We start from the raw sequence: 508,294 nt of genomic DNA, 5'->3' as shown, positions 1-508,294 counted from the left end.
TTGCGCTAGACTTTTTCGCTGTCTGTCATTTTGACTGACAGGGTCATAAAAATCCGGTCATAATCTATTTTTACCCGTCACTTAAATTTTTTAAATGTTAATAATGATATATTCAATAGTATTTAGTTTTCATTCATCTTTAATTAATATTCTGTCCGAACAAGCTTAACAGAGAATCCACACCACGCCATCACACATCAAGCAGCTGTGCGTTATTAGCGCCTGGCTTGCCATAAACACAGCTTTTTAGGAAGGGTCGGACTTGACAAGTCATTTAAAAAAAAAAGGGGGGGGGGGTTGAGGATAAGCCTGAGAATGATAGGTTTTCTCTCTGCTCCATATAAGCAATATTTCAACATTGCTTACACGGCCGAGAGTCGGGGCAAACTGCTCGGATGTGTGTGTGACATGCACGAACAGTGCGTGCATGCTAGCGATCCATATACTTTGAATATAAACCTGTACAGGGATTATTTATGCCTGTTATTTGTGTCCTCTTTTTAATAAGCAAAATATGCAATGTTGAAATATTGCTTATATGGAGCAGAGAGAAAACCGATCATTCTCAGGCATATCCTCAAACCTATTTTTATTTTTTTATGACTGTTGTCAAGTCCGAGCCTTCCTAAAAAGCCGTGTTCAAGGCAAGCTAGGCGCTAATAATGCACTGCTGCATCGCTATCACAGCTACCGTACCGTCTCTCGCTTTTTGATGACATAATTGCTGCATTAAATCTGATTTGTGGGACTAGACGGTACAGACCGCCGCGACAGTCTGGAAAAATGTGGCCCAGATCAAATTTAGACCACATACGGAAGTTACCCAGATCGGATTTGAAATTGTTCCGTTCTATGTGACTTGTCATGTTCAGACCTTCAAGTTAATGCCTCACTCGAGTCGGAAAAACACGAAAAAATCGGATTCATGTATTGAGACCTGTAGTATGAACGTAGCCTTAGTTCGGACGCTCAGTTGCCTTGACATTTTTCCGAGTAAGGCCAACGACGTCATGCATCAAGAGAGACAATAGCTAATTAATATGCTCACTCGCCACCCTGTGGTCTGGGGTGTGAATTGCAACCTGTCAAAATGACGGATGGACTTCAGTTTTTTCCGTCACCGTTTTAAAAAACCGGTCAATGACGGAAAATACTCGGTTAACGCGACCCCTGGTACAGTGGTATGAAAAAGTATCGGAACCCTTTGGAATTTCTCACACTTCTGCATAAAATCACCAAATGTGATCTGATCTTTGTCAAAATCACACAGATGAAAATAGTGTCTGCTTTAACTAAAACAACCCAAACATTTATAGATTTTCATATTTTAATGAGAATAGCATACAAACAGTGATTGGGGGGGGGGGGGGTTTAAGTGAACCCTCTGCCTAAGTAGACTTAAAGAGCAATTGAAACCAATTTTTACCAAACATTTTAAATCAGATGTGTGCCCAATCACTCATGAGTGGTTTAAAGATGCCCTGCCTACTAAAAAAACATAATTGTCTTGATGAGAAGCATTGTCTGATGTGCATCATGGCTCGGTCAAAAGAGCTGTCTGAAGACCTGCAATCAAAAATTGTTGTTGTGTATAAAGCTGGGAAAGGATACAAACCACAAACCATCTCCAAAAGTCTGGATGTTCATAAATCGACAGTCAGAGAAGTTGTCTATAAATAGAGAGAGTTTGGCACTGTTTCTTCTCTCCCAAGGAGTTGCCTTCCACCAAAGATAATGCCAAGAGTTCAGCTCAGAATACTCAGAGAGGTAAAAAAGAACCTTAGAGCGTATGCTAAAGACTTACAGAAATCACTGGCACAGTCCAATATCTCTTTCACACATCAACTATATTTAAAACAATGGCCAAGAATGGTGTTCATGGGAGGACTTCACAGAGGAAGCCAGTGCTGTCAAAAAACAACAACAAAAAAAAACATTGTTGCTCGTTTAATGTTCGCAAAAAGGCACATGGACACTCCACAGAAATTTTGTCAAAATATTTTGTGGACTGATGAAACCAAAGTTCAATTGTTTGGGAGTGAAAAATTGAACAGCTCACCAACATCGACACCTCATCCCCACCGTGAAGCATGGTGAAGGGAGCATCATGACTTGGGGCCGTTTTTGCTGCCTCAGGGCCTGGACAACTTGCAATCATTAAACTTTTGAATTCATTCTTCAATTATCAGGATGTTTTGCAGGAAGACCTGAGGCCGTCTGTCAGACAGTTGAAGTTTAAAAGAGGAGGGATTCTGCAACAAGACTGATCCAAAACACAGAAGTAAATCAACAGAATGGTTTCAGAAGAACAAAATACATGTTCTGGAGTGGCCAAGTCAAAGTCCAGACTTGAACCCCATTGAGATGCTGTAGCATGACCTAAAGACAGCGATTCACAAAATATTAAATGTGATGGTTCACTTAACCCCCCCCCCCCCTTCTGTTATTGTTTGCATACTATCCTCAAAATGTTTGAGTGGTTTTAGTTACAGCTAGCACTGTTTAATCATGTTTTGAAAAAAAAATCAGATCACATTTGATGGTGATTTTATGCAGAATGTGAGAAATTCCAAAAGGTTCAGATTCTTTTTCATACCAATGTATCAGTAATAGTCATAAGTCAATTTTACTAAGCTTGATAGTGTCTTAAAAGGCAACAGTCTCATTTGCTTGGTCTTAAATTCCATACATTAAACAAACAAACAAAAAAAAAGCTGCATTACGTCATTACGTGTAATGGTTACTGAGAAATGTTCTGTAATTTTAGGAGTTACTGATTTTTTTTGTGAGATTGATGATGAAATCTGTCCTAGAATGGTCATTAGATTGTTATCGGTCTTAAAAATGTTTTTAAGTCTTAAAATTTCCCTTGAGAAAATCTGTCAGAACCCTGATATGTGTAGATTTTGTCACATTTATATTCTACATTTTAAGAAATGTTTTATCTTTCAACATTTTCTTCCATCACCTCTATTAAATAAAGGAATGTGCAGTGGGCAGCAAAGGTCTTCCATGCCAGACTTTGGATACCCCTGCTCCCATCTTACAAAAATTGTAACTACTCAAACATTGATCCAGACTCCCCTCATAAAAGCTCCCCAGCTGTGCTCTCTATGACAGTGACACGCCAAAGTGGACAAGTGCTGACTTATTGCGTTCATAGAGCGTCAAGCTGTGACTTTGCCCACTTTGCAGCTTGTTAGGCTGCCATTCGTCTTTGGACCAATGGGTCCCTAGGCAGGTGGAACTGAACCTGGCTGGTATTGAATCAAACTATTGTTTGTACATTGGATTTCAGGTTGTTAGCCTTGCATCATTTTAGAATACAATACAGTGGCGGAACAAATGTGAACAGGGCCGGGGGGGGGGGGGGGGGGGGTGCTAGTTGACAATTATTCGAGGGCCCTTCCAAGACGATCGTGTAGTGTGGGGAGAGGGGGAGGGCTAATGGAATGATATTTTAACTAGGACTGTCAAAATTAACGCGTTAAAGCGCGGTAATTAATTTTTTAAATTAATCACGTTAAAATATTTGACACAATTAACGCACATGTCCCGCTCAGACAGTATTCTGCCTTTTGGTAAGTTTTACAGGCTTTTTGTGCTGTCTAACAGCGAACTCTTGTGGTCGCTTTGCGACATGGTTTATTCTTTTCTTGCCAGTTCAATATGGCTGCACGACGTCTCTGTTGTGCTTATATGATCCTTCGACAAGATTTGTCCGTAAGTATGGTTGTTGTAAAGAATGTACATATTATATTAATAAGCGAAATGTTATATTTTTTGTATGAGACGCTTTTTGTTTATGTTTAGTGAACCTGTATAGCGTGCTAAGCTAACATTGTTGCTAATGCAATGCTTGTGTACTTTTTTTTTTGTAGTTTTAGGACGGTCTAAAGAGGACAATGGTTTGAGGCCCTTTTATTAATTAATCAGATGAAAAAGGAAGAAGTCTGATTATTAAGGCGTAGTTCACTAGCTGTCTAGCTTTGGAAAAAGTAGACACTTCGGAGTGAGGACAGCTTGAAATGACAGTAGAGTGAAATGCCCACTACAGTCCTTATGTACCGTATGGTGAATGTATATATCCATCTTGTGTCTTATCTTTCCATTCCAACAATTTATTTTACAGAATATATATATAATTCACAGAAAAATATGGCATATTTTATAGATGGTTTGAATTGCGATTAATTGCGATTAATTACGATTAATTAATTTTTAAGCTGTAATTAACTCGATTAAAAATTTTAATCGTTTGACAGCCCTAATTTTAACATTATAATACACCTCTGTGCATAATCTCACCTTTCTGTTAGACCTGCCCCTCACCCAACATTACCCCCTTTGTGCCTGCAAACTGGGCCCCTGTGCAGCTGCACCCCCCAAGCTCCGCCCATTGTACAACATACCAAACGTTGACTACAGTTCAATACTGTTTGCTTCAACCCAGTCAAAAATGTGTGAGATCTACTATGAATCCTGAGTGTAATTTCCATTTGGATGAGTGATGATAGCAGTGGGACATATCCTGCAGCCATTTTATTTTGGAGAACACCATATCAGCACCATGGGGGCACATTGAAAAGCACCAGTGGAATAATTTTCCTATCTTCATTACATTGAAGAAGGGTAAAGAAATAAATATAAAAGAGGACACATCAAAGCTTTGACATAAACCGAGTAGAAATTACTATTCCGAGTACAGCGTCCAATATAAAACTAACTTTGAAGTTTCATGATACTCTTTTTGTCAAGCCCCCTCAAAGGCGCTGACGAGATCAGCAGGTTGTTATTGTGCGTGTACAGGAGCAGGTCACCTGATCCAAAATGGGGCTCACTTTAATTGGATGCCTCTGTGCAAAGGCTGTTCTTCAGTGGGGCGTCATCTTCCTGGGGTTCACACAAGTGTCGAAATAATGCGTGATGAGAATGCAACTTGCGATAACCGGACTGCTTTATTACTGTTGGTTTATCGCAGTTGAAACACAGCAGTCTCACAATAAAACTTCCATTCTAGATTTTTTAGCTCAATTTTCAACTGTTTAATATCTTAAAGTGCCATGTCCATATACCATGAGTTGGCAACCCATGGCTCGCGAACCATATGCGGCTCTTTCAGCTTGCTGCTACCATTGTTTTTTGCCATAACTCAACTATTAGGTGTAGCCTGATGAACTTCAAGAACTGGATATTAATTCATTGAAAAAATATACATGTGGCTTTTTTTTCATCCGACTTGTTTTAGCAAACATCTTCATAAAACAATTGATAATTATTGACTTACATATTGTATACAAATGCAGTCAATACTAGGTACATCATCAATCAGACAGTGATTAAAATTATAATATACACAGTATAACATGTAAATATGTTATACTCTAGATTTTTTTTTTTTTTTTTTTTTTAAACCAGAGGCTTCAGGGAAAAATACATTCTCATCAGTTTAGTACTTTTTTTTTTTTTTTTTAAATGATTAGTTCTGTTGATTGTATAATCCAATTCTGATGGAAACCGTGCAAAAAATAGGTGTTTTTGAGAGCTTCTTTTTGTGAATAAAAAATTTAGCATAGAGAATGATAAAATTAATTAAATATTCAATATTATCACTGGGATAAGTGTCGTAACAAATAATGTATTTTAAATTCAAGTTATATGGGCCAGTAAAATCATGAAAAGATAGGCTTCAAGAGCAGGCCAAAATGGTTTTGCTTTTGCACATCAAAAACATAAATGCATAATTGGGTAACACTTTACAATAAGGGTCCCTTAATTAACATTAGTTAACGCATTTTTAGACAATAACTAATGTTTAACTAACATTACAATAATTAATATAATTGCTTGTCTAACATTTATTAATATATTAATTACCATGAGTTGATGCATAACCAGACAGTAACTAATGGTTTGGTAAAATAAAAAAAAAATATAGGCCTATATAGGGTTAGGGTTTGCTAACTTAGCATTTATAATTTCTTAGTTAAGTATTACATAACCTTAATTAACCATGACTGAATATTTTTTGGAGCCTTATTGTAAAGTGTAGCACACGTATCCCTTAACTAAGAAATTATAAATGCTTAAGTTCCCCCCTCTTAACCTTTATTAACCATTACTGAATGCTTTTTGGACCCTTATTGTTAAGTGTACCACATGTGTCCCTTAACTAAGAAATTATAAATGCTTAAGTTAACAAACCCTAACCCTATATAGGTCTATATATTTTTTTTTATTTTACCAAGCTATTAGTTACTGTCTGGTTATGCATTAACTAATGCATTTACTAATGCATTAACTCATGTTGATTAATATATTAATAAATGTCAGATTAACAATTATATTATTGTAATGTTACTTAAACATTATTGTCTTAAAATGCATTAATTAATACATTAACTAATGCATTAACTCATGTTAATTAATATATTAATAAATGTTAGATAAGCAATTATATTAATTATTGTAATGTTACTTAAACATTAGTTATTGTCTTAAAATGCATTAACTAATGCATTAACTCATGTTAATTAATATATTAATACATGTTAGATAAGGGATTAAATTAATTATTGTCATGTTACTTAAAGAGCATACGACATGAGAAAAAAGTCTTAAATAGCATTATTATGTGAATTAGATTTCACTATATACAACAATTTAGCAAAGCGCAGATGACGAAAAATTAGTCTTTTAATCTGCCGGTTAGCCACGCCTACCATTATAGGGCTCTAGCGTCCCCAACAGGTGGATGACGTCAGCGGGAGACTGGGCTCATCGGTTTTACTATTCAGCCCATTGAGGAGGAATTATTCAGAACGAGGAAAACGCGACGAAGAGAGCCGCAAAATGTCATTGTTTCAGTCTCTCTACTCCAATATTTTTGCAGGATATTCTTTTTATCCAAGTATTTTTCCCCAATAGCTAAATAAATGGCTTGAGAAGGACCAGTCAGCCTGTCGAGGGGGAACTTTTCACAATGAGGAAAACGCGACGAAGAGAGCTGCAAAATGTCATTGTTTCTGTCTCTTTACTTCAATATTTTTACAGGATATTCTTTTTATCCAAGTATTTTCCCCAATTGCTAAATAAATGGCATGGTCATGGCAAATAACAGTCTTGTGCTAAATGGAATATGAAATAATAAAAATGCATTTATTCAGGACGACATGGCAAAATTACTCCATAATGGTCAAAACTGTCGACTTCACCTTTACTGTCGCACCTCCCGAACGATATTTTATGACACCTAAATCAGACATATGTCATTTCCCTTCCCCGGCTTCGGAGAATGTAAACAAACCAAGAGGCGTGACAGCTAGCCGACATGCTAACGCGAACCGAGTGATGTTTCAAAGTCTTCGAAGTGGAAAATCACACATAACTAGCCCAGATTATTTGACATGACGACTGGGTTGTCGATTGTCTTTGCGGATTGGCAAAACCGCCGGGCGGAGAGCAATTTACAGTTCGTTCCCCAGAGGAGGGCGGCTGCAGCTGTTGTGCAGCTAACGTGCAGCTAATGTGCATGAGGAGAGCTTTTTACATGCCTATTAATGATCAAACATAAGTAGTCCTTTATTTAAAGAAAGTTTGTAGTGTTTACTTTGTAATCACTGTATTCATATTTGACATAATACAAAACAAGATGTTTACTCACTTCCTCGTAAATCCAGTGGTCCCACAGTAGTAGGGCTTGTTTTGGCCAATATCCACGGTGAATGGGAACCATTTGAAACTCCAAAAAGGCGCACACGCCTCTTCCTCCACACATACATACAGCAAGATTTTTCTGCAGCCGTTTGGCTGGCGTAATGCGAAAAATAAACGTATTAATTCACAAAGTCAGCTGAATCCTTAGTCCTCATACACAACAGTACAGCTGTATAGTGGAGAGGACGCCTTCATCCGTACACGTCACAGCGCCCTCCTCCTCAATGCAAGACTAAAGCCGGAAGTCACTCATTTTCATGGCACTGGATTAAAAAACACTAAATAAATATAGCGAACGCTTCCACACACATCCAAGCGGTCCATATCATTCAGGAGCATAAAATACCGCGTGTATTATGAAATAAACATGCTTTTTCGTGTCACATGCAATTTAAACATGAGTTACTGTCTAAAAATGCATTAATTAATGTTAATTAAGGGACCCTTATTGTAAAGTGTTACCCATAATGGTTTCCATAACATGCCCACAGAAAGAGCACACATCATTATTATGTGTGTTTATAAATATATATATAATATTTAAATGTACCACCTTGGCTTTATTGATACTACAGTATTTATAAGGTGACAGCCAAGCTCTTTTCCAGTTTAAATAATCAATTTGAGACTTTAAAAAAAAACAAAAAAACTTTTTTGTTACTTCTGGTTAATATCTGACATATATGTCTATTGTTACACTTTATACCTGTTATTTCAATTCCATCCAACCCTAAGACGAGGCTCTATTAAATCCTTTCTACCATATTTTAGATAGTTTTTAACTAGTTGTATCAATCCCTTTGGAATTGCTTGTATTATTAAATTAAAGTTTTTGAAAGGAATATTTGTGGCTTTTTAATATTTCAGTGTCAAAGTCTCACCTTGGCTAAAATTTTATATTATCTGCTAAATGCAACAGAAATGCACAAACATAATTTATAGTCCAAGAACAGCAAAACGTTATGGAAAAAATATATGTGACATTAACATTGCATGCTATTATTGCCCATAGCTCCTTCACAAGTTGCTTTAGGCCTGTAAATACTTACTTACTCACCTTTCTCCCTTCTAATAACACAGCTACTAAATGTATTGTATAAGTAAAATTTTATTTTCACAATTTGATTCCATGACGCTCTTACTCTGTGTTATTGGATTAGCGCTGTTGCATGTTATCTGTTAAGTGCAGGAGAAATCCAAGAGCCTGCTCTTCTTGCGCGTTTGCTCAAATTGATGCCAACCGCAGACTCGGTTTTGGAAAACAAAATTTGCGTGCCACCCCGCTGTACATTGGCTTTTACAGATTATATCTCCATGTAAAGTAGGCATGTCTTGGGGAGGAGAGAGCCGTAGCCTTGGGCTCTGGCTCCAAAACATCTCAGTAGTTGAGCCTCCTCAACGCTCTGATTGATGCACTGTAGTGACACGGCCATTTTCTGTGCTGCAGTAACACTGTGTCACATTTACAGAGTGCACCCCTTCACCCTTTCTGTCAAACCACTGAGCTCCTGGGGGTGGGGGGTGGGGTGCATAATGGCTGCGAGGAGCTGACGGAACATCTGCACTGACAGCCTAGTACCCCTTCCTTCCGTAGATGATAGTTTGACATGTCTTTGCTGATCCTTGACGAACAGTCTGGATCAAATCAGTAGTTCGTGTGAATGCTACTTAATAGTGGTGGCTCGTCAGTAGAGGGCGCCAGAGCAACGCCCTCAGCATTATTTTAGGTAAAATTAAAGACACTGCAAACATAATTGACCCCTTCAGGGACAGTGGTCACTACAGCTATTCAAAAGTTGACACCTTTAACCCTTTATAGAACAAGTGAATTATTTTTGGTCATTGAAAAAACTTAAATATTATTGAAGTTAATTATTATAGCAATTATTATCATATATATTTTTTTTAATTGGTAAAATTATATTGTATTTTTAAAGATTATATACTTAAAAATACATTCATAAATGAATAAATTGTTAAGCAAAACTAGGTTAAAAACAGAAATACACATTGGTTACAGCCTCAAGTCAGACTGTAGAGGTTTTTTGTTTCATAGTATTTAAATCATTGCATGCCACTGACGGCGATAGACGTCCATTTCATTTAAACCGGGAGGACTAACCATGAATGGTCATCTTTCAGCACCGTTGACTGTGCTAAACGTCCAATTCATTTTGATTGGTCAGTATGTATGAATCAGACGTCTAGAACTGTCAATGGTAGGCAATGAGTTAAATAAGTGCCCAGTAAGGGCTAAAATAAATTAATAAATAAATACTGTAATTTTTGCTCTATAAGGCGCACCTGACTATAGGCCGCTATCCACCAAATTTGGCACGAAAACGGCATTTGTTCATAGATAAGCCGTACTGGACTATAAGCCGCAGCTGTCCTCACTGTATAATGGGATAGTTAAACCGAAAGATATTAACTGGTAACACTTTATTTGACAGCGGCATAATACGACTGTCATAAGACCAAATGAAAAATCATGACGCTTTGGACCAATTGACTGCAAAGCTTCATTGCTTCAAAAAGCTTCATTTAGCCATCACTGCTCCCTTGGGGGAGACGGTCAACCTCTGCTGCCACCTGCTGTCTATTGTGGTCCAACATGCCTCCTAGCATGCATTGCAGCGCTACAGATGTAAATAACGATCAGAATTCGTGTTTTGTGCTAATTATTTCCTCAGTTACTGTTCCAGTTGTTTCATTAATTGCCAGTCATGTGTCATGAGCAGACAGATGTTATAACAGATGTCATTTACTGTTATCCTCAGATTACCTCACATTTGAATGGATGTAAAAGATCCGAAATGGACATAAATGGAGTTAGTGTCATAATTTGCCGGATGACATCCGTCATAAGAATTCAGTAATGTCCATGATAGTGTTAAGTCATAATTATGACGGTCTTATGACAGTCTTATGACACCAATGTCAATAAAGTATTACCCCAAATAAATCAACAAATAAGCCGCACTGGACTATAAGCCACAGGATTCAAAATGAAGGAAAAAGTAGCGGCTTATAGTCCGAAAATTACGGTAAATCGGGCATAAAGGTTTGAGCAATAAAACAAATAGTTAAAACATCTGTTGAGTGCTTACTTAAATTTGCACCCACCTAATTTGACAAAGAAACCGTATTTGTTCATATATAAGCTGTACTGGACTATGCTGGGGTCTACATTGTATTATGTGATATTTACAGTACACCAGAGCACATTAACCTGTAAAAATGCCACAAATATTTTTATGATATAACCTGAAAACCAACCAATTAAGACCAATAGCTTCGCAAATTATTTTAGAATCGTGGATTTCTAGTCGTCGATGTTTTCTTCAGATCTATCTTCCATGCAAAAGAGCAAACAATTTTTTTCATTGGCTTGATGGCCTTGAAAGGTATGCCGCCAGATGCGCAATTCTGCTCAACCCTCCCACAGACCCAACTGTTCCTTGGTTTGGGAGTTTGTTTTTTCCCTTTTGCACCCTCTTATTTTCCCACCGTCTTTGTTTCTTGGGCAGGTTGTAACTGAAAGACATTCCATTTATATTTCTAGAATATTTGACCAATAAATATGGAGATTATAATGCAGTATTTACCAGACACTACGGTACCACCACTTTTGTTTGACACATCCAACATCACAAGGGGGCAGAGCTACTAAGTAGAGTACAAGATGTCCTGGTACCGCAGGTGCTTGGTTCTTTTTCTGGCGTGAGATTTGAAATGATTATTTTTGCTTTATTGACTAACTGACTAATTGCAGGCCATTGTGCACAGTTGCCATCTGTCAAGGGATCTCATCTTGTGTTCTGGCAACTCCACTGTGGCTATAATTCAGCAGATGCCCTGCAGCTGTGTTTTCACATCACCACATTCAAGACATTTGGCTTCACATTTGACTAACAAAGTGAAAAAAAAAATAGATAACAGGCCAAGCTGAAGGGTTTTTTGTGAGTGTTATTAATGGGCTAAAGTCAAATTGCAACACTGATTTAAAGAGGTATACTGTAATTACTCAAGAATATAAGAATACCAACTCTGTCATGTGAGGAACCGGAGGTAATGCGTGCATGGCTGTACTGGCAGAGATAACCGTGTTGTCTGCATGCTAATGTCTCCTCCAGAACTAACAGCCCTATTTAATTCCTAGTTTTGGTAAGTCTTTTGACCCAGCGTTGACCTGAGTTTACAGGCCCATAGGGTAATTTAATTGTCCTGTCGCATTTGGATGTTTCATCCTATCTGTGGCTCTGCGTTAAAGCGCACAGGGAACATTACAAATGTGAAGATGTTCATAAAAAAGATGTCATATCACACCCTGTACAGGATTAGATTGGAAGCTGGAGGGCTTCCAGCAAGGAGCAAGGTGGTGCCTGAGAGCAAATCCAGACTTTAGTCACAGCCATCAAAGCAGGTACAAAAATGTTTGGGTCAACAACTTAATCCTTTCTTTCATGCCCATCATTTCTGGAATCAGTAACTACCCCCGAAGACTAGGAAGCACTCTGTTGTCCCAGCTGTCTCGTACATGCCGATAAAGAAGGAGCCCAGGGTGCAGCGTTATCACAATTGTTACATTTACACGGCTAGATTGTGTGGTCTGTTGTCAATAACCAGCTTTGTGAAAGACTACAGTATAGAGGGCTGGTGGAACGCAAACGGATTAGCAGTTGAACACCTCAGAATTTACAAAAAAAGTCAGAAGGCAACCTTAAAACGTGGAGAGACAAAACAACACAATATCAGTCTCCCTCACTTATAAATCTCCCAATAAAAATATAACCAATTTCCCTCAGGGAAAAAAAAACTCATGGAAATTGGTTTGTGGAATATGAACCGTTTTGGCCAGAGGGCCAGTTAATGGAGAAAAAAAATACCATTTTAAAGCAGACAATCATAAAATCCCTGAGTAGATGCTTTTTATTAGGTCAGAAAGTGTGGATGTTACAAGGTAACTCTTGGTGTCTGGTCACCCAATGATAAATTATGAGTGAGAAAAGGAACTGAATCATACATCACTGCTGATCTGAGCCACATTGTCTGCCCGATAAGTCACTGGGGACTAAACACCTAATAAGTCATGTGATTAATTGCTTGAAAGACTCACTGAAGACTTGTCTTGAGGCTTACATTGGCTCTCTGAGGTAAATAAGATCCTCTATATACCATTGAGCTAGCCCACTACAAATATTGACATGACCGTCAGCCCGCTTAACGGTTAATGATGGCATCTCTGTGCGCCAACTCACCCCAAGTGTGGGTCCAAGAGTGAATGTCAGGTCATCGTTTTGCGCTTAACATCTGGATGAGACCCATAAAACATCTATGCTCCAGTCCAGTGTTATTTTTGTCTATGAGGACAATACACAAATATTTAGTTGACAAACATTTTTTTTTTCATCACGATGACGTGTCTTGGCAGACTAACACATAACGAGACGAATGCCAGTTTTCTGTTTAACAAGACAAGATAAAAATTGCCATAGTTTCCGTCATAAGTTAACAATGTGTGACATTTTCATATGGTAGGTGTAGTTAGTAAGGGTGTAACGGTACATGTAATAGTATTGAACCGTTTCGGTACGTGGTGCTCGGTTCGGAACGGACGCGTACCGAACGAGTTTCTGATGTAATATAACCCTTACTTTTCGAGGCTGTGAGTCGATCGGGTTACAGTTTCTTTGTGTAGATTATATTTACTCCGTCTTCTCTACTATAATGAGGACCAACACGGTAGGACAGTATAACCCAGAAACGTCGATGGCGCGACAACATGGCCGCCGCGAGAACGCAGTGAAACACAGGTGTTAGACATCTAACGGTGTACCACCCCGCTTTAAAACAGCCACCCCGCTGCTTCAAGTGGAATGAAGGCTGTCTGACGGAGCCTGAAAGTGTTTAATTCTCATTGAATTCCCTTTACAAACTGGAACCACCACTCATGAGTTCGGTTCTCGTCAGTGGAACCCAAAAGATGTTTAATTGACTGCCAATGACGACAATAGATGTCCAATCTACTTAATGAATCACTAAATGGATCAATGGCGATTGCTCTAAGACTGCAAGAGAAGCCCAGTTTCCCCTAAAGTGTAAAAAAAAAAAGCAAATAATCAAATGTATACTGTTGTGTGTACATGCCATTGCCTAAATATGCACTACAACTAAGGATGTAACGGTACATGTATTTGTATTGAACCGTTTCGGTACGTGGTGCTCGGTTCGGAACGGAGGCGTACCAAACGAGTTTCTGACCTAATATAAGCCTTACTTTTCGAGGCTGTGAGTCGATCGGGTTACAGTTTCTTTGTGTAGATTATATTTACTCCGTCTTCTCTACTATAATGAGGACCAACACGGTAGGACAGTATAACCCAGAAACGTTAACGGCGCGACAACATGGCCGCCGCGAGAATGCAGTGAAATGCGGGCGTTAGAGACTATCAGCCAATGCACACCAGTCGCAGTGCGGCCGCGTGTTAGATGCGTCCCAGAAGCGGCTCAACGCGACACATGCGAAAAGAACGGCAGAGTTTATTATTTGACGCGAGACGCGGCCCTCCTGCGTCAATACTACTACCGGTAGCTAGGATCAGGCCGGAAGTCACTCGTGTAAAAATACGGTGGATCCAGTCAATTTTCAAACTAATATGCGATCATAAAAACTACTTTTTGAGTCCATCAGATCTCTTGAGTGGTAGATCGGGGCACAGTTGACTTGTCTTTGTTGATTTACTGCTGTCTTCTCTGCTATAATAATAACCAACACTGCCCCGTGCTCAATACAAAACCCTCCTACCACAACAAAACAAGTAGGAACTAATATTCACATAGGAACTAAAGTTATACAACATAAAACATACAATAGAAATGAATACCGAAAATTAACCGAACCGTGACCTCAAAACCGAGGTATGTACCGAACCGAGATTTTTGTGTACAGCGACACCCCTAGTAGTTAGCATGCATCGTAGCAGTGTTTGGTCGTGTCACTCATGCAACACCCACCCCTGCCCCACACAGACACGCTTACTCACCAGTTTCCTCTCCAGGCTCCAGACTTTCCTTTTGTGAGACACGTCAGCAGCTGCTTGGTAAGTTTTGTTCTTTTTATCTTGGCTAGATATGCCATGTTGCTTTCGTCTTTAAAGGTCTGTGCTGAGTGATCATCACTGACTTAATATAACTTGTAGCATTAGCATAGCATTCTCGTTAGCATTAGCATTTGGCGTGGTGAGTGTCGTCTTAAAGAGCATACGACAGGTGGAAAAAAAGTCTTAAATAGCATTATTATGTGAATTAGAATCATACTTTGAGACGATTCGACTATATGAAACAATTTAGCAAAGCACAGATGACGAGAAATTAGTCTTTTAATATTCCGGTTAGCCACGCCTACCGTTGTAGGGCTCTAGCGTCCCCAACAGGTGGATGACGTCAGCGTCAGAATGGGCTCATCGGTATTACTATCCAGCCCATTGAGGGGGAATTACGCAGAACGAGGAAAACGCGACAAAGAGAGCCGCAAAATGTCATTGTTTCACTCTCTCTACTCTAATATTTTTACAGGATATTCTTTTTATCCAAGTATTTTTCCCCAATAGCTAAATACTGTAAATGGCTTGAGAAGGACCAGTCAGCCCGTTGAGGGGGAATTATTCACAACGAGGAAAACGCGACGAAGAGAGCCGCAAAATGTCATTGTTTCAGTCTCTCTACGCCAATATTTTTACAGGATATTCTTTTTATCCAAGTATTTTCCCCAATAACTAAATAGATGGCTTGAGAAGGACTAGTCAGCCCGTCGAGGGGGAACTATTCACAACGAGGAAAACGCGACGAAGAGAGCTGCAAAATGTCATTGTTTCCGTCTCTTTACTTCAATATTTTTACAGGATATTCTTTTTATCCAAGTATTTTCCCCAATTGCTAAATAAATGGCAGGGTTATGACAAATAACAGTCTTGTGCTAAATGGAATATGAAATAATAAAAATGCACCTATTCAGGACGACATGGCAAAATTACTCCATAATGGTCAAAACTGTCGACTTCACCTTTACTGTCGCACCTCCCGAACAATATTTTATGCCACCTAAATCGGGCTTATGTCATTTTCCTTCCCCGGCTTGGGAGAATGTAAACAAGCCAAGAGGCGTGACAGCTAGCCGACATGCTAACCCGAACAGAGTGATGTTTCAAAGTCTTTGAAGCGGAAAATCACACATAACTAGCCCGGATGTTTTGACATGACGACTGGGTTGTCGCCGGAGAGCAATTTACAGACCGTTGCCCGGAGGAGGGCAGCTGCAGTTGTTGTGCAGCTAACGTGCAGCTAATGTGCATGAGGAAAGCTTTTTACATGCCTATCAATGATCCAACGTAAGTAGTCCTTAATTTAAAGAAAGTTTGTAGTGTTTACTTTGTAATCGCTGTATTCGCAGCTATTTTTAACTCAAAGTTGCAATTTCTGATCGGTCGGAAACTTTGACAGAACACCGGGCACATGAGCACAATAAGCCGCATATATTGCTCTCCCGGCGGGTGGATGTGCGACAAGCCGCCGGTGCTGTGCCGAAAAATAGCCGCCCTGCATGCATGTCAGCCACAAAATGCAAGCCAGTCTTGTGTCGTCATTGGCAGCCAATGAGTTCAATAAGAGCCCTTTAAAGAGATACAAATAGAGTTGTCCGATAATGACTTTTTAACCGATAACCGTTATCCCGATATTGTCCAACTCCAAAAATCCAACAACGATATCAAATTGACACTGATATATGCGGTCGTGGACTTAACATATTATGGCAAATTGTAGTGTGATGCCCCACTGGTTGCTTTAATCATGATAATGTTCACATAACAAATCCCAAACATCTTAGTTAGAATATAGTCAATGGTCAATAAGCATAACTGATGTGCTAAGCTGTGACCAGCCCTTGTACAAAGGCCGAAGGCTTCTACATTCACTTTGAAGGCAACATATATATTGTCCCAAAACCGATGTCGATATTATCCGATATCATTGTATTATCGGACAAGTCTAGATAAAAGTATCCAGTGTAAACAGAAACATACATATTTATGCACACATGTAAAGACATCTAATTATCTGCAAGTATTTATGAGTAGTTTTGACTTTAAAGACTATATTAAACCAGCATAATATCATTGATAATTAATGACTTAATAGAAATGAACTAAATTGGGCTGATTGGCTCTGATTTGTTGACCAATGCAATTTCCAGTTGTTTTGAATGCATCACATTTTGGGAGTGGGACAATTGGGAGTGACCAAGTCCAAGTCCGAATTGGCGCTGGAATTCACAGTTTACCTTGCGATGACATTTTGTAAGGCATAATAATAATTACGTGTTTTATTGCTTTTTGTGGTAGGTAATTGTTTCGCAATGTAGTAGTCGTCGCTATGTGTGTTATGTGTGACTATGCATTTAGTGGATGTTCGTAACTATTAATGGTTAATTTACCACCTCCACAGTGTATAGAATAGTCCACATACTGTATAGTTTATGCTCAGTAAATCACAGTCGTGACATTAGAAAAAAATTATAACAGTGGGAACCTTACTTACATTATTGTCATTTGTACATCGTCATATTGTCCATCACTACCACAGCCTTAGACCACTTAGTCCATTTCCTGCAGCCTTTTTTATCAACCTTATTATCATTCTTGGAGAAGGAATTATTTTATGTTCTGGTGATGAAGGATGAAAGCTGTAGTTTTTATATGCTGCTGTCTGAGGGGGAAAAAAAGCGCTGGAGGGGGTGTACATTCTGTAAACCAGATGAAATTGGCTGTGCTGTTCCTCGAAGCTTTATGCATATGCAAGCAAAAAGCAATTATTTTGGTAAAACACTTTCAGTCTTCATTCATTGCGACCATATAGCACACTGGGCCATATTATTTGTAATATTGCAGCGGGAATGCAATAAACAAACAGTTTTTGGAGTTGTTTCAAAAATGAACACAATAAATAGTAAAATCATCTCTGGCTGAAAGCGCACACTGCTTAACCTTTACAGCCACTCATTTAAATACTTTGAGGGGGTGGAGGGGGAAAACAACCTTAGAGTGTTAAAATGCTCCCTACTCATTAAAATAGGAAAAGTCACTGTTTTCTTGTGCAGCAATGAAAAATAAATGCACTGGTGCTTGAAATTATAGTAAATTTGCTTGCCGCTTTCCACTTCCTGACAGTGTCTATGTCAGGTTACGTGGCTCCTCCCATTTTGCGCTTGCCATGGGCCGCACTTCACACTGGGCTGCTGCTAGTGTGAAATGACCTTAAGTTCTGGGATTTATTGGCGCTTTTACCGTTTGTCACAATCAATGCACGTTGGGTTAATCTTTGCACCCTTAAGTTCTTTCTGCACATTCATTTTTAATTTAGCATGTTTTCTTTTTTTTTTCCTTGCATGTGAGATTTTCCAATCTCTGTTTAAACATTTAATAATTTAATGTGTTTTAACCTTGTTTATTTATATTAAAACCTCAGCTTTTTTTTTTTTTTTTTTTTTTTAACTTTGGTCAGTTTCTGTTGTCTGTGTTTGGGTCCACTTTTATTCTGTGTTCAATTCTTGTGTTAGTGACACTTGTAAAGATATTAAATGGACTGTGGTGGAGATAAGAACAGTGAACAGAGGTGGGTAAAGTAGCCAAAAATTTTATTCAAGTAAGACTTGCATTACTTCAAAATAATACTACTCAAGTAAAAGTAATGATCCGAAAAATGTACTCAAGTACCACTAAAAAGGTATTTGGTGAAAAGAATACTCAAGAAATGAGTAACATTGTGAGTAACGGCTTAAGCTGTTTGATTTTTTTTTTTTAAATTTACACAATTGTATTTTTTTCCCTGCACAAAGTTAATAAGATAACCACAGTAGGCTAAAAATGAAAACAACATTGAATTCTGACAAGAGAAAAAATCTACAGAAATTAAGCGTTATTCGTCCAAAGAGCATGAGTGCCTTCTAGTGGAGAAAATATTTCCAATTATGAAGCTAAAAGGATCAAATGTCTGATTTTCCGTGGTCAATCGGTGCCAAATAAAACTGGGAAAGCGATTAAAATACGCACTTTTAAGTCATGTTGGCGGTACACTCTATGTTAAATACTATAAATGTAAATAAAAAATACATTAAATAATAAAATTGTTTACAGCACTTTAAAGATGCCATGGGATTGAACAGGCCAGCATAATTATAGAACAGCAAGCTTGAGTCTGCTTGGTATAATGAAGTCATGTGATTATTGTTTATGGTGAAACTGGTTGAGCCACTGTTAGCGTCTCTGTACAAAAAAAAAAAGCAAATCTAATGCTGTACGTAGAATAAAGAGGACAAATGTAACGAGTAATGTAGCCTACAGGTGGAACCTCTTGGTACCTCACAATATGATATGATGCGATTTGCGATACAAATCTCCCGATAATCTCACGATATGGCAATACAACGATTATCGATACATTGGTCAGAAAATCATGTGACAAAACAACTAATAAACAAGAAAAACAAGCTATGTTCATCCTTCTAATGTAAGTTTTGGTGCCCTTGACAGCGATCAACGTCCAATCCCTTTGAACTGGGAGGGCGGCAGCGAATAAACCCCTCCCACCTCATACAGGCACCTCTCATTTCTATGGCTATCAGCGGCAGCCAATGCCAGGCAACGAGGTCATTTGGAGCCATTTCAGGTCATTACCTGTTGATTGTCAGTCACTTTCTGTTGATTTTTGGGCATTTTATGGGTCACTTCCTCTTGATTTTGGGTTACAGAACAGGAAGTGACTCGAGAATGTCCCCAAATGAATAGTAAGTGACTCAAACTCAACAAAAAGTGACTTGTAAATGGCCCAAAATTGGAAAGAATGCCAGTGAATACTGATTTCGAATGAACGAGCATTCATTTGCCCTTCCCGGTCTCAATGGATTGGGTGTTGAGTTGAGCGCCGTCAATGGCAGCCGTAGAGTTAGCTGAGACACAAATATGGTGGAAGATTTTGCTAGCAACTTGTTGGTTCCTTATTTTTTTTGTGTTTCAAACATTGACACCTTTTTATAACGATATCTCGATTATTGACATGAGCGTATCGGTATCCTTTTGGGATATAAAGTATCACAATATATCATTATTTCAAAATTTTGTCACACCCCTAGTGCAATGTAGCGGAGTAAGAGTAGCATTTGTTCTTCACAAATCTACTCAAGTAAAAATAAAACGCATGACTTAGTAAAACTACTCATAGAAGTAAATTTTTCTCAAAACTTTGCTCAAGTAAATGTAACGGAGTAAATGTAATGCGTTACTACCCTTCGCTGACAGTGAAAAAAGGTATTCTGTCAGATGTAGTCATATGAAGTCAATTATTGACACCTCCACCCAATACCACCCTTTGTATTGCTAGGTGAATAAACAACAACTTGTATACAGGTATGGTGAGTACAAATACAATATAATGAAATAAGTACAGTGCCTTGCAAAAGTATTCGGCCCCCTTGAACCTTGCAACCTTTTGCCACATTTCAGGCTTCAAACATAAAGATATAAAATTCTAATTTTTTGTCAAGAATCAACAACAAGTGGGACACAATCGTGAAGTGGAACAAAATTTATTGGATAATTTAAACTTTTTTAACAAATAAAAAACTGAAAAGTGGGGCGTGTAATATTATTCGGCCCCCTTGCGTTAATACTTTGTAGCGCCACCATTTGCTCCAATTACAGCTACAAGTCGCTTGGGGTATGTTTCTATCAGTTTTGCACATCGAGAGACTGACATTCTTGCCAATTCTTCCTTGCAAAACAGCTCGAGCTCAGTGAAGTTGGATGGAGAGTGTTTGTGAACAGCAGTCTTCAGCTCTTTCCACAGATTCTCGATTGGATTCAGGTCTGGACTTTGACTTGGCCATTCTAACACCTGGATACGTTTATTATTGAACCATTCCATTGTAGATTTGGCTTTATGTTTTGGATCATTGTCCTGTTGGAAGATAAATCTCGTCCCAGTCTCAGGTCTTGTGCAGATACCAACAGGTTTTCTTCCAGAATGTTCCTGTATTTGGCTGCATCCATCTTCCCGTCAATTTTAACCATCTTCCCTGTCCCTGCTGAAGAAAAGCAGGCCCAAACCATGATGCTGCCACCACCATGTTTGACAGTGGGGATGGTGTGTTCAGGGTGATGAGCTGTGTTGCTTTTACGCCAAACATATCATTTTGCATTGTGGCCAAAAAGTTCAATTTTGGTTTCATCTGATCAGAGCACCTTCTTCCACATGTTGAATTAGTCTCAAAATCATGGTATTTTACTATTTTAAGTGTATCAAATGTGATACATTTGGCAATATAGGGTTAAGAACGCGTGATTGCCACCAGCCCCTTCCAGTAGAAATGGTTTGGACGTCTAATTGCGTCAATGGCAGCCAATTATGACAAATCTTTGAGAAATGGCTTTCTTCTTGCCACTCTTCCATAAAGGCTAGATTTGTGCAGTGTACGACTGATTGTTGTCCTATGGACAGACTCTCCCACCTCAGCTGTAGATCTCTGCAGTTCATCCAGAGTGATCATGGGCCTCTTGGCTGCATCTCTGATCAGTTTTCTCCTTGTTTGAGAAGAAAGTTTGGAAGGATGGCCGGGTCTTGGTAGATTTGCAGTGGTCTGATGCTCCTTCCATTTCAATATGATGGCTTGCACAGTGCTCCTTGAGATGTTTAAAGCTTGGGAAATCTTTTTGTATCCAAATCCGGCTTTAAACTTCCCCACAACAGTATCTCGGACCTGCCTGGTGTGTTCCTTGGTTTTCATAATGCTCTCTGCGCTTTAAACAGAACCCTGAGACTATCACAGAGCAGGTGCATTTATACGGAGACTTGATTACACACAGGTGGATTCTATTTATCATCATCGGTCATTTAGGACAACATTGGATCATTCAGAGATCCTCACTGAACTTCTGGAGTGAGTTTGCTGCACTGAAAGTAAAGGGGCCGAATAATATTGCACGCCCCACTTTTCAGTTTTTTTATTTGTTAAAAAAGTTTAAATTATCCAATAAATGTTGTTCCACTTCACGATTGTGTCCCACTTGTTGTTGATTCTTGACAAAAAAATTAAATTTCATATCTTTATGTTTGAAGCCTGAAATGTGGCGAAAGGTTGCAAGATTCAAGGGGGCCGAATACTTTTGCAAGGCACTGTATATATTTTTTTATGATCATAACACTGCAAGAGAGGTTTAGAGAGCACGAGAAAGAATAGCATTATATAGTACCATTCATTGAGAAAAGGGGAGTTATCTGATTGTTAGAAATCGATAAACCGACTAAGATTTATTTGGCGTGATAATTAGTTTATTCATTGCACGTTTACACGTTCATTTGATTTCAATCATTTGTTTCTAAATCTGGACTCAGGTTGTGTTAAGAAAATTATCCCTGTTTGAAAACTAAAGTGACAAATTGCATTAAAAGATGCTGTATATTTTGTATACTTTAATCATTAACCCTCCCTAATAATTATTCTCTAAAATTTACTGTTTATTTTCCCACCCAACTTTGAAAACAGACCTCCACCCCTGCCGAGCCCATCCTCACTAATCAAAAAAAGATCTGGGCAACAGGCTGGTTTAGTGGCACCTGGTTTGGCAACACCCGTGCTGTCACTGGAAGCTGTTTCTTATTAAACATCATTATTCATGCACAAAATAAGTAGAGCTGTGCCAAAGCTGCCCCTTAATTATTTCATCTATTGATCTTGGTTAGCTTTTGTGTGAGTTTGCCTGCAGCATGTAGCTGTATTACGGATTGATTAGATGCCAGTGTTAGACACTCTAAGTCTTACAGCCAACAAACATTTTCTAATTGACAACACCATATTCAGTGCGCCAATAAACCTTTATGTTGCCCTGCTGTTTTATTAAATAGTAAAACTCCTTAAACATGCTTTAATCAATATTTCACCATTATGTCACACATTAGTGTCTTACCAATATGACGTCTGTGAGGAAGAGATGCTCTGTGCTCACCAAATTCAGCATTTAAAAAAAAAATCCTATGTTGTTCCATTTTTTGTTGTTTCAATGCATAAAAAGAAATTCTTGGTTAAAATTTAGAATAACCAAGTTGTACATTTTTTGTCATTCTGTTTTAGTATGCCTCCACTGACCAGACATGGCAACTACATGTAGAGGTGCACTCCTTGCAAGGGTCAATGGTTAAAAGCAGTGTTTTTTTTTTTGTCAACGGTAACGATTACAACAATATTTCGTCAACGAACACTTTTTTCATGACGATGATGAGACGATAACGAGCTAAAAACATGTTTTGGGAGACTAAAACAGAACGAGCCTAATGCCAAATTTCGTCTGAGTTGAGAAGAGACAAAAATACGCAATAGTTTAGGTCACATGTTCGCATTGTGGGACATTTTATGTGTAGTTAGCCTGCATCGTAGCAGTAACTGATTGTGTTACTCGTGTGACATCCTGCCCCCCCTCATCAGTGCAGTGCCCTCTCCAGTGTTAAGGCTTGCACACATGGTAACATTTGTTTTCTTATCGTAACCAGGGATAATATGCAATGTTGTTTTAGCCTTCAAAGGTCTGTGCTGAGTGATCATCACATACAAAATGTAACTCGTAGTGGTAGCATAGCATTTATGTTAGCATTAGGCTAATCCTCTTAAACTCACGGACAACTTCTTTTACATACATGACTAAAATATGACTATGACAAAAGGCTGATATATGACGGCAGACCTACGCTGTAACATAGACCGGATTTACGACCCTACGCCGTAGCCTGACGTGCACCTCCAAAAAATCCTAACTATAAGTCATGTCAACGTTCATGACGTGAATTAGTCTGCTCAGAACGTTGTTTCCGGTTCAGCACAACAGCACCGTCATTATCAAACATTCACAAACGTCTGCTGTGTCGCCTACGCTTCAAAATTTGAATTAACAACATTTGCTGTTAAATATTGATTAGCTGCAGCTGCAAACACTCACGTTCCATCTACGTTGCCATTGTTGTTAATGACCGGAGGAAAACTAAAGGAATTAAACAAGAGTCCCCCAAAACCGTACATGGATAAAGCCACACTCCTCGAGTTGCATGGCGGTGAATTTCAGAGCAACGTTACTCTGACGCAGAACTTTGAATTCGCAACGTAGGGTCTACGCCGGCCCTCCGTTATCACCGGAACTCAAAAACATAAATCAGCCTTAATAAGTAGTATCCTCCATAAGACTAAAGCGAAAATTAAAAGGGCTGCAATAAACAACACTGGTTAAAAGCAAGATGGCCACCTTTTTTTGACATTGTAATGATTTTCAAGCTTCAAGGATAGTTGTAATACATACACATAACCAGGGGTGAAAGTGGTTAGAATTTCTTGCCGGAACTCCCCGACGTGAAGGTCGCCATGAGCACGAAATTGTATTTATTTGTTTATTTTTTTAAGGGGGGGGGGGGGGTCAAAACTTCTGAAATGCAGAGAAAACTGTTTTGGTCAGTTATTTCTATAACACATACAAAAACTGATTTCCTTCAAAATTGTATTTTTTCAATGATTTGCTAAATAAAAGTTAACAAAAACAGCTATACCCCCAACCTCCATCTTCTAATTTTTATTTTCCCTCATTTCCTCACATACTAAAAGCCAAATCTCAATTTTAACTGCTTAAGAACATTGGATGTATATTAAAATTGAAGATAATGTAAGGATTTACTTTTTGTTGTGTTAAATAATAAAGATATAAGTAACATATTAGTGCATTAAGAAAAGTAAGTTCAAATGACATATATTATGCAGAGTGAAATGGAATATATTTTGAAGATCAAGCAAACATTGACCTATTTAAATCATAAGAAAATGAATAAGTAGCCTAACATAAATGAAAACAATATAAGTCCAAAGTGCACATTGACAGCTAAGATGTTCTGAACCTCCCCATCAGAGCAAATAAAACTAAATATGATTAATAAGCCTCCTTAACTCTTCGCTTGCTCCTAATTTTTTTTTTCCATTTTCTGTTGCATTGCCATTTTTTGTTGTTGTTGCTGTTTTTCAGAAAACATGCACATTTGAACCAGTCAGAGCGAACTATCTCTGGTGATCACATGTCAGTATGTCAGCCAATTGAACGGATGAATGAGTCCAGGCGTTTTGCTTTGCTGCGTACATTCGCACATTGACGTGACTCCGATAACTGCAGCAGCTGGGGAAACCTCCATGCCGTCCGTGGAATAAAATAAAAAATAAATATCGGTGGAAACCGATTACGCTACACAGGCACTTTATTATGCTTGTTGTTAACACTTGTGTATGTAAATCTGATGTTGGTAGATTGTTTTCTTCTTGGAGATGAAATGCATGTTTGGCAGCTTTGTATTTTTATTTTATTAATCAAAGCACCGTATACAGGAACAGCATTCCGGCCCTGAATCTTATACCGGAACTGCGTTCCGGCCCTGAATCCTATACCGGAACTGCGTTCCTGACCGTTCTGGCCCACTTTCACTCCTGCAAATAACTCCATCACCATCCACAATCTGCTTCCTGGCCTCCTCAACTGAACAAACAAATAGTGATTGAATCCAAGCCTTTCTGAGACCTATGAGTGATTTTACTGTATACCTGACTAAAAGCACAGACAGGAACAATCAGTTATCTCTCTGAGGAATGGAAAGATTTACAGTAATGCATAATTCAGCGCGAAGAGTCCACTTTGGAGCTAGTGTTTGATGAAAATGAGCGCGATTAAATGTCATTACGGGATGACCCTGTTCAATTAAATGAGGTAAAATTGGAATGATGACAGGCAGACGAGAAACCTTTAACCGGCAGGTTGGAGGCTTCTGTCATGTCCAGTGTATGCATTTGTGGCACTCCTGACAAATACATGGTGCCGCGAGGTGATACACAGTGACATTTGACCTGATGTCTGTCATAAAGTGGCTGTTAATATCAGGTTGACAATTTGTCTGAGGATTAAGGATACCAACTCTGTTGTGCCAATGTTCTCTCCTCAGCCCTGAGATTGCAAATCACTTCCCTCACCCATTGCATAGCTTACCCATAAGCCCCTTTCAAAGATAGCTCAACACAGTTTAAATCGCGGGATTTATGTGTGAAACTTATGTGTGAAAGCAATTTCCCATGTCAACTGACATGAAATTTAACATTTAACATTTAACGGGTCTTTTCTTAGTATTATGCCAGGACTTTCCTGGGACGAGGCATGTGTGAAAGCAGCCATTAAACTCCCGGGTCACAGCATGAAGGTTGATGATGTAAATAAAACGGCAGGCCGACCGTCATTTCCTTTTTCTTCGTAGTAAGACCAAAAGTGGTAAAAAAAACATTGCAAGTATCAACATGGCAAACTGGAAACAGCAAAATTAAACTGAAAACCTAACAAAATTAAATTGCTACTGGATCATACCAAGGAAATGAGTCCATCGTCCATCTTTGGAAATGTGTGGTTGATTTTGTTGCCGATGCTGGACAAAAAAGACGTAATGTCCAGGTTATAAAATCGTGCCAGCCGCCCTCCTTGCACAGAGAGCGCAGAGTTGGTAACCCGTGTCTGTGAGAGTGTCCAACCCACCTAATTCCATTGATATCGCCCCATGTGTGAAAGCTATGACATGATCAAATCTAGAAGTGTGCCAAAATATCGAAATGGTGATATATCGTGATACTTTGTATCCCAAAAGATTATCGATATGCTCCTCCAAGAATCGAGATATCGTTTTAAAAAGGTGTCAATGTCTACAAGAAAACAAAAAGGAACCAACAAGTTGCTACCAGAATAGTCCACCATAATAGTGTCTCAGTTAACTCTTAAGGCTAAATTGACGGTGCTCAACGCGCAATCCATTTAGACTGGGAACGTACGTTCATTCGAAACCAGAGCTTTCACAGTCATTCTGTCTGATTTTCAAGGCATTTACAGGTCACTTGCTGTTCATTTTTGGGTATTTCCAGGTCATTTCCTTTTAAATTGTGAGTCACTGCCTATTAATTTGGGTGACTCCCAGGTCACTTCTTGTTCTGTAACACAAAATAAACAGGAAGTGACCCATACAATACCCCAAGATCCACTGGAAGTAACTGAAATTCTACAGGTAAATGAACTTAAATGGCCCAAAATTACCTCATTGCCTGGCATTGGCTGACACTGACGGCCATAGATGTTCAATCTGTTTGAAGTGGGAGGGATGGCAGCGAATGAACGAATGTTCATTCGCTGCCACCCTCCCAGTTCAAATGGATTGGATGTCTACTGGTGATAAACTCATTCCAATTCACAGTAGAAGCTTGTTTTTCTGTTTATTAGTTGTTTGTAGAATATCCTAAAATGATTTCCTGACCAGTGTATCGATAATCGTTGTATCGCCATATCATCAGATCATCGGTATTGTGAGCTTTGTATCGCAAACCGTATCGTATTGTGAGGTACCAAGAGGTTCCCACTCCTAATCAAATCCTTTGTCACTTTACACAGGAATTTACCTGGAAATAAGTCTGAAAGGGGTTATATTTTGCGGTACGATGAGAAATTTAGGGGATGGCACCGCTATTTGAACAACACTGATCTAAATCGAGGTATAGAAAATGGCTCATTCACTGTCGTCTGTCACCGTCAATGCCAGCCAGTGAAGTCTTGCATTGATGGGACACTATTTCAAGCAGACAACATCTAACAGTTGTTGTGGTTTGGATATTGGGGCCGCGAAAACATGAGGCTTTATTTTAGCCCTTAGCGTTTGACACAAAATCATTTTAAGTTCAAGCCAAAGATCAAGGTCAATATAAAGACCAATGCTGATGATAGCACTCTGAGAACGTGTCAGGCTTCCAAATGCGGGCAACAATTCCCAAATGGTTTACATTTCAATATTTGTTATTTTTAAAATCAATTCCAAAGGGATAAAAAAAAGATTTTCCCTTCAGGCAGCCCATACCGACCTTATGTTGAATTTCAAAATCAGGGAATGAAATACCATCATGTTATAAGAAGGATCCTTAGTTATTCATTTTTTGAAAGTGAACTGCTAACTCACTTTCACAGTCATCTGGAAATAGACACATTTATTGAAATGAGTTCTAATCAAATAGAACACTTTGTATGTACTCTGTACTTTGAGAGTCACTCAGGCAGCAATTTAAACCACACAGAAATAGTAATTGGGCTGCCATAAATGATCATTTTGATAGATGATAATCACATTGTATTTTGGAATCAGATTGCTCATTGTTTGCTGTTATGTGAATCCGGGCTTTCCATTTTAGCTGTAAATATACATTACACCCAAGAACTACAGTATACAGTGGTATGAAAAAGTATCTAAACCTTTTGGAATTTTTCACATTTCTGCATAAACTCACCATCAAATGTGATCTGATCTTTGTCAAAATCACACAGATGAAAATACAGTTTCTGCTTTAACTAAAATCACCCAAGCATTTATAGGTTTTCATATTTTAATGAGGATAGCATGCAAACAATGACAAAAGGGAAAAAATAAGTAGGCGAACAGTCTTTAGTTGAGTTAATCACAGCTTAAAAATTAATTAATCGTAATTAATTGCAATTCAAACCAACTTTAAAATATGCCATATTAAAGGGTTCCACGGATGGAAAGACTTGTAGTTCTTAAAAGATACAGTGCATTGCAAAAGTATTCGGCCCCCTTGAATCTTGCAACCTTTCGCCACATTTCAGGCTTCAAACATAAAGATATGAAATTTAATTTTCACGCCCCACTTTTCAGTTTTTTATTTGTTAAAAAAGTTTAAATTATCCAATAAATTTTGTTCCACTTCACGATTGTGTCCCACTTGTTGTTGATTCTTGACAAAAAATTAGAATTTTATATCTTTATGTTTGAAGCCTGAAATGTGGCGAAAGGTTGCAAGGTTCAAGGGGGCCGAATACTTTTGCAAGGCACTGTAAATGTTAGTACAATTTACCGTATTTTTTTATTAAAACCCCTCCTAATGTTTTGATTTTAATACAATTTGTAAAATTTTCAATCAAAAAATAAACTAGTAGCTCGCCACTGTTGATGTCGCCGAGGGGTGACGTCACAGCCGTTCATCCAGAGTGTTTTTAACCACGTAAGGTAGTGATTGAAATACACCACAAGGTGTCATTGGCGAGTTTTAAATTTCTTAGAAATCAAGCCAATGAGTGTGTTTGTCCCTCGACTAACGCCGTATTTCCCTGTTTCCATTGTACTTCATGGTCACTTGAGTGCTGCCTTCACAATGTATGAGACCTCTGATAGTTTGCATATTGTGACTTAATATTGCCATCCAATGTATTTGTTGAGCTAAACGATTGAAGCGCTTATCTTTTTGTGAACATTATTTTTTTGAGAGATAGGAATATTATTTTTGCTGTGCTTTCACTAAATGATACTTATGTTTGTTGTGAAGGAGTTGCCGAAGCTTATGCCAATAAACGGCGCGGCCCACTCGCCTTTCTCTGCCTCTTAGCTCTCAATGTGCAAAAAACGGCATCATTGTAATCTGTTTTAGGTAATGCTTGAGCGGGGCATTCCGCGCATGCGTTAAATGCGTCAAATATTTTAATGTGATTAATTAAAAAATTTAATTACTGCCCGTTAACGTGATAAATTTGACAGTACTAATTGAAACCAATTTTTACCAAGCATTTTAAGTCAGGTGTGTGCCCAATCACCGACAAGTGGTTTAAAGCTGCCCTGCTCACTATAAAACACACACCTGGTAAGAAATGTCTTGATGAGAAGCATTGTCTGATGTGCGTCACGGATCGGTCAAAAGAGCTGTATGAAGACCTGCGATCAAGGATTGTTGAATTGTATAAACCTGGGAAAGGATACAAAACCCTCTTTAAAAGTCTGGATGGTCATCAATCGACAGTCAGAGAAGTTGACTCCAAATGGAGAGCGATTGGGACTGTTGCTTCTCTCCCAGTGGTCGTCCACCAAAGATGATGTGTGAAGATGAAGGGTTCAGCGCAGAATACTCGGAGAGGTAAAAAAGAATCCTAGACTGTCTGCTAAAGACTTACAGAAATCACTGGCACAGTCCAATATCTCTGTGCACATATCAACTATATGTAAAACTATGGCCAAGGATGGTGTTCATGGGAGGACTCCACAGAGGAAGCCACTGCTGTCTGAAAAAAACATTGTTGCTCGTTTAACGTTCACAAAAAGGCACCTGGGAACTCAACAGACGTTTTGGCAAAATATTTTGTGGACTGATGAAACCAAAGTTGGATTGTTTGGGAGTAACACACAACATCATGTGTGGAGGAAAAATGGAACAGCTCATCAACGTCAACACCTCATCCCCACCGTGAAGCATTGTGGAGGGAGCATCATTATTTGGGGCTGTTTTTGCCGCCTCGGGGCCTGGACAACTTGAAATCATTAATGGAAGAATTATTTTAAAGGTTTATCAGGATGTTTGCAAGAAAACCTGAGGCCGTCTGTCAGACAGTTGAAGCTTAAAAGAGGATGGATGCTGCAACAAGACAATGATTCAAAACACAGAAGTAAATCAACTTCAGAATGGTTTTGGAAGAACAAAAAACATCTTCTTGAGTGGCCAAGTCAAAGTTCAGACTTAAACCCCATTGAGATGCTCTAAAGATAGCGATTCATGCCAGACATCCCAGGAATCTGACTGAACTACAGCAGTTTTGTAGAGAGGAATGGGCCAAGATTAGTCCTGATCGGTGTGTGAGACTGTGTGTGTCTGCAGCTACAGGAAGCGTCTGGTTGAAGTTATTGATGCGAAAGGGGGCCACAAAATAATAAATGTGATAATAAATAAATGTGTTCTGTCATTGTTTGCATATTATCCTCATTAAAATATGAAAACTCATAAATGTTTGGGTGGTTTTAGTTAAAGCAGTTTTTTTCATCTGTGTGATTTTGACAAAGATCAAATCACATTTGATGTTGATTTTATGCAGAAATGTGAGAAATTCCAAAAGGTTAAGATACTTTTTCATACCACTGTATGCTGAGAAAAGGTGAAAAGGAATTAATATTTTCAAAACAATAAAAAAAACAAAATTATTAAAAAGGGAAGTACTGTATTTATAATTATTATTTTTTTAAAAATAAAATATATAATTTTAAATAAATATAAGCTGTACAGTATTTTTCATAATTAAGTTCAAATAAAAACATGTAAATGTAAAATCCATGTTTTTTCAAAACGCTCTATTGTGCCAATTTATGGTTGAAACAAGGCTGAAGAAATGCTGTGATTGTTTCAGTTAATGCTTACAAACACAACATTAATTAAACATCGAATAAATGTTAATATTTTGTCAGCTGAAGAAACGCTAAATAAAACCATGTTTGAGAGCTCAACGCTCAAGAAATGTTAATAGGCGGAGTTCATGGTTTAGAACAATGCTAATTATATGTTGAATAAATAATCGTTTGTCGGGCCGTGGTTAGGGACGTTAAACATTAAATAAGCGTTGATATTTTGTGAGACCACGTTTGAAACACGAAGTTGGACAAAAATTGATATTGTGTCAGTTGAAGAAATGTTGAATTAAAATGTTGAAATTGTGTCATTTCATTGTTGAAACCACAGTTCATAGTTGTAACACAGTGTGAATTAAACTTTGAATGAATGTTGATATTGTGTCAATTCATTGTTGATACTTGGCTGATACACAATGTTTAAGAAATGTCAATATTGCGTCATTTCACGGTTCAAACACAAAGTTAATTAAGGTATTTCACAATATTTAAGTTAGCAATAACTCGTGATTATTAATCAAAATAATTGTCAGATAATTTGATAGCTGATTAGTTGCCTAATTGTGGCTAAGCTTTACTCGGAAGCAAGAACATAAAGCTCCTGTTCCATTCTGGCAGTACTGAGGTGATGATTTCGAAGATCTGTTGCTGGGGTCCTAATTGACGCATCCGTGTGACTGATTGTCCTACTCGTTTTACAAACAGTTGTTTTTAGAAGCCGCCACCTTCACATATTGACTGGGACTGCCTTTGCCAGTGCATCCCTTAGTGTCAGCTAGTCAATGTGCATGGCACATCGTGACTGATCTGTAGCAAGTAAAAAGGCAGTGGAAGTTTGTTGCAGTGTCCTTAGGCAGGGTCAAATGTAGATTTTTCAACTCACCATGAAAATCTAACCATCCATCGATCCAATTTCTACATTATTCGGTTTCATGAGAGATCTTCACTCCTGACATAATTATTTACCACACCAATTCATCCTCGTCCATCTATCTTGCAAGGAGGCTATAGTGACATGCTAAATAAACTAATATCTACTTTGTGTTTAACAGCAAATGCTCATATTTTACACAATATACACTTGAGGGTAAATTGAGACAAGATCATTATTGCATCAATATTTAGTGTACATCAATCATGACTAGGGATGGGAATTGATAGGATTTTTACGATTCCGATTCCATTATCGATATTGCTTAACGATTCGATTCTTTATCGATTCTCTTATCGATTCTAATTTGGGGAAAAAGAAGAACAAACGTTTTGATTGGCATCGAGTTTGTTTAATCAGAAGTCACAACCTTACAAACTCACAACGAGATCAAAAGAGGCCCAAAGCCTCAATGTTAACTGTGGCAATAAGTGGCAAATACACAAGAATGTGTAAAATTTTACTGAAACATTTATCTAATACAAATAAAAAATATTGGTATATATTGGCAGATAGGTTTTTGTTCTGCCTTTGGCAATATGTGTTAAAGCAGGGGTCCCCAAACTTTTTCCTGTGAGGGCCACATAACTTTTCCCTTCTCTGATGAGGGGCCGGGGTCAGTTTGTAACAGAAAAAGTGTGACGATTGCAGAAGTGCATAAATGTAAAAAATTATTGTTTTTCAGAAAGTCACAATCAAATAACCCTTTCTGGATTCTTTATAATAATAATAATAATAATAATAATAATAATTAATAATAAAAACACTATTAATTAAATAGATAATAACCAAATAACCCTCTCTGAATTCTTCAAGGAAAAGACCAGAAAATAAATAACACGATTGAAAAAAAAAAACATTCAAAATGGCCGGACCAAATGTGGAGGCCGCGGGCCGCAGTTTGGGGACTGCTGGGTTAACGTGTATTATTTTACCATTACATTGAATTGCATGCCTTTTAGTTTTTGTGGCGCTTACACGCTCAAGTGGGGGCACCCTTGCGCTTCCTCACGCGAAGACGAACGCGCTCACGTGAAGAAGAGCGCACTTACACCCAAAGAAGAAATGCCGCATCCAAGTGAGTGAGCGAGTTAGTGAGAGAGGGAAACACTTCTACGAGCCTACGTTCTTTGTTAATGTTAATATCTACAGAGGCAACGCCTGTATGTATCATCTTTTGTGTTGTTGTTGTTGTGTTTCCACTCGCGATCGGACACTTAAATCCAGTTGTGTAGTGGTTTGAACGATGTGCTAATGCTAGCGAACGAATGCTAACCATACTGTTATTAGCAGCTAATCATCGCTGATTTACGTTGATGCAAACCTGTTTGTTATTGGGGACGAAATTGATTTGTTTCATTTCTATTCTTAGTTTCACTCTTCAAGTGATGGTTGAATAAAGTCAGCAAATTATACCAACGTCTTCTGTATCGTCATTTGGGAGTTTAGCTAGCTGTATAGCCAGGACTTAGCCTTAGCCTCTCTTTGAGGACAGCGCAGTCGTATTCCCTCCCGATGCAGTTATCTCCACCTTGCAATGACTGCAAGTCGCTTTGTTGTAATTTTTCCTCGTGAAGTGAAGACACACTTTCGAGCGTTTGAACCTACGTGCTGTCATTGTTATGTTTATGGCTGCAATGCTCGTGCTTACCCGTCGTAACCTTTCATTTTCACACTCTTTCCTGGTGAAGTGTAGTCAAACTTTGGAGCGAGTGGTTCTTGGCGCCATGCTAGTTTGATGCGTCTGGACAACAACACACGTCACGACGCAATACGCGTCTTTAGGAATCGTTAAAGGGATCGTTAAGGCTTTTTCATTGTGATGTCGAGGCCTCGAAACACTCGGAACCGGTTCCGAATTGGAATCGGATTTCGATTCCCATCCCTAATTGTGACATGTTCATTTGGTGGTTTGGACATCCCAAGGTTACTTTACTGGCTCCGAGCGACCATCTTTCACTGCATTGACGATGATAGGCGTCCAATCATTTTTGACTGGGAGTGTTGGCAGCAATTTTCAATAGCAGCAAATGAGTTAAGACATAAAAATAAATGCATTTTTGAAACCCGCAATTCTGATCCTTTGAAATGACCTGATCGGGCCTGATTGCGTCCCTAATATTTTCTACAACCAGATCACTGCCATTTGCCCGAGTTCAAACAGATTGGACATCCCTCACCATCAATGGTACTGATAGATGATCATTCACTGACTGAAACTTTGACAATGAGTTGTTTTCCAACCACTTTTCAGCCTGTCACATTCTCTGTAATTGCCCTCTGTCGTTTTGTTAGTAAGTAACAGATGAGCCATTACACTCAACAGTTACAGTCTCAATTAGAGACCATTCCACTGCTGTCGTGTTTATCACTCACCGTTATGATCGCTCATCACCTTGTTTGTTCGAGTTAACACTGCCATATATTAAAGCAGAGGCAGCAGTTATCTTTATAACAACAATAAAAGCTCACGCCTGTTAAGTATTTTCGCCGTCGTTCATATTTAATGCGGCGCACGCACGTGCGCTGTGGTTTCAATCAGTCTAACCTTTGCCTGACCTTGCCTGAGGTAGCACATCTGAGCCACATTGAAAATGTGCAAGGCCTATAAAGATGGTGCCAGTTTAGTCTTTTAACTGTGGTGAATACAGTTTATTTATTCATTTTTACTGGTGGGGTGTGTTGTACGGACAATGTGTTCTAACACTTGTGGGTAGATGCATGTAGGTGTGAACATTGTGCAACAGATGCTAAGTCTTTACAATAAAAGCCCATCAGAGGTTATTGCATTGGACAGCAGGCGTTTGTGTGACTCACATACAGTGAAAGGAAAATAGAAATATCGGCCTTTTTTTCAACAGCATAAACTGAAGCAGTGTGTTTTGGAGGAAAATACAGGCTAGGGGATTGTTATACACATGATTGTTTTTTTCTGACATAAAAAAAAAATGGCTTTACTGGAACATGTTCTACATGCTGAGATAAAAACTAAGTGAAAGTGATTCAGTTTCTATTTGTTCTAACAGTGTCATATCAGCATCATTGACGATAGTAAACATCCAAACATGTTGCTCTTTTCTTCATTTGCTCTGAATTTAAATTACTTTGTCACGACGAGACGTCCAATCCATTTGAAATGGGAGGGTTGGCAGCGAATGAACATTCGTTCATATAGCTCTGTCAATGGCAAGCAATCAGTTAAAGGGACTACAGTTGTGGTCAAAAGTATACATACACTTGTGAAGAACATAATGTCATGGCTCTCTTGAGTTTCCAGTTATTTCTACAACTCTGATTTTTCTCTGATAGAGTGATTGGAACAGATACTTCTTTGTCACAAAAAACATTCATGAAGTTTGGTTCTTTTATGACTTTATTATGGGTGAACAGAAAAAAGTGATCAAATCTGCTGGGTCAAAAATATACATACAGCAGCGCTAATATTTAGTAACATGTCCCTTGGCCATTTTCACTTCAATTAGGCGCTTTTGGTAGTCATCCACAAGCTTCTGGTTGAATCTTTGACCACTCCTCTTGACAGAATTGGTGCAGTTCAGTTAAATTTGATGGCTTTCTGATATGGACTTGTTTCTTCAGCATTGTCCACAAGTTGTCAATGGGGTTTAAGTCAGGACTTTGGGAAGGCAATTCGAAAACCTTAATTCTAGCCTGATTTAGCCATTTCATTACCAATTTTGATGTGTGTTTGGGGTCATTGTCCTGTTGGAACACCCAACTGCGCCCAAGACCCAATCTTCGGGCTGATGACGTTAGGTTATCTTGAAGAATTTGAAGGTAATCCTCCTTCTTCATTATCCCATTTACTCTCTGTAAAGCACCAGTTCCATTGGCAGCAAAACAGCCCCACAGCATAATACTACCACCACCGTGCTTGACGGTAGGCATGGTGTACTTGGGGTTAAAGGCCTCACCTTTTCTCCTCCAAACATATTGCTGGGCATTGAGGCCAAACAGCTCGATTTTTGTTTCGTCTGACCACAGAACTTTTCTCCAGAAGGTGTTATCTTTGTCCATGTGATCAGCAGCAAACTTCAGTCGAGCCTTAAGGTGCCGCTTTTGGAGCAAGGGCTTCCTTCTTGCACGGCAGCCTCTCAGTCCATGGAGATGCAAAACACGCTTGACTGTGGACACTGACACCTGTGTTCCAGCAGCTTCTAATTCTTTGCAGATCTGCTTTTTGGTGATTCTCGGTTGAATCTTCACCCTCCTGACCAACTTTCTCTCAGCAGCAGGTGATAGCTTGCGTTTTCTTCCTGATCGTGGCAGTGACAAAACAGTGCCATGCACTTTATACTTACAAACAATTGTTTGCACTGTTGCTCTTGGGACCTGCAGCTGCTTTGAAATGGCTCCAAGTGACTTTCCTGACTTGTTCAAGTCAATGATTCGCTTTTTCAGATCCATGTATGTATATTTTTGACCCAGCAGATTTGATCACTTTTTCTGTTAACCCATAATAAAGTCATAAAAGAACCAAACTTCATGAATGTTTTTTGTGACAAAGAAGTATCTGTTCCAATCACTCTATCGGAGAAAAATCAGAGTTGTAGAAATAACTGGAAACTCATGAGAGCCATGACATTATGTTCTTCACAAGTGTATGTAAACTTTTGACCACAACTGTATATGGCATTTCACATTTTTAAATCACAAAAATGAATTTAGCAGTCATTTCCATAACATAAATCTTTTTAAAAAAAGTGGGAATAAAGATGGATTTTTTATAGATTAAAGTGAGAAATAATAGAGCTGTGCACACAAACCATGACGAAAATCTTTCGGAATCTAGTTAATGTTAATACGACATTATTGATTAGAACTTTCTTAAACCTGGTCTTTGTAAGAAAATAACTTTTATCTTGTATTTGAGCTCGAGTTTGCCGTCTTACCATGCTTTTTCTGATTTACTCTCCTTGAAGTTGCTCTTTATTGTCAGTATTTGAGAATGACTGAGTCTTTTAGATTTTGAAATGCCATACTTTAATCAAATTCATATCGGAATTATTAAGGTCCAAACTTTCCAAATGTTCATATCCTAAAAAATCTAAAAAACTTTTGTTTTGCACTGACCTTTTTTTTTTTTTGCTCCCGATACCATGCTGTGTGGTCTCTGTGTGGTTTTGGAAAAATATACATTGAAAATATACAGTTTATATATTTTTTCTTTCATTTCTAAAAGAATGCAATCTAAAGTAACTGCTACCATGTTTGGTCAGACACTGCTTTACTAATTGGCTGCCATTGACAGTGCTAGGCGTCCAACTCATTTGGCAGCAAATCTACAAATATTGTTGCTGCCACCCTCCCACTTCAAATGGATTGGACATCTATTAATGATACGTGCTTTTAAATTCACAGCAGAAGGATGATTGAACACCACACGATTGGACATATTGTTGCGGTTTTGGGTGAGCGGGGTACCGAAGCACAGAGAAGGCAGGCAAGGTGGCAGGGGTAACAATAGTTTATTGCAGAAGTCCAAAGCAGTCAGGTGGACATTTGGCGAGTGAGCAGGTGAGCTGTCAAGGCAAGCGAGCAATGCAGGATCTGTAAACAAAGATAAGAAGAGCTGAATAGAAGCAATACAAATCTTGGATCAAAATGAACGTTAAGAGTCACAAACTCGTGGAGTAGAGTTGTTGATCCCACGACAAAAGTGTGGCCAGGGACTTGCTTAAGAAGGCTGTTAATGATGATCGACTGAATCTGGTCCCAGGCTCACCCATCTGTCCAATCCTGTGATCCAAGACACACACACACAGGGGCCCTAACACTTGCCTGGTATACCAGACTCACCGCTGTTCCAGCGATTGAGTCTGGCGACCGTCCGGCAGATCAAATTCCGAGGGCGGAGCAAGCCACAGCAAACAGACAGCGGAGTGGACCAATCAACGACAAGCAGACGTGACGTTGTTAAAGCGAGAGCGTGAGCGGAGAATGGAGAAGTTTATTCAACATGGCTTGCGCGAGCCATGTTGACTGTTGTCAATGACTTGTTTTGATATGTTTTTGGTAATTTAAAACTGGTTTTACCGCGGATTGGAACATATTCTCGGCTCTCCCGTCGCCATCTGTGTTGTTGTAGAGACGACTTTCGGCGCGCAAGAGTGACGTTACTCGTTAAGCATCACGCAAATAAACGAATCTGATCGGGCGATTGATTTCGTACCTTGCTCGAGAGGCCGTTAATGGGCTGGGTCCCAGACTTTCTCGCAGTGTTTGAAAAATACAGGGAGAATAGTCTGGCTGTGCAAGGCAACCCTAACACATCTATCATTGTCTTGGGAAGGGAGACAAGTGTTCCTTTTTTAATGGTGGCATGCTAAAACCAGTAGTTAGAAACTAGATCTTAAAGAATCAATACGCTCAGTATGGGCGCATTATTTCTTAGTACACACCAATGCCGATGATGTCATTTTAGTCCTGTGTCAGGAATGATACTAGCATCGGTATTGGTGCAACACTACCTTAACCCTTAGATGCATAAGTGTGTCAAAAATGACCCGGTGAGGTTGTTTTCTTGAAATGTATTCGGAATGAAATTTTTTTATCAATTCGTATTCCAGGTATTCCTCAAAAAACATGTTTTTGATATAATGCCATTCAAATTTTTGATGAACTTTTTATACATTTGAAGAAATTGCCATTTTTGTATTACTACCCTAAGCTTCCACAAGTGGGTAAAAAATGACCCACATGCATTTTCTATGGAATCCAATGGGAATTTTTCATTCTTATCAACTTTGGCTGTCAGGAATAAATTTATCGTGGACCACACAGACTAGGTATGTAAAAAGTGACATCCCTTAAGATTATTTTACACAGCAAGAGCTGATACGTATACTGTAAGTATTATATCCGTATAGTATTTTATGTGTGTGTGTCTTTCATGACTCTTTATTATTCTTTATCAACAAATTAACCTACTTCATAACTAGCTAGCAAACTAAGGCTAGATTCATACCGCAGCTCCAAATGCACAATTCTGATTTCTTTGTCATATCTGTTTTTTTGGCGTACCTGTTCAGACTGCCTTTGTCCATTGAGCCTGTTCAAGTATCACACATGCGCTCTAATTTGCAGTCTGAGATGCGCTGAGTAAACTGGCCCGCATGGGAGAAAACTGTGCATTGTCAGGCTTATTCTCAACCGATTTTTTAAAATGACTGTTGTCAAGCCCGCTCCTTTCCCAAAAGCCGCGTTCAAGCTAGACGCTAACGCTAATGCACAGCTGCACCACTACCGTAGCACCCTGTTTCTCTCGCTGTTTGCTGATGTTAATTGCTGCATGAATTCCAATTTGGGGGACTTGACAGTTCAGACCGCAATGTGGCCCGGATGGGATTTTAACCACATACGAAAGTGACCTGGATCAAATTTGAAAATGGTCCACGTTTATGCGACTTTCCCATTCAGTCGAGCCGGAAAAACACAAAAAAATCGGATTTGTGCTAGATTTACAGCTAAAATGGTCCTACAGATGTTGGACGATGGAGAGGCAGTGACGGGGTTGGACTCAAGTGTCCAAAATTTCTGATGATGATGAATGATGAATAGTCTGGATAGAATATTGTCCAGGTGGACAACTGCCACCTGGACAATATTCTATCCAGACTATTCATCATTCATCATCATCAGAAATTTTGGACAACTGAACAGGATAAATCTGACTCATAAGATTCCACCTATGTGTCCTCAGAAGAAGAAAGTTTCCAAATCATGGCCAACAGAATGAGTTGGTAGGGCTCTTACTAGAGAGAATTACCTCCCACCCAGGGCAGAACACAGAGCCACAATATCCTCAGAAATCGGTCAGTGCCTCCACAAGGGCTTAGCACCACTGTCTCACCAAAAAGATGCATGGGAGCTCTTCATCATTGATGATAAAATACAAGGAAGGATGAAGTCTATCGCTGTTATGTTTTTTTTTTAATTTTTTTTTTAAATGTTAACTGAATCATAAAGATATTTCAAGCATGAAATCATTCTTGTGTGGCCCTAAATACCATACTAATTAATAAGGGTGTAACGTACATGTAATAGTATTGAACCGTTTCGGTACGTGGTGCTCGGTTCGGAACTGACGCGTACCAAACGAGTTTCTGACGTAATATAACCCTTACTTTTCGAGGCTGTGAGTCTCTACTATAATGAGGACCAACACGGTTGGACAATATAACCCAGAAACGTCAACGGCGCGACAACGTGGCCGCCGCAAGAACGCATTGAAACGCGGGCATTAGAGTCAATCAGCCAATGCCCACCAGTCGCAGTGCGGCTGCGTGTTAGATGCGTCCCAGAAGCGGCCCAATGCTTGACGCGAGACGCGGCCCTCCTGCGTCAATACGACTACCGGTAGCTAGAATCGGGCCGGAAGTCACTAGTGTAAAAATACAGTGGATCCGGTCGATTTTCAAACTAATATGCAATTATGACCTACTTTTTGAGTCCATCAGCTCTCTTGAGTGGTAGATCGGGGAACAGTTGACTTGTCTTTGTTGATTTACTGCTGTCTTCTCTGCTATAATAATAACCAACACGGCCCCGTGTTCAATACAAAACCCTCCTACCACAACAATACAAGTAGGAACTAATATTCACATAGGAACTAAAGTTATACAACATAAAATATACAATATAAATGAATACTTTATAATATTTGTGTCAGGCTGTGGTGACGAGGCGGACTCAGTTGCGGAGGTTCGGGCAAAAACTTTATTTTGAAAACAGAGGTTCTTCCGCTGACATGCGGGGATGAGAAAAAAGTACAAACTAAAAGCTCTCCAACGGAGGAAGAAGTCAGGGCAACCACAATCAATGTTCAAACAAAAATGCACTCCAAAATGGAGGAAAGGCAAAAACACAAAATGCTCCAAATGGAAGAAAAAGTCAAGATGGCTAAGATCAAAATGGTTCAAACACAAAGCGCTCCAAATGGAGGATAATAATCAGTATAACTATGACAGGCCATGGCGAGAGGCTGACGTGACTGACCTTGGAAGAAAGGCACTTCTGCACAAGACAAGGGGAACTAGGGCATTATATACACACAAGGTAATTGGGAACAGGTGGAAACAATAGGCGATTAGATGACAAGAGGAGGGGCAAGTACGCCACTATGAAGAGGGTGAAGCCTTCAAAATAAAACAGGAAATGACATGACATAACAATTTGTAAAATATAAACACATAATAAAATAAATAATATCCCATTTAAATAAAATAAATTGAAATGAGCTAAAACACCTGTAATTAAATAATAATAATACACAGATCCTGCTTACACAATTAAATGTATTAATTTCTGTGTGGCGCTTTAACTTGAGAAAATCCATCAGTAAAGCTTTTGAAAACCGTTCATAAGAAAAAAAATGTTTCATTGAGGCATTTCATTTGTAAAAAAAAAAATGTTAAAATCTTTGTCATTGGGATTGCTTTTCTCTTTAGCACAGGACTTCTTTCATTCAGAAAGAAAGCTGACCAATATGCGGGGTCTGAAAGGCAAATTGTTGTTGGATTATCTTTAAATACCTGCTACTTTTTGAGCAGAATTGTAGCTTTGTATTGGTTAATGTTCCTATTGTTGAAAGCAAAAAAGTGTGTAATAAACAACTAGCACATTTACATTTTGCATTTTGCTTTGTTACTGCACCGAAAATTAACTGAACCGTGACCTCAAAACCGAGGTACATACCGAACCGAGATTTTTGTGTACCGTTACACCCCTACTAATTAATATACAAGTGATTATTCTTCACCAAAATGGCATAAAAACACATTGGTTCTACAATTTTCTCCTAAGATAAAAAGACACTTTTGTAAAACCTAGCTTCTCCTGAAAACAGTCTCATTAAAAGCGTCGGCATGCTGACCTTCGTCCTTGTCTGTGGTTGTTATGTTCCAAGCGGGATGCAAAGGCAGAGGTGGTCCTTTTGATCTGACAGACTTGACTTTAATCTCCCATGTCGGGTCCACGAAAGATACGTGAGAGGATAGGTGAGTGGACGCCAGACAGCGGCAGTTTTCTTTTGCTTCGTCGTGTTAAGCGGAGACTACTGATTATGTTGGCTCTTGCCAAGGTCTTTGATGTTTGAAGCTCACAGTTCAAATGGACTGGGCGTCTATCGCCATCAGTAGTAGCAAATGAGTGAAAAGATGTTGCATGCCTTTGGAGGAAGCATCACATGGTGCGGGTACAACCTCGTGATCTCCGGCTGTGGTGAATGTCGGGATATTCTTGGTTTAAAAAATCTTAACATCACAGATTTCCTCTTTTCTTTTTGAAATGCTTAAAATCATTGGTAACGGTGAGGAAGCTGTGTTTCCTGACAAAAGGCTTGCAAAGATGTAAAGCCTTCTTTTGATTCCAGCAGTTCACTCTTTGGTGCTTGTGGTTGTTGAGTAGAGTTGCACCAGAGCTAGAATCTAAAGGATCTCCCTGTTGAGACAACTTTGCAAGCCAACCAAGATGCGAAGCAGCTATTTTAAAGCGCTTAACATCTTATTTATAGCATTGCGCAGAGGAAGAGAGAGCTGACATGAGGAGCGGTAAGACAGGTCCCCAGTGACGGAGTGGCACTCACAACACTGGGATGCGAAGCCAAGGTTTGCAGCAAAGGACACTTTGGGTACATTTTTACATTTTTATAGCACATTCGCTAAAAGTTATTACAGAAGGTGGCAGGCCATTCTTTGCCATTAAATTAAAACCAGAGAGAAAATCCTTACCATTTTTCATTCTCATTGCACACTGTTTATCTATTCATCTATCTTGCCATTCATCATGCCTGTCACACAGATTTCCCTTAGCCCATTTTTGCACATTTTGCTGCTCAGCAGCTAACTAGTTGCCTCAAGTCAAATTCCCATTAAAGGCTTTCGTATTGTGGTAATGGTTCACAGAACCCCCCCTGCCCCTCTGTATCACTCCAAAACAGCAGTGTCCGGTAATGGAACATTAATAACACTGCTGAGAATTTATTTTGTTGATGAGCTCATTTCAATAAAGAAAAGAACAGAGACTATTGGAACAAAACAAATTAGTCAAACCTAGTGTTGTTTTACAATAGTTGTATTGCAGGGGGGATTATTCTAAGACTGCAAGGAAAGCCTTGCTTCCCCCAAAATGTCAAATAAATAATATCAGATAGCTAAATCGGCATTGAGAGCCAGAAAATGCTATCGTGACTGCATTTATTATTATTTTTTTATGGCATAAAGCTTATGGAAAACTGTTTTTAAAAAAAAAATAATTTACAGTGGTACCTCTACTTATGAAATTAATTGGTTCTGGAAGTACAGTGGTACCTCGACATATGAAGTTAATTCATTCCAGGACCTTGCTTGCAAATAGAAATGGCCATATGTAGTAAAGGGTTTTCTCATAAGAATATGTTATAATTCCATTGACCCGTTCTACAGCCTGAAAACCTACACTAAATCTTTAATATATAACTCTAGTACGATTGCAAATGGCAGTTACCCATAGCAAAACCAATAAATTATAAATAAAAAAAATCTGAATAATAATAATATAAAAATTATAATAATTCCTGTAATAATGTAACGAATCAGGTTCTAATGTTCCTGATCGCACCGTGTGGCTGACGCGACAGAGTGAGAAAGGTGAGGTAGAGATTTTACTTTCTCTTTTAAGGTTTTGTTGATGGCGTCAACTGCGGCGGTCAGTAAGCGTTTTGTGTTGCACAAGTTCTAAAATAAATGTGACGAAGCTGGCGATATCTTTGGCGAAGTTACCACAATAATAACTGTCACCTTAACTTACCGTATTTTTCGGACTATAAGTTGTAGTTTTTTTTCGTAGTTTGGCTGGGGGTGCGACTTATACTCAGGAGCGACTTATGTGTGAAATTATTAACACATTACGATATCATTTCACGTGTTATTTTGGTGTTTTGGAGTGACAGCGACTGTTTGATAAACTTCTAGCATGTTCTTTATGCTATAGTTATCTGAATAACTTAATAGCTATGGCCACGTTCGCGTTCTGCCTTTGGCAATGTGTGTTCAATTGTATTATTAGCTTTTTTATATTGAAATGCATGCTTTTAGTTTGTGGCGCTTTCACGCCCACGTGGGGGCGCATTTGTACTTGTTTACGTGAAGAAGAGCGCTCACATGCCAGAAGAAGACCGACAGCTACGTAGCTGAGTGAGTGGGCGAGCTAGCGAGAGAGAAACACGGCTGCGAACCTACGTTCACTGTTTATGCTTGTAAACTATCTCTACAGAGGCAGCGCCTGTGTGTATATAATCTTTTCTGTTGTTGTGTGTTTTCCACCCGTGATCGGACACTTAGAGCCAGTTGTGTGGTTGTTTGAACGATGCGCTAATGCTAGCGAATGCATGATAACCATTTGTGTCATGTCATTGCTGTAAAAGCGACTAATTATCATTTATTTACGTCGACGCAAACCTGTTTGATATCGAGGACAAAATTGATTCAGCAAATTATACGGACGTCCAGCATCGTCATTTGGGAGTTTAGCCCGCTGAATAGCCAGGACCGAGCCGTAGCGTCCAGGTGAGGACAGTATATTTGCATTTCGTTGGTCATGCACTGTACGCTGTACACTTATTCAGCATGTTGTTCTCTATTGTATTTTTATATTAAATTGCCTTTCAAGATGACATGTCTGTTCTATGTGTTGGATTTTATCAAGTAAATTTCCCCCTAAAAATGCGACTTATACTCCGGTGCGACTTGTATATGTTTTTTTTCTCTTCGTTGGGCATTTTATGGCTGGTGTGACTTATACTCAGGTGCGAAAAATACGGTAAAAAGACTGGCGAACGGAGGTCGCAGGAGGACATTCGAGATCATAGACATTCTACGACCGTATTGTCGAGCCAGTTCTCGGATGCGCACTCCACGCTCATATTTTTCTATCATTTCCATCTTCATTTTTAATGGTAAGCGTCACCTTTTTCCTTTTTTCACCACCTGCACTAACCTTCTTGGAATCTGTGTTGATTTCTCTCACAAGAAAATCCGCCGTGCATCAGTATTGCGGCAAAACAAATATACTGCGGCGCTGTCATTAATCGTCATATTTCGAGGATGTCATCGAATGTAGAAACAAATTAAGAGTCAAATTTTACGTCAATGTTGAAATGATGAGTGACAAAGTGATCGCATGTCGAGGTACCACTGTTGTTTCTTGACTTTCTAATTCTCTAAGTAGAGACACATTTTCCATGTAAATGCCCTAATCTGTTCCAAGCTTCACAAATTCAGACATAAATCTTTTTATAATGTATAATACTACTTTCCTTTATTCTGGAAGTTTTCAAAATCTGTCTTTAGTAGTTTTTGAAAACAAAGGGTACAATCGAATGGTTTATCACCGGAACCAATACATATTCACTGCAAAAACCCTTAAAAACTGAAAATAAATAAATAAATAAAATAAATACACTTAAATTCCCTTGGTTTAAATGTAAAGCTACAAGAAATAAGTGAAATTATGTGCAAGTGCTTCAAATAAATTTTACTCAGATATCCTGAAATAAAAATTGCTAGCTGTAAATAAGATTTATTTTAAGTCTTAAAGTCTTAAAAAAAAAACTTTTGTCAGAAATGTTCTTAATTCAAGAATAGATATTGTTCAAAACATTTTTTGAAAGCATTTTTTTTCTTGAGTTAGGTGAAAAATGACTGACTTTTAGATGTATGGGCCTAATAAGAACAAATGGTAATACTGTATTTACTAAAAGTAAGTGGAAGAATCTGACGCATTTGTCTGTTAACTAGCCTTTAAAACTCCAAACAAGATGGAAAAAAAATATTCGACTAGATTTAAGAAAAATTATCAGATTAAGACGCTGTACTGTAAAATTTGCAATGTGAAAGTTAGTACATGTCAATACGGAAGTATTTTACATGAGTCTTTTTGTCTATCAATTAATTAGGTTCTTATTGGTGAGAAATATAGCCCTGATCGCAGTTCACCCAATCTGTTTGATCTTATTAATGTCCTGTCTCCTGCAAAAAGTGTACTGGCAGTTTACGTATGCTGTCAACTCGTCCCTACCAATATTGAGACCAAACCTACGCCCTTGGTATGGAGGTTATATTTACATGGTAATAATGTGCCTCTGGTTACCTGGCCTCAGTCTCGAAAGCATCTTTGTCCTTACAGCCAAGTTACTGCCTCACTACTCGCCACCGTCTATCATCAACAGTGGACAAGAGCACTTGCCACCTGAGAGGCTAGTGGTGTCATGATACTGTCACTAGGCACATCAGTGATGAACTGCAACTGGTCTTCTGTCACTAACCCATTGGGTGGATTCTTTATTGAGGGACAGAATTTAGTGCATCTAACTGGGGTTGCACTCCACAGCGCTATACTGTTGCTCCCCCCTGCAGCGTGTCTATAGCGGTCGCAGCCTTTTGCCAGCTCTTTGGAGGCCTACAGAGGCAGCCGACCAATTAAAGTGGTCATAAATCAATGCAGATACGTGCCACCTACTGGTGTAACAGACCCCCATGCCCCCGATTGTGTGAACATGGTAAGTTGTTTTCTGGCTTTTACCATCGTTTTCCTGCTGTCTTTGACATTTTAATGACGTGTTGCTTGTGGGCAGAACATTCAACTCAAGTGGATTTGCAGCAAAAATCCTTTTCTTTGTTTTGTGGACAGTTATAGTTCTAGGTAAAGGCTGAGAGATTTTTACATCCTGTTTAAAATTTTTGTAGTGGACTTAGTGTCGTAATACATTACGTACAATACGTAATGCAAAAAATACATTTCTTCTATTCAAGGTACTTTCGATTGTCAAAAGAAGTTGAAGTTGTTCCCCCTATGCAATTTTTCAGGTGCACTGTTGACACAATCAACTTGTCCGCGACATATTATTCAAAGTAGGTGAGACACTAAAGAGAACAACAGGCGTTATTTTTTTATTGCTCTATTTTAAAAGAAATCCGCATACTGGAAAATAGTAAAAACTGCAAAAAGAAATCCAATCATTTGTTGCACTCACTTGAAAGTCCAACATAAAGACGCACAACAGTGCTTCGCAGTTGTGCCGCTTCTTTGTTGAAACTTTTTTTCTTCATAGCATTGACTCGCAGATAGATTTGAAAACGTCTAAAAGAATACCGGCGAGAAAATGGCAGCCAGAAATATTTGGGCTGGCTGAGATTTTACACAGAATCTACGCAGTGGAGTGTCGGCATATATCCAATTCCATTTCACAAATATGCTGTCACACCTCCGATACGGTGTCTGATAGAACCCTTGAAGTCGGGATATTGTAGTGTTGCCATAAGTCCCCTATAGACCCTACTCACCTACGTCACAAAATGACGTGTCGCTGTAGCCGGCCGCTATATTGTCCATATTTTTTAGACTTATTCTCATTGTTTTCAATTAGTCGTGCAAGTTATAGAGCAATTCATGGAAGCCCTGGTATTATCTGACGCTGTAAACTCATTGGATGCGTTGCATAAAAGGCGTTATGTGGAAAAGCTTCAGTTTATCCATTCGCCAGATCCATATTTGATGCCTAAATCGATGTTTTTCGACCCGCTGTCTTCACCGTCTTTGCCTGACATCTGCTAGCTACCCTGATATTTACAACTATCTTGTCCAGACAAAATCAGCCTATTCTCATGAAAGTTTGAAAAACTTTAAGAGCTTGGAGGCTTATAAATACTTCGTTGCTGGTTGGGTGGAACAGGTCCTCGTCCACGAAAATTCGGCAGGAATCTATCTTGTGCTCGGGAAGGTGAGTTTCGAAATTTTCAATTCAAAATCTTTTGTTCTTGCTAACATCCACTGTCAAGTCTAATGTATTTCATGTCATTTGTCAATGGAGCTAGGGCTTTTAATGTTTATATGGTTTAGCGATAGCACTCTCACTACATACATATATGATATGTAATAAATATGAAGTGCGATAGCACTACTCCAGATTGTCCCTAGTTGAATTTATTTTTTGGCTTTTGACCTCAATAGTGAAATTGTAAATTAATTGTATGACAACTGTCTTATTATCCCCTTATAATTATATATTTTCATGTAGTTCATTCACAACGTCTGAGTGTATGTTGTCGGCGATTAGCCTAGCAATGATCTTAATTGTGGTTGTCAGCCCAAAACCTTCTAAATATATATTAAATGCATCTTACCAGATATAAAATGACTACTACATAATCTGTGGTAGTCGTTTGGAGCCCAGTTTTCTCGTCGAATTGCAGCAGTCAATCTCGCTCTCCTCTCCGGGTCTCTCGGAATACGGTAAAACTTCAAGTCTCTCCATCTATCTTCTCTGTTTTTGCAACCGACCGCCACACACGACTTCACCATTTTGATTATTAATGTTAACGAGCAGAAAAACACGCCATAATAGGAGGAATTTACAAAGCGCTAATGCATTAACATGACGAGTATACGGACAACATGGCGCGGGGGCGTGGCTGTGACGTCACGTGAGTAGGGTCTATTCTGTGTAGATGCCTTTCATGTCGAACAGTGACCGTGGATTGTGCTGGCATTCTCTGTTGTCTGTCTTCCTTCAGAAAATCTTGTGGGAGGAGACCTGACGAGAGTTACGAGACTTTTTCAAAAAACAGCCATATGACATGACAGAAAAAAAATGTTAAATAGCATAATTATTGGAATTAAAATCATATTTTGAGACGATTTAAGTATATGCAACAATTTGGCAACGCGCAGATGACAAGAAATGCATCTTTAAATCTGCCGTTTAGCTCCTCCTGTCATTACAGCACTCTGGTGCCTCCATCTTGGTGATGACAGAGAATGAGCGACTTCAGCGTATTTAGCACTGAGCCCAATGGAGGAGGAAGCGTTCTTGAGCGATTCTGGTTCGTGTGTGGATTTTTCAAAAAGTCAGATTTCAGCCGTTAAAGTCAAAATTTACTTCAAAATACTAAATACTAAAGTACTGTAACCAGTTGGGTTGCTTGTATTCTTCAGGTTGCAGTGTTGAAGTGTGGAGTATTGTGTTTTGAATGCTGTCCCTAAATGCACCACATGACTGACTGGAGAGAGGGTGGAGGGGAACGAGTTGGTGGGAGCGTGAAGTTGTTGTTTTGTTTTATTTTTGTTGGTGTTGGCAACGGTTTACAGTAGTGTTGCTACCAAAATCTTCCACTATAATAGTGTCTCAGTTAACTCTAAGGCTTCATTGACAGTGCACGACGCCTAATCCATTTAGACTGGGAACGTTCGTTCATTCGAAACCAGCATTCACAGTCATTCTGTCCGATTGTCAGGTCATTTATAGGTCATTTCCTGTTGAGTTTGAGTCACTGCCTATTCATTTGGGTGATTCCCAGGTCACTTCCTGTTCTGTAACTCAAAATAAACAGGAAGTGACCCATAAAATACCCCCCAAATCAACAGAAAGTAACTGAATATCAACAGGTAAATGACCTTAAATGGCCCAAAATTACCTCATTGCCTGGGATTGGCTGCCACTGATGGCCATAGACGTTCAATCCGTTTGAAGTGGGAGGGATGGCAGCGAATGAACGAATGTTCATTCGCTGCCACCCTCCCAGTTCAAATGGATTGGACGTCTATAAGTGATAAACTCCGTCCATTTCACAGCAAAAACTTGTTTTTCTGTTTATTAGTTGCTTTTAGAATATCCTAGAATGATTTCCTGTCCAATGTATCGATAATCGTTGCATCACCATATCGTCAGATCATCATTATCGTGAGCTTTGAATCGCAAATCGTATCGTATCAAGAGGTACCAAGAGGTTCCCACTCCTAATGCATATACTTTCTACCCAATACTACTTTAACTTTTCAGTTCTTTGCATAGTTCTATATATCTTTCTGGATCGATGTCAACATAGTTGGCTGATTTTCACATCTTGGAGCATTTTGGCAACAGTGGAGTGCAGCACAGGTCACATTGTCCCTTTGTCATTCTTTGTCTGCAGTTGTCAAAAACAGCATAACAAATATTATTTTGCTATAGGCTATACTGTATTCTTACTTTTGGGATATTTTTTAAGATTCTGTACTCAGACACGGGCAACGTAAGAGTTGAAACGACATAGATCGAAGACAACCCAACCCAACGCAACTCCCTGTACAAGTCGTGATTGCTGTTCATCTTCTAAAAATTGCTTTCTATGACATCTCAAAACAAATTTGCAAGATTGTGTTTTGGCAGATTTTGATCTGCATAGCTTGAGTTCATCAGCAGGGCTTGGTTCGTACAAACAAAGCCACGACCTGGTGCTCGCGTGGGTGCTTACAAGCTTACTTGGAAGTTGTTCAGTTCGTTGTTCACACACACACACAGCAGGGTCACAAGCATTCCATGGAAAATATGTGTTTTTATCGCATGAATTACTGCGCTGCCAAAGGCAGCATGTCCATGTTTGTGTGTGTTTCTACTTGTGTGTGTGTTCATGGAAGTGATGCCGCGCCGCGGGGCAGCAACACTTGCAGCGAGGCAGCGAGACAAGTTTGAACTCAACCTTGGACGCCCTGCAGCTTCCTGACTGTGTGTTGAGTATGTGATTGGTGGTGCTCTACTGAGTGGGAGCCAGTTTCTGATGCATCTTGGAAGTCCTTGTGAAAAGACAGTGACATAGGTCCTTGTGTTCACTTTTTACCTACATCAAAGGTATAGCACAAACTTTTCAAGTCATTGGCTGCCATTGAAGGTACAGTCCAGTACAGTGGCGGATGCTGGTCTATCAATGAGGGCAGGGCCGGCCCAGGCCATTTGGGGGCCCTAAGATAAATAATGCCAAGGGGCCCATATTTTTTGGCCCACCATTTCAAATGCATATTATGCCAAGATTTCGTTTTACTACAATCAGCGGAAGCCGTACATTTGCCGTTGCCGACAGGTGACAACTTCCTCTGCTTTACTTGATTAGCTCCGGGCCATCGCCCTGCAGCTAATGGCAATTACCAGTACGACATATTGACAAGCTCAGCTGACAACAACGTTCAAGTCGGAGTGTCTTGCACAAAAGCAACAACAACAACAACAACAACATCAACAGCATGCTCTATTACCTTTATACTGTTGTTTCTTTTCTTCTCTGTTTTTCTTCTTCTTTCGTTTCTCTGCTCCAGAAGGATAAATTCTCTTCGACATTTTCGTGCATCTATTTTATAAGCAAGTTTGAGCATCAATCATCGCAAAGCAGGTTCAACGTCACTCCCCAGGTTGCAGGATTGTAATGACAAGAAAATGGATGTTTGCATAGTTAAACGGCAATGCGCGCCACATTAGTCACAATGGTCTATTAACAAGGTATAAAAGGAGGTTGCCAGATTGGGGGGCCCCCTAGTGGTCAGGAGCCCTAAGCAGCTGCATAGTCTGCCTATAGGCTGGGCCGGCCTTGAATGAGGGGAAGCTCGAAGTGTGTCCACCTGTGAGTGCTTTCTGACGGTGGAGAGGTTCAGTGGCACCCGATGCTCGGTAGGGACAGAAAATGCAGAACAATAGAAGTTAGTTTCCAAACGCAAACAGCTACAAAAAAAAGAAAAAAAAAGAAAAAAAAAAAAGAAATAGAAGCTCAATTTTTCATTAACCATTTTTAACAAAGAAAGTGTCAATAGGATGATTAGGATAGTTTCCAGTTCAACCCACAACCACAGAATGAAAATTGAAAATGCTACCATGGACTTTTTCATCATATTATCGCTGATTCACTCATTTCGCTTTCACACAAAAAGAAATTCTGCCTCAGACAGATCATCATACATAAAGTGTGTAGTCCAGGCCGGCTGAGCCCCGCCCGCTACGCACTGACCCCCAGAGACACTGAGCATCTGATGAGCAGCATAAAGCTAGCCTTTAGCCAATGACTCTTCTCGTTTTGCTGTAGTGGAACAATTCACTCTCAGCTCTGGAGACGCACCACACTGTTTAAAGGACTGTGAAACTGCACAAATGAATGAAAAGCAAGCCACATCGTAACCAGTGATAAGAAGTTAATTCTGAAAAAAAGTTGAGTGTTTTGTAGTTAGGAGTGTTACGGTACACAAACATCTCGGTTCGGTACGTACCCCGGTTTTGAGGTCACAGTTCGATTCATTTTCGGTACAGTAAGAAAACAAGATGCAAAATATAAATGTGCTAGTTGTTTAATACACACTTTTGTGCTTTCAACAATAGGAACACTAGCCTACAAAGCTAGAATTCTGCTCAAAAAGTAGCGGGTATTTAAAGATAATCCAACAACAATTTGCCTTTCAGACCCCGTGTATTGGTCAGCTTTCTTTCTAAAAGAAAGAAGGAAAAAGAAGTCCTGTGCTAAAGAGAAAAGCAATCCCAATGACAAAGATTTTAACATGTATTTTACAAATAAAATGCCTCAATGAGTCATTTTTTTCCTTATGAACGGTTTTCAAAAGCTTTATTGGTGGATTTTCTCAAGTTAAAGCGCCACACAGAATTTAATAAATTTAATTGTCTAAGCAGGATCTGTGTATTATTATTATTTAACCCTTGAGAGTCGAAGGACGCGCCGGCGCGTCCTCAGCGCACGTCGTCTTTGAAGCGCCCTCACGTTTTAATTACGTCACCCACATGCCGTTGGTTGGTCTCATTTTAAAGTGCAGAAGTTGCGGTTTACTCTCGTTATTATTTGAAGTCAATCGACCAACTAGAACGTGAGATATTGTCATTTAAGTTTTATAGTTTTATTGTCCTCTCAAAAAAACAATAAAACGCTGCATGGATCATTTGTTTATGTCTATATTTCCATCATTTCTAGTCCTTTTTCAAAACGGAAGCTCCATGAAAAAAACACAAATCAAACGAACCCTTTCGAAGTCACAGTGGAAGCACAAAATGCGTTTTTTTTTTTTTATAAATATAACTGCCGTGCGAGGTTCTACCGAACGAGAGGGAGGAGTGTTCTGAAGCAGCGAGGTGGCGAGCGACGGCCGTTTGGATCGAGCAGCGACTTTGTGTGACTTTGACAATGAACGGAAAACTAAATTTAGCGCAAGCAATTGTGCTTTTTGATCAACTTGAGGAAGAGGATGGTCCAAATTCGTCATCATCGTCTTCTTCGGAAGAGTCCTCGAGTGAAGATAGTGACAGATTTGAACACGTGGGTGACGCCATCGACGAGCAGAGGTAAGCCAACTCACTCTTTTTTTTCATGCTGAAAACGTTTCTTTTGAAAGTTTCTTTTGATATTGCAAGACAAAGTTAATTTTGATGCAATATAAGTGTGTGTTTGTGTATATAATAATAACATGTGCATATCAGATCAAAGTCGTACGTGCACTGTGGGGATCCCAGGCAGGAATTTATAATTTGTGGTGTTCTTCTTTCTATATGAAGATTAGGGATGTAGCACATATTCAGCTATGGTATTCTTTCTATTGTCATACATATAGATTTCCATTATTATTTATTGCTGTATATATTTTTATTTTATACTTTATTATTTTCATAAATACTGACTTATTTTCATGTACATTTATAGTGACAATGAAAGTAAAGTGAAATGAAAATGGAAGGGTGGAAAGAGGACCGACACCCCATGGAAGTGTGAGCTGTGTGATGTAGCCGTGTCTAATTCCAGAACGAAACTGCTTTTCGGAGTGGCATGACTGAAAAAAATTTAACTTGTTTATTGTAAATATTTTTGAAAATGCTTTTTTCCCCCCAATGTTATATATATATATATATATGTTTTTTCCCACATGAGTCTTCTCAATTTGTGTATATAAATGTGTGTTCAAGAAGCTTGATTGTGTGTACATAGTTTTCATCAGGCGATGGGCCGCATTACCTAAACTCATAAAGAGATGGCCTCTAAACACTTTTTGTGTTAGATGGTATATATTTTTTCACTGTTCTTCACTGTTTGGTCTGCTGTATATAACCTGTTTTGACTAGAGCATGTATAAAGGCAAAAAACGCCTATGGCTATACCTGTTGTTTATGTTGAATTGTCAAATATAAGACTATTTATTCTAATTTTTTTTGGTTGAATGTTCATCCTAACATGTTGAATAAATATTACAAAGTTTCAAAACGGTTCGTTACGCATGTTTGGTTGTCAATTGGACATCAATATTAAAAATTTTGACAAAACGATTTTGGAATTTTTGGTCTTTTTGGGCCCAAAATGATGATTTATAATTGGCCAGTGAAGGAAACAACAATTTGGACATGAAGTTCAAGGTGTCACAAAAAAAGGGACCAAACCAGGCCATCGTAAACAATTCTTTCTTTGAAATATAAAGGCAACTTCAAAGGCATGCAAAATCAGACAAAATAGGCCCAGACCTTAAAGGGTTAATTACAGGTGTTTCAGCTCATTTCAATTTATTTTATTTAAATGAGCTATTATTTATTTTATTATGTGTTTATATTTGACAAATGGGATGTATTATTCATTTATATTGTATATTTTATGTTGTACAACTTTAGTTCCTATGTGAATATTAGTTCCTACTTGTTTTGTTGAAGTAGGAGGGTTTTGTATTGAACACGGGGCCGTGTTGGTTATTATTATAACAGAGAAGACAGCAGTAAATCAACAAAGACAAGTCAACTGTGCCCCGATCTACCACTCAAGAGATCTGATGGACTCAAAAAGTGGGTTATGATTGCATATTAGTTTGAAAATCGACCCGATCCACTGTATTTTTACACGAGTGTCTTCCGGTCTGCCCGATTCTAGCTACCGGTAGTAGTATTGACGCAGGAGGGTCGCGTCTCGCGTCAAATAATAAACTCTGCCGTTCTTTTCGCGTACGTCGTGTTGAGCTGATTCTGGGACGTGTCTAACACGTGGCCGCACTGCGACTGGTGTGCATTGGCTGATTGACTTTAACGCCCGTGCTTCACTGCGTTCTCACGGCGGCCACATTGTCGCGCCGTTGACGTTTCTGGGTTATACTGTCAAACCGTGTTGGTCCTCATTATAGTAGAGAAGACGAAGTAAATATAATCTACACAAAGAAACTGTAACCCGATCGACTCACAGCCTCGAAAAGTAAGGGTTACATTATGTCAGAAACTCATTCGGTTCGCCTACGTTCCGAACCGAGCACCAAGTACCGAAACGGTTCAATACAAATACATGTACCGTTACACCCGTAGTTGTAGTGCATATTTAGTCTATGACATGTACACACAACAGTATACATTTGATTACTTGTTGTTTTTTTTTACACTTTAGGGGAAACTGGGCTTCTCTTGCAGTCTTAGAGCAATCGCCATTGATCCATTTAGTGATCCATTAAGTAGATTGGACATCTATTGTCGTCAATGGTAGTCAATTAAACATCTTTTGGGTTCCACTGACTAGGACCGAACTCATGAGTGGTGGTTCCAGTTTGTAAAGGGAATCCAATATGAGAATTAAACACTTTCAGACTCTGTCAGACAGCCTTCATTCCACTTGAAGCAGCGGGGTGGCTGTTTTAAAGCGGGCCGGTACACCGTTAGATATCTGTCCTCGGGGTGGCAGATGAGATTAGGTGGCCGTTGTCACCGTCTCATCTCAAGGTGAGAGACAAATTCAGCTGCACATCAGCATATCGGCCTATTTTTGGAGCTGACGATAAAAGAGCGGCTTTGACAGGTAATCAAATAGAGATTTTCATATTAAAAAAAAAAAACGCTCAATATCTGGACGCGGAGGGCCAAAATGAGACTGACATAGAAAAACAAGTCTGCTCTAATGAAGCGAGACTGTCCTCAGGTGTAATTTACAATGGTTTTCATTTAAAAGATTGTTTAATAACAAAAAGAATGATATTAAGCAAGTAACTGCTTCTCAAAATGGATACCTATTGGATAATTCAAAGAGAAAATGTATTTTTTAAGCTATGTTTCACCCATTTTACAAAATTTTCTTACCAAGTATCTGCAATGTCTGATTATTAACAATGTATGCCATTGATAGGGATTGACGCCCAATCAATTTGAGTAGAAGCGTTGACAATGAATGATTATGTTTCAGTGCCATTGATGGTGATAGATGCCCCACCCATTTTTTAGTTAAATATGGTCATGGTTAGGAGTGGGAACCTCTTGGTACCTCAAGATACGATACGATTTGCGATACAAATCTCACGATAACGATGATCTGACTATATGGCGATACAAAGATTATCGATACATTGGTCGGGAAATCATTCTAGGATATTCTACAAACAACTAATAAACAGAAAAACAAGCTTCTGCTGTGAATTGGAATGAGTTTATCACTTGTAGACGTCCAATTCATTTGAACGTCTATGGCTGGTAGTGGCAGCCAATGCCAGGCAATGAGGTAATTCTGGGCCATTTAAGGTCATTTTCCTGTTGATTTTCAGTTACTTCCTGTTGATTTTGGGGTATTTTATGGGTCCCTTGCTGTTTATTTTGAGTTACAGAACAGGAAGTGACCAGGGAATCACCCAAAAGAATAGGCAGTGACTCAAACACAACAGAAAATAACCTGTAAATGCCATAAAAAGAACAGCATTTAAGTGACCTTAAATGTCCTGAAAATCAGACAGAATGACTGCGAATGCTCTGATTTTGAATGAATGAACGTTCCCAGTCTAAATGGATTGGGTGTCAAGCACAGTCAATGCAGCCCTAGAGTTATCTGAGACACAATTATGGTGGAAGATTTTGGTTCTTTTTTTTTTTTTTTTTTAAGACTTTGACACCTTTTTAAAACAATATCTCGATTCTTGGCAGGAGCATATCGATAACCTTTAGGGATACAAAGTATCACGATATATCACCATTTCGATATTTTGTCAGACCCCTAGTCATGGTAGATTAAAATCCATTCAAATAAATAGGTTTTTATAACTATATTTAACATTTAGTTTAATTTTTAAAATTATACACATGAAATAATAAAGCCAACTAGAGTAGTGCCCCGAGAGAGCAGATTTCTGCCGAGCAGCCAAATTCACAGCATTGCCATATTTCTGACCTCTATGACATTTGAGGTCATAATCACCTATTCTGTTTCCTATTAAAAACATCTTTCAAGATGTATAATAATCCCATTATTTGTTCTTGAGTTATCTTGACCAGACAGTGTTGGAGAAATTGTACAACATGTTAACTCATTTTGTGCTTTAATTTTTTTTTTCTTATTTGACGTTTTCGAATACATCAATATTACATGAAACGGTTTCATGTGGCACAGTTCTTGTACTTTTGAACTGACCGTATATGACCGCTCTGTGATGTTAATTTTTATTTACTCCTGACCCATGTTGAATACAGGAATACCAGCGAATAGCAAAGTTCAGAGCAAGCTGAGCTGAACATCTGCTGCTAGCTTTCTCCAGAAAGACTAAACCTACCTCCCTGTCTGTGTTTCTTGTCAATTTTGGGTGAGATAAACCTAACAGACATACGGAATCCAATTCATAACCACTGTCTTCCGAGGGTTTTAACTACTGGCGGAGGCAAAAAATACTTTTTAAAAACTTTGGTGATTGTATTAACTGTAGATAAAAAAAAATATATTTTTAAACATTCTATTAAAAAAAAAAAAAAAAAAAAATCATGTATACAACCTGTGATCTAAAGTAGCCAGGTAAAGATTAAATACATGCGTATTGTCTTTAAATTAAATATATTAACTATACTTAAAAAGTAAAAATTTTACTGTATGTCCACCCCCCCCCCCCCCCCCCCCCAAAATTAAACATTTTTTGTTCTGTTTGCTGAGGCTTTATTGCAATATAACTACAGGTGGGACAGTAGCCAAAAATTTCATTCAAGTAAGAGTAGCGTTACTTCTAAATAATATTACTCAAGTAAAAGTAAAATTAGTCATCCAAAAAATTACACGAGTACATGTAAAAAAGTATTAGTTGAAAAGAATAATAAGTAATGAGTAACATTGTGATTAACTGATTTTTTAAAAAATTATGGTGTCTTTCATTCTCAGCACAACTTCATCTAAATCAGTACTTCTCAAATAGTGGGGCGGGCCCCCCAGGGGGGCGCAGAGCGATGCAGTTGATGGCGCATGTGATCTTAGGGAACATACTTTTTTACTGTACTATAATAAAATGTAATTGCACATCCACTCAGTGGGTGGCAGTGCCGCTCTCATTTACAGCGTGTGAGCAATATTTTTGAACCAAACAAGAGCACGCAGCAAAGAGCACTAGAAATATGAAAAGCTAAGACAAGGAAATATGACGAAGCATATGTAGCATTTGGCTTTTGGCTTTGACTTTTAGTAAAGTGGGAGACGAGGAAAGGCCAGTCTGTTTACTTTCTCTAAAAATGTTTACAGCGGACAGCAGGAAATATTTTTTTCAGCCAAAACGTTCCGATTATTGCCAACAATCCTCCCGCTTTGTCAGTGTTACATCACTAAACCAGCGAGCACTGCCACCAGCATATAATGTGGCATACAGGTTGCTCAGAGCAAAATAACCGCACACCATAAAAAAGGAGCTGATACTGCCTGCAGCAAAAATAAAAACTGTCCCTCTGTCCAATGAGATTGTCGTTTTTGTTCGATTAATTTTTTTTGTTTTTTGGCGTAATTGTTTGGCATGTTGTCCTCGTGAGTTAAAGTTGCTAATCAATTTGAATTTATTATTATTGGTTGATTTTAATAAATTTTACTTTTCAGTATCAAACGGTCAAAAAATGTATCCTAAGTATTTTTAGAGTATGCATGTTTTTTTTTTTTTGTTGTTGCACTTTTCTAAGTTGATCTATATTACTTTTTTCTTTAATATTAAAAAGAACACAATGTTATGCAGAGGTGTACTTATAATAATAAGAATTTTATATACAAATGATACTACAGTATATTTACAGTGGCGGCAGAGAGTTGGGGATGCGCGGAACGCTTACGTCTTCCTGAGTGGGGGCATAACAGAAAATAATAGAGAAGCACTGATCTAGATGAACTCTCAATATTATACTGTACAGTAACCTATTACATGACTATATTAAGCCAAAGAGATGACACAAAAACAATCAAATTCAGACCAGAACAACACTATGAAACATCACCCGTCCAAAGCGCATGAGTGCCCTCTTTTGGAGAAAAACATTGTTACGTCTGATTGGTATATTGGAGTCATGTGGCTATTGTGACATGTCATTGGTGAAACTGACACAGTCACTGTCAGCATCTCGGCCAACAATAAAGTCAATATGTATATTGAAAGAGAAAAAAAATTATCGCGTTAACGGGCGGTAATTAATTTTTAAAATTAATCACATTAAAACATTACACGCAATTAACGCACATGCCCCGCTCAAACAGATTAAAATGACAGCACAGTGTAATGTGCACTTGTTACTTGTGTTTTTTGGTCTTTTTTCTGCTGGCGCTTGGGTGCGACTGATTTTATGGATTTAAGCACTCCAAGCATTGTGCAATTATTGACATCAACAATGGCGAGCTACTAGTTTATTTTTTTGATTGAAAAGTCTACAAATTTTATTAAAACGAAAACATTAAGAGGGGTTTTAATATAAAATTTCTATAACTTGTACTAACATTTATCTTTTAAGAACTACAAGTCTTTCTATCCATGGATCACTTTAACAGAATGTTAATGTTAATGCCATCTTGTTGATTTATTGTTATAATAAACAAATACAGTACTTATGTACAGTATGTTGAATGTATATATCCGTCTTAGGTCTTATCTTTCCATTCCAACTGGAATTTACAGAAAAAAATGCCATATTTTATAGAGGGTTTGAACTGTGATTAATTATGATTAATTAATTTTTAAGCTGTGATTAACTCGATTAAAAATTTTAATCGTTTGACAGCCCTAGAAAAAATGTAATGACTCTAATGTAGCCCGAAGTAGCGGAATAAAAGTAGTGTTACTTCTTCATCTTCTTCTTCTTCTTAAATCTACTCAAGTAAAGGTAAAAAGTATTGCGTGGAAAAACAACTTTAAGATGTAAATTATTATCAAATAATTACTCAAGTGAATGTAAAGAAGCAAATGTAATGCGTAACACCCACCTCTGAATATAATAGATTAAAATGAATTGTCTAAATGTATTAAATTAATATTGGGACCATGGAAAAAGTGCTTGGAAAATGGATTTCGTTCCACTCAAGTGGATCTACATGAACCCCATCCATCCATCCATTATCTTCCGCTTATTCCGGGGTCGGGTCGCGGGGGCAGCAGCTTCAGCAGGGAAGCCCAGACTTCCCTCTCCCCAGCCACTTCAGCCAGCTCCTCTGGCGGGATTCCAAGGCGTTCCCAGGCCAGCCGAGCGACATAGTCTCTCCAGCGTGTCCTGGGTCGACCCCGGGGCCTCCCGCCGGTGGGACATGCCCGGAACACCTCTTCAGGGAGGCGTCCAGGAGGCATTCGAACCAGATGCCCGAGCCACCTCAACTGGCTCCTCTCAACGCGGAGGAGTAGCGGCTCGACACCAAGCCCCTCTCGGATGACCGAGCTTCTCACCCTATCTCTAAGGGAGAGCCCGGACACCCTGCGGAGGAAACTCATTTCAGCCGCTTGTATCCGGGATCTTGTTCTTTCGGTCACGACCCACAGCTCGTGACCATAGGTGAGGATAGGAACGTAGATCGACCGGTAAATCGAGAGCTTCGCCTTTTGGCTCAGCTCCTTCTTCACCACATCGGACCGGTGCAGAGTCCGCATCACTGCAGACGCTGCACCGATCCGCCTGTCAATCTCCCGCTCCCTCCTACCCTCACTCGTGAACAAGACCCCAAGATACTTGAACTCCTCCACTTGGGGCAGGATCTCCTCCCCGACCCGGAGAGGGCATGCCACCCTTTTCCGGCTGAGGACCATGGTCTCGGATTTGGAGGCGCTGATCTTCATCCCAACCGCTTCACACTCGGCTGCGAACCGCCCCAATGAGAGTTGGAGGTCACGGCTTGATGAAGCCAACAGCACCACATCATCTGCAAAAAGCAGAGATGAAATGCTGAGGCCACCAAACCGGACACCCTCAACGCTTCGGCTGCACCTAGAAATTCTGTCCATAAAAATTATGAACAGAATCGGTGACAAAGGGCAGCCTTGGCGGAGTCCAATCCTCACTGGGAACGAATTCGACTTACTGCCGGCAATGCGGACCAGACTCTGACACCGGTCGTACAGGGACCGAACAGCCCTTACCAAGGGGCTCGGTACCCCGTACCCCCGGAGCACCCTCCACAGGACTCCCCTAGGCACACGGTCGAACGCCTTCTCCAAATCCACAAAACACATGTAGACTGGTTGGGCGAACTCCCATGCACCCTCAAGGACCCAGCCGAGGGTGTAGAGCTGGTCCACTGTTCCACGGCCGGGACGAAAACCACACTGCTCCTCCTGAATCCAAGATTCGACTTCCCGACGGACCCTCCTCTCCAGCACCCCTGAATAGACTTTACCGGGGAGGCTGAGGAGTGTGATCCCTCTATAATTGGAACACACCCTCCGGTTCCCCTTTTTGAAAAGAGGGACCACCACCCCGGTCTGCCAATCCAGAGGCAATGTCCCCGATGTCCACGCAATGTTGTAGAGGCGTGTCAGCCATGACAGCCCTACAACATCCAGAGCCTTTAGGAACTCCGGGCGGATCTCATCTACCCCCGGGGCCTTGCCACCGAGGAGCTTACCAACTGCCTCAGTGACTTCAACCCCAGAGATCGAAGAGCCCACCTCAGAGTCCCCAGACCCTGCTTCCTCAAAGGAAGGCGTGTCGGTGGAATTGAGGAGGGCTTCGAAGTATTCTCCCCACCGACTCACGACGTCCCGAGTCGAGGTCAGCAGTACACCATCTTCACTATACACAGTGTTAATGGTGCACTGCTTCCCTCTCCTCAGACGCCGGATGGTGGACCAGAATTTCCTCGAAGCCGTCCGGAAGTCGTTTTCCATGGCCTCGCCGAACTCCTCCCATGTCCGAGTTGTTGCCTCAGCGACCGCCGAAGCCGCAGTCCGCTTGGCCAGCCGGTACCTGTCAGCTGCCTCCGGAGTCCCACAGGCCAAAAAGGCCCGATAGGCCTCCTTCTTCATATTGACGGCATCCCTTACCACTGGTGTCCACCAGCGGGTTCGGGGATTGCCGCCCCGACAGGCACCAACCACCTTACGGCCACAGCTCTGATCGGCCGCCTCAACAATGGAGGTGCGGAACATGGCCCACTCGGACTCAATGTCCCCCACCTCCCCCGGGACAAGGGAGAAGTTCTGCCGGAGGTGGGTGTTGAAACTCTTTCTGACAGGGGATTCCGCCAGACGTTCCCAGCAGACCCTCACAATGCGTTTGGGCCTGCCGGGTCTGGCCAGCAACTTCCCCCGCCATCGTAGCCAACACACCGCCAGGTGGTGATCAGTTGACAGCTCCGCCCCTCTCTTCACCCGAGTGTCCAACACATGTGGCCGCAAGTCCGATGACACGATTACAAAGTCGATCATTGAACTGCGGCCTAGGGTGTCCTGGTGCCAAGTGCACATATGGACACCCCTATGTTTGAACATGGTGTTCGTTATGGACAAACCGTGACGAGCACAGAAGTCCAATAACAGAACACCACTCGGGTTCTGATCGGGGGGGCCGTTCCTCCCAATCACGCCCCTCCAGGTCTCACTGTCATTGCCCACGTGAGCGTTGAAGTCCCCCAGTAGAACGAGGGAGTCCCCAGAGGGGGCGCTCCCCAGCACACCCTCCAAGGACTCCAAAAAGGGTGGGTATTCTGAGCTGCTGTTCGGTGCATAAGCGCAAACAACAGTCAAAACCCGTCCCCCCACCCGAAGGCGGAGGGAGGCTACCCTCTCGTCTACCGGGGTAAACCCCAACGTACAGGCACCAAGCCGGGGGGCAATAAGTATGGCCACACCTGCTCGGCGCCTCTCACCGTGGGCAACTCCAGAGTGGAAGAGAGTCCAACCCCTCTCGAGTGGATTGGTACCAGAACCCAAGCTGTGTGTGGAGGAGAGTCCAACTATATCTAGTTGGAATTTCTCTGCCTCACCCACCAGCTCAGGCTCCTTCCCTGCCAGAGAGGTGACATTCCATGTCCCAAGAGTTAGCTTCTGCAGCTGGGGGTTGGACCGCCAAGGCCCCCGCCTTTGGCTGCCGCCCAACTCTCTGTGCACCCGACCCCTTTGGCCCCTCCCACAGGTGGTGAGCCCATGGGAAGGGGAACCCATGTTGCCTTTTCGGGCTGTGCCCGGCCGGGCCCCATGGGGACAGGCCCGGCCACCAGACGCTAGCCTTCGAGCCCCACCTCCAGGCCTGGCTCCAGAGGGGGGCCCCGGTAACCCGCGTCCGGGCAAGGGAAACTGGAGTTCATGTATTTTTTTCATCATAAGGAGTCATTTTGAGCCACGCTTAGTCTGGCCCCTCACCTAGGACCTGTTTGCCATGGGTGACCCTGCCAGGGGCTTAAAGCCCCAGACAACCTAGCTCCTAGGATCATTGGGACACGCAAACCCCTCCACCACGATAAGGTGATGACTCACGGAGGAGCTACATGAACTCTGCCTTATAATATACATACGTTGTTAATTAGTACAAAAAAAAAAAAAAAAAAGTCCTACTCAAGGTTTCGAGTCATTTTTTAGTAATTACCGTTTTTGTGTCGGTCTTTTTTCCCCCCGTGGCACAGTGATATTGATACGGCGGAGTAGTATCGTCAGTGTGTGAAGCTGTTTTATGTTACGTGCACCAATAGGAGATGAGGATTGTTGCAATGGTTTCGAAAACAAACAACATGGCGTCGACCGTGTCCAGCTACGACATGAGCGAAGATGAACAAAAGATAAGAAAACCTTATTCGAAGATTAGTCAAAAGGCATCGAAACGATGCAATATGCATCTCTCATTTATCCTAGGGCGAAAAAGTGCAGGAATTTGGATGAAACGGTGGGAGCCTGTGTGGCTGTGTCAGACAAACTTTTTCTCCAGGCTCCATCGAAGGATCTCGCTGAAAATGCGTCGACTGGGATTTTTAACAACATTGACTACAGGTAAGCCACACGCACACCTTTTGTGAACAGGAAGCAAAAACAGCAACACCAGATTTATATTTTTGTGTAGTCACGTCATGATACATTTCTGGCTGTTGATAAAGTTAGGAGGGTATTGGCTTTGAAAAAATGCATTGAGCGCGTAGATCCACAGTAGTGGAATGAAATCCATTTTCTAAGCACTTTTTCCCATGGTCCCAATAAAGCCATATGTCCATGAATGTCTTTTGGAAGCTAGTCTATTTGCAGCCTGTGACGGCCCTGGCCGTTTAATTGTTTTTTTTTTTTTTAGACTATTAGTTAGCTGATCTCGCCTCTGCCAGCTGGCGGCTTCCCCTCCCACTGTGACGTAAGCTGATCGACGCCGGATGGACAGACGACGTCGCTGCCGCTGATTGGCCAAGACGAAAAGGCGCCAAGCTTCATAAACCTGCCGCTGTCAACGCTCTGAAAGGTCACCTTTGACAGCATCCGTGCCGCGGTCCTCCTCGCCAGCTGTTTGCTCGCCATTCACTCTTGTGTGCGTTTGATCGCGAGTTTGATACACTCCAGCTTTTTCGGTGAGGTCTTTTGTGTTTTGCCATTATTGGATCGTTTTTGTTCACCACTGTAAATAAGAGCACTGAAGCAGTAGGGGTAAGTCGCCGTTTCTGTTCAACCCGTTTTCTCCTGTTATGTTTAGTGTAAGAAGCTAGGTTAGTGGCTGTCTTTTCTTTGTTCTTTTTCACGATCAGGGTTTAGTTAGTGGGTGGGGTTTAAGTGTAGTTCCTTTTTTTGTTGTTGTTTTGGCCTGGGCTTACTCTGAAGCCGCGCTTCTTCCGTATTTTGTATATATTCATTGCGAGTTTGATTATTGTGTAAATAACTTTGTGTCCTCTTGAAAACTTGTGTGGCTTGTTTTATGTTATGCCCTTCGCGAGCCATCCTTGGGACGAAACACAGCCCTTCCTGGTCAACTCTAACTGCTTGACGGGTGACGGTGTCACAGAACTTTTAGCTGTCAGTGAAGGGTGTTTCAGTTCTGAAAAACAAGCACACACACATAAACCATGTTTGAACTGTTTCATCCATATCACATTTACATAATCGTTCAATCAAAATTATCTCGGCTTGTCTATTTTGCCAAATTTTCCTGAATAAAATCATCAAATAGGTTTTTGGAACTATAGGTAAACAAACTAAATACTATGTTGTTTGTCAATGCCTTATTTTTGTAAATGTTGTACTAACCAGTTATTTAATGGATATGCTAGGCAAGTCTCAAACTAAACTTTCTGCTTAATGTAAAACAATCTAATGTTGACTTCTTAAAATGACAATCAGTTACAAAAGACCCCCTCACAGTTACTTAATGGCAGTGCTATACAAGTCTCAAACTTTTTTTTCTGTGCTCAGTGTAAAACAATCATGACTTCTTAAAATGACATCACAGTTGGAGCCCAGAATTCACATTGTAAGTCTTAACTTCATATGTGATCTGATCAGAAGCCCCCCAACCAGGGGTGAAAGTGGGCCAGAACGGTCAGAATGCAGTTCCGGTATAAGGTTCAGGGCCAGAATGATGTTCAGGTATAAGATTCACGTTGATTCTTTAAATATGACAGCAACCGTCAAAACGCTATGTAAAAAAAAAAAAAAAAAAAAAAAAAAACATTTCAGCTCCAAGACAAAAACAATCTACCAACATCAGATTTAGGGTGAATCCCATTTCACCCCTTGGCCCTACCCCTTACCCCTTCCCCTCCGTTTTGCGCGTTCACGTGTAAGGGTAGGGCTGTCCCAATTCACGCTAATGTGCAGGGGTAGGGGTAAGGGGGAGGGCTTTCCACCCCTCCAAACGGAGGGCCATGACTACCCTCACTCCAAACGGAGGGTTACGCGAAATTTCCCAGGGTGCAAAGCGATTACCCCGAGAATCATTTCCAAAATGGCGGAGCCAAGGAAAGAAGTACACAAATGTAAGTAGCTCTGTTTATCCCTAATTTAACTATTTTAACAGTTTTAAGTTGTGATAACTGATGTAGGCGTGTCTGTTTGGTTCTGTCGCTTTTTGATGACGTCATAACTGGCGGAATGGACTTATGACGTACGTGAGTGTGAAGGGGTGTCCCAATTCGTAGGGCTAACGTTTCAAGCCCCTACCCCTTATTGCTCCGTTTGAAGGGCCAAGTGGTAGGGGGAAGGGGTAAGGGGGAGGGCCAAGGGATGAAATGGGATTCACCCTTACATATGTGGTACAAGTGTTAACAACAAGGATAATAAAGTGCTTGTGTAGCTTAATCCGTATCCACCAATATTTATTATTGATTTTATTCCACGGACAGCATGGAGGTTTGCCCAGCTGCTGCAGTTATCTGTGTCTGAGAATGATGAGTTACATCAATGTGCGAATGCACGCAGCAAAGCAAAACGCCTGGACTCATTTATCCGTTCAATCAGCAGAGATGGTTAGCTCTGATTGGTTCAAATGTGCATGTTTTCTGGAACAGCAAAAAAAAAAAAAAAAAAAAAAAGCTTGTTAAATTGATGTGATAAAAAAGGGCAATGCAACATAAAATGGATCAAATCTTTAAGAGCAACGAAAGAGGAGGCTTATTTGTCATATTTAGTTTTATTTGTTCTGATGGGGAGGTTCAGAACATCTTAGCTGTCAATGTGCACTTTGGACATATATTTGTTCATTTATGTTAGGCTACTTATTCATTTCCTTATGATTGAAAAAAGTCAATGTTTGCACGATCTTTAAAATTTATTCCATTTCACTCTGCATAATATAAGTCATTTGTACTTATTTTTCTGAATGTATGTTACTTATACTGTATCTTTATTCTATAAAAAAAGGAACATTTTTACATTAACTTTAATTTGAATATGTATCCAATGTTCTTAAGTCGTTAAAATTGAGATTTGGCATTTAGTATGTGAGGAAATAAGGGAAAATAAAAATTAGGAGATGGAGTTTGGGGTTATTGCTGTCTTTGTTAACTTTTATTTTACAAATCATTGAAAAAATACAATTTTGAATGAAAAATGAATACAATTTCTGCCTCCTTGGCGACCTTCACGTCGGGGAGTTCCGGCAAGAAATTCTAGCCACTTTCACCCCTGCCCCCAACCCCTATTATTATTCACAACAAAAGGCGTGCATGTGGCTTACTTGTAGTCAATGTCGTTAAAAATCCCAGTCGACGCATTTTCAGCAAGATCCTTTGACGGAGCCCGGTGAGAAAGCCATTGTCTGACGCAGCCACACAGGCTCCTACCGTTTCGTCCAAATTCCTGCACTTTTTCGCACTTGGACAGATGAGAGATGCATATAGCATCGTTTCGATGCCTTTTGACTAAACTAAGCGGTTTTCTTTTGTTCATCTTCGCTCGTGTCGTAGCTGGACACGGTCGACGCCATGTTGTTTGTTTTCGAAACTCTGGCAACAATCCTCGTCTCTTGTTGGTGCACGTGACATAAAACAGCTTCACACACTGACGATACTACTCCGCCGTATCAATATCACTGTGCCACGGGGAAAAAAAAGGCCGACACAAAAACCCTAATTACTAAAAAATGACTGGAAACCGTGAGTAGAGCTTTTTTTGGGTACTAATTAGCAACGTATGTATATTATAAAGCAGAGTTCATGTAGATCCATTTGAGTGAAACGAACCAACACAATTTCGCACAGCCAATACAGCCTATAATTGATGCTTACACGGAATACGAGACTGCCTACCAGTAGTGGTTTTCATAATCACTTTACGATGTAAAGGCAATGAAGTGCATACATGCTAATGCAATTATTGTAAGTAAAATAAATGTTTCAGTGCATATACAGTTTGAGAAGTCTCCTGTCATTGTTTATTCAATATTTGTATATCTATTTTAGTTTTGTCACCTCAGCTGCTGGAATATTAATGTATTAAAGTATGTTAATTCAAGCATTATTGCCGTGCTTGAGTTCACAAATTACAATAATCTGCCTGGAAGATCAATGGATTATTCACGTTGGCATGATTGGGAAGAATGTAGCTGAGGTGTGCTGATAATTAAAAGTTCATACTGCAACATGAGCTCATCAGTGCCTCTGATGCACTTATAATACCTAAGAAGTAATTAAGTGAGTGAAAGGGGTGGGCTGCATGCATGTTATTAGCCTCTTTAGTCAATCATAGACAGGAGTAAGGCTAATAGACTCCTCATCTGTGGTGGCCATCTTAGTTTATTTTTGTTAATATTGAATGCTGCTTGGTCTAAAAATAGTGACCGCTAAACTCAAACTGGGTTATTTTTCCTCAGATGTTCTGTGATGTACGTTCAAGGTGGGTGGTTTTTGCTATGGTATATTTATACAGTCGAGACTTGGCGTGAACGTCATAGTCAGTGATGTCGGTCACGTCTCTGACAACGTGCAACACGCCAAGCAGGAAATAAAGACAGACAGTGTGCTGGAGTGTCGAAATCCAGTAATCAAAAGACAGCCAAGCAGATCCAGTATCTGCCGAACATCAATCATCAGCGGGACACACACTGAGTTCTCAGTGCTTGTATTAGACAAAATATAGGCACGTTCTGTGTAGAATTCTGAAACGCAGACTTCCGAAAGATCTTACAGTGATTGTCAATATGTGACAACCACTGGGCACAATTTCAAGGTGTTTGCTCACTGTATCAAATTAGGAGTTGCAATGACTCGAGTAATGCTGAGAAACCTCTACTAGTTGTTTTGCATAATGAGTTCCAATTATTTCTTACAACTGAGCTCTCATATACTCAGAGATTGGATAGTAAGTCTATAAACACAAGAAACACTAAAAACAGCCAAAAATATGAACTGTGATTAAGTACAGCTCATGCAGAGCAAATTCTGTTGCCTCATTTTCCTGGAGTCTGTTGCATTTAATTAAAAGAATTAGGTCTACAAAGAGTGCTGACAATAAATACCTAAGATTAGCGTATACAGGTACTAACTTAATTACAATATCTTGAAAAAAGCCAGTCATTTCTGAAAGTAAAACTCCAAGTTAAAAAAGATAGTCAAATATTTTAACACTTTGTTAAAACAACATCCCAAAAAATGCATGTTAGGCTGATCGAAAACTCTAAATTGTACCTCGGTATGAGTGTGTACGCGAATGGTTGGTCGTCTTCCTGTGCCCTGACAACTGATTCAGGGTGTACCCCGCATCTGCCCATAGTTAGCTTGGATTGGCTCCAGCGCCTCCCTGACCCTCGTGAGAATAAGCAGCTTGGAAAATGAATGAATCAATGAAAGGTTTCACACATGCATTAGGCTACTGCATTACATTACAACAAAGCATAAGTGAGAAACTGATTTCCATTCAAAATTATTGTTAAATATTGCTATTGATCCTGAAAATATAGGTGATTATATTTGCATTTGGTGATTTTTGTGCATCTAGTGTAAAATCAGAGAATTTTATAGCCATTTTAATAGGGGTGTGACAAAATATCGAAATGGTGCCATATTGTGATACTTTCTATCCCAAAAGGTTATCGATATGCTCCTGCCAAGAATCGAGATATCGTCTTAAAAAGGTGTCACTGTCTAAAAATAAATAACTAAAAATGAACCAACAAGTCGCTACCAAAATCTTCCACCATAATAGTGTCTCAGTTAACTCTAAAGCCTGAGTTATACTCCCGCGTTGCGGTGACGGCGTAGCGACTACGGCGTCATTCGACATTCGATAGTTCTGCGGTGAGGGAACGCGTTGCTCTGTAATTCACCGCCAAGCCACTAGAGGGATGTGGCGTTATGTTTGTACGGTTTTGGGGCATGCTTGTTTACTTCCGCTAGTCGGAGAAAAATAAACAATGCAATATGGAACTCTTGAAAGTAAATATTCTGCTCATCAACACTGAATAAATATTGAACGTACAAATGTTGAGGGGCAGGCGACGCAGAAGACGGTTTCGAGGCGGTCTGGCCGACTTTTGATGCCGCACAGAGTTTTAGACTCAGGTGGAGAGAGCTAGCTGTGGCGGCTAGCTTCAAACTGGCGTCGAGCACTGCGTTCAAGGTCTGCAAAGCCCTCCAGCCCGATTTGTTTGCCGTGTCCTACAACCAGCCAGTGGGAAGCCATAGCAGATTTCTGGCGTCTAGGGAACTTCCCAAACTGCGTTGGGAGGCTTGATTTTAAGGTTATCATAAAAAGCACCGAGGCACTCTCAGTCAGTGATGATGTATCGTGTGTGTGAACTGTCTGTTATTGAAAATTAAAGATCAAAACAACTCTTGACACCAAATCTGTGCGTTATTCTTTATATACTTGAAGTGTGACACGTAAATAAGTCACAGACTCACAGCAAACATATGTACACAGTAAATGATGAAGTGCACCAACCAAAAAGTTGGCAGTTTTTGGCCGACTGGGTCACCGCTTCGTGTGGCCACTCGATTCCAACCACCCACGTCTCGGTGGTTCTTCCATTTATTTATTTTTTCGATCGCCGACCTTGCCATTTGGCAGTCACAATAATAATTTCTTGACGAGACTTGCTCTTCGATGATACTCCCGTCGGCTTGGTGCATTTTTGCGTGTAGAAAATAATGTTTGATTCAATTCTACAATGGCGGTGTTTTCGCCCGGAAACAACAGTCTGAGCGGACCAATCACAGTCCGTTTTCGCTACGTCTACGCGACGCGAAGGTTAGAAAAATCGAGTGGTGAGCGTCAGGCTACGGCGTAGGGTCGTAACTCGATTCTTCCTTGACGGCGTAGGTCTGACGCGGAAGTATAACTCAGGCTTAAGGCTGCATTGACGGTGCACGACGCCCAATCCATTTAGATTGGGAACGTTCGTTCATTCAAAACCAGAGCATTCACAGTCATTCTGTCCGATTTTCAGGGCATTTACAGGTCATTTCCTGTTGAGTTTGAGTCACTGCCAATTCATTTGGGTGATTCCCAGGTCACTTCCGGTTCTGTTACTCAAAATAAACAGGAAGTGACCCATAAAATTAGCCAAAATCAACAAGAAGTAACTGAAAATCAACAGGTAAATGACCTTAAACAGCCCAAAATTACCTAATTGTCTGGCATTGGCTGCCACTGACGGCCATAGGCGTTCAATCCGTTTGAAGTAGGAGGCTGGCAGCGAATGAACGAATGTTCATTTGCTGCCATCCCTTCCACCATAATAGTGTCTCAGTTAACTCTAGGGCTGCATTGACGGTGCTTGACGCCCAATCCATTTAAACTGGTAACGTTCGTTCATTCGAAATCAGAGCATTCACAGTCATTCTGTCCAATTTTCAGGGCATTTAAGGTCACTTAAATGCTGTTCGTTTTATGGCATTTGCAGGTCATTTTGAGTCACTGCCTATTCGTTTGGGTGATTCCCAGGTCACTTCCTGTTCTGTAATTCAAAATAAACAGCAAGAGACCCATAAAATACCCCAAAATCAACAGGAAGTAACTGAAAATCAACAGGGAAATGACCTTAAATGGGCCAAAATTACCTCATTGCCGGGCATCGGCTGCCACTACCAGCCATAGACGTTCAATCAATTTTAAGTGGGAGGGATGGCAACCCTCCCAGTTCAAATGAATTGGACGTCTACCAGTGATAAACGCATTTCAATTCCCAGCAGAAGCTAGTTTTTCTGTTTATTAGTTGTTTGTATATCATAGAATGATTTCCTGACCAATGTATCCATAATCGTATCGCCATATCGTCAGATCATCGTTATCGGGAGCTTTGTATCGCAAATCATATTGCATCGTTAGGTACCAAGAGGTTCCAACTCCTACATTTTAAGTTTTGTTATACTTATATATAAAAAAATAATTTTGCTGGATTTTATAAAGGCATGACTTATAATTTTTTGACGTCGCTGCTCGTGGAGACTCTTATATGGCTAAAGTAGGTGCCTATAGTTTTAGGTCGGTAGCAGCTTCGGTTTTGAAAATATTTGAATTTAAAGTTTTTGAAAATAGGCCGCTTCGGATCGGCCCTGCACCCCGTGTCATGTCAATATATTATGATGTCTATGTAATATCAAATAAGGGTGGTTTAAATATGCTATGTGAATAATGTGGCCAACAGATCAAAAATCTGCTTGAAAGCTACCACAAAAAATACACAACGCTTAAAAGTATGAGAAGGAAACACATGCAAAAAGTATTTTGAGGCAATGAAAAGGTAATAAAACACTCAATAAAAACACAAATAGTAAGTACTTGCTACTTTTAACTGATGTGCGCATACTGTAGGTTAGACCAGGGGTCCCCATCTACCGGGCCGCGGACCAGTACTGGTCCAGTACTGGTCCGTGGCGCATTTTGCTACCGGGCCGCACAGAAATACCGTAATTTCCCGAATATAAGGCGCACCCGTGTATAATGCGCACCCCAAATTTACTTTCTAATCTAGGGAAAATTATTGTACCCGTTTATAACGCGCACCCTAATTTTAGCACCAATAAATAGAAGAATATAAGAAAACAGAGCTCGTGTACAGATACAGAAATGTCATTTTACTGACTGGTGAAACACAGCACAAACATAGCATACTGGTAGTTCAAAACATTACCATAAACTGACAATATTTACGATAATAATATGATTTGACGGCTTCTCCAACTTAGCAGAATCTAGGAGAAAACAAAACAGATGTGACTTTTCTTTTATAGGCTGCTGTATAACTTGCTCGTTTCATCATGATGAATAAATGTTTCTTCCATGGATTGATACAGTAAAATGAAAGTGAGAACGTAAGTTGGAAATCCGAGAGAGCCTATCGCTGTCGACATGACAGTAACAATAGGAACGATTGGTTTTTGGGTTTGAGTTTCCCGAGGGACAAATATAGTTGACGGACACACACAGGAAGTCTGTGTTGTTACGTTTGTTATGGTCCGAGTTGCGGAGCTGCAATAAATGTTGACTCAAATGAGTTCAAGAAACTAAATTCTGTGCTTTATGAAGAGTGAAAAAAGCAGAATTTAACACAGACGAAAGACGAAGTATTACCAAAACAAAATGGTGACGTCACGTACCGTAATGGTCGGCAATGGCTCGCTGCATACGTTTCTTCAACGCAACGTACCAGTGTCAATTAAAAAAAAATCGGTTTATGTATATATTTATATACATTTATGTCTCCATCCATGTACCCGTTTATAATGCGCACCATGATTTTACAAGTTGATTTTGGGGAAAGAAGTGCGCGTTATATTCGGGAAATTACAATAATAATTTAATAACGACCGCATGGAGGAAGTCGGCGTGATGTCACGATGACGTCACCTCGCTTAGCAACGTGTCACCATCTTGTTAAAAGGGAACACACAGCTAAACATTCCATAGACAAACGTCTGAAATTCATATATTTCATGTGTGTTTTGCGTCTTTTTTCCTAAAAACGTCTTAAACCTGGCTTACTATTATCACGAGTCACTGCCAACAGATGCGAGGAGGCGATGCAATTCAAAATTAGCGTTTATTGGCTTACAAAGCTGCCGATACAAAGTCGCAGCTGATAGCTGGATAAACAAAGGAATGGCCTGCAGTGGAGTTCGGAAACATCTACAACTACCTCATGAAGTCACCCAGTAAGTTGACCTTTATCATTTACGTGGAATATGTACTGTGTGGAACTGAAAAATTGGTGGTATATACGAAGTGATTATTTCTGCTGTAACCGGTAATTCGCCTCCAAGCGTTATTTCGCCGTGAGCACGTCACGGCAAAATAACCAATTCCCACCAGGCCAATAATATACCGATTGACTAATCAGAGCAGTTCAAGGCAAAAGAAAAATAACGCTTTGCGAGTTGCCGGTTCCTGTAATAATAACCACTGCCTAGTCTATTGAATCCTAGCAGCTAATTGGGGCAAAAATTAAAGTTTACTCACCAGTAATAAAATGTCGGCTGCAAACGTAAATGTGCTTGGATTTAGTTTCCCACAGGCGAAAATAGTCCACGGAACCGTCTTCTTTTACTGTTCCTCGATTAATTGCTCTCAGCCATTTGTTTCTCCTTTTCTGCTCACGTGGAAGAATGAAGAACTTCAAATGCGGCTCCGAACTCTTCCTTGTGTGACAACCCGCAACACAGCAACTTTTAGTCATTCCGACGGAAAAAAAGACCGCAAATAAAATGAAAGTTATACACGTTTGTATTACAATGCACGACAGAGCAACTGCTTGTGACTCGTCTTTTGCCCCATTGTCAATATGGCGACGCTTTGTTGTGGCTGGTGACGTCATTAAATGCCCGGATGTCCGACTTCCTCTATTCTGGCCGAATTAACCCTGTGCCCCTGCTTAACACACCAATATCCCTGTCTCCTCTAGATATAATGCTACGGGATGGATTAGAATGTCGTCATAGAAATCCATTGATTGGACTGCTAGCAGTACATCTTGTTTGTGTATATAATATATCTATGTGCGCTTGTCCTCGATAATAACTTATTACTATGCCGCGGGCGCAGCACATTTGTTCCCCGAAATAATTAGCCCCCACATGAGCGAAGATGACTGGAAAACAGACGTCTTTGGAGATATTTTTACAGCAAAAAGGGCACCTGACGAGCCTACAACCTCGAAGACCCACGAACTGCAAAGGAGTGGATTCGTGACCCATTTGTGAATAAACCGAGTGATTCGAGCATGTCTGTACAACAGGAGGATCAACTTGTAGCGATTGCAAATGACGGCGACCTTATTAAACGTACATTTGAGACAGCAACTCTACCGAGGTTTTGGATTAAAGTCATTCCGGAATATCCTGACATCGCTACGAGAGCATTGAAAACCTTGCTACAATTTCCAACATCGTATCTTTGTGAAGCGGGCTTCTTAATTAATGCTTAATGACAAGGCGAAGTCGGTAATGGTGAGAGTGGTGTGCAGTTGTTGTGTGCAGCTAACATGGCAAGATGTACTGTATCTGTGGAGAACTTTTCTACAAGTCCTTCCATGATCCAACGTAAATTAATATTCCTTTCTTTCAAGAAAGTTTGTAGTGTTTACTTTGGAATATCTGCATTTGCGCATTTTGCAGCTATGTTTAACGTTACGTGCATGCGCTGAAACGCATCGGTGCAAATTTTGATGGGTTGAAAAATTTGTCAGAACACCGGTCTGTGAAAAAAAGACCCAAATAACACCGGTCCGTGGTGCAAAAAAGGTTGGGGACCCCCTGTGTTAGACGACTCGTCACGTAGAAGGGATTGCAAAACACCGGTAGTGTTCGTCTAGTGACAGTCAAAAACTACGTCATCATCCCAAGCGTCCGTTGCACGCATAAAACATGGCACCCTCCGTTGGTTAAAACATGTACTAAAATATTATACATTTTTAAATCAATGGCAATATTTTATGTTTCTAATGACATATTTTAGTAAAAGAGAACAATTGTGGCTAGGCATGTGCCGGTTACCGGTTTCACGGTTTATCGTGGTATGAAAACGTTGCGGTTTCAAAACCACTAAAATTTTCCGTCAGACCGTAAGACGGTATTCGCTATTTTTCTTGTGTCAAAAATGCAGCCAGAAGCGGCTTGGCGCAGCAGCGCTCACCCCCTCCCGTTTGTTGCTGTGTGTGAGAGTGACGCTATCGGCTACACAGCCATCTAACCCAAAAACAATTACTCCAAACATAAGGCGTACTGTTCTTCAATTTATTGAGCTCTCAAAATGTGGTAAGTTTAATATACAAAATGAATACATTTAAAATGTTGTACAATTAGATTTTTCCATGTGAGTAGCTTCCACAGATTAGCACCATGGAAAAAGTTCGCCAAAAACAAAACACACATTTTCCTTTCAAATTCAATATACAAACTAAGTAAAAGCTTACAAAGATGAATGTTAGCCTAGGCTCAGCTGAGAGAGCAACTTCGTCGAGTGTTACAGCCGCAGAGTGAGAAAACAAGCTTGATTCGCTTGAATGTTGGGGAAAAAGTGATAGCATCAAAGATCGCTAATTGCGAACGATGATCTTGCCCTAAGCACAAATCCACGTTCGCTGGATCAAGGTGTGGTCTCACTCCCAATGTGTGTGTGTGTTTTTTTTTTTTTTTTTTTTTTTTTTTATAGATGAAACCTTTCCACAACAATATTGACATTTTAACTAACTTATACATTTTTACCTAACTTATGAATTCCTTATGTTCTTTTTAACACAAAGGCATGACATCATGTAGACTAGAGTTGACACAGTGGCTGAAAATGGCAAAACTTCACTTAAGCTTTTCCACCCTCAAAAAAAGTCATGCAGTATAAATTTTTAAAAATTTTATTCAGAAGTGTTTTTACTTTATAGAAATTATTTTGTTCTTGCTGTAATCTTGTGCAACTTGAGCTGTGGCTGTGAGTATAGTCTATAAATTATATTTATTTTAATTTTATTTCAAATACTTTTTTATTGATAATTTGTTTATTTTAACAATATATTCATGTTCCAATTTGCAACTATGGTCTGAGAAAAAAAATCCTGTTCAATGGAAAAAAGTTTTTGTTTTTTTTTTAACCCATACATCTCAAAATTTTTGGGAGCTATAATTGCAATACCGTGATACCGTGAAACCGCGGTATTTTTGCTCACGGTTATCGTACCGTCAAAATCTCATACCGGCACATGCCTAATTGTGGCATATTAGAGCCTACAAGTGTTTAGGTCCGAGGTTCTCTTTAAGACATTGGGCTGTATTTTCATGGCTGGACTAATTTTGCATATGCACAAAGCATTATTGCAGACGACGCTGTTCTCCACCAATCAAAGTGGCTTGTCTCATGCCCCGTAAATGTAATGCGCCACACGTCTTTGGAACTCAGAATCCATCTGCCAGTGCCTTGATCAAATTCACCAAAATCACGTTAGACCACCTGCATCGTGAATTAAACGTGTCAATTGTCATTCCATATCTTTAAGGACACACTTTGCGAGGCTAGGAAATCAATCCAATACACTTTCTTTGTTGTGATTAAATGCTATCATACTTTCTGAGATAATATAGCATGGTTCCAAATCCACGCACCTTAGTGACATAACACTGTCAAAAGTCTCTCAGCTGGGAAAAAGTGAAACTTGTGGGAGCGTTCTGCTGTCTGTCAGGGACACATATTTGGCTCACGGTTGGAGACTCGAGCTTCGCGCAGCAGCCTGGCGCCGCTAAGCAAAGCGGCGGAACGGCTCAATTAACTTTGATTACACGTGACGCGAGTGATGACATAAATAGCAGCCTCCCCAAAAAAATATCTGCTGCAGTGTGAAGGAAAAGCTCCTCGTCATGGCACATAAAACAGCGTTTGATGTTTTGACTGAACATAGCGGGCCCACCCTTCTTATGTCTGACAACAACAAGAGAACCTACATTAAACCAAATTGTATTGTCACACGGATGCGTGCATCGGTGATTCACAGTCATTTTATTCTTATGTAATCACATTGATTTCAGGTGAAGGTGAGCGGATTAGCGGGCTATAATTCCATGCAGGTGCTGTTTGGGCCTAAGGACTGTAAATCTGCTATGGCAAGCATTACTGTGGGTTAATGACATAATGTTTGAACACAGTACAGGTTCATTTTGTTCAGACCATCATGCCATTAACCCATAGTGGTGCTCGTCACTGCAGATAGACATTAAATCCAGTTTCCAAGTTTGACCTTCACATATAAGCATCAAACCTGTGTAATGTTTATTTCGGTTTACAGCAGAGTGGTGTCAAATAAAATGGTGGCCCCTTGAGATTAGTGAAAATGAGTTTATCTGTATATTTGTTATTCAACGAACATAATATCAACCAGAATGCTGTGTTTGGACGAGTTGCGGCACATAAATCAGATTTTTGCCATTCCTCACAGCTAAATTGAAGTAAATCCCTGTCAAAGGCAATGAATGAGTTAACTTTGCAAGTCTTTTGGAAAAGTGGTATGTGCATTTTAATACTTCCATTTTTTTCTTGGCTATTAATCACAGTGTTGCTCTGTCATCCAACTCGGTTCACTCATGTTCTCGCTTTCCATTTTTCTAATTGCCTGGTTTTTAATTAAATGCCACACAGTAGTGACAGTCAGGCAATTAAAAGCTAAATGGAAACCGATAGTCCGAGTGAATGTTATTTTAGTGAGTCTGCCATAAAGTGTAATGGACAATTTCATGTTGTGCTAATATAAAAGAAGCCTTAAACCTCTAGTGCTAATATTTGGGTCCAGATGATTTCCATATAAAACATTGCAACAACTGTGCTGCATATAGTCCTCTCTTGCATAATCGCTGTTCACAATTAGCAAGTTCCCCCCAGTGGAACCCATCCCAGTTGTTTATGTTCTTTAAACGTCATAAGACTCTGCCAAAGCCCTGTCTTCTTCACTAGGGATTCTTGTATTTGCTTTTGCTTGATCATTTAGCTCAGGGTGTGTGATTACATAAATATCTTGCAGCGATTCCTCCTTTTCTAGTGTTTCACAAGAAGTGCCACGTGAGCTGTGGAAGCCAGGCGAACAGGTGAGTATAGATGTCATGGCGCGAGCAGTTTCGTAATTAGGAGAATCACAGCTGTATTTACTGTGGGTGGTCGTTGTGTTTGCAACACGGCAGAGCAGAGACATCCAAACAAGGTAACAGTGTCATTGCAGATGAGCCTGCAGGGGACATGAATGACGCTTGGTCATTTCTTTGTAATGTAAACAACAAAACATTTCAGTTTGTTTGAACACTATATTCTGAGACATTAGATATGATTCGAGTACATCTAAACAAAGTGATGAGTGAAAAGTGAGTAGAGAATTGACGTTGCATGGGTCAAGCGACATAATTCAGACATATTTGTTTTTGCTCTGCAGTGGCACAATTGGTGAATATCATTAGTGTATTCTACAGTACCCTATGATTATGTTCGATTTCAAATGTTTGTGTTGCAATTAAATTGGATTAACATTATGTTCAAATTAATGATATATGTAATATTTAATGTTGATTCATGTGAACAGAATTGTCATGGTTTGTTGAGTGTGTTTTGGTTTAGTTTCATCCTTGCTATTGTCGCTGTCCTGTTGCCATTGTCAATAACCTATCAACCTATGAATCAGCTGCCTCTTGTGTCACCCACCTCCTTGTTACCCCATGTCTGTGTATTGATGCTTCCTGGTTCTGTTCAGTCTTGTTGAGTCATTTTGAATGTCATGTTTGTTTCCTGTGCAACTCTCCTACCTGTTTTTTTTTTTCTTTTCCTGTCTTTTGTTAGTGTTCGCTAGTGTTGGTGAAATGAAGTCTCATGAGGCTTTGATCCACTTGAGCCAATTGGTTTGGGAAAGGGTTCATTTCTCGAAGCTTCATATGTGCACGATACCACCTACTGGCTAACTGTATTATCGCAGTTGTCTCTCAACTGCAGTACGTGTTATTCATTTTGATTTTTGTCTCTGTCTGTTGGGAAGGAATGAATTAACAAAACGTTGTCTGACCAAATCCTCTATCTACATAGGTTATCACATTAGTATAAAATAATATTTAATGTAGTGTATGTGTGTGAAAATTAGAGTCGAAACCCACCGGTCACATCGGTACAGTATCAAATCAATACCACACAGGTCGTTGTCGGATTTGGTATCAGGTCAAAAAATGTTATTGGTGCAACAGTAATTTCTATATAAACATGTTAGTAGACTAATCGCAGAAATAATCGGTAATTGGTAGTCTATAAAAGTAATCATTTGTGGTATCCCTAGTTGGCTTACTTGGTAATACTTTTGATGGGGAGATCTGTTCACAAGTTTTTGTTTAAGTTTTGTATCACTTTTGTATCAAATCCAACTAATCTAATGTCTGTCTGCCAATATGTTGCTGGTTGCGTGGTTAGCGATGTAATGCCAGGAATAGATGGGCGTTAACAAAGTATGTCGAATCTCACAACTGAAATGTAATTATAATTTCAAGCATTTGCACTCATTCAACACCTGACGGAAATTGTTGATTCAAAATGTGTAAATCCATAACTGAACTTTTGAGGGCTTATAGAACTAAAGTAGATACTTTTGTGATGATTCTGACTACTAAAATCCATGCGTGTTCTTCCTGCATTCACGCAAAGATACACAGCATGCTTGAGTTGGTGCTTAAAATGTGAAATTCCACATGGAATGCAATAGGATTGTATTTGTTTGTACGCTGCAGCTGTAGCTTCATAGGTAAGATGGATGGACGCAAAAGATAGAAGGTATAACTTCGAAAAAAAAGAGCCACATTTGCTGAGAAACCAATTTCTTGTTTACCTGGGGAAAAAAATCAATGGAGAAAAGAAAGAAAATGAGAGCAATGTTGATTTTTCTCCAAAAAAGCCAATAAAACGTTGTCAGTAAACAGACTCAGACTGCCACGGTAAGACATAAGAAGATATAGATTTTATTGTCTTTATAAACATTTTTTTTTTTGTAGTCTCGGGATGACGCCACACCGATCGCACTGGTTTGTGGCAGCGACAAAAAAAGACACAAATGCTAAACCATAGAACGAGAGAGGACGCAGACTGACAAACCTTTTGCGTTAACAAATGAACATTCAGAAAAAATACCATGAAAAAATTAGCTTGATTAAAGAAAAAAAAAATAAACTCCGGATTTGCGGAGCCAAAACCCTGTTATCATAATTGATGCCACTGATGTATTTTTTTCCCCTCATAGATTGACAGTAAATGTATAGTATCAACACGGTAGTCCGTTCCATTGTTACACCATTAATACAAACACCACCATAATCCATTAGAGCGAGGCACATAAGCTCCAGAAGTTTGGCGGCACGTCCCATGCCTGGCCCGTAGTCATTATTATTATTATTATTTTTTTTTACAGAATCACTTTAGAAACACTGTTGCGTTTCCTGGCTCGCCATGAATCCCAGAATGGGGGTAAAAGTGTTTCCATTTTTTTCTGTTCCTTATTAATTGTTCTTTGTTTGGAGTTCAAGTTCACCATACAAGTAAAATTGTTTTTTTTTTCCTCTTGTGTCTCGTCTGCTATGGTCCGTGTGATTCAGAAGAGGAAAAAAATCTTCCCCAGTGAGCAATAAACCTCGATGGGCGGGCTCAGTTCGCCACCAGCTCGCTGGGGAAACTGGCAACGTCCTGTTTGACTTTTTGTGCTGACCCTGCAGCACAGCTTCATTGCCAGGTCCACGCTGTGTCTTGGGAAGTTTAAAAAAAAAAATACTAGCACAACAAACAGACACGTTAACGGCTTCGTCACACGAAGACTGGACCGAACAAATGGGTTATAGCACATGGCAGTCCACAGCATCCTGACACAATTAGCAGCTTCACATCCAGTCGCACAGGAGCGAATGTGTAAACCAGAAGGCAGCCTCACATGGTGGGTTTGCGAGCTTATGTATTGAAGTTAGTTCTAGAGAATTTCTTGCTGTGAAGGAGCTTATTATGGCCTTGAATCATCAGTGGCTATGAATTCCATTTTGTAGAAGGAATATTTACATTCCCAGGTCTGTGAATGAATATTCATACTCTTTTTGGACCTGCTGCTAGCAAGCAAGGAAGTGAAGCACTAAACTGTCTCCAAATTTGAATTATGCTGGTTACATGCCCGCCTCTGTACAATATTTGGTTATTCAAGGTCCAGATTAGCGAAAACAAGCAAGAATATGAAACCTGGCTTTAGTGGCAGTGCACGCTTTGTCTGCATGAAACTTTAGTCAATGGGTCTGACTTCCTGCGAGTCTTTATGTTGTGCATGTTTTCATGCTTGTGCTCATCTGTATGGTTAAGGTTCCTATACAACGCTTACATAACCACATTCACACACATAAAAGACACAGGGGCCAGGAGCAAAGGATTGTGTTGAGGACTGTGTTCTTGGTGATAAACGTGTACCAAACCCTCTGTAAATCAGCGCAGAATAACGCCAATATTTGTTGTCGTCAAGGCAACCATAAGGACATAGACATATAATAAGGGCCGGGATAAGGTTGCCCTGTTGTTGGCTTGCTGAACCCCACTAGGGGGTCGAACAGTGGTCCGCGGAATGCACTTATGCTTCCTTCTTGTGACAGTGCCGTCTGGGGACGTGTGATCGTGCTTTCCTCCATCTGAAAAATCCGGAGAGGAATCCTCCTTATCTGCCATGACCTCCTTCGAGTGGTGGACCTCGTTGTCACTCTTGCCCTTGTTCCCTCGATTGCGATTCTTCGAGCAGTTTCGAGGACGGCCGGCTCTGGAGGGGTTCACCACGTTGCTCTGGCCCCCGGAGCTAGCCACTACCCCACGATTAATTGACGGTGGGCTGACTGTGCCTGATAAGTTGTTGGTCTGCGCTCTGGATTCAGAATTTGGGGAACAGTTGGAGAAGTCCTCCTTGTGCAATTCCTTCAGGTCTTTCCCAATCATGGCCAAAGGTGCATGACAGCCAACAGAGGACGTTGAACCTCGAAAACGTTTTAACCACTCCCACAGCGTGAGGGCCTTGCAGTCACATGACCAGGGGTTGTCATTAAGACGCAGATACTCCAGAGCGGGCAGCGTGTCTAGGCTGTCCCCTGACAGTTGCATAAGGGAGTTGTTGAACAAGTAGAGGGTGGTGAGACGTTTGAGATCATGGAACGCCAGGTGGTGAACCCACTCGATCTGGTTTTGGTGCAGAAGGAGTCGATCCAGGGACCGAAGACCCCTAAAAGTGTTCTGGTTGAGTCTCCACAGGTGATTTCCATGGAGGAATAGGTGGCTTAGGTTGTGGAGGTCAGCAAAAGTGTCATCTTGCAGGAACTTCAGGTGATTTTGCTGAGGAGACAAGATGACAAAGTGTCATTAGTTCACTCGCTAAATGGGAAAACTGCCATCCTGAAGTTGATTTCCCATTGTAGGTCTTCCAATTCTTAGAGATGACATAATATCTGTCTGGCAAATTTTGTGAGGTCAGTCACTTTGTATTTAAAGACTACATGTTCTCATTCTTCCTGAAGGAAAGTGATTTGTTATAAGGCTAGGTTCATACCGCAGGTCTTAATGCACCAATCCGATTTTTTTGTGTTTTTCCGACTCGAGTGAGGCATTAACTTGACGGTCTGAACGTGACAAGTCGCATAGAAGTGGACCAGATCTGGGTCACTTTCGTATGTGGTTTAAATACGATCTGGGCCACATTTTTCCAGAATGTACCGGCGGTCTGAACTGTCAAGTCTACCAAATCATAATTCATGCAACAATTACGTCAGAAAAGAGCAAGGGAGACAGAGCGCTACGGTAGTGATGCAGCTAGCGTTAGCTCCTATTTGAACACAGCTTTTGGGGAGGAAGTGGGCTTGATAATAGTCATAAAAAAATAAAATGGTTTGAGGATTAGCCTGAGAATGCTGTTTTTTTCTGCTCCAAATGAGCAATATTTCAAGATTGCTTACACGACCGGGAGTCGGTGCAAAATGTCCGTATGTGTGTGTGTGCGTTGTGTTTAGTCATTTGTTTTGATGCTCCTGAGCATGCGGGTCAGTTGCTCAGCACGTCTTGGACTGTGAATTAGTGCACATGCGTGACACTTGAACGGGCTTAATAGACAAAGGCAGTCAGAATGGGCACGCCAAAAAAACAGATATGACAAAAAAAAATCAGAATTGTGCATTAAACAGTAGAAGTCCCGGCCGATATGGCCTTTCCTCCGGAAAAACCCAGAGGTGGCCAAAATCACTCAAGTGCTTTTGAATTGGTAAGTCGTTGTCCAACAGACAACAGCCGTTCATATGGAAATGCAACCACTAGATACACATTGCGTTGGTATGCGGCCCAAACGGAGGGGAACACACCACGGTTGAACTATTCATGTGATAGTTTGTGTCAGTTCAAGTCAAGCAATATTTACTTATGGAGTTTTACACTTTTTTTTTTTTTAACCATTTTTTAACTCACTTCTATACTCCCCACACAAAAACAGAAAAAAAATTGGCCCAAATGTGTATTTTTAATCCATCATCCATGCCCCTGATTCAGTCCTTCTAAACTATAGACACAACTCCTGCTTTACATTCAAATTGCAGTTCTAAAACACTTTTTTTTTTTCAAAACAATGTACACATTTGGGCCGTTTTTTTCTGTTTTTTGTCCGTGGAGTAGAGGAGAAGTGAGTTAAAAAATGTGTAAAAAGTGTAAAACTCCATAAATAAATGTAGCTTCACTTGAACTGACACAAACTATCACATGAAAAATGCAACCGTGGCGTGCTCCCTTCCGTTTGAGCCACATACTACCACAGTTTATATCTAGTGGTTGCATTTACACATGAATGGTCGCTGTCTGTCGGACAACGACTTGCTAATTCAAAAGCACTTGGGTCATTTTGGCCACCTCTGTGGTTTTTCCGGAGTATTTGACTTGAGAAAGGCCGAGTCAGCTTCTGCTGGGTTTTCTAGTGTTAAAACCTGCAGAACCTAGTCTAAGTCAGGGTCTTAATCACGTTTCATAAAAAAACTGACTTCAAACGGTTCAAGCCTAGAATGTTTCAAAATGTTGTCTTTGAAAACATGAGGGGAGTGGTGGATAAAGGGGACCAACTACATCCAAGCTCTATTATGTATTTAATTAATGTCTATCTTTAATATGCTCCCAATGTGGAATATGTGCAACTGGTTGTTCTTGCCCTGTGTGGGTGACCTATTGCATGCACCGTTGGCACCAATAAACTGGTCTTTTGATCTTAACTCATGCAATATGTAGAAAACTAATGAGCTTTGCCTTATTAATAGTAATGACCCGTAGCCTGTCTGAGAGAGAAAATGTTAGAAAACATCTTTGCTTCACCGTTCTGTGTTGAAATGTTGGATTGTGCTGACACTGTAAAATGCAAGCTCCTCACTTACAGTATGTTGCCTTGACCCTCAAGCAAAGAAGTGGAGGAACTTAAAATGAACTGATTAAAGATTATTTAAGGAGGCGGAATGCGTTTGAGTGAATTAATGTTGTTTCCAAACAACTACGAGTAGATCTTAGAAAAGCCATTGGTGTACCTGCAAGTGGAGATACTGCAGGCTCCTTAGTCCTTGGAAGATGTTATTCGGGAGTGAGCTGAGTCCGCAGTGGTACAAGTGCAGAGCATTGAGACGTCTCAGACCGTGGAAAGTGTCTTCAGCCAGAGAGCGCAGGTGGCGATTGTCTCCCAAATCCAGCTCCTCCAGCAGCGTGAAGCCGTGAAAGGTTGAGGGCTCGATGTATGTGATGTTGTTGGAGTATATCCAAAGCGTCACCGTGTTGGTGCTGAAGTGACCTCGGAGGAGCCGATGGATCTTATTGTTTTGCAGAAAGATGCGTTCGCTGTCAGGCGGGATTCCTTCGGGGACCGTCAAGAAGTTGTGTGCTTGGCAGGAAACTGTGCTGGGTGCCGTGTAGCAGATGCAGTGACGGGGGCAGGACCAGGAAAACTCCAGGCCGCAGAGAACTAGGAGGAACTCTAGCCCACAGCCTGCAGTGAAGATAAGAGGAAGGAAATTAAAATAAGACTTTGTTAAGTCAAAACTATGCACAAATCAATAGGGAACGCTTCCCAACTTGCTGATAATTTGTGCACAAACATAAGGATTTTATCATACTGCCTGAAGCTGGTGTATTTAGGCTCACTGAAATGGGAACAACAAACAATAACAACTGCTCCAATGAGTCAGTGGCAACACAAATATAGTTATTTTATACAAATAGTCTGCCACCGTCAGAAGACGCTTTATTACGAGTCCATTGCCCTGTATTCCATTGGCGGTACTTGTCAACTTGCGTTCGTCGGCTGTGATCGCTCCATTTGCCAGTTAAATTGGCCATGGAGTGCTTATTTAAACTTGTGGTTGGAAGCTCCGAGGCACTTCCTGATTGGTGACATGATTTGCTGTCTCCTGGGGGACAGGAGATGTGACTTAGCCACATTTCTTCTCTTTCTAAATGAGCCCAGCGCATGGGCTCTTTGGCAAGCTTTGCTAGACAAACCCCTGGCTACCTTCCACTCAGTTTATTATTCACTGCACAGAGGAGGCCTGATTCACTGCTTCTAATCGATATGCCTCCGTTGCCTTTTAACTAACCCTATAATCCTGGGTCTTTTATGCTGGGATCACTCTGCCAAATAGACAAGCATATTTTTCCACGGGTTCCCACTGAGTTGCGACACAACTCTGTCACTGAACATTAGATTTCACCGACCTTTGACAGTAATTCCGCACGCTGTTGTGCTACCTAAACTGGTGTATACTCACTTAGCTTCGGCTCTAATCCAGGTTGTTAAACCCAGCCAGTGGGCAACAAACCACATACCGTTATCCTCCTGAACCTGCAACATTTTTCACGCTGCTAAACACCGTCTGATAGTGTCTGACAAAAATATTTTGACCTCTATCAACACATGGATACCAAATATTACCCGCTATGTTTTTCTTAGTCGACCAGAAAGCAGTTTTTCCCACTTGTCACCTCGTTTCTACCTCAATCTCTTGCCATTCTGCAGAAACGTATCGCGCCCAGCTTCAACTGACTGAGTAAATAGGTTTGCTTTGCTCCCGGGAAATAAAGGTTTGCCTTATTTATTGGACAAGAAACATTTTTTTACCCAGCGCCAGAGCTCAGTGTAGTAATTGAGATGGATCTTTCTCATTTTGGTCTGTTTAAAATTAAACATGCACCCACAAAACAACAAAACATTAATGAAAAAGTTTAGTTTTACATTTAAATGGTTGTCATTACATCCCCCTGACTCTGCAGCGAATCATCCATCTAGCAGATTCCATTATTCAGGAAAATGATCTTGCTCTCCTTTTACTAATTTCATGTCTTTTATACTATTCCCATTAACGCTGTGCTTCATGCATGTCCTCGGTGGAATAAGATAGGAGATGTCAAAGAGGGAAAATGATCTGAGCAGGCAGGAGAAAGACAGGCAGAAAGCGATAAGCTCTCAAAAGGAGAGAGAGGGAAGGGGAATGTAGATGCTGTCGAGATTGACACAGTTTTGAGTTGCTATTTCTGTCTTGAAAGTGGCATTTGGTGTCAAATAACAATAGGCATGAAGCTAGCATGTTTGAATGATCCCATTCATTTTCTATACTGCTTCTCCTTGTTAGAGGTATGGCTAAGCTCGGGCCTTTCCAGGTTAACTTTGTGAGAGGTCAAATCGAAGTGCTGTAACGGTGATTGGCTCTTGTTTTGACCATGCTGTTTCTGTTCAAAAGTAAGCCAGTTGTCTCAAAGGACAGCCGGCTGTTGGAAATGTTAATTTTTTATTTTTCTATTTATTTTTAATTTAAAATCAGTATTCAGCGACACACTTAAGCATACATCTGGGAAAACACAGAGAATCTCTTTTGTTAATAAGTGGACTTGTGAGGTTAGCATTTGACAATACTACACAAGCCTTAAAGGAAGATTATTGTTCCGTTAGCTCATTACAAGCCATAACCCTTCCTTTCTGGTCATAGATGATAGACGGTCTCAATTTCTTTTTACCCGCAGAAGGTTGTCTTGCCCCGTGACCCTTTCATCAACATGCTCCCCCTTTTTCCTGGGAGGCTGAGCATTGGAAATAAAGAAACCAAATTGGGTGGATATAGTCCCTTGATAGACAATGAGAAGCCATTGCTCGGAATATAAATGCAACAAGGTTCACACTGGATTTGCCCTCATGAATAATCCATGTGTGCTAATAGGAGGGACTACTGAGCAGCATGACTGTGGCACTCATTAGATGGGGCAAACGCCATTTCCTGTTTCTCTCCGAAGACCACGATAAGACTCCTCTGTATTTCCACTCCTGCTATTGAATGCTTGTGTAGAACGTGTCATGTCACGCCATGCCTACAGGTTTATCGATCAAGTACAGCAGGTGTCATAAAATAAGGCTTCTAAATTTGTTTTTAAATGAGGTTTCCCTTAGCGCAATAGAATATATTGAAAAGTTTGTGTGTATGAATTTGGTAAGCTGGTTATCAAATGCAATTCAGACAAATGCCTCTCGCAATAGAATTGCTCTCTTTTCTGATGCGGGACACAAAATGTTACCTCAGTTCAAACACACATGCCCATCACCAACTCGCCAACACAAACAATTGGTTTCTAATCGAAACAGTGGTTTTTACCAAAACACATTACAGTCCTTTGGTTAAAATAAAATCTGCCGTCTCACCGCGTTTCTTATTCAATTCTTTGGGCGGTAGCATTTGAAATACACCGTATTGGCCCCAATATAAGATGGTGTTTTTTGCATTGAAATAATAGTGAAAAAGAGGGGGTCGTCTTATATTCGCGGTCTAGACACTATACCCATTCACGACACTAGATGGCGCCAGATATCATTGAAGCGATGCTCTGTCACGACAGATCTCAGCTACTCTCCCCATTCACGACACTGGATGGCGCCAGATATCATTGAAGCGATGTTCTGTCGTGACAGATCTCAACTTCTCTCAAGTTTAACCAGTTTGCAATTTTTTTATTGCAATGTTTTTCCTTATTCAGATTTGTTTCAAGACTACAGTTACAGTTAGACTTCACTTTGATGGTTAATTTAGTTGTTTTATCACAATAAATTGGTTTATTCATATTTCAAAAACCAGAAGCCATTCATTTACGAATGTGATTGCACTTTAGTTTACATATTTAAATGTTCAGATATTAAGATTTGAATGAGGTAAAACAAAATCATTTGTTCCGGATGTACTGTAATTATTGTCTGTATAAAAATTCATTTGGTGTTCAAAAAGTCTTTTTTAAAACTTGAGTCTTGAAAAAGAGGGGGTCGTCTTATAATCAGGGCCGTCTTATATTCGGGCCAATACGGTAACATCTTGAAAGGCTCAGTCCCTCACAGGCAAGTTTGGGGCAAGTTTCACTACTTTGTGAACAACTACATGAGCACAAAAGAGTACAGTTGAGTTTAGAAATGTCGTCATTTACAGTCCATAATCTAAATCTCACTTGGACACTATACAAATAAACATAAAACATACACAAACCTTACTGTGTATCTGCGGAAGAGATTGTGATATTTTTGACATTTCATCCTCTCTGACAAGGAGACAATTGCCTAAGGGATCAGATTGCTATTTGTGTCAACATCATACAAGATGCATGAACACACAGTAGTTGATCCTTCCCACAGTTGTAAACACATGGCAGCGTCATACATAAAATTACATAAAGTTCTCGCTGGCATGTCAAGCCATGAAGCACATGGAAGTTGTGCGCCATCACTTCATTATCTAGCAGGCTTGTTTACATGAAGCCTGTTTGGCTTTTTCTTCCCTGTGACAAACATTTGCAGGCACGTCGGCAGAATGTTAAAACAATTAACGCGAATGACATCATATTATGTTGTAGACTGTGTCAGTGAAGGAATTGATAGAGGGCATTGTAAGCGTCTTAACATGCATTATTAATAGGACTTGTTCCCGTTGTGTCACAACACACTATGTGCTTCTCTTCAAGTGCAATTAACTGTCACGACATAGACTCAAGTTGAGTTGGCAACTGACCCGACGCCTCGCATCAGCAAAAAGACCATCAAGAGAAAGTAGAGACCACAGTGTGAAGCTCAGGATGCAGCTCTCTGAGTAGTGTGTTAGATCCCCAACTCCTATCAGCGTCTCCATGAAAGGAAGATGCTACAGCTGTGTCATGTGAATGTCAAAACACTTTATTGGTGGCGTGGCTCAGTGGTAGAGTAGTCGTTTCCCAACCCAGAGTTTGCGGATTCATTTCCCCTCCCTGGTGACCTCTTGTGAGTATCCTTGAGCAAGATACTGAATCCCACGTTGCTCCTGATGCTGCGTCATGATGATGAGCATAAAGTGTTAAAAGTGCTTGAGTGCCTTGATGGTGGAAAGGTGCTATACAAGTTTAAGTCTATTTACCATTTATTGATGAACCCCTACCTCCACACACACACACAAAGCAAAAATGTACTGTTAAGCGTTTTATTTGCTTGTACCACAAATACTCCATCCCATCCCATCCCATCCCATCCCATCCAATACCAAACCATACCGTCATATCCCATCATCTTCCGCTTGCTCCTTGGTCGGGTAGTGGGGGCAGCAGCTTTAGCAGGGAAGCCCAGATTTCCCTCTCCCCAGCCACTTCAACTAGCTCCTCCGGCGGGACCCCAAGGCGTTCCCAGGCGAGCCGAGAGACAGTCTCTCCAGCGTGTCCTGGGTCGTCCCCGGGGCCTTCTGCCGGTTAGACATGCCCGGAACACCTCACCGGGGAGGCGTAAGGATGCATCCGAACCAGATGCCCGAGCCACCTCAGCTGGCTCCTCTCAATGCGGACGAGTCGCGGCTCGACGCCAAGTCCCTCCCAGATGACGGAGCTTCTCACCCTATCTCTAAGGGAAAGCCCGGACACCCTGCGGAGAAAACTCATTTCGGCCGCTTGTATCCGGGATCCTGTTCTTTCGGTCACGACCCACAGCTCATGACCATAAGTGAGGTTAGGAACGTAGATCGATTGGTAAATCAAGAGCTTCGCCTTCCGGCTCAACTCCTTCTTCACCACTACAGACTGGTGCAGAGTCAGCATTATTGCAGATGCTGCACCGATTCGCCTGTCAATCTCCCTCTCCCTCCTACCCTCACTCGTAAAAAAGACCCCAAGATGCTTGAACTCCTCCACTTGGGGCAGGACCTTATTCCCGACCCGGAGAGGGCACTCCACCCTCTTTCGACTAAGGACCATGGTCACGGATTTGGAGGTGCTGATCTTCATCCCAACTGCTTTAAACGCTGTGAACCGCTCCAGTGAGAGTTGGAGGTCATGGCCTAATGCAGCCACCAGCACTACATCATCTGCAAAACGCAGCGATGCAATTCTTAGGTCTTCAAACCGGACCCCCTCAGCGTTTCAGTCTGTCCATAAAAATTATGAACAGAATCGGTGACAAAGGGCAGCCGTGGCGGAGTCCTACCCCCACTGGGAACGAATTCAACTTACTGCCAGCAATGCGGACCAAACTCTGACACCGGTCGTACAGGGACCGAACAGCCTTTACCAAGGGGCTCGGAACCCTGTACTCCCGGAGCACTCCAGCAGGACTCCCCGGGGCACACGGAATGCCTTCTCCAGATCCACAAAACACATGTAGACTGGTTGGGCGAACTCCCATCCACCCACGAGGATCCTGCCGAGGGACCCTCCTCTCCAGAAATACAAATACTCCATCAATAAAAATTTGTAGTCATGCGTATTTTAATCCATCTAGTCATTCTGGGATAGGCTGCTGCTCCCCCACCACCTTAATGAAAACAGCGGTTTTCTTTGTCCCATGTGCTATATTGCAGTCATTTTTCTAACGGACATTAATAAAATGGAATTTACATAATAATGCTATATGGCCTACAATGAATGATGATGAAAATTCAGCAATACCTGTCTCCATATGACCACATATACAACAAGGTTTTCCCAAGACATGAGGCGGAGGTTCTATGCTTGATTGATGTGAACTGTACCAGCTAGTACAAATTCGATGCTCAATTCAAAAGTGGCTATTTGGACTCCTCGTGTTGCAACTTCCCCCCACTCCTGCATCATTTCATTACATTGGTAAGGTAAAATTAGACCAGGAGGATAGTAAGATGCAACATCTATAAGGTTTACATAGAAACACACTCTAAATATATGAGTTTATATAAGCCCTGGCTTCCCAATAGGGAGTAGACTGTTCTGAATAAAACATCCTCATCTAAGGCTCTCCAGTGTGAGCCAGTGATTGCATATTTATTCTAATTAAGTGGAGCGCAACATAAGAAGGGCAGCCATTTTCTCGTAGGGCTTCAAAAACACCATCATCTGACGTTGACATTTCCAAATGTTTATGATGATGTTCGAAGCGATGAGCGCCGCCATTAAGCTTGAACCTGCACAGGGGGCACGCTCGAGGCACTTGTTCTGACGCCATATTTGTCTGCACAATAGTATAGATTTGGGTTCATTTGTCACTGAAGGGCGTAAAGCTGCATCAGATTTGCTGACTGCTCATGCATACACAGGAGAGAGGAAAAAGGAAGGCACGTTCCAGAAAAGTATAATTGTGTTTTTTTTCGCAGAGGCATTGACATAGCAAGTGGCTGCCTTCAGTTAAACGAGCACCAGTCTATTGTTGTGTGCTGTCGCCAACACTTTAACAGCCTCATTAGGGACCTTTTTCCTGAGAACAAGTAAGTCTCATTTAAAAGAATTGCCTTTGGTTTGTCAAATAATGTCTCATTTTGTTTCTTTTCTCTGTTGAGTTGTTGTTGTGGTCGCGCTCCTTTGCGATCGTGTCAGCGTTGCTTGCAAATGATATGCTCAGAAACGCTGATTTAGAACCATAATGGTTTTGTGCTGCTCTTTGGTTCAATCAATCTCTGCAACAAACCTACATGGGCCCGCCTACATCCATAACACACCGTGTCCACGGAGAAGATGTCTATATCATAACAATAACGCTCAAATGTCTTTCATACAAGTCTTACCATGTACTTATACGTCCATGAAAAACGTACTGACTTTGTTGTTGTCGTTGTTATTGCAGAGAAGGGCAATAAAAGTAACAGTAACATTGTTTGTGCGTGGGAACAATAGGAGTCAGCTTAAGGGTGCAGCCAGATGGAGATGAAGATCTAATTTTCGCAAACTGCTTATCAACAAACACCAAACAAAAGTAAGCAAGATAAAACAAGCGGTGTGCTGAACATTAAGATTAAGAATTATTTTAAAAAGAGAGAAAAGCTCAGGCCAGTGACAGCTGAATTTCTTGGAAAGGGTGCTAAAATATGCACATAATGAAGGCAGGTTGATAAATCTCATTTATGTCAAACACATAACTGAGGGAAGCTTGGTGAAGTGGTTTAATATGCACATTGGAATTAATGCTTAACATAATAGAATTACAGTGGGGCAAATAAGTATTTAGTCAACCACTAAATGTGCAAGTTCTCCCACTTGAAAATATTAGAGAGGCCTGTAATTGTCAACATGAGTAAACCTCAACCATGAGAGACAGAATGTGGAAAAAAAAAACAGAAAATCACATTGTTTGATTTTTAAAGAATTTATTTGCAAATCATGGTGGAAAATCAGTATTTGGACTATACCAAAAGCTCATCTCAATACTTTGTTATGTACCCTTTGTTGGCAATAACGGAGGCCAAACGTTTTCTGTAACTTCACAAGCTTTTCACACACTGTTGCTGGTATTTTGGCCCATTCCTCCATGCAGATCTCCTCAAGAGCAGTGGTGTTTTGGGGCTGTTGTTGGGCAGCACGTTCTTTCAACTCTCTCCTCACCCCGTGGCGTCAAAATGATAACAAGAACGGCGAGCAAAAATCCCAGAACCCCACGGGGGGGACCTCGTGAATGACCTGCAGGGAGCTGGGACCACAGTAACAAAGGCTACTATCAGTAACACAATGCGCCGCCAAGGACTCACATCCTGCACTGCCAGACGTATCCTCTTGCTGAAGAAAGTACACGTCCAGACCCCTCTGCGGTTCGCTAGAGAGCATTTGGATGATCCAGAAGAGGACTTGGAGAATGTGTTATGGTCAGATGGAACCAAAAGAGAACTTTTTGGTAGAAACACAGGTTCTCTTGTTTGGAGGAAAAATAATACTGAATTGCACCATACCCACTGTGAAGCTTGAGGGTGGAAATATCATGCTTAGGGGCTGTTTTTCTGCAAATGGACCAGGACGACGGATCTGTGTAAAGGAAAGAATGAATGGGCCATATATCGAGAGATTTTGAGTGAAAATCTCCTTCCATCAGCAAGGGCATTGAAGATGAGACGTGGCTGGGTCTTTCAGCATGACAATGATCCCAAACACACAGCCAGGGCAACAAAGGACTGGCTTCGTAAGAAGCATTTCAAGGTCCTGGAGTGGCCTAGGCAGTCTCCACGTCTCAACCCCATAGAAAATCTGCGGAGGGAGTTGAAAGTCCGTGTTGCCCAACGACAGCCCCAAAACATCACTGCTCTAGAAGAGATCTGCATGGAGGAATGGGCCAAAATACCAGCAACAGTGTGTGAAAAGCTTGTGAAGAGTTACAGAAAATGTTTGGCCTCCGTTATTGCCAACAAAGGGTACATAAGAAAGTATTGAGATGAACTTTTGGTATTGACCAAATAATTATTTTCCACAATGATTTGCAAATAAATTCTTTAAAAATCAAACAATGTGATTTTCTGTTTTTTTTTTTTCCACATTCTGTCTCTCATGGTTGAGGTTTAACCATGTTGACAATTACAGGCCTCTCTAATATTTTCAAGTGGGAGAACTTGCACAGTTAGTGGTAGACTAAATACTTATTCGTACTACTGTACCTGCTCTTAGACAGTTAACTTCACTTTTTATGCTCTTGTGTCACTTTACCTCATAGGACACAAACGCAAACACGCACATATCTTTCATACTGTCTACGACTGAAATCTCTGTGGTCTCATCGTCAGCATCAAAGGCTATGACTTTCATTCATCACGGCGATAAACTGCGAAAATGATGCACAAACATTGTGGGGCCTTGCAGCGGTACGCTGTCGCGCTGGTGTGAGTGACCTAATGGCTCATAAATCATCTCAAGTGTGCCTATAGTTCATATACTGTAGTGCCATTACCTTGATGGAAAGCATTCGTAATGCAATTGTCGTCTGTTTAAAATTTGACAAACAACTCTTGAGGGTTGTAATTCGTAATAATGTACAACTCATAAACTTTACTTTGCAAATGCAGAGTTTACAACATAGTTTAATTTGTGATAATCAACCTTTTGAACACAGTGCTGAAATCATTACATCACAGTCCACATCAGTGGGCAAGGCACAACAACGCCTGTACTACTTGAGGAAGCTGAGGAGCACTCACATCCCCAGACCTCTGATGGAGGACTTTTACAACTGTGCCATCAGCAGTGTTCTGTCATATGGACTTTTAGTGTGGTTTTCAAGCTGCACCCAGACTGACCAACAGGCGCTCCAGCGCGTGGTGAAAGCTGCCGGGAAAATCATTGGAATGACTCTCCCTGAGATCAGCACCATCTACTCCACTCGCTGTTTAAGAAGATTGCACAAACATACTGCGGGACCAGCACCATCCTGCTCACCACCTTTTCCACCTGCTGCCTTCAGGGAGAAGGTACAGGTCCATACAGGCCAGAACATCAAGACTGGCCAACAGTCTTTATTCACAGGCTGTGAGGCTACTGAACTCTGCCCCCCCCCCCCCCCCCCCTTACGGACAATAATTCACATCCACCAACAACAATAACTCTGAACTGATTTGCATTGTTGCAGTATGTCACTACCCACAACTTCCTCCTCCCTTACCCTTGCCTATTGGTTGACAACCAGTATACTGTACTTGATTATACTTGATTAACTCATCTGATTTTGCACTGATTTATAACTGTTCTTATCAGGTATATTTTTGCTCTGCACCTTAGCACTGACATGACTTTATGCTACTGTTGAGTCTTTTTTTGTACTTATGTCTAATACTGTGTCAATGTTTACACTTGGTACTTAAGGGTATTTATTATATGGGTTTCATACTTCACCAACTTAGCTGTATGGATGCTTCAAACAAAGTTTCGTTGTGCTTTTTTTTTTAAACAATGACAATAAATATTCTGAATCTGAATTATTGCAGGAAATATAGGAAAATAACTCACTCACTGATTCATCCGTGGTTCATGTAAAGATGAGTTCACGACAAAGTTCTTTCAGTGATGAAATACAGTATGTACGCAAGATGGTCTGTACCATTGTCTAGTGCAGGGGTGTCCAAACTTTTTGCAAAGGGGGCCAGATTTGGTGTGGTAAAAATGTGGGGGGCCGACCTTGGCTGACGTCCTTTACGTAGAACAATATATTTAAGTAAATTTTAGCAAGCCATTCTGTGTGTCACATTTGCTTTATTTATTTATTTTAATTAATAATTTCAACAATCTCGCAACTAGCCTTTGTGGCGTTCTCTTTCAACTCTTGGGATCTTGTGAAATACTGCTGCTGTGAAATTAAGCTGGCTTCAAGTTGCTTCAATTTCTCACTGCCTATCTTCCCTGTAATCTTGTCGTACATGTCAGCGTGTCTTGTTTGGTAATATCGTCTCACATTGAATTCTTTAAAACCAGCGACTGTCTCTTTGCAAATGAGGCAGACACAGTTGTTGCGTATTTTATTGAAGAAATACAGTGATACCTCAGCTCACGAACATAATTGGTTCCCAGAAAGTGTTTGTAAGTCGAAAAGTTCGTCTTCCGAACATTTATTTCCCATAAGAAACCATTAAAATGAGAATAATCCGTTCCCAGGTCCCCATAAAACATAATTTTCTACTAAATAAGCCTTAAAACTACACAAAAATATACCTTATTTTATGTATAATAAATGTGCTATTGTATTATAATTAAAGAAATAAACTGTACTGTATAATAAAGTCGTTTTATTTACCTTTGTGATGGTAGTTGATGGCTTGATGGAATGGAGTGGGAGGAGGAGGGAGGGAGGGAGTTACTGTTTGGAAGGAGAGTGTTACCGGCAAAGTGCGCAGTTAGCGTAGACTCCACTGCTGTGCCCCCCACATGCTTTTGGTTGTTAATAAAAGTGCCCACAAAAAGCCATCCGACGCCTCTGGGTGTTTGGATGCACGCCGCCTCCTTTCTGGAGAGGAAATCGGGCGAACCGAAGACAACCGACGACAACGAGCCAACGTGACTCGCCGGTCCACTTCTCACTACGGTGGGAAGCTGAAAGCACCGCCAATTACCAGTCGAGGGCGAATTGGTAACACGAGTCACCTTCCATAAGGACTGTAGGTAACTCTTTTTCGGTCCCATAATAGCAAAAGTACACTCAATATGGTCCAAAATGTCTATCAAACAGAAACCACGTCCGCACTCAACGAAAGTGAGGGGACGAACTGAACTGGGACGCCGTGAGCGTGCGTCAGCTTCTCGTGGCGCTTTTCGACCGCGTGAATTGGTTCGTTCGCCGAAAACTAGTTCGTCAGCAGAGACTATATGCTCGCGAATTTAATGTTCTTGAGGCGAAAAGTTCGTGAGCTTAAGCGGTCGTGAGCTGAGGTATCACTGTAGTCCAATTTCCACCTATCCTTGAAGCGTCGGCCGTCGCAGTCAACTTTGTTTTTTGTGGTTGATTGTTGCCATTTTAGAAAATTGGAAGTCAAGGGTCACACGGTGTAATGTTGCTTAGAGGGCTGCTGTCTTTTAGTGGGTAAATGAGGAGAAGCATTTAATGTGTAAGCAGTACTGCTGACCAATTTAATAAATCTGTGTGCGGGCCAGACATTATTGATCTTATGACAGAGGCTGGGGGCCGGATGAAATTTGACCACGGGCCGCATTTGGCCTCCGGGCCGCACTTTGGACATGCCTGGTCTAGTGGGTCTAGCTTATTAAAATGTGACATACGTTTGTATTGAAAAAGCCGTACATATACAGTGATACCTCTACAAACGAAATTAATTCGTTTCAGGACCTTCTTTATAAGTCGAAATGGTCGTATGTTGAGCAGGATTTTCCCATATGAATACAGTACATTATAATTCCCTTTAATTAGTTCCACAGCCCGAAAACCTAAACTAAATCCTTAATGAATACTGTTGGAACTATTGCAAATAACAATTACACAGAGCAAAACAATTAAATTATAATTAAAAATCGGAATGACAATATAATAGTATCAATAATAATGCCTGTAATAATTTAACGAATCGGGTTCTAATGTGGCGGATGTGTTTTGCGTGTTGTGCTTGAACGCACCGCATGGCTGACGTGTCAGAGTAAGAGAGGTGCTTTAGAGTTTTTACTTTCACTTTTCATGTTCCGTTGTTGGCGTCAGCTGCGGCGGACATTAGGCGTGTTGTGATGCGCAGGTTCTGAAATAAATGATTAAAAACCTGACGAAGCTGGCAATTTCTTTGGCGATGTTACAATAATAATAATTGTCACCTTAACATATAAAGACTGCCAAACGGAGGTTGGAGGAGGACCGTCAAGATCGTAGACATTCTACGGCAGTATTTTTGAGCCAGTTCACGGATGCGCACACCACCCTAATATTTTTCTATCATTTACATCCCAATGGCAAGCGTCACCTTTTTCCTTTTTTCACCACCTGCACTAACATTCTTGGAACCCATGTTGATTCTCTCACAAGAAAATCGTCGTGTGTCCTTCTTGCGGGAAAACAAAACTACCGCACTGCCATAAATCATCGTATTTCGAGCATGTCGTCGGATGTCGTAACAAATGGCGAGTCAAATTTCAAGTCGGATGTCGAAAAGATCGTGTGTCGAAGCGATTGTATGTCGAGGCACCGCTGTAGTGTAAAAAATTTGGATGAAATACAGAAATAAAGAAATACTACGAAATACTAAATGCTTACTGAGCATGTCTTCTTGCAGTGAGTGATCTCGTGACCTAGTAACCATGTAAATTGGGAACATTGGAAACCTGGGACTACATGTACCTTGATAGTGTCATACAATCAGATATAAATTCGGTGATTCTATGGGACTAAAAGATAAGGTACATTGCGTGCTTGCACTTTATATAAGTGAAACTCTAAAGCATGTTGTGAGGAAGTGGACATGCACCCACTTTGTGCACTAGATTTCAATTCCCCAGCTTTTGCTCGATAAAGTTGTTGAATGCTTACAAGTGGTCAGGTCAAATTGTACCTTTGGAAATCTTCTGAAAGGTCTAGGAATGGCAACATGTCCCAGTGGGTGTCCATTAGAGTAACACAACGCTAGCAGAGCCCTTTTAAGGGTATGAAATCTCTCTTCATACCCTCGTCTTCCAATAAAATACAACTTTTTGTATCCTTCAATAAGCTCAGTCATATTGGAAGTTCGAGTGCTTTGCTCATGTGAATACCATTAATGGCAACCAAGTATCTTATTAAGGGTGACTCTGTTCCTTTCCATTATTCTTCCTGTCGTTGTCCGTCACCTCGTGATGCCTCAACTCACGCCCGCGACTGCTCAGATCGCATTCTCCACAACAGTGATCGTTGCTAAAAGCTTTATGTGGTTCAATATTTAGCCCCTGCACGGATGCACTTTGGAACCATCAGGTCTCTCCGAAACTGCACCTGCTTGGAAAAAAGGGGAGGAGGTTTCCACTTGAGTGGCCTCTTGTAGCCCTATAACAAACAGTGAGGCATCTCCCTGCTGCAGATGATGCCTCCTTGAATATAAACCGCACACGCCCTAGATTCAAAAAGATCAATAATTCATAGCAGGTGAGAGACGTACACACACATGCCCTGCATTCTGACAGTCTCAAGTAATGGCTTCAAAGAGGCAAGAAGAAACAAGAAATCAAGCAGAAAAGTGTGCGCGTGGGTTGGTGGGCTATGTGTTGGGACTCATTAGTTTGAACGACGGTCGGGCGACCGAAAGTGCGGTCGCACGAATTGAAAGACAGACCTTGAGGGAGGCGCCAATAACACACACATATGTGTATGTTGACAACCATTGCGGGTAAATACTCCAATGAAAATTACCACAGTTAACCTTGTAATCACAGGGCAGCTTTTCATTGAAATTGACGAAACACATTGGAACACACCCGGGGTAACTTCAAACTACAAAAGCACTGTAAATATGATTAATATTTCATGAAGTAGGAAGAACTGACTGTTGTTGATGATAGCCAGGAAGTATAGGTTAAGCTGTAATGTTTTAAATGAAAACAGTCCAATGTTGTCTCTTTGCACTGCAAAAACAAACGTGCTTAAAACTAGTTAAATTCCCTTGTTTTTAGCTTAATCTACTGGAAAAAAGTTAAATTATCTGCCAGTGCGTCAATTATAAATTTTACTCAATAGATTTCTTGAAATACGAAAAATAGCTTGGCTTTCATTAAGCTGAAAATAAGATTAACATATTTATTTCAAGCAATAAATTACACAATATTTAATCCTAAACAAGCCTTTAAACACTCGTTTTCTGTAACATTTTGGGTGTAACAAGCAAAATTCCCTTATTCTAAGGAGAAATTAAAGGAAATTAAATCTTTGAAGAAAGACTCAATCACTTATAGTATATCAATCAGCGACTAAAGTACAGTGGTACCTCTACATACGAAGTTAATTTGTTCCAGGACCTTGTTCGTAAGTAGAAATGGCCATAGGTTGAGCAGGACTTTCTCATAAGAATACATAGAGGCTACTATTCAGGTGAAGTAGACGATCGCCTTAGGCCCCCAACCATGTGCCCTTGCCCCAACGAGCAACGGCTTGGACCACCGGAGCCAGCAGCACCCCCAACTATTTGTCATGTATAATTATGTCAGCATACCAAACAAACAAATAACAAAACAAAAAAGAAAGCCGTTTGAATGCTCCATTTATATTATCTCTCCCCCCGCACTACAATAGACTGTTCCACGACGACGGACTGAGTATTAGTCATTTAGCGTCGTTTAGCATCACTTGGATCCGCTTAGCTGTTCGTTAGCTTCACTTAGCTCTCCCGCGGTTTTCACGCCACTAAGCTCGCTATTTTTACAGCTCACTTGCTACTTTGCACGTCGGCTATCGTTTATTTCGAACACATGAGCAAACATGCTCTCCATGAGAGCCAAATTGCAGTGAGGGAGAAGTTGAGAACAGGCCTGTAATGCCTCTTTTAACTTTCTTCTTCTTCTTCACACCGAACATAAAATACACGACAGCACACCCAGTGGCGAAACAATGTAGTACAGTTCCAATCAGTCATACAATAACACTCAACAGCTGGTCAACAGCAAAAGCATGTCATGTTCGTCATATAAATAATGATTTCTGGAGTTAATCCCACATACTTCAGAATTAATATTATAATATGTTGAGTAAATACTACGTAATACAGATTCTACACTAAGAATAGCTTTCAAATGACAGTCTTCATGACAAATATGATTGGAAATGAATAATTATTATAATTATTAAACTACTATTATATAAAGTAGTATACTATAATAATATTGCTAGAATTTTTTTTAAAGAATTGTTTTGAATAATGTTGGAAAGGCAATGTCAGTGTTCTGAATCTGTTTACTTTCCATTCTTTTGCACAAGTAAATGCTATCAGAATTTAACCTCATTATTTATTTGTGATTAATTATTGTTATTTACATGGTTATTTGTACTTTAATAAAGAATTTAAGTGTTCCAAAATAGTTTTGTGAATTAATTAGCATCAACAAAAATTTCATTGCTAAATTAGTAAAAAAAAAAAAAAAAAAAAAATTATTAGATTAGTCGATTAATCATAAAACTAGTCGGCTGACTAATCATGAGAAAATTTGTCGTTTAGGACAGCCCTAGTGTACCAGAACATATTTCCTCCACACCCTTCTCGTCTTTTTAACCCCTTACCCATGAAGAGGCCCCCTGGATATGTTCGCCTTCGGCCCCAAAACTGCCAAGTCCGCCACTGAGAATACATTACAATAATATGATATATAAGAATACATTAATTTGTTCCACAGCCCGAAAACCTACACTAAATTCTTAATAAATGCTGCTGGTACTATTGCAAATAGCAAATAAACAGAGCAAAACAAATGAATTATGAATAAAAATCGGAAGAATAATATAATATTAGTAATAATAATAAAAAAAAATAATAATACCTGTAATAATGTAACGAATCGGGTTCTAATGTGGTGGATGTGTTTTGCGTGTTGTACCTGAACGCACCCCGTGGCTGAATTGACAGAGTGAGAGAGGGACTTTTTACTTTCACTTTGTTCAGCTGCGGCGCACAGTAGGCATGTTGTGTTGCACAAGTTCTGAAATAAAATAATCAAAAACCTGACGAAGCTGGCGATTTCTTTGACGATGTTATTACAATAATAATCGTCACCTTAACTTATAAAAACTGGAGAACCGAGGTCGGAAGAGCACCGTCGAGATCGTAGACATTCTACGGCGGTATTGTTGAGCCAGTTCATGGCCGTGTGCACCATGCTCATATTTTCCTATCATTTCTATTTTCATTTCAATTGTAAGCCTCACCTTTTTCTTTTTTCACCACCTGCACTAATATTCTTGGAACCTGTGTTGATTTCTCTCACATAAAAATTCGCTGGGCGTCCGTCTTGCGGGAAAACAAAGAAACTGCGGCGCTGTTATAAATCGGCTTATTTTGAGCATGTGTTCGGATTTAGAGCAAACAGTAATATTTACTTAAAATAGGTGTAATAATTTTACGGATTTATCCGTTAACTAGTTTTAAACTCTCAAAACAAGATGGAGAAAATTACTTGGCTATATTTAAGAAAAATGATCTTGTTAAGACATTATACATTTGCAGTGTGTACAGCGGCCGGAAGAATGAGGCAATTTGCAAATTTCATATGCGTTGCATAAGAAAAACATAAACAAACATAATAGCCACAACACAAATGCAAAATGACCACAAACACCAATAGATACACTTTAGTAGATATTGCTTTGTGAACATCTCTGTTTTTGCTTTTCAGAGGTCCATCCACTGGAGATCGTTGTATGACGTTATAATCATCTTAATGATTGTCGTATGCCGTTAGTCGCTATCGCAACGTTAGCCAGTCAGATTTAAGTTTGTGTTTACTTCATTGTAAATTTGACGTACAGCCTACAACATAGGTGTGTGTGTGTACTTTATTTAGATGGTTTGTTTGCCAGTTTTTATGCAAATACCCCTCTTGATGCATCTCATCTACCTATTTTTAACCTAGATTGGAACCGTCTGTGACGAAGCTTCGGGCAATAATTGGAGATTGAGTTAATGCCATCTGCATTAACTTAGATGTTAATGTGAAAGGTCATAATATAGGCAGATAAAAGGAATTGGTTTTGGATAACAGTATCTCTAATCTTGGCACCCTTACAAAAATCAACCCTGGACTCATGCCCATGTTGACCATTAAAAAAATGCCACTCGATATCATCATTCTTCACTGTTTGTGATTTTTTTTGTTTGGGCCGGTCTTGCTAGAAACACTAAATCCTTTCACATTAAACGATCAAGTTCAGTAGTAGTAATAGGCCCATAACAGTGTAGGGATTTCTGCATTGCAGAGACAGGGGTGTGGCACTCACTCGCTGTCCAATAAGTACTTTGGAGGTCAAGAAATATAAAAGAAAAAAAAAATGGTTGTGTTTTTTTGTTATGGCACTAATACGTCAGATTTTATTGTCCTTTTGCTCTGCTTTGCCCTTTATGACTGTCTTTTGTGGTAAAAAGAGAATAATAAATTGGACATTGACTGTGCAGTCCTTGTGTCCGTCTAATCATGTTTTGGCATAATGAGAAAATGTTTTCTAAATGTTTTGAATATTTCAAGCATATATTTATTGGGTTGATATATAAGACAATCAGAGCTTAAGTGTACATTCTGGAAGTCTGTGCTCATCACAACTGCTCGCTCTCAGACACTCAACACTTGGACTCCTGCTCACAATGAAACGACAGACTCTGCGTTAAATTCATGGTCTCTTCACAGCAGGTCTTGCTCCTGATTGGATCCCATCTCTTTATGTTTTATTTCGCTTTTCATCTTCATCGAGTCTGTCTCGAGTTTCCTGGAGACCATCTCGGGTGGAGGATGATGACTGTCATTTCATTCTCGGTGTTGTGTACCAGACAACTTGCTCATGCTTGTACCTATGTATATGTATTGAAAGCGGCACCTCCATTTAGGAGTGTTTTCCACTTCTTTAACCCACCACCATTATCACTTCACATTTATAAAAACTGTATAATTAAACACTGCATAAAGCAAGGCATTTGCATAGGGACGGTTGGGACATAACACTACCAACTTTTCAGGATGGTCAAATTGTCCCTACCAACTTTTGGGCAACCTTATTTGCATTATGTAATGACTTCAGTTATATAGGTAATTTAGGTTCTCCATATCTCCCTATATGTTGTAATAATAGATTATTAAGTGAATTATTTTCATTATGTTCAGATTTACATTTACCCCTTTTCAATGCTGAGTGTGCCAGTCTATATTTTTCCCCTCCACTGCATGTTCGATTGGCTGATGACTTGACAACACACACACACTCACAGCCCCAACGCCATGCCGCCTCCTCCACCCACTTCAAAGAGAACGGATATTAGAAGGTTTTTTTTTCGGCCAGCAGCAGCTGCAGCCACTGTAAGTAAAGTAAAAATATTAGTAGTGTCTTACCTGATGGATGGCTGAATTTTTATTTATTTTTTTGTTATTCCCAAAGTTTTTTTTTTTTCCAGTTATATTTATATACTAATATACAGTATATATACAGTGGGGCACATAAGTATTTAGTCAATCACTAATTGTGCAAGTTATCCCACTTGAAAATATTAGAGAGGCCTGTAATTGTCAACATGAGTAAACCTCACCCATGAGAGACAGAATGTGGAATAAAATCCCCAGAAAATCACATTGTTGGATTTTTTAAGAATTTATTTGCAAATCATGGTGGAAAATAAGTATTTGGTCAATACCAAAAGTTCATCGCAATACTTTCTTATGTACCCTTTGTTGGCAATAACATAGGCCAAATGTTTTCTGTAATTCTTCACAAGCTTTTCACACACTGTTGCTGGTATTGTGACCCATTCCTCCATGCAGATCTTCTCTAGAGCAGTGATGTTTTGGGGCTGTCGTTGGGCAACACGGACTTTCAACTCCCTCCACAGATTTTCTATGGGGTTGAGATCTGGAGATTGGCTAGGCCACTCCAGGACCTTGAAATGCTTCTTACGAAGCCACTCCTTTGTTGCCCTGGCTGTGTGTTTGTAATCATTGTCAGGCTGAAAGACCCAGCCACGTCTCATCTTCAATGCCCTTGCTGATGGAAGGAGATTTTCACTCAAAATCTCTCGATACATGGCCCCATTCATTCTTTCCTTTACACAGATCAGTCGTCCTGGTCCCTATGCAGATAAACAGCCCCAAAGCATGATGTTTCCACCTCCATGCTTCACAGTGGGTATGGTGCAATTCAGTATTCTTTTTCCTCCAAATACGAGAACCTGTGTTTCTACCAAAAAGTTCTTTTTTGGTTTCATCTGACCATAACACATTCTTCCAGTCCTCTTCTGGATCATCCAAATGCTCTCTAGCGAACCGCAGACGGGCCTGGACGCTCTCTGTAGGTCAGTCACTAGGTCCCCCCGTGTGGTTCTGGGATTTTTGCTCACCGTTTTTGTTATCATTTTGACGCCACGGGGTGAGGAGGGAGTTGAAAGTCTGTGTTGCCCAATGACAGCCCCAAAACATCACTGCTCTAGAGGAGATCTGCATGGAGGAATGGGCCAAACTACCAGGAACAGTGTGTGAAAAGCTTGTGAAGCGTTACAGAAAACGTTTGGCCTCTGTTATTGCCAACAAAGGGTAGATAACAAAGTATTGAGATGAACTTTTGGTATTGACCAAATACTTATTTTCCACCATGATTTGCAAATAAATTCTTTAAAAATCAAGCACTGGATTTTCTGTTTTTTTTCCCACATTCTGTCTCTCGTGGTTGAGGTTTACCCATGTTGACAATTACACGCTTCTCTATATTTTCAAGTGGGAGAACTTGCACAATTAGTGGTTGACTAAATACTTATTTGCCCCAATGTATATATAAAATGTTGAATTAATTTCTCAACAATGTTGAGTGGTCTTAAGAGAAATTCTTATTTTTTGCATTCCTGGATAGTGAAAAGATTCATAAAAAGTTTGTATTTATTGTGTATTTTAATATAATTGGACTTATGTTCAAATCGTGAAATATAAATTTGCTAATTAAATCCTGACATTTATTCTGGAAGTTTTCAAACTGTTTCTTTAGTTTTTTTGAAAACAAAATGCAAAACGGTCTGAATGGAACGGTGTATCACCTGAACCAATACATATGAAAGTTAGTATAAGTCAACAGAGATGTATTTTGCATTGATCGTTTAGCCTATCAATGAATTAGGTTCATATTCGTGAGAAATGTAGTCCTGAACCCAATTCACCCTATCTGTTAGGTCTTATGAATGTCTTGTCCCCAGCAAAAAGTGTACATGCAGGGTATACTGTTATATCGTCCCTACCAATGTTGAGACCAAACCTACACCCTTGGCATAAAGTAATTCAGAGTGTAGAAAACAGTTTGAATGAAACTTTCCTTGACACCCTAGCTTTACTCTTGAATGGTAATAGACAGTTGGGAATAAATTATTACAATTACCAACCACTGCCATTTACAGGCCTACCTGAAGATTGTTCGATTCTTGAAATTGCTATGATTATTAAATGTTTCCCGCCTGCTCATCTCCATTTGACACGTTGCCCTTGTGCTGTTTAATTGATTCCTTTTCTGTATCCCAAAGTACAAAGCGTCAAGCTTCGTCGGACGAGACGTGCTCGCTGTCTAGCGGTGATTAAAGAAAACACGGCCTGGCTGCGAGAGATACCGCCACAGCTTACGGGATTTAGTGAGTCACGCGCAAGGCACAATAGCCCAAACTCAAGATTCACTTCAAAGGGTGCCATCACCAAAACCTCGCAACATCTGGGCCACCTCTTCATGTTCTTTGGCCCGAGTGGTCGCATCGGAGGATGATGACAAATGACTTATTTTGCGGCAAGAGCTACTGCGCTGACGTCTGCAAGTCTCAGTTTTGCATTTCACGCATATTCACTTCGAACCCTCTACGGGCTCCGGATGCGCCTCCTCCCCAATCTTCCCTCGATGACACCACTCTCATGGTGAGTGCCCCCAAATGCAGCCTCCATTAATAAGTGCCACTATTTTCTTTCCACAGTCTAATTGCACTCACATGATCTGACTTTTCAGGAGCAAAAAGGACAACATCATGAGTCCTAAATGGCGCCTAGAGAGATGTCAGGCTCCATCTTGGTTGGCCCCGTGATGAGATATCATTCCCTCTCGAAGCCCCTGGAGGCCAAATAACGAGACGAAAAGTCGAGAATTGAAAGAGAGAGTGAGAATGTGAGCAGAATAGACAGCGAGGGTTTGTTTACGCCTGAAATGGAAAAGTTGATGTTTGAAATGGAGGGAGAAGAGGCGGTAATTCAGGAGGACAGAGATTGAAAAACAAAGAAAAGTTGGATTCCATTTCCTTCGAATACAAAACATATCAATGTGTGCTGTCATTCATCTAGGGCTGCAGCTATCGAATATTTTAGTAATCGAGTAATTGACTGAAAATTCTATCGATTAATCGAGTAATTGGATCAAACATTTTTTTTTTTTTTGAGGTAAAGAGCATTTATAAATATACATGAGAAAAAAAGCCCTTTAATCCAGTATTGAACCATTTTCAGTCAATTAATGTCTTTATTTTCGATGTTCATTGTTGAAATCAGCCAAAATTGCATCTCAGATGTGACTAGAAAAAAAAATTCACTGCTTTCGCTCAAAGAACTTCTAGATCTTATAACCCCCCCCCCCCCATATTTCTTACCTAAATATGCAATTACGCTTGATAACACACACCTCTGAAAGCTACGTGTTTTTCCCACGTGTTTCAATTGAATTTCCATTTGTGGCAAGCAATTTTTAAGTTATAGTTATGTTTTAAGTTACTCTAAACTGTAAGTACTGATAGGATTTTGAGTTTTTGCAGTGTTCAAAATAAATGTATGGTACCTGTATTGGAGCACATTAGGGACCAGTGCTACTTGGTGTTTTATTCAGCAATGACTACTGAGCTAAAACTGACAGTTAGCTTTAATATGTTTTAATTTTACATCCTCATCACTCTACAGTGCTGTGTTTTTACAGATTAAATAAAGCCTGTATGTAAGACACGTTAGCCACGCATCGACAGTGGTCATAATCAATAGAAACCTAGCCCTCTGAAGGGCTAACGTTACGTGAGCGAGTGACAGTAACGTTATATTCATTAGCGCTGAGAAGTGTACTGCTTAAAGATGGCAGCTATTTACTAACGCTGCCCAACGCGGCTGAGTCTGTCATTTCGCATCTAGTCCTTAATGCATGCGATATCTATGAGACGCATCGGACACTACCTGCGACCACACTAGCATCATGCGGGCGTAGTATTTAGCAACGTCGGCGTAGTTTGTAGCGGCTGTCGGCTGCAGTAAGTTTTTTTTAAACTTTTTTTTTTAATTGCTTCTTCCTCTACGCAAGTGACGTCAGCGCGTTGTCCCGCATTAATAGTAGGCCGGGCAAAACGTGATGTTTAGAGCTGGCAAAATTAAACGATTCCTCGAGGTGAATAATATTACTGGGATCAGTTTTTAAACTCGAGTTGCTCGAGTATTCGTTTCAGCTCTACATTCATCCTTACATTTTTTCTAATATACGTAAAATAACATACTGAAGTCTTTTGAGTTGTTTTAAAATTAGTGATGAGATCATGAGTTGGTCTTTTCATTAAATTAAATGCTTGTCAGATAAACTAATCTAAGTTATTTCATTCATCATTCATTTTCCGAGCCACTTATCTGCACGAGGGTCGCAGCCGTGCTGCAGCCTATCCCACCTAACTATAGGAAGCAGGCGGCGTACAGCATGGATCGTCACAAGGAGACGGACAATCATTCACGCACACACTCAGACCCAGAGATAATAAGAGATGAGTGATCAATCAGCCTACCATGGATGTTTTTGGGACGTGGATGGAAATCGGAGTTCCTGGTGAAACCCACGCAGCTATGGGAAGAACAATTTTATCTATACTGTATGTCACTACAGTGAAACTAAAAGTGTGCTACAAACTACTAGTTTTGATTTATTATTGGATTAAATTTTGTGTATACAATAAACCTTATAGAAAGAGTATCATACTTTTGTGTGCAGTACATTTCATTCGTACATGTGCGGTACAGCTGCATTATTTTATACTGTATATGTTTATTGTAATGTATACAATGTAATGTATGCATAGGATAGATTGTATTATATTATCTATACAATATACAGTGGTACCTCAACATACGATCTCTTCGACACACGATCTTTTTGACATCCGATGTAAAATTTGACTCGCCATTTGTATCTACATCCGACGACATGCTCAAAATACGTCGATTTACGACAGCGCTGCAGTTTCTTTGTTTTCCCACAAGACAGACCCACCACGGTTTTTCTTGTGAGAGAAATCAACATAGGCTCCGAGAAGGTTAGTGCAATGGTGAAAAAACGTGACGCTTACCATTGTAATGAAGATGGACATGATAGAATAATATAAGTGTGGTGTGCGCGTCCGTGAACTGGCTCAACAATACTGCCGTAGGATGTCTCCCCTCTCAACGGTCCTCCTCCAACCTCCGTTCGCCAGTCTTTATAAGTTAAGGTGACAATTATTAATGTGTTAACATCGGCAAAGAAGTCGCCAGCTTCGCCATGTTTTTAATCATTTATTTTCTTATTTCTTATTTTTCTTCATTTATTCTCTACCGCACGCAGCTATCTCACTGTGACATCAGCCACGCGGTGCGTTCAGGTATAGTACGCAAAACACATCCTCTACATTAGAACCCGATTTGTTACAGTATTACAGGAATTATTATTCTATTATTATTCCGATTTTTATTTATAATTTATTTGTTTTGCTGTGTGTAATTGCCATCTGTAATAGTACCACCAGTATTTTATTAAGGATTTCGTGTAGGTTTTCAGGCTGTGGAACAAATTCATGGAATTACAATATATTCTTATAGGAAAATCCTGCTCGACATACGACCATTTAGACTTAAATTCAAGGTCCTGGAGCGAATTATCTTCGTATGAATGTAGAAGTAACACTGCATACATATGCTGAGCATATATTTTTAGATTTTACATATTATATTTTAAAGTAGTTGTCATTTTTATATAGAAAAACATGGTTTCAAGATATAGAAATTGTTGTAAAAAAAACAAAAAAAAAACAGAAAAGCATCATGGAAATGAAGGCATTTTCTCAAATTAAAAGTCTGACTTACAAAATACGCCTGCTACTGTTTAAATTGAGTAAATGAACAACATAACACGAGGAGATAATCTGATTGAGGCACTTTTAGGGCAGTATTCAAAAGGATTGTAAAGGTTTGCATTATGCATTTTAGACGGTGTAATTCACACTGAAAACATGTTGTTGTTTTTGTTATGTCGAGCGGAAAAACCAAGCTGAGCTCTTCCCCAAAGCACAACATCAGTTCTCAGTTTTGGAGCCAGAGAATAATAAAAGTAGCGGACATGCACCGTCAAAAGCACCAAAAAGTCAAGCCGCCTCTGCAAACACTAGTTGACACCAACAATCTACAAATATCAGACAGACATCAGTTCTTTTCATTAACAAAACAACACTCAGTTGCCTCTGGGGCGCTAAACTGTATTCTCTCCCACACTGGCAGCATTCAATATTGACTGGAGGAAAAAAAAATGCTGTGAAAACAGTGTTAGATCAGGTCACCGCCCGAGGATTAGAATATTATAGTTGTTTTTTTTTTTTTTTTCATTATTATTTTTTTAAAGCTGTATTTGGCTTAGCATAAAAGCAAAGTACTGTATGTATTCTTGTGGCGTCACTTACAATGTCTTTGCAGGTAGACTAGATTTGTTTTGAAAGAAAGTCAGGATTGCATATTGTAACATTAATAGAGACTTACTGAATATCCACAATTATGGTCCATGCATAAGCGAATTTTGCGGGGGGGCCAGGCCCCCCTTGGTGGCAGGAGAAAAGTGTCATTGCATGTAATTGACTTTCCTTTAGATGATTTTAAAATTAAGAATTTTTCGGTTAAAATTTTTCTATAAAAGTTCTAAAGCAATAAAACAAACAACAAAAATGAATGAAATGAACAAAACAAAAATTATAACGGGTCAAAGTTATTTTTCAAACAGATCATGTGACTATTATAATGATATGAGCAAATCGTATCTGCATGTTCGATTAGTAATGTCTGCTTGTCAAAGCACACGGAAGTCAGAGATATGCAGCGAGCTCGAGACAGCTGACAAACAGGCCACCAGTGGACAGTTAATGTTGATGGTGCCTTTCTTCTGTTCTCTAACTAACGATCTGTCAGTCAAACCTTACAGTAATTTGTCTTATTCAAGAAACTCACAAAGTAACACAACTAGCACCTTAGACAGTCATTTGCTTTGCTTAGCTAAAACCACCTGAGGAATGAAGAGGCAAAATGGAGATACATAATTTTTTCAAACCTAAACTTTCAAAAGGGACAACAACTACCGAGCAAGAACCAAGGATTGAAAATGTGGACCATGAAAAGCCAGAGACCACCGCCAAAATGGTGAGCGGAGTTTCAATTTGCCCCACTAAAGAAGCTAATTGTACAACAAATTTTGCACCCTTGCTCCCAAAGCTGTTGTGGGGGTGAATAAGCCCTCTTTCACATTCAATTGGATTCTCAATTTTATCCACAGGTGCTAAGTAAACAAGTAACATCGTAAACATACATGTTCCAAACGAATACGGCGTAAATTGATGCTTAACTGCACGGCAAAGATATAAACAGGAATAGAGCTGAGTGCATTTGTGTGCAGCTAACATGGCAGAATGTGTCTGAGAACTTTCCTACATGTCAGTTCATGATCAATTGTAAGTTCCTTTATTTAAAGAAAGCTTGTAGGGTTTACTTTGTAACTGCTGTATTTGCGTCCATTTATAACACAAAGTTGCAATTTCTGATGGGGTGCAAAATTTGACAGAACACCTGTTAACACCGGCGGGCGTACCATATTCAATGGATGACGATCTTGGCGAAAAGTATAGCTGTCCTGAGCAGCCTGATTTAGAATTCCCCCCAAAAATGATGGGAAACAACAAAACCCCCCCCGCTTATTTTTAACTTATTATTGTATTATTCTTGGAAGTTGGAAGTTCATCAACATTTTGTGCATCCCCTTCCCCAAAAGTCAAACCCAGCCTATGGGTCCATGTTATTAATATAATATATAATGTCATGACAAGACTATATTAAACTGTGATGGAAACGAAAGTAAGCCTTCAATTACTCTACAATGTTAAGTTTGTAGTTTTTTGAGTTAGTGCGAGCCTCAAACTGAATATTAATGCCACAATGATTAAGAATTGTTTTTAATGATTTGATTTCTATCATGAATCTTAATCGCCAAAAAATTTGCTTCATTTAAGAACAATACAATTCAGTAGATTAAAAATCCAAATTCCGAAAAGCAAAATGCTGAGATTGGACAATGAAAGTATTTTATAAAGTGAAATATTTGCGTGCTCATGTTCGTGTAATGCTTATTTGGGTTGAGGAACACTTCTAACCAGTGATGGAATCGTGGTGATTGCCTTACAATTTTTGAATTGTAAGGCATGTAAGGCAGGGAATTGAACTAATTTGTTTCTGTCGTGGCTGCTCGCTTCAATATAGATTTGCTGACCATAGCAATAATGGGAGAAGAATGAAATATACTTGGTAACGAGTTGTGGTTTATTCTTTTCAAAAGGATCCGAGGCCCAACCAATAATTTCACCACATCTGTTATTATCATATTAGCTTATGAGTTATTGATTTTAATATTTGCAGTTGCTAACTTAAAAAAACTAAGATACTTATTTCTTAACTGTTCAATAAGGGTAATTACAGATTGGGCATGCAACAGATTATTTTTTTCACTTTCATTGTTTTTCACAGCCAACATTTGATTCCAATTTAAGGCATGTTGATTCCTCTGTAACATATGCTAATGGAGTGGTTCTCAAAGTATGGTACGAGTACCACCAGTGGTATGCAGGGCTGCTCTTGTGGTCTGCAAAAGATTGACTGAATTAAATGCTGAATCTTTTTTCAAGTACAGTTCAGTTGTATTCAGTTTAAACTGCCAAAGATTTACATTTATTGTTTAAGAATTGTATCTTTTCAAATATTTAGGAACAACTCCTATCCCAACAGCAAGCGATCCGGCTTCAGCTCGCCAGATCCGCATAGCAATCACACCCGCGTACCGTCAGTGCACCAGTTGCGGCCCGGATCAGCACTATGACAGTCCGAATGATAGGACACCACTGTTCGGTGGTGGACTGTGCACACCGGACGTGCTCAAACTCCTGCATAACGTCCGTGCGCTAGATGCGGCCCGGATCAGCACTATCACAGTTTTGCCTTAATTGTCGCCTTGATTGCACAAATGGGTGAGCCTGGGAGCAGGTGCCGCTGATCATCATCAGCAGCTTACTTCAACTGGCCCTTGGCCTCACATCATCACCAGATCAACAACTCACTTATAGGTATCAGACTTTCAGCTAACAAAGAGTCTTGTACTCCTGATACTGAGCTCATGTTTTTTTCAATTTTCAGTTTCCCCCCCCTATATCCTGTACTATTTGTCTGGCAAAACGACTGCCTGCCCGTTCACCTGTTCTATCACCAAACTGCCCTCCGGATTCTTTGGACACTATCGACCAGTCTAGAAATGGGTCATCTTTAATGTTGAATTGCTTGTTCCACTTAAAATATTTTGTGAAAATACAATGTTATATTGTTATGTTGTATGTTGTATTAATATGTTAGCATTAATAAATGGCATGAAAAAGAAGTGTTGTCATTATTGCTTTTAAGAGATCAATTTAATTTGCAATATAAACACATTACAGTATGATACGTTGAACAAATGGACTCGAAAATTAATACTGAAAACAGTTTTGATACAAATTTGGCCCAGATTGCGTAACATGTGTGCCATATCCGGGCCTTACATTAATGTCGTGTTGCTGATCTAGCAAGTGACTCCTTACTGAGTTTGGGCCATTGTTCAAAAAGACACTGGGGCGGATCCGTTTTACGAAGTTGAGCCGAAATTTGCAGTACATCTGGCCTATGTCCGCTCCAGTTATATTTTGCTATCTGGGTAATTTAACTGTAAGGCAGACCTGGCTGTCCACATTACGTGTAATTTAACTGTAAGGCAGACCTGGCTGTCCACATTACGTTATGGATTGTTTTCACCAGAAAAGATGCAGCTCACCATCCTGTCTTTCTTTTCCTTTCAGCTTTTTCCTTCAGGGGTCGCCACAGCGAATCACTTGTCTCCATCTAACCCTGTCCTCTGCATCCTCTGCTCTCACACCAACTACCTTCATGTTCTCTTTACCTACAACCACAAACCTCCCCTTTGGTCTTCCTCTAGACCTCCTTCCTGGCATATGGAAATTCAGCATCCTTTTGCCAATGTACTCACTATCTTTCCTCTGGACATGCCCAAACCAGCTCAGTCTGGCCTCTCAGACTTTATCTCCAAATCAGGTAAGGTAAGTTAACTCAATCCTTATCTCAGTAACTGCCAGTCTTGGTATATGTATACTATTCTTGTATTTGGTACAGTAGTTAGTAAACTCCCAAACAAGAGTTAAGTATATTACCTGTTCACATCCCAAAATCTAAACCCAGTGTTAATGTTTAAATCGTTGCTTATAAAAATAAATAAAACCTCACTGGCTACATTTATATCGAAAACATTTTTTTAAATTCGATCAAATTTCTCATTAAAGTTATGATAGGATGTATTGTTTTCATGGACACTAAAAATATTGATCTGAAAAGGACTTGCCTTTTCATGTATCTCACTTTTGGTTGGAGCAAATTATTTTGACATGTGCAGATTGACCAAATATGCTGGAGATAGTATTAGTAGAAAAAGCCGTCGCGACTTACTGTATTTTTCAACAAAACATTGCTCCACCCATTTCAACTTTAAACGTTATTGCACGTAGTTTTCCAGCTTTTCTGTCATCAAGTCCTTCAACAATTTTAAGATCTTTTAACATCTCCAGCAACGTGTTCGTCTTGTTCCCTCCATGTCTTCTGCTTGCTCTGGTTATACTAGCTTCCGCAATAACAGAAACACGTATACTGACGTCACAGACATGAGGGCTAAAGATGATTTATTCAGAAAGTGTTTTCATGGGTCATAAATTCACATAAACCTCTACTTTACCTTACCTTACCTCTGGTGTGCCCCCAGGGCTCTGTCCTCGGGCCCCCACTCTTCATCATCTACCTCCTTCCCCTTAGCAACATAAATTAAGTTATGCCGATGACACCCAACTCTACCTCACCTCCGAACCCTCCTCCTCTCTCCCGACCACATCCCTGACTGACTGTTTTACAGAAATAAAAATCTTGTTTACCCACAATTTCCTGAAACTCAACAGCAATAAAACTGAGGTGCTCCTCATTGGGTCCAAATCCACCATTTCAAAAAACCATGGCCAATCCCTCACCATCGACAACTCCACTGTATCACTCTCCCCCCAAGTCAAAAGCCTGGAAGTAATCCTGGAGAATACACTTTCATTTCAACCACACATCAATAACTTTACCGGGATTGCCCACTTCCACCTACGCATCATTAATCGCCTCTGCCCCTCACCCCACCTTCTGCTGCCATTCGGGTTTACAGCCTTGTCATTTCCCGCTTTGACTACTGCAACTCTCTCCTCTTCGGCTTCCCTCAAAAAACTCTCCATAAACTCCAACTGGTCCAGAATTCAACTGCCCGCATCATAACCCGTACCTTTTCCATCCACCACATCATTCCAGTTCTCCAACAGCTCCATTTGCTCCCGGTCCAATTTCGCATCCATTTCAAAGTCAATCAATTAATCAATCAAATTTATTTATATAGCCCTTTACAAAACCTGAAAGGCCCTCAAAGTGCTTTACAACAAAACATGACTCAAAATAAATAAAACGCAGGAAAGTATTATACAATGACATTAAGAAAAAAGAAATGAAACAAAAACAGCTCACCGCAATAGAAGTCCAGCAAATAAAACAATAAAACCGATAAAAACCAAAAACATTAAAGACCCTAAAGCAAATAAAACCAGGCTATCCTAATCTGTTAAAAAGGCGAGTCTAAAAAGGTGTGTTTCTAACTGAGACTTAAAAACACCTAGATCCGTAGTGGTGCGGATTTCAAGGGGAAGGCTATTCCACAGCCTAGGGGCAGCAACCACAAGAGATCGGTCTCCCCACTGTTTAAGTTTCGACCTTGGAACATGTAAAAGAAGCTGGCCGGTCAAACGAAGAGTCGTGCCAGAGTTACGGAAGGTTAAAATTTCCGATAAATAAGATGGAGCCTGGCCATTAATAGAATTAAAAACAAACAGTAAAAGTTTGAAATCAATTCTAAAATGGACTGGAAGCCAGTGGAGTGATGATAGCACAGGGGTAATATGCTCACGTCTAGGTGTACCTGTTAAAAATTGAGCAGCAGCATTTTGAATAAGTTGCAGATGAGAAATTGAGGACTTGGGGAGGCCAACATAAAGTACATTGCAGTGGTCCAGCCTTGAGCTTATAAATGCGTGAATTGATTTTCAAGGTCGTGGCGACTAAGAAAAGGCTTCACTTTGGCCAAGAGACAGAGCTGGAAAAAACTTGCTCTTACAACAGAACTAATTTGTTTTTCAAAAGTTAGCCGGCTAACTTTCCAACTTTCCTAAAGTCCTCCTCCTCCTCACATTCAAGGCCATCCACAACCTCGCCCCGTCATACTTGCCCAACATTCATTCATTCATTCATTCATTCATGTTACAACTCCCTCCTGTGCCCTCAGATCCTCCTCTTCCATACACCTATCGGTCACCCCCGCTCGCCTCAGCACCATGGAGAGCCAAGCATTCAGTCGCTCGGCTCCCCGTCTTTGGAATTCACTACTATCCGACCTCAGGAACACCGACTCACTCCCCCTTTTTCAATCCAAACTCAATACTCTCTGTTCAGACTCGCCTTTCCATAATCATCCCTGATTTCTTTGTGTTTGGTTTTCTGCTATTGTTTTTACATCTCTTTTAGTTTTTTAATTTTCCTTAAACGTTCTATTCTTTATCATTTCAACTGTTTTCAGTCTTTTTTTTTTTTTTTTTTAATGATTGTACGGCGACCTTGAGTGCCAGAAAGGTGCCTTCAAATAAAATGTACTGTTATTATCATAAGCCTCACCTGTCATTCGGAGAAAAATCTTGATTGGAATAGGCTTGACTGGGTAAGAATATTCAGAATTAGATGTGTACATGAAGCATTTTTATTCTGATCAGGCTTTTAATCTGAAATAAGGTGTCCATGTAAACGTCGAGTGCCGTCAATGGCAGACAATGAATTCATGTTGGCCCTCGTGCTTTTGCTTGGTATAAAATGTTTGACATCCACTACACTACTAAGAGATTCGAAGTAAGTGATGTTACCTCTCTAATATAAAAAACTACTAAATCCTGAAAGCAATTCCAAAATGCAAGAAGAGGGACAGCAAGATCCTCTCAGTAAAGAAAAAAGTTCAAGTTGACTGTTTGTCTTTCTATGTGCAAGGCAAAACTCCTTCACAGCAGAGCAGCCAAGCTACGTATTCAGTGAGTGCTGCACTGCATGCCGCCCCATCGGGACCATTATCTTCACACCTCTCTGCCCTCAGCGCCTCCTCCTTCCTGCGCCCCGTCTCACCGCAAACCTCCCATCGCCGCGGGTCGGGTCCTCTCGGAGGTCAAACTGGGCCCCAGTCAACCATGGGGAGCTGTAATGGACAAAAGCCCTAACTCAAACATGCCACGTTTGCAAAAGTGATTCTTTCTGTTGAACTTGATGAATGGCACTTTTCCAGCGTGTTTGTGTGTGTACCATGATAGGATTCAATTTACTTTTTGCTTTGCAAGTAAATTAAGAATCTAATTGGTTAAATGCGGCATTAAGAATTAACACAATCAATAGCCGGATGGGATTCATCTCTTAAAGATGTGTTTTTCTCTCTCCACGATTTAAAGCAGTCCGTATGTGGCCTAATGTCCTTTTGTTGGTTAATGGTCCATGATACTGTTTGAAATTTAAGTGGACTTACAGCTCCACTTCACATCTTTGTTTTCTCATGAAAGTTGGAAAGTTTGTTTTCTTAAGTTTGACGGAAAACTTTAACAGTGAGTTGCATTAAACAGCTTGAAGCTAGCACCTGGGCACGTCTAGGAAGAATTGTTCATGACCTGCCAAACTGTAGCTTGTTGTGAAGTTTACTGCCACCATCTGGTGCTCACATCTTGAATTTATACTTCCCTCAAAATATAACGTCTTTCGAAAAATTTGTAAGTCGAGTCAAAATAAGACTGTATTTCCTTGCAAGGAAGCAATACTTCATCATCATACTACAAAATGACACATTTTAATCAATGTGTTGTTCTCTTCATGCGGCTCGCATGCAGCATGTAGTATGGCATATCGCCAAACAGAAACCGTGAGGCAAAAAACAGGACTTTTTAGAAATAGGCAGCTTACAAAAGATTTACTTGGTAGTTTAATTACACACATGTTGGATAGGTGTGCACTCCAGAGACCTAACTATTGCTTGGATACAAGCAGAGCTCACGGACAAGGTGGAATGTATCCCAATTGTTCGGGGTTGGAGGCCGGGGCAAAGCCAAGACTGGTCGCTGGCCAATCACAGTGCACAGATTTTTTGCATGATTGGGCAATTTAAAGTTTTTAACACATTGGCTTCCATTGACAGCACTGAAACATTACCAATCACTGCCACCTCTCCTTGTTAAAATGGATTTGATGTCTGTTGCCGTCATTGGCAGGCATTCAGTCAGTAAATGCATGTGGGAGAAGCCTACATAATAATGCATCTAAATATAGGTCATTAAAAACGATGTTGATACGTTGACTGTTGAAGAGAATTACACTCTCTTTAATGTGTAATTTACTGACAGCAAATCCTATTAGAATGCAAATAATCTCAGTGTGATTCCCATACATATGTTCATAAATAATCTGCTTTACAGTACAAGAACAAAAGCCCGCCCCACTCTCTTTTTGTCTTTTTCATTTTTTATTTTTATTTTTTTAACTGGCACGAGATGGCATTTTGGACATCTAGCGCCATCGAAGGCAGCCAATAAGTTAAATAAGTGCCCTCAAAATCAGGGGTGTCAAATACTCGCCACATTCATGGTAATGAAATCTCATGTGGCCCAGACCAGTTTATTTTTGGCCAAATAAATTAACTCACTGGCTGCCATTGACGGCGCTAGATGTCTATTGGATGTCTAGCGCTGTCAATACCACTGAAAGATTAGCATCCACTGACAATCCTCTTAGTTTAAGTCAATGGAACAACTATTGTTGTGATTGGTTGGCAATGAGTTCAATTTGCGTCACTTCCTTGTATTTTTAGAGTACTTATGGATCACTTCCTATAAATTTTGAATCATTTCCTATCAAATTTTGCGGCATTTCCGGCTGCTTCCTGTTCATTGGTCGATTTCTGTTGATTTTGGTGCATTTCCAGGCGACTTCTTTATGATTTAGTTTCACTTTCACCCAAAAATACCCCAAAACTCACTTCCTTATTAACTCATTGGCTGCTATTGATGACACCATTTTGACTGGGCGGAGGGCAAATGAACGAACGTAACTGCGGACACAAAACTAAGCAGAGTGCAGTAGTGCACGCACACACTTTATCACAAAAATACCAAATTTCTTGTTCTATTGCGCCGTGGTAAAAAAAAAAAAAAAAAAAAAAAAAAAAAAAAAAAGGCATGTGATTCTTTATGTACAGTATGAATGACAAGGTGCCTGTCATGCAGAAAACCCCCTTGGGTATAGGCAGAGTTTGGTGGGAGGGGACAAAACATGTTGATGACCCTGAAATGCAGTGTCAGTAATAAAATTAAGTTATACAGTATATGGTGGAAAACACTCAGGTAACTTCAAGTTCCGCTCTGAGACCCCCAATTTGGCCAACTTTCAAAATTGTCCGATATGCATGTGTGATACATCATTGGAAAGCTTAAAATCTCGATTTTCTAGGGGAAGAAAAATTTTGAACAGGAGGGTACTTAAAAAAACAATTTTCAAACAACGAAACCCTATCTGGAGGTGAGAGCACGCGAGAGCAGAATTACAGACGCCATGACTTTAACGAGATATTATCACGTACTTACCTTGTTTTGATCCAAAAACTCCATGTAGAATGTATCATCGAGTGTCAAGACACAGATGTGAATGACCAAAGCCGGATTTTTGGGGGATTTTATGGGTGAAACATGGTCATATAACAAGGGTCGCGATGCAGAAATCGCAGACATCAAGGAGTGGTCGAGATTTTCGTTTTCATATATTTACCCTTTTAAACGTTTTTTTTTTTTTTTCATTTTTTGTTTGTTTGAATGAATTATTTATCATCTAACATATCGGAGAAAATGTGACAGTAACAAAAAAACAAAAACAATTAGGCGATAGTTATGAGGTAGATATCCGTGACTTTTTTACAGACGCCATTTTTAATTTTGACATAATTTGTTTAAACGTTTGAAATACGTGAGTGAATAATTTTTTAAAGTCATTTTTTTAAACGAAATATGAGACATCAATTAATAATTCTAAGCGAAAAACGACAGAGATTTTGAATAATATATATTAATTAATTACATTCGTTTTATGGCTGGGTTGAAACAAAAGCTGTTGCGCGACGTCTGTAAACGGGCCGTTTAGGGTAAAACGGATGAATTAAAAATAGTTCGGGGGCTTGATGCGCCATGAATCTGCTATGGCAACATATAGACATACAGTATTGTTCTATCAAACACAACAGTTGTTTTGGCTTATAATACAGCAGTTTCTTTGAATGAGAAGTGCAAGAGCAGAAACTGCTTTTTCAGTCTTGTCTGTGTTTTACGCCATATACTGTACAGTATATATGTGTATGTGTATGTGGAGGTGTGCGTGTGTATATGACACTGTTTTTGTTCATTCCTCGGTTCAAGCTTAGTTGTTGTTGAAGCTTATGAAAGCTTAGGTTTAAAGAAATTCTAAATATCCATCTTGCCTCCCAAGGAGTAGTTTTGGCTAAGCAAAACAAGGGAACATCGCTAAGGTGCTAGTCACATGATCTGTTCGAAAAATAATAAGGCTCTGGAGTGGCTAAAATAGCGCAAGTCAATGGTGCATGCTAAGCATGCGATTAAAAAAAAAAAAAAAAATCCAACATAGTCAAATAAATTAAAAATGCAGATCATTGTTCGAAATATCTATGCGGCCAAAACAATGTAACACCAAACTGCCGTAATTCACTTCATTGCAACCACAAGAGAGAGGAGTGCTTCGGCCACTAGTGCTCAGTCTACTGGGGAGTTACTTTCGGTCCCACAAAAGCAATTAGCGGTAAAAAAAAAAACCAATGTAAATGGTAAATGGAGAGTACTTATAGCATATAGCGCTTTATCTACATTGTTATAATGCCCAAAGTGATTTACATTGGCACTCATTTATCCTTTCACGCACACTGATATCACTCCGCCCTGCTTTCCTAGACAGCCTGTTTCAGATGGACTGTAATTATTTTCTGTATAAAAATTAATTTGGTGTTCAAAAAGTCTTTTTTCAAACTTGAGTCTTGAAAAAGAAGGGGTCGTCTTATAATCAGGGCCGTCTTATATTCTGGCCAATACGGTATTTTGGTCGTGGCGACTATTAGCCATTTCTTCATGTTTTCCTCCCATGTCGTGATGATGGCAGATGGATGCGGCATTTCCAAATTGTCTTTTTGGAGGGATTTTGATGAGTAATGCCACTCCAGCTCCACTGTTGTTTTGGTTGAAGAAAGTGTAAAACGGAAGTCCCGAGCAGAAATTTAAAGAAGTAAAGCGGAAGTACCTTGGAAACTTGTCCATAAGAAAGTCAATTACATGCAATAACATTCTTCGGGCACCGGTGCGGGCACTGCCCCCCCCCCCACCCCCCAATCTCTAGGTATGCCCAACGGTCAGATTGGACCTCCTAGCCTTACATTTGACACCCCTGCTCTAAATGGTTAATACCACCTTGGGTGTTGTCTGTGTCAAAACCACTTCTGACTGCAAATACTGGACTCTTGTGAAAAATTAAGTATTCTTTTATTGGTTACTTAACAGATGTTCTGCACTCCTTCCCCCATCCCACCAATTTACTTTTTGCCCACCACATTTGACTCCTGCTGAAAGAAGACACGTAGGCGGCCGAGAGACTGTATGCAAACGAAAAGGTGGGGGGTCCGCACAGTCGTTTTGCCTACAGACCCTTAATATGCTCCAAGTTATCTTTCCGGAGAAACGAGCGAGGGATTAGTATCATGTTAATGATAATTAGAGGTAAAGACAATGAGCGCATTTCATGGTGGGATAATGAAGCGAGAATATCGCGCATGATGCAAACGCTTGACTCTGCTCTTTATTCACGATAAAGGCTTCACATTTTCACATAAAGTTTTATTGCCTCGGCAAGACAGTTTTTTTCGCAGGGCATTGAATAATTGAACAGCGGCGCTGAAGAAAACCCTTTAAATGAGCAGCTCTTGCCTTATTCTAAAATCATTTGCATGATATCTATACTAACACTGTTTAAAAAATATTATAATCTAACACTAATTTTAATTTGTTTACGCACTAATGTCTCTAATTTGCATGAAATTCTTTTTTTTTCATTTTACATTCCCATTCACTTTTCAAGATAAATTGAATATTGGCTTTCTATGTGATGTATGACAGTTACGCATCCAGTACAATGCAAACGGAGATGGACAATCACAATTCGAAAGATCCACAAATATGTGGTACATACAATGGCGGACTTGGCAATTTTGGGGCCTAAGGCGAACATATCCAGGGGCCCTCTTCATGGGTCAGGGGTTAAAAGGTGAGAAGGGTGTGGAGGAAATCTGTTCTGGTACACTAGGGCTGTCCTAAACGACAAATTTTCTCCTGATCAGTCAGCCTACTAGTTTTACGATTTTCTGTTTTTTTTATTTTATTTTTTATTTATTTTTTTTATTAATTTAGCAATGAAATTTTTGTTGACGCTTATTAATTCACAAAACTATTTTGGAACACTTAAATTCTTTATTAAAGTACAAATAATCATGTAAATAACAATAATTCATCACAAATAAACAATGAAGTTAAATGTTGATAGCATTTACTAGTGCAAAAGAATGGAAAGTAAACAGATTCAGAACACTGACTTTGCCTTTCCAACATTATTCAAAACAATTCTTAAAAAAAATTCTAGCAATACTATCATAGTATACCACTATATATAATAGTAGTATAATAATTATAATAATTATTCATTGCCAATCATTTTTGTCATGAAGAGTGTCATTTGAAAGCTATTCTTAGTGTAGGATCTGTATTATGTAGTATTTACTCAACATATTATAATATTAATTCCGAAGTATGTGGGATTAACTCCAGAAATCATGATTCATATGATGAACATGACGTGCTTTTGCTGTTAACCAGCTGTTGAGTGTTATTGTATGACTAATTGGAACTGTACTACATTGTTTCACCACAGGGTGTGCTGTCGTGTATTTTATGTTTGGTGTGAAGAAGAAGAAAGTTAAAAGAGGCATTAGAGGCCTGTTCTCAACGTCTCCCTCACTGCACTTTGACTCTCATGGAGAGCACGTTCGCTCATGTGTTCGAAAGAAACGATAGCCGACGTGCAAAGTAGCAAGTGAACTGTAAAAATAACGAGCTTAGTGGTGTGAAAACCGCGGGAGAGCTAAGTAAAGCTAACGAACAGCTAAGCGGAGCTAAGCGATGCTAAACGGCGCTAAATGAAGCCTGATAAGGACTGATACTCAGTCCGTCGTCGTGGAACAGTCCATTGTAGTGCGTGTGTGGGGGGAGAGTAATATAAATGCGGCATTCAAATTGCTTTCTTTTTTGTTTTGTTATTTGTTTGTTTGGTATGCTGACATAATTATACATGACGAATAGTGGGGGTGCTGCTTGCTCCGGTGGCCCAAGCCGTTGCTCGTTGGGGCAAGGGCAGCTGGTTGGGGGCCCCCTACTGGCTGGGGGCCTAAGGCGATCGTCTACTTCGCCTGAATAGTAGATCCGCCTATGGGTACATATTACACTTGACAACAACAAATTTGTTGTCTGAGTTTCGTCAGTTGATTTAGGACAATTCTGATGCGCTGAATCCGAAAATGACATTTGTTTTGCTCAATCAGGTCAACTTTATTTTCTATGAACAAATACTGTTTTTCAGTTTCTGGTCAGCCTTCAGTCTTTATATAACATGTTATGAAATGTCAAATAATGACAAACTATATGCCATTTTGCTCTAAATTCATCGAGGAATAGCAGTGGCAATGGCAGTGAAGACCCCATGTCGATATCTTTCATTGTGGCTTCACTAGAGGCAGGGGAAGTTGAAAAATAAAACGTAATTTAACCACCGGAAAGGCTGAAAATTTGACATTATAACTCAGTCAAAAATGTTATGCTCAATCATGAGGTTAAGTCGAGAGCTATCTTCTGGTTTTTGTTGCGAGGCACTAAGACACTCTGTTTGGAATCAACAGGGAAGATCACAAACCCCCCCCCGACCGTCGTTTCTCATACAGTGGACGGCAGGAAGCAGCAGCAGTTCACCAAAGCTCTGGAAAAGGATGGTGACTGCTTACTTGTGCCAGGCTTTTCCAGGATTGACCACTGAGAAGCTGAAAGCTGGCATCTTTGACGGTCCTCAAATCTGTCAGCTCTTCAGAGATCAAGAGTTTCAACACTCAACGAATGAAGTTGAACTGAAAGCGTGGAAGGCATTTCTTGTGGTCGTGAAGAACTTTCATGGCAACAACAATGCCAAGAACTTTGCAGAACTTGTCAACAACATGCTGACTGCTTTCAGAAACCTCAGATGCTTCACGAGACTCAAAATGCACTACCTATTCTCACATAAGGATCACTTTCCTGAGAATCTGGGATCAATGAACGACGAGCAGCGGGAGCGATACCAACAGGATTTGAAAGACATGGAGACCAGGTATCAGAGACACAGGGAAACAGTTATGATGGCTGATTACTGTTGGACTCTGAAAACTGATATCCCTTCCGCTGAGCATTCTAAGAGTTCGAAGAAATGAAAGTTCACGCCCTGAATTTTGAACAATGCTGAAGTAACATGCGATTTACGTGTATTTGCCTTTATCAATGTCCACCATTCAGTTTGCAGAAATTGATGTTTCTATCATGCAATCAATATATTTTGTTGGAAAACATTTTTTCTCTCTCGAAAACATATTTAGGATCATGATATGATATGATAAGCCAAAAATTAAGCTGAAAATGGCACAAAAATGTTATCGCTTTTGTCATCTTTTTTTATTTCAAATTGATTTGGCACAAAATCCTGACCTGATTGAGAGAAACGGATGCCATTTTGTGATTCAGCAGTGCAAAAATACCCTAAATCAGTTGTAGCAATCCAGACATCATTCAAAAAGTGAAAAATTGTTGCCCAGTGTTATCATTTGAAAACAATAGTGTGCAAACATATATTCTCAGATGACCTCACACGATATCAAACACAAATCCTACAAGTATATAATGAAAAAAAAGTGAAAATGAAAACAAAATCTCTAAGTCTTTGTTAGAATTTTAATAGCTTATTCATTTTAAACAAGAAGCTCAACGAAATTTCTCGCCAAGACAATAAGCACTCAGCGTTGGTCATACTTCAAATAAATACACCTGATATAGGACAACAAATGTCTTTATTTACGATGGAGTGCAGTTTAAAAATTAAGCACGATAAGAAACTAATTAATTTTTTAAATCTCGACCTAATACCTCTACACAAAGTGGCAATGATCGAGTGTATGTCATGGTGATTTCTCCATTTCCATCTCTAGTTTGATCCTGAAAAATCAGAAGTGAGTGCAATAATTAAAAAATAATGCGTCCGACACGGAATGCTTTGTTCTCGTCCTACTTCTGAGCCATCTACTTACGAAGTCTCATCACTGTCAAGTTTGAAAAGAATGCACACAGTTTGTTTTTCTTCAAATGGTTAATAATGGAAAAAAAGAGAGAAAATGTTTTCATGTTTCGTTTTCCCCCCAAGCCCAAGAGGAATTTAGCAATCAAACATAAACCAGGTTGCATCACACTCACACATGCATCCATGCAGATGCGGTTTTGGGTTGTTTTAATGTGCTCATTTGATGCATAAACTAGCATGTGTTGCGGATTTTTTTGTCTGAGTGTGAATGTATGAGATTTGTGTTTATTTACTCAATGGGAGAAGCACAAGTTGTTCCAATTGGGCTGTCAAGAGCTACACAACAGTTGTGGTGTCGCAGCACTATCGCTCTCTAGCCTCTTTTGCTTTCTGCCAAATTGCCATGTGAGAGCCAAAATAAAAGATGCAGTATGTTTACCCAGTTTGGCTTTTACGCAAAACCCAGGGAGTTGGATATTGCTGAAATGGCCAGCATCACTGTCTAGCCGCCAATTTTGGGGTACAAGCTTGAATGAACATATCAATTTAGCCTTTTTTCACACAAACCGCCTACTTTACCGATCAATGATGATGAACTGTAACATCTTTTCATTCAAAAATAATGATTTTTGAGCTGTGGGTAAAGTCTATTTGGGGTCTGGAAGAAAGTTTATCACTCTGGGAAGAACTGCCCCAGTTTGAGAGGACACAATAGAAATTGGAGGCATCTATTTTTTCAAATCAACGAGTCTGGCGAAGCCGTGTATCAGTTTTACGATTTACCTGCCCCGAAGACATTACCATATTAGCGGTGATGTGCACATTTGAATTTCAGTGGCCATAAAAGTAGCGGGAGTGCTTTTATTCTGCTCATAGATGGTGAAAGAGAATCTGTGCGGAATCAATAATTTGAGATTGCATGCTGGGTTTTTGTATGAACTCCATGCTTTCATCAGGAATTCAATATTTTGAAGCATCAATAAGGCTGGCGGGAACACCCAGAGGAAGCTTCAATTCCAGAATGAGAGCTTTAATTTCTTGCACAGAAAAAGGCGAGATACTGTAAACAGAAAGTTTTGGGATTCTGATTCCAGGCAAACTCAAAATATTATTTAATATTTACTGTCAGGATCAAAATCTAAGACGTCAATGACTTCTCACTATTGAGTCCCGATGAAGCCAACTGACTAAGATAATTTTTGATTAAATGTCTTTCCTGTTTCCTTTTTAAAAAATGATTGGTGTATAGTGTACTTTATGATTGAATTCTAATCTGTTTTTTCATCCTTTATTTCACATCTGGCAGCACAGTGGAAAAGTGGTTCAGGGTTCAGTGAAATTACAGTAAATTGCATTGTTTTACAAAAATAATTTTTATCAAAAATAAAGTTGAATATTGAGTGTGATAAATTCAGCTATTTTTCGTTGCGATTTTCTTCACTTTTTGTTGTTGTTGTCGCTGGCCCTTTATCTTTGCTCTGCAAAGTTTGTTTCAGTAGTTTAATCTGATATTGTATAATTACACCAATGTGTCTTTGTAATCAGTTAATATAACAACAATAACTTTTAATATTAAATATCTTGAACACTTTAGCCAACCAGCACTAAAACATTTTTAATTTCCAATCCATGTCACAGCAGTAAGTACGATTTAGTCCTATTTATTTGTTTAAAAAAAAAAAAAAAAAAAAAAAAAAAAAACATTTCTGAAGTAGATATTTTCCAAAAATCTCCAAACCAGTGTCAATATTTTAAGTTACAAATACACCTACAGTGCCTTGCAAAAGTATTCGGCCCCCTTGAACCTTGCAACCTTTCGCCACATTTCAGGCTTCAAACATAAAGATATAAAATTTTAATTTTTATGTCAAGAATCAACAACAAGTGGGACACAATCGTGAAGTGGAACAAAATTTATTGGATAATTTAAACTTTTTTAACAAATAAAAAACTGAAAAGTGGGGCGTGCAATATTATTCGGCCCCCTTGCGTTAATACTTTGTAGCGCCACCTTTTGCTCCAATTACAGCTGCAAGTCGCTTGGGGTATGTTTCTATCAGTTTTGCACATCGAGAGACTGACATTCTTGCCCATTCTTCCTTGCAAAACAGCTCGAGCTCAGTGAGGTTGGATGGAGAGTGTTTGTGAACAGCAGTCTTCAGCTCTTTCCACAGATTCTCGATTGGATTCAGGTCTGGACTTTGACTTGGCCATTCTAACACCTGGATACATTTATTTTTGAACCATTCCATTGTAGATTTGGCTTTATGTTTTGGATCATTGTCCTGTTGGAAGATAAATCTCCGTCCCAGTCTCAGGTCTTGTGCAGATGCCAACAGGTTTTCTTCCAGAATGTTCCTGTATTTGGCTGCATCCATCTTCCCGTCAATTTTAACCATCTTCCCTGTCCCTGCTGAAGAAAAGCAGGCCCAAACCATGATGCTGCCACCACCATGTTTGACAGCGGGGATGGTGTGTTCAGGGTGATGAGCTGTGTTGCTTTTACGCCAAACATATCGTTTTGCATTGTGGCCAAAAAGTTCAATTTTGGTTTCATCTGACCAGAGCACCTTCTTCCACATGTTTGGTGTGTCTCCCAGGTGGCTTGTGGCAAACTTTAAACGAGACTTTTTATGGATATCTTTGAGAAATGGCTTTCTTCTTGCCACTCTTCCATAAAGGCCAGATTTATGCAGTGTACGACTGATTGTTGTCCTATGGACAGACTCTCCCACCTCAGCTGTAGATCTCTGCAGTTCATCCAGAGTGATCATGGGCCTCTTGGCTGCATCTCTGATCAGTTTTCTCCTTGTTTGAGAAGAAAGTTTGGAAGGACGGCCGGGTCTTGGTAGATTTGCAGTGGTCTGATGCTCCTTCCATTTCAATATGATGGCTTGCACAGTGCTCCTTGAGACGTTTAAAGCTTGGGAAATCTTTTTGTATCCAAATCCGGCTTTAAACGTCTCCACAACAGTATCTCGGACCTGCCTGGTGTGTTCCTTGGTTTTCATAAGGCTCTCTGCACTTTAAACAGAACCCTGAGACTATCACAGAGCAGGTGCATTTATACGGAGACTTGATTACACACAGGTGGATTCTATTTATCATCATCGGTCATTTAGGACAACATTGGATCATTCAGAGATCCTCACTGAACTTCTGGAGTGAGTTTGCTGCACTGAAAGTAAAAGGGCCGAATAATATTGCACGCCCCACTTTTCAGTTTTTTATTTGTTAAAAAAGTTTAAATTATCCAATAAATGTTGTTCCACTTCACGATTATGTCCCACTTGTTGTTGATTCTTGACAAAAAAATTAAATTTCATATCTTTATGTTTGAAGCCTGAAATGTGGCGAAAGGTTGCAAGATTCAAGGGGGCCGAATACTTTTGCAAGGCACTGTATTAACACAGGAGTTGACCAATGTGCTTACCGTATTTTTCGGACTATAAGTCGCAGTTTTTTTCATAGTTTGGCTGGGGGTGCGACTTATGTGTGAAATTATTAACACATTATGATATCATTTCACATGTTATTTTGGTGTTTTGGAGTGACACTGATGGTTTGGTAAACTTGTTACAATGTTCTTTATGCTGTAGTTATCTGAATAACTCTTAATAGCTATGGCCACGTACGCCTTCTGCCTTTGGCAAGGTGTGTTCAATTGTATTATTGACTTTTTATATTGAAATGCATGCTTTAAGTTTGTGGCGCTTTCGTGGGTGTGCACTCGCACTTGTTTATGCGAAGAACAGCGCTGACACGTGAGAAGAAGACGGACAGCTACGAAGCGTCTCTGAGGGAGTCTCTGAGAGAGACACGGCTGCGAACCTACGTTCATTGTTTATGCTTGTAAAATATCTCTACATAGGCAATGCCTGTGTGTATCATCTTTTCTGTTGTTGTTGTGTGTTTTCCACCCGCGATCGGACACTTTGCCAGTTGTGTGGTTGTTTGAACGCTGTGCTAATGCTTGCGAACGCATGCTAACCGCTTGTGTCATTGATGTAATAGCACCTAATTATCATTTATTTGCGTTGATGCGAACCTGGACGAAATTGATTTAGCAAATTATACGGACGTCCAACATCGTCATTTGGGAGTTTAGCTTGCTGTATAGCCAGGACTGAGCCGTAGCATCCTGGTGAGGACAGTATATTCGCATTTCGTTGTTCATGCATCATGTAACATCTTACTGTACACTTATTTAGCATGTTGTTCTCTATTGTATTTCTATATTAAATTGCCTTTCAAGATGACATACAGTATCTGTACTATGTGTTGGATTTTATCAAGTAAATTTCCCCCCAAATGCGACTTATACTCCGGTGTGACTTATATATGTCTTTTTCCTTTTCGTTGGGCATTTTATGGCTGGTGCGACTTATACTCAGGTGCGACTTATAGTCCGAAAAATATGGAAGCTAACATGATTCAAATTTAAAGCTCATACGACAGGAGAAAAAAAAAAATCTTAAATAGCATTATTATGTGAATTAGAATCATATTTTGAGACGATTCGACTATATACAACAATTTAGCAAAGCACAGATGACGAGAAATTAGTCTTTTAATCTGCTGGTTAGCCACGCCTACCATTATAGGGCTCAAGCGTCCCCAACAGGTGGATGACATCAGCGGGTGACTGGGCTCATCGGTTTTACTATACAGCCCATTGAGAGGGAATTATTCAGAACGAGGAAAACGCGGCTAAGAGAGCCGCAAAATGTTATATATAGGATATTCTTTTTATCCAACTATTTTTTCCCAATAGCTAAATAAATGGCTTGAGAAGGACCAGTCAGCCCGTCGAGGGGGAACTATTCACAACGAGGAAAACGCGACGAAGAGATATGCAAAATATCATTGTTTCTGTCTCTTTACTTCAATATTTTTACAGGATATTCTTTTCAAGACAAATAACAGTCTTGTGCTAAATGGAATATGAAATAATAAAAATGCACTTATTCAGGACGATATGGCAAAATTACTCCATAATGGTCAAAACTGTCGACTTCACCTTTACTGTCGCACCTCCCGAACGATATTTTATGACACCTAAATCGGACATATGTCATTTCTCTTCCCCGGCTTCGGATAATGAAAACAAACCAAGAGGCGTGACAGCTAGCTGAAATGCTAACCCGAACCGAGTGATGTTTCAAAGTCTTCGAAGCGGAAAATCACACATAACTAGCCCGGATTATTTGACATGACGACTGGGTTGTCGATTGTCATCACGGATCCGCAAACCGCCCGGCGGAGAGCAATTTACAGCTCGTTCCCCGGAGGAGGGCGGCTGCAGTTGTTGTGCAGCTAATGTGCACGAGGAGAGCTTTTTACATGCCAATCAATGATCAAACGTAAATAGTCCTTTATTTAAAGAAAGTTTGTAGTGTTTACTTTGTAATCGCTGTATTCGTATTTGACATAATACAAAACAAGATGTTTACTCACTTCCTCGTAAGTCCAATGGTTCCACAGTTGTCGGGCTTGTTTTGGCCAATATCCACGGTGAATGGGAACCTTTTGAAACTCCAAAAGGCGCACACGCCTCTCCCTCATACAGCAAGTTTTTTCTGCAGCCATTTGGCTGGCGTGATGAGAAAAATAAACGTATTAATCTGCAAAATCAGCTGAATCCTTAGTCCTTCTCATACAGCAGTACGGCTGTATAGTGAAGAGGACGCCTTCACCCGTACATGTCACAGCGCCCTCCTCCTCAATGCAAGACTGAAGCCGGAAGTCACTCATGTTCATGGCGCGGGATTCAAAAAACTAAATAAATATAGCGATCACTTCCACACACATCCAAGCGGTCCATATCATTCAGGAGCATAAAATACCGCGTGTATTATGAAATAAACATGCTTGTTTATGCGTGTCACATGCACTTTAAGCTTCATAAAAAGAGTTGGTGAAAAATAAACCATCAAATTTTCCCAAATAACTTGATGATTAGTAGATAACTAATAAAGCAGTCTGTCTACCATTTCTATCCAATTCTGTTTGCGAATAACTGTCATAAAAAAGGTGATAAATACATAATACTTTACTTTGACAAACCAAAGGCAAGAATTTCATTTCAAAATGGATGACAAGCTTAGATGTGATCACTGAATGCAATGAGAAATGCAATGCAATGCAAAGTTGCCTCTGTGAGGAGAGAACACCCACCATGACATTGACGTAATAAACTTGTGGCTTGGATTTAAAATGCTCCATCTGATGCAATGTCATGCATCAGTTATTGCAGGTACTGGCAGGTGGGTTAGAACTGGAATTTTCCACTGGTTACAAAGCCTCACTTTGGAGCACTCGACTGTGCGAGCCAGCAATCGGCAAGCGACTGTGGAATAACATTTATTCCACCATTTATTGCTGAGAAAACGTCCACGCTTGAGGCTCTGCGACACTCCAAACAATCTTCCTAATCGCTGTCCTAAACATGCGACAAGCACACATTTTGTCAGGACAGCAGCTTTTCTTCTCTTCAGCTAATGATTCCCTCTCCCAAAAACACAAAAGGAGCCCTAAAAGATTTTTTTTTTTTTTTTTACATTTCATTCCCGTGGCCTCCCATAAACTCTTAAACGCGTGTAATCGTATCATTAGTAATCAACACAAAAAGTGCCTCTGTTTCTCTCTGGCGTGCTGATGAAAGTCAGCAAATGCGCGTCACGATGTTTTCTCTGCAAACATACATTTGTATTTGCAAGTGCAAATTAGGTTGCTGAAGCAAGAGAAGCCACTAAATGCAAACATTTTGGTACTTTCATGCTGGCAACACAAAGGAAATAATAATGTGTAATCCATAATAGGCACTCATTGATGTTCTAAGTGGGTAATTAACTCATTGGCTGCCACTGACAGGGACAGACGTCGAATCCATTTGAACTTTGGAGGGCTTGCTGCCAAGTTTGCCGGTTAAAAGGTCCTTAAAGAAGGTGTCAAAAAATTAAAATGACTGCACTAGTGTACTTTTACATCTAGAAAAACAAACAAACAAACAAACAAACAAACAAACAAACAAACAAACAAACAAACAAACAAACAAACAAACAGGGCACTCAGACCTCATTGTCTTTAACTATTTCATAATTATTCCATCCCAAAAATGCTTAAGGGATAGCCTATTTTTTTTTCCCTCTGCAGAGTGTGACATCACAACCATAATTGATGATCATGCCCGGCTAGTGCTGTTAGCTAGTATATTTTAACAGAATGATCACATGACAACAACAGAACAGCCTACTGAAGAAAGCCTTTGAATAGCATGCTAGCAGATTGCAAAAATCTGCAGTTTATTCTGTGTGTGACATCTTCTTCTTATTATTTCTTAGTGGGTGGGGCAAAGGCATCTGAAAAAGGAAGACTACTTAGCATCTACTTTCATTATTAATTAAGCCTTGTATGTCATGTTTTTTATGGATTTGCATATAAAATATAGTCTGCTCTCATTTTAAAGTCACTTGTAGCATTTCATGGCACCTTAAAGTGCCCGTGACCCGAAAAAGCATGTTTATTTCATAATACATGCGGTATTTTATGCTCCTGAATGAAATGGACCGCTTGGATGTGTGTAGAAGCGATCGCTATATTTATTAATTTTTTAAAATCCCGCGCCATGAAAATGAGTGACTTCCGGCAACAGTCTCGAGTTGAGAAAGAGGTCGCTGTGACGTGTACGGAGGAAGGAGTCCTCTTCACTATAACGCCGTACTGTTGTATGAGAAGGACTAAGGATTCAGCTGATTTTGCGGATTAATACGTTTGTTTTTCGCATCACGCCAGCCATACGGCTGCAGAACAATCTTGCTGTAGGAGGGAGAGGCGTGTGTGCCTTTTAGGGGTTTCAAAAGGTTCCCATTCACCGGTGGATATTGGCCAAAACAAACCCTACTACTGTGGGACCATGGGACTTACGAGGAAGTGAGTAAACATCGTCTTTTGTATTATGTCAAATACTCGGATCATTTTAATATGTAGGTGGCATGCATTTTATGACATGCTCCTTGTCACCTCGGCCGACGACCGGCGGCTTGTCGCACATCCCCCCGCCGGGAGAGCACTACTAGTATACTCGGCTTATTCCCCCTCTTCAAGTGCCCGGTGTTCTGTCAAATTTTCCGACCAATCAGAAATTGCAACTTTGAGTTAAAAATAGCCGCGAATACAGTGATTACAAAGTAAACACTACAAACTACCTTTAAATAAAGGACTATTTACGTTTGATCATGGATTGGCTTGTAAATGTTCAGCGGTCATTGTCCAGCTGCTTGCCCGGCGAGCTCTCCTGTCAGTATTAGCATGGGAACGAGCTGTAAATTGCTCTCCGCCGGGCAGTTTTACTGATCGGCGAAGACAATCGACAACCCAGTCGTCATGTGAAATAATCCGGGCTAGTTATGTATAATTTTCCGCTTCGAAGAATTTGAAAAATCACTCGGTTCAGGTTAGCATGTCGGCTAGCTGTCATGCCTCTTGGTTTGTTTACACTCTCCGAAGCCGGGGAAGGGAAATGACATAAGCCCGATTTAGGTGGCATAAAATATCGTTCGGGAGGTGCGACAGTAAAGGTGAAGTTGACAGTTTTGACCATTATGGAGTAATTTTGCCACGTCGTCTTCAATAAATGCATTTTTATTATTTCATATTCCATTTAGCACAAGACTGTTATTTGTCATGACCATGTCATTTATTTAGCTATTGGAGAAAATACTTGGATAAAAAAATAATATCCTGTAAAAATATTGGAGTAGAGAGACTGAAACAATGACATTTTGCGGCTCTCTTCGTCACGATTTCCACGTTCTGAATAATTCCCCCTCGACGGGCTGACTGGTCCTTCTCAAGCCATTTGTTTAGCTATTGGGGAAAATACTTGGATAAAAAGAATATCCTGTAAAAATATTGGAGTAGACAGACTGAAACAATGACATTTTGCGGCTCTCTTCGTTGTGTTTTCCTTGTTGTCAATAATTCCCCCTCAATGGGTTGCATACTAAATCAGATGAAATCGTGACTCCGCTGACGTCATCCACCTGTTGGGGACGCGAGAGCCCTATAATGGTAGGGGTGGCTAACAGGCAGATTAAAAGACTCGAATTGTCTCAACATACGATTCTAAATCACATAATAACCCTATTTCAGTTTTTTCTTCACATTCTGCTGCTGGTTAGATTTTGTTGCAGAGCTGGTTGTGGGGGCGTTCCGGACGATGCACCTGCATCCAATGCCGGCTCATCAACAAGGCATTTATACACGGGTGATCTAAGAGAAGGCTGCCGAGATATAGCCCTGCTCTCGTTACATTTGCTTGTTTTGCCCCTGCCTTGGGTTTTTTTCTTTGTGTGCTGCTCTTTTATCTTAAACCTCTACCTTGTGCAGGCATTTGAGCGTTTATTTTGCCTTTTTGGCTCGCTGCCTGTCTAGTCTTAGTTTACCCTCGAGTTTGTATTATTGAGCCCCGTCGACCTGCTGTCACGGACCCCTTTTGTTGTTTCTACGTTGTTTTATGTTTGTAAATAATAAACCCTCGTACCCATCCCCCGCTTGTTGTCTGCTTCGAGGTCCAACCTTGTTTCCACATTTGTAGACGTTAACATAAATAGAATAAGCGTCTATTGCGTCAATTACACTGAAACATGATCACTGTGTTTGTATGAAAATTTTCTGGAGTACAGGTAGTCCCAGCGTTACGACCTACCCGACTTAAGTGATTTCGACTTTACGACGCCAGATTCTTTTTTTTTTCTTTTTAATTAATGTTAACTTTTGGTTTGTGATGTACACTTTTATCTTGGCGCAGTACGCGTAGAGCAGGTAGTACTAATGGCTCACGAGTAAGAGCGCATGTAGACATGAAAAAGAACATATTTGTGCACACGAGAAAGAGCGCATGTGCACACACGAGAAAAGAGCACATTTCCTCCCACTAAGAAGCAGCGCAGCCGAGTGGGAGAGAGACGGGACAGATTACAGCTGCAAGCCTGCGCGCACATTTGTTGGTTGTGAAGCATCCACAAAGGCGACACCTGTACATAACACATTTTTTACTGTTTATTGTGCTTTTTTATTTGTGGTCAAATACTGGGGTGGGGGGGGTCGAGGTTATGTGATTGTTTTTGATATTGTGCGGACGCTAACTGATAGATGCTAATCCTTTGTGTGGATTGTTATTGCTGTATCAGTAGCTAGTTATTAAAACAAATTTTGCATTGCTGTTATTGAATTTATTGAAAACTGATTTTTAATTTAGTTTTTTAGTTTCATTCTGCAGGTGTAAATGTCATGAGCAGCTGAATAAAGTCAGCAAAACCCACGGATGTCTGACATTGCCAATTTGGAGGTTAGTTCGCTGTCTAGCTAGGACAGTACAATGACGTATAATATATGTTTTTGGATAGTTATTTTGTGATTTAGGGGGCATTCTGGGTACTTAAAGGATTAATTCTGATTTATGTGGAAATTTGACTTACGTCGCCAGCGTAGGAATGGAACTCGTTTGGAACTTGGGGACTATCTGTGTCTGATTTTAATCATTTATTGCAAATGAGGAATGAGGAAAAAACAAACTTCATTTTTCGGACACCAGAAGAGTAATTTTTCATTTGTTTTTGTTTGTTTTTCAATTTTTCATCTCTGTGTTTAGACAGTCATAAAACACATTATTGCGCGAGCCATTAAATATCAGGCAAAATGCCCTACATTTTGTTCGTCTTTTACAGGATAATTCTTCGGAGACATCAGTCACCTGAGCCTGAGCTTAATTTGATTGGAAAGGATAATGGTCTTTATGTTGTTGGATGATATTAATGTTTTGACATGAGCTACAGCATGCTGCCAACTAATGGGACGTTATGAAAGTCAAATCATGAAACAGACCTGAATATTGTCCCTTTGTTGGCACTTGTTTTCAAGCAACCTGTTAGAACTCATTGTAATTTTAGTCTGGCCCTGTCTGAAACCATCAGACTAGCTAGAAAAGCTCAGGCAAAACTCAAATTTTTTGGAAGTGTATACTCAGTTTTAGAGAGAAGACAAGCAACCCAGCAACAGGCGATGCCGCGCCAGTGCCAAACATTAATGGAGCCCCTTTTAATAGCATCTTTACGGCACTGTTGGGAAATGTTCCACTTTGTTCTCATGTTCTCGTGGACCCATTTGTCATCTCGCCGATAAATTTTTAATAACGACCACGGGAGTTGGAGATCAAAACTGGCCGGCATACGCAACAGCTAAGTTTCTTGGAAGAGACATAGTGAGAGAAAAAAAAAGAAATCCTCTTAAGTTGAAGTATGCTGCACTTTTCTCCTCTGAGGCTGAATTGACTGCAGGAGGATCTTCACGCTCCAACATCGCCAGTAATTACACTTTTTTTTTATCCAAGCAGCATGTTAACACATGTTGTGGCTTGATACGGGCTTGCAACCTTCAATTACAACGATCCCGTTATCTGGGAGAGGAGCAGATAATAAACAGTGTGGTTGAGCCAACGAAGCATCCAAGTGTAAGTAAATAGCCAACCATCTAAAAACGACGGTCTTATTCATCTGATAAAACTGTTATTTATCAATGTGAAAAATTTAGTTTTTACAGCTGTTTGTATTTTGTAATTGCTGACTCCCCATTCATTTATCCATCTTAAGAATGCAACATTAATAATTCATATAACCTTTGAACAAATTTCAACCAAATTCAAGAGTTGACTTAAAGGGAACCTCAGACTTAAAGACCTGTAGGCTCTAATAAGCCAAAATTGTTCTCTTTTACTAAAATATGTTATTAGAAACACATTCAATATTACGATTGATTTAAAAATCTATAATATTTAGTATGTTTTGATCTACAGAGGGTGGCATGATGGGGTGATGATGTGGTTGGGCTGGACTGAGAGAATAGCTGTGCTAGCTAGCAAGCAAAGCTAGTATGACGACTGGTATGATTTTGTCACATTCTGCTTCTCGCCAGATTGTTTTGTTACAGAGCTGTGGAATGGGTTCCCTATGTCGTACCTGCATCCTTTTCCAGCTCATCAGCAGTTGAACCGATCCTAGGCAGGTTGTCGAGATATGGACCTACTGCCATTTGACAGTTTGTATACTCTTTTGTTGCTAGTTACATCATCGCCTTGTTTTTTCCGTTTGTTTGCCTTGTTTTCCCTCGTTTTTTTGTTTTGTTTTTTTTCTTAATTGATCCAGACCAACTATCACGGACACTTTTTTGTCTGCCTTTTCGTGATTGCGTGTTTTTTGTGTGTTCAATAAACCCTTATATGCGATCCCTCTGTTACTGTTGTCTGCTATTTGGGGCTTCCGCATTCTCAGACTGTAACAGATTTGTTGGTTTTCATCTGAGGACTTGAATTACTAATTGCAGCTAATAGATCAATTAACAATACACGTACTATCGGTATAGACAAAGATACCATGGTCCTTGTGGTGTTACTTAATGTTACAAACAGTGTGCTCTTGAAAGCTTCTTTTTATTTTTTTCCCCCCTGCATCGCAGAGTAAATACATTTTTGTACAGGCATCTAAATTCCAAAGTACAGTTATGCCAGTGTACAAAATATGTTGGCATGTAATGTACTTACTTTCCTCATTTCTTAAAAAAATAAAAAATAAAAAAATAATAGTAATAATGAATAAAAATATAGTTTTTAGCAATAACTATTCTTTTCAGACAAAACAAACTGCTTAGTGGCATCATATAAAGAACCGTTCACCCAGATTGACTAGTGGGTAAACTCCATGACAGCTGGAAACATTAATGCTCATTCATTCAAACCTGAAATGTAAACACCTGTGGAATATTCTCTATTCAAGGGATAGCAAGACCTGCAGTCATAATGTATATGTGATCCAAACCTTAAAAAAGGTTGAATGTGCGAGTCGCAGCACAGTGTCCAAACAGGCTGACTACAAACAGATGTAACTATTTATTAAATCCAAACCGGCCATTTGAATTCCATCCAATTGAATTTTGCAACAAAGGATGGGACCTCAGTCATTTGTAGAGGCATTATTTCTAAAGGTCAAAAGCACTGTGAGAAGCAGCATAACATACTTCTACAAATAAGCTATTAAACCCTCAGTCTGCTCTCAAGCTCTTTGTTTACGCAAAGCAGGCACGAAAGCGTGGAGCTAAATGTTCATTCGAGTTTGAAATTATTTCCAGAGAGACTGCAGTCTAAACTCTCTCTCAAAAAGACCAATTGCTTACTTCCTAAATGTGTCACTGCCATGATTAATATATTAAATTGCGTGGTTTCAAAATAGCTTTCACATTGTATTTTAGAGTCAGGGCCAGATGAGCTCGAGAAAGAGAAATGCCTTATATTTTTGCTCTTTCTCACACATTGTAAAATGCTACAAGAATTCGCCAAAGAAGGACAACAGCAGTAAGTGTCAACTTGGAAGTACAGTCGTACCTCGACATACGATCGCTTTGACAGACAATCTTTTCGACATCCGGTGTCAAATTTGACTCGCCATTTTTTTCAACATCCGACGACATGTTCGATGATTTATGACAGTGCCGTAGTTTCTTTAATTTGCCGCAAGACGGACGCACGGCAGATTTTCTTATGAGAGAAATCAACAAGGGTTCCAAGAAGGTTAGTACAGGTGGTGAAAAAACCTTGAAAAATGCTTACCATTGAAAATGAAGATGGAAATGATAGAAAAATCTGAGCGTTGTGTGCGCGCCTGGAACTGGCTCGACAATACGGGGTAGAATGTCTGCGATCTCGATGGTCCTCCTCTGACCTCCAGTTTTTAAAAGTTAAGGTGACAATTATTATTGTAGTAACATCGCCAAAGAAATCGCCGGCTTTGTCAGGTTTTTAATCCTTTATTTCAGAACTTGTGCAACACAACACGCCTACTGTCCGCCACAGTTGACTCCAACAACAAAACATTAAAAGAGAAAGTAAAATCTCTACGGTACCTTTCTCACTCTGTCACCTCTGCCACATGGTGCGTTTAGGTACAGCATGTAAAACACGTCCGCCACATTAGAACCCGATTCGTTACATTATTACAAGAATTATTATTAATAGTATTATCATTATTATATTATTATTACGATTTTTATTTACAATTTATTTGTTCTGGTGTGTATAACTGCCATTTGTAATAGTACCAGTGAGTGCAGGTTTTCAGGCTGTGGAATGAATTAATGGAATTTTAATGTATTCATATGGGAAAATCCTGCTCTACGTATGATCATTTCTACTTACAAACAAGGTCCTGGAACAAATTAACCACTGTATGTTATACAATATGTCATAAGTCTTAGCTGATCAATGCATGAGTTACGAGTCAGTTTCTGACTGTACTTTCAATGCACATATTTGTATTTTGTTAAAACATGATAATTAGTTGTAAGTGAGCATGCTTCAGACAGTCAACAAACATCATTAGAAATTAGCATGTTTTAATGGATTTAAAAATTATTATTATTTTTTTTACTTTACTTAATTTGAATCGGTATTCAGTTCTCTTGAAGCCAACATTTTAATAATTTCTTGGTTTACACACTCATCCGGTTTGTTTTAGTTTAAGAGAAAATGATGCTCGTTTATATGTTGTATGTAGTGCATTTGTAGTCTATCTGACGACCCATCCATCCTTCTTCATCCAATTATCCGAGGGTGGGTCATGGGGGCTGCAGCATCGGCAAGGAAGTTCAGAGTTTTTTTTCTCGAGCCTCTTTGTCCGGCTCTTCTGGAGGGAAGCAGATGCAGGTGCAGATGCATCCTTAGGTGCAGCAACATTCTTCACCCGAGTGTCGAAATGTTTGATGTCAAGTCTGATGACAGGACCCCCAAGTTGTTCATCAAACTGTGGCAGAGGTAGTGCCAAGTACACATATAGAACCCCTTGTATCCCAATATTTTAGGTGTGTCTTTGATCCTAACATGTCATGGGAAATCAGGCCTGGTGATGTCATTTTTGACATCGGATAGGTATAGGGGGAAAAAAAGATCAGGTTTTTAAAATGTATTTATTTATTTTTAAGGATTACCGCAATTTCCCGAATATAAGGCGCACCCGTGTATAATGCGCACCCCAAATTTACTTGTAAAATCTAGGGGAAATTATTGTACCCGTTTATAACGCGCACCCTAATTTTAGCACCAATAAATGGAAGAACACAAGAAAACAGAGCTCGTATACAGATACAGAAATGTCATTTTACTGACTGGTGAAACACAGCACAAGCATAGCATATTGGTAGTTCAAAACATTACCATAAACTGACAATATTTACGGTAATAATATGATTTGACAACTTTTCCAACCTACCAGAATCTACGAGAAAACAAAACAGATGTGACTATTCTTTTAAAGGCTACTGTATAACTTGCTCTTTTCATCATGATGAATAAATGTTTCTTCTTTGGATTGATACGATAAATTGAAAGTGAGAACGTAAGTCGGAAATCCGAGAGTGCTCATCGCTGTCGACACGACAGTAACAATAGGAACTATTGGTTTTTGGGTTTGAGTTTCCCGAGGGACAGATATAGTTGACGGACACACACAGGAAGTCTGTGTTGTTACGTTTGTTATGGTCCGAGTTGCGGAGCTGCAATAAACGTTGACTCAAATGGGTCAAAAGCGCGTTATATTCGGGAAATTACGGTAACTCATCAGCTGCTATTGACAACGATAGACATGCTATCTAATTTGACTGGGGGGTTGGCAGCGGTCAAATTATCGCAATAGCGGTGAAATATGATTGCTCAATGTCAGCCTTCCCAATTGCTTTTGATGTCTATAACTGTCAATGGCAGTGAATGAGTTAAAATATAGTAATCATGAGGGACAAGGATATTGCACAAACAAGCAAGCAAGCAAACAAACAAACACATATATATATATATATATATTGTGCTTCTGATTAAAAAAAACAAAAAACAAATAAACAAAAAAAAAAAAACACTGCCGTCCTAATAACCCACTGCTTTGTTCAAATTGGAGACAAAAATACATTTGTATATGCCTTCCCCCCCTCCTTAATACATTCCAAATATATCTGATCCGTGCCTTGGTATTGGCAGATGCCCAAAATTCGGTGACTCAGGCTCACATATGGCTAGGTTCATACCGCAGGTCTTAATGCATGAATCCGATTTTTCCGTGTTTTTCCGACTTGAGCGAGGCATTAACTTGACGATCTGAACGTGACAAGTCGCATAGAAGTGGACCATTTCAAATCTGATCTGGGCCACATTTTTTCAGAATGTCGCGGTGGTCTAAACTGTCAAGTCTCCCAAATCGGAATTCATGCAGCAATTACGTCATCAAAGAGCGAGAGAGACAGGGCGCTACGGTAGCAGTGCAGCTGTGCATTAGCGCCTAGCTTGCCATGAACACAGCTTTTGGGGAAAGTAAAATGGGTCGAGGATAAGCCTGAGAATGCTGGGTTTTCTCTCTGCTCCATAAGAGCCATATTCCTGTTACTGTCTAACCGCTCGAAGTGTACAGACGCACATTCTGAGCTCCTGAAAGCACGCGAATGATATGTGGGAAAAAAAAACAAAAAAAAAACATAATAACTGGACTGTAACACAAACATGCTTGACTGTGCGTCCTGGGCTGTTGGGGGACGGGTATCGATAAGCACTTGCTTTTTCCCATCTATCCTTTGTCTGACATCGTCTTTCGGGCAAATTCCACACTCTGAAACTGTCAATGATTATGATGATGATGACAATGACAATAAATTCATTCATTCATTTCAAGATTTCAGAAGAAACCGTCCATATGTGTGTGTGTCATGCACACACAGTGAGTGCATGCTATCAAATCATATAAACTTTGAATATAAGATTAAACTGGAATTATTTATGTCTGTTATTTGTGTCCTCTTTTTGGAAATCAAAATATGATCCTGATGAATATGATCCTGCGCATGCTTATTTGTCAGCGCATCTCGGACTGCAAATTAGTGCGCATGCGTGATACTTGAACGGGCTCGATGGTTAAAGGCAGTCTGAATGGGCACGCCAAAAAACAGATATGACAAAAAAAATCAGATTTGTGCATTAAGACCTGCGGTATGAACCTAGCCTATGTGATCGGGACAACCATTTAACATATAATTTTGAACGTTCCATGACGTGCACAGAAGTCTAGTATGACAAGTGAGCAGAACGTGGGAGAGGCGCTCTCTGGGTTACTCACCAAGGACTAAAAATGGGTTAGTACTAGTTACCTCACCCAAAGGCAGAGAGTAGCTACCCTTTTGTACAGGCAGCAAACTAATGCTCTGTGCATCTGACCCCTTTATCTTATAGAAAGGCGTTTGTAGTTTTGTCAAAATGATGAATACTTTAGATTTCTTATTTCCATGTGCTCCTATTTTCTAAAATATTGTTCATTCTTTGTAGACCTTTTTTCTCTGTACCATTTTCCATTGTTGATCGACCTAATTCACAGTTTGGTGTTTTTTTTTTATTGCTGCTGGGGTTTTGAGGTCACTCAGTCCAGGTGCTCAACACGTTTTTTCTAGTAGGCTCACCAAATAAGGGCAGATTTCTCGACCCATCCCGGCTGCATGACCAGTAAAGCTCGGTACAAGGCTATTTTTCTTCCGATCTGTTAGCAAAGACCAAAGACCTTTCAGGGATGCAGTGACATTTATTTTCGTTGTTTCTGTGTTGCCCCAAGCTTTAGACTTTAAGTGTTAACCCCACTGTGCGTACTCTTATGTTTTCTGTCTCAGCAGTGTCTCTTTCATTCCCCCTCTAAATTGATTTGTTGGGTGGGATTTAAGTCAGATATATCAGGGAGCCCCCTTTCTCTTTCTCTCGGTGTACAGGGATATGAATAGGCTCCGGAGGAAAAGAGTCGCCGGCGAGCTCAGCACTTTGTCCTATAATGAGATTGAGAGTGATTTAAGCAGAAGATAATTATAGATTAAACATGTAATCCTAATGCTCTGAAGGCAGACAGATATACTCTGTGAGATTAACTTGTCGATAGCAGGAGGATTGGGGACACCTGCACTTCTACGACAATGACTGAGCCACATTTTTTAAATTGCTAGGTTGGGGGCCCGGGGAAAAGGAGTTCATTTAAGCGCAGAATTTTTCTGGAATATTCCGCATAGGGCTAGTGGTATAATCATAGCACACTTTCAGAATCTTTGGTAGATTAGATTAGTTTTATTGGGACAGTAGTGGCGATATACTCATTATACACCAGTGAAATGGTATGGCTGTGGTCACCCCTTATTCCAAACAGATCTTCATACACTGCAAATTTAGGACCCTCAGAGTTGAAATCAATACTGGCCTGTGTTAATATGGAAACCACTGGTTAAGTGTAAAATTAACACTTTCGAAATTATTAAAATTATTAACACTGTGACAGTGTTACCAAACAAACTCTTTAAGTGTGAAATATTAACACCACAATAGATGACAAGAAGACTAGTGTTGAACTGTTCACTAACTAGTGACACCAACAGAGTTAAAGATTCAACACTACACCGGTATTCAAGTAACATTTTGTAGTGCGCAGCAGAGTGTTAATTCAACTCAGATAGCTTCAAATCAACACTTTTTGTGAGTTTAAATAATTTTCACGGATTCTGAGTTAAAGTTACATTTTGGAAAGTGTTAATATCTTGTATCTCATAAAGAAACGCTATGCAACTTTTCAGTTTTGATCGATTTTAGCGATGACGGTGGACGAAAGCGGTAGTGTTTTGCCTCAAGGAAGACTAAGTTTTGCATAAGGACCAGTGCACAAACACACATTGTCGTAAAATCATGATCTCTTGTCGCTTGCTGATGGATTAAACGTCATTTCTGTTTCCAGCGCCTGTGTGAAAGATGAATAGTAATAAGGTAATGAATCCAATTGTGGCTAAACAATAGCATATGACGGTGAAAAACCGTGCTGCTTAGTATGGCCACCCCGTTCAGTTGGGTTAGTTGGGTTGCATATTAATGAGCAAAAGTGACATGTTGCTTGCGGTACACCATTGCTGCATGAATTCTGATTTAGGAGACTTGACAGTTCAGACCGCCGCGATATTCTGGAAAAATGTGGCCTAGATCAGATTTAAACCACATACGAAAGTGACCCAGATTGGATTTGAAATGGTCCACTTCTATGCGACGTGTCCCGTTCAGACCATCAAGTTAATGCCTACTCGAGTCGGAAAAACACGAAATAAATCACACTCATGCATTAAGACCTGCAGTATGAACCTAGCCTTATTCAACTGAACACAACCCATGTATTTACAGACAAAATTGCTTACAGTCGTGGTGTGACTTCACCACAAGTCTTTAGGCCTGCTTTGTTTTATGACACAAATACTTAAACTGGGTGTGGCTGATTGTAGCTAGGAGTACATTTAACTATGCCAGGAGTGTCTGTGTTCAACTCACTTCATTGATTTCGCGGCATCCACTAGTGTTAAAACAACACCCAAATGAACACTAAATAATTCACACCAAAAAAGACAACACTACAGATTTTGCTTTCTTGGGTTCTGTGTTGATTGTTTTTCCCAAGCTGGTGTTATTTCTTTCAGGTATTCTGACGTTCTCCCACGTTTCAAGAAACATGAAGACCGTAAACATCCATTGTTCGTCAATTATCTCAAAGATTAGTCCAGAGTGTAACTTGCTTCACCCAAGTCAGCTGGGATTGGCTTCAGTTTAGGCGAATAAGGACAAACTCAATGGCAAATTGCTTTAGGCATGATGATGCACTTTTGTGCTAGGTTTTGCATCATTCCATTAATTTTACATGTTGGCAATGTTGCATGTGATGCACTAACACTATATATGCAGTCACTGGCTGTCTGTTTGAAAGGAGGGCGGTGACACTTCTTCACTGTATGAGTGACGGGTCCGCCGGGAGCTCAGAGATGCATCAAACTCCTCTAATTAAATTGAAGGAGCAGCCAGGCTTTCAAACGAGCTGGACTATTTTTTTGCTTGAGTTATGTAATGGATCCTCTTTGTGTGTGTGTTTGGGGCCCGTGTGCGTTTTCACATTTGTATCTTTATTAATGACGCTGCAGTCTGTCAGTGCCGATGACAAAGCACGGGCAACGGGGCGTGTTTTTTCCCAGTGAAGACAGAACGCCTTGATTGAGATTTCCCTTTGTTGCCGCCGATTGTTTTTGACAGGCAGCCAAAGCGTCGCGCCTCACTATTGACAGCTCCTACTTTTAGTCAGTGTAACATTACTTTAGCTGTTTATCATCCGCAGCAAACGCTGACTTTATGAGGTCTCACATCAATCTCTCCACATGAATATTTTCCTGTCTCTTGAGGAGGAAAATTGTCAAGCCACAAAAGTGAAAACACCAGGTGGCACTGTAATCCATAATAAAACTGTTAGCAGGAATAAATGGATAATAATTAGAATCGAGAATAGAAAGACATTAAGGCAAAAGGGAATGACATTTGTGGTAACAGAGGAAAAGGAGAGTGGTGACTCAAACTGATATATTAAAATACCGTATGTTTCTCAAAAGTTTCCATGGGTATGAACTAGGGCTGTCAAAATTATCGCGTTAACGGGCGTTAATAAATTTTTAAAATTAATCACGTTAAAATATTTGACGCAATTAACGCATGCACTAAATGACCCGCTCGCGCATTGCCTCAGATTACAATGAGGCCGTTTATGGACATTAAGAGTGAAGAGAATGCCACCGGCCTCTTGGGGGCAGCGCCGTTCCATACTCATGTTATTTCTTCTAAACGTGGGAGAATTAGTAGTTGTGAGACGTTTATGCTGTATTCACAATGCAATGCAAATTGCTATTTGTGCTCCACACATATTTCGGTAAGTTTTCTTTCTTTTAGTGGCAATTATGTGTCTCTTGTTGTATTTTGGGTAAGATATGTACAGATATATGTTATACAGTAAAGGCGAGTGGACACAGGCGTTCTTTGGACTGTGCCGTTTATTAGCATAAGCTTCGGCAACTCCTTCACAACAAACATAAGTATCATTTAGTGAAAGCACAACAAAAATAATATTCCTCTCTCCCAAAAAAAAAAAAATGTTCACAAAAAGAAAAGCACTTCAATCTATAGTAATGAGGCCCTATTCTGACACAGTTAAACAACAATGCAAAATGAACTGGCATTCCATATCAAAATAGCTATGCAAAATACACGTAAAACTTAGACTTTGGTCACTCTATTTTTATTATTGTTATTTTTATTCTTATTATTAATATATTAACTCTACTTTTGATTGAAAATTTTACAAATTTTATTAAAACGAAAACATGAAGAGGGGTTTTAATATAAAATTACTATAACTTGTAACTATAACAATTATCTTTTAAGAACTACAAGTCTTTCTATCCATGGATCACTTTAACAGAAAGAATGTTAATAATGCCATTTAACAGAAAGAATGTTAATAACGCCATTTGTGGATTTATTGTTACAATAAACAAATACAGTACTTATGCACAGTATGTTGTATGTATATATCCGTCGTGTGTCTTATCTTTCCATTCCAACAATTTACAGAAAAATATGGCATATTTTAGAGATGGTTTGAATTGCGATGAATTATGATTAATTAATTTTTAAGCTGTAATTAACTTGATTAAAAATTTTAATCGTTTGACAGCCCTAGTATGAACGTGAGTGGTAAGGGTTGTTATGCGATGGGCTGACGATGAATCCAAGTTACCTAATTCTCCCACTGGGATAGGGTTATATGTGGATGAAATGGAACCTAATAATGACAAGCGCTAATAGGGGTAGGACCTGTCATGCCTAACCCCGGAATCCCACTCGACTCGTTGCGCTGCGCGTGCGCTGCTCTCAGCTCTGATGCAGACCGACTGTGATACCCAATGCCCACTGTATACGATATTTATGCGGTCAGTACACCTGTGGACTCTAGAACTGCAGGCGCAAAACGGAAGAGAGTACGCGATCAGATCAAAACAAAGTTAATTATTGTGACAGTATTTTCAGAAAAATAAACACACACATCCGCATATGGGCCAAAAATGCACAAAGGCCAATAGGACAGTTTAGCTACAGTTAATTTCCGTTCAACACACACAAAAGTACACAACAACTCGTGGACGCAACTCACTACAAATCAATGCACGCATGTACTCACACACACAAACATAGTGTAGCACTTGCAAGAAATGGCAGCGGAAATTAGCCTCAGTAAATCAGCATAGAAGTCTAGCTTACTTTTTATTGTTTATTTTTCTCTGCTGTCACTCAGGTCCTACCAGTAACCCACCAATGGGAGCGTCACGTCGCCGGATCAAACACACCAATAGGAGGGTCTTACTAACACAACATTGCGCTGCCGACATTATTCCTTGTGACGCTACACAGCTCCCACCTAGCCATCAGTTGTCCTTAGCAACTGCAGCTTCCGGAATGTCATCCTGCAAATGGCAAGGAAGTCTGTGGCTCTGGGCGAGCACACTCTCTTCCGGCGTTGGAAGCGTCCGAGGGTCCTCAGTTTGTTCCTCCAGCCCGGCTTCCATATATGGAGATGGTCGGGATTGATAGGGGGCGAGCTGGTTCTCGGTGAAGGACGACCACCCAATTTCTCTTTAATCGTGGTTGCCATTCTCCATCCCTTTTTTGATACCAGTGTAGCGCGTGTAAGAATTGGTAGCTCACTTTTACTGTTTTTTTTCTCCACACTTAATCGTGATGTCAGTAACCCACCTATGAGAGGATCAAACTGACGCATGATTGCAGTGCTTCCTAGTGACAATGCAAAAGTTTTCGGAAGAATGTCATTTGCTTTAGTCATTTTAAAATATATTATATTGTTTAGAGATACACAAGTACATCCCATTTAAGTGACCTGTATACATTTAGTTTTGTCTAAATTTAGTAAAATATAGTGAAAAACAGATGGATAATACTTTTATAAACATTATTTACTTTGAAAGACCGGATAATGCTGCAGTTTTTATTTCCTGTTTGGTGCGTGCTAAACCGCAGGGCTTTACCCGGCCGCAGGTTGACGGACCACAAAATAGACCTCGTCCGTATTTTAGTTTTGACCGGAGAGGCTGGACACAGAGGATCCGTGTCGGAGCTGAGCGGATCATGTGGACCACCTTGTATTGACTACAATACAAACATATTTGTTGCTTCGTTCGGAACGTAGAGTGGCAGACTCAGTGGAATTTCGGGGTTCAGTTGAGTTCTGTTACGTTTGTGCTTTAGTGTTTCTGGTCCTTGCGATTACCCATTGATTTCACCTGTTGTGCCTGCTCCTTATGTGTTGACCAATCCGCTGCTTCTTGTATCGCCCACATGTGCCTCATTGTCTCATTACATGTTGTCTGTGTATTCAAGCTCCCTGTTTTCTTTCAGTACTTGTTGCATCATTGTTGATTTATTGTCTAATCCCAGTGTCTATTGCAGTGTCTTAGCCCTTCATATTCCTGTGCCCTCATTCTACTTGGTTTCTGATTTTCAAAATAAGTTTTCATGCCAGTCTTTTGTTTGTATTTGTTTTTTGGATCCCCAGCGTTTTTGTTTGTACTTTGTTTTTTGCCAACCATCATTACACAATTTTTGAGTTCACCGCCACCCTGCCTCTCTTCCCCGTGTTCTCCCTGCGTTTGGGTCCACCTCGCCTCCACGTCGTGACAGGAACCTCTCGATACAAAACAATTTGCTCTACATAACGATTATCTCGCAACATAGTGATACAATAATTGTCAATATACGGGTCAGGAAATCCATCTACTATGGTCTATGATACAACTAATGATGAGAATAATTAAGAAGTTATTACATTATTTTTACTTACTTTACTTGCATATTCAGGGGCAGTTTACATGGCGACTCTGTGACACAAAGACGCACTGACTGAGTTGCGGACTCGCCTCGCGTGCATATGGTGCCGGCGAAGACGGAAGGCGAAAACGAAAAATTCTGAATCCTGCCTCCAAAGTGAAAGAATCCGATTGCGGGGGGTTAAGGGGGGGCTTCCTCGGCATGCATATCAAAGGCTCCTGCCGCGCGAGACCGCGCTGTTAACGTCAGCACTTGTACACGTCACATTGGGCGTGCGCAGCGCTGCTACTAAACATTAAAAACAGCAAATATGGCAGAATGTCAGCTTTAATGGACTGTTTTAATAATATTTTTAAATTAAATATGTTGAACGTTTCAATTTTTGTGCCTTTTTGAACAAAAGAAAAATGACATCGCTTCGAATAGGCGGGCATATTTTTTTCCGGGCTGAGGGAGCTTGGTGGGGTCAAAGTGCATCATTCTCTGTCGCCCAGTAAATCTGCACTGCCCCCTAGGGCTTGGCATGAATACTACATCTTTTTCATGCGGAATTGCGAATTTGTTCAAGTGGAGACGCAAATGCAAATGCAAATTGGAAATTGTTCGTAGTCTCAGAGAGTCACCATGTAAACGGCCCCTCATTTTTAACTACAACTGACTTCTGCATCAAATTACCTTCATACATTATAAATTTGCAAAACAATAGGTGTTTGTCCCTATATGTGCAATACGTATTCACTAAAAAAATATGGCAATCATTTATTGAAAAACATTTTGCTGATCCCAACCAATGTCTTTGGATCCATTACTCTACTCATACCATTGTTATCACAGTACCAGTACTTACTTGAAATAATGACCACAATTAGCACACATAGTCCACTAGTATTTACAGCTACATACACAGACCCATGTTTGACTGCGGGAACACACACTCATATATACACTCACACACTATTGCAGTGTTTTGACAGGTTGATAAATCTTTTATGTGTTTATCCATTTTAACTCCATGGCTAGTGTATTATTCAAGTGCTGGTGTGTGGCGTGCATTAACCCTCTCAGACAGAGCCCAGACAGGCTCGGACAGAGGAGTGCCCCCTCAACAACCCCCGCCCTTGTTTCTGATCGTCATATCTGGCAGTCCATCATCTATCATCATCTGTTCCTGTGCCACGGTTTGTTTACTCACCTTCTTGGCCCATCCCGTGTCCTCATTGCCACTGCCTCCATCTTCAACGTACTGTCACAGACCCCTTCACTTGTTAACGGGTTGTCAATCAACTTCAAATGCTGTCTTTGTGTTGCTGTTCCTCTTGGTTTGTCTTTTGGCAACTGGCTAGCAAGAAGCAGCTTTGAATTCTGAAATCAGTATCTCCTCGGTCCTGGCTCGCTGTCAGAGCCAAGACCGGACCAGTACCCTGTCGCAGTGACAGTTCCGGTCTGTGATGGCTGTGTAACAAAACCAGTGAGGGATAAAGCGGACCATGAAAGCACGGCAGTGTGTAAGCCCTCGTGTGCATATGTTTGCCAGCTAGTCAAGGGATAAAACAAGCGAAAACAACAGAAGGTGCCGTCTCTGTGAAAATGACACGGTCGACTTTGCCTTGGAAAGCTCCTGCATGCAAGAGTCAGTGTGATAGGACTGGCTGGACAAATGTTGCCTCATTATAACCTCCAATGCCAATGTCCAATGCTACTCCTTGTTATACACCCTGCCTAGCGCGGGGCCTCTAGTTACAGCTCTGTCATCCCACTTGGAGCGAAGTATTCCCTCCACAGACAGGCCCTATTGATTGTTGTGTCACAGGGCATATTATTCTGTCGTCTGGTGGGAGCGGCTAAGGTAAATTAGAGTGTGGCCCAGCCTGGCGACGTGTGAGTCTAGTGGTGCTCGTATGCTGCACTGAGACTGCCAATCAAGCTAACAGAAGATTCAGGACTCACCCGCATTTCCGTTCTTATTCTTCTTCAGCATACTTTCATACTGTATGTAATGTTAAACACACAGATTCTCTATTTGCAACATTTTGAAGTCACGAACAGCATGCAATAGATTTTAGAGTTTTGTGATCATATGACATAGGAAGGCAAAACCATTGAAGTGGTTTACTGTTTTTATTGATTGTTTTCATATCAAATGTGTATATTTTGGATTTATGACTTTAATACAGCGTTTGCATTGGTGTGTGATTAGACAATAGCGCATTCCCATTTTCATGCGATGTCGCCGCCATAACAAAAGGACAAAAAAAGAACTTGTCTTTTTTTGTGTGTGGGTGGGGGGCATTTTAAACTTTAATTATCGATAAAAAAAAAAAAATTTTCAAAGTATAGACTTTAAAGAAAAAAAAAGGACTTATGATTTGAGACACCATTAGCCAACATCAATAGCAACACCCTTGCAGAAAACAGTAATAAGATACGACATTTCCTTGCATGCTTTCAATGGGTAAAAATAATTCCATATGGTGGGAAATTATTTCTAAAAATATGTGGGATCAAACCTGTTTTCATTTTAGTGTTATTTTTGGGGAACTCTTGCCATTTTAGGAATCTTGATAATTGTTTAGAAATCAACAGGCACTGTTGGTTTCTTTCCTGACCATGCAAGGGCAGCTTCTGGTTATTAAATTCCCTTTCAGACATACATTCACACTTTCATTAACAATTTCACTATATCTTTGTGCCCTTTAACAATGAATGAAGATGGATTTCATGGAAATTGGATGGATGAAATATCACCAGGCAAATATACACTCTCAGCAAAACCAAATGCCTTCAGTGAAAATTAAAAAATACACCATAAAGGCAAAAAAATTTCTTTGAAAAAAGAGCAAAGCAAATCTCAACCTGCACACTTATGCTGATCTACACACAGTGGGTACGCCCTTTCAGGGATGGTGTTCACTACAGTGGATAGCTATTTAAAATTTGACATTTAACTTTTTGTTTTGTTTTGACACTTTAAAGTGCGTACGACAGGATAAAAAGTCTTTAATAGAATTATTATGTGAATTAGAATCATATTTTGAGACGATTCGACTATATACAACAATTTGGCAAAGCGCAGATGACGAGAAATTATTCTATTAATCCACCGTTTAGCCACGCCTACCATTATAGGGCTCTAGCTCTCCAACAGGATGATGACATCTGATTCAGAATTCAACCCATTGAGGGGTAATTATTCAGAACGAGGAAAATGCGACGAAAAGACCCGCAAAATGTCATTGTTTCAGTCTCTCTACTCCAATATTTATACAGGATATTCTTTTTATCGAAGTACTTTTTTCCCCAATTGCTAATCAATGGTATGGTCATGACAAATAACAGTCCTGTGCTAAATGGAATATGAAATAATAAAAATGCATTTATTCAGTACGACATGGCAAAATTATTCCATAATGGTAAAAACTGTCGACTTCCACTCTACTATTGCACCTCCAGAACGATATTTTATGCCATCGTAGTCAGTCAGGCTTTTGTCATTTCCCTGCCCCAGCTTCGGAGAATGTAAACAAACCGAGAGGTGTGAAGGCTAGCCGACATGCTAACCCGAACTGAGTGATGTCTCAAAGTCTTATTTTCGCTTTTCGAAGCAAAAAAATTACACAAAACTAGCCCGGGTCATGTCACATGATGGCGGGGTTGTGGATTGTCTTCGCCGATCGGCAAGTTACAGCTCGTTCCCCTGCTACGGACAGGAGAGCTCGCCGGGAAGGCAGCTGGAGAGTAACGCCGGACAAACCGGCCGACGTCGGAGGAGCACGTAGCTGCCACATGGTCAACACGAATATGGCGTAAAATAATGCTCAAGACGTAAACAGAGGCGTGCAGTTGTTGTGCAGCTAACATGGCAGGATCTGTGAATTTTTGTACATTTGCGTCCATGATGAAACGTAAGTAAATAGTCCTTTATTTAAAGAAAGTTTGTAGTGTAGTGTAGTGTACTTTGTAATCACTGTATTTGCGGCCATTTTTATCACAAACTTCTGATGGAGTTGAAAATTTGACAGAACCGGACACACGAAGAGGGCAATAAGCCAAGTATAGTGGTGGGGTGTGTGACAAGCCGCGGGTTGTCGGCCGAGTGGCATTTTCGGAGGAGAATCGGCAACAAAATGCCAGCCACCACCGTATTAAAACGTGTGCCATGATCCCAGTACTTGACATATTACAAAATACGATATTTACTCAGTTCCTCATAAGCCCAATGGTCCCACAGTAGTAGGGTGGTAATCAGAACCTTTTGAAACCCCAAAAGGCTCACATGCCTCTCCCTGGTGCAGTAACAATTTTCTGCAGCCATTTGGCTAAATAAACAAATTAACCCAAAAATCAGCTGAATCCGCAGTCCATCTGCACGCTATAAAGCAATGCTGTATTGTGAGATGCTGACACATTCGCATTCGTCCTCAACACGAATGATAATATATACAGTGCCTTGCAAAAGTATTCGGCCCCCTTGAATCTTGCAACCTTTCGCCACATTTCAGGCTTCAAACATAAAGATATGAAATTTAATTTTTTTTATTCCATTCCTTTTTCACGACATTCACATGATTGAAATGAGGGCCATGTACGTGCATGCCAATGTCGCCCATAAATATCCATGCCATTGACATGCATGTATGTCAATACCATTGACGTCCATGCACCATGTATGTCGATTTCAATGACGGACAGAAATTTCATTTCCATTGACACGCTTGCATGTTGATTCCTTTGAAGTAACACTTTAAAGTTGCATTTTTTTTCATAGTATTTGACTCATTACATGCCAATGATGGCGAAAAAATGTTCAATCTCCAATTCATTTAAACCGAGAGGACTGACTGTGAACAGCCGAACGTTCATTCGACCCTCCCTGTAAAAATGTATTGGACGTCTAGCGTCGCCAGTGGCATCCAACAAGTTAAATGAGTGCCCTGTATGTGTTAAAAAAATAAAATAAAATCATAATTCTGCTAAGGATAAGACCTAAATATGTGAAAAGCTTATTTAATTTTTATTACTATAATGCTGACAAAAATAAGTCAATGCTTTTTACAATTGGCAAAACATGTACTCTATATATAGTAGTTTGTTTTACACGGACTGCAAAAGGTCATGATCTTGATCACGAATGCCTGCGGGGCCTCTGCGGACACTCTCAGACAAAACACTTCATGAGTGGTCTCTGGTGAACAAGCATGCCAGACGCCAACGTGTTCGCTTCCGCAGTTAAGTGCACCGGCTCATTACAATCTAATTTAGAAAAGGAATGAGTCGTTATTATCATGGGATAAACTAAGTATCATAGACTCACCACTAAGATTATTTCATAAAATCTAGTATGGAAATGTAAACCTTAATTGGCTTTTTGGAAGAAAATAACTCATCATCTGCTGTTTAAATTAATTGAAGTTTGTATGTGAAAATCAATTCATCGCACTTAATTAGCAATATTAAATTTAGCTTGCACAATTATTTGATTCCCATTTGCATAACTAGCTATCCCTGTCTCAGATTGGTCCATAAATTAGTTGCTGACCTTTCCCCAATTGATTTTCCTCCTGTTTTTCTGAATGATTTTTCGGCCCCTTTTCCTTTTCCACCTTGTCACACTCAAGCAGCTTGCCATTGCTGTGTTTTCTTTCCTCAAGGTTCTTAACCTAAATTTATACAACAGAGCTCCTGTTTTTTCATTTTAACTTATTGAACCCCGAGTTGTTATGTTTTGCCACAGTTTTATATTTCTTTTATATAATGGGAAGTTACGACATAATTTATGTACATAATTATAATTTTTGCACCAATTTGTGGTTAGTCATGTTTGTCACCGCCAGGATTTCTGCAGCGGCATGTTTTTTCATACCTACTGTCCAACACCTCTTATGGAAGGTAATTTCTCACCTTGGCAACACCTCAACAAACAAGACAGTCTAATTCACATAATCAGTTGATACAGTTGAGGTGTTGTAAAAACCTAAAGCTCAGTCTTTTAGATGTAAAAGATAGCGACACTCTTACCAGTACCATATTTTCTGCTCCAGAATATACATTCAACTAGTTCATAAAAATGACTCTGAGTAAAAAAAGCATAAAAATTGCACAGGATTATCCGATTTTTTTTTTTTTTGGGTGAAATGCATGTTGTCCCCCATTTGTCGTCAAGTAGCTAAACACAGTCACAAGTATTACCGTATTGGCCCGAATATAAGACAGTGTTTTTTGCATTAAAATAAGACTGAAAAAGTAGGAGTCGTCTCATATTCGGGGTCTCGACATTATACCCATTCACGACGCTAGATGGCGCCAGATATCATTGAAGCGAATGCTGAACCTGAGGAGTAATGTTCTGTCATGACAGATCTCAGCTACTCTCAAGTTTAACCAGTTTGCATTATTTTATTGCAATGTTTTTCCTTATTCAGATTTGTTTCAAGACTACAGTTACAGTTAGACCTCACTTTGATGGTTAATGCAGTTACTGCAATTTTGTTGTTTTATCACAATAGATTGGTTTATTTACTTTTTAAAAACCAAAAGCCATTCATTTACGAATGTGATTGCACTTTAGTTTACATATTTAAATGTTCAGATATTAAGATTTGATTGAGGCAAAATAACATGCTTTTTCTCTCAAATATACTGTTATATACTCATTTGTTTCAGATGTACTGTAATTATTTTCTCTATAAAAAATAATTTGGTGTTCAAAAAGTCTTTTTTCAAACTTGAGTTTTGAAAAAGAGGGGGTCGTCTTATAATCAGGGCCGTCTTATATTCGGGCCAATACGGTACTTCAGACACAAAAGAGCGGTTGCCAAACTTGGCATTGCGTTACTCACAGTCAACCCCAATTTCTACTTAGTGCTAATATAAACTCCCTGTAGCTTGGAAAGCTATGGCGGTGAAGTGGTTAACTCAACAACGGTGACTTTGTCAGCTTTTCTAAACTTCAATAGCATTCATATAGCTTTTTAGTCAAGGTTTTGGATAAAACAATCAACTGTCAACAACAAATCAAATTAAATCAACAACTGAGCAGGCTCTCTGGTAACATATCACAGGCAGCACAGTACCGTAGTATTCTGTGCAAAGCGTCAGTCAATATCAACACACAGTAATTGGTCCCGTGAAAATAATATAAACCGGACATTTTCATTAATTAAAAAAAAAACCACCGGACGCCATGGACAGGATGTAAAAAGGGGACGTGTCTGGCCAAAAGACGACGTTTGGTCACCCTAAACAATCAGCTCACCGATTGTCCCGTTAGCTCAATTTAGCTGAAGTGATCCACCTAAGTTTCCGGGTTCGGTTACTGTTGCAGTAAGCTATTTGTCATTCACATCACGTCCAAAACATTCCATGTGTAGTCCACTCCCCCCAAAGGCCTAATACAGTATCTTCCTTCGCTCTGCTCCAAAGACATTTTAGGACTGCCCAGATTCATACAGCTACACTTTGTGTAAGCAACACCAAGAAAATGAAATCAAAATATAAACAAAATTTCATAAAATAAATCATACATTCCCAAATAAATGTTGTTATACTGTTTTGATTGAATGTATACCTAAATATAGGATCTGCTCTAAGTAGGGTTGCTAACTCCCTGAAAAATTATATACGGGACAACTGCTTGGAGCAGTTATTTCTGTTAATCATTATAAATTATAATTATTTAAATCAAACCTGAATCAATTAGGAAACATACTTGAGTAATATAAGCACACAGAAAAACAATAATCATCAGCAATGTATTTTTAAACCCAAAAATATCTGTCCTGCTTAATTTAAAAATCGTAAAATTAATTTAACGCTTAAAACCCTTTTTTTTTGTGTGGGTGCGTTAAAAAAAGCTTGTAAAAAGGTGTGTCGTTGTGTGCTCACTATGTTCTCAAGATAACTGACCCGTGGAACTAAAGTTGGCGATGTGTTCCGGCGGGGAACGCTTTGAAGCGCGGCTGGATTGTGTTCGTGTGGTTTTCCCCGGTTTATGCATGACGACCGAGGACGTGATGTTCAATTTGCATAAATGCAAATAACAGTGATTTGACTCAGCATTCAGGCTCACCTCGCTGCCTCTGACTCCCATACATCACCTGCTACAATGCTAACATAAACGCTGAGGTACACTTTTATTTGTATTTATTCATTTTTTAAATTAAAATACACTCAGCTATAAAATTTTCGCAAATGATCACTGCATATATAAGGTGAAGGTACAAATGAAATTGACAAAACACAAAAATAGAATACAATTAGTGAAAATAAAGTATACTGAGAAGAACAAGACAACAAATTACATGTAGTTCCCGGTTTATGAACCTTTAAATATCTCAAAACACCCTCTAAATCAAATATGTATTATACGTCATTGTACTGTCCTTGCCAAGACGTCGTCCTAGCTCATTAGTGAGCTAAGCTCCGAAATTACTATGTCAGACATCTGTGTGGTTAGCTGACTTTATTCAGCTGCTAATGACATCAACAATTGCAGAGTGAAACTAAAATAAAAATGAAATTAAATCAGTTTCATCTTCAATAACAGCAATTCACATTTACGTTTACAATTAGCTGCTGAAACGGCAATAACTATCCACACAAACGATTAGCATGTATCATTTAGTGTCAGCACATCATCAAAAACAATCATACAAACTCACCTCAAGTATTCGACCACAATTGAAAATGCACAATAAACAGTACAAGAGGGGTTATATACAGCCGTCACCTCTGGATGCTTCACAAGCAACAAATGTGCGTGCAGGCTGTCGCCTCTGTCACTCATCTGCTCTGTGTGTTTGTGTGTGGGGAGGGCATGTCTGTACATGCGCTCGCTTCTTGTTCTACCCTTCCTGCGCCAATATAAAAACATGCATCACAAAACGAAAGTCAACATCAAAAAAGAAAACTAAAAAAGACGAGACTCAGGCGTCTTAAAGACGTAATCATGTAAGTCAGGTCCATCGTAACCCGGGGACTACCTGTATTATAATTTTGAACATGCTTTTTACTCAAGCTTCAGTCAATCTCTCCCACACTCTTACAGTATGTTGTCTTCCTTTTTCATCATGGAAAGCGACAGTGCCTCAACCAATGAGATGAGAGGGATTTTGTATTGTCATTGTTCCATCAACTCATTGGTCAAAAAGCAGGAGAGATGGGAGAATGCGTTTCCCTTCATTTTCTTGTTAAGCAGTATTTGTTTGTTCTACAAATAAGACACTATTTTCGAGTTTCATGGTAGTACGGAACAAAGCGTGTCTCTTGAAAGCACAAAATGGGACATGTACTTTTGTTTCTGAATACGGGACAATTCCGTTTTTCAAGGGACGGTTGGCAACCCTAGCTGCAAGAGTGCCACTATTTCTTGGCTTCTTAAGGCCGAGCTATGCAGCCGCGTCAGAGCTGCGCCGTCAATGAAGACCTGATTTACAACCCTGCGCCGTAGCCTGACGTGTTCCTATTGATTTTTCAAACCCTAGCGTCATGTCAACGCGTATGACGTGGCGGAAATGGACTGTGATTGGGCCGCTCAGACTGTATTTTCCGGTTCAGCGTGAAATCACCGCCATTGTAAGACATTATTTTTATACATGCAAAAATGGACCAAGCCGACGGGAGTATCATCGAAGAGCAAGACTCGTCAAGAAATCATAAAGATTGCTAAATGGCAAGGTCAGCAATTGAAAAAAAAAGGGAAGAACCACCGAGACGTGTGTGTTCGGAATCGAATGTCACACGAAGCGGTCGGCCAAAAACTGCCAGCTCTTTATCACTTTATGTCGTATTTTTGGTTGGTGCACTTCATCATTTATTGTGTACATATGTTTGCTGTGAGTTTGTGACTTATTTACGTGTCACACTTCAAGTATATGAACAATAAAGGACAGGTTTGATGTCAAAAGAGTTGTTTTGATGTTTAATTTTCAACAACAGACAGTTCACACACGATACATCATCACTGATTGAGAGTGCCTCGGTGCTTCTATCAAGGCTTCTCACGTAGTTTGGGAAGATCCATAGACGCCAGAAATATGCTATGGCTTCCTACTGGCTGGTTGTAGAATACGTCAAACAAATCGGGATGGAGGGCTTTGCAGACCTCGGACAAAATGCTGGACGCAGTGCTTGACGCCAGTTTGAAGCTAGCTGCCACAGCTAGCTGGTTTTCACCCGAGGCTAGAACAGACCACCTCGAAACGGTCTTCTGCGTCACCTGCTTCTCAACATTTGTATGATCAACATTTATTCAATGTTGATGAGCTGAGGATCCACATTCAAGCGTTCCATCTAGCATTGTTTATTTTTTTCTCCCTTAAACTAGACAAGAGAAAGTCAACAAGCATGCCCTAAAACCGTACAAACATAACGCCACACCTCTCTAGTGGCTTGGCGGTGAATTACAGAGCAACGCGTCACCTGGCCGGAGAACCATCGAATGTCGAATGACACCGTAGTCGCTGCGCCGTCACCACAACGCGGAAGCATAACTCAGGCTTTACTCACATGCCAAGAATGCCCTTTCAGCGGCTGGTCGTGGGTCATGTTTAATCCATTTTAGCCAGTCTTAATAACATTTTAGACCGCATAAAATTATGAATTTCAACATGATATAAGTCGTAAGTATAAGTTGCAGTTCCAGCCAAACTATGAAAAAATGTGCGTCATCAATCCTTTTCAGACACGCTGAACTCCGGTTAAGCCCCAGTATTTAAAGAGGTAGCCCTTATGTCTGAAAACAATTTTCCCGGTCGACTGACACGGAGATGACACGGACATTAACCGGGTTGTGTCCTGGTATAATGTTCGGGACTTAATCGGGTAGCGTAATGTGTGAAAGCAGCCAGTTAAGCCCCGGGTCACAGCGCGAAGGCTGATGATGTAAATATTATGCACCTACAGCGTAGCTTGATCGTATTTAGCTTGCTTTGCTTGGATATTGCGTTTCAAATTATAATCTGTCGCTTGTATGTGTTTCCTTGAGCGTATAGTGGAAACCAAGACCAAAGCGATCAGTCGTAGTACGTCTGTTGCAACTTCGGCGTCCATCTTGTGGGTTGTTTGGCTGCCGTACAAATATGATATAATGTCCGGGTTACAAAATCCCATACCCCGCCCTCCCTGCATAGAGAGTGCCGAGTCGCCAACACGGGATAAGACTGAAAGTGTCCAACCCCGGTTATTCCCGGTATATCTCCCCATGTCTGAAAGCAATGACACGGGTAAATCCTGCGTCACGTTACACGGGAATTTAGCAGGATATAAGTCTGAAAGGGGTTTTGCAGTCTGGAAAATATGATACCGGATTTTTTCCCCTTTCCTGCTCTACTAAGAGCCAATGACTAAATTACTGAGGGTTTTCGTATAATCAGTTTTGACCCGTTGTGCTAGTTCTGTGGGTAATTCAAGAGTTGATTTAAAAAAAAAAAACAAAAAAAAAACTGTTGGTATGGAAACCATGTGTGACAAAAGACAAAGGTGAGTATTATGAGTAGAGGGAGTTGAGGGCACTCATGGAATCGGATTAAGACAGCATCAGCATTCAGAACACAGTCCTCACATCACCTGCAAGGGACAGGACATTGAAAGGATGATAAAGACCATTCATTCTTTCTTGTAGAAGATCCCTCCTTACTGCTCTCAAACCCAATCATGTTCTACGCTAACCGAGCTGTGGGCTAATAAGCCAGCGGGAGAAGGGAAGAAAAAGATGGTGCTCAATGAAAAAGCAGCCTCGGTTTAACATCATCTCTTTCTGGGGCACGGCTAAGCTTTATTGGATTCCAACGCTGGCCTCTTCTTTCTGTTTCCCCTTAAATCGAGAAGAATTTTCTCATAACCTTTGGCATATGGGCAAAGTCAAACATAATCACCCTCCCTTTTGAAATTCCTCTGTACATGATACGTGAATGAATGCTAAGACGGAGACACAATGCTTCTCCACGCTACATTCAATCAGAAATGAACAACGAACAACCAGCCTTGCACAAAACTCCCATGTTCTTTATGCTGATTAAGACAGTGCTTTCATTCCTATGTGGATGACAACCTACCACAATTACTGATGAAACCCAGCAAGAGACAAATTAGTGAGAATTTTTGGCATATGATCTGCGTTTTCAGATTTTATTTTGTTTGTTGTTTGCGTGTCTTGTTTCTCTGTGTTCATCCTCATCTTGTCTGATTAGGTTTTTTTTTCTTCATTTTTTTAAGGTGTTTTCATCAAACCTCTTAACCTGTGATAACCAATCCGCTTCTGCCAGCCACCCGTGTCTTGTCCAGGCGTTACTTGTTGTCTCATCAGCTTGTTTGCATTTAGTTCCCTGCTTTCTTTCAGTCTTTGTCTTGTCACGGTCATTGATTTCTAATGTCAGTTTTATCTTCCGACCTTCTTTGTTAATTTTGAGTCTAGTTCAGTGGTTCTTAACCTGGGTTCGATCGAACCCCAGGGGTTCGGTGAGTAAGTCCAAGGAGTTCAGTGAGGGTTAAGACAGAAGGGGCCCTATTTTTATTCACCGACTAATGGCAAAGTGTCGTTTTAGACTGGTTTGACCACAATTTACAAGTTTACTGTAATCCTATTTCTTTCAACTGCTAGCTCTCTATCTAATGGTAGGAGAACTGGTTTGCTCAGTTGAAGGTTGACCCATACTTGGTACATGGAAGTAAAATAAAAAAAAAATTGCTTCACATTTTACGCCATTAAATTAATATGTGATGTAAGGATGCAACACTTAAAATGAGAATGTAGACATGACAACAAAAAAATTCTTTCCCAATGTGAAAACGGCAAAAGGCAGCATTATTTGTAGTATACTTGAAATTTGAAGAAATTCGAATGGGAATTCAGATATTACCTTGCTATAGCTTAGCTATATCAGTTTAGAATTAAAAAAAAAAAAAAAAAAAATTGCTTAATTATTTAATTCCGAAGGGTTCAATGTATGCACATGTGAAACTTGTGGGGTTCAGTACCCTTAGCAAGGTTAAGAACCACAGGTCTAGTTTTTTTTTTTTTTTTTTTTTTAAACATTTTTTTTTAATATGAATCTCTTTGCATTAGTACTTTTGGTTTCCTGCTTTTGGGTCCAACTTTTATTACCATCACCTGAAAAACGTAAAAACTTCGGGCTAATTGTAAATAGATTTATACATTAGATACTTACAAAACCTGGCAGAAATTGTTAATAGATTTAAAAACAAACCCAAAAACACCCTCTTGCTTGAATACTGTACAAATTGTTATTATACTTTCTATTTGTAACATTGTTACACAACACAATCGTTTCAGAGCTACAAAATCATGTTTAATGACTGTTTGGCGGTTGACCATAGTGGTGTGGTTGTCATAATTACCCGCAGCACTTCTTTTAACATGGCAATAGTTATTTTCAACGATTGAATTTAACCTCAAACAACACTTTGAAATCAGTAATATACAAATGATGCTGGGTCTTACCTCACTCAAATGTTCTGGCCGAAATGATTTGTGTTGATTTCTAAATACCATGTTAAGCCAGTCGGGCGGAACTTGGCTGCAGGTTGCATTTCACTGCATCCGCTGTTGCCTCCTCATATTAAGCCAAACATCTCTATAAATAAATAATAATTGACCGCAAGAATAGTTGCCAACAAAACACATTAAGTATTCAGTCCACTTCTGTCTAGTGCAATTGATGCAAAAATGCCTTGTGGAGTTCAATGTATGTTCGGGCTTGTTTGCTGACCAACCTTATTAAACAGTAATGCAAAAAAAAAAAAAAAAAAAGATGTTACTCAGTGCCAATGATAATTCATTCAGCTTGTTTTCCAACCCAATTTGTTCCATAAGCACATCACATATTTTTTTAAACAGTTAAATCAGGAAATCTTAAGAAGAAATGAAAATAAAACATGGAAGTCTGGCCTATTTCCAAGCAACATTTTGTCTGAGTTTGAGATCAGAGAATACAGTTTTTTTTTATTGAGTGTGGGCCTTTATTTATACAGTGTTCCCCCGGTTCCTCCCTCATTCAAAGAACACACATGTTACGGTAATTGAAGATTTCTTTTGTTTGAGCTTGAAGTAATATTTAGCAATATGGGCTCTGACATTGGCTGGTGACCAGTCCATGGGGTACCCTGCCTTTTGCCCAAAGTCAGCTGGATAAGCTACAGCAACCCTAATGAGGACAGGCGCTATAGAAAATGAATAGTTGGATGCTGTGGCCTGTGAGTGCAGCTGTACGAATTGTCTCTTTATGTGACATATCCGCTGCAGGCTGAAATCCAAGCCTAATCTTATCAGTGCATGAAAAGCAGAGCGGCCCTGCCTCTCGCTGTATCTGTTTGACCGGCTTTGGGAGTGAGATTTTCCTCATTCAAGTGCCTCCTAAAGTCTCTGCTACATGCATGAGAGATGCACAGAGAGAGAGACTCCAAAAGAAAAGGAAGGTGCAGATGCTTTTCAGCCATGTAATCCTAGTTTAAGTCTTGCCTTGTGTTGGTCCTATGAGTCACACTTAAGTGCGGTACTGAGAATCGAACAGAATTTGAGCACATGCCCCAAAAGAGAAGACCCAATTATCAGCAGTCTCAAAATATTAGCCTGAGCAATTATTATCCTGTAAGGTTAAGAGCAGTATTGCCATAGTTACCATGAAACAATCTCGTAATTACATTACTGATTACTTTATTATTATTTTTTTAAGTACTGTAATAGTTTATGTTCAGCAAATGAACACAACACCACTTAATGAGACAGACAACGCCCTTTAAAGCAATAGAGGTCCAAGAAATCTGCAATTTGCATACTTAAGTAACAATTTTTCACATGAAGTCCATTTATACTCAGAGGTGGGTAGTTACGCATTAGATGTACTCAGTTATAGTTACTTGAATAACTTTTTTAGAAAAATGTACTCCTAAGAGTAGTTTTAGCAAGCCATACTTTTTACTTAAGTAAGAAAAAACACTACTCTTCCTCCGCTACTTTGAGCTACATAAGTCATTTTTCTTCTTTATTCTACATAACAGATTTTTTTGTGATGCCAAGTGTAGCTCTACCAATTTCACCAATGAGACATCGCAACAATAATCACATGACTCCATTATACCAATCAGACGCAAGCTTGCCGTTCTATGATCATGCCTGCCTGTACATGGCGTCTTTAAAGCACCCAGGGGTTGCGTTAACCGAATATTTTCCGTCGTTGACCGTTTTTTTAAAAACGGAAAAAAAGTCCATCCGTCATTTTGACTGGTTGCAATTCACACCCCAGACCACAGGGTGGCGAGTGAGCATATTAATTAGCTATTGTCTCTCTTGATGCATGACGTCGTTGGCCTTACTCTGAAAAATGTCAAGGCAACTGAGTGTCCGAAGTTTCTTCAAAAAGCCCCAAAACGACGATGGTGTTGATAAAAGAGGTGAAAAAACAGGGACTGCACAAGCGGGCACGCAATTCAAGTCCATGCGCACCAGGAGGAAAGTGTGAGACGACGTTCAGGCCACAGCAGGTGAACTGTTAATTTCATTGCTCCATATGCTACATATGGTAGGCTACCTACATACTGGGGCCACAGTCAGCTGTTTTTGTCACTGCGGAGAAAAAGTTACATATTCATCTGCTTGATGTGTGATGGCACGGTGTGGATTCTCTGTTAAGCTTGTTCGGACAGAATATTAATTTAAAATGAATGAAAACTAAATACTATTGAATACCCTAACCCTTGTTAGCTGTAGGCGCACTATCCTATTCCCCTCACTATCCACTCGCGGGGGCCTGCGCTTGTCAGTGACGTTCCTTATTCTCGCTATATGATTATACAACTTTAACATTTGCTAATAATACGCTCTGTGTGTAGTATTATCCATCGCTTTTCCTTTTTAAATGGGCACTTATAAGCGAACGCAAGAAGTAACAACGGGAACATTTTTAAACAGGCATTTAATGGGAGAGCATTTCGACTCTTCGGCCAATCATATAGCGAGAGCGAGTGGATAGTGAGGTGACCGCGCGCGGCTCTTAAGTGTCTCTGTCACGTGACTGTCGTAGCCGGTAACGCGCTCGGCCAAATGGACACACAAGTACGGAAGGTGAATTATGCCAAACAAAGGGTCACCACAATGTCATTATCATCATTTTAAAAATTTAAGTGACGGGTAAAAATAGATTATGACCGGATTTTTATGACCCTGTCAGTCAAAATGACAGACAACGAAAAAGTCTAGCGCAACCTCTGAAAGCACCGTAAAAAAATGAAGTATTTGACATAGAGCACTACTCTCAACATGACTCGAAAAAGTGGATTTTAACTAGGGTTGGGAATCTCTGGCATGAAGCCGATTCGATATGTATCTAGATACACAGGTTATGATTCGATTAAAAAAACGATACATTTTTAAGGCTGAGCGATTCGATACGATTCGATACTGTGTAAGAACGATACGGTTCGATAGAGTGAAAACGATACGATAGTAAATATTTGTTGTGTGTGTTTGTACAGTATTTTAAACATATAAAAAGACCACATTTCTAATATAGCAAAATTAAACAACAACATTTCATACCAATGTTATGGTTTATTTTTTTCTTTTTAAGGAAAAAAAAAAAGGCTTACTATATGACCGTCATTTTGTTGGATGGGATTGATAATAAAATAAAACTCCAGTGTGTCATGTCATGTCATTTCCTGTTTTATTTTGAAAGCTTCACCCTCCTTGTGTCTGCGTACTTGCCCTTCCTCTGGTCACCTAATCACCTATTGTTTCCACCTGTTCCCCATTACCCCCTGTATATATATTGCCTTAGTTTCCCATGTCTAGTGCAGAAGTGTCTTTCTACCAAGGTCAGTCACGTCAGCCTCTCGTCATAGCCTACCGTCATAGTCTATTGCAGTTCTACTGAATGTTATCCTCCATTGGAGCGCTTTGTGTTTGAATTTTTTCATCTTCGCTGTCTTGGCTTTTTCCTCCATTAGGAGCGTTTTGTGTTTTTGCCCTTTCCTCCCTTATGGAGTGCTTTTTTGTTTGAACCCTGATCGTGGGTGCTTTGACTTATTCCTCCATTGGAGAGTTTTTTGTTTGTACATTTTTCTCATTCCCGCATGTCAGCGGAAGAACCTGTTTTCAAAATAAAAGTTTTTGCCTGAACCTCCACAGCTGAGTCCGCCTCGTCATCCAGGTCTGACAGAACACTTCTGCCAGAAATGGACCCACCGGAGTCTACCGAATTTTTTGCCACGCTCCGAGAGCAATCGGCTCGTCTCACCCGCCAGGAGGAGTTCCAAGCCACGATGGCTGCACAGCTGGTCCAAATGACCAATCAGCTGATGGAGCTCACAGCCCAGCTGCTCCCAGCACAACCAGCTTCCGTTTCCAATACCCCTGCCTTCACCCCTCCTGCTTCTTCCTCCCTGGTTCCCGGAAGAGGACCAAGATTGGCACCGCCAGAGCGATTCTGCGGGGACCCAGGTACTAGCCGAGCTTTTGTCACGGAATGCTGTATGCACTTTGACTGTTCTCCCCACGAGTTCACCAGTGACCGTTCTCGCATCGCCTTCATGGTGTCCTACATGTCGGGACGGGCCCGAGCCTGGGCCATGGCTGAGTGGGAGCGCGATTCATATTCGTGCCACGACTTGTCCTCGTTCATAGACGCCCTAAAGACCACTTTCGACCCAGTTTGCTCGGAAAGAGACCGAGCACGAGAGATCAGCAGCCTGTCAGGGTAAAGCCTCGGTCAATGACTATGCCATTCAGTTCCGCACCCTGGCCGCAGGTTGCGGCTGGTGCCACACCGCACTCTATGACACTTTTTTTAAGGGGCTCTCTCCCACTATCCGGGATCGTCTCGTACCACTCGACCTCCCGGAGAAGTTGGACGACCTCATCGCACTCGCCATACGCACCGACCATCGCCTTGAGGAGTTGAGTAGGATCCGGCCGATCCAAGCTGTGAGACCGCCTCCCCAGTCGCTGGAGCAGTCCGGACCTCGCCGCGCCCACAACCCGCCGGCCTCACCTTCTAGGGATTCCAACGATGCTATACCCATGCAACTTGGTCCCACACGTACCTCCCCTGAGGAACGCAAGCGCCGACAACAGGAGGGCCTATGCTTCTACTGTGGGAGCCCGGGACACCTGGTGGCGGGTTGCGCCGCCCGCAGACCTAGGCCCAGCCACGTCAGTCAACCAGCGGGTCCCAACCCCCGCTCTACGACCACCGTTCAGGTAAAGCACAAAGCTTTGACATATGCACTCGCTGCCCTGATAGACTCTGGCGCTGATGACTGTCTGATGCCTTGGGGGGTTTGCCATCTCATGGGCCTACGTGCCATCCCTCTCGATCGGCCCCTGGTGGCCAGATCTCTCAACGGTGAGAGACTGTTTTCTATCACCCACTCTTGCGAGCCTGTAGAGGTCACTGTCCAAGGACATACTGAGAAAATGTCTTTCCATTTGTTTTCTGCCCCAGCCCAGACACTGGTTTTAGGACTGTCATGGCTCCGCAATCACCAACCTTATATAGATTGGAACTCTGGGTCCGTACTGGGGTGGGGTGCGAACTGTAAGGGACGTTGTGTTGTGGAGAAGAACCCTGGGGTCAAGGTTCCTGTTGTTGGCGAGACCGCAATTGACAAATTTTCTCTCTCTGTCACTCCAGAACCAGAAATTGACTTGAGCACCGTCCCAAAGTGCTATCACCATTTACGCCAGGTTTTTGACAAGGCTCGAGCCCAGGCTCTGCCACCCCATCGCCCCTATGACTGCGCTATTGATCTCGTTCCCGGCTCCACCATCCCCAGGGGGCGCCTCTATCCCATCTCCGGACCTGAGAAGGCCACCATGCGCGAATATATCCAGGCCTCCCTGAAAGCGGGGCTCATCCGTCCTTCCTCATCCGCGGCTGGGGCAGGTTTCTTTTTTGTTGGAAAAAAGGACGGGTCGCTCCGTCCCTGTATAGACTATCGCCAGCTCAACGACATCACAGTCAAAAACCGCTATCCCCTCCCCCTCATGTCTTCGGTTTTCGACCAATTGCAGCAGGCCAAGGTCTTCACTAAATTAGATCTACGCAACGCCTACCACTTAGTCCGCATTAGGGAGGGAGATGAGTGGAAGACGGCCTTTAACACCCCAGATGGCCACTATGAGTATCTAGTTATGCCCTTCGGCCTTACTAACGCCCCCGCGTTCTTCCAGGCGTTGATCAATGACGTTCTCCGAGATTTTCTTGACCGTTTTGTTTTTGTTTATCTAGATGACATCCTTATTTACTCCCCAGATATAACTACCCACAAGCACCATGTTGAATCTGTTTTAAAGCGTCTTCTCGCCAACGATCTTTTTGTCAAAGCTGAGAAAAGTGAATTTCATGTTAACACAATTTCGTTTTTGGGCTTTATAGTATCTCCTGGGGGTGTCCAGATGGATCCTGCAAAAGTAGGAACAGTAGTTAACTGGCCCACACCGGGCAGTCGAAAAAAGCTTCAGCAGTTCCTCGGGTTCGCCAACTTTTACAGGCGGTTTATCCGCGGTTTTAGTAAAATTGCAGGCCCTCTCCACGCTCTTACTTCCACCAAGGTGCAATTCGAATGGACCCCTGCGGCTGAAGCAGCGTTCCTGGCCTTGAAGACCCGCTTCACCACAGCCCCCATCCTGACCATGCCTGATCCCCATCGTCAGTTCGTGGTGGAGGTCGATGCCTCCTGTGAGGGCATTGGGGCAATACTGTCCCAACGAGCTGAGCATGATGGGAAGATGCATCCCTGCGCCTTCCTTTCCCGCCGCCTGTCGCCAGCGGAGCGGAACTACAACGTTGGCGACCGAGAACTACTCGCCATCAAAACCGCTCTGGAGGAGTGGCGGCATTGGCTCGAGGGGGCAGAGCAACCCTTCATAGTCTGGACTGATCATCGCAATCTTGAGTATCTAAAGACAGCTAAGCGACTCAATTCTCGCCAGGCCAGGTGGGCGCTCTTTTTTGACAGATTTTCCTTCTCTATCTCTTACAGGCCGGGGTCCCAGAACATCAAAGCAGACGCCCTCTCACGCCTCTACGACCCCGAGCCTGTAGCCAAGGAACCTGAAACCATCCTGGCACTGAATTGTGTGGTAGGGGCGGTAACTTGGCAAATAGAAACGGAGGTTAAGCAGGCATTAGGGGGGGTCCGGACACCTCGGGGGTGCCCTGAGAACCGACTATTCGTCCCGGCTGACCTACGCCCCCGGGTGATCCAATGGGCCCACTCCACGCCGCTTTCCTGTCATCCGGGAGTCAGGCGCACCATGCACGCCATCTCCCGGAGGTTCTGGTGGCCAGGCATGGAGCCGGAGGTCCGCGAGTATGTCGAGGCTTGCTCGGTCTGCGCCCAAAACAAGACGTCCACCAGACCACGCATGGGCCTTCTTCAACCCCTCCCGATTCCCTCCAGACCATGGGCTGAAATTTCCTTGGACTTTGTCACGGGACTTCCTGTATCCCAGGGAAACACCACAATCCTGACCGTAGTTGACCGCTTCTCCAAGATGGCCCACTTCATAGCCCTGCCTGCCTTGCCCTCTGCCAAAGACACTGCAGGGATCATGATGCGGGAGGTATTCCGCATTCATGGCTTCCCTCGGGACATTGTCTCGGACCGGGGGCCACAGTTCGTGTCACTCTTTTGGAGGGAATTCTGCCGCCTCATTGGGGCTAAGGCCAGTCTCACGTCAGGATACCATCCGGAGTCCAACGGCCAGACTGAGCGCCTCAACCAACAGTTGGAGACCGGCCTCCGGTGTTTGGTATCCCAGAACCCATCCACATGGAGCAACCACCTGGTCTGGGTCGAATATGCCCACAACACACTTCCCACCTCCGCCACAGGTATGTCACCGTTTAAATGCGTCCATGGCTACGATCCGCCTTTGTTTGCTGCACAGGAGCGAGAGGTCTCTGTTCCGTCTGCCCATGCCTTGGTCCGCCGTAGCAGACGCATATGGGAAGCAGCTCGCCAAGTCCTCGTCCGCCAAGGGGATCGAGTGAAAAGGGCTGCAGACCGCTGCCGACGCCCAGCACCTGCCTACCAGGCAGGACAGCGAGTGTGGCTAAGCGCACGAAACCTTCCCCTCCGGGCCACCTGCCGGAAGTTGGCCCCCCGCTTTGTGGGTCCATTTCCTGTATCGAAGGTTGTAGGCCCAGCAGCGGTACGTCTACGTCTTCCACATTCCCTGAGAGTCCACCCCACCTTCCACGTCAGCCAAGTCAAGCCTGTGGTGGAGAGCTCCATGGTGCCTATTCCACGCCCTCCACCTCCTCTGGACATCGACGGCGGCCCTGCCTATCAGGTCAGGAGGTTGCTGGCGGTGCGACCCCGAGGTCGTGGCCGTCAATACCTGGTGGACTGGGTGGGCTACGGCCCGGAGGAGAGACAATGGGTTCCCTCGCGGTTCATCCTGGACCCCTCGTTGATCAGGGACTTCCACAGGGACCACCCCGACCAGCCTGGACCGTCTGGTAGCCGGTCCTAGAGGGGGGGGTTCTGTCATGTCATGTCATTTCCTGTTTTATTTTGAAAGCTTCACCCTCCTTGTGTCTGCGTACTTGCCCTTCCTCTGGTCACCTAATCACCTATTGTTTCCACCTGTTCCCCATTACCCCCTGTATATATATTGCCTTAGTTTCCCATGTCTAGTGCAGAAGTGTCTTTCTACCAAGGTCAGTCACGTCAGCCTCTCGTCATAGCCTACCGTCATAGTCTATTGCAGTTCTACTGAATGTTATCCTCCATTGGAGCGCTTTGTGTTTGAATTTTTTCATCTTCGCTATCTTGGCTTTTTCCTCCATTAGGAGCGTTTTGTGTTTTTGCCCTTTCCTCCCTTATGGAGTGCTTTTTTGTTTGAACCCTGATCGTGGTTGCTTTGACTTATTCCTCCATTGGAGAGTTTTTTGTTTGTACATTTTTCTCATTCCCGCATGTCAGCGGAAGAACCTGTTTTCAAAATAAAAGTTTTTGCCTGAACCTCCGCAGCTGAGTCCGCCTCGTCATCCAGGTCTGACACAGTGACAGACAACAATAAAGTGCAGCAATTCAATCACTGTATCTCCTGGTGTTTTAACACAAGAGGTAAGTAATTTAAGTGCAAACTTTCAAAATAAACATCTTACAAACAAAAAATATTACCGTAATTATATGCAGCAGCTCTAGAAAAAAAAGAATTAAACCTGCTTGTGTTATCATAAATAAATATTAAATAATGCTTTACGACTGGTATAATTGGGGGAATAAAAACATGGCATTTTAGACAGGTCAATAATCATTACTTTAACCTAATACACAGCAAAGTCATTCACTTATGGCTTTTTATTCCTCATCACTGTCCATATCTTTTTTGAAGGGCAGATTTTTCTTGAAGATCAACTGATCCACATGTTCATGTTTAAGTAGACTGCGTTTCGTGGAAACAATATGCCGCCCTTTCCACCATTGCAGTGGGTTATTTTTCAGGGTTAGAAACTCACGATCTCTGTACCGCTCCACACTTCACACAAGCTCTGTCCCATGCAAACAGATCTGGCTGCGTTCATCACTTCAAAGTCCGACTTTTGTTTTCCTGGGTGCGTTGAAAATCAATCGCTGCACGTCGCTGGCGTCGGTGATCACACTGTCCATTGTTTTAGCATGTTGCTTCGTTGCCACTACTAGTTTCGTTTTGGGCTGTGAAGAAAATGCTACGGAGCGTGTGTTCCATTGGTTTCTTAGCTCTCACGTTGTTATGACACGCCCATGACGATCGGGTAATGATACTACAATACTACACTTGATCTTAGCCAAAAGACGGTGACCAGTCGCGGTTCTGCCAAAATGCACGGGAAGTTGAGGCAACCACGACTGTGAGTAGTGCTTGTCCATATTATATAATGCGTGCGGTCTCGATCCAAGTGCGCTGTGTGGTGAAAGACACAAGCGCAGCATGTGAAGTAAAATATTAAGCAATGCATTGAGCTAGGCATTAGAAGCCGATTCTTGGCTCGCGATAGCCGAATTCTACCTCTACTATCGGTTCATTGAATATTTAATGGCTAATTACTGTCGAATGGTGACTTTACTATCGATACATCTGTATCTCTCACCTGTAAAACCGGATATGCGGTCATATCGGTTTATCGCTCTCGAGCTTAATTTTAACCTCTCTCCCAGTTTTTATTTGGCACAGATGGACCACGGAAAACCGGAGATATGATCCTTTTAATTTCATAATAGTAACTATGAAGGTTGCCCTTCTATTCAAACGAGGAACATTTTTTTCCCACTAGAGGGCACTCATGTTCTTTGAACAAATAATGCTTAATTTCTGTCATTTTTTTTTCTCACCAGAATTCAATGATTTTTGTTTTTATGCCTTAGTGTAGTTATGCAATGGGTGATTGTATAGTATCATTTAAACAACAATTCTTATAGATAACTTTGTGCTGAGAAAAAATATATACCATGTTTAAAAAAAAACAAAAACAAAACCAAAAATGTAAGCAGTTACTCACTATGTTACTCATTACTTCAGTATTCTTTTCAACAAATACTTTTTTTGGATGACTACTTTTACTTTTACTTGAGTAATATTATTTTGAAGTAACACTACTCTAAAATAAAATTTTGGGCTATTCTACCCACCCCTGTTTATACTTGGTGTTGTCTATTTATTTTGGACATACATTGTTTATCTAGTTTGTAGTGTGCTCTATTTGTCTCCATTGAGTTTGTTTATCTTGTAAAAAATAAACACAGTGTTTTTTCTCCTTGTCATTTTGCTCAGGTTTAAAACATCTATGAAACATTCAAACAGTGTTTGCATGAACTTTATGGAGCCTGGGAGCAAAGTCATATGGGTAGAGCGGGCCTCAGTCACATCATTGAGAATGGATAAAGTACGAGAAATAAAAAAAGGCCCTCCGTCCCTCGGATTAGCACAATAAACATCCATCGATTTTACTGTCTAAATGTTTCAAGATTGTGAAAGTAAAAGTGAAATCACTGATATGAAGGAGGCGTGTTGACTTTCAAAACTGCCCTCGTGATATCTGTAAGTAAAGGATTTCCTCCCCTCCTGTGGCTCCATGGGAGTTTGGTTGGCATTTTCAAAATGTTTACATTACAATTTGGCTGTACTGTACCTGGCTTTTTTTTATATTGTCTTTGAGCTACAACTTTTATAATAAGCATTAATATCCTAGTGACGGAAATAAAGTTTTTTTTCATTGCTGCAAATCAATGCACCAATTAAATGAATTTATGTTATCTATCAATTCAGACTCATTTCCTTTTTAATCAAACAGCACGGAAAGAAACCGATCAAACTGCCTACCCCTGAAGAATCGGAATTGGAAAAGATTTTTTTTTTTTTGTTTGCACGCGCTAATGAAGATTTATGACCAACAGTGTCAGATCTGTGACAGTTTACATATCACCACCGGCAGCCTACCACCGGTGGGGGCGGAGAAAAAAAGGAAGTGGGGAGGCCACTAACAGCTTGGAGGGTCTCTTGCGGGAACTGTGAGCTTCCATTAGTATGCATGTGTGACATTAATATGCAGACACGTGTGCGTAGATTAATTTCAAGCAGGCGGTCATATCTGTCAGCACACATGATTAGGAGGCAGTCATTTAAATAGAATGAAATCCTAATTAATAAAGACACATTTATAATGGTGTTGTGAAGTGAAAATTGGCCTAAATATGTCCTTGGCAGGTAAAACTTTTGTGGTATGAGAATACTTGGTTCTTAACACACCCCACACCATGGGATAATCACCAACTCACCAATTTTGCTAACATTAATTGATTATATGGCAAAATCGAAGTGAAGCCCTTGGCCTCTTTACAAGACCCAAAATATCTTTGGGCCATGCCCTTTTTCGAAAATCTTGCCACTTGGAAAATCTGTGGTGTGTTGTGCTGTTGCCCAGGTTAGCTTTAATAACAGCGAATCACTCACCACCTTTCACAAGCCACCTTATCATGCCCTGAAAGCTTTCAAAACAGATCACTGTGAAAAGCAGCACCACCAACACATTCATCATCCCAGTCATTCAGTCTGCAGTCTCACCTTTCTGCAGTGATTACTTTGCTTCTTTTGTGCTTTGAATTGTTGTCTGACTAGTGATTTTTGCCCAATTGATCGTACGTGGGCATGACTTGTAACAGCTTTGTCTGAACTCATGGATGTCAAGATGATAAAATACTCTGAAGTCACTCTTGCTATCAATGGAAGAAGAAAAACACAAGACCAGGCGTCCACATAGCACAGGGGTACCCAAGTCCAGTCCTCGAGAGCCCCTATCCAGCTTGTTTTCCATTTCTCCCTCCTCCAACACACCTGACTCAAATAATCAGGATCATTATAAGGCTCCTGCAGAGCTTGCTGATAAGCTGATCATTTGATTCAGGTGGGAAGCATGGAAAGCAAGCTGGATAGGGGCTCTCGAGGACCGGACTTGGGCACCTCTGACATAGCACATAGGTGAACATAACAAATCGGGTCATGCATCCTACAATGTTAAAATTTAAGTGTGGCCGATATGATCTAAAATGTGAGGTCCACGTATGTGGATGTCAGGTTTTGACTATAATAATAGTATTTTTTAAATATGATTCATAATTTTTTAAAAATAGAAATATAATTATATCCTCCTTGGGCTCTGGCACAGGTCGCTGGCTAAGTGCTGGTGGATCGGTGGGGTGCCGCCCACTCCAGGTGGAGGCCCTGTCCTGCCCAGGGTCTAGTGGGCCGTGTCGGTTGGGGTGGGTTTGGGGTGGCTGGGGGGCCAGAGAAGAGGGCGATAGTGTGTGTGTGGGGGGGTGTCTCCTCATTCCATCCCTGACAGTGGCTCCCTTGCTGGAGCTGCAAGATAAGGGATGGGCTGCGCTGGCTCACCCCCCCGATGGGATGGGGAGGGGCTGTGGCCCTGGGGTGGCCCCCGCGCAGCATTTCCAATTGTCTGCAGGACTATCACACGTCTGATGTGATTCACGCATGACCGGGTTCAATTAGACACACTGAAGTAGAGAAACTATCGGTGGCAGGATTAGTGATCAGGCAGCATAGAATACGATGTCAACATATCCACACTTACAAGTAAATCACATAATACTGGGTTCTACACCTCACATTGCTGATTTGTGTATGCTCCACCCTACCTAATCACATTTCTTTCTGACTCTCTCACTCGATTGTTTCTCCTCGGTCATCAGGCCCCCCACATAGTGTTAACCAGAAATACAATTAGCTAACGATAACACTACTATACTTATCGTTAGTCTAGTCGTTGAATGTACAGTATTTCTTGTTGTTGTTTGTTCTTCTGTCTCGCTCTCCTTTTCTATTGTCCTTTCTGTCCCCCCATGACCCCTTCCTGCTCGCTACTTTCTCCTAATTAACGAAACACAATGAATAATCACAATGGGAATATTTAATACTCTCTGTGATACATTAAAACTGTTCAGACCAAAAGGACACTCATTCTCTGTGTCAAGGAGCTGTAAAGGACAGGTAAAAAAATAAAATGAAAAACACAAAAAAAAAACAATTATAAATGAATAAAATGTGAATAAAAAAACAAAACGAATAAAAATAGAAATCCACTAGTTATTGCCCCTATCAACACTTTAACGTTAATGAATAGTAACTAAAACATCACTCATTTGAAAAAAAAAAAAAAACATTTTAAATAGGGTTGGGCATCTAGCATTGAGCATCGGTGGGCCCCGATTCTAACACTCCGGTTCTCCTGGAACCATTCCAATTTAAAAAATGCCGATTCCACGTTTCGATGCCCTGAACACCGAGCGGGAAAAAAATGCTGCCAAAAACCACTAAGAAGAAGCCACAAGAAGCGTATGTTTGTGCTTTGCAACTTAATTCCAACCATGGACACAGTGCGGCTGTGCTCAAAAGTTTGGCTTAACTTTACAAAAATAAATGACCACTCAGCTCAGTGCAACATTTGCAACACAACTATATCATGCAAAGGTGACTGCACGACCAACTATGCACGACCGGCTTCATGGAATATAGCCTAAGTGCCAAGTGCAACGCTAGCTGAGTGCTACGTAGTTGACATGCTGCGTCGTCAGAACCAGGTAAGTACATTACGTCTGTCTTCTGCTATAATTCATAAATTTCCTATTATTTGTATTAATAATAAATAATAGTAATAAATAAAATAAAAAAAAAAAAAATAAATAAATAATACATTTTAAATTCATATAAATAATAATGATAATAAATTTTAAATTCATATAATAAAAAATAAAAAAAAATTGAGAATTTTAGACATTAATATAAACTAATACATTTTTAAACTATAGGTTTTTTGACACTGCCTTTTTTTTTTTGGGACCCTGCATCTTAAAAGAATCGCAATCGAGAATCGTTCAGAACCGGAATCGAAACATGGAACTGGAATCGGAACCGGAATCGTTCAATTTCAAACGATGCCCAACCCTAATTTTCAATAAATGGAGAAAATATTTGCAGTTAACGTATTTTTCCGACTACAAGTCGCACCTGAGTATAGGTCGCACCAGCCATAAAATGCCCAACGAAGAGAAAAAAGACATATATAAGTCACACCGGAGTACAAGTCGCAATTTTGGGGGAAATTCACTTGATAAAATCCAACACATAGAACAGATATGTCATCTTGAAAGGCAATCTAATATACAAATACAATAGAGAACTACATGCTGAATAAACGTACAGTGTACAGTGCATGAACAACGAAATGCGAATATAATGTACTCAACGCTATGGCTTGGTCCTGGCTATACAGTGAACTCCCAAATGACGATGCTAGACATCTGTGTAATTTGCTGAATCAATTTGGTCCTCGATACCAAACAGGTTCGCATCAACGTAAATAAATGATAATTAGGTGCTCTTACAGCAATGACATAAACGGTTAGCATGCGTTCGCTAGCATGAGCACATCGTTCAACCAACCACACAACTGGCTCTAAGTGTCCGATCGTGGGTGGAAAACACACAACAACAACATAAAAGATGATTCACACAGGTGTTGCCTCTGTAGAGATATTTTAAAAGCATAAACAATGAACGTAGGTTCGCAGCCGTGTCTCTATCTCGTTAACTCGCCGACTCACTCACAGCTACATAGCTGCCCGTGTTCTTCTGGCGTGTGAGCGCTCTTCTTCACGTAAACAAATGCGAGTGCACCCCCACGTGGGCATGAAAGCGCCACAAACTAAAAGCATGCATTTCAATATAAAAAAGGCAATAATACAATTGAACACACATTGCCAAAGGCAGAACGTGAACGTGGCCATAGCTATTATGAGTTATTCAGATAACTATAGGATAAAGAACATGCTAACAAGTTTACCAAACCATCAGTGTCACTCCAAAACACCAAAATAACATGTGAAATGATATCATAATGTGTTAATCATTTCACACATAAGTCACTCCTGAGTATAAGTCGCACCCCCAGCCAAAATATGAAGAAAAGAAAAAAAACGCGACTTATAGTCCGAAAAATACGGTACATATTTTTTTTTTTATTTTAAAACAACTAAATAACTAAATAATTGAGAAGGTGTTTGCTGTTTTCTATCCTCTCTTTTTTAATTTGAAAATACAGTTAAAAAAAAAAAAAAAGAAAAAAACATATTTCCTGCCATTGACAACAACAGACGTTTAATTCTTTTAAACTGCAGTACTAGCTGTCATGGCCTCAGTCCCTGCTGCAGCATTGCCTGAATGCCTTCAATTATCCCCACCTGTTCTCAATTCACCTACTCACAGCCCAGCCAATAGCACTGTTTCATTAAAGTGCCTGTGACACGAAAAAGCATGTTTATTTCATAATACACGCGGTATTTTATGCCCCTGAATGATATGGGCCGCTTGGATGTGTGTGGAAGCGATCGCTATTTTTTAGTTTTTTTAATCCCGCGCCATGAAAATGAGTGACTTCCGGCTTCGGTCTTGCATTGAGGAGGAGGGCGCAGTGACGTGTACGGTAGAAGACTTCATGCTACAGTTTACTGTTGTGTATGAGGACGAAGGATTCATCTGATTTTGCGGATTAATACGTTTATGTTTCGCATCACGCCAGCCAAACGGCTGCAGAAAAATCATTCTGTATGAGGGAGAGGCATATGCGCCTTTTTGGAGTTTCAAAAGGTTCCCATTCACCGTGGATATTTACTGTGGGACCACTGGACTTACGAGGAAGTGAGTAAACATCTTGTTTTGTATTATGTCAAATACGAATACAGCGATTACAAAGTAAACACTACAAACTTCCTTTAAATGAAGGACTACTTACGTTTGATCATTGATAGGCATGTAAAAAGCTCTCCTAATGCTCATTAGCAGTAGCACGTTAGCTGCACAACAACTCCAGCCACCCTCCTCCGGGGAACGAACTGTAAATTGCTCTCCGCCGGGCGGTTTGCCGAGCCGCGAAGACAATAGACAACCGGGTCGTCATGTCAAATAATCCAGGATAGTTATGTGTGATTTTCCGCTTCGAAGACTTTGAAACATCACTCGGTTCGGGTTAGCATGTCGGCTAGCTGTCACGCCTTCTGGTTTGTTTACATTCTCCGAAGCCGGGGAAGGGAAATGACATATGTCCGATTTAAGTGTCATAAAATATCGTTCGGGAGGTGCGACAGTAAAGGTGAAGTCGACAGTTTTGACCATTATGGAGTAATTTTGCCATGTCGTCCTGAATGAATGCATTTTTATTATTTCATATTCCATTCAGCACAAGACTGTTATTTGTCATGACCATGCCATTTATTTAGCAATTGGGGAAAATACTTGGATAAAAAGAATATCCTGTAAAAATATTGAAGTAAAGAGACAGAAACAATGACATTTTGCCACTCTCTTCGTCGCGTTTTCCTCGTTGTGAATAGTTCCCCCTCGACGGGCTGACTGGTCCTTCTCAAGCCATTTATATAGCTATTGGGGAAATACTTGGATAAAAAGAATATCCTGTAAAAATATTGAAGTAAAGAGACAGAAACAATGACATGTTGCTGCTCTCTTCATTGCGTTTTCCTCGTTGTGAATAGTTCCCCCTCGACGGGCTGACTGGTCCTTCTCAAGCCATTTATATAGCTATTGGGGAAAATACTTGGATAAAAAGAATATCCTGTAAAAATATTGAAGTAAAGAGACAGAAACAATGACATTTTGCCGCTCTCTTCGTCACGTTTTCCTCGTTGTGAATAGTTCCCCCTCGACGGGCTGACTGGTCCTTCTCAAGCCATTTATATAGCTATTGGGGAAAAATACTTGGATAAAAAGAATATCCTGTAAAAATATTGGAGTAGAGAGACTGAAACAATGACATTTTGCGGCTCTCTTCGTCGCGTTTTCCTCGTTCTGAATAATTCCCCCTCAATGGGCTGAATAGTAAAACCGATGAGCCCAGTCTACCGCTGACGTCATCCACCTGTTGGGGACGCTAAAGCCCTATAATGGTAGGCGTGGCTAACCGGCAGATTAAAAGACTAATTGCTCGTCATCTGTGCTTTGCTAAATTGTTGTATATAGTCGAATCATCTCAAAATATGATTCTAATTCACATAATAATGCCATTTAAGACTTTTTTTCTCGTGTCATATGCTCTTTAAGCAATCAACCTGTGTATATACTGTAAAGCCCAGAATTTCAATTCCGCTCTGTGAGACCGTCTGCGAAGCCTGCCTGTTACCTGCCTGCCAAACTCTCTGAATCTGACTCTCGTTACCGAATCTGAACCTGCCTGACTGCCGCCTTCTCTCCTGCCCTGGTAACTTGACCTGCCTTTTTCTTTTGGAAAACTGACTTCTGCCTAGCCCTTGTCTGTACTGCTGCCATCTTTTTACCTGCCCTGCTGGTCCTGTCAATAAATTGTTGAAAACGTGACTCATTTGTGGTCCTCCTCTGCCGGGTCCGTGACAACTAGCTGTGAATGCTCATCTCTCAGTGGCATTGAATGGCTCCATGCCCAATCCATTTTGACTGGGAGGGATGGCATTGATCGTTCGCTGCCAGCCTCTCTCAGTCAACATGGATGGGATGTTGAGCAGCATCAATGGCAGCCATTGAGTTCAAAGAGTGCCTACATGGAGTTATGCTTGTTTGTCCATGACGGCACAGTCTAGTAGCCCATTTTAGTGCGGCGCACAGCCAGACTACCTCAAGGGGGGAGCGCTGTGGGGCCAGTGCAAGGTGACATTAGTTTAGTGTATATCAGCACTATCTGCACTCTATCACACCAGTACAGCGCAACCTTCTGATGATACGTTGAGATGACATCTCTTGCGATGCATAAGCGTTCCCTGTTTTTCCCCCCCCTGACGTTGCAGCAGGAAGCGGGTTGGAGAAGGCCTATGAATAATTATGTCTATGTGACAAAAGTTTCCGCCTGATTTTTCAAGTGCTTTTTTTTGGCACATCCATCAACTGTCAAGACGTCAGTCTCCTTCAACCCTTCCCCTGCCATGTCTAGGCAGGCGGATCACCAATCCATGGATCACCCGCAGTGACATGCACCGCACAGCTGGGTGCCGTTGGCAACTGAAAGGCGAGCAAAAGATTGCAGCGTCTGATGGAGCTGACATGAATCACAACATTATAAGCACCTTAAACACTGAATGACTGGACACTACGAAACAATTCAGTCATAAGCCAAAAGTCTAGTCACGTCAATGTCCGAATGCACGCAGCAAAGCAAAATGCCTGGACTCATTTATCCGTTCAATTGGCTGACATACTGACATGTGATCACCAGAGATAGTTAGCTCTGATTTGTTCAAATGTGCATGTTTTCTGAAACAGCGGGAAAAAAAGGGCAATGCAGGCAAAAGGTGGCTTATTTATCATATTTAGTTTTATTTGCTCTGATGGGAAGGTTCAGAACATCTTAGCTGTCAATGTGCACATTGGATTAATATTTGTTTATGTTAGGCTACTTATTCATTTCCTTATGATTTAAAAAAAGTCAATGTTTGCGCAATCTTCAAAATATATTCCATTTCATTCTGCATAATATGTCATTTCAACTAATTTTTCTGAATATGTTACTTATATCTTTTTTATTAAAGAACACAACAAAAAGTAAATGTTTACATTATCTTAAATTTTAAAATGCATCCTATGTTCTTAAGTAGTTAAAATTGTGATTTGGCATTTAGTATGTGAGGGAAAATAAAAATTAGAAGATGGCGGTTGGGGTTATTGCTGTTTTTGTTAACTTTTATTTAGCAAATCATTGAAAAAATACAATTTTGAATGAAAATCAGCTTTTGTATATGTTATAGAAATAACTGACCAAAACAGTTTTCTTTGCATTTTAGGAGTTTTGACCCCCCCCCCCCCCCCCCCAAAAAAAAAAAAAAAAAAAAATTCCGTATTTACAACTCTATAGATACATATCTCATTGGCTGCCCAATGCCCTGTCCAATTCATTGTCTTGTTGCAATGATAATCTCAGTAAAGATGTGCAATTGTTCTGACGTGTCCACAAACTTATAAATATCTTAGAAATAACACCAACTAGTTTTCTATGTTTTTTCCCCCCTGAATTTAAAATGGATACTGCATCCAGACACCTCAGATCTGATTCCTCTGGTGTATTGCAATAACATAATGAGGCCTTCTCCAGTGGCTTTACCTGAAAAATCAGCTTCAGTGACAAAGAAGGGAGCATTTGTAAAAGCAAAACAAAATGAACTCTTTAGAGACTAAGATACATTTCCATTTGTTTTTTATGGAATAAGCCACATTTAGCTTTTTAGGCAATAACTGCCGAATTGCGGGAACACTATAATTATAACTTAGTGGTTAAAAAAAACAAGCAGGCACCAAAGAAGGATAAATGAATGTGGTCAGTTAATGGTACTTTAACTGCCCAAGCTTTTCTAACATACATCTAGATCTAATTAGATGGTGAACCAAATGAAGTGACTGCGGACTGAATGAATGTACTGTATAACTACATGTGGGTGTGCCTGATCGTGCTACCACAGAAGAACAAGAGAGAATGCAGAGCAGTTGAAGGGCAGTAACGTCCCAAGATGTGAAGACAACACATGAATTAGTGATTGTTGACAGATGCATATACAGAACACTTGCACCATACCTCCATGTGTGTTGTTAAATGACCTCAGACAAACTCATGTCTGGATTCAAGGACTCAATTGAGGATGGGAACATAGTGATGCGCAATTAAAACTAGAAACAGAGATGTAGTTTTTAATTTTTCATCTTCACCTCACCATCACCGTGTGGTTGGGAAAAGGTTTAGTGTGGGTGTGATGCACAAACGCGTTTTGTGTATGCAGGCAGGGAATATAATGTGAGGATCATCTCGCGATTGTGTACAATACAGCATAAACTGAAGAAAAATATGTCAATATGTTTTGATTTCCTCAGGCAGGTTGGGCAACAACATGCCTAAAGGTAGACATTACTTATGAAGAAATAGTACATGGTTGGATGTGAGTGTAATCTTGTTGCCATTGAAATATTTAAGACGCAAGAGAGGAAAAGCATAATTCAGAGATGAAGTAGCTGTCCAAGGTCATTCCTCCCCACACTTCTAACTCGACGGAGCTTAAAATCGGATGTTGTCATTCACTGTTAAATCGCTTGATGGCATGATGTTGCTGTAGCGGTGATATTTGCACAGATGCCAAATGCTCCCCTGAAAAATCAATACCGCTCTTGGTACCTAATAGATCCTCCTGATTTACCAACAACACAAACCGTGATTAGAACCTGTTGGCTCACGTTAGACAGATGGCATATTCACAAGGGTTCGATTTGCCTTCCTCATAGAAGGTTAATGCTGAGATTTGAACTCTGTCAGAACTGTGGTTAGAAAAACAAATCATGAATCTTACTGCGTGTGTTTGGTCAACACAATTTTAGTGTACGTTCCACAATTAATTTCAGCACAGTAAATTTAAATTTCAGACTATAAATCACAGTTTTTTTCATAGTTTGGCAGAGGGTGCGTCTTTCAGTGGGGCAAATAAGTATTTAGTCAACCACTAATTGTGCAAGTTCTCCCACTTGAAAATATTAGAGAGGCCTGTAATTGTCAACATGGGTAAACCTCAACCATGAGAGACAGAATGCGGAAAAAAGAACAAAAAATCGCATTGTTTGATTTTTAAAGAATCTATTTGCAAATCATGGGTGGAAAATAAATATTTGGTCAATACCAAAAGTTCATCTCAATACTTTGTTATATCGCCTTTGTTGGCAATAACGGAGGCCAAACGTTTTCTGTAACTGTTCACAAGCTTTTCACACACTGTTGCTGGTATTTTGGCCCATTCCTCCATGCAGCTCTCCTCTAGAGCGGTGATGTTTTGGGGCTGTCGTTAGGCAACACGGACAGCCCCAAAACATCACTGCAGAAAACGTTTGGCCTCCGTTATTGCCAACAAAGGGTACATAACAAAGTATTGAGATGAACTTTTGGTATTGACTAAATACTTATTTTCCACCATGATTTGCAAATAAATTCTTTAAAAATCAAACAATGTGATTTTCTGTTTTTTTTTTCCACACATTCTTTCTCTCATGGTTGAGGTTTAACCATGTTGACAATTACAGGCCTCGCTAATATTTTCAAGTGGGAGAACTTGCACAGTTAGTGCATGACTAAATACTTATTTGCCCCACTGTATACTCGTATATATTCATAATTTTATACTAAAACGATCTATGGATGTTAAAATAAAATAAATAACTTGGATAAAATAGAGAAGACGCTTTCCATGACTGCGCACGTGAACGCCGTGGCCCCGGTGTCTTTTCAATATTCCCCTCCTGGCGCCCTCCGCGAGCATCCTGGTATTTGCTTTTCGATATGGAGCAGCTAGGAGTAAAAAACAAACTAAAGACAGGGGAATTGAAAAGCAAACAACTGCGGTTTGAGTGGGGTATGGAAAGGATTCAGATTGATTGTTGAAGATGACAGAAACCTGTGTCGGCTTTGCTGAATGTAAACGAATGTGGTGCTTTGGTCTTATACGAGAAATATATTTTAAAAACTTTTCCAGCGTTATTTTGTTGTGTAAATGCATTTATAATGATCATGAAAATATATGTAGACTATTTAAACTTTGAGAAAACTTGTGTTTTTTTTTTCTGCCAACTCGAAGAGATTGAAATAAATGTCAAATCCACTATCCACCTGTTAGAACAGACATGCAAATATAAAATATGTAAATGTTTATTGAATATCCATCTTACAGTCTTGTTTAACTGGGAGAATTCGTCACAAAAGACAGGCTTTAATTTGTTATCATTATGCATATATGCACCGGCATTGTAACAAACGTGATCACACAAAACGCAACCACGCATCGCATCCCCGCATTTCCTCCTTCTCCTGAGTCCTCACAAATAAAACATAAAATTTGTTTTTTTTTTCCAGCTCGTGCCTACAAATACTAAAACATAAAATTTCGGGTTTTTACAGGCTCGGGCAAGCAAATAAAGTTAATTGATTGGGCTCGGGCCGGTCAGGCTTTAAGTCCCACGGGCCGGTCGGGTCGGGCTGGATTTTTTAGGCCCGATCTAACTTCTAGCGTCATGTAATGTTAGCATACCGTACACCTATTCAGCCTGTAGTTCTCTATTGTATTTTAAATTGCCTTTCAAGATGACATGTGTGTTCTTGGTCTTGGATTCTATCAAATTAATTTCCCCCCAAAAAAGAGACTTATACTCCTGTGTGACTTATATATGTTTTTTTCCTTTTCATTGCGCATTTTTTGGCTGGTGCGACTCATACTCAGGTGTGACTTGTAGTCCAAAAAATACGGTATACAGTATAATAGTATAATCGCATTAAATCTCTCCAAGGGCATCCCATTTAATAGAAAAAAAAAAAAAAAAAAAAAGTCCCCTGATCTGAACACCCAAATGGGTGAGGAATATGCCAAATAAGCTATGTTTTAATCGTCTGAAATAAACTTTGCATGTTTAAGTTGATTGTTGATGCATTTAACAGCGATGTACGTCCATGCCATTGTCACCAATCTATGTCTATCCCTTTGATGGCCATGTACATCCATGCCGTTGACGGCCATGTACGTCGATTCTCTTGATGCCAATGTACTTGGATTCCATTCATGTATACAAGTCGATGCCATTGACGGCCATGTACGTCAAAATACCAACAGGAAGTGACCCTGTAATTCCCCTAATCAACAGGAAGTGACTTCAAAAATCACTTGGTGGGTCTTAGATCTGTATCTACCACAACAAAGCTCCCATCGCAATATCTCCAGAAATGGCAGTTTCTAGTTCATTTCTATTCTGTTCATGAGGTCGAGTGAAAAGCAGTAAACTTCATCCAAATCTACGTGAACATACTGATCACTGAGGTTTATTTATTTATTTTTTTTAGCTCTTGTTATTTTTAGGCTGCTCCTTATAGCAGCGCCAGCAGTTGCTTAAGTGTGCCTTGAAAGGGAGAACAGAACTGCCCGATTCAGATCAAGTTTCCTGTTGGATGTCTTTGATCGCAAAAGTCATTATTAATAATTGCAGGAGCGCTCAGGTTTCTCAGACTAGGTATGTGTATAGCAGCGCTACATGCAGAGCTGCACTACCTCACCCAATTTCAACCTATGCTGATGACCAATAAAGTCCCAGCTCCGGAAGCACGTTTTCGCCAAAACAACAAGTCACATGTCACAAGCTTATGAAATGACCAGATTGTAGGATTTGATTTTCTTTTTCCATTTCTACAAGAAGATACGAATACCTTCTCGACCTTGCCTGAAGAGCACGCGCTCAAGAGCTTTGTAATCATGCTCACATTCTCCGGAGCGATCAGGCTGGATGGATTCAAGAGTTTGCTCAGAACTGGGCTGTTTGCTTGTCCCTTGACCATCTGTGCCCTCGGGTAACATTGATATGCAGTTTTTGTATAAACTATATGAATAACTCCATGTTTAATCCTTCACTGCCAGCCCCTCCCAGTTCAAATAGACTGGATGTCTATCGGCCCTAATGGCAGCCAATGAGGTAAAAGAGCAAGATGTTAATATAGATACACAAATACTCACATTTTCATCATTCAGAATTCTACTCAGACACCAGTCCAAAAGTGCTTCATAGAAGAATAAAAGCTAGTTTAGCCTCAGGCAAATTGAGTAGGAAATGTACAAAATGTTGTTGCCATCTAAAGATTGCCTCCAATTCCACTTTATGATGATGAGAATCTAGATTTTAAAGTGCCTTAATAGACAAGAGATAGGACAAGCACTTTGGGAAAAAAGAAACACTTGACAAAACTCACGTAAAAGAAGGACACAAATACAACCAGAATGGCAGCTGCTAAAAGTATGAATTTTCCTCTTTAAGCAGGATTATATATACAAAAATAGGCAGGATGTTCTGCCTAACACGAGTAGTGTCGTCCAAACGCAGACAATATGCTCTGTCTTCCAGTAGGCTGATACTAGCTAGTTACAGTACTAGTATGGTTGCCTGCCGACTCCCTGGAAAAAAAAAAAAATAGATAAGGGCCGGCCCGATAGCCGTCATCCTTTACAAAAATTTTTTTTGTTTGTGAAAAGTGATTTTTAAAAAAAAAATTATAATTACATGCACCAAACCACACAAAGAAGTCAGCCAGTCAGTAATGCATTCAGTACGCTTTAAATTCATGACGTCTCAATCAGATCATTCTTCTTAAATCTAGTCAAATAATTTTCCCCATCTTGTTTTGAGTGTTAAAGACTTGTTAACAGATGAATCCGCCAGACTATTCCTCTTAGTTGAAGTAAATCTTGCCATTTGTTCTTATTAAGCCTAAACATCTATTAAAAAAAAAAAAAAAAAAAAAAGTAATTTTTCACCTAAATTAAAAAAAAAATTGCTTTCAAATGATGTTTTGAACCATACATACTCTTGAATAAAGAACATTTCTGACAAGTTTTTTAAGGACTATGTATAATAATTTATTGCTTAAAATAAGGCTGTTAAGTTTATTTTCAGCTGGCAATTTTCTTCAAGAAATCTGAGTGAAATATACTTGAAGCGCTGGCAGATAATTTCACTTATTTCCAATAGATTTACACGGAAAACAAGGGAATTTAAGTAGTTTTAAGGAGTTGTGTTTTTGCAGTGTAGTAATGTTATACGTTAGGAATGGCTGACTTTTAAAGGCATTTTTGTGCAACTTAGGTATTTACCCTGAAAGTAGTTGTTGCCAAAAGTTTACCATTACACAGTGTCAGACAATCTGTCTTTATTTAGATGTTGGAATTTACTACTTGTTCACAATTGATGTTAAAAAGAGAGCAATAATATTTTTGCGAAGTAATATTTTCTCTTGTGTATACTTTAAAATTTTTACATAAATCTTTTAATAGAATTATCGGCTTGACATTATCGGTTATCGGTTGGAACGAGGAGGATATTATCGGTTATCGTATTGGTTGAAAAATGCATTATCGTGCATCACTATTACAAGCACTGTAAGAAATGGCAAAAAAAGTCGTCACATATCCAGACATCTTATTTTCCGATTGTGCACTAGATCATAACAGTGCTACTAAACATAGTAAGTGCAAAGACAGGAATCAATACAGTGGAAATAGAGAGTGAGTAAATACAGTATAGAACATATCCAAGTCTGTTTGATTGCCTGAATGGCTTGAGATGGGGTGACAAAAGATCACTTTCAAGCATTGACTCATTGCCATCAAAAGGCTGAGCTCACACAATGCAGCCTGTCAACACAGGGATAGTCAATTCCTGCTGAATAAAATTAGCTGGTAAACCAGCCCCGCAGTGACAAATGTGCACTTTTTCTTCCTTCTCCCCTTGCCACATGGTGTTTTGTTGAGCTCCTTACATCTACAAGGCTATTTGCTGCTAAATAAAGATCAATACAAAAGAAACACTATGCGAATACAAGGGGAGTCACTCGTAAATCTTCACTGTCTGCTGAAAACATGTTTGGGTTTTTGAAAAGCACTAAAAATGTTTTTTTTTTTTTTTTTTTTTTTACAATGACACATTTGATAAAAGCCCACCTCATATAGCCTGTTGTAGCTTGTTGGTAAGGTCTCGAGTCTAATGGGCCCATCTCGGGCTGCAACAATTGTGGTTTACATGCTCTGTTTTTCTGCTGGCGGGGCCTTGTGTTGCACGTAGAGGCTGTTTGACTTTATCACTACTCCTCTGCAGGGGAAAAGTCGAGCTAATTGAATTAATTGGCTTTAAACGACCTCCTCTGCGTTGTCTCCACTTATTTCCCAGTTTGCCTGTATCGAGGTAAATAACCACACAACAGTTTGCTTTGCATGTGCGAAATGGTAACGTGGAGAAATGGTGGGGGAGGGCTCATTTCATCACAATCTATCAACCGGTGATGTCGCCTCCAGCGCAGCCCCGTTTCCCAATCAAGCCGTCACAGATGCTGCCAACAGCATGTCGCGTCCAAACAAAATTCAACTCAAAAGGAACAACAAACATATTACGTATAGGGGACGCATATAATTGAGTTAAATGTGAGACACACACCCAGACACGAAGCGATACAGTACAGTACTGTATTTAGCGTGAAAATAAAGTGATCCGAGCACGTCAACCATCTTGGATTCTGAATCAAATGATGATTAAGTCCTGTGCATTGTGATGTGCTTATAAGTGGCTGCTGTTGTGCCAGTTTATGCATTTTTATTTTTGAAAGGGAGAAACAAAAACTGGTTTTCTCATGAACTACATGATGGAGGCTGCCTATGTGACAGTGGTTTGCTATAAAGGACAGTGTTTGAATCTCAGCTCAGAGAGCCCTGTTTTGTTGAAAATAAATTATGGTGACCAGGGGTAGTGCAAATCAAATCACTGTTTAGCGATACTTTTCAATACTTTTGACAACCCTAGTTTCTTGTGAGCGAAATGAGGATAAGAGCTTTAGAAAATGGAAGGATTGCACAAATTACAGTACTTGCAGTTAATAGTAATCTCACATACACACACACACGTAATGTGTAAATGATGTGATGTCAATCATACATCGGTGGCATCAGTAAAACCCAAGTCAAATTACCATAATTTTCGGTCTATAAACCGCTACCTTTTTCCCTCATTTTAAATCTTATTGCTTATAGTCCAGAGTGGTTTATTTGTTGATTTATTTGGGTTGAGAGGTAACACTTAATTTGATAGCGGCACACTAAGACTGCCATAAGACCGTCATAATAATGACACGACACAATCGTGCACATTAAAGAATGCTTACGACAGATGTGATTACGTGTAATACGGCAAATTATGTCACCAACTCCATTTACGTCCAGCTCGGATCTTTTACATCCACTCAAAAGTGAAATAATTTGCCGGATTCAAAAAAATGACATCCATTATTTACCATAGAATTGGCATGCATGCTAGGAAGCATGTTGGACGACAACAGTGTTCAGAGCAGGTGGCAGCAGCTGTTGACTCCCTCCCCAAGGGAGTAGTGATGCCCAAATAAAGCTTCGTGAAGCAAAGAAGCTTTGCAGACTATTGGTTCAAAGCTTCATGGTGGTTCATTTGGTGTTACGACAGTCTTATGATGCCGCTGTCAAATAAAGTAGAGCTGTCCCGACTAGTCTACATAGTCGACGTCATCGATGACGTAAATGCGTCGACAAGCACAACATCCTGTCGATGGTTAATCAAGGGTTAAAAAATATATGCGTGGAAAGTTGAGAATGTCGCAGGCTCGGTATGCAAGAGGGGAAAGAGGCACAAAGCCAAAAAAACGCACCACAGTGGCCAAAGCATTGACTTATTTCAATGAAACAAAGGATGGCACACTCTTGTGTCCTGTCTCTTCAATGTCATGCTTGCATACCAGGCTGCACGTGGACTGTGAATGAACAACTAAAGCGCTGTCATTCAGTTGTAATTTTGGAAGAGAACAGGAGACAACAAGCTGGCAGATCGTATATCCATCTAACTAACTAACTAACTAACTAACTAACTAACTAACTAACTAACTAACTAACTAACTAACTAACTAACTAACTAACTAACTAACTAACTAACTAACTAACTAACTAACTAACTAACTAACTAACTAACTAACTAACTAACTAACGACATGTTGTTGAAGTTGCTATGCCTGTCATGATATGCAATGAGTCCATTTATCACATGGTAAATAAATAATGAGGGCAGTCATTTTCATGGCTGAGTTTTTTTGCTGCGTTCCTTTCACAGATGTTTATTGGTATTCAACACACCGTAGAATTAAAGTTCAGACATACAAAATAAGATTAAACACTGTATACGTTAGCATTGCTACATTGAGACTGATAGGGAAAAAAAGACAACCTACTTTAGCCTGGTATAAAACTTATCCAAAAAGAAAACTGGCAGTTAAATGGTGGCATTTCAAATATGAAAAATCGTTAATCAACAGCATTTGCAAACAAAAAAAATGAAAATTAAATAAATCTATTTCTGACACCACATGTAATGACGAAAAGTGCATTTTTTGCAAAGTGTAAAGCTTACGGTTAGCTGTTTAGCTAACGTACTTCCGGTGAACATTTCAAAATAAGCACGTCATGTTCGTCATATAAATAACGATTTCTGGAGTAAATCCTACATACTACAGAATTCAGATTCTACATTATTGAATAATTTTAAAATAACACCCTTCATGAAAATTCTGATTGGCAATGAATAATTATTATAATTATTATAATACTATTATATATAGTAGGATACTATAATATTAAGGCTATTAATGCTTTTTTTTTTTTTTTTTTTTTTAAATTCAAGAAATGTTTTGAATCATGTTGGAAAGGCGAAGTCAGTGTTCTGAATCTGTTTACAGTCCATTCCTTTGCAAGTTAATGCCATCAGCATTTGACTACATTGTTTATTTGTGATTTATTACTGTTATTTACGTGTTTATTTTTATTTTTAATAGTTTAATAATGTAAATTTAAGTGTTCCAAAATGTTTTTGTGAGAGAGAGAGAGAGAGAGAGAGAGAGAGAGAGAGAGAGAGAGAGAGAGAGAGAGAGAGAGAGTTTTCTGTCATGCTATGCCACGCTATGCATGCCTGATACATCATTGGAAAGCTTCAGATCTCAATTTTCTGGGGGAACACATTTTTGAACAGGAGGGATTTAAAAAAAAAAAAAAAAAAAATTAACCAGCAAAACCCTAACTGGAGGTGAGAGCAAGCGAGAGCGGAATTAAAGACGCCATGACTTCAATTAGATATTGTCGCGTACTTACCTTGTTTGGATCCTAAAACTCCCTGTAGCATGTATCACTGAGTGTCAAGCCACAGCTGTGAATGGCCACAGCTGGAGTTTTGGGGGATTTTATGGGTGAAACATGGTAATATAACAAGGGTCAGATGCAGAAATAGCAGACATCAAGGAGTGGTCGAGATTTTCTTTTTCATATATTTACCCTTTTAAATGTTTTTTTATTTTTGTTTTTTTATTTTCTTTGTTTGGATCGATTATTCATCATCTAACATATCGGAGAAAATGCGACAGTAACAAAAAAAATACATTTAGGCAAAAGTTATGAGTTAGATATTGGTGACTTTTTTACACACACCATTTTTTTCATTGTGATGTAATTTGTTTAAAAGTTTAAAATCTGAGAGTGAATAATTTTTTAAAAGTTGTTTTTTAAATTAAATATAAGACATCAATTAATGATTCTAAGCTAAAAATGACAGACATTTTGAATAATAAATATAATTAATTACCTTCGTTTTATGGCGGAGTTGAAACAAAAGCGGTTGCGCGACGTCTGTAAACGGGGGTTTCCAGAGTAAAACAAACTAATTAAAAATAGTTTGGGGGCTCAATGCGCCGTGAATCTGCTATGGCAGCATACAGACATATTGTTCAAGCACAAGAGTTGTTTTGGCTTAAAATACAGCAGTTTATTTTAAAGAGGAGTGCATGAGCAGTAACAGCTTTTTCAGTCTTGTCTGTGTTTTCCACCTTATATATATGTGTATATGTATATTAGATTAGCCGACTAATCGTAAAAATAGTCGGCTGACTAATCAGGAGAAAATTAGTCGTTTGGGACAGCCCTAAAATAAAGTGTTACCGTTGCATATCTTTTGGTTTAAATATACCATCATACAGTGAGGACAGCTGTGGCTAATAGCCCAGTGCAACTTATCTATGAACAAATGCCATTTTCGTGTCAAATTTGGTGGGTGGCGGTTTATAATCAGGTGCTCCTTATAGTCCGAAAATTACGGTAAGTTATTAGAGGCTGGGGATCTGTTTTCATGTGATACCATTGGTTTATAATGCATTCAAATGTGGCTAAAACCCACAAATCTCACAATGTTCAATAGAGCTTTTCACAACCATTGCAGGTTTTAGTTGGCAGGAGATGAGTGTTTATAGATTTAAACCCGAACATGCGCAAGCTAAGCATCTCCTCTCCTAAACAGGTGCTCTAACGTGAGGCGTGAAATGGCGTTACTGGTCGATATCAATGAGCTGTCTCGGATGATAAAGGCTTATAGCAGCCAACTTTCAATTTGAGGGCTTCCTCCATGGCTAGGTAGAGCTTGCCATGCAGTTCTACTGAAATAAACAGAAAACTCAATGATTGTCACGCTTAAACTGACTGCCTATCATTATTGGTTGATGTCATACAGTGTTCTTTCAAGGCCCGAGCTGCAGAATAAATGGCCTACATTCAAATGTGTTCTTAAATCCTACTTTTACGCTTTATAAGACAGCTGTGGCGTTCACGTTATTCCACTGGGGATTTGAGGACTCAACAAACAGCAGTGCAGTCAAACGCTCACTTCGCATTCACATTGTAAGGCTTTCACGTTTCAACTGAAAGGTGTAAAATCACTGTCAATCGAGGGAAAAAAAATAGCGTTTTGTTACCTTTAATGCAATGATCTGAAAAGGGGTCTGAAAGGTTTGGAGGTTTTTTTGTAAAAATCCACGATGTTAAAGCGGTAAGAGATGCCAGATTTTGAAGATAACTGGCCGCACTATCAAAACCTCTGGCCCAGGTCAACACGTTGATTGTTGATCCCAATAATGACGAAAGAGAACAATTTACTTGAATAACATGAACATGAATTTTTTTTAAAGATACATTTAATGAAAAGTGCAGCAAAACGGTGCAAAAACATGAATCTGGTGCAAATACCGTATTGGCCCGAATATAAGACGGTCCCCTCTTTTTCAAGACTCAAAATTGAAAAAAGACTTTTTGAACACCAAATACATTTTTATACAGAAAATAATTACAGTACATTCGAAACAAATGATTATAACAATATATCTGAGAGAAAAAGCATGTTATTTTGCCTCGTTCAAATCTTAATATCTGAACATTTAAATATGTAAACTAAAGTGCAATCACATTCTTAAATGAATGGCTTCTGGTTTTTGAAATGTAAATAAACCAATCTACTGTGATAAAACAACAAAATTGCAATAACTGCATTAACCATCAAAGTGCAGTCTAACTGTAACTGTAGTCTTGAAACAAATCTGAATAAGGAAAAACACTGCAATAAAATAATGCAAACTTCAGAGTAGCAGAGATGTCATGACAGAACATCGCTTCAATGATATCTGGCGCCAACTAGCGTCGCGAGTGGTTATTATGTCTAGACCGTGAATATAAGACGACCCCCTCATTTTCAATCTTATTTCAATGCAAAAAACACTGTCTTATATTCAGGCCAATATATATATATATATATATATATATATATATATATATATATATATATATATATATATATATATATATATATATATATATATATATACATAAATACGACGGAAAAGTTCTCCTCACACACACACCTAGCTTTTGGCCACAAAAGCTGCGGGAGAAAAATCTGACAGAACACATGACATAACGTTACTAAGTAGCTAACGTTATAGCTAGTTTATAGATATTCTGCCTGTGGGGGTTCTCATTTTTAAGTTGCGAGTGGAAGTCCTTTATAACAATAAAAAGTCTCCTCTCTGTAAAGTTTAATACCATGGACATACCGTTCCACTGCATACTGTACTTCAAACCTCTCTGTCTGCTTCCAGATGAAATTCATTGAAAAAACAAACAAACAAACAAACAAACAAAATTTCATTAAGAAAAAAAAACCAGGTACAATTCCAGCTGTGGTAGTGCAAATTCGGAAATCTGAACTCCCGCAATCCTCCATAAATCGTTCTTTCACTCAATCACGATCACTGAGAGAAATTGACAGAGCCTTGGGTTGACCGAGTTTTACAAGAGGGCGGGGTGTTGCGATAGGTTCATTGGATGTCAAATGGAGGCATTCCCGTGGGCTGCAATTGGCTCATAGGTGCAACTTTGAGACCTCTGTCTTTTTTTAATGTAATAAAAACTTTTAAGAAAAATTATAATTATAATTTGTGCTTGAAAGAGTAAAATCAATGTGCGTACACCTTGATTGTTGACTGTTTTTTTCCCCACACAGTTAGATGCTGAATGTCAAAACTGAGGTGGATGTGGTAACCGTTGGGACACCATACATACCGTAAGCAGTGTTGTTGCACAGATTACTTGAAAAAGTAATTTAACTACTGATTACGCCTAAAAAAGTAATCTAGTTACTTTACTGATTACTTTATTATCAAGTAACTAAGTTACTCTAAAAGTAATTTATCGGTTACTAATACTCCTGCTTTGCTGCCTCAACACCTAATGTCAAAAACTTCCCCTTTAAAATAAAGACCTAGCCATTATAATGTCTATGAAGATTATAAAGCAATAAAACAGACAACAAAAATGAACAACAAGTATTTCATAATGGGTCCAAATTAGTTTTCGAACAGATCATGTGCCTAGCACTTTAGAGACGGTCCTTTGCTTTGCTTAGACAAAACTACATCTGAGAAGGCAAGATAGAATTTCTTTAAACCTCAGCTTTCAAAAGCTACAGCAACAACTGACCTTGAACCGAGGATTGAACACGAACAGTGTCAAGATGTATGCAGTATACGGTATACAATATACAGGCCAAAAGTTTGGTCACACCTCATTCAATGCAATACAAATGATGGTCCTAACCCCATTGAAAAGGCAACACATTTCACTTATTTACTCTGATAAGGGATAGCTGTGAAGTGAAAATCTTTTCAGATGTCTGCATCTTGAAGCTCACTGAGAGAGTGCCCAAAGTGGGCAAAAATTTAATAAAAGCAAAGGGTTGATACTTTGTAGAAAGTAGAATATAAAACCTGTTTTCAGTTATTTCCCTTTTTTTGCCAAGTACATAATTCCACATGTTCACTCATAGTTTTGATATCTTCAGTGGGATACAATGATTAGAGATTACAATGTAAATAGTAGTGAAAATAAAGAAATGCACAAATGATGAGGTTTGTTACAGGGTCATCAACACTTTTTGCCCCCTCCCACAAAAGTCAAACTCTACCTATGGTTAAAAACTGTAACTGTAAAATGTGCGTAAAGGCTGGTTACAAAATGTAGCAATGCTGGCTGTCTCGTTACCTAGGTTAGAGTTGTGTTGTGCTGTGCTGTATTTCCAAGTGGTTCATTGAATTGGATGTGGAGTTTTAACGGTCAACAGTGTTTTTGAACCAACACAAAGTTTGCAACGTACGGAGATATTTTTATCATCTTTACTGGACAAAAATGTGAAGTAATGGCTGAATTTCCAGTGGACAAATGCAGCTATTTGTGGTATCTTCCCTGCCTCTTTCATTGTTCGCGTCCTTACGAGGTAGCAATGCTATGATCTGTTGGCCGCCGCCACAGACTCTCTTCGCTCACACGGCATTGTAATACACGTGACCCGTATTTTCTTGTCCTCCGCTGAGAAAACGTGACATTGGATGTCACTCTCAAACTAAAGAGCAACATTTTCTATTCAAAATGCTCTTTGTACATGACTATACTATTCATCATTCTACATACATTATGAGGCAACCATAAAAAAGTAACACACAGACACTAAGGAAACTAACTTTAATCAGATTAGTGGTTTGGAAAAATAAATGTGTTAGATTGCTTGTTACTGAAAGAAAGTAATCAGATTGCAGTAATGTGTTACTCAGTAACGCGTTAGTGACAACACTGACCATAAATCAACCTTTCAATATTTTCTCATCCTGTAAAACTCAAATTATCGCCATGGTAGCCACTTCTAGTATATAAAATAATATATATTTTTTCCCTTCACTCATTTGACATTTTTAGTCTGTGAATATATTGGAAAATGAAAAATAGAAAATATGGTACAACTGAAATCTCAGTACAGATATTCAGTCAGCTCCTGGGATGAGACATTTGTGTGGCAGACGGTGGGTCATAGCTATTGATTAATATACACAACTGGGAACACTTATATACAGGATACAAGGCAGACACATAAACCTGTCTCCCTCTCCACAAGAAAAGCAGTTTGTTTTCAGAAATGATGACTAGTCCTGCCCTCTTGAGTCTGTCTACCGACACTCCCATCTGTAAGAAAGGCTTTCACGTCATTATCTCTGATGGCTCGTGTCAGGCGTCCCAGTCAAAGTAGCGCTATCTTGTGAGAAGTGAGAAGCTCAAGGAAAGAGCCAATCCTATGCTTTTAGATGACTATACGAGTCCATGAGAAGGAAGGCATCTGCAGAATGGTAACCAGGCCGATGAAGAACGCTATTATGGAAAATAACCCCCCTCCTCTAAAAGTTTAAAGCAATTCAAAAAGAGGGAAGCATTATGGGCCAGCATCATGACTGCAGTGGCTTAATTTCGTGACCACAGGTGACAGTGCATCCTAATTTACATATGGTGAGTAGATCTCATTTTGTTTTCGATTAGAATTATCCACTGCAGCATTAAAAGCAGGAGTCCTGTTCAACACTTAATTACCTGCAAAGTACACAAACCATAACTCACTACAGCATCTGTACTGTACTTTCCTCATCTTCTCACCCCTCTCTCAATCTAAAGCTTTATTGTATAAATGGAACTTTGTCTGTGTGTATGCGTGTGTTCGTTTCCTATGGACTCCGAAACGGCTCGACCAATTTTCTTGAAAATGTACATGTTTGTACTATAAAAGCATCTGTGAGTGTTCTTAGGTAGGTTTTGTATCAAAGTATCCAGATAAGTATTGAAAATCAATCATCGAAAAAATCGGGTTGCAGAAGGAATGGCCCGTATTGACCAAATTTGACACACTCATACTGTAGAGAGTGACATCAATAGTGTTTCCCAGAAGTTTCAAGATTGCAGCGCTTTCAATAGTGACGAAAATCGACAAAATCCCAAAACCGATATATTCTGATTGCTCCCAAACCATGTCGGATTTTAACAAATATTGGCAGATACGTTTTTGGGTTATTGACAGTCACCATGGAAATGTTCACACCGGAGCGCACCAAAAGAGAGAGACAAATTGACAATTGATAAAACGTGATTAGGACTACTCTCAAAAGTGGTGTTTTTGGAATGTTGTTCGAGCCTTTGAATTAGGTGGTCTTCATTTGGTCCTGGAATCTGAAATTGAGACTCATTTTTAAAAACCATTTTTTAGTGGAGCAAAATGAATTAACTTGTGGCCCAAGGTGGTAAATGTAGAACCACTGAATTAGCAGCCAAGATTCATGGGGAAGCCCTGATTTCGAATGTTCTTTGTGTCGATTTAACAAGCTTTGGCCCCAACAACCCAGCACAAGAAGTATTCCCGGGCTATACTGCTTGTATACTACATTACAGTGAGGTTAAAACTCAGTCATGTAAAGTGTACTATAATTTTTTATCCCATTTTTGATCATTGACACTTTTTAAGGTTTCGCATTTCCCCCCCATGTTTCTGCTTATTTTTTTCTTGTTAGATAAGTTAAAATAAGGGGATGTCATGTTGAGTGAATTAATTGCATGTTGATATACATTTTTATTTCTAACTTTTACTTATTTATTTTTGTGTTAATTATTTCTTTAATAGTGCCATGGCGGTCGAGTGGTTAGCATGTCTACCTCACAGTTCTGACATCAAGGGTTCAATCCTGGGCTACAGCCTTCCTGTGTGGAGTTTGCATGTTTTCCCCGTGCCTGCGTGGATTTTCTCCAGCGACTCCGGTTTCCTTGCACGTCCCAAAAACATGCGTGGTAGGCTGATTGAACACTCAAAGTTATCCGTAAGTATGAGTGTGTGCGTGAATGGTTGCATGTCTCGTGGTGCCCTGCGATTGTCTGGCAACCAGTACCGTACGAATGCTATTCTTAGACCATGACATCGCCATCGTAATCGCCTCGCATACAACTCATTTTATTACTGACTGTTTTCTGCCAGTAATTTTTCAAAAAAGAACATACCGAGTAAACACTGCTGCTATGGAACTTGTAGAAACAACTCTAGACATTATGACATATGAAGGATGTTTTATTCATACGTTTCCTGAAACCAAACAAGAGGAAATAATGTGAACAATGGGTTAACTTGTGTGGACGTCCAAAAGACCAGTTTAACGCCAGCAAGGTGAAGCCATTCACTTTCATATGCAGCAAACATTTTGTTGGGGGCCATGGTCCTACAGAGGACGAAGAGGTAAGCCATTTTGATATTTTTACGTATTTTTAGCGTGGCGTTTTGCTGTGCTGCTTCTGTCCGACAATGAATGACCTGAAAAAAATTAAATTGTATCTGACTGCCACTGTTGTTGCCTTTTCTGTTGTAAGAACAAACAAACAAACAAACAACTTTAGTAAGGGAGAAGTGTAAATAAATTATAGAATTAAAATTTGTAAATAATAAAAAAATTAAAAGTGTTCGTTGGCTGTCACCGAGTAGCATTTGCGATCGCTGCACAAAAATAGCAACGTAAATTACCCCCAAGAGCAGTCAGAGACGTAAGACAACCAGAGGATATAATATATAAGAAAGACAGGGCATATGGTGGGAAAGGATTGATTGTTGAAACAGGAGAATGTCATTGTCAGTGGCGTAAGGCAATGCACACAAGAAAAAAGTGTCGATAAAAAAGCTACCTCTGGATCAAGTCGATTCTTTTTCCCGTATTTTTCAGCCCTCGACACTCAAACCATCTCTTTAACTGAACATTCGTACTTTCTTCCACATCTTTGCCAGTGAATTTGGCACCAGGGACATCATTTTCGGACAGAATTGGTAGGTTTAGCTCAGTAAACATCGCGTTCGTACACGATTTCCTTGCATTCAGCATTAGGGCGAACGCGAGCTTGACCCGCCTAGCAACAATTAGTAACGTCATGCATATTAATGAGCAAAATGACTTGTTGCATGCGAAATGCCATTCAGGGTGTACCCCGCCTATTTCCCATATGAGCAGCACCCCCGCAACACCCATGAGGAAAAGCAGCAAGGAAAATGAATGAATGAGTGAATATTTCGTTAACATTTTAAAGGCAACTTGTCTGTTGGTCCTTTGGGTTTTTTTGATGACTTGGGGCTGTACACTGTATAAATAAGTATGCCTTGATTTATAATTGCGAAAAAATGCACACATCTCTGGAGTATTGTTCAATGCCAAACAGTGATTACCTTATAGGGTATACATAGACTAAAATATGATAAGTATGTTTAACTCATTAGCTGCCATTGACAGCAGCCCTCCTACTTCAAATGCATTGGACAAGTATCAGTGTCAATGGGCGAGTTGAGTATGTCACCGCTTCCTATACATGTAAAAATAACAATGCATTTGTGGCATGGATCCGCTCCCAGTTGGTCTCTGCATGCAAATAGCTTCTTTCCTTGGGCCTAATTAACGTCTATTTATTGAACAACAACTTTTGGGATTGATGTCCACTATTTTCACAGTAATGAGTCATGGTTGTAATTAGGTCAATGAATAATTCATACTGTTAGTTTGTCCATAAAAAAATGTGCTTGACACATGCGTGGTTAGTCCTCATGCTGTGTTTAAACGATAGGGTGAATGAATGATGAAACATTTAGAGAGTGATGATTTAGTTTTGGTAAGCCTAGTTAGTTTGCTTTTGAACAAGACCACATGGACACAACGGCTATTTCCTGGTTCTTGTTTGTGAGTGATCATGAAAACCGCAGTATAGTTGGTTCTTGGCAGCTGCTTGACTTGAAGACCACATTGGGTTTATATAATGGATAGACAAGACTGTACCTTGGTTTAACCCATTGATGATTTTTTCCCCCTAAATGTTTTTATTACATTCATGTCGTATAGGGGTTTCAAATTTGCGATCAATATGTTTTTTAAATAACAATTTCCCTGTTTTACTAAATACCAAAACACATACTTGATGACCTGTGCTGTCATCGAATGAATTAGGCCAATGATAATTTTCGAATGGATGTCAACTGTAGTGACCCTGTCGCTGAAAGGCTTAAAACGAGTCATTTTGTTACTGTGTGCTCATGTGTACTATCTTTTAACATGGCAATCACAGCCCCAAAATGTCACATCAATGTTTCCTCTCCCTCCCATGTTCTAAAAATGGTGGAGGGATTCGGTTCGGCGGTCGTAAACAAGAACATGATGCATGGACGTACGCACAAAAGAGTGAGGTTCTCAGTCCCGTGCCCTTTGCTCCCCTCATTTTCCACCTGTCTATGATCCGTGCACATCTTTTACATTTCAATCCTCCGCCAGTCTGCTTCTCCTCGTCCTGACGGAGAGACAGGAAGAAAGGAGGAGTCGTCCCTTTTGGGTAGTGAAGCGATTAACGTTTGAAAGATCCAATCCCTTGCATCACACCTCACAAAACCTCCTCCGTGGGAACCCTCCGCTCCTCGTTTCCATAGCTTTCTTGATCCTTTTATTCTGTTATCACGTTGACGTCCTCATCCTGCCACAATGAGAAATTTAATACATGTGTGGTTGTAACTTGGAATAGATGTTTCCTCAAATGCTCGTGAACAGTCAATTTATATTCATTCCTAAATTATTTATTATAGTCCAAATACTTTTTGATAAAAAGTGTCTGTACAAAAGAAATCCAATACCTTTAGATTTTTAAAGTGTTAAAATGCGCAAATTAGTGTCGAGAGTCCAGAGTTTATCCCAATTGATTTTGGGCAAGAAACAGGCACACCTGGTCTGGCCTGGTCGCCTGCAATTTGCAGGGTACACACCCATTGACACTTGCGCTAATGATACATAGAAACGGCGGAAAACAGACAAGGCTGAAAAAGCAGTTTCTGCTCTTGCACCCCTTTTTAAAATAAACTGCTGTATTTTAAGCCAAAAGAACTGTTGTGTTTGATAGAACAATATAGGCACTTTCACATACTCCGAAACATCGGGAATATGGCGGGACTTAACCGTACAGCAGTTGTGTGTGAAAACAATTTCCCGTGTCGACTGACACGGAGATTGCACGGACATTGTAATTGTCAACATGGGTAAACCTCAACCATGAGAGACCGAATGTGGGAAAAAAGAAAAAAAAAAAAAACAGAAAATCACATTGTTTGATTTTTAAAGAATTTATTTGCAAATCATGGTGGAAAATAAGTATTTGGTCAATACCAAAAGTTCATCTCAATACTTTGTTATGTACCCTTTGTTGGTAATAACGGAGGCCAAACGTTTTCTGTAACTCTTCACAAGCTTTTCACACACTGTTGCTGGTATTTTGGCCCATTCCTCCATGCAGATCTCCTCTAGAGCAGTGATGTTTTGGGGCTGTCGTTGGGCAACACGGACTTTCAACTCCCTCCACAGATTTTCTATGGGGTTGAGATCTGGAGACTGGCTAGGCCACTCCAGCACCTTGAAATGCTTCTTACGAAGCCACTCCTTTGTTGCCCTGGCTGTGTGTTTGGGATCATTGTCATGCTGAAAGACCCCCCCTACGTCTCATCTTCAATGCCCTTGATGATCGAAGGAGATTTTCACTCAAAATTTCTTGATACATGGCCCCCATTCATTCTTTCCTTTACACAGATCAGTCGTCCTGGTCCCTTTGCAGAAAAACAGCCCCAAAGCATTATGTTTCCACCCCCATGCTTCACAGTGGGTGTGGTGTTCTTCGGATGCAATTCAGTATTCTTTCTCCTCCAAACACGAGAACCTGTGTTTCTACCAAAAAGTTTTATTTTGGTTTTATCTGACCATAACACATTCTCCCAGTCCTCTTCTGGATTATCCAAATGCTCTCTAGCGAACCGCAGACGGGCCTGGACGTGTACTGGCTTCAGAAGGGGGACACGTCTGGCAGTGCAGGATTTGAGTCCCTGGCAGCGCATTGTGTTACTGATAGTAGCCTTTGTTACTGTTGTTCCAGCTCTCTGGAGGTCGTTCACAAGGTCCCCCCCGTGTGGGTCTGGGATTTTTGCTCACCGTTCTTGTTATCATTTTGACGCCATGGGGTGAGCTCTTGCATGGACCCCCAGATCGAGGGAGATTATCAGTGGTTTTGTATGTCTTCCATTTTCTAATAATTGGTCCCACAGTTGATTTCTTTACACCAAGCATTTTACCTATTGTAGATTCAGTCTTCCCAGTCTGGTGCAGGTCTACAATTTTGTCTCTGGTTTCCTTTGACAGCTTTTTGGTCTTGGCCATAGTGGAGTTTGGAGTGTGACTGACTGAGATTGTGGACAGGTGTCATTTATACAGATAATGCGTTAAAACAGGTGCCATTGATACAGGTAACGAGTGGAGCCTCATTAGACCTCGTTAGAAGAAGTTAAACCTGTTTGACAGCCGGAAATCTTGCTTCTTTGTAGGCAACCAAATACTTATTTTCCATTCTAATTTGGAAATAAATTCTTTAAAAATATCAAACAATGTGATTTTCTGTTTTTTTTCCACATTCTGTTTCTCATGGTTGAGGTTTACCCATGTTGACAATTACAGGCCTCTCTAATATTTTCAAGTAAGAGAACTTACACAATTGGTGGTTGACTAAATACTTATTTGCCCCACTGTATGTATACTAAAATGATGTATGTATGTTAAACTAAGGAATTATAAAATAAATAATTTGGATAAAAAAGAGAAGGTGCTGTATGGTCATTGCAGAGCCAGAGCGTGCCATGCGCCCTCTTTTTAATCTTCCCCTCTGCAAGTCCGTAAAACCGCATCTGTTTGTTTATATTTAACAAACTTTTCCAACGTTTTTTCATTGTGTAAAATATGTGGACTTTTTAAACATTAAGGAAACTTGAGGTTTTTTTTTTCTGCCAATTGAGAATTCGTTACAAAAGACAGGCTTTTCCGCACAGACATCGTCACGAATGTGATCACACAAAACGCAACCGGTCCGTTTTCCCAAACAGAAAGCAGGGCTCTGTCCAGGTCTGACTGGTGCATGTCTTCCCTTTCCTCCTTCTCCTGAGTCCTCACAAATAAAACATGGAATTTCGGGGTTTTGTTTCGGGCTCGGGCCTAAAATTATATAATAATTTTTTTTTTTTTTTTTCTGGGCTCGGCCCAACAAATATAACAACTTTTCGGGTGTTTTTTTCGGGCTCGGCCCTGCAAACCAAGCTAATTGATCGGGCTGGGTCGGGCTGGATTTTTTAGGCCTGATCTTACTTCTAGCTTAAATACAGTCTTGATGAGCTTAAATTGGCTGCAGTTACGACATCGGGAACGTTCCCTCTGGAACAAAACACAATTTATGACCAACATTGTGAGAGCCAATGCCGAACAAAAGTGACGTAATACCCGGGTTATAAAATCGCGCCAGCAGCTCTCCTCGCACAGAGAGAGCCAGTGGGCAACACGTGTCAAGTGTGTGAAAAGCTCCTTCATTCTCGGGATATCTTTTTGTGCGTGTAAGCAATTCCTTACACAGGAATTTCCCTGGATATGTGTTCGAAATGTCTGTCATTTTTAGCTTAGAATCATTAGAAGCTGTAGAAAATAATCCTTCAGGTTTCCAATAAAAGCAAAAAAAAAAAAAAAAAGTGAATTAAAAAAAAAAAAGTCGGGACAAATATGTGCTGACATCTATTTACGTTTGAATGTGTACTGTATAAAGTTCAAACAGGCACATCTCTAGGGTGTGCAAATTTGTGCAACAACACTATCACAGTCATTATTACGACGTTCCTTTGCTCAGGCGTGAAAGTGGGCCGAAACGGTCTGGAATGTCGTTCTGATATAAAATTCGGAGAAAGAAGAAAGAAGAAGAAGAAGAAAAAAGACACAATTAACCAACGTTAGATTTAAATACACACGTGTTAATGACAAGCCTTGTATAGCGTCATCCGTTTCCACTGATATTTATTTTTTTATTTATTCCAAGGACAGCACGGAGTTCCACAGCTGCAGCAGATATACAAGTCTGAGTCAAGCGGTGCAAATACTTCTGCTCCTAACTATATATGTTCTCGAATTGATGTCATGAATGATACATTATGCATTACATGCAGTTCTCATGGTAAAACAAATATAACTAAAGTGAGATTGAACACAATAAGGTTTAAAACATTTTTTTTTTACTGCAATGAGGTCCAGAAATGTTTGCCTCAAATGTGATACATTTGGCAATATTCTTAATGTGCACTTTGGACTTATTTTTCTTCATTTACCTATGTTGGGCTACTTATTTCCTTATAGACCCCAATCACGTGATGTCACAACTCCGCCCCCCTGACTGGTGCCGCCATATTGTCCGTCAGCTCATCGTGTTTACATATTACCGCTACGTACATTCCTCTTATTACTGCGTGTTTTTCTGCTTGTCTAAGGCAGTGCTTCTCAATTATTTTCTGTTACGCCCCCCCTAGCAAGACGTAAATGTTTCGCGCCCCCCAAAACTCTCTGCCGCCACTGTAAATAGTATTATTTGTCTATAAAATTACTATTATAAATACGCATCTGCCTAACATTGTGTCCTTTTTTTCTAATAAAGAAAAAAAGTAACATAGATCAACTTATAATAAAGTATGACTTTATTAACATTGTTTTGTTTGTAACAGAGAAGACTTGACGTGCATCAATTTGCCTGAATTAAAAAAAAAAAAGTCACATTCAAACTGTAAAAATACACTCAAGGTACATTTTTGACCATTTGATACAGAAAAATAAAATGTAATAAAATCCGTAAATAATAACAAATTCAAATTGATTAGAAACATTCACTCATGAGGACAATATGCCAAAAAATTTGACCGAAAAAACAAAAATGAATAAAGGAAAAAAAGAGTGTCCTTGGACAGAAGGACAGTTTTTATTTTTGCTGCTCACACTCAGTATTACCTCCTTTGCAATGGTGTGGAGTCATTTTGCAATGAGCATGCTAACAATGCTCACTGGTTTACTGATATAACACTGACAAAGCAGGACGATTGTTGGCAATATTCGGCACGTTTTCGCTGAAAAACAATCAAGCGACTTATCAATGAGATTGGGGTCGAATGTCTAAGTGGCGTCTTAATTGATTTGGCTTCTGGCAGTCCGCTATAATTATTTTTAGACACAGTAAACAGTGGTCTATCCTCATCACCCATTGTATTAAAAGCCAAAGCTAAAAGGTAAACGGCACGAAAAAAGCGCATTCTCGGCGGCCGAGGTAGAACCGTAGGTGAGGGCGGTCGTCGTGACGATCCCAATTCGAAAATGGCACTTCTCGGGTGGCGACGTGAGAACCGGACAAGACAGTGGGTCGCTGCGTGAGTGAGTCCGGTCGGAAAACGGCTTTCGAAAACGGCGGCGGCGCAGCTCTCTTCATATCTGTTTTCTGTGTGCTGAGTGCTCTTCCTTAGTTCAAAAATACTGCACGCACTCTGAAAATGAGAGCGCCACTGCCACCCACTGAGTGGATGTGCAAGTACACTTTATTCAAGTCAGGCAAAAAAAAAAAAGCATGTTCCCCGAGGACACATGCGCCCCCCCCTGGCATCGCTCTGCGCCCCCCAAGGGGGGCGCGCCCCACTATTTGAGAAGTACTGGTCTAAGGAATCACCGCCTAGTAAACGAACCAAAAAACCTTCCTGACAATCGTTAACATTGATTAATAATAATGGTTGCAGTAACAGAGAAGATAAACGGTCATTTTAGTAGTGGCTGTGTGCCCATTGTTAAAAGGGCAAATCTTGAAAGCAGCACAGTTTGTTTATCTCGGTCCATGATGCGTTTGTGTCGACAGCCGTTAGACAGTGGCGAAAACATCAATATGATGCCAACACGATCGCAGACATCATCAGACGGAGACTACGAAGCTCGTCGCCACGGTTGCGCAGCAAGAAGGTGGGCGCAACAACAGGTGTTGTGCCGAAAAATAGCCGCCCTGCGTGAAATGTCCCCCCTGACGGGAGCCCCCACACGGAAACGACTTTCTTGTACCGTGAATATGTATTATTTTACTCTGCTTGAACTAATGAATGTCATACCTGTGTGAGTGTCATTGGGATATGGTCGTGAAAACCTGTTGACTAATACATTTCTGTTCAAAGATTGGTTATGTGGCCCAGTCCACAATGTTACTAAAATACAGTACTAATATTTTGTGTAATTTAATTATTTAAAACCGATGTTACAGTCGTAAATCCATTACTGTAACGCGTCCATGAAAACATTTGATTTTTTCACGTCAATAAAGGATAAATAAGCGCTCCCGTCAGGAGGGACATTTCATGCGGAGCAGCTATTTTTCGGCACACACCGGCCCGTTGTCGAACAAGTTTCATTTTACAATCGTGACAACGGTGACGCTCAGCTGACCAAATGTCGGTTTTTATTCGGGCCGGCTCCGATTTTGGGTACCTGACTCCTCATCGTGAAATAAACTGGAGTATGATTGGAAATTTTGTGGTCTCAGGACGATCTCTGACGCACGGGACGGGACCGGATGGGAGGAAACATCGGTTTGGGCATCAAATATGGATATGGCGACTGGATCGACCGAAGCTTTTCCAAATAACGGCTTTTATGCAACTCATCCAATGAGTTTACAGCGTCTGAAAGCACCGAGGCTTCCATAATTTGCAAGTGAATGCACCTTTAGAAACTACGATCAATGACAATGTGGACACACAATGACGGACAATATGGCGGCACAACACAGCGATCACGTGATTGTGTGACATTGGTGATTGGGGTCTATAAAAAAAAAGTCAATGTTTGTGTTATCTTCAAAATATATTCCATTTCACTATGCATAAAGTAAGTCATGTGTACTCATTTTGTCATATATATTACTTTAAAATACGATTTTGAATGAATATTATGTTTCTCATTACTATTATGCCTTGTTACAGAAATGCATGTGTAAAGCTGTTTTTTTTTTTGTTTTTTTTGTTGCATTTCTCTGGTGGTGTCCCTTTTGTTCCGGTTAAATTGTTTTTTATCTTTACAGATAGAGGTTACAGTAATTGTGGATTTTTTTTCCTCAGACGTATTCATACCAGTGTCATTTTTGGGAATTCTTTATTTTTTTGCATGCTTTTGTTTGTGGTGCTTTTGGGAAGACATAAAGAAAAAAAAAAAAACTATTCCTATCTTTAAATTCTGTTTGTCACACTTCTTAAACACATTCCATAAATATTGTTTGTCAACAAGATCATAACCTTTTCCATGTTAGCCTTATCAGTCAAAAGGGCTGAGTTGACTGGCCCACACAGCAGAAGTAGAGCCCAACGCTTAAGTGGCAGAAGACTAATCCTCCTTGTCCGAGTCCACTCCAGTAAACATAACTCCTGCACAACCAAGCTGATATGTGCAGGCCACATGCATCATGGGTATGACACTGTGTGTGTATTTGTGAGGTGGTTGTGGGGGATTTATTGTTGATTTTCTGCCGTCAAAGAGTGGTTGGGGAAAGAGGCTTTTTCACATATCAGTGGTCAGCAGGACAAAGCAAAAAACAAAACAGGAAGAATACATGTGCTCTTACTGAATGAATATATAAAAAAAAGATTCCACAAGGATGTCATTATACTTCATCTGCAAGATGAAGGGAGAACGTTATTGTGCTGCAATTCAAACCACAGGCGGAACCTCAGGAAAAGATAAGCGACCTTCTCAGTAAATGCCTTGAAATGCATTTTCTCCCTCATTTGAATCTACCAGGCATTTAATGTTTTTTCTCCTCTTTGAAAGGGTCATCCTGATTCAATTTCTTTTAAAGGGTAATGATTACATCTAAATTAAATCCGGAATCGAGCAATAGGATTTAGCACACAACTGGAATTAGACTGTGGACAATTAATTGAATGCCTTTTGCCTGGTGCTGCACGTGGTCTCTGACCACAATATTAAGTACATCTTCACAAGAGCTCAGCAATTCTGCTTTTGCAATTATGATATTGCTCAGTTTATGAACATGTTTATTATTATGGTTCATAATATCTCACCATGTTGAGTAAATATTTTCTTGGCAGCGTATTTCTATAATTATGATCTCATTTCCTTGGTGAACTTCCCCATTTTGGGGTCTGACTGACTGACTGATTCACTGACTAACTTTAGGAGATACCCTGCCCTGTCAAGTTCCTGGGAATTACCAGGACCTGAAGATGGAGGCCAACATCAACTCCATCTTCCAAAAGGAGAGAATATACTTCCCGTGGTTGCAGAGGAAGCACAACTTGCTACAGTAGCTGTTGAGGCTCCTCCATACAGCAGTCACTGAATCAGTCTTGTGCTCATCCATCACAACTTGGTTTGGTGCTACTGCAAAATAGGACAAAATCCAACCGTAAAAAGAGAACTGGGATTGCCGAGAAACTCATCGGTACCCAGCCCTTTCCCCCAACCCACTCTTGAGGACGTGAATGCTGCAAGACCTAAAACTACGGCAGGCAAAACTCTCTTGTACCCCCTGTATCCTGACCACCACCTCTTTCATTTCCTTCCCTCCAGTACGGTAGGTGCTATCAATCTATGCTCACTAAACCCAGTAGGCATTCCAAAAGCTTCTTCGCTCTGGCCATTAACTTTTTAAACAGTTTACTCCAGGGGCGTTACCGGGGGGGGGGGGGGGGGGGGGGGGGGGGCAGTGCCCACCCACGGACACGGTCTGCCCACCCAAAGAAAACTGGATGTAGTACTAACGGCAGTCTGGGCACCGTGTATGGTATCCCTGTCATGTCCACTTGTTACTTGCATGTGTTTTTTGGTGTTTTGTTGTCCTCTGCTAGCACTTGGGTGCAACTGATTTTATGGTTTTCTGAGCTCTCTGCTGACGTAATTATATGTCGACGCGAACTCATACTAATAGACAGTGCTATACAGACAAAGCTAACGTCTCCATCCAGTCAGTACACAGTGGCAGTATTCAGTCTCATCACACTGTTTGTGTCTAATACATGCATCGCTTGTGAGTTATATTTCTTTTTATATATTAATCAGCATTGCATAGTTATTAGAGATGTGTATTTCATTTTGTTTACATCTACAGTGCCTTGCAAAAGTATTCGGCCCCCTTGAACCTTGCAACCTTTCGCCACATTTCAGGCTTCAAACATAAAGATATAAAATTTTAATTTTTTTGTCAAGAATCAACAACAAGTGGGACACAATCGTGAAGTGGAACAAAATTTATTGGATAATTTAAACTTTTTTAACAAATAAAAAACTGAAAAGTGCGGCGTGCAATATTATTCCGCCCCCTTGCGTTAATACTTTGTAGCGCCACCTTTTGCTCCAATTACAGCTGCAAGTCGCTTGGGGTATGTTTCTATCAGTTTTGCACATCGAGAGACTGACATTCTTGCCCATTCTTCCTTGCAAAACAGCTCGAGCTCAGTGAGGTTGGAGTGTTTGTGAACAGCAGTCTTCAGCTCTTTCCACAGATTCTCGATTGGATTCAGGTCTGGACTTTGACTTGGCCATTCTAACACCTGGATACGTTTATTTTTGAACCATTTCACTGTAGATTTGGCTTGATGTTTTGGATCATTGTCCTGTTGGAAGATAAATCTCCATCCCAGTCTCAGGTCTTGTGCAGATACCAACAGGTTTTCTTCCAGAATGTTCCTGTATTTGGCTGCATCCATCTTCCCGTCAATTTTAACCATCTTCCCTGTCCCTGCTGAAGAAAAGCAGGCCCAAACCATGATGCTGCCACCACCATGTTTGACAGTGGGGATGGTGTGTTCAGGGTGATGAGCTGTGTTGCTTTTACGCCAAACATATCGTTTTGCATTGTGGCCAAAAAGTTCAATTTTGGTTTCATCTGACCAGAGCACCTTCTTCCACATGTTTGGTGTGTCTCCCAGGTGGCTTGTGGAAAACTTTAAACGAGACTTTTTATGGATATCTTTGAGAAATGGCTTTCTTTTTGCCACTCTTCCATAAAGGCCAGATTTGTGCAGTGTATGACTGATTGTTGTCCTATGGACAGACTCTCCCACCTCAGCTGTAGATCTCTGCAGTTCATCCAGAGTGATCATGGGCCTCTTGGCTGCATCTCTGATCAGTCTTCTCCTTGTTTGAGAAGAAAGTTTGGAAGGACGGCCGGGTCTTGGTAGATTTGCAGTGTTCTGATGCTCCTTCCATTTCAACATGATGGCTTGCACAGTGCTCCTTGAGATGTTTAAAGCTTGGGAAATTTTTTTGTATCCAAATCCGGCTTTAAACTTCTCCACAACAGTATCTCGGACCTGCCTGGTGTGCTCCTTGGTTTTCATAATGCTCTCTGCACTTTAAACAGAACCCTGAGACTATCACAGAGCAGGTGCATTTATACGGAGACTTGATTACACACAGGTGGATTCTATTTATCATCATCGGTCATTTAGGACAACATTGGATCATTCAGAGATCCTCACTGAACTTCTGGAGTGAGTTTGCTGCACTGAAAGTAAAGGGGCCGAATAATATTGCACGCCCCACTTTTCAGTTTTTTATTTGTTAAAAAAGTTTAAATTATCCAATAAATGTTGTTCCACTTCACGATTGTGTCCCACTTGTTGATTCTTGACAAAAAAATTAAATTTCATATCTTTATGTTTGAAGCCTGAAATGTGGCGAAAGGTTGCAAGATTCAAGGGGGCCGAATACTTTTGCAAGGCACTGTATGTCAAATGTCGTTATATTGTTTGTTGCTTGTGAGCTGATTGGCTAGTGCTACTACTGAAATGGACTCGTGTGTGTGTACTTTGTGTTATTTTGTAATTTGTGCAAGTTATTGACACAACGTTTTAGTATTTTCAGTTTTACAAAAATAATCAGAAATGTGCTCCTGTCAAGAGAAATGATGACTTCAGTAAAGCCCATTCAACTTTGCCACAACGTCTGATTTCTCTTTGGAGCTTCTTATGTTTGCTATCTGTCAATTTGTGTTCTCACACACATTGAGGACAGAATAATCCCATTCAGATGGTACCGACGTGTTCCAAGTTTTAACCTGTGCGTTGTTACCTCCACTACCACCTTAAAAAAAAAGAAATGAAATGAAATGTTGGTTTTGTTCCTAGGGGGCGCTACACACATTTACAAATATTTTTTATTATTATTATTATTTTTTTACATTTTATCAAAGTTTTCACCAGTGTTCACCTGGCTGTTGAGTTTAGTGAGGGCTCAAAGCTTCGGCCGGACAAAGAATGACTGCTTGGGGGCGCTATATAGTGTATTTGGAATTTGTCTTTACACAGTATCAAAGATTGCACCTGTCTTGATCTGCCTGCCGATTTTGGTGCATTTTGAAGAATTCTAAGGGGGTCAAATTGAGCTCAAAGAGGCTGCGGAACAAAGAATAACTATAATAATAATAATAATAAAACCGAGGAACCACAATAGGTTACCTAAAAGAAAAAACATTGTCACCTGCATGTCCATGCTGTTCAGTTCAGAATGTGTTCTAAGTCAAATAAAATCAAATCAAATGGTGTAAATTATTTGTTTACACCAAATCACAACAACAGTTATCTCAAAAAGAAAACAAAACATGTTTGCAGGTGCAGTAGCCCTAAGCTGGATTTTGACCTACTTGAGCATTGTAGCTTGGGCATTGCATCACTTGCATAGTTGTCATTGTTTAGTACTTACAGTTAGGCTAGATAATTTTTGGACAGTGACACAAGTTTTGTTATTTTAGCTGCTCACTAAAACACATCAGAAATACAATAATATAATCAATATGTGTTTAAAGTGCACAATCTCAGCTGCAATTTAAGACTTTCCATATCCAAATCGCATTAAGGGTTTCGGAGTTATAGCTCTTTATACTCTTTGTACCCCTTTTTTTAAGGGACCAAAAGTAATTGGACAATGGACTCTGAGGGCTGTAATTGACTCAGAAGGCTTTCCCCCTGGTAACCTGTCATCACTTAAGTATCGATAAGGTCTTGAGTTGATTCCAGGTGTTTCGTTTTGCATTTGGAAGCTGATGTTGTGACCACACATCATGCGTTCAAAGGAGCTCACAATGGAGGTGAAGCAAATGAGACTGAGACCTCAGACTGAAAAAACAGAAGAAATCCATGAGAGAGATAGCTGTAATGCTTGGAGAAGCCAAATCAACAGTTTGGTACATTCTAAGAAAAAAGGAAAGCACTGGTGAGGTTGACAATTCAAAAAGGCCTGGACGTCCACGGAAGACAACAGGGATGGATGAACGCCGAATACTCTCCATGGTAAAGAAATATCCATTTACAACATCTATAGAAGTGAAGAACACTCTCTAGGAAGTGGGTGTATCTGTCTCTAAGTCTACAAGAAAGAGAAGACTGAATTAAAGTAAATACAGAGGGTTCACAACAAGGAGCAAGCCATTCATCAGTCCCAAGAATAGACAGGCCAGACTTGACTTTGCCAAAAAACATCTCAACAAGCCAGGCCACTTGTGGCAAAGTGTTCTATGGACAGATGAAACAAAGATAAACCTGTACAGAATGAGGGGAAGAGGTTTTGGAGAAAAAAAGAGAATCATTTGTGAAACACGGGGGAGGGTGTGTAATGGCATGGGCATGCATGGCTTCCAAGGGCACTGGGTCAATTGTGTTCATTGATGACATTACAACAGATAACGTAGCCGGATGAATTCTGAAGTATACAGGGATATACTTTCTGCTCGGATTCAGCCAAATGCAACAGAGTTAATTGGACGGCGCTTCACAGAGCAGATGAACAATGACCCAAAGCATACAGCAAAAGCAACCCAGTAGTTTATTAGGGCAAAGAAGTGGAAAATTCTGCAATGGCCAAGTCAGTCTCCAGACCGCAACCCAATTGAGCATGCATTTCACCTGCTCAAGACTACACTTAAGGCGGAAAGACCCACAAACAAGCAACAACTCAAGGCTGCTGCTGTAAAGGCCTGGCAAAGCATCAAGGAGAGGGAAACCCAGCGTTTGGTGATGTCCATGGGTTCCAGACTTCAGGCAGTGATTACCTCCGTAGGATTTGGAACAAAATATTGACTACAAACTTTTTGGTTTAGATTATGCTTTATTGACCAATTACTTTTGAGCCCCTGAAATGTGATGAGTTTCTAAGAAAATGTATACAATTCCTTTTCCGTTTTCAGTCAGATGTTGTTGTTTGACCACTTCAATGAAACATTACAGTCTGCACTTCAATTCCAGTCTAGATATTTTATTTCAAGTCCAATATTTTTGAATGTAGAGCTCAACTTATGAAACTTGTGTGTCTGTCCACATATTATCGGGCCTAACTGTATGTAATCTTGATACTCAGATTGTTAATTGAGTTTCTGAACATATTTGATAATTGTGGGGATGCTTCGCAAAGCAAAGCTCCCCATATATACAGTAAGATTAGTATTTATACACCTCCACTTTTCGGCGTGACGCACATCCCACGTGCTTTGAATTTTGTCCAAATGATTACATTCGCGGAAAAAAACATGGGTTATTTGAGCAACAAAACCCTCTTCCCAAATCATAATTATGGAACACGCTGCCAAGAAAATATTCACTAAACATGATAAACAATGATAAACATGTTCAAAAACTGAGCAATATCATAACTGCAAGAGCAGAGTTGCCAAGCTCTTGTGAAGATGTACCTAATATTGTGGTCAAAGACTACATGTAGCACCAGGCAAAAACATTTCAAAAATGTTTCTCGTCCTACATTTATTTATCAATCCAATTTACATAATTTACACCTAAAAAAAAAAAATTAAGGAAGTCAAGGCACACAAAAGTTTCTGCTACTACGTTTCCACCAAAATTTGACAAAAACATCCCCATTTATACTACAATGGCCCCATTCATTTCCAAAAGGGGAAAAAAAATGACTCCATATTTTAAAGGAAATGACCTGAAAAAAGCCTCCAAATCTCCAGGAAATGTCATGGAGATGCACTAAAATCAGCAGGAAATGATCCTGAATGTACAGTAAATGAACCAAAATCAATCAACAGTAAATGACGCGTAAGTATCCTAAAACTGACAAGAATGTGACCCAAAATTAACTCATGCCCACCATTGACAACGGTATACATCAAATTCATTTAATCTGGGAAGGACTGGCAATCAATGATTATGTTTCAGTGCCACTGATGGTACTAGACATCCCATTCATTTTGACTGGGATCAATGGCAGCCAATGAGTTAAGAAATAAACGACCCAAAAATGTCCTAAAATTATAAAGAAGTGACCTCAAATTTACAGGATTTTAAAGGAAGTGATCCCTGTGAGAGAGACCAAAGCATATCGATGCATTTCCACATGTGCCGCTAACCAGGGTGTGCACCACGTTTAAGCTGTTTAAAATCAGTACAAAAGTTTGCAGCTTTACTTTTGCTCCCATTTTCCACATTAAAATGAACTGAGCATTCAAGAATAAGACACTCTTCATGCAGCACCAATCATAACCCAATGTCAACAATTCACAGGAGATTTTACATCCCAAAAATTGGAAGCAGGAATTGTCGAATCGGATTTCTTTCAGGCTTCTCGCACAGCCCTCCGTAATGACCTTTTTGTGCTTGAATTAGGGTTAATCGAAGTTTAAACCTGTTCACTTCCCTCAAGGAGTCACTGAGGGGAAACTGGATCAAAGTTGGAATAATGATGTGATACGAGACAACGCAGTGAGAGAATACGAATAAAGACAATGCACTGGATCAAAGATTGGGACATGGAATCGCTGCATTTGAAATAAAAAAGTAAAAATAAAACCAAGTGAGCATGTTTCATGCTTCTAGAAATACCTATGAAAAAAAAAAAGCAATGTAGAGAATGTGTCTGTATATTTTTGTCGATGTAGCCTACATGTGTTGACTCAGGTGTCTGGATATTCCATTAGCAGTTCCTGCACTTTTCAGGACCTCTTCACACTGTCTGCTCATCCATATTTTAGAATTCAGAAGGGGGGCTCTGGCGCTGCCTTGGCGGACCAGTCCGAACATCTCAGCTGCCTTTGACAGTCTGCCTGGCATACCAAGGGCTGCTATCTTGGCACCAGACAATGCATCAAAGCCCATGTGACCCTGACGTCGCTGCAGGGGGTGGATGTGAAGATTTAAGACGACTTAGCGAACAACGAGCCAGTGCACTAGTGAGCCTGTGTGTGCGGGTTCTGCCTGACAGTGAACCCACACAGCACTTTGATCCACTCATATTTGTCCTAACGGTGAATGTTAAACCTATCATACGTTTGATGAGACGCCCCCACTGCTTTAATTCTAAACCTTTTCCCCAAACGTTCCAATCCTGACTTGCATGTTTGATTCGTTTAAGAAGCTGGCAACAAGAGGCAGGGCTTCTACTCTTATGTAAATTTTGGTTGGTCGAAGAAATCATTGGGATGTAGTTGAGAATATTGAGATACTTTTTAACCACCTACATACATTTGGTTCTTAAGTGAACCAAATCATAGCGTAGTGTCAAAAATCAAAACACACCTTGCACCGTAAGATAATTGCTCAAGATGATCTTTTAACGACGTCCCAAAGTCGTGTGTTTGTTGGCTTTGATCGAAAGAGAGGGAAAAAAAATGCTCAATTTTCATGAAATTCCTAGCAAAAACCTGACTTTCAAATCTTCATTTTATTAAAACTGAAGTTCGGAATTTTGGACAACAGTTAATCTTCGAGTTGGCAGGGGTTTAATTAGTCGGTGGAGTTGATTTCAACAAATTCCGTGCAGTTTGTTAGCTAACTATTAATTTCAGGGTGCTGGAGTGGTTAAACTATTGTGAGTCAATAATCCCATCCTAGCATGCCAATAAAAAATATGATATTAACAGAGCTAACATAGTCAAATAAACTCAAAATACAGATGTTGTTCAAAATACCCATGCAGCCAAAACAATGTCACACCAAACTAATTCATTTATTTTTGTGGAACTATTGTTTTTTTTTTTTTAGATGCGTAGTGCGACCACAATAGAGAGAAGTGTTTCGGCCACTCGTGCTCATGCTGCATTCAAGGAAGGTGGGAAGTCGGACTTTTCCCACTCGGATGGTACCAGTTGCGTACAAGTGCTCCAAGCGTTTTTTTTCTTTTAGCCATCAAAAGACATGTTGACCTCCAGCAAATCTGCCTTCTCGTAAGTAATCAAATAGTGGAGGAAAAACGACTGCAAAGGTAAATAAGTCACACTGTAAACTGCCTATTTTAGTTTTAATATTGACTGTCTGGTTTTCGGCAGGCAGCACATTTTATTGAGTGACATCTCATTGAAGCATCTTGTGAAGTCGGGGTACTTTTTTTTTTCCTGACTTTGTGACTAGGGCCTCCCAGTTTGAGTGGGGTTCCAATGATATTTTTCCTGGTCGGAGGTTGGAAAACTCCCAAGTTCCCACCTTCCTCGAATGCAGCATCAATCTACGGCGTCTTGACTGAAGAATGGCAACATAGTGAAACGAGCATTTAGAGGCTGTGGGAACAGACAGAAGAAATGGGCAAATGAGAGTTTCCACAAATTCTCTATGACGAATGAGGAACAATACAAACTGTGGATACTTGCTGCTGGCCACGACATAAACACACCAGTGGAAAAAATATCACTCCGCTCTGCAGCCTACAGAGCTGCATGGGTCATCGGTGATTTTCATGCATGCATATGCTGTTTTTTAATGGCATGCTAGGGCAGGCCCATTGACTAGCGCTAGCTTAGCCAATCCGGAGCCCTGAAACTAACAAATGACTAACTGCATGGAATTTGTCGAAATCAACTCCGTCGACTAATTAAACCCCCGCTAACTCAAAGGTTAAGCCTCATGTCAAAAATTCTAAACTTCCTCTTTAAGGCCTTCCAGGCAGGAGTATGCTTCAAACTTTAGATGAATAGTTTTCTGTTCGAGAAGCACAAAAAATTGTCCAAGGCATGGGTAGGCAATTTTGTGACTCGCAGGCCATCATAGGTAATAAAATTTGGCAGGCCGACTAGGCCAGGAACAGATGGACGGCTTGTTTGTACAAAGTAATGTACTGTAAATAAATTGGTAGAGAAACTCAAATTCAATTCTCAGTAGATCCAAAGTGTTGGTCAGTTAATATGCATCTGTGATTGTTGATGTTCAAGATGTTGAATGTCTGCGAACATACATGGCTCGAGCCAAGTCAGCATTTTCTGTGCTGCCTTCCGAAAGTTTGAAAATCTTCAAGAAATGGGCCTGAACACGGTAAAACCCGCGTTCAGAAATGTTTGAAGAATTTGTCCCCCCAAAAGTTGAGGCCATTAATAAACTCTTCTGAGTTTGACGGCTTTGCAAGTCATGAATGTAGCAGTAAGCTACCGTGTCATCGCACCTGAGATATGTGACCGTGTATCAAGTAGACAAGCTTAAAAGGGCAACTGAAGACCTTGCCGGATTTTGGTGTAATTTTACGAATATAAACTTTGGACGAGTTCGTCAAAACAACCATGACATTATCAACATGTAATTGTAAGGATAATTTGCGTTTTTTTAGTTTTTTTGCACTCCGTTAATGGTCCCGTCGCAAATCCGGAAGTGTGGCGTAGATTCCCCGACGCAACAGAGAAGACTATCCACAGCTAGCATAGCAGCAAAAACGATGTCAGTGATATCTCTACCAAAGGTAACCATTCAGGATCACTCTTTCGTGACGCTACCGTTGGCAAAGGCTCCCAGGAAAGATGGACTACAATTAATCCCTACATGTTTGAACCTGAGGCGTCAGATGACGATGATTTGCTTGACACAGCAGATGTCGTCATGACGCCAATTGACAGCTCGACACTTCACGAACGGGAGAGTGAGTGGTAAGCCTGAGTCTAGCATCGTGATTTTTTTGAATGCGATTACGTGGTTGTATATTTTTCTATGCTCTCCACATAGCTAAAACTGGATATTAGGTAATGTGACAGCTCCTACCGATCTAAATATGGTAAAGCTAGCCCAAATGTGGCTAAATGAATGATATGTTATTGATTCTTCAAAATAAATGACAAAACAATTTTATTTTCCAGGTGTTGCTGTAAACCGTCAAGTAATTACCCTTCCAAGAGTATGCCTGTGACGTCAGGAGATCCCAGACGTGAGAGCCAAATTTGAGGAGGCTAAAGCACTGACAGGGGCATGAATTACATTAAAAAAATAAAACCATAAATTGTAAACAACATTGACATATTTTGTTGACTGTTTAATGTAGTCTATTGGTATAAAATATATTGTAATTATATTACATTCTGAAACACTATTCAACAGGCCACAATAATCCATACATCCTGAAACACTATTCAACAGGCCACAATAATCCATCCATCCATCCATCCATCCATCCATCCATCCATCCATCCATCCATCCATCCATCCATCCATTATCTTCCGCTTGTTCCGGGGTCGGGTCGCGGGGGCAGCAGCTTCAACCGGGAAGCCCAGACTTCCCTCTCCCCAGCCACTTCAACCAGCTCCTCCGGCGGGATCCCAAGGCGTTCCCAGGCCAGCCGAGAGACATAGTCTCTCCAGCGTGTCCTGGGTCGTCCCCGGGGCCTCCCGCCGGCCACAATAATAAATACCAGATTTATGTTGAATCAGCATCAGCTTTCGCTGTCAGATTGTAACACAACATAGAAAGCTAAGTTATACCAAGCACACAATGGCACACATCAAAGAACATAAATTTAGTAAGCAACACAAAGTTTGGATAGCAACGGACTAGCGCAACATTATAATGGCAGTGGGAAATATGTATTTACTCTTTTCTGTAGCATTAAGTGTTCTTTATACAAAGATAAATCATTATTAAAATATGAAGGTAACTAGATTTTTCTTTTAAAAATGTGTGCAGTATATATGACTAGTTTATGATTTCATGTCATCAAAATTTGCTACATTTATTTCTCCTAAGTCTGATGTTGCAGACGGAAGAAATTCAGCATATGGCAGGCCTCATAGGATCTCTTCAGTCGTCATCGCTGGACACCGCATCACTTGGCTCATCATATGACTCAACCCACTCTCTGTTGATTTTGGGAAACTGGGTGGCGACTGACTTGCAACGCTTTTTTCATTGTGTTGAGGGTTTCCGCCGCTTATTTTTTTATGTTTGCCTTCCTGGGGGAAAAAAAAATCACAGCAGCATGAAAATATTGGATGAATCCTAATTTTATTTTAATAATTTTTAATAATAATTTCTTGGTGATCAAATAATAATGCCCCGGTCAAATCAGCATCTATTTGACGCTATTGTTCCTTCTTCAAAAAAAAATAAATAAATAAAGTCGCGCTTCAACAAACAGACAGTAGGAGTCCCCCTCGTTTATCAACAGAAGTGCATCAAATTTTAGAATCATAAAAGTCAGTAAAGGTCTCTACTTACGTTTTTGTAAAACCAATGTTGCATTGTTGTAAGTTTTTAAAGCTGTCGTCGCTGAAATGATGAAAACAATGAGCCGATTGGGGACCTGTATGCGTGCTCACATAAACGGTCCAAACCTTTGCAGGAGAAGTTTTTGGGGACCACTCATAGAGTCTCGAGTCTTCCTGTGAGCAATTCATCGCTACACATCGAGATGGCATGACGAATCTCGCGGGTAAAACCCAGAAAATGTACGCAATATATGGCGAGGATAGCATGGTGCTATATTTCCGTGTTCAGAGTGGTGGCGAGGCTCCCTGGAAGTTACGTCATCAGGTAGCGGTTGGCAGGGCGGCGCGTCCCTCGTTGCTATGGTGTTGCTATGGCCATAACTCAAAAACTACGCGGTCAATTACTATTATTTTTTTTTAATGTGACTTTTTGAGACAGCGAATAATGCATTTAATATAATTCAACTGAGTAAAACACTAAAGAGCGAAATCCGAAAAGCTCTTCAGTTGCCCTTTAAATCACTATGTGCCACTGACTGTGATAGAAGTCGAATCCTTTTGAGTGGGTCCCAGTTAATTTGGTTTGCATGTCTATCACCATCTGTGACACTGAAACATGATCATTCACTGCCAGAACTTCCAATTAAAACTGAATTTACATGTAACAGCATCAATGACAGTGAATAAATTAGTATATAATTCTAACTAAAAAAGAAAAGTGGTGCGTAAACAGCAGCTGAAAAAGTCCTAGTAGATGATGCGTGAAAAGAGACAACCTCAAGAGAGATGCAATGAAGTCACTTAAGAAACACCATCAATGTAAATAATTGGCGCTTCTCCTCCTTTTGGGCCCATTTAAAAACAACTTGTTTGTTCTTAAGTGAACCTGACATTTAAATTGGTGTTGGAAGTAGACTACAATCATGTCATCTTCAAGAGACGTGCCTGCTGTTCTGAAGGGTGCTGAACACAATTAGGAGAACAGGAATGCTTTCTCCTGTCTAGTGGCAGATTTATTTTCTCCATGTTTATGGAAAATTACCCTGGATTAAGAAAGGCAAATAAGGGCGCTTTCACACGTGCATTGTTTGGTTCTTTTTAAACGGATCAGTGTTCTTTTTCTCAGATAGTCCGCTTCGTTTTGTAAATGTGAACGCTCATCCGAACTCTAATTCGGACCAAACAAAGAAACTCTGGTCCGCTCAAAAATTGTGGATCTCAGTCCGCTTCAAGCACACACTGGGTGCGCTTATGCTACATTACGTGTGACGCTCCAAGCTCCCTCCCCTCCCAATCCTCTTCTAAATTTGTCCAATCATTGAGTGCGCCTTTCATCCATGTGATGGTGAATGGAAAGTTAGCGCAGCGTGAACACTGAACCTTTTGAACAAGTCTTTTGCAAGTCTTGTTGTGTGGTAGCTTTCCAACAGAACCCTGGTCCTCTTTCTAATATGAAAGTGCCCTAATACAGAAGATCAATCGTAACATATTTTTCCACTATTGTGTAAAAATCTTTGACCAATATCTGTTTCTTTACGACTGCCTCGCCATTTTGACTGTTCCGAAAGTTGAGATCATGAAATCCAGCGAGTGAGAGTCAAAGTAAGGTGGATAATTAGATGACGCTTTAAAGAAATGACAGTAAAGGTTGAATCTAACTATGATGAATCATCAGGAGAAAACCATTTAAAACAACTCAGCAAAGCAGAAGAAGGGCACTAATGGTGTGTGGCGGTATCAATTAAAGGTGTCAAGTTAATCTGGAAGAGTGCAGGAAGGTGTGCCACTGCAAGGAAGGATCAAAAAGTGGTTAAAAAAATGATGGGAGTTTACAGTATTTTCAATGTTTACACTGCACTAAAAGATGAAGGTAGTCTATTTAACGTTATGTATTTTTAACCCTCCACAATTTAAACTAGTTCCATTCTCACCTGCCATATTAAAAGGTGTCTGGCATGCTTTGATCAAAATACATAAAGGATAAAGAGTTCCGGCGCAATTTTAACACAACAGTTACCTCAATTCACGCCATTGCCGAGTGTATCATGTATTTTGTATTTAACACAGAGTGCAATGTCTCAACATAAATCATTTTATTTACCATATTAGTTTGCTTTTATATCATTGTATGATGATTTCCCGTTAACTCCGGAGGTGGGTAGAGTAGCCAAAATTTTTACTCAAGTAAGAGAAAGTAAGAGTAGCGTTACTTCAGTAAAAGTAGTCATCCAAAAATGTCCTCAAGTAGAACTAAAAAAGTATTTGGTGAAAAGAATACTCACGTAATGAGTAACATTGTGAGTAACTGCTTAAGATAGTAGATTTTGGTTTTTTAAAACAATGTTTTTTTTTTTCTCGTCAGCACAAAGTTATCCATATAGACTGTTATTATTGTATTGTACTAAGATATATTACATAACCACATTAAACCAAAGCAACACAATACAAATTTTGTCACTAACTCCATTTATGTCCAGCTCGGATCTTTTACATCCATTCAAAAGTGAGCTAATTTGCCTGATGACACTAAATTACATCTGTCATAAGCATTCATTAATGCTCATGACAGTTTCGTATCATAATTATGACAGTCTTATGACAGTGTTATGACGCCGCTGTCAAATAAAGGCTTACCGGTTAATGTCTTTTGGTGTAAGTATCTCATAATACAGTGAAGACAGCTGCGACCCAGTCCGGTAAGGCTTATCTATGAAAAAATGCTGTTTTCGTGTCAAATTTGGTGGGTGGGGGGGGTTATACTCGAGTGCGTCTTATAGTTCGAAAATTACGGTAATGCTAGCCATCCCAGTTGATATGAATTTAATGTCTAGTACTGTCAATGGCAGTGAATGAATTAAGAAGTAAAATCTTTCAATTGTGTTTTTGCTTACAGATGGATACTAAGTTAAGATAGTTAATTAAAAGACATAAATAAATACATAAATATAATTTAATGTATGGGCAAATTAACAACAACAGGCACCTACTGTATGCTTTAAAAAAAAAAAAGGCATTGAGGCTGCTTTGATTGGTAATGTCTCTAATTTGCGACAATAGGCATCATGTGGTTAATAACAGCAAATGAGTCGATTTCATTTGACTGTCATATTTATTACGAGCAGCTGAAGATATTATGGTTAGGTTAATTAAATACATATATACAGGACATATATCACATGACATCGTTAGCCATTATGAGCTCTTCTGAAGAAGCCTTCTGAAATTGGACTTTTCTCAATAATTTGACCAATGCTATTCGTTTTTCATGAGGCAGTTATGGTGAAGCCCTCTGAATGAACTCTGCCTAGCAACAAGTGCAATGAAAAGTAATTTCCCTAATGTAGCTGCTGCCAAAGTTTAGAGACCACAGGTGCAGTTTGTATGTGTTATCGTGCATGCCAGCCTTTAGTCCCCTAATCTCTTTATCTCTTTTTGCAGTGTTAATACGCAATGAGCCACTGAATTAATTCTCACACGACGACGTGTGGCGGCAGACGGCCATCTTTGATTGAGGACGTGTCGGTGTACTCTTATGGATGTGTGTACATACTGTATATGTATAAGCCTGTCACATGGTTTGTATTTTAAATTAGCGCCACACACACAGGGCAGCTAGACCGAGCCAGGGCAACTGGATTATTTAGAGTGTTCTTTCGTCAGCCCTGCTGTGCGAGCCGGGTTGGCAAGGCAGCTCTGTGTCGCATGTGTGTACAAACATGGATTGTGGTCTCTCATGAGTTTGCATGCGTTCACAAAAATAGAAAAGACACATAGATAACATATCCTCACACTGGAGATGTGTAGATAGTTGTTTCTGATAGAATGCAGAGTTGGAAAGTTGTTGCATAATACATTGCGACAGCCTCTGCATTGACACTTCAATTTATAGAGGCGATGGAAAGGATGCTATTGTGTTGAATGAATAAGAAATTGAGAATGGAAATGTGGCAGCAGAATGCTCATGAATTCATAATTCAACTTGCAGTTATTTTGTAAATTTTTTTTTTTTTTCTAATTACTTTTGCAGAGATAACCCTTTATAGGCCACTCATTTAACTACTTTTTAGAAAAAGAAAAACTACTTTAGCGTGTTAGCGGTATTAATAAGTGTATTTCAGGTTGAATTTTATTAATGTTGTTTTTATTATAATTTGATTTATAATATAAAAAAAAAGCGTGTAATATTATTTATACCTAAAAATATATAAACGTTTTATATATATACTGTATAGATGGCGGAAAACACAGACAAGACTGAAAAAGCAGCTTCTGCTCTTGCACTCCTCTTTAAAAGAAACTGCTGTATTTTAAGCCAAAACAACTGTTGTGTTTGATAGAACAATATGACAATATGCTGCCATAGCAGATTCATGGCGCATTAAGCCCCCGAACTATTTGTAATTTGTCCATTTTATCCTGGAAACCCTCTTTTACAGACGTCGTGCAACCGCTTTTGTTTCAACCCAGCCATAAAACGAAGGTAATTCATTATATTTATTATTCAAAATGTCATTTTTAGCATAGAATCATTATTTGATGTCTGATATTTCGTTGAAAAAAAAAAACAGCTTAAAAAAATTATTCACTCGCATACTTTAAACTTTTAAACAAATGACGTCACAATGAAAAAAATGGTGTCTGTATATAGATGTATCAGATATCTACCTCATAACTAAAGCTTAATTGTATTTTTTTTTTTTTACTGTCGCATTTTCTCCAATATGTTAGATGATAAATAATGGATCCAAACAAAGAAAAAAAAAGAAAAAAAATGTTTAAAAGGGTAAATATATATGAAAAACAAACTCTCGACTACTCCTTGATGTCTGCGATTTCTGCATCGCGACCCCTGTCATATTACCATGTTTCACCCATAAAATCCCCCAAAATCCATCTGTGTCCATTCACAGCTGTGTCTTGACAGTCAGTGACACATGCTACATGGTATTTTTGGATGGAAACAAGGTAAGTACGCGATAATATCGCATGATCTCGCCTTTTTTTTTTTAAAGTGCCCTCCTTTTCAAAATTTTTCTTCCCCAAGAAAATTGAGATTTTAAGCTTTACAATGATGTATCACACATGTATATCGGACAATTTTGAAAGTTGGCCAAATTGGGGGTCTCAGAGCAGAACTTCATATGTATATATATATATATATATATATATATATATATATATATATATATATATATATATATATATATACAGTGGGGAGAACAAATATTTGATACACTGTCAATGGATATATACTGTATATATATATATATATATATATATATATATATATATATTAATTAATCGTAATTAATCGCAATTAATCGCAATTCAAACCATCTCTAAAATATGCCATATTTTTCTGTAAATTATTGTTGGAATGGAAAGATAAGACACACGACGGATATATACATACAACATACTGTACATACAGTGAGTACTGTATTTGTTTAAAGGTGGAAAAGCGCTATCCAAGTATAACACCATTTAACCATTGTAACAATAAATCCATACATGGCATTATTAACATTCTTTCTGTTAAAGTGATCCACGGATAGAAAGACTTGTACAGTGGGGAGAGAAAGTATTTGATACACTGCCAATGGGAAAACCCATAAGCAGTGTATCAAATACTTGTTCTCCCCACTGTAGTTCTTAAACGATAAATGTTATAGCTACAAGTTAGAGTAATTTTATATTCAAACCCCTCTTCATGTTTTCGTTTTAATAAAATTTGTAAAATGTTCAATCAAAAGTAGAGTTAATATAATAATAAGAAGTATAGAAATAACAATAATAAAAATAGAGTGACCAAAGTCTAAGTTTTACGTGCATTTTGCATAGCTATTTTGATATGGAATGCCAGTTCATTTTGCATTGTTGTTTAACTGTGTGTCAGAATAGGGCCTCATTACTATAGACTGAAGTGCTTTTCTTTTTGTGAACATTATTTTTTTTGGAGCGATAGGAATATTATTCTTGTTTTGCTTTCACTAAACGATACTTATGTTTGTTGTGAAGGAGTTGCCGAAGCTTGTGCCAATAAACGGCGCGGTCCAAAGAACGCCTGTGTCCACTCGCCTTTACTGTATAACATATAGCTGTACATATCTTACCCGGAATACAACAAGAGACACATAATTGCCACTAAAAGGAAAAAAAACTTGGAGCACAAATAGCAATTTGCATTGCATTGTGAATACAGCATAAATGTCTCACAACTACTAATTCTCCCATGTTTAGAAGAAATAACATGAGTATGGAACGGCGCTGCCCCCAAGCGGCCGGTGGCATTCTCTTCACTCTTAATGTCCATAAACGGCCTCATTGTAATCTGTTTGAGGCAATATGCGAGCGGGTCATATAGTGCATGCGTTAATTGCGTCAAATATTTTAACGTGATTACTTAAAAAAATTAATTAACGCCCGTTAACACGATAATTTTGACAGCCCTAATATATATATATATATATATATATATATATATATATATATATATATATATATATATATATACACACATACGTATACTGTATGTGTATACTATAGCCTACTGTATAACTATTTTTGTACATACTGACATGTATATGAATGAATCCATAAACGAGCCCCCCATGCGTGGACGTTTTGGCTAGGTTCATATCGCAGTTATTTACTAATCCGATTTTTTCATTTTTTCTCGACCCGAGTGGGCAACTTGACTCCCTGAATGGGACAAGTCGCATAGAAGTTGACCATTTCAGATCCGATGTAGGTAGGAAAGCGGAAGGGAGGACGGCAACCATGGAGCTGTGCATTACTGTTAGCGCCTAGCTAAAACTTTTAGGTAGGAGGCTGGCTTGACCATAGTTATGAAAAGAATAAAATGAAAAAAAAAAAATTCAGTTGGTGAGCTTTATTTGTTATCAAAGGATTTCTACCATTTACATTACAGTACAGTCACTGTAGGCGGACCCATCAGCGACATCTTCAGACTGTGCGGTAAATGGTAATGGTAAATGGTGTTATACTTGTATAGCGCTTAGGCCCTTTGTGTTCTCCAGAAATAAAAGCTTCCCTTCTTCTGGTTTTTTTTTTTTTTTTTTTTTTTTGCATTCAGCCTGCTTCATCTAATGATTCATGGCAGTATGAGTGGTATGTAAACAGTGCGCTTTAAGGATTAGCAGATGGGAGGGAGTCCAGCATCCTGAGTCCAGATAGAACCACTGCATAATAAGGTAAACTTGTCTTAACTCTTCAGCTGCCATTGATGATGACAGACGTATTATTAATTTTAAGCTAATTAAAACAAATGATCGCTGCGAGACTTTACCTGTTCGAATGGACAAGGTGTCTGTCACTGTCAATGGAAATGATAGGTACATGATCATTCACTGCCAGCGCTATACGGTTTTGTAATTGTATGTACGAATATCTAGCTTATTGTCTCTCTTGGTCATTAATTCGTTCCGAATAACCTTCAGCAAGGTTATATATTTGGATCTGTATGTTTGTCTGTATGTGTTCAAGATAACTCAAGAGTGAATCAAGAGATTGCTATCAAACGCAAAAGATATGTTTGTAATATGAAACAGAAGAGGATTAAATTTGGGGGGTAATGAGGTCAAAGGTCACAGAATTCAAAGAAGGAATTTCAGGATAACTTGGTGACGGATAAACCAAATTAACAAAATTTGCAGGGTTTGTCATATGATGATAAACATTATAATTCATATTTTGATAATTGTTTTTAAAACATGTCTGGATGCTCAGTGGCTCTGTTTCAAACTTAAATGGAGTGCCCTCTCAAAGTGCTCCTCCAGTTAAAAATATAACGCAAGAATATTTCATAGATGAAAATGGTGGTTTTGTTGGTGGACTCTTCAAATTTAGATAAACCCTTTACCCATTTGAAAATAAATTGATATACATATAAATTTCAGTTTAAAAAAATAGTTCCCAATTTTCAGTTTTTGTTGTATCATTTATACATTTGAGGTAGGAATAATAAGAAGAAATTGGTTCATTTGGAGATATTGGAGCACATTTTAAAAACAATTCCAATTCCATTGAATTGAGTTGGAGTACAATTAACATGGAATCTTTTAAATCTTGATTTTTGATCACGGAGAACAAAAGAGCACAGCCCCATTTCGTCTTCAAAAAAAAAAGTCTTATTTTCATTTTGCGGTTCAGAAGAGTCAAGGCTGGCACAGCACAGGGAGAAATGGCACAATGATGATATGACGTGATTGATGATTTGGATGAAGCCCAGACGAGGGGAAGGCCAATTCTCTGCAGGTTCATTTAGGCAGAGAATGTCAGCGGCGACGTGATGATCAACGGAGTTGAAAAGTGGAAAAAAAAAAAAATCTTAAAAAGTTGGAAGAAGCATGCAGTATAATTCAAGTCTCACAATTTAACTTCTACCAGTGCCTCTTTTCTAATATTTGGGTAAAACGTGACCATACTTGGATTTAAATTAATTACCAGATTGTTAATTGATCTAAAATAAAGCAGTGCAACCGCACCTCCTCTCTGTTTAACAGTGCAATTACTTTGATATAATATAAGCCCAGAGAAGAATAGACAGCCTTGTTTGGAGGATTATCCGTCTGCAGTCGAATGCGTACGATTCTTCAGCTGTGTGTCATTTTGAGCCGCGAATAGTTTGAATTGGAATGTAATATAGGCCTCACAGAGTGACAACTCAAGTGTCAAGTGTGCCCCGTTCACAACCATAAAGGAGAATATTACAGTGCTCCTGTTTGAAGGGCTGCTAAATTAAATAAGGCCCTTTATAACTTTGGAACAGTTTAAATTATAAGACATTGAGAATGTCGTTAACACACAAATGAGTAAAGCCAAGTTGAAATGGACTGGACATCTATCGCTTTAATGGCTACCAACAAGTTGATCACACATTTAAATGATTGAAGTGAGCTACAGTATCTTTATATGAGTGTAATGTTAGTGGCAATGCTAATACAGTGGTACCTCTACATACGCAGTTAATTCGTTCCAGGACCTTGTTTGTAAGTCGAAATGGTCGTATGTCGAGCAGCATTTCAAATAAGAATACATTATAATTCTATTAATTCGTTCCACAGGCAGAAAACCTACACTAAATCCTTAATAAATACTGCTGGTACTATTGGAAATGGCAATGTAATAATGTAATGAATCGGGTTCTAATGTGGCGGACGTTTTTTGCCTTGCCTGAACGCACCGTGTGACTGACATGACGGTGAGATAGAGAGTGCGGTTCTATTTTAATTTCTCTTTTAATGTTTTGTTGCTAGCGTCAACTACAGAGGGCAGTAGGCATGTTGTGTTGCACAAGTTGATGGAATAAATTAGAGCTGAAACGAATACTCGAGCAAATCGAGTTACTCGAGTTTAAAAACTGAGCCGAGTAATTTTATTCACCTAGAGGAAACGTTTAATTTTGCCAGCTCTAAGCATCACGTTTTGCCCAGACTACTTTTAATGCGGGACAACACGCTGATGTCACATGCGCAGAGGAAGAAGCAATTAAAAAAAACCAAAAAACAAACAAAAAAAAACCTTACTGCAGCCGACAGCCGCTACAAACTACACCGACGATGCTAAAAACTAGCCCGCATGATGCTACGGTGGTAGCAGGTAGGGTCTGATTCGTCTCATAGATATCACATGTATATTGAACTAGATGCGAAATGACAGAGTCAGCGGCGTTCGTAAACAGCCGCCGTCCTAAAGCAGTAAACTTCTCAACACTAATATATAAGATTAAAGATACTGTCACTCGCTCACGTAATGTTAGTCCTGCGGATGGCTTGGTTTGTATTAATTATGACCACTGTCGATGCGTGGCTAACGTGCCTTACATACAGGCTTTATTTAATCTGTGAAAACATGGCGCTGTAGCGTGATGAGGGTGTAAAACAAAAACATAATAAAGCTAACTGTGAATTTTAGCTCAGTAGTCATTGCTGGATTAAACACCAACTAGCACTGGTCTCATGTGTTCCAATAGAGCAGGTATCATACTGTAACGTTGATAAAGAGTCACCCCCTTCGTTAGGTTGCAATTATTTATTTTCTGGGAACTTGTGGAACAACCAACACGCGACTGCTGTCTGCCGAAGCCAACGCACGTCCTGCGGTGCATTCAGGAACGCATGCAAATATCCCCGCCATATTATAACCTCATATGTTACATTAATTAACAAATAATACATTTATTTTGAACACTGCAAAAACTCAAAATCCTATCAGGACTTACAGTTTAGACTAACTTAAAACTTAACTAGAACTTAAAAATAGTTCAACACAGATGGAAATTCAATTGAAACACGTGGGAAAAACACCTAACTTTTAAGGGATGTGTGTTAACAAGCGTAATGGCATTTTTAGGTAAGAAATATATATACATATATATCTTATAAGATCTAAAAGTTTTTTGAGTGAAAGCAGTGAATTAGTCTTTTTTTATTTTTTATTTTTTTAATTTTAGTCACATCTGAGATGCAATTGTTGGCTGTTTTCAACAATGTACAGTACATCGAAAATAAAAGACATTGATTGACTGAAAATGGCTCAATATTAGATGAAATGTCTTGTTTTCTCATGTATACTGTAATTTTCGGACTATAAGCCGCTACTTTTTTCCTTCATTTTGATACCTGTGGCTTATAGTCCAATGCGGCTTATTTGTTGATTTTTTTTAGGTAACACTTTATTTGACAGCGGTGTCATAAGACTGTCATAAAATCATCATAATTATGACATGACACTATCATGGACATTACTGAATGCTTATGTCATTAAGTGTCATTTGGCAAATTATGTCACTAACTCAATTTTTGTCCATCTTGGATCTTTTGCATCCATTCAAAAGTGAGATCATTTGCCGGATAACACTTAATGACATCTGTTATAAGCATTCATGAATGCTCAGGAAAGAGACATGTCATAATTATGATTGTGTAATGACAGTCTTATGGCACCACTGTCAAATAAAGTGTTAGCAAATACCATAACTAGCAATTGATGAAACAATTGGAACAGTAACTGAAGAAATATTTAGCACAGAACATGATTTTTGATTGTTATTTACATCTGTAGTGCTGCAATGCAGGCTAAGAGGCATGTTGGATGACAACAGTCAACAGCACGTGGCAGCAGAGGTTGACTGTCTCCCCTAAGGGAGCAGTGATGGCCAAATGAAGCTTCTTGAAGCAATAAAGCTTTGCACTAATTGGTTCAAAGTTTAAAGATGGTTCATTTGGTCTTATGACAGTCGGTCGTATGATGCCGCTGTCAAATAAGGTTGTACCGGTTAATATCTTTTGGTGTAAATATCCCATGATACAGTGAGGACAGCTGCGGCTAATGGTCCAGTGTGGCTTATCTATGAACAAATGCTGTTTTCGTGTCAGATTTGGTGGGCTGCGGCTTATAGTCAGGTGCGCCTTATAGTGCGAAAATTAGGGTATTCATAATTGCTCTTTACCTAAAAAAAGTGTTTTATCCAATTACTCGATTAATCGATAGAATTTTCAGTTGAATACTCGATGGCTAAAATATTCGATAGCTGCAGCCCTAGAATAAATGATTTGGCGATTTATTTAGCACTGTTACCACAATAATAATCGTCACCTCAACTTATAAAGACTGGCGAACGGAGGTCGGAGGAGGACAGTCGAGATCCACATTCTACGGCCGTACTGTCCAGCCAGTTCACGGATGCGCACATTTTGCTCATATTTTATGACATTTCCATCTTCATTTCAATTGTAAGCGTCCCCTTTTTTCCTTTTTTACCACCTGCACTAACCTTAGAACCCGTGTTTTCTCTCACAAGAAAATCCACCGTGCATCCGTCTTCCGGCAAAACAGAGACACTGCGGCGCTGTCATAAATCGGCGTATTTCGAGCATGTCGTCGGATATAGAAACAAATGGCGAGTCAAATTTTACGTCGGATGTTGAAAACATCGTGTGCCGAAGCGATCGTATGTTGAGGTGCCACTGTACCTGCTGTGTCCTGGCTGGTCCACCATTAACTCATTGACGGTGTGAGATGTGCATTCCATTTGGACTCAGAGAGCCTGTCAGTGAATGATTGAAAATTGAATGAAATTAAAATAAAAAAAAAACTGATGAAAAACAGAATATTTACTGTTTTTCCCTTTTCATTATCATTTTTTAAAATTTAGGAATGTATTTTGATTCATTTAATTTTAAAAAACAAATCTAAAAAAAATCTGAATTAATGTGTTTTCCCATTTGTTGATATTAATTTAAAAATGTAAGTTGATGAGCATTTTGAATGTTAAAATTCAATGAATTAGAGAGCATTTTATTGTTTTTTTGGGGTTTTTTTGTTTTGCTTTTTTTTTTTTTTACTGATTATCTCCATTTTTTAAATTCTGAACTTTTTATAGATATATAAAAAACAATAATATTCATTGTTTTGGGACTTTTTATATCTTTAAATTAAATTTGAAAAAACCTTTTGACTTTGATTTATTTTCAACCTTTTTAAAAATTTTTGTTTTTTGGGGGGTAAAAATTAATACACATTTAAAAAACAAAAGATGATATAGTGGATGCCAATGACAGTGATAGAATCTGGAACAAAATAAAAGAAAGATACAAATTTAAATTTTGCGGAATTTTTTAGGTTTTTAAACTTGGATGACAAAAGGCAACACAAATCATAATATTGAAACATTTTTAATTCATTGATTGCTATTGACAGCGATTTATTTAATATCTATTCAAACTGGGGAGGTTCAAATTTGTTTTAACGTTTTTTTATTTTATTTTTTATTTTTAGAGAGAATTTTTTTTTTTAGAAAAAAACTGCCTAAATTGTTGAATATATTTATTTGTTATTGTAGTTTAAGGGTAGAATTGCACGATTTGTTCAAGTGATGTGCTATATTTTACCAGATGTAAAAAATGTTTGTTTGAAAAAAAAAAAAAAAATCTTTGGCCCTCATTTTAAGAAGTTGACAACTCATGAATAGGACAGGCAACCTTCTCTAGGATCAATAAGTTACGCGTCAAGGCCAATAAGGTTTTAAATCCCTGGTTTAAAAAAAAAAAAAAAAACAAGAGCGGGGCTCTCATCAGTGCACCTACTTCAGGAAACTTGTGAATTATCAAACTCCGCTCACATTTTGTCAAAAGAAACTAATTTGAAATCCACTTTGTGGAAAAACAAGAGGGTATTAAGTATGAAATCAGAGCAGTTCAACTGTTGGTTAATTACCCCTCTCGTATTTATATGACAGGCGCACTCACCATTTAGAGCGCCAGCGAAGCTTTCATCAAATATTCAGCGGCGTTTCGAACTGTCGCCGCGTGATCGAGAGAGAGACGTCCTTAGAAAGTGAGATCATCCATCGGCAACCTTACTGATATCTGTCCCATCGCTTTTGGTTAAAAACAAGTGATATTGAACTTCCTGTCCAATCATGTACTGTACATCATAGGTCGCCAACCTTTTTGGCACCACGGTCGGGTGTGACATGGGCCTTTTTTTCATGGACCGGCAATGTGTGGCAGAAAATTACAGTAGACACTAGAAAGCCAAAAAAACAGGAGCAAAGAAAAGCAATGTGGGGGTTGGGGGGTTAGGTATAATACGCGATTCGTCCCTATATTGATTACTTCAACATTTTGTTTTTATTTACACGCTGTTTACTCTCCCAACGAAGACGTGGTCATCTTGGCTCGATTCAGACTGTGAGCCTGGAGTCTCATCACTCCAACTATCTGAGTTAGGAACTTCTTCAGCAATTAAATTTTTAAAAATTTAATAATAATAAAATTTTAATAAATTATAAAACATTTTACCTCGCATCCCAAAAACTGATAAGCTTTTTCTGGCGTCCTGAACCGTGTTGTTTTCGTGAACGATGACAATAACGAAAATATTTCGTCAATGAACAATTTTTTCATGATGATGACATCACGATGACGCGCTAAAAACGTGTCTTGGGAGACTAAGGCCATGTCTACACCTAGCAGGGTTTTTTAAAAACGAGGATTCTGCCCTAATACGTTGGGAAAAAATAATTGCGTCCACACCTGGACGTTTGTAAAAAAAAAAAAAAAAAAAAAAAAAACAACCTTCCACAGCTAAGCACTTTCATTCATTTTGAAGTACATTCATAACAATAAAAATAATGGTTCATAATACCAACTCTTCAATAAGAAGCACAGCAATAGTTTGTGGGAAAAAAAATGGAAGCAAAAAAGCGTGTGCTCAATTTACTCCAAATGTAAACATTGGTGTCGTGTGTGACATGAAGACGTTTGTCGCATTCAGTGACATTTCCACAGTTAAATCTTCGGTTATCAGTGTCCACATTATGGTGCCACAAACACAGAATTCGCACTTCTTCACTTTCCCCGTCGTTCTTAAGAACCCCGGTTTAAATGTGCGTGTGGATGATAGGCCAAACCGTAAAAAAATATCTTCTTTTTGCCAAATATGTACCCTGCTACGTGTGGACATGGCCTATAACATGACGAGATGGATGCCAGTTGTTGTCTGACGAGACGAGAACGAGATGAAAATTTGCCTTAGTTTCCGTCATAAGTTCACAATGTGTGACATTTTCTTATCGTATGTGTGTTGAGCACGCATTTTAGAAGTGTTTGGTTGTTTCAGTCATGTGACGTGCTGCGGCCCCCGCACCTGCCCCACACACCGGTGCATAAGCGTGTGCCCATTCCAGGCTCCTTTTGTGAAACATTTTTCAGGTGCTACTAGGTTAGTTTTGCTTTCTTATCTTGGCGACATCTGCCATGTTACTTTAGCCTTTAAAGGTCTGTGATAACTGATCATCACACACCAAACTAACTTGTGGCGTTAGCATAAGGTTCGCGTTAGTCTTCTTCTTAAACTCCTGGAAAATGTTTTACATACCGTCCGTGGCATCCAGGTGAGTTTAATTAACTGTAAGTGAGTGTGTATTATCATCACAAAGATGTTGATGTCCTTGTAGACTACAATTATGTGCTCGTCTGTCAATTCCAAACCTTTTATTTATTGATTGTATGGGTGTGATAAAATACCGAAATGGTGATATATCGTGATGCTTTGTATCCCAAAAGGTTATCGATATGCTCCTGCCAAGAATCGAGATATCGCTTTAAAAAGGTGTCAGTGTTTAAAAAAAATAAAAAAGGGACCAACAAGTTGCTACCGAATCTTCCACCATAATAGTGTCTCAGGTAACTAAGGCTGCCATTGACGGTGCTCGACGCCCAATAGACTGGGAACGTTCGTTCATTCGAAATAGGGCTGCAGCTATCGATTATTTTAGTAGCCGTTTAGTCGATGAACTATTTATTTCGAATAATAGAGTAATTGGATATGGAACATAAAAAATTAAAATACCTGAGCTGAGCGTCACATGGTATATTAACAACAACAAAAAAACCAAACAAAAAAAAAACAGGTTGGATCCAACATGTTGGATCAATGTACAACAAAAGAACAATCAGCTAACTTGCATTGCAAAAGTCTGATAGCTTAAATGCTATAAAATGCTAACGCTTTTTTACAATGGTCTTAACAAATGGCTCAGACACTTATTCCCACAAAAATGGCTAAATATACCTTTAAGCTAAATTACGAATGCATTCAAAAAAATCATTAGCTCAAACAAAAACTTACCTTATGTTGGTCTTAACAGGGAGCAGATGGATTCAGTCATGTGAAATGAGGTAGACTAGGGGGCTGTGTATCCACCCAAATCAATGAAAATAAATGCAAACACTTTCAAAACAAACCATTACAACGCCACTTTAATTAAACGAATAACCGAACCAGCAAAATGTACTTTGAATCTTTTTTTCTAATCCAATACTCGAGTTAATCGATTAATCGTTGCAGCACTAATTCGACACCAGAGCATTCGCAGTCATTCTGTCCGATTTTTCGGGGCCTTTACAGGTCACTTGCTGTTCATTTACAGGTCATTTCCTGTTGCGTTTGAGTCACTACCTAATCATTTGGGTGATTCCCAGGTCACTTCCTGTTCTGTAACTCAAAATAAACAGGAAGTGACCCGTAAAATACCCCCAAATCAAAAAGAAGTAACTGAAAATCAACAGGTAATTGACCTTAAATGGCCCAAAATTACCTCATTGCCTGGCATTGGCTGCCAGTGACGGCCATACACGTTCAATCCGTTTGAAGTGGGAGGGATGGCAGCGAATGAGCATTCGTTCATTCGCTGCCATCCCTCCCAGTTCAAATGGATTGGACGTCTACTAGTGCTAAACTCATTACAATTCACAGCAGAAGCTTGTTTTTCTGTTTATTAGTTGTTTGTAGAATATCGTAGAATGATTTCCTAACCAATGTATCGATAATCGTTGTATCGCCATATCGTCAGATCTTCGTTATCGTAAGCTATGTATGTATCGCAAATCGTGTCATATCGTGAGGTATCAAGAGGTTCCTACTCCTAATTGATTGATTTATTCATAGACTAAAACTTTTGAAGTTTATCGCCGAAAATATTTTGAGAATTGTAGACTAAAACTAGATGAAATTTGTCTGAGTTTGAGAGATGAACACATGTTAAAATGACTAAAATCTGACTAAAATTAATAAGTGTTTTTGTCCAAAAGACGAAGTCTATGGGGCGCCGATTGTAAAGCAGCACATGCTGAAAATTACGACAACATTTTCTCACATTTAATGCCACACAGTGTTGAAAACGTGGTATTAAAATTTTTAACGTCACTTTTTTTTTTGTACATTTACAACATTATTTAGCAACCTAAATATTAATTTTTAAATAAGAAGTTTTGGACCTGAATGTTTAAATCCAGAACAAAATATTTAATTTAAAACTGAAATTTATATCCTACATCCTAAATGCTAAATCTGGAAACTGTTGGAACTAAATATTTAGCTTAATATTCAAATTCACATGACTGGAGACCGGAAGTAACAAAATAAAAGCTGGAGCACACAAAATACTCTTTCAATAGTTTCTTCTAAATATTTATTTTACCTATATATTCTTATTATCACAATGACTCATGTCCAAGAGCAGACTGCCACCGTTGAGTAGGTTTTATTCATTTTTAAGCAACGTAAACAGACAGTCTGAGCTGCTCCACCTGCTTTGATTTTGTTACTTCCGGTCTCCAGTCATGTGAATTTGCATATCAAACTAAATATTTAGTTCCGACCGTTTCCTGATTTAACATTTAGGATATAGGATATCAATTTAAGATTTAAATTAAATATTTAATTCTGGATTTAAACATTGAGGTCCAAAACTTCTTATTTAAAAATAAATATTTAAGTTGCTAAATAATGTTGTAAATGTGCAAAAAAAAGTGACTCTAAAAATTTCACACCATTTTCAACACTGTGTGGCGCTAAATGTGAGAAAATGTCGTAATTTTTAGCATGTGCTGCTTTACAAACGGCGCCCCATACGAAGACTAAGATGAAAATTAAAAGGGCTGCCAAAAAAAAACAAAACACTAATCCTCCGCTATCATAGTTTTAAGAAATTTGGGATTTGCATAACTGGATACTTTAAGAAACCTTCTTTCATCTGAAGGTCATTTATACTAGGTCTTGTCTTGTTGTAAACTTCATATCAAGAGTAAGGGAAAAAAGAACTTCTAGTTCACAGGTACACATTTATACAGATTTTTATTTATGTACTGTATGCTATGTGAAGGTTGTGTATGACGTGTTCAAGCTCTGCAAACTTTGTAAAGGAATCCAAAGATAAGCATTCACATGCGGCCTTGGGGGGTTTTGGTCTCCGACACAGAACAGTTACCAGTATTCGTCTCAGTAAACTCGTTAACCTTCTTGTTTGAGCATTTCTACTAAAACATCACTCAAGGAAAATAAATGAAATAAACATTATATCATTTGATCTCCATTACAGCTCGCTCATCACTGCTTCCACAAAATTACCTCACAATAATAAAGGGGGGTAGCATGATGAAGAGCATGTGTTATGGCAGCGTCAATTGAATTTAATATTCCTCACGTCACAAAGACGCAAGGCATGTTTTTTAATGAGGCAAGCATTTAAGGATGTGATTTTGGGGGGTCTACGAGTAAGAGACGGCTCATTTTAATTACTAAACCCATCAGCGTACACCTCACTGTCATCTGGGAAAGAAGTAATAAAAGTGAAAACTAATCATCTTTGTTGGATGTTTGACTAAAATAAATTTGACATCCTTGAGTCATTCAATGTGATTTGACGGAAATCAATTGTAACCGGAATGGTTGGTTTTGACTATTCTACTCATTGTTAAAATGGATTGAATGTTTACTGCTGTCAATGGCAGTCAATGTGTCCTGACAGATTTGCATCGCTTAACAGCACATTTTGATAAAAGCATAACAAATACATATTATTGAGATTGAGACTTTGACAAAACAGTGAGAAATATGTACTCAGAGGCGTAGCAAGGGACCCTGGGGGCCCCAGGCAACAAGCAACATTGGGCCCTTCTGAGTCATGTGACACACATACATACTCGCGCAGTATAATGAACACAAAGGTGGTGGTGGTGGTGGGGGGGGGGGTAGTGCGCGCTGCGTGCACGTGCGGTCATCTTGGCCATAAAAGTGGCGAAAACTAAGCACTTTACACTGACTCATATGGATGTACTTACATTCGTTCATGGACGCACACATTTTAACAGGTGGCCGTCCTCTGCTCAAAATGCGCACCTTATGCCTATTCGCGCTCCTAGAATACGCAGCACTTGTGACGTTGGACAATAACAGGACTGGTTGCTAAGGGAACGAACGCATACCCAAGGAACCTTGCTAAAAGGAGTATTAATCGTTTAGGATTATTTTACATGCGTATATGTTATATTTTTCTTATATAGTATTCAACGAGGAATACGATAGACCCATTAATAGACTTTTTTGGAAAAATCACCATTTCTTTAAGTAGTCACATGAATAATGAGGTGGCCTGTGAAAATCAACGTAAAACAACTTGGCAAGGACTTTACAGAGAGTACTTGGTGAGTCACTCTTTAAACAACCATGTGGTTTTAATAGCTATTTGGACTTTCTTAAATATGTATAATCTACGTGACATGGGTAGTGCTGATTGGGATCGATAACAGAATCGTTAGATAATCTGCCAAATGATTTCATGGTATCAAAACACTCCCTACACTTGTCACTGCGTTAGTGCAGTAAAGCTGCGTGTGCTAAATCTGTTGGCCCTCTGGGGGCCCCTGCTGGCTGGGGGCCCTAGGCAACTGCCTGGTTTGCCTAATGGGACGTGACGCCTCTGTATGTACTGTATTTGTGAGCATATACATAATCTTTTTAAATATTGTTTCCTTTTTACATATTTGTTTAAAATCAAACATATGTACTGTATTAAATCTTTTAAATACAAGGGATGCATGTAGGTTCAACCGAATTTGATATAATTACTAGACATTAATAACTTTGAATTTGGTCTTTTCTGTTTGAAAAAAAGATTTTCTTTGGGAGGCAGATTATACAAAAATGCTTACTCATTGTACACACGCGATAGAAAAGTACAATATATCATATGATAATGCCGAATTCAGTGTTGTTAATAACTAGTGTTGTTAATTACAGCTATAGAGTATAACAGCGTTACTAACAGCGTTATTTTTGTCAGTAGTGAATAATCTAATTAATTACTTTTCCCATCTTTGCAATGCCGTTACTGTTACTGAGGATGTGAAGGCGTGCGTTACTACAATTTGGTTGAATGACACGAGAGATGTCTGAGACACGGAGAGAGCAGAAAGGGAGAGGGGAAGAGAAGAGGATGTTGTGACGCCTTTGCAAACACGATGCTAGGTGGCTTGAAGCATTAGTATAGTGTTCGTGTTCTCGCTAGCATTAGCATTAGCGTGGTGAGCGTCATCTTAAACTCTCGGGCATTTTTTTTTTTTTTAACATACAGTTTGTGGCATTCAGGTGGGTACAATTAATTGAAAATGACGGGCTGTTTTCCTGGTGAGTATGCATTATCATCACCAAGTGGGTGTTTTCCTTGTAGTTGCTACAATATAATAATAATTTGTTTTTTTTTTTGTATTACCAAGATAGGCACTTGCCCTAAATATTTCTTGAACGACGTATCCATGAACCTAGTGTGATGTTTTTTAATTAAAACAACTACAGCAAAGACAGGAGAGGCAGGAGATTAGAGCCTCCCGTGTATGTAAAAAGTCTGACCTACTTTTTTTTTTAAATGAAAAAATCAGTTCAACTCAATCATGTTATATAAACATCTTTTATGTGAAAGATGCTATAGAATATAATTTAATGATGTGTAGAACATGAAAAGTAAGGTCAGTTACTAACTCAAGTAATTTGTAACTGTAACTAATTACTTTTTAAAAGCTTAAAGATTAACAACACTGGCCGTAATAGTTTACTAGATCTCAAATTTGCGACCATCTTCACAAGAATTGATGACTACCTGCTTTCTTAGTCCAGGACTTTTCAGTTCCAACCAAGGCCGTCGACAGGGGGGGCCAACCATAGGGGCCCCTGAATGACCCTTAATTTATTTTTCTTTACATTCAAATATTTATTTTTTATTGAAATCATTGTCTGATTAAATATTATGTTCTACTCGATATATACATTAAAAAAACTAACATATTAAATATTTCAAATATATATATTTTTTCCTTTTTTTGTACAATGTCCCACCCCCTCTGTCTTAGCAGAGAATGGTTTGATCCTGCTCTGATGCACTCAAGGCTACACTACATACGTAGTAGCCTATTGAGCTGCGGTATGACAAGACATGCTGCACTCGTTGAGCCGAGGAGAGAGAAGGTGATGGGAGATCAGGGATATATGTTAGTCTGTGGGGAGCAGGTGCACGAGGCTGAACAGACTCTGGTCCGGCAGCTGGATTTATCTTGGGTTTACAAACCACTGTGTATTATAGCAAACGCTAATACGAAGCACACTATTACACACGTGCACAAACGTAGCACACTGCTACGCATTTTCTTGTCTTTGCCATATGGCGTTATATTGCTGCCTCTATTTCTAGCGAGAAATAATGGATTTTGATTGCTGCCTCTACTTTGAGCAAGCAATAATGGATTTTGAGCACAGAAAACACCCCTCCTGTTCTCGCTCAATTTCTGCACACCTGTTCTGCCTTTTAGCACACCTCCTGCCCTCACAAAATTTCTCGACTCCTGCGCTTGTCAGTTTTTTTTCTCTGCGCGCTCAGTTGAGCACACGCTACTAACGTGTCACGAAGGCAACCAATCAGAGAGCTAGCGGAGGGCAAACAGCCAACCAGTGTACTTCCGCTTAATCTCTAATTGGTTGGCTTTGTGACATGTTAGTAGCGTGTGCTCAACTGAGCACGCATGTCACAGGGTAGAAGTAGTTTGATATTTTGATTTGGTTTTAGTTTTTTTGGTTTGGTTTGCTTTTATAGTCACTGTAGTTTTTAGTTAAACTTCCATTGTGACTGACGCCAATTAGAACACTTATGCAGGAACCCGTAACACCCTGGCCAATGTAATTAGAAAGAGGACTAAGCCAATTGGAGGCCGACTGGGGCGGGACAAAACTGTGAGCCTGGTCAATAAAAAGCGTAGGTGACATGAACACAGGAGGACGAGCCAGGAGGACGCCAAGCCAAGGCACGACGAGAGGCGGCAGGAACGACCAGGCAGCCCAGTTGACGGGAGACGACCACGAGAAGGCCCTGTCCAACGTGCCACAATGTGAGACAAACGCAGCGGCAGGGCGACAGACTCTGCCTCGGCTGTGAGTAACTGAAAATGCAACTGTGGCACACAGCGGAGAAAAGTTTTGATTGTCAGGGGCATTGGAGATCCGGGCAACGCGCTGGTGGTCGTTGTTTTTATCATCACAGGCCTGCCTATGGTGGAGATAGCCCTCAGCAGTGCCAGTCACGAAGGACCTTTGACTTCACCCGATGCTCATACATTCAGCGCCCTTCTCTTATTGTTGGACCGTGACTTTTATCCTTTTAGCATTTTTGGCCTTTTAGCATTTAGCCATTTAGCATTTTTAGCCTTTTAGCTTTTGTAATTTTAATAAACATTGTGACCTGTAATACAGCTCTAGTATCTCCTTGGTCGCACGGTGTCGCTCTCCACCCGGGTTCACCCCTTTTTACCCCGTGACACGCAGAGAAAAAAAACTGACGAGCGCAGGAGTCGAGAAATTTAACAAGGTCAGGAGGTGTGTTCAAAATCCGTTTTTGTTCGCTCAGAATAGAGGCAGCACAGGTGTGTAGAAATTGAGTGAGAGCAAGAGGGGTGTTTTCTGTGCTCAAAATCCATAATTGCTCGCTCAGAATAGAGGCAGCAATATAACGCCTTATTGCTGGAGCTGGAGGAGAGCGAGCCTTCAGTAAAGTGAAAAAAAAAAAAAAAAAAAAAAAAACTACCTATGCTCCACCATATCACAGGGCAGGCTTAACAACCTAGCCATGCTCTCCATTAAGTGTGAGCTTGTTCAAAAACTGGATTTCACTGATGTTATAAATGACTTTGCTGTCAAAAAATGTTGGCGCATCACTGTTTGAGAGCTTGATAACCCCAGGGATGTGGAGGGGGCAGGCACAGGATGTTTAGTTATACTGTTTTGTTGCTTAGCAGGCAGGCATAGCACTCTCAGTTGTATTGTATTCTAGCCTACATGGGACAATAGATGGATTTTTTTAATATTGTGTCACATCACATTACGGTATGTTAAATTTAACTGTCCATCTCAAATATTTTGAAAATTTACACCGGCATTTGTTGCAAAGTGTTTAAAGTACTGCTTATGTTGTCGTGACAAGCCAGTGGCAGGGGCGGGATGGGGGGCCTTATGATGGTCTTGTCCCCGGGTCCCTGCAAGTCTTTTGACAGCCCTGCTCCCAACTACTCAACTACATTTGTGACAGTAGGTTGCTGAAATGAATAATTTTTCAATAACCCGTAAGTGGAAAATATGTCAGTGTCGCTGTTAATTCAAACTTCTTAGGGCTTGTTTCAACTTCTTCTATTGGTAGCCATTGTGTGTCATTTTTTGTATTATCTTAGCATAGGATAGTCATATAATAATTTGATGACATCAAATTGTTTAATTCACATTAATCTTTTTTATATTGTAATTTATAGTACTTCCCTGAGTGTTGTCCTCTTCTTACATCCTTTATTACTCTAAGTTTGGTGTTGACTTTATTGCTAATCCTTTTGGTTTCATTGTACGGGTTACTCGTGCCCATTGGGCTCCATTACAAGCCTCAGTGGTGAGTTTATAAGCAGTGACACATGAAAATGTGCACTTTTCTGCTTCCTCAAAGTGTTTGGGAGGCTTTAACAAGAAGGATCACACGGTCAATGAGGGGTGTCTGCTTCATTTATTGCAGGTTGTGTGTTTTGATACAGTACTTGGAGGGATGTTGTTTGGCCTTATGTGTTTTGTCAGATTTTGTGTAGAAATAAAAAAGTAAAATGGCTGTAACAGTGTGAGGTCACTGTGAATAAAAAGATAAACAAATCAGCGGGATGTATTCCAGCAGAGTTGTGAAAGAAAAGCATGTATTTGCTGCACAACATCTTTCAACTGGAAAAGTGGGTACTAGGATGTACTAAATAATGTCTCTGATCTATGAAACACATTCACTGCAAGACACAAAACTGCAAAAAACACAAACAAAAAATGTACCTACCTACCCATGGAGTGACTTAAAGTAGAATTAAGAGATACTATTTTTTCACCCACTTCTATTTTATGTTAATTTTTAGCTTTATGTTAATCAACAGTGTAGCCTGAGCAGACTTAAAATTCTGGCATATCCTGATTTACTTTGCATATTTAGAGGGAATGATAGGAGCAGCTTTTATTGGTGGCGTCTTAGAGTATTACAACACCTGGGGAAATGCTTCCATCATTTATCCATAAACGCATGCCTTTTGGATACATATGCCACTTCGTGTAATTACACACATCGCAACACCAAGAAAATGATAGAAATTTGCATTGATTGTCAAGCTAAAACGACCGGCGCCCGAGATCTCGGAAATCTAGTATATTGTGTGCGTGACGTCACAACTAGGAAACACCCGGCTCAGTGCTTAGTACTGAATAGCGGCGATGATGGCGGACAATTTTGTTTCTAGTTGCAGCGACGAATCCGACGTATCGAACATTCTTCTAATGGTGACGAGGAGAGTTATGAACCTTTCTTTGGTGTTTTGGGTTATCAATTTGAGCCCAAACGAAAACTATGCAGCCTAATGAAACGATCATTGAGGGGAGCAATCACACTGATGAAACACCGGCAACAGACACAAATATGAATGCGACTAGAGGATTTGTTGTATATATTTTACGAGCGATAATTTATACATGTGTCCAGTCCTATGTCCAATGCGTGATGTTTTTTATTATAAAAGAGTACTCACTCTGGCCATTTCGAGCTTGGCTGCTCCCCTCCTTTGCTTAGCCTGGGGTGGTGGGGTGGTCTCATCAGTACCAGTCATCGTCCTCTTTCTTGATATCTCGGACATATAGGTGGCTGCGTGTGTATGGTGGGCACCGCATCTGCTTTCAGCAGCAATTTCTTAGCAAAACCTGATTTCATTTGTCCATAGTTCGAATAGCTTTCAGGTGTAAAATGCGCACCATACAAAACCGTGGCGGAGGCTGGGTCTGAAAAATTAGTCCTCTTTGCACGGACGAACTTTACTTCTTGTCTGCGTAGTCCAGCTCTTTTTCTCGCGTTCAGGAACTCATGGGTACTACATTGCAACAAATGGCTATTTGTACACCACATAGCATGACAGGTTTGAATTTTAGCAATTTTTTTATCAAACACGAACGCAACTCTCTCGTCGATAAACAACGATGGCACCTGCCTTGACCTTTTGTTTCCTGGTTGTGACGTCAAAGCCCCATTTGGCTGTTTCCGGAATATTTTCGGAAATGTTCATGATTTTCGATCTATTTTCGATAATTGCTCATGAATGTGATTTATTTTTTTGTTAACTTTATTAATATTTGTTATCTTGCCACATAACGGTTCTATTGATATCTTACAGCCCCTTAGTATTATAATTCTCTTTAAGTTGTAGACACTCCCACACTGGCCATGTCACAGTCAATAACCCTTTCAAAATCAAGTTTTTGGCAGTAACTGATGGCTCCTACTGGATTTACCCTTTTCTGAAGTGAATACCAGGCAACGTAAACCTGCTATCAGGACAGCCACGTTAGAATCAGCTTCTATACTCCATCCACAAGGACTGTTGGTCTTTTTAAGATTGGAAGTAGTCGTTGTTGTTTAATACATGTCGATAAATGAGACTTTCTACAAAGCTAACAGTATAGCCCGGCATTACTAGTTTGTGGAAGGTGAACGCAATACAACCAAAAGAGAGTTAAAAAGTACTTTCCACAGAGTTGAAGCTATGATGTAGTAATAGTAAAAGGACACCATAAAGGGGTTAATGCGCAATCGCTTTTCCATCACTGTGTGTAGTATTGTGGCGAGTGATGTGGAGAAGAATGAGAACCGGTTTTTATGTTTCACACTTGCTGCTCTTGTGCCTCATACTTCGCCGAACCCCAGGAGACAGCGCTGTTGTTGAACAGAAAACATAACATAACAATGGCAGCACAGCGACTAACTGACGACCAGTTCCGGGTGTACCCTGTTCCTGCCTGTTGTTGGCTGGGATAAGCTGCAGCAACTTCGCGACCCTCGTGAGGATAAGCAGCTCAAAAGGCGAATGAATGAATGAATGAATAACAACGGCAACCACCACTCCCAGTCATGGCTGCCACAACTACCCATGAACCATTGTGTGCATGACAAATAGTAAATAACAGTCGCTACAGTATGAATATCCAGCCAAAATGAATCCCTTCGTAATATCCTGGAAAATTGTATTTAGAGCTGTCCCGACTAGCCGACATAGTCGACGTCGTCGATGACGTAAATCCGTCGACGAGTACAACATCCCGTCGACGGTTAATGAAGGGTTAAAAAATATATATGCTGGAAAGTTCAGAATGTCGGACGCTTGGTATGCAAGTGGGGAAAGCGGCACAAAGCCAAAAAAAAGTGCACCTGAGAGTCCAAAACATTGACTTATTTTGAAAGAAACAAAGGAGGGTACACTGTTGTGTTCTGTCTCTTCATTGCCAAGCTTGGCTGCACGTCGGCCGTGAATGATAACGACAGGAGATTGTAAGTCCATCTAACTAACTAATGACATGTATTATTAAAGTTGCTAAGCCTGTCGCGATATGCAATGAGTCCATTTATCGCATGATAAATAAAAATGAGGGCGGTCATTTTCACGGCTGCGTTTTATTGCTGCGCGCGCGTGCATCCATTTGTGCGTGCGTGCTGATGGCATATGAGACTCCAGTTCTTTTCTCTCTTTAACACGCTGTAGAATTAAAGTTCAAACATGCAAAATAAGAAAACACATCTATATTAAACACTATATACGTTAGCATTGCTACATTGAGGTGAATGGGGGAAAAAGACGACCTACTTTAGCCGGCTATAAAGCAGGCAGCCTTCTCCAAAACTTGCAGTTAAAAGGTGACACTTCAAACATGAAAAATCGCTGGTTAACAGCATTTGCAAAAGGAAAAAAATCTATTTCTGACACCACATGCAATGGCAAAAAGTGCTTTTTTGCGGAGTGTAAGGCTTAAATTAGCGGTTTAGCGAACGTACTTCCGGTGAGCATTTCAAAATAAAAGCATGTCATGTTCATCATATAAATAACGATTTCTGGAGTTAATCCCACATACTTCAGATTCTACACTAAGAATACCTTTAAAATGACACACTTTATGAAAAGTCTGATTGGCAATGAATAATTATTATAATACTATTATATATATAGTACTACAGTATACTATAATATTAATGCTAGGTATTTTTTTAAGAATTGTTTTGAATCATGTTGGAAAGAAGAAGTCAGTGTTCTGAATCTGTTTACATTCCATTCTTTTGCACAAGTTAATTCTATCAGCATTTGAAGTCATTGTTTATTTGTGATTTATTATTGTTATTTATCTGATTATTTGTACTTCAATAAAGAATTTAAGTGTTCCAAAATAATGTTTTTGTGAATTGATAAGCGTCAACAAAAATTTCATTGCTAAATTAGTAAAAAAAAAAAAAAACATTTTTATTATAAGATTAGTCGACTAATCGTAAAAATAGTCGGCTGACTAATCGGGAGAAAATTTGTCGCCCTAATTATTTTATTTTTCTTTTTTTATTCCAGTGTGTTGTTGTGTAGTAGTCAAAGCCACAACATCACATGAAAGGCAACTGTGACATTGCAATCGCAAAAGTGTCAAAAGATGGCACTGTCACCTCCACAATGAGTGATTTTTATGTAAATTTTGGGAGTTTCGAATTTTCTGCACTAAATGACATGACTTCAGAGATCAAACCCATCTAAGAACACTTCCAGTAACTTAAAGTACAACTTTGTAAAAGTTTATCAAAATCCGCTCAGCCGTTTCGGAGTCTATAGGACTGTGGAACGAACACACACACATATCTAGACGCACACACAAAGTTCCATTTATATATAAGTATAGATATAGATATTGACGTTAACACAATTATTGACTGCATGGCAACATGGCTATTCTTCTAATAATGTCAGTGCCATACTAGAAGTATCCTTGCTTGTCCAGCAATAGTTTAAACAGTTAAAATAGGTGGAATCTGCATGGCAATGACAGCGTGCCACGAGAACAATCAGTGTAATGCAGTAATTAAAGCCGACATGGTGTCAGCTCAAGAGCCATGATACGGTACACCAGAGTGTCTACAGTCAGACGGGTAGTGAGGGAGAGGAAAATAAAAATTAATCTAACGAGCTTTGGCTTGTAAAGGACGTCGTCTGTCTCCGGCTGCATGACAAAGATGAGCATCCGCTTACCACCCAATGTATTCCGTGGAGACTTTATGATGACGCCAGCTGCTGGCAAAACAAAAGGCGGAGCAAATTAAATCAACAACATGAAAAGCCTGCATTGTCAGATAAGCCAAGAATGCGTCACGGGCGAGGTATGAAATATGACGGTGGTGTGGTCGACACGCTGTGTCCAATGTTGGTTTGTTGCTTCCCGCAACAATAATTCAACATTTCCCTGGTGTTATGTTTTTGGCCGCTTTCTTTGTTTAGGCACAATGTAAATGCCAAGACATTTGAAAGGTTAGCGAGCAGCCTGAAAAGCCGTACAAAATTCATCGAGATCTACTGTTTATGATAAACATTAAAATTTGGTGCAAGGGCTCCCTCTAAGGTTTTATGAAAGAATTGCCTAATTCATTTTTAACACAGTCAGTGCTATTCAGGGCTCCTCCCATTTCCAATGGATTGGACATCTACCCGCAAACTTAATTGCGAGATGGCTATGAAAAGCATGCGATTTGGAATGTTAATTGTTTGACACCTTAAAAACACATACTTTATATACAAGATTTCCCCCAGAAGACTTTCATAGGCTGCTGGTCAGGAAGCACACCAGCAGCCCACGTTTGAAAATAAATACTTACACTTTCTTTTGTAGCAAAGTTTTAGCCTAGCAGCGGGGCAAGAAAAGAAAATCCTGGGGGCCTGCCAGCCTTATAAAATGCTGGGGGAAACCCTGATGTGTACTGTATAAAAATACACATAAGCACAGAACGTATGTGTAAGACAGACAGAAGTTTGCATAGTGTATGCATTTGAATGGACAAATGTGCAAAATTCAAATGGAATTAGGTGGCCTCAGTTTGCTTTACCTTAGCCTGAGTGAAAAGTATGATAGCTTGAAATTACATCCAGTTTATCATCACCATGTCGTAAAATACATTCGAATTTTCCAGTCCCTCTCTTAACAATATTAGTTTACTCCCCTCCTAAAATGTTTTTAAAGCCTCCGGAAAATGAGAATTATAGCTCCTGCGTATTGCGTTTGGTGGTGGTGGTGGTAGGGTGGGTCATATTTTGTGGCTACATGTCCATATCCAACAAAACCATCAGGGCAGTTAAAAAAAAGCTCAGATCTTTTGGCAGTGAGCCTGCAAAGAAGCCTGGGCCGGCAGGGACGCTTGTGTTTGATGAGGAAGCGATAAAGACGGAGCATCTTGCTGCCAACTTCATCTGAGTCATGAGGCGTGGACCTATGGTAAGGCTCGATTAGTGGCCTGAAGGAGAGGGAAGAAAAACAAAAACAAAATGGCAGCTTGACAGGAGATATGTGATGCTTTGAGCTTCAATTGTTGGCTTGGATGAATGAGAGGAGAGGCTTTAATGAGCGCCGGCTTATTCTGGTCACAGCTGGGGGAAAACATCATACAGTGCCACACACAAGTTCTTTCCCAATCCAACTATCTCCCACTACTGATGATTGAGCATGGCAATGCGACGTCATCCTTGCAATTTTCATTTTTCAAAATTTTCATATAGCATCTTCTAGGGATGAAGTATGCTTCAATGTGGCGTCAGCTTCGTGACCGTGACACATATGCCCATGAAAATAGATACTTACCAACAGGAAGTATGAGAGATGAGTAATGATTTTAAAAGGTATTTGTTGTAACTGCCTACAGTTCTCTTACACAACCACGAGTTTCAGCTACAGTCTGTCTTTTCTGCCTTCCAAAAAATAATGCCAACAAGAGAGGTCTTCATTTATAGTATATGAAGTGTGGCTGAATAAGGAAAGCAATACATAAAAATACAAACTACTCTTAAATCATTGGCTGCCATTGACAATGATAAGCATCCAAGAGGGAGGACAGGAAAGACAAGGGTATAACAGGGTAGGATGAGTCTGACATTTTAACTCCATAGCTGCCATTGACGGTGGTAAATGACCCATCCATTTTGACTGGGAGGCCTGGCAGCGAGATATCTACCACCATCAATGGTAGTGGATGAGTTAATAGTATGATTCAGTGCAGTTTTGGATTACTGCAAACCACAAATGAGCAGATGTAAGTGCATGGAAGAACATTGTTTTTCTTTAGCACCGTATTTTTTGGACTACAAGCCGCACCTGAGTATAAGTCGCACCAGCCATAAAATGCCCAACGAAGAGAAAAAAAACATATGTAAGTCGCACCGGAGTATAAGTCGCATTTTTGGGGGAAATTTACTTGATAAAATTCAACACATAGAACAGATATGTCATCTTGAAAGGCAATTTAATATAAAAATACAATGGAGAACAACATGCTGAATACATGTACAGTGTACAGTGCATGAACAACGAAATACGAATATACTGTCCTCACCAGGACGCTACGGCTCGGTCCTGGCTATACAGCGAACTCCCTAATAACGATGCAGGACGTCCGTATAATTTGCTGAATCAATTTAGTCCTCGATACCAAACAGGTTCGCATCAACGTAAATAAATGATAATTAGGTGCTCTTACAGCAATGACATCAACGGTTAGCATGCGTTCGCTAGCATTAGCACATCGTTCAAACAACCACACAACTGGCTCTAAGTGTCCAATCGTGGGTGGGAAACACACAACAACAACAGAAAAGATGATACACACAGATGTTGCCTCTGTAGAGATATTTTACAAGCATAAACAATGAACGTAGGTTCGCAGCAGTGTTTCTCTCTCGCTAACTCGCCCACTCACTTCTTCTGCCGTGTGAGCGCTCTTCTTCACGTAAACAAATGCGAGTACGCCCCCACGTGGGCGTGAAAGCGCCACAAGCTAAAAGCATGCATTTCAATATAAAAAAGTCAATAATACAATTGAACACACATTGCCAAAGGCAGAACGTGAACATGGCCATAGCTATTAAAAGTTATTCAGATAACTATAGCATAAAGAATATGCTAACAAAACACCAAACCATCACTGTCACTCCAAAACACCAAAATAACATGTGAAATGATATCATAATGTGTCAATAATTTCACACATAAGTCGCTCCTGAGTATAAGTCGCACCCCCAGCCAAAATATGATAAAAAAAAAAAAAAAAAAAAAACACGACTTATAGTCCGAAAAATATGGTAAGTAGTCTTTAGAAGTAAAGCTGTCTATATAGATGTGTAAAGTGGACTGCTCAAACCCTGTCAAACTTTTTTGCTGAATGAAGGCGACATACGTGAGGAAATTATCTAAATGAGCCTTTGGGGGGGGGGGGGGGGGGGGGTGTCAAAGGATACCACTGTCAAAAATCCCCTTTTATTACATTGGTTACTGTGAGCCATCTTGAATGCTGTAAATAAATGTTTAGACATATACCGCAGGTAATTATTTACATTTACACAAAGCGTCTCTCGTCTATCACGACATCAGTTGTGATGAATAGAATCTTTTCGAAAAGGATCCATTGAGTAAAGGTTCTTCAGTAAAACATTTTTGAACGATTAATTCACAAAGATTTGGATGGAGAATTTTTTTTTGCAGATATTCGACTTCGACACCTCCTCCATGTGAAACCACATACCTAAAGTAAGTTGCCATAGTGACAGATATAAAAAAGTGTTTTTTTCCCTTTTCTGCTTGCTGTTAAAAACACTTGAATCTCAGTCGTGTCAAACAAAGATGCAATGAGTCATAACGTTCTTGAGACTATTGATGCATTTCTGTGTGGGGACATCTCCAAAAATAGCTTTTTGTTTGCTTTCCCGTTAAAAATAAAATGGTCCATTTGTGTTTTTCACAAAAGACACTAATGCATTACGCTACCCTGTGGTTTAAAAATCAAGATACACACTTCCTGTTAAAAGTGAAATCAATTCACTTCCAGTTTTGACTTCCTTAAAAAAACAGTAACAATTTAAGCTGACCATTGATTGCCATTGATCACTGCCAGAACTCCCAGTCAGCCTTTGGCTGTCTATCGCCTTCAATGGCAGTGAAACATGATTACTGTCTGATAGCCCTCTCAGTTCAAATACAGTAGCTGTGTTTAAGGCGCTTGTGTCGAACCTAAGGTGAAAGGGGCTGACTGACATGTATTTATATACTGTATGCTCAATGAGGAACATTTTAAAATCAGAAAGAGGCAACCTCAAGACAGCTTCGCTTGTGTTCAGCACTCCCGATATTAGTGGGTGTGGAGAAATAACGAAGAGGTTTGGTATAAAATATTTTCATAACATTTGTGATAATATGTTGACTGCCAACTAGTTGGATGACGCCTCTTTTATATCTTGAGAGGGTCTGTATCGCTTTTACTGACACTAATTAAATTTGAGGAGGGTGGCAGGAACAAAAAAAAATACAAATGTGCTCACTGCTATACGGCATACGTCACTTCCCCCTTTACTCATTCATTATAAAGACCGAAGTCGATGCGAACGCTTTTGCGCAAATTCTGTAAAGATGGCAGAGCAATAAATGAGACAAAAAGTTGTCTGAGGAGGAAAAAAGTAAGGCTACCAGGATATACAGAAAAAACATTGGCCCGGCTTTCACTTGTCGTCGTGAAACCCCCCCCACCCCAACCAAACTCAGATTACGCACTCAGTTAATGCAGAGTTCGGGTGGGGTGGGAGGTTTAGCCACACTAAGCCACACCGTTGCAAACCGTCAAATACTATTGTTTAGCCACAACTGGATTTATTAACCTTGTAACTTTTCATCCTTCACACAGCCGTTGTTTAAGCCATCTGATTTTACAAGATTTTTACAACAATTTGCGGGTGTGCGCTGGTCCTCATGGGAAACGCAGTCTTCCTTAAGGCAAAACAGTACTGCTTTTGGCCATCGGCGTCACTAAAATTGACCAAAACTGAAAAATTACCAAGTGTTTCTTTAAGTGCCTCTGTAAAAGACTCAAACAAAGATTCAGACTATTTTTAGGACAACAATGTTTCAAAATGATTCAAAAACTAACAAAATAGCTGTCTATTCCTTTGTTCATAAATGGGTTGTCGATTAGTCAATTAATTGTGGCAGCCCAAGTTGGCAGAGACATAATAACCCTCCGTAGCAAACCATGATTACGATGTGGCCTGCGACAAAGTTTGACACCCCTGGTTTCGAGAATCCGCAGCCTAAGTGGAAGTGCGGCTAGATCACATTCTTGTCACTATTTCAGTGTAGTCGTCACCCTGGTACGTCTTTGTCTGCATGCTGGAACATCATGTCTCCATTATGGATGTCTACACTTCACCCTGACACTTCCTTGCATTCGGCGAGCCTGAGTGGAAGGACACCAAGGGAGAGGAGCAACTTCTATATTCAGTATATAACCTCTTTGACTTGGCTTTAGAATGAAGCTGCAGATCACAAGTGATGTAGAGTGGCCTACTTCTTTTTCTGGTCATCCATCACTGATGTGCGGCCATGCTGCATGATTTATGTTGTCTGCACAACACTGCAGAGGAACATGGCAGGCCACTCCCCCCTTTTCCGCCCTGTTCTAACTCAACATATCCTTTTTCATTTCGAGAACAAAGAGCAAGATTGGAAGCCATGCTGCTTTTATTGTGTTTCCCATTCCTTTAATGAGGTTAAATGTGATCACAACTCCCACAAAACATGACAAAACACCGATTTTATGCTTGGGCATAAAACAACAATGCTTTCCTAAGCCCTTACAAACCTTAAAATTAGGTTACACCTGGCGTGTCTGTTCTATTTAACTCATTCGCTGCCATTAATGGCGATAAACGTCCAATCCATTATTAAATCAAACAGTTTGGTCATCTATCATTGCCACTGGCAACGAATGAATGAAGATAATCTACCTCCATATCAAACTCATTAATTTCATACTAAAATTCATTGTTTTTCTGCTCATCAACACCTTTGTGTGAAATTATGCTGAATGCAGAAGCAATGTGCCTCTAATCAGAGTTGTGTATTTTGTAAACTTCAGATTCAATCAAACTACAGTAATCATGATTTACTTTGCTTCACACATACAATTAACTACACACGTTTGTTAGGTACCTCTGCTGTGAGTGTAGAGCTTGTACACTTGGTTCTATTCTATTTTTCTATTTCCAGTCAAAGATGCTTATCATTAGTTGCACAATCTCATGAGTGCGTTCCATGATGGAGAGAGGCTGGCCTTCAGCTTCTTGATTAAAGGAGAGAACATAAGAAAAAACGAGAGATGATCTCGTCACACAATCCTGTGTATTGATTGATTCCCTTCACTGGGGCTCAACTCACATCCAAAGACTTAGAACATACTCCTACATACTGTATATACTGTGTACTTTCCCCCAGAAACAGTCCGAAAATGCAACAAGAAAATCAATGTACTTATGAATTCCTTGTATATGGTTGGAAAAAGATGGTCAAATATGCCACCCACTCATTGGGATTTTTATTTTTTACATTATTAGTGAGGCAGATCAAATATCTTGGTAAGGAGTTGCAATGTTTGTATACGCTTGCTCTAAGGAATGAGAACAGAAAACCCTCAGAACTACGCGTTCATCCAGCCGTTCATTTTATATAGCAGTTGTTATTTATTATTAGCGTTGCACGTGATCTTGAGCCAATCCCAGCTGAATTAAAGAACAAAGCATAATAGGCACAGGACGTTGATCAATCATAGGATGTGTTGTGAAATCTGGCCTTCTGTGTTTTATCTATTTCATGAAGTACATGTTGTCTTCTTGTGTTTGCATTATTGTACTGCCCTGCAGTGCATTGTGCAGAACACTTTCTATTCTATTCTATTCTATTCTATTGTAAATGAAGAATCATCGCCAATAAACCAAACAGGCATGTTTTTGCAAGCAAAAAAGCTGAAAAAGGTGGATCAAACCACGAACATCAAAACTTTGAATAAAAACATATTAGTTCTCAGATTTTTTTTACAAAATCATGTGTAAAATATAAATTCTATTTTTGGTTTATGAATAAATTAAGAGACAAAAAGACCAGACAACAAAATAACTGAAGATACAGTAGCAGCACAAAACAGGAATTTGAAACTTGACGGAGCACAGCTCATACCTTCAACTCTCGTAAGATGGGGCAAGGTAAAGTTTTTTTTCTTCCAATGACTTTTCATACATTTGTGTACACACTTATGCTTTTAAGCAGCCACCGTTGTCAGAATATCCTGCTTTAACAAGCTTTGAAATTGAGCTATTTTGGCAACAAAATAACTTGCAGAGAACAATAAGAATCCCAAATAGTCCTATTGTTTTGCTTGTGCAATGCACCTGCTTCCTAACTCCACAAAGAATGCACATCGTATGATCTCACGCTGTAACAGCCATAAGGCACATTTAGATAATGCACATAGGGGTACGATACACACAAAGACAACTAGCACCGCTGCAGGGTGTTTGAATTCATGAGCGCTGCCTGCAAGTGGTGTGCACACAACTATTGTGGTTAAGACAACAGGGCGGACAGGACAGGGAGATGAGTGAGGCATAACGCAGGGTGTGAGGCTGGATTTCAACTGAGCAGTTGTGCGCTGGACATCATGTGAAGTAGGTCAGTGTCTCGACTCTGGAGCTTTCAATACATTGACTGCCATTGACATCGATAGATGTCCAATCCATTTTTTTGTGGAAGGTTTGATAGTGACAGTGCAGTGACAGAGAATTGGGAAAGATCTAGCCACTAACAAGGTGGCAAGGCATTCTGGATAACAGGGAGAGGATCAAAGACAGATGACTGAAAAAAAGCTCTCGTTTGCAGTAGAGCAGATGCGTTCACTGTAGGCATGTGCTGGTTACCGGTTTCAAGGTTTACCGTGGTATGAAAGCGTCCCAGTTTCAAAACCACAAAAATTTTCCGTGATACCGTAGTACGGTTTTAGCTAAAAATGCCGCCAGAAATGGCTTATAGGGGCAGCACTCACCTCTCCCTCTCCGGTTGTTGCTGTGTCTGTCAGTGACGCGATTCTGTCTGTGCTGTAGACTAGAGCTGACACAATGGCTGAAAGTGGCAAAACTCCACTTGAACTCCCTTCCCCCTCAAAAAAATATATAAAAAAAAAAAAATCAAAGTCACTCGAACCTGTACTTGGGCTACCAAAAAGACTTAGGGGATGAAGGACAGCCGACGTGAAAGACATGCTTGCGGAGGGTGGTTGCCTTAATCATGATTTCACATTTACCTGATCATCATCCATCACCTTACACAAAACTTAAGGAAAGTAAACTGAGTCATGAACGTTTCCCACCAGCTACGAGAGTTCAGCGTGTATAGTGTGTCTAGGCTAGCGATGGTAAAACAAATAATATAACACAGCTTGTTAACAAGGCAGATAATGTGTCTAGTTAGCATGCCAAGACGGCTAACTACTTTCCTCTCACCTCATGGCTACAAACCTAACCCAGATAAGGTGAACAAGCTTACATTCCTGCATCATAACTGGGACTGAGAGATAAATATGTAGAAAATGAGCAAGACTCTAAAAATGTTGAGATGGAGCTTTAAAGTCAGTGAAGTGCCTGCAATATATACAGTAAATATTTTTAATTTTATTTAGAAGTGTTTTTAATTTTTTATGGCAAATAATTATTTTTCTTCTTGATCTAATCTTGAGCAATTTGAGCTGAGGTTGTGTGTATAGTCTATAAATTTTATTTATTTTAATTTTATTTAAAATATTTCAGTTATTTATTTTGTTGTTATTTTACGTATGCATTTTAACATTATATCCATATTCCAAATTTGCAAATAAGTTGTGAAAAGTAAAAGAAAAAAAAATCCTGTTCAATGGAAAAAAAACAACAACCCATACATCTCAAAATTACACATTGTAGAGCTCTAACTGCAATACCCTGATACCATGAAACCGCTGTATTTTTGCTTAAGGTTATCATACCGTCATAATCTCATACCGGCACATGCCTAGTTCAATGATAAATAATGAAAGTAATAATGATAAAACAATTGCGTTCAAATACTATTGGAAATACCAACATTTGAAATAATATATATTGCAGTACAACGGGGTGTTTTATGCAGTGATTTTTAATAAAAAACATTTTAAGACTTGGTGGCAAGATTGGCTGGATGAATACCCTGACTTTCCAACTGGGGTGGGGTGGCTCAAAAGAGTTGGCAGCAGCCCTGCAATGAGGTAACAGCTGACCAAGGTTATGTCAAAGCAACAACTAAAGGGTTTTAAAAGATTTGAGGGTCTTCAACTCTGAGCAGCTCCACCTTTCATCGTAATGTGTTCTCAGTCACAGTGATAATGCTGGCTGCAGATAGAGGTTGGGCGCAGAGTTTTAGTCCAATCGCCTGGTTGCTTGGATACCACATTTGGGAAAAAAAAACACCTGAGTGCGTCTTGCACCTAAAACGTGAATTAAATAAAGCCAGGGTACCTCTTCTGTCTTGTGATTTGAGACGGTCACCCCGCTTTTTGGGTTGCTACTTTTTAATTCTGAATTTTTATCTTTCTACTAAAGAGACTACCCCATTTCCCCAGCAGGAAGCCCACAATGTAGAAATTAAGTCATTCCAGCAGTTTCTACAGCTGTTTGTTTTTCAGATATTTCTTCTTTTTACAGAACCTTCTTCTCTCTAATGTGCTTCTCTTTCTGCTCATTTACTTTCCAACCCACAGGCCCTTCTAGTGCACAATGCAATACTTGCACTTAGCCCTCGAGCAGGGAATATAACCCATGAGAAATTCACTCCAAATGAAAAGTAGCAGCGCTCAATATGAAGAAATGTCCACTCTGGAATCTTGCTAAAGGAACTCAAAATGAAACATATATGTGTATAATCCCCTAAATCCATCCATCCATCCATACATCCATACATACATACATACATACATCCATCCATACATAGCATATATATATACATTGTATAAACCCTCTTAACACCAGCTCATTAGATGTTTCATTCACCCCTAAAAATCAAATGCAGTTTTAAAAAATGAAGTTTAAACACTAACACAGGAAAAAGCCTTTTTTTCTTAAAAGCCAACAACAGAAAGCATAAATGCAGTAGCAGGGTTCCCCCAGTGCTACAATTTTTTCTTGACTTTTGCACAGTACTCTATATATCATATATATTTACCGGTATCTGATTTATTCTTTTATGATTTGTCAGCAAGTTCATGGGGCAAAATGAAAAGCAATAGCGTAATAAAGGCTTTAGTAGAGCTGCAGGGTGCACATGAACACCAGTGACAGAAGAGCATGCTGCACAAAGAGCGTGAGCATGTGATGCACATCCCATAGGACCGCCACTCCACGCTGACATTTACTTACAGTGTGGATGTGCACCCTCGCTGCTCTTCTTCCTCCTTTTTCACCCCTCCCCCTCCTCTTTTAAGAAGAACCGTCCATCCGTCACTTATTTCATTTCTTTTACTTACCCCCTCAAGGATATTTTTCCTGTAACCTTGAGTTGCTGTTGTTTCCTAGTTTGTATGGGTTCTTGACCTCTATGCTTTTTCCGTCAAATATATGCAGACTATTGTAGCAAAGTATGTGCTTTTGTATCTGATGTTTTTTACATTTAAAGGGACAGACAAAACCTTTATCATGTCCATCCAGGCTAAATGAATCTTAATAAAGTGAAAAACCACATTTTATTTTTGTTTGCTGTTTAATAGTGGAGAAAAATTTTAAATGAATCCAGTATGTCCAGAAAGTGCCCCCCTGACATGGGGGTAGACATTTTATCATGCTGGTACTATTTCAGCCAAATGAACGTATCATTGGTTGCCTATCCTTCCTTGTGATGCCAGTAAAACACATTGTCCATACACCTGTGTTCAAGTCTATCAGCATCTACAGTGGGGCAAATAAGTATTTAGTCAACCACCAATTGTGTAAGTTCTCTTACTTGAAAATATTAGAGAGGCCTGTAATTGTAAACCTCAACCATGAGAGACAGAATGTGGAAAAAGAAAAAAACAGAAAATCACATTGTTTGGTTTTTAAAGAATTTATTTCCAAATTAGAGTGGAAAATAAGTATTTGGTCACCTACAAACAAGCAAGATTTCTGGCTGTCAAAGAGGTCTAACTTCTTCTAACGAGGTCTAACGAGGCTCCACTCGTTACCTGTATTAATGGCACCTGTTTTAACTCATTATCGGTTTAAAAGACACCTGTCCAAAACATCAGTCAGTCACACTCCAAACTCCACTATGGCCAAGACCAAAGGGCTGTCGAAGGACACCAGAGACAAAATTGTAGACCTGCACCAGGCTGGGAAGACTGAATCTGCAATAGGTAAACCGCTTGGTGTAAAGAAATCAATTGTGGGAGCAATTATTAGAAAATGGAAGACATACAAGACCACTGATAATCTCTCTCGATCTGGGGCTGCATGCAAGATGTCACCCCATGGCGTCAAAATGATAACAAGAACGGTGAGCAAAAATACCAGAACCACACGGGGGGACCTAGCGAACGAGCTGGGACCACAGTAACAAAGGCTACTATCAGTAACACAAAGCGCCGCCAGGGACTCAAATCCTGCACTGCCAGACATGTCCCCCTGCTGAAGAAAGTACACGTCCAGGCCCGTCTGCGGTTCGCCAGAGAGCATTTGGATGATCCAGAAGAGGACTGGGAGAATGTGTTATGGTCAGATGAAACCAAAATACAACTTTTTGGTAGAAACACAGGTTCTTGTGTTTGGAGGAGAAAGAATACTGAATTGTATCCGAAGAACACCATACCCACTGTGAAGCATGGGGGTGGAAACATCATGCTTTGGGGCTGTTTTTCTGCAAAGGGACCAGGACGACTGATCTGTGTAAAGCACAGGTGTCAAACCCATTCCAGAAAGGGCCTAGTGGGTGCAGGTTTGCTTTCCAACCAATGAAGAGGACACCTTTTCACCAATTAGATCTTTTACATGTGTAATCAGTTAAACTTTGTCAGGTGCTGCTTGTTTCAGCAGGAAGTTCATTGGTTAAACTCCTTGCGCGTTATCGGTTGGAACAAAATCCAGCACCCACTAGGCCCTTTCTGGAATCGGTTTGACACCTGTGGTGTAAAGGAAAGAATTAATGGGGCCATTTATCGAGGGATTTTGAGTGAAAATCTCCTTCCATCAGCAAGGGCAGAAGATGAGACATGGCTGGCTCTTTCAGCATGACAATGATCCCAAACACACAGCCAGGGCAACAAAGGAGTGGCTTCGTAAGAAACATTTCAAGGTCCTGGAGTGGCCTAGCCAGTCTCCAGATCTCAACCCCATAGAAAATCTGTGGAGGGAGTTGAAAGTCCGTGTTGCCCGACGACAGCCCCAAAACATCACTGCTCTAGAGGAGATCTGCATGGAGCAATGGGCCAAAATACCAGCAACAGTGTGTGAAAAGCTTGTGAAGAGTTACAGAAAACGTTTGGCCTCCATTATTGCCAACAAAGGGTACATAAAGTATTGAGATGAAGTTTTGGTACTGACCAAATACTTATTTTCCACCTTGATTTGCAAATAAATTCTTTGAAAATCAAACAATGTGATTTTTTTTTTTCCCCCACATTCTCTCTCTCATGGTTGAGGTTTACCCATGTTGGCAATTACAGGCCTCCCTAATATTTTCAAGTGGGAGAACTTGCACAATTACTGGTTGACTAAATACTTGTTTGCCCCACTGTATGTGCGCGCTAAAACTGATGTAACATAATGACTGTAATTGTAAGTGATATAATTTAAAAAAAACAACATTTTTCTCGATTCTCATATAGCCTTAAGAAATTTTGCGATTCGTAAGGTTATTTATACTAGGTGTTATCGGTCCCTTTAATGCATGCAACTGACACCAAGTTTTCAGGAACAGAGAGGAATCAAATTTTCCTTTTTTTCAAACCACTTGACCACCAACATCAAGCAGTTACCCAGTGAGTAAGGAAAAAAAGCTTGTGTCTGCTTTACAACATGGACAACTCCCTTGAGACTTCCCCTGCCTTTTTACACCCTGGATCTGAGTTGCGAAGCTTCCGTCTTTATTTTCCTACGTTGGTGACGAAGAGGAGATGACAGAAGTATGAGCGCACCGATAGGCGAAACCAGCTGTGGCCTGAATGTGTCATGCTCAAATGTTGCTTTGTGCGGCGGCTGAGGGATTCAACATAAGCGGGAAGAACACCGGAACGCTTTATGGGGGCCGTCAGCCTTAATGTAGTCTGAGAGGCAGCTACAGTAAGCGAGCATCTCTTGTTTCCTTCGGAACATTCTCGTCGAAAAACATTTTAGCTTTGTTAAACGATACACGACCGCTTCTGAGCCTCCAAAATTTGTCAACGTGATTTCCTCATAACACAGCATCTTTGCCAATATATTCCATACTGTCACATTAGACTGATTTCAGTTTCTATGTATATTTATTGTGGATGTTTACCCCTTTGGCTGTTTTATGACACTCCTGAATATTTTTCTCATGTGTTCTTTCCCTTTGTTTTGCCTTTTAACTTTAACCTCCATCTTTCATAGAACTGTCACAAAACTATTCTTCGTGACCCTTTCATCAAACGAATGATGTTTTAAATCACAAAAAATATAAAGTACTTACGACAATCAAAAAATAGGTGGAAGTCAGAACTGAAATGACAAATTACCCTTCCCAGTGAGGGTTGGACTCCGCCAAGGCTGCCCTTTGTCAACGATTTTGTTCTTATTTTTAATGGACAGAATTTCTAGGTGCAGCCGAAGCGTTGGCGGGGTCCGGTTTGGTGGCCTCAGCATTCCATCTCTGCCTTTCTCAGATGATGTGGTGCTGTTGACTTCATCAAGTCGTGACCTCCAACTCTCACTACAGTGGTTCGCAGTCGAGTGTGAAGCGAGACCATGGTCCTCAGTTGGTAAAGGGTGGGGGTGCCCTCTCCGGGTTGGGGACGAGATCCTGCTCCAAGTGGAGGACTTCAAGTATTTTGGGGTCTTGATCTCGAGTGAGGGTAGGCGGGAGATAACCAGGCTGATCGGTGCAGCATCTGCAGTAATGCGGACTCTGCACTGTAGTGGTGAAGAAGGAGCTGAGTCGAAAGGCGATTTACCAGTCGATCTACATTCCTACCCTCACCTATGGTCACGAGCTGTGGGTCATGACGGAAAGAACAAAATCCCGGATACATGTGGCCGAAATGAGTTTCCCCCGCAGGGTGTCCGGGCTCTCCTTTAGAAATAGGGTGAGCAGCTTGGTCATATCCGGGAGGAAACACAGTGTCGAGCTGCTACTCCTCCGCATTGAGAGGGGCCAGTTGAGATGGCTCGGGAATTTGGGTCGGACGCCTCCTGGACGTCTCCCTGGAGAGGTGTTCCGGGCATGTTCCACCAGCGGAAGGCCCTGGGGACGAATCCAGGACATGCTGGAGAAATTATGTCTCTCAACTGGCCAGCAATACCTTGGGATCCCGCCGGAGGAGCTGGTTGAAGTGGCTGGGGGGAGGGAAGTCTGGGATTCTCTGCTAAAACAGCTGAACCCGGTTTAAGCAGTAGATGATGGATAGATGGCTGGATAAATGAAAGTACCGTAGATTCACAGGTCTATCGCAATGACTCTTTCCAGAAATCAGTGGTCCAAAGGCACCCACGCGCTGTGGTCAACGTCAGGGCTGAGAAGCCGGATGCAGTGATCTAACGTGCTCTTTTCTTTCACTATTGTTCCAATAATAGCACTATAAGAACGTATTGCGGGTCCACTGTGATTTATTTAACAGTGTTGTTTCTCATTTTATCCTTAAATTAAATAAGCATGAGTTGCAATCATAAAAATAACCCACAGGCAGAATTCTAAGTCTGCATTGTCCAGTGCTGGCTAACTTAGATCCTCCTAGCACAATAAGTGTGTAATAAATAAATAAGTAAGTAAATGAATAAATTTTAAAAAATCAGACTCCAAGGATCGATAGATTCTGGCCCATGTTACATAACTGACATGTTTCAAGATGATCGTTTCCCAAAAGACAGAAGCTTAGGACTTCAAAGTTAGTGTCCATAAGAACAACAAAAACCTGAGTGGCGACTTCACAGGCCTACAGTCAGCAAAAAAATAAACAAAGAACATAAGCTCATCTTTAAAAGTTCAACCATGCATGACTCCACAAGTCCTCTGCACAATGTTGATAGTCGTACAATTCTGTGCAGCGTGCAGTACGTGCTTTACAAATGCCACTGAGCTTAACACAAATATAAAGTGCACACAAGATGCAAAACTTGAGGATATTTTTTTTTTTTCAGGAGGGTGGGGACAAATGCCATTTGTATCTTGGAGGCATTTCAGGAGTGCAAAGTGTGAAATTAACAAAGAAAACGCAAAAACAAACAGGCGACAATGAAGAAACTTATTGCCAATGTTGTCCAGCGACAGGAAAATTTTGGCAGCTCTTGCGTCAGCTCATGCAGTTGTAAAGAACCCAAGAATTTTTTAAAGAATAAAATGAATATGCAATCCGGAGTGCTTTGAGGATATAGTAGCTTTGATGCATTCAGGGTTGATGCAAATGAGAATAGATCATTGGCTGTGCAGTTTTTTTTTTCCTGTTTTTTTCCCCCTTGCTCTCGTCTAGCGAAAGTGACGAGTTCAGACAGACGGAAAGACAGGCGGCAAAAAGAACCTGGAAAAATATTGGCTCGTGTCAATTTTAGGGGCTCGGAGCTTATTAGAAGCTTATCAGGCGTATTGAAGGAAACTAGGATGAAAATTACGCGGAAAAGTCAGCTGCAAATATAACCGTGAAATGCTTTAAAACCTGCGAAATACTCAGAAACACTAACATGTATGCACGGACAGCCACAAATCGGTAACTAGTATAGGTACTTATAATGCAGATATGCATGTGTTTGTGAATTACGATACATCAACCCACAAAAACGAAAGCATAGGTGAAGCCAGGCTTTGGTGGCCAGATGTGCTGTGCTGCAGGAAACACAGGTGGAAAATGACTGGATGAGCATAAAACAAGAGCAGCCCATGTGTACTCAATTTGCTCATCTGTTGCCATCACACCCACAACCAGTCCCTCGGGGGTCACTTTCAATCCTAACCCCCCCATTATTTTTTTTAATAACTGAACCGAAAAAGTGAGACAAATCTTGCCTAAAATGGAACTTCTGACAGCATTAGATTATAAATCAAAAGTGGGGAGTCCTGAATTGAACAACCTGTCAAAGTCTTATCACTTGTAGTTATGAGATTGTGTCCAGACCTTAATGAGACTTAGGGGAGGAGGTTGGCTAATGAAGATTAGCAATGGAAAGCTGCTGAGATACCGTACATCCCAATGGAATGGGAACCATGTCCCAATGCTAATGAAGGTTGATAAGAGTCAGAAAGGTATTCCATGTACACTCCAATGTTATAATAGTTTTGGATTTTTCATTATAGTTTTGTTTTATTACATTTTCGAATTCCCATCCTTCTAATTCAGGTATTTTTATAAGTAGGGGTGTGACAAAATATCGAAACGGTGATATATCGTGATACTTTGTATCCCAAAAGGTTATCGATATGCTCCTGTCAAGAATCGAGATATCGTTTTAAAAAGGTATCAGTGTTTGAAAAAAAAAAGGACCAACAAGTTGCTACCAAAATCTTCCACCATAATAGTGTCTCAGGTAACTAAGGCTGCTGTTGACCATGCCCTGCGCACAATCCATTTAGACTGGAAACGTTCGTTCATTCGAAACAGGGCTGCAGCTATCGATTATTTTAGTAGTCGATTAATCGATGAACTATTTATTTCGAATATTCGAGTAATCGGATAAGGAACATAAAAAATTTTACCTGAGCTGAGCCTCACACGGTATATAAAAAAGAGGACCTATGTACAACAAAAGAACAATTGGCTAACTTAAATAGCAAAAGTCCGCTAGCTTAAATGCTATAAAATGCTAACGCTTTTTTACAGTGCTCTTAACAAATGGCTCAGACACATATTCCCACAAAAAATGACTAAATATACCTTTACACTAAATTACGAATGCATTAAAAAAAATCATTAGCTCAAACAAAAACTTAGCTTATGTTGGTCTTAACAGGGAGCAGATGGATTCAGCCATGTGAAATGAGGTAGACTATAGGGCTGTGTATCCACCAAAATCAATAAAAATAAATGCAAACACTTTCAAAACATAACATTACAACGCCACTTTAATTAAACGAATACTCGAAGCAGCAAAATTGAATTTGAATCTTTTTTTCTAATCGAATACTCGAGTTAATCGATTAATCATTGCAGTAACCAGGGCATTCGCGGTCATTCGGTCCGATTTTCTGAGAAGTAACTGAAAATCAACAGATAAATGACCTTAAATGACCCAAAATGACACCATTGCCTGGCATTGGCTGCCAATGACGGCCATAGACGTTCATTCACTGCCACCCTCCCACTTCAAATGGATTGGATGTCTACTACTGATAAACTCATTCCAATTCGCAGCAGAAACTTTTTTTTCTGCTTATGAATTGTTTGTAGAATATCCTAGAATTATTTCCTGACCAATGTTTCGATAATCGTTGTATCGCCATATCGTCAGATCGTTATCGTGAGCTTTGAATCGCAAATCGTATCGTATCGTGAGGTATCAAGAGGTTCCCACTCCTATTAATAAGTGTATTTGCTAGTTTCTATGAGTTTTCGTTTTTCTTCAAATGACTAGTTTTAGTTCAGTTTTGATTAATTTTAGAATCCGAATTAGTTTTTAATGAATGTAATTATAATAATATTTGTCATGTGCAGGATTAAAAAAGTAATAGCATAATAAAACTAAAAAAGATTAATTGTATAATTTATCATTTTGAACTGTATCATTTTTGACGTGTTAATTATGCCTTTGGGGATAAAATACACAAACGGAGGGATGACTGTCTTCAATTTCAGTCGGCAGTATTGTGAATACTAAAGAAACTGTTAGTTTTTGTTTTTTGTCTTTCTTTTAATTATAGTTTTTATCTAATTCAGTTAATCAAAATTATTTTACATTGGTAGTTTTTGTCATTTCCTCTTTGGAACACCACACAATTTGGGAGACAAGTTAAGCTTGTCGCCGAGATGGATCTCTCAGTTTAAATGGATTGGATGTTTATTGACGTCATTGGCAGACTATGAGTTATTGTGGTGAATGACTTTAGGGACACATTATATTCAACACAATCAGTTCCTCCTCTCACAGAATCATTGGCCCAATCCAACTCAGTATTAACCACATACAAAGGGTTCCAGTATAAAAGTCAAATAAAATCCACTAGTATCTGTTGCTTTGAATAACACCCATTAAAATGATTGCTCTGAGATTTGGCCTTTTGTTCTTATTCAAATAAAAAAATTTAAGTCTGGAAAGAACGACCATGTGACCCGGACAACCTTTAACATGTGCAATTGTCAGACCAGCACATTCACATACCACACCCCACACCACAGGGTAATTTTTGGATCAGAGATTTTTGAAAATTTATTGCCAGATGTGTATTTGCTACTGGATCGCACTCTTCCCGAAACGCTCCTAATTGTCAAAGAAAATGCAGTTAGCCTATTGAATTGATCCCACACGTTTATAAATATCAACAACTACAGTCACATGCCAGGTTTTTCATGAGTCCTTTCGAAGGGCATTCTTTACTGTATTTTTCATGCTAATGTGGTACTGGATTACTTTGGACCATGGAATATTGACCCTTATTTTTGTCTGAGGGGCCTTTTATGTAAGATGAGACTCAATGAATTAACTTAGGCTCCCTGGATGGAGAAAAAGTGGCAGGCTCATGCGGATAAAGGCCCTGGCTTTGGTGAAATATGAGATGGGGTCCACTTACTATGACTGCGTCAAAGCAAACAAGAGTCCCATTGGTTTGCATGCCTCGTCGCGTTTGACCTCTGAGCAGGCTGAGTGGCTATTTGCTACAGATGGCCTGCGAGTGACTTTGCTGCTCATTGCTCACTCAGGTACCACTGCTGTCACCTTGCGCACACACACACCCCCACACGCGACAATACACATGAGTGGCACTAGCAGCTGACAGTGCTTGAAGAGTGCCAAAGAGCCCCAGGCACGCCCCAGCTCTGCTGGAAAAACTCGCACAACTCACTAGAGAGAGCTCTCATTGTGTAAACTAATGCCCTTCTCTATAGCTAGCTAGTGTTGCTAACTGACATAAATATCTAAAATTCATGGAATGGACACACTAGTGGTTTAAAATATGGCCTGTGACCAACAAAGGTTTGATTCTAATGAACGGCACTGTCGCTGCTTGTAGTTGCAGCCACAATTGACCAGTTCCACTTCTGTGGGTCCATCAGTTCAGTCCCATTAATTGCCACTGATGAGCATAGATGTCCAATCCATTTGAACTGTGAGGTACGGTGGCTGAAAAATGTTATTTTATTAATGTAATTATATTAATGTTATTTCCATTGTAAGCCGTAATTCCTATTTACCACAGAAGTACGCCTACATACTTAAGTCTTACTGGCTGAAGTCATACAATGATCTCTACTGTATGATAATATTAGCGGTTAAAGTCATACAATGATCGACTGGATGACGGCTTAAAAACAAAAAAAAAACAAAAAACAAAAAAAAAAAAACAAGTCAGAGATGGCCTCATATAGAGTTGTCTGATAATTATTTTTTAACTGTTAACCGATATCCCAATAGTGTCCAACTCCAAAAATCCAATACCGATATATGCGGTCGTGGACTTAACTTATTATGGCTAATTGTATTGTGATGGGCGGCACGGTGGCCGAGTGGTTAGCACGTCTGCCTCACAGTTCTGAGATCAAGGGTTCAATCCCGGGCTTCGGCCTTCCTGTGTGGAGTTTGCATGTTCTCCCTGTGCCTGCGTGGGTTTCCTCCGGGAACTCCGGTTTCCTCCCACATCCCAAAAACATGCATGGTAGGCTGATTGAACACTCTAAATTGTCCGTAGGTATGAGTGTGTGCGTGAATGGTTGTATGTCTCCTTGTGCCCTGCGATTGGCTGGCAACCAGTTCAGGGTGTCCCCTGCCTACTGCCCGTAGTTAGCTGGGATAGGCTCCAGCACCTCCGCGACCCTCGTGAGGAAAAGCGGCATGGAAAATGAATGAATGAATGTATTGTGATGCCCCACTGGATGCTTTTGATAATCATAAATATAACAAATTCCAGGTTTTCCAAATAAACATTCTTGTGAACAAATCAGACTCGAAAGAGAAGTCTGACGCCGGAGTAAAATTGAATTGGCTTTACTGTGGTCATCTTTCTCCTGACAAGAGCACTGATTCTTTTTTTTTTTTAACAAAAAAAAAACAAAAAAAAAACATTTTGTCAACAATACGAAGTCACAAATAAAGCAAAGTATACATCACGTGTCAATTTGAATAGGAACTGTTAGTACAGCATGTAAGCAATGACATAATGTAACAAAATTTTACCACAAATGCAAACAAAACGAAATATACACATCTCTAATATACTACACAACGCTCATGAATGTAAAACAAATGAAGAGTATAACTTGCAAGGGATGCTTGTATAAGGCACAAACAATGTGTTGTGATGGCAAGAACTGCTATGGTACACTGGTTGCAGACGTTAACTTGTCCAATTAGCTCTCTCTATTAGCAATGAGCTGGCGTTGACATATGATTACGCCAGCAGAAAGTGCTGGAACCTTCCAAAACTAATTACACCTATGGGTCAGCAGGGGTCGTCAAAACACCAGAAACACAGACAGGCAATAAGTGGACATGACAGCACAGCCATTTGCATATTGGCCCAAAACCGACCATGAAAAACCAATGTCGATATGATGCGATATCATTTTAAAATGCTTTTATTGGCCGATATTATCGACTACCCGATTATATCGGACAACTCTAGTCTCAAAACAATATCTAGCAGAGTGTACACGTACCTTTGTAAGTCTGCTTCATTTGTAATTACGCTTCTATTATCAATGTTTTAGATTCGTGTTTGGCAACATGTTTGGTGTCATTGTGTTTTTGTTAGTCATTTTGTTTGGATGTGCATTTTGGGAGTATTACATGAGTAGGAAGAAGGAATTTACCCAAATGAGAGGATTCGAGAATTGCCGAATCGTCAAGGTGTTTCACTAAGTAGAAAGTTATAATTAGACCAGCTCAACGGTTTTACTGATTGAAAAAAAAAATTATAGAGGGATCATGTCTATCATAACAGGATGATGAATAAGTCTCGAGCACCCATGCCTGAAATTGAGCAGGAAGCTGACTATTTTGGTTTGTAGCAGAGATTTTTGCACAAATTCCAGGGCTTACTGCGCCCAAATGATAAGAAGCAGGTATCCCTGACAGATGGGCGATGATAAATTTCCAAGTTTTTTTCGCCTACGCCATTTATCGTAGGTGGATAGTGTCCAGATTTGATGATCTTTTAAGGAAATGTTCAGCACTGCTTGCTGCTTTTAATTTAACTTGAGCCACTCATGTCCTTCAATTCCGCCACTTAGAAAAGTTATCAATAACTTGAGAAGACAACAAGGGAGGCGCCGATATGTTTGCCAGCTGTTTTTCTCATGGCTTGTAAACACGCTCCACCTGTACAAGCACATGCATGCTGCTAGCTTCTAAAAAGCGTCCTGGTTGACATTGTGCTATGCAGAGACCACTTTGTGTGTTTGCACGAGGAGTGTGTGTGTGTGTTTTGAGATCTGTTGGCTTGCTGCGTTCGTGTTAAGAGTGTTAATGCGTTACGAGTCAGTGCGTTCTCTTTGAAGACGTTGAAGTAGTCAAACAGATGAAAGCATTTTTTTCTCACTGATGCCTTCCACCATCACTGCTCTCTCTTCGTATACCCCACCTCCCCTCGCCCTCTTGCCGTAATCCGGTGGCGTGCTAGGTCGGCTCCACCTTCCCACAAGTTGAAGTGAAACCCGCAGTTCATTTTCATTTCGAAGGGAAATGGATTTAAGAGAACAGTCTTGGTACACTTATGTCAGGTGAATGTCCCTAAAGGGGAGCATGGATGCGTAGATATTTGACAAGAACATTTAGAAAGAATGGACTGTGGATTCTAAGCAGGGGAGAAAGTCGTTAGAATTTCTTGGCGGAACTCCCCGACGTGAAGGTCGCCACGGAGCCATAAATTTTATGTATCTATTTTTTTTGGGGGGGGGGGGGGGGCAAAACTACTGAAATGCAAAGAAAACTGTTTTGGTCAGTTATTTTTGTAACATATACAAAACCATTCTTTTTTTTTTTCAATGATTTGCAAAAAAAAAAAAAAAAAAAAAAAAAAAAAAAAAGCTATAACCCCAACCTTAATCTCCTAATTTTTTATTTTCCCTCATTCCCTCACATGCTAAATGCCAAATCTCAGTTTGACTCCTTAAGAACATAGGATGTATATTAAAATTGAAGATAATGTAAACATATACTTTTTGTTGTGTTTTTTAATAATAAAGATATTAGTATATACATTCAGAAAAATAAGTACAAATGACTTATATTATGCAAAGTGAAATGGAATATATTTTGAAGATTGCACAAACATTGAATTTTTTAAATCATAAGGAAATGAATAAGTTGCCAAACATAAATGAAAAAATATAAGTCCAAAGTGCACATTGACAGATAAGATGTTCTGAACCTCCCCATCAGAGCAAATAAAACTAAATATGATTAATAAGCCACCTTTTGCCTGCATTGCCATTTTTTTGTCCCGCTGTTTCAGAAAACATGCACATTTGAACCAATCAGAGCTAACTATCTCTGTTGATCACATCTCATTATGTCAGCCAATTGAACGGATAAATGAGTGCAGGCGTTTTGCTTTGCTGCGTGCATTCGCACATTGACGTGACTCGTCATCGTCAGACTCAGAGAACTGCAGCAGCTGGGGAAACCTCCATGCCATCCGTGGAATAAAATAGATAATAAATATCGGTGGAAACGGATTACTCTATGTGCAACCACAGTGAGGTTGGAGAGAAGATAGGATGAGAAGGTTTTTTGGGGGGGTTGAAGATGGGCCACGGCATCCCACATTCATCAGCGTGAATGTCAGGGAGAAGAGATTAGCGTGCCAACGACCTCGGTGGAGGTTAATATGAGAGCAGGCTGCAAATTTGTAGCCCGGGAAAAAAAAAGGAGATTAATTACTGTGACGACGTGCACACGTGGCAATCATAGCTCGTATTTGTACTCCTGTTGATGCTTTAAAATGGACATGGCAGTATAATCAAACACCTTTTCAGTCAACATAACGCATTAGTGTTAGTTTTATTGATTTAGTGAAACAAGTTAAAAATGTCAATTATACTATTAGGATCACTATATGGGTTGATCGCCCAAAAAACTAGCTATTCAGTGTTGCTTTTAGTTTAAAAATAGCAACAAATGTACACAGATGCAAACTGTTAAGTCTTCATAGCAGTAAAACACATATATGTTTGGCAGATTAAGTTATTTTGATGTTGAAAATTCATGCTTAGTTAAGAGAGATGCAGGCATTTATGAGACCCTCTGTTATGCAGTATCAGCAAACTACCACAGCTGACATGTTGAAAATTGCTGCAAATGGTATTTGCTGGAAGGCTACATGTTTCACTTTTATTTCCCCTGTGAACGGGGACATGATGGACATGTCCAAGTTCGAGCAGAATTTTTTTTTTACAAAAACGTTGTCGCGGGAATGCAGCAAGATTGGACCACTTTCATTTGATGAAACAAGATGTAAATGTAGTCGACCGATAAAAGTCAAGTAAAACAAATAAGGAAAAGGCTTAATAGCAGTTGGTTTGAGTGTAATTTTGCCGGTTTTCACTCTCCATGCCACTGTTTCTGTCATTACATGAGGCATTCAAGCTTGAATAATAATAATAATAATAATAATCCCTTCAGGAGTGAAAATGGAATCCCAATTTGGCAAAGCCATTTTAAAAAGCACTGAAACAATTGCATATAAGTGACTAAATTTGTTAAAGGAAAGCACGTAAGGACATAAGTGTTTTTTCCCCCTCACCAGTGCAATCACAGTAGCTCCATCCATCCGTTTTGTATCAAAATGTAGGCTATCCTATCTGACTTGGGCAACGTACATAAACAATAATATAGTATATGGTTATTATTGAAGCCAGAGAGGAAAAATCTAGTCTGAAAGATGACAAAACAAAACAAATATTCATGTTTGATTCATAACCATCAGAGCTTCCAGCCAGGTGGGCAAATATCAGAAGTCTAATCGAGGTAATGACTTTTCACTGTCTGCCTGATGACAGCCAGGCTACAGGCCATTTTCAATTACCCACAGAGCAAAGCCATGTTTGAATACCATTGAATTGAGCAATGGGCCGGTTTGGGGCTTTGCTGATGTGCATTAACCTCTTTATTCTCGGGAAATGGAGTGCGTAGATGAAGTGAACTTTTCAAAAAGTGTGATAACTGACAGATGAGTCGTGAAGAAGAAAGGATGAGAAGCAATAATAGAAATGTAGAGGTTGTGGCAAGGAGAGGAATACTTTGGAAATACATTTTAATGACTTTATGTCACCACCTGTGTCAACACGTGATTAAATTACAGGTACCTCAACTCAACACGCGTTTCCTCCTTTTAAATCTATTCCATGAAATCTCAACGATTTCCCTAAGGTCTTGTTACACAGCAAATATTCTATACAAAAAAATAAAACATTGTAATCTTTTGAATACATTTTGAAGTTTTACATCAAATGAGTTCCATTCAGTTAGTTTTCTTTCATATAGTATGTTGGTTCAGCGAAAACTAAATTGGTGAAAACTAAGTGCCAAGAAAAAAACAACTGTTCCCTTAGAACAGAAGTGTCAAACTTATTTTTCCCATGAGCCACAATCTAGTTTTAGTTTCCTTGGGGGGGAACATTCTGGACTACAAAGTCATACTGTAAATGGATGAAATTATCAACTTGTTAACTGCTATTGATAATGATAGATGTACTACAGTTTCCGAGGTACTTCTTCTGCTTTACTCGCGCCGCTCGCGGCTTCCGGTATACACTTTTTCTAACCAAAACAACAGCGGAGCTGGAGTGGCATTACTCATCAAAATCTCTCAAAAAAGACAATTTGGAAATGCCGCATCCATCTGCCATCATCATGACATGGGACATGAAGAAATGGCTAAGAGTCGTCAAAACCAAAATAGTTTTGTATTTTATTGATTTACTGGCAGTGGATGGAAACGCAATCAGGGAACTGAAAAAGGTCCGAAGCATCCAGTTGAATGTGTTCTGATACATGATTATGGGAGTTTTGTGTTCATGAGGGCAGATGTGGAACCAAGACAGTGCCACCAAAAAGCAGTAACAGGTACAATTATGTTCAATTTGACTAATTCTGTGTTGCTTCACAGGTGAGACATCGTTAGCTTTGCATTAGCTTCAACGACAAAAAATGGGGAAACAAACACTCATCTACTACAAGTCATACACGGGCTTTTTACTCTAAAAGCATAAATTCAAGTGTTTCACGTTTTTTGTTCGTTTGTTTACTGGTGGAAAATGCTGTGAGGCAAGGGAAGACAACTTGATGTGCCTCACAACACTTACGTTGATGGACATATATCGAGACTACATGGGTTCCACCTTGATGATGGAAGGCTTGATTTATGCTCCACCTTCATTAATATTTTTCTAATAATTTTACAAATTGTGATTTATTGACCTTTTTTTCCCACATGCACCAAGTGTTTTAAATAAAACAAGAAATGGAATCATGTTGTCCAAAAGTTTTATTGCGATCAGTCTCTGCAATTAAAAAGAATGGCATACTATTTGTGTTTATATGTACATGTGCGATAAACTCATAATACCATAACTATAATCTACCTACGTAAAATCTTACGACAAAATCCGTGTCTGCCCTTCTATATTCGGCAACTGTAATATTTGTAATTTCTAGGGCTGCAGCTATTGAATATTTTAGTAATCGAGTATTCTACTGAAAATTCTATTGTTTAATCGAGTAATCGGTTAAAACATTTTTTTATTTAAAAAAATTTTTTTTTTAGGTAAAGAGCAATTATAAATACACATGTGAAAACAAAACATTTCACCTAATATTGAACCATTTTCAGACAATCATTGTCTATATTTTCAATGTACAATGTTGAAAACAGCCAAAAATTGCATCTCAGATGTGACTAGCAAAAAAATCACGGCTTTCACTCAAAAATTGTATGTAAATACTAGTAACTTTTAAGTTTGTCTAAATTGTAAGTCCGGATAGGATTTGGAGTTTTTGCAGTGTCCAAAATAAATGTATGATACCTGCTGTATTGGAGCCCATTAGGCACCATTGTTACTGGTTGTTTTATGACTACTGGGCTAAAATTGACAGTTAGTTTTTTATGTCTTTATTTTGCACCCTCATCATTCTACAGCGCTGTGTTTTTACATATTCAATCAAGCCTAGATGTAAGACATGTTAGCCACGCAACGACAGTAGTCATAATTGATAGAAACCTAGCCCTCCGCAGGGCTAAGGTTAAGTCTACTGCTTTAAGATTGCGGATGTTTAGTGACGCCGTCGAGTCTGTCATTTCGCATCTAGTTCCATATACATGTGATATCTATGAGACGCATCAGACGCTACCACCTTAGCATCATGCGGGCGTAGTTTGTAGCAACTTTGGCATAGTTTGTAGCAGCTGGTGGCTGCAGTCAGATATTATTGCTTCCTCCTCTACGCACATGATGTCAGTGTGTTGTCCCGCACTAAAAGTATTCAGGGCAAAACCTGATGCTTAGAGCTGGCAAAATTAAACAATTCCTCAAGGTGATTAAAATTACACGGATCAATTTTTAAACTCGAGTTACTCGAGTTACTTGAGTATTCGTTTCAGCTCTAGTAATTTCGTCTAATTTCGGTCACTCAAGTGGCCGGCATATCAAGCTCCACTCCACGTTAACACAGGCTGCAAAGATTGTTAGAATTTTGTCCATGGACGATCAAAGAAGTTATGAGAACGAACATGCAATCTTTTAGGTGGATCTTTTAGGTTTAAAACTTCAAGCCAAATCCTTAATCTGCTGCTGGTTTCGATTTAGGGCGTATGGCGAGGTCGATCGACACTGTCACTTATAAGATGGACGCTGTTCAAAGCATTCCACTTCCAAGCATATATTGGCGCTTCCAGTAGTTCACACAACCAAGCAGAGCACAGAAAGTCCCGGAGTGTCATCTACATCGTGCTGAATACATTTTTGGAGAATCTGGGGGTTCCTCTGGTTTGATTTGGTAGTTTAAAACTTCAGCAGCAATTCGTGGTGTTCTGTTTAAACCGGAAGTCCGTAGCAGAAAATGTCAAAAATGGCACCGCCCATATTTCCCTCAGGAAACTTGTCTATATCTGTTCTAAAATTACCTTTTTGTATTAACCCCATTTTAATTTAGGCATATTACCATTGATAATTCTAAAACTAATGAAACAGATCAACAACCGGCCTACTGTTGTAACTGTTTAACAGTCATTTAATAATGAACTCAGTGACTGCCATTGATGGCGCTAGACGTCTTATCTATTTGGACTGGATGGGTCTCACTGCCAACTTTTCCTTGTCCGAATAAATTAATTAAATGAATGAATTGGGCCTGTAGCGCCATTAACTGTACTGAAACATGAATATTCAATGCCAGCCATCCCATTTCAGGTGTATTTTTTACATGTACCGCTGGGTAAAAAAAATTATAGCTATAATAATTACAGGGCTGTCAAACGATTAAAATTTTTAATCGAGTTAATCACAGCTTAAAAATTAATTAATCGTAATTAATCGCAATTCAAACCATCTCTAAAATATGCCATATTTTTCTGTAAATTATTGTTGGAATGGAAAGATAAGACAAGACGGATATATACATTCAACAATAACATACTGTACATAAGTACTGTATTTGTTTATTATAACAATAAATCCACAAGATGGCATTAACATTATTAACATTCTTTCTGTGAAAGGGATCCACAGATAGAAAGACTTGTAATTCTTAAAGGATAAATGTGAGTTTGTATATTGTGACTAAATATTGCCATCTAGTGTATTTGTTGAGCTTTCAGTAAATGATACTGTAGCGACTTAACTGTTCTGCACAAATACATGATGGGAAATGGTGCAACCATGACTGTGTGTGGTGGCTGCCAATGTTATATCTTCTCTGCGTTGGGTACAATACAGGGTGTTAAAAAAAAGATAAACTCTTGTCATTCTTCCCCACGTCGCGTCCCACAATATTAATAGTTGCTTTGTGGGAAAGATGTCAAAACTTATGCCAATTAACAGCACGGCCCCAATGAATACTTGTATCTACTCTACTAACTTGATGCTGCCTCTTAGCTCCGTAGATAAGTAGAATGGCGCCATCGTAGGCAGTTTGCGGCATTGCGTGAGTGGGTCGTTCCGCGCAAGCTTTAATTGCAATAAATATTTTAACGTAATTAATTTAAAAAAATAATTACCGCCCATCAACGCGATAAATTTGACTGCCCTAAATTATTATAATAATTATTATAATATAAATATACACACAGTATATATAGTACATTATAAAATTGTAAATGTGGGTGTTCCTGATTGTTTGTCCTTATAGTATGTGCTCTATGATTGGCTCCACTTTGACTCATTTGCTGCCATTGATGGCGATAGTAGTCCAATCTATTAAAACTAGGGTGTCAGCAGTGATCATTTATTGCCAGCCTCTCCCAGTTTTAAACAAAGTGCCTCATAGCAGCCTGGCCAACATAAGCGCAAACAGTACAGTGTATGCTGGATTTGTTCAACACTCCAACTTGCTTTTCGGTATTAATAGGACAAGATGAAGCCTCCCAATAAGCTCCATCACACATTCACAGCTCCTAAAAAGCAGTGTACCCCATTAGCGCCCCTATTGCAGCATACCTGAGTGGGATTGTCAACGTGCACAAAGGGCTTTAAATTCAAACGTTCCCTCCGGACAGAAAAAATACTCCGCCAGCTTCAGGCTCGGATTTGTCTGCGTCGCTTTTAAATAATACACCTAAAGAGCATTAAGGGAAAAGCAAAATGCGTAGTCACCCTTCAGGAGGAAGAAATAAGGCTCAATATTCTAAACTAAGAACTCATTTGCATACATCAGCATTTTTTATTTTTATTTTTGCAAGCGCTGCGGGGAGTGTTTACTTCATTATATCGCTAAGACGGCCAGTGTTTTTGTTGCTTGATAGCTCACAAAGGGGAGAAAAAAGAAAACACGATGAAAAAAAAAAAAAAATTTAGTGCGAGGAGGTTTGATATAGGAGAACATGGGAGCGTGGAGGTCCTGTCCTCTGGGGAAGGCGTTCAATCACGCAGACATGGATCAGGTTTCTGTGTGGACTTAATTGGGTTTCCTCTTCTCTTAATTACTTTTCCCACAAAAAAAGAGCAAGGGAGAAAGGGTAGAGAGATCATCCAAACCCCCCACTCCTTCCCACTTTATGTCACAAGGGATGGACTGATTGCTGGGAGGGAATTTTGGAAAAAAAGGGCTGAATCACATGCATGGAACGAGCAAGAGAATAAAATTCTATCTGAGACAGTAATCACTGTACTGTTGGCTCAAGTTGAACTGTACTCTGATCTGGCACGATAAGAGCAACAATTGTAAACTGCCAAAGTCATTCGCACATTGTGTGTGCGTGTGTGGCATCCAAGAAATGACATTAATGGAAAAGTGTGTTGCAACTTGCAAGTATTTATTGAGGTGTTATCGATATCTCTTACAAGGGGTGCTGTATCTTTAGTTCTGCTTTGTCACATTGCTACACTCTTAAAAAGTGCTTTAAAACAGGTCTGTTTGTCAGAACGAAACGACGAGGTGGACTCAGCTGCAGAGTTTCAGGCAAAAAAACTGCTATTTAGAAAACAGAGGTTCTTCCGCTGGCATGCGGGAATGAGGAAAAGTACCAACATAAAGTGCTCCAAACGGAGGAATAAAGCAGGATAACCACAATCAAAAGTACAAACAAAAGCATATACATAAAATGCTCCAAATGGAGGAAAAAGCCAAGCTAACTATGATCAAAAGTTCAAACAAAAGGCACTCCAAATGGAGGATAAAATCTTGACAACTATGTCACATGGGTTGTAAGACACTTCTGCACAAGATAAGGGAAACTAAGGCAATATATACACAGGAGGTAATGGAGAATAGGTGAAAACAATAGGTGATTAGGTGACCAGACACGAGGAGGGTGAAGCCTTCAAAATAAAACAGGAAATGACATGAGATGACACTGTTGTTTGGTAGCGTCTAAATGCAGAGCTACAATAAATTACCATTAGGGCTGGGCAGCAGTTACAAATATTACTTGGGTTTTACAATTATTTTTGATTAACCACAATCATTATAAACAATCCAATAAATAAAAAAAGTAGCATATGTGTTGTTTAGGAAAAATGACGACACAATTAGATCTTTAAAACAGTTCTTTCGTAGTTGTAGCAGTACAAATATACAAATATACAGAAAGGAATTGTGTGCATAGAAGGAAAGCCTGCTATGTGAGCCTGCATGTTTAGACCGCCATTCAATTGACAGGACCGTGAAGTGATGGTTCAGGTGACCGAGACAAACAAGAATTAATGTTTTTTTAATCTATAATGTTAATGCACAAATAAAATAATTTCCTGTTAATAATTGAGTTAACTCAGGAGTTAATTCGTAAACTTGTCCAGTCTTAACTTTTATGTATTATTATGTTACATTACAATTTGGCAAACATAAGGTTGTCTAACATCATAATCTTCCTCCAAAGACCCAACTACAGTGTGATGCCCTTAGTTAGGACTTTAATTTGTTTAATGACCATGTTGGTAACTCAAAACACTTAGAAGTAAAATCACTAATTTGTCCCAATTCAATTCGGACCTGAGTTGTTGGCCGGTCTTCACAATTTGCATTGGTTTTATGGTAATTATAACAATCAACTCAACAAGTGAATCGAGTGAATTCATTTTTTTTTTTTCCAGTTCAAGACATGTTATTTTTCGGTTAATCTTTATTTGAATGCTTCGTAAGACTGTGTCACAATCATGACATGACACATGTCACGAATAAGAATGAATGCATATGAGACATGTTGTATTTCACTTTTAATGCAAAGTTGACATTGTTTCAAATATCTTAGGTTAGGCACTGTGTTAGGGTTGAGACACAAACTGACAAAAGCATGTTCATGACAGGAGTCATGTCTTATTGACACCAATAGACGTCCAATTTTGACTCAGAGGGGTGAAATGGTGAGAGGCGCCGGGCAGGTGTGGGCATACTTATTGCCCCCCGGCTTGGCGCTTGTACGTTGGGGTTTACCCCGGTAGACGAGAGGGTAGCCTCCCTCCGCCTTCGGGTGGGGGGACGGGTTCTAACTGTTGTTTGTGCTTATGCACCGAACAGCAGTTCAGAATACCCACCCTTTTTGGAGTCCTTGGAGGGTGTGCTAGAGAGCGCCCCCTCTGGGGACTCCCTCGTTCTACTGGGGGACTTCAACGCTCACGTGGGCAATGACAGTGAGACCTGGAGGGGCGTGATTGGGAGGAACGGCCCCCCCGATCAGAACCCGAGCGGTGTTCTGTTATTGGACTTCTGTGCTCGTCACGGTTTGTCTATAACGAACACCATGTTCAAACATAGGGGTGTCCATATGTGCACTTGGCACCAGGACACCCTAGGCCGCAGTTCGATGATCGACTTCGTAATCGTGTCATCGGACTTGCGGCCGCATGTTTTGGACACTCGGGTGAAGAGAGGGGCGGAGCTGTCAACTGATCACCACCTGGTGGTGTGTTGGCTCCGATGGCGAGGGAAGATGCTGGCCAGACCTGGCAGGCCCAAACGTATTGTGAGGGTCTGCTGGGAACGTCTGGCAGAATCCCCTGTCAGAAAGAGTTTCAACACCCACCTCCGGCAGAACTTCTCCCTTGTCCCGGGGGAGGTGGGGGACATTGAGTCCGAGTGGGCCATGTTCCGCACCTCCATTGTTGAGGCGGCCGATCAGAGCTGTGGCCGTAAGGTGGTTGGTGCCTGTCGTGGCGGCAATCCCCGAACCCGCTGGTGGACACCAGCGGTAAGGGATGCCGTCAAGCTGAAGAAGGAGGCCTATCGGGCCTTTTTGGCCTGTGGGACTCCGGAGGCAGCTGACAGGTACCGGCTGGCCAAGCGGACTGCGGCCTCGGCGGTCACCGAGGCAAAAACTCGGACATGGGAGGAGTTCGGTGAGGCCATGGAAAACGACTTCCGGACGGCTTCGAGGAAATTCTGGTCCACCATCCGGCGTCTGAGGAGAGGAAAGCAGTGCACTATTAACACTGTGTATAGTGAAGATGGTGTACTGCTGACCTCGACTCGGGACGTCGTGAGTCGGTGGAGAGAATACTTCGAAGCCCTCCTCAATTCCACCGACACGCCTTCCTTTGAGGAAGCAGAGTCTGGGGACTCTGAGGTGGGCTCTTCGATCTCTGGGGTTGAAGTCACTGAGGCGGTTGGTAAGCTCCTCGGTGGCAAGGCCCCGGGGGTGGATGAGATCCGCCCGGAGTTCCTAAAGGCTCTGGATGTTGTAGGGCTGTCATGGCTGACACGCCTCTACAACATCGCGTGGACATCGGGGACAGTGCCTCTGGATTGGCAGACCGGGGTGGTGGTCCCCCTTTTTAAAAAGGGGGACCGGAGGGTGTGTTCCAATTATAGAGGAATCACACTCCTCAGCCTCCCCGGTAAAGTCTATTCAGGGGTGCTGGAGAGGAGGGTCCGTCGGGAGGTCGAATCTCGGATTCAGGAGGAGCAGTGTGGTTTTCGTCCCGGCCGTGGAACAGTGGACCAGCTCTACACCCTCAGCAGGGTCCTCGAGGGTGCATGGGAGTTCGCCCAACCAGTCTACATGTGTTTTGTGGATTTGGAGAAGGCGTTCGACCGTGTGCCTAGGGGAATCCTGTGGAGGGTGCTCCGGGAGTACGGGGTACCGAGCCTCTTGGTAAGGGCTGTTCGGTCCCTGTACGACCGGTGTCAGAGTCTGGTCCGCATTGCCGGCAGTAAGTCGAATTCGTTCCCAGTGAGGGTTGGACTCCGCCAAGGCTGCCCTTTGTCACCGATTTTGTTCATAACTTTTATGGACAGAATTTCTAGGTGCAGCCGAAGCGTTGAGGGGGTCCGGTTTGGTGACCTCAGCATTGAATCTCTGCTTTTTGCAGATGATTTAGTGCTGTTGGCTTCATCAAGCCGTGACCTCCAACTCTCACTGGAGCGGTTCGCAGCTGAGTGTGAAGCGGTTGGGATGAAGATCAGCACCTCCAAATCCGAGACCATGGTCCTCAGTCGGAAAAGGGTGGAGTGCCCTCTCCGGGTCGGGGATGAGATCCTGCCCCAAGTGGAGGAGTTCAAGTATCTTGGGGTCTTGTTCACGAGTGACGGTAGGAGGGAGCGGGAGATCGACAGGCGAATCGGTGCGGCGTCTGCAGTAATGCGGACGCTGCACCGGTCCGTAGTGGTGAAGAAGGAGCTGAGCCGAAAGGCAAAGCTCTCGATTTACCAGTCGATCTACGTTCCTACCCTCACCTATGGTCACGAGCTTTGGGTCGTGACCGAAAGAACAAGATCCCGGATACAAGCGGCCGAAATGAGTTTCCTCCGCAGGGTGTCCGGGCTCTCCCTTAGAGATAGGGTGAGAAGCTCGGTCATCCGGGAGGGACTCGGCGTCGAGCCGCTACTCCTCCGCGTAGAGAGGAGCCAGCTGAGGTGGCTCGGGCATCTGGTTCGGATGCCTCCCGGACGCCTCCCTGGAGAGGTGTTCCGGGCATGTCCCACCGGCGGGAGGCCCCGGGGACGACCCAGGACACGCTGGAGAGACTATGTCTCTCGGCTGGCCTGGGAACGCCTTGGGATCCCGCCGGAGGAGCTGGTTGAAGTGGCTGGGGAGAGGGAAGTCTGGGCTTCCCTGTTAAAGCTGCTGCCCCCGCGACCCGACCCCGGAACAAGCGGAAGATAATGGATGGATGGATGGATGGGGTGAAATGGCAGTGATCCTTTCCAGCCCGATCCAGTCAATATTGATTGGCTATTTACTGATGATGAAAGTGAGTGGATTAAAAATTTCATATGTATCTTCCAAGACTTGTGCTTATTATCAAAATAAATCGCCTCAAAAAACACAATCATTCTTGGTGAACAAAAAGGACGTTGATTTATTACCTTAGTAACTTCAAATGTTCAATGTTTAATTAGATCTTCTCCATAAATGAATCAGTGTCACTGTACTGACAAAGTAACATCCGTTTGCTCCAAAGGCTTTGCTCCCTAATGGCATATCATTCATCGCGCCTCAAGTTTGGCAGTGAAACTTGAACCCTGGGAATCGAAGACGGCTTCGAGATTTGGAAAAAGAGCACCGTCAGCACCTTTTAGAAGTCCTCGGACGATCTCATTTCATCCAAAGAAACAACAAAACCGAGGTATAGATTGTTATATTGATTAAAGCCAAAAGTACAGCAACTGCACAATTGCAGAGGAGACGTTAAAGAATTTGCATTTATCTTTTCGCCTGGAAAACGATAAAAGTCGTAGGACGCAGACAGACATTCATTCTGTGGCGCATGAGCGCACTTCATTGTGATTCAAATTTCAGATGAAAAATAGCACAATGCTGTATTGGTGTGTCAGTATGAAAAAATATGAAATGGTTACATTGTCACTTTAGATCAATTATCCTTACAAAAATGACAAAATCTGCATGTTGTATTTGTGTTTGTAGGTGTGATGAAGACTAACTGTTGCGTTGTCATTCAGAGGAACCAATTTAGTAATCAGACAAGTGCAATAATATCAAAAAAAGAAAAACTGGGGGGAAAAAAACAGCAAGTGAGCTGCGTAGTAAATTCCTCTAAATAGGAATTTGTTGTTGCTGCACTGCTGCCATCCACTGTTACCGTTAGCTGTGATTGCTTTGCTTTCCCCTCGACAGCCTGACATCCCACTACTCTCAACCTTAGTTCAGAACGCACTTCAAAACCAATTAGTCCACCCTCAGCTGCAAGAGGCCACGGTCTGTCCCAACCCCTACACTGAGCCCCACACAGCTGACTGAATCTGCTATAATAAGTTTATTTCATTTTTGTGCTAGCATGACATACACACACAAACACACGCCCAAAAAAACTCCAGTAATGGCAAAAGATATGGAGCAATAATATTGCCAGAGTGGGCTTTTTACACAAGCTTGTGACTGTCGCACATATTTCTTTGAGTTTATACTGGTGGTATTTTTTTCACTTGGACAGGCTCGGATGTAACAGTTGTATCAATAAATCAGCAGAAACTGCAGGGAGGAAGAGGCAAAAAAAACCCTGTCGTTTCCGAGCTGTCACACACTAAAAGTATGTGTCGAGACGGAAGGCGTTTGAAGTTCATTAGTGCACAAGCATGTCTGGATGTTGGAAAGAAAAGCTGCGCGTTGGGGCTTTTGTGTTTCGTGCTCCCCCTAACATTGCTTCTAATTCGACATCAATCAAACATTGTACTGTCAAAAAGCGCAGAGCGGGCAAAGCAAATAACACAAATATCTAATATTTACAGAATGGTTTATGACATGAAACATGCAGGGAAAATATATCGACAAATGCTTACAACGAGACATTGATTCCTAATTAATGTCTGCGAAATTTACAGTCATGGGCCTGGAGAGATCATCTTGGGTCCTACAGGAAATTATACAACTTGCCTAATTGCTCAGACAATGATGAATCAATTACAGTAGTATATCTACGCACAAATTGAATTCATTCCAAGACCTGGTTTGTATGTCGGAATGGATTATCCCATAGGAATACATTATAATTCAATTAATTCGTTCCACAGCCCAAAAACCGACTCCAAATCCTTAATAAATACTGCAGGTACACTTACGAATAGCAATTACACATAGAAAAACAGTAAATTATAAGTACAAATCAAAGATTTATAATACTAAATAATAATAATGTAACAAATTAGGTTCTAATGTGGCGGTTGTGTTTTGCATGCTGCTCCTAAATGCACTGTGTGACTGATGAGAGTGTGAGAGAGGTAGTTTTACTTTCTCTTTCCATGTTCTGTTGTGTTTGGGGTCGGCTATAGCGAACAGTAGACGTGTTGTGTTGCACAAGTTCTGAAATAAATAATTAAAAACCTGACGAAGCTGGAGACTTACATGACGATGTTACAAAAATGACAAGAATAATGAGTCGTTCTCGAGACCGTAGACATATTGTCGAGCCTGTTAACTGAAGTTCACGCCATGCTCATATTTTTCTATCATTTCCTTCTAATTTTAATGGTAAGCCTCACCTACGTCCTTTTTTTCAACACGTGCACTAACCTTCTTGAGACCCATGTTGATTTCTCTAACAAGAAAATCCTCTGTGCGTACGTCTTGCGACGCTGTCATGAATCTTTGTATTTCGAGCAGGTCTTCATATGTTGAGACAAATAACAAGTCAAATTTTATATTGGATGTCGAAAGGATCAGATGTCGAGGTACCACCGTAAAACGAATAATGTTGCCATTAAGATCTTTTCCTATAGATTACTGATACTTGGTTACTTCCTGTTTTGCGAACATGTGTGTATTTTTCTGTCACGTTTGATTTTCCTACAGTACTAACTTGGCTCTCCATGTTGGTAATTCTGAGTTTTCTTTTTTTGGTTTCTATTTCTAGGATAGTCTAAAATTCTCATCTCTCTGTTATTCTCTCTGTGTGTCTTTTATACTTGTGTATTTTTGAATTTGAGTTTTATTCTCTGGGCTTTGTTCTAAATTTGTGTAGGTTCAAAGCTGTACTGTGTGTACCTTTTTACCCTTTTCCCGGTATTGTGAAGATTTTTTCTGTGCACCTGCAGTATATGGCTTAGTTTTTCAGGGTTAACAATATTTTTGTGCATCTGTGCGATTTCATTTCCGTATCTGATTTTGTATCTTTCCGGTATCTGGCTACCGTCCCACTTTTCCAAGCTTTAATGTTTGCATTTATTGTTGTCTTATTACCTGTTCTGCATAATGAATATTTTTTCTGTGTACCTATATAGCTTCAGTTTTTTTGGGGTAACAGATATTACTGCGCTGCCGTCCTGTACATGCAGCTTTGCACTTTTGTGCTCCAGTCAAGCTCGACCCATCTTTAATGCTCGTATTTTAGTAAATAATAAGTAATGATTTTAATAATAATTTTAGTAAAATAGTTTGCTCCGATTGTTTGTACTTTGGGGTACCAGATTCTATTTACACGATTGTAAAACAGCAAAACAAGACAATATACAGTATATACCCATATCTAAATAATATAATCTATGATAACGATCTAATTAAATTTTTTCTTCTCACATTTTTGTGTTCTCTTGTTGTAATAAAATAGTTTGCTCCAACTGTGAGTTTGTACTTTGGGGTACCACATTCTATTTACACGATTGTAAAACCTGCAAAACAAGACCATATACACACGATACTAGAGGCGTGCGAAATTTCCGATTCTTAGATTATTCTCGATTCAGCTGTGGAAGATTCGAGAACAATTCATGAACATACAAATTCCAATTATTGAATTATACCAGGTAAAGCGGAAGTAAAACACAGTCAACGCGGTCTTCGGGAAGCAATGAGGAACAGACCGAGAGTAAATATCATGTTCAACTCATGCTGCTAGATAAAAAAACAATAAAACCTGACTGCGGCAGACAGCCGCTAAAAACAACGCCCAGTTGCTACAAACATACGGCCACATGCCGCTACGGTAGATATCACATATATGTAGAACTAGATGTGAAAGGACAGACGACGGCGGCGTTAGAACATGTATAGAGAACTAGATGTGAAATGACACACTTGCCGGCGCTGGTAAACAGCCGCCTTCTTTAAGCAGTAGGCTTCTCAAGAAGGCTCTGTTGTAGCGAACCTAATTACAGTACTTTTTTATCTAAAATACCCCTAAATCAGCAAAATCTTGACTTGAATCTATCCTTAAATGATGAAACAGTTGACACGTCGAAAGTAGACAGACGGGAAATTATGGAATAACGGGAGCAATTTTAACAACTTTAACGGCTGATTCACAAACATTAAATTAATTGAATGTAGTTTAAAGTTGCTGATACAGAATGTGGACTTGAGTATTTTGTTTACTGTTTTCAACTGTTAACTTGATACTGAAATAGTAGTTTTGTTTAGCCTTAGAGGATTTTTGTACAATTTTGGAACTAATGTACAATATATTAAAAGCGGGGGGTTTTCTTTGTGCATCAATAATAGATTTGTAATCGAATCGGAGCCTCTGAATCGTAATCGTAATCGAATCGTTAAGTACCCAAAGATTCCCACCTCTACTATATACCCATATCTATACAACTACTGTACACAAGAAGGTGTCCTCAATCTGTGTCCTTAAAAATGGACACAGTCTTTTCCTTATGATCTTATGGACCTAAATTAATGTTTCAATTTTGACAATATGATGATTACTCAGTCAATTACTGCCTTGATGCAAATTTGATTTTAATTTGCCAGTCTGTTATCACAGCAACATGTCCATTCAGTCAATGCATGCTGGGTCCAAAAGCACAGCGGGATGTTAGGCATCCCTGAAAATTCCAAAGTGAAGCATTTTCTGTACATTTAATAATAGATCTTTCAAAGTTGTTAGAGTTAAAAGTGATCTTGTTGCCACTCCAACTTTTTGTTCTCCACATCTACATCCATTCATTTTAGGCTTGCAGTTGTGCAGTTTATAGCCATTATACACTGGTGTTTTTTTTCACTATATAGCCAGAGAAGGAATTTGCCGCCAACGAATCCCATCTGGTCCTAATGGAGCCACGTGTCAAACACCACAATGGTCCTCAGACATGTTGATTAGTTGGTTTTTACAGCACTTGAATGGATCCAATAGAAAGACCCATGTGATTCAGCAATGGTGAAAATCGAAAAAGCACAGTGGACCCAACGCATGTCGAGCTGAGCAAGGTGCCAATGTTGTTGCCAAGATGCTTGATAGAGAATTAATCAATCCCAGCTATAACTGTCTTTGCCAAATGGGTGTCCGTTGATGTTGATGAAAATGATGCCTTAACCAGTTGACAGTCGATTCAACCCCTAGTACTGATGAAATTCAGTTTAGATTAGACTGAGGCCTGGCAGTTAAATATTATTGATTGTTGCAAAACCATCCCAATTCATCCCTCCGCCTTTGGGTGGGGGGATGGGTCCTAACTGTTTTTTGTGCTTACACACAAAACAGCAGTTCAGAGTACTCGCCATTTTTGGAGTCCTTGGAGGGGGCGCTAGATAATGCTCCTTCGTTCTGCTGGGGGACTTCAATGCTTACGTGGGCAATGATAGTGAGACCTGGAGTGGCGTGATTGGGAAGAACGGCCACTCCGATCAGAACCCGAGGCGTTCTATCGTTGTACTTCTGCGCCCGTTGCGTATTGTCCATAATGAACACCATGTTCAAGCATAAGGGTGTCCATATGTGGACTTTGCACCGAGATGTTTGACTTTGTAGTCATGTTATCAGATTTGCTGCTGCATGTCTTGGACAATCGGGTGAAGAACGTTGGATCGGCTCTATACCCTCGGCAGTGTTCTCAGGGGGTCATGGGAGTTCGCCCAAATAGTCTACATGTGCTTTGTGGACTTTCAGAAGGCGTTTGACAGTGTCCCTCGGGGAGCCCTGTGGGGGCTGCTCCGGGAGTATATGGGTATCTGAGTCCCTGATACAGGGACCGGACTCCCCGTATAACCGGTGCTAGAGTTTGGTCCGCATAGCCGGTTGTAAGTCGGATCCGTTTCCGGTGAGAGATGAACTCCGCCAAGGTTGTACATTATGATTTCCGTAAGAGTGTACCTTGCCATCATAACACTAAATACCATTTTTTGGGCGATAAATCACTCAGGAGTATAAATACCACCTGTAAAAAAAATATAAAATATAAAAAGCATAACGAAAAAAAGCTTGTTGATAAGTTTCCTTTGTTTCAATGTTATAAGTAGTAATAAGAAAAAGTTACTCTGAGCTTAATGCAAAAACATTTCATTTTTAGAGCAACTCTGCTTTGTCTTGCACCCAATGAGTTTATGTCAACTGCTGTGTCGTGAGCACAAAATAGATGAAAATCAGTACGTACACTACAAAAAACAAAAAAACTGGAATTTACATTTAAATACAGGCAGTTGTGGTTGGCAGAATCATACCGTTAAAAAAAAAAAAAAAAACAACACTAACAAAAAAAAAAAAAAACAATCAGAAAACCTGTAAAATCTTCATTGTAAATGAATAACAACCTACTGTAAAAAGGACAGTCTAGCATCAACTGCCAGTATAGTGGTACCTCTACATACAAATATAATAATGTTCCAGGACCTGGTTTGTAAGTCGAAATGGTTGTATGACGAGCGGGATTTTCCCATAAGATTATATCATACAGTAATTCAATTAATTCATTCCACAGCCCCAAAACCTATGCTTCATCCTTAATAAATCCCGCAGTTACCATTACAAATAGCAATTACATGTAGGAAAACAAATATACAAATCAGAATATTAATAATTATTTAACGTATCGGGTTCTCATGTGCCAGTTGTGTTTTGCATGCTGTTCCTGAACGCACCGTGTGACTGACGAGTGAGAGAGTGAAGGAGATGTGGAAGGTGAGAAGTTTTTTATTTTCTCTTTTCATGTTGTTGTTGGCGTCGGCTACAGCAGGTAGTAGCCATGTTGTGTTGCACAAGTTCTGAAATAAATAATTAAAAACCTGACTAAGCTGGCGACTTCCTTGACAATGTTACAATAATAATAATAATAATAATAGTAATAAATCGGAAATAAAAAAGTGTTTTATTGTCCCCTTACATAAAGGGGCAAAACACACGGGAGGTGACATCGCTCGCGTTCAATTCATTTTCTATGGAACGAGCGCGACAAAGCGAAATATTGCCAACCATCTTGAGGCGATGCGACACGTGACGTTCGTGCACGCGATATAAGAAAATAGGAAATGGTTTTATTTCTGTCGCTGTCGCCAGGGCGGTAAACCAAAAATTTACCGTTATCAAAATTCTTCAAGATGACCGACATAATTTTGACCATGTCGGTAAATTCGGTAATTTAATAAAACAAGAAAATATAGTCTTTTCATCCCGCTTTGACTCTGTTCTGTTCGGCTATGTTCATTCTCCTTTAAGAAAGCAGACAGTGTGCTTACGTATGGTGTCATGTGGTTTTCAGGAAGCCAAACAAACAGAAGCCCGGTAGGCTAACGGTAGCGGCTAACGCTACAAGTAAACGGGATGGAGTCGGGCTTAAGTTAGCTTCACCAAACTTTCACCAGACATTAAGTAAACTCTTGGCGGGTCCAGACGGGCTTTCACCCGCTGTCCTCCCCGGTTCTCACGATATCAGGAAAGGATGCTTTCAGTGCTTTCTTCTGGTAGCAAGCCACAGGCTAACGCTAGCGGCTAACAGCGGCTACAAATGAACGTGATGGAGTCGGATCGCGGCTCTAACCTTGTCGAAACGGCTGAAATTAATGAGTGGACTGGGCACGGACTTCATGTAGTAATCATTATGTTGCGTTATTTGGCATCTCTGTGTGATTTCTCTGAAAACTTTCATGACGGTAAAGCACTCAGCATAAAGTATAATCCAACAGTGAAGCCTATATATAATATGACAGTTTAATGGCCACAGCTATTTTTCCTGTATGTGTTTGCTTTATTCTGCCATCATAAAACCTTAAATGTTTCATTGGCATCAGAGCAATACAGCTTTAATCTGGTTGTGTCTGTGTGGGGGGTGCATGTATTAAAAAATGTTTCGGAAAAAAAAAAAACCTGAAACCTTGACGTAAACACTTGTGTTGAATAATTATGTCACAGCAGCCATTACCAATAAGTTGTCTGAAGTGTACTGTTAAAGCTGCAAGTCATTTGTGTAAGAATGACATGTTTGCACAGTCGTCATATTGATTTTTATAATGTTGTACATTTTTCAAGTCATACAAGCTGTTATAAATGTTCACACTAGAATTCTTATTGTTTACAAGATTTTTTTAAATACTTAATGTTTAGACTGCATGTGCAATTGTTAAATTGAAAGCTGGTAAATAAATTTAACGAGAAACGGTTAAATTGTATTCCATGCATTGATTCAAATTTTCAAATTATATAACAGTCCGCTTGGGCGAATTTATCGTCATTTATCGTTATCGAGGTAAATCTGCTCAATTCATCGTGATACGTACTTAAGGCCATATCGCCCAGCCCTACCTGGCACTGCAACCAATCCGTTAGGATTTGTCGATCGAAAAATAACCTGTGAGGAGACTGGCCAACCCAGAAATTGACATTCACATTCCACACTTTGTCAACGGCGGTGGAAGAAAAACTGTCAACATGGAAATTAAAAAATTTCTCTCGTATATCTTGTGGTTTTCTGCTTTTTATTATTATTATTTTTTAATTATTTTTTTTAACAAGTTTAAATGATTGTATAACATTGCTTGTCATTAAAATAAAAAAATTGTCAACATGGAGGAGCGTGTCATTTTAGCAGTGGACATGCGATAAGTACATTCTTTATGATACCTCTCGGCATGATTTCTAGGACATTTATAAAAAGGCAGCAGTATGGGAAGTTGTTGGTGCTCAGAAAAGACTCGAAATTTTGAAATGCCTTCCAAATTCAGAGCCAACGAGAGATGAGCGACGACGCACAGGCGCACATGCGTGTCGCTTGCTGCTGCAGTCGCCTTGTGCCCCGTGTGTTGGCTTTCAGCTTAACAGCGATGACTTGTGCATTTTGCCATCGCTCATCGCCTCCCGTGTGTTTTGCCCCTAACTTATTAAGACGGGCGAACGGAGGTCAGAGGCAACGACCAGTGGAGTAGAGGAAGATACAGTGGGGAGAACAAGTATTTGATACACTCACAATGAGAAAACCCATTGGCAGTGTATCAAATACTTGTTCTCCCCACTGTACATCTGCTTGAGGACTCTCGAGATACTAAGTAGACATATTTCGGCCGTATTGTCAAGCTAGTTCACTGACGCGCACACCACGCTCATATTTTTCTATCATTTCCTTCTAAATTTCAATGGTAAACAACAACTCTTTTCTTTTTTTCACCACCTGCACTAACCTTCTTGGGACCCCTGTTGATTTCTCTCACAAGAAAATCTGCCGTGTTGCGGGAAAACAATGAAATTGCCACGCTGTCATAAATCTTTGTATTTTGAGCATGTCATCATATGTCGAGACAAATTTTACGTCAGATGTCGAAAGGATCGTATGTCGAGGTACCACTGTACACTCTTTGTTTGCTGTCAGTTACTTATGTTTTCATAACTGTCTTCAGGCACAGCACATTCTACAACTGGTCTTCAGTAGCTCAGTAGTCGGCACCTTTGACTGCCAAGATAATCGTGTGGTTTCTATACAAATGTAGTGATGTTGAATTTTACTACCATAATTTTCAGTTGAAAGAAAATCTTGCAACTACATCTGTCAGTACTTTCCCGTAAATTCAACGACTTTAAAAGTAACAACAACAACAACAAAAAAGAAAGAAAAAAACATTACCGGTATACAGTGTAATTGAGGAGACCACATCTTATCTTTCTTATACCATGAGACACAGAGAGAGCACCCTTCAGAGTGGCCATTGTCAATATTTATAGACCCTAGCCTTTAGATGAGTTTGTTTAAATCATGCTGTGACCTTCAGAGATGGCGCAGGGAATTAGGAATGTACAGTAGATGCCCTGGTAGCACTTCTGAGAAGGCTTCCAAGTAATGAATGTGCACCTATACAATATCTCTGCAGTATCAAAGGCTATCTCCGCTGTGTGTGTTTGTGTGTGTGTGTGTATGTGAAAGACTCTTCAAGGACCATTTGTTTTTCACTTCCGTACACCTCCCTGGATGCAAGCTCGTTATGTGGTCTTGGTTTTATTGCTGTAAAATACAACCAAATACCACTGACCTGCAGTGAGTGAATTTAAATAAGATTTAGTACAGTAATTAGCACTGCATTGAACGCCTACGCTATTCTAGCATCCCTGACTATTAGGTTGCCATTGGGTATTTATTTGAAAGGATCTTCAAGTGACGCACTAAATGTTAACTACTAGATTTTTATCTCACTAGCAGTGGTCACCCAGTTGTCAACTGGTGCATTTTTAACTTGGTAGATATTAAACATCTATCAAATAAATGCTCAGAGTTTTCCAATCTTGTATTGTAAATGAATGCTACTTTCTGACTATCAGATGATGTTATTGTGTCTATCACAATAGACATTTAGTGCATATTTAGTGAGGGAATAATGCATTCAAGTTTTCATTTTACTTTTTAACTCCCGTGAGAGGTGTATGGAAGAGGGTGCATTTTAAACAACTATTATCTTCGTACAGGATTAAACTTGACTTTGTAACACTTGTAATGGGAGGGCATTTTACATGGACGCCATCATCTGGGTAGAGGCGGGCATTTGAGTAAGCAAGAGGAGGGAGTGATGCAGAAATGTAGGAATTAGGCCTGAACGATATTGGAAAAAACTATTGTTGCGATTTTTTTTAGGTTTGCAATATATTGCGATATTATATTGCGATATTAAAAAAAAAAGATCTATCTTTTTTAAAGAAATTTTCACTAAATGACTTGAATAGCTGTTTGGAAATACTTTACATAACACACCGTGACCACAGTGTATTCATATAATACAGTTTAATTTGTGAATGATGAAGATTTCTGTATGAAGGTATCCAGGAAGTCATGTCTGCACAAAATAGATCATTTATTGAATACAATATTTTACACTTCAACAGCAGCAAATAAATTAAATGATAAATAAAAGAGCAGGTGCATTAGTCCCCTAAGTTTTTGACAAAATATAACAATAAATAAAAACTTCTGTAAAATAACAACAAAGTTGTCAACATATTTGAACAAAAATATTAAATATGACAAATAAAAAAGTTGTTCACAAACTATAACAATAAATAAAAACCTCAGTAAAACAACAAAGTTGTCAACATATTTGAACAAAAATATTAAATATGACAAAAGAGTTCACAAACTATAACAATACATAAAAACCTCAGTTAAACAACAAAGTTGTCAACATATTTGAACTTAAATATTAAATCTGACTAATAAAAGTGCAAGTGCATTAGTCCCCTGAGTTGTTTACACAAAATATAACAATATAAAACTGCAAAACGGCAACAAAGTTGTAAAAATATTTCAACAAAAATATTAAGTATCAAAACTTTATGTGCAGCTGTACTATATATAGTTATTTGAAAAATACGGTTTACAATAAATTTAAATATAAAAGAAACAAACTCAATTGAACTTGTAAATAATTGAACTGAATAACTGCAAATAACTGTGATGAATAACAGAACCTGAATAAAAAGAAGAAAAGACATTCCTTCAGCTGTGTTATGTATTTGTCTGCATATCGTCCACCTTCCTTGCTCAGCAATTCTCAACTGGGTCTCATAGGTTTTTGGCCAAGACTATTAGTTTATCCACTATAGCAGGCTTGAGACAAGAACGTTGGCACTTAACAATGTTCCCACCTGTGCTAAAAAGCCTCTGATGGGGAGCTCGTAGCAGGAATGCATAGATACCTGCGTTTTAAATGGTCCCACATGTTTGACAGATTACTTCTTGTTGAGGCAACCATGGCGAGGCACTGTCGACAGGGCTGTTTTTTGTCCCTTATAGTCTTGTTCTTGCCAAAATACTTCCAAAACTCCTTTTGGATACAGTCTTCCTTGCTCCTCCAACGTGTTGATTGCTTGCTTTCACTTTGAGAACGGGCCCTCCTCCCTCCGCTCTGCTGTTCGGCCCCTCCTCCCTCCACTCCGCTGTTGCGGGGGGAGGGGGAGGAGCCGCTGACTTGCTGGAGAGAAAGAGAAGCTGTGCGCTTTTTTCCCCCTCTCCTTCCTCAAAACAAACGTTTGTGGATTAAAAAAAATGAAATAAAAAAACTATCGCACGTCCTTGCGATGGGACTATTGCACATGCGCACATCGCGATGGCGATGTTTAAACGATATATCGTTCAGGCCTAGTAGGAATGTTATTCCGTATTAGCGTTCATGAAAAAAAACAACCTTTTATTATCTTCATGGTGAGTGTCAATGTACATGAAAGCATTATAAGTATTATAACCACTTATTACACACAACGTATCAAGTAGAGTAGCATGTAGAACAAACATAGTATCAAATAACAAAACGAGCATGAGTGTGCTAAGCACACTATAAGCTGAAGGTTGTGATCAAGAGCGCACATGCCCTCTGCTGGTTAACTCGTAACCTACAGGCACTACAGGCAACAATAATTCTGCAATTAATTTAATCAGCCCAGATAAAATAAATAAACAAATAAACAAATTGAGCTCCAAGGATCGATACATACTGGCCGATGCGACATAGCTACCAAGTTTTAAAACGATTGGTTCATGAATGACGGAGGCGTACAACTTCAAACTGAGTGTCCATGAACAACAGCTACTCGAGTGGCAGTTTGACAGGCCTTCACTTTGCAAAAACACATTCATATTATTTAAATAAATATAAATAATTAATTAAATCAATACGTGTGCAAATTTTTGCCTGCTTGTAATAAGACCTCATAGTTACATTATTCTGCTACATTTACATGATGACTGAGTGATTTTTACACCAAGAGCACCTTAGAGTGTTATTAACCCAAGCATATTTTTATCAGGTGGGAGGAAGCCTGAGTACTCCGAGAGCCTCTCGGCCTTAAGGTATACTGTATGCCACACCAGTAGACGCAGCAGAGAGGTTACCTGTTCCATTGAATTTCTGAGCTTACAAAGCTCACCTTGCAGACTGTTGACATGTTGTCAATTGCAGCTGTCAAGACAAGTGTTTTCTCTCCAAAGTGCAGTATTTAAGTAAACATGCATGGAGGGAATTTGTGGATTGAATGCTAATTACTAACTGGAACCACAGGGAAAAAAATGCATCCACACTCTCTAGTTTCAGTTAAGTGAGGATGATCACAGGGCGCCCCCACTGTGGACATATGAAGCCTAGAGGCATGCTCCCCGGGGAGGAGTGAGAGATCTTATTCCAGCGCTCCCTTTCTTGCTCCTGCGAGGATGTGATTGGCTGCAATTAGGCAGCTTGTATTTACTCAACAAGCTGTCAGAGCCAGCCTGGACATATAATGTCGAGGAAATCCACTAAAGTTACACAGTATAGCTACCTCCCACAAGTGTTTTGCATAAACGCGTTGAATACACGATCGTTCATGAGTACGTTCGTATTTGGGCGATCGTGAATTGAACCTATCATATTTCTGTCTCATGAACGTTACTGTTACTTAAACATTCTAGCAGTTGTGAGCGGTGTTCATAACCTCGTTCATGAGTTCAGAATTAGAGCCTTTCCAACAAAACTGCAGATAAAACCTTAGGCTGAAAACAATATAAAAAAAAAACAACCTTACGAGAGAAAAACTTACACAATCATGCATGTTGGTTTGTATGTATGTATACGTGTGCGCGCGTGTGTGTATAGGACAATACATTTGCACTATTGCAGTATGCTACTTTTCCAGTACCTATTTTTATTTTGTGTGCTTCATATTGTCAGATTGTACAGTTGTCTATTTTTATATATATTTATTTCTTTTATTTCATTTTTACTGCCACTGAGGTTAGAGAGTCACGCAATTTCAATTCTCTGTCTGTCCTTGCACAAGTGGTAGAATTGACAATAAAGCAAACTTTGACTTTGACTTTGAAACTATCCAACCTGGCAACCCAAGCTGCCTGTCATGGCTGTGTTGTTTTAGTAAATACGGCAGCATGGACACAGGAGAAGATAGCTCTCGTAACACGGTGTTGTGTCAGATTTACTCCCGAAGCTTTAATTATGGCGGCGAATAAGCATTCTTTTACATTCAGTTGCACTCTCAATATTATCCGTAGGTGCTAAATAAACAAATTACATCATAAACATACTTGCAAAACATGAATATGGGGTAAATAAATGCTTAATGGCACGGGAAGATGTTAATGGTAAGAGAGCGGTGTGCAGTCGAGTTGAGCACAGCCACGTGGTAGAATGTGTGTGAGGAGAACCTTCCTTCGTGTGCGTCAATGACCAAATGTAAAAACATACAGTGGTACCTCTACATACGAAGTTAATTCGTTCCAGGACCTAGTTTGTCAGTCGAAATGGTCGTATGTCGAGCAGGATTTTCCTATAACAATACATTATAATTCCATTAATTCGTTCCACTGCCCGAAAACCTACACTAAATTCTTAAAAAATACGTATGTTGTGAATCGGGTTCTAATGTGGCGACTGATTTTGCATAGTGTACCTGAGCGCATCGCGTTGCTGACTTGACAGAGTGAGATGGGACTTTTTACTTTCACTTTCACTCAGCTGCGGGGGACAGTAGGTGTTGGTGTTGCACAAGTTGATGGAATAAATGACTAGAAACCAGTGCTGTCAAACGATTAAAATTTTTAATCAAGTTGATCACAGCTTAAAAATTAATCGTAATTAATTGCATTTCAAACCATCTCTAACATATGCCATACTTTTCTGTAAATTATAGTTGGAATGGAAAGATAAGACACAAGACGGATATATACATTCAACATACAGTACATAAGTACTTTATTTGTTTATTATAACAATAAATCCACATGATGGCGTTAACATTATTAACATTCTTTCTGTTAAAGGGATCCACGGATATAAAGACTTGTAGTTGTTAAAAGATAAATGTTAGTACTAGTTATAGTAATTTTATATTAAAACCCCTCTTAATGTTTTCGTTTTAATAAAATTTGTTAAATTTTCAATCAAAAAATAAACTAGTAGCTCGCCACTGTTGACGTCGCCGAGCGGTGATGTCACATGGGCTCCCTGCCGTTCTTCCACAGTGTCTTTAACTACGTAAGGTGGTGATTGAAATACACCACACGGTGTCAATGGTGAGTTTAAAATTACTTAGAAATCAAGCCAATTAGTGTGTTTTGTCCCTCGAGTGACACCGTACTTCACAGTCATTTGAGTGCTGGCTTCACAGACCTCTGATAGTTTGCATATTGTGACTAAATATTTTCATCCAGTGTATTTGTTGAGCTAAACGATTTAAGCGCCTTTCTTTTTGTGAACATTATTTTATTGAGAGATAGGAATATTATTTTTGTCGTGCTTTCACTAAATGATACTTATGTTTGTTGTGAGGGAGTTGCCGAAGCTTTTGCCAATAAACGGCTCAGTTCAATGAATGCCTGTGTCCACTTGCCTTTCTCTGCCTCTTACCTCTCAATGTGCAAAAAACGGCGTCATTATAGTCTGTTTGTGACAATGCATGAGCTGGGCATTCCGCGCATGCGTTAAATGTGTCAAATACAGTACAGTACAAATGAGGTAGGTACTGCACAGAGGTAGAGTTCCCACTTTCTTTCAGAAGTGTCCCATTTCTGCAGTCATTTTCATTTAAAACACACACACAAAAAGATATCTTTCTTTTCATACCCACTTTCCTCGGACAAACGCGATCGTTCCCTCATTAGCTTTCATTGATCCTAATAAAGAACTACACACAAAGACGCTCTGGGTTCCACTATCCGGCAACATCGACCACCTTGCTTTTTAATTAATCCACAATACAAGATCCCTATGGGCTTTCAAGCTGAACCCATTGCCTGTTTTTTTGTTAAGTACCAGGGTTTCCCTTACATACGTACAAGATATCCAGCGACCTTGAGTGCCAGAAAGGCACATTCAAATCAAATGTATTATTATTATTATTATTATATTGTGGTGGCACGCCACGCCTTGCAAATGAGATTTTTTAAATTAATTAATTTATTTTTTAAATAAATGGTCATTATTTAAATTTTTTTTAAAGGCCGTTTCAAACTAGCAGCAGCCTAGTGTGAAGGGTTCAGCGGCAACCTATTAATTGTGTATTGCAATGTCCATAATTATGCGAGGCCCCCCTTAAAAGACGAGCTGTGACGTGGAAAGAAGCGAGAAGGAGAATGGGCGAGCTAGCGAGAGATAGTGGTCGCGGCAGCCCGCTGTTATTTTGTAATTGTTTTTCTTTATTATTGTTACCACAATAAAGTGGGTAAGCCAATACAGACTTCTCTCCTTCTTCCCCATATCTGGGGCATTACAGTAGTTTGGATCGGACATTTCGGCGGAGGTGAGCGGTGGCCGGCCGTCATGGATGTAAGGCCAAGTTTGAATTTGAACCAAGAGCCTTGCTCTATTTCCAGAGCACCGCCGCGCTAACTTTGACAACGAAGGGCAGACGTACTTAATCTGTGCTATCCGGCTGTTTAGGCCGACGCAATCACGGCTGACGAAACAGTGATAAATGCGCTTTTTTCAAGTTTTGCGAGCTCTGGGACACTCCTGTCATGCCTCTCCTTGCTAGGTTAATGGTACCTCGATGTGCATTTGCGTGTAAATGAAGTTCACAAACAACAACGACAAAAAACTATTCACCTTCTCACCGTAACCTGTAAAACTCTTTACACGGCTATTAGAATTTCCCCTCTACTCCTTGAAATTGCTCCGTTGACAGAAGGACCATTATTGTTGTGGTAATGTAGCACGTATTAGGGCTAAATACATGGAAAAAGAAGGACTACGACGGGGGTCTGCAACCTGCGGCTCTTTAGCGCTGCGCTAGTGGGTCCCTGGAACTTTTTCAAAGATTTTTGAGAATAGAAAAAGATGGGGGACGGAAATATATATATATATATATATATATATATATATATATACATATTAGGGCTGTCAAAATTATCGCGTTTTTTTATTAATCACGTTAAAATATTTCACGCAATTAACGCACATGTCCCGCTCAAACAGTATTCTGCCTTTTGGTAAGTTTTACAGCAAGGCTTATTGTGCTGTCCAACAGCGAACTCTTGTGGTCGCTTTGCGACATGGTTTGTTGTTTTCTTGACACTGACAGTTCAATATGGCTGCACGACGTCTCGGCCTGACGCCCACGTTGTAATGTTGTGCTTATATGATCCTTGGACAAGATTTGTCCGTAAGTATGGTTGTTGTAAAGAATGTGCATATTATGTTAGTAAGCGAAATGTTATATTTTTTGTATGAGACGCTTTTTGTTTATGTTTAGTGAACCTGTATAGCGTGCTAAGCTAACGTTGTTGCTAATGCAATGCTTGTGTACTTTTTTTATGTAGTTTTACGACGAGGACAATGGTTTGAGGCCATTTTATTAATAAATCAGATGAAAAAGGAAGAAGTCTGATTATTAAGGCGTTGTTCACTAGCTGTCTAGCTTTGGAAAAAGTAGACGCTTCAGAGTGAAGACAGCATAGACAGATTTAAATGACAGTAGAGTGAAATGCCCACTACAGTCCTTATGTATGTATGTTGAATGTATATATCCATCTTGTGTCTTATCTTTCCATTCCAACAATTTATTTTACAGAATATATGTATAATTTACAGAAAAATATCGCATATTTTATAGATGGTTTGAATTGCGATTAATTGCGATTAATTAATTTTTAAGCTGTAATTAACGCGATTAAAAATTTTAATCGTTCGACAGCCCTAATATATATATATTAGGGCTGTCGAACGATTAAAATTTTTAATCGCGTTAATTACAGCTTAAAAATTAATTAATTGCAATTAATATATATATATATATATATATATATATATATATATTAGAGCTGGGAATCTTTGGGCACCTAACGATTCGATTACGATTATGATTCAGAGGCTCCGATTCGATTATAAAACGATTATTGATGCACCCCCCCCTCCTTTTTTTTTTTTTTTTTTTTTAATGTTTTGTACATTAGTTCCAAAATTGTTCAAAAATATTCTCAGGCTAAACCAAACTACTATTTCAGTATCAAACTAATATATAACAGTAAATAAATATACAAAAATAACAGTAAATAAAAAACTCCAGTCCCCATTCTGTATCAGCAGCTTTAAACTACATTCAATTAATTTAATGTTGTGAATCAACCGTAAAAGTTGTTAAAATTGCTCCCGTTATTCCACAATTTCCCTTTTGTCTACTTTCAACATGTGAAAGTTTTAAAACTATTTTAAAGATAGATTCAAGTCAATATTTTACCGATTTAGGAGTATTTTAAAAAAGTTAATTAGGTTCGCTTGGAAGGTTCGCTAAAACAGCCTTGCAGGGAAGTGTACTGCTTTAAGATGGCGGCCGTTTACTAACGCCTGCATCTAGCTTTTTGTAGATGTGCTGCTAACGCTACCGAATCTATATTGCATCTAGTCCTATATAAATGATATCTGCCGTAACATTATGTGGATGTACTGTACTTTGTATCAGCTTTTCGGCAGCAGTCATGTACGTTGTTGTGTTTTTTTTTATCTCGTGGCATGAGTTGAACTAGAGCCGTGAGTTGAGCACTGGCATTACCCGAGGGGACGGGTAATGAGAAGCATGATGTTTAGCTACTCTCGCTCCGTTCCTCATTGCGTCACGATGACCGCTCGGCGCGCTGAGTGTGTTGTACTTCCGTTTTACTTGGCATATTTCAATAATCGGAATTTGGATGTTTGTGAATCGTTCTCGAATCTTCCACGGCCCAATCGCGAATAATCTAAGAGTCGGAAATTTTGCACCCCTCTAATATATATATATATATATATATATATATATATATATATATATATATATATATATATATATATTTATGTTTTGTTTTTTTTTTTTTTTAAATATGGTTTCTGTAGGCGGACAAACATGACACAAACATTCTTTCAAATTATTAATATCGTAATTAAGTTAAACTTCAGGTAGCATCGTACAACAGAGTAGTCAAATGGTGTGGCAATCTCTATTGGATCCACTTCAGGGAAAATAAACATTTAATCATGAAGGCTAATTATGTATTTGAAGCCAACTTAGTCATTTTGATAGTTGGCTATTATCGATACATACAGCCGGTGTTGCTTTCATTATAAGTCTTATACAAGGCAAAAAATTTTTGCGGCTTCAGATATACTGTATCAGTTTGTCTTTTTTGGTCAAACACGGCTTTTTCAGCATTTTGGGTTGCCGACCCCTGGGTCATTACGAGATGTAAGTCGTACTATTGCTACGAGAAAAAAAGTATTAGGGTAATGTACATGTACCGCAGCTGAGACCTACAACATTAGCTTGAATGAAATATCTCAAATATATCTTTGTTATGGTTCTTCTTGGGGGGCAAAAACATGGAGAACAAAAAATTCGCCGTGGCACGACATAGAGAGGCTATCTGACTCCGATGCAGCCCACCACCACAGCTTCAAAAAATCCTAGAGGAAACCCTGAGTACCTTCCATTAACGTCACACTAGAAGACCGAATTTCATTTTCACCACTGTGATAACTCAATCCTACCAAAATTAATATGAAAAAAAAAGTTTTGGGGTTGCTAAAGTGGCAGTCTAGGGCACAAATTATTGCCACCACAGCTGATTTTGCAGGATTTTCAAATTAATTCCTTACTTTTGCTAACAACTCAAGCTAAATTTAGCTTCTCCTGACCTAAAAAACAAATAAATCAATCATTTTTGAGATAGGCTTCTTAAACAATACTTCCTTGGCACCAACTACTTCCTGAGTAGCTAGGATTTGGTGCCATGTTGTGGCATTTTAGGATGCTACAAAAAAATTATGTTGCTGGTCAAGTTGAACCGTTTTTCCGGTGTGAGGTGTATAGTAAAGGCAAGGATAACATCTTTTTTATGTGCATCCTAGCAGAAAGATCTCATGTAATTGAAAAATAAATAAATAAATAAATAAATTTCTCTGATGTGTTAAAGTGGAGAAGTAAAGACCAAAATTTCCATGAAGTGGCCGCCTGACATGGGTCCAGACATTTTATTTCTTTCTTTATTTTAGCCAATCAAATCCTTGTACCCTAGATTGCTGGCCCTTCCTCGTGATATCAATAATACCCATGATAACATGCACCTGTGTTCATGTTTATCAATTTATTTCTGTGGGTATAACTGATGTCACAAAAAAACCTGACCATAAGTGGTGTCATTTTTTGTGTTTCAAGATTATTTTCTCCATTTGAAATCTAAGAAATTTGCTGTTTGCATGCTTACATATTTTGAGCAGCATTTATACTAAGTGTTGTTTTTCACCTTATGTATAAAAAAAGGTCAAATTGAGTAGAATGTGGGATTTTTTTAGCTTCCCAATACTTTTGGATTATTAGGATTTGTACAGCTGTGTTGTTTAGCGCTGCTGTAACGCTTGAATTTCATTCAATAGATAATAGATTACTTTACCTTGTAAAAGCCTCATGTCATTTCACCCACTAACATAAATGTTGTTTCTTTAAAACTAATGAAAGAGCAGTCTTAGTTTTTTTGTTTTGTTTTTTACACTTAGTGTTTTTGCCATAGACTTCATAACCTATTGACATGACACGGGAAACGGGGGCCTATTTTCAAAAACTTCAAATTCAAATATTTTCAAAACCAAAGCTGCTACCAACCTAAAACCAAAACCTTAGCCATATATGAGTCTCCATGAGCAGCAGCATCAAAAAATTCAAAGTTGTTCCCTAATAAAATCCCAATTAACTATTGTTTATATAAGTATAACAAAACTTAAAATGGCTATTAAATTCTCAGATTTACAGAGATCATCACGTATATTTTAAGGATCAATAGCAATATTTAACATTTCAAGTTTTTGCCCAAAATACCAGCCTATTTTTCTTTTTTTTACTGCATGTTTTCAACAGCTAATAAATCACTTGATTTTCACATCAGTAACTTAATACTTGGAAGAAAGCATGCAGAATAAATTATAATATATAAATGGGTAACTAATAAATTCTACATACACTCAAAACTTTTTATAGAGTAGATTAGCCCTTTATTGTCATTATACAGTTGCACAATGAAATTGTGGAGCATTTCCCTTCGCAGTGCATGATAAGTTAAAATCTCAAAAGTGACTTCCAAGTACAAAATCTAAATAAATATAAAATGTGTACGAGATAGCCCTGTTCAGGCAATGCAAATAATCGAAGCGAAATAGCAGCAGTTTGACAGTTAAGGCTTTGAATATTGCAGGTGAGTAAGTAATGCACATAGAATATTGCATATAAATGAATATTTAACTATGCCTTGGAGCATTTCCCTTTACAGTGCATGATGTTAAAATCTCAAAAGTGACTTGCAAGTATAAAATCAAAATAAATATAAAATGTGTACGAGATAGCCCTATGTGCAGGCGGTGCAAATAATCGGAGTGAAGTAGCGCAGTTTGACAGTTCAGGCTTTGAAAATTTGCAGGTAAGTATTGCACATAGAATATTGCATGTAAATAAATATTGGACTATGCCTTGCATTTTTCTTTGCAGTGCATGATGTTAAAATCTCAAAAGTGACTTCCAAGTATAAAATCTAAATAAACAAATATAAAATGCGTATGAGATAGTCCTTATTTGTAGATACGGACGTAAAACAGTCTCGATTCTTGGTTAAAAGCAAAAGAAACCGTGCAGGTAGAATCTATTTTACGTAAATATGGCGAATGTTCACTCGTCTTTAAGTTCACTGTGGCGCCGCCTTACCACAAGTCCACAGCAAAGACCTTTTTACGTTGAAATTCTTGTGAAAATATGCTTAAATCCCTGAAATCATTATAGATATGGGCAAAAAACAGTGTCGATTCTTGGTCAAATGCAAAAGAAACTGTGCAGGTAGTAACGGTTCCCAATCTCCCATTGATTTTTTTTTTTTCACAATGTTTCAAAATGCATGCATGGTATGAAAAATACAATATTTACCTTGAATCCTCGAACAAATCACTCCCGAGACAATCCTTCCTGTTTGCGGTACAGCTTTCGTAGTTCTTCAAAAATCCAAGCTTAAATCCGACCTGAGTGTGTGCTTTCTTCGGCTATTACTAAATAAAGCTCGGCCCCCTATGATAAGGTGTGGCGCAAAGAATGACAAAGTGTTAGGTCAATAGACTATGAAGTTTATGATTTTTGCATAGTTGTCACTTAAATTAAAGAAAGTCGACACGGGATGACAAAAAAAAAACACACAAAAAAAACTGCTGGGAATCCTAATAAGATTTATTTCCGATCAATGATTCACACCACTTATTGAGCTCTCATGTTTAAATGACCCTCAAATCCAGATTATGAATGCAGCAGTGGATATTCATGGCTTTCAAAGAGAAATGCTTGTGTGTTAAGATGTGCCTTAATAAGTATCGCTCAGCAAGCTACAGAGACCTTCCGAACCGCCATGTCTACCATAATCACACTCTCTGTGGATGCAGCTCATATTTTCCTCATGGGTTTATTGGAGTGTACATTAAGCCAAGGCCACATTCAAATCTACTCTCAACAATCAAGCGTTTTTATAGAATTGTTTTATCCAGCTCCGACAGCACACGCTACATTAATATTCACCCACAGATCATAGACAAAAGAGCCTCGGACTGCCCTGTTCGTTGCAGTGACTGGTTTGTCGTGCATTAGCTAGAGAGGCACAGAGGAGGATAGTTGAATAAATGTTCACTGCATGAATTTTTCATCTGCCAGCAGCTGTTTTTGTAACCTTTTTCAGGACGGCCATTGTGCCTCGGAGACACTGGCGCATCAATGCTGGCATCACCAGCAGTGGGTTGAGACTCTTTTGTTTTTATTGTTAGTGGAGGGTGGGGGCGGAAAGACTCACTCTTATTATTTAAAAGGCGGAACCTTTAAAAGAGGGGTTTTAAAACTTAAATCTATCCAAGGAATGCCTCATTAAAAATGACAATTAAAGATAACTACCTCTGGTACACCTAAATGCCGCAGCAATTAAAGTTTCCTATTTTGGAGAAAACAATAAACGCTAACAAAGTGACATTTATTCACATTAAAAATGGACTGTATTGAACAATAATTCATACTACAGTATTTCAAAAGAAATTTAGTGTGATGGATGGCATTTTAACATCTGATTGGTTGGTAGGGCAAGCGAAGATTATAGATTAAAACTCATCTAGAGTGATCAGCTCAAATTTAATAACCGGCATCCCTGGTGAGCAATGTGTATTTTGTTAAAATGTTTAGTTTCTCATGCATTATTAGATAAAAATTGATTGCAAACTGCTTCAGATGATGGAGAATTTATCAGATTCAGATTAGAGTTTTTAATTGGCCAAGTTATAGCCTAGGGAGGTGTAATTCCTTTATTTTGTTTGTTTTATTGGTGTGCCCATCTTCGCATGTAGGTATGCTATGATGGTGCACAACATGCATCCTTCCACTGACTAGCTTTTCAATTTAAGACCAAATACAAAATGTTAACAGTCACTTACAGAGCCCTCAATGTCAGGATCCTCAATAGTTGGTGGACCTTGTCATTTTATAATCTTTGTGAGGCCAGAGCGGTCAACTATTCTTGTTTTATTTATCTGCCCTCGCACAAGAAGCAGAAGTGATAAAATGGTGCTCCCATCTGATTTGAAAGCTGCCTTTCCTGTTTCACTCCTTGTCTGCCATTGACAGAGATAGATGTCCACTCCATTTAAACTCAGACGTCTGTCAGTGAATGATCATGTTTCAGTACCATTTATGGTGATAGATGTCCAGTCCATGAGTACTGGGAGGGCTGTTCCCCTTAAAATGTATAGGCAGTGATTGAGTTAAAAAGCAGTCAAAACAGATTTGTTTTGGCAAGCATTCCAGTAAGGGTGCTTTCACACTGTTTGGTGCTTTTAAACTGACCAGAGTTCTTTTTCTCAGACAATCCGCCTAATTTTGTATATGACAATGCGCATCTGAACACTAGCTCGGACCAAACAAACAAACTCTGGTCGGCTCAAAAATCATGGGTATTGGTCCGCATTAAGCGCACCCTGCTTCGCTTGTGAATGCGGTTATGCTACATTACCTATATTACGTGCAGCGTCACGCCCCCCCCAGGAGGGAGGTATTTCCTTTTCTAAATTTGTCCAATCAATGAGTGCGCCTTTCGCCCACGTGGTGCTACTCAGAAAGATCGGTTGGCGCTGTTAGGTCCTCTTCCCCCTCCTTCTGAGACATGCCCACCTCCAGCAGGTGTGCATGTTTTTAGCTGATTGCAGGTCAGACGAGTGGAGCGGCCACAGCTGAGAGCAATGAACATCAGCCAGCTTTAAAAGCCCAGCAGACGCTCCACCTCGTCGCCCGATCAACTCGTCTGGTTTCGCCGTCAGTTGCTTCTCGCATTCTTTATATGATATCACTGATTCCCGGCTCACGATTATTTTGCTCTCGCCCCAGGTCCTGTCTTCTGCGCGCTCCTTGTCGGATTCTACGCCTGCCTCCTTCCGAGCTCCCACGCCTGTCTCCTCCCAAGCTCCCACGTCTCACGCCGGCTCACGAAGCAACCCCCATCCGCCACGTTATCTCTGGTGTCTGTAAATAAATATTACTCACCGCAACCACCCTGTGTCTGCACTTAGATCCCTCCTCGTCGCACACCCTAACAGTTTGATCGGGCCATAATGGATCTCGCAGACAAACCCACCGGCTCACCCACGTCACTCCGAGACCACCACCAAGCCATTGACTTCCTCTTCCATAAGGTAACGGACATTTCCCACTCACTCCAGGCCATACAAGCACAACTCTCCCCGCCTCCCCTTCGCCGCGCCGCCGCCTCGCCAAGCCACGTTCCCGTAACTAACCTGGTGTCATCAGCTGCAGACCGGGAGCCGCACGTTCCCGCACCGGCGCCTTACGATGGAAACCTCGGTACGTGTCGGGCTTTTTTGGTCCAATGCAGCCTTGTTTTCGAACTACAGCCGTCCATGTATCAAGGGGACCGTACAAAGATTGCTTACCTCATCGGCTGCCTTCGCGGAGCGGCTTTGGAATGGGCCTCTTCAATATGGGAGCAGAGTTCTTCCGTGTGTGTGTCGTACTCCCGCTTCACGAAGGAAATGCGCAAAATCTTCGATCATCCAGTCCGTGGCAAAGAGGCAGCCAAGCGGCTAATGTCCATTCGCCAGGGGCCTCGGAGCGTCGCCGAATTCTCTGTTGAGTTCAGGACGTTGGCCGCGGAAAGCCGGTTTAATGACGCGGCTCTCCAGGAAGTGTTCACCCGCGCCTTGAACGAATCCCTCAAGGATGAATTGGCCACACGGGACGAGCCCAGTTCCTTGGAAAACCTGGTTCTTTTGGCAATAAATATTGACAATCGCTTACGCGAGCGAGAAAGACAACGCAGAGAAGAGCTGGACGCCACACGCAAAATCTTCCCTGCCCTTCCACTACCACCGCCACTTCCTGCCCAGGCAGCTGACACTGTGCAGGCGAAGTCGCCCCCTTCTGACAAAACTGAGCCAATGCAGTTGGGCCGCACAAGGCTGTCCCCGGAGGAGCGCACACGCAGGTATAAGGCTCAGTTATGCATTTACTGCGGTGAGGGAGGGCACTTTATTCGTGGTTGTCCGGTGCGTCCGGGAAATGGCTCGCCAATAGAGGAAGGACTATTGGTGAGCCACATGTCTCACAATTCTTCACGCAGACTCCAGCTCACAGCCACCCTCTCCAGGAAGGGCCAGTCTCACACAGTCACCGCCCTAGTCGATTGTGGTTCGGACGAAAATTTTATTGATGAAGGCCTGGCAAACCAGTTGGGGCTGTGCACGCACCCACTTCCTGCCCCGTTAAGGACCACAGCACTGGACGGACAGCCCCTGTTTAACGTGAACCGACGGACTGAGGCCGTCGACGTCATCCTGTCAGGCAACCACCGAGAGGTGAGCTCCTTTTTGGTTTTTAGTAGTCCTCGAACACCGCTCGTCCTTGGTCTCCCATGGCTTAAAACTCATAACCCCTCCATAGACTGGACACACCCTAAGGTAACTGCATGGAGTGACTACTGCCATACTCACTGTCTTAAATCTGCTCTAGTGCTGTCCGGTCCGGTCCGGGAATTGGGGCCGCCCGACCTGTCTGCGGTGCCGGAGTGCTACCATGACCTTGGGCAGGTATTTAGTAAGGATCACGCGCTGTCGCTTCCTCCCCACCGTCCTTACGACTGCGCCATCAACCTTCTTCCTGGAGCGACTCTCCCCAAGGGTCGTCTTTATAACATCTCGCTTCCAGAGAGGGAGGCGATGAAGTCGTACATCACAGAGTCCTTAGCCTCGGGTATTATTCGCCCGTCCTCCTCCCCCGTTGGTGCGGGGTTCTTTTTTGTGGGTAAAAAAGATGGAGGCCTAAGACCCTGCATAGACTTCCGTGGCCTGAATGAGATCACCGTTAAAAACAAATACCCTCTTCCGCTGATGGATTCTGCGTTCACCCCCCTCCAGGGCGCTACGATTTTCACGAAGCTAGACCTACGTAGTGCCTACCACCTCGTCCGTGTTAAGGAGGGCGATGAGTGGAAGACTGCCTTCAACACACCCATCGGTCATTATGAATATTTGGTTATGCCATTTGGGCTCACAAATGCCCCTGCTGTCTTCCAGAATTTGGTTAATGATGTACTCGGTGACATGATTAATAAGTTTGTGGTGGTCTACTTGGACGATATTCTGGTGTTCTCTCCCACACCACACGAGCATGAGAACCATGTTCGTCTAGTGCTCCAGCGGCTCCTTGAGAACAGACTGTATGTAAAGGCTGAAAAATGTGAGTTTCATGTTCCAGAAACTGCCTTCCTTGGCTACATTGTGGGGCGTGGGAAGCTGCGGATGGACCCGGCAAAAGTGACTGCTGTTCTGGACTGGCCTCGCCCCTCTGACAGGAAGCAACTACAACGCTTTCTCGGTTTCGCCAACTTTTATAGGAGATTCATTCGCAATTACAGCCGGATCGCAGCACCCCTCACGGCCCTCACCTCCACCGCAAAACCGTTCCTCTGGTCCGACGTTGCAGACGCCGCTTTCAGCGAACTCAAGAGTCGTTTCACCTCAGACCCCGTGCTGGTCCACCCCGACCCGTCACTCCAGTTCATTGTGGAGGTTGATGCCTCGGAGTCGGGCGTGGGCGCGGTGCTCTCCCAACGCCAGCCCACTGATGGCAAAATCCACCCATGTGCCTTTTTCTCCCGCAGGCTCTCACCCGCTGAACGCAATTACAGTATCGGGGACAGAGAGCTCCTAGCAGTAAAATTGGCTCTGGAAGAATGGCGTCACCACCTGGAAGGCACACCACAGCCATTCCTCGTGCTCACGGACCATAAGAACCTAGAGTACCTCAAGGCGGCTAGGAGACTGAATCCACGACAGGCCAGGTGGGCTTTGTTTTTCTGCCGTTTTGATTTTGCTCTTTCTTACATCCCAGGCTCCAAAAACACCAAGCCCGACGCCCTGTCTCGTCAGTTCCAAAGCATTGAACCTAAGGAGGAACCCGCGCCGATTATTCCTCAAACCCGCTTCCTGGCCTCCGTGGAATGGGAGATCGAACGCAAAGTAAAGGATTCCCATGGTGAGCACCCAGATCCTCGAGCCGGTCCCCAGTCTAACCTGTTTGTGCCCCAGGGTCTCCGTTCCCAGGTCTTGGAGTGGGCTCACTCATCCCGGCTGTTCTGCCACCCCGGCATCCGTAGGACATTGGCTGTACTACGCCAGCGGTTCTGGTGGCCCTCCATGCCAGAAGATACTAGATCCTATGTCCTAGCCTGTACGGTATGTGCGCGCAGCAAAACATCAACCAAGCCCAGCTCTGGACTCCTTCGCCCACTACCTGTCCCAAGCCGACCCTGGTCCCACATAGCCCTGGATTTCGTCACCGGTTTGCCCCCCTCCAAAGGAAACACTGTAATCCTCACTATAGTGGATAGATTCTCCAAAGCCGCTCATTTCATTCCCCTTCGTAAACTTCCGTCAGCCACGGAAACTACAACCCTGCTCACTAACCATGTCTTCCGTTTGCATGGCATCCCGACAGATATAGTCTCCGACAGGGGACCCCAGTTTACTTCTCAGGTCTGGAGGGCTTTCTGTGCGGCACTAGGCGTGGGAGTGAGCCTCTCCTCCGGTTACCACCCACAGACAAATGGCCAGTGTGAGCGTGCAAACCAGCAACTCGAGGCGGCCCTCCGGTGCACCACTCAAGCTCACCCCAACACTTGGAGTGACCAGTTGCCCTGGATTGAATACGCGCACAACGTCCTGCCGAATGCCTCATCGGGTATGTCACCTTTTATGTGTTCTTTGGGTTACCAACCCCCGTTGTTCCCCTCCCAGGAAAGTGAGATAGCCGTCCCGTCTGTCCAAGGCCACATCGACCGTTGCTCCAGAGTCTGGGAACAAGCGCGCGCCGCTCTCCTCCGCGCCTCTGAGAGGTCCCGTACCCAGTCCGATCGTCGCCGCTCGCCCGCACCGATTTACACTGTCGGCCAAAAGGTGTGGCTCTCTTCCAAGTCCTTGCCCTTGAAGACAGGGTCCGTGAAGCTCACCCCCCGGTTCGTTGGCCCCTTTGAGATCACGAAGGTGGTAAACCCCAACGCAGTGCGTCTCCGGCTCCCTGCACATTACCGGGTCCACCCCACGTTCCATGTCTCCCTCGTGAAACCGGTCTCCACTAGTCCCTTGGCCCCCCCTGTTCCGCCCCCTCCGCCGCCTCTGTCGGTCGACGGGGGTCCAGCCTTCCGGGTGGAGCGGCTTCTGGATGTCCGCCGCCGTGGCCGTGGGCTCCAGTACCTAGTTGACTGGGAGGGCTATGGCCCGGAAGAGCGGTCCTGGATCCCTGCCCGGTGGGTGCTGTCGCGGGCGCTCATCCGGGACTTCCACCGTGCCCATCCTGGGCGTCTCCGTCGGGCGCCTGGTGTCGCCCGTAGGGGGGGGGGGTCCTGTTAGGTCCTCTTCCCCCTCCTTCTGAGACATGCCCACCTCCAGCAGGTGTGCATGTTTTTAGCTGATTGCAGGTCAGACGAGTGGAGCGGCCACAGCTGAGAGCAATGAACATCAGCCAGCTTTAAAAGCCCAGCAGACGCTCCACCTCGTCGCCCGATCAACTCGTCTGGTTTCGCCGTCAGTTGCTTCTCGCATTCTTTATATGATATCACTGATTCCCGGCTCACGATTATTTTGCTCTCGCCCCAGGTCCTGTCTTCTGCGCGCTCCTTGTCGGATTCTACGCCTGCCTCCTTCCGAGCTCCCACGCCTGTCTCCTCCCAAGCTCCCACGTCTCACGCCGGCTCACGAAGCAACCCCCATCCGCCACGTTATCTCTGGTGTCTGTAAATAAATATTACTCACCGCAACCACCCTGTGTCTGCACTTAGATCCCTCCTCGTCGCACACCCTAACAGGCGCAGTGTGAATACTGAACCTTTTCAACAGTTCTGTAATTCAGCTAATCACATAATGACTTATTGAGTTCCCTTTTTGAGAAGTGCTTGACAAATCAAAGTGACTCACTTTAGCAGGATTCGTAAAAGTTATAATTGAACCAAAGTATCCCCGAGGTTGGACTATTGTTTTAATGTCAACGAAAATTACCTGCACATACGTGGTTTACTATTCATAATTCACCTTTTCATGTTTTTATGTGAAAGCCAATCCCAGTTATTAAATTCTGAGTCTCTTTTCCCCTTTAGTGCCCAAATTATGATCTTCCACCCCTTACAGGGCATTCATTTAACTCACTGGCTGCCATTGATGGTAAAAGACGTCAAATCCATTTTGACTGGGTCGGCAGTCAAAATGGATTGGACGGCTAGCATCGTCAGCAAGTGTTACTTGGTGCTGTAGCCAGTGTGTATTTCTGTTTTCATTTATTCTAATTTGATTTGTTTTTATTCTGACGTTGTATAATTTTTAAAATCTATATATATTATTAAAAAATATATATTTTTTAAATAAAGTAATGATTAATTAAACTTTTTTTTTAAATGATCATAAATAGTCTCTTGCCCTACAAAGAGTTCAAGGTCTTGAAGGGCCTATATGGGATCTTTAGTGTCAATTTTAAATACTTTTCTACTCCATGCATGCTCCACCCATTGTTGCAAAATTGGTGACTTTCTCGCTAAATCTGGTGACTTTTCTAAGCCTCTTGGTGACTTTTTTTGTCAAACGTGACTAGCGACAAATCTAGCGACTTTTTCTGGTGTTTTTTTTTAAATCATTTGTTTGCTTCTCCGACAACGTTATTCCTGTCTTCTACACCGTCCATTACAATTACATGCAAATTGGCAACTATGCAAATTAGGTGATGACGTCATCTAGCGACATTCAGGACAGCCAATAGCTACTTTCCTTACTGGCTCCACCAATGTCCTAATAAGTACACAGTGCCCGACATTTTATCTGAGACTGGCCCAAAAAAGCCCTTTTTTCACACCTTCAATATAAAGGGTTCGGGTTGGCCAGAGTGACAGCTGCGCTGTTAAAGGTGACTCCGCCTAGTCTTACTGGCAAAACCACTTTTCGAACCCACTTAGGACTTGCTGCTACAGTAACTATTTTTGCATTTCTGGTTCTGATTTGATGGGCCAAACACTTGTTACTTTATGGTTGTGCTCATACAAGCATGCGTGCCATGCACGAGCTATATTTACGCTTTAGGCCTGAGGTGGCAGTCGCGAGTAAAAAAGTATAGTCCCTTTGAATGTAAAAAAAAAAAAAAAAAAAAATTAAAAATCATTTTTTTAATTACCAAAAATAGTCAGTGTTAACTTTTGAATAGCTGTCCAAAGTCGTGATCACTGTCCTTGAAAGTATTAACAACATTTTTATAACAGAAAAATTCTAGCTCTTAGTAAAATCTGACTTGCAAGGGCTTTCCAGAACAGATCACGTTCAACCTTGGAGCTTTTACTTTGTGTTTGGGGACAAAAAAGGCATGTGTGTTGTGTTGAACTGTCTCCGCTGGCAGGTTTCCCCTCTTGGGAATTCGGGGAGGGGGTGACTGGGGCTTAGGGACAGGAAGCATATCCCCTGAGAAACCGGCCAAGCCTCGGTATGTGCCAATTCGTGTCCCAGTGCTGCTGCTGGTGCATGATGGCAAATGAAAAATATCCATCCTTTCTTAAAGTACCTCTTCATCCCCCTTGCGAAAAGTAGTCTGACCTGAATACAGATCCAAATGAATAATATTCTCACTGTAGTCTGTAGGGCACTTTTTTAGGTGTGAGTATTCATTTAAAATTCTCATTTTTTAACCCCTCAAGGTGACATTTGGGACTTTTCAAGGACTGCGGCATCATAATTTGGCTCAAGAGTGAATGAGCACGGGGAATGAAGAGTGAGGGGCAGATAACACCGTGAATAGGAGAAAAACAAGCATAAAAAATAAGTTACGAGCCGCAGCCCCAGATTCACAATCATACTGGGAATCACAACACGTTTTAATAATTCAGGATGAAGAGAAAAAGTCTGCAGTGAGGGAGGGAAGCCAGAGAAATGACAGGGTGGAGAGAAAGAATCCAACGAGCACTCTGTGTGCCAAATCTCTCATATGTAGGGCCTGTAAAAGCGGTGTGCTACAAGGCTAAGCTATTCATCAGTTGGGCAGCACGGGATGATTTGAGCACAGAGAATCCATCTGCTTCTTGTTGTTTACGACCTTGACTTGCTCAAACGCTATTAAGTGGGTAGTCTTCCTTTCTGCCGGTGCAGCTTTTATCATTGATATGTGTCTTACATTATGTCCTGCTAATTCTGTGTACATTTGGCACAGAAAGGAAGCCTCTGACTCAGTTTTCTCATATTTATTGCTGTCAAGCTTATGGACGTGGTGTGTCTTAAAAGGTGTCATTTACCACATGGAAGTGAGATCATGCAAAATCATGCAAACAATTTCAGATGGAGCCAACTGAAAAAATAAAAATGTTATTATTGATGTGTCATAGCATATTAATTTAGCATTTGGCAACTCGGCCGGCAGTCGTGACTAACCCCACTTAATCCACCTCCTAAAACCACCAACACAACATCCAATTATGAAAACTATCAATATTTCACAAGGAAGAAAAAACAGCACACAGTTGAATCCATTTTGATCTAGTAAGACAAGACAAAAACAAGCAAATGAATGACATCTCCAGGGACGCCAATTATAAAATAAAAACATTAACTTTTGAAATGCCGGCCTTTTTCTGACTTCAAAATCAAGTATATTTGAAACATTTTGCTGATTTTTCAAGGTCCACAGATTATTGTATTTCATCACTTCGTAAATATGTAGACTATCAAGCAATCGAATTTCAATTAAAATACAGATTTTTGTTTCAACCCTTTGCTGTTTTTTAGTTATAACACAAGAGCACATTGCTTTCATCCCATTTCCTATTTCAGGAGCAAAATGAGAGTAAAAACAAGCTCTTTTTGATAATGTATACTGTATTTTCTACATTTTCAAATTTAACCAAGCAAAAGCTGGTTGGATTGGGTGGATATAAATATCTTCAACATATGATTAGTTGGGGAGTGAATAAATGCAACATCCCTCACCAGAAGGGGACCATGTCATAGCATCTACCTTGAAACCTAAATGATGAATCATTTCACCTCTATTTTATGAAATTCCTTGTAGTAGGTCTAATGGCACATTTATTTCCAAGCACGAACAGCTTTTAGGTGTAAGATTGTCTCTGTGTAATTTGTCTCTGCCCCTTTAATTATGGAGAGATTTAGTGACTAAAATTCAGAAGATACCAAATCCTAATGTCCTGTGAACACAATTTCAGTTCTGTTCTAGTTTATTATGTAAAGCAGAGCTAATAAAGACCCTCCCCACACTTATAGATTTAAAAAAAGTAAATAAATAACAATCAAAGACATTAGACTGATTGTATATTGTTGGTAATATATAATGCATTTGCGCTGACATTGGCCAGTCTTTGCCTGGGAATGCGGCTTAGCCAAATGGGATGTTAGCCGAATGTTTACTTTCCTTTTACTAGAGTATATGGCGTTGCATTCTAATGAAATTAGCTCGAGAATGGATTCATTAACTTGCTTTGCTCTACTTCATCCCAACCCTGGCCTAAACCACGTCTCATTATAATGCACTAATTTTCATTCCTTACCACAGGCAAAAAGGTATGAACAGAAGGAGGTGGGGGTGATAACACCCGTCCCCCAAATATGAGGAAAAACATTTGGCAATTAGCATGAGTCCTTGTGATTTCTCCACTCTTGCCAATGATTCTCATTTACATTAATTATTCATTATTCGCGATTGAGTGTCTGCCAGGCAGTCTTGAAAAGGAAGATGCTGCTGAGGTGGGATCTTTGTGTTTTTATACTACTTAACGCTCTTTCTTATCTTTTGCTTGTTCCAAGCGACTAATGCCTGCATTATTCTCAAATCAAATTTGTCTATCTAACCTCAAATTAGTTAATAGCATCAGTATGAAGTAGACTAACTGCTGGATGATATCTTTCTTTTAGCACAACAAATGCTTCGGAGTATCTCTGATTGAGCCATGGGTCAAAACAACAGGTACAATTAATTGCACCACTCAGGTGGCTCGGTACAAACAACTTTCAACATGATGTGGTGAACACACCAATTCAAGCAAAAGCTACATATTGTTATATTAATATCTTGTTTATAAATTGTCATACACATTGTATTTCAATAAATGCTCTGACTAGAAGTCATTGGATTGTAAGATTTACATAAAGTGACAGTCAAAGCCAAATCTGAGCATTTTTTCATGATCCATTTATATATTATTTTTATAAATAACCACAATTTGCATTATCATGACTATCACCATTATCCGCATTGCTCTTATCATTAATCTCTATTTATTAAGTAATATTTTAATCGATCCTACTCTCATTTACATTTAGACTATTTATAGTAAAAAAAAAAAATATATATATATATATAATACCTCCCATTAAATAAAATTTGCAAACGTTTTTTTTTTTTTAATGTGTTGTTGACCGACATAAAAACAAAGATTCATATATATATAAGAGAAGCTGACAATAAGAAAGTCATAATAAAACAGTTTTTGTGTGTAATTTCAGTTAAACCGTTCTTATGTCCATATATCTTTCTTCGCAATGCCAACATTTATTTCTATTGCCAAACCTCAAAAGCGTAGTGTTCTGGCTCCATAGTGTACCTAATGTTGTGTGTAATACTCTTGAGTGTATATGCCTTTGCTTCGCCTGCAGGTTTTTCATTACAAACCTCCATTCACACTAAAGTAAGCGATCATTTTTATCTACTTTGAACAATCCACCTGGAGCTAACCTTGCGTCCCTGAAAATGTTTACAATACAGCCAGGGCCCAAGACCCAACAAGCTGACCTGTTGGCGTCTTTGCAGCACAAACCTCAAGTGCACAAGGGCTAACCGGACCCTGGTCCACTTGGTCTAATGTGAAAGTGCACTAAGAGGATATGTTCTCCCCGACTCCCAGTCAAAATGGATTAAATGGGTGAAAAATACTAGGCAAGTCACTACTTTTGGTAATTAATAATAATAAAAATAAAATAAAATAAAACAAAGACCTTGCTTCCTCATATGTGGATATCACATTTTGGTTAATATGGGCTAGAATATTAGGCCTACATATGTTCAAAGTGACTCAAAATATGACGTCTACAAATATAGATGCAGGTCTATACAGTACGTCTTCCATTTTCTAATAATTGGTCCCACAGTTGATTTCTTTACACCAAGCGTTTTACCTATTGCAGATTCAGTCTTCCCAGCCTGGTGCAGGTCTACAATTTTTGTCTCTGGTGTCCTTTGACAACTCTTTGGTCTTGGCCATAGTGGAGTTTGGAGTGTGACTGACTGAGCTTGTGGACAGGTGTCTTTAATACCGATAATGAGTTAAAACAGGTGCCATTAATACAGGTAACGACTGGAGCCTTGTTAGACCTCGTTAGAAGTTAGACCTCTTTGACAGCCAGAAATCTTGCTTGTTTGTAGGTGACCAAATACTTATTTCCCACTCTAATTTGGAAACAAATTCTTTAAAAATTAAACAATGTGATTCTCTGTTTTTTTCCACATTCTGTCTCTCTTGGTTGAGGTTTACCCATGTTGACAATTACAGGCCTCTCTAATCTTTTCAAGTAGGAAAACTTGCACAATTGGTGGTTGACTAAATACTTATTTGCCCAACTGTATATATTTTTTAATTATTAATCATCAGTTTATTTATACATTATTTTTCAAATTATAATGTTGATAAAAAACTAAATTAATAAAAATGAAGTAAATGAGTAAACACAGAAATACAACACATGATTATGGCCTCCAATATGACTAAAAAGTAGATTTAAAAAGAATAATAATAATTTCATAGTATTTAAACTGCGAGGACTAGCTGTGAATGCTCATGTTTCATGTTTTGGATTTTTTTTAAATATGTATATTTTATGAATTGAATTTTTAAAAAAAAATAAAAGGTAATTTAAAAAATGTTTTTGATATTAACCCTTTTTTCCTTTTTTAATTTAATTTTAAAAAAGACGTTTTGAAAACAATCATGTTTACTGTTTTTTTCCTTTCCTGTGTTTGTGTTTTAACTTTAAAATAACAATATACATTTGAAAAATTAAATTTGAAAAAATGATTTACAGTAAATGCATGTCCTATAAAGTGTTAACTATATTAATCTCACGCCGTACAAAAGGGTGAGTGTTTTTGTCTATTTAAAGCAGTGGTGCTGACAGGAAACTGAACTTGTCACTCAGAATTTACATACCATACTAACGCTGTATCGATAAGTGACTTCTCCTCTTCACTCACGCTGCATTGATAATTGACTGATCCTCTTTCCTCTCTAATTAAAAGAAATAGTGATGGAGAAGGTATGTGGGTTCATTAGAAGTAATTGGAAACTCAGTCAAAACCCCTTTTCCAACTCAATTTATTAACTCACTAAATCTTGTCACTCTCAAGGCCAGTTTACACGGTGCCGTGGCAACATCAATCCAAAACGATTGCATTGTGAATTAGCCTCGCCTTCACGTGGTGACAATGCAAACGCAACGCAAAGACACGAGCTATTGATTGCAGATTCCAAAGTGGAACAATTCGATTGCGGGTCTTGCTCAAACGCCGTGTAAGGGCAAAACGTGGCGGACTCTCTCGCTGCGACGTCATCACACATCATCGCACATCATTTTGGGCATGTACATGCAGTCAATGCTAATGCCTCTCTTTCCCTCCCTGTGTCCTGCAACATTTGGTTGCGTTGTTTTGTTGTATTTTATAACAAAAAGTCCATGTCGTCAGTGGATACACATTAAATAAATGCGAAAATATTCCAAGCTTTTAAGCGGAAACACACCGTATTAGTTTTGATTGCTCGACCCGCGAGACTTTGGAGCCACCCTACTGCCGTCCGGGCACGTCCACTTGGCTTACCAGGTCAGCATGCAAGTTTAGCCGCGGTGCTCGGCCGTGGTGTGGTTTACTGTTCTCCTCCCCTTATTTGAGCTTCCCCTACCACGCGGCGACACTCAGTGAATTCCACATCCTCTTTTACTCCTCAAAAAGCAGCTGCTTTTCTGAGAAAATGACACTTTTGAAAGCCGATGGAGAGCGGTGAGACAATGTTGAATCAATAAATATGATGAGGCGAAAAAGGTTTTTAATGTCTACAGATATTTAGTGGCTCACTCAAGAGCCTCGTCAACAAATACAAAATATTCATTTTATTGTTGGTTTTGTTTCTATACGATTGTGTGTAGGCCTGTCGCGATAACACATTTTAGTGTGCGATAATTATTGTCATAAATTATTGCGATATGCGATATTATTGCGCCCCCCCCCAATTTTTTTTTTTAAACCAATTTACAATAACACAGTGAGAATACAGTATATATTAATAGATCAAATACACCCATTTAAACGCGATAAATATTTACACTTGAATTCAAAAATACTTTTTAAGAAATCACAACTAAAAACAATACACCATGCCTCTTCAGTAAAAAACAACAATATTGATAGCGCACAGAAACACAGTATAAATCAAATGTGTTTAAAAAAAATAAATAATACAATTGCACTTAATAACTTAAGCATTTAGGCGAATGAAAACTTTTCCCGTCATCGCCTCTGTAGTGGAGTTCCATAGGGATGCAACGATACAGTCAAGTCACATTTCGGTACGATTTTTGATACGGGGGACACGATTTTCGATCCGATTCAATAAATGTAATGCTCTGTAAAAAAAAAATAATTATATTTTTTGTTTCGCTTTTTTTTTTTTTGCTAACGAGCAAAAATTAAATTGCCATCATATAAACATGCATTTTAGAGTATAATATTTATGAGCTTACTTCTTACTGATCTGAAAAAATTTTGTATAAAAGTGCTGAGAACAATCTTTACTGTTTGTTAAGTGAGGCAGGGCACACTGTTGATTGCTACAGCTCTCTTAGCAGCTAGGTTTACTACATGAGCAAGACATCCTATTTGTGGTCCGAATCCATCTGTGTCCCGTACTGAATTAACAATATTTGCAACATTATCTATAGTCACTGGTATGGATTGATCTGGCCTTCTTAACTTCCATTCAGTCATGACAGTTTAGAATTCATCGATGTAGTATATGGACTACGTGTCCCATAATCACTCTGGGCTCACGTAGCCAATGACATGGGACGTAGCACATCTAGTTTGCCATTTCATGGTATCTAGTGTGTCCGCGCATTAAAAAAGTTAGCAAGCCCGCTCTAGTCACGTCTGCTCATTACTACACAACACCAGCATATGTCAATCGACTTTCATAAACAGGACGAGTTTGAAGCAGCTGTTCGTTGTCAAAGCGAGGTTGTTCGTAGCAGCCAAGTCGGTAACAATGTTTTGGCAGACTTCGTTGTAAATATCCGGCGTTGTGCCGAAAAATAGCCGCTCCGCGTGAAATGTCACTCCTGACGGGAGCGCCCACACGTCAACAACACCCGCGCGCCATAGATGGTCCACAGTCACTCCGGAGGACTGACGCGGCCGGTATACGTTGAACAATAGGATATAATGGGAACGATTGGCTCCGGCGCTAGTTTTTGCCGGACCTGGAACGAAGATGCATTTTGCGCAGTTGGTAACGAGGAATCCGAACTTTTAACAGCACGTGTGCACGCGAGGCGATAAATCGCAGTGGAAAAATTATCGCCTTCATTTTTATGTATCGCGCGATAAATGGAATTATTGCATATTGCGACAGGCTTAATTGTGTGGTATGCTGATGAACTACATTGTACGTCTTAACTTTCTTTTTTCTCCTTTTAACACAGACACAAACACTCTTAGATGCCAAGTAAAGACAAAGGTACCACTGTACTTAGTGCAAGAACTAAGTACAGTGGTACTTGCAAGAACTAGTGCAAGAATAAACAACAACTCCAGTATCCTTGTTGGATATTTGTGTAGATAGATTAGCGTGGCTCCCAGTCTACATTACGTTAATATTTCGACGTTTTGCTGTCCAGTGTAACGCGAAGTAGTAGTTCTAACTTTCCATCAAACAGTAAACCGACATGCTGCCATGACCATTTTTCTGCAAGAATTATTGAAAACCAAGGTCGGTTCTCTGCACACGTGACCTGAGCTGAGGAAGATGCCATCAAGGAAGTGTGAGTGCATCAGGTGTAGTGTTGTATAACTGCACTGCCCCCTACTACATGGCATGAAGACTACATCATTTCCATGCAGAATTGCAGCGTCATTCGAACGGGGATCATTGTTGTGTGCACGCAAACATGTAATGGGTCGTTTTCTGTTGTTTCTGGTGGAGCGTCACCATGTAAACGGGCCTTTACTTCGGAATAAAACTGAAATAAGGTTTAATGGAGTGCACAAAGTAACTAGTTTTCTACTAGTATTTTGTTTAAAATGTACTTTTCAATAGTTGTGTACAACTAAAACTACAGAAGAATGAACTCCAAGTAACATATTTGTGATTTTTCCCTGTGGAACCTACAGTATCTGTGAAGATATGCTATATTGTTGTTTGTTACCATTGTACAGACTTTAGTGGGACGGGAAGGTAATGATGAGTGGATGAGTAGTAGCGGATGTCCGGCACACACCTGCTAGGTGGGAGGCAGTGAGGAAAAGAGGGCTGCTGCATTAACAGATGTAAAGAATACAACAGTGTGTGTGTGTCTGTATTTGCATGCAGACAGTACCGAGTGTTCCCACACAGCGACAAGAGCCATTCCGTTTAGCAGGATAGTACTGTCATCACGGTGTCAGAACCTACTTAAAAGTATGCATGGTATATTTATGTGTGTGTCTGTGTGTTATTTGTATTTGCAGAATGCATTTGCCAACCAGAAAGAGATATCACAGCTGATTGCATCGTGCTGTATTTTGAAAGCAATTTTGTACCAGTACAGACAGACTGTAAATTGTCTTCTGTTTGTTCCAAAAGGTGGAGAGCAAACAAAAGTTTCTGTCCTCTGTGCAGTTGTGTCATCTATACAATTCAGTTTTTACCAACCTGATGTGCTCCTCCCAAAAAAATCCAGAGAAGGTCGAAGGTCTGCTCAAAACGTTATTTCCGATTCAGTACAACTGCGGTTTTCAAACATTCGCCAACATTTTCTGTGTTGCCTATGCTTCAACATTTGTATTTACAACATTTGTTGTTCAATATTGATTAGGCGCGGATGTAAATATAAACGTTCCATCTCCGTTGCCATTGCTGTCTATGACTGGAGGAAAGCTAAAGGCGTTCGATAAAAACCCTACAAAGACAAACCCACACCGTTCTAGTGGCTAGACAGTGAATTACAGAGCAACACGTTCCCTTGACGCGAAACTTGAGAATGCTCAATGACAATTTAGGGTTTACATCAACGTTCCGCCGTCACCGCAACGCAGAAGCATAAACCAATTCACTTAGTCAGGAGGCAAGCTTTCGCTCGGACTTCGTGGTTCAAAAGATCTTAGCTATTCATTATTTCTCACTTGACAACAACACATTCACAGAGTGCATCAAGGCTGAAAGTCATTGTTGTATTACTGACATCTGGAAGTGACACACAAGGAAATAAAAAAACCGATCAAGAACCAGACAAGGAAACCAGCTTTTGCCAGTGAACAGCGGTGGGGTGTGAATGTCACGGAAAAAATGTTGATGGAGATCCAGGCAAGCAGACCGGCTTTTGCCCCTTTAGTGCCTTTTTAAGAGATTGTCATTCTGATTTTTTTTAACCTGTCCTGTTCAGCTGCTTGACACGAAGGATGGAAATCCGAGTGTCCTATTGGTTTGAACCAGAGGTTGCGCTAGACATTTTCGTTGTCTGTCATTTTGACTGACAGGGTCATAAAAATCCAGTCATAATCTATTTTTACCAGTCACTTAAATTTTTAAAATGATAATGATGACATATTCAATAGTATTTAGTTTCATTCATTTTTAATTAATATTGTAACGCTTGTTTGGCGGCGAAAAATTAGACACGGAAGTTGTATTTTTCTCCCTCTTTTTACTCTGCTTACCGCCAACAACACCAACAAAACAACTCCACTCCCAAAGAAAAAGAGGCAACTATATAGACCCCAATCACCAACGTCACACAATGATCTTAATTGTGGTTGTCAGCCCAAAATCTTCTAAATATATATTAAATGCATCTTACCAGATATAAAATGACTACTACATAGTCTGTGGATCGTTTGGTGCCCAGATTTCTTGTCGAATTACAGCAGTCCATCTCGCTCTCCTCTTCGGGTCTCTCAGAATACGGTAGAATTTCAAGTCTCTCCGTCTATCTTCTCTGTTACTGCAACCGACCGCCACACACGCCTTCGCCATTTTGATTATTAATGTTAACGAGCAGAAAAACACGCCGTAATAGGAGGCATGTACGTAGCGGTAATGTGTAAACACGACGAGCTGACGGACAATATGGCTGCTCCAGTCAGGGGGCGGGGTTGTGACGTCATGTGATTGGGGTCTATAGACAAGTTTCCTGAGCGAAATACGGGCGCCGCCATCTTGGAAAATGTCTGCTTCGCACTTCCGGTCCGGTCGAGTAGCAGTGTATTAGCAGTGTATTGACGACGATAAAACTACGAAATCAAGCCAGAGCAACCCATGGAATCTTCAAAAATTGATTCAGCACGACCTAGATGACACGTAGAAGAGATTGGATGGCAGTTCGTGTCACTTCGTTGATCATTCGTGGACAAAATTATTAACAACGGTCAGCCTGTGTTAACGTGAGGAATGGATTGATACTACGGCCATTAGTGACCAAAATGTGGTGAAATTACAAGTTATATTACATTTGCCGACTGCAGAAGGGCTGACATGGATTGTTTTGTTACAAGGAAATGCTACAAGGTTATGTACATATGATGTAAACACAAATAGTATGTCATTCTTATTTTTATTGCAGGCATTGATCGCAATAAAAAATTTAGACATGATTCAATTTCTTGTTTTATTTAAAACGATTGGTGCACTCCAAAACAGGTCAATAAATCACATTTATAAAAGTATTGCAAAAAGAGCATACGAGAATGTGATATCAGACCGCAGAGCTCCGGAGCCTCGTGAACAAATAGCGACATCACGGAGGCCCTCGGCGGCATTTAGATGTGGTTTTTTCCCGTCCTCGGTAATTCCAGCTCCAATAGCATATATTTAAAGACGGCTACCGTTCACAAGTTCGTAGTTGGATCACGGCGATCTCGGCGAACCACCGTCTGTCACAATTCCTGCCTCTCTCGGCCTCTCCCGGGAGTCGAGCTGTCATCATCATTGTGGAACGCAAACTATATATGTTCGATATATGTCCATCAACGTACAAGTCAAGTTGTCTTCTCTTTTATAACAGCATTTCCCAGCTGTAAACAAACGAATAAAAACTTGTAACACTTGGATTTATGCGGTGCATTCAAACACGATTAGCAACAGGCGGCTAGCAGCAGTAGCAGAAGCTAGTTGTTGTAAAAATGATTAAACTTCGTAATTACAATCATCATCGTAATATCAATAGCAAAGGCAACAAGTCGTTTCATGCGCCAGATTTTAGGTTTCGTATTTTTAGAGCACATTACCTTCCATAAAAGCGGGGGCATGACTGCAGGAGCTGTCAGTTTTGTCCATCTCCTTCCCTCCCACCTGTATGATGAGTACGAGCACCCATGGTTTGGAAATCGACATGGTACGAAGCATGGAGGCCTTGGCTTGGTTCTCCACCCGCCTACATCAAAATAACATTCCCGGGATCTTGTATAAAGACCTCCCAACTTCGATTCCACCGACATTAACTTCAACGGTAAACAGGCGGAAACGGAAGGGGAAGGAAGACATAAGGAAGTAAACCGGAAGTACCTCGGAAACTTGTCTATGCACAGGCGACAATATAGTCCACCAATTGGATGACGCGCTGGCACACCGGGTGCACCAATAAGAACCTCGCGTTGATGTGTCAATCACGGTGCTGCCGCCAGACCACGGTGACGCTACAATATTCTGACAGAATAGCCAACGACGTCATGCATTAAGAGAGACAATAGCTAATTAATATGCCACCCTGTGGTCTGGGGTGTGAATTGCAACCTGTCAAAATGACGGACGGACTTCAGTTTTTTCCGTCACCGTTTTAAAAAACCGGTCAACGACGGAAAATATTCGGTTAACGCGACCCCTGGTTTGAACAGTTTCAATGTATCACATGGGAGTATGACATACTCGCATTATGATTATTCATTGTGTTTCGTTTATTAGGAGAAAGCAGCGAACAGGTAGGGGTTATGGGGGAACAGAAAAAAGAGAGATGGACAGAGAGACAGGAGGGAAGCACAAAAACCAACAAGCTATACACTGAACGCCTACGCTAACTATTAATATGTCGATGCTATCATTAGCTACTGTAGTTGTATTTCCTGTTGACACCATGTGGGGGGCTTGATGACCAAGGAGAAAGAGGGGGGGGGAGTCAGAGCGATAAGGGATTGGGAGGGGTGAAGTGTACACATGTCAGTGAGGTGTAGAACCCAGTATTTATGTGAATCCCTTGTGAGTGTGTATATGTTGGCATCCTATTTTATGCTGCCTGATCGCAAATGCTTATACTGATAGTTTCTCTACTTGAGTGTGTCTAATCGCACCTAGTCATGCGTGAATCCCATCAGACATGTGATAGTCCTGCAAACGAGTGGAAATGCCGGCCATGACCATTCCGCAGCCATTCAGGAAGGGCGGGCCATCACAGGCCGCTCCTCCTCCCGCAGCTCCAGCAAGGGGGCCGACGTCTTTCCCACTTGGATCCAGGGTGTTCCCCCATGCCATCCGCGCCCCCATCAACCGGCCTTCAGGGAGGGGGATGAGGGGATGCGCCACCGCCCCCCCCACGCCTACACCCACCACCCCTCACCCTACGAGCCACCGCCGCAACCCTCTAACCCAGTGGTCTCCAACACGGTCCTCATAGGTCCACTCTTGGTCATGGTTTTTGTTCCTGTCGATCCAGCACAGATAGTTGAACCAATGAGGTTTCTGCTAAAACAAGCAGCACCTGACTGCAGTCAAATGATTGCACTTGTAAAACACCTGATTGGTGAAAAAGTGTTGTCATTTGTCTGGTTGGAATGTAATCCTGCACCCACAGTGGGCCTTTGAGGACCTGGTTGGAGACCACTGCTCTAACCGACACGGCACACCGCGGGACCCCCACGGCCCAGTAAGCCCTGGGCAGGACAGGATCTCCACCCGGAGCAGGTGATACCAACCCAGCAGCACCCAGCCAGAAACCCGCACCGGAGTGCAGGGAGGATACCCAGGCAGAAGAGGGGGGGGGGGGAGTGGGGGCATGAGATTGCCAAGAAGCCATTGCGGGGTGGCGCGGGATTGGAGCCCTGCCCCCCCACATAGAGAAAAATTACCTATCACCTTATTGCTGTGGTAGCCATTACCCAACACAGTGATGGGATTGGTGGGGAGCGTAGTGCAGTGTATGCATTAAAATAGGAGAGCCCGGTTTAGGGCAGTGGGAAATGCTTTTCAAAGTCACTCTTTGCCTGGGCACACAGCTGTAATTGTCTGTAAGTTTTTGTTCAAACCAATCAGAAACTTCTAAACTGTTGTAAAAAAAAACTCTAATCAATTAATTCTATGCCTTCTCAACTCAATAACACATATTATTTTGTCAATTCTAGCTGCAACCACCACCACCCCATTTCCACTTCTATATCATTTTTCATGACAACCACACATAATCCTGAGAATAAAAAATCTTGCATATTTTCCATTAGAGACATGCCATACAGCATACTGACCTTGGACACGTTCCCTCTATTTTTGGCCTTAAACTGTAGCTTTGTATTGAAATGATTAAGTCTTCTGCCCCCCTTTTGCTGTAGAAGGCAATGCTTTAAACACCATTTCTGAAAATGTTTTCTTTCTTTTTTTTCCTTTTTTTTTTGTACTGCTTTAACCCAAACGAATGTCCCTGTCTGAGAAATGATGAGACGGTAGTAGTTCTATTTTGAATTCTTACTGCAGCTTTCTCACAACTGGGCTTGCTGTGGGAATTATTTTATATCCTTCAAAGACCAATCTATCACTAATATCACCCATAGGACCCATTTATTGTATTACCTTTTCTGTAAGGCCAAAAGAAGTGCAGGGATAAAGAGGGGAAGACGACACAGTGGAACAGTGGCATAGTAGCAGCAATATAGTGTTCCCGTGTTATGTTGCAGTTAATCGTTCAAACCCCCTTTATTGTTTTTTTTTTAATGGGTTTTACAGCATCCAGTTGTCAGGAGAACATTGAAACACAATTAGAAATGTCATGCAACATTTTCTATCAGTCATACCTAAAGGTTTAAAAAAAAATGATGGATACTGGACTTTTTTTTTTTTTTTTTTTTGAACACATGGACGACAACACTTGAACCAACAGAGTTGTATGTTTATATGCTTATGCTTATGCTTATGTATAAGAACTTCTCATTTTCCGTGACACACTCTGTCTGGGATTATCTTTAAAATCTATTAACCGGGCTTTTCCTGACTTTGATCAGAAGGAGTTTTATCTGTATTTGTTTACTGTATTTATTGTGCTTTAACTCATTTTCTGCCATTAAACTTTGAATAAATAAAAAAACCTGCAATTTTTAATGATAAAAAAACTTTAATTCAAAAAAATTAAAAAGTACGAAAAAGAATATAGAAATGTGAGCGAATGTTATATTTTTAGCAGGGGATTTAACACCTGTTTACTACTAATTCCACATTTATAAAATTATAAAGTTTCCACTGTGATAGTTTAAACATTTTACGTAACACTTGAATAGCCATAGATACACAATAAATCATTATTTCCCTCCTAACAACACCTGAAAACGGATCTCTGTGAGGTCAAGCAGCTCACGAGCGCGATTGCTCAGGACTGCCGGGTCAAAATGTCTGGGGAAGGGAAACAGTACTGTTATGGGAGGAAGCAACAGGAAGATGTGCATTCTGTGATTGGGCAGTCCTTGATTGTGTGCTCCATTCTGTTCGATGCCCACCCTACCTCCTGCGGGGATTGAAGTGCACGAGATTGAGGACTTGATGGAGAGAAACAGCTTCAAAACGAAATATACGCACTACTGATTATCTATCCACTCGGCTATTATTCTGCCCCTCTCTTGCTCGGGCTTCCCGACTGCAGACGAGGCAAGATGGGGCTTTCTTTCTCTTCAAGGTTCCTTGCCAAAGCAAAGCAGATTGAAATCTCTCTTTGGGATGAAAACAGCTCCAAGCTTTCCCCTTTTCCTATTCAAGTCGCGACAATGAAGTGATCATACGTTTTGCGAGAGGAGAGCATGAGTTTGTTGTTTTTTTTTCTTTATGAATGACCAGAATTGTAACAGAGTACAAATACTTTGTCAACAGTCTTATTTACAGTATATGTAAATGTTCACAAATCCTTGTTATTTATGGTTTAGCAACCTTCAGTTTTATACAGCATATCGTGAAAAAACCATCGTCGTTACTACATAATCAAATCTGAAAAAAAAAAAAAAACATAGTATTTTTCCTTTATCTTTTTTTTTATCTCGAGGCTTTCTGTTACGATCCTGTACAGTATCTTTCCTATAGTCAAGTCTTCTTTTCAGGTACTTTACACAAGACTGCTGACAACTTACTCGGTTTGAATGTTCAGAATTCAGGCATATATTTCATGAAATATAATTCAAAATTAATAATATGGCTCTCGCACCATTGCTCGAACCCTAATTATAATCTTTTACATACACACTCTGGAAGTAACCCTAAGATTACTAATTGATTTGACTTGGTGTTTGCTTTTACTGACCTTAGCTATTCCATCATTAAGGCCTGGTCAAATAATTCTAACAGCTGAAGTGAAACAGTTTTAACTCAGATAGAGCTGAAACAAATACTCGAGCAACTCGACTTTAAAAACTGATCCGAGTAAATTTATTCACCTCGAGGAATCGTTTAATTTTGCCAGCTCTAAGCATCACGTTTTGCCCAGACTACTTTCAATGCGGGACAACGCGCTGACATCACGTGCATAGAGGAAGAAGCAATAAAAAAAAAAAAAAATAATAATAATAAAAACTTGCACTCTGCAGTCGACAGCTGCTACAAACTACGCCGACGTTGCTAAAAACTACGCCCACATGAAACTAAGGTGGCAGCAGGTAGCGTCTGATGCGTCTCATACATATCACATGTATGTAGAACTAGATGCGAAATGACAGACTCGGCGGCGTAAACAGCCACCATCTTAAAGCAGTAGATTTCTCAGCGTTAATAAATAAGATTAACGTTACTGTCACTCGCTCACGTAACGTTAGCCCTGCGAGGGCTACGTTTCTATTACGGTACACAAGAAAGCCCGCAAACAGTTTGCTGAAGACATGTCAACAAAGCACATGGATTACTAGCCTGGTACACCAGACTCACCGCTGTTCCAGCTATAGAGTCTGGCGACCAATGAGCGGTTCATATTTCAAGAGCGGAGCAAGCCACAGCAAACAGCCAGCGGAGTGAACCAATTAGCGACGGGCAGACGTGACGTTGGTAAAGTGATAACTCTCGCGCGGTGCGAGCGGAGAACGGAGAAGTTTACTTAACATGGCTAGCGCGTGACAGACTGTTGTCAATGACTTGTGTCGATGTGTTTTTTGGTCATTTAAAACTGATTTTACCGTGGATTGGAACATATTCTCGGCTCTCCTGTTCGCCATCTGTGTTATTGTGAAGACGACTTCCGACGTGGAAGAGTGACGTTCAATAAGAACACGTCACGCAAATAAACAAATCTGATTGGACGGATATTTCGTACTGGCTGGAGAGGCCGTTGAAGTGGTGGGTCCCAGTCTATTCTCACAGTGTTTGAAAAATACAGGGACAACAGTTTGGCCGTGCCAGGCAAATGGATTACTAGAACCATGTCCTATGGTCTGATGAGACGACCGGGCTTTCCTGTGTACCGTCTTCATAAGAGGCTTCCTCCTGGGGTGACAGCCATGCACGCCAATTTGATGTAGAGTGCGGTGTATGGTCTGAGCACTAACAGGCTGACCCCTCAACCCCTTCAATCTCTGCAGCAATGCTGCCAACGAGTAACGAGTCATACGACATTTTGGAGGAAAAATACTCAATTTGGACATTTAGGGATGTACGCTTTTTCATAGGGGTGTACTCACTTTTGTTGCCAGGGGTTTAGATATTAATGGCTATATTTTGAGTTATTTTGAAGTTAAATAAAATTAACTCTATTATATAAACTGCACACAGACTACTTTTCATTGTGTCAAAGTGTCATTTTGTCAGTGTTGTCCCATGAAAAGATATACTTAAATATCTGCAGAAATGCGAGGGGTGTACTCACTTTTGTGATACACTGTAGAAGTGTTTTGAGTGAAAGCAAGGAATTAGTCTTTTTTATTCTAGTTACATCTGAGAATTTTTGGCTGTTTTAAACAATATGCATCATCAATAAAGACATTGATTGGCTGAAAATGGTTCAATATTAGATCAAATGTCTTATTTTCTCATGTACTAATATATTTATACTTGCTCTTTACCTAAAAATTTTTTTATCCGATTAATCGATTGAATTTTAAGTCGATTACTAAAACATTCGATAGCCGCAGCCCTAAACTCAGGACTAACATTTTATCAGTTTTTGCACAGTTTAAACATTTATCTCCTAACATATTTAATGCTATTAGAAACAGTGTTTTTTTGGCAACCTTTTTAATTGTAGTCTTATTCTTTTAGAAGAAAATACCTATCAGTCTTAGTCAGATTTTAGTCATTTCAAAATATGTTCATCTTCGTCTAATTTTAATCGACAATTACTCAAAATGTTATTATCTGTAAATGTCAAAGGATTTAATCTGTAAAACTAAAAAAAAATTAGTCCCTGAATTAATAAATACACTAATAAATAAATGAAAGGTTTCCAACAATTACGGATGAACACTGACAGACTAGCACATAATTGTAGAGTCTACAAGAACATCACCAACTTCGTGATGATAATACACGCTCAACAGGAAAAAAGTACAGTACATTAGTTTCAGTTAATTAAACTCACCTGAACGCCACGAACTATATGTAAAAACTTTTCCAAGAGTTGAAAGCTGCGTTCACACGGCCGCTTTTTGTTGCGTGTTATTGCGTCAATCTGCTCCGTCCGTCCATCCCCAAATGCTCACACCCAACGTCGTGTTGCCTAGTTGAAGCGGAAGTTAGTCTTCTTCCTCTTTTTCTTCTTGAAACGGAAGATGTTTCGTTTTGCGGGATTCCGGTTCAAAAAAATAAATAAGAACTTTCGCTTCATGCATGTCACATGAGTGACACGACCAAACAATGCTACAATGTGTGCTAACTACACATACGATAAGAATGTCACACGTTGTGAACTTATGATGGAAACTATGGCGAATTTTTATCTAGTTCTCGTCTTGTCAGACAAGACCTGGCATTTACCTCGTTATGTTTTAATCTCCAGAGACATGTTTTTAGCTTGTCATTGTCACATCATCGTCATGACCAGTGTTGTTAATAACGGCGTTAGAATATAACAGAGTTACTAACGCCGTTATTTTTTTTTCAGTAGTGAGTAATCTAATTAATTACTTTTCTCATCTTGGCAACGCCGTTCACGTTACTGAGGATGGAAAGGCGTGCGTTACTATGCGTTGCTATATTGGTTGAATGGCGTGATAAAAGTCTGAGGGAGACAGACTCACCGAGACGACAGAGCAGAGCAGGAGTGGGGAGGAGGCAAAAAAGTTGCGACACCAAGCAAACGCAATGCTAGGTGGCTCCAATAATACCTGACTGTAGCCAATAGCCTACAAACTACCACATGATAAGGTAGACATGGTAGATATCATATATATAGAGAACTACATGCAAAATGACAGACACGAGGGCGTTAGCAACATGTACAGTGTAGGAACTAGATGCGTTAGTAAACAGCCGCCATCTTAAAGCAGTATACTTCTTAGGAAGGCTCTGTTGTAGAGAACCTTCCTAGCGAACCAAGGTAACTTTTTATCTAAAATACTCCTAAATCGGCAAAATCTTGACTTGAATCTATCTTTAAATGATGAAACAGTTTTAAAACTTCCACATGTCAAAAGTAGACAGAAGGGAATTAATGCAATAATGGGGGCAATTTAACAACTTTTAACGGTTGATTCAGGGTAAAGGGTAAATTAGGGTAAAGAATTGGGCTAGGGCCAATTGTCCCTAAAAACCTTTTACACTTCACATAGTGTGACCTAAGGTTTTTTTTTTTTTTTTGTGTGGATTTTTTGAGGAAAAAAAAAAAAAACAAGACATGAAAATTATCACCAGTTACTTTGCCAAGTAACTATTTACTCTTACATTCAGGTAACTGAGTTACTAACGCAATTACTTTTTGGGAGAAGTAATTTTTAACTATAATTAATTACTATTTTAAAGTAAGATTAACAACACTGGTCATGACAAAATTGTTCGTCGTTGTTCGTTCGTCGTTGTTTGTTATCGTCATCGTTGCAGAAAACAACACTGATTAGAACAAACTGAAAATTGCTTTGCAGGATTTTTAAGTGACCGTTAAGTATATTAAAAAGGGGTCAACCCCATAATTTTATGTAAAAGGTATCCCCTACATTTCTGTACTTTACTCTTGACTCCACAACTGTGTTGTGCTTTTTCTTTGCGGGTAAAGAACTAAAAACAGAACTTTCAGGACGTAAGCGAATAGGACACAAATCCAAGCTAAGGAACATGACTGATTAGCAAAAAATGGCATTCTGTTAGGCTAAATATGGAATTCATGCTGTTGCAGTCAGCTATGTAAAGTGTGACTGTATAAGAGACTCACTTTTAAGTAAAGTAAAGTATCATTTTAAATATTAGTATTAGTATTTTACTCTTGTAACACTTGTTGAAAATAAAATTGAAAGAAACTTCCTGAAAAAAGTAAATCATGGTGCTCGCCAAAGAACTGGAATGAAACATAACGTTGACAAAGTGGCACACAACTGATCGAAAGCCATTTTAGCTTTGAGTTGACGAGTAAGCACAAGCTAAAAAGTAACTTTGCTGTATGAATTTTTATCCACTGCATAATATATTTTTACACTTGATAATGGTTTAGAATGCTGTGTATCAATTCTTGACAACAAAGGATAATGGCAGCTACTATTTGACCCCGAGATTTAAATTTGAACTCCAAAGTAAACAAACATAAACAAAACAAAAAAAAAAAAAAAAAAAAAAAAAAAAAGGAAAGGTCAAGCAACCACTTTTTTTCTTATCAGAAGTTCCGCTGCACTTTTCAAAGTACTTTCCAAGCGTGGTTGCATGGATTTTAAGCTGAGCAAGGTGGTAAGAGAAGCCTGTCATTGGGATGCAAGAATGAATCCCTGCAGGGAAAAGGTGGATGGAATGTAAAACAAGCTGCTGCCAGCTTTGCTTCTCCTCACTATGTGGTCTGCTTCTGCATCTGAGAACAGGATCTCCTCGCTGCAACAGTCAGAATGCGAGTGATGCAGCAAAACGTTTTGACACTGTTCCCTCGCAGCAGATTTTAGTAAACCGGCGAGGGTGCATCGTTGTTGATCAATTAACGCGGTTAAAGCTAGCAAACAAAACAACACCTTGCACTTGTGTGACAAAGGTATCAATTCTTTAAATAGTTTCTACTTCCAGGTGCAGGGCTGTAGTGTGCCATACTTTTGAGAGTCGGGGGAGGGTGGGGGGGGCAAAACAGATTTCAAGGACTTGAGTCATCAGTGCACAAAATACACAGGAAGCGAGTGCATAAAGGTGCATATCTACTGGATGCTAAAAATAGATACCAATTTTACAAAGGTGGACATTGTCAAATCAATGCTTTTCTGTATCCAATTCAATTACAAAAAATAGCATAGGATGAAAGAAATTACTAATTCCACTCATCCATATTTTAATACGCATTACACAAGCCTAATAAGGTCAAAACATGCTTCTTCTGCTGTAAATAAGTGGCTTTGAGAGCCCTCTAAAACAATTGAGAGGGATTTGCATATGAGAACTGTGTGACTGGGGAAAGGATCTTGGCTTGTGTGCTGTAATTACTGCATCCCCATCTGTCTGTGAGTTCTGCTTTTTAAACGATACTCACCCACTGCCCTGTTCGAAAAGATTTTTAAAGGGGATTCTAACACGTCCTTTTAAGTGGCGTACACACGGTCCGTTTCTTTAGATGTGAGCAACCTCAAACCTGAGGAGTAAAAAATCCACCATACACATAATGACATTTTGATAGACAAACATTTCTTTATACGTCACAATCAGGGAGTTCGTGGTTCATCATTTACAATTGTTGCCACCAACAACTCACTGAGCGGGAGGACTCACGTGCACCACAACTTACAGGATAACTGCTCAGGATAATATTTGAAGACATTTAATAATTGGGCTGTTGTTGACATTGATTAAAGCCCAAGTAAATATCTCCCTTTACACACTACAAGACCCTCTGAGAAATCCGAAAATCGAGCCTTATGTGAATTTGATTAGAAAGGGTCCCGCTTGTCAATATGTTTGAACACCACCTCAAAACCAAAACACTAAAATGCTGTCATTTCACACTCAGTCGAATCACCTTGCATGTGCACAGAATGACTTTTAAATGTACATTAACCTAGGTCAGGGTATAACATCCGAGTATAGGAGTATAAATCTTAGGTTAAGCAATCATTGTGAAAGTCATTACTGCTAAACCTCTGCGTTAGCCACGACAGACACACAAACTGAGATAAGGCGACAGCTCCGGCTTGCTCAGGTGACACAGTACCAGCAGGCCAGCTCATTAAAGAGTGAACGGGGAGGCCCACTTTCATTGCGAGGAGACCTCATATTGTGGATAGGTGATGATTACCTACGCAGCTTGTGAATACTGAGACTGTTTTGATTGACGTTTGTAGGTCATACTATATCATGATTAAAAATAAGTAAATAAATAAAAGAAATTAAAAAAAAGATTTGTGAGAGGGACAGAATACACTTTTAATTGGGCATGACTTACCAGTCAATCACAGGTACAAACAACCATTCAGATTCACAATCTCCCCTAGTTATACTGTTAGGTTCCTTATTGAATGAGCTTTACATGCATTATTTTTTTTCTTCTGAAAGACTGATTCTATCTATAAAATGTGTGGTGTTATCTGATAAGATCACATTTCAAAATGTTTTTTGGTCAGTTCAGTAGTGCTGGTTAAGCACCTCTAAGCAAGTTTCACTGGTTTGTTCCCGAAAATGGAAAAAAATAAATAAAATTTAAAAAAATCCTGTATTTTTTTAACATTAACATTATTTAAAAATACACTCTGCTATACTAGTACTTCTGTAGTAAAATTAATTCATCAAATCCATAAAGGAAAAATAAAAAATATATATTACCAAATTAATAAACATTAGTACAATGTTAAAAGGTAAAGAACAATTGACAAAAGCAGTAAATTGATGCACTAATTTGCCTTATAATCAGGCGTGCCTTACATTATGCATGAAAATAAATTAGTTAATGAATGGTGCACTTTTCTGATCCAATGCTTCCAAAAGTCTGAAAATTATGGTATAGAAATATTAATCTAAATGTTAAAATAATGAAAACAAAATGTACAAAGTTAAATCTACAGTTCCTGAGCCGCAACATTGTCCACTGTATGTCCAAGTCATGACAGCGAATGAGTCGAGAGCAAAAAAAGATACACATGTGTATTGTATTCAAAATGGTCTTCAATACAGCCTCCGCAGTCTTTGGAGCATTCAGTAATTCATATACTTTAGATGATATGATGTGAAGTCAAATCAACTCCATCGATGAACCCTAGTTCTTGTTTTTCCTATCACATCGCCAAACACCATGTCTTCATTTCCAGCCTGGTGGAAGACTTTAAATCAGAATCCTCTGTAAATCCGCTCACACTCTCGGGAGCGAATTAGCCACCGTCAAAAATGAGTTCTTTGGACTCGGATGTGGCTGGAGTGCAGGATTAATGGAATGCAAGGTAAATAAGAGTCAAATACTGAACAAAATTTGTGATGAATAGGAGCAGTGTGTTTTTTTAGCCATACATTCCTTTCTCCCTGGACTGTCACTCTTTGGCCTTGAGGACATGTTAACTTTCAATGACAAAAGGGCAGATGTCCAGGTGCTGGTGCAGCTGAATAGCTTTGCTCAGCACACAAAAGACAATGTCTATGTGGACTAAGGCTCAGAAAGGAGAGGGGGACGTAGGAGGGGACTGTCAGAGTAACAGGAGAACACCTGGGATTACTGTCAACTCCAGGATCATCTCATTTTTCCTCCCTCTCCTCACTCCTTCACATCTGAGTCATTGACATTGACCTTTAAACCCCAATTAGCCACATCATCAGAAATGCAATATAAATTTTCTTATACATATATTAAAAAAAAACCAAAAAAAACTCAACAACAACAGGCTCATAGGTTGTTTGCCGTGTTCACCTTATCATCCTCCGCTAATGACTAACTTTGCATCTCATTTTGACAACAATGGTGGATGAGAGAAGCAAGACTCAAGGAATGAGCATATTTTTCCCTGCAATTGACAGGGATAGTCTTTTGTGACACTATCCTGAGATTCTTTTCCTCCAAAATTACTGACATTCACCAGTCCCTGTCTAACAGAGGAGCTGCAGTTTCTGGGATAGGCTCTATTCCCTCCCATGTTACTCGCACCAGCCCCCTCTCTAGTTTTACTCTTCCTTCAATCCCAGCCATCTGTGACATAATTTTTAACTCCAAACCCACTACCTGTCATCGCGATCCTCTTCCCACTGCTCGTCAAAACCTGCCTTCCTTCAATTGCCCCCCTTATCACTAATATCATCCATTCCTCACTCATATCCGGTATAGTCCCCTCATCTCCTAAAACTGCTTCAATAACACCCATACTTAAAAAACCCGGCTTGGATCCCACCAATTTCACTAACATTCGCCCCATCTCCAATCTACCCTTTATTTCCAAAATTCTTGACAAGTCCGTCGCATCTCGACTCCATAACCACTTAATCACCAATAACATTTATGCTTCTGACTCCGGTTAACTCTCCATCCTTGCGCTCTTCAACCTCACAGCTGTCTTTGACACCATTTCTCACACTATCCTTCTTGACCGACTTTCCTCCATTGGTACCACCCACACTGCCCATACTTGGTATACCACCTACCCCGCTGATCGCACACAATTTGTTGAATTTTCCCCCTACAAATCTAAATCCCTCCTTGTTTCCATCTTCCGTAAATACAACATCCACTTCCACTGCTATGTGGATGACACCTAGTTCTACATCTCTGCAAAACCAACCTCCTCCATTCCACCCTCTTCTCTCACCCTCTGCCTACAAGACATTAACTCATGGTTCTTCTCTAACTTTCTACTGCTAAATAGCTCCAAAACTGAAGTCCTCCTTGTAGGCACCCCTAGCGTGCTCACTAATGACAATAACTTCTCGATTTCAATAAGCAACGTACCCATCATTCCTTTCACTCAAATTAAGAGTCTGTGTGTCATCCTCGACAGCATGCGCTCCTTCCACTCCCATATTAACGACACTACCAGATCAGCCTAATTCCACCTTCGTAATATCTCTCGTCTCCTTTTTTCTCCCACACTGCCGCCACTCTCGTGTGCAGTCTAGTCACCTCCCAGATTGACTATTGTAATTCACTCACCTTTGGTCTCCCAAACAAATCCCTCCAGAACCTCCAGCTCCTCCAAAACTCAGTAGCACACCTCATTATACGAACCCCACCACAAACCAGCACCATCCAAATCCTCCGTCAACTCCACTGCCCACTAATTAAACAATTAATTACATACAAGATTCCCCTCATCACCTTCAAAGCACTTCACAGCCTGGCCCCATCATACTGTTTACTGTATAACCTTTTTGTATTTGAAATCAAATGTATTATTATTAATTGTTACGACTATTATTATTATAGACATCCAATCCATTTGAGCTGGAAAGGATGACAGCGAATTACTTATAATAGATTGGACTTCTATCCCTGTCACTGACAGCCAACCAGTTGGGTTACAAACTCCTATTAGAATCAGCACATCAGTTTTAACCTTTTGCAACTTCACTTGTCAAGTTTGAGTGTTTTATTGTTGTTTACGGACTAGAACACAGTCATTCAGTTTTGAAGAGGAAAATAAATGTTGGCATTGAAACATCAAAACAGATATTGGCACTAAAAAGATTGAAAAATTATATAGAAATAAAAAAAAATACATTTACAGTACTTGGATATTTCTTTTCTATGCTGTTCTCAGGGACTTTGCTTTTCCCTTGTCATTGCCGTTTTCTGCTTTCAATTCCAGTGCTATTGTTTTGGCATGTAGGGCAGGGGGCCCCAACCCTTCTATCATTACTTACTAGCCCTTCTAAAAAAATTAGCATATTATGATAAAGTTAATTATTTTCTGTAATGTACTGATAAACATTAGACTTTCATATATTTTATATTCATTACACACAACTGAAGTAGTTAAAGCCTTTTAATGTTTTAATATTGATGATTTTGGCAAAAAAGTCAAGAAAGCTCATCCACAGTGTTGGGTCCGCTGTCTCTCAACTTCCTCTTCGCAATATCCCACAGATTCTCTATGAGGTTCAGATCAGGAGAGTTGGCAGGCCAATTGAGCACAGTAATGCCATGGTCAGTACACCATTTGCCAGTGGTTTTGGCACTGTGAGCAGGTGCCAGGTCGTGCTGAAAAATGAAATCTTCATCTCCAAAAACCTTTACAGCAGATAGAAGCATGAAGTGCTCCAAAATCTCCTGATAACAAGCTACATTGACCCTGCTCTTGATATAACACAGCAGACCAACACCAGCTACTGACATGGCACCCCAGACCATCACTGAGTGTGGGTACTTGACACTAGACTTCCTGCATTTTGGCATTTCCTTCTCCCCAGTCTTCCGTCAAACTCTGGCACCTTGATTTGCAAATGACATGCAAAATTTGCTTTCATCTGAAAAAGTACTTTGGACCACTGAGCAACAGTCCAGTGCTGCTTCTCTGTAGCCCAGGTCAGGCGCTTCTGCCACTGTTTCACCTCTTCTGGTCGTGCAGCGTTTCCTGCTACACTTTTTCCTTCCCACTGAGGTGCCTTGATACAGCACTCTGCTGGACAGCAGTCAGGTCGGCAGTCTTGCCCACAATTGCGGTTTTGAGTAATGAACCAGGCTGGGAGTTTTTAAAAGCCTCAGGAATCTTTCGCAGGGGTTTTGAGTTAATGCGTTAATTCAGATGATTAGGTTAGTTGCTTCTTTAGAGTACCTTTTCATGATATATGCTAATTTTTTGAGATTTTTGTTTTTTTTCTTGACTTTTTTGCCAAAATTATCAATATTAAAACATTAAAAGGCTTGAACTACTTCAGTTGTGTGTAATGAATCTAAAATATATGAAAATCTAATGTTATTTAATCACAATATGCTAATTTTTGAGAAGGACTAGTATTTGTTTTTCTTTTATTTTTTCTACTCGTTTTTAAGAGCGCATGTTCAAAATAAACTTTACAGTAAACCTGGGGTCTCTTGCCTTGCCTGTTTGACTTCCTTGAGTCTTAAAAGGGAAATACATTACTTTTATCATGTTCCTAGCCCTAAACCCTAACCCAGAAAGAATTTGTTTTGATAAATTAAAAAAAGTACATGATAAAAAATATATTTTCTGATGTCTATTAGTGGAGGAAAACGTAAATAAAAGCCAATATTTCCAGGAAGTGGCCAACCAACATGGTGGCAGACATTTTATCGACATCGTTCAAATTTTAGCCAATCAATTTAGCTTCAGGATAATTGCCTAAATATTTTTCCTACTGTATACTACTGAGAACAATTCTACCAGGATTATTTCTATTTCCATTAATTTTCACAAGAAAATCTAAAGTCCAGTCATCATAGAAGACCAGCTTCACTGAATGGATTTGACACAAACTTAATGGTTCCACTCCAATTCACTTCCATTCGGTTACACATTTTCATTGTTTTAATATCTGACAAAAGAAAGTATTCCTGTAGATTCTTGGTGGGTCTGTTTGGCCTAATCTTTCTAAACGGGCAAATTCTCTAACAAGACAGCAAACGGAGACCCAGCCCATCCTGATTTGCTTCTCGTTTTTCAGTCGGCTTATAGACAGCTTTAGCAGATTGCTTTGGGGTTTATATTTTTGCTCAGTTCTCTATATTATCCTCCTCTTCTGAGCTCTCTGTCACTGGTCCGAAACACAAGTCCAACAATGGTGAGTTGACACAGAGTGACACTGAGAGGATTAGAAAAGCCAGAAATCTAGTCTCTTTAAATAGAAGACTCACTGGGCGTCAACTGAGAGGTTGCAATATAGTAAAGTGACAGATGGGCATTTATTGCTCTCGTGCAAATTCATGTCATCGTACTTCATCACTCGCCTGCTCTGGGCCCGCATCGTGCTACTCCAGCAAAGCGGCTGTTTGTCCTTTGTTAATGAGCGCAGACCTGCTGCTTTTATTACTGCTATCTTTTACTGTGTGATCATAAACACTTGATGTCTGTGTGTCATATTCACACTCAAGGGTAGGCTAAGAAGGAGAAAGGAACTGTCTGACTCTCACATTGTGGCAGGCGAAATGATCATTGAAAATTGGCGCATTACAGTTATGTTAATTTTTTCTAAGTTCTGTAAGTTCCAAATTTCTGGATCGTTTTGTTCTTCATACAAAATAACAGTAAATTAAACTTTGACAGTGCTACACCCACATTAGACGGCATATTCACATTAAGCTTGACCTAACTGAAATAGCTCATTTCCTTTATAATGTTTTGGGTCTATATCCTTAGACTTTTCTTGTTCGGTCCTGTTATGATTGACATGCCAAAAAAATTGGCTAAAACTTTAGTCGGAGTCAAATTTTCTACTTCTTTAGTAAGCAGGTTAAGTCTATTGTTTAAAGAACTAAATGCTTAAAAATGAGCTAATAGAATAATGATTTATTTGATCCATGCATCCTAATAATTATCCTGATAAAAACTCCTTTAAAAGCGCCTTTGTTCACTGACTGCCACTGACAGCAATCGAGCCCTCCCAATTCTAATGGTTTGGATGTCTGTCACTGTCAACAGCAGCCAATTAATGGGTACCCATACTCTCTCCCTGGCAGTAGGACAACACTGCGCTGAGATTTAAGTGATTTAATTAAATATAAATACATTACAGCTGTAAATGAGTGCAACAAGTAATTATCCATGTATGACATCAATAACAAGAGCTTGATTGGGAGTGAAAAAGGAAGTTTTCACTTTGCAAATTAATTTTCACATGCACGACGCACAAACAAAAGAATTATACATAAGCAGCAGTTTTCTCACAAACCTGCTTTGTTGTCTTTCTTGGAGATACATTCCATTAATAACGCTCATCACATTCAAAGAAGGCCTTGCATGCATTTCCAATTAGTGGAACGTTGCAAGCACACAGTTTGTAAATAGTCCATGGCTTGGGATATGGTTAGCTGTTTCTTCAACACGAAATTAACACGCTATTGCATGCAAAGTCATTTCCAACAAGCAAAAGGAAAACATCTTTTTATTAGTCACTGAATGTGTTTTTTCAACAGATTGTGTACAAACACTTACTGCATTGTGGATGAACATTTAAGGTCTAATTATTCATTCTTATTGGATGATAATGATTGCCACTTTTCACTTAGTTTCTAAAAGGGCTGTGAGGTTTCATCACAATTAGCTTACATAAAGATCTCACTTCCTTTTTCTTTGACAAGCCAGCCATTGGTCATCACATATGCATAACTTATGTAAGATTGTCTGCATGGACCTAACAAGATTAAGAGATGACATTTCACATGAAGGAAAGCCCTCACTGACCTCATCTCAAATAATCTTCCAGGACACATCACAGGAATTATAACATTTGGCAGCATGGTACTGTACATACACTGGGCGTCTTGTACTTTCTGCTGTGCATAGTCCCATATATATATATATATTTTTTTTTTTTACGGAACAATGCTCTAAAGAGGATATACTGGACTGTCTCAGAAAATTAGAATACACAATATTCTAATTTTCTGAGACAGTCCTGTATATTGTTCTATGTAAAGGACGTCAGCCAAGGTCGGCCCCCCACATTTTTACCACGCCAAATCTGGTCCCCTTTGCAAAAAGTTTGGACACCCCTGCTTTAAATGGTGGATTAATGTACAGGACTGTCTCAGAAAATTAGAATATTGTGTATTCTAATTTTCTGAGACAGTCCAGTACAGTATGTGCAAGAGTGATCTGATGGAATTGGGTCGACATTCATGCCTGCATGGTTGCAAACCAGTACATGACATTGTTGTAAGGTATGTATATATTAGGGCTGTCAAACGATTAAAAATTTTAATCGAGTTAATTACAGCTTAAAAATGAATTAATCGTAATTAATCGCAATTAATCACAATTCAAGCCATATTTTTCTGTAAATTATTGTTGGAATGGAAAGATAAGACACAAGATGGATATATACATTGAACATACGGTACATAAGGACTGTATTTGTTTATTATAACAATAAATCAACAAGATGGCCTTAACATTATTAACATTCTGTTAAAGCGATCCATGGATAGAAAGACTTGTAGTTCTTAAAAGATAAATGTTAGTACAAGTTATAGAAATTTTATATTAAAACCCCTCTTAATGTTTTCGTTTTGATAAAATTTGTAAAATTTTCAATCAAAAAATAATCTAGTAGCCCGCCATTGATGATGTCAATAATTACTTACACAATGCTCATGGGTGCTGAAGCCTATAAAATCAGTCGCACCCAAGCGCCAGCAGAGGGCGGCAAAACTCCATAAAACACAATTAACAAGTGGGCATTTCACTGGACTGGCATTTAAATCTGTCTGAGCGGGGCATGTGTGTTAATTGCGTCAAATATTTTAACGTGATGAATTTAAAAAAAAAAATTACCGCCCATTAAAGCGATAATTTTGACAGCCCTAGTATATATATGTTAACATAAACATGTTGATAACTCTGAAACAAAAGTCAAAAGTTTGGACACACCTCATAATTTTTGTGTTTTATATATTTTCACTACTATTGTAAATTATCACTGAAGACATCAAAACTATGAACGAACATGTGGAATCATGTACTTGGCAAAAAAAAAGTGAAATAACTGAAAACAGGTTTTATATTCTACATTCTTCAAAGTATCCACCTTTGAGGTGTCTCCAAACTTTTGGCATATACTGCGTATATACGAGTATACATCTTGACACTGTTCATGTTTAATCCTTGGTTCAAGCTCAGTTGTTGTTGGTAGTGTTTGAAAACTTGGGTTTAAAGAAATTCTAAATATCCATCTTGCCTCCTTGGGTGTAGTCTTGGCTAAGCAAAGCAAATGACAGTCGCTAAGGTGCTAGTCACATGATATGTTTGAAAAATGATTTTGACCCATTATGAAATACTTTGTTGGACTCTTGTTCATTTCATTCATTTGGTTGTTTGTTTTATTGCTTTACAACTTTTATAGACAACATTTTAACTGCTAGGTCTTTATTTTGAAGGGGAATTTAAGGGCAGAATTTTTGACATTAGGCTTAATCTTGGAGTTAGCGGGGGTTTAATTAGTCGTTGGAGTTAATTTGAACAAATTCCGTGCAGTTTGTCAGTTATTTGTTAGTTTCAGGGCTCCGGAGTGGCTAAGCTAGCGCGAGTCAATGGTGGTTGAAATAACCTCCATTGACTAATTGAACCCCCCCAACTCAAAGATTAAGCCTTATGTGAAAAATTCTATTACATGCGATGACATTTTTCTGTTGTTTGTTTTTATGTTGAAGCAGCAAAAGGAGAAAATTGGTAAAAATTAACTGATAAGTTACTTTTAAAGTAACTTAGTTACTTTGATAATAAAGTAATCAGTAAAGTAACTCGATTTTTTTTTTTTTAGGTGTAATCAGTAATTAAATTACTTTTTTAAGTAAACTGTGACAACACTGTGGTTAGGCATGTGCAATAGGGCTGAACAATGTAGGAAAAAACTTACATTTTGGGTGTTTGTGATATATTGCGATATATATTGCAATATTAAAACTACAAAAATTTTCATCAGATGACTTGAATAGCTGTTTGGGAAGTCTGGTTGACTCACCATGTTTTTGTATTAGTGTAATGCATTCAGTATTTTATTAAATTGTTTTTCCTGAGTTTCCCCCTTGTCTTTCCAATTGATCCTTAAATGTATTCTTATTTTTGTCTTTATTTTATATTCTTTAAACTATTTATAATGTTCTTGATTATAAAAATGCTAGTTTCCGTATTTTTTTATTGTTGCATTATAGATTGAAGGTGGTTCAATTTACTTTAGGTGTATTTATTATTACCCATTTATTTAAGGACTGAAAGTGCAAAAAATTGCAAAACCGTGATATATGATTGTATTCATACAGTACTGTTTACCCCAGGCTAAGGGGGTTTATCTGTGAATGATGAAGATTGTTGGACATGAAAGGGATACAGGAAGCCATGTCTTGACACACTTGCTGCTTTTATGAAGCAAACCAAAAGTTTAGGAGTTCAAAAAAATAATAAAATTTGCACATCCTGCAACAGGACTATTGCACATGTGCACATCACGATGGCGATATTCAAACGATATATTGTGCAGACCTAATGTGCATAGATAGTGCTTAGCAGTGACTGATCATGTTTCAGTGCCATTGACTGGGAGTGGATGGTCGCTGCCACCCCTCCATGTCAAAATGGATAAGACATCTATTGCTGTCAATTGCACCCTTTAGAGTTAATATAATTATCAGTTAGCACACTGCTTCATAGTAAAAAGGCCCCAGGTTTGAATCTGGACTCAAACTTCCACTGTCAAGCTTGTATGTTCTTAGTTTTTTAGCAAGTACTTCAGCTTCCTCCCATATCCAACACATAAACACATTCGGTTCACTAAAGCATCCAATTTGCAAATCAATCAAAACATAACTACAGGAGTAATCAGAGACATCAGATCATTCCCTAAGCAGCTAAATTCAAAGCATTGTCATATTTCTGTGCTGTCACCTTTGAACTTAACTTGAACTGGTTCTTATGCTATCACATACCATGCAAATTTGTGTTAAATAATCTATTCTCTTATCATGTTATCAAAAAATCATTTTTCTGATCTCTGTGACTTTGACCTCACTACACTAAAATGTAGTCACCTCTTCCGTTTCACATTACAAACATCCTGCAAGTTTGGTAACAATCCATTTACTCATTCTTAAATTAGCTTGAACACAAACATACAAACACACAAGCACAACTCCGTAAACAAATACATAACCTAGACTTTCTGTGGGTTTCACCTACTGGTAGATGTAAAAATTGCAGTGTGACTAGAGTCAGAGGTCACAGTGTATACTGAGACTCTCACTGATTAACTCAATGTGCAATCAGACGTCATGTGCATACAAAATCCACTTTTTCACTTCAACAATATGATAATTAACCACAAACAGTCACCATGAAAAGTCACACTGAGCGCAACTGCCACATATGAATCATCTAAGATAATTTTTTTGCTTCACTGTAAGTCTTTGTGAATGGTGGATGTGTCAGAGCTAGTGCTGGGCCCTCATGCATTAACCAGGCTCCCTGAGATGTGTTATTTTGTAGGTGCAAAGTCATTCAAATTCACCAGAGAACTTGTTCGATGTTCCTGCCAAAGCTGACACATCTCTCTCCCTCCGCCGACTCAAGATATGCTTGCAGGACGCTTGCATTTTTGGCAGACAAGTTAAATCTTTACCTCAAATTAATTTGTGTCGAATTAACTGCTTTTTTCCACCCCTATCTGGCAATGGCAAAAAATCGCTTATTTGCATACAAAAACGTGGGAATATTTTTGCAATTATGTTGCCACTACATCTGGTTCATGTTTGAGTCTCTCAAATGGGAAATTAATGACTGTTGTAGGGCATCTCGAAGATCTCATAATAGCTTTCACTAGCATGTCCATTGGTACGACACACGAAACCAAGACATGCGTGTTCATAAATATGCATTGTGACTCCCGTCGGGTTCAGCAAACAATTTCAAACCTTGTGACACGTCCTTTTAAACGATACGGCAGCATTTCTTGCACTAAGCTGTCAGAAGGCAGCTTTTCAACAATGGTCCTCCCCTTCAAGCTGTTCCCGCTATAAGCACTCATCACCGCGTTGTGTTTCATCTCGACTCTTGGAACAGCAATAATCGATGTGATGGCAAAGGAAAACAGGCTGTTTCTCTCGCTGCCCCTGAGGCAGACTGCACACATGCGCGTCCAAAACAGATTGGGTCTGACAAAGCAGACTAAAAGCAGTGAGCAGTGGTATCTATCTATACAGTGTTGTGGTGCCAGCATGACCCGCAGTGGAGAGGAGAGACGCAGCTCTGTGGAAAAGGCCGCCAGTATACGTTGTTGTGGCAATGCTATAATGAGCATTTATAATTACTCCTCAGACTCTTCTTTGCATAATTCACCAGACATGGCAAGCTAGTTGTCATTCTTTTGATTGGGTTCACACTAAGAATATTTTTAGCTGTGGTGGGGTTGGTTGTGTCAGATTGACGCCTTTGAGAATCGTGATTCGTTTAGACCAAAAATATGAAGTTGGACTACCGATCTTGGTAGTCATAGAATAAATTTCAAAGCAACCTTTTAGGTCCTAACTGAGAAATCTGATGAATTGATGGTCTTCTTCTTCACTGAAATGAAACAATTTACTTTAACATTGGTCGGTTGCATGAATGAATAGCATTCATACATTCAGACTCCATACTAGGGGCAATATAGTAATAGTATTCATTTGCAAAACAGCAAAACATTCAATATAGACATAATTTCTAAAACTGAATATTTACAGTATTAACTCATTCATGGCCATTATTGGCAAAAGATTTCCAATCCATTTTGACTGGCAATGGAACGATCGAGCTCATCACAGCCAAATTGGATTGGAGAATGGGTGTTTTTTTTCTAAATAGAAAAAAATAGTTATTTACTATAACTACCACAGCACATATTCTGCAAATAAGCAAAAACTAGGGTGGGCAGTAAATGACTTAAGGATAACCCTGCAATACACTGTAACCTTCACATGTGAAATTATTTTGACATTCTCTCACAGTGGTGGAGTGGTTAGGACGTCTGCTTCACAGATCTGAGCTTAGGGGTTCGATCGCGGACTCCCGTCTTCCTGTTTGGAGTTTGACTGTTGTTACCTGTGCTTGTGTGGGTATTCTCCGGGTACTCCGGTTTGTTCCCACACCCCAAAAACATGCATGGCAGGCTGATTGAACCCTCCAAATTATCCTATTTGGCGTAGGTATGAGTGTGTCCGTGAATGCTTTTTTTATCTTTATGTACCCTGCGATTGATTGGCAACCAGTTCAGGGTGTACCCCACCTCTTGCCCATGGTGGTTAGCCTGGATAGGATCCAGCACTCCCATGGCCCTGGTCGGGATACGTGGTACAGAACATGAATGCATGAAACCTTGACTGCACATATGCATGCACTGTTTTTTTCAGGGAAACTTGCTATTCTCTCACAAGGAGCTTAAACCTATTAGATTGATTGTGGAAAATCAGAATTTCTTCTCTGTTATAGTGCATTTTTGATTTCTGCAATAAATGTACTGTTCCACACTGCTATTTCTGCTCTTTGTGAGGAATTACACAATATAAAGTGAGGCTTCGTCCTCAATGTCCTGACCTTTTTATCTCATACGTATTCGCACAGAAAATGTGCAGTTTTAAACTTTTAACAATCACCTGTTTCAGAAGGAAAATCGATATAAAGCACCAGTTAGAGAACTAAAGTTAATACAATACTTTCATGGAATAATCATTTGCTTTTATCTAAACATGCCAGTAAGACTACCCTGCCTATACTGACTACATGTCCTTGGAGTATACTAACATTATAATAAAAGCAGCTTTTAAAATCTCACTAAATGTTTGCTATTTAGAATTATCTCAATGGAATCTAAATAATTAATGCTATTGCTAATCCCTGCATACTAGTATTATGTTCAAAATTTTCTGTGTCTGAATGTTTTTAAAAAGATTGTTATAACAAGCGGCTTGTATTTGTGCAGAGGTGTGGGTGTGTATGTGTGTGGGGGTGGGGGAGTGGGGGGTCTTTAGATACATGCCCTGGCCACTCTTGGATGGGGGATAGCCTCTAATCTAAATTTGTTTTCACATTCGATTTTACCTTACTTTTGTCCAGCAGTAACCTTGACTGCAGTTACCGAGAGAGAGAGAGAGAGAGAGAGAGCGAGAGAGAGAGAGAGAGAGAGAGAGAGAGAGAGAGAGAGAGACAGACACGAGAAAGAAAGAGTTATGAGTATTAATGCCTTTGCCGCTGCCATCCATCTTTCAGTGATCTCGACAAGCTCTTGGCAAAGAAATATCAACTCAAGGTGCATTTTTCCAGCAGAAAGTTGATATATTTAAGTTGTTGTTCTTGTTAAGGCAGAGGTTGGGGTGATGGCATATGAGGTGGAAAGAGGTCACAGCCCACAATATAGTTTGTGCCCACACGCTGAATAACTTGTGCACCATCACTTCAAACAATAACATTGATAACTATGATTTTTAAGCCTTATACGACCCGTGGACAAGTTAGAGAAATTGCAGTGCGGCATCAGTTGCACATTACACACACGTGAATATTGCACTCTGAGCCAGGCAGCTTGCAAATTGAAGATGCGCTCCCTGCACGTTTGCACGTGTACATTAGTCATTTATCACATTTCATAACCGAGACACGGTGGATAGATAAACCCATACATAAAATAAGCAAATATGCACATTAAAAGTTAAGTCCGACTCACCCCTTTTGAACATGTTGCCGGTCTAAGTGTATTTGCTGCTCTGTCCTCTGGAAATCATCGATCCAAATATTCCAGACTTTTGGAAGTTGATCCGTAGACTCCTTTTTCGGTCAGTGTCACTTAATTGTCACTCCCGTTGTGCAAGGATGAATTTCAATAGTCTCCACAGAGTCTAACGTCGTTCATCGGCAGGTCTCACACTGGGTGGCGAACGGACCTGCTCACAGCAATCCCTTCAATTCAAAACAATGCTGTTAACTCCAGGGACGAGATTTTGTTATTTAAAGCCTATCCCAATTTAAAATAATAATTTTAACAATTATTATAAATATAGATTTAAAAAAAAAAAATCAATCGTCTTTCAACCAGTCAGAGTCGCTCTAAATGCAACCTTCGCAAAACCTATTGATTAACTATCTGAATAAAAGCAGCTATTTTCACGGATGTGTCTACTAAATATCATTTTCATACATATTCTAGCAATAGTTAGATGTATGTGTGCAGAAGTCTGCGTTGCATTCGTGCCGAACGCCGATGCGCTCAAGGAGGGAGAAAGTGATGCTGTGCCGCCTCACCCTCCTCCTTCCCCCGCCTCCTCCTCCTCCTCCTCTCTGCTCAGCCTCTTCACTGGAGAGCCAGACAGACACACCAGCCGGGGAACCCAACCATGCGTGGCTCTAAACTATTTTTAAACTTTAGCAGAACAACAGTAACACATAGAGAAATTCGGGTGTCCTAGATATACCATTACAGTGCGCGTTAAAATCCCTCGATTAATGAATTACCCTAATTTTGTATAGCGATTAGTTATTCAGAGAAACGTGCTCTGAAGGTAGAAATATAATCATACAATAATCTGTATGCTATAAAGTAAGCTAATGTTCTTGTTTATTCGTTCGGAGATTGCCCTTTCCGCTGGAGACCTCGAGATAGTTCAACCCGATGATCTGTGATCGACTGCTTTGGCCTGGTGCTTTCCTGTTTGGAGTGGAAAGGGGACATGGCGGCGCCCTCGTGTGAAATGCAGCTTGCTCCTGTCAAAAAGACTACAGGTGAATAACCCGGTTCGTCTTTTAATATTATTGATGAAAGATACATGCTATGGGAAATTTAAAGTGTATCCTATATAAACTAACGCTATCGAGTTAACGCTGTTATGAGACAAGACGTAATGATCATTGATGTGATCGTTCTAGGAACAAAATGTATTTGGGGACTAATATGTTAAGATACCACTGAATTTCTAACGAATTTCAAATTTTAAAAAATCTAATGACGGTATAGAATAAGAGATGGATTTGAATTCAGCCTCGTTTCAGCGGGTTAGTTTAAAAAACGTCCGTTTTTCCGAAAGAAGCACTAGAAGTAAATGAGGCAGTTTTATTATTATTATTATTTGTTTTAACCCTACGAGGGTTTGCTAAACTCTTTGTATTCTGTAATAAAGTGTACCAACAGCATACCTTTTATATAGCCACAAGTTAACAAGTAGTCAAAGAAAAACTCTTAAAAAAAAAAAAAAAAAAAAAAAAAGGCAAATAATTGGTGAAGCATAAATAATGATGTCAATAAATGACTAGGATGTCTGGTTTTAATTAAAATCGAAGAATTCCAATTTGTGCAGTATCGTAATAGTGTATTAAATGGTCAGTGAATTAACTTCACACTGTTAATTATTTTCTTGACTTAGTTTTAAAAGTGAACTGGTAACTTATTCTATCTCATTCAGTCACAAATAAAATAAAACCAAACCATTAAAAATAATAATCATAATATATAGGACAAGAAGAAGTTTGCATATACTGTATATATACCAGTGCTTCTCAGTTATTTTCTGTTACGCCCCCCCCAAGGAAGACGTAAATGTTTCGCGCCCCCCCCCCCCAAACTCTGCAGCCACTGTAAATAGTATCATTTGTCTATAATATTACTATTATAAGTACGCCTCTGCCTCACATGGTGTCCTTTTTTTCTATTAGAGAAACTAACAGCGATCAGTTGACAAAGTATAACTTTATCAACATTGTTTTGTTTGTAACAGAAAATACTTACCACGCATCAATTTGCCTGAATTAAAAAAAAAAGTCACATCCAAACTGTAAAAATACACTCAAGGTACATTTTTGACCATTTGATACTGAAAAATAAAATAAGTAAATAATAACATTCAAATTGATTAGAAACATTAACTCATGAGGACAATATGCTAAAAGATTTGACTGAAAAATACAAAACTGAACAGAAGGAAAAAAAAGAAAAAAAGTGTCTTTGGACAGGACAGTTTTTATTTTCGCTGCTCGCTGCTCACAGTATCACCTCCAGTTTGCAATGGTGTGTTTTTTTTTTTTTTGCACTGAGCATGCTAGCAGTGCTCACTGGTTTACTTGTATAACACTGACAAAGCAGGACTATTGTTGGCAACATTCGGCACGTTTTCGCTGAAAAACAACCAAGCGGCTTATCAATGAGATTGGGGTCTAATGTCTTTAAGTGGCGTCTTAATTAATTTGGCTTCCGGCTGTCCGCTATAATCATTTTTAGATATAGTAAGCAGTGGTCTTTCCACATGTACCACTGTATTAAATGTCAAAGCCAAAAGGCAAACGGCGCGAAAAAAGCGCATTCTCGGCGGCCGAGGGAGAACCGTAGGCGAGGGCGGTCGTCGTGACGATCTAAAGCCGAAAATGGCACTTCTCGGGCGGACACGTGAGAACCGGAGAAGTGGGTCGCTGCGTGAGTCCGGCCGGAAAACGGCTTTCGAAAATATCTCTCTTCTGTGTGCTCTTGCTTACTTCAAAAATACTGCGCGCACTTTGAAAATGAGAGCGCCACTGGATGCCCAAGTACACTTTATTCTAGTACGGCAAAAAAAAAAAAAAAGCATGTTCCCCGAGGTCACATGCACCACCCCTGGCATTGCTCTACGCCCCCCTGGGGGGGCGCACCCCACTATTTGAGAAGTACTGATATACACACACACACACACATTTGGGTTGTCCCCGATCCGATCACGTGATCGGAAATCGGGCTGTTTTTCGGAATCGGATAAAAAGCATCAGGTTTTTTAATTAAGAAAAAAAAAAAAAATGAACATGGTAGCAGAGTAGTTAGCACGTCAGCCTCACAGTTCTGAGATCAAGGGTTCAATCCCGGGCTTCGGCCTTCCTGTGTGGAGTTTGCATGTTCTCCCCGTTTCGGCGTGGGTTTTCTCCGGGTACTCCAGTTTCCCCCCACATTCCAAAAACATGCATGGTAGGCTGATCGAACACTTTAAATTGTCCCTAGGTATGAGTGAGTGCGTGAATGGTTGTTGTCCGTCTCCTTGTGCCCTGCAATTTGCTGGCAACTGAGTCAGGGTGTACCCCGCCTACTGCCCGTAGTTAGCTGGGATTGGCTTCAGCACCCCGTGTGACCCCCGTGAGGATAAATGGCTTGGAAAATGAATTAATGAATGAATTAGATATTTTAAGGGCTAAAAATGAACAAAATAATCCAGAAATACAATGGCGTTGCCAAAAAAAACAAACAAAAAATGTTTTTTATATACATATATATGATACAGTCCCGGAAAAAGCGGCAGAGGGTTAGGCATGTGACCTCGTGCAACATACTTTTTTAACGTGTAATTGCACGCAGAGGGTGGCATTGATGCTCTCATTTTTAGAGTGTGCGCAGTATTTATGCATTAAATAAACAACAGCACACAACAACGAGCAGGATATACTGTATGAAGTCTCCCGAAAGCTAAGACGAGGAAACATAACTAAATGTATGTACCGTTTGGCTTCGTGTTTAATACAGTGGGAGACCAGGAAAGAAGCAAAATAAATGAAGACATCACAGACATTAGACCCCAACCACATTGATAAGGTGCTTGAATTTTTTTCAGCGAAAACATGCCAAATATTGCCAACAGACGTCCAGCTTTGTGAGTGCTAAATCAGTAAGCTAGCGAGCACTGTTAGCATCATACAAGGTGACATAACAAGTTGTTCAGTGCCCAAAAAAACACATACCATAGCAGACTAGCAGATGCTACTTGCAGCATTAGCATTTTTGTTTGGCATATTGTGCTCTGAGTTAATGTTGCTAATCAATTTGAATTTATTAGCATTTATTGATTTTATTCAATTTTATTTTTCAGTTTCAAATAGTCAAACGATATGTCTTGAGTTTTTTTTTTCAGGCAAATTGATGCGCTTTAAGCCTTGTGTTACAATACAAACAAAACAATGTTAATAAATTATACTTTTATTGTGAGTTGATCTATATTTTTTCTTTAATGTTAAACAAGGAAACAATGTTATGCAGAGGTGTGTTCATAATAATTTCATAGACAAATGATACTATTTAAAGTGGCGGCCGAAAGTTGCGGGAGCGTGAAACATTTACTTCTTCCTCGAGAGGGGGCGTAACTAATTGAAAAAAAAAATTAAATAGCACTTGGTTAATGTGAACTAAAACTACTCTCCTGTTAAAATACATCCATCCTGTTCAGCTGTTGACCTCAGAGGTTGCTACACTGAAACAGTGGTTTTGCATGATATATTTGACACCGAAGTTTTTACGTCAGATGCCCTTCTGAGTTTAAATGTTAAATTGTTCATGCCAGCTTTGCACTGTTGTTGCTTTCCAATTTTTTCTAAGCTGCATCACTCTCATCACACTCTCGATACACTTTAGCGTATTGACTGGATACATTGGGCCAACTGTTAAATACCAGTTTTTCCGTGATGCCATTCACTTACTGCGTGTCTCCTCGAAGCTAATGCAGTGGCTCTTAACTGGCGTTCGGTGAAGGTTAAGAAACGCAGAGCACTATTTTTTACGCTGACTAGATCTAGGCAAAGTGCCGTTTTAGACCAGGTTTTGGAATGGTTTGCCCTCAATTTACAGGCTTTATTCCATTTCTTTCAACTGCTAGCCCTCTATCTAATGGGAGGAGAAATCGGTTTGCTCGGTGGAAGGTTGACTCAGTATGAGGAAGTTTAACAGGCCTATACATAAAGGCAGCAGGAACTGCGTTGATAATTAAAAATAAAACATTCGCGTCATTTTACTTCATGGAAATAGTATGTGATGCAAGGATGCGACAATAAAAAGAGAATGTAGACAAGAAAACAAAACAATGTGAAATGAAATGAGTTTACCAATGTAAAATTCAACTGCAAAAGGCAAAACTTATTTGCAGTAAATTAGAAATCTGGAAGAAATTTGAACAGGAATTCACTTAGATGTTAGCTTGCTACTAAAGATGTGCCGATCGATCGGGTCCGATCACGACATTTTCAAAGTGTCAGAATCGGCAAAAAAATATCGGCCATGCCTTTTTTAAATATATATATATATATTTTTTAATTAAATCGTTTTCTAATTGTATTTAGAGTTACAGACATAATATGTTACACTCATCCAGAGTCTTTAGTTTAGGCTTAAGGTAGGGTTATCAAATTTATCTCGATAACGGCAGTAATTTTTTAAAAAATGTATCACGTTATAATAGTTAATGTGAATTAATGCATGCGCTGCACTCACGCATTGTCGCGCTCAATCTGTAATGGCGTCATTTTACCTATAAAGAGAGATAAAAGGCAGCGTAAAATGAGTAGAGTGAATTTTGGCAGCCTTTGGAGCCTTTTTTTAATTGGCTAAAGCCTTACAATCCCTCTCCCTACAATTAGAAATATCATGGGAAGCAATGTGAGGAAGCAAGGTAGCAATTGATCTTTTTCTTAACACCTCATGTTATTTCCCAACGCAGAGAAGATCTATCAATTGGTAGCACTACGCACAGTCATGGTTCCACTTCCTATCATGTATTTGGGCGTGGCTACAGTATCATTTACTGAAAGCTCAACAAATACACTAGATGGCAATATTTAGTCACAATATACAAAGTCACAAGTCTTTCTATCCGTGGATCCCTCTCACAGAAAGAATGTCAATAATGTAAATGCCATCTTTAGGATTTATAGTCATAATAAACAAATACAGTACTTAAGTACTGTATGTTGAATGTGTATATTTGTCCGAGTTTTATTCATTTTTTCTTAATGAATTGCCAAAATGTATATGATTGGGAAAAATTATCAGGAATGATTGGAATTGAATCGGGAGCAAAAAAAAAAGCAATTGGATCGGGAAATATCGGGATCGGCAGATACTCAAAACGATCAGGATCGGATCGGGAGCAAAAAACATGATCGGAACAACCCTACTTTCTACGTTTTGAATGTTTTCTTTAAAATGGCTTCATAATGAAATTCCGAAGGGTTGGGTAAATGCACCTGTGAAACTCGTGGGGTTAGCAAGGTTAAGAACCACTGAGCTATTGTGAGTCATCGGGCAGTAACTCTTTTTGTCCTTGCAACTCTTTTGTCAACAAATCATCATATGATGCAAGGGAATTAGTGGTTTGGAGTCCTTTCTTGGTCTCACAAATGTATTTACAACACTGTATAATAAGTAGCTTGGTTAATTTTTAAGGTTTTTCAAAAATGAGAAAAAACAACAAATTCATCCATCAAGAAAGAGTCCCATTGCCTCAGAACAGCTTTTGCTTATTACCATGACTTCTTCAAAGATTAGAATCTTAACAAAGCGCAATCACTATTTCTAGTTAACACATTATTTTTTAATTTGGGAAATTTACCACACATAGTGCCTTCATGCATGCCAATGAAAGCTCAATGAAGTGCAAGCTCGACATGCGCATGACATGAAAATAGAGCAAAGTGCATTAATGTGTTGTTTCAGATTACATGATTCTTTTTGGTATGACTGTAATTGCTACTACTTCACACCAGGATTAACTTGGAGATCAATAAAGTATCCATTTTTTTTTCCAAACCACAGAGCTATTTAGCAATTCAGGCATTGTGCTCCTCATCTTTCTGAAGTCAATTAAACACAAAGCAATTAAAAATAAAATCTACTGTGAACAGATGGTTAGAACACAGTTTTTCATCCTAACAAAATGACTTGCAGTCGGCATGTCATAAACAGCAATAATTATTTTTTAACTTTTACTGCACGAATAATCAGCTGCAAATGAACTTTATTTGCCGAAAGATGTATAATTGACTTGACATGGCATCTGTACCTTCACATTGTACATTGTTAAACTTGGTGCAGTATTTCATTGTAAATGTGTGAGAGGGGTTTCAAAAATTGAAAAGAATGTCTTTTTTTTAGTCCGAGGACCCAGGCGAGTGGCCAATCAGATTCCAGATGAGATCCTGCGGGATGCCAATTTGCAGGAGGCCATCAAAGGCCTGCCTGCAAATTACAACTTTGAAATCCACAAGACTGTGTGGCGAATAAGACAAGCCAAAGCAACAAGAGGTTTGTACAAAAATATGTATGGTACTCTTTGAATTCTGTTTACATTGATACTTTTATGTTGCAGCACTACTTAATGCATTTAACATTTGTGACAGGTCTGTTTAATGTCAATTTAAAATATAGTGAAGCGTGAAAAACTAATACCGTATTGGCCAGAATATAAGACGGCCCTGATTATAAGAAGACCCCCTCTTTTTTAAAACTCAAGTTTGAAAAAAGACTATTTGAACAATTATTTTTTATACAGAAAATAATTACAGTACATCTGAAACAAATGATTATAACAATATATTTGAGAGAAAAAGTATGTTATTTTGCCTCATTCTAATCTTAATAACTGAACATTTAAATATGTAAACTAAACTGCAATCCCATTTGTAAATGAATGGCTTCTGGTTTTTGAAATGTAAATAGACCAATCTATTGTGATAAAACAAAAAAATTGCAATATCTGCATTAACCATCAAAGTGAGGTCTAACTGTAACTGTAATCTTGAAACAAATCTGAATAAGGAAAAACTTTGCAATAAAATAATGCAAATTGGTTAAACTTGAGAGTAGCTGAGATCTATCATGACAGGACATTACTCCTCAAGTTCAGCATTCGCTTCAATTATATCTGGCGCCATCTAGCCTCGTGAATGGGTATAATGTCTAGACCCTGAATATAAGATGACTCCCACTTTTTCAGTCTTATTTCAATGCAAAAAAACACCGTCTTATATCAGGCCCAACACGGTAATTTTATAATTTAACGTCAAATTATTGGAAATATATTATAGTGTGGCATATATTTCTTGTGAAATAAAATTGTGAAAAAAAAAACAGTATCAAGATAGAGAATAGCTCTAGTTTTGGATGATGTCTAGTGACAAATCTGAACTTCATGGGCAGTCTTAGCTTTTGCCGTGCAAATAATATGGTTTGTCTTTTGTGGATTTGGACAAATGGCAATGTAGAGGCTTTCAAAAGACTGTTGCTCCTGTGTTTTTTATTGTACTCCTTTTTTTTTTTTTTTTTTTTTTTTTTTAACCTCGTCATCCCACTCTGTAGGAAGGCATCACCTCTGTCTCCTTCTGTTAATGTCCATCTGTTCCTCAGCTCACTGTTCTTTTCAAGTGATAGAAAACAAAAAGTGAATTTCATATAAGCTTTTTGCACCCTTTACCTGTGTTTATAAACAAATTAGAGCAGGTTGAAATGAAGCCTGTGTGTCACATTTTTCTAATCATCTAACTTAATGATTACCTTTGACAAGGATGTTAGATTTTCATTTGCAACATCAGATTTTTTTTTCTTTTTTGCGCCTATACCAAGGATGGATCAGTGGTAGAGTAGTTGTTTCCCAACTAGGCATGTGCCGGTATGGTATTTTGACGACATGATAACCTTAAGCAAAAATACCGCGGTATCACAGTATTGCAATTATAGCTCTAAAATGTGTTATTTTGAGATGTATGGGTTATTTTTTTTTCTCCATTGAACAGGATTCGTTACATTATTACAGGTATTGTTATTATTATTATGATTTTTATTTATGATTAAGTTTTGCTCTGTGTAATTGCTATTTGCAAAATTGCCACAGTTTTTATTAAGAATTTAGTGTAGGTTTTCGGGCATTGGAATGAATTAAAGGAATTATAATGTATTCATATAAGAAAATCCTGCTCGACATATGACCATTTCGACTTACAAACAAGGTCCTGGAAAGAAAAACCTTCGTATGTAGAGGTACCACTGTATTTCTCTCTCATTCCAAGTTAATGATGCAGGAATGTGAGTATGTTCACCTTTTTTGGGTAAATTTACCACTACTACTATTAATATTAATTAGTTGAATATTAATGGAGAGTGAAAGCAAGAGACAGAGCGTGTGTGTATGACTCGTATATCATTATTTACACATTACACACGCACACCAACCCTATCTCAACGCAGAAAGTCGCCAGAGAGAAAAAAAAAAACATCACAGGCTCTATTATGAAAATGGTATTTTGAGCAGATGTTTACAATGGCGGAAGACTTTACAAAAGTAGTCTTATGATAAGGAAACTAGTTAGCCGTCTTGGCATGCTAACTAGCCACGTTAACAGCCTCGATAACAAGCTTACTTTATAGTATTTGTTTTACCATCGCTAGACAAACGAACCACGCTGGAGTGAACTCTCGTAGCTAGTGGGAAACGTTCATGACAGCGCAGTGTTTCCCCTAGGATTTTTTGAAGCTGTGGTGGTGGGCTGCATCGGAGTCGGGAAGCCTCACCATGTTGTGCCACGGTGATTTTTTTTTTTTTTTTCATTATTTTTTTTCCCCCAAAAAGTACCATAACAAAGATATATTTGAAATATTTCATTAGCTAGGCTAATGTCGTAGCTCTCAGCTACGGTACATGTATGTAAAATGCATAGCTGATTACAGCTATGTTACCCTGCGTAACAATACGACTTTTTTTCTCGTAGCAATAGTACGACTTACATTTCGTAGTGACTCGGGGTTGGCAACCCAAAATGTTGAAAGAGCCATATTTGACAAAAAAAAAAAACAAAAAAAAACTGATACAATATGTCTTGAGCCGCAAAAAAATTAAAAGCCTTGTATAAGCCCTATAATTATAGCAACACTGGCTGTATGTATCGATATACTAGCTATATTAGCCTACTATTGAAATGACTAAGTTGGCTAGAAATACATAATTAGCCTTCATGATTAAATGTTTATTTCCCTGCAGTGGATCCTATAGAGAATGACGCACCCCGTGACTACTCTGTTGTACGATGCCACCACAAGTTTAACTTCATAACAATATTATAGAATTGATAGAATGTTTGTGTCATGTTTGTACTCCTAGAAATCCTATTAAAGCAAACAATATATTTCCCTCCCCCTCTTTTTCCATTTAAAAAAAAAAAAGGTCCAGAGCAGCGCTAAAGAGCCGCACACGGCCCTAGAGCCGCGGGTTGCAGACCACTGTCGTAGTCCTTCTTTTTCCTTTTATTTGACCCTTATAAGTACTACATTACCACAACAATAACAGTCCTTCTGACAACGGACCCATTTCAAGGGCTAGGGGGGAATTCTAATTGCCTGGTACACGAGACTCACCGCTGTTCCAGCTATTGAGTCTGGCCACCATTCACGTGGATACAATTTCCAGGGCGGAGCAAGCCACAGCAAACAGACAGCGGAGTGGACCAATCAGCGACGGGCAGACGTGACGTTAGTAAAATGGCGAGGGCAGTACGAGGGACTTGCACGCGGAAGTAAACATACGAAGAGAGCGGAGTTTATTCGACATGGCTAGCGTGAGACAGACTGTTGTCAATGACTCGTGTCGATGTGTTTTTGGTAATTTAAAACTGATTTTACCGTGGATTGGAACATATTCTCGGCTCTCCCGTTCACCATCTGTGTTGTTGAAGAGACGACTTTCGACGCGCAAGAGTGACGTTGCTCGTGAAGAACACGTCACGCAAATAAACAAATCTGATTTGTCGATTGATTTTGTACCTGCTCGAAAGGCTGTTAACGGGATGGTTCCCAGACTATTTCTCTCAGTGTTTGAAAAATACAGGGAGAATTGTCTGGCAGAGCCAGGCAAGAATTCTAATAGCCGTGTAAAGAGTTTTACTAGATTCAGTGAGAAAGTGAATAGTTTTTTTTTTAGTTGTTCATGAACTAAATATCCACACAAATGCACATCGAGGTACCATTAACTTAGCAAGGAGAGGTATGAGAGTCATTTTTTGAGTGTCCCAGAGCTCGCGAAATTTGAAAAAAAGCGCATTTATCAAAGTTTCGTCAGTCAGTTTCAACAGTCAGATAGCACAGATAAAGTACACCTGCCCCTCGTTATCGAAGTTGGCGTGCCGGTTTTGTGCCGAAAAATAGCCACTCTGCGTGAAATGTCCCCTCTGACGGGAGCGCCCACACGTCACTCGTTCACACAGCTTTTTCTTACCAATCGATGGACACGGAAACGACTTTCTTGTACCGTGAATATGTATCATTTTATTCTGCTTGAACTAATAAATCTTGTATTGTGACCGGTGTTGTGCCGAAAAAGAGCCGCCCCGCGTGAAATGTCCCCCCTGACGGGAGCTCATATTTATAACGCTTTATTGGGGTGAAAACATCAAATGTTTTCATGGACGCATTTCAGTAATGGATTTACGACTGTAAAAACAGTTTTAAATAAATAAATAAATTACACAAAGTACTAGTACAGTACTACAGTATTGAAGTAACAAATCGTGGACTGGGCCACATAACCATCTTGAACAGAAATGTATTAGTCTACAGGTTTTCACGACCATATCCCGATGACAATCACACAGGTATGACATTTATTAGTTCAAGCAGAGTAAAATAATACATATTCACAGTACAAGATTCATTAGTTCAACAGAGTAAAATAATACATATTCACAGTACAAGATTCATTAGTTCAAGCAGAGTAAAATAATACATATTCACAGTACAAGATTTATTAGTTCAAGCAGAATAGAATAATACATATTCACGGTACAAGAAAGTCGTTTCCATGTCCATCGATTGGTAAGAAAAAGCTGTTTGTACGCGTGACGTGTGGGCGCTCCCGTCAGCGGGGACATTTCAGGCGGGGCGGCTATTTTTCGGCACAACACCAGCGCTCTGAAAATAGAGCAAGGCTTTATTTTGGGCCCCGCCTCTCCGCACAAATTCAGTCAAATTTTGCTTTCCGTCCAAGACTGCCGTCCACTGCTCACTTTCGCCGAAAAGTCCGATCCAAACTATTGTAATGCTCCGGATATGGGGAAGAAGGAGTGAAGTCTGTATTGGCTTACCCACTTTATTGTGGTAAAAATAATAAAGAAAAACGATAACAAAATAACAGCAGGCTGCTACGACATGCGACCGCTCTCTCTCGCTATCTCACTCGTTCTCCCATTCTTCGTACTCGTGCCCCTTGCGTCACAGCTCCCCAGTCCGATCATCTCTTAAGGGGGCCTCGCATAGTTACGAGCATTACAATACACAATAAATAGGTTTCCACTGAACTCCTCACACTCGGCTGCCGCTAGTTTGAAACGGCCTTAAATTTTTTTTTCCAAATAAATAAATAAATAAATAAAATACATCTCATTTGCCAAGTGTGGCGGCTTTTATTTTGGTGTGGCGGTGCGCCACAATCTGTTGAATGTAGGGGAATCCCTGCAGCGTTTACTTGCCTTAAATTTTGTGTAAAGTGACGGATGATGGTCTCATAAATGTGAAGTCATCAGGTGTTGCCTGCACGTCGGCTGTCCTTCCTCCTCTAAACCGCGGCTGTGTCTTTTCGCTAGCCGAAATATTCCCATACTAGACTAGACTTTTTTGAGGGTTTTTTAAAAAAAGCTCAGGTGTAGTTTCGACAGCAACAGCAGTGAGAAAAAAACGGAGGGCGAGGGGTGAGTGCTGCTGCTCCAAGACATTTCTCCCTGCATTTTTGGGACATAAAAAATAGCTAATACCGTATTATGTTATGACGGAAGGTTTTTGTAGTTTTAAAACCGTGACGTTTTTATATTGTAAACCTTGAGACCTGTAACCAGCACATGCCTACTCCCAACCAGAAGGTTCTGGGTTTGATTCACCCGCTCTGGTGACAATTTTGAAGTGTCCTTTGGCAAGATACGGACAACCACGTTGCTCCTGATGCTGCATCATCAGTAGTTAAATGAAAACATAATGTAAAAGTTCTTTTAGGCTTACACTTGTAGTGCTTTTCTATCTGGTAGCTAGTTGAAGAAGAAGGGAATCCAAGAACCCTTTGAAGATTTGTTTGTAGACTTCACAAAAGAAAGCCATATTTTCATAAGCGAAGGTTTACTACACCAATGCAAATTTAGTACTGATCTTTGCATCCGACTACATTAATCACTGGGATACTAAATTAAGCAGAACTGTGACTGCATTAAAGTCACCATGAAATGATGTGTATTGGCTACTCCCAGAGTAACTATGTGAGAGTTATTTTTTAGCAGCTCCTTTAATAACTATTTGCTGCTTCACAGGTTTTAAAGGCATAGGCCATATCATAAAACCTTATGTTCTCTCAGAGAAACCATCTGACCTTTTCATTTTACAGTAGTGTGTGATGATTGTATCGTTACCACCACATCATAGACTTCTACTATTGTTGCCATCTTGGAATTGTCGTGTCAAACAGGTCACAATTTTATTTGGGGTGAGCAATTTTCATGTGAGTTTGAAACAATATTGGCCTTCCTCTAAAAGGATTTCAGGGTTCAGTGAATATACGTAAATCAAACCGAGCTTTATGCATTCTAAAAATTAAGTGTTTCACATTTGTCACAAAAGCTAGGTTCATACTGCAGGTTTTAATGCACAATTCCTATTTTTTGTCACATCTGGTTTTTTTTTTTTTTTTTTTGCATGCCCGTTCAGACTGCCTTTGTCCATTGAGCCCATTCAAGTATTACGCATGCACACCAATTCGCAGTCCGGCACGCGCTGAGCAAACTGATCCGCAAGCGCAGAAGCATCAAAACAAATAACTACGGTCTGTGCGTGCATTAAGCTAGGCCTGTTGCGATAACAAATTTTAGTGGGCGGTAAATTCTCTCATAAATTATTGCAATATGCGATATTATTGCGCCCCCCCAACATTTTTTTTTACCGATTTACAATATCACAGTAAGAATACAGTATACTGTATATGAATAATACTAAGTAATATTTAAGTACACCCATTAAAGTGCCTGTGACACGAAAAAGCATGTTTATTTCATAATACACGCGGTATTTTATGCTCCTGAATGATATGGACCGCTTGGATGTGTGTGGAAGCGATCGCTATATTTATTTAGTTTTTTGAATCCTGCGCCAGGAAAATGAGTGACTTCCGGCTTCGGTCTTGCATTGAGGAGGAGGGCGCTGTGACGTGTACGGTAGAAGACGTCCTCTTCACTATACAGCGTACTGTTGTGTATGGGGACGAAGGATTCAGCTGATTTTGCGGATTAATACGTTTATTTTTCGCATCACGCCAGCCAAACGGCTGCAGAAAAATCATTCTGTATGAGGGAGAGGCGTATGCGCCTTTTTGGAGTTTCAAAAGGTTCCCATTCACCGTGGATATTTACTGTGGGAGCATTGGACTTACGAGGAAGTGAGTAAACATCTTGTTTTGTATTATGTCAAATACGAATCCAGCGATTACAAAGTAAACACTACAAACTTCCTTTAAATGAAGGACTACTTACGTTTGATCATTGATAGGCATGTAAAAAGCTGTCCTAATGCTCATTAGCAGCAGCAGCACGTTAGCTGCACAACAACTCCAGCCACCCTCCTCCGGGGAACGAACTGTAAATTGCTCTCCGCCGGGCGGTTTGCCGATCCGCGACGACAATAGACAACCGGGTCGTCATGTCAAATAATCCAGGATAGTTATGTGTGATTTTCCGCTTTGAAACATCACTCGGTTCGGGTTAGCATGTCGGCTAGCTGTCACGCCTTCTGGTTTCTTTACATTCTCCGAAGCCGGGGAAGGGAAATGACATATGTCCGATTTAAGTGTCATAAAATATAGTTCGGGAGGTGCGACAGTAAAGGTGAAGTCGACAGTTTTGACCATTATGGAGTAATTTTGCCATGTCGTCCTGAATAAATGCATTTTTATTCTTTCATATTCCGTTCAGCACAAGACTGTTATTTGTCATGACCATGCCATTTATTTAGCAATTGGGGAAAATACTTGGATAAAAAGAATATCCTGTAAAAATATTGAAGTAAAGAGACAGAAACAATGACATTTTGCCCCTCTCTTCGTCGCGTTTTCCTCTTTGTGAATAGTTCCCCCTCGACGGGCTGACTGGTCCTTCTCAAGCCATTGGGGAAAAATACTTGGATAAAAAGAATATCCTGTAAAAATATTGAAGTAAAGAGACAGAAACAATGACATTTTGCCGCTCTCTTCGTCGCGTTTTCCTCGTTGTGAATAGTTCCCCCTCGACGGGCTGACTGGTCCTTCTCAAGCCATTTATATTGCTATTGGGGAAAAATACTTGGATAAAAAGAATATCCTGTAAAAATATTGGAGTAGAGAGACTGAAACAATGACATTTTGCGGCTTCCTTCGTCGCGTTTTCCTCATTCTGAATAATTCCCCCTCAATGGGCTGAATAGTAAAATCAATGAGCCCAGTCTACCGCTGACGCCATCCACCTGTTGGGGACGCTAAAGCCCTATAATGGTAGGCGTGGCTAACCGGCAGATTAAAAGGCTAATTTCTCGTCATCTGTGTTTTGCTAAATTATTGTATATAGTCGAATCGTCTCAAAATATGATTCTAATTCACATAATAATGCCATTTAAGACTTTTTTTTCTCGTGTCATATGCTCTTTAAACGCGATAAACGTTTACTCTTAATTTAAAAAATACTAAATCCCAACTAAAAACAATGCACCATGCCTCTTTTAAGTAAAAAACAACAATATCAAAACCGCTTAGAAACACAGAATAAATAAAATGTCTTTTTCAAGGAAAGATAAAATTGCACTTCAATAACTTAAACATTTAGGCACAGAGGTATAAAGTTGTAGTAACACAAACAATTGCACTTCAACAACAACAGAGGAAAATAATTAAGTGGCAGTAACAAAAATTTGGCCTCACAAAGGCTAGGTTCATACTGCAGGTCTTAATGCACAAATCCGATTTTTTTGTCATGTCTGGTTTTTTGGCGTGCCCGTTGAGACTGCCTTTGTCAATGGAGCCCGTTTAAGTATCACGCATACGCACTAACAATACGCACTAAACAAATTACACATGCTAGCTGTATGACATTCCAGGGTGATCATATTTTCATTTCCAAAAAGATAACACAAATAACAGACATTAATAATCCCCATTTAGTCCTTTATTCAAAGTTTATATGGACTGATAGAACGCATACACGCACGCACATACTAAGCCTTGACTTGTGTGCTTGACATGACGTGGGTGTGTCAATTTGCCCCGTCTCGGTCATGTAAGCAATACTGAAATATTGCTCATTTTGCACAGAGAATTAAAATCGAAAATTGTCAGGCTTATCCTTTTCTCCCTTTATTTTTTTATGACCGTGTTCAAGCCTGCTTCGTGCATAAAAGCAGAGTTCAAGCTAGAAGCTAATGCACAGCTACAGCCGCCCTCCCGTCCTGCCTGCCACTTTCGCTTTGCTGACGTCATTGCTGCATGAATTCCCATTCGGGAGTCTTGAAAGTTCAGACAGCCAGCCACATTCTGGAAAAATGTGGCCCAGATCGGATTTAGACCACATACGAAAGTGACCCAGCTCATACTTGAAACGGTCCACTTCTATGCGACTTGTCACATTCAGACCGTCAGATTAATGCCTCATTCGAGTCGGAAAAACACGAACAAATCGGATTCATGCATTAAGACCTGTAGTATGAACGTAGCCTTAGCCTAGGTTCAAATGTGTAAAACAAACATACCCAGAAGTTAATAAAACAGAGTGAATCCTCATCACAGCATATTGCGCTGTTTGTAACAAGGAAGCTGAACTTTTAAAAGCACGTCCGCCGCACATCTGCTGCACGCACGCGCACGCACGCACGTGAGGCGATAAATCGCAGCGGGAAAATTACCGCCTCCATTTTCATTTACCGTGCGATAAATGGAACTATTGCATTTTGCGACAGGCTTACATTACGCACACACATACAGTGCTGCTCAAAAGTTTGTGAACCCCCTCAACATTTTGGAATTTTCTATTATTTCAACCTGATTTCCTAATCAATCAATTCAGTAGTTTTTTTTTTGTTTTTTTAACAGTTGTGTTGTCGAGACTAAATTAAAAAGAGTTTTCATCAACTGATGTAGGTGCAAAATTGAACTGTTTGGTCACAACCAAAACCGCCATGTCTGGCGAAAAGTCAACACTGCATACCACCAAAAGAACCTTCTCCCAACAGTGAAGCATGGAGGTGGGAATGTCAAGATCTGGGCTTGCTTTTCATCCTCAGGACCTGGACAACTCCACATAGTCCAGGGAATCATGAATTCTGAGGAATATTGTCAAATCCTAGAACATAACCTGACGCCATCTGTTTTGAAGTTAAAGCTTGGCAGAAGGTGGATCATGCAACATGATAATGATCCAAAGCATTCCAGCAATACAACCAAGGAATGGCTGAAAAAGAAGAAGATTCGTGTTCTGGACTGGCCCAGTCAAAGTCCTGACCTAAATCCCATTGAAATGCTGTGGCGGGACCTGAAGCGAGCAGTTCATGCCAGACGCCCATCAAACCTCTCTCAACTGACTGCGTTCTGCAAGGAAGAATGGGCAAAAATCCCCCAAAGTAGATGTGAGAGGCTGATTAGTCACTACAGAAACCGTTTGGTTGAGGTAATCTCTGCAAAAGGAGGCGCAATATCCTATTAACTGAAGGGGTTCACATACTTTTGCACACATGATATCTGAGTTTTTCTTAAATCAACCACTTTTGTTAAATAAAGAATGACAATATAACTATTTCTTTTGTTTCAGTCCATTATTTGGAATGTCAGTATTGTGGATTTGGGTATAACTTAACATTTAATAAGGTTATTTTAGTTTTTTTTACAAAAAATCTGACCATCGCTGTGGGGTTCACAAACTTTCGAGCAGCACTGTAAGCCTTATTTTTCTACCTTATGTATGTGCGTCAGAAATATTGCTCATTTGGCGCACAGAGAAACTGAGAATTATCAGGTTTATCCTTTTCTTTATTGTATTTTTTTATGAGTGTGGTCAAGCCAGCCTCCTGTGTAGTACAAGCAGAGTTCAAGCTAGGTGCTAACGCTATTGAACAGCTACATCGCTGCCCTCTTGCGTGCTGCTCTGTCTTTGCTGACGTAATTGCTGCATGAATTCCAATTTGGGAGACTTGACAGTTTAGTCCACCGCCACATTCTGGAAAAATGCGGACCAGATCGGATTTGAACCACGTACGAAAGTGACACAGATCGGATTTGAAATGGTCCACTTCTATGCGACTTGTCACATTCAGACGGTCAAATTAATGGCTAACTGGAGTCTGAAAAACACGAAAAAATTGGATTCGTGCATTTATACCTGCGGTCTATAACTAGCCAAAGTCTTAAATTATCTATTAATATTACGTAAGGCAGGCGCACAAAAACAAAGAACTACTCAGGACATACAGTACCTTGCAAAAGTATTCGGCCCCCTTGAACCTTGCAACCTTTCGCCACATTTCAGGCTTCAAACATAAAGATATAAAATTTTAATTTTTTGTCAAGAATCAACAACAAGTGGGACACAATCGTGAAGTGGAACAAAATTTATTGGATAATTTAAACTTTTTTAACAAATAAAAAACTGAAAAGTGGGGCGTGCAATATTATTCGGCCCCCTTGCGTTAATACTTTGTAGCGCCACCTTTTGCTCCAATTACAGCTGCAAGTCGCTTGGGGTATGTTTCTATCAGTTTTGCACATCGAGAGACTGACATTCTTGCCCATTCTTCCTTGCAAAACAGCTCGAGCTCAGTGAGGTTGGATGGAGAGTGTTTGTGAACAGCAGTCTTCAGCTCTTTCCACAGATTCTCGATTGGATTCAGGTCTGGACTTTGACTTGGCCATTCTAACACCTGGATACGTTTATTTTTGAACCATTCCATTGTAGATTTGGCTTTATGTTTTGGATCATTGTCCTGTTGGAAGATAAATCTCCGTCCCAGTCTCAGGTCTTGTGCAGATACCAACAGGTTTTCTTCCAGAATGTTCCTGTATTTGGCTGCATCCATCTTCCCGTCAATTTTAACCATCTTCCCTGTCCCTGCTGAAGAAAAGCAGGCCCAAACCATGATGCTGCCACCACCATGTTTGACAGTGGGGATGGTGTGTTCAGGGTGATGAGCTGTGTTGCTTTTACGCCAAACATATCGTTTTGCATTGTGGCCAAAAAGTTCAATTTTGGTTTCATCTGACCAGAGCACCTTCTTCCACATGTTTGGTGTGTCTCCCAGGTGGCTTGTGGCAAACTTTAAACGAGACTTTTTATGGATATCTTTGAGAAATGGCTTTCTTCTTGCCACTCTTCCATAAAGGCCAGATTTGTGCAGTGTACGACTGATTGTTGTCCTATGGACAGACTCTCCCACCTCAGCTGTAGATCTCTGCAGTTCATCCAGAGTATTCATGGGCCTCTTGGCTGCATCTCTGATCAGTTTTCTCCTTGTTTGAGAAGAAAGTTTGGAAGGACGGCCGGGTCTTGGTAGATTTGCAGTGGTCTGATGCTCCTTCCATTTCAATATGATGGCTTGCACAGTGCTCCTTGAGATTCTTAAAGCTTGGGAAATCTTTTTGTATCCAAATCTGGCTTTAAACTTCTCCACAATAGTATCTCGGACCTGCCTGGTGTGTTCCTTGGTTTTCATAATGCTCTCTGCACTTTAAACAGTACCCTGAGACTATCACAGAGCAGGTGCATTTATACGGAGACTTGATTACACACATTTGGATTCTATTTATCATCATTGGTCATTTAGGACATCATTGGATCATTCAGAGATCCTCACTGAACTTCTGGAGTGAGTTTGCTGCACTGAAAGTAAAGGGGCCGAATAATATTGCACGCCCCACTTTTCAGTTTTTTATTTGTTAAAAAAGTTTAAATTATCCAATAAATGTTGTTCCACTTCACGATTGTGTCCCACTTGTTGTTGATTCTTGGCAAAAAAAAATTAAATTTCATATCTTTATGTTTGAAGCCTGAAATGTGGCGAAATGTTGCAAGATTCAAGGGGGCCGAATACTTTTGCAAGGCACTGTACATTAGATGGCAAATAGATGAAGCACCCCTGGAGTGTCCCTACATCCTTGAAAGCATGCCGTGTTTGTGTTTGCTTGTGGCATGCACAGGAAGTTGCTGTTTTCCAAGGTCCTTGCACAACTGAGGTAGCCAAATGATAAGCTCACTTGACAGTCTCATCTTAAATCATTCATTTGGCAAGAACACAGTTAAGCACGATAAAGTACAGTTTTGTATTTTTGTATTTTTAGTTGAGTTTTGGTCATGTTGAGGTTCCCACAAAGACTGCTAATTTGCGGGAGTATGGAATTAGACACTTAATTGGAGTCTGGTAAAATGTTGCTTCAATTCACCTGTAGCATCCGCTTCACCTTTTTGTTCGAGGCTACATAGAGAAGGCTCTTTACTTCTGTCGGCTGCAGAGAGCGTATATTCTGAAACCTTTCTCCACTAATAAAAGTGCCCTTTCTCATGTAATGACCTGTCTTCCCCTGTCGACAAGTGACCCCTAAACCTTTTCAGCGGTACGGAGCACTCTCACCCCTGCGTTTGGCTCTGCTCCATCTCTCAAGCCGTCTATCACTCCATTTTACGCTTTTATTGTTTAATGCTGCCACTGCCAGCATCTTGGGAGGGTGGGCAAAATTCCCTGTGACAACATTGGTGCAGTGGATGTTGCTCATTTGAAAGTATTCACGCAGTTAAGACTTAGTGAACTGGGATATATGACAGAGGGTGAGTAGTTGTTTTGTACTATATGTTCTATTGGGGTATTCTGTATTGCAATGGACTTAAGTTAAAAGTCAAGAAAACAGAAAACATGGTGTAGGCAGGGGTGAAAGTGGCTTGCCTGGCACAGCCAGACTTCTCCCTGTATTTTTCAAACACTCTGAGAATAGTCTGGGACCCAGCTCCTTAATGGCCTCTCGAGGCGAACGAAATCATCCGTCCAATCATATTCGATTATTTGTGTGATGTGCTCTTAACGAACAACGTCACTCTTGCGCGTCAAAAGTCGTCTCCACAACAACACAGATGGCGAAAGGGAGAGCCGAGAATATGTTCCAATCCGCGGTAAAATCAGTTTTAAATTATAAAAACACATCGACACAAGTCATTGACAACAGTCTGTCTCGTGCTAGCCATGTTGAATAAACTTCTTCGTTCTCCGCTCGCGCTAGTTTCTTTTCGCTTTACCAACGTCATGTCCGCACGTCGCTGATTGGTCCACTCCGCAGTCTGTTTGCTATGGCTTGCTCCGCCCTGGTAATTTGATCCGCTGGACGGTCGCCAGACTCAATTGCTGGATCCAGGCTAGAAAGGGGCTAGAATGTCTTGCCGGAACTCCCTGACATGAAGGTCGCCACAGAGCCAGAATTTTTATTTATTTTAGTTTATGTGTTTAGGGGTGGGTGGGGTCAAACCACCTAAAACAACTGAAATGCAAAGAAAAGTGCTTTTAGCACAGTTATTCCTATTACACATAAATAAAACTGATTTTCTTTCAATGATTTGCAAAATAAAAGTTAACCCCAACCTCCACCTTGTGTTTTTTAATTTTTTTTTAATTTTCCCTCATTCCCTCACATCTAAAAGCAAAATCTCAATTTTAACTACTTAAGAAAATAGTATGTAGTAGGGGTGTAACGGTACACAAAAAAAATTCTCGGTTCGGTACGTACCGCGGTTATGAGGTCACGGTTCGGTTCATTTTCGGTACAGTAAGAAAACAAAATTAGTGATGCACGATAATACATTTTTCAACCGATACCGATAACCGATAATTTCCTCCTCATTCCAACTGATAACAGATAATGTCAAGCTGATAATTCTATTAAAAGATTTATGTAAAAAATTAAAGTATACACAAGAGAAAATGTTACTGTGCAAAAATAAAATGTGTTGCTCTATTTTTTCAACATCAAATATGAACAAGTAGTAAATTCCAACATCTAAATAATGACATTGTCTGACATTGTGTCATTGTAAACTTTTGGCAATAATTACTTACAGAGTAAATACCTAAGTTGCACAAAAATGCCTTTAAAAGTAAGCCATTCCTAACATATATAACATTACTACACTGCAAAAACACACCTCCTTAAAATTAGTCAGTTTTAAGTGTAAATCTATTGCAAATACCGGTAAGTGAAATTATCTGCCAGCGCTTCAAGTGTATTGCTCTCAGATTTCTTGGAAGAAATATAGTTAGCTGAAAATAAGCTTAACAGCCTTATTTTAAGCAATAAATTATTAAACTTAATCCTTAAAAAAAAAAGAAAAAATGGAGAGATTTTGAATAATATTTGTGGCTACAGAATATTATTGTTATTTCATTACAACAGGAATGTGCATATTTAAATTGATAAATGTTAATAAGTGCCGATAAGTTTTTATTATCTCCTGTGACTGTAATTGAGCAGACAAATAAGTTAGATAATTTGAAAAGTGATTGCTAATGTTACATGCTTTGTTGCACACTGTGAAAATGATTAACTCAAAAGAGCAAGATGTCATGTATCCATTCTGCAGCGCTTTGTTTACATTTGCGGCACTCACGACACTTGCTTTACAGCAGCTAAACTGCAGTACTATTTGGACGGAGTTGGAGCTCGCAACCCCGTGCGTGTTGTTTTGTGCCTGAGTTTTGTTCAGCCGAAAACTAAGGCAGCCTTACAAAGTCATCTGACCGCTCGTCATTTTACATACCGAATGCATAACTGACTGGCTATCTTTGTTTTCTGCATGTTTAAATTATCATCTAACAACTGTGCCGTCATGATAAGCTTGCTAACTGGACATCACTTGTCCAAATGTCCGTGTTGAAACTGATGTGATTGGCATGTTTTTCATTAAGAGTGGTGGTCGTAAAAACTGCATTATTTTTTTTATTATTATTTTTTTTTAATCTGGGGCTTTGGCTCTCGGGTCATTTCGGTTAAAAAAAAAAAAAAAATCGTGTCTCGTCCCGCCGCCGGGGAACTGGGCTCGGCTCGGCCCGCCCCGCCGCGGCGGCCTGACGGACAGTCCAGAGAGGTGGGCTCCGTCGGAAGATGGCTAATTGTCAACTATCGACCTTGAAAAGTAAGGGTTACCATTTACCTCAGAAACTCGTTTGGTACGCCTCCGCTCCGAAACCGAGCACCACGTACCGAAACGGTTCAATACAAATACATGTACCGTTACACCCTTAGTAAATGCATTAAAATTGAAGTTAATGTAAAAATTAATATTTGTTTTCTTAAATAATAAAGATATAAGTAGCATACACTTAGAAAAATAAGTACAAATGACTTATATTATGCAAAGTGAAATGGAATATATTTCACAGATCCCGCAAACATGATTTTTTTTTTTATTTTAATAAGGAAATGAAAAAGTAGTCTAACATAAATAAACAAAAATAAGTTCCAAGTGCACATTGACAGGTAAGATGTTCTTAACCTCCCCATCAGAGCAAATAAATTAAAAATGTAATAAATAAGTCTCCTCAAGCATCAATTCAACAAGCTGTTTTTTTTTTTTTTTTTAAATATCATACGCATTTGAACCAATCAGAATTTCTGCTAACGACATGTCAGTATGTCAGCCAATTGAACGGACAACTAAGTCCAGGGTGGCTTGCTTTGCGTGCATGCTCACATTGACGTAACTCAGACAAATGCAGCTGCTGGGGAAACCTCCATGCCGTCCGTGGAATAAATAAATAATAAATATCGGTGAAAACTGATTACGCTACACAAGCACTTTATTATGCTTGTTGTTAATACTTGTGTATGCAAATCTGATGTTGGTAGATTGTTTTCTTCTTGGAGATGAGATGCGTGTGTGGCAGACCTGCAGTTTTTTGACAGTTGCCGTCATATTTTCGGAGTCAAAGCACCGTATATCAGAACGGCGTTCCGGCCCACTTTCACTCTGGCTGGTCAAACCCTCCTGATACACAAGACCAGATACTTATACGAGCTACAACATCCGCCTCACATAAATCCCCCAAATTTACTTCAAGTGCAGGTTTGACATCAACGGTGAAAAAACACAAACCGCACTCCACGCAACAAATAAATGACTAAATAATGGCTTGACATATACTGTAAGTTTAATTTTTTTCCATGATGATTTTGTTCAAAGCACAGATCACTGGTATTACAAATCAACTTTCCACATTGAAATGAAGGGAAACGTAAATTATCCAAGCTTACATCCCCAACAACACCAACATTTCTTTACAGTGTTTTACTGTTATAAACAATAAAATAGAATGCAAGGAAATAAACAGTTTTACCGTAACATCTTTCCAAACTTCCTTTTTGCCATTTTTTGCTACGCTTTTCTCACTTCCACAATCTCTATCTTTTCATGAACATACTATGCTATACTGATGTTGCCTTTGTCCCCTCCTTATCCTTCATAAAAGTACTTTGCTCATACCGCTTCGCCAATGCAACTACATGCACTTGTGTTATTTTTTAGGGCTGTCAAACGATTAAAATTTTTAATCGAGTTAATCACAGCTTAAAAATTAATTAATCGGAATTAATCGCAAATCAAACCATCTATAAAATATGCCATATTTTTCTGTAAATTATTATTGGAATGGAAAGATAAGACACAAGACGGATATACCGTAATTTCCCAAATATAAGGCGCACCCGTGTATAATGCGCACCCCAAATTTACTTGTAAAATTTGGGGAAAATTATTGTACCCGTTTATAACGCGCACCCTAATTTTAGCACCAATAAATAGAAGAATACAAGAAAACAGCTCGTGTACAGATACAGAGATGTCATTTTACTGACTGGTGAAACACAGCACAAGCATAGCACATTGGTAGTTCAAAACATTACCGTAAACTGACAATATTTACGGTAATAATATGATTTGACAACTTCTCCAACTTACCAGAATCTAGGAGAAAACAAAACGGATGTGACTTTTCTTTTAAAGGCTGCTGTATAACTTGCTTGTTTCCTCATGTTGAATAAATGTTTCTTCCATGGATTGATACGGTAAAACTACTGAACTATTGTTATTTGGGTTTGAGTTTCCCGAGGGACCGATATAGTTGACGGACACAGGAAGTGTGTGTCCTTACATTTGTTATGCTCCGAATTGTGGAGCTGCAATAAACGTCGACTCAAATGAGTTCAAGAAACTAAATTCTGTGCTTTATGAAGAGTGAAAAAAGAAGAATTTAACACAGACGAAATCATTCGGCCGATTAGTGTGAAGTATTACCGAAACAAAATGGTGACGTCACGTACCGTAATGGTCGGCAACGGGTCGCCGCATACGTTTCTTCAACACAACGTGGCCATGTCAATGAAAAAAAATCGGTTTATATATATATGTAATACATATATATTTCTGTCTCCATCCATGTACCCGTTTATAATGCGCACCATGAGTTTACAAGTTGATTTTGGGGAAAAAAAGTGCGTGTTATATTCGGGAAATTACGGTATACATACAACATACTGTACATAAGTACTGTATTTGTTTATTATAACAATAAATCAACAAGATGGCATTAACATTAACATTCTGTTAAAGCGATCCATGGATAGAAAGACTTGTAGTTCTTAAAAGATAAATGTTAGTACAAGTTATAGAAATTTTATATTAAAACCCCTCTTAATGTTTTCGTTTTAATAAAATTTGTAAAATTTTCAATTAAAAAAAATAAACTAGTAGCTCGCCATTGTTGAAGTCAATAATTACACAATGCCCATAAAATCAGTCGCACCCAAGCGCCAGCAGAGGGCAACAAAACTCCAAAAAAACACAAGTAACAAGTGGCCATGACTTGTGCTGTCATTTTATCGGTAATCTCTTTGTGTGGGGGATGTGCGTTAATTGCGTCAAATATTTTAACGTCATTAATTTAAAAAAATTATTACCGCCCGTTAATGCGATATTTTTGACAGCCCTAGTTTTTTTCCCATGCCAAGCTGTAAATCAGTGGGGACTCTTCAGCACTCGCTTTCTTAGGACTTATGGGTCAAAGACAATACACATTTCAAAATACATGAAGAAAAAATTCAAAACGTCAGATACTACTTTCACTGCAAAGTTATAAAGTTTGTTGCCACACGTATGTGCCTTGACACCATGTAACTTTTCATTCTTTGGTCCTGCCCCATCACTACATACACAGTAAATGGTTTTGCACAGTGTGAAAAGTCCTTTAAAGGAGACATACAGTATATGTTAAGCACTTTTTTGCATGTTTATTTTGGAAGTTTTTTTTTGTTGTTGTTTTGTTTTGCAAGAAGCTGAAAATCTCATCACTGACTTCTTTCGTTTGAAATTGGGTCTCAGTGGAGAAAAATGATTCAAGGCCTGAACTTTGCTGTCTTGTAGCTTTGTCCGTGGAGTCCTAAATAGTAATGAAGCAACCAATCTAAATGTATTTTTCTTTTTCAAAAGTCTCTTCATGGTTTGCAGGAATGTGATGCCCTCAATTGATAGGCTTACTCTGTTCCTATTTTTGGACTGATCATGCACTTTCATGCCCAAGTCATCATCTTCCACACCTTCCTTTGAGATGATTGCATCTGGCTGATTAGGGTTGTTAAACTGCCTGTTTCTTTTCTTGACTTGAAAAACATTTGGGAAAGGATTGAAGTGTGTGGTACGTGTTTCTTCTCTAGTGCAGAAAGAATTCTCCGTGGATGGCTTTTGAATCCCTTTTAGGCATACATCTCCAACTATCACCCATCCCAAGTCAAGTTTCTGAGCGTAGGGAGCATCACGTGGTCCATCCACTTGCTTGCGCACTTTGTGGACAGAGATGATGTCTCGCCCAAGGAGAAGCATGATGGACGCATTTGGATCCAGCTCTGGGATGAGGGAAGCAACAGATTCAAGGTGAGGGTACTTGGCTGCAGCATTAGGTGTTGGAATTTCTGACCTGTTATTGGGAATATCCTTACATTCCAGCAGACTTGGTAACGGAAGGCATAGTCTTCCATCCATGGATTCAATTTTGTAATTAAATGCTTGTCTCCCCGTGGTGTCTGTCATTCCAGAGCAGGTTCGGATGGAATATGAAACTGATGGGAATTGAATGTTAAAGACATCAAAAAACTCAGAGCAAGCAAGGGATATATTGCTCTGCTCGTCGATGATTGCATAAACCTTCAAGGCTTTTTCAGGATGACCACTCGGATACACTTTAACAAGGCAGATCTTTGAGCAGGATACATCATCACTAACACCACAGCATACCTCTGTGTAGCATGCATTGACTTCTGCTGAAGGTTCTGTAATTATCTTCCCGCCCTGCTGTGTAGGAGGGCTTAGCTCCTGGTTCCCTGCTTCTGGTCCAGGATGAAGTGCAGAGATATGCTTGTCGCTGTCACACTCAGTGCACTTAATAATGGCTCTACAATTCTTTGCATTGTGTTGGGTAGATGTGCACCTAAAACACATCCCATTCTCTTTGAGGAATGCTTTGCGTTGTTCCAGTGGCTTTTTACGAAAGGCCCGACATTTTCGGAGCATGTGAGGTTTTTTATGGATAGGGCACTGTTTGTCAGGATCACTAGCCCTAAAGTGTGGTTTGTTAGCGGTAGAACAACCAGAAGACAAAACTTTAGTTTTGTGAATTGAGACATCATCGTGGTGCATTGTCTCCCACTGGGTTTTGTCTTCTTTGGAGGTTTCATTTTCTGCTGAAAATTTGAAACCTGGGTCATTTCTGATTCTGGCTTGTTTTTCAATGAAGTCAACAAAAACATCAAACGGTGGAAATGATACATGGTGTTGTAATTTGTAGTTTGTTCCCACAGTTAGCCATTTTTCTTGTAGGTTGAACGGTAATTTTCGAACTAAAGAGTTTATTCCTCGCGCTGTGTCCAAATAAGTAAGACCAGGCAGGTCTCCATCCGCCTTGGCTGCCTCCAATTCTATGAGGAAATCACTCAGCTCATGAAGCTTTGAATAATCACTGCTGGGAATTTTGGGAAAGCTTTTAATTCGTTCGAACAATGAATATTCAACTTTTTCAGGAGCGCCATAGCAGGTTTCTAATCTATCCCATATCCGTCTTAGTCCTCGGTCTGCAGAGTTAACATGAACAGCCCTAATACGTTTCGCGTGCTCAGCTGATTCCTTTCCCAGCCATGCCACCAACAAATCCATCTGTTCACTGGATGTCATGTTGAGGTCTCTAATTGCATTCACAAAGGACTGTTTCCATGCTCTGTAACTGCATGGATCATCATTGAACCTCATCAGGCTTGTTGATAAGAGCTCACGGCGAGCTAGATATCGAGCTAAGTCAGCCACTTTTCCTTGGTCATGAGTAGGCTGATGAGGTTTACGGCTGGCCACCAGATGATGTGAAGAGCTATAGCTTGCTGAATATGGACTAGTGGCTTGTGTGACTCTTGATGGTGGAGGTTTGCTTTCAGATGTTGTGGATAAAAAGCATTCCTTTGGTTCACCGTTCTCTGTTTGGAGATGTGGTTGTTGACTGCCGTAAACGTCTGGTGATTCGTAGCGCTGTGTTTCATTCCATGTCAATGGTTCTTGGAGTGGTTGATTTACCTGCTGGTTGACATATTCTTTTGTCCGCTCTAATTTATCAACTGAAGGTTCAAACAACTGCTGAAGATGAAGATTGGTGCTGCTTCGAATACTGTTTTCAACAGCAGCTTCCAGAACATCTGCTTCAGCTACAGCTGCAGCTGCCTCCTGCTGCAGGGAGAGCATATCCATTTTCGCTTCGAGTTGTGCTTTCTCTACCTTGAGTGTCATTTCTTTATGTGCATAAGACAGACGAGCTTTGGCTGCCTCGGCTTTTGCGCGAGCTTTGGCAGCCGCTGCTTCAGTGGAGGAAGAAGCCTTTGACCTTGCTGAAGCATGCAAGGCCGAAGATCGTGTCCGTGCTGAACCTTCTCTGCTGTCCATTTTCTGTCTCAATGCAAGATGTACTGTCTCCTGCCTTAAAGCTATTGTGTTACTATGTGGCCCTTAATATTCAGCATGTGTGGATATCTTCGATTTGTCCAAACGCCTTGATTGAACACTCAGAGAACTTCTTTCTTGTCAGAAGGTTGTTTTGACCATAGAAAGGATTCAACTGAAAAGAAACAAGCAGGAATAATGCTTAAAATAAAGCATTCTGCATATAAACAATTTTTATTAAGTATTTGGTACATTGCTATCTCCATATTATTAATTAAATTCAGTACTTATAGGTTATTTAATGCCCTTCTATTTTTACGGCTGCTTTGCGGCTTACTTTAAATTTTTTTTTATTTTGCTGTCCTAACTTTACCATATTTAAGCACAAACATTGCACACACAGGACGAGTTGCCTGCAATCCTTTCCAAGGATCTAATAATTAAATTTTTTGGTTGTATTACACTGATCTGTTCTATTGTGGCATCATACACAGAAACTCCAGGTTCAGAGTCAAGTTTATCATTTTTATACTTAATACATTTTTCCTTAAAGCAGTAATGTGAAGTAAGGTTGGCCAACCATGTTTTTGAATAATATCAATGGCTAAACAGTTATAAGCATATTTTCGTTATTTTTTTTTTTAACACAACCCTTCCAGATTCTTTGTTTAACCCATAGCAACGCCCTTGACAACGAAAATGCTTTTCTTCGGCAATCTTCGGAAATTACGTCACACCGGGAAGTGCGAGGGAAGTCCGCCATAGAACAGTATTGTTTGTTGCATTGCTTCTCGGTAAGACGCCACGGCGGTGTGTGGCGATGTTTTGTTCTCACTCAAACGAAAAGTTGTATGAGTGGCCAAAGGATAGCAGGACACGTAAATGGACATCTTTCGTTCGCAATGAATTTCACGCCATCATCGAGTAGTGTTCTCTGCTGCAAACACTTTGAAGATGCCTGCTTCCTTAACCGGTATGCTTATGATGAAGGATTTGCCAAAAAGTAAGTGTGATTTTTGGATAGATGACTGATGACTTTGTCAAAGCAGAGCTGCCAACTGTTGTGGAATGAACAGTATAAGCTAGCAGCGTTAGCCGAAAGTTAACTCGTGGCAATCCCCGATCATAGTTTTTGTTGCGTTCACTAGGTTAAGCGTGTTTAAATTGTGCGTCATCTACGATCTTGTCCGAAAGGGTTAATCCACTGTCAATCGGGAAAGGGGTGTGGATGTGCATATAAGCGGGTCGGCGTCGCGGTAATTCACGGTCACGTTGCCTTAAGAGACACACACCGCCGGTGGGTTTGTGCACATTTATTTGTATTTGTATTATGTATTTCTACCTTCATGCTTCAAGCATTGCATTGCATTTGTACGGTTCGGCGTTTCTTTCACGGTGATCGCATGATAGCCTTCTAGTTTGTGTTTTACTGTACGAGAGCTGCTGACAGGTGACAAGTGTTGCTTTTAATGTCTGGCAGCGAATCAGCGAGCGCGCAGGTCACGCAGTGAATCATGGGAAATGTAGTCTCGGGGCAACACTGAAGTGGTGCTTTGTAATCTGTTCGCTTGTGTGAAAAAACTACATTTCCTCACGCCATTAGACGCCACTTTCTCCCGAGAGCCCCGAGCTGTGTTGTACTGTTAGTTCCATTTGTTAATAAAGAAACAAAGTTGTCAGTACGTCGTGTGTTCGATACATTTGTAAACAAAAAGTTCATAACAAGACACTATGCACGATCCGTTTAAGAGACGCTGGAGTGGTAGGAGGCGAGGAGGAGATCAGCGAGAAAACTTTGCGGCCAAATGTGGCGGCAGTCTGCTGTTATTTTGTTTTTTTTTATTGTTGCCACAATCAAGTGGAGAAAGCCATCAACGACTTATCTCCTTCTTTCCCCCCAACGTTTTTATATTATTATTTTATATGCACGAGAGCTGCCGGATCTGCCAAAATGAACATGAAGTCTGATTATTATTTTTTTAACAATGTCATCAGATAGACAAAAACATAAAATTATGTGCAAATGCCTGCATCTTCAAATCATGAAAATAATAACAGCCTATATCTTACCAATCTTGTAATCTCAATGGGTCTTGTATCCATTCCATGTCAGGTAGTCTAGGCACACTGTTTGCATCCTGATCAGCGTCTGGCTAATACATGTTAGGTCCAACATAAAATTCCAACCTCCTCTTCTTCCTCCAACTCTTCAAAAACTTGGATCTCCTCCCTTGCGCTCGATCTATCGCTTATATCGCTGTTTGAATCATTGTTTGAAGGGCTTTGTATGGCGGCCGTATGTATGGTGCTGCCATCGCTGTTCCCGGTGTGACGTATCACTTCCGGGTTCGTCCCCTTTCAGGCTCGAACTTCAGAAACACGATTATTTTGTCAAATATACAACATATAAATTATTTTTTCATGCTTTATTTGTTGGACAATGTTTAATTACTTTAATTGTGACCCTATTTGGCATGTTATGAAATTACTTCACATTACTGCTTTAAGGTACCAACTACTTTTTTAAAGGTAGTGCCCCTTTCATGCATCACTGGCCCCCATGTTTACACTAGTAAATCTTGCAGGAATTGGACACAGTCATTATTTGTGTAATCCTTCCTAAAATTAGCATGCATGTGGAAAGAGCAGCACTTCACCGCCTGCTATCAGGATGCAAAGGATGATGACGGCCAAGTTGGTTTGGCTGCCTTATTAAAATCTCTCTCTTGACGCTAACATGAAACCAGAATAATGTTTTTCATTATTGGTTCCTCTCAGTCTGGGCGGTGCGTCAAGAGATTGGATGGCCCTCATTTGTAAACATGTGAAACCATCAGTAGGACTATCAGAAGTTTATAAATCAGTTCATCCATATTTAATGCTTGCTTTAAGCCTTGTTAGTTTAATAAAAAGCAACAATGTAGCCTGTATTGGCAACTGATTTCAAGACCAAATCCAGTCAATGGATATGATGGCAAAATGTGAGCGATTATGATTGGATGGATGAATGAAAAAGCATAGTAGTGCACTCTCAGCCACAGACTGACAGGAGAGGAAAAGCCTTGTGATAAAGCTGTGGCTATTGGTTCACACTATATTTCCAACAGTCCATCAGCCTGTAAAATAAACCAACATCGCTGGTGTGACAGAGAGGAAATTTCTCTGAAATGTCATTATTCCCTGCCAGTGGTGCACACTGGACTATGAATAGCTTTGCTGCTGCACACTTATTTAATATTGAGTTGCCATCCCTCAAAACACAAGTGTATCATTTCTTTTTTGTTTGCCTCTTTTTCTAATTCCAGTGGCTCTGCAGCTTCCAGAGGGCCTGCAGTTATTTGCATGTGTCATCGCAGACATCATCGAGAGGTATGTTGCAGCCCAGGAAGTTATGTATTTAGGTGGCTTTTAGATATCTGAGCGTATGCCAATGAGTGGAAAGAGCAAAAGTCATGCCGACGGCTTTGGAACTTAAACCATGCCAGGCGGCTCTGCAGTCATTAATCGAGCGAAAGCGTTATCTTTATTCCCTCTCACAGATTCTATCTGATTTTCTGGAAAAATGAGACATAGTTATGCTGGTTTGGAACAGCCTTCATAGCATAGACTGCATATCCTGGTTAGAGTTGGAGATGAAAGGAGATATTATTCTTATTCATTACATCTAGTTTTAGTTCGTAGAAGTACTTGGATGGAAACAATTTTTTTTGTTTTCTTCATTCCTTCAGTGAAAGCAGCCTCAATATTAATGTCCTCCACACATAATATTTTGTCTTCTGGTTATCCTGTGGTTTGGCCTACATTGTGCTAAATTAAAATGGCTGTAAAAGGAGGCACACATTCTGTTAAGCACTCACCTGAGGCCCACGATGGAATATGCAGATAATAACTGCTCAGTTGTCCTTTTTCCTGATGTCCCTGTGGGCTTCTGTCGGCCGACGCTTAACAGGAAGGCTGCCTAGTAAGTTTCCTCTTTAAGAAAATGCCTGCTGTCATTAAACACCCAGAGTGAGTTCCATTTATAGATGTTAAGTTGATACTAACTTGTTTATGAGATGGATCAGATATGGGGATTTAATGGCCAGTGCTTCCATGAACTTTTAAAGCTCAGTGGATATTTGATCCTTTACAGGAAACTTTGATAACAAAGATTTGACTCTTTCGCTTCAGGGTCAGAAAACTGAAATGTTATGAATTAACATGATATTAACGTAGCTTTGAAAATGGGGTTGATACATCTTCCTGATTTATCACCCCTTGATCACTCGTGTCTTCGCCATGCAGCTATTCTTATCATCAAAAAGGGACATTCTGATGATTAGGCTTTGGTTTTATCATTCCTTCTTCTAACTTTCTGATTCTGAGCTATCACTGTGCTATGCCCGTGGAATACCACACCTATGCAGTACTTTGGTATGACTGAAATTTTACATTGTGAAATCAGCTATAACAACCTTTTGTGTTATTGATATTGTTAACAACAAACGGCATTTGGTAGAGTTTGCTGTTTAAAACAAAGAACCACTATTTTCTGTGACTATATAGAGAACATATTTATTTATTTATCTTATTTTATTTGGAATGGTGGGGATATTTCAGCTTCATGCATGAATTCAACAGGCTATTATACAGTCAATTTTAGTAGTACCGTATTTTTCGGACTATACGTCGCACCTGAGTATAAATCGCACCAGCCAAACAATGGACAATGAAAAGGGAAAAAAAAACATTCGCACCGGAGTATAAGTCTCATTTTTGGGGGGCAATTTATTTGATAGAATCCAGCACCAAGAACAGACATGTCATCTTGAAAGGCAATTTAAAATACAATAGAGAACAACAGGCCGAATAGGTGTACGGTATGCTAACATTACATGACGCTAGAAGTTAGATTGGGCCTAAAAAATCCAGCCTGACCCGACCGGCCTGTGCGTATTAAAGCCCGACGCGGCCTTTGCCCGATCAGTTAACTTGATTTGCTTGCCCTAGCCCGAAAAAACCCAACATTTTATGTTTTATTTGTAAGCACGAGCCTGAAAAAAAAATCCCAAAACTAAATGTTATGCTTTATTTGTGAAGGACTCAGGAGAAGGAGGAAATGCGGGGATGTTTCAATTCCCCTGTCTTTAATTTGTTTTTCACTTCTATAGCTGCTCCATATCGGAAAGGAAATACCAGGATGCTCGCGGAGGATGCCGCAAGGCGCTGGGAGGGGAAGATTGAAAAGAGAGCCACTGCGTTCAAGTGCGCAGGCATGCACAGCGCCTTCTCTGTTTTATCCAAATTATTTATTTTATTTAACATCCATACATCGTTTTAGTATAAATACATGAATATATATTTTAAAACAGCGAGAGAGAAGTCTGCCTGACCGGAAATAATCTCACATAAATCACTCCAGAGTATAAGATGCATGCTCTGCCAAACTATGGAAAAAAAAAACTGCGATTTATAGTCCGAAAAATACAGTAGTCTAAATTTTACAGGTCAATAAAGTGTGATTGGAGCTCTATTTCTTCCTAAAATATAATTAATCTACCTTGTCTCTTTTTGTAAAGTCATCATGCCCCGTGATCCCATGGGTAGCATTGGATGCATTTATTTTATCTGATAAGTGGAAAGTGTTTCAATATGATGCGAATGCTGATAAACCTGAAGTGGGAACTTCACCATTCATCCTGCCTGTTAAGTAGATGCACGATAACAGCTGTCTTGAGAAAGAAGTTTCAGAATGACCCTAATCAAAATGAGTGCAGGTTTTCAATTAATGTTTACACATAGTGAATAAACTGTAGAGAAGTCCTATGAAACCTATCGATAACTGGTTTAATTTGTTTTCTAACTTTTATATCGGGGAACGCTAGCTCTTGACCATCTTATTGGCAGGAAATATAAAAGGTTTACCGTAAGTGAAGTCACAATGAAATTGCGTCTTACCCAAGGCAGTGATGTAACCTATGGGTTTTAATCCAACTGGCACCCAGCATATACTGGAAAAAGACAAGCTCTATTCCCTACTGCTCGTAGCAGCCAGAGGTCCACAGAAACCAGTGGAAAAAAAAGACTGCTAAACTGCCCTCAGATTAAAGAGCTTTTATTGGATGGTCTGCTAATTCCTACTACAGACAAGCTTTGAGCTAGAGTTGACACTTAAAACACACTAAATATGCACAAGTACTATATACTTTATCATATGTTTTTAGATGAATCCTTGCCACTGCAAATGTTGCTTTTAATTATATTGTTTTTTTTAACGCGCCATGTCAGTTGTTTTGACACTGCTAGCTGAATCCTGCCTCTTGAATGAAGCCATGTACTATAAATTGCACACTCAACTCTCACATGGGATTGAAGTCTAAATAATCTTGTCAAGATAAAGTGATTTGCAAACCTTGATTTATTGCCAAGCAAACAACTCCTGATCTGATTTTCTCGCTTTTCAAATTCCTTGGTTTCCATTTTTTGGTCTTGACATTGTCAGTGTGTCAAAGACGTAAACAAAGCGCTTTCAGGATAAACGATCGTCTGTGCAGACGGGCAATGATTCATGCGTTGTCACGGTACCATATGTTTTATTGTTTTGGGTGGTGTCAGCTGTCTCATTTGAGCTTCAAAATATACCATTATAAACATACTTGTGCTGCTGCTTGGATGACAGCAAAGAGAGTAGCCAACATGCTTAAATACTGGAGACTGTTTTGGCATTAAATGATGATTTTTCTTGGTTCTCGAATCCTATGGATGCTACAAAGAAATGTCTGACTGGAACATATGCTTCAAGCCACTCCCATCCCAAAACAATTCATTGCACACCTGAAGGTTTTTCGAAGGTAAAAAGCAAATGTGGGTGAGGGAGTATTCTTTCCCTTGTTGATCACCACCTGAACAGTGACACACTCTCTCTCTCTCTCTCTCTCTCTCTCTCTCTCTCTCTCTCTCTCTCTCTCTCTCTCTCTCTCTCTCTCTCTCTCTCTCTCTCTCTCTCTCTCTCTCTCTCTCTCTCTCTCTCTCTCTCTCTCTCTCTCTCTCTCTCTCTCTCTCTCTCTCTCTCTCTCTATATATATATATATATATATATATATATATATATATATTAGGGGTGTCAACCGATTAAAATTTTTATTTGAGTTAATTACAGCTTAAAAATTAATTAATCGTAATTAATCGAAATCAATCACAATTCAAACCATCTATAAAACATGCCATATTTTTCTCTAAATTATTGTTGGAATGGAAAGATGAGACACAAGATGGATAAATACATTCTACATACATTACATATGTACTGTATTTGTTTATTATAACAATAAATCAACAAGATGGCATTACCATTATTAACATTCTGTTAAAGCGATCCATGGATAGAAAGACTTGTAGTTCTTAAAAGATAAATGTTAGTACAAGTTATAGAAATTTTATATCCCTCTTAATGTTTTCGTTTTAATAAAATTTGTAAAATTTTCAATCAAAAGATAAACTAGTAGCCCGCCATTGATGCCAATAATTACATACACAATGCTCATGGGTGCTGAAGCCTATAAAATCAGTCGCAACCAAGCGCCAGCAGAGGGCGATAAAACTCGAAAAAACACAACAAGTATACATTGCACTGTGCTGTCATTTTAATGTTTGAGCGGGGCATGTGCGTTAATTGCGTCAAATATTTTAACGTGATTTTAAAAAATTAAATTAATTACCACCCGTTAACGCAATCATTTTGACAGCCCTAATATATACAAAGAACCACTATTTTTTGTGACTATATGGAGAGCATATTAATTTATTTATTTTATTTTATTTGGAATGGTGGGAATATTTCAGCTTCATGCAGGAATTCAACAGGCTATAATACAGTCAATTTTAGTAGTACCGTATTTTTCGGACTATACGTCGCACCTGAGTATAAATCGCACCAGCCAAAAAATGCGCGTTAAAATATTTGACGCAATTAACGCACATGTCCCGCTCAGACAGTATTCTGCCTTTTGGTAAGTTTTACAGCAAGGCTTTTTGTGCTGTCTAACAGCGAACTCTTGTGGTCGCTTTGCGACATGGTTTATTGTTTTCTTGCCAGTTCAATATGGCTGCACGACATCTCGGGCTGACGCCTACGTTGTAATGTTGTGCTTATATGATCCTTGGACAAGATTTGTCCATAAGTATGGTTGCTGTAAAGAATGTACATATTATGTTAGTAAGCGAAATGTTATATTTTTTGTATGAGACGCTTTTTGTTTATGTTTAGTGAACCCGTATAGTGTGCTAAGCTAACGTTGTTGCTAATGCAATGCTTGTGTATTATTTTTTTTTTTTTTAGTTTTACGACGGTCTAAAGAGGACAATGGTTTGAGGCCATTTTATTAATAAATCAGCTGAAAAAGGAAGAAGTATTATTATTAAGGCGTCATTCACTAGCTGTCTAGCTTTGGAAAAAGTAGACGCTTCGGAGTGAGGACAGCATAGACAGATTTAAATGACAGTAGAGTGAAATGCTCACTACAGTCCTTATGTACTGTATGTTGAATGTATATATCCATCTTGTGTCTTATCTTTCCATTCCAACAATTTATTTGACAAAATATATATATAATTTACAGAAAAATATGGCATATTTTATAAATGATTTGAATTGCGATTAATTTTGATTAATTATGATTAATTAATTTTTAAGCTGTAATTAACACGATTAAAAATTTTAATCGTTTGACAGCCCTAATATATATATATATATATATATATATATATATATATATATATATATATATATATATATATATATATGTGCTGTCAAGCGATTAAAATATTTGATCACGATTAATCGCACAAATGTCATAGTTAACTCGCGATTAATTGCGCACATTGAGCACAACTTTTTATCTATTATAAATCTCCCTTGAATTATTTTAATACTCTCATCAACATGGAAAAGTGGATAGGCTTGCTTTGTGCATTTTTTTAATTGAAAGCAATATGTAGTGTAGGTTCCAACCAACAAAAAAGGCCCCAGCTCGACGCTCTCTTCCTCGTTTCCTCCCAGGCCCGCCGGACAGCGGCAAAAATCACTCTCACTGTTTGTATTGAGTTCAATCCTTTAATCCAACAAAAAACGACTCCACAGAGCGATATCCAAAACGTGAACAAAAGAGCAAACAGAGAGAATAATGAGGAAATGAAAAATTATCCACTTTGACCGTAAAAGAGAGAAATATAGAACGTTATAGAGAGAGAGGTCAAAAAAACTGTGTGGCTCTCTTCCTTATGCCTTAGCGCACCTGCCGCACACACAGCTCCTTCCGCCTACGTCGTAAAACGTGACGTCACAGCTCGTTTTATAAATCAAATAAATAAATCACAAGCCTATCACATTGAATCAAAACAAATTATTCACAACGAACATGAATAATTAACAAAACGTTATTTAGGCTCCTACATTACCGGCCCCTAATTGTTATCACCACAATGAAACAATTACCTAAAAGTCCAAACTTAAATAGAGGTGCCTAAATAATACACTCTGGAAATTCTATAACAACAAATTGTCTATATGTTCATTAACTATGCTCTGCTTCCTGTAGAAGGCATAGCTTTGTTATCGGCCTACGAAGCTCGTTGGTTTTCGTCTTAACTCGAACTTGACGAACAAGTCCGTCTCTTCCGGGAAAAGTCTCCACAATCCGTCCGAGCGGCCATGAATTCCTGGGCGATGTGTCGTCTACGATCAGCACCACGTCTCCGATGCTGAAGTTTCTTCCTGGCGTAGACCATCGTTGACGTTCTTGGAGTTGCATGAGGTATTCCCTACACCAGCGCTTCCAGAAAATGTCAGCGAGGTACTGTACTTGCTTCCATCTGCGGTGGGTGTATTGGTCCTCTTTATGAAACAATCCTGGCGGCAAATCGGGCTTGACCTTTAACAGCAGCAGGTGGTTGGGTGTGAGAGCCTCCAAGTCATTGACGTCCGAAGATGCCTTTGTGATAGGTCTGGAGTTCACTATGGCTTCGGCTTCACAAAGCAAAGTTTGTAGACCATCTTCATCCAAAACTTGTTCCTTGACTGTGACGTTCAAGACTTTTCTCACTGAACGAATAAGTCGTTCCCAACTTCCTCCGTGGTGAGATCCTGCTGGTGGGTTGAAATGCCACTGAATTCCTTTTTGTTGCAAGTATTTTTCAATCCTGCTTGTGTTCCATTCCTTGATTGATTTCTTCATTTCCTTGTCCGCTGAATGAAAATTGGTTCCGTTATCCGAATACATTTCCGCGACTTGTCCTCTTCTTGCCAGAAATCTTCTGATTGCGTTCAAGCAAGCATCCGTGTCAAGCGAAGACGCAACTTCCAGATGTATGGCTCTTATTGCAAGACACGTAAAGATTACGCCATATTTCTTTACTCGTCCTCGTCCCCTTTTTGCTTGGAAAGGACCGAAGTAATCAACGCCGACCCTTGTGAAAGGTGGATCGTCAGGCAGTACTCTGCAGGATGGTAGATCTGCCATGAGTTGTTGACCTGTAGTTCCATGGAGCCTTTTGCAGGTAACACACTTGGATAAAGTCCTTCTTATAGCTCCAACAGCTCCAACAATCCAGAACCTTTGATGTAGAATAGCCATCATGTGGTTCCTCCCAGCATGAGCTGTGATGTCACGAATGTGTCTCAACACCAACCTCGTGACATGCGAACTCTTGGGCAAGATGGCTTGCTGCTTTGAGTCCTCAGGCATCGCTGCACGGCTCAACCTTCCACCAACTCTCATAACACCATCTTGGAGTACTGGACACAACTTGTAGAGCGAGCTGCTTTTCTTCACTCTTTGGTGTTCTTGTAGCATAGCCAATTCCTCTTTGAAACTTTGGCGTTGACAATGCTTCACAATTTCCAATTCCGCTTCAGCCAAGTCATTGCAAGACAAGCACCTTCCTTTGACTGCTTTCTTGAATGCACTCATCTTGCTTTCCTCACCTAATGCACTTAAATCCTTTCTCTTTTCCGCTAGCTCCTTTAGCAAGGTTTTCAACTTCAGGAACCAGGCTACGGCGTTTTTCAAGGCTTTCCAGGATGAGTAGTGTTTCATCCACTGGTCCATGTGCTCTTCAGCCTCTTGCGCCTGAATGATGTTCACTTGAGTTACCGCTTTGACCTCCAAATCATCAACTTTTATCATTGCTGGATCTGGATTTTTCGGCCACTGATCTGGTGGTTTGATCAAGAACTTTGGTCCAGAAATCCAGCACTCATTTTGCAGGAACGCTTCCACAGTTTGTCCTCGGGAGACATAATCAGCGGGATTCAAAGCAGTGTTAATATACCTCCACTGAGAAGTTTGTGAGTGCTCCAGGATCGCTGTCACTCTATTTGCGACGAACGTCTTGAACCTGGTGCACTCGCTGTTCAAATACTTTAGTACAGCTGTGCTATCTGTCCAAAACACTGATTGCTGTAGCTCCAGCTCCAGCTCTTTTCTTAGAATCTTGTCCATCTTTATTGCAACTGTGGCTGCGGTCAATTCCATTCTGGGAATAGTTGGAGACTTCAAGGGTGCCAACCTCGTCTTCGCCATGACCAAACTGGACTGAACATCGCCACTTAAGAACTGTAGCAGCAAGTAGCTCGCTGTCCCATAGGCGTCCTCACTTGCGTCAGCAAAGTGATGAAGCTGCGCTGAGACTGGCACGTCACATTGCTTCAACTTGACGCATCTGTTCACTCCAAACCTTTCAAGCTGTGGAAGACTTGAAATCCATTTTGTCCAACTGCAGACCACTGAATTTGGCAGCTCTTCATCCCAGCCGTATTTTTGTCGACACAATTCTTGCAAAATCCTTTTAGCAGGCAGTATTACTGGTGCAAGAAAGCCTAAAGGATCAAAAATTGAACTCACTTGGGACAGCAAGCCTCTTCTAGTATGTGGTCTTTCCTTTTGGTTGATTTTGAACTTGAATTGATCTGATTCGGCGCACCACTGGATGCCCAATGTCCTTTCCATTGGCAAGTAGTCCCTGTCCAAGTCCAAATCCTGAAATCCCTGTGCCCGCTCCCATTCTGGGACCGAGTTAAGAAACTTCCGGCTGTTGCTCGACCACTTTGTAAGTCGAAATCCACCTTTTGCCAGCATATTTCTCAACTTGGCACACAGATTGATAGCTTTGTCTTCATCAGAAGTTGATTTGAGACAATCATCGACGTAAAAATTTTTATGAACAGTTTGCGCTGCTTCTTCTCCAAACTCAGCTGCAAAGTCTGTAGCACACCTTTGAAGTGCAAACGTAGCGACACTTGGAGATGAAGTTGCGCCAAAAATATGGACCAGCATTTTGTGCTCGACTAGATCCATCTTATAGTTCCCATCAGGCCACCAGAGAAACCTGAGGAGATCTGTGTCTTCATCTTTCACTCGAACTTGATGAAACATGGCTTCCACGTCCGCCATGACCGCCACGGATTCCTGTCGGAACCTTAAGAGAACTCCCAACAATGAACTTGTTAGGTCAGGCCCCTGCAGAAGTTGCTCATTCAATGATGTTCCTTGGTAGCTGGCGCCACAATCGAAGACAACACGCAGCTTCTGCTTGGTCGGATGTCTTACTCCATGGTGTGGCAAATACCAAGTTCGTCCATCTACAGGTTTGTGCTCACTGCATTTGAGTTGCACCGCATATCCCTTTTTGAGAAGGTTGTTCATGAATGCAACATACTCCTGAAAGTATTTCACATCTCTTGTGAATCTTTTCCCTAAGTTTATTGCACGTTGCTCCGCTACTGCCCTGTTGTTTGGCATACACAACGACTTGTCTTTCACTGGAAGGCAGACATTGTAGTGACCCTCCTGGTGTACTGTAGATTGAGAGACCATCTGGATGAACTGATGGTCGTCCTTGGACATCTCCAAACTTTCAGTCTGTCCAGCATCAGGAAAGTCCTGCTTGAACTGCAAATGCCAAAGCTCCTCCAGCCTTGCCACTGAAATTCTGTTTGCAGTAATTCCTGTCAGTTGATTTGCTTGAGTTCTTTCGGTTCCACTTCTAAGTGGTCCGTTCACTGTCCAACCTAATATCGTCCTCACGGCATATGGTCCATCATTCACGCTGTTTATCACTTGCAGCGGTTCCATTGCCTTTGGAACATTTACTCCAATGAGTAATCCAACTGAAGCTTGAATAGTAGGGATTTTTACCTCTTTTAGGTGAGGCCACTCATCAATATCCTCTTGACGGGGAATATTTCCCACAGCTACAGGAATGACCTTTTGTGAATACACTTCCTTAAGTTCGACAAACTGTTTGCCATTCAAACTGCTTATTTCCAGACCTGTCACGACGCGTGTGTTCACAATTGAATCATTTCCCATTGTCCGTAATGCGATGCTTGCATTGCGTCCATTCATATTTAATTGGTTGATCAGTGACTCCGTAGCAAAGCTAGCTGAGCTGCCTGGATCCAAAAATGCATAGGTCGTCACTGTCTTAGTTCCTCTTTGCGCCTTGACACAGACTGGAACTATCGAGAGCAAACAATCTTCTTTACCGGCCCCGGTGACGCCACATGTTTCAGTTGATTGTACGAGGGCACTTGAAATAGATTGTTGCTCACTGTTGTCTTTCGCAGGTTCTTCGCTGGAGTCTTTATGGACAACGTGTAGCGCTGTGGGATGCTGTTTTAAACACTCTTGGCATTGAAGCCTTTGTTTGCAGCTGCTACTCATATGACCATGTTTCAAACACGCAAAACACAGCCCTTTGTTTCTCAAAAAGTCAATTTTGTCTTTGTGTGGCTTGCTCTTGAACTTCTTGCAGACTGTGAGGCTGTGTTGCTCTCCGTTACAAAAGGCACAAGGTTTGCCACTGGCATCCACTCGGACAGGTTGCGCTTTTAATACTGCTGGTTTGTCATTTTCCGTTCTAGGAGACACTACGACCGTCGTGAACACTTTCTTTGATTTAAATGTCGCCGGGTTTTGTGATCTTGGTTTCAGCTTTATGGGATCAGTCTTGTTTGAGTTAAGCTCCTTTATATTCCCATAAAGCGGATGCAGAAGATACTTAACTTGTCTGTTCAGGAAGTCTACGAAATCTTTAAACTTGACTCTTCTTTTGCTTCTTTCTTGCAAATCGCATGCGAACTTCCTCCAAGATTCCTTGAGCTTGTATGGAAGCTTGTTTGCCAACGCCTTTATATTAGCGGAGTTGTCCAAATCTTCCATGTAGTTGACGTCTGTCATTGTGTTTGAACAGCCCGTCAAAAATAATGCAAACGACTGAAGTGCAACGCCATCTTCTGGCTTGATTGTTGGCCACTCCACAGCTTCCTGTATGTATGCTTCAGCTATTTTGAAGTCGTCACCAAAAAACTCCTTCAACATTTGTTTTGCTTTAGCATATCCTGCTGTTGGTTCCATATGGATACAGCTTTTCACCAACTCATGTGGCTGTCCACTTGTATACTGCAGCATAAATTGAAGCCGATCACGATTGTCCACAGTGCGGCTTTCAATTCCATGTTCAATGGCACCAATAAATGATTTGTATTGCAGAGGGTTCCCTTCGAATGTTGGAATAGCAAGTTCGGGAAGTAGGGATGCTTTGTGACTTTTCACAAGGTACTCTGTAATACTTGTTTGCTGAGATATCGCTTGGCAGAGCCCATTAAGAACTGGTTGATGTTGTTCTCTATTTTCCGTGCTTGATAATTCAGCCATTTGAATTGGAGTCGTAGGTGCGTCGGGTGTTATGCTTGATGTTGCTATGATAGGTGGTAACGGTAATTGAACGGCTGCATTTGAGTCTTGTCTACCGCTCATCTCAACCACCTTAATTCCACCGTTTTCTTGAGTGTTTTCAAACTTTTGCAACACCTCCATCATTGCGTCAGCCTTAGCGAGTGCAGTTTGCATTTCATGCTTTTCCTTTTTTGCCTTTAATGCAACTTCCTTTTGTTTTAATGCAGCTTCTTCTTGTTCAATTTCCAATTTTGCTTGTAAAGCTGCAGCTTGTGCCTTTAATGATGCACGTTCCATTTCTGTTTTTAATCTAATTGAGGATGCTGACGAAGACGAACTTCTGCTATGATATGATCTACATCGACTCCTACTGGTCAATTTTGTTGACGTAGACCTACAATCTGCAGGCACTTGTTTGCTACGTCTTTCATTTGGTGAAGCACGTTCGATAACTTCATCCATCCACTCTTCACATTTCCAAAAGAAGTCATCCAATAACTTGTTTTTGGGACAAAACCAATTTTTGTCATCCACAAGCTCCTCTTCAGTCATTAATTTCTTAAGGCTGTCATTAATGTCCAAAACCTCTTGCTGCATTCCGCTAAAGTTCACACGAAGCTCATTTTTTACAACGTCGATATTAGCATCATCTTGCATTAATTCTTCGATGCGGCCTTTCATGCGAGCCAAGTTCGCTAGCTTATCTCTGCGTGTCTTTAGCTGTTTAGCTTTGAGCTCGTCTACAAATTTCGTATCCATTCCTATTGTCAATTTTTCACAATCTTGTTCATCCATTACGAATCAAGACTTCCACAAAGTTCCACAAGTTCAATAGGAATGTCAAACGATACTGCAGCGTCGTACTTTCGCCTCTTAGCCAAGGCAAAGCTAGTTAGCAAGTAGTTGTACAGGCACTCACTACTTGTTGCGTCAGCCGTCCACGGCTGCGGCGCGACTCTTTTTCTCTTCCAACGTTGTAATCCGTTTGCGCAGGCAGTCCCACTTTGCATCAATCCACAAATAATCCACAAAGAGCGAGTTTTTTTGACTTGCAATGTAGGTTCCAACCAACAAAAAAGGCCCCAGCTCGACGCTCTCTTCCTCGTTTCCTCCCAGGCCCGCCGGACAGCGGCAAAAATCACTCTCACTGTTTGTATTGAGTTCAATCCTTTAATCCAACAAAAAACGACTCCACAGAGCGATATCCAAAACGTGAACAAAAGAGCAAACAGAGAGAATAATGAGGAAATGAAAAATTATCCACTTTGACCGTAAAAGAGAGAAATATAGAACGTTATAGAGAGAGAGGTCAAAAAAACTGTGTGGCTCTCTTCCTTATGCCTTAGCGCACCTGCCGCACACACAGCTCCTTCCGCCTACGTCGTAAAACGTGACGTCACAGCTCGTTTTATAAATCAAATAAATAAATCACAAGCCTATCACATTGAATCAAAACAAATTATTCACAACGAACATGAATAATTAACAAAACGTTATTTAGGCTCCTACATGTAGTGTTATATTTCGCAGTACCATTCTCACTTTGAGCAGTCATTCACATTTCAAGCAATATCTCACACAAGTTCAGACACGTACCTGCAATAATGTAAAGAAGCTCTACAGTGTTGTTAGTCACATAGAGCTCTCTTTCTCTCTCTCTCTCTCTCTCTCTCTCTCCCCCTCTCTACACCCTCCCCCCTCTCCCACACACACATTAACATTACTGTTCTGAAACGTATCTACTTTGATTATTAAATTAACAGATCAGCACATGGCATGGAAAAACTGAGTTACCTGCGCTGCTGTCGGTGGCTGTTGGCGTTGCGACGTTGGTTGGGTGGGGGGCCGGCGCGTCTCTCGGGTGTCCCGTGTTCCACTGAACATGCTTGATCATTTCGGGGGTGCTGTTCCGTCTGGTTGGCACTTCCTGTGTGGGCGTTTCTTTCTTCTGTTGGTGTGCGGTCTGTTGCTGCTCTGGCTCCACGGATTTGCTGGGCTGTGTTTGAGGTGTCCAGTTTTTCGGCGTTTTGCCAGTGCGCTGTCAAATGGGCTGTTGTGTAAAGAAACCGTGACTGCTCGGTGCACACTGTGTGTGATGCACGGCAAATGTTCAAAAGGAAGCTGTCAGGCCGCAGTGGTCAAGTTGCCTGCACTATCGGTGGTCGGTGTGACCGCTTTGTGTTCAGTGTTCCAGTCTTTGGCTACTTGCATGGGATGCGCTGCGGCGGTGTCGCTGGGGTGCCTCTCTTCGGTCTTCATGGCGGTCGGACCATGCGGTTGAGGTTCCCACAGTGGGTCGAGGTAATGTGCTGTGGCCCCGGGGTGGTTGTCATTGCTGGGGGGCGTCCGTTGGTCTCTGGTGGGCGCGGCTGTGTTTGTCTGCTCCGGCGCGTGCTGTGCCTTGGACTTCTCCATTTTCCGTTTGGGGTTGTTTTCGTTTCCGTTTCGTTTCGCTCGGGCAGCCTGCTCTTTCGCGGCGGGCAGGGTGGGGCACATGCGCGGCGCGTGCCTATTGTTTTGTTTCTGGGTTACAACTTTTTTTCTCACGTTGCAACCAGTGGCCACAGTTGAGAAAAACGACAAGTCCACTTGGTCACAATGAACGTTAATCTCGCGATTAAAAAAAATGACGCTGTTAAAATTGATTTTCGTTAACGCGTTAATAACGTGCTATTTTTGGCAGCAATAATATATATATATATATATATATATATATATATACATACACATAATATGGCGGAAAACACAGACGACTGAAAAAGCAGTTTCTGCTCTTGCACCCCTCTTTAAAATAAACTGCTGTATTTTAAGCCAAAAGAACTGTTGTGTTTGATAGAACAATATGTCTATATGCTACAAGAGCAGATTCATGGCGCAGTAAGCCCCCAAACTATTTTTAATTTGTCCGTTTTACCCCGGAAACTCCCGTTTACAGACGTCATGCAACCGCTTTTCTTTTAACCCAGCCATAAAAAGAGGGTAAGTTATTATTTTTCTTATTCAAAATGTCTTTTTTAAATTAGAATCCTTAATTGATGTCTAAAATTTCGTTTAAAAAAATGACTGTAAAAAATTATTCAATTGCATATTTTAAACACATTACGTCACGATGAAAAAAATGGTGTCTGTAAATAAGTCACGGATATCTACCTCACAACTATAGCTTAATTTTATTTATTTTTGTTTTTGTTCCTGTCGCATTTTCTCCGATATGTTAGATGATAAATAATCGATCCAAACAAAGAAAAAAATGGGGGGGGGGGCATTTAAAGGGGTAATATACATAAAAAAGAACATCTCCACCACTCCTTGATGTCTGCGATTTCTGCATTGCGACCCTTGTTATATTACCATGTTTCACCCATAAAATCCCCCAGAAATCCGTCTGTGGCCATTATCTGTGTCTTAACACTCAATGATACATGCTACATGGAGTTTTTGCATTCAAACAAGGTAAGTACGCGATAATATCTCGTTAAAATCATGGTGTCTTTAATTCTGTTTTCGCGTGCTCTCACCTCCAGTTAGGGTTTTTCTGTTTTTTTTTTTTTTTTTAAATGCCCTCCTGTTCAAATTAAATCTTCCCCCCCAAAATTTAGATTTTAAGCTTTCCAATGATGTATCACACATGCATATATGAGAATTTTTAAATTTGGCCAAATTGGGGGTCTTAGAGCGGAACTTCAAGTCACCTGAGTGTTTTTTTTTCGCCATGTGTTTATAATATATATATATATATACACACACACACACACACACACTCTTGGGAGGGGAGCTTGCTTTGAAAATGTGAATTGTCTGAGAATTAGTGCCTTGTGCTGTTTGACAACATACTGTATACCAGGGTTCAGCAAAACTGGACCTCGATGCCATCTATCCTGTCGTGTTTTCCACGTCTCTCTCCCCTAACACATCTGAATCAAATGATTATGTCATCAGCAACCTCTCCAGAAGCCTGATAATGATCCTGATCATTTGATTCAGGTGTGTTGAGGGAGGGAGACATGGAAAACACGACAGGAAAAGTGGCTCAGAGGTCCGGATTTAGTGAACCCTGCTGTATACTTATACCGCCGCGCTAGTTTTGAACACTCGCCCACAACTTCAAAATATATCTTGGGGACATCTAAAACTGCAGTTTATTCTATTCATTTTGTCTCCATTTCTATAGGAAATGATTTTCAATATTTAATGCCATTCAATCACAATTTATTGGTAACCGTTTAAGATGAGGTCAAAACAGTAGATTTGTTAAGGTCATTGACTTATTTACTACATTTTACTGTAGAGCTCAATAAGCTTGGTGTTTCAGATTGAATCCCTTCAGGGATACTAGTGGTGATCTCCCAGTCTTCGTGATGTAAAAAGCAGTTAACAGCTTTTTGTTGGGAAAAAAAAATCTAGGAGTTTATCAAAGAAGACCTACATTAAAAAATAATAATAGACATGTCCCACAGCCCTGGCCTTCATTCTTATGTAATATTTCAGACATTTGCCATTTGTAAGCATTGCACAGCCTCATTTTAAATAGTGTCTAAAATTTATAATAGTCTGAGCTGATGGAGTCACATTCTCAATAAGAATTGTAGATGCAATACACATTGACTTAAGGGTAAATTTGTTTTGACAAATCTTCATCTCTGTATCATCTACTCTGACTCAGTCCCCCTCAGCTAGCCTACAAACTGTTAAAACAAACAACGTCCTACAGTCTTGGCAGGTTTGTACTTTGTCTCGTCAGTCCTGAGCCTATTCTCTGTCGTACAGTTATTGCCTTTTGGAATGTGATGCTTTTCCATCAGTGAAATACAAGTGCCCAGGAATTGTAAAAGTGCCAAAAACTGCAGAAAGAACGATAAAGTAGCACAAAAAAGCTGGGCATCTTTTTATGATTGTACTGAAATAATATTGACTTTCTTTTTTAACTAGAGTTGGCCCAAATCCACTTTTTCATTTGTAACAGCCTAAAAGACTACAAAGTAAATCTAGATGTTTATTTTCGAATATGTCATATACAGTATAATCAAGTATACAGGGTTTCCCTTAGACTTTTTTGAAGCTGTGGTGGTGGTGGGCTGCGTTGAAGTCGGACAACCCCATAATGTTGTGCCGCGGCGAATTTGTTTCATTTAATGACAAATCCGATTTTTTTTTTACATTTTATTTTTTTCCAAGAACCATAACAAAGCTCTATTTGCAAAGTTTGCATCCTGTCTGGGAACACTTGATTTTCCTGCACACACACACACAAAAATAAGGGAAATCAGTAATAGGTGGTCCATTTATAGTCAATGTGACGCATGCTACAAGATGGTTCCCCTTTTCCTCAAGTCTGTCTTCACCTACACAGGCAAGGCAAGGCAAATTTATTCATACAACACAATTCAACACAAGGCAGTTCAAAGTGCTTTACATCACATGAAGATCATAGAAATCACATTTAATCAGTAGAATGTAAAAACAAAGACAATTGAAACAGGAAATAAAATTATATATAAAAATCACATTTAATCACGAATAGAATAAGAAAAAAATAAAAATAAAAAATATTACTTCTATTAATAATAATTGAAATCAGCAATGGAGATAAAGCACGAGGAATTGAAATATATAGATAGTTATGGATATGCTGTGCTAAACAAGAGTGCAAGAGTTTTTAGCCCTGATTTAAAGGAGCTAACAGTTTCAGCATTCTTAAGCCCTTCAGGTAACCTGTTCCGGAGGTGAGGAGCATAATAACTAAATGCTGCCTCACCCTGCTTGGTTCTTGTTCTTGGAACATACAGGAGACCGGTTCCAGATGACCTTAGGGGTCTAGATGTTTCATAGGAATATAACAAATCCAGCATGTATCTTGGTCCAAGGCCATTAAGTGTTTTGTAGACGAGCAGTAGTATTTTATGGTCTATCCTTTGACTCATTGGAAGCCAGTGTAATAATTTCAAAAACAGTGTAATGTGGTCCAGTTTCCATGTATTTGTGAGGACTCTGGCTGCAGCATTCTGTACTAGCTGCAGCTTCCTGACCTTCAAGACCTGTAAATATATCGTTGCAATAGTCCAATCTGCTGTTTTTCCAAGTTTTTCCATTCTTGTTGAGTGAGAAGCCCCTTAATTCTGGCCATATTTTTGGGTGGTAATAAGCAGATTTAGTGACGGACTTTAGATGGCAATCCAATTTTAGGTCTGAGTCAATAATTACGCCAAGATTTCTGACTTGATTTGTAGGTGTAAGTGACATTGTGCTAAGGTTATGCTTATGTGCTTATCTTTGACCTTTCCTTTTTTGGCCTGAAAATGATCAACTGGAGAAAATTCTGGCACATCCATTCATTGATTTGATGAATGCATTTACTCAGGGAGACTAAGGGACTATAATCATGTGGGGACACAGAAATGTAAAGTTGTGTGTCATCTGCATAGGCGTGAGAGGAGATGCCATACTGTTCCATGCTCTGAGCTACAAGAACCATATAGATGTTAAATAAGAGTGGTCCAAGAATTGACCCTTGAGGGACTCCACACGTGAATTTGGTTCGTTTTGACTAATGGTTTCCGATTGACACAAAGAAATCCCTATCATGTAAATAAGATGTAAACCACTGAAGAACAGTGTCAGTAAACCCTACCCACTGTTCCAATCTGCTGAGTAGTATTTTGTGTTCAACCGTGTCGAATGTGGTGCTGAGATCCAATAGTAGCAGAACAGATGATTTGCCTGCATCGGTATTCCGACGAATATCATTTAGGACTTTGATAAACACGGTCTCGGTGCTGTGTTGTGGCCTAAATCCTGACTGAAATGAGTTAAAAAGATTGTTTTGCATCATAAAAACCTGGATCTGTTCGAACACAACCCTTTCAATAATTTTCCCCAGGTATGTCAGATTTCATATTAGTCCATAATTACTAATGGTTGAGGCATCCAGATTAGGTTTTTTTTAGAAGAGGTTTTATAACTGCAGTTTTTAAAGCCTGTGGAAACTCTCATGTTTATAATCTGAAGGGCTATAATCTGGGGCTACGGAATGAAAAACAGTTTTGAAAAAGTTTGAAAGAAGGATGTCAAGGCAGCATGTTGTGGGCTTTAATTTTGACACAATTTCTGTTGAAGTGGCATTGTCCAAGAGGCTAAACTGTCTAAGATTGACGTGGGGGACATTTTGGAAGGCATTTATTGTAACAATTGTTAATCTGGAGTTGCACACAGTCTGTCTAATCTTTAGTACTTTGTGTGTAAAGAATGCTTCGAAATCATTACAGGACACCTCAGATACCAATTCATGTGGTATTGATGCTTGTGGGTTTGGCAGTTTGTCAACAACAGAAAATAGTGTACGGGTATTGGTGGTGTTTCTACAAATAATCTCTGAAAAATATGACTGTCTAGCATTTTTCAGTTCCTGGTTGTATTTGCGAAGACTCTCTTTGTAGATATCATAGAAAAAAAAACAAAAACAAAAAAAAACAAAACAAAAAAAAACTGGAGTTTGTTTTTTCGCCATCTGCGTTCTGCTCATCTCCAGGATGACCTCTTCTTTCTTGACAAAGTTTTTTGTCTTAATTGGGGCAATAGTGTCAATTACAGTCATCACGCTGGAACTGAAACTATTTACGAGTTCTTCCACTGGAGCTGTTGTAGGGGTTAATGGTGATGCATAGGCCTGTTTGTATAATGCACAAGTGTTATCATTTATGTAACACTTCCTAATCACCTCTGTTTACCTTTTCAGAGGATGGACAGGGGTGGTCAATTTAAACATAATGCAGTAGTGATCAGAAAGAGCAACATAATTCACTGTAACCTCAGAGATGTTAAGACCTTTGGATATTATTAAATCCAGTATGTGCCCTCTGTTGTGTGTTGGAACTGCGACATGCTGAGATAAACCAAATGCATCCAAAATATTTCAAAGCTCTCTAGCACATCCTTCTTCAGGATTATCAACATGAATGTTAAAGTCACCCACTAAAACAACACAATCAAAGTCCATGCAGACAGAAGACAGTATTTTGGTAAACTCATCAAAAAACATTGTATTATATTTTGGTGGCCTTGTTACCCAGGCTCTGCAAGGGCTTTTTAGCTGAATGACAATATATTCAAAGGAATCAAACTGACCACATGACATGTTCGTGCATTGAAAACTGTCCCTGATTAGACTTGCAACCCCACCTCCTTTCTTATGGGTTCTTGGCACACTAAAGAAATCGAAGTTTGTAAGAAACTGAAGTTTGTGGGTGTTGACTCAATCAGAACTCTTGTGCTATTATCTTGACTTAACCAAGTTTCTGTTAAGAACATCATGTCAGGGTTATTTTTGCTGATAAAACCATTAATTAAGAAAGATTTGCCAGCTAAAGATCTGATATTTAGCAGAGCTAATTGGAGATCCCAGACTGGATTCACTGGTGAGTTTTGGGAATGGCATACTATGCTTAACAGGTCGGCAGAGTTGATTGAGCGTTTTTTATTTCTCACCAATCTAGTCCTTTTTTGTTGTTTATCACCACTGGGATTGTTGGGGATACAGACTGTACTCCATAGGGCCTCGGCTTTTGCTGAGACACACAGGAATAAGAAAAAAATGAGACCAAGGAAATTAAGACACTCAAGCATCTCTAACTTACATTGTACAGTTCTGTACAATGTACAGTTGATCAAATGTCTTTCTCTGTTCATTGCAGAGAAATCTAACAGTTCAGTGTTGAGATGGGCCCTGTCAACGCAATGGCCAACAGTTGGCTTAAGCAAGGGCACAGCACTCCCCATTCATCAGTCTGGGATGCCATCTTTGACATCATGCTGACCTGGTCCATATTCTGAAACACATTCAATGGATTACCCATTTAGAATTAAATATGTCAAATTTACATTAGTCTATCCAACTTCAGTTCGAACTGAAGTGTCTTTGTGGGAGTTACTTTTCTGATTGTTAATGCAAATTCATATAAGGATTTGTTTCAGTGAGATGAAAAATACTTCTTTCAATGCAAATACGCCATCTCTTTTGTACTTTTTTGGATAAGGAATATGCCAGGTTATAGTCAGTGAACCTTTTTCACCACTACAATTTAAGGTAAAAATAATACAATTATGATTATTAAATATAATAGGTGCACAATTCTTAACACTCTCCTTAATTTGTGTGGTACAGCCACGGCTTGAACTTTGCCATTTTTGCCCATGTTGGGTCACAGCTAGATTCCCTGTTTGCTTTTTTGCTTATTTGAGACCTCTCCTACCCTTTTTTTTTTTTTGTGATACTTTTAAAAAGCCCACGATGTACTGAATCCGCGAACATGAACCGTTAAGTCACGAGAGATCACTGTATGCTCAAATGTCTCTGGGTTGAGTTACAGACCGGAGACTTGGAAAAAACGTAACAAATGTCTCCACAGTCCAGTTGACATACTGTACCTGTTTTTGTTTGTCTCCCTCCATCATGACCAAGCCTCAATGGCTACCAAACATGGGCGCTATGATGGGCAAAGTAACAGACCTTTCAAAGGCAATGTGTGTCGGTAAATCAAGGGACAGACTGTCTGCACACTCCTCAGGCAGGCATCATTCGCCACAGTCGTCTCCTACCATCAAAATAGATCCATCTGTATTCTGGACAACTGGTTGCATCATTTCTACAGCCACATTGTACAGCTTCCCAGGGTAAATGTCAAGACTACCATTAGGAATGAGAATGGCCGGAGCCTACAATAAATGTGTTGGTATTGTAACAGCAAGTGTCTGTGTGCCAGTATGTACCTGTACATATTTTTTTAACTAGCACATATTTTCAAAGATTTGATTGATGTAAGGTATCAAGCCTGTCATTGTCTCATGTTGCCGTGGCTGACTTGCAGCACTGCTACAAAGAAGGCTGGATTCAGAATGCAATCAGTGTTCTTATAATAACATTTTCCTTGATATTCCCTGGTGTTTTGTTACGGAAGGCTTTCTAAATTCCATATTGTTTTGACACAAACCTGTGATGATGTGACATCATGACTGGACTGATGGTTTTCAGAAATATAGATAGTCCACAGGTTACGAACGAGTTACATACCTACGCTGGCGACATAACCCAAATTTCCCGTAAGTGGGAATTAACCCTTTAAGTACCCATACATACACCCTAAATCTCAAAATAACTATCCAAAAACATTATACGTCATATTCAGTGGTCAAGTATATAAATGGCCCGGTGGGCCAGATATACTTTTAAAATCGTTAGGACCACCAGAATGCTCCAACCACTGGCACGGTAAAAGGTGACACTTCAAACATGAAGTAATGACAATAAAGGCGATTCTATTTGATTCGAATTCGCGGGTTTACGACAATTGCAAACGATGCGGGGAAAAAAAAAAAAAATCTATTATTGACACCACTTGCTCGACGAAAAGAGAAGTGCACTTTGTTTTTTTCCTCTATGGTAAATCTTACGGTTAGCGGCTTAGCTAACATACTTCCGGTGAATATTTCAAAATACAAGCACTTCATGTTCAACATGTAAAATGTGGATATCTGGAGTTAATCTCACATACTTCAAGTTGTACTTGAAGAATAGCTTTAAAATGACACCCGTTATGTAAAACTTGATTGGCAATGACTAATATGGCTTCAAATTTGCTAACATGCGCACTTTGCAGGACAATATGACAGTCATTTTGGATCAAATACTCTCAACACCTTTGATGAGCTCTAATTGGCAGAGAACAAAAATGGCATTGGGTTTCTCACCTATTTCATATTCTGCACTTAGCTAGCTTTCAAATAACTTGTTATGCATTGTGTTTGTGTGTGTTTTATTTAAAGATATATTATTTTTAATATCCATCCATCCATTCATCATCTACCGCTGGGTCGGGTCGCGGGGGCCGCAGCTTTAGCAGGGAAGCCCAGTCTTCCCTTTCCCCAGCCACTTCAACCATCTCCGGCAGGATCCCTAGGCGTTCCCAGGCCAGCCGAGAGACATAGTCATAGTCAGACAGCATGTCCTGGGTCGTCCCCAGGGAGGCGTTCAGCAGGCATCCGAACCAGATGTCCGAGCCACCTCAACTGCCTCCTTTCAATGCGGAGGAATAGCGGCTCGACACCGAGTCCCCCAGGATGACCGAGCTTCTCACCCAATCTCTAAGGGAGAGCCCGGACACCCGGCGAAGGAAAACCATTTCGGCCGCTTGTATCTGCAATCTTGTTCTTTCGGTGTAATTGAGGAGGTCTTCGCAGTATTCTGCCCACCAACTCACGACCTCCCGAGTCAAGTTCAACAGTAAACCATCTCCATGTTAATGGTGCACTGCTTTCCTCTCGGGAGACGCTGGATGGTGGACCAGAATTTCTTCGAAGTCGTCTGGAAGTCGATTTCCATGGCCTCGCCAAACTCCTCCCATGTCCGAGTTTTTGCCTCGGCGACTGCCCACACTGCAGTTGGCTTGGCCAGCTGGTACCTGTCAGCTGCCTCCGGAGTCCCACAGGCCAAAAAGGCCCGTTAGGCCTCCTTTTTCAGCTTGATGGCACACCAGTGGGTTAGGGGATTGCCGCAACGACAGGCACCAACCACCTTACGGCCACAGCTCCGATTGGCTGCCTCAACAATGTAGGTGCGGAACATGGTCCACTTAGACTCAGTCTCCCACCTACCCCAGGACAAGAGAGAAGTTCTGCCGGAGGTGGGTGTTGAAGCTCTTTCTGACAGGGAAATCTGCCATACGTTCCCAGCAGAATCTTACAATACGTTTTGGGCCAGCATCTTGCCCCGCCATTGGAGCCAACACACCAACAGGTAGTGATCATTTGACAGTTCCGCCCCACTCATCACCTGAGTGTCCAAAACATGCGGCCGTAAATCTGATGATACGACAACAAAAACGATCATCTGGCTGTGGCCTTGGGTGTCCTGGTGCCAAGTGCACATATGAACACCCCTATGTTTGACCGTGGTGTTTGTTATGGATAATTTCGTGATGAGCACAGAAGTTCAATAACAGAACGCCGCTCAGGTTCTGATCGGAGGGGATGTTCCTCCACATCATGCCCCTCCAGGTCTCACTGTCATTGCCCACGTACAGTGGGGAGAACAAGTATTTGATACACTGCCTATGGGAAAACCCATTGACAGTGTATCAAATACTTGTTCTCCCCACTGTAAGTGTTTGAATCCCCCAGCAGAACGAGGATGTCCCCAGAGGGAGCACTCTCCAGTACATCCTCCAAGGACTTCAAAAAGTGTGGGTACACTGAACTGCTGTTTGGTGCGTAAGCACAAAAAACCGTCAGGACCCATCCGCCCGCCCGAGGGCGGAGGAAGGCTACCCTCTCGTCTACTGGGATAAACCCCAATGTATAGGTGCCGAGCCAGGGGGCAATAAGTATGCACACATCTGCTCTGCGCCTCTCACTTTGGGCAACTCCAGAGTGGAAGAGAGTACAACCCCTCTCGAGAGGATTGGTACCAGAACCCAAACTGTGTGTGGAGGTGAGTCGACTATATCTAGTCGGAACTTCTCTGCCTCACAAACCAGCTTGGGCTCCTTCCCTGCCAGGGAGTGACATTTCATGTCCCAGGAGTAAGCTTCTGTAGCTGGGGGTCGGACCGCCAAGGCCCCGGCCTTTGGCTGCCGCCCAATCCCTATATAGCCGACCCCCTTGCCCCCTCCAACAGGTGGTGAGCCCATGGAAATTTTTTAATACATACAGTATATATATATATATTTTTTTTTTTACGAATACTTATTGCATTTGAATGGGTGATTTATTAGGATGTATTGTGGTTGAATTGGTTACAAAAATAACAATAATATCACATATCGGCAATAATTCATGAGATAATATATCTAATATATCTACTAAAATCTGTTATCACGACATGCCCTAACATAACGTAATAATTCATTCCCGTAACTACAGAGAAAATAATCACATCATAATGGCGGTCTAGCTTGAAAACCGTTAGCCATAATTGCCTTAGTCATCTCTTTGACTTCTAAATTGTTGCCGCAACAACCGAGCCGGGGGAGACTTCCAGGGGGCGGTAAGGGGAAGACAAGAAAGCTTCGTCGAGGTGTGGAGCTTTCCCGCGGGCCCGCCTCGCCCTGGAGCTCCCGACAAAAAATGTTGGCTATACTGCAGTGATTATGAAATGATTATGGATGTGATTATGGAATTCATAGTATTATTTTCACTAGATTCATGTTTTTGCATCGTATTGCTGCACTTTTCATGAAATCTACCTAAAAATATATGTTATTTAAGCAAATTGTTCTTTTTAGTGATTACAGGGATCAATAACTGATGCGTTGACCATGGCCAGTGGCTAATTTCCCTTATTGTCTACCCGTGATATTAATAAAATAAAGTAAAAAATAAGATATTTTTTCCCTCCGGTAACATTGATCACACCATACTACTTCTTGTAACTGACATTTATTTATTTTTTATTTTACACCCTCAACGCTGTGTTTTTTTCATAGATTAAATAAAGCCTATATGAAAGGAACATTAGCCACGCATTGACAGTACTCCTTAGCCCTTTGCAGGGCTAACATTATGTTAGTAAGGTAAAGTAACGTTAATCTTATTTAATAGCGCTACGTTAACTTCATTTTACCTTGTATCCCGAGTATCGCGCTGCCGTCGGTGGAGCGGGGGCTAGGTTGGGGGGGTCGCGCTGTGGTGCCCGATCGGGGTTTCAGGGACTGTCATCGGTCATAGGGTCCAGCCGAGTGTGTGAAAGTGTTGGCGGGACCGCGGGTAGCCGGGGCCAGGTGGGGGTTTTGTTATGCAAGCGGTGTATTACAGTGAATTCATGAAAAAGTGTTCGCCTTGGTCTCCAGCTTGAAATGCTCCCACACTTTTGACATTTTCTGCCTTTTCTTGGTGCATGTCTCCTGGCTTTCGTCGGCTTCTTTGCGTTATCTCTATATCCATGCATGATTGAAATCGAATATATCCGCTACCGCTGTTTTCTTCCTGTATGTACGTGACGTCGGCGCGTTGTCCATAGTCGTCAACATAGTCCAGGCAAAATGTGATTCTAAGAGCTGGCAAAATTGACCATTCCTCAAGGCAAATAAAATTACTCAGATTAGTTTTTAAACTCGAATTACTCGAGTATTCGTTTCAGCTCTAAATACAGTACATTATAGAGATGTCCCGACTCTGTGACTCTCCCTCCTGCTGCTTTTCTTGCTCAGCAGGCAGCTGCAGCTTGTTAAAGTGATGAGACACAACGGGGCTGCTTTGATCTTGCCAGATAAGCTTTGGAGCGCTATCTTTCAAAGGCGCCGAGTCGTTTAGCCTGTTAAACTCTAGCGATTGTGTGTTTTGTGCTGTTCTAAGCAGCGTGAGTGGATTTGAGAGGGCTCCCTCAATTAAGCATTTAATAAAGAATTATACTTTGGGGAAAAAAAGGTAAAAACCACGTCTTATACAGTCATGTGAAAAATTTAGGACACCCTATGGAAGCTTGTGTGTTTTCTAACATATTTGGTCATATGGATATTTAATATTAATTTTATCAATCTTGAGAGATTACAGTAATGGAATTATTATTATTATTATTAATAACTTTCTGTAAAATGTAATTTTAAATAAATGCAATTTCTGTTGAGGAATACATTAGGACACTCCCACATTCAATCCCACTTAAAATGGCTGAAATCACACACAGGGGTATCACATCAGATGCACATGATTAGAAGATCATTACCCAGTGTTTTAAAGCAGGCTTGCCTTATTTAAATCTCACATTTAGTTTGGTGTGCCCCTGACTGTTGAAGTGAGAGAAAACACCATGGTGAGATCGAGGGAGCTGTCTGAGGCCTTCAGAAAGAAGATTGTAAATGCTTATATGAGTCTGGAAATGGATTTCAAAAGAATATAAAATAAGCCATTCCACTGTCCGGAAATTAGTATAGAAGTGGAGGACATTCAAAACAACTGCCAACATGCCCAGGTCTGGCCGTCCAAGCAAGTTCACCCCGAGAGCAGACCACAAGATGCTAAAAGAAGTCTCCAAAAACCTTAAAATTTTATCACGGGACCTACAGAAGGCTCTTGCTACTGTTGATGCAAAGTGCATGCCTCTACATTCAGAAAGAAACTTCACAAGTTTAACCTTCATGGGAGGTGTGCAAGGAGGAAAACTTTGCTCTCCAAAAAGAACATGAAGGCCAGACTGAAGTTTGCCAGAGTGAATGTAGACAAAGACCAGGACTTCCAGAATTATGTTCTTTGTACCGATGAATCTAGAATTGAATTATTTGGACACCAGAACAGAGGACATGTTTGGCATAAACCCAATACAGCATTCCAGGAAAAGAACCTCATACCAACTGTGAAGCATGGAGGTGGAAGTTTCATAGTTTGGGGATGCTTTGCTACAGCAGGACCTGGCCAGCTTACCGTCATAGAATCCACGATTAATTCTTTAATGAATAAAACAATGTTAATTTTTGTTGTTTACCTGCAATTAAATCACTTTCTTCCAAGCATGAAAATCACTCAACTTTTGGCGAAATTCGCCATTTTGAAGTCAAAAAGGGTGACCTACGTGAATTGTGTAGATCCGAGGAGGAAATTTTTAGGGGGGGGTCGTAAGTCCATCTAACTAACTAACTAACTAACTAACTAACTAACTAACTAACTAACTAACTAACTAACTAACTAACTAACTAACTAACTAACTAACTAACTAACTAACTAACTAACTAACTAACTAACAACATGTTTTATTGAAGTTGCTAAGCATGTCGCGATATGCAATGAGTCCATTTATGGCAAGGTAAATAAAAATGAGGGCGGTAATTTTCACGGCTGCATTTTATCACTGCGTGCGTGGATACATTTGTGCGTGCGTGTAGATGACATATGAGACTCCAGTTGTTGTGTCCAGATCTTTATGGGTCAACAACACGCCGTAGAATTACAGTTCACACATACAAAATAAGGAAACACATCCATATTAAACACTGTAAACGTTAGCATTGCTACACTGAGACCAATGGGGAAAAAGACAACTTACTTTAGCCTGCTATAAAAACATTGGTAGTCTTTTGGCAAACTTGCGTTTAAAAGGTGACACTTCAAACAATAAATATCGCTGGTTAACAGCATTTGCAAACGAAAAAATGAAAGAAAAAAAATCTGAGTAACACCACAGAAAAAAAAAATCTGAATGACACCACAAGCAATGACGATAAGCACTTTTTTGTGGAGTGTGAAGCTGTTAGCGGTTTAGCGAACGTACTTCCGGTGAACACATCAAAATAAAAGCATGCCACGTTCATATAAATAATGATCTTCTGGAGTTAATCGCCCATACTTCAGAATTAATACTATAATTCTGTATGTAAATACAATAGTACTACAGAATTCAGATTTTATACTAAGAATAACTTTAAAATGACACCCTTTTTGAAAAATATGATTGAATAGTATTATAATTCTTATAATACTATTTTATATAGTAGTATACTATAATAATAATGCTAGATATACAGTACTGTGCAAAAGTTTTAGGCAGGACACCTGCCTAAAACTTTTGCACAGTATTGTATATTTTTATTACATTATGTATATACAGGATATACTGTATGTATATATTTTCCCCAAGTGGAAGCTTCCATGATCCTAATAAATTTAATAATTAAAAAAAAAATGTATACAGTACTGTGCAAAAGTTTTAGGCAGGTGTCCTGCCTAAAACTTTTGCACAGTACTTTATATTTCTTTTAATTGTTTTGAATAATGTTGGAAAGGCGAATTCTGTGTTCTGAATCTGTTTGCATTGCATTCTTTTGCACTAGTAAATGATATCAACATTTCACCTCATTGTTTATGTGTGATTGATTATTGTTATTTACATGTTTATATGTACTTTAATAAAGAATTTAAGTGTTCCAAAATGTTTCTGTGAATTAATAAGCGTCAACAAAAATGTTATTGCTATTGCTATTTTATTGCTTTATTATTAAATTAAAAATTATTAGTCGACTAATTGTAAAAATAGTCTGCTGACTAATCGGGAGAAAAATTTGTTGTTTGGGACAGCCCTAGCGGAACATATTTCCTCCACACCCTTCTCACCTTTTTAACTGCTGACCCATTTTCATGCCCGGTCTTTTCCAGAGATAAAGAAAAACAAAATCGGACATTGATATGTGAACCTTTGTTAATAAAGAACTGAAAATTTCATGGGGTGTCCTAATTTTTTCACACTACTGTATGTCTCTCTTTCCAATGCTAAATCTGAATAAATACATTGAACACACCAAAATATACGTGTGTATATGGCGGAAAACACAGACAAGACTGAAAAAGCAGTTTCTGCTCTTGCACTTCTCTTTCAAAGAAACTGCAGTATTTTAAGCCAAAACAACTGTTGTGTTTGATCGAACAATATCTCTATATGCTGCCATAGCAGATTCATGGCACATTAAGCCCCCAAACTAGTTTTTATTTGTCCATTTTACCCTGAGAACCCCCGTTTACAGACGTCGCGCAACCGCTTTTGTTTCAAACCAGCCATAAAACAAAGGTAATTAATCATATTTATTATTCAAAATGTCTGTCGTTTTTAGCTTAGAATCATTCATTGGTGTCCCATATTTCGTTTAGAAAAAAAAAAAACTTTAAAAAATTATTCACTCACATATTTTAAAGTTTTAAACAAATTATGTCACAGTGACAAAAATGGCGTATGTAAAAAAGTCACGAATATCGACCTCATAACTAGCGCTTAATTCTATTTTTTTTTTGTTACTGTCGCATTTTCTCCGATATGTTAGATGATAAATAATTGATCCAAACTAAAAAAGTTGAAGAAAAAAAAACGTTTAAAAGGATAAATATATGAAAAAGAAAATCTCGACCGCTCCTTGATGTCTGTGATTGCTGCATCGCGACCCTTGTTATATGACCATGTTTCACCCATAAAATCCACAAAAAATCCAGCTGTGGCCATTCACAGCTGTGTCTTGACACTCAGTGATACATGCTACATGGAGTTTTTGGATCGAAACAAAGTAGGTACGCGATAATATCTTGTTAAAGTCATGGCGTCTGTAATTCTGTTCTCGCGTGCTCTCACCTCCAGATAGGGTTTTTCTGTTTAAATGTTTTTTTTTTTTTAAATGCCCTCCAGCTCAAAATTTTTCTTCCCCCAGAAAGTTGAAATTTTAAGCTTTCCAATGATGTATCACACATGCATATCGGACAATTTTGAAAGTTGGCTAAATTGGGGGTCTCAGAGCTGAACTTCAAGTCACCTGAGTGTTTTCCGCCATATATTTTTTTTCTTAATGTAAATAAGCTCCGCCTGTACTTCGCAGATTTCGATTATCGCGGGGGGAGTGTCCCCATTAACAGCGAAAAACGAAGGCTCACTGTAGATTCATCTACAGATACATGTGTTGTTTAAGTTGGACAAGGCCATGCAAAAAATGCGATATTTGTGTTTGTTAATTCTTAAAGTCTGTCCCATGGCTTCCAAATAAGAAGCAGCAATAGTAGTGAGTGGGCATGGGTAAAAGCCACTGTATCTCATTCTGCTAGGGAAGATGGCATCTTGGTTAGAAGATTGATTTCCCATTTATGAAGCAATGATGTAACACATTTTACCCTCTTCTCAACAGTGAGCGATAAGTCGTGCTCAGTGCTGAAAGTTGTACAGCATCTTTTTCCTCTCGCTCCCACCTTCTACACTATTGCTTGGCCGTGATCACTTTGGTTTGGATAGAGCCATCCCAATTTCTGTGTAATCATGGATATATGATTAGCATGGCCAGTGAAATGTACAGTATCAGACTTAAGCATATGCTTCTAAAACATCTTATCACCCCGGTTGCGCTGACAACGCACATGCAGGACGAGTTTACATCGAAAAGTATAACATAACTATTTTTATTCTACAGGGATGCAATTCATTGTTTCAACTAGTACGCATCTGATTGTGTGAAGAAGGTAGAAGAAAAGCGGCAGCATACTGCTAAAAATTAGGGGGAAATTCAATCTGACTTGCCGTTTGCAGACTTTAAATGACAGATAAAATGGGAAACAAAGGAAAAATTTGACAAGTAGCAGAAAATGAGAAAAAAATAAGCAGTATCAGCCAAAATGACATGAACTAGCAGAGTGACAGATGTTGGGCATCAGCTTTGGGGATGAGCGAAAGATGAATTAGATGGATGTGGCCTCATCAATTGCAACTAAAAAGGGCTTTCATAATCATAACTATTATTTATCATACTTCATGTAGCCGGGAGCGTGACTTAAAAAGCAATAAGCACTGCGCCTGATAAATACAGTAATGTCAGAGCATGACTGCCAATATTTTTATGTTTTTATTTATCTTGCGAATTGTAGTACCAGGATATAGACATTACCTTTTTTGATCAAGTAATACGAACTACTGTATATGTATTGTAATATTTACTTCTAAGGCTGCAACAACGAATCAATTTAAGTGATTAAAATCGATTAATAAATTAGTTGCTAACAGATTTGATAATTGATTTTTGCAGGCAGATATGAGCAATCCCATTTGGGTCCTTGTATGTGTGTTGTGAGGCTGCGCGGACCAGTGATTAGAGCAAGAGAGTTCACTGTTACATTCAGGTTAGGTTGCTGAATCAGTAATATTAAAAACTGTCAGTAGTTAGATTGTTTTTTGTGTTAGATTCAGTGTGCCTCCGTCAAAGGAAAGTAAATGAAGCCAATTGTATTGTTTATATTCTTTGTTGATATGTTACTACTTAGCACGGCGCGCCAAGCTAGTCAGCGATTATGATGATCAGTGTCTTAAGTCTCCATTCGTATTGTGTTTTGGAGAAGCATATTAGCACTTGAGTTATTCTTAGTTAGTAAAGTTGTCTCATTTCTTTTTATAAAGGAACCACACACATAAACCCATTCATATGACAGCTTAGAGTCTCTTTTCAACACAAACTCCCATTCAAACTGAAAAATTCATATGACAGCTTAGTCTCTTTTCAACACAAACTCCCATTCAAACTGAAAATTGTCATACAAGAGAATGTGGTTTGAAATTGGATTTGGATTGTATTTATAAACAACTGTTTGATAAAGAGAACTTTTTTTAGTTTGTTTAAAGAAAATAAATGAATCGTTGACATAATTTCTATCAGCGCTTTGCACACAAGAAAAAAAAAGTCAATCAGCAGCATTTTTAAATTTTATTTAAATGAACAGGACTTTTTTCTTATTTGTGTACTGAGAAATTATTTTTGTTTTATCAGAACGATTATTAAAACTTTAACCATTTTTATGTACTTAAAAAAGTACAGTTGTAGACTACAGTTAAGTCAGGAGCCAGTAATATTATTTTTGAAGGAAATAGTCATCCATTTTGCTTTCATTGTTACTTACAACATGCCTAAAATAATGTCAATTTAAATTGTGAAGGTAATTGAAAAAAGTGACATTTATCCAATTAATCGATAACAAAAATGATCGATATTTGCAGCCCTATTTACTTCCTAGTATTTTAAATGCTATTTTGCTCTATTCATGGAATTTCACTATTTTGGTTGCTCTTCCAAATTCTTAAATCTCTTAGGTTCTTCCCTCAGCTTTCACGCTGTTAAGAAATGTTTGTGTAGTTCTAATAACGCTTTAATGCTCCCTCATTTTATTTAGCAGTCTTTTAGGATCTTTCGCTGTCAAATTTGGGGCCCTATGTTGAAACCCCTGGTTTAGCCTGCTGGACAAATGCTACGGCAAATAGCATACACTTACAAAAATGGCTGTAATGATCTTGTTTTGGGGCGGGGAGGGCTGTTAAGAGATTATCAAATGGCATTACCAAAAACATCTGTCTAAGCTTCAATTTACAGTAGCTGCTTTGCAAGCTCTCACTGTGCAAATATTCCTGGCAGATGTTTAGTGACTGCTGTGAGATGTGTTTCACATTTTACATATTTAAATATTCACTCTCTAAAATGGGTAGTGTCACTAAAGGATGGTAATAAAATACAGTAGAAGAGAGTAATTTTTCAGTAATTTTAATCAAGTTCTGCTTATGTGGTCTTCCGTTAAAAAACACATCCAAATGGTTTTCTGCAAGTAGCAATCGCAATTATTTGTTACACAGCAAAGTAACTGACGTTACTTTTCATGTTCTACACGTTATTGCATTATAAATTCTTTAATCTTTCACATCAAAGATGTTGATATTAACTGATTGGAGAAAAAAACACGATACACAGTGTTTTAGAACATTAGGTATTTATTTGGATCAAATATATTGGTCTGTTAAGACAACACAATTGTAAACTGACCATTACCCAGTACAAATCTTTCAAGCTGTATGTTAGGCCTACTGCACAATAAGCAGAACACTATCCTTAAATTTTCCGTAAAGTAACAATATTGAAGATTGAAAATAATTCAAGTTTGAGAACGCTACCTTCGAAATTCCTTGGCGTGTCACCATTATAGCTGTCTTGTTATGTTTGCCAGAGCGTGCAGTCAAGCAGGGCGTGAGCCGCCCACCTAGCCAATCACCATCGCGTTTGTAAGGCCGTCACCACCCTCTTCCCCCCTCCCGGTCTGGTCTCTCCAGGTAGGAGGCAGCTAATATGTGACAAAAATCAACTGTCGACAACCCGCGCTTCATTCAACCAAATTGTTGTTACGCGACCCTTCACATCCTCAGTAACAGCATTGCAAGATGGGTAAAAAAATTAATTAGATTACTCACTACTGAAACAAATAACGCCAATATCAACAAAACTGCTCTGCAATCATCGGGAACGACCCAAAAAAATGTGCACTCTGGGTCATAAGTCAAAGCACAATGCACACAGCTGCATGGTTTTAATCAACTGGTTTTCAAAATGTTGAAGAGGAAATAGATATTTGGAGCAAAAAAAGGTGCCCTCTTTTCACACTTTCAAAGGTTCACGCATTTTATCAAAAATGGTCAGACTTTGTTTGGAAAAAGGAATACTGTAACCTAGCACATATTGCCATCAGGTTTATATGTTTTTGGATTATATTGTACCCTTGTATTTGGACTGTTTTTTTTTTTTTTGTTTTTCAACCACAGAGGTTTAGCGCTAACTGATGGACTATATTTTGTGTTGCCATTTTACAAAAACACTATTTTAAAATGGAACTTTCTCTAATTTGCTCAAAACACAGCTTCAAAAATGAAAAGTCTGATGTGTACGTTTGGAAGATGACGTAATAAAGGGGGCTCTTAATGAGACGAATCCCATTTCCAGCTGTTTAAGACAGTCATTATGCTATGTTTTGAGAATTTTCTATTAAGTCGTGCATATGAATATACAGCTTTCACAAATCAACTCAAGGTAAAATTGTTACTTAAATGTGCTTTAAAATGATACTATATGCCTGAATAAGATGCAATATCCCCTTTAACAAATACAACATTGCTGCTCTCCTCAACCATCCCGCCCTCTTTCCGTGTCACCAGCGCTCATCTAAGTGTGTAGATCACACTCTAATGCTTAATAATGCAATAAGTGTCCCTTGAATGCAATAGGCTCACGATACCAAGAGAAGCTGCTATAATGGCATGACTAAACTTTGTACAGTATATGGGACTTTGTGTTATTGAATGTCAAATTGAATCACAGTATGTGAGGATGGTGCCAACAAGTGAGGGACGTGATATGGACCCTTGTCACAGTTTCTTAAGCAGTGTAAACAATAAAGTCTCATTCGGTGTGGATGCAAATGTGACTTGTTGCTTTTCTGGATATGTTATGCGAGGATAAGCAAAATGTAGCATTTTGCTGTGTTTTTAAGTGTTTGTGTTGTTTGTCTTTGTGCTTGTACTATGAGTATAGAAGGTAGCCAGGTGGGTGTTTGCTGCGACACACTCGAGTTAGAAAGTGTTCACCTGAGATGATGTCCAAAGGGGCATCCAGTAGGAGAAGGGCTTGCGGAATAATTTCTGTCTACTAACAGCAATCAACCAACCAGAGGGGGAAGTCTCTCGCTTACCTACAGGTAGTGTGCGACGCATGCCCTTCAAAACAGAAGCAACTGCTGCCGAATGGCAAACATTACGGAAATGAAGTGCAATGTCAAAATAAACATATTCTCCTCTGCTGAGGTCCGCTGCCAAAAGCTCACTCAGGGACATAAAGTAGAGCAAGTAGATGGTTGCTGATACCTGAAATGTAATTGAATAAAAGATTAGCCAAGGGGGATGGTGTCCCATTGACCTGGTATGCAAATTCCCACACCTGCTTATTTGAGCTGTTAGCAGTGCTGCTGCACCTTTTCCCACCTCACTGACCTGCTTGTCACTTTGCTGCCATGGAGAACAAGTCTCAGAGTAACTCAAATTATTCACATTTTCATAGAGCATTGCAAAATTAGTATCTCAGTCTACTTTAGAATGCTTTGTGAAATTAACTCATTGGCTGCCATTGACACCAATAGACTGCACTAAAACATGATCATTCATTGTCGCCCCTCCAACTTGGACGTTTATCGCTGTCAGTGGCAGCCAGTAAGTTCAAATCATAAGTCTGGTTTTTAATTTATTCCCTGCCATTGAAAACGACAGATGTCCAATTCATCTAATCTGGGTGGACTGGCTGTGAAAACTCATCTTTCAATGTCATTGGCAGTTCTATACGTCCAATTCATTATGATTGATGGGGATATTTGGGCCCCTGCTAAAAGCTTTGAATAGCTTCTTTGGAGTGTCCTATTCGTCCATCTTAACTTGTGAACTGCTAGCGTATGATCACGTACTGTATTTGACGATGTGCGAATAAACTGAAACTGATTATTGCCAGGCTCTAAGTCAAAATGGATCGGACGTCTAGCGCCGTCAATGGCAGCCAAGAAATTCATTAGTGTCTAAAACATGTTCCCTTGGCATGGTAATAAAGTTATTTATCTTCATGATTGACTCTAGCTGATTGAGTGTTTTCTTCATTTGACTCTGTAGCACATAATTGGCAATTATTGAATGGTTTTCTAATAATTATTGTTCAACAACTCAAAATGTATCATCATTTATACTCAAAGCTCCAAATGCAAATGTTTTTTATCTAACAAAGTAGTATATATTCTTGCAGAAAATTGCAAAATTACGCCTTTTTACAGTGTAATTACACTGGATGCATACAATAAATGGTTGATTTGTCGCTGCAGGAGATTGAACCATCTGGTTAATTTACGGTGGCGTCCATCCCAGCATGTTGTGAGTGAAAAGCTGAATTGATTTCCAATATTTCAAACATTTGGCATCCTACTACTATTTGCATTGATTTGGAGTTACAGTGGAGCCCCGAAGGAGAGTTGCTCATCCACTGGGAGAATATGCTAAGCCAACATAAGTGACTTTGACTCATTTGCTTGTGTGCTGAACAAATATGTTGCTGCTGCGAAAACATGGGGTTGTTCTGACAGGATTTATATATCTGCATTACTTCAAAGGTCATTCTAATAATGTGGCAGCATTACAATCCAAATTAGAATGAGTCTAGTGTGTTGCATTGATTTCTGGTTAAGTGAGCCCACTAACAAGAGCTGTTTCAATAATTCTGCCCAAAATGTTTTTTTTTTTTTTACACTGTCACAAAGATGTTAGATGTTTTTAGTATTTGTCTGCAAAGGTTAGATTTGGGTTACCAACAAAGCACGTTTTCCCTAATTTCTTCACACAAACATGAAGGAATTTTCATCTTTCAGTTGACACTGAATGAAAATGTCACCGCTAATGCATTAGTAAAAATGCAAGCTTGATATTCTTGAAATGGTAATTTACATTCCTGAATAACAGATGGACAAAGAAATACAAATACATCACAACTCAGCATTGCTTTGGCTGGGTTCTAAACAACTGACTGCTACTGTAGGTATCTTTCTAAAGACAGAATTGTGAATACAGCTCTTCAGTAAATGAAATAGTAAGGAAGGTATTTGTGCCTAATGTTGCATTGCCAAGTGTTAAGTGTCTTTAAAGAGTAGTGGAGGTGTCCATGGGCTGATCACAAGTGTTTAAAACAATTTTCTTTTTTGCTTACTGTGCCATCTCCATGGAGTATGGTTCATGGTGCCAAAAAGTTCACGCTTGCTTTTAATGCATCTGCTTCCACCCGTGATTTAATTTAGTCCCACAAGCTATTTTGGTCACTATCAATTTCTGTACTGAGGTGGTTCAGTTTACTCACACTTGAATCTTTATGCATGGAAATGCATGTGCATCCATGGAATACACTGGTCTTGCTCCCGACTTGTTTTGTGGCAGTGGAGTTTATTACAAAGATTCAAATCATTTGGTAGTTTCTCATCCATATTGAGACTTACACTGAAGACCTAATTAGGAAGAGTTGTTATGTAGTTCACAAGCTTCTCTGACATCTTAATTAGATCTTAATGACATTTCAGTTGGCTCGGCGATGAGTAAAACCCTACATAAAACTCTAAAGCGTCTGACACCGGAGATAAGAAAAAGATTATGACATTTTCCTCAAATTTATTTCTTATACATTGAAAAATTGCCGTGGAGTATTTCCTGCGTGAGACACATTTTGAAAGGGATCTGATTAACATCGATGCACTTTCCATTCCATCTTACACTGTCTTTCACTCTATCTCCTCGCCCATAGGGGTGCAGGACTGTGCGTGGTTCAGTAATTACCTGCCATGTCCGAGTAGCACCGAATGTCTTGTATCAGGATCTTAATCGAATTCATAGTGCTTATTACCCTGCTAGTTTAGTACAGTCACTATTGTACCATGATATTCAGCGTCAGCTGAAAAAATATGAGAACGGGATATCTGGCAGATAAATGACTGATAAGATCCAATGCTTCCCTGCACCACTGGATGCTTGTGCATTATTCTGCAAGCTCTGCAGTGGCTTACTGATACATGTTCAATTTTTAAATAGATACCAAACTGTATTTCCACAAGTAGTGAGAAATTCAAATGGTGGTATCTATTATACTTTAATATTAGTGTTTTACTTTACTTACTTATTCCGACTTTAAAAACAAAAATGAAGGATGCACTGCAGGTCGCATTGCTCAGGAGGTAGAGTGCTTATCTTCTAACCTGTAGGTTAAAGGTAAAGTTAAATAAAAACTCTCGGAGTGTTGTTGAGCAAGTTATTGAACTCAGTTGCTCCAGAAGCAGTGTCATTAAAGGGTAAATTAGAAATTGTTCAAGCGTTTAGAGTTACTTCAAGGAAGAAAAGTAAATGTGTCTGATAAATAGACAGCAGCTGTTTTAGTACTTTATTGTGCTGGCATACGCCAACAGTCTGATGTCAGAACAATAGAAGGAAGAGAATGAAAAGGTTTGGTGATTGTAATTATCCCCTGCAGTAGGCGTGATGCACACAAAATAGACACAATCACAACAATAGAGAGGGTAAGTGATTCCAATTTTGAAGGCAAATATTTATCTTCTGTTGAGTCGGTGTGTGTGTGTGTGTGGGGGGGGGGGGGGGGGGGGGGGGATTGCAGGGCCCAGCTGCCCTGCCTTTGACTTGAGAGTAGCCATTAGGAGAAGACGGTACACTGAAAATAGGTAGCGAAAACTGATGATGAGAAGGATCCCCAAGAGGCTGCAAATCAGATTACGTCTAAGAGAATGAGAGGGTGAAAGCGAAATAGAAACCTTTACTGAAACCCCTTGCGAGGAACAGAACCTAGGACAAACACGGCGAGTGGATGCAGGTGTGAAACATTGGGCAGCAGGAGGCTTATTATCAACAGTCTGTCGGTATCTATACAGATTGCTCAAAGTGCACTGTGCAGCCCCGTCTGTTTATCGCGTGCCTACTTTCCCTAAGCCCCCTTGTCTCATCTCTCTTCTACGCCCGCTCTTTTACCTGATTCTGTCAGAATAAAGACGCAAATACCAGGCAACTAGCTCCATTTACAACCACCCCCTCATCTACCTCCTTAACAAGGCCTCAGGCTGGCTGGCTCTCACCTACCGTTTCCTCTCAGACTTGATTCATTATACTTAATCTTTACGTTTTGGCATAACATTTTATATACCTATAAAAAGCAATGAAAAAAGCTATTGTTTTTCCTGTAGTGATGGGCTATTTGCTCTTAACAGATATAGGTCCTTAGGTACATTTAGAACCACATCATGTTTTTTGTTCTATCAGATAAGGCCCACATGTTTCACACACACTATAAAGCATGCCGTCTGAATTATTTTCTTTCCTGCTGAATGTAATAGTGCTCAATACAAACTCACCTTTGCTCACCTTTATTAAACAAATTAAATGTGTTGTAAAACGACAAGTGTATCGTACACCTCATTTTCTTGCTTGATCAATACGGGAGAACCTCAATTAGAGAAGATAAAATTGTCAAAATTCATACTATGATAAACCTTAATAAGCTTTACAGGCAAGAAATGCTTTAAGCAATAATTTTAGGTTCTTAAGAGAATTATGTATTAAAAGTTCCTCAATGTTGGTGACGACTCTTAACTTAATCGATTGGCTTTTTACACATATCCGGGAAATGCATTTCTTCCCTTTAATGGTTGAACTAAGCACACACATTTTTAATTTGCCATACAATGTTCCATCACTGGTCAAAACATGGTACGCGTGTTAATATTTTGTTTGTCAAATACATATTTAGCATAAAAATAAATAACTTCAAGATGGCACCAGTTTATATTTTTCACTTGACTGGTTCAACAGCGCTCTGTTTCACTTGAATCTTTTCCTATTGCCTTCAATGCCTGAAAGCATAATAAAGCAAGTAATACTCCCAGAATACCTAATGATCAAATATTTGACTAATTGATTACTGCGTCAAGCTCTGTAACTTATTTAGATGCACGTGCATTGGTTAAGGCAACGAAAGATGTAACAGCCAAGTAAAACAATAATTTAAGGAAGCACTTTATTGATTGGAACTGCAAAGAATGAGCATAATGTTAACTGAATGAAATTGCAAGACTATCCAGATGTGCCTGTCTTGATGTGGCTTTGTGGACATGTCGAACCAGCAGACATCTTGTTCCCTACACATGCCCTCACCATCTCGAAAAAGCTCGCTGATATGCTGTGACTCAGTCATTGATTTATGTCACATACTATTTGGACATTTCTGTCCACTCTTAAGTGAATTGCGATTGATCTTATTCAGCTCTGTCCTTATCACAAGCTGTGAGGATTGATTCTCGTGATGGTTGGCAGGTAACAGGAGGGTGCATAATTTCTGCTTGGCCTGCATTAGTGTTCATTTGTGCATGTGCGGCAGGTTCACAGATGCGGACACCATCGTGATGGGGGACGTAACATACGGGGCATGCTGCCTGGATGACTTCACAGCCCGTGCATTGGGAGCTGACTTCATGGTGCACTATGGTCACAGTTGTCTTGGTGAGTCTTTAGTGCTTTCTGTACACATTATTTGACTGGAGGAAAATGTACATTATTTTGGAGGACTCTTTTTAATTTTATAAGCTCCTTTAAAAATAAAATAAAATAAAATAAAACCTTGTAATCATCACACAATCTGAAATGTCAAAATTGTTATTCGATAATTTGCGTCCTATGGTATACTGGGGGCGGGATTTAATAAGCTTCGGCCTCTCCCGTTAGCCCTTTTTGGGTTAAACCAGTACTTCTCAAATAGTGGGGCGCGCCCCCGGGGGCGCAGAGCAATGCCGGGGGGGCGCATGTGACCTCGGGGAACATGTTTTTTTTTTTTTTTTTTGCCGTACTGGAACAAAGTGTACTTGCACATCCACTCAGTAGGTGGCAGTGGCGCTCTCATTTTCAGAGTGCGCGCAGTATTTTTGAACTAAGGAAGAGCACTCAGCACACACAGACAACAGATATGAAGAGCAGTGTGCCACCGCCGTTTTCGAAAGCCGTTTTCCGACCGGACTCACTCACGCAGCGGCCCACTGTCTTGTCCGGTTCTCACATCGCCGCCCGAGAAGTGCCATTTTCGGCTTGGGATCGTCACGACGACTGCCCTCACCTACGGTTCTACCTCGGCCGCCGTGAATGCGCTTTTTTCGTGCCGTTTGCCTTTTAGCTTTGACTTTTAATACAGTGGGTGATGATGAAAGACCACTGTTTACTGTGTCTAAAAATAATTATAGCAGACAGCAAGAAGCCAAATCAATTAAGACGCCACTTAAAGACATTAGACCCCAATCTCATTGTTAAGCCGCTTGATTTTTTCAGTGAAAACGTGCCGAATATTGCCAACAATCGTCCTGCTTTGTCAGTGTTATATCAGTAAGCCAGTGAGCATTGTTAGCATGCTAATTGCAAAATAACTCCACACCATTGCAAAGGAGGCAAATACTGTGAGCAGCAAAAATAAAAACTGTCCTGTCCAAGGACACTTTTTTTCCCCTTTTATTCAGATTTGTTTTTTCGGTCTAATTTTTTGGCACATTGTCCTCATGAGTGAATGTTTCTAATCAATTTTAATTTGGTATTATTTACTGATTTTATTACATTTTATTTTTCTGTATCAAATGGTCAAAAATGTACCTTGAGTGTATTTTTTAGTTTGGATGTGATTTTTTATTTTTTTTTTAATCAGGCAAATTGATGCACGTTAAGTATTCTCTGTTACAAACAAAACAATGTTAATAAAGTTATACTTTATTATAAGTTGATCTATGTTACTTTTTTTCTTTATTAGAAAAAAAGGACACAATGTTAGGCAGATGCGTATTTATAATAGTAATTTTATAGACAAATGATACTATTTACAGTGGCGGCAGAGAGTTTGGGGGGGGCGCGAAACATTTACGTCTTCCTTGGGGGGGCGTGACAGAAAATAATTGAGAAGCACTGGGTTAAACTGAATGTAAACACAAATTAATGCTGTACGTTTGGATCTGTCACGCCTAGGGGTGAAAGTTGGCCAGAACGGTCAGGAACGCAGTTCCGGTATAAGATTCAGGGCCAGAACACAGTTCCGGTATAAGATTCAGGGCCGGAATCCTGTTCCGGTACACGGTGCTTTGATTCCGAAAATATGACAGCAACTGTCAAACCGCTATGTAAAAAAATTAAGAAAAAAAAAATGCCAAGCTGCCACACATCGAACAATATACCAACATCAGATTTACATACACAAGTGTTAACAACAAGCATAATAAAGTGTTTGTGTAGCGTAATCCGTTTCCACCAATATTTAGTATTGATATTATTCCACGGATGGCATGGAGGTTTCCCCAGCTGCTGCAGTTATCTGAGTCTGACGATGATGAGTCACGCCAATGTGCGAATGCAAGCAGCAAAGCAAAACGTCTGGACTCATTTATCCTTTCAATTGGCTGACATACTGACATGTGATCAGCAGAGATGGTTAGCTCTGATTGGTTCAAATGTGCATGTTTTCTGGAAGAGCAAAAAAAAAAAAAAAAAAAAAACGCTTGAATTCATGCGAAAGGCCAGAAGGGCAATGCAACATAAAATGGATCAAATCTTTAAGAGCAACGAAAGAGTTGAGGAGGCTTATTTATCATATTTAGTTTTATCTGCTCTGATGGGGAGGTTCAGAACATCTTAGCTGTCAATATGCACTTTGGACTTATATTTGTTCATTTATGTTAGGCTATTTTTTCATTTCCTTATGATTGAAAAAAAGTCAATGTTTGTGCGATTTTCAAAATATATTCCATTTCACTCTGCATAATATAAGTCATTTGTACTTATTTTTCTTATCTTTATTAGGGCTGTCAAAATTATTGCGTTAACGAGCGGTAATTAATTTTTTAAATTTAAAATTTTTTAATCCCGTTAAAATATTTGACGCAATTAACGCACAAATGCCCCGCTCAAACAGATTAAAATGACAGTACAGTGAAAGGTGTAGTTGTTGTGTTTTGCTGCCCTCTGCTGGCGCTTGGGTGCGACTGATTTTATAGGATTCAGCACCCATGAGCATTGTGTAAGTAATTATTGACATCAACAATGGCGGGCTACTAGTTTATTTTTTGATAGAAAATTTTACAAATTTTATTAAAACGAAAAGATGATGAGGGGTTTTAATATGAAATTTCTATAACTTGTACTAAAATTTATCTTTTAAGAACTACTAGTCTTTCTATCCATGGATCGCTTTAACAGAATGTTAATAATGGTAATGCCATCTTGTTGATTTATTGTTATAATAAAGAAATATAGTCCTTATTAGAGCTGTCCCGACTAGTCGACATCGTCGACGTCATCGATGACGTAAACCCGTCGACGAGCACAACATCCCGTCGACGGTTGATGAAGGGTTCAAAAATATATGCGTGGAAAGTTCAGAATGTTTGACGCTCTGTAGGCAAGCGGGGAAAGCGGCACAAAGCCAAAAAAGTGCACCAGAGTGTCCAAAACATTGACTTATTTCAAAGAAACAAAGGAGGGAACACTCTTGTGTCCTGTCTCTTCAATGCCAAGCTTGGCTGCACGTCGGCCGTGAATAAACACCCAAAGCGCCGTCACCCAGTTTGTAAGTCAATCTAACTAACTAATGACATGCTTTATTGAAGTTGCTAAGCCTGTCACGATATGCAATGAGTCCATTTATCGCACAGCAAATAAAAATGAGGGCGGTAATTTTCACGGCTGCCTTTTATAGCTGCGCACGTGCGTGCGTGCATACATTGGTGCGTGCTGCATACATTGGTGCGTGCGTGCTGATGGCATATGAGTCTCGAGTTCCTTTCTCTTATCAACACGCTGCAGAATTAAAGTTCAGACATACAAAATAAGAAAACACATCTATATTAAACACTGTAACGTTAGCACTGCTACACTGAGGTGAATGGGGGAAAAAGGCAACTTACTTTAGCCTGCTATAAAACTTTGGCAGTCTTCTCGTGAAAGCAAACTTGCGGTTAAAAGGTGACACTTCAGACATGAAAAATCGCTTGTTAACAGCATTTGCAAACGAAAAAAATGACCAAAAAAATCTATTATTGACACTACATGCAATGACAAAAAGTGCTTTTTTTTTCGGAATGTAAAGCTGAAGTTAGCGGTTTAGCGAACGTACTTCCGGTGAACATTTCAAAATAAAAGCATGTCATGTTCGTCATATAAATAGCGATTTCTGAAGTTAATCCCACATACTTCAGAATTCAGATTCTACACTAAGCCTTTAAAATGACACCCTTGATGAAAAATCTGATTGGCAATGAATAATTATTATAATACTATTATATATAGTACAATGCTATACTATTAATGCTAGGTGTTTTTTTAAGAATTGTTTTTAATCATGTTGGAAAGGCGAAGTCAGTGTTCTGACTGTTTACATTCCATTCTTTTGCACTAGTTAATTCTATCAGCATTTGAACTCATTGTTTATTTGTGATTTATTATTGTTATTTACGTGTTTATTTGTACTTTAATAAATAATTTAAGTGTTCCAATATGTTTTTGTAAATTGATAAGCGTCAACAAAAATGTCATTGCTAAATTAGTAAAAAAAAAAAAAAAAAAATTTTTTTTTAATTATTAGATTAGTCGACTAATTGTAAAAATAGTCGGCTGACTAATCGGGAGAAAATTAGTCATTTGGGACAGCCCTAGTCCTTATGTACCGTATGTTGAATGTATATATCCATCTTGTGTCTTATCTTTCCATTCCAACAATAATTTACAGAAAAATATGGCATATTTTATAGATGGTTTGAATTGCGGTTAATTGCGATTAATTACGATTAATTAATTTTTAAGCTGTAATCGTTCGACACCCCTAATCTTTATTATTAAAAAAAAAAAAAAAGTAAATGTTAACATTAACTTCAATTTGAATATATATCCTATGTTCTTAAGTAGTAAAAATTGAGATTTGGCATTTAGTATGTGAGGAAATGAGGGAAAATAAAAATTAGGAGATGGAGGTTGGGGTTTTTGCTGTTTTTGTTCACTTTTATTTTGAAAATCATTGAAAAATACGATTTTAAATGAAAAATAAATACAATTTCTGGCTCCATGGCGACCTTCACGTCGGGGAGTTCCGGCAAGAAATTCTAGCCACTTTCACCCCTGGTCACGCCTGAAAAGGAATAAATAAAGAACAAAATGTAGTGCTCGTTGCTGCAATTTTGCCTTTGTGCAGCGGTCCCCAATGATGCATCATTTGTTTCTAGGGTGCCCAGACTAAATTATGGTTTTTATTCATTAAAATAGTCTAAAAGAAGTCTTTTTTTTTCATTTAGATTACTCACAAAAGTCAATGGATTGTCTCAGTCCCTTGATATATTTGTATTATATAGAGGCGTGCGAAATTTCCGATTCTTAGATTGTTCGCAATTCGGCCGTGGAAGATTCGAGAACGATTCACAAATATACAAATTCCGATAATTAAATTATACCAGGTAAAGCGGAAGTAAAACACAGTCAATGAGGAACGGACAGAGAGTAAATATCATGTTCAACTCATGCCGCTAGATAAAAAAAAAACAATCATACCTGACTGCGGCCGACAACCGCTACAAACAACGCCCAGTTGCTAGTTGCTACAAACATACGGCTACAGTAGATATCATATATATGTAAAACTAGATGCAAAATGACGTCAGTGTTAAACATGTATTATTGAACAGATGCGAAATGACAGACTTTCCGGCGTAAGTAAACAGCCGCCATCTTAAAGCAGTAGACCTCTCTAGAAGGCTCTGTTGTAGCGAACCTAATTAACTTTTTATCTAAAATACTCCTAAATCGGCAGAATCTTGTCTTGAATCTATCTTTAAATGATGAAATAGTTTTAGAACTTTGACAAAAGTAGACAGAAGGGAAATTATGGAATAATGGGAGTAATTTTAACAACTGTAACAGTTGATTCACAACATTAAATTAATTGAATGTTGTTTAAAGCTGCTGATGCAGAATGGGGACTGGAGTTTTTTTTATACTGTTAGTTTTGTATATTTGTTTACTGTTATATGTTAACTTGATACTGAAATAGTAGTTTGGTTTAGCCTGAGAGGATTTTTGAACAATCTTGGAACAAATGTACAAAACATAAAAAAAATAAATAAATAAATAAATAAAAGAGGGGGGGTTCATCAATAATCGTTTTATAATCGAATCAGAGCCTCTGAATCGTAATCGTAATCGAATCCTTAGGTGCCCAAAGATTCCCAGCTCTAGTATTATAGCAGTAGTACAGTATATATTAGGGATGCAAATATACAGTTATGTCACAGTTCGGTACGGTTTTTGATACGAGGGATACGAGTTTCGATTCGATTCAAGACATTTAATGCTTTGAAACAAAAAATATACAAGTTTTTTTTTTTTTTTTTTTTAATTTGGCTGACAAGCAAAAATAACAATGCCATCATATAATCATGCCTTACAGTGCATAATATTTATGTGCTTACTTCTTACTGATCTGAAGACATTTTGAGAACAATCTTAACTGTTTGTTAAGTGAAGCGGGGCACACTGTTGATTCCTATTACTCTCTAAGCAGGTATGTTTACCACATGAGAAAAACATCCTATTTGTGGCCCGAATCCATCTGTGTTACGTACTGAATTAACAATATTTGCAGCATTATCTATAGTCACTGGTATGGATTGATTTGGCCTGCTTAACTTCCATTCAGTCATGGCTTTTTTAAATTCATCGGCTGCAAGTGGCAGAGTTTGTTTTTTCAAGGCAAACTGCGCCGGACATTTAGCGAGAAAGACGACAAAAATAAATTCGGAAAATACATTTTGGGAGCTTTTCATTTACATCGAATGTTTTTGCGTATTGAATCGAAGAGGACGTATCGAACGGTTTAATATAAAACCGAGTATTGTAGCATCTAGGAGTGGGAACCTCTTGGTACCTCACAATACAATACGATTTGCGATACAAAGCTAACAATAACGATGATCTGACGATATGGCGATACAACGATTATCGATACATTGGTCTGGAAATCATTCTAGGATATTCAACAGAGAACTAATAAACAGAAAAAAAAGGTCTGCTGTGAATTGGAATGAGTTTATCACTAGTAGACGTCCAATTCATTTGAACTGGGAGGGTGGCAGTGAATGAACGTTCATTCGCTGCCATCCCTCCCACTTCAAACGGATTGAACGTCTATGGCCGTCAGTGGCAGCCAATGCCAGGCAATGAGGTAATTTTGGGCCATTTAACGTCATTTACATGATGATTTTCAGTAACTTCCTGTTAATTTTGGGGTATTTTATGGGTCACTCCTGTTTATTTTGAGTTACAGAACAGGAAATGACCTGTAAATGCTTTAAAATGAACAGCAAGTGACCTGTAAATGCCCCGAAAATCGGACCGAATGACTGTGAATGCTCTGGTTTTGAATGAGCAAACGTTCCCAGTCTAAATGGATTGGGCGTCGAGCACCGTCACTGGCAGCCTTAGAGTCAACCTAGATACTATTATGGTGTAAGATTTTGGTAGCAACTAAATGTTTTTTTTTTTTTTTGTGTGTGTTTTTTTTTTTTTTTTTTTTTAACATTGACACCTTTATAAAACGATATCTCGATTCTTGACAAGAGCATATCGATAACCTTTTGGGATACAATGTATCACAATATATCACCATTTTGATATTTTGTCACACACCTAGTAGCATCCTTAGTATATAGTAGCAATTGTTTCAAGACTGATTAATCAGCAAGCAATTCCACACAGTCAGCCACTTAACCAGTATTATACACAACACTATCATACAAGTGGTATCACATTGAAGAAGACAGTGCAGGCTGCAAGAAGTACTAATCATTAGGATACAACGATACATGCCACTACTGTATTGCAAGCATATTAGACCTTTTGGAGCCTAGACATGGCATTGACCCAATGAATCATACTTTAGAGATGTCCTCCACCTCGGGTCTGACCTTCACTCTTCGTCCCAGTCTCTCTCTCTCTTACCAAACAGGTGAGGAAACCCAAATCGATCTGTTAGATCGCTACATCTTCCAAATACCAGAAAAAGCCAGAGGAATATTAATGCGCTTCACTTGTTAGTATGCTACGGATTTGCGCTACGGATGCAGGTGTGTCAGGGATTCTCAGCCAGGCAGGTGGTGTGGACCCAAACGCAGGGAAAGCAGAAGCGAGGCACACGGGCGTGGTGCAAAAATGTTTTAATAATAGTCAACAAAAAAAAACAAAAAAAAATGAGCAGGGAATCCAAAACTCTAAGACAAAAAAAAGTCAGGCTAACAAATCAACTTATTGTGAAATGAAGCACGAAGGTACAGGAACACGCAGGGATACAAACGCTGACATGACCATGAACAATGTTGCAACAAAGACAACAAAAATGGGGAGCTTATATACACACACACAGACACGGGGTAATGAGACGAGGCACAGGTGGGTGACACAGGAGGAAGCAGATTGGAGGATACACAAGAAGCAGGCACAACAGGTGAAATCAATGAGCAATCACATGAACAAGTCACACTATGACGAAACAAACACAAAACCTAACACAGGTGTATGTTTACAACTAAGATGGGAGAAACTGCTGTATGTAAAACCCAGCAGGAACATTTTTTTCTTTGATTTGAAAGCCAATATTTTCTGCAGCTAGGGTTGCCACCTTTCAGAAATAGAGATACGGGAAACCGTATTTTAAAAATTGAGTTACTGGAATTATTCAAGTAATCGTTTCAGCTCTATATTCAGTCATGTTTCTGTATCATTATCCTCCTTGTTTATTTATTTTGTCTGTCTCCTTAAGACCTTTTGTGTCCAGTTGCATTTTTGAATAAGCACAGCACTATAAACAACCAAAGAGTACAGTAGCCACAATAAATGTGTTTTAAATGAATTTACTGCATTTGGTGGCAGTAGATGTACAATCTTATCATTTGCTCCCAGTCTTCTCAGTTCAAATGGATGCTTTTTTGCCATTAATAACAGCGGATTAGCTTCAGAAAATAGTCACCTTGCTTCAAGGGAACCTGTTCGTTTTCTAATTTAGATGCATGCTCACCATCAGCAGTATTTTCCCTTCATCTTGATTAAAGCTGCTGTGTATTATTGTGCATTTCTTGACCTACCCTACCACTCATTCTCGAGGACGTCACGTGCACATCGTGTCAGACACCTGTGTGAGATCAAAAACGCCGTGACTCATAGAGGAACTGTCTTCCACTTTAATGTTCGCGCTTGTCGTTCCCCTTTTGTATGTCACTGTCATCTTTTGTGTTTTATCGTCATGAAGCTCCTCCAGCTATAGACCAAGTTCCTGAAAAAGACACAACAAAAAACAAATAAAAATAGAATGCTATTTGCAATCCAAAGACAATTTTCATGTGTCATATTCCTCCAATGCTCAATATGAAAGAGTACAAAGAGCAACTTGCATAAATGTTGGTAACTATATTTTGATTATGAATTGATAAAAACATCATTAATCCTTTATTGCCAAATGTATCACATTTGATACACCTAAAATTTCATGATTTTGAGAGTAGTTCCGAATTTTGACATTTATTTTTGGAAAAAAAAAAAAAAAAAATGATGGATGCAAGTCAACACATGCATCTGCAGGTTCTATGAAGAAAAAAAACAGGATTTAGCTAGGGTTATAGATATTAGAGGGCTTATTACACATATTCATTTAGATATCTCTTTTTACAAATTTGAAAAAAAAAAAAAGGTTTCATTAGGACCTTATTTTTCAAATTGTGGGATTCTCTGATAATCGCTTCATGCTGCAGGTCTTTCAGGGTTAAGTTAAATTCAAGTTACCATTGGTCTCTACAATTACACAATTACAGTGTTGTGTGTGTATGTGAGGACGTCAACTTTTCATTTACATGTTTTAAACATTCCCCGTTGGGTAAAACTGCTTTCACCCGTTTGCACGTTGTAAAGTAGTACCTTCTGTTTCACCAATCGTCGAATATGTAGGAGAAAAAAAAAAAAAAAGGAAAAAAAAGATACATTTCTCCTTGCTCATGTAAACAATTTCAGTGCTCATCAACATTAGTAAAATTTATCTGAATGAGAGAAGCTCAGTTATTCATTTTACTCTAAATTTGCACTCACCAAGAGTTTCTTGCAATTTGAGATCTGTTATGCACTCAATTTCCATTATAAGACTCCTGAGAAAAGCTCTTCTTTACCCCATTTTAAATGTTAGATTTGTCATTTTAAGTGACCTGTCTAGCAATGTTCTCTTTAAGCTGCGTGTGGGCGCAATCACGCACTGCTTGCACACACTCAGCGCACAAGAAAATCTATGAAGCGCAGAAAAATAAAATTCTACAGAAACGTATTTTAGCGCCAATAGGACTACTGTCTGTTAGCGGTGCAATGATATGTCAGCGCGACACTCCTATCGGTGTGTTCGATACGGCAACGCGGCACTCCTATTGGTGCGTTCCATACAGCAACGTGACGCTCCCATTGGTGCTTTCGATACGGCAACGCAACGCTCCCATTGGTGCTTTTGAAATGGAAACGCGACGCTCCCATTGGTGGAGAAAAGTGAGTTTGACTCCTCTGCTGATTTACTGAAGCAACATTCCGCTGCCAATCTTTGCAAGCTCTACAGTATTAATTAATATTTAATTTTAGAACTAATTTAGTTCAATAGGTAATTAGACCAACAAAATTGTTTTCTGTACCATTTTGCAACGTAACTCAATGAGCGACAGGTGTCTAGAAAAATGCTTTTAAATAATGTTTTGAACAATATGTGATGGTCCTTGCCCACACTCCCCTCAGCTGGCTTTTATTGTTAAAACACCTCCTGTTCTGATGTATGGAATCAGTTCAATCTTGGCTACTCCTCGGAGTGCACCTGTAGCTTATCAACAACCAACACTGCTCATAAGGATCGGCCTGGGCAGCAAGCAGGTGCCAGATGATTCTGCCAGTCACCATTGGTACATCAGCCAACTAAGCCTGTAGTTTGTGACTCTTGTCTTTGAACTCTCAACTAATTCTGTTTTTTGCCACCAGGACACCCACCCATCAAAGCCCTCGCTGCCATAGCCACAGCCATTGACCATTCAACCCATCAGCTGCTAAACAACTTTCCTGAGTACAATAAATATCACTTCACACTCCATCTGTTTCCGGGTCGCGTTTTGGTCCACGTCAACTTTGCTTACCTTGCCCCGACACAATATCTTTTCTTGAATTGAGAATGTTTCTGACCTTTCAAAGCTTTTTAAAGATTAAATATACAAATTTAATGCTTAAAATATATTTTAAACTAATTTTCCACTAACTATTTTTCTTATTTCAAAAAATTAGAGTAAACATTTATTTGAAGCACTGGCAGATAATTTCACTTATTTCTTGTAGATTTACACTGAAAATGAGGGAATTTAACTAGTTTTAATAAGGTGTTTTTGCAGTGTAGCTGCTCAGACACAGAGAATAGGAATCTTGAGTGTCCTTATTGTCGGAACAGTTTTAATGTGGGGGTGATATAGTGTGATACATTGTGGTTGTTCATTGTTTTATTAACTCACCCATGCCACAATTGGACCTTACCCTATGGTTAAAGCAGGACTCTCAAATATAACATAGTATACATCTCATGAAAAACGAGAACTTTGTCTTTTTCATTTTAAGTGGGCCAAATCAATTATACTGTATTAAAATTAAACTACTGAAAATTGCTGTAATCTCATTCTTTTAATAAGCCATGTAGCATGCTATGATCCAAGGTTTTGAATAAACGTGATACTGCTGTGTGGCCTCTGTGTACACATCTGATGTTGCTCACTGTGGTCGGCAGTGTGCTCTGAGAGCTTGTGTGTTTGCTCAGACACATGAAACATTAGAGGGAACATTGCTGTCTAGTAATTTTACAGGTTGTCATTCGATGTTGAAATCTGACTTTGTGTAGTTTCTGATCGAGTTGGTTCATTTGTTTGCCGTTCGTTGGGTTGTTTGTCTTGTTTCCACATAATCAGAAATCATATTTTCCATTCCCCACCCCAAAATCACTAACCAAGTGTAAAGTCAACCTTTTCAACCATCCCCAGAATTTTAAGAATTCACTATTGATAGACTGCAAGCAATCTGCGGCTAATCACAGACGATGATTAAGTTAAGGTGGACATTTTGCAGCTTTGATATCCACAGTGATAAGGTCAGCGAGTTCTGTCCATCTCATTGACTGCGTCTCTAATTGTAGCATCTTAAGAGCCGCCTGCCATCTTCACCGCTACACAAATCAATTGTTTGCCCTTTACCTTTGGACAGTGCCTATAAACAATTGACAGCTGCAAGCTTAATTGTAGATTCTACTCAACTTCTCTAAACTCCCATTCCCTCCCCTCATAATATATTGAAGTCCTGGGATACTCATGTAGGATATTTTTTAAACCCCATATCTATCCCTTTCCTCATCCTTTGCTGCTCAGGTGGAATGACATAAATCACATCTGTTGTACAATAACTCTCGATCTTCAAGCACACATTTGCTAACAAACTGTTCTTGTCTTTATAGTACACGGAATTTAAACTTTATTTGATGTTCCCCCTTCCTCTTCCAAATTAAATTATCATTTTTTCCAACTCACTTTAATAAGATTTTCTCATTATTACATCACAGCTGATTTCTGTTGTTGAGTACAATCCATATCTCGCAGGCCTTTAATGTGTACAGTATTTGTGCCCTTTCCCGTTTGTCACACTTTGCTCTTATCTCTCTCCAGTGATAATTTAGTCCATTAAATACCAGTTCATACAGCATGCAATGTGAGGGGTCAGTGACTCTGTTGTAATAACAGCACACGTTTGCTCCGCATCTGCAAATTAAATGAAGCGCCAAAGCACGAATAGTTGCAATAATCAGTGCTCATGGTAATGCCATTTTCTTAGACTCCTGCCTTCTCAAGTCACCCAAAGCGTCTAAGATAGCTCCTCAAGGCACGATTGCACCATAAATGAACTGTGAAATTAATTACATTAATAGTAATCGTGTGTATCTATTACCTTCCTTAATAATGGAATGCCATGCATCGGCTTTACTCACACACAGCAACGTTCACCTCCATTATATCACAAGGGTGCCTGTGTACTCATGAACATATGCTATGCACTCATGTTTGAGGCCCCATCAATAGTGTATGTGCCGCAGGCTCACCTGACGCGACCAGCTGAATTATTCATCCACCTCTCTTTTGTCTTCATCTTTACAGTCCCCATAGACTCCAACACCGGAATTAAGATGCTCTACGTGTTTGTGGACATTCAGATGGACAACGCACACTTCCTTGACACGGTCAAGTTCAACTTCCCTGCCGGAGAATCACTGGCGCTTGTCAGCACCATTCAGTTTGTGGCTGCACTGCAGGTGATGGACCACTGGAATGGTATCACACACAGCTTTTATTGTATAAGAACTTGAATCACTTACTGTTCAGTTAATTATGTTATTAACGACCCTCTGAAGGGTGGGTTCATCAGTCAGCATTGTTTGATAGGTTACTCGCCATGCACTTTTTTTTTTTTTTTTTAATTGAATCACATAGCAGGAAATAGCCAGTTGGGTCATGCTGGTGACAAATGCTTGTGATTCCTACTGAAATCAAACAGGTGCGTTTTTTATACTTCATAGAAATGTTCACCTGTCAGTGGCTGCGCCGCCCCATCCTAACACCTGAGGTAAATCCAACACTTCCAACTTAAGTTCCAGATGTCCCATCTAAGGAACTTACACCAAGATCAAAACATCCCACCTCGTTACACCAATTCAATAAACTCAACGGTATTTTATTTTATTTATTTAATTAATCGTGTAGTGCTGTGTACAACTTCCTGATAAACAGCATAGTCCCAGAGTCAATCATTACCTTCTGGCAGGTGATGCGTGCCAGGGTGAGTGGGTTTATGGTGTGTGGATGCTCATCTTCGTGTATGTACTGTGTGCATTGTGCAGGCATGGTGGCAGCAATCCGCCTGCACCAACCAGCCATAAAAAGGTGTTGATTTGGCCGAAGGGTGGGGCATTGACTGGATCTCTGAAGTTGGAGCTGGAGTCTATGCCTGGATCAGCACTACCAGCCGCCATAAGTCCCTTCGCAAAATGATGGTTGGCGGGAGTTGTTGACTTTTCCTGCCTCTTTTTAATGTTCGTCGATGAGAGGCTGACACAAACCTTGACCTCGACATCTCTGATATTTACATGCCTGTCTGGTCTTGTGGCTGTTCCTGGGCCCAAGCACAATTGCCCTCTCATAGCATTGGGGTCCACGATCCAGACAATGTCCCCTTCTTTGACACTTCTCTCATTTGTATACCAGTTCTAATTGACAAAGACATTTGGACCAGCTAGTTCATTCCATTTAGTCCAGAATATGTTAACAATATTGTGGATGTTCCCTACCCTGTGCCAGGAGTGGGTGACTAAATAAAGTACATCTGTCTCCTCCAACTGAGGATCCTCCGAGGATGAGAGAATTGGCAGCGATGGAATCGATTGACTCCTCTTGCTCCTGGGCGCTCGTTTGTCAGGTTGGCTGCCTGGAACTTTAGTGTCTGGAACTCACCCCAGATGAGAGAGTCTGTCACTCCTGTCAGACTCGTGAGGGCTCTTTTTTATCAGTTACACAGCAGCTTCTGCTGCCCCATTCCGATGGGGTGCTTTGGCGGGGTAGAAGCACCATGCCCAGTCTGTCCTTTTCTTGGCTGCAAGGTATTCAGCAGATTGTAGACATTGTAGACAGCACAGGAGGCTAAAGCTGTATGTCCCATTGTCAGACCATACAGTAGCTTGCGTGGATGCCCTCTCAGAGCAACGAAGCAGGAGTATGCCAACAGAAAACTTTCTGAGGACTGGTCATCGCATACATCAGCATGAACCGACCTCAAAGCCGTGCAGGAGAAAACAATTCCCCAGACCTTCTACCTTACTCTCTCCTTGACTGGGTCCTTGTCTTCATTGGGACCAAACAAATCCTTGCATGTGTTCTCAAATGGGCCAGCCCCTGATGTGCGCTCCAGCGGGAGGTCACTCATCACTTGCTGGCATACTTTAACTCTTTGCTTTTAGCAGTGAATGTACTCTCGACTACTCGACGACCCTGTATGATCCAGGGTTTTCTCTGAGTATCTAAGAGAATTGCTGCAACATTCTCGTGGTTCTTCTCATGAGCCTCTTGGGTTATTACTGTGGCCAGTTTTGATTGTATAGGTTTCGAACTTCCGGTTTAGAAAAAACATCATGAGTTGCGATTGAAGTTAGCAGTGTGTTGACGAAGTTAAAACTGCAAAATCAAGCCAGAGGAACCCACGGAATCTCCAAAAATGGATTCTGTACGACGTAGCTGAGACATAGATAAGATTGTATGAGTGTTCTTATCACTTTGTAGATCATTCGTGGACAAAATTATAATAACCTGTTAGCCTGTGTTGACGTGAGATATAGTTTGATACGCCGACCACTTGAGTGACCAAAATGTACATATAAACAAAAATAGTATGTCATTCTTTTTTTATTGCAGATATTGAAAATTTGCACTTGGTGGCATCCAGACGGGCTTTAAAAACTGCAGTTAAAAACTTTGAAGTTGGATCTCAGGCTCGAGTTGACGGTCCGCCCCATGGCGAGCCACCGTCTCTAGCCCCAGCCTCTTGGTAGCGCCCGGGTAAAATGCACGTAGTCTCGATATATGTCCATCAACGTGCAGTAAGTGTTGTTGCTACGCAAATTAACTTATCTTCCCTTGCCTAACAGCGTTTTCTACCTGTAAACAAACAAACAATAAAACTTGTTACACTTGCATTTCTGTGGTGCCATCCTACACGTACTGATTAGCAACAAGCTAGCAGCAGTAGTTGTAGTAAAAATGATTAAACTTCATAATAACAATCATCGTAATATCAATAGCAAAGGCTTTTCATGCCTCACATTTTAGGTTTCAAATTTTTGGAGCACATACCATCCAAAACACAGCGGCAGCATGACTACACCTACGCCGGGACCCACAATACATGTACAGCCTACAGTTTCGACGTCTCCCTCCTTTGTTACCAGCACCCATGCTTTGTGGTACGGTGCATTGACTTGGCTCTACATCTGCCGTCATGAAGACAAAATTCCTGTGTTCGTGTATGAGGACACATCCAACTTTGTGGCTGTGGAGGTAACTGGTAAATGGACAGTACTTATATAGCGCATTTATCTACATGGTTACCATGCCCGAAGCACTTTACATTAGCACACATTTACACACCAATGGTGCTGCTGCCATGCAAGGTGCTGCCAACCCATTGGGGGCAAATTAGGGTTCAGTGCCTTGCACAAGGGCTGCCAACCCACTGGGGTACGGCTTGGGGGCAAATGAGGGCACTTCGACAGTGGGCAGTCGTAGCCGGGAATCGAACTGCTGACCCTTCAGTCCAAGGACAACTCCAGCTACCAACTGCGCCACGGCCGCCACGGTACAGGAATGCCTTGGAGCTTTTCAGGTTCCTCATGGCGTTTCCTTCCAGTGCCATAGAGTCAATAAAATACGATAATATTTTACTTATTTGGTTACCCTCGGTCATTTCTTAATGTTGTCATCCCATGTCAAGATGGCAGAAGGATGCAGTATTTCCAAATTGTGTTTTTTCAGGGTTTTTAGTGAGTGATGCCACACCAGCGCCATTGAAGTCAATGGTAAAAAACTTAAAAAACGAACGTCGCTTGCAGTAATGCGGAAGTAAAGCGGAAGTACCTCGGAAGCTTGTCTATAGCAGCTTTGCTTTCATTTCAAGACAGGATTTGTCCACTGCAGAGTGAGAGTCCGGTGCCCTCATCTGTGTGGACCAATAGTCGATCCAGAGTTGTGTCCTAGAAATCAACTCCATCCTGGGCTTCAAGGGCAGAGTATTGGAAATCATCCACTCTGTCAAAAGCTGTAAGACTGGGTCTAGCTTTTCCATTGAAAGTAGCTTTGCAATTGCCACCCAAGCAGGCCTCGACTGCCCGACGAGCACAGGCAACAGTCCCGTACAGCCCATTGATGGAACTGAACCTTCCAGGTTCAATGAGGTGTACAAGGGCCATGGTGCGCACCCGTGGGATTGACAGAGGTGGAATGATCCCCGGGCAGCCAAGGTCAGGAGGCTTCATCAAGCGGCCCCTTAGTTGTAAACTTTGAAGTCTATTGATGTTCTCGTTGGTGACCATAGCAGGGATGTCACTTGCAGTCTTTACTGGCCACTCGCTTTAAGGCCACCTGAGGAACTCGGGCCCAGTCTGTCACTTTGAGTGTTCTATCAGTTCCTCAGGGAGTCGATATAAGCAATGTTAAGGCCTCCCTCAAACCACTTCCAAGCGTCCACTGGGCCGACCTTCTGGATTTCTCTGATTCGATTTGCGAAGCATGGTTTGTATCCAAAGCTGTCCTTTTGGATTGTCCCAACCATTGTCTGGCTGTCTACTAGGTGTATTGAATAGTCGACTTGGAAGCGGCAGTGCCTCTCAAAGTATTTTTTCTGACGAGTAGCAATTACCGCACCATAGAGTTCAGCCTTGATTCCATCTCCATTTTGATCGAGAGGAATGAACTCAGCCTTTGACTCAACCAGCCTCACGATGACTTAACCATGCTCTGTTTTCCAGCGGAGATAATAACACAGCTCAGTAAAAGGCTTCACTTCCATCTGAGAACGTGATCCCAACTGGAGGGCCTTTTTGTCACACAGCCAAAAGAAAGTTGAGTCTGTGACTTCATGCTGGGTATGGGCATTTTAAAGAGTTTCTTAATTGGTCAATATGCCCTTTTTTCATTGCCAAAATTCCGGTGTCAGGAGCAGACATGGGCTCTGACGTTTTCTAAAACCGCTGTTGATCACAAAACATTTGATACTGTAAAATGGCAGCAATTACTCACATTATGTAAAATGTCGCTGTTGGGCGGATTACCCTCACCTCTAGAATGTCAACTTTTGAAGACACAAAATACAATGGAAAAATACCATCTTTCTTGCATTTTCTATAAAATATACCGTTGCATACTCTGCTACTGAATAATAATGCATAAATATCTTGGACAGTCTGGGGATAAATACGAGTATATGCTCTACTTCAGGTGAAATGGGCTGACTTTCTGCTATTGACATGATCAGGCATACAAAATTTTATAGGTTATATTTATGTGTAAGGTTATATTTTTAAACTCCAGTTCTTTATCTTTAAATGTAATTATAGTTGAACAGGCATATCAAATCATGTTATGAAGAGGTATGTTAATGAGGTCGAATACCACCAACACTTTGTGAGCAGTTTATGTGCCTCTTTGAGTTATCAGCACAACCAAAGACACAAGGGTTAAGAAAAGCATGTTTCTTTATAAGTACCTTTAGGACAACTGCCAGAAATGTCTTCATCTTGATTGGTTTTGGCAGTAGGCAGCAATTTGAAAGCCACCTAATTGATCTTCTGCACAAACATTACCGGCATTAATCTGAACATAGAGCATATGTTGAGTTAACCATCACAGATGGTTAACTCAACGTGTCAGTTTAAATTGGAACATTTCTAAAAAAAAATTGGGTATAAACTGTATATCCATCTTGAAAGTGTTTTGAGGCTCATGAGCAAGTTTGTTTCATTCACTTAACTCTTTATCGAGAGAAGACATAATATTCTAACAAGGCTCTAAACAATTAGAAATTAAGTGGTTTGTTTAAAAGAAAGATGTAGCTCAATAATACAGTACTGGTGCCAAAGGCCTTGACTGAACCTCCGAAATTGAAATGCACAAGAAGGCTCTTAATTCTTGATTTTTACAGCTGCCTAGTTAGCAGAGTGTGGCAAGAATGATTCATCCCAACATAATTATTATTCATTTTTATTACATTATTTGAAACTGAAATCACAACATGTCAATGTTTGAGAAGATGGAAATGTTTGACTTAGGCTGACCTTACGCTACAGGATAATCTGTCAAAGCAGTCAATGAGTGAAGTATTTGTACAGACGATCTGTTCGCATGCATAATATTTCTGCATATCTTTCTGCTAATTTGTCAAGAAGCCTTCGCTTTTCTATCCAACTGCAGTACAAGTGTGGGTTTGAGAAATGTATTATAAGGTGTTTTTTTTTCTTATTTTTTTTTGGGGGGGGGGGGTTTGAAAGCTGACATACACTGCAGACAGCTCAGTTTCTTTCTCTTTACAAAAGTAGTGGCATTAGAAAAATAATGCATTGTTGCTCTATTAAACTTTGTTCTATATTTCTGCTGTTATGGATTGCACACATACCTAAGGTTTTCCCTAATGGAATTGCTTTTAAATTCCAAACACCCAGCCACGTGGGTCCTTTTTTTTGGTATAATCGTATGTTTGAAAGAACCTGTGTGCGAGTGTATTTTGCTTTCACTGTATGAACTCCGCCTCCAACTCATGCTTTGTAGGCTGCCAAAGAGATCCTGCAGTATGGGTGGGTGAAGCTCAAAGTTCACATTATTCCCTGTTGACTGCCTTAAATTAGCTTTTAATCGTTCAATTCATCCGTCATCCTCCGTGCACTGTAGCTAATTTGTTCTTGGCGCTCTCATCTTCTCACTTTGCCTCAATTAATATACAGTCGAAGAGGCGATTTATTTCATGACACATCCGTCCTTAAAATCAAGTTGGCAGTCTTGTGATGGAGAGGAGCAAAGTCATTAATGACCAAGCGAGAAGGACTTGGGGATCACATCTCCAGTGTAATCTTTTCTGACTTCTTTCTCCATCTTTTGCATCACTGCCCTATTTTAATCCTGACAGTCAGTATAATAAGCATACATATCCCATTTTTCCTGCTTTTGGCTTCACTCTACCACTTGCTCTTATTTTTTTGTCCCTCTCCGGTATTGAATATAAAGAGAAATCATTGGGGAAGTTGTGGGGGTTGTCAAAGGCAGAATCATGAGAAAATCTGTGCACAAAATAAGGCAATCAGGGGTTCGATGAACAATGATAAAAGCCTGCTGGCCTGTGCGAAAAAATATGTCTGCATGCAAGGCAACTTGATTATTATGTGGCAACATAAAACCGATGGTAGCGTTAATGGGATGTGCATGCTAATGAACAAGTGATCGCCACGCATAGTCACAACATTGTTGTGCATTCTCTCGCAGCGGAGGACAGTGAACGTTGAAATGTTCAGTTTTGCAAATTACTTTGAGCATATTTGTGAAAGGTTAGAGGCTGAGCAAACATGCTTTGTTTGTGATTTTTTTTTTAATCACAGGCAGTGAGTGCAGCCCTCAAGCCTGACTACGACGTGCTGGTCCCACAGTGTCGACCTCTGTCACCAGGGGAAATTTTGGGATGCACTTCTCCTCGCTTAGACCGCAACGTCAGTGCCATAATGTAAGAAATGTTGTTTGTCTCCACATTGTTTTCACCTTATCAGTCATCAGATATATATCTGCATAACCAAAGATAGTATCCCTTCTTTCCCCTCCCATTATTACTTCCGCCACCACCTTGTCACTCGAGGAATAATCAGGATGACATCAGACCAGTCATAGCAAGCTGTGAAAAGTAGATATGACTGAGTGCCTGTTTTATATTATTGGTCGTGTAAGGCAGCCAGAGTTAAAAATAACGCTGCACATTGCAGTAGAGGCAGACAAGACACAGACACCTGTGGCTGCAATCAGCACACATCAACATTTCTACTATTTTTTTTTTTTTTTTAGTCCTTGCAATAAATTTCCTTTCCCGCCCACAAAAGAAATATGGTATTATACATTTTTTTCCCCACTCTTTAAACAGTTCTCAATTTAAATAGCATTTTCTTTACATACTTTTTTTTCCAAAACACTCCAAGTAATCAATAATTATTTTCAATTTTTGTTTGTTATAAGTGGGGTTTTTTTTGGAGGGGTGTATGCAGTGATGTATTATGCTAGTGAACCTCAGCCCACCAACTGCACCTACAGCCATTTTATTAGGCCCATCTGTTCATCTGCTCATAAATGCAAAATTCTAATCAGCCAATTACATGGTAGCAACTCAAAGCATTTAGGCTTGTACATGGTTGACGATCTGCTGCTATTCAAATCAAGCTTCGGAATGGGGAGGAAAGATGATTTAGGTGACATTGAACGTGGCATGGTGTTTGGTGCCCAATGGTGTGGTCTGAGTACAGTGGTACCTCTGCATACGAATTTAATTTGTTCCAGGGCCTGGTTTATAAGTCAAAATGGTCGTATGTCGAGCGGGATTTTTCCATAAGAATAAATTATAATTTGTTCCACAGCCAAAAAAATTATGCTAAATCCTTAATAAATGCTGCAGGTACGATTACTAAAAGCAATTACACATAGTAAAACAAATGAATTATAAATTGAAATCGGAATAATAATAATAATAATAATACAGGCAGTAATAATAACAAATTATCTGGTTCTAATGTGGCAGTTGTGTTTTGCATGCTTTTTCTGAACACATCGTGTGACTAAAGAGAGGTGTGGTAGAGTGGAAAGTTTTTACTTTCGCTTTTCATGTTCTGTAGATGTTGGTGGTGGTGTGATGAACCAGTGAGCCGCGTTGTCTTGCCAGTTCACTCACACGTACACCACGGTCATAATTTTCTATTATTTCCTTTTTAATTTAAATGGTAAACGTCATCTTTTTCCTTTTTTCACCACCTGCACTAACCTTTTTGGGACCCATGTTGATTTCTCTCACAAGAAAAACCTCTGTGCTTCTGTCTTGCGGGAAAACTATGAAATTGAAACGCTGTCAAAAATGGTCGTATTTCAAGCATATGTATGTCGATACAAATGGCAAGTCAAATTTTACGTCGGATGTCGAAAGGATCATATGTTCACGCGATCGTATGTCGAGGTACCACTGTATTTCAGAAACAGCTGATCTTATGGAATCCTCAAACACAACCATCGCAAGGGTTTACAGATAATTGTCCAAAAAAGACAAAACGTCCACCTGAGAATTGTCACTGAACGTGTCCATCCCTTTATGATCACAGTGTATCCATAGCTACTTCCAGCAAGATACAGTATAGTGCCATGTCATAAAGCTCAAATCATGTCGAAATGGTTTCTGGAACATAAATGGGTTCACTGCACTCAAATGGCCTCCACAGTCACCAGATCTCAATCCTATAGAGCACCTTTGGGATGTTGTGGGACAGGAGATTTGCATTCTGATGAGCAGCCGGCGAATCTACAAAAACTGTGTGATGCTATCATGTCAGTATGGAACAAACGCTCTGAGGAATATTTCCAGTACCTTGGTGAATTTATGCCACAAAGGATTAAAGCAGTTCTGAAGACATAATGGGGTCCAATGCGGAACTAGCAAGGTGTACCTTATAAAGTTTAAAAATAAATAACTAAATAAATAAATCCAAAAATCCAAATTCTCTGAATTTAAGCTTCTCACCTCCAAAAAAAAGAAGACTGATAAGTGTGTTTAATCATTTTTAAATTTTCAGCTTTCATTTTAGGAAACAGTGATAAACATATTTGCCCATGTTAAAAAAACAAACTACTTACTGAATGATTAACACTGGTGCATTTCCGCTAATATAAATTTAAATGTCCTGGTTTTAGATAAAGACAAAGTAGATACAACAAATGCACCCCTACTGTCAACACAATAAAAACGATTGAAGGCCACAGTCCAGTATGTGTGTGGACACATCCAGTTCGTCCCAATGAGATCTTTGGTATTTCCTCAGGTGAAAAAATGTCAAGGTTCATCGCTTGCTCTTTGTAGGTGGATGTGATGAAATCTTCCCAGAGCATAAGATTATACTAACGGGACAAGGCCAGGCTTAGCTGTATATGCATAAAGCAGGCCCCGGGAAGTACAAAGGTGTGTGTCGATGCTCGTGTGTGCAAGGATGTGCTCACCCACGTGTCTTTGGGCGTGCGATGAAAAGAAGTGGAAGGGTTAGGGTGCTTCACCTACTAATCCAATGTGCGTTTGCTTTGATGTGTGTAGGGGTGTGATGGGAGGGAGAATCGATTGGTTTGTTTGACATTTGGTACGCTCTTCTGTCTTGAGCTCTCAGATTGCCTAACTCTTTCTACTTATGCTTACACCTGCATATCCAGGATATGCTGACAGCACATGGCTGGGCCCTTCAAAGGCTGTATAATTGCAATAATTACAAAGGTATTTATTTATTTTATACTTCTACAATGAGTTTCGGCTTTTTTACCTACTTGGGTTTGTGTGTATCTCTTATTCCTATGGACATGCAAAAATTTGGCTAATGAGTGCATTTATGGCTTTCGCGTCATTGATTTTATTTGTCATTGTATCTCTAGCTGCTCTTTTACAGTGTGATGTATAATGAATGTATAATTGATTCATTCAAATCGGGTTCAACCACTTCCATTCTCTTCCTCTAGTCAGACTCTGGTTTCTATTTGTCCAATATACAAATGTGAATTCAAAGATAGGATTATTTCATGATGTAATAGGAAATAACTGTATACTAAGAGCACATTTAATATCGCAATTAATTATTGATGGTAGGGCGGAGATTGTCAGGACTCAGGAGCGTGAGGTATGGGCAAAAGCAGCTTCTGAAAGTGAGTGACGCCTGAGGATATCTGTCGCTGAAGAGCAGCTGGCTTATTGTTCACATTGTAAACATGCTAGAGCCTTGGATGTTTTCAAGCAAAGAGAAGAAAGGGAACATAGGAAATGCTCAGGTCCATTTTACAATCATTGCTCTTTGTAATGTAATGCAGTCGTTGAGAGCTCTTGGTGTGTGCTTGTAACTAGGGTTGGGGATCGTTTGAAATTGAACCATTCCGGTTCCGATTTCGGTTCCATGTTTCGATTCCGGTTCCGAACGATTCTCGATTCCGATTCTTTTAAGAAGCAGGGTCCAAACCCCCCCAAAAAAAAGGCAGGGTAAAAAAATCTATAGTTTGAAAATTTATAAGTTTATATTAATGTCTTCTACAAATTTATTATTATTTTTATTTAGATGAATTTAAAATTATTATTCATTATTATTTATTATTAATACACTTAATATTAAATTTATAAATTATATGAACTTCTCAGTGTTATTTTTAACCTGTATATAAATATCAGTCTTTGAACTCGACTCTGAAGTTTCATTCCACACGAGTGCACTTTCACAAAGATGTTTATTTTTCAAAAGCTCATGGAAAAAACATTTACTTATATTCTTTTTCTATACATGTACCTTAGCTGAGAGTTACAATGAAGCATTAGTAAAAATTCTTCTGTTAATTGTAATTTGATGTAGATGAGGCAAAATAATGTTTCCTTATTTGTAAAACCGATTCTGTTGTGTTTACAGACACATGCAATGTTTATGTTGTGACAATACACGCTAGGCCAGTGAGTGGCGCTGTAGGAGTGTGTACGTATAATGCGGAGAGGAAGAGATGAGAGCGTCTGGCTAGGATGCTTTGTGATGGTTTCTAATGGTGCAGCGTGTCAACTACGTAGCACTCGGCTAGCTTTGCACTTGGCACTTAGGCGATATTCCATGAAGCCGGCCGTGCAGCCACCTTTGCATGATATACTGAGCTGACTGGTCTTTTTTTTTTTTTTGTGTAAAGTTAAGCCAAACTTTTGAGTGCCGCTGCACCATGTCCATGGTTGTAATCAAGTTGCAATGCACAAACACGCACTTTTTGTGGCTTCTTCTTCGTTGTTTTCTGCAGCATTTTTTTCTGCTCAGCGTTCAGGGCATTGAAAATGGCATGGAATCGAAATTGAAAAATTCAAACGGTTCCGGGAGAACCGGAGTGTTAGAACCGGGTCCCATCGGTGCGCAATGCTGGATGCCTAACCCTTCTTGTAACATAGACAGACAGACACACAAAAAGCTATAGGTTCTTAATGGGACATGTTTTCAGGTAAAGACTTGAGGATAAGACCCATACCCTTTTGAAACAATATTGTTTGAAGTGGGAACCCGCAACCTTGACTGAAGACTCAAGAATGAATTTAACATAAACCATTTAGTCTTAATTCTACCGCTGCTTCATTTTCCATTTTTTATGGCCAAGTGTAAATTGTACTTAGCAATGCTGATAGCTCACAACTTATTGTTTCTCAAGACTGATACCAAAATACAAAAGTGTATGCTGTGCTGTTTGCATACAACACATACGTGAATGTGTTGATCTTACGCATTTCAGTGCAATATGCATATGCATTTGCTATTACGGTAATTAAGATATGTTTTCAGGGATGAAAGTGGTTAGAATTTCTTGCTGGAACTGCGCGACGTGAAGGTCGCCACGGAGCCAGAAATTGTATTTATTTATTTTATTTATTTATTTATTTATTTTTTGGGGGGGGGACAAAACTGTTTTGGTCAGTTATTTCAATAACACATACAAAAACTTATTTTCTATCAAAATTGTATTTTTTTCAATGTTTTGAAAAATAAAAGTTACAGAAAAAACTGCTATAACCCCAACCTACATTTCCAAATTTTTATTTTCCCTCATTTCCTCACATACTAAATGCCAAATCTCAATTTTAACTACTTAAGAACATAGGATGTATATTAAAATTGAAGAAAATGTAAACATTTACTTTTTGTTGTTTTTAATAATAAAAATATGAGTAACATGCATTCAGAAAAATAAGTACAAATGACTTATATTATGCAGAGTGAAATGGAATATATTTTGAAGATCGCCCAAACATTGACTTTTATAAATCACAAGGAAATGAATAAGTAGCCTTACATAAATGAACAAATAAAAATCCAAAGTACACATTGAAATGAACAAATAAAAATCCAAAGTGCACATTTACAGCTAAGATGTTCTGAACCTCCCCATCAGAGCAAATAAACTAAATATGATAAATAGGCTACCTTAAGGGCCCAAGTACACCAGATGCATGATCGTTGCGGTTCCGGTCCGACTCCGGTAAAAAATAGCACCGGAGGCAATCCGTTCCCATTATATCCTATTGTTCAACGTATACCGGCCGCGTCAGTGCTCCGGATTGACTGCGAACCACCTCCGGCGTGCCGCATGCCCGCCGGATGGTATAGGCTATTTTCTATTTTTGCCGGACACGCATCCAACAAAATGGGCGGAGCTGGGCCTGACGTCAAAAGCCCAGGTGCCTAATCACAGTTTAAACACGGGCGAAGATGGATGATGAGCGCTTCATCATGGAGGTGGAAAGTCACAAAGTGATATACGATGCAGCAGATCGTTATTATAAGGACAGCATTAAAAGCGAAGCTGCAAGGTATCCTATTACGTGTGTTTTTCTGGCAATGATATCAAACACACGACGTGCTGACAAATTTGAGCGAAAAAAAAAAAGCAGCATATCCGGAAGTCCCACTGCAGAAATTCTCGTGCCCGGCGCACACACAATGTCAGTTTGTATACAGAGTGGAGGGGGAAAAGTACGAAAGAGAATAAAGAGACACCCGCAAGTTTCGACCTGGTGGTCTATTCAAGACGTTTCTCTTTCTTTCCTACATTTTACTTGACTTTTCATAGAAAAACCAACAATTTGCGCTGGGCACAGGAATCTGCAGTGTTGAGACGCCAATTCCAAGTACGCTGCTTTTTAGTTAATTTAGTATATAATTCGCTATCCATTTTATAAATATTACAGATTATTTAACAGTTTTTTATAACAGCTCTTTGAGATGTTATGTACCATAAATTTTAAATGTGCACAAAGATATAAACCCACCGACAACAAGGGCAGAATAGGGCCCCGCCCCCCTTCTCCCCACACACGGAGCCCTAATCTCAACACGATGCAGTCAATCTGGAATTAAGAGACAGACATAACTAAAATATCAATATGCAAAGAAAAAATGTGCTCTCTCTCTGCTTCTCTGATGAGTATAGACTCTGTGTTTTTTGTTGTTTTAAATGGCACATTATAGCGCGCCATCACGCAAGCGCTCACGAGGGAACGGAGTTGGCGGACCGCAGTCGGTATGATTTGCCTGTTTTTGACGTACTGCGTGGCACGCAGTCAACACTGAACCGGAACGGAACCGCAACGATCATGCATCTGGTGTACTTGGGCCCTGACTCTTTCCTTGCTCTAAAAGATTTGATCTTGATTTTTTTTTTTTTTTTTTGCTGTTTCAGAAAAGATGAACTGAATCTTATACCGGAACTGCGTTCTGGCCCTGAATCTTATACCGGAACTGCGTTCCTGTCCGTTCCCATACACTTTCACCCGTGTATATTTTGTATATATTGTGCAGCCTTACCTGCTGGCATAGTCTGCGAGGAGCCATTTTCAAGCCCCTTTCCTCTGAGGCACACAACTCATGGCAGCAATATGTCCAATCCCTGTTGCAATGTGAAACGCTGCACCCACAAATTCTCAAATGCCAAACACTATCATTAAGGACTCTCTCGTGTGTGGCTTGAACTAATAAATGTCAGTCCATGGATAGAGTGAAAAAACTCTTCTCTCCAGGGAAGCAGCACATTGTGAATGATAAAGAGTTTTTAGTGCATTTTTTTAATTAATTTTTTTACCAATCAAATTAAGATGCATTTTTATTTCCATTCCTATATGCTGCGTGAAGTGCTTCCTAGTCTCTCTGGAGAGGATTGTGGTGTATATATATATAGATATGCTTTGCCTTGTGTTTTCAGGCACCTACATGCCTCAGTATTCTTTGTGTTTGTACATTCTGCCTACGCTCTGAGTCTGCTGTATCCCCACTAGAAGGCCAGGGGTTAATTGAAAGGGCTTGCATTTTCTGTAAACAGCATGCTCCAATCGTTAGGGGTCATGTTCCCCGAACAGCAGAACTGGGCTGATCCTACGCTCGAGGCCTGAGACCTGCTAGGCCTTTAGTCTTCCGTAACAAGTTGACCCACAGAGAAGGAGGACATTGATTTTAATGTCTTATTGAATTTTAGACAAATTGTTTTCTCCTGAGTTTTTTTCTAACAATTGATTTCTGTATTTCTGTAGTTATTTGGGAGATGGAAGATTTCACCTGGAGTCGATCATGATAGCGAATCCAGATATACCTGCCTACAGGTATGGTAAATGTAACGTGACATTATAAAAAATGTTTGCTTGATAATTTGTAGTTAGCCAAAGGATGTAAAACTAAATCACTGGAAATAATGGCATTAAAGGAAGTCCTGTGCATAAAAAAGACATCAGATACACTTGCAAATTTATGAGACCCAGCATAACACCTGCCTAAAAAATCTGCGTTTATATTATTCAAGATAATCAAAGTATACAACATTCCAAATCACAAACATTTGTAACCATTGGGAAATTAATACACCGTATCTGACACTATCAGTCAAAATTGTGGACTTGATGTAGCGCCAAGTCCTGATAACATTTGGTAAGGATGTGTGATTTTGATGACTTGCTGTTTTTATGCAAAGTGAAATTGTGTTATAGGTATATGCACGGCTGCAGAGCTTGCCGGTCTCTGTCACAAAACAAGATTTTAATCTCAAGTGACGGCCCTGGATCCATGGAAAGCAGATTAGATACTCTGAAGGAGCTCGCATTTACACAAACTCCTGTCATACTTGATGTGCTTTCATGATTGGATTTTTAATCTCGCCTTGCACTTTTGGTCCATGGGATAGGTACTTGAACAATAGTTGTTTGCATTTGTCGATGAGCAATATTCTGTGTTATTTTTCTGTGTGTAGGTATGACCCCTACAGTAAAGTATTCTCCAGGGAGTATTACAACCACGAGGCTATGCGCGCCTTAAGGCAAGAGGCCATCGACAAGGCACGCTCAGCCCAGAAATGGGGTCTCATTTTAGGTACGCTGGGCCGTCAGGGTAACCCAAAAGTTCTGGAGGTAAGTGTGTGCATTTTTTTTGTTTGTTTGTTTCAGCAGTTTTTCGTTTCCTAAGGCCTGCCGCACAATAGTTTGACATTTTTAGTAACACAGGCCAGGAATCCAACACTGGTGGGAAATCTCTATTTTGTGTTCAAGATAAAACAGACAGTAAACAAATATATCATCCAATTGAAGCATATTGTTGGCTGTTTTTTCAAAAAAAGTTATGATATGTGAACTTGTCACATTATTATTTATTAAGTATGTGCGTCAGTTGAAAGTTTTTCTTTCTTAACTAGCATCCGATCTTTGGGACTTTCTGTGTCACCTTTCTTCAATGCCCTCACTTTGAATAACTCATTATCAAACTTTACAGAGCTTGACACTATCTGGAACATTCATGGTTCAGATACTCCTGAACCTCACTTGACACTAAACGTATGATCGACTGTAGCACATATGCTAATCGACTATGTGAAACACATATAGAGTCCATCAGAGACAGAAGGTGTTTCTCCTTCTGCCGCCAGCAAGGGAGAGGTTACTTTTTCGCATAAACACGGAGGAGGTTTAAAGGGAGATTTCCAAGGGTTGAACTTCTCTGCTTTATTGATCTGTAGAGATTAAGAAGTGGAGTGCCAGATAATATTTTAAGAATGATCTGATAAGAAAATGCAAGATTTTCACATGGACAAACACGGAAACATCCACATTTTTATCTAACCAAAATAGCGTTAGAGGGACTTTCTAAATATCATCTCAGTATATGTATAGTTACAAAACTTCAGCAAAGTAACAAATCTGAACTTGGTTCATCCACCTGTTTTTGGTGATCTCTTTTGCTAGTCTGTTTTTTTTTTTTTTCTCGGTATCTTGCTGGATGAGACATTAAATAGAAATAAATCCGACTGCCAAAAGTGTTGTAAAATAAGTGGCTAGGTGTCACAAACCCAAGAGAAAATCACGCCACTTCTAACTCCATTCTCTCGGTGTAGCACCTGGAATCAAGGTTGCAGTCGCTGGGCAGGCGTTTCACTCGAGTTCTTCTGTCCGAGATTTTCCCTAGCAAGTTGGATCTACTGCCTGATGTCGACGCGTGAGTAATGATAAGCAAACACGCATACAGTAACACACTACCAATTGTAGAGCACATGTACCCCAATTAACACTAAAAAAACTGAACTTCAAATAAGAGCTAATATTTTAGCATAGATGTAGATCTTGCAGCACTTTTTCAGCATTTACCCTCACAAATTACTAAAATTTTCAATTGACATTGCAATATCATAGAGCACATACAAAACTGTAATTAAATATTTTTCTTGCAGGTAAGACAAAATGTTAGTAATGTCACTAACAATAGATTTCTTAAAGTGGCAGATGGACAGCAATGTATGTATGGGACCCACAAAATGTTCAAAGTGGAAATGTAAATAGAATATAGCCTGTGGGATTAAAATGCCACATTTTATCGAACAAATTTTACTTGGCAATAAAATTGTGTGCAATTTTTAAATTTTCATGTTATCTCTTATCACACACACTAGTTAACAAAGCAGTGTGTAGGAAATGGCACAATCATACCCTTTTCCTTGTGTGCATGCAAATTAAGGCTGCAACAACTAATCAATTAAAACCGATTAATAAATTAGTTGCCAGTGAATTTTATAGTGATAAAAAGAATTTTGCCAGCAGCTATGAGCTGTCCCGTTTGAGTCCTTGCGTGTGTATAACGCGAGGCTGCGCGCGCCAGTGATTGGAGCAAGAGCGAGAGAGTTCACTGCTACACTCAGGTTGGGTTGCTGAATTAACCCTTAGATGCACAAGTTACTGGACCCTACACTCTTCCATAAGTGGGTCAAAAATGACCCATATTAGAACCAATGTGTTTTTATGCCATATTGGTGAAGAGTAATCACTTGTATATTAATTAGTATTTTATTTAGGATCACACAAGAATGATTTAAAGCTTGAAATATCTTCATGATTCAATTAACATTTAAAAAAAAAACAAAAAAAACAACAACAACAAAACAGAACAGCAATAGACTTTATCCTTCTTTGTATTTTATCATCAATGATGAAGAGCTCCCATGCATCTTTTTGGTGAGACAGCGGTGCTAAGCCCTTGTGGAGGCACTGACCGATTTCTGAGGATATTGTGGTTCTGTGCTCTGCCCTGTTTGGGAGGTAATTCTCTCTAGTAAGAGCCCTACCAACTCATTCTGTTTGCCATCATTTGGACACTTTCTTCTTCAAAGGACACATAAGTGGAATCTTGAGTCAGATTGATCCTGTTGAGTTGGATTTGCAGATGGACAACTGCCACTGCCACCTGAACAATAGTCTGGGTCCTCATCATTAGAAATTTTGGACACTTGAGTCCAACCCCGTCACTGCCTCTCCATCATCCAACATCTGTAGGTCCATTTCAGCTGTAAATCTTGGAGCTATGACATTTTGGATAAGGAAACATAAGAGTAGTGTTTTCAATAGATCAATATGTAGCTGTATAAATAAATACACACACACACTATATATATATATATATATATATATATATATATATATATATATATATATATATATATATATATATATATATATATATATATATATATATATATATATATATATATACAGTGCTGCTCAAAAGTTTGTGAACCCCCTCAACATTTTGGAATTTTCTATTATTTCAACCTGATTTCCTAATCAATCAATTCAGTAGTTTTTTTTTTTGTTTTTTTAACAGTTGTGTTGTCGAGACCAAATTAAAAAGAGTTTTCATCAACTGATGTAGGTGCAAAATTGAACTGTTTGGTCACAACCAAAACCGCCATGTCTGGCGAAAAGTCAACACTGCATACCACCAAAAGAACCTTCTCCCAACAGTGAAGCATGGAGGTGGGAATGTCAAGATCTGGGCTTGCTTTTCATCCTCAGGACCTGGACAACTCCACATAGTCCAGGGAATCATGAATTCTGAGGAATGTTGTCAAATCCTAGAACATAACCTGACGCCATCTGTTTTGAAGTTAAAGCTTGGCAGAAGGTGGATCATGCAACATGATAATGATCCAAAGCATTCCAGCAATACAACCAAGGAATGGCTGAAAAAGAAGAAGATTCGTGTTCTGGACTGGCCCAGTCAAAGTCCTGACCTAAATCCCATTGAAATGCTGTGGCGGGACCTGAAGCGAGCAGTTCATGCCAGACGCCCATCAAACCTCTCTCAACTGACTGCGTTCTGCAAGGAAGAATGGGCAAAAATCCCCCAAAGTAGATGTGAGAGGCTGATTAGTCACTACAGAAACCGTTTGGTTGAGGTAATCTCGGCAAAAGGAGGCGCAATATCCTATTAACTGAAGGGATTCACATACTTTTGCACACATGATATCTGAGTTTTTCTTAAATCAACCACTTTTGTTAAATAAAGAATGACAATATAACTATTTCTTTTGTTTCAGTCCATTATTTGGAATGTCAGTATTGTGGATTTGGGTATAACTTAACATTTAATAAGGTTATTTTAGTTTTTTTTACAAAAAATCTGACCATCGCTGTGGGGTTCACAAACTTTCGAGCAGCACTGTATATATATCTATATATATATATATATATATATATATATATATATATATATATATATATATGTATATATATATATATATATATATATATATATATATATATATATATATATATATATATATATATATATATACACAGTGCCTTGCAAAAGTATTATGCCCCCTTGAATCTTGCAACCTTTCGCCACATTTCAGGCTTCAAACATAAAGATATGAAATTTAATTTTTTTGTCAAGAATCAACAACAAGTGGGACACAATCGTGAAGTGGAACAACATTTATTGGATAATTTAAACTTTTTTAACAAATAAAAAACTGAAAAGTGGGGCGTGCAATATTATTCGGCCCCTTTACTTTCAGTGCAGCAAACTCACTCCGGAAGTTCAGTGAGGATCTCCGAATGATCCAATGTTGTCCTAAATGACCGATGATGATAAATAGAATCCACCTGTGTGTAATCAAGTCTCCGTATAAATGCACCTACTCTGTGATAGTCTCAGGGTTCTGTTTAAAGTGCAGAGAGCATTATGAAAACCAAGGAACACACCAGGCAGGTCCGAGATACTGTTGTGGAGAAGTTTAAAGCCGGATTTGGATACAAAAAGATTTCCCAAGCTTTAAACATCTCAAGGAGCACTGTGCAAGCCATCATATTGAAATGGAAGGAGCATCAGACCACTGCAAATCTACCAAGACCCGGCCGTCCTTCCAAACTTTCTTCTCAAACAAAGAGAAAACTGATCAGAGATGCAGCCAAGAGGCCCATGATCACTCTGGATGAACTGCAGAGATCTACAGCTGAGGTGGGAGAGTCTGTCCATAGGACAACAATCAGTCGTACACTGCACAAATCTGGCCTTTATGGAAGAGTGGCAAGAAGAAAGCCATTTCTCAAAGATATCCATAAAAAGTCTCGTTTAAAGTTTGCCACAAGCCACCTGGGAGACACACCAAACATGTGGAAGAAGGTGCTCTGGTCAGATGAAACCAAAATTGAACTTTTTGGCCACAATGCAAAAGGATATGTTTGGCGTAAAAGCAACACAGCTCATCACCCTGAACACACCATCCCCACTGTCAAACATGGTGGTGGCAGCATCATGGTTTGGGCCTGCTTTTCTTCAGCAGGGACAGGGAAGATGGTTAAAATTGACGGGAAGATGGATGCAGCCAAATACAGGAACATTCTGGAAGAAAACCTGTTGGTATCTTCACAAGACCTGAGACTGGGACGGAGATTTATCTTCCAACAGGACAATGATCCAAAACATAAAGCCAAATCTACAATGGAATGGTTCAAAAATAAACGTATCCAGGTGTTAGAATGGTCAAGTCAAAGTCCAGACCTGAATCCAATCGAGAATCTGTGGAAAGTGCTGAAGACTGCTGTTCACAAACACTCTCCATCCAACCTCACTGAGCTCGAGCTGTTTTGCAAGGAAGAATGGGCAAGAATGTCAGTCTCTCGATGTGCAAAACTGATAGAAACATACCCCAAGCGACTTGCAGCTGTAATTGGAGCAAAAGGTGGCGCTACAAAGTATTAACGCAAGGGGGCAGAATAATATTGCACGCCGCACTTTTCAGTTTTTTATTTGTTAAAAAAGTTTAAATTATCCAATAAATTTTGTTCCACTTCACGATTGTGTCACACTTGTTGTTGATTCTTGACAAAAAATTAAAATTTCATATCTTTATGTTTGAAGCCTGAAATGTGGCGAAAGGTTGCAAGGTTCAAGGGGGCCGAATACTTTTGCAAGGCACTGTATATACAGTAATGTTAGCTAACCTAAACTAGGTTCGAATCCGATTTTTTCGTGTTTTTCCGACTCGACTGAACAGGGAAAGTCGCATAAAAGTGGTCCATTTTAAATTCGATCAAGGTCACTTTCGTATGTGGTTAAAATCCCATCCGGGCCACATTTTTCCAGAATGGGGCTGCGGTCCGAACTGTCAAGTCCCCCAAATTGGAATTCATGCAGCAATTAACATCAGCAAAGAGCGAGAGGGACCGGGTGCTACGGTAGCAGTGCAGCTGTGCATTAGCGTTAGCGCCTAATTTGAAAGCGCCTTTTAAGGAAGGAGCAGGCTTGACAAAAGTCATAAAAAAATAAAATGGGTTGAGGATAAGTCTGAAAATGCTCGGTTAGAGCACATGTGTGGTACTTGAACAGGCTCAATGGACAAAGGCAGTCTGAACGGGTACGCCAAAAAAACTGATATGACAAAAAAATCGGAATTGTGCATTAGGACCTGTGGTATGAACCTAGCCTTAGTTAGCTAGCTAGTTATGAAGTAGATTAATTTGTTGATAAATAATAATAAAAAGAGTCATGAAAGACACACACACAAAATACTATATGGACATAATACAGTACATGTATCAGCTCTTGCTGTGTTAAATAATCTTCTTAACTTCACTTTTTACATACCTAGTCTGTGTGGTCCACGGTTAATTTATTCCTGACAGCCAAAGTTGATAAGAATGAAAGGTTCCCATTGGATTTCATAGAAAATGCATGTAGGTCATTTTTGACCCACTTGTGGAAGCTTAGGGTAGTACCGTAATACATAAATGACCTAAATTTCTTCAAATGTATAAAAAATTCATCGAAAATTTGAATGGCATTATATCAAAGACATCTTTTTTGAGGAATACCTGGAATATGAATTGATATCAATTTTTCATTCTGAAGATATTTCTAGAAAACAACCTTACCGGGTCATTTTTGACCCACTTATGCATCTAAGGGTTAATAATATTTCTGAGTGTCGAGAGTTAGATTGTCTTTTGTGTTGTTACATCCAGTGTACCTCCGTCAGAGGTGAGTAACTGAAGCCAACTGTATTGTTTGTGTTCTTTGTTGATGAGACGTTACTGCTTAGCATGGAGCGCTAAGCTAGTTAGCGATTCATTACAGATTCATTACAGTCTGCCTCCTTCTTATTCAATTTCGTTGTTTAGTTTGTTCAAAGAAAATAAATGAGTCATTGACACAAATTATTGTCAGGGCTCTGCCCACAAGGAAAAAAATGTAAATCAGCGGCACTTTTTTTTTCAAATTTAAATGAACAGGACTTTTGTATGATTTTTGCACTGAGAAATGTTTTATACTCAGAACCTTTATTGAAAACTTTAACAAGTTTTATGAACTTAAAACAGTACTATTGTAGACGACAGTTAAGTCTGGAAGCTGTAATAGAATATTATTTTTGATGGAAATAGTCATCCATTTTGTATTAATAGCTACTTACAACATGCCTAAAACAACTTCAAGTTAAATTCTGAAGCTCATTGAAAAAAGTGCCCTTTATCGGATTAATTGTTTAATTAATTGTCCGATTAATTGATTCTAAAAATAATTGTGCATTGCAGCCCTAATGCAAATATTTCAGGACCACATAGTTTTGTTATTATGCAACATTATTATGATGACTGAGTAATTCTGATTAGAACATGAGCACATATCATGATGTTGTCTGCTGAAAAATACAACTTACAGCTTACAGGCTTGCGGATGAATGCATCATTGTGGCCTTTTCCCTTTTGTGCCGCTACGAGAATTCATGCATGGATGATTTTAATATACTCACTTTGAAAAGGTCACCACTTTTCTCTTTAGTTTACTAAATACAACACTTGTCTTCCTATTGCTTCTATGATACATTCATTTTATTTTCTGGCCTTTTACTTCTTGTGTTTAAGATAGTTGTGTCCTTAAGCAGTGTTTGTCAAACTTCGTTTTACAAAATTCCACTTAACGAACAAAAATGCAATGTACCTACGCACTAGTTCAACTAAGTAAAAGGAAAGAGAATGTGACAAAATGCAGTCACTCATTGATTTTGTTGCATTTGTGGGGACCACACAATACATGTTGAGCAATGTTCTTTTAAAGAATAGCATTTTTTCAGAGCAGTTATGCTGCACAAAGCACCTTAAAGTTGTAATCTGTTGCCATGACAAAACTCTGCGTGAAGTTGAGGGATACGTTGGTGTCATGAAATTAATTGGTAACAAGAAGATAAATTGGCTACAGTGTCAGGACTATTATTCATGGTCTGCCTTTACCATGAAGCAGTGACATATTGTCCAGTTTCATCCAGAGCATATCTGGTGTGATTTGTGTGTTATCTTTCATCTGTTAAATCAGGAGAGATTAAGTTAAAAAAACAAGAATTCCTAAATTTGTATGCTACGCACACTAAGGATGATGATGATATAGTGTATAGGCCTATGGGTCATTAAAACATGCAGCTGATTATCCGAGTGTGATGAAAACTTCAACACCGTATGCTACAGTCCAGCTCTTAACATTTAAATTAATTTAAAAAAAATGAAAGTTGCAGATATTTTACAGATTTATAAATGATTCAAAGGTGGGGGTTGGTGATGGTTCATGAAGTGTATGTGCATCCAATCTGTTCAAATTCCAGTCCAGTTTCTCCTACCATCTCTTAAAGCAAACTCCAAGTAAAATGATGTTGGTTCTATATCTTTATTTTCATGTAAGTAACCAGAGATGTCCCGATCTGATCACGTGATCAGAAATTGGGCCGGTCGTGCCATTTTTCAGAACTGGGTGAAAAGGACCGGGTTTTAAATCTAAAAAAATTTTTTTCTGTTTCATGCTCATACAGCGCCACAGCCTCTCACCCACCCTCCTGCTCAGCAATACCAAATTGTTCATCTTTGGGGCCGTTTACATGGTGACTCTTCGAGAATACGAAAAATGTCAAATTTGCATTTGCATTTGCGTCTCCATTTGAACAATGTCGCGATTCCACATGAAAACGATGTAGTATTCATGCCAGGCCCTAAGGGGCAGTGCAGATTTACTGGGCGACAGAGAATGATGCACTTTGACCCCACCAAGCTCCCTCAGCCCAGAAAAAAATATGCCCGCCCACTCAAAGCAATGTCATTTTTCTTTCGCTCAAAAAGGCACAAAAATTGAAACGTTCAAATTCTTTAATTTAAAAATATTGTTAAAACAGTAAATTAAAGCCAACATTCCGCCATATTTGCTGTTTTTAATGTTTAGTAGCACCGCTGCGTACGCCCAATGTGACGTGTACGAGTGCTGACGTTAACGACGCGGTCTCGCGCCGTAGGAGCCTTTGATATGCATGCCGAGGAACCCCCCTCAACCCCCCGCAATCGGATTCTTCCACTTTGGAGGTAGGATTCAGAATTTTTCGTCTTCGCCTACACCATATGCACGCGAGGCGAGTCCGCAACTCAGTCATTGCGTCTTTGTGTCGCAGAGTCGCCAAGTAAACTGCCCCTTTGTCAGCAGTGCAATTGATGTTTGGTACTTAATGTTAACGATGACTGACAGGTTTGTAACTTTGATCTGGCCAGAGAAGCCCCGGTAGCTCTACGATCAAAGGCAAAAATGTGTTAATCATCGTTAAACTTGCGGCCTTGTGCTGTGCCAACTCACTCACTGTGTAAGTGAGAGGCTGTTCCCGGCAACGAGAACGTAAAAGCGTGAGTGAATTTGAGTGGGCTCACTCATATGAATTACAGTGGGGCAAATAAGTATTTAGTCAACCACTAATTGTGTTGTAAAAGTTCTCCCACATGAAATTATAGAGAGGCCTGTAATTGTCAACATGAGTAAACCTCCACCATGAGAGACAGAATGTGGAGAGAGAAAAAAAAAAGCAGAAAATCACATTGTTTGATTTTTAAACAATTTTTTTGCAAATCATGGTGGAAAATAAGTATTTGGTCAATACCAAAAGTTCATCTCAATACTTTGTTATGTACCCTTTATTGGCAATAATGGAGGCCAAACATTTTCTGTAACTCTTCACAAGCTTTTTACACACTGTTGCTGGTATTTTGGCCCATTGCTCCATGCAGCTCTCCTTTACAGTAGAGCAGTGATGTTTTGGGGCTGTCGTTGGGCAACACGGACTTTCAACTCCCTCCACAGATTTTCAATGAGGTTGGCCACTCCAGGACCTCGAAATCCTTCTTACGAAGCCACTCCTTTGTTGCCCTGGCTGTGTGTTTGGGATCATTGTCATGCTGAAAGACCCAGCCACGTCTCATCTTCAATGCCCTTGCTGATGGAAGGAGATTTTCACTCAAAATCTCTCGATACATGGCCCCGTTCATTCGTTCCTTTACACAGATCAGTCGTCCTGGTCCCTTTGCAGAAAAATAGCCCCAAAGCATGATGTTTCCACCCACATGCTTCACAGTGGGTAATGTGTTCTTCGGATACAATTCAGTATTCTTTCTCCTCCAAACACGAGAACCTGTGTTTCTACCCAAAAGTTTTTGGTTTCATCTGACCATAACACATTCTCCCAGTCCTCTTCTGGATCATCCAAATGCTCTCTAGCAAACCGCAAACGGGCCTGGATGTGTACTGAAGGGCCTGGACGTGTACTGACTTCAGCAGGGGGAAGCGTCTGGCAGTGCAGGATTTGAGTCCCTGGCGGCGCATTGTGTTACTGATAGTAGCCTTTGTTACTGTGGTCCCAGCTCTCTGTAGGTCATTCACTAGATCCCCCCGTGTGGTTCTGGGATTTTTGCTCACCGTTCTTGTTGTCATTTTGACGCCACGGGGTGAGATCTTGCATGGAGCCTCAGACCGAGGGAGATTATCAGTGGTATTGTATGTCTTCCATTTTCTAATAATTGCTCCCACAGTTGATTTCTTTACACCAAGCATTTTACCTTTTGCAGATTCAGTCTTCCCAACCTGGTGCAGGTCTACAATTTTGTCTCTGGTGTCCTTCAACAGCTCTTTGGTCTTGGCCATAGTGGAGTTTGGAGTGTGACTGACTGAGCTTGTGGACAGGTGTCTTTTATACCGATAATGAGTTAAAACAGGTGCCATTATTACAGGTAACGAGTGGAGCCTCGTTAGACCTCGTTAGAAGAAGTTAGACCTCTTTGACAGCCAGAAATCTTGCTTGTTTGTAGGTGACCAAATACTTATTTTCCACTCTAATTTGGAAATAAATTCTTTAAAAATCAAACAATGTGATTTTTTTTTTTTTTTTTTTTTACACATTCTGTCTCTCATGGTTAAGGTTTACCCATGTTGACAATTACAGGCCTCTCTAATCTTTTTAAGTAGGAGAACTTGCACGATTGGTGGTTGACTAAATACTTATTTGCCCCACTGTATATGAATGTTATGGAGACTGATTTAAAGCATGGCGTTAAAGATGATGCAATGAAAATTTGGTGCGCCTACATTTTGTGCTGAAAAAAGTTAGGCGCACCAATGCAAAAAGTAAGTGTGGAGCCTAGGCAATATATGGCAATGTTAATTTTTTCCAATATCGTTCAGGCCTATCTCAAACAGAGCTATTCAAGTTATCTAATGAAAATTTTTCTAGTTTTAATATTGCAATATAATATCGCAACCCCCCAAAAACCTGCGATGATAGTTTTTTCCCAATATTCATTCATGCCTAATTTATATATTCTTTTTCACTTTTCAAGGGCAAAAAAGTAACAAAATAATCCAGAAATACAATTATATTGCCAAAAGATACAAAAATATCTATGTTTTATACTCCGCAACACTCCTGGAGAAAGTGGAAAAGGAAGTATTGTAAAAAGTACAGTCCTATAACATGTTTGGAACTTCTGTTTAAATGAAATATAAAAATAAACTTTTTTTTTTTTTTTTACGGTATCGGATCGGGACTCTATCGGCAGATTCCCAAAATCAGGTGACACGGACTCGGGTGCAAAAATATCCGATCGAGACATCCCTATTGGTATCTCAGCTGTAATATACAAGCTTTGAAAACAATCTGCAGCTTGATGTCTATTGCCGTCGGTGGCAGTGAATATGTTAAAAAGCTGTTGACAGCAGTGTTTCATAATTGCACGCTTAAATTTATCAGACACACAGCCTGAATTTATTTTTGGCTTATCTGATAAGCTCAGCTGGAAATTGTTCAGCGGCTGTCTTTTCCCACCTCACATCGTCCCCCTATGAATATGTGTGAGGCTTGCTACAATCGACACAACAAACCAGCGGGCTTCTTGCAAAATGCTGAATCCAGTCATGTTGTCTTGTGGGAGGCATGGAAGCAAGGGAGAATTGTTGATAGAGCACAGAGCCCCAGTCCAGGCTTTCTATGCCTTTATGTAGACACCCACATAACTCATATAGAGAACTGCTATTATCATATTCTCTTAATTGTGTAATTAGACTATCCCCAAGCAGGCTTTATGTTATTGTATACACATATCTGCTCGCCACACACGGTTATCTTGACTAGACTGCCGCCACACCACCTTGTACATTGCGGCATTTTATCTTCTTCTGTTTTCGGTTTTGACAACAGCCCAATTAAATAGCTGTTTCTGTGAACGTCACCTCCTTTTGCAAGGGTCGAAAGCCTAATTGCTGGAGTTACGGGTCAGTAATGAAGGCGGCGAGTGCTGCATGTGTTGAAGCAGCACTAAATGTTGCAGTTTCCATTTAAGGTTAAAGCTCTCCAAACGGTTTGAGCATAAACGCTAATTTCTGATTAGTTCCTTTCACTCTTTCATAATTTTCATAATTTTCATTTCATAATTGCACATGTATAAATTAAAATACTTTTCCTTTTCTGTTTCACTTTCCCCACCACTTCGCAGCTTTTGTGAAAGTAGCAAGTAGAAACTGTATTTTGGGTTTCTTGAAAAAAGCTTCTATCCTTCATCAAACATTTATCCTATTTGCGGTCACAATTACACTGTAGCCAGCTGACAATAGGCAAGAAGCACTGCACTCCACAGTTAATAGTAGGGCACATGCAGGCAAACAACCATTCACGCTGTCAACTAAGGTGTTGACGATTTTTGGATGCCAAATAAGCATGTAATTTGACTATGTACCTATAGAAAACCCACACAAGCACAGAGAGAACATGCAGAATCAACACAGACAAGTGGCAAATATGCCACCACACTGCAAAAACTGGGCTAAGAAAATCTTAAGTGAGCAAAATGCTTCTTTAATAAGGCATATCTTCTAACGAGCTAAACCTTTTAACACCTGAGCCTATTTTGTCTGAATTTGCAGGCCTTTGAGTTTGCCTTTATATTTAAAAAAAAAAAAAAAATGTTCACAACGCCCTGGTTGGGTCCCCTTTTTCAGGACACCATAGCCTTGTCCAAACTGTTGTTTTCTTCACTGACCAAGTATAGTCAACATTTTGGACCCAAAAAGACCAAAAAAATTCCAAAATCTTTCATCAAAATTTGTATTATTGATGTCCCATTGACAGTGTTGTTTATAACGGCGTTACTAACGGCGTTATTTTTTTTCCGTAGGGCGTAATCAAATTAGTTACTTATCTTGGCAATGCCGTTACCATTACTGAGGCGGGAAAGGCGGGCGTTACTATGCTTTACTATGTTGGTTGAATGACACGAGAGGACGGATTCACGGAGACGAGAGAGCAGAGCAGGAGTGAGGAGGAGGCAAGGGAGTTGTGACGCCGTTGTAAACGCACTGGTAGGTGGCGTGAATAATACCTGACTGTAGCCGATAGCCTACAAACTACGCCCACATGATGCTACGGTAGATATCACATATATATAGAACTAGATGGAAATGACAGACACAGCGGCATTAGCAACATGTATAAAGATCTAGATGCGTTTGTAAACAGCCGCCATCTTAAAGCAGTAGTCTTCTCAGAAAGGCTTTGCTGTAGAGAACCTTCCGAGCGAACCTAACTTTTTATCTAAAATGCTCCTAAATCGGCAAAATCTTGACTTAAATCTATCTTTAAATGATGAAACAGTTTTAAAACTTAATGTTGAAAGTAGACAGAAGGGAACTAATACAATAACGGGAGCAATTTTAACAACGTAACTGTACAACAATAAATGAATTCCACACGTAGCAAAGGTTACTATCTAGTTATCGCAATATCCGCAATAACCCTGTGTCTAGTTAAGTTTAGGGTAAAGAATTGGGCTTAGGGTCAATTGTCCCAAAAACCCTTTAAAGTCCACATTATGTGACCGGTTTTTTGTTTTTGTTTTTGAGGGAAAAAAAAAAAAAAAACATGAATATTATCACCAGCTACTTTGCCAAATAACTAATTACTCTTACATTCAGGTAACTAAGTTACTAATGCAATTGTTTTTTTGGGAGAAGTAATTTGTAACTGTAATTAATTAATTTTTTTAAAGATTACCAACACTGCCCATTGACAACCAAACATGCTCGACGAACGGTTTTGAAGCTTGATCATATTTATTCAACTTGTTAGGATAAAAAATTCAACAGAAAAAATAAGACTGAGTAGTTTTATATTTGACAATTCAACACAAACACCAGGTATGTTCATAGGCGTTTTTGGCCTTTACCCATACTATGATCAAAACGGGTTATATACAGCAGACCAACAGTGCAAAATAGTGAATATATACTGTATGTATATATGTCTGTGTGTGTATATATATACAGGGTGTTCCAGAATGGTTGACCCCATTCTAAATGCCCATATCTGGGGAAACTACTTAATGGATCTTAATAAAACTAAATACACTTTATATGTTGAAGGTCCTAAGTTTTATTGGTTAAATTTACAAAGAAAAGTACAACTATTTGTTGGTTCTATGACAGATTTTCATAAATGTTCAATATGAGCGCCGCCTGTGACTGCACACTTTGAGTCAGTATTTGAACTCGTGCCAAACTCACTGAAATTTCTTGAAATTGTTGGTGCTAAGTCCTAATTTGTTTTGTAGTTGGTGCCTTCTTTGCAAAATTTGTGAAGAAGGCACGCTGCACTGTCTTCGGTGACTGAGTCCGAGCATACTCTAACACGCAAAATGCCTTGTCTTTTGAAGTGAACGGAATTTCTTAACCTGAAAAGATAGAAATGCCAAACGTTACACATAAAAACTTGAAACGTTTACACACGCGCTGTGAAAATTTTAGGTCATTCTAACGAAAATTGTCACAATTATTGGCCTACGAAATGGGGTCATGCATTTTAGAACACTCTCTATATGCTGGAAAACACGAAAAAGGCTGAAAAAGCTGTTTCTGCTCTTGCACCCCTCTTTAAAATAAACTGCTGTATTTTAAGCCAAAAGACCTGTTGTGTTTGATAGAATAATATGTCTATATGCTGCCATTGCAGTTTCATGGCGCATTATGCCCCAGGACCATTTTTAATTAGTCAGTTTTACCCTGGAGACCCCCGTTTACAGACACTGCACAACTGCTTTTGTTTCAACCCAGCCATAAAAAGATGGTAAGTAATTATATTTATTATTAGTCTATCATTTTTAGCTTCTTTTAGAATCATTTATTGATTTCTAATCTAGTTTAAAAAAAAAAAAAAAGACTTTAAAACATTTATTCAAATTATGCATATTTTAAACTTTTAAACAAATCACGTCACAATGAAAAAAATAATATCTGGAAATAGGTCACAGATATCTGCTGCATAACTATTGCTTAATTGTATTTTTTTTTTTTTTTTGTTACTGTCGCATTTTCCCCAGTATTTCAGATGATAAATAATCGATCCAAACAAATAAAAATTGAAATGAAAGGTTTAAAAAGATACAGTGGGGCAAATAAGTATTTAGTCAACCACCAACTGTGCAAGTTCTCCAACTTGAAAAGATTAGAGAGGCTTGTAATTGTCAACATGGGTAAACCTCAACCATGAGAGACAGAATGTGGGGAGAAAAAAAAAAAAGTCGGTTTGATTTTTAAAGAATTTATTTCCAAATTAGATTGAAAAATAAGTATTTGGTCACCTTCAAACAAGCAAGATTTCTGGCTGTCAAGAGGTCTAACTTCTAACGAGGTGTAACAAGGCTCCACTCGTTACCTCTATTAATGGCACCTGCTTTAACTCATTATCGGTATAAAAGACACCTGTCCACAATCTCAGTCAGTCACACTCCAAACTCCACTATGGCCAAGACCAAAGAGCTGTCGAAGTACACCGGAGAAAAAAAACTGTAGACCTGCACCAGGCTGGGAATACTGAATCTGCAATAGGTAAAACGCTTGTTGTAAAGAAATCAACTGTGGGAGCAATTATTAGCAAATGGAAGACATACAAGACCACTGATAATCTCCTTCGATCTGGGGCTCCATGCAAGATCTCACCCCGTGGCGTCAAAATGATAACAAGAACGGTGAGCAAAAATCCCAGAACTACACGGGGGGACCTAGTGAATGACCTACAGAGAGCTGGGACCACAGTAACAAAGGCTACTATCAGTAACACAATGCGCTGCCAGGGACTCAAATCCTGCACTGCCAGACGTGTCCCCCTGCTGAAGCCAGTACACGTCCAGGCCCGTCTGCGGTTCGCTAGAGAGCATTTGGATGATCCAGAAGAGGACTGGGACAATGTGTTATGGTCAGATGAAACCAAAATAGAACTTTTTGGTAGAAACACAGGTTCTCGTGTTTGGAGGAGAAAGAATACTGGATTGCATCCGAAGAACACCATACCCACTGTGAAGCATGGGGGTGGGAACATCATGCTTTGGGGCTGCTTTTCTGCAAAAGGACCAGGACGACTGATATGTGTAAAGGAAAGAATGAATGGGGCCATGTATCAAGAGATTATGAGTGAAAATCTCCTTCCATCAGCAAGGGCATTTGAAGATGAGACGTGGCTGGGTCTTTCAGCATGACAATGATCCCAAACACACAGCCAGGGCAACAAAGGAGTGGCTTCGTAAGAAGCATTTAAAGGTCCTGGAGTGGCCTAGCCAGTCTCCAGATTTCAACCCCATAGAAAATCTGTGGAGGGATTTGAAAGTCCGTGTTGCCCAACGACAGCCTCAAAACATCACTGCTCTGGAGGAGATCTGCATGGAGGAATGGGCCAAAATACCAGCAACAGTGTGTGAAAAGCTTGTGAAGAGTTACAGAAAACGTTTGGCCTCAGTTATTGCCAACAAAGGGTACATAACAAAGTATTGAGATGAACTTTTGGTATTGACCAAATACTTATTTTCCACCATGATTTGCAAATAAATTCTTTAAATATCAAACAATATGATTTTCTGTTTTTTTTTTTTTTTCACATTCTGTCTCTCATGGTTGAGGTTTACCCATGTTGACAATTACAGGCCTCTCTAATATTTTCAAGTAGGAGAACTTGCACAATTAGTGGTAATGGTAAATGGTGTTATACTTATATAGCGCTTTTCCATGTTGACTAAATACTTATTTGCCCCACTGTAAATATTTGAAAAAGAAAATCTCGACCGCTCCTTTTTGTCTGTGACTTCTGCATCGCGACCCTTGTTATAATACCGTGTTTCACCCATAACATCCCCACAAAGTCCGGCTGTGGCCGTTCACAGCTGTGTCTTGACATTCGGTGATACATGCTACACGAAGTTTTTGGATCGAAACAAAGTACGTACGCAATAATATCTCGTTAAAATCATAGTATCTTTAAGTATGCTCTCTCATGCTCTCACCTCAAGTTACCGGAATAGCCACAAAAAGACATTTCAGTCAAACGCTAGCGTGAGAATTATGGACACAGCAGGCTAACTTACTAGCATGCTGTCCATTATCTTTTAAACCCTTGTTGCCGTTTGGATTGCATATTATGGGATGATATCGATGTATTAGATACATTAGATGCTTATATCATAAAGCCTAGTTACAGCGAATGATGTTGCTCTTTCTGATCACTACTGCATTGTGTTTGAAATGACCACCCCTGTCCATCCTCTGAAAAGGGAAACAGAGGTGATTAGGAATCGTTACATTTGTGATAACACATGTGCGTTATTCACACAGGCCTATGCCTCACCATTAACCCCTACAACAGCTCCAGTGGAAGAACTTGTAAATAGTTTCAGTTCCAGCGTTATGACTGTAATTGACACTATTGCCCCGATTAAGACAAAAACCTTGTCAAGAAAGAAGAGGTCACCCTGGAGAAATGCCACACTAGCTTTAAAACAAAAGCAAGATTGTAGATGAGCAGAGCGCAGATGGCAAAAAAACAAACTCCTAGTTTTTTATGTGTTACGTCCCAAGGACGGCTCGCTAAGGGCGTAGCATAAAACAAGCCACACAAATGTACGAGTGGACACAAATTTATTTACACAACAATCAAACTCGCAATGAATTTGTACAGAATGCCGACAAAGTGTGACTTCAGGGTAAGCCCAGGCCAAAACAACAAACAAAAGGAACTACATTTAAACCCAACCCGCTAACTAAACCCTGATCATGTAAAAGGAACAAAGAAAAGACAGCTTACAACCTAACTTCCTACTCTATACAAAACAGGAGAAAACGGGTTAAACAGAAATGGCGACTTACCCTTACTTGCTTCAGTGCTCTTATTTACGGTGGTGAACAAAAATGATCCAATAACGAATAAACACAAAAGACCTCACCGAAAAAGCGGGAGTGTATCAAACTAGCGATCAAATGCAAACGAGCGTGAATGGCGAGCAAACAGCTGGCGAGGAGGACCGCGGCAGAATGATGTCAAATGCGACCTCATAGAGCGTTGACAGCGGCAGGTTTATGAAGCTTGGTGCCTTTTTCCTGGCCAATCAGCGGCGGCGACGTCGTCGGTCCATCCTGCGTCGATCAGCTTTCGTCATAGTGGGAGGGGAAGCAGCCAGCTGGTGGAGGCGACGATCAGCTGACTGGAAGAGTCTCAGAAAATTAACTATTAAACGGCCAGGGCCGTCTATTGTCCATAAATCATTCGATCTCTCAGTCACTGTCACTGAGAGAATTTGACAGAGCCTTGGGTTGTCAGAGTTTTCGAAGGGGGCATGACTTAGTGATGGGTCCATTGACAGTGTGAAGTTTGTGTGAGCTATGCTACGTAGCTATGCTACGTTCTAAATTGAAATTGAGCAGCGTATTTCTTCAGTAGTGGATGGAGGTTTCCAAATGTATTTTCTTCCAAAAGTCCCCGTAATCAATTTCTTTTTGAGCCAAAAACCCTAAAGTGGATATAACAGCATGGTATGTACACTTTTTGTTGGGGACGGTGCATGAATAAGACTAAACAGATTGTGTGGACGGGGGTCAGGGCTACATTTCTCACGAATATGAACCCAAATAATTGATAGGCTAAATGATCAATGCAAATTAAATCTGTATTGACTTATACTAACTTTCATGTGTACTGGTTTAAGTGAAAAATCGTTCTTTTCCAACCTTTATTTTCAAAAACTATTCAAGATATATTTTTAAAACTTCCAGAATAAATGTCTATTTCATTAGCAAATTTAAATTGCAATATTTGAATATAAATTATATTAGCGAACGCAATAAATACAAACTTGTTCATAATCTCTTAACTATCCAGAAATGCAAAAAAAATAAACATTTGTCTTAATACCACTCAACATTGTCCGTCTAAATAAATACATATATAATATAAAATACAACTGAAAAAACGTCTTAGTCGGGGATTAGCAAAAATAAATAAAATTAGAGCCTTCAGGTAAAACAGTACTGCTTTTGTCCACAAGCATCGCCAAAGTGCATCAGTGGGTTGAGCAATTATGGAAAAAATCTTAACTCGGGATGAACCTTTTACCTCAATTATGATAAATGTACGATTATCTGAAAAAATGTTTGCATAGGCTGTAAATAAAATCATTTTAATTAAATAATTAAAAAAATAAGTACATTTTAATTGAAAAATGAAATGCACTAACACGTAGTTAGTTTCAAAAGTGTATAGTCACAACATGCTCTAGCCTTCTTTCTTTCTAAACCAGGGCCGTTTACAAGAAGAAAAGCTTCAACTTGTGTTTTTTTTTTTCTTTGTTTGTTTGTTGTTTTTGACTGTCAACGCTCTTCTGTGAAACACAGACTGCGTGTTGGGACCTCTTTCTCTAAGCAGCTTCCTACTCAAGTTTTGCTGGTTTGCAAGTTCACACAGTTTAATGTAATGCTAACGCTGATGCAGGTCGGACTTTCAGTAGGAAAAATAGTGGTGTTTCCCACCTCCACAACATTGATGTCTTTTTACATTACCTACATTGGCTGCAGCTGGCCGAAACAAAACTTCTAATATCCCCCCTCTTCAAATGGGGTAAGGAAGCACTATGTTGTTGACATGTTGTATTTCTGTGTTGGGACTGACTGGCGTGTGTGTGTGTGTGTGTGTGTGTGTGTGTGTGTGTGTGTGTGTGTGTGTGTGTGTGTGTGTGTGTGTGTGTGTGTGTGTGTGTGTGTGTGTGTGTGTGTGTGTGTGTGTGTGTGTGGGTGGGTGGGTGGGCCAATCAAACGTGCGTCTGAGGATAATGATGAGCATAATGAAAATAATTCAATAATGAAAGAATGGTAGGGTTAATTCTATCTTTACAACATATTGGAAGACAATCTAAATGATCTATATAACTGAACTCATTATAAAATGCAAATAAAGTTGCTTAAAAGTTGGTAGTGATAATTTAAGCATCCTGAAAATTTGGTAGCGTTATGTCCCTACTATGCAAACCTACGCCCTTGCTATTGAGGCATTTACATCTGTGTTGGAATTCGAACATTTACCACAGAAACACCATCGAACATGACTAACTAAATAGTACTCCCTCATGTTGTTTACATTTTCATTTCAATTTTCACTCCTAGCCTAGTTCGTCTTATTTTTTTTTCCTTTTTTTTTATTTGGCTCAAACAGGAAAGTAAGAATGGAGGTGAACAACAACGGCGACTTATGCAGAAATATAGTTTATAATCAGGGGTGCACATAAGTGGTCCACATGCGCGCATGCGTACCGGACATAGACAAACGCGCTGGCCCTCAACGGCTTCCATACGCTTTTGCGTACCAATGGCTGACCATAAGCCTGTCGCAATATGCAATAATTCCATTTATCGCGCGATATATAAAAATGAAGGCGGTAATTTTTCCGCTGCGATTTATCGCCTCGCGTGCACGTGCGTGCGCGCGTGCGGCAGACGTGGTGTTAAAAGTTCGGATTCCTCGTTACCAACTGCGCAAAATGCATCTTCGTTCCAAGTCCGGCAAAAACTAGCGCCGGAGCCAATCGTTCCCATTATATCCTGTTGTTTAATGTATACCGGCCGCATCAGTGCTCCGGAGTGACTGTGGACCATCTACAGCACGCCGGTGTCGTTGACGTGTGGGCGCTCCCGTCAGGAGTGACATTTCACGCGGGTGGCTGTTTTTCGGCACAACGCCGGATATTTACAACGAAGTCTGCCAAAACATTGTTACCGACTAGGCTGCTACGAACAACCTCGCTTTGACAATAAACAGCTGACTGAAATTAAGAGCGCTGTGTCATATGCTGGTGTTGTGTAGTAATGAGCAGACGTGACTTCAGCGGCGCTTGTTAACTTTTTTAATGCGCGCACACACTAGATATCATGAAATGGCACTCTAGATGTGCTACGTCCCATGCCATTGGCTACGTGAGCACAGAGTGATTATGGGTTACGTAGTCCATATACTACATCGATGAATTCTAAACTGTCATGACTGAATGGAAGTTAGGAAGGCCAAATCATTCCATACTAGTGACTACAGATAATGTTGCAAATATTGTTAATTCAGTACGTGACACAGATGGATTCGGACCACAAATAGGATGTCTTGCTCATGTAGTAAACCTAGCTGCTAAGAAAGCTGTAGCAATCAACAGTGTGCCTTGCCTCACTTTACAAACAGTAAAGATTGTTCTCAGCACTTTTGTACAAACATCAACAACAGTAAGAAGTAAGCACATACAGTAAATATTATGCACTAAAATGCATGTTTATATGATGGCAATTTAATTTTTGCTCGCTAGCAAAAAAAAAAAAAAAAAAAACGAAACAAAAAATATAATTGTTATATTTTTTTACGGAGCATTAAATGTATTGAATCGGATCGAAAATCGTGACCCCCGTATCAAAAATCATACCGAACCGTGACTTAACTGTATCGTTGCATCCCTATGGAACACCATTGCAGAAGCTATGACGGGGAAAAGTTTTCATTTGCCTAAATGCTTAAGTTATTAAGTGCAATTTTTTTTTCTCTTTTTTTAAAAAATTTTTTTAACACATTTATTCTGTGGTGCTGTGCGGTATCAATATTGTTGTTTTTTATTGTTGTTATTGTAAATTGGTTAAAAAAAATTGGGGGGCGCAATAATATCGCATATCGCAATAATTTATGAGAATAATTACTGCACACTAATATTTGTTATCGCGACAGGCCTAGCTGACCACTGTATTTGCGGCGGACACGGGAAAATCACTTCTCAAAATGTCAAAGAGGCAGGCCCAACTGAGTAATTATTTCCGTGTTCCCCCACCCCCGTCAAAAGACAGACAGACGACAAAGACATCACCGGAGCTACCGAAAAAACAGGACTTTTGCTGAAAAGTGGCTGCAGGAGGTACCATAGCTAGAAGCAAATGATGCTCGCACGGAAATGTGGTGCAACATTTGCCGTGAGAATCCCAATGTCGCTAATAAGAGCAGCGCATTTTATGTAGGGTCAAAGAATTTTAGCCATCCAAACTTTGAAAAGCACGAAAAAAACAGAGCATGTGGCAATTAATCAAACTAGCGATGTCAGACAGGACCCCACTCACCCTATGGACAAGTGGCGGAATAAAGTTATTGTAGAACAGCGCCATGCGCTGACAAACGTGTTTTTGCCCGCATTTCACAAAGCTAAACATGCACGTTCAATGAGCTCTTATGAGGAGGACATCCCACTTTTACAAAGGCTTGGAGTTAATGTGAGAGCCGCATATGAATGCCCTTTATTTTGAATTAGTGCTTTTATGTTTATTTTTTTACATTTCACTTCAAAGTAATGGCAATTTTGTTGTGCTAGTTGATGTTAATCAAGCGTTAATTGTTTATATAATTAATTAAAGGTAATTGGCTCTAAGTAAAGCTTGTCATAATTTTATCGCATCAGGCGGATCGGCTCTCAAGCTCAATGAGGACTAAGTCACATCTCCAGGTCCTCCTCTGAGAACCTGGGCAAAAAAATTATGTGCACCCCTGTTTATAATACTATATTAAACTGTGAATTATTTTCATAGGTTGTTCATCAGTTACTAACATTAAAAAAAAGCATATAGAACCAAAATGTCATTTCCTCAGTTCCCTTAAGACAAGTGTACACGTGCAAAATGTTATATTTTCAGTGTTTCAGGTCTATCCTCTTTATGTTTGTATGCCGGAGTCTCCATTTTATGAACTGAACATCACAAGTGCCAAAGTTTGTTCCTCATTGCACACTGGGTATTCAGTCTGGTCCATGAGATATAACAGTTAAACACTCCCTCTTTTCAACCAGTATTGCAGTTAATCACCTATACAGTTCAAATATTCAAAATCAATATGATCTGTACAAAGCTGGACCTCAGTCTGTTAAAATAACCCCTGGTTCTTTGCTTTGTCTGACGTCCCTCTTTGACCTTCTCATTCCTCACCCAATGGACTTGGTGAGAGTCCTGCTTTGCTGTTTAACTACTCTTCTGCTTTAAACCATGCTTAAAATCTCTTTAAGCCCTCTGGCGAACATTTAATACATCTATATGCAACTTACGTATGTGATGAAATTCATGCTTGCACTTAAGAACTTGATTAAAACCTTTTCACGTTATTCCAGTTCTGAGATGCTTGTCTTTAGTGGTGAATTAGGCCACATCAGTGGTTCCAAGTTACTGTACTAACCGCATCGGATGGATTTAAAGGTTTCATTTCCAGCAAGTCAATTGGTGCAAGGGTGTGTGACTCAGCTGGCTCTCAAATTACAGGGGAGGGAGTGGAGACGTTTGAAATGGGGGGGTAAAAATGAATTTGAAAATAGGAAAATGCCACGTGTTTGCCCAGAGGCTGGACTTGTGTGACGGAGAGCAGAGTCGAGCTGAAGTCAACTGTGCAATCAATTCACCCGCTCAGAAACTTTGCCAAAGTTGGCAAATGGAAAACGAGACAGATAGGCAATTTTGACATTTAAGCGATTGGACTTTTATTCCTTCCTCCCATTCTGCTCCATCTCTTCCTCCTTTAAGCAGCATCATGCATCTACCTTATCTCCTTGGCCTTTATTTATAGTGCTTCATCTATACTCGTCAATAGCTGGAGCTCCATCATTGGTATTTGGGACAAGAGTGGGCTGCTTCAGTCAAATTGAACCCAAGGATCAGATTTAGCTAACCTGCACTATTCTTTTTCTCCTACTCCAATTTCCCCCTAATATTTTTCATTTTTCTTCCCTCCAGCTGCCCCCTTCAGATCCCCTCATGCATTTTCAAGAGTAAACATTCTTCTCTCAGACAATCTTCCTGTTTTCATTTTTTCCCTTGCCTCCTACCCCACCAACTTGGCCTCCATCTGCTTCATCTTTATTGCTCTTCCTCCTGACACTATCTGTGTCTTCCTCAAATCTTTCATACACAGACCACACCCACCAGTCTTGCTTACTCCCTCCCTCCACTCTGTCAGCCTTCTACTGTATGTAGGCTACCTCCATGGAGACCTCAGTGGCGCTTTTTTTTTCTCTCTTTAATTTGTGCTCACCTAACATCTTCTTTTTCCTCTTACTGTATTTTTGCCCCCTAATGCCCCTACCTTTCACCTACACTCTTTGCGGCATCACTCATCCCCTGAATGCCTCAGCATTCACACTGTGTAGCGCTGCTGTTTGCTAATCAGGACACATCTCACCAAACAGATGCCTGAGATCAGGTGTAGGGAGGGCTGCAGGGCCGCTTTTTGTGAGGGTGGACACAGACACCTCCCTAACAAGATTTTTGGTGTCTTGTGACTCCGCTTGTTTGACTGAGATGTATTTGCATCATAACAATCTCTGCATCATAATGGAGTTTAGATAAAATTGCCTTCATTTTTTTTAACTGTATACTACTAGCTTTTGATTGACAAAATTTCACAAATTCATCATTTATATGAATTGGGAAATATTGTGTAATTCCTAAATTTTGGCGATTTTACTGTAGCTATATTCACAATTAAGACTCTTGATATTCAGTTGCATTCACTGGATTCCAACAGTTTTTAACCACTTACAAATGTATTTAAGTATGTTATTTAAGGATTGTTCGTTGAAGAGTATCTTGGCAGCTTGTCTGTGAAATTTAAGCTTCTCTTAAAGAAACACTTGGAAGCTTTTCAGTTTTGGTCGGTTAGCAAGCATGTGGCTAACCCCCCACCCTACCTGAATGGCGTACAGCAAGCAACACGTCACTTCCGCTCATTAATATTCATGACATTAGCTACTGTTGCTAAGTAGGGACAAGCCACCGTTTGTCCCTAATGGGAAATGAATGGAAATCGTGTACGAAGGAGATGTTTACAGAGCTAAACCTACCAATTCTCTCCGAAAATGATGTGCATGGTGCCAAATTGACTGGCAAAGATGTGGAAGAACATAAAAATGTTCAGTTAAAGAGATGGCTTTAGTGTCGAAGGCTGAAAAAGACGAAAAAAACGAGCTGACCTAAGCATAGCTTTGGCTTTTTTATCGACGCGACTGACAATGACATTCTCCTGTTTCAACAAGCTGTCCTTTACCATCAGCCCTGTCTTATATATCCTCTGGTTGTCCTACGTCTCTTACCGTTCTTGGGGGTAATTTAGTTAGCTTTGTGTAGCGATCGCAAATGCTACTCAGTGACAGCCAACGAACACTTTTAATTTTTTCATTGATAACACATCTTAATCCTATAATTTATTTACACTTCCCCCTTACTAAAGTTGTTTTTTTACATATATATATATATATATAACAGAAACGGTAACAGTGGCAGTCAGATACCATTGTAATTCTTTTCAGGTCATTCATTGTCAGACAGAAGCAGTACGGCACAACGTTACGCTAAAAAAATAAGTTAAAAATATAAAAATGGCTTACCTCTTTGTCCTCTGAAAGACCATGCCAACCCAACATAATGTTTACTGCATATGAAACGTGAATGGATTCGCCGAACTGGTGTTAAAGTCCGCGCAAGTTGATTCGGTCTTCACATTTTTTGCTCCCGAGTTTTTGGTTTCCGGAAACGTATGAAGAAAACATCCTCATGTGTCGTAATGTCAAGAGTCGTTTCTACAAGTTCCAAAAAAAGCAATGCGTGATCGGCATATTCGTTTTTGAAAGATTACCGGAGAAAAGTAGCACTAATTACGTTGCGTCTATGCGAGGGCGGGTCTATAATGTCCCACTTCAGCTTTACTTCCGCTTTACGATGCGACGTCACGGTCTAAAAATAGCCTGCGTACTGTACGCCATTCGTCAGCGCTGACAAGGTCGGTGGGGGGGGTTAGTCACGCCAGCGAGTGAAAGCCGGGCCAATGTTTATTCTGTATATCCTGGTAGCCTGCCATTTTTTCCCTCCTCAGACATTTTTTTGTTGTCTCTTGTTACTCTGCCATCTTTGCAGATTTCGCACGAAAGCATTCGCATCAACCTCCGTCTTGATAATGAATGGGGAAATGCAGAAGTGACGTATGCCGTAAAGCAGTCAGCACATTTGTAGTTTTTTTGTGTGGCAGGGTTCAAGCCACCCTCCTCAAAGTTAATTAGTGCCGGTGAAAGCGATACAGACCCCATCAAGGTATTAAAGAGGTGTCATTCAACTACTTTTCAGTCAATATTATCACAAATGTTATGAATATATTTTGTAATGGTTGAAAAGTCACCAAGTGTTGCTTTAACTTTTAACCCCTTGTTGAAATTCGCCTCCCCAGTCAAGCCACACGGAAACAGCGACAGCCAAACAAAGTGCCGCTCTGCCGGTGCTGCTTCGCGCGCGCCAATCGGGAAGGCGGAATTTCGCGCATTCATCTCTGATGTTAACCCTTTGTACTAACTCTATGTTTCGCCGAAAGCAGGTTGACAATTTATTCGTCGACAATGGTCAAAAACAAGGCAAAAACAGATGACGGAGGGACAATTCTGGATCCAAAACAAGGCTACATGTTTCCGAGCAGCAAAATCTGTGTTATCTCAGTGTCCATTGTTTGTAAGTCCGTGATGTAGTGGGCCGGCTGAAGGTGTGTCCGGGCGTTGCTTTGTGATCATCTCTCTCTGGCCGGTTTTGGGCTGTTTAGGTTAGGTGGATGGGATGTGGTTGCCACAGCGACCGACACTGGTATTGACGTCCCAAGCGCCTGCTATCAACTTTGTTATCCGGGCTGGCTCTACTTTTTGTCGGACAAAGAGCGCTTTGTCCTTGCAGAACTGATTTGCAAGTTTTAGTGCGTCAATCTTGCTCGTGGCGCACACATTGGGCTTCTATGATAAGAGGGCATTGTGTATTTATTCTGCTTCTTTTCATTAAACTATGGTGTGCTATCTATTCTACACTAGGTGTGTCAGGGCAGTACAGTCCCACAGTAAATACTGTATGAGAAATGATACTATTCCCTGATTAATTGTATTCCGTGTGTTCGAGTAATGCAAACAAAAATCCAGTTACTCCCTTTTCTGGTCATAACACTGGTAAAACCAACCCAAGTTCTGATGCTAATTACTAAAGAATGAAAAAGTTGAAAATCTCTTTGTCTTTGTGAAATAAGAGCGTCTGCTGCACTTTCTTTTGGCAGATTTGGTGTTTGTATGGTCACAGAACTGAATTTTCCATGGGTCCCAAAAGATCATTAAATATGCTTTTAAACAGCTGGCAGTAGGTGGAACTCTGCTCCGAAAACAGCTGGCAATGAATGAATTAATGGTAAACGGTTTTGTGAAACCTCATATTAATAGGTCTTCTAAATAATGATCCAACCATGCTTCACCCACATTAAACAAAACAGCTTTCTCAATTTTAAAATTGCCCATGTTTTTGGGATACCTGCTTCCAAATTTGGGGTATTGGGGTAAACTCCGAAGTGTGATCTGTGAAATTCATTTAAAGTCCCACTTAATAACTTTCCAACCTTCATTAAACATTAGCTTTTGTGATTAAACATCAAGTTACAAGTACAGTGGTACCTCGACATACGATCGCTTCAGCACACGATCTTTTTGACATCCGACGTAAAATTTATGACAGCGCTGCAGTTTCTCTGTTTTCCCGCAAGACAAAGGCACAGCGGATTTTCTTGTGAGAGAAATCAACATGGGTTCCAAGAATGTTAGTGCAGGTGGTGAAAAAAAATGAAAAAGGTGACGCTTACCATTGAAATGAAGATGGAAATGATTGAAAAACATCAGCGTGGTGTGCGCATCCGTGAACTGGCTTGACAATACGGCCGTAGAATGTCTACACTCTCGACAGTCCTCGTCCAACCGCTGTTCTCTAATCTTTTTAATTTAAGGTGACAATTATTATTGTAGTATTATTATTGTGGTAATATCACCAAAGAAATCGCCAGCTTCGTCAGGTTTTTAATAATTTCTTTCAGAACTTTTGCAACACAACGCCCACTGTCAGCAGCAGTTGACTCTAATGACAACAGAACAATAAAAGAGAAAAAATCTCCACCGCACCTTTCTCACGGTCACGTCAGCCACGCGGTGCATTCAGGTACAGTACGCAAAACACTTCCGCCTCAATAGAGTCCAATTTGTTACATCATTACAGTAACTATTATAATTATTCTTATTTACTGTATTATTATACCGATTTTTATTTATAATTTATTTGCTTTGCTCTGTGTGATTGCCATTTTTAATAGTACCAACAGTATTAAGGATTTAGTTTAGGTCTTTGGGCTGTGGAACAATTTAATGAAATTATTATGTATTCTTATGGGAAAAACCTGCTCAACATACGACCATTTCGACTTACAAACAAGGTCCTGGAATGAATTAATTTTGTTTGTAGAGGTATCACTGTAGTTGCATGACACCTTTGTCATGGCCCTAGGGGGTCTGTATTACATTTGTTCTGGCACAAAACATCTTCGAAGAGGATGCTGGGAACCCTGCCACACAAAACACTTCAAATGTGCTGCTTGCTTTATGGCATACACCATTGTCATATAATATTGTTTAGCTACAATTAGAGTAATTACCTCATCGCTATTCATCCTTCTTACAGTGGCTGGAAACACAAATGTTGTTAATTCTGACAGCAATTTCAAGAGTGCCTCCTCACTTCTTTTTGAATCACTTCATTGCTTTATTACAAATCAGTTGTGACAGCATAATTATCCAGTGCGTTGATTTGTGCCTTTTCTGCTGCAGGTGGGTGCAAATTGCGTGTCCACGGCTGTCCATCGATTGGGGTTCTGCCTTCTCAAAACCCCTACTGTCTCCCTATGAGGTAAATGACCCACTCATTTTTGCCGTTCAATTGCATGAGCTGCCCGCCCGCAGCTCTTTAAACGCCCACAAGGGTCTTGTGGCACCGCTGACTGATGCCTTGTTGTGCCAGCTAAGCAGCTACATTGTTAAGCGCAGCCAAAGTGTTTTTAAATGGCAGTGAATTCATTCGGGGGGGGGCTCGCGGCTGCATGCTAAGGTGCAGCATCCCCTGCCGGCTGCCCATTCGCCGCTCCTACCTGCTGTCAAAAGGGAGCGCGAGCGTTTCTCAACAAGGTCCATTTCAATACTGGTGGCTTCTGTTGCTATATTTAAAAAAATAAAATAAAACGAGCCCTCCACAAAAAAATAATGACAAAAGAATGGTTGTTATGGTTTTTAATCTTAGCTATTATTTCATTCACACACAATTGTAGAATGTCTCTGAAGGGACACACTACCTTGAATAGGAAGAGTTTTTTTTTTTTTTTTGTCCTCTCATTATCCAGTGCCTTGCTTTTCCACTCATGTGTCAGATCCAATTCCTCTGTCCCAAGTAGCCATTTTTTAAAATTTAACAACATCTGCAAAATTAAAAAATCTAAAGCTGCGCTTGTTTGAGGGAAGTATCCCACAATAGTCTTTTGCTAGTGAGTGCTTTTACTAGTGCTATGGCATTTAGAAAGATGACAGCAGCGGGAGGGAAAGGAGCCGGGAGGGCGGAGTGAGCCCGGAGACGAGGGACTGGTGGGGCGGGGGCACTTATTTTCAGGGCCTCTCATGTTATATTTATAGTCAATAAGACGCACTCGGCTCTCTTGTCGGAGCGGGGATTAGCGGCGCAAGCTAGCATGCGCAGTGAAGAGGAGAGGATGGAGAGGGGTGCCAAAATAAGGACAGAGAAGAGAGTAATGGGGAAAACATGAGATTGTGAGAAATTATTGCTTTGAGTTGGTTCCTTTCACATGAGTTTTAACTATTTGTTTAGATGCATCTTTATGTAGAGTAGAAAACAGAGAGGCAGGAGTGACCTTGGTCTCATTCAAATAAATCAAGCGTATGTTTTGGCATTGAAAATGGCACCTGGTAGAGAGAACACAAGTCTGAACAATCCTCATTTAGCTTTGCACAAAATCGTTCACCTTCATCTTGTAACTACTCAATGACAGCCGTATGAAACACATTTTGGGAATCTTAGAAACTCAATGACAAGTAAATAATTTGTTAAACAAAACACCTCAAACCAGTACAAGCACCATACATTCAAATAAGTATTTTCTTTGAACAAACATAGAACCTTTTGATGTATATATGCAATGCAGAGGTGGGTGGTAACTAGACATGTGCCGATTACTGGTTTCAAGGTGTACCGTGGTATGAAAACGTCAAGGTTTCAAAACAGCAAAAAATTTCCGTCTTACCGTCCCTAAGGTACCGTATTTTTCGGACTACAAGTCGCACCGGAGTATAAGTCGCATTTTAGGGGGAAATTTACTTGATAAAATCCAACACATAGAACAGATACAGTATATAATCTTGAAAGGCAATTTAATATAAAAATACAATAGAAAATAACATGCTGAATAAGTGTACAGTATGATGATGCATGAACAACGAAATGCAAATATACTGTCCTCACCAGGACGCTACGGCTCTGTCCTGGCTATACAGCGAGCTAAACTCCCAAATGACGATGCTGGACGTCCGCATAATTTGCTGAATGAATTTCGATACCAAACAAGTTCGCATCAGCGTAAATAAATGATAATTAGGTGCTATTACAGCGATGACATAAACGGTTAGCATGCGTTCCCTAGCATTAGCACATCATTCAAACAACCACACAACTGGCTCTAAGTGTCCGATCGCGGGTGGAAAACACACAACAGCAACAGAAAAGATGATACACACAGGCGTTGTTTCTGTAGAGATATTTTACAAGCATAAACAATGAATGTAGGTTCACAGCCGTGTCTCGCTCCCTCTCTCTCTCTCTCTCTCTCTCTCTCTCTCTCTCTCTCTCTCTCTCTCTCTCTCTCTCTCTCTCTCTGAGACGCTTTGTAGCTGTCCGTCTTCTTCTGGCATTTCAATATAAATAAGTCATAAATACAACTGAACACAACCCTCCCCCCACCGGTTGTTGCTCAGTTTCAGTGAGTCAGCTGTGCTACACGATGGCTAGAGGAGGTGAAACTCCTGATCTTTTCCCCCCCGCATCAAAGCAAACAAAATCGCTGGTGATGGGAATACTTTGGTTACAGAAAATTTACTGACAGTCGCAGCTTAGAGGAGGAGGGCCAACCGACCTGTAAAACATGTTTGTGGAGGGTGGTTGCTGAGGAGGCAATGCCTCCAATATGATTTTGCATTTCTACAAAATTAAAAGTTCGTAAACACTATCACTAACATTTCCCAGCAGCTACGAGAGTTAATTCTAGCGTGTTTAGTGTGTCTAGCAGTGGTAAAACATCTGTTTTATTTTCTCTGGCAACAGTCTGTGTTGGGAAAAAGAGTGTGTGTGTGTGTATAATGTAAATATGATGCGAGTCATACACATGTGCTTTTTAGGGAAAAGAATTCAATTATTTTTGTTCTGAATGTAATAGTTTTGGGATGGGGCTGTGGGTTTACACTCACCTAAAGGACTGCATTTATTTCCATTTTATTTGGAAGAGTTATTTTTGTGATGATTTTTTTTAAAAATTATACTTATGTTCCAATTTACTAACATATTTTGAAAAATAAAAATCCTGTTCAAAGGATTTTTTTTTCTAACCCAGATATCTCAAAGTAACACATTTTAGAGCTGTAAATGCAATACCGTGAAACCGTTGCTTAAGGTTATCATACTGTCAGAATCTCATACCGGCACATGTCTAGTGGTAACATTTACTCTGTTACATAGTAATTTTGAGGGAAAATGTACTTCTAAGACAACTTTTACCAGAAAAAAATAATATTAAAAGAGCAACAGTCTTCAATAATGAATGGAATGAATATTTATTTTCCGCTTGTCTTTTCCTGATAGTAAAATTTCCACAATAAAAACTCATTGACCCTCGTTGCAACACCTCCCCTGCTCTCCTTCTTGCTTCTGTTCTCTAACAGCTGCTGGACTGCTATTCAACTGCGCACAACCTAACAATGGCACCTGTTCTCCAAGCTCCATATTTTGACACCTGTCTTGTCTGTAGTGTCAGTCTCTTTGCAGAGAGAGTGACACTACACTTTAAAAAAAAAAAATCAAAATTCTTTTCTGCTGGAGCAAAAAATAACATTGCAAACATCTTGGTCTCTATATTGTATTGCCTCTCTCTTTTCTTGTCTCAGGCAGCGGTGGCCCTCCAGGAAACGGACTGGAAGGAAGTCTACCCAATGGACTTTTACTCCAATCAAAGCTTGGGGCCATGGACACCCAACCACCCAGATAACCAGTCAGCTAGGCCCCCTCGAGCCCAAGCCCAGGTGAGGCTGAACTCTCTATCTGCATGTGATCATATACTGACATCTAGTGGTGAATGAGGCACATCTTTGTTTTTCAACGGTCTACAAAAATATTAATCTCCTTTAATTATTAGGTTCGCTCTCCAGCTGCTTGCCTGCAGAAAACTAACCAGCAGTGCGCCCACTGCAGCTGTAAAGGGGAATGACGTGGGAACGCCTTTCAAGACTTGATAAAAAAAAAGTGGGCGCACATGTAAGCCAACCTGCCAAAATATATCCTTCACTTCTTACAGGAAATCACATTGTACACATCTACACATTGTAGCATTGAGAACACATGTTTTTGTGCATGCACAGGAGATAATAGCTTATACGTCCTCATGCATGTTCATGAGGCGCATTCCCACGAGAAGCCGCTGCGTTTTTGCCCCAATGTGCTGCAAATGTAATGGAGAAACACCATTAGGGAGTTTGTGAAGGAAAAAAGAAAGAGACAATGACCAAGCATGGCATTGCGTGGGCGACTTCGTTTGGCTGTGACTACTTGACCTTGATTTAAACGACGCACAAAACAACGTACTTGTCGTTCTTTTCTCGACACCATGTTTTTCACGCAACCGCTGCATTGGATCAGGATGAAGCACTTTATTTATTTAATGCTGCAAGAGTGTTTTGCCACATAGCTCCCGAGGCTTTGTAATTCTTACTTTTATAGCTATTTCAAACACAATAAACCAATACAAAGAATTACTTGAGTTTGAGTTTTGGTGCTTTTTTTTCACTAGATGCAAGGCTGCAGCAACAATCTCTGCCAGTCACGACTACTCTCCGCCCTCATTATTTATTGATGGAGGATTATGTCAATAAATATAGAAATGTAAGAAGACAAATTTTCATACAGAAAATCATGCTGTCCTTCACACAACCTGTGACCCCCCCCCCCCCCCCCCCACACACACACACACACACACACTTCCTCCATTGTGGGTGGGGCTTAGGTGTTGATGCCAAAGAATGGCTGTACTTTTTCATCATGGCGTCTCCTAGGCAACACACCCGTTCACCTCGTCATGTGCCTCACGTCCAGGATTTCGACAGATGCGTGGCAGCGAAAAATGAGTAATATTCCTCACCAAGACCTTGATTTTTATGTTCTTTGTGTTCTTGAATTGGGAACAGAAGGAACAAATTTATAAGATGCGCCATGGAAACTAAAGGGTATCGGCTTTATTGAATAAAACTATGAAGATTATTTTAAGCTGCAAGTGAATTTTGGTTTCACAGTCTTAAATACTAATATATGAACTTTCTTAATAGCTAACCTAAAAGATCATTGTTGCTTCTTGCTTAATTTTTTAGGAACAGTCCCCAAGTCTTTGTCCAATGAAAAACAAGTACCCAACCGTTACCGTCACACTTGCAATAACATAGTTGAACAGTAATTTTTGATGGTCCTAGAAGGAAAAGATTCACACACTAACAGTAAAATGATTTGGACACCCACATATGAGAACATTTCTGACATTTTGACTGATTTACAGCTGTACAGCATGTAACTGTTCTCTTTCTAAGCACTGATTGTTCTTTTTATCCAAGTACAAAAATTTGACATTTACAGTATGCTATGCTTTTTATAAATCAAACCTCTAATATAGAAAATCAAGCTATTGTTGAAAAAAAATAATAATAATAATTTCCTACAGTTTTTGTTTATAATGTCAATAGACTTTAGTGTTTTGTATTTTAAATTTGCATTTATTTTAAGGGGTTATATACAGGTATAGTGGATCCTCATGATTCAGGCACCTCACCTGACTAATTTTTCACGATACAAGCGTCATGACAAGAGAAAATAATGCTCATTATGCGCGCAGATTTTCACCAGACGAGCGAAATCCAGAAAAGCCACTCTCGCTTGGCATGTCCGATTGCCTCGGCATTCCGCAAGTTGGCATGCGAGCGCTCTACTTCACTTTGGCTAGGTTCATACTACAGGTTTTAATGCACGAATCCGATTTTTTCGTGTTTTTCCGACTCGAGTCAGGCATTAACTTGACGGTCTGAACGGGACAAGTCGCATAGAAGTAGACCATTTCAAATCCGATCTGAGTCACTTTCATATGTTGTTTAAATCCGATCGGGGCCACATTTTTTCAGAACGTGACTGGCGGTCTGAACTGTCAAGACTCCCAAATCGGAATTCATGCAGCAATTATGTCGGCAAAGAGCAAGAGAGACGGAGGACGGCAGCCATGTAGGCATTAGCGCCTAGTTTGAACTCTGCTTTTAAGCACGAAGCGGGCTTGACCACATTCATAAAAAAAATAAAATGAAGAAAAGAATAAGCCTTACAATTTTCACAATTTTCGTCATTTCACGCACACACGTCAAGGCTCATGTGTGTGCGTGTATGCGTTCTATCAGTCCATATAAACTGTGAATATAAGACTAAACAGGGATTATTAATTTCTGTTATTTGTGTCCTCTTTTTGGAAATCAATCATCAATCATATAACTCTGGAATGACATACAGCTAGCATGTCGCATGTGTAATTTGTTTTATGTTTTTGTTTTTTTGTTTTAAGCTTCTGCGCATGCGGGTTTGAGCGCATCTCGGACTGCGAATTAGACTGCGTTCATACTACAGGTCTTAATGCACGAATCTGATTTTTTCGTGTTTTTCCGACTCGAGTGAGGCAGTAACTTGACGGTCTGAACGTGACAAGTTGCATAGAACTGGACCATTTCAAATCCGATCTGGGTCACTTTCGTATGTGGTTCAAATCCGATCTGGGCCACATTTTTCCAGACTGTCGTGGCGGTCTGTACTGTCCAGTCTCTTCAGTCGGAATTCATGCAGCAATTACGTCATCAAAAAGCGAGAGAGATGCTACGGTACCGGTGCAGCTGTGCGTTATTAACACCTAGCTTGCCTTGAACACGGCATTTTAGGAAGGGTCGGACTTGACAACAGTCATAAAGAAAATATAAATGGGTTGAGGATAAGCCTGAGAATGATCGGTTTTCTGTCTGCTCCATATAAGCAATATTTCAACATTGCTTACACGGCCGAGAGTCGGGGCAAACTGCCCGTATGTGTGTATGACATGCACGGACAGCGCGTGCATGCTATCGATCCATATACTTTGACTATAAGCCTAAACTGGGATTGTTTATGTCTGTTATTTGTGTCCTCTTTTTAAAAATTAAAATATGATTTCCCTGGAATGACGGATGACAGCCAGCATGTGTGCTCATTTGTTTTTATGCTTCTGCGCATGCGGGTCGTCTTGCTCAGCGCGTGTCGGACTGCGAATTAGTGCGCATGCGTAATACTTGAATGGTCTGAATGGACAAAGGCAGTCTGAACGGGCACGCCAAAAAAACAGATCTGATAAAAAATTGGATTTGTGCATCAAGACCTGTAGTATGAACCTAGCCTTAGTGCGCATGCATGATACTTGAACGGTCTCAATGGACGAAGGCAGTGGAACGGGCACGCCAAAAAAACACATCTGGCAAAAAATCGGATTTGTGCATTAACACCTGTAGTTTGAACCTAGCCTTTGACTCCCCAAGTGTCTCGGCATCCCATTACGTGGCATACAAACATCTTGAATCAATAGGAATCCCCTATCTGCCCACCAGCTGTTCACCCTCTTTTTCTCCGGTGATAGAATTTTGTATTGTAGTGCATCTGAATCGTTTGGTCTCACAAGTGAGAATGAACCATGTCCCCAAATTGACTTACACGAAATGTTTTGTTTTGTTCATGTTGTGCTGTGGTTTTCTGTAATGTCACGGTTAGGAGCTTGGTCATGGAATGGTTTGTGCTCGTATCATGAGGGTCAACTGTATCATCTATTAATATAGTTTAAAAAAAAAACAATTTGGAACAAAACACATGGAAAAATATGCCTCACTTAGTAAAGTACGTGTAGGTTTTCCTGATACTTTTGTTGTTGTTGTTGTTGTACAGCAGGGGTGCCCAAGTCCAGTCCTCGAGAGCCACTATCCAGCTTGTTTTCCATTTCTCCCTCCTCCAACACACCTGACTCAAATAATCAGGATCATTATAAGGCTCCTGCAGAGCTTGCTGATGAGCTGAACATTTGATTCCGGTGTGTTCAAGGAGGGAAACATGGAAAACAAGCTGGATAGGGGCTCTCGAGGACCGGACTTGGGCACCCCTGTTGTACAGTCTTTCGACATTACATTTTCAAAATACTTTTTTTGTCGATCATGAATCTTCCTTCAATGGTAAAAACAAAGCATTATATCGCAAAAGGAGCAGAAGAGTACTTGGCTGAATTAACATCATCAGTCACATTAAATTATACACGATAATCATAATCTTTCACACATTCAAATAAATTTTAATATTCATTAGGTGTTCATTGTTTAGCCTCAAACATTAGTTCCACTTATACAGTATCACCAGATCCCAATCCTACTCCATCAGCTATGGATATTATGCCTGCTAATACAATGATTGACACATCCTCAGTCACATCTCATGGTTGTTATTCATGGTTTCCTGTATAGGAGGTCAGAAGACGAGAACCAATGAGACAAAAAGTGATTCAAAATGGAAACTGTCCTGTGGAATGTTGCTATTCGATATGTGCAAAGTGCATACTGTACTTAAATTGTTTTAACTGCATCACCAAATTTGCCCACTAGATGTTACTGTCTGCATAACTTATTTGCAACAGTGTGAGCACCCCTCTCAGGAGAGGTCTTGTTGTCAAGAACAAATATCCTGCATGTTTTTAACGTTTGGTATTAATGTTTTCTATTGTATTGGCAGAATATTTGAAAATGTGTATGCATTGGATCCGTCTACATGTTTTCCACGTGATTAGGGAAGTCTGTTTACCTATATTGTTTAATTTTGCATCGTTGATCTCTCGATTACATTATGGTTCACTAAATTTCCAAGACACCCACTAGGTGACAAACAGTGGTGTGAGAAAGTGTATGAGGGAAAAGAATTAATTCTCGAAAACTGATGGAGTCTCGATAATTTTTTTTTTTTTTTTTTTAATAATAACAACAATATGAACATACAGTATTGTCAGAGATCTATAAGCTGTGTAGCATCCTTGGTGATGTTGTTCCTGTAAGATTTCAACTATTATTCTGTTTCAACATGAATAATGTTTCATAGCAGTTCCAAATAATGAAATTTCTATTTTCTATTCGATCTTTTGTTTTGGAGAGTAACGTCTTGTAAACCCGGTATCAAAGGTGACTGAGTTGTGATAGACATCCAATTTATTTGATTTTTTATTTTATTTGCGGGGAAGTTCTGGTAGTAGGTGATCACTGTCAATATTGCCATCGATAGTAGCCTATAATAGTCAACATTTTTTTTTTTTTTAATTAGTTGACGAGTCATCCAATTTATAAATCACATTTTACCTGTTAAATTAATCTGTATTTTACATTTTAGCAGAAAATGTGCATAACCAAAAATAGCACTGAGAAAAGTTGGACTGTGAATATCATGTAGCTATCATTGTTTCCAAAGTCAAAGAAGAAAAATTAAAAATTTTAATTATTACAAACATAATCATCTACTTTCCTTAATGATTACAGAAATCTGAGTAGTTACTGTGTTTTTAATGTATTGAAAATATAAAGTAAAATAAAAAGATTTTCTTTTCCTATTAGTTCTTTTATTGAAAATGTAAAAAAAATTAAGATATATTGTTAGAAATATTTACTGCTCAGAGGCTTAAATAAGAGAATCTGGACAATTTTTAGTTAGATAATATCTAAATCGTTATCAAAATAATTGCCAGTTCGACAATTATCAATGAATCGTGTCAATCGTAATGTAATACTAATTTCCAATGTTAATCGGACAAAAGGAAGATACAGTAGATGCCTCACTGATGAATCTGTTGGGGTATCTAGCCCAAAATATTTTATGTGCGTGTGTGTTATGGGCACTAATTGCAGAAAAAAAAGTGTCTTGAAAGGAAAACAAATAAATGGTGTAAGATGATGACTAATCCTGCGTGGGAGCTCAGTTAGTCCCTGATGCTTTGGACTTAGAGCATCCCCCCCACCAACAGCCACAAACAAAGACAGACAGCAAAGCACTGTCACACTGTCCTCAGCCCACTTCCCCAGTTTCCCTCTCCTTGACCCCATTAAGATGTTCTTAGAGTATTATAAATATATAAAAATAGCTCCTATTTTAAATTCCTTTTTACCAGCCCCATGATTGAGATGCCTGTTGAGGGGCTGTTTATTGCTGCTTGTGTTTCCTGTGATCTTCCAGGAACAAATGCTGTTATCAAAAAATAATGCTGATTTAGAAGAACTCCCATTAGTCCGCTGATTCATTGTTAAAAAGCCCGAAGGAAAGGAACCAAACAACAGTTAGAGAGCGAGGAGGAAATGTGACTCATTGGTGAGTAATGGATGCTGCTGCTGCTGCTGCCCACTGCATGTATAGCTGCAGCACTCTCATGCTCAGGGATGTTTTTGCTCACTGTGTGATTGACTTGCTTTAAGAACTGTACGTGTCAAACCTTTGTTTTTTTGTTTTTTTCCAATTTTGCACTTTATGTCAATGTTCCCCAACATTAATAGAGCCATACGTACTGTATTTGTTTGGTTGAGGCCTATTCTTAAGGACAGAAATTTAGATTTGATTGGGTTTAACAATTCCTAACTTGTATCTAAATTACAGTATTTGAAATAAAGTTTTGAAATTTTCATTCAAGTTTTCTCTGATTGTGAGTAACTCTTTTTTAATGTTACAGAACCGATATCAAACTTGAAGTCCTGAAGAGCTACAGTAGATTCAACCAACCATTTGAACAAACTGCTTGAATGGAATTCTGATTTAAATCTAATTACCCATCAGTTGAGTGTTTATATGCAATTCCAAGATGAGGCAATTATAGATTAACCGGTATTTCCCCAAATATCTTAGGAGGGTAAATAATTGCCCGATACCCCACTAACCCTCCCCGAACTATGGAATGCTTTAAAGCAGGGGTCCCCAACCTTTTTTGCACCACGGACCGGTGATATTTGGGTCTTTTTTTCATGGACCAGTGTTATGACAAATTTTGCAACCCATCAAAAATTGCAACGATGCGGTTCTGCGCATGCGCGTAACGTTAAACATGGCTGCAAATGCAGCGATTCCAAAGTAAACACTACAAACTTTCTTTAAAGAAAGGAATATTAACTTACGTTTGATCATGGACCGACATGTAGAAAAGTTCTCCTCGGATACATCCTGCCATGTTAGCTGCACACAACAACTGCACACCGCTCTCTCACCATTAACGACTTCGCCTTGTCGTTAAGCATTAATTAAGAAGCCCGCTTAGAAAAGATATGATGTTGGACGTTGTAGCAAGGTTTTCAATGCTCTCGTAGCGATGTCAGGATATTCCGGAATGACTATAATCCAGAACCTCGGTAGAGTTGTTGTCTCAAATGTACGTTTAAGGTCGCCGTCATTTGCGATCGCTACAAGTTGATCCCCCTGTTGCACGGACATGCTCGAATCACTAGGTCTATTCACAAACGGGACACGGAGCCACTCCTTTGCAGTTCGTGGGTCTTCGAGGTTGTAGGCTCACCTTCTGGCTCGTTAGGTGCCCTCTTCGCCGTAAAAAATATCTCCAAAGACATCTGTTTTCCAGTCATCTTTGCTCGTGTGCGGGATAATTATTTCCGGGAACAAATGTGATCCGCCCACGGCCTAGAAATACGCTATTATCGAGGACATGCACACATACAGTAGATATATACACAAAACAAGATGTACTGCTAGCAGTCCAATCAATGGATTTCTATGATGACATTGTAATCTATCCTGTAGTATTATATCTAGAGTAGACAGGGATATTGGTGTGTTAAGCAGAGGCACAGGGTTAATTCGGCCAGAATGCGGTCGTTAATAAATTATTGTTTCTGTGCGGCCCGGTAGCAAATGCGCCACAGACCGGTACCGGTCCACGGACCGGCAGATGGGGACCCCTGCTTTAAAGGATATGCCAAGAGGTAGAACACCGGGGCTGGACGGATTTTCAGTGTCATATCTTAATTTTGGAATATGCTTGCACCACTTTTCTATAAAATGGTGCTAGAAATTAATGCTAAGAGTCAAATTAGAAAAAATATGAACACCACAGTAATCAAACTACTGCCAAAAGCAGGGAAAGACCTAACCCAACTAGCAAACGACAAACCAATATTCTTAATGAATACAAACATTAAAATTATTGCAAAGGCTTTAGCTGCTAGAACAAATTCTTCCCACTATAATTTACACTGACCAGACTGGCTTTATTAAAGGACGTAACTCTACCAACAATATAAGACAACTGCTAAACCTCATTAATAGGATACAGAATAACAAAGAGAAAGCAACTGTCCTCTCTTTGAATGCAGATAAAGCATTTGACAAAGTCAACAGGATTTTTCTCTTCAAAATACTGAGAAAATTTGGCTTCGGAGAACCATTTATCCGCTGGATAACATTTTACATCGCCCCTAAAACCACAGTCAACACAAACTGGGTTATTTCACGAAGTTTTTACCCTCAAGGGGGAACACGGCAAGGCTGGCCTCTCTCACCCTTACTATTCGCTCTACTTATTGAATAGTTGGCAAATTAAATAAGACAAAATGCTAAGATTAAAGGGATCCATCCCCTTGGCCTGTCTCCGGCTCCGTCCGCCTCTCCGGGTGTGCAGCGGCTGCCGCTACCCTTCTATCTGTGGGGCAGGGGTTGGTCGTGGCCCTGGTGCTTCTCTCGCCCTGCAGCTGGTGGTTCTAGCGGACGGGGCCACTCAACTCACGCACTCTGGGGTGCCGTGGCTCAGTGGTAGAGTAGTTGTCCCCCCAACCCAGAGATTGTAGGTTCGATTCTCCGCCCTGAACAACTCGTCTTAAGTATTATTGAGCAAGATACTGTTGCTCCTGGGGCTGCATCACCAGTAGTCTGATGGCGATGGGATGGCGCTTTGAGGCCCTTGAAAGGTGGAAAAGCGTATACAAGTATAAAACCATTTACCATTTACTCTTCACTCTGCACTGTAAATATCTTTCACCTTGGCACCTACGGTACATCCTCATTCATGCCTTCGGGGAGAGTCGGAACGGAGCGGGCTCCCCCTTGATTTTAATGCATCACACACCGAGGTTGTTGGACAGCTGGTACATGTTGGGACAGTTGCCCCCTCACACCAATCCCCGTTATTCCAGCACCTCTTTTAACGCACCACGTACATCATACTCCACGGGGGAGCTTTGGCGAAGGCGAGTGTGGCGTGCGGCTGGGAAGAACTTCCATGCGGCTGCTAAGCCGGGCTCTCCTCTATTTTAATGCATACACTGCACTACCCTCCCCACACAGTCACATCACGGTGCTGGGTAATGGCTGCGAGTCGGGGACCTGGCAGCACAGTAATAGGGCGGTAGGTGGGTCTCACACTTTTTCTCTATGGTGGGGCTCCCGGGGCATGGCCTCCTGTCTGCCTGGGCCGCGGGGGTCAGGGTTCCGATCCCACGGCGGCTTCTCGGCGCTCTCCTGCTTTCGCTTTCCCCTCTCTTTTCTGCCTGGGTATTCTCCCTTTGCTCCGGCGCAGGTCGCTAGCTGGGTGCAGGTGGGTCGGCCAGGTATCCCCTGCTCCGGGTGGGATCCTGTCCTGCTCTGGGCTTAGTGAGCTGTGGGGGTCCCACGGTGTGCTGTGTGGGTTGGGGGCTGCGGCGGTGGGCCGGGTACACGGGCGGTTGGGGGGTTGGGGGTGCGGTGGCATCCCCTCATCCCTTCCCTGAAAGCAGGTTGATGGGGGCGCGGATGGTCCAGGGGACCACCCTGGGTCCCAGGGGGATGATGGGCTGCGCTGAATGCCCCCCCCCCCAATTGGCTGGGGAAGAGTCATGGCCCTGGGGCGGCTCCCGCGTTGCATACCCACTCGTCTGCTCACGCTATCACGTCTGATTGGATTCGCGAATGATTAGGTGCAATTAGACACACTCAAGTAGAGAAACTCTGCAGCAGAGAAAAGGATGCCCCTACTCACAATAATTCACACAAATACTATACTGTAAAAAATTACTGTAAATTTACGCCCAATTTTGAACACTTAAATACCATTTTTGTGTTAAACATTTCATTCATTCATTCATTTTCCATGCCGCTTATTCCTCACGAGGGTCGCGGAGGTGCTGGAGCCTATCCCAGCTAACAACGGTCCATTACTATAGTTAGCAATGCATTGTGGGTTACCAACATTAAAGCAACAAGGCAAATGCTGTTAACGGCATGTTAATGTTTCAATTACATGACACTACAGTATTTTTTGGAAACTGAGTTTGACTGGAAATTTGGAGCATTGTCAGAAATCTGACATCTTTTACATTGTGGCAATATAGACTATGTTTTTTGCCAATTTAAATTAAAAGAACTAGACTCCGCAAATAATTTGCCATCAAATCCTGGAGGACCTAATTACCCATAATTTGGATGTTGGAGACTCTTCAGGGGATGACTTTAGATGACATATGCTGCTCCTCAGTGCTTGTCCTTCAACTTATATTGGGATTTACAGTATGTGTACCAATTTATAAACGGTAAGTTAATTAAGTCTTACTCATATTACCTAAAATATTTTGTATTAAACTGAAGTTCAGAGGATTGCTGGATAGCGATATACAGTATAATATTGATGTTTATTCATCTGGAGTGCCAGTAGAGGGCAGTTTTCTATTGTTTTGCAAAAGATGTTGCATGTTGTATTTCCCCAAAAAGAATTTTGGGGGGAAATTAATAAAAGGTGTTTACTGGTGAGCGGTTAAAAAGGCAAAATCCGAGTGTCTCATATGTATACAACAGCGGAGTTACAATATGATCAAATTTATTTGTAATTATTTTTCTATTTATATTCTTATTTATTTAATAAATTTATTATGTTTATGTTTTGATTATGTTAGTAGTTTTAAATTTTGATGTTAGCTAAATGCATTAGCGGATGATGTATGGGAGTTGAGCCTCAGACTACAACACAATCACACCGACGCAAACACCAAACTGGATGTTTTGTTGGCCTACAGGCCATATTATTATATTATTTGACGTCGCCTCCATTCTATTCTACTCATATGTTTCTTGTTTTATCCCCACTCTGATCTAAACTGGCCCTTCTCCAAAAATTGTAGTATTCCATTACCCTGAAAGCTGATTTATGCTTCTGCGTATCGGTGACGGCAGACCTACGTCGTTAACGCAGACCCGATTACAACCCTATGCCATAACCTGATGTGCAGCACCAAAGGTCATGACTACATATCAGGGGAGTTACCGGGGGGGCGAGGGACCTTAAAAAAAAAATGAAATGAAATATTGGTTTTGTTCCTATAGGGTGTTACACACATTTACGCATATTTTGATTTTTTTTTTTTTTTTTTTTTTTTACATTTTATTAAAGTTTTCACCAGTGTTCACCTGGCTGTTGAGTATGGTGAGTTTTGAAGCATTCTGAGGGGGTCAAAGTAGGGCTCAAAGTGTCGACAGGATAAAGAATGACTCATTGGGGCGCTACAAAGTGTATTTGGAATTTGTCTTTACACTGTATCAAAGATTGCACCTGTCTTGACCTGACTGCCGATTTTGGTGCATTTTGAAGCATTCTAAGGGTGTCAAATTGAGCTCAAAGGGGCTGCGGAACAAAGAATAGCTGCCATAATAATAATAAAACCGAGGACCCAGAATAGGTTTCCTAAAAAAAACATTGTCACTTGCATGTCCATACTGTTCAGTTATGGATGTGTTCTAAATCAAATAAAATCAACTTGTTTAGACCAAATCACAACAACAGTTATCTCAAGGAGAAAACAAAACATGTTTTAAGGTGCAGTAGCACTACGCTGGATTTCGACCTACTTGAGCATTGTAGCTTTTTTTTTTTTTTTTTTTTGTCCCACCAGGTAAGACTTATGCCCACCCACATTTGGCATCCTGGTAATACCACTACTACACATCACGTCAACGCGCGTGAACATCTAACTGTGATTGGTCCGCTTAGAACGTTGTTTCCGGTTCAGCACAACAACAAAACCATTTTCAAACATTCGCAAACGTCTTCTGTGTCGCCTACGCTTCAACATTTGTATTGACAATATTTGTTGTTTAATATTAATTAGCTGCAGCTGCAAATACACACGTTCCGTCTCGAATGAGGAAAATTAAAGGAATTCGACAAGAGTCTCCCAAAACCCTACAAAGACAAAGCCACACCAATCTAGTGGTATGGCGGTGAATCACTGTGGAAACGTCACTGGCTGCGACAAAATTTGTCCCCCACACATGAGACCAATGTTTACATTTGGAGTGCGCAAATTAGACAGGTGCTTTTTTTCTTCAATTTTTTTTTTTTTTTTTTACAAACTCTTGCTTCTTCATATTTAAGAACCAATGCAAAGATTGGGGGTATTATGGACAATTATTATACACGCATTGTTATGAATGTACTTAGAAATGAATGAACCCTGCTGCTAGCTCTTTACTGTTATTTTACACTAAATATTTTTACAGTGTAGGTTCTACACCTCACATTGCTGATTCCTGTACACGTCACTCCTCCCCATCTTTCTGAGTCTCTTCCCCCTCCTCTTTCTCCTTGGTCACCCCCCCCCCAACCCCCACATGGTGTCAACCGAAAATACAACTGGCTAACGATAGCACCAACATATTCATAGTTAATGCAGACATTTAATGTATGTATTTCTTGTTGTTGTCCATGCTTCTCTTCTGTCTTTCACATTCCCTTTTTCTGTCCCTCCATAACCCTTTCCTGTTCACTGTTTTCTCCGAATAAACGAGATATTAAATAATCACAATGGGAGTATGTCATAAGCCAGTGTTATGCATTATAGCTGTTCAGACCAATAGGACACTCAGATTGGAGCAGGGCGGTAAACCGAAAATTTACTGTCACCGAAATTCTTCACGATGACCGACGTAATTTTGACCATGTCGGCAAATTCGGCAATATAATAAAACAAGAAAATATAGCCTTTTCATCCCGCTTTGACTCTGTGTTGTTCGGCTATGTTCATTCCCCTTTAAGAAAGCAGACAGTGTGCTTACGTATGGAGTCACGTGGTTTTCTGGAAGCCAAACAAACAGAAGCCCGGTAGGCTGTGGAATCTTTTTTTGTACTTAAAGTATGTCTAATACTGTGTAAATGTTTACTCTTGGTACTTAAGGGTATTTATTATATGGGTTTTGCACTTTATCAACTTAGCTGTACGGATGCTCCAAACAAAGTTTCGTTGTGCTTTTTGTAACAATGACAATAAATACTCTGAATCTGAATCTAACGCCAGCAGCTAACGCTACAAGTAAACGGGATGGAGTCGGGCTTAAGTTAGCTTCGCCAAACTTTCACCCGACATTAAGTAAACTCTTGGTGGGTTCCAGACGGGCTTTCACCCGCTGTCCTCCCTGGTTCTCACGATTTCAGGAGAGGATGTTTTCAGTGCTTTCTTCTGGTAGCCAAGCCACAGGCTAACGGTAGCGGCTAACAGCGGCTACAAATGAACGTGAAAGTCGGATAGCGGCTCTAACCTTGTCGAAACGGCTGAAATTAATGAGTGGACTGGGCACGGACTTCATGTAGCAATCATTATGTCGCGTTATTTGGCATCTCTGTGTGATTTCTCTGAAAGCTTTCATGATGGTAAAGCACTCAGCATAAAGTATAATCCAACAGTGAAGCCTATATATGACAGTTTAATGGCCACAGCTATTTTTCTGTATGTGTTTTCTTTATTCTGCCATCATATAACCTTAAATATTTCATTGGCATCAGAGCAATACAGCTTTAATCTGGTTGTGTCTGTGTGGGGGGGTGCATGTATTAAAAAATGTTTCGGGGAAAAAAAAATACCTGAAACCTTGACGTAAACACTTGTGTTGAAAAATTATGTCACAGCAGCCATTACCAATAAGTTGTCTGAAGTGAACTGTTAAAGCTGTCATTTGTGAAGTCATTTGTGTTAGAATGACATGTTTGCACAGTCGTCATATTGATTTTTATAATGTACATTTTTCAAGTCATATAAGCTGTTATAAATGTTCACTCTAGAATTCTTATTGTTTACAAGATTTTTTTTTAAGACAATGTTTAGACTGCATGTGCAATTGTTAAATTGAAAGCTGGTAAATAAATTTAATGAGAAACCGTTCATTTGTATCCCATGCATTGATTCAAATTTTATAACAGTCCGCTTGGGCGAATTTATCGTCATTTATCGTTATCGAGGTAAATCTGCTTAATTTATCGTGATACGTACTTAAGGCCATATCGCCCAGCCCTAACTCAGATTCCCATTCTCTGAGTTAAGCAGCGGAACAGGACAGGTTAAAAAAATACCGGTATTTAGTAGTGAAATAAGAATTGACGGCCCTCTAGGAAACATAACTTTGGTAGGGCTTATGGCATAAAGGGAGTCTGACTCTCCTATATGAGTTTTTCCTCGCCCCCCCCCCCCCCCCCTCCCCAAAATGTCCCCACTCAACTTCTGCATCGAAACAGTGTATCAATAAAAAGTCTATGAATACAATTATTATCTATTCAGTGTGTGGAATTTTTAGGGGGAATATAATTTCAAAAATGGCTGTAATTTGACAAAAATCTCACAATGTGCTGTGAATACATTCTGGATCCACAATGAAAGCAGATTTTTGTTTGTTTGTCGTAATGGAGTGTCTGGCTGTTGTTCGGCAGGCTGCAGGTGCTTCCTTTGATATATCAGAGACTTCAGCGCAATGGTAGGTGGACTCTGGCCATGGTCATGTCAAAGGGGTTTAGCTCCACCCTGAGCCCTTGTATGGATGGAAGATAAAATAAGATGGTAATTTACTACAACAACAATACATTTAAGTCAATTTATATAGAAATGGTGAAAGATTAGATCCGCTTCCGTTAGATCGAAGAAAGTACCAAATCAAATTAAACTGTGTATCCAGGTTTTTTTTATATATATATATATATATATATTTTTTTTTTTTTTTTTTTTTTTTTTTTTAATTGTCTTTAAGGGTGGTGGGAGTAGATCAGAGAATGTATTTTTTTTTTCTTTTCTATGAATGGTCTCACTGTACTGTGATTCATCACAGTCCACCAACATAGTGGACAAGCTGCTACAATGGTTTTGTTTGCAGTTTCAGATTATTTTTTTATAGAATTAGATTGAAAAAAAAAGTTACCTTTCAGTAAAAATGTTACCTTTCAGTGCTAGAAATCTCCATAAGAAAGCTATATTTATATTAATAGATTGACTATTGCAGCCAAAACTTGAAGTATATGAGTGATTAATATTACAGCACGTCACCGACATTGTGAGCACGCTGTTAAAATTGCTATTTCATGGATTTTTTTTCTTTCCATCCAAGTGTGAATTAATAATGGGAAGAAATGAAGTAATAGCAGCATATGCATAAAATTGTTATTTACAGTACATGATCTTTCTGCAGATTTATCCACCATACCTTCCGCACAAAATCTGAAGTGTGGACTATACTTACATAATTGTTCAATTACTAATGTGTATATTTCTGTTGCCAGAACCATCAAATCAGTGCCTTCATAAGTACTATACATGACACAGACCACCTGCCTAGTAGTCAACCCTGAGCTGTCACATTATTAATGAAGCATTGTCATGTGTATGAATCTTTTATTCGTTTGTTGTAAAGGAGTCTATGTTACATACATACAAACAGTAGTTTTTCTCATGTATTTAACATAATAACTAAAGGGGAGTTAATTTAAAACGTTTCTTTGTTTTTCTTTTTTACATGCAGTAGCTATTTTATCGAAGAAACATGTCTTCTAAAATACAATAGATTATTTTCTAACAGTACAGAAATACCTGACACCTCCACCCCTCTTTCTTCTTTTCTTCCAACGCCAAGGTGTGTTTTTTTGCCCCCTAGCGACCATGGCTGTAGACTGTTACCGCTGATGCCGTTGCTACAGTAACAATCTAATGCCACGGTCGCCATAGAGACAGAGGAGTGATGCAGCAGGGAAAGGATCGTGCGATTGGTGGTTCTGCTGGCTGACGTCATACCCGTGCTGTCGAAAAACTTGACAGGCGTCCTCCTCCCCGCTGAGCTCTCGCCAGGCGTCAGTAGCCATGACTGTAGACTGTTACTGTACTGGGGAGGACTTTTAGCAGTAAGCAGTCTAGAGCCAAGGTGTTGATGCACTGACCACGAACAAAGGAAGAAAGACTTGACTGCAGAGGGAGAGAGCACAATGATGAGAACTTAACTGACATATTACTTGGCTTGTAAACAGCAACCTGGCAGCCAGCCTGACAACAACTACCACACAGTGTTGTCTTTTTTAATGTCCTATTGATTTCCATGCCAATAATCCATGAGTCACACACAGGATATGGGCATCCGGGAGCAGCGCGGCTTTGGCGGCTTATGCAAGATCAACTGACGTCAGTGCTTTCGTCTGATGTGTTTTCATCCACAGGCCTCTCTATTCTACTTCTGTAGGACATTTACAGAGAGCAACAGCTGGCAGCACAAAATAGGTGCCTTCAAGCCTGAGGAATGACCTGTTCTTATTGCCTCTTCATAGCCAAAATGTGGGTCCATGTGCACCAGTCAATAGCTCAGTTAAGATTCCATAAAAATCTATTTTGATGGATGACTAATGAACTAAAGAACTCTAGACCAATGAATAGAATAGAATAGAATAGAGTTGAATGTATGTTGACAGCTGCATCGCAAGATATAAAAACGCCTACTGTGTATTAACAGGTAATTGGAGAGATTATTTAACACAGCTTTATGATTGAATTGAATGATTTAGAAAAGAAACTGCTAGGTCAATAGATTTTTGATCTCGTAAAAATCATTGGATTAACAATGGACGTGTTTTGGACAGGTGAATGGATGATTGATAGTTGAATTTGGGCATGAGAATGGCTTTTTTATGAATGGATGAAAAGAACATGACTGATTATTGTTACATATGTAATTTCACAGATGATAAATGTATCTTGATGAATGGACAGACTGGAAACCACTAAAGAGATGTGAAGATACAAACTGTTAGGAAGTTTGGTGATTGGATAACGTTTTAAGAGGGCTGCATGATTGTATTGACAGGCGGATGAGTTTTTATTTTATAGATTAGTAAATGACTGGATGGACAAACTGATTTCGAAAACCCACGCATATTTGTGATCCGCGACCTGCAAATTACCAGTTTTTTTTTTCTTTGTAATTTCTGTTATTTTGTTATTGCAGTGGGGAATTAAGGGGGTAAATATACAGTGGGTAGAACAAGTATTTGATACACTGCCAATGGGCATTGGCAGTGTATCAAATACTTGTTCTCCCCACTGTATACCTATTGGGAAAATTGTGGAATTTTTTTTTCATTGGCTGTCATTGACAGGGTTAGACATCTAGTACATTCTGACTGGGAGAGGCTGGGAGCAACTGATCGCTGCTCGTCATCCCAGTCAAAATGTATTGGACATCTAGCATCGTCAATGCCATTGAAACATGACAATTCAGACCCAGTCCTCCCAGTTAAATAATGGGACGTCTATCAATGTCCGTGACGAGCCATGAGTTGATTGTCAATATTTTCAGATTTTAACTTCATGTTCTCTGCCCTCAGTGAAAGTTGGGATCCACCATAGTTTGACAGTGAATATATAGACAAATTGTTGGACGAAAGAATGGGTGGAGTTTGACAATGATGAACGTCTGCGTGAGATTTTAACTCTCTTGCTGCCAGCCTTTCCCAGTTCAAATAGATTGGATGTCAATTTAGTAAAAAACCAAATTGAAAGCCGACAGATGAATAGAGCCACACGCGCCTCAGAAGCCACAAGGTGATGTCTATCGTTGTCAGTGACGCGTAGAAAGTTGATTAGTTGTTTGTTTATAGACAAAAGGATGATTAGCTTGATAGATGTTTTTTTGTTCTGATGTCTTGATAAATACAATATATTTTGACAGGTGACTGATGCCCTGCTTGACTGTATTTTGACTGCATGGATGAATGACTGTCAACTGTCAAACCTTTGATATATTATGATTCGATTCATGTGATTTTGTGAAATAAGGATTGAATCCGAGGTATACGAGAAAACAATGGCGGATGTTGAAAAACATGCTGCTGCTCTTTCAGGACCATGGACAGCACAGGAGTGCGCTTGTTTTAGCACTCTGGGTCTACCCCGCTGTGCTCATTGTCATTCTGCTCAGCTCTTCACCAGGAGTTACCTTGGGGACTTTGCTGCACCCCCTCCCTCTCACCTACCCTTCTCTTCCTGCTCCAGCTGCACGGAGCCCAGCGGCACGTACGTCAGCCGCGCAGCCGCCGATGGCGCACAGTTTCTTTAAGGAGCCCTGATTGGCTGGCGTGTGCGTGTGCGCAGGAGTGACGCACCCTTGACTTCATATCAAACGCGTCACGATGTCACTTTTAGCCCCCTCTCACTCACTCACTCTATCTCTCTCCAAACATTAAAATAAGGGGGGTGAATGGGTTGAGAGACAAAGGATGTGCAGTTATTAAAATATTAATGAAGGTGTATATAGGAATGTGTGTTTTAAAATACAGTAATGTTTAATACCAAATATCAATAAGTGGTTCTAACTGATTTTTATTAATGGCCCACGGGTCATTGAGCTATAAATTATATGTCGTGATCGGTCTGCCTTGTTAACATGCAGTTTTCATCTCGCTCACACAAGCGCGCACGCGCGCGCAAACAGCTGCGATGACCCATGTGCGCCAAAGTGACTCACACTGCAGTAACTTCCAGCCTTCCACTGTTACCGTAAAGCTTCTCCGTGATGCGCACGTCAACAATCAAATAGTAGAGTGAAAAACATACGGTTAATTTGTTCGTTTTTCTACATTATCTTTTTTTTTTTTTTTTTTTTTTTTTTGAGTGGGGGGGTTCAATTTCAAATGGTTTTTAAATCAGGAGGAACATAAAAGCACTTACCTTGATTGGCCCACGTGTGATGATGGAAGTGATCTAGCATGCAATCTCCTTCCAAAATAATATAATACATCTGCTCTTTTGAATAGTAATCGTCGCACTCCCCTTGCTACATGTGCGTCTCATCCGCTGAAATGGGGCGCCCGGCTGTCCCGCGGCCGAGCTCTTATAAAGATGCTGTAGTACTCGCGACGGGAGAGAGGAGGGGATTGGAGTTGGGAGGGAAGGGGGAGGGGGGGTCGTTCATTCATTCAGAAGCAGCACCTCCGCGAACCACCTACGTGGGCTCCTACGTCATCGAGGAAACTGGCAAAGGGTGGGGGGTGAATGGGGGGTTTTGAAGAGAGGGTTATTGCAGCCCAAGAGACCACGATGCACACGCACACAAAAAAGTACAAACAGTTTTTGAGAGCTAAAACAGCAACCCCCCCAAAAAATACTTCTTGAAGAGAAATTATAGTAGATATAGTATAGAAATTATAATTAAGTTGAAATTATAAAACGCACCAGTATGTTTTTTTTTTTTTTTTTTAGCTTTAACTTTAAAAAAAAATAAAATATGCTTCCTTAATCGTTACATTATAACTGGATTATTGCAAAAGCACTTATACGCGTATACACAATGCATTCATTTGTAATTGTGTGTTGTACTTTATATGTGTTTTATAGTTTATATGGTATAAACTACATCTATTTGCTACATTCCTTTCATTTAAATATTGATTTGTATTTTCGATTGAACATCTAGTTTGCAAATATTTTTGTAGTTATTATGTCATTTTGTATGTGTTTATGATACATATAAGATACAACAATACGCACATTCACAAGAATCAAAATATACAAATGTTCATATTCATAACAGCTGTTTCTTATATTTAGATTTTTTTTCCCCCCCTACATAAATTGAGGGATAGATATTAGATACTGTGTGTGTATGGCTGTGTGTGTGTTATATTATGTGTAATGGTATACGAATATTCATATGTACTGTATCTATAGAGTATACTGGATATGTGTAGCAAACAGTATGTGTGTATTTACACTATGAAAGTATACTGGTATACCATTTAATATATGAATGTATAAGCGTGGCATACATTTTATGTTTGTACCATTGTGACACTTATTGTAGTTAATTTCAGAAACATGAGGGGAAAAAATCTCACACTTGCAAAACACGACTGTTTGGATCCAGTGATGATGATTGTGTAGGATGGTGGTTAAAATCAGGTCTTCAGTATACAGTATATCACCTTAAAGTGATGGTACATGAGTCAGTAAAATAATTTTTATGAACAGAGCGTTCCAATATCCTTTTGAGTCGTACATTCAAGTGCGCCTGGCAATTGTCGTATGTTTGATATGCCGTCAGCAGATGCTTTGCCATGTCAGACGTTGGGAAATGAAATAACAACAGCTAATAATAGGCAGGAATGACACCCATATTTTTACACCTGGCCGACTTCACTCTGAGCCAAAGAGGAAATAATGCCATCTAAATCACACAGCTATAAAAATGTGAGGCAATAACTAATAATAGATTTGAAATGGTAGAGAAATTCATATTTTGTCATGCCGCCACAAATATGTCCTTTGAGGAAATGACTAAGAAATTAAAAAAAAAAAAAAAGAAAAAAATCTGTTTTTACACTTTGCCTACCATATTTGTCTCCAACCCACTCAAGCCAAGTTATCAACTCACACACACACATTCCACTTCTTTCTGTCCCAATGGATGCTCTCAATACGTGACAGGCTACCTTCATCAAACATTCGATATGCCAACTTACACTATTTAATGACATATGCACTCTAAAAAATAAAACACGGAATTGCATGTATAACATTTTTAAAAAATAATAATAATAAATCAGATTAAATTATACATGCAATTCCAGGTTCATTATCAAAATATATTTATTCATACTAATTATCTACGAGAGAAACACAGCAAATTAGGTACAGCAATAATTAGGTTGTCCGCCAATAATATCGGCCGACAGAAGCACTTTTAAATGATATTTGATATTATATACATCAGCTATTATCGTTTTGGGCCAATATGCGTATTTCCTTCGAAGTAAACATAAAAGCCTTCTGTGTTTGTAAAAAGGGCTGATCACAGTTTAACACAGCAGTTATGTTTATTGACCATTAGATGCCCCTGAATTAAGATGTTTGGGATTTCCTACGTCAGCAGACCATTTGCATTCAGAGTGCACAAATAAAATGAACGATAAACTATTGCAAAAATAATGAATTATAAACTCATTACATATAACTACTGTGTTACCAGAAATAAATAGTCGCTAAGAAAACCAGAAAAGTAGTCAAATACAAAAATATGTGCAAAAGCCAAGCAAAGTGCGTCATGAGAATTGTCATTGCATTGGCTAGTCCTATGATTGCCTACCTGCATTTCTAACGCTTTGGTCGCGTCCTTGTGGCTCTGGGTAGGTCTATCCATTCCAGGACCTTTGTTCCCTCTATCACAATGCTGGCCTGGACAGATGCAGCACTTCTGGTTACAATGACCTTCAGCACTTCATTGATGATATCCACATTAACGCATTCACTCCAAGCCATTTTCACCAGAGCAACCCCCTTTGCTCCAGGCCATTTTACTGGATTTTGACTGATTTTGCAAGGTCTACAGAAAATTCTGTTCTATTGCTATATAAACATGGAACCCACCAAAAGAAAGATTAGACTCTCTTCTTTCAGCAGGAAAAAAGTTAGTTCATATCTTATTCAATTCTTTAGAAATCAGCATTAGAAAATAGCTTAATATGAGCAATTTTCCAATTTCTGATGAAAAATCTGAGAAATTGAACTTTTTGTAAAAGCATACATTTCAAACATAACTGACTTTAACACAGCTATTTTTTTGCTTTTGTGACATCCCAAACATCTGAATTATGTTTTCCTGCTACAAAATAACATAAGCAACAAGACAAATAGAGCTTTTGATAGCAAAGTAACAATTTATTTACAAATAACTAAACTATTTAACTGACAGATGACGCTGCTGTGACCACAGCTGTCTCGCCAGACTGGGTAAACTTTTCCCTCATCATCTCCTATCTCATCAGGATAGATTTTGTGGGATCTTTCTTTTGTAGTGACCACTACCCCATAACAGAATTCACCTAGGGAACTTGTGTGGGGCATGTTGTGTTCCTGGGGGGGAACTTAATTTAGCCGTGTGCTTTTCCGGCTGAGTCACGAGACACTAGAGTGTCACGAGAGACACGAACTGCTGAACACGGCAACGCGAACTCTACTTAACGAGCAAGACAGACTCAACAACATCATCCGCTACACTCGTGATCCCGATCGTTTTGCTCAGTCATCCAACCCCTGGCATCCCGGACGTCCTCCTGACCGTCGCACTTGGTCGTTCATCACCTGGCATCCCGGACGTCCTCCTGATCGTCCTACTCGGACTTCCCACACCTCGCATCCTGGCTGTTCTCCTGATCATTCATTCGGTCGTCTTCCACAACCCGTGCAACCCGACCAATCGTTCCGCGGGTTACGCTTCCTCTCTTCACTTCCTTTCATGGTCCAATATGAGTTCTTACCAAATGTGCTACTGCCCTCCAGTGGATAGTTTTATTGCTTTAAAATTGATTTTGAGCATTGTGCTTTGGAGCAAAGTTGCAACAGAACCTACAGATGTCGCTTCTGAAAAAAAAAATACGTAAAAGACGTATAAATATGTTTTAAAACGTTCTAAAACAATTAAAAATAGAACGTATTTATACGTTTTTTGGGAGCAAATGAGTTAACCTAGCATATACTGTATAGGTCAGAATTTTTGTCCGAATTAAAAACACAAGTAACAATTAAAAAGGCAACAAAGTATAGTTTTTCTTATTAAAATTTACATATACCAGCTGCTCTTTAAAAAGATTCTCCTCCTTTTTTCCAAGGTAAACCATCAACCATAGATCACAATGTCTCTTCTTATTTCTACAAAATCATTCTGTGAATAATGAAGATGGTTTCTAATCAGGGTTCACACGCATTTTTACCAATGAGCTTTTCTGCAAACACAATGGCTGGATATTTGTGTCCGCTGCAAAGACCGAAAAGCAACTTATAGCAGACTACAATGCACTTCTTCCGTTAAACGTATTTACTTGAAGACATTAGCTATAGCTAAAGACTGAGGACAAAGCATGCTGCAGACTTATCTGTTTTAGTGTTGTGTAGCTGAACCGGCGCTGATAGTTAATTCCTGTTGCAGATAAATTCAGAAAATAAATCATTTTTACTCACCAAGTGGGGTTCATCCAAAATTGATTTTTACACCTTGCCATTTCACCTGCATTTTCTGGCACGTCTTGTGGCATAAATTGGCCACTACCGCTCACCGTGTCCGTTGAGATGCAAATGTATTATAAGTTTGATAGTGGAGTTGCAGCAACTTAATAATGTAATGGAAATTAAGTTTCACTAAAATTAATTGTTCCCCTTGTTACTTGAAGGCAGAAATGCTTATTAGAAAATCAATATAAATTTGAGTTAATACGACTTTATTTATATTTAATTTCGATAAACTCCATTAAAGAAGTTATCAACTCAATAATAAAATGAATAATAATAATAAGTATTTTTTAAGTTGAGTAAGCTCACGTTTTTCAAATCATGCTAATTAACCTCACATCATTTTTATAGTGCCTGTTTTTTTCTATTCATTCTTTTTATGTAGATTAGAAAAAAAGTTTTGATTGACACAGTCCAAAAGGTACTGGAAACCCTCCTTTGGGTAAAAAATCTGTCTGAAATATCAAACTATCATCGGCAGTAAATCATGTGAGACTTGCACCAACATTTAACAAAGCATGTTGATGGTATGTTAAAAATACATCACTACACAAATACAGTTTAGTTCAATTTGTTTTTAATTTAATACATATGCATTTTAACTTTTGTTTAAAGGTTTAAAACGTTTGCATATTTTTACACAGTAAGCCAAATGAATGAAATACTGAAAATATTTGTGTAATGGTGCGACGTCAAATTTAATCTATAAGCATTTAAATTAGTCATTACATTATATTAATGTTATACATTACATTAATAGTAATCTGTTCATTCTTTAATAAAATTGAGGAAATATGTGTGCATTTTTTTTGTTGTTTACAATGTTGTACATCTAGATACCAGGGTCCACGTATGAAAGTCGCTCACAAAAAAATTACCACAAATTGGAGAAATAAATAAAATATGTCTTACGTGTCTTGACGTGGTCTCCTCCTGGAATATTGGATGCTCCTGCGTTGGTGAATGTACAGCAAGTAGCGGCTTGATAATGGATTTAAAAGGTGGGAGCATCACCGATGATTCACCTGGAGAGCGAGCAAGGCGAGTGACAATGTGGATTATTGGCACTGTGGAGGAGTGCGACTGAACGAGGGTGGTCAAACACTGACACGACGTCTCAGTTCATCTATAGGTATGCCAGGGGCAATAGTACGCTAGGGAATAAACAACAATAGGTACACTTGCACAAGTGGTTTCACTTGACAGGCCATTTGTAATTATCAAAAATTATTTTGTGGTGCTGAACATTTTTATCCTGAGTACCACCTAAAAAAATGTAACAATCAAGTAACGGTTTAAAGTTAAATACAACTGAACTGTACTTAAGCAGTGGGTAACACTTTACAATAAGGTTCCCTTAATTAAAATTAGTTAATACATTTTTAGACAATATCTCACGTTTAAGTAAAATCACAATCATTAATATAATTGCTTATCTAACATTTATTAATATATTAATTAACATGAGTTAATGCAATAGCTAATGCATTAGTTAATGCATAACCAGATAGTAACTAATGGTTTGGTAAAATTAAAAATATATATAGGCCTATATAGGGTTATGGTTCAGGGTTTAGGGTTTGTTAACTTAAGCATTTATAGTTTCTTAGTTAAGGGACACATGCGCTACACTTTACAATAAGGGTCCAAAAAACATTCAGTAATGGTTAATTAAGGTTAAGTAATACTTATGAGGTATGTTCACGTGAAATAATACTATACTTGCGGTTAGGTTAGCACAGTGCTTCTCAATTATTTTCTGTTACGCCCCCCCCCCCCCCAAGGAAGATGTAAATGTTTCGCGCCCCCACCAAAACTCTGCCGCCACTGTAAATAGTATAATTTGTCTATAATATTACTATTATAAGTACGCCTCTGCCTCACATTGTATCCTTTTTTTTCTATTAGAGAAAATAACAGAGATCAACTTATGAAGTATAACTTTATTAACATTGTTTTGTTTGTAACAGAAAAGACTTAGCGCATCAATTTGCATGAATTAAAAAAAAAAAAAAAAAGTCACATCTAAACTGTAAAAATACACTCAAGGTACATTTTTGACCATTTGATACTGAAAAATAAAAACAGTAAATAATAACAAATTGATTAGAAACATTAACTCATGAGGACAATATGCCAAAAAATTTGACCGAAAAAACAAAACTGAATAGAAGAAGAAAAAAGTGTCTTTGGACAGGACAGTTTTTATTTTCGCTGCTCGCTGCTCCCAGTATCACCTCCAGTTTGCAATGATGTGGGATTATTTTGCACTGAGCATGCCAACAGTGCTCACTGGTTTACTGATATCACACTGACAAAGCGGGACGCTTGTTGGCAATATTCGGCACGTTTTCGCTGAAAAACAACCAAGCAGCTTATCAATGAGATTGGGGTCTAATGTCTTTAAGTGACGTCTTAATTGATTTGGCTTCCGGCTGTCCGCTATAATCATTTTTAGACACAGTAAACAGTGGTTTTTCCTCGTCTACCACTGTATTAAATGTCAAAGTCAGAAGGCAAACGGCCCGAAAAAAGCCCATTCTCGGCGGCCGAGGGAGAACCGTAGGTGAGGGCGGTCGTCGTGACGATCCCAAGCCGAAAATGGCACTTCTTTGGCGGACACGTGAGAACCGGAGAAGACAGTGGGTCGCTGCGTGAGTCCGGACGGAAAACGGCTTTCGAAAATGGCGCACAGCTCTCCAGCTCTTCATGAGTCTCTTCCGTGATTCCGTGTGCTCTTGCTTACTTCAAAAATACTGCGCGAACTTTGAAAATGAGAGCGCCACTGCCACCCACTGAGTGGAGTGGATGTGCAAGTACACTTTATTTTAGTACGGCAAAAAAAAAAAGTTCCCTGAGGTCACACGCGCCACCCCTGGCATCGCTCTGCGCACCCCAGGGGGGCGCGCCCCACTATTTGAGAAGTACTGGGTTAGCAGCACCCAAGGACTCACAGAGCAATGTTTCTCATTTTAAAATAAAATAATACCTTACTAGTACCAGTATACATAATAACTATTTATTAATGCACTAATGTATATGTGAATTAATGTTGTTATGTATTATATACATTATATAGTATAACCTAACCTTAAGTATGGTAATATTTCACGTGAATGTACCTCATAAGTATTACTTAACCTTAATTAACCATTACTGAATGTTTTTTGGACCCTTATTGTAAAGTGTAGCACACGTATCCCTTAACTAAGAAATTATAAATGCTTAAGTTCCCCCCTCTTAACCTTTATTAACCATTAATGAATTCTTTTTGGACCCTTATTGTAAAGTGTAGCACACGTGTCCCTAACTAAGACATTTTGAATGCTTAAGTTACCCCCCTCAACCTTTATTAACCATTACTGAAAGCTTTTTGGACCCTTATTGTAAAGTGTAGCATATGTGTTTCTTAACCCTTTAATGCCAGCAATATGAAGCAATTATCAGAGAATCCCAAAATTTGAAAAATAAGGTCCTAATGAAACCTTTTTTTCAAATTTCTAAAAAGAAAAGTCAAAATGAATATGCGTAATAAGCGCTCAGATACCTATAACCCTAGCTAAATCCTGTTTGTTTTTCTCATGGAACCTCCAGATGCATGTGCTGACTTGCATCCATCCATTTTTTTTTTTCAAAAAGAAAAAAATTCAGAAAAAAATTCTGAATTAGTCTCAAAATCATGAAATTTTAGGTGTATCAAATTAGATACATTTGGCAATATAGGGTTAACTAAGAAATTATAAATGCTTAAATTAACAAACCCAAAAC

The 508,294-nt window shown here is 39.8% G+C and overlaps 2 protein-coding genes across 3 annotated transcripts; one reads left to right on the top strand and one right to left on the bottom strand.

Annotated features, from left to right (window-relative positions):
• Window positions 1-80,332: 80,332 nt before the first annotated feature.
• rtn4rl1b (reticulon 4 receptor-like 1b) lies at window positions 80,333-348,950 on the bottom strand. The gene is made up of 3 exons (XM_057838452.1): window positions 348,423-348,950; window positions 84,910-85,361; window positions 80,333-82,696 (listed from the first exon to the last, which is right to left on the bottom strand). Exons 1-3 carry the CDS (start codon window positions 348,433-348,435, stop codon window positions 81,809-81,811), a joined length of 1,353 nt encoding a protein of 450 aa, XP_057694435.1. The 5' UTR covers window positions 348,436-348,950; the 3' UTR covers window positions 80,333-81,808.
• A 150-nt stretch (window positions 348,951-349,100) lies between these two features.
• On the top strand, window positions 349,101-487,703 carry dph1 (diphthamide biosynthesis 1). 2 transcript variants are annotated; one of them, XM_057838453.1, is made up of 13 exons: window positions 349,101-349,474; window positions 355,617-355,766; window positions 380,794-380,857; window positions 420,453-420,574; window positions 433,330-433,484; window positions 440,358-440,479; window positions 448,067-448,135; window positions 448,777-448,933; window positions 449,911-450,011; window positions 477,656-477,734; window positions 481,043-481,177; window positions 481,291-481,409; window positions 487,449-487,703. In XM_057838453.1, the coding sequence occupies exons 1-12, from the start codon at window positions 349,423-349,425 to the stop codon at window positions 481,360-481,362; spliced, it is 1,278 nt and encodes a 425-aa protein (XP_057694436.1). In that variant the 5' UTR covers window positions 349,101-349,422; the 3' UTR covers window positions 481,363-481,409; window positions 487,449-487,703. The 2 variants fall into 2 exon arrangements, with proteins under 2 accessions (XP_057694436.1, XP_057694437.1); XM_057838454.1 differs by lacking the exon at window positions 487,449-487,703 and adding an exon at window positions 481,942-481,960.
• Window positions 487,704-508,294: the final 20,591 nt, after the last annotated feature.

This window comes from Corythoichthys intestinalis, chromosome 6, assembly GCF_030265065.1.
Source record: "Corythoichthys intestinalis isolate RoL2023-P3 chromosome 6, ASM3026506v1, whole genome shotgun sequence".
NCBI lineage: Eukaryota > Metazoa > Chordata > Actinopteri > Syngnathiformes > Syngnathidae > Corythoichthys > Corythoichthys intestinalis.
Note: the sequence above shows the minus strand (reverse complement) of the source record. Positions and strands in the feature narration are given on the sequence as shown.

Bases quoted from the DNA above. Each gene is read 5' to 3' on its own strand.
- rtn4rl1b (XM_057838452.1), bottom strand. The intron at 82,697-84,909 runs GTACACCAATGG...TTGTCTCCTCAG, and splicing joins TGCAGTATCTCCACTTGCAG to CAAAATCACCTGAAGTTCCT.
- dph1 (XM_057838453.1), top strand. From the start codon at position 349,423: ATGGCGGCGCCCTCGTGTGAAATGCAGCTTGCTCCTGTCAAAAAGACT. The intron at 450,012-477,655 runs GTGAGTAATGAT...TTTCTGCTGCAG, and splicing joins CTACTGCCTGATGTCGACGC to GTGGGTGCAAATTGCGTGTC. The intron at 481,178-481,290 runs GTGAGGCTGAAC...TTTAATTATTAG, and splicing joins CCCCTCGAGCCCAAGCCCAG to GTTCGCTCTCCAGCTGCTTG.